We start from the raw sequence: 576,716 nt of genomic DNA on the forward strand, positions 1-576,716 counted from the left end.
AATATATGGGCAATTAATTTATAACAAAATAGTCAAGAATATACAACGAGAAAGGGGCAGTTTCTTCAACAAATGATGTCAGGAGAACTGGGCAGTCGCATGAAAAAGAATGAAACTATACCTCTATCTTAAACATACACAAATAATTAATTCAAGATGGGTTAATGATTTGGATGTATGTTTCAAAATCATAAAACTCCTAGAGAAAAACATTGGCACTGACATCAGTATTGGTTGTGATTTTTTTGGATCTAACTCCAAAAGTAAAGGCAACAAAAGCAAAAATAAATGGGACTAAATAAAACTAAAAATGTTCTGCACAGAGAAAGAAAACATCAATAAAATGAAAAGGAAACCTGTGAAATAGGAAAAATCTATGTATAAATCATATATTTGATAAGGAGTTAATATGTAAAATATATAAAGAATTCCTAGAACTCAATCACAAAAAACAATCAGATCAAAAAATATTTCAAAGAAGACATATGGATGCATGGCCAACATGTACATGAAGAGGTGCTCAACATCACTAATTATGAGGGCAATGCAAATCAAACTCACAATGATATATTACCTCATGCCTATTATAGTGGCTATTATCAAAATTACAAGAAATAAAAAGTTATTGGCAAGGACGTGGAGAAAAGGGAACCGGTAGGCACTGTGGGTAGAAATGTAAACTGGGGAAACCACTATAGGAAAAAAATGTGAATTTCCTAAAAAAAAAAAATTGAAAATAGAATTTCCTTATGATCTAGCAATTCCACTTCTGGGTTTTTATCTAAAAAGAGCAAAACACTAACTTAAAAAGATGTGTTCACTTTTATGCTCATTGTAGCATTATTTACAATAACCAAGATATGGAAAAACCTAAGTGTCCATCAATGGATGAATGGATAAAGAAAAAATATATATATATATAAAATTATTTTCAACAATATGGATAGACCTTGACAGCATTACGCTGAGTAAAATGAGTCAGACAGAAATAAAGACTGTATTATCTCACTTGTATATGGAATATAAAAAAATGGCAAGAATAAAAGTTTAAAAATCAAAAACCAAGCTCATAGTTACACACAACAAATGGTAGTTGCCATAGTTGAAGGGTGGGTGAAATGAAGTGGGTCAAAAGATGCAAACCTTCAGTTACAAATCAGTAAGTCATGAGGATGTAATGTACAGCATGATCATTATACTTTATAATACTGTACTACATATTTGAAAGTTGCTAAGAAAGTAGATCTTAAAAATTCTCATCACACACACACACACATTTAAAACTATGTATGGCAACAGATGTTAACTAGATTTATTGTGGTTATTCTTTTGTAATAACAAATCATTATGTAGTACACCTGAAACTAACATAAAGTTATATGCCATTATACCCCAATTTTTAAAAATGAAGAAATTTTGCCACATTTGAAAACATAAGAATAAGAAATTGGAAATATTTGAGTATGGCAATAACAAAATGTGTGTGCTGAGAATAAAGAGAGTTGGTACTGGTGAATGAGGCAAAGATACACTTAGGAATGGCCCTGGTTGTTCTATGGCCCACATTAGTTGCTAATAAATAAATATTAAAAGCACTACAGCTAATAAATAAATAAATAAATAAATAAATAAATAAATAAAACACAGCTACTCCTGCAAGAAAATGCATGTAATTATTATATAAATAGAAATTTCTATAACTCTCCTTTTTGATGTCATTCAGTATGTATCTTTTAGCATTCCGTGGAAAAGCACTACTTAACATTTTTATCTTTTGTTATATGAAATCTGAAAAAGATATATTATAGTTAAGTGTATTATCTTATAACACTATGTAAAGTGAATTTTAAGAACTATTAATCATTTCTCTTTACAGTGGCTTCTGGGTGCTAAAAATCCTGTGTGAAATGATCTCATTATCAAATATGCATTTTTTACTCATATTTTGACCTTCATCTTCACATTTCCATTTTAAACAATGCTATACTTTAAACTTTATAATCATCCCTATTGTGAAAAAGATGTTTCCTTCCAAAGCACTCTCATGCATAAAGTTTATGTTCATAGAAAATACTTAATTTCTGCATTTTATTCACTTATACTATTGGAAGTTATCCAAATATTAAGACCAATTTATTAAATTGGTTATCAAACAAAATTTTTATAATATAATTATTTTGTATACTTTTTGAAGATGAAGGAAAAGCATTTTATTTCACATGTATATGTGGAAAGACAGAGATTGCTTTGATTTTTATGTAATTTACATGTATCTTTTAAAATTGACAACTATTTTTTCTTTTTTAAAAAATTTTATTTATTTATTCATGAAAGACAGAGAGAGAGAGAGAGAGAGACGGAGACAGACGCAGAGGGAAAAGAAGGCTTTCTGCACAGCAGAGAGCTGGTTGTAGAACTCAATCCCAGAACACTAGGATCATGACCCCAGCCAAAGTCAGCTGCTTAACCAACTGACCCACCCAAGCACATGACTAAATATTTTCTTGAAACATTATCAAGTATCTCTGCAAATATATTTGGATATCTAAATCATAATTATATTTTAATTATCTTTAAAGTAAAAAAAAAAGTAACTCAAGGATACATGCTCATTTTTAAACAATTCAGACTTCTATAGAATAAGAAATGAAAACTCCTTTTTTATCCTTAATCTCATGCTTCTTTCCAAAAGTAACAACTATTAACAGGTAGGTGTGTATCTTTTCAGTTATTGTCTCATAGATTTATATTTGTAGAGTACTTATTTTGTGTGTTCTCATACCTTTCAAAGATTAAATATTGATCTTAAGTTAACAAGGAGTATACAGTTAGAATATGTAACACTCAAACATAGAATTTGTATTTCACCAATTATGCAGTGATACATATCTTTATTTTATTCTCATATCCTGGGAGTAACATTCATTTTAATGTGAGAATGAATGTTCTCCTATACGTATCTGTAATGTAAACACAAAGTTTAGGTCTCAACGTCTTTTTATAATTGAAGAGAATGTTACATATTAATCTGTATGGATATTTTTGTCTATTTTCTGAGAGCAATCTATAGATATGCATTCTATATATACATAATTATATACTGCTCTTATTATGGAACCTCTGTTCCATACCTCTCATTTAATGGCCCATTAAAACATCTTTGCTTAACTCAATAACACTTTTGGATACTCTATTTTATTTCCAAAGGACCATGTTAAGTATATATACTGTATACCCCAGAAGTTATTTTTGTGAAAACTAGCAGCATGGTTTACACTTTTTAGAACATTTCTTTTTAGGCTTACTGTTAGGCTCTAAGAATATAGACATGGATTACTGTGTTATTTGTAATTGCTTATGTCAGACTTGTCCAAGCTGACAAAGTTATCTATTGCCCTCCTCACTTTTAACTTAATACATGATAAAACACTGTGTTGTTGTTGATTTTGTTGGAGTGTAAGGGCAATAATGATTGTCTTCTGTGGAAAAAAAAATTGTTATCCTTTGTAAAGCAGTGACTCTCACATTACTAGGGCTAACAGTCCCCTGTTAAACTTGTTTAAACACACAAAATGATTGGCACTACCACAGGAAATGTTAGCTTTTTCAACAATGGTTCTTTAAATACTGATCTACTATTACTCTTGAGTGGTTACAAGAGCACTTTGGCAAATACATTCTTGGAGCAGGATCTAAGGTATTGCTGAATTTCTTGCTTATGAGCAAACAATTGTGTCATCATCAGTATGCAACTAAGCACTTTTTTTTCCTAATCCAGAGTCTGCAGAACCAATATGGGAGTTTTAGCCAAAATATTCAATTTAATGATTCCTTGTTCCCCAGTAATAGTAATAGTAAATACAGTAAATGGTAATATTAATAGTAATATATAAAGTTACAGAGAAACTTGTAGGGAATGCAAGCACAATAGTCTTTTCTTAAAACCACATACATTCACCCTCAAAAAATGAACATTATATCTAAAATGACTCTATTCTGAATTAATTGCTTCCGGTTCAATTAAGCGATATTTTTAGCCAAGAGTTGTTGACATTGTCTTGTTCCCCCTGAATAGTCTTTGAATTATGATATGTAGAATCCACCCTATTTCAGACTTTTTTATTAAAAAATGAAGAGGCTTGAGCTGAGAGCAAAAAAATCCACAATTCCCTTTGGATGGTTAAGATTTAGGTCCTAAGATTAAGGTCTAGTTTATCTCATTCATTAAGATTTGTTTATTTATTTGAGAGAGAGAGAGAGAGAATCTCAAGCAGACTGTACACCAAATGAGGAGCCTGACCAGGGGCTCTCACGATCTTGAGATCATGACCTAAGCCAAATCCAAGAGTCCAATGCTTAAACAATTTAGTCAACCAGCTGCCCTAGTTTATCCCATTCTTGCATTCACTTAACTCTTCTTCTGAGAATTAAAAGTGATGGGCCAAAATGGATAACAAGAGATGTCCCCAGCTACTAACCTTAATGTAGAAATCCACTTAACAAGAAAGCACATACCAGTCCAGGTTTTGGATAATAGCCAGCAAGCCTTTGTATTGCCAGTTGAATAGCAGTTATTAGGGACCACCCAATGATCTGGTTTGGGTCCAAATTTCTGCATAGTTTTATCAAGTAATATTATACATTTTTGGCACCATCATTAAAAGATAATGAAGTTGTTTCTTCACTAATGTTGAGTACACTGTCCAATTTGTCCTAAATGTGCAGGTAATGACATATAAAGTCTTTTTAAGATTTCATTTGAGGTCACAGGCAGCCACTTTTAAGTGTGAAAGGGATTATTGCCATGTAATAAATGCCGTTTTCTAACTCTGGAACAAAAGGATGGCATTGTATAATATTTCATAATATTCTCCTTGAATTTCTGCAAAGACATGGTGTTTTGTTTTGTTTTTTTGTTTTGTTTTGTTTTGTTTTGTTTTTTGTTTTGTTTTGTTTTGTTTTGTTTTTGTGAGAAGTGGTATTTTGTTTAGGTATAATGTTTGACATATTGATCAACCAGGGCATTTCCTTTTGCTTTGATATATTTTTGAATTCCTTGTTCTATCTTGAAAATAGCCAACTTGTTAAAAACCATTAAAGGAGCACCTGGGTGGCTCAGTGGGTTAAAGCCTCTGCCGTTGGCTCAGGTCGTGATCCTGGGGTCCTGGGATCCAGTTCCGCATCAGGCTCTCTGCTCAGCAGGGAGCCTGCTTCCTCCTCTCTCTCTGCCTGCCTCTCTGCCTACTTGTGATCTCTGTCTGTCAAATAAATAAATACAATCTTTTTTAAAATAAAAACCAACATTAGAGCTATTAAATGCCCATCTGCCAACCATTCTAAATTAGGGTTTCTTCTTAGGTTAAGCATTTCTATATTTTAAAAAGTTTTCTGAAATAATAGACTATCCCAAAAGGATTATATATATATATATATGTATATATATATATATACCCCTTCTTTTCACTTAAACAGGAAGTTTTTGGGACCACAACAAATTCAATTATCTGGACATACTTTTGCCCTCTAGGAAGGAGTCATATTCTAGGGTGAGTTGAGATCTGTTACAATGTATCCTGCCTGATGTTTTTCTGATTTTATTCTTAAAATATAATCAACAAACCAACATGATTAAACCAAGATTTCTAGGAATGTTGTAATAAACTTATTAAGGGGTCTTTTAATAAATCTATTAGACATTTAAGAAACAGTGTTTAGAGTCATGGGTTTCCATTCAATGGGAGAAGAAAAGTAGGATTTATTTTTTTAAGTTTATTTTTTGTAGACTGATTTCTTTAAATTTTATTTTAATTTTTATTGTGTTATATTAGCCACCATACAATACACCATTAGTTTTTGATGTAGTGTTCCAAGATTCATTGTTTGTGTATAACACCCAGTGCTCCAAGCAATACGTGCCCTCCCTAATACCACCTATCAAGCTTACCCATTCCCTACCCACTTCCCTCTAAAACCCTCAGTTTGTTTCTGAGTCCACAGTCTCTCATGGTTCATCTTCCCCTCTGACTTCCCCCACTTCACTTTCCCTTTCCTTTTCCTAATGCCTTCCATGTTATTCCTTAAGCTTCTCAAGTAAGTGAAACCATATGATAATTGACTTACTCTGCTTATTTCACTCAGCATAATCTCCCAACTTTTGAAAAGTAGAATTTAAAGCTGCCAGTGGATAGCCCCAGCTTTTAAAAGCTGAGTACCTTAATGCTATAACCACAAGGAACTAAATTCTATCAATAACCTAATAAGCCTGGAGAAGGACCTCAAACTCTGGAACAGAACTACAATGTGGCTAATGCCTTGATTTCAGTTTTCAATGCCCTTAGCAAAGGGCCCATCTAAGCCTCTTCTGGACTCCAGACCCGCAGACATGGTGATATAATAGGTGTATGCTGTTTTAAGTACCTAAGTTTGTGCTAGTTTGTTGTGCAGCAATAGGAAATTAATACATTTGGAACCCATAACCTTCTAGTGAGCCTTAGGAATCATTTTTGTGATCTCTTAGTTAGTAACCTGGGAAATTTCTGAAGTGTTACAATTTTTTCAGGAGTGAAACATACCCTTCCTTGGAATAAATCATGTTCCAAAAAATAATCTTTAACAAAATTTTTACTTCTCTTCAGAAAGTGTATAGCCTATTAGAGATAAAACATTAAGTAGATAGAATCAGTTCCAGAGTCTGATTGTATTTTAGAGTACAACAAAAGATGACCAATATATGAGATAAAAAACAAAATATGGGAAAGTATAAGACTCTTGAAGTTCTGATTGAGGACTTAAATTTTCCCAGGAGGAAGCAAAGAAATGGCTCTTAGGGTAAAAAAAACAGAAAATAGATTTACAGCTGTGAAATACACAGCTTTGTGTTACACTTGGATTTGGTACTACAGATAAATAGGAAATGATTATTATATTTATGTTGCTGATATTCTGAACAAATCTATATCTTGGCTCTTTGGATTTTTTTAGCCTAAAGAATAAAATCATTATAAGGAAAAGCACAGGGATTAGTGACTCATTTATCTATTAGATTTTTATCATTTTGATTTTGGTACCCTTTTGGTTATGGTTTCAGACTATGATGCAAATCTTGGTGGCCGTTTGGAGGGTTCAATCTGAAATTGATAGATTCAGTCCAAATAATATTAGAAAAGTAACACCATTTGTGCCCAGAAGTGTGATTACTTCTTAGACCTTCAATGTCTACTAAGAATACAGATAAATCATTGTTTAAATTATCTATGACCTGATTTTGAGAGTCCTCAGGAATGTCGAGTAGGCCATCAGAAGAGCATCTGTTTTACAGTAAATCCCCCACACCACCCCATTTATTTAGTGGATGTGATGTCACAAAGGAGGAAAGAATGTTGCTCAATTAAAGGTCTGATGGTAACAGTTGGACTGGGACATAGAAAGTGTTTGATGACTGCTGAAGGTCCCTGGCCCATGATAGTCATTGACTCCCAGGGAGAGGTTTAATAAATGTGTCAGGATATATGGCAGACATCATAAGGGCATATCAATCAAAAACTTGCAAGATTTTTCCTTTAATATTTAGAGAAATTAGACTTTATGATATAGCAGGGTATTGGTCACTTGCTTCCCCCTTGGAGAAACTTCATTCATTGCGCACTTTATTCTTTTCCCTATTGTTTCTTAGTTAAGAGAATACAATTATTTATCTAATAACTTTTCTGTTCAGAGTATATAAAATTGGGGAATTAAGAAGAGTCTATAAGAAATATTTTGTAGGGATGGTCTTTTGCCTTTATTAAGCAGGATTTAATAGTTTCACTGTCAGTTCTAGCTATATCCTTTTTCTATATGAAATTTCACATTTATTCTCCACTCGGTGCTGCTCACCAGAATGGGTCTCTCCCTTACATCTTTCTCCAGTAAATTCTACTTTTATTTTTACTCAGATCATGTCAGTATAGTGGTCAGGAGCTAGAGAGGTAGGGTCACTCTCTGAAGTTCTGGTTAAGCTGCAGTCCTAGTTAGGTACTTGGAACATGTCTTTGCAAATATCCCTTCCCCTCCTCTAGAGGTAATGTTGGGCTGAGTATGCAGTCTGCCCTTCTTTGAAACAAGGGGGTGGGGGATGGAGTTAAAGTTTTGTTCTCTCACAACTACACTGGGTTCTCATCTATCTGTACCCTCAGGCCTTGCTTATTAGGGCTCTGTTTCCATATATAGTTGATGACACTGGGTGGAAAATTAGCCAGTGGATGTTGTTTCACTCTCCAGATTGCACCATTGGACAAGTTTTCTTAAGAAAAAAGAATCAAATATGTATCTCTAATCTTCTCTGTAAATACCTGGTGGGGTTCATGAAAGAAAAGCTTGTAAAGGAGTGTGAACATAGTTGTCTCTTATGGCTTCCAGCTTTCATACTCTCCCATACTCAGAGTTCAGCAATCAGCCAAAATCTGGTTGATTCTTCTCACCAGCTTATGCACCATTCAATATTTTCTGTCTCAAGTAAGCAAATTCTTGGGTCTTGTTTCTCCCTGAGAGTGCTTCTGACATTCCTGATTTTACTTTAATATTTTCCCATTGCAGCTTTCATGATTTAATTGGAGAATCATGAACTTGCAGCTTTTTAAGTTTTTTTCTTATTGTAAAGGCAGGGGTACTATCTAATTCTCCACATCTCTGAAATAACATCAGAACCCAGTAGCTATTTTTTTTTTTTTAAGATTTTATTTATTTGCCAGACAGAGATCACAAGTAGGCAGATAGGCAGGCAGAGAGAGAGAAGACTTGATCCCAGGATCCTGAGGTCATGACCTGAGCCAAAGGCAAAGGCTTTAACCCACTGAGCCACCCAGATGCTCCAGTAGCTATTTTTTTTAATGCAGTTTTCCAACTATTTTAGCTGAAGTAAATTTAAAGAGTCTTCCAATACTATGTCTGAAACACAGCCACTTTCTCTCGAAAGTCAGTTGACCATTAGCTGCATAGAATAGTTGGGAGATTATAATAAATCATAGAGTAAATTAGAAAATAATTTTAAATGCTAATTTCCTATTTCCACTTTTGCATGATTGTTGTAATCAATTTTTATGAACAGTATGCTTATAAGTCAAAACAATAACTCATGTGTTTTTTTTACTATATGATTCAACACTAATTTCAAAAGCAATGAATTTGTTTAGATGGAACTAGCAATAATAATTTTATGTTTTAGTTATGTATTCCATAATTGGTGTGGGTAATTTTTCAACAGCAGTCCCATTTATCAGAATATCAGGCCATATAATAAATTAACTTTTATAATTAATAGTGCTGTGAAACTAAGAGTTTGACTGAAATCCCGATCTCAGTAATATATATTAATATCAGAGAGGAAATGTCATTTCAGATTAAAATCATTGGCAAGACCCTGAAAGATATTCCCACTGATCCCACAGTGAATTATATTTATATATATCTGTATCCACATATAAATAGCTACAGACCTATAAGTCAATCTCTAGTTTATTTTTGGAGGGAGATTATTCTCAGGTTAAACAGATAGTAATCCAAATAGATTTATATTTCCTTTTTCTTATATAGTTTGAAGTGTAGGGGCACCTGGGTGGCTCAGATGGTAAAGTGACTCTTGAACTCAGTTCAGGTCTTGATCTCACAGTGGTGAGTTCGAGCCCCTACAACTTAAAAGAACAACAACAACAAAGTCCAACATGTAAGAAGCAGTTCTCAAAGAAACTAAATTCTTTCATTTTACTTCTCAAACTTGACCCACCCAGAAGATTATACGAAAAGTCAAAAGAAAACAAAAGTGGGATATGGGTGTGTATGTGTGCACAGACGTGTGTGTGATCACCTTTCCTAAATTATCAAATCATGTCCATTATGTCCAATGTTTGTATTGTGAGGCCAGGGAATGTTTATGAGGCCAAATATCATTTTGTTTAATAATGTTATGATATTAAATAATATGGAATATACAAAATTCCTTCTTTGTTATAATACATGGCCCAGAGTAACACAGTATAGTGAGAAGTACAATTTATTTAAATGTGTATGTTGTATTACCAACTTAATTAAAAAAAAATCTAATTTAAATTCCAGATGAGGGATGCCTGGGTGACTCAGTCGGTTAAGCATCTGACTCTTGGTTTTGGCTCAGGTCATGATCTCAGGGTTCCTGAGATTGAGCCTCCTGTTGGGCTCTGTATTCAGGTGTAGTTTGCTTGAGATTCTCTCCCTCTTACATCCCCCTGTGCTTTCTCTCTCAAGTTAATAAATAAATAAGATGTTTGTGTATTCTTAAACCACAACTACTTTTCTCTATCCTTTTTAAAATTTTTTAGAATAAAAAATTTATTCAAAAAAATTCTATTTATTCATTTATTTGTAGTCATTCAAACAAATTTATTTATTTGAATTTATTTATTTATTTAAATAGACTTATTTATCTAAATAAATTTATTTATTTATTTAAAAATTAAAATTTGAATTTTATTTTTAAAAATTTTTAAATTTTTTAAATTTTTATCCTTTTTTAATTTTAAATTTTAAAATTTAAATTTTGAATTTTTCTTTTTTCAGTGTCACTAAATGGGCTTAGGATCTGTTATCAGAGTTCCACATACAATTCCAGGTTGGGGCTTGGTGTTTTTTACCACCACAATGTGATTAATTTCCTTTAATACAGAAGCAATTTTCATGCCAGTTTTGGTTGAATGACACTCTGGCCAGAATCTCTGGCCCATGATCTACAATCACATATCTCCTGTTGGGTCACATTGCTCAAAGACTCTCTTCAACAGTATAGAATATTTAAAAAAAAATTTTTTATCTAAATGCAGTTTTTTGAAGTTACTAAAACTCATCTGTCACTTTGTTGTCCACTAACACTCTCTTTCTGTGATCTTTCCCATTGATTGACATTTTGCTATGGAAGTAGGCTTAATGCTGGGTGAAAACTTTTAGAGAGCACTGTGTACTAGCACAGTGTTGTAGACACTTGTGCCTATTCATCTGTTGATGTGTAGCAAGGGTGTATTTGTCTTTCTAACTCACCAAAAAAGTTCTGCTAAATCCTGAATTATCTGACAAAGGTAAAGAAAGAGAGTTATGGAAATATTTAAACTGTGTCATTTGTTCCAGTTTACACAGTGGGAAAAAAAATGAACTTATGGTTTGCAATATCAGTGTGCTTTTTTAAACATCAATTATGATTTTATTTTATAATTCTTAAGAAACAATCCTTAACAATTGCTTTGTTGTTGTTGTTTAATCTCTAAGAGCTTTCACTGCTGCCTGTTAACTTCTTTTTGTCTCTTCTCTGAGGGGCTCTCCTTTTGCTTCGTTTCTTTGTCACATCTTGGTTACTTAGAAGAAAGACTAGTGTGATACTCTTAACATGGCTGTGTGACATTTTTAGCTACTTCTTAATTTTTCTAAAAGACTCCCAAATATTTTATAACTTAAAAAAATTACAAAATTAGATTAATAAATAAAAAGTCATTTGTTTCTCTGAAATGTAGTTACTCATCCACTGAAGGGTAACTAGACCATGTTTGGTACACATTGAATTCATTAACAAGTATTAATTGAGCATCTATTATGTGTCCAAAAGGCTGTCAAGTGGGGAGCCTTGTTGACTCAGTCATTAAGCATCTGCCTTCTGCTCAGGTCATGATCCTAAGGTCTTGGGATAGAGCTCCACATTGGGCTCCCTGCTCTGTGGGAAGCCTACTTCTTTCTTTCCCACTCCCCCTGCTTTGTCTTCCCTCTCTCGCTGTGTCTCCTCTGTCAAATAAATAAATCTTAAAAAAAAAGAATGCTGTCAAATGGTGAAGATAGACTTGGAGAAGCTATTTCCTCCTATTGGGCTAACAACTGGGTGAGGGGGTCGGACTTTAATCAAAAAGTCATAATGTGTTTTTCCTGGTTAGTACCAATTGTTTTGTGTTATAAAAATACTGTGTTAATTACAGTTGATTCTTGTCGGTGCCCCAGCAGCTTGTAGCGCATGCGCGGTAATGCTTCTGGGCTCCGCTGTGCCCGCTCGTTGCCTTGGCGGCCACCGCTGGTGGGCAACAGTGTGGAGCTGCTCCGGCTGGGCCCGCGGGAGGGCCCGGGGCGCTGCACGACTTTTTCGGTTTTTAAAGTAAACACGCCATTAAGATGGCGGCTGGATGCGAGCCAGTAGGCGGAACTTCGGATTTTCTATCTATGTGGCTGCGAGTGATTGGTTGTGCAACCTTGGTATATATAGACATGCACTGGCGGGGGAGAGAAAGATCCCAACAGCTACGCAGAAATAAAGCTTGCTTCGCTGAGGTCTCCTGGTCGTTCTTGCTGGCGAGAGCGACAGATTCTACTCAGCTCTGATATGTTTGCCACCTTACAAGAGTTTTATGAATTAATATCTTTACTAAGAGCAGTTAGATGAGTTTTGAAGTTCTTCCTAATTTCAGCACACAATATAAGAAAAGTTTTCGAAATTTTTTTAGATATCTCAACACATTTAAGAAAAAGTAACTTAGGGGTGCCTGGGTGGCTCAGTGGGTTAAGCCTGTGCTTTCAGTTCAGGTCATCATCTCAGGATCCTGGGATCAAGCCCCGCATCAGGCTCTCTGCTCAGTGGTGAACCTGCTTCCCTCCCTCTCTCTCTGCCTGCCTCTCTGCCTACTTGTGATCTCTGTCTGTCAAATAAATAAATAAGTAATCTTTAACACCCCCCCAAAAAAAGAGAGAGAGAATCAGTAACTTTAAAAAAGAATAAGTAATTACTTATGGGATATAGAGTAATATCAAAAAAAAAAAAAAAACACAGTTATTTTAGCTTAAAATCTATATTAAGAACAATATCCTAGCTGACTATTGAACAAAATAAACAGGCTTCAGTAGTTAAAATGCAATTAATATATAAAGGAAGTTGTTCATTTTGAATTCTGTTTGCAAAATATCTATTAAAACAGCAAACTCTCTTCAAAAGCTAAAACATACTAGCTATCTCAAATTGTCTCATGATGGTGTTTGATGCTGCCCAATAGCCTTCTGTAATATACACGGAGCATTACAGAGAATATGCAAAGTTATGTCATTACTTGGTTCAAACATAACAAATACTTTATGACAAAATTTTACTAAAGCAGCATGGTTACCTAATCTAGTTTTAGCTCTAATTTTTATAACTCAGATAAGATCCAGTAAGATAAAGCTCTAAACTGTTAAGTGATCTAAGTAAAAGTTTATAAATCAAATTTTCAGCAATAATTATGGCTTATGATATGTCTACTTTAAAAAAATCCTTTTGCAACCTGAAAATGTAAAGTTATAATAAATTAAGTTAAATAGTGAGTATTTATTAAATATCAGTCATTTTCAAATAAAATAAAATGTTGAAACAATGAATTCAAGTTTATCTAGCTTTGGCTTCTTATTACAAAGAAACTAAAGATATTTCGGGTCTATCATTAAACATGTCTTGTGCCACATGGATAAATTTACTAAGAGGGAAGATGTATTTTTACAAGTTATGAAATGCATTCATAAATCTGCAAGTCCACTGAATTCTAGTGTAACAGGCAGTTCAAAATTTCTTACTTCTTAGTTTTCAGTAGAAATTAAGTTTTTTAAGGGTTACTAATCCTAATCAATATATGTAATTAAAACTTGTAATAAATAATATTGATAAATATTGATAAATAAATAAATAACTTGAAATAATAAAGCCAAAAGAAATCTGTATATGGAAGTAGGTAAGGAAAGTAAAACGTGTTTTTTGGTTAAAGACAAGTATGAAGGACATGTTTTTATTAAGGGAAAAAGACTACTTCTGTCTTAATATAGAATGACTGTTGTTTATTTGTTTTTCAGAATGTGAAAGAGGAAAAATACAAGAAAAAACCTGAGTAATTATTTTTAAAAGTTTAGGTTTAGGGAAAAGGAATTTCAGGAAAGGAATTTCATGGATGCTCAAGTTGACTAGATTGAAATGGATTTATTAAAGTTTTTAAATAATGAGGCAATATTGAAAGTACACTGGTGTAAAAATTTGGTTTCTCCCTCTTCAAAGGACAAAGTTTTCTTGAACTATTTTGATGTGCTTTTTATAAGAGATGTAAAAAGCTTTTCTTTATCTTTCAGGTAATCTTTCCAGAAAAAAAAAAAAAAAGACTTTAAGTCATCATAATAATTTCTTATGCTTCATGTTGTCTTTATCAGGTCTTTGATTACTTGAAAAAAATGAATTTTCTCAATATTAAAAGAGTTAAGTTTTGTTCACAATTATTTCAGAAATTGTTTGAAGTTCATAGAAATTTGCCAATACTCTCATGACCCAATTGTTACAAATATGCTACAGAAATAGTGGCATTTCCTTACTGAATAAAATGTCATCAGATCCTTAGTCATAGCTGTTTTTTAGCCTTCTTGTCATTTACGGACAGTTATTGTTTTACTCAGATACTTTTGCAAAGGTGTTCATCTTTAGAGAGATTTATGGAAAGAACTCTGACAAGTACTCTAGAAAACAGGTTTCTGATAACTATAAGATATATTGCTGAAATAGGTAGGAATCTTGAGAACAAGTGGAAAAACTGAATTTAAGCAGAGTAAGAATTAATAATATGGGACTGAATAAACTGATAAGCATGATTATAAATTTTCTTAACTTTTTCTTTGAAACATTCCTAGTGCCTTACTGTGTTGTTTTCCCAGATTTATGGAAACATTTTCATTTTTCTTAAGCTATCTATGACTTGCAGCAATTTGGTAAGTATAACTTTGTAAATAGAATTGAAACATTTAATTTTTATTTCTACATGATCCCTCTAGAATTTGGAAACTTACTGAGTTGCCTTGTTTTTTTGTTTTTTTTTTTTTTTTTAGAAATATTATTATTTGCATAAGTTCAATAACAATTTATTCTCCTGATAACAGGACACAATTGGAAACCAAGGCTCTAAATGGAATGTTGTATTTGGGAATATGCATAAAATCAAATATAACAACACAGTTAACAAAAAAAAGATGACTTTACAGAGTCAATGAAGGCTCTTGTTAAAAATAAAAATAAAGAATAAAAATTAAAAATAAAAAAACTGGTACCTTGTTTATAGAGTGCCTGGCAGCCTCACCAAGTAAATAAGGAAAATTACTTCCTGGCAGGTCCAGAAAACTCGAGATACCTTGAAGACCTCAAGATGAAAGGAATTAACCCAAAACTCTAGGCATTATGGGTGAAGTCTGATGGTCTTTGACATGACTCCTCAGTTCGGAGAGGCTTTATAAGTCCAATCTAACATTGTTTTTGAAAAGTTCCAGCAAAGCAGATTTTAAAATAGCGTATATAGTCAATCACTATTTTTGCTGCATTTATATAAATCATCAGACCAAATTCAATGAGACTAGACTTTTTTTTGCCAAGAAATTAGTTTTACTGTAATTATATTTGCTAGAAATGAGATCTGGATGCTAAATTCTACTGGTTTTCTCAAATATCTGGTTATGAACTCTAAACAATACTCCTAATTTTTTCCCACCTTTCTGATTTGGAATCTTCATGTACAAAAACTCTTTGGACTTTCTGGGAAGGGGCTTTTCCAGGCCTTTCTCACTCCCAGATAGCTGTCAAATTTCAGGGACTTGAAGCTAGGATCTACATCTCTCAATTTAAAAGGGTTCTTCCAGACTCTTGGAACTGCCTGCCGCTTAGATACCTAAAATTAAAATTGATCCCAGTCTTTTTCCTAGAAGTAGATGGCGTCTTGAGGTGAATTGCTATCCCAGGATCATGGATCGAAATCTTCATCTCCAATATAAAATCTTTATTCCTTTTGCTTTTTCACAACATGGCTTTTCTCTCTGTTCATGTATGGGAAGACAATGTTCCTTAACCCTGGCAACTACCATTGCATGCACTGCTAAGGCTGTAACTTTACAACAAAAGTTCCTGGCCTTCCTTGCTTTGGTAGTTTTAGATAACAGAATTGCTCTAGATAACTTATTGGCTAAATGAGGAGTCTGTGCCATAGCAAATACCACCTCTCGTGCCTGACTCAACACTAGTACTGCAACGAATAAAAGAAATTAACAAAGAAGTCACTTGGCTCAAACAGGCTGGTGCTCCTTCAGAGTCATTCTCTGATTTATTTGATAACAACCGGTTTGGTTCATGGGGGCACTGGCAAAGGAGAATACTAAAGTCTCAGTATGATCCTCCTTCTAGTCATTAGTGTAGTCTTTCTGGTGTGTTGTGTATTCTTAAGACTCAAGATGTTTACATTCATAAGCATGTTAAATGCACATTTACAGAATCAGCAGTACCCCAGGTGGTCTCATTGTGCTTGGAGAAACAGAAACAAGACGAACAAGATGGTATGATGAACATAATACCTATAAGTTTTATGATGAAACAAGAATAATTGAAACCTGATAGTGAACAAGAGTAGTGCTAATATCATTATTAAATTAATTAAACAAGGAAGCCATTAGACTGAAGTTTCTCAAATGCTATGGTGGCAGAAAATTAAGTCTAAGCTGGCAAACAACTCAAAGTTAAAGAAATCAAAACCTAAGGATCACAAACAACTAACTATGCATTAAGTTGTCAGATAATCAGATAATTTTTTGCTTTTTATCTCTTCTGTATGGATCATTCTTCTTTGTCTTGTTGGTGAAACACTCTTAACTACTCCTGGTTTGGGACTGCCCAAGAAGAATTTATTTTTGCTCAAATAAACTCTTCAAATTTTTAATGTGCCTCACCTTATCTTTTAATGCCGCTTTATATGTAATAGCCATAAGCTGGAATCAGTCCAGATGCCCTTCAACAGCAGAATGGTTAAAAATAGTCCTGGTCCATACATTTTAGAGAATCCTACTCATCAATAAAAAGAGTAAACACAACAATTTCAGTGACTCTTCAGAGAATTATGCTAAGTAAAAAAGCTAATCTACAAAATGTGCATACTGTGTGACACCATTTATTTAACATTTTTGGGTTGGGGAACAATGGGAGAGGGTGGAGGGGAAGTGGGTAGGTGTGCTTACAAAAGAGCAACATGAAAGAACTTGTGAGGCTGGAGCTGTTAAGTATCTTGACTGGGTTAGTAGACACATGAGCCTACACATGTGATAAACTTGTGGCAAACTAAATGCACCCACACGCACAGGCACACACACATAAATGGGTATAAGCAAAATTAGAAATTTGAGTAAAATGGTTGGATTGTATCAATGTTAATATTGTGGTCGTGATGTAATATTGCAGTTCAGCAAACTGTTACCACCGTAAGGGGGTGGTGAGGAGGACTAAATAAATAATAGAAAAACATCTGTTATTTAACATTTACAAAACTAATTACTTGTTAATAAAATAGAAATAACCTCCAAAAATTTTTTTTATAAACTGTAGCATTCACATTTCCGAAGTTTATTCAGCATTTAATTGAATATTTATTTATGTTTAAAGTTACCATAAGCTTTTAGCAAACACAATTTAACTATTAGTAAATGTTCTGGAAATGGACTTCAATATGAATTTATAATAGGAAATCATTCAAATATCAAAGTGCAAAATAGCTATTAATAGAAAAATTTAGTGTCCATTACCTGTGCTTTTATATTGTTTATTTTTATTCATCTATATACATGTACATATATGTTATCTGTTATATGATATACATGTAAACACATGTTATTCTTTATATGCACATACATACGTGTATATGTAATGTGTATGTGCCTGTATGTGTATACATATGTGTACATGTATGTATATATAAACACACACACATATACATACACAAAAGTGAAATGTACCTTAATGCAGTGATAAATTATTTTTAGCTATAAGATGACCAATAATGTTAACATAATTCAGTATCTTATTGAGTTGTTATCTGTTAAACTTGTGGGGTTTTAGCCTAACATCTTGTACCACAAAATATTTTATTCATAAGCAATGTGATCACTGTTTCACTGAGATGATTTAAAACAGCAAGATTTAGAAAGATTTCTTTATTTTTAAACCAAAGTCTTTGAAAGATAAATCCAATTAAATGATTTGACATTGTTAGGTCCCCCAATAATGGGTACGTGATTAAAGGAGCAAGACTGATACAAAGAGAAGGTCAAGCAAAGCTTTATATCGCGCCAAGCATCAAGAATCAAACCGCACGTTCAGGGCTGCGCCTCTTACAGAGAGGGTGACCTCTCTCTGCTTCACAAACTAGCTTTTAAGGGCAAAGGCCATGTGGTTGGGTCTGGCCACACACAGGTGGCCAATGAAATTGTAACACACAGAGAAAGCTGCACAGTCATGCTAGGTCACACATAAGTGACCAATTGAATTACAATTTACCCTAGTAGATATTTGAACCAACCTATCACCTTGGTCAGAATTGGTGCCCAAAAGGTGCCCAAAGGGTGGGGCCCATACTCCTTGGTAACTAGGGAGACAGTATGCGCCCCCCCACTGATCGGATGTCTCCACCTGGCCTTACCCACCCTTGTTGGGCTTTGTTACCTAGGACTGGTTTCCGGGACTTGTTTTTAAGTAAGTCTCCTGGGGGAAGGGGAGCAGGGACAGTTTAAGTTTTAAACAACAAAGTTATTGTTTAACCGGATGGAAGTGCTCTGGCTAAATAAATCCTTACAAGATTAGCAAATTTCTTCATTTTAAAGAAATGTCCAAGTTAACACACTTCCAACTATAATATTTAATACTGACAGTGTTTGGTGTTCAGTGACATTAATTCCATGATGACTTTTCGTTTATTTGTTTTTTTATAGACTTTCATGGGAACAAGGGAAGTGGTTGAATGTGGCTGTTTCAGCTCTTCAATGAGGTTTTGTCTCAACAAATGCATTGATATCAAAGTCATGCAACTAAAGGAAAGCACTGAAAGATTACCAAGCAAAATATTTGATAATCTAACCAAAATAAAAAGCAATTTTGGATATAAAAAACAATGTTTCACTTATGATATTCAATATTATTTTGTAGGGATCCATTATGTAATAATAGCAACTGTGGTGTTTTTTCCAAATTAATAAGAATATATTTGAATTAAAGTTATAAAATATAAATAATAGACAAAAATAGAAAATTGCATTGTATTGTTATGCCCCAATAATGGGTCCGTGATTAAAGGAGCGAGACTGATACAAAGTGAAGGTCAAGCAAAGCTTTATTTCGGGCCAAGCATCAAGAATCTAACCGAACGTTCAGGGCTGCACCTCTTATAAGAGAGGGCGACCCTTCTCTGTTTCACAGACTAGCTTTTAAGGGCAAAAGCCATGTGGTTGGGACTGGCCACGCACAGGTGGCCAATGAGATTGTAACACACAGAGAAAGCTGCACAGTGATGTTAGGTGACCAACTAGTAGATATTTGAACCAGCCTATTACACCTTGATTGGGATTGGCGCCCAAAAGGCGGGGCCCATACTCCTTGGTAACCAGGGAGACAGTATGCATCACCCCCACTGATCCAATGTCTCCACCTGGCCTGACCCACCTTTGTATCTGGGCTTTGTTACCTGAAGCTGGTTTCCGGGACTTGTCTCCAAGTAAATCCCCTGGGGGAAGGGGAGCAGGGACAGTTTCTAAATAGGTCCTTACAGTATAAAAAGAACATTAATCAAATAATTAGAAAAAATATAAAAATATTAAACATGTTTCATTTTTTTGAAAAAGACATTTCAGAATAAAACCCACAAAATTCACAGAAGAATAGAAAACCAACCAATGAATGGCTTATAATTTTAAAAACTAACTTCTCCTGAGTTCTTAAATTCTAAAGAATATATAAAACTGTTAAAAAGTAACAATTAAAAATACATCAGATTGCTATGCTTGAAGTGAGATGTATAATATATTCTGTGTTTTTACAGGAAAACAGTCATCAGAAATCCATGGAATTAAACACACTGTATTTAGCAAGACTCCAAATACACAGTAAATGTTCATTAAATGGTACATAATAATTACAACAATAATGATCATACTGATGAGGGAGCAGGAGGCTGGCTGAGGACAAAGCAAAAGCTGGCGCCTTGCACCCCCTCTTCACCCACACCCCTCCGTAATAGGTGTAGTATTCCTCAGGCACCCCTGACTGCCATAAAACAATAAATAGTTAACTTGCAGGGATCGCAGTCCTGCAGAACAGGAATCTCCCTTGCTCTACAGATGTCCTAGAGACCTAAACAGGGAGGTTAACTTATCAATAACACAAATTTCCAGAGGCAAATAACTCTCAGTTCCTGAAACCCTAATGTCTCCCTCCCCACCATAAACTGGAGGAGGCTGAGGTAGAAGGGAATGTAAATGATAGCAGGATCATAATCCCCCACCAAGAATCTCCCAACCATCTTGATGTTAATGCCTAAACTAAAGATGACATTGATCAAGCCATAAGCCCCCCCCCCCCCGCCCCAGCACCTTGTAGGCCCTCCTTAACATGTGAAAACTCTGTTGAAACCTCCCATGCCTTCTCCTCACCTTCCCCCAACCGCAAGGTATATAACCTGCCATCCCTCTCAACCTGGGGCAGCAGCTCTTCCTGCCCATGGGTCCTGTCCCCATGCTTTAATAAACCACCATTTTGCACCAAAGATGTCTCAAGAATTCTTTCTTGGTTATCGGCTCCGGACCTCAGCCCACCAAACCTCACCTAGGTTCTAGAACTTCATCAATACTATTTGAATAATAACCCTGCCTGATATATGTTTATAGGATACATTTAAATGCTAATTTAAATGTATTTAAATTTGAAAGTACAAACTTCCTGTTTCAGAATGAAATATTGCCTTCACAGTTGCTCATTAGTGAGACTTTAATGAAGAGAGTAGGCTTAGGCTATGATTAAATCCTTGTTTTGTACTAAGCAGAGTTTAGTGTTACTACCAAAACACTGTTACATAATAGAAACACTTTTCAGAAATTATCTTAACTTACAAGTGTCTGTAAACTTGCAGAGCCCTCAATGTTTGTCTTTATTGTTTATCAAAAATGTGAGATAACTTTCAAATATGGATATACACAAAGATATTAAAAGCATTCGTATGTTTGATATAAAGAAGATTAAAAAACTATGTAAGCATCTTTGGTTTTGGTATTTGTTTTTTCCTAATATTTTATATCACTTAAATATAGTGATTATAAATTGTTCTGCTAAAGTGACTGAGGTCACTGTCTCTATGCATATTCGAGGTACCTTTGAGCAAGGGTGAAATAATGGTAAACCTGATCAGTACCATGAGCTTTGGTATAAGTATGTTTCCTTTCTTTATAGTATCTTAATGAAAACTTACTATTGTCTGTATAATTACTATGATACATTTCACAAATTTGGCTTATTTCATGCTGAGTTATTTCAAATGTGATGACTTTTTCTAAAATCATATATCATACCAAATTTCATATCAATATCTTTCTTTGAAGTTGATATGGTGATTGTTACATTATGTGGTATACTAAATATAAAAGAAGTAAATTTATTTATTTTTATTTACTACATCTTACTATGTGTTAAAAAGCAAAAATTTAACTGAGTAAATTTGAAAATCTAATTGGCTTTATCAAATGATTAATGAATCAGGCAGCATCCCATCTAAGAAATAGAAATGAAAAGGAAACGTTTTTAAAGTCTGGAAATGGAAATTATAAAAAAAAAAAAAAAAATTCAGGTCCAGGCAACCTACCTATGGTAGGAGACTGTGTGGGCAGATTACATCATTAATGTTAATCAGAAAGTTCCAAACTGACCAGTTAAGACTATATTCCTGGAGAAGAGTGTAACTGCAGTTAAGTTAGGTATTAAGTCATCATGGGTTTAGCACAAGTGACTCCATTTGGGGCCTGTCTATTCTTTTTCTTTTTTTTTAATTTAAATTTAATTAGCCAACAAACAGTACATCATTAGTTTTTGATGTTGTGTTCATTGATTCATTAGTTGCATATAACACTCAGTACTCATCACATCATGTGTTATTTCTTTTTTTAACAATCCCCCCCTTTTGATCAGACTCTCAGCTTAATTGAAAGAGTGTAATCAAAATTAAAGGCATTAGCACCACTCTCAACTACTGTTCTGCTGTTGTCACAGTTCTGTTGTTCCTTTGTGTGGCATCTGTAAGTTAGGGTGTTTTTACTTAACCCCTGTGATGTTAACAAGGTCATAGCTTCAGGTTCACAATCTTTGATTTGGTCATTCTCTTCATTTCTCTAATGTTCCAGTCCTAGGAATACCATTTGCTTCGTGGTTAGTGGCTGCATACATGAGTTTGAAGCTTTTGAGAGTAAACAATGCCCCAGGACATCATTATGATTGTAATAAGCAGGATAATTCCCAGTGTTTGGTGCACTTTGGAGCCATGGTCCTTAAGACCCAAATCAACCAAAATCAAATAAAAGACCCCCTCTGAAGGTATCACTTCTCTAAGCCAAATGGCTTGCTTAGTGATCTTTTATAATTGAGTTAAAGTTCCCCGCAAGTGTTAATCAGCAGGTGATGCTGACCACAACAGAGTCCTCTTTATTTGGCTAAAAAATAATCAAGGGCTATTCTATTGTATTATCAAGGACAACTTTGGCCAGAGTCTAAGGATCTTTGTTGGGCAGCTATTCTTAGCAATAGAATCTGCCATCTTTTCAATAATTAAGGGGTTTCTTTTCTTTTTTTAAGATTGTTATGTATTTATTTGACAGAGGCAGAGAGAGAGAGAGAGAGAGGAATTACAAGCAGGCAGAGCAGCAGGCAGAGGAAGTGGGAGAAGCAAACTCCCCACCGAGAAGGGAACCTGAAGCGGGAATCCATCCAGGACTCTAGGACCACGACCTGAGCTGAAGGGAGGTGCTTAATACTTGAGGCACCCAGGTGCCCAAAGAGGTTTTTTTGAGTACATTCTCATTTGCATTTACTCCGAATCAGGGAACTATGACTCTGCCAAAGGAAACAAATCCTGAGTCCTTCTGTCTGATAGGTCCTTCTAACTAAAAAAAGGTAAACCCAGGCATTTGACCAATGAGGTATCTTAGTTTACTTGTGAAAAATTAGGGGCACAGTTAGATACCCTAAGAGGCATTGTGTGGCTTTGTACTAGTCACCTAGACATCCATAGGTCCAAGGAGAAAGATAACCACCAAAGACAAAGACAAACCCTATTGGAACATAAATCATTCTTTTTAAGGAGGTACTGTTAATAGATTCATTCACAAGGATTGCTGTATTTGCCCTTTCTAGCCAGGGATCAGGCAGGCTTTTAGCACATATGGGAAGAAAATCTTCTAGCCTCAAATAGAGTCATTCTAAATACCTTGTGAAGATGAGTGGTGCTGGTATTATATCTCAGTGAATAGGGGCAGATCTGATCTAGATAATCATAGGAACAGGGGGTACAAATGTACTAAGATTTATATAGTAATTGCATCTAATTAGGGATGTATAGTTATAATCAGAAAGTAAAAACAAAGTTTTGGATATTCTGGTTGTAAAAGTGAAACTCAGTAAGAAAGTTCTAAGGCGCAGGGGGGAGGGCCAATTATAGTTTACAGTGACATTGGGTACAGAAGAAATATTCTCCTTCACAGGGAGGACCAGGGGATCTGTTGCACTATAGATAGATCAGAATTTTTTACAAGTCCAACAATCTGAAAGGTAATCTGCTTGAGCAATGGACTGGGAGATACAGATAGACATTATCTTTCTAAGCCAATGCTAGAGTAAAGAGGGAAAGAGAGTAAAATTTTCACATTTAGTTAAAGTATGATGTCTTGTGTGGAAACAGTCTACCTTGATGTCAGCTACTTTTCTTCTGGATGAATTTGATTCAGAGGTCTCTAGCATCTTTATAAGGCCAGATGACAGATAGAGACTTCTTTAGTTGTGATATGTGTGCCCAAGGCTTAATATCATTTAATTTTGCACGAGTGTCAGTGGTGGAGCACTTGGTAAGGTTCTTTCCACTGGGGCTGAAGGACTGTTTCCAGAATACCTAATTACCAGGCTCTAGTCTGTAACCAAAAGGACCCTTGGAATTGGGGTCCAGGGAAACTATCAAACCTGTTGATGATAGGCTTTAGCAAAGGTATCTGGTTATACTAGCATGAGACACCAAAGATTGGAAGAAGGTTATGTATCAATAGACACTATTCTACCAGGGAGTATGTCATGTGGAAGGAGTTCAAGTTTTCCAAAGTGCACACTTCAAATAATCATAAAAACCAGAGGCAGATCCTTAGGCCAAAGGAATCCAGTAATTTCAGCAAGTTTAGAAAGTTTTGAGTTTGAGGACCCCATTAGTTCTCCTGACATTGCCTGATGATTGAGGGTGATAGGAACAGTGTTAATTCCAAGAAGTTTCCAAGGGTTTTGTTAAGGTTCCTATGGTTTACCCAGTGAAGTGGGTACCTCGGGCACCAGAGATTGTAGAAGGTATACCCCAAATGAGACACACATTTTCAAACAGTTTCTTTGCCACTATAAGGGCATCAGCCTTGTGGCAAAGGAAGGCTTAAAACCATCTGGAAAACATACCTAACAAGAATATATTGTTAACCTGAGCCCCCTGGGTGGCTCAGTTGGTTAAGCGGCTGCCTTCGGCTCAGGTCATGATCTCACTGTCCTGGGATCGAGTCCCACATCAAGCTCCTTGCTCAGCAGGAAGCCTGCTTCTCCCTCTGCCTCTGCCTGCCACTCTGTCTGCCTGTGCTCACTCTCTCTGACAAAAAAAAAAAAAAAAAAAGAATATATTGATAACCCATACTAAGTGGCAGATGAATGAAGTCTAACTTTAGGTGTTTAAACAGCCTTGAGGGAGGAGGTCTGAGGTCTCCATGGACAAAAATAGTTTTTGTAAGATTGTGGGCCAACTGGTCAGATATTAACAATAAGATGTCTTAGCAGTTTTATAGAAATCTCTTCATAATTGCCTATTCATAAATGCACCATAGTGGGTGAAGGAATGTAAAAACCAAAAGATAGGCTTTCAAGAAAGCTAGGAAGAGGGGCACCTGGGTGGCTCAGTGGGTTAAAGCCTCTGCCTTCAGCTCAGGTCATGATCCCAGGGTCCTAGGATCAAGCCCCACATTAGGCTCTCTGCTCAGTGGGGAGCCTTGCTTTCCTCTCTCTCTCTGCCTACTTGTGATCTCTGTCTGTCAAATGAATGAATAAAATCTTAAAAAGAAAAAAAAAAGAAAGAAAGAAAGCAAGAAAGAAAGCTAGGAGGAAAAAAGTGGCCTTCCTGGGTTTCCCATAGCCCCAACTGTTTAATTTACAATCATTGCTTGTCCATCTTAATTTATATAATCCAGGAGCAGACTGTCATCATGTTGAAGGATGTAGGAGGTTGTTTAAATATTGCAATAAGTTCTATTTCCCAGGGAAATGAAGGGTGCTTAAATCGAGGTGGAGTACTTGGAAGAAATAAAAAGGGGCTTCAATGAACCACTGAGGTGTAGTTACCCAGCTCTATCATTGATTGTTCCAAGTAAAGGTAGATAGATATTGCCTGTGGAGGTCTACAGGGATGGAGAAAGACTAAAGTTCATAACAATGAACTGTTGTGAGTCTAGTGGGACTTGAACAAAGGAGTTTTGGGTTTAGATCAATTGAGAAGTGGAGAATAACTATGTTGTTAGGAACTCAAGTGCTAGAGAAATTACCATCCCTTTCTGAACTGGCAAGAAGGGTCTATATTGGGAGGTGGTGCAAGGAATGATTAGCCCCTGGGCAAATAGATCTTCTGCTATTAGAGTGAGGCTTTATGCAGCCTCAGGCTTTAATAGAGATTGAGGCAATTTAAGATGAGATTTAGTTATATTTATCTGAAACTTTATAGACTCTAAAGTTTTTACTCTGTATTTTTACTCTGTATTAGAAGCAGTCCACAGATTTTGGTTCTAACCATACCTCTAAATTCTTCACCTCCAACAATTCCAAATGTGGAAATTGGAACTGAAGGACAGACTGAACTAGCAGTCCTAAACAAATGAGAACTGCAGACTGATTCCAAAAAAAATGGAGAACCACAGTAAGTAGTTCCCAGTGTGAAATCTGGGGAGAAAACTGAGGACTAGGGTAACCAATCAAATTGGGAATTGTGGTCCAAACTATCAGAAGTTCCCAATGTGGAACTAGTGATTCCACACAAATATAGAACTGGCTACAAAGTCAATTGGATCAGGAGCTTAATCCAAAGAAAGCAAGCTCAGAATTAAGAACTTAGCTAACAGCCCTCAGCAATGGTGAGAGAGTTTTGATTTCTCTCAAAAAGGAGTTTGTGGAAACTATGCTTGTATTTTTCATTGTCCCATAATGTCAGAAGTTCACCTCAAATCCCACCACTGCCACCAAATCTTTTAATTAACAAAAATTCAGGCTAGTAATTTTGGAGATCTAATTGGCATTATTGAATGATTCATGAATTGGGCAGCATTCTAATTAGCAGATAGAAAGGAGTCCCAAAGAGTTACAGAAAGGGATAGGTTTTAATGCCTGAACAATGAAATCATGAACAAACAAATGAAAGTATATTTCAGACTTAGGTAACCTATCTAGTGCAAATATAAAGAAGGAGGTTAGTGGTCCATTACCTCACTGCTGTTGACCAGAAGATTCCACACCAACCGGTTAGGATTACATTCCTGAGGGGAAGTTGTAACTACATGTAGGATGGGTATTAAGTCTTAGTGGGCTTAGCACAAGTGATCATATTTGGAGTCTGCTGATTCTTTCCTTTTCTTTTTAAATATGGATCTTAATAAACACACAGCACTGTTTTTACATGCATTGAAGGTATTACCTCATTTGACCTTTATAATAACCTTATGATATAGATCCCACAATCTATATTTCATGGGTGAGGAATCATAGATTAATTAACCTTCCAAGATCAGACACTAATAAGTGTTTAAACTGGAATTAGAAATCAGGGAGATTGGTTCTAGAGACCATGCTCTCAAATAGTTTGCCGTGTTGCCTCTCAGACTGTAATGTGGAAACCACACACAGCCTGAAAAACCCACTCCCACTATCCATGATGTGTTTACCTTATCTAAGTTTGAGTCATCACCAGGAAAAGGAAAAGAAAAAAAAGCACTGAGACAGGAAACTGGAATAAATAATGAGGAAAACTTTTTTCCTCTTGAAAGTTTTTTTTTTTTTCTTGAAAGTTTTTTTAAGTAAGTTTTTAAATTCCATTCTTACATTACAGTTTTTAGCTTTTCATCTGATAATTAGAGTAATAATCTATATTGTATTCAGGAGGATTATTTTAAATGACCTAATTACCCAAGCCCTTTTTCAAACACATACTCCAGTTATACTATTAATTAAACAATTTCATCTCTTGATAGACCCCAATTTTTCCTCATTTCTCACGGGAGTTAACAAAGCTCTTCATTTTCTCTGAACTTTATAAACTCAACTATGCCTTCATAAATTATGTATTTTTCACTACGAAGGTCTTCTCCTTCAATCATTTCTAGTTCAATTCTGACCTGGCTGTCATGGCATATATGAAATCTCAATCAGGGGAGTTTTTTCCTGAGACAAAGAAAAACAAATTTGTATATGTAAACATTCTTGCTTAAATCTGTATTTCTGTCTAGTTGTATTTTGGAGAGAGAAAGCACCAATGCATTCTACTCTATTCTCGATAAAGTAAGAAATATCTGCATACAGTAAATGTGTAGGATAATGAATTAGAAGCTGTAAGGAATACTCCATATAAACAAATTTAATATTTCTGAGTTTTCATGACACCTCAGGCATTTTGTATGATGATGTCTGATTGATTGGCCTTACTTGGAAACTCAAAATCCTTTTTGTGCTTTATTTTGCTATGATTTGCATCAGCATTGCAATATCTAAGGGTAATTTTCTTTTATATAGCACTCTCACTTTCAGGGACAGATAATTGAATTTTTCTGTCATTTTGTTCATTCCTACTCATACACACACACACACACACACACACACACACACACATGAAATATCATTGATATGGTCCAAAAGTAATGAATTATGTTTAAGTCCACCTAGTTCTCCCACTGACTTGTGTTACCATGGTAAGTAACCTGAAACAGTTATTAGTCTTATAATCACCAGGCAGAAGACTTCGGCAGTAAAGTCAATGAACAGTAGATGCTTAGATGTTTCTTTCATATTAGTTGTTAGCTGGCTATAGGGATTTTTATTTTTTTAAATAATTTTTTAAATTTATTAGACAGTGAGGGACAGTAAGAGAGAAAACACAAGCAGGGTAAGCAGGAGAAGGAGAAGCATACTCAATCCCAGGATCCTGGGATTACGACCTGAGCTGAAGGCAGACGTTTAACAACTGAAGCACTCAGGTGCCCCTTAATTTTTAAAAATAAAAGTACCCCTGGGGATAAAAATATATGTTTATAAAAAATAAAAAAAATTAAAGTCTAAAAAAAAAATAAATAAAAATAAAAGATAGTCTAGAAGTAAAGTTGTATGTAAAATCAGGCAGAGTAAAAGAAAAAGAGCATTTAAATAGAGTGTAGAATGGAATATTATATATTTAAATTGATGTAAGGAGAATATCATATACCTACTTCTAAAAAGAGAAAAAATAAAATAATATCTGGTTTTCTTCAAACTATAACTGTAACAAATATGAAGGCAAAATAATTTCCTTAAAACAAGTAGACAAATTTATTTGACTCACATTTAAGCATAGTAGTAAAAAAAAAAAAAAGAGGACAAAATACAATTGTGTTCATTATGCAAGAAAATGCTGGTAATTAAAATATAAAATAGACCCTGAAACATTCTTACTTCTGATATATCTGAATAAATGTAAGTGTATGAAAATAGAAGCCAAGTATTTCATATGCTCATAAAAACACCACAAAGAAATGTCACAGTTGTGTTGATTATGATAATTTAGTCTGCTTAGGTTGCTATCACAAGATACCACAGACTAGGTAGTTCATAAGCAAGAAAAATGTTATTTCTCACAGTTCTAGAGGCCAGAAGTTCAAGATCAAGCACCCAACATGGTCACAGTCTGATGGGGGTGTTGTTTGTTCATAACCACTGTGTCCTTACATGAGGACAGAGTGATCTAGGGATCCCTTAGGAGCCTCTTTTATGAGGCACTAGTCCCCTTCATGAGTGTTCTATCCTCATGACTTAGGCAACTCCCAAAGATCTTACCTTCTAATGATCTTTGGGGGTTAGGATTTCAACACATGTATTTGAGCAGGGGATACAAACATTCAGACTATAGCAATTATATTAATTAAAAAGATTAATAGAAAAGTAACTAAAATCATACACACACACACACACACACACACATTCTTAATAATACATGGAGTACCAGACCGATTTTGTTTAATTTCACCAGAAACATTTTTATAACACTTTGCTTAGTTCATTAGCAGGATAATTATTAAAACATGCTAAATGTATGAAATGTGCATTAGTTTTCTATTTCTTCGTAGCAGGTTGTGACAAACTTAGTTTCTTAACACAATTTTATTTTCTCCCAATTTCTCTGTGTTAGGAGTCTAGGCACAGATTATCTGGGTCCTCTGTTGAGGGTCTCAACAAATTGAATCAAGGTGTTTGTCAAGATGTCATTGCATCTAGTGTCTTTGCCCAAACTATTTAGGTATTGGCAGAATTTAGTTGCCTGTGGTTGTCGGTTGAGATCCACTTTTCTTGCTTGCTGTTGGCCAGGCATTGTTCTTAGTTCATAGAGGCTGTCAGGAATCTTCCAATACTTCCTGTCTCTCCAACCTCAGGAAGGTCTCAGTCCCCTTTTAGGGTTCATCAAAATAGATCACACCCGCTCAGATGATCCCCCTTTAGATTAATCAAAAGTCTATTAGATTACCTACTCAAGGTGAGGGAATTACACAAAGATGTATATACTAGAGGGCAGAAATCTTGGGGCCCAACTTGGAATTTTGCCCTACCATAGTGTATATTGTTAATAATATATTCTGTATCACTAATGTCTATGCAGAGAAATATCTCTGTTGGCAAAAGATATGCCTCCTTTTTGGAAATCTTATGAATGCAGGTTAAAAGGCAAATCAGGTCCTTATTTTGAAGGATTCTGGTACAACAGTAAGGGTATACAGGAGTGATTCCTCCGTTCTTCCCCCAAATGACCTATATCCAATATCCAAAGTCACACATATTGTAGAACAAGTAATTTACAGATCTTACTAGAGCTGTTGGGAAGGAGTCTGAGCTAAATTTGGCAAAATAAAAAACAAAACATCATCATAATCTATGGTTTAGAGTGGGTTGAGGGCGTAGAGCTATATGATAGATTCCTGGGCCACCTCAATCTACAGCAGATCCAACAGATCCATCCACCCCCTCTGTGGTCATTTCCCAGTTCCTAAGTATGTTAACATGATTATACATAGAAGCTCACAGAACCCTTACACCGACTTCCTGCTATGAGAATGAGAATGATTTTGGTAGAAAAGTATAAGCAGAAATCTCTCATAATGCTTCTTCTTCCCTGCTGGGAGAATAAATCAGAAAAACTGTATTTCAAGTCAAATGGTAAAGAGTGATGCCAAACTCAAAGACTAAAAAAAAATTAAGTTTTGTCATCCTTATTTATATACTTATTGAATTCCCAAATAGTAACCTGAAAGAAAATTCAGATACGTCATTGTAAATGACAATGAAGCTTCATGTATTTAACTATGTGACAGACCCATTCTCACAGCTATTGTGCCAGATCTGGTGTGTTTTCTAGAACAAAACCAGACAGAGTCTACACTTGGTATATGTTGTAGTAGGCACAATAAAGTCCCCACAAAGATGTATACATCCTGATCCCCAGAACTTGTGAATATGTTAGGTTACATAGCAAAGGAGAATTAATGTTGCAGATGGAATTAAGCAGAAGACCTTAAAATGGGAGTATTATTCTAGATTATTCAGGTGGGCCCAAAGGGTGCTTAAAAGCAGAAGAGTAACGAAGAAGAGAACCACAGAGATAGCAGTGTGAGAGGATTTAGCTCAACATTGCTGGCTCTAAACAGGGAAGGAGGAGGCCAAAAAAAGTAGGGAAAATCTAGAGACTGGAAAAGGCAAAGTTAAGGAAACTTCTCTAGTGTTTCCAGAAAGGACTCCTCTCCGCCCCCGCCATTAATCTTAGTCCAGTAAGATCTGTGCTGGATTTACGATCTACAGAACTGCAAGATGATAAACTTGTGTCATTTTATGCCACTAAATTTGTGGTATTAGTTATAGCAGCAATAGAAAGCTAATATAATAAATGTTAATTTAGTAAATGCATTTCATTTCTAAATGCAGGAATTTTCTCAGGAGGGAAAATCAAATAAAACCAAAAAACAAAATCAAACACATTTCGTTGAAATGGACAGTAAATAGTACATGAACTTGGCCAAGGACTGCGTTAATTCTGCTCTACTCTGTCACATTGTAGTCTGAAGGGATCATGATTATCTGGTTATTCTACAGAACATCCCTCTGACTCTTTGTTAAGGACTTGGTAAGCAGAAGTAGCAAATACTGCATAGGCCTTGTTAAGTCAAGGGCTTGCTGAAACAAAAGGCCTGCCACATTTATGAAACTTTCAAAGTTTTTCATTTCCAATGATCTAGAACATGCCAGGATATTGGATATTTCTGTCACTAAGAAGGAGTTCCACTGCTTGCTCTGATTCACTTATCAGGTGACTTATAAGGCTGCCAGTCTCAAGTGGGGTCCAGAGCAAAAAAGGTTCAGCAGCAGATGTAGGCTGCAGTACAAACAGCTTTGCCACTTGGGGTGTATAATCTAGCAGATCCAATAATGTTATGAGCAGCAGTCAGCAAACTGTTCGTGCAAATGGCCAGAGGGCAAATGTTTTAGGCTTTGAGAACCATTGGGTCTGTACTGCAACTATTAAACTCTGCTGATATAGGGCAACTATTCAACCCTACTCTTATAATACAACTACTTAACTCCACACTTGTAGTGCAAACGCAGCCACAGACAACACAGAAGCAAATGAGTTTGGCTGTGTTCCCATAAAACTTTAATTACAAAAACAGGCCCTGACTTAGATTTGGCCCATATGCCATAGTGTTCTGAGCCCTGTTATAGAAGAACAAGCTAACCAACAACAACAGAAAACATTATGTAGAGTCCTTGGACTACTCCAATAAGAGATTCACAGCACAGACAGCTGAGGTTTTGGTATGAGACCTCCACATCTTCACTAGGGAACTGTATACCACTTTCAGTACAGCTTCTGGATTTGGGGCCTTAGTCTGATTGTGAAGCATCAAATGACTATATGATTAAAACTATCCAGTAATATTGATTATTGTTAGGTCAATTATGCCATAAGTTGATGCCACAGAGCAACAAAGCACATAAGTTGTGAAAGGTAGCACAATATGCCTCCCCAAATATGTCATTTTGGCACAATAATCTTGAACTGATTATTTTTGAGAAACTACAGACATAAGAGAAGCTCTGAAAAGAATAGTATAAGTTGCTTTTTTAGAGGTGCTTGGGTGGCTCAGTTGGCTAAGCCACTGCCTTTGCTTCAGGTCATGATCCTGGGGTCCCAGGATGGAGTCCCTGGCTCCTTGCTCAGCAGGAAGCCTGCTTCTCTTTCAGCTTCTGCCTGCCACTCTGTCTGCTTGTGCTCTCTCTTTCTCTCTGACAAAAAATAAAATTTAAAAAAAAGAAAGAAGTTGCTCTTTGATTAAGGAAAATTATATTTATAAAGGAAATCTCCATTTTTAAGAGTATCTCCCTGTCTGTACCATAAAGAGAAAGATGAGTCTGTATGACCTAAAACTCTATCAATGGAGAAAACACTGACTTAATGATATAACAGATCTTACCCTTGTTTGGTCTGCTTTTCCTGGTAAACTCCCAGAGCTGCCCCAAAATACATACTTTCTTTCTTTTGTTTTTAGTTGAAAATGGTATTTAAGGTGGTGGCTCAGTCCAGACTGGAGAGTTAGTTACTCATATACCCTGGGTATCTCCTTTGTATGCATGAGGTATATTTGTTTATAAACTTCTATTTTTTTTTTCTCTTGTTAACTAATCTTTTATTACAAGAGCTCTCAGCCTTGAACTCAGAAGGGTGGAGGGAAAATTATTTTTCTTCCTCTATACTGGGTATAACTTTGAACTCTAGAAATCAAAAGAGGAAGTGGAGAGGAAAAGAAGATTAAAAAAGAAGAGTGGAATTGACCTACTATAGATTCTTTCCTTCCTTCTATCCTTCCTTCCTTTCCTTTTTCACATTTACTTTTTTATAATACTCTTCAATATTAATTGGGTAATATCAAATGACAAAAGTAAGGAATTGAGTAGTGAATTTGATGTCCTTTATTCAAGAGAATACAATCCATGGATTGGAGAATATCGCTCCTTACAAGCAGGGGGGCACTCTTCTCAAGGAATGTTGGGCAAACAGAAGTTTTGTAGATTGCTGGAAGTAGCAATGCAGAAAAAGTATGACTGGCTAGGGGATCAGAGATTTCCTTTAAGCCCAGCAAGTCAATCAGGGATTAAACAAAGAGTATTTGGCTTAAATTGTTTGTCTAGCTTGCATATCTGACCTTATTTAGAACAAGGAAACCATTATAGATATTTGGCAGTTGGGAAGTGGTTGGCTGTATATATTGTATATCTGGTAATGTGGAACATTCACAATGGCAACAAATGGTCACAAACAACAAATGGTAACAAAAGTTACCTAAGTTTCATTTTGCAGACAGGGCATCCTGGGCTGCAGTGGCTCTGTCTTGGGTCTAGAAGTTTTATTTCAACATTAAGTTCTAAGAATGTATGGAGTGTCCTATTGATGCAGTCTGGCTGGGTCAGAGGACCCAGGGATCACTCAAGATCCCACGAGATCAGTCAAAAAAGCCCTTGGCTCTGTGCAGGATGGAAATCAAATGTGAACAGAGAGGAGTTAGAGCAGAGTTGCTTGAGTAACATAAGTGCTGGAGTATAGTAGTTGGAGTGTCTGGAGAACTCAGAAAGGAAATGAGAGAGAGTGGCATATTCGCTTGGAGCCTGGGGTTTTTATGGAGGATTATGGTCTGGTGTATGTGAAAGGGTCAAAACAAGGGCGAGTGTTCACCTGTCTTCCATAAGTCAGTTATGCCCTGTAGCCAACGATCTAGGCATCAAGGTCTCTTGAGTCAATATTCTTAGAAAACATTCATGATGACTTTGCCCAGTCACTCTTTAGACTATACTGGAAGCCCCCCCAAAATCATGAACTCCTTGAACTTTATAAGGAGAACATGCATTATCAGTACTCTAACGGGTGTGGAAAGCCAGGGGGTACAGATCTTAGCAAGAATAGAAGAAGGAAAAAGGGCAAGAAAGGTGGTCTTTTTTTGGATCCCTTCAGTTTCCCTATCCCAACAATAGTGAATGAAATAAACATTAAGAATAAAAACAGGCAAATATATCATTACAAATTGTCATACATACCATGAAAGAAGAGTACAAAGAATTATAGTGGCGGAACCACTTTAAAATCAGGTTTCTTTCTGTGAAACTAACATTTAAGGAAATGTTAAGAAATATTTTGAAAAATTAGAGAAAATCAATAATGCAAAGATTGAAATTGAGAGTGTTCACGGAAAAAATGATAAGCCAGAAAGTTCGTAAACTTAAGAAGAGTTTGGTAAGTTCAAGGACTTGAAACAAAGTTGAAACTATTAGTATGCAGGGATAGGTGGGGAGTTTGAAGAGCAGTGCGTTCTCCACTGGGGCAATGGCGCCCCCAAGGGGACAAAAGCTGGTTCTTGGCGGGTAGAGGTACACAAAGAGATACAGAGTATATCTATGGTGTTAAAATTTAACAGAAGGAGTGACAAGTAAAAAAATGTATAAAAAGGCTTTTTTAGGAACTGAAAATGAACATAAGTTTGAGAATCACCAATTTAGGGTAAAACTGTAAGAAATCTCCAATTTTGGTGACTTAACACAATAAAATTCTTTTTCTCACTAATGTATCCATGTGGAGCTTGCTTTCCTTCAATCAGACTGCTTCTAAATTTTGACTCAGATAGTCCCCAAGGCCTCAGAGACCTCTGCTCAAAATCCAAGATCTTCATGTCGGATACGCTTATGGTCTTATGTCCTATTAACTAGAAGACAATATATGTCCATCCATTTTACAGCTGAGGAGCAGGGACAAGACATTCATAATAAAAACACCTGAACAGGGGCGCCTGGGGTGGCTCAGTTGGCTAGGCGTGTGACTCTTGACTTCAGTTCAGGTAATGGTCTCTGGGTTGTCATACCAACCCCGCCCACCACCACCCCCGCCGCCTCCCTCCACCCCAGCTCCACACTCAACACAGAGTTTGCTTCTCCTTTTTCTTCTGCTGCCCACTCACACACTCACTCTCCCTCTATCTTTCAAAAATAAATAAATAAAATCTTAAACACACACACGCGTGTGCAAACAAACAAACAAACAAAAAAACAAAAACAAAAACAAAAAATGAAAAACCGCCTCAAGATCCAGAGAACAGAAGAATGGGAGAACACACCAAGGATATAATCCTGTGGGAGGACACCGTGAAGACCTGCTCTGGCAGCAGTGGAAGCTATGTAATTAGAACCCGACTCTGTTCTCTGAAACTAACAACTCAGAACATTGTTCTTTATGAACTTGGACTGCAGTCTGCATGGCTTTTCCTTTCTTGCCTTCCTGCCTAGACACAGGTGAGGTGGGGGTTAATGTTACATAATCTGTGATGGGTGTAGAGTTTTGGTAGTTGGCTTTCTGCTTAGGCAAGTTTGGGGAGCTGATGATAGTTTAAGGAATGATATTTTGACAAATGCCAAAGGCTTTCTGTGTCAGGAATTTGGGTTTTTTTTTGGCAATAAAATTGCCTACAACTTGGGCAGGTTTTCCTTCTAACCAGTTGTAGGTACCAGGAACCATACCAGAGTCTTTTCTTAGAAGTACTCTTCAGGAGCACCTGCGTGTCAGAGTCAGTTAAGTTTTGGACTCTTGGTTTTTGCTCAGGTCATGATCTCAGAGTTGTGAGATCTCAGGGTCATGAGATCGAACCCTGTGTCAGGCTCTGTACTGGGCATGGAGCCTGCTTGGGATTCTCTCTCCCTCCCTCTCCCCTGCCCCACCCTGCTGAGACTATCTCTCTCAAAAATAAATAAATAAGTAAATAGTCACATTAAAAAGAAAACACTCTTCATATATGTCTTATCTCTTGGTTTTTGTCTCCCACACCTTCTACTCTCTTTTAATGGTGGCTATCTTGTGGCCACCCAAAATAATAGAATTAAAAGGGCAAGTTAAATCCATACCTTACCTATGCTTCAGGATTGAGTCATTTGTATTAACAGAAAAATCCTACTAGGACTTTGCTGCCTTAAATCTGTTTTTAGTCTTATTTACCCTTCTGGATATTAGAGTCTCCCTATCTTGCTACACTACTAATTTCTTTATTCCGTCTCATTTTAGCTCTCAAAACAGATAATTCTTGCATGAACTAACTTATTTCTTAGAATCCTATTCTAAAGGTATAATAATAATAATAATGCTGATAGGGAAAAGCTGTGCTCTAAGATGGCCAACCAAATGAGCAAGAGAATTCCAGTCCCTGTCTCAAAGCCCTTCTGGGTTCTTCTTTCATACCCCATTTCCTGCCTGCACCAAAAGTACCAAGTATGCAGAAGTAGAATGGTATAAATTCCTCTCCCTGCTTTTGCTCGGGGCTCAGACCTTTGGAGAACAACCTCCTCTGAGCCCACCAGGGTTAAACCTCTGATCCTCCAAAGTCTCCAAGTGTGGCTTGGTTCTTCTGCCAGGATCCAGTCCAGGTTTTGTAACAATGCCACCTATAATAATGTTTTTTGTTGTTGTTGTTGTTGTTGTTTTTAGAGTTAATTTTCCCAAGAGCTACAGGTCTAGTGAAATCTTGGTCCACTTTCCATATTGTGGTAAGCAGTGATTTTTACTAAATATTTGTAACATAACAGTTATCTAAGAATTCTATCCTAAAATATTGTTAGTCTGTTGCTCAGCCATCGATAAATTGCCACATATGTCTATGATTAGTTGCAGTAGCACCCTTATCCAGTACTATTTCTATATTAAATAGAGTAATCATAAAGATGTGTGAAATTATAAATCAACAAAGAATACCTAAATAGCACAAAAACTTGCCCTGCAGAAACAGCATTTTCTAGGGGAAACACACAATCAATAACAGATAGGCAAGTCCTTTATTGCTCAACAGGTTCTAGAATAATGTTCAGGGATCTAGCAAGGACAAGATGCCAAACTTCAAGAGAAATTAGGGGGGTATGGGATTTTTAGGCCTTGAAATTGCCATTTATATAACTTGGCAGATGAATAAACAGAATCAACCTTTCTGCTGCCTACTAAGATGAACTGTCTTAGGCACTCATCTCTAGCTGGTTTTTACAACCATTTTCAGGAGACCTTATATGTGTGCTGTCTGGCCAGTCACACTGTTAATCTGTCATTCTTGATCAAATTAATGCACACTTCCCATAACTATAACAAATAAACCACAACATTTCAGTGAGTTAGTTCATTAAAAAACTTGTTTCTCTCTTATTTAACAGAACTACCAGTTTTTTTCTATTCTGTAGAGAGCTATCTTCCATGAAGCAATTCAAAGGAACAGTTCCTTTCAGTGTATGGTGCTGGTCAATAGAAGTAAAAAAAAAAAAAAAAAAAAAAAAAAAAGAGGGGGGGAGGTGGGCATAGAACATGCATATAATATTCTTGTTTGTGTTGACCCAAAAGTGACACTTCTGACTTTATCAAGAATTTATCTTAGGTCAGAATTTACCTTATTTGCAAGTTAACAAGTTAACAAATTAACAAGAATGCCACAATTTCATGGATGCTGCCGAAGACATGAGATCCTTCACTCAGAAACAAAGGAGAGTTTATTACAACAGCAGTAGCCAGAGTATCAATATATATTTTGCTCCTATGCTCTGAGTCCTCATTTTCATATGGTGACACCTAGAGGGCCAGATGGTACTTGCATGTAGTGGATTATATTCCACTGGAAAGGAACCCCAAGTTTAGGGAATATGAATCTTTAGTAACAGGCAAGATGCATGTCTGTTGTTTGCTCTGAGGAAAATATTATGTTTATTATACTAGGCAGTAAGTATCCATACTCTTTGTCTCAGAGGAAGATATGATCTATGTATACATTCCTGAAGACAGTTCAGGACAATGACATTCGGTGTCTCTGCTTGTAAAATATGGAGACATAAGAGATTCTACAGAGAATTTTTTCACCAAAATGTCTATCCATCCTTTTGGCATCCTCTTGGTTTTTGATAAAGTTCCCCATTAGGTTACACTAAATCAGCTACTCTGATCAGCTACTCTGAAAAATATGATAAAATTCCTTCATTTTTCTTGTATAGCATTTAAGTCTGTATCAGTAGGATCCCAAAAAGCCAGATGTAGTCTACCTACAATATTAATCTCAAACATGCCCATCAATGTCCCAGCAGAGCAAGTCTAATGAACCAATAAGGTCTACCTTAGAAAACTAGGTGGCTTTTTCAAGTTTCTCCATTGAAATTGGCCCATAGCATTAATCCAGCAGGTTGTGTAATCATACGGACTACTCTTTGACTCTTCACTATAACGTCTAAGGCAATCCTAGCCTGTGAGTTGAGACTGACTGGAATGTTTCCAAGGCCCAAATGGCATCATGCCAACCGAAGTGAGCACATATCTTGTATCACCTTTTCTAAATGGCTAATTTCCATTGCAGGGAAATTGACCTAATTCATGAGACAGTTTTTTTTCCAGGAAGTTCTCCCAAGTAGACAGTGGTAGCCACATTTGGGGAAAGTCTCAATAGTTATCTAATGACTACCTGATCTAAAGGCAATGTTCTCAAAAACATTTTGAATTTTGCTAATAATTACCATTAAAGTATAAGTAAATATATGTTTGGGTGAAAGGCAAGTTAATAAGTAATTTCTATATAAAAAATGTAGTCCTAGGGCACAAATTATGACTTGAGAATAAGAGAGTTGTTTGGGACTGTTGGAACCCCTCTCCTACATCTTTCTGGGGGCCCCATGACCTCCAACATGGGTTCCTGTTTTGCTAATAAGCCTTGGGATTTACTATTCATCTTGAATAATTTAGTCCAGTCATTGGTTTTGGAAGGACTACCTGAAAGCTGTCAGTGAAAACTGTCTCATTATCCATGTCACTATCCACATGCAATCATCCATCTCAGGGAATGATTGAGTTACAGCTATGACAATGGGGGTGGAAAAATTATCTGGAGGTGGTGACAATTGCTTTGCATGGAAGGTACAGAGAAGCTAGAGACACCCTCTGCTGTCATAGAGTTATCAATGAGACTGATGATCAAATTATGTTTGAGCTACTTAGTGATAAACCATAGACCCAGCAGTAATAAAGTTAAAGATGCTTGAAATTGTCTGTGAGAGAATGTCTTAGACCAGATTCTCCAAAGAGACAGATCCAAAACAGAAACAGGTATTTATTATGAGAGAATGGCTTCTGTGATGTTGGAGGTCCCATGATCTACAATCTGCAAATTGGAAGCTCTGGAAAGCTGGGGATGTAGTTCCACTTCAAGCCCAAAAGCCTAAGAACCAGGGAAGGCAATCATGTCAGTTCCAGTCTCATATGGGGCCTGAGAATCAAGAGTACTAATGTCTGAAGGCAGAGACAGTCAATGTTGCAGTTCAAGTGGAGAGAGTGAACTTGCCCTTTACCTACCTTTTGTTCTAATGGTCCTCAATGGATTGGATGATGTCCACTTGCAATGGTGAGGGAAATCTTCTTTACTCAGCTTACTGATTCAAATGATATTTTTTTACAGACACCCTGATACACACACACACAGAAATAGTGTTTTACCAGCTCTCTGATCATCCTTTTGCCAGTCAGGTTGACACATAAAATTAACCATCACATATAATGGGTCATTTTTCCCCCAAAAGGAAGAATCCTTATGTAGTCAGAAAGACCAAAAAAAAAAAAAAAAAAAAAATTTCAATGTCCTTTCTTCTCCCTACATCTGGGAAGCTAAGGTGTTTCTTTCCAAAGTACTAAGGCTTTTCTCTCTCTATTGCCCCTGTATTACGTTCCCATGCTATGTATCAAATTATTAGACACTTAGCATCTTAACACAACTGCCATTTATCATTTCAAATTTCTGTAGGTCAAGAGTCTGGACATCGCTTAATCTAAGTTATTGAAAATTCTCAAGTTACTGGCAGAATTTATTTCTTTGTGGCTATAGAACTAAACTTTAATTTCTTATTGGAGACTGCCTTGGCAACTAGAGGCCATCCACAATTCTTTAAACCGTTGTTCCTTGCTATGTAGTAGCGTGCTACTTCAGAACCAGCAGTACACAGATACCATAATGTAATCACAGCAGGGGCATGACATCACCTTGGACATGTAAGGCCAATCATAGGAGCAACATCAGCTTTATTGTCATGGTAATGAAAGATAGTTGGAAGAAAGGCAGTGAGGGACAACCGCCCTCCCCCCCCCCCACAAGAAGAAACCACCCTTTAAAGGATTTTACACCACCCTGGAAGGAGCCTTCCACCCTTTCCCATTTTATAGATGACAAAAACCTAGTTGGGTGACAGGCACGTGAAGGGTTAACCAGATTAAAACAGCCCAATGCCAACAAAGCCTATAAAACTCCGAGACTTAGAAACCTCCCTGGCAACCTTCTTGGGTCCCCTGCCTCTTCAGGAGCTTTCTACTCTCATTCAATAAATTTTGCTTTGCTGTCCACCACTCTTCATCTGGTCTACCTCTTCAGTCTTTGAATCGGGCGTGACCAAGAGCTGCAGGCACTAAAGGAAAAGAAATCCCGCAACAATTGGTCATACCCATAATCAGTGGAAAGGGATTACATAAGGAGGAAAGAATTATAAGGAGCCACCCTAGAGTCTATACCCAATCTGTCCTCTGACCCCCAGGATTTCATGCCCTTACTATAAACAATATACATTCATTGCCTCCCAAGGTTCTCAAGGGTGTCATTCATTCATCAAGTCCAAAGTCCAAAATCTCATCATTTAAATAACCTTCAGATGCAGATGTGGCTCCCGCTTATAATGTGTTAAAAGTTCCTTGGGCACACTTCTTCATCGGTGCACCTGCAAAACTAAAGACAACTTCAACAACCAGAACACCAATATTAAGTAGTGAGACTAACATAGAATAAGAATTATAGATAATTATAAGCTAAAATAAAATTTCCTCTAACCTTCTTAGACCTTTGATAAGACCTATGTAATAAAAGATTAACAAGGAGGAAAAAGAAAAGTTTTATTAGTATGGATACCTCATGTGCACATGGGAGATACCCAGGAAACCTGAATAACCCTCTAAAATGGCCCAACCAATCACCTTGAATATCATCTGCAGCTAAAGACAAAAGAAAGGTGTTGAGGGAAGGGGAGGAAATTCAAGGGAAAGCCAGTGGAGGAAATGTTTGGTAAACAAAAGTTGTCCTGCCCTGCAGATCAGTCTCTCAGACAACAAGTTATTGTGGATCATAACTCTCTCCGTGGTACAGGTCCCCTTTTTAATGTAAATTGTCCATATAAATAGAGCTGTTCTTTACAAAAGGATAACTTCTACTCTGCTTTCAGAGCTTCTGTGTCTGCAGTTTCTCAAAATAATCAGCTCAAACTAATTCTTATGCCAAAAGGCATTATTTTGGGGTGATGGAATAAATATTCTGCTACCCTATTACAGACCCAGTCAGAAAGGAGGGCTGGGGGTGGATACAGAGGGGTCATTGGCAGATCTGAAATATAGCTGGACAAATGTTTGGCATTTCTTGATTCATTTTTAAGATCTGAGGATAATTCTCCATGTCATTCAGCTTCATTCTCTGGATTCCTCCTTTTTTTAATGGAGGTAGCACACTTCTGAAGCTGAATAATTTTATCCGTCTACTTCCTGCCAGTAGAATTTTGGAGATCTGACAATTCCCTTTTCTTTACACTGTTTTTGTCACTTTCAGTCCAGTGCACTGTGGTTTGGGTATTTTTTCTTTTTCTTTTCTTTCTTTCCTTTTTTTTTTTTTTTTTTTTTTTTTTTAAGATAAACTTCTCAAAACTTTCTAGGTCTCCCTTTGATTTCGATGGGGTTAACTCCATTTGACAAAAATCACCTCCACAGATTTTTCCAAATTAATCCTTTCTCTGTTTTAGCTTCCTGCTGTGATAGATGAGGGTCAAATGCCCTTAAGCCTCCTGGAGGCCCTGCGGTTTGATTAAGAGGATCAATGAGGCAAACCCTTAATCTCCTCAAAGGGCCCTTTGTGTGAAGGAATGCTCTTTGTGTTTTTTTTCAGAAGTTTTAGCAAAAGTTTATACAGCCACATCCTTGGCAGTTTCCCTAAGCCAAGTTTTCAGAAATGATGTCTGAATTTTTGCATCTTTTGCCATTTTATGGTAAGAATTTCCAAATTCATCAAGTTCTGATTCATTTTTGTTTAACAGTTTTATCTTAAATTTCTTTCTCCTCCCTTTTACTACAAGCAGAGGAGAGAAACCATTTTACCATAAGTAGAGGTACTACCTTCCTTACTTTGCTTAGATATCCTTTTAGCTAAACAAACAAGTTCTTCATTTATAATTCTACTTTCCTTTGACATCAGGAGACAGTTTTGCTAAGCTTTCTGCCACCATATACATTAGAAGACGGGAATCCTGGGGAGCTACCCTACATCTGCCACCCATAAATTCCTTTCCAGTTAGCTCTATCTACATTTTTTTCCCTCTCAATTATCTTCTACTCACACACAACCCTTTTGTCTGTCAAATTCATATACAAGAAATAGAAGGGATTTTTTTATAAAACTTAAAGAAACCCAACACATCCCCAAAAAGGTCATGTACAGGTCATTCTAGGGGACTTGGTAAATAGTAGACTGCCACCAAGAGGGCACACCGATCAGGCCAGACCAGAGTTATTGCTGGAGGAAAGAAAGAAGTATCATACCCAGAAATGGTGAACGCATATTCTTGAATTTTCAAAATAAGTCCATTAACCTCCATCATTTTCATCCTGATCATTACCCAAGCAGCACCCAAGAGGATGTGATACCTTTCTAGAGATAGTTGCATTCATTAACTGATTTGCATTTCTAGGGTATGTGGATTAGAAAGAGGTACGGGGGCGCCTGGGTTGCTCAGTGGGTTAAGCCGCTGCCTTCGGCTCAGGTCATGATCTCAGGGTCCTGGGATCGAGTTCCGCATTGGGCTCTCTGCTCAGCAGGGAGCCTGCTTCCCTCTCTCTCTCTGCCTGCCTCTCCGACTACTTGTGATTTCTCTCTGTCAAATAAATAAATAAAATCTTTAAAAAAAAAAGAAAAAGAAAAAGAGGTATAGGATGTAGAGTCAGAAAATGTTCTCAGTCAATTTTTGAAAAGGTTATTCTAATGTTTGGTAATACCAAATGCTGTGGATAGTAGATTCATTAAACACCTCATCTATGAGCCCATTGTTGATCTAGTTGGTATTATCAGAAAACAGGCCCTTATCATGAATATTTACATGGGTGAACTAGGGAGTCCAAACAGCAACTGCAGTTTGTTTCTACCATTCATAATTTCAAGGAAGGAGGTCTTTAATCTGCCAGGTTACAAAGTTTAAAATGGCATACCAAGCAGCTAGGTCATTTGCCATAGCTTATGTTTCAGAAAAATTATGTATTTTAAAAAAATGTACTGAAGAGGGTATTGGCCAGAGATAGGATAAGAGTTTTTACTTTTACCTACTGAGTAGAGTGAATACCGGTGCTTTTATTTCTGCATAGTTAGGGCTGAGACTGAATAGTCAAGTAACTCAGATTAGTGGGTACCATTAGTGATCCAAGGTCAGGCATTTAGGGAAATCTCTGAGAACTGTGGGTCCCATTGAGCTAGCAATTTTACTTTAGGCTGTGGAGGGGGATATTATGTTTCCCCAAAGGAACAGCTGCCACTTTTTAAATAGAAAATAGATTCCAGTGAAAAAAGGCTGGCTGTATTCTAGAACCTAGAACCTGCCATTTCTATTTAACAAGGCTTTTTAGGCCTTCCTATCTTTTTTGGTCACCACGTCTGAGTTGAACCACCCCAAAACGAGAATATCAGACAGGAGACTCACAATGACTCCATAAATCAGACTCTTAGTTTTGATAAAAGGTCAGTAGCAACTAATAGCTCCTTTTCAGAGGGTCTGTACCTGAGTGTCATGTCAGGGAGGTAATGAATCAAAACTGGTAGCAATTCTAGGTAGAAACCAGAGGCATCTATTAGTTCCCTATATATTAGTACCTGCCATAACAAAGTACCACAAACTGGGTGGTTTAGAACAATAGAAATTACCTCTCGTTCAGCTCTGGAGGCTGGTGGTCTGAAATCAGGATGTCGGCAAGGTTATATTTTCCCTGAAGGCCCCAGAGAAAACACCTTCCTTGCCTCTTCCTTCCTTCTGGTGGTTATCAGAAGGACTTGGCATTCCTTGGTTTGCTGCTGTGTCACTCCAGTCTCAGCCTCCACTCTATGGGCCTTGGGCCTTCATGTGGTGTTTTCCTGTCTGTGTGTCTGTGACCAAATGTACTTCCAAGAAGGACATCAGTCATTGGATTAAAACCACCTTAGTTCTCTATGATCTCATCTTAACTTTATTTTACCTACAAAGAACTTATTTCCAAATAAGCTAACATTTACAAGTACTGGTAGTTAGAACTTTAACACATCTTTTGGGAGGATACAATTCAATCCACAATAGGTTCCAGTTATCAAAATTATTAGTCACTGAAATTCAAGGAGGCTGGTGGGGTTACAGTACAGCAAAGGCAAAAGCATTTCTCTACACTGACTCCTATATGCATCTCCCTGACACAACTGGCATGAGAAGTAAATCATATAACGTATCACTTCCTGCCCTACCAGATGTAGAGGCAGTCCCCAAAAGTACATTGAATTGGTCTAAAGGGTATCCCTACAAGGTCACATTAACATCTCTCACTTATTATGAACACTAGCCAAACTGCCTTAGCTGTATTTGGGCACTCCTCTCACCATGGAAGTGAGTTCATTATCTGTTTGGCTACCCAATCCAACAGAGGAATAGAAGTTTGAAGCCCTCCTTATCCCAAAGTTCAAAGTGTATATGACCTTTGGTCCTCCTTGGGATCAGAAAGACCTTTGCTCTACTGCTTTACCTTAAAAGCAGATGAAGTTGGAATAGTAGAAGAGTGAGTCCAGTAGTCCAGTGAGGACTCAGTGACGGAGAGAGTGGCTCCTCATTAGTGAGAAAGACACATTTGTTTCCAGTTTCAGCTATCAGTCACCTATGGTTCAACCAAATAAATGTTAAAGCTTTCAATACACGTCAAGTTCCAAATTGCACTGCAAGGTACTCATTGCCAACATTATTTTAGCTCAGAAACTGTTTGGCTCAGTAGCCACAATTACATTGCCATTCAGATGAGGCTGTGGAGATGCCCACCCCATCTTCCTGATAATACCTCTTCCTCTGCATGCCCAGACAAGAGTGGGTATGACCAAGTCACCATGTGCCATTTGTTTCAAACATACTTCTTGCAGCTCGGCCTCTAAACTTTCATTAGCAGGCAGGGCAAGTGCTACCCATTATTCCTTCTCCCCATTCAACACTTGAGTGATAATCCTCCCTAGGTAGTTTTCTCATATCACTGATCCCAGAATGCAGGGCTTTTGTCCTTCCTCTTCCAAAAATCCATGTCTCTGTCATCGTCACATCTTCAGAGCCAAAACCATCAAGAACTGTGAAGAGTTTGAGATTTTACCCTACTTGCCAGCTAACCTGTGAAGGGGACCAGAATATGCAACCCTAAAATATGCCACTTTCACATGAGGCTTATTTTGAGCTGAAGGCAATTGAAGAACAGACACAGGAAAAGCTCTAAAAACAGAGCTTTTTTTTTTTTTTTTTTTTTTTTTTTTGGTAAAGGAAATTTGCATATATAAAGTAAATTTACATTTGTAAATGTGTCTTCTCCTATACCAGGAAGAGAACAACTCTTACCAGGGGGACACTTAATCATCTGAGATGACTGGACTCCTATTAGCCCAGATTCTGCATAGCAAACCTTACTGAACAACTCTTGTTTACCATATGCTCCTAGTCACCTTTCCGCATTTTACTCCCTCCCCAAGAGGCTTCAACCCTCTTTTGCTTTGTCTAGCCTCTTCCCCACACTTCTTCACTCTTTGGGGTAGTATATAAGCCACCAAATTCAGGCCACCTACTTGAGTAATATTTCTTTGTAAATTCCCATGTACACATACATTATTAAATCTGTTTTTTTCTTTCCTCTTGTTTATCTGTCTGTTATCAGTTTGATCCAAGGGCCCCATCCTTTGAACCTAGGAGGATAGCTGAAGAGGATTTGAGGGGTTTTTCTTTTTTCCCTCCCCTGCCTCTACCACAACTTCATGAATGCTTTCAAAAGACACAAGACTCTGAAATGAGAGGCAAAAGACAATTTATTAGTTACACCAATAGGAACAGCCAGAGTGTCAACTTCTTTTTAGTTTTGACAGTTCCCAAGCTTTGAACCCTACAGGGCAACACAAAGAAGGCCAGGTACCTGAACACACAGTGGGTTACTTTACAAGAGAGAATCTCTGAGTTTACAGAACTAGAATTTTTGGTAATAGGCATAATGATACCTATACTCTGCTTCTGAGGAAATATTATGATTATTTTCATTATAATTTTAGGACTAGGCAATAAGTATGCTTGTCCTATGGCCCTATGCTCGACAGGTAGACCCTGTCTTTATCTTCCATGGCTGTAAGCAAGCTTGCCATTTTCTCCAGGAGGGGACACTATTTCTATTTTCAAGTATCCTTGAAAATAGAGCCTTAAACAGAATGTAGTAAATGCCTCTGCTCACAAGACTCACAGATATGCAAGAGAAACATGAAGAACTCTCTCCTAACACATTTTTATTCACATTTTATTGACAAATAGTGGTTCCAAGACCTCACTTAGATCAGAGTAGACCTGGGAGTAGACCTATCCAATCTAGCAGATAGAAAGAAGCTCTAAGGATACACACACACACACACACACACACACACACACATCCTTTTATAGCTTCCTCCCATTTATAATCTAAGGATTACAACTATGAACTCTCTTGAACAGGTAGCCTTTGGTCTTTAAGTCTTATAGATGAGATCTATGGATTGTAACATTTTTTTTAAAAGATTTTATTTATTTATTTGTCAGAGAGAGAGAGAGAGAGGGAGGGAGAACACAAGCAGGCAGAGAGGCAGGCAGAGGCAGAGAGAGAAGCAGGCTCCCCGCTGAGCAAGGAGCACACTGTGGGACTCGATCCCAGGACCCTGGGATCATAACCTGAGCCGAAGGCAGCGGCTTAACCAACTGAGCCACCCAGGCATCCCGGATTGTAACATTTTATATAAAAGAAAATAAAAATCAATAAAATTTAGTAAGCAGATTTGGGCTTTCAAATCATTTTTCCAATGTGTAGAAATTTTCTCAAGGCACTTGGCAGGTAAAATGGTACATTCTACACCTAACCAATTAACATTCAGCTTTTTCAGTTTGAAAAATCACTTGCCAAGTTATGGTAATATTCTTGTGTTTATATTCCCAATTTATTATTAATATTTCATGATATCATGTCATATATAGATTATTTTGAGGTACTACTATTTGTTTTAAAATCTCATGATGATAAATAAAATTAACTTACTACATATGATTGCAATTCAAGTATTGATTAAAGTAAAATTAAAGTTGATTCATGAAGTCATGTGAATTACCATCCATACTCTAGAACACTAGTTTTTGTTTTTATTTTGTTTTGGTTTTTGCTATTTTTGTTGGCAAACTCAAACTAACTCTCAGAGCTCCTTAAAGCCAATTAAATGTGTCTGTGAATGGCTAGCAAAGGCTAGCAAAACACCTACCTAAAATTGAAACTCATTTGTACCAGAGTTCTTATAGCCAGACTAATATGCTCTAGGCTGTCATAAACACTGAATATAATTTTAAAACAAAAAGAAAAATTAAACCTATATGACTCTAAAATATACTCAAATGTAAGGGAGTATACCATGTCCAAAGCAATAAGAAAAGAGGTCATCTTCTTCACCCCACCATTCAGAGGTGGGTAAGATTAATAATTGACATTCCATACACAAAAGTCAGTGTGATGTAGGTCGGACTATTGCCTTTGGAGTTGGATAGGCATGGAACCGAGTCAGATCTGTTCTCTCTGTTTGACCATAAATAAGTTACATAACCTTTCCTACAAGCCAAAATTTAACTTTGTTAAATTTGAAAGATCTTATTGATTTTATTTAATGATACACAAATCAGGCAGTGTCCAATCTAGCAGATAGAAAGAAGCTCTAAGGATCCACACACACGCACAAAAAACTTTTATAGGCAAAAGCAAGCAGAAATAAGGAAGTTATATTAGGCCAGTGGTTGGTTACGGTAAGGTCACTTTTCCTTAGAGGATGGCAGGTGTCTACCAGGCAGATTATCTAACTAGTGCTGATCAGACAATACCTGACTGACTGGTTTAAGATTCCCTTACAACCAAAAGTGTGACTAAATATTAGTTTAGTGACTGAGGGCTTAGTATAAACAACTCCATTTAGGGTCTCTTGTTCTACTTTTAACTTCTCCAAGTTGCAGTTTCTTCTTTATATTATAGGAAATAAGATTGGTGACTCCTTTGTGGGTTCTTAATAGAATTATATAAGGAATGTGAATTTTAACTCAGTGCCTAAAACATAGTATATACATAGTCAGTGTCTGTTCATATTTTTATAGCTTATCCAGTACATGCTAAGATTAAGATGGTTCTGACCATGATAAAAATGTCCAAATTTTATATTAGGTAGGTGCATATATCTTTGATATAAGCCTTACAAAAATATAAATTTCTTAGTTCTTGAAGAGATCTTAGAGAAAAAAATTTAGTCAGTCATGCAGGACTTCAGTGGACTAAACTCTTGGAATTTAAAGGCAATTTTTTTTTAAAGATTTTATTTATTTATTTGACAGACAAAGATTACAAGTAGGCAGAGAGGCAGGCAGAGAGAGAGAGGAGGAAGCAGGCTCCCCGCCGAGCAGAGAGTCCGATGCAGGGTTCAATCCCAGGACCCTGAGATCACGACCTGAGCCGAAGGCCCACTGAGCCACCCAGGCGCCCCTAAAGGCAATTCTAATCTAGGCATCCTAAATGAAGATTCATGTAAACAAACAAAACAAAACAAAAAACACTGGAAGAACATGGGAACTCACTATGCATTCTATATAAGTTAGCTTATACTGCTGTAACAAAATAACATAGATAAGGTAACTGAAATAACACTTATTTCTCAAATTCTAAAGGCTGGGAAGTCCAAGATCAAGGTGCTGGCAAATTCAGTTCCTGGTGAGGACCTACTTCCTGGCTTATAGATGGCCACCTTCTTGTTTTATCTTTACATGTTAGAAAGAGATCAATGGGGTACCTAGATGGCTCAGTGGGTTGGGTCTCTGCAGTTGGTTCAGGTCATGATCCTGGGATCCTGGGATCGAGTCCCGCATTGGGCTCTCTGCTCAGCAGGGAGCCTGCTTCCTCCTCTTTCTGTCTCTGCCTGCCTCTCTGCCTTCTTGTGATCTCTCTCTGTCAAATAAATAAATAAATTCTTTTAAAAAAAGAAAAGAAAAGAAAGAGAGCTATGGTGTCTCTCTTCTTATAAGGGCACTAATCCTGTTACGGGGGCCCACCCTCATGACTTCATCTAAATCTAATTGCCTTCCCAGAACCCCACCTCCAAAACTCCCACATTGTGGGTTAGGGTTTCAGCAAATGAATTTTGGTTAGGAGGTGGGGTATACAAACATTCAGTTCAAGCATATACCCTTATAACTTCTAGTTTCTATTTAACAAATTGTCAGGAACATTTTTTCTTATCAATAAATATTCTTTGAAAACCGGGAAAAAAAACTCTGGAAAAAGTCTTTATTCAAGGAGGAGCATAAAAATCTGGAGGTATGTAGTCAAATTTGGTTTAGAAGTTAGGGCTGCATTTCAAATGGTTTGAGGTAATTTGACTGGTTTGAAGTTTATGATCAAGTTGCTTTCAAAAGTACAGCATTGGGAACAAAGATCAAGGGGTTCAGGCAAAAAAATTATCAAACAGGTAGAAAACTGGAGTAGCTTAAATACAACAAACAAAGCCCAGGATTTATGTGAACACATTTTTAGGCTAAATTTATCCCAAACACAGGTCATGGAAGTGGTAGACTTTTACCAGCAGTGGACCATTAGGAGATAGGAGACCCTGGACATGCAGTGTCCCAACTAGTTTCAGGATTGGATATGTTGAAATCTCCACTTGAAATAAGTCATCTCAGGCAGAGAGTACTTTTACTGTGAGAATGTGATTTTCCTAACTTCCAGCTCCAGGAGCAAGGCACACAGGTCATGTTTTCTAGTTTGTGCTCCGTATTTCTCTTCAGATCCATCACTTTCTTTTGACTGAGAAGAAAACACGTATCATACTTCCTTGAGTTTTACTCAAATACTTCTTTGGGGAAGCAGCTGGTACTGTAAATGGCAGTATATCACCACCCTCAGACTGAACCGACTCTGAAAAAGTGTATGATTGTTTATTTAACTTCTATTGTGGCTATGTCTATTGTCCTAAAAATATGTGGTTATATACATCTGCCATTTACTTATTTCTTTTCATATTTATATTGCCTCCTCTCATTCACAATATTATGCTACTATATTTTCTCTAAAATTTGATATCATATATATTTTAATATCATACAAAAGGCTTTAAAGGAAAAAGTTGAAAGATTCATATTTACTGAGAGTGTACCTGAGAGGAAAGAGAATAAATATTTAAGTATCTATTACATATACAATTTATGAGATCTTTTTGAGCAAGAGATATTACTTTATAGGTCCTGATTGTAGATTTATAAATTTCTTACTTTCTAGATATAGAAAAACCTATTCTTGCAGACAGTTTTACGAGAATAAGAAAAACATAATGTCATAAATTGGAAAGAATTCAATAACGACTGTAATAAGCACCTGTTTTACCTAGAGCAGCATTGGGAAAAAGAAGATGACTGAAAAAATAAAAGACATAGTCTTTGGTTTTGACTCCCAAATCTCATCTTTCATTTCAGAAATGCCCTGTAACTTTCATTTCAGAAATGCCCTGCAATTTCCAAATTGAATTTCCTTTTGGATAAATGTCAAGATTTAACAATGCTTTTGATTTTTAATGTTCATTTATAAAGATAAAATGTAATTTTATCTGATATTGTCCTAAGGTTTTGCCAGCCTCTAAGTGTTCTAAGAAGATACACAATTTTAACACAACCTAGGTGCAAGGTATACAACTCAGATGAGACATATGGTTCAATATCACAGGATCCTAAGCCTCAAAGGTAAAGCATGAATGCCAAGTGATGAAGTAATTATCTGTAGAGAGAAAGGGAAGATCATGCTAACTATATTAAATTCATTGTGCTCTAGATTACTGTAAGACACAAGAAAAAGGAAATATTTGTTTCTTAGGCATCTTAGTCTAGCAACAAGAAAAGATAAAAAACAAGTCCACAAAGTAAAATTTCTCTGGCACTTCATGTTCCAATTTACTCTTCAGGAAATCCAGTCTTCCTCAGTTTCCTCCTAAACAATTTTGAGAGGTTCCTGGAAGTGTCAATGCTCCAAGAACTTTGTTGTCTCCATGACTACTGCATGATTTTTAGCATTTTGTCTTTCTTCTTTTGCTTCCTGAATATCCCATTTATTGCTATCCTTAAAATGTCAACTATGCTATCAGTACCCACTAGAGACACAACTCCATCTGTTACTGCCACAGATTCAAACATCTGCCCTGGGGCTGACCTTGGTACTAAGGTCTACACCAATTATTACTGACTGCTAATGTTGAGGACCCCACTGACTAGGACAGGAATGCTGCCAAATATGCCATCCTTGTCTCCATCCATCAGCACAAATGTCGTCTCTGATCTGTGTTCTCAAATTTTTAAGACCTCAAATCATAGAAAAATATCTATGTCCCTTTTCTGTCTGTCTCTCTCTCATCCTCTCCCTCTCTCTGTTTTTCTTGTCTTTTTTTTTTAAACTTTTTGTTTGTTTGTTTTAGATAATACTTCAATAATAAGAAAGCTAAAATTTTAAAATTCAAAATATTTTGGCTAGGCTTTCTACACTTTACATTTACATAATGATTCTGATTTTACCTTTCCAAGAGCAATTGCCAAAAGGAAGGAAAGGCAACCTGTCTTAGTCTGTGGGGCTTGTACTCTTGTCAGGCCATGTGTCCTATAGCAGAGCAAAGAATTGAAGTAAAGAATAAGTGTCCCCTCCCCTCCCCTCTCCCTTGTTTCCTTTTGTTTTTACTTGAAGCATTTCTGGATAATAAATATAAAATTAGATTCATATATAAAAAGCTAGATGACTACCCCAATTCAGAATTGTGTTTCATTGGAGGAGCCCTGGCCCAGGCAGGACATGAATTGCCCTTCATCTACAGGGACACTGTGACAGAAGTCAAAGTTGCATATAAAAGTCATTTGCAATCTCTGAGCAAAGGCACAGCTAGCATTGACTGTAAAATGAGGGGATTTGACCAGATGGTCTGTCATGTGGCATCTAGTCAGAAAGGCTGGCTTCTAAGCAAGCTCCTTCTGGCTAGAAGAACTTGCCCTCTCTGCTAAGGTGTTTGCCGGAAGGAAAGTCTACCATACTGTGGCACCAAACTTCTGATACAAATAAGAACTATATTGAGAGTAAAGTAGATCAATAAAGTCAAAATTTTTACCATACCTGTGGGGTAAATTAATAATATTCAATATTTTAAAATGTATGTATGCTAGAGAATTGTGGCAAACTATAGTCTTAAATAAACCAAAGACAGTCTCATGGGGATATTAAATTTGAGTAAGTCCAGTGAATTACTAAATTCCGAGAGCCCATAATCTGTCTGTCCATTCTATAGTTTTCTCCAGGTCACCTGGACAAGGGTATTCCTTCTTTCATGGACACTCTGAAACACCTTTAAAAAAAAAAGGCAGTGAGAAATTATGATTGAAGGATCTTAAACCCTAACATTACAGGCAAAGCCTCATTTTTACGGAGTATAAAACACTCTGTTTCTCCCACTTCTAATAGCTTATTAAGAGAAACCATACTAAATCATGTACCCGCAACATTTCTGGATTATGGGACACAACTCGCTCAGTCTTTGTCCAAGGCTGTACAAGAATGATGAGTTTCATGTCTTACACTTCTGGCATTCCACTTACTCTAGAGATGGGAGAGGGGGCTCTAACTTGATACCAGGATGGTCATCCTGTTCTGCCTTGGTTATTTGGGTTGTTGCTGTCTCTTTTAAAGATAAGACTTCAAATTCTGTCTTATTGTCCAGCTCTTCTATTGTTACCGTATCTGTTTCAGCAGCTAAAGAGTCAGAAGTAACTCCTTCAGTGATTCTGTTTGGGTCTTGCAGAATATTAAGAACAACTTCTCACAGCTTTTGTGCCAGTGTTGCCTCATTTCTAATGGTTTCTTTGTACAGCCCAATAACAGCAGAAGTACTTTTATTTGCCAACAACTTTGATTTGCAGATCCAAAATGTAGCAAATTTTTCACCTCAGGAATACTGGACAATGTGGTCACTATTTCATTAGAAAGTACACCCTCTTCAATGGGCTGCAGACATTCTATGAGAATGTTCTTAATTTTATTGGACAGGTTAGGTTTTGCTTTCTTTTCTTCATCTTCTTTTTCCATACTTTTCCAGAACAAAATATTTATTTCCTTTATTATTTTTCTTCTTTTTTTTTAAGTTCCATAGGAGGCCATTTATAGATTTCCCCCCTCAGATTTTTGCCAGTCTTCCAGTTGTTTCCTTCAATCTTCTGCTGTGATCTTCTTCTTAATATTTGGATGAGTTTCGGTCCCATTTGGGACTTTACCTCTATTTATGGTTTTCTTATCAGTTTGGTTTTGGGAGCTGTCTCATTGAGAACATGGTTCTGGGGAAGAGAGTTTTTCAACTTGGCATCCAGAGTTTGCTTTTTGTTGATAGCCATTGCTGCATTTATTCCCATTGGTTCCATTTGCTGTTGTGTTAGGGGTGTTTGGAATGATTGAATTAGAACTGCTAACTGTCAAATTAGGCCTTTGGCTTATGGCTTTTGATTCTTGCAGTGTACATAATGTTCAAAGTCTAAAACAAGTTTGAGTGGATTTCTGATCTTGCTCAATGTTTGGATGTCTGTTGTTATGGCTTCCCAGAAACACACCAGGGTTTGTTCTACTTTCTGCTCAGTAACAGTGTACAACTGAAACTTAGTTTTATTTGGTCTTTCATATTTATCTCCATTAACCTTCATATCTTTTATGTCTTTGACCACAGGTTTCTTTGATGCTTGAATCCTACTAAGGATCTGAAGATAGTGAGAGGGAATTATCTTTGGGAGTTTTTCTCCTGGTCTTGCAAGATTTGTTCCTCTGGAGAGTTGCTATGACTCTACTGGTGGAATCCAAATTTGTGTCTCTCCAACAAATAATTGTTTACTAGCTTTGTCTTTCAGAAAAGCACTATTCCCTGAACTTTTTTTGCTCATGGCCTGTATAGGAGACAAACTGGTCTTGATTTAATGATAGGAGCTAGTCTTTGGCTACCTCTTCTCTATTTTTCAGGATTTGGTTCCCATTCAGAGTCTGGTAAGGTTTGGAGCAAGTTCTCTTTGTTCATCTTTTTTAGAAAGCTATCAAAAGATTCATTTTCAACATGGTTATTGTCCACAGAGTCTGCACATTTAGCATTTCCTTGATCTACTACTGCTGCTTTGTAGTTTTCAATTCCTGTATATTAAGTAACCCCATGGTTTTTCTACACAGTTCTCCAGTAGTGGATGGATCCACCTTCATGCTAGAAGGCTTACAGTTTGATTAAGAAGGATGTGTCCACCCCGAAGTCAGTCTTTTGCCCAGAAGTTTTGGTGGTTCCAACACTGGCTTCTGGGATCCTGACACAGGCAGGTCTGGGCTGGAGTTTAATGCTGATGGTTCTTATAGCTTTGACAGGCAAAGAAACACGATTGGTAATATCCTATGGGTATAACAGCAGACTTAGAAGGTGGAGGATTGAGAGATCTGGGAAGCTCTGTCAGTTATCAGGTGTCCAACAGCTGATTTCAGCTTGGGTCATGATATCATGGTCATGGAATCGAGCCCTGCATTGGAGCCCACACTCAAGCAGGGAGTTTGCTTAGGATTCTCTCTTTCCTTCTCCCTCTGCTCTTCCCCCAGCACACTCTCTTTCCCTCCACACTAAATAAGTAAATCTTTCAAAAACAAACAAACAAACAAAGAGGGTGAAGGATTCAGATAACTACTCTTGGATTTTAGATAAGGCTTTGTGTTTTAGCACTTCTGTTTTCCCTTGGCTGCTGAGTATCCCTGGAGCTTCCTCTGCTGCTCTTCTTCCTCACCATGACCCCTCTGTAACAGTTTTTCTTCCTATATTTTTCACTGTTTTGCTTTAGTGTCTTAGGACACAGAGAAATGCAAGTTGGAAGTCAAAAGTGGTATTTACCTCTTGGATCTTAATTTAAGGTAGGAAAGGTAGAAAATAAGTAAGTAGATAAATAATCATTATCTAATAAATGAAAAAAGTGGGTAATGCAATAGAAAATAATCGATGTGGTGACTGCTCTACATATGTCAGGAAAGCCTTTTTTGAGGGTATTTAACCTGAAATGTAAAGAATAAGAAAAGTTAACCATGCAGAGCACTGAATATTCCATTTAGAGGCAAGACCAAATTTATATTCTTTAGGCAAGAGAGAGCTAAGTATATTAAGGAACTGAAATGAAGCTAATTTAGCATTTAATTTATATGACTAGACTCTACTTTTAATTACTTTTTTCTTGGTATTCACTTATATATGAACATAGACCCTACCGTTTTCTTAAATGCCTTAAATAGGCCTATATTAAAGGGCTCAAGTGAAGTCCTCTCTGTAGGTCAAAATACAAAATGGTTAAAAAGGCCAAGAAATCCCCAAAGCTGTGAAAACCCTAAAAATTGAATATCAGGTTAGGCTTTTTAAATAAAACTATAAGAAACTTGAAGTTTCTGGTCCAGCAGGTAAGAAGTTTGGAAGTTGCCAATTTATTCTAACAATAAGTAAAAATCTGAACAAACTGAAAAATTCATAAACTGTCTTAGATATGTAAGAGAGAAGTGATGTCACAAAGCAAGTCAATGCCCCCAAATTGGAGAAACCAAGAGGCAAATACAAAGAATCACATCTTACTAGAGCAGAAACCCATGAGCAGAAGTCACAGGGAAGGGAATCTTGAATAAATGATGAATTACTTAAGGCTCTGGGTGAGTAAGTCTGAGGGGTAAGACTTTAGGGGACTCAAGAGTCGTAGGAGGAGACCTATACTTTTTCAAGTTTCACCTCCTGGAGCTCTACCAGGTTAGCTGGGTGAATATCAGAGAAAAATACCTGCCTGCTCACTGCCAGGGGAGGGGGAAAGGAACCACTGTGGAATATACTACAGCATTCTCTTCTTAATAATGTCTTCCCCAGGAGAAACTATTTAAGCAAAGCCTAAGCTGCTGTTTTCTATTAGAGTTTCAATGACCTGAAGGAAGGTGTGTCTGGTTGGCTCAGTCAGAAGAGTCTGTGACTCTTGATCTCAGGGTGGTGAGTTCAAGCCTCACGTTGTGTGTAGAGATTACTTAAATAAATAAATATATTTTAAAAATGACCTGAGGGAAGAGAAATCCCCAGTTCTGGTCCATTCCAGTCATCCTACACCATCTAAAGGGTTAAGAAACAAAACAAAAAGCAAAAGCAAAACCAAAAAACAGGAAGCACTTGTGAAGCTCAAAGTCCAGAAGCACACTCTCATTAAAAGACTGAGACTTAATCATAGACTCCCCCATCAACACCCTACCACCACCTTATTAAAGGCCTATTTACTGTTGTTCCGTTATTGCAGCACAGTCCAATATTACTGAATTGAAGACTTCAACACACCTCTAACAGAAATGGATAGATTCAGCAGGAAGAAAGTCAGTAAGGCATAACTGAACTCAACACCATCATGAATCAACTGGGTATAATGGACATCTATAGACAAGTTGATCCAACACCAGCAGAATACACATTCTTCTCAAGTTCACAGGAAGCAATCCCCAAGATAGAACACACTCTGGGCCATAAAACACATCTTAATAAATTTAAAACTATAGAAATTATGCAATGTCTGCTCTCATATCTCAAGGGAATTAAACAAGAAACCAGTAACAAAAAGCCATCAATTTCCAAAATGCTTAGAGAAAAACAATATGCTCCTAAATTTAGCATATGTGTCAGAGAAGAAATCTCAAGAAAGAATTAAAATATTTTGAACTTAGTTACACAATTTATCAAAATTTGTGGGATCCAGCAAAAATGGAAGATTATAAGTAAAATTACAGCATTGAGTGAATTTATTAGAAAAGAAGCAAGATCTAAAATTAATTACCTAAGCTTTCACTTTGTGAAGGAAGTATAAATTAAACCCGAAGCATGCAAAACAAAAGCAATAATAAAAATTGGAGCAGAGATCAGTGAAACTGAAATAGCAGGTACAGGGGTAAATAAACTATGTACATCCAGGGAATGGAATGTTTTTCAGAAAAGAAATGTGCTGTAAAGCCATGAAGGAATCTTAAATGTGTATTACTAAGTGAAAAAGACCAATCTGAAAAGGCTACAGACTGCATGATTCTAACCAGTTGATATTCTAGAAAAGGCAAGACTCTGGAGGCAGTAAAAAGAACAGCAGTTGACATGGGTTAGTTGGGAGATAGGGTTGAATGAGTAGAGAGCAGAATATTTTTAGGGCAGCACAAGTATCCTGTATGATCCTGTAATAGGGGATACATGCCCTTTACATTTGTCTAAACCATAGAAGGTAAACACCAAGGGTGAACCCTAATGTGAACTATGGATTTCAGGTGATAGCAGTGTTCAAATGTAGGCTCATCAATTTTAACAAATGTTAAGAACTGAAGATGTCGATGATGGGGGAGGCAGTGCATGTATAGGGCTGGGGCATATGGGAGATCTTTGTACCTCTGCTCCATTTTGCTGTGAACCTAAAAGCGACTCTAAAAAATAAAGTCTATTGAATTAAGGTAAAAAAAAAAAAAGGACTGTAAGCACTTATGTTTACTAAACATTAAACTAATTTAAGGTATCAAGATCAATGTATGACAACAAACCTGAAAAACATATTAATGGAGTCACACAATCGTCACAGACAATAGTCACACAAACCCACATGTTATATGATCCCATTTATATGAAATATTTAGAATTAGGTAGTTGATGGAGACAGAGAGTAAATTAGTAGTTCCCAGGGACTGGTCACAGGGGGAAGCAAGACATGACTGTTAATGGATCTTTCTTTCATAATTAACATTTTCTAAAATCAGATACTGTTTATGTATCTAAAATCAGATACAGATAATGGTTGCATAGTTATACTAATAAAAATACTGAAATGTACATTTTTATTTTTTTTAAAGATTTTATTTATTTATTTGACAGAAATCACTAGTAGGCAGAGAGGCAGGCAGAGAGAGCAGGGGAAGCAAGCTCCCTGCTGAGCAGAGAGCCTGTGGGGGCTCGATCCCAGGACTCAGGGATCATGACCTGAGCCAAAGGCAGAGGCTTTAACCCACTGAGCCACCTGGGTGCCCTGAAATGTACATCTTTAAAGGATGAATTTTTATGGTGCAAATGTAAATTATATCTCAATAAACTTGTTATTTTAAAAAATTAATAAAATATAAATATCTCCAAACATTAAAATGTTGTTTTACAAGTGCATAAAATCAAATAGTAATAGAGTTACAAACTTTTCAGATAATATAATGGAATTTTCAAAAGTCACTCAAAAGAAGTCGGATTTTTAGAAGAATTAAAGAGAAAAGGAGAATGTATGAAACTCATTATAATGTTTACTTTATAGATAAATAATAAAAAATAAGTAAAAAACAAGGACTTTCTCCAAGGTAACAAGGAGAGTGAGTGCCAATGCTGGTACCTGAATTCAGGCCAGTTATAGCCAATGTCAAAAATATTGTTTTGCTCTTGAAGTTTTCTTAAAATTCTTGGGTCTTAGCAAATAAATTTCTTCTGCATATTAAATGATATATCTGGGACAAAAAAAATACCTATACGGTGTTAAAGAATTCATACTTTTAAAATATTTACACTTCTAACATTTTTCCTTCAGGGCAGAAGAAAGGGAAAATGCATATTAAATACACCAGACAGTCAAAATTTCAAAAACATCCAAAAAAGGACTAATGAAAATAAAAAACAAATAGTATTCTAACCTTTGTCACCAAAGATTTGAAACTGCTCCTATGAAACATTTGTTTATGTACATGGCATTAAAGCTGTTTCATTTATTTTGGGGTACCTAATTCAGAAACATCTCTTTTGTTGGTGTCTATTTAATATGAAAAATAACTTTTGGTATGAAAATAGGCCATTCATCAGGTCTGTCACTATTAAATGAAGGCAAGCCAATCTCCCTGGATAAAAAAATTCCAACTTACCAAAAAAAAGTTTCATCAATTTTTATTAAAATATATAGATCTGACTTGTTTGATTTATTCATTCATTCTAAATGGACCTCTAACTTATATTCTGTGTCAGATAATTTAGTGAGTTTTAAGATTGTGATGTAAGATATATTTAAAGGTCTTCCTGGTATAGTTAAAGAAACAAGCATGTAAATGAAACTTTGAAATACTTATAATAATTTTAAAGTTGATATAAGCATACAGTATAGAGGAGGGACACCTAAATCTATTGAGTGGGTAGATGAGTGGCAGCATTGCAATTAAATTTTTCATTTAAAAAGTCAAGAATTTTTTATTTTTTCAAAATAAAAAATGTGTGACAATTATTAAAGCTGTAACTCTTCTTGCTTTCAAGTAAAAAGTAATCCCCAGTACATGAAAAGTTGCTCACCACGACTCCTCATTAGGGAAATGCAAATCAGAACCAAATGAGATATTAAGTCACACCTGTTGAATGACTACCTTTAAAAAGACAAGAAATAACAAGTGTTGGCAAGAATGTGGAAGAGAGGGAATACTTGTGTTGCACTATTGATGGGAAAGCAAACTGGTGCTGCCACTATGGAAAACAGTGTGGAAGTTCCTTAAAAAATAAAAAAATAGTACTATCATATGACCCAGCAATTTCACTTCTGGATACTTATCCAAAGGAAATGAAAACACTGTCAAAAAGATATCTCCACCCCTGCCATGTTCATAGCAGGACTATTTACAATATCCAAGTTATGGAAACTACCTAAATGTCCACTGATGGATGTACATGTAAAGAAATAAGAAATGTTTATAAATAGAAATACATATAATAGAATTAGAAATACAGGAATATCATAAAAATAGAAGGAAATCGTGCCAGTTCTAACATGAATGGATTTTGAGGGCATTATACTAAGTGAAATAAGTCAGACAGAGAAAGACAAATACTGTATGACCCCTTTAGGAAACTAAAAACAAACAAACAAAACAGAACTCAGATACCAAGAACAGATTTGTTGTTGCGGGGAGTTCATGTTGGAGGATGGGCAAAATGTATAAATGTGGTCAAAAGGTATAAACTTCCACTTACAAGTAAGTCCTGTGGATGTATTGTACAGTATGGTGACTAAAAGAAAAAAAAAAATCAGCGATACCAGCTACCACCTAACTTCTGTGCTTACCAAAAAAGAAATCAGTGTAGTTTCAGACAAATAAGAGCACAAAATTATACATAAATTTAGTGAATCTCATTATCCCCCAAACAGATCATGTAGCATATGCAAAACATGGCATTTAAGAGTTTGGGATTCATTTGAGGATTTATATTATAGTACTTTTCAATTTATATACTGATTAATATTTTTGAGGAAGTTAAGCATATATGAACTTTCTATTATAAGACCAAAAAAAAAAAAAAAAAAGATAAATAGGGGTGCTTGGATGGCTCAGTCCATTAAGTGTCTAGCTCTTGATTTCGGCTCAGGTCATGATATCAGGGTCATGGGATCCAGCTTGACGTTTAGCTCAACACAGGGTGTAGAACCTGCTTAAGATTCTCTCTCTCCCTCTCCCCTACCCCACCCCTCACTCTGCATGTAATCTCTCTCTCTCTCTGAAAAGAAAAGAGAAAAAGAAAAAAAAAGAGAAGAGAAGAGAACAGTAAATTACTAATCGGAAAACAATTATACTAATCTGACTGGGAAAAATCTTTTGTATTGAAAATATGATTAAATACTTTGCCTGGAAGCAAATTTATGTAATTCATAGACAAAATCAATTCAAAAGAAAATATACAATGTACATAATTTATTTAGAGGAACATTTAACAGTATCTTAGGTAAAATGCTTCCGTGTTTTAAGTTAGTATTACACAGACAAAAAACATGATATTCTGAAGATAATTCCAACATTGGGGGCTAAAAGGTTAAATAAGTAATAGATGTCTTTTAATTTCAAAAATGAATAATTACGGACATTGAGGAAAGTATGTGCTGTCCTGAGTGCTATGAAGTGTGTAAACCTGGTGATTCACAGACCTGTACTCCTGGGGCTAATAATACATTATATATTAGTAAAAAAATTTAAAAAAATTTAAAAATGAATGAACATATCACAGGAATCACAAATTTTATTTTTATAAATATTTTTTATTTCCCTAAACATTAAACAGAATGATGCTGTCAATATTCACAAATCAAAATTTTTATGGTTAACTCATAAAACAAATAAAATTTATTGTTTATTAGCTATAGAATTAATCTCATAAATATTATCATAAATGTCTTAAATTTTTAGATACCAATAAATATGAGGGAATAAAATTCTGATAAAACTGTACATATAGTAAAAAACTATGTTGATTGGCTGATGTCAGCACTTTTTATATAATTTGAAGAACATAAGAAAAACTGTGTTGATAGCCCACAGGAAAATCTGGTCTAAAAACCTTTAATTCAGTTATAATTTTCCAAGACTGTCTCTCAAACAGTATGTGCTAAGATTTCTAAGCCCTAGTTATTATGGAAAAACTTGCCAAACTTTTTCTCTACATGTGTGCACATCAAAATAATTTCATAAAAATACACAAATTAAGGAAGCATTAAGTGTCTTTTTTTTTCCATTTGTATGTATGTCTCCATTTCCCTCTCTTCACTTAAATATAAATATACTTATCCTATTGAAGGGGCACAAAATATTTTTTTATTAATAAAAAAATAAATAAAATAAAATATAACATTTGGAACATTGAAATGACTCATTTAAAACTCAAAACTAGAAAGCTTACAGTAGTAAGAATATTTAGTACAGTCTATTTATATAATTGTGAGAGCAAGAATATGCTGCTTTGGTGTAATGATTATTTTGAGTTTAAAGCAATTGAGACCCACTCAGAAGATTCAGGGAAAGCTCTTTGCCATCCCACAACTGCCTTAAAGGATTTAGACAGAGATCCTTCTCCAGGAAGAGAGCTAACACCATACATAGATAGCTACGTTAGGATATGATCTAGATGTAGCAAGCAGATATGATCTAGATAGAGCAGGAACCTAGCAAGGCCATTTTGATCCAAGTCCTTTCTGTCTCATGTCTTCTGGGTGGCCCAGCAAACATTTGGATACCAAATATTTATACTGTTTCATTCTTTCTGAGAATTGCGTTTCCGTCTTTTGAAGACCCAGACCCTTACCTCCTTCTCTTTAATTCAGAAGGACATATATACTTCATTCTGCCTGTCTTTAGAATTTCCATGTCTATGTGGATTCCCACATGCTATTAAATTTTATTTTCTCCTGTTAATATGTCTCCTGTTACTTTGAGTCTTAGTCCAGCTAGAAGGACCTTGAAGGGGACAGGAATTCTTGCTCTCTGACAATTATATAAATAGACCGTACTAAATATTCTTACTTCTGTAAGCTTTCTAGTTTTGAGTTTTAAATGAGTCATTTCAATGTTCCAAATGTTTTATTTTATTTTATTTATGTTTTTATTAATAATAGTTAGCCACTGTATAGTACATAATTAATCCTCGATGCAGTGTTCAATGATTTATTAGTTGTATGTAACACCCAGTGCGCATTACAGCACATGCCCTCCTTAATACACATCACCCTGTTACCCACTTCCCCCACCTTCTTCCCCTCTGAAACCCCCAGATTTTTTCTCAAGGTCCATGGTTTCTCAGGTTCATCTCCCTCTCTGATTTCCCCTTTCACTTACGGTCCTCCATGCTATTGCTTATCTTCCACATATGAGTGAAAACCATATGACAATTGTCTTTCTCCGTTTGACTTACACTTCACTTAACATAATCCCCTCCAGTTCCATCCATGTCAATGCAAATGGTGGGTATTCATCATTTTTGATGGCTGAATAATATTCCATTGTGTATATGTACCCCATCTTCTTTACCCATTCATCTGTTGAAGGGCATCTCAGATCCTTCCACAGTTTGGCTATTGGAAACCTTCAAATCATTGTAGAATAATAATGGTTTAATTTACAAATATTATTAAAATACTATAATGCTTTAACTTTCACCATAATATTTTCTGCAGCATGTGTGACAATATTTATTGCATTTAGTTATTATACATATGTACCTTTTAATTTTTGAAATTTAGAAATTTTATCAAATCTTGACAAACTATATTAGTAATCATGTTTTATTTCTTAAATTTGTTGATATTTGATTATGATAGCCTATTTTCTTATATCAAAAGACTCTTGTTTTCTTGCTATAAATTCCACTTAGTTACACTTTTTTACCCCTTAGATAAATTGCTGGATTCTTTTTCTTCTCTGATTGTTTACTTAAATTTTTACACTAGAATCGATCTGAAAGCTTGTAATAATTTTCTTGATTTTAAATTTATTAGTTACTCATTGACAAAGTATACCTAGCTTTTTTTTTTTGAACCTGCCTAAATTTCAGTGACTCTCATCAATTGGATAATTTAGTTCTTTATTCAACCCATTAAAAGATTTCTTTATATACTTTTTTCTTACTATCTCTTAAGTTTTATAATTTTTTTCTTATGGAATTCCAAATTTTTTGTTATTTTTATTGTATATATTCTCTAAATGGCATGTTGCTTGAAGGTTTTTTTTTCCCCCACCATAACTTGTATTGTTTTATATTTTCACTCTGCTTTGAGACAGTTCTTCTACTAGATCTTCTGTATCTGTAAGTGGGTTCATGATTTGAGCATATTATCTTTCAGTTTACCTACTGAAGTATTTAGTTGGGAAATCCTGTTGTTTTAGATCCAGAAAGCATTTGTGATTGGGATTTCACTTGAGTTTTCTTAAGGGTTTTTGTTATTTGTTCAAGCAGCTTTCTGTCTCTTGCAGCAACTCTCTTTTGCTGGCATGAAATGTGTTTGTGCCTACTGGATTTTCCTCTCTTTGGCCATTCAAATCCTTTAGATGATTTGTTATTTTCTCTATTAGCCTTTAGATATGGTGATAGGAGTAAACAGATGGGACAGTCTGGCTAGTTTTTACAACTCTGAGCCAATGGTAGAGGAGCAGAAGGGCTACTAGTCCCCGCTGAGTAGCAGGATGAAGACTTTGCAGATCCCAGGTCTCCAGGCATATTCCCAATGTCAAGAGAAGATGTAGTCCATCTCTTCACTAGTTTCTAAGATCACGCATATTGGAAAAACTTTCACCAAGTCAAATTTTCCTCTAGGAATCTCTATGTGCCAAGTTTTTGCCAAGCACATGGTGATTCTATTCTAGCCCAGGGAAGAAAGAGTCCTCATCAGTTTTCTCTGCCAAGATCTCTTTTAAGCCTAAAGATTCTCCTCTACCTATCAGTGGATTGATTTCAACAGCAAATTGACTTGGGAAGGAGAACTGATAAGAATTTGGAGAAAATATGTAGAGAACCCCAAGTATTAGTTTGATAGGGCTGCCATTTAAAAAGTACCACAAATCGGGTAAAACAACAGAAATATATTGTTTTACAGATATGGAGGCTAGGAGTCCAAAATCAAAGTGTTAGTGGTTGGTTCCTTCTGAGGACCTTGAGAGAAGGATCTATTTCAGGCCCCTCTTCTTAGCTCAGTAGATGGCCATCTTCTTCCTGTTCACCTTTCATCTTTTTTTCAGTGAGTATCTACCTCTGTGTCCAAATTTTCCCTTTTATTGAGGATGGATATTAGTCATACTGCACTAGGACACCTCCTAATGAATTATTTTAAATTCATCATCTATGTAAAGACTTTATCTCCAAATAAGGTCACGTTCTGAGGTATAGAAGGTTAGGACTCCAAAAATACCTCCATTCAGGATATATGATTCAACTCACAACAGTCATATTTAGATCAACTGTCTACCCGTAATACTTCACTGAATTTACTAATTAAGCTTGGATTTGTCTTGAGCCCACATGCCATAAATGAAGGCAAACTGCAATACCAAATCTGGATGTAGCTAGAATAATCAAAGGACTCTTGTCCAGAGGACCCAAGAAGGTCATGAAAACCAAGAAGATATTATCATAAGCAACCTAGAATATCACGTGTACGTTCTACACATTACCAGCTGAAAATGAATGAGAATTTTTTAAAATACTCAAAGTTATTATGGCTGCTATGAAAGTTTTTAATTTTATCTATACAATCCTTTGGTTATTTATTTGCATTTTCACCTGAGTGAAAGATAAAGCATGAAATATTGCCTTTCCAATACATTTGGGAAAAAAAAAAAGAGAAAGAACTGCCTGGTTTAAAAGTAGTCATCAGGGCACCTGGGTGGCTCAGTGGGTTAAAGCCTCTGCCTTCGGCTCAGGTCATGATCTCAGGGTCCTGGGATTGAGCCCCACATCGGGCTCTCTGCTCAGCAGGGATCCTGCTTCCCTTCCTCTCTCTTTGCCTGCCTCTCTGCCTACTTGTGATCTCTGTCTGTCAAATAAATAATAAATAAAATCTTTAAAAAAAATAAAAGTAGTCATCATTTAAGTTTAATCACTTTCCAAGTGTCAAGTGGGAACTCCCTAGTAAAACAACTCAGTCTGCATTTCATTTAAGCTTAGTGAAACATGGGGAGGGAGGTGGATTGCAGAGAGAAGAAAAGGTTTAGTTTGAAAATGCAAAAGTGAAAGAATTAACAAATCATGTTATACGCCATCTTTTATTAAATAGAATAAATAGTTAATAACTATTTAACTAGACTTTAAAAATATTCTAAAATATGCCACTCAAAAGAATTTTTAGTGAGTTTTCTAATTTAAAAGGGGAGGATAGGCAATTTTCTATTACAGTCAAATGCACAACAATTGTTAATAGGTCTTATACCATGTATATTTTCATTAGCTCTACATAAATACTATATTGATCCCACATTCTTGGAACACTTGGTATTATTGATTAAACAACTTTGTTGATCTGTTAGCTTTAACATTTTGCCTCATAATTTAATTTAAATTCCTTACCTACAAATAAAGTGTAACATCTTAAGTTGCATATACGACCTATTTCTTTCTTTTTTCTAATTTCTGTCCTTGAAATCTTTCCATGATTGTTTTCTATTGAGTTGTCAGTCTTTATTCTTCTTGATTTTTTTAAGATATACTCTGCCTACCAATACTTAAACTATTATATTATTATATTATTTATTAGGAAATATCCTGCCTACAAATACTTTGATTATTATATTATAATAATGTTATATTATTATTAAATTTATCAACTCTAAAATTCAAAAATATTTGGCTTTTGTGGTCATCTATATTGTTTGTTTTACACTGTATTTTTGCTCTTCATTTATTTCTTCTCATTATATTTATGAACATTCAGTTATTCATTCCAACATGCCAAAGAGGTATCATATATTACTAATTCTCAGTCTTTATTTTATGACCATTTAAGATTACACATTTTTAATTAGTCACCAGTGTAACTGCTTTAATTTACATTTTTATTATCTTTATTTTTTCATTTGCCCTATATACTGATAAATATTTATATATTCATGCACCAACAGGTTTCTTTTCTTTCTTTCTTTTTTTTTTTTTTAAGAACTACTTATTTATTTTAGGGAGAGAGAGAGTATAGGGTGGGGACAGAGGGAGAAGGACAGGGAAATTCTCAAGCAGGGTCTCCACTCAGTGTAGAACCCTACATAGGGCTCAATTCCATGACCCTGAAATCAAGACCTGAGAGCAAATCAAGTCCAGGTCTTAAGAGACTGAGCCACCCACACACCATTCCCATCCCTCTCTTGCCCCCTCATCCAACAAGTTTCTTAATGCAGTCATTTTAGCTTAAGGTTCAGTCATTAATCAATTCTCTGAAATGATAGCACTTCTTTAAGAGAGTTGAAATGTACAACACACATTTTTATGTTCGATTTTAACAGATGTTTAACACATGCCTAAAAAGAATGCTTCCGACAAAATTTGGAGATATAACTTTGAATAGACAAAATAGATAAATTATTGACTGCATTTGTGCATATATGCACACATCACGTAATGTATATACAACATAATACCAAATATATATATTTTTTCAAAATTCATATCCTGACTTTTTTGTAGCTTGATCTAACAGCTATTGAATAGTATATTAAAATTTCTTTTTTTTTTTGCATTACACGTTTTAAAGCTTTATTATTAAATGCATACACATTTAGAAGTTTCATATATTTCTGGTGAAACTTTTTTTATTATATAAAGACTCTTTTTTGTGTAAATATGCAATTCTCTTCAGTTTTGTTTAATATTAGTGTGGCTACGCTGGTTTTATTTATGTATTGGTTAACAGTAACCTGATGAATATTCCCTTCCTTTTACTTTCATTTTTTCAAATATCCTTTAGTTCACTTCTGATTCTTAGAAATTGCATATAGCTGTTTGTCTTTCTTTTCATTTTTAAAAATAATCTCTTTTTTCTGTTGTGGAGATTGAGAAGTTTCCTTTGACTTTAGTATGAGATTGTTGTATTGACACAAGTTTTCTCATTGACCAAACTCTACTCAGCCTCCCCTAAACTTTACTCCAACTAAGCTTGACTTTTGGACTTCTGAGTTCACCTCAGCATTGTCCAAGTTTTCCAAGAATTCTGCTAATTCCTTTCCATCAGAACCCCACATTCTCAATACCTGATAGCCATTAGTATCTGATCCTGTTCCTCATCCTCCACCATTCCCCAGGTCAGCTAGCTAACCTACAGCAAGAATTCTGTTAGGTCAGTTTATCCAGAATCCCTCTTAGCCACTGTTTCTCTTAGTAACTTTTTTTTTTTTTTAAAGATTTATTTATTTATTTTACAGAGGAAGAGAGAGCAAGAGAGCACAAGCAGAGAGAACCACAGAAGGAGAGGGAGGAGCAGACTCCCTGCTGAGTAAGGAACCCGATGTGAAACTCGAATCCAGGACCCTGAGATCCTGACCTGAGCTGAAGTCAGTTGCTTAACCAGCTGAGCTACCTAGGTGCTCTTCTCTTAGTAACTTTTATTGACCGACCTGCACTCTGCTCCTTGGCTATAAATTTCTATTTGCCCAAGCTATATTGGAGTTGAGTATCTCTCCACCATTCCAAAATTCCATCTCATTTGTGATGTACCTATCGTAATAGTCTCCTATCCCCTTGAATAAAACATTTTTCATGTGTTGTCATTGAATGCTTTTTTCTTTAATGGGACCAATTAAGACCAGTCTAGTTGTGGGGGGAGGAGTCATGATGGCGGAGAAGTACCAGGATGAGACTACTTCAGCTAGCTGGAGATCAGCTAGATAGCTTATCTAAAGATTGCAAACACCTGAAAATCCATCGGCAGATCGAAGAGAAGAAGAACAGCAATTCTGGAAACAGAAAAACAACCACTTTCTGAAAGGTAGGACCAGCGGAGAAGTGAATCCAAAGTGACGGGAAGCTAGACCCAGGGGGGAGGGGCCGGCTCCCGGCAAGCTGCGGAGCAACCACGCACAAAATCAGGACTTTTAAAAGTCTGTTCCGCTGAGGGACATCGCTCCAGAGGCTAAACTGGGGCGAAGCCCACGCGGGGTCAGCATGGCCTCAGGTCACGCAGGGTCACAGAAGGATCGGGGGTGTCTGAGTGTTGCAGAGCTTGCGGGTATTGGAACGGGAAAGCCGGCTACAGAGACAGAACAGACAGTAAGCTCGCAGCTCCGTGTTACCTTGAACCGGTCACAGGCTCGGTGAGCTCGGAGCGCGGCCGGAGGTCAGGCAGACGGGAGTAACTGGCGCTGTTCTCTGAGGGCGCACTGAGGAGTGCGGCGGTGGGCTCTCGGCTCCTCCGGGCCGGAGACCAGGAGGCCGCCATTTGTATTCCCGTCCTCCGGAACTCTACGGAAAGCGCTCAGGGAACAAAAGCTCCTGAAAGCAAACCCGAGCGGATTACTCACCCCGGCCCCGGGTAAGGGCGGTGCAATTCCGCCTAGGGCAAAGACACTTGAGAATCACTACAACAGGCCCCTCCCCCAGAAGATCAACAAGAAATCCAGCCAAGACCAAGTTCACCTACCAAGGAGTGCGGTTTCAATACCAAGGAGAGCAGCAGAATTCCAGAGGAGGAGAAAGCCAAGCACGGAACTCATGGCTTTTTCCCTGTGATTTTTTTTAGTCTTGCAGTTAATTTAATTTTTTTCTTTTTCATTTTTTGTTTTTTTTTCTCACCTTTGGATAAAATTTTTTTTTAACTGTTACCTTTTTCTTTTTTAATGATTTTTTACTAGTTTATCTAATATATATATTTTTTCTTTTTTACATTTTTCTTAGGTGTTTTCTTTTTTTTAATTCTTTTCTTTTTTTTTTTCTCTTTTTTCTTTTTTTTTTCTTTCTTCCTTTTTGAACCTCGTTTTATCCCCTTTCTCCCCCCTCACGATTTTGGATCTCTTCTAATTTGGTTAAAGCACATGTTCCTGGGCTTGTTGCCACCCTTTTAGTATTTTACTTGCTCCTTCATATACTCTTATCTGGACAAAATGACAAGACGGAAAATTTCAACACAAAAAAAAGAACAAGAGGCAGTACCGAAGGCTAGGGACCTAATCAATACAGACATTGGTAATATGTCAGATCTAGAGTTCAGAATGACAATTCTCAAGGTTCAAGCCGGGCTCGAAAAAGGCATGGAAGATATTAGAGAAAACCTCTCGAGAGATATAAAAGCCCTTTCTGGAGAAATAAAAGAACTAAAATATAACCAAGTTGAAATCAAAAAAGCTATTAATGAGGTGCAATCAAAAATGGAGGCTCTCACTGCTAGGATAAATGAGGCAGAAGAAAGAATTAGTGATATAGAAGACCAAATGACAGAGAATAAAGAAGCTGAGCAAGAGGGACAAACAGCTACTGGACCACGAGGGGAGAATTCGAGAGATAAGTGACACCATAAGACGAAACAACATTAGAATAATTGGGATTCCAGAAGAAGAAGAAAGAGAGAGGGGAGCAGAAGGTATACTGGAGAGAATTATTGGGGAGAATTTCCCCAATATGGCAAAGGGAACGAGCATCAAAATTCAGGAGGTTCAGAGAATGCCCCTCAAAATCAATAAGAATAGGCCCACACCCCTACACCTAATAGTAAAATTCACAAGTCTCAGTGACAAAGAGAAAATCCTGAAAGCAGCCCGGGAAAAGAAGTCTGTAACATACAATGGTAAAAATATTAGATTGGCAGCTGACTTATCCACAGAGACCTGGCAGGCCAGAAAGAGCTGGCATGATATTTTCAGAGCATTAAACGAGAAAAACATGCAGCCAAGAATACTATATCCAGCAGGCTATCATTGAAAATAGAAGGAGAGATTAAAAGCCTCCAGGACAAACAAAAACTGAAAGAATTTGCAAATACCAAACCAGCTCTACAGGAAATATTGAAAGGGGTCCTCTAAGCAAAGAGAGAGCCTACAAGTGGTAGATCAGTAAGGAACAGAGACCATATACAGTAACAGTCACCTTACAGGCAATACAATGGCACTAAATTCATATCTCTCAATAGTTACCCTGAATGTTAATGGGATAAATGCCCCTGTCAAAAGACATAGGCTATCAGAATGGATAAAAAACCAAAACCCATCTATATGTTGCCTCCAAGAAACTCATTTTAAGCCCGAAGACACCTCCAGATTTAAAGTGAGGGGGTGGAAAAGAATTTACCATGCTAATGGACATCAGAAGAAAGCAGGAGTGGCAATCCTTATATCAGATCAATTAGATTTTAAGCCAAAGACTATAATAAGAGATGAGGAAGGACACTATATCACACTCAAGGGTCTGTCCAACAAGAAGATTTAACAATTTTAAATATCTATGCCCCCAACGTGGGAGCAGCCAACTATATAAACCAATTAATAACAAAATCAAAGAAACACATCAACAATAGTACAATAATAGTAGGGGACATTAACACTCCCCTCACTGAAATGGACAGATCATCCAAGCAAAAGATCAGCAAGGAAATAAAGGCCTTAAACGACACACTGGACCAGATGGACAGCACAGATATATTCAGAACATTTCATCCCAAAGCAACAGAATACACATTCTTCTCTAGTGCACGTGGAACATTCTCCAGAATAGATCACATCCTTGGTCCTAAATCAGGACTCAACCGGTATCAAAAGATTGTGATCATTCCCTGCATATTTTCAGACCACAATGCTCTAAAGCTAGAACTCAACCACAAAAGGAAGTTTGGAAAGAACCCAAATACATGGAAACTAAACAGCATCCTTCTAAAGAATGAATGGGTCAACCGGGAAATTAAAGAAGAATTGAAAAAAATCATGGAAACAAATGATAATGAAAATACAATGATTCAAAATCTGTGGGACACAACAAAGGCAGTCCTGAGAGGAAAATATGTAGCGGTACAGGCCTTTCTCAAGAAACAAGAAAGGTCTCAGGTACACAACCTAACCCTACACCTAAAGGAGCTGGAGAAAGAACAAGAAAGAAACCCTAAGCCCAGCAGGAGAAGAGAAATCATAAAGATCAGAGCAGAAATCAATGAAATAGAAACCAAAAAAACAATAGAACAAATCAACGAAACTAGGAGCTGGTTCTTTGAAAGAATTAATAAAATTGATAAACCCCTGGCCCGACTTATCAAAAAGAAAAGAGAAAGGACCCAAATAAATAAAATCATGAATGAAAGAGGAGAGATAACAACTAACACCAAAGAAATACAAACTACTATAAGAACATACTATGAGCAACTCTACGCCAACAAATTTGACAATCTGGAAGAAATGGATGCATTCCTAGAAACATATAAACTACCACAACTGAACCAGGAAGAAATAGAAAGCCTGAACAGACCCATAACCAGTAGGGAGATTGAAGCAGTCATTAAAAATCTCCAAACAAACAAAAGCCCAGGGCCAGACGGCTTTCCGGGGGAATTCTACCAAACATTTAAAGAAGAACTAATTCCTATTCTCCTGAAACTGTTCCAAAAAATAGAAATGGAAGGAAAACTTCCAAACTCATTTTATGAGGCCAGCATCACCTTGATCCCAAAACCAGACAAGGATCCCACCAAAAAAGAGAGCTATAGACCAATATCCTTGATGAACACAGATGCGAAAATACTCAACAAAATACTAGCCAATAGGATTCAACAATACATTAAAAGGATTATTCACCACGACCAAGTGGGATTTATTCCAGGGTTGCAAGGTTGGTTCAACATCCGCAAATCAGTCAATGTGATACAACACATCAATCAAAGAAAGAACAAGAACCATATGATACTCTCAATAGATGCTGAAAAAGCATTTGACAAAGTACAGCATCCTTTCCTGATCAAAACTCTTCAAAGTGTAGGGATAGAGGGCACATACCTCAATATCATCAAAGCCATCTATGAAAAACCCACCGCAAATATCATTCTCAATGGAGAAAAACTGAAAGCTTTTCCGCTAAGGTCAGGAACACGGCAGGGATGTCCATTATCACCACTGCTATTCAACATAGTACTAGAGGTCCTAGCCTCAGCAATCAGACAACAAAAGGAAATTAAAGGCATCCAAATCAGCAAAGAAGAAGTCAAATTATCACTCTTCGCAGATGATATGATACTATATGTGGAAAACCCAAAAGACTCCACTCCAAAACTGTTAGAACGTATACAGGAATTCAGTAAAGTGTCAGGATATAAAATCAATTCACAGAAATCAGTTGCATTTTTCTACACCAACAGCAAGACAGAAGAAAGAGAAATTAAGGAGTCAATCCCATTTACAATTGCACCCCAAACCATAAGATACCTAGGAATAAACCTAACCAAAGAGGCACAGAATCTATACTCAGAAAACTATAAAGTACTCATGAAAGAAATTGAGGAAGACACAAAGAAATGGAAAAATGTTCCATGCTCCTGGATTGGAAGAATAAATATTGTGAAAATGTCTATGTTACCTTTTATTTAATGCAATTCCTATCAAAGTACCATCGATCTTTTTCAAAGAAATGGAACAAATAATTCTAAAATTTATATGGAACCAGAAAAGACCTCGAATAGCCAAAGGGATATTGAAAAAGAAAGCCAACGTTGGTGGAATCACAATTCCGGACTTCAAGCTCTATTACAAAGCTGTCATCATCAAGACAGCATGGTACTGGCACAAAAACAGACACATAGATCAATGGAACAGAATAGAGGGCCCAGAAATAGACCCTCAACTCTATGGTCAACTAATCTTCGACAAAGCAGGAAAGAATGTCCAATGGAAAAAAGACAGCCTCTTCAATAAATGGTGCTGGGAAAATTGGACAGACTCATGCAGAAAAATGAAATTGGACCATTTCCTTACACCACACACAAAAATAGACTCAAAATGGATGAAGGACCTCAATGTGCGAAAGGAATCCATCAAAATCCTTGAGGAGAACACAGGCAGCAACCTCTTCGACCTCAGCCGCAGCAACATCTTCCTAGGAACAACGCCAAAGGCAAGGGAAGCAAGGGCAAAATGAACTATTGGGATTTCATCAAGATCAAAAGCTTTTGCACAGCAAAGGAAACAGTTAACAAAATCAAAATACAACTGACAGACTGGGAGAAAATTTTTGCAAACGACATATCAGATAAAGGACTAGTGTCCAGAATCTATAAAGAACTTAGCAAACTCAACACCCAAAGAACAAATAATCCAATCAAGAAATGGGCAGAGGACATGAACAGACATTTCTGCAAAGAAGACATCCAGATGGCCAATAGACACATGAAAAAGTGCTCCATATCACTCGGCATCAGGGAAATACAAATCAAAACCACAATGAGATACCACCTCACACCAGTCAGAATGGCTAAAATCAACAAGTCAGGAAATGACAGATGCTGGCGAGGATGCGGAGAAAGGGGAACCCTCCTCCACTGTTGGTGGGAATGCAAGCTGGTGCAGCCACTCTGGAAAACAGCATGGAGGTTCCTCAAAATGTTGAAAATAGAACTGTCCTATGACCCAGCAATTGCACTATTGGGTATTTACCCTAAAGATTCAAACGTAGTGATCCAAAGGGGCACGTGCACCCGAATGTTTATAGCAGCAATGTCCACAATAGCCAAACTATGGAAAGAACCTAGATGTCCATCAACAGATGAATGGATCAAGAAGATGTGGTATATATACACAATGGCATACTATGCAGCCATCAAAAGAAATGAAATCTTGCCATTTGCGACAACATGGATGGAACTAGAGCGTATCATGCTTAGCGAAATAAGTCAAGCAGAGAAAGACAACTATCATATGATCTCCCTGATATGAGGAAGTAGTGATGCAACATGGGGGCTTAAGTGGATAGGAGAAGAATAAATGAAACAAGATGGGATTGGAAGGGAGACAAACCATAAGTGACTCTTAATCTTACAAAACAAACTGAGGGTTGCTGGGGGGAGGGGGTTTGGGAGAAGGGGGTGGGATTATGGACATTGGGGAGGGTATGTGCTTTGGTGAGTGCTGTGAAGTGTGTAAACCTGGTGATTCACAGACCTGTTCCCCTGGGGATAAAAATATATGTTTATAAAAAATAAAAAATTAAAAAAAAAAAAGAAAGACCAGTCTAGTTGTAGTTTTCTGTCTACTTGTCCTCCTGGGACACTTCTCACTTCTAAAAATGTAAAAACTATGTCTTTAATCATTTTGATAAAAATCTCACTTAGGTACCCCCATTTAATTTATTCCTTTTTTGAGGGGAAGAGGAGAAACACAAATCCAATGTTTGCTGGAAATTATGAATCTTTTCTCCATGTCTTTGAAATTGTTCTGAATACCTCTAACTCTGCTGGCTCACATTATAATATTTTTTAGATCTATCTTCTAACCCACTAATTCTGTTTCAGCATATTTTACCTGCTGCTTTAACTATCCAATGATTTTTCATTTCAGCTTTCATAAGTTTTATTCTAGATATTCCCTTGGTTATTTTTCAGATCCATCTGGACAGGTTATAGTGCTTGTCATATTTTTATTCTTTTCACATAATAAGCACATTTATTTTGTATTTTCTAGGGTATAGTCTTTGCTCAACATCTATAGTCTTTGCTCTTCTAATTCTTTTTTAACTGCTTTGCTGACTCTAATTCATGGATTCATGGTGGCCTGTTTATTCATCTGTTTTTTGTTTGTTTTTGTTTTTTGTTCTTGTTTTGTTTTGTTGTTATTGACCCTGTGTTTTTTGGAACTTTATCTGTGGAAATTCCTTCAAACTCAGTCTTAAAATATATTCCTCCAGGGAGTATCTACAGTTGTTTCTGCCACGTTTCTAGGACATAACAATCGCAACACCAGTTAAATACATATTTGTAACCTGGCATCTATGTGCCCTTAGGTGGTGTTAATTCTGGCTCAAAAACTGTGTTAGTTTGTTTTGGCAAATAAGTCTCAGTGAGATTTCTCTGTTTCTGTTAAGAGCTAAAGCTGAGACAGACAAGTTTCCTTCTCAGAATCCTTTGGAATGTAGATAGCTTTCCCAGTTGCTTCCTACAGTTATTAATTCTTGGGATTTTTCTTTTAAAAGACATGACTCCAGGACCCTGGAGTGGCTCAGATGGTTAAGCGTCTGTCTTTGGCTCAGGTCATGATATCCGGATTCTGGGATCAAGACCCACATATAGGTTCCTGTCAGGCTCTAGGCTGGGTAATGAGTTTGCTTCCTCCTCTGCCTCTCCCCTTACTCGTGCTCTCACACTCTCTCTCTCTCTATGTCTCTCACTCTCTCAAATGAATGAATAAAATTAAAAACAAACAAACAAACATGTCTTTTAGGCCTTGTTTGAGCTATAGTTCTTGCTGCCAAGTCAGTTGAGTATATGTAAGGTAAAAACTGAAGCTATAGTCCAGAGGGATCAATTGGTTACTGTTAGAATCCTTACAGCTTTAGTCCTCCCTGGATATTTTTTTTTGTTTTTTGTTTTTTGTTTTTGTTTTTGTTTTTGCTTTTGTTTTTTTGCTTTCTGCTTTTTCATTGGTTTGGGCGCTTTCTGTGTGATCTCAGCTAAGCACAAAATGGTTTTTTTGGGATATCTATTAATCAAAAATACCAGAAATAAATTGTTAAGGAAACCTTAAATAAATTTGAAAGAAAGTTGGGAGCAATAATTTTTCTATAAAATACAAATTAATTTTCATTATTTTCATAAAATTAGAAATTATAGTCAAAATTATAGAATATTTATTAGCTATAAAATTTATAGATTATAATTCTTTCTATAGAGGTAAATTATTAATTATAGCATATCATTACATATTCTGATTACTGCTTACACAGGCTAATTGTTATTCAGTTAATATGTAATAACAGGTAAGTTCTTAATATTCCTGACAAAGCTGTAGAGATTAATATATGCATCATTAATTTATTATCCTATGAAGTAATAAAATTGTAATATTCAGCTTTCAGATCACAAGTGGTTAGCTATTGCCTAATAATTAAAGTTTAGTAGCAGTTGACATCTTGTGCTTGACCTTTTTGTTAATGAAGTAAATAATATTATTTTAGAAATAAATCAATATGAGTATGTAACAGGATTGCAAAACTTTTCAGGTTTTTTTTTCTAGCCCAGAAATTCAACAATATATGTCAGTATTCATCATTTTCAAATTAAGTCAGACATTTGAAGAAGATCTTTTATTGAATATCTTGTAAAGTTGTATTGTTACCCATTTTGAAAAATAAGGTATTGATATATACTCCAATCTGTGGTTCACTGCCACAAGCAATTTAATGTGTGATGACATGTATTTGACACTGAAAAAGAGAATCATGCTCATAAATCACCTCAGATCAAAAATGAAAAGGATACCAGTTAAAGTTGTGATGTTTTGTGTTTTATTTGTTTAAAAGCTTTTTTATATTTCAATATGTAAGAGACCGGTAAATATGTAAAAGACCTTACATATTTCAATACGTAAGAGACTTCATCTACACAATGAGAAAATCTCCTCAGGAGTATAAATGTGAATTTTTTTTTTTTTTTTTTTATGAAATAGGGTTTTATTGATTGGTTCATTAACAAGTATATAAAGGTATCTCCTGACACTACAACCATATTTACATATTATTAACCATCCAGAAAATTCAGCAACTATTTTTCACTTTGTGCATTATTTGACCCAGTATCTATGAATCTCTATAATATGTCTCAAACTTCTTTTTCACTATTTTCCTTTAGTCGCTCCTTTTTTTTTTTTTTTTAAATACCAATAATGTAAATTGTGATTTTGGATCTCAGTTTCTTCATCATTAAAACATGGATCAGATTATGTATACTTTAAGGTCTTGAGAGCAGAAATTAAGAAAATAGGCAAAGTATCCAACAGGTAACTACAGAAATGTTGTCACTCAAATCCTATTCACCCACTTTTTTCTGCTTCTCTGTTTTTGAAGATTTTTTTGCTCTCCTCTTACAAAGTTTTTTTCATTATAATTTTCACACAAGTTCTAAAAATGAAATGTGAATTGGTTTCAAAACTTTGTTAAATATCCTCTACTTTATGAAAATTTTCTAATGTTCTCCTGCTTTCTATTTTAAAGTAATTCATTTGAATTCCCATAGCATTTCTCCTCACAAATACTTACATTCTATGAGATACAATGAATTTTCATGTATATCTTACATATTATATAGATTGCGGTTCCTCTAGAACAAGATTTGTTTGTCATTCACATGTATATCCAGTAAGCACCTAAGATGATGCATATTATAAACTCTATTTGTTGATAAATAAATTGGTTGAAGAAATGACTTGGAGGTACATTTTCAAGTTATGCCTACTTAATACCAAATATTCAGGGAAAGAATGAAATATTCAGTAAAATAACTGCTTTAAATAGCTCACTATTTAAAATCATCTAGGGAATTATGGCAAATTACCACTACAATTCTGAGAAAAAGATGACAGTCTGAATGCTAAAATATAAAAAATTACAATATACTATATAATATTAATCTTACTTATAAAGAAGGAACTCTTAGAGTGAACTGAGGGCACGCATATAAACTTGAAGGTTAGGTTTAGATGGCAAAGGAATATATTTGGCCTGGAAAGAACACTATGACATAGATATTTTAAAACAATTTTGAAGAAAGAATGGGGTTAAAAGAGATTAATGAGAATAGACCTAGAAAAGGGAGAACCAAGAGCAGAGAATGTTTATGCATTCATTCATTCACTCGACAGATATTTCCTGGTCACCTACAATGTACCAGATACTGTATTAGCAAAAAGATGCATATTGCCTCTGCTTTTCGAGAGTATTCAACCAAACGCAAACATTAAATTATAATTTAATCCATGAAAGACATGAATCCTGATTTGAAGGTAAAAGGAAAATATTTTGAAGGAAAGATTTATATTATGAATTAATGGCTAGAAAAAGATTAGATGTAAGAAATTTAAAAGGAAAAGTGATGTAGAGAAATCCTGAGATAAGAAACAGCTTATGTTATTGGTGCATAGTCAGGGAAATGGGAGACTAGGAAAAAATGAAGTTGAGCTTTCTGATTTTCCAATAGAAAATCATTCAGAGCCTTGTCATCTGTAAAGAAAACTATAGATTTTAATCTACTGCAATGGAAAAGCATTAAACAGTTTTAGGAATACAAGTGGCACTTTCTGACTTACTAAAACAACAAAACAAACAAAAACTCCTTAATATTCACAAGGGAGGATTAATGAACGGGAATAACAGAGCAAGCAGGAGAAACAATTAGGAGGCTGTTGCTGAGATTCATGTGAGAAATTCTGAATCCTGGACAAGAAAAAGGAGATAAATTATTAGATACTTCTACCACTATTCCAAAATAATGATCAGCTAACATGTCATGATTATTGTAGTTTGTTTCATATTAGGCAGATCCCTATACAAAAGATAAATTCACAAGGTTCACATACTTGGTCACATTACCTACATCTGCAATAAGATTAATTCTCCTCTATCTGATATATATTGAATAAGCAACTTTCTGCTTGACACCTAAATTAGGACCTTTTTCAATCAGAGAGAGATAATTATCATATGGTCTCATTGATATATGGCATTTAGGAAGCAAGGCAGAGATCATAGGGGAAGAGAGGAAAAAATGAAATAAGATGAAACCAGAGAGGGAGACAAACCATAAGAGACTCTCAATCATAGGAAACAAACTGAGGGGAAGGTACTGGAGAGATAGGGTAACTGTGTGATGGACATTGGGGAGGGTATGTGATGTAATGAGCACTAGGTATTATACAAGACTGATGAATCACAGACTTGTACTTCTGAAACAAATAATACACTATATGTTGATTAATTTGAACAAAAAGGGAAAATTATAAAGGTAAATATGTGCTATTTAATTCAGTTAGGAAAATCTTTTCAGAGTGTATACATGTATATGAAATCATTATATTTTATCCTTTAAATACAGTATTATTTTATTTGTCAATTTTCTCTAAATAAAGGTAAAAAAAAGACCAAAACAAATTAAGACTTTCAACTTTCCCAGAGTATTAATTCAAAAATATGAATATTCTAATTATTCTGAAAATGACATTACTTTTTGTAAATTTTTAAAAAATCATTTCATTTATTTATTTGATATATATAGAGAGAGATCACAAGTAGGAAAAGAGACAGGCAGAGAGAGAGGGGGAAGCAGACTCTCCACTGAGCAGGGAGTCTGATGAGGGGCTTGATCCCAGGACCTCAAGATCATGACCTGAGCCAAAGGCAGAGGCCTAGACCACTAAGCCACCCAGGTACCCCCTCAATAAACTATTTTTAACCACATACTACATTGACTTCAATAAGTCTTTTACTAAATTGTAAATCATATTGTTTTATGTATAAAACAGTATGTTTTAGATCATAGGTATTAATAACTGAACATATAGAGAAAGCTTTATCACTGGACTGAAATTGATTTACTTATCTGTAGGTTAGTCAATATGCATATAGTTTGAGACACTAGTAGAAATACTAAAGACAGTGGAGGGAGAAAACACAAAATGCTAGACATTGAGCTAGTGACACCAAATTCAAGTTTGATATTTTCTTTTTTTTTTTTTAAGATAGATTTATTTATTTGACAGAGATCGCAAGTAGGTAGAGGGGGGTAGGAAGCAGGATCCCCACTGAGCAGAGAGCCTGATGCAGGGCTCCATCCCAGGACCCTGAGACTATGACCTGAGCTGAAGGCAGAGGCTTTACCCACTGAGCCATCCAGTGGGTTTGATATTTTCAACGTGTTGAATATGAGGTTTTATAACCATCACCTAACCACTTCCGGTTACAATTACCTCCTTTGTGAAAGGAAAGTATAAAGTCTGATGAAGATTAATATCATATTCAGTTCTGAAATCTCATATCTTATATAATATAAAATATAATCCATTAGTTCAAGAAGTAATAAAGGCAATGAGGAGAAGAGAAGAGATTTGATGAAGTCAGAATACAGCTTAATTTTATATAAACGGGCTGGTCAGTTAGTCATCAGCCATAGAGTGGCCTTTTTCTCAAAAACACTTTCATTCACCTATTCAGCCAATCAGGACTATTATTCTTAAAAGGATAAATTTTATAAGAATAGTTGTCACAAATATGTTAATGCATGATATTCATTTTGATCTTATAGAAATTAAAAGCAAACAACATAAAAATTCCTAGACAGGAAGCCCTGGAAAATTAATCATTAAATGTTAAATTAAGAAAGAAAGCACTACCACCCACTCTTTGATTAATTTCTAATTTATTTAATCAAAATTAACCTAATACCCAATGCTTTGTAACAAATTCACAAATCTAATTCAATATATATATTGCATTTCTAATATGATTATTAATGCATTCAATGACTATTGAGTATCTACTATATGTAAGGTTCTGTGCTAAATAATGGCCATCACCCTCACTGCCTTGGAAAAGTCAAACAAATAAATGAGGATCATAGCTTTTCATATATAATTTGAAGGAAATAATAATGGTACTATGAAAAACCAGTAATATGGGGATTCCATATTACCATTCTCTTACATGACATTTATATCCCAAAACTGATTGAGTCTATCTATTAATTTGATTAATTGTAATATTTATATGTTTTCATGTTATTAATGAGATGAAATAGCTAAACTTATCCTGTCATGTAACGTAACTATACAGATAAATGTAAATTCAGACTTTTAAATATTATGCATTAATTTGTTCACTTAAGTAAACATCCATTGTTTGTTTCCTTTGGGTGAGAGAATGAATCTCAGAGGTAATTTAACTCAATTCCCTTAATAAATATATTTTAAAAAATATGTTAAATAAAGATATTCTTAAAAGTAGATTACTTTTCCAAAGATACTACCAGTTAAGTAGTAGTGAAGCAAGGCAAGGAATCCAAGCCTTCCTGAAATATAACAAGTTTTGTTTCATTGATTACATTGTGTTTTTAAAAGAATTCTTGCCATTCAGAGAATGACCAACTAAAAAGTATTTGTTCTTACTGAGTTTTCAAAAGGTAGAAATTGAGTTGAATAAAACTGTATGAACCTTCCCGGGGTGCAAATATTCATGGCTAGAACTAGTGGTAATTCTTATGAGACTTCTGGAAGTTTGTAATTTAAATAAGAAAACTAAGTGCAAAAAGAGACATATAGTAATAATACATAAAAATAAATCTAAAAATTCTTTCTTCTTACTTCTTTCTTTGTTATAACAAAATAACAAATTTGTTATGTATCTACTAATAACAAATACTTACTTTTATTAGTAGACAAATAACCTTGTCTACTAAGGAATAAAAAGAGATTTTTTTTCAGTGCCCTCATTTAAGAGGGTGAGAAGGTAATAACTTACACTTTCCCAGTTAAATAAAGAATTACAAGGTGGTCAATATGTCAATTGGTGCTGGAATTTAATTAACAAGAAAACGTTTGTGTGAAAGACTAAGAAGACATTTTTGGCATATAGTTTAGTCATTGAGAAATTTAACTGATTAAAGTAGGCTTTCAGAATAAATAGGTAAGGGAGTTTTAGGGAGAAGCTAAAATTCTAGTAGTGAAAGTTTTAATCTTGGTTGATAGTAAATAAAAGCTACTATAAAGATCTAATAGCATAGATTTTAATCTTTTTAAATTCCATTTGGAGATACATGGATAAGCATGCATACAACATACACACACTTGTCATTTCTAGTCTTAAATCCAAATTCCAGTGTACATGGTGGGGGGGGGTGTTGCTGGGAGAGAGGGAGGGCGAGAAAGGGGAGAGAGATGAATGATAGAAGATGTATTTGTCCTCTTCACTTGAACTTACTGTTAAGATACAGAAAACTGGTAAGAAAAAAAAAATGGTGGGTACCATTGTGTCTCTAATACTCATCTCTTAAGATTTCCCACCTTCATTCTTTTAGAAACTCAACTTACTCTAGTCAACAATGCTTCCTGGCCAGAAGGAAGCTAGCCAGAGTTATGAGAATTCTAGAAGCAGCTGATTCTCCTATTTCATTGATGTTCGTATACATTTTTTCTGCTCCTCCCTAGCCCTTTCTAAAGGTCTGGGTTTACTGTTGACTTCTGCATTTAAGGTCAAAGCCATGGAGTCACATCTGAAGGGACCTTTTGTTCCTAAATTGTGCCTTATCCTGAAAGGGAACAGTAAAGTGTCTCTCCAGCGCTATTTTGCTACCTAATTCACAAAAGCTGCTGGCTCTCCCAGTGCTGAGTCCTGAGGCTTTCTTCCCCCAACTCCCTCCAGTCACAGTTAAGGCTCTGCACCAGTTATTCACCGCTTTTTTTAAAGGGTAAAGTATTAAGCACCGCCTACGGTCGTGAGTGGCCTGCCACTCTGTCCCGCTGTGCGGTCGTGATTGGCAGACAGAACACTGTCGTCTGGCTCCGCCCCCGCTTCCCTTTGCCGCGCTAGCTGTGACGGTTTTTACTCAAAGGTGGAGAGTGGGATTCGGCGAGTGGCGCTTGGAGCAGGTGCAGAAGCATCCTTGTCCCCGCTGTTGCTGCTAATCTTTCTCCAGTGTCTGAGTCAGCGAAGGACAAGCAATCTTTCTTTGCCGCTAATGCTTCAATGAACTGTTGCCCAGAACCTAGGCACTTCAGACATTTCATCTCACCCCTTATTCCGCGTTCAGTGTATAAGTCACCTGCACATTTGTACCCCGAGAATTTTTCCTTCTGCTCCATGGTCGGAGCAGGGGTAGAAAGGGAATTTCAAGTGTTTGAAAGAAAAGGTTTTTTACTGACTGCGGGGAGCTGTCTACGGTGCTGAAGCTTCCCAGGCGTTCGTCTGCAACACGACACGGAGTTAGATTGCACATTTTCGTTCCTGGCTTTCTCATCCCCCATGCCTTGGATAAGACTAATTTCAGGATCGTGAAAATCTCTCCGTATCATGGCCCACGTGAGACACTTTCGGACATTAGTTTCAGGATTTTACTTTTGGGAAGCAACACTGTTACTCAGGTGAGTTCTCTTGTATTTACCAGTAGAAGAACTGCTTAAGCTTATGCACTAGGTTGCAACCACTTATTATTGGTGAAGTCAGGAATGCAATTAGAAATTGACTTGTTGAAAGTATTCCATAAATTGCATTGTTTTCTATCTAAAACTGTCCAGCAGTCTATCAAGACCTCTAAAAACATGTTACGTTGTTCTATTTTCGCTAATTAGAGCTTTTTAGTAACTGGCCTCGTATTATTTGCAGCTGAGATTACCCTAGAAAAATTATATCTCAAACCTAGCTTTTCTTCCTCAAATTGCTTTTAGAGTTTCTTTTTTCTACGTGAAATAAAAATTCTGAGTGTTTCTTTTTTTCTGAAAGTTACAAAACATTTAGTAATTCGAAATAATATTTTTAAATAAGAAAATATCTGGAACATAAGCATATACTGATTAGAGAAATTTTGAACATTGTTGGTATATCTCGAGGTTAAGTTAAATAAATAACACTTAAGGTCTTGTAAGTACCATGTCTAAAGAGCTTAGTTCAGGTAACACATTAGAACAAAATCATAAATAAACATTAGATGTGTTCTATGTCAAGAATAATCTTTTTGGAAAAAGTGATATTATAAGAAACTTATTGAAGAACAAAATTGTTCTATGACATATAAATTTCTTATCAGGTCCAATCATATTTGACATATTTGGTGGGCTTTCCTTTTTTGTTAATTTTTTAAAAATAGAGACTAGTCAAAAGATCAGATAATTTAACCCTTATTCTTAATCAAACAATATATATGCAAGATTATGCTTATATAGACTTTTGAATCACCAATGTAAATTTTACTTTACCATTAAAATTATCCTAAGATTTCCAATTTTATGACCCACAAGCTTTTCAAAAAGATTGAAATCAAATATTAGAGTAAGTTACTGTACATTAATTTCTATTTTAAGTATGTAAATATTGTCTTCTGGGTTGCAATGTCAATTTTTCATCTTTGGACACCTTAGAAAATATAGTGTATGTCATAAAAACTGCCTTACAGAAAGTTATTTTATTTTGATATACCTGTAGGAACAGGAACTAATTGTGAAGGTTACTATAATTTTGAATTTTTTTTTCTGAAGTACAGGGTTGAACCACTGTAAACTAGGATATTTTCAGTGAAAAATATCTTAATATGACTGCAAACTTTTTAAACTGCAATTGTCACAAATTTTATATATGGTGATTAAAACAAAGAGAGTAAAGCTTTTATATTTACAAATTTTCATGAAAAGGAGCACAAAATTCATGTTATAAGTGAAATGAATCATTTTACTATAATTATTTTTTAGTATTTTAGATGATGATATGGATTTTTTTTTTTCAAGGAAATTGAAGTAACTTAGTTGACAGATTTTGGAAGTTTCATATCAGTAACTAAGCCATTTTGGTCAATAAAATCAAATTTGTATAATGATAATTCACCATATTTGTTATAATATATTCTCAGATATATAATCTTCATCAGTACATCCTTTGATATTTGTCTAGTTTTATTGAAATTCACAAATATTTTATTTCAAATTGATGATCATAATTATAAGAATTTATCTTCATTAATATTAATAATTATAAAAAATGCTTTCTGTAAGTAATCCAAAGATGTAATCCTCTGAAAACAACACAAACCCATTATAGAAGTTTGTATGGTATATATATTCTTTATCATCAGGTTTTTCTTCTTTGATAAATTGAATAAAATTTTTCTCTTAGACTGGTCTTAGATGAGAGTAACTCATCTCTCAATGAAGAAATTTAATTATATTTAAAAATTTAAATATATTTGATGGCTCTTAAAATAAAATTTCTTATAGTTAAAAAAAATGATGCTCCCTCTACTGGAAATATTTTGTAAAATAAATGTCATTATGAAAACTATTCTCTATTCATTAAATCTATTTTTAAATTTATTTATTTATTGAGGAAAAAGGAAACATAAAGTAAAAATAAAGACAAAAATTTTGATATTAATTTATAAATATATTTTTTTAGTTTAAAAATATTCTTTTAGGGCAATTTGGAAACAAGAACTCAACTGGAAACCTCAAATATTTTAATTAAATAATTTATTAGTACAAGGTTCTTTTGATAGGTTTTAAAGATTTATAAAAACCTTAGTGAGATATACACACAGAAAAGTACAAAAATAATAAGCTCTCATGTAAAGTTTCACAAAGATAACACACTCATGTGAAGAGAAACTCAGAAAGAACTATCATATGATTTGGTAGTCCCAATTCTGGTTATTTATCTAAATGAATTAAAGTCAGGATCTTGATATTAGTAATTCCATGTTTATTTCAGCACTATTCACAATAGCTAAGTTGTGGAAACATCAAATATCCACTGACAGGTGAATGGATAAAAAAATGTGGTATATAAATACAAGGGAATACAATTCAACGTTTAAGAAGAAGGAAATTCTGCAGTTTGCCACAGCATGGATGGGATTTTTAGGACATTATCCTTAGTGAAATAAGCCAGACACATAAATATAAGTACTCTGTTGGAAAAAATAAAATAAGTAGAATTGTCAATATCACAAACACACTCACCATCCTACTGCCATACCTTTCCCAGGTACAACTTTGCCCAAAGATAATCACCATCTTGACTTATACAATAATGAATATGTTTTTCTGCTTTTGAACTTTATATAAAATAGTTATTTGTGTCTGCATTATCTTTCTGACCATTAAATTTATGTGATTTGTTCTTATTAGTGCATATAGCAATAGTTTGCTTATTCTTGTTGCTGTATAGTATTCCATTACATGAAGATATTACTATTTATCCAGTGTCCTATGAAGTATACTTTAAGATATTGATTACTGTGGCCATGAACATCTTTAAACAAATCTTTTTTGTGAGTATGTATGAATAAATGTGAATACATGCATTTTGGGGATAGTCTGGGTTGGGCTTGAGACTTTCTCTGGGAGAGGAATTTCTGGATCATAGGATGGGCATGAATATGTTTAGTTTTATGAGATATTGCAAATTTTCCAGTAGTTGTATCTATTGATACTTCTCTCAGCAATGTCTGAGGGTTTCCATTGTTATTACTAGTACAAAGTTTATTAAGTGATAATTAATATAAGCATTTCTAGCATTGTCTTATACTATTATCGCAGGCCCACAGGTGTTATTTTAAATTTTTTATCTTGGCATAATTTCTACTTTTTAGTAAATAAGTTTTACTAAGGCAAAAAAGCAGAACAAAAATACTTCTATAATACAATTAGGAGTATTCATTACCAGATTATATCAAGTGTTTAAAAAATACACAACATGGGGGCTTAAGTGGGTAGGAGAAGAATAAATGAAACAAGATGGGATTGGGAGGGAGACAAACCATAAGTGACTCTTAATCTCACAAAACAAACTGAGGGTTGCCGGGGGGAGGGGGTTTGGGATTATGGACATTGGGGAGGGTATGTGCTTTGGTGAGTGCTGTGAAGTGTGTAAACCTGGTGATTCACAGACCTGTACCCCTGGGGATAAAAATATATGTTTATAAAAAATAAAAAATTATAAAAAAATACATTTTTTGAAGAGGAATTATTTTTTTTTTATACTTTTTTTATTTTTTATAAACATATATTTTTATCCCCAGGGGTACAGGTCTGTGAATCACCAGGTTTACACACTTCACAGCACTCACCAAATCACATGCCCTCCCCAATGTCCATAATCCCAACCCCTTCTCCCAAACCCCCTCCCCTCGGCAACCCTCAGTTTGTTTTGTGAGATTAAGAGAGAGGAATTATTTTTTAAAAAAGATAATTATTTAAAACATACAAGTGAGAAAATGGCGTAAACAGAAGAAAAAAAATCTGAATTTCCTAGTAGTAAATTTTTTAAAAAGTTTCACACTTTGTTCAAATATTGCTGTTTTCTGAAACAATCTTTCTAGGCTTTTGGGTTCTAGTCCTCATACTAATAAAATAAAGAACAAAACACCAGTGTCCAGCCTTCTTTACAATGCAGATAAGTGATTATTATAAGGAGCTTGCAGAGCAAATTCTAAAAACAGGAGAACTGCCAAAAATATTTCATTTAAATTGATTATTTTCAAAAAATACAATTTTATTTTTCATCTTTATGATTTGATACCAACACAGACTTTTTATTTGAATAAATTATGGTACAGTCTGTCAAAAATTAAGTGTGTGAATATTTGACTTCATGATAATCACAAATAAAATGCTTTCTTGGTTTACTTTGAAGCCTAAGAAAAACATTTTGACATAGAATTTTTTGGTTTTGCTTTTGGTATGTTTTGGAACATGGGAAAAAATCCTTTTTAATGTTGGCTTTATTTTCTTATGTAAGATATTAAAGAAATATGTACTTCAAAGAGCAAACTTTTACCACAAAAATTTCTTATATGCAGGTACAGTAATAAGATTCTATATAACTTTTTAAAATTATGCTACACATAATATATGCTCCTTACCTTTATGTCTATAAATAATCATGCATTTCCCAAGTGTAGAAGGATCATGGCCCAGTTCTTTGGTTAGTGCCTCAGGCAATTTGCCCTGCAGATTCAGAAAACAGCTTGCAAAATATTTCCTATGCTACATATGTTTTCCTCCCTTAACTACAGTCATGTACTGAGGCAAGTCAATTAACAAATATGTATTTAATGTGTAATGTTAAACAATTCAACCAGATTACCAAATTCTGTGCACAAATTTTTGTGCTAGGTACAATCTGCTGATTGGGAACTCCGACCTTTCCCATCATGGAACTTAAAGCACAAAAGGGAAGAAAATACAAAGACCAAACAACAAAAGAAAAACACAAACAGCAATGTTTTAGAAAGGTGAGGTAGGGGAGCTATGTAGAAGGCTTGGTACTTGTGCTGTATCTCGTTAAGATACTTGTTCACTAGACAGAAATAAGACACCAAGGAAATGATAATGGGTATATAGTATGCTTTGAGGAGTGGTGATAGTCAAATTCAGTGAAGAAATTCTGATTTATGATTTACATTCATAGTCTACTAGCAACAACTACTAAGCTGGCTATAATAAAAAACCTGCAGAAATATAGAGAAATAGCAGCTTCCTTTCACAACAGAATATGAATAAAACTTAGAAGCAAATAATTTACTTATAACTGTATAGCTGTCATAGGAATGGTTTTTAAACTTGGCTCAAAATATCTCAATAAGATTGCTAATAACAATAAGTAATAAAACATAATTAGTAATAGTAAGAACTATATAAACAAAAAATAATGGCTTAACTGCAAGAAAAGGATATCTCTTTGTTTTAGAATTTGAAAACCATGTGTGAAATTTTCATCACTATATTATCCGCTTAAAGAAAGAAAACCAAATAGAGGATTTTGATTGTTGGAAAAAAAGAAAACACTGAATATGGTTTAGGATATTTGGGTTTGAGATGCTAACTGTAGATCTTGGTATCCTACCATCAGCTGGGGATGCAGAGTTGATGCATGGACAATAGATTTAACAATCAAAATGTTATGAAGATGATAATATTGTTTGCAAAGAGGAAAGAATAAATATGTATATGCAATAGAGAAAAACATTATAAAGTAGGGCACAGAGACATACACAGAGACTGCTGAGTTAAGCCAGAGATGAAAACTGATTTTAACTAAGTGACAAAGTCACACATTTATCATAGTTTTATACAGTTGATCCTAGACACCTGCTCATACAACAGTATGTATCTTTCTAAAACTTTTTCTATAGAACCTTCCAATGCTCTAATTTCAACTAATCTCATAATTTTACAATCACAGATGATACATTATACCCACTTAGTTTTCTCGGGAGACTTTTAGGGAATCATTTTGAGAAAGCACATCTTTTACTTTTCCTTACTTCATGAATGATATATAATAGACCCTTCTTCGTTCTCTCAACAAACATGTCTCTTACTCTTCTGCATATGATTATCTTCATAGTGGTTAACAGTATTTATTGAAAATAAATTTATCTATAGGTAGATGTCTATATGGAAATGTGGATTGTTTGTTTTTCCACTAGGAGAATGGTATTGTTGTAGCTTTGTTTTGCTTGGGGAAGTGGGTCAGGGGAAGAGACATATGAATCACCTTCAGAGAACTGGTTCTGGAGTGAAGGCAGGAGTACCAACACAGGATCAGCTGTTTGCAACAAACGGAGGCATGTGAATAGGACGACCTATTCAGTTGCAGAAGACAGAGCTATTCTAACTGCAGGCAAACACATTTTAAGGCATTTTTTAAAAGATTATTTATTTACTTATTTGACAGAGAGAGAGAGAGAGATCACAAGTAGGCAAAGAGGCAGGTAGAGAGAAAGGGTTAAGCAGACTCCCCGCTGAGCAGAAAGCTGGATGCAGGGCTTGATCCCAGGACCCTGAGACCAGGACCTGAGCAGAAGGCAGAGGCTTAACCCACTGAGCCACCCAAGCGCCTCACATTTTAAGGCATTTTAAGGAAACTAAGTTTGAAATTCTCAGATGTCAGAAAAGTAAACAATAGTTAAAAAAGAAAGTCTCATTATAGCCCATTTCTGAAATTCTTTCCAAATCTCCATACTAGAAATACTTTTAGGAGGAAGTATTACCAGTACCTCTAGGACAACTTGATCCACAAAAGCAGTAACTTCAATGGTACAAGTAAGAAGAGCATAAAATATAAAGGTTATTAATATCCTCTGGAAACAATTTATTAAATGGAATAACTTTCAAGGCAAGTGATGAAGAATTCTTTATGAGTGCATCAAACATTTGCCATAACCAATTAGAAGTTATTGCTAAATGGGGCACCTGAGTACCTCAGTCAGTTAAGTGGTTGCTTTTGGCTCATGTCATGGTCCCAGGGTCCTAGGATTGAGTCCCACATGGGGATCCATGCTCATCAGAGAGCCTGCTTCTCCCTCTCGACCACCTGTGCTCTCTCACTCTTTATCTCTCTTTCTTTTTCTCAAATAAAGAAAATCTTTTAAAAAATTGCCACTAAACACAAGTATTTCTGCTACACAACCATTACCACTGTAGGATGATTGGACTTACATTAAAGGTAACTGGTTCGCCCAGTATCTTAACTAAATTTGAAAATCTCTCAAAAATATCTCTAACAGGGATGCCTGGGTGGCTCAATTGGTTAAGCAGCTGCCTTAGGCTCAGGTCATGATCCCACCGTCCTGGGATTGAGTCCCGCATCGGGCTCCTTGCTAGGCAAGGAGGCTGCTTCTCCCTCTGTCTCTGCCTGCCACTCTCCCTGCCTGTGTGCTCTCTCTCTCTCTCTGAAAAATAAATAAATTAAAAAAAAATCTCTAACAGGTAGTCATCCTATAAACTTTAAAATTTCTAACAATAAGGATGCCTTTACTCCCAGAAGAAAAATGTTTATCAAATGATTTTAGTAGAATTTTATTGATTAGTTTTACTAAAAATGTCATTCTATTTTCTCCTGGTCAAAGTAAAAATTTTCCCCCTATACATGCCACCAAAAATACTTGTCTCCGTATTTTCTACTTGTCTTTTATACTTTTTTTCTCCACTGACAATGACCCTATTGCTCATGGAAAGTGTGTTTTATTTGGGCATGGTTTGAATTGATAACCTTTTCTGTGTAGTTAATCCATGGATAAAGCTTGAATTCTCCAGTTTCAGAGTGACTGTGGCATTCTACCTGAATTTCTCTATAACTTTGCAAAAATTTACAGAGCAATGATTTCTTTCCAGGCAATGTGTGAAGTGCTGGGAAACAGAACTTCAGCTTTTAACAATGTACCACTAAGGAGGGCATGTGTATGTTTTAGATTTTCATAGAAGTCTTCTCTCTCCCTCTTAATTGTAAGTCCTCTGATGATAGAATTGTTTCTGATGTTTATTTTACCTGTATAATACTTAATTCAATGTCTTACATGCTTGAAGTTGATGCTCAGTAAGCATCAAGTAAGCACTAAGGTAATATCTGCCTGTCACATCTGTCTACCTACCCGTGACCTTAGATTTGAAGTCTGCTGAATTCTGTGTTATTACTTGGAGCAAAAAGGGAGTCTGTGTTCAAGATCTCATAAAATATATGAGATCAAGCTAATCTCAGTTATTACTCTAACAGAATTTAGTGGAAAAGTAATATATTTGCTTCTCATTATCACCATGAGAAACTAAAATTTGTATTGTATAATACATTATTTCTCAACTTTTCTTTTTCCATTTTTGCCTTCTAAGGAAACTTTCAAGAATATTTTTAGACTTTTTTTCTAATTGTCTTCATGGAAATGTAATACCACAGTATGCTATATATTTGCTCATGTACAGCATGTGTGATATATGGTATATGGGGTATGTGTGTACCATAATTTTATAGACATATAAAATTATATGTAGTGGCTTTATACATGAAAGAATATGAGTTTTTACCCCCAATATAAAACTTCCACCCACTCCACTCACCCCTACTGAGAATGCATCGTGTAATGGTTGCTACTTTTTCATGATGCTGCTTAGACTAGAGTTGTATAGTTCTACTATTTTGGATCATGACCTAGAAATAAAGCAATAGAGGAAATATTTACTTGTTTGGACCTACTTAGGACTTTTCAACTTTGTAAAATGAACACATAGTTAATGTCATTTCTCTGCTGACACACTGTAACATAAATTAATCCTTAAGTCATTAGAGTACTTTAGCAATATCTCTTTCCACAAATACATATGGATCCCCCAAACCACAAGGATTTCAGCAATAAATTTCAAATCACTACTGCTCCTACTAACACCATGGTTAGATAGCTTTCATAATTTCATACAACTCTTACAAAAATAATCTTGGAACCCCTGCCCTGCAGCAATGCTCACTTTGTTTCCTATGATTAAGAGTCTCTTACGGTTCATCTCCCTTGGATTATGGGGTAACTGGAAAATGGACATTAAGGAGCACATGTCATGTAATGAACCCTGGGTATTATATAAGACTGATGAATCACTGAAAAAATATATATAATGAATCCCACTTTTAAGAAAAGCAAAAAATACATCTGTAAGCTAAAAAGCTCCTTAAAAATAGTCGTTCATATTATAAAATGATTCGTCATATTATGCAATGATTCAACTTGAGTTCCCTTGGATAGTGGATATCTTAGTTCATTTAAAATTATTTTGTGTATCAAGATAGGGGGATGGGCAAAATGGGTGAAGAAGAGTGGGAGATACAGGCTTCCAGTTATGGGATGAAAAAGTCACAGGGATAAAAGGTAGAGCAGAGGGAATACAGTCTATAGTACTATAAAGCATTAGGGGTGATAAATAGTAATGAGGCTTGTGGTAAACATAGTATAACATATGTCAAATCACTATGTTTTACACCTGAAACTAATGTAACATTGTGTATGGTCTATACTTCAATTAAAAATAAGTAAGGACACCTAGGTAGCTGTGTTAAAAATTTTTTTAAAAAATCAAGCATTTTTTTAAAAGATATTATTTATTTATTTGACAGAAAGAGATCACGAGTAGTCAGAGAGGCAGGCAAAGAGAGAGGAGGGAAGCAGGCTCCCTGCTGAGCAGAGAGCCCAATGTCGGGCTTGATCCCAGGACCTGGAGATCATGACCTGAGCCAAAGGCAGAGGCTTAACCCACTGAGCCACCCAGGTGTCCCAAATCAAGCATTTAAAAAAAAAATTTTTTCAACCCTCCCCCCACTAAAAAGATAACCATTAGGGATATAATATACAACATGATGACTATAGCTAATACTGTTGTATGATATAGATGGGAACATTTTAAGATAGTTAATCTAGATGTTATTATCATTTAAAGTTTACTTTTCTATAATTTAGACTCTGTTGACTTTCTTTTGTTATTGATGTTAGGTAAATGAAAAAGTTCCCATTTCTTGCTGAAGTTAAATTTCTAATTGTTCTAAAACAGGATATCAAATGTTAATACCTATGTTAGCTCTGGATATTCTCCAATACAGGAGTTAGGGATATGTATAAAAAGCTGAGAATGTATTACTATTAAAAATAAATACTAATTGTCAGAAAGCTGTAGTAATAAGTAAAATGCTACTAAAAGAAAAGAAAGTAAGTTGTTCTTAATGGTTCGTGAGTGTGAGCAAATCAGAAAACAGTTTGTCCTATTGTTATTGTTGTTGGCATCATTTTTGTTGTTTGGGCATTCAGACTGTCCATACAATAAGGTGGGGCCCTGGGAGAAGATAAATGAAATGAACCTCAACAAAATGACCACTCAAAGGCCCTCCATCAAATGACTGGGAAAAAAATGTGAGTTCCATCTGTTTGGCTAATTTCTCCTCAACTCACTTCACCTTCTCGAAGACTCCATCTCTGATCTTCTCCAGGTCTAGACGAAGCTACCTCCTCTGTGCTTCCAAGCACTTAGTGCCTTTGTTGCACAGATGTTGATGGCCTGGTGGTGGTGGTAATCACCAGAATACCACCTCCAGTTTGAGCTGCAAAATCCTTCAGGGCAGGACAGTAATGGATGTCTAGTTCTAGCTCCAGGTTTTGAAAGAGTGTCTAGCAAATGAAAGTGCTCACTCATTTCTGGAATGAGGCATGGTTTTTATTTCTATAAGTGGATTGACAATTCCAAAAAAGTAACTCTTTCTTGGCACAACTAAAAATAATATGTTAACTTTCTTTGCTTCTAGCACTCAGGAGAAAATTCGGTGAGTGATGTGATGCTTTGTTGTTTCTTTATTCCTAACTTTATTTTTCTGTGGTAATATATTTACACACTCACCTCTTATCTCTGTTTTACAGAAAAAGTTTTAGGGAAAAAATCGTCTATATTTTTTCATTTTCTCAACTATTCATTTATGCCTCAGTTATTCCTATTTGGGATCTGTCCCTATTTCTATTAAATAAAGAAGTACTGAATGTTCATGTTGTGATAGCTTCTTTTTTAAACATTGGAGAAATGGAAATAACACTTTATATAATAATGGTTGTATATAATGGTAATATAATAATAGTTATTAAAATAACTATTTAATGTATATAGAAATGTTCATGTATATGTGTGTATATATATATATATATAATACATGTATCTTTATATCAATATATAACTTTTTAAAAATTTTTTAAGAAAGATTTTTTTTATTTATTTGACAGAGAGATAGAGAGAGAGCACAAGTAGGCAGAGTGGTAGGCAGAGGGAGAGGGAGAGGGAGAGACAGGCACTCCGCTGAGCAGGATGCCCAATGCAGATCTCCATCCCAAGACCCTGAGATCATGACCCGAGCCCAAGGCAGACACTTAACTGACTGAGCCACCCAGTGCTCCAATATGTAACTTTCAATTATTTACGTTTTATAATATCTCTGCACTGAAAAGAGAAAACATAATTAAATGAACATGCTACATAGTAATCAAATGAACAATGCATGTTCGCAAGGTTTTGTGTTTACATTTCTATTATTATATCTATCATTGTTCTGGTATCAAACTGACAATATTCCAGTTCTCTAGATAAATTGAGACTACTGATAACAAAAAATCATTGTTTTTGCTTTTTAATCTGCTTATTCACATTATTTTCATATTTTAGGCCCAAGAGACTCTATAAAGGGTGGTTCAACAATGATTCCTTTTTTGCAGACAATTGTAGAAAAGGTAGTCTTGAACAACTACCCAAATAGTAACAATTGTAAATAGCGAGAAAACATCTTTTTCTTCTTCTTCTTCTTCTTTTTTTTTTTTTTGGTGGGGGGGGAATGGAAAGGAGTAGAAATTCTTTATGAAAATGAAAGGAATTTAAATGGATCCTAAGAAGTTGACAGAATTTGAACAGTCAGAAAAGAGCGATCATTTGAGACAGGAAAAGTAATCGTTAGCAGAGGCAACAGGCCAACTTCCATGTGAAACGGAGGATATTGCAAACTTCAAAGTAATAATTCGACCAGGGGAACCCAAAGCTTTCTTTTCTAATAAATCTATGCTAAAGTTGTTTTAGGACTAACTTTGTAGGGAAAAATCTATATGACTATTGTAGGATGTTAGAAAACATCGGCAAATGTTTATCCAAATAATGTTTCTCTTTTTTTAAACAAAAATTTTCACTGTCATCATTTGATTGAGGGAACAAAATATTTGAGTGAGGTATTTTATATCTGCTTGTTCTGTCAACGTCAGTATACTCTACTTTTGTTGATTTATATTATTTAAATGTGTTTATTTTGTGTATCAGAAGTCTAAAGACTGACACTTAATTACTAGCAGGTTAACTAAAAATCCAATAAACAAAAATCTAAAAAAGAAGAGATTTATGACTTCACAGTTCTATAAACAAATGGCTGCATTCCTGACAAGGGAAGGAAGAATGGCATATAGCATCAAATATTGACCTTCAATACTTAAAAACAATCTATCTCTACACATTTCTTTCTATCAAAAAATTATAAAACTTTCTAATTTGTATTATATATTTTCCACCAGTTCTTACATTATTCCTTTTTAGGAAGAGACTTATCTTTATTAAAACACTGACTCAACTTTGTACAGTATATCCCACCTCATGGTAAGAATAAAAAATCTCCTGTTTCCTAAACTAGTTTCTTAGTTTATTTATTGGGAAGAATACAGATAGGAAAGCATTAAGTAGATAAAATTATTAGTTTTCTGCCGTCTACTTTATGTGGTTTCTTTGTAACAGCCTTAAACCACTTAAAAAAAAAAATGTGAAATCCTTTTTTTTTTCTTTTAAATCCCTGAAATTATTTTATCTCTTTCTTCAGGTGAATCTTAGATGAGAACCATCAAAGACACTGACTTAGATGAGAACCATCAAAGACACTGACTCTGCTGCAAACCTTAGCTTGTTCCTCCTGAGACTATAGTAGAGAATTAGGTTTTATATGTAGCCTAAATATGTCCTTCTAAATAATAACATGTGGACTTAAAATTTTGCTCTACTTCAAAAAGCCAAAGTGTGTACCATTCTCTGTGTGTATGTGCATAGTTATCATATATATCAACAAACAGCAAAGATTACATTGGAAAAGGAACAGACATGTTGATATGAAAAAACAATGCAAAATCCTAGAGTAAATAAAAATTCAAACCCAAAAAATATAAAAAGAAGATAATATGTATACCTCTATAGGAAATACCTACTCTATTTTAGATGTTTTCTAAATTAGCTTTTCTTGCATTCTATCTTCTCTATGCATGCATTTGTGCACACATGTGAAAATAAGAAGAAAGTTGGAGAAAGAGGACTCAGGGTGAGGTCACAGTCCTGTCTTTGAAGGGCTGAGTGACCTTCCTATGGACTAAGTGTTTTTAATATTCTACTTTAAAAAAAATGTAATGTGTAGAGCTGTATCCATCTACACAGCACAATTTTTTTTAACTAACATAGAAAAGTGATAGTTTCCTGAAACAGAAAATATGTACCAAACATTACAGCTATAATTTCTCACTTCATTTAATATTAGTGGCCTATTTTTCCCCTTAGAATCCACTGTAGTGGTAGATGTGAGAGGTGTTGAGTGGCAGGAAAATCAACAAGGGATGAACAGATCAGTCCTTTATTGCTCTTGTTAGTTCAAAGTAGCCTCACATTTGTGAGTGACAGAAGTGCGCAATAATACTGGCTTAAGAGATATTTTATTTTTCCTTCCAAAATAAAAAAAAGAAAAAGAAAAAGAACAACTACAGAAGTGAGCAAGCCAGGTCTAGAATGGGAGTTTACCTTGTTGTTTTGTCACCCCTAAAATGAGGTTTCTTCCTTGACATCTGAGCTAGATGCTCTGATCCAGTCATCATTATTTTCCAGTTATCAGAAAATAGAAAGAGTCTTCTGTTTAAAGACACTTCTGATAAGTTACAGATTTCCCCGTTTCCCTGGCAGGTGTGTGTGTCCTGTGTTCTGGCTACTAAGTTGTAAATAGAAATGGCAAGTTTAACTTCTATGAAGGACCATTTGAGGACGATCCAGAAGCTGCAGATTACATTTTGCATTCTGCCTCTGGAACCCGTTCTTTAACTGAAGCAAAAGGGAATATTCTAAGTAGGAAAGGAGCACAATCAAATTGTGTTTCAGAAATATCACTAATGGAGTAAGGTGGAGAACTCAGAAGAAAGGATGTTGATGGTGGAGAGGGGCAAAACTAGCATCAAGGAAAGTAGTTCCTAGTCAATGCAATAGAATATCCTAAAAATGGAGAGAAAAGAGCAGATATAAGAAGTGACAAAAAGAAAAAGAAAGGAAAAAAAAGTGTCTAGTAATTGGGAGTGAGGAAAAAGAGAAAAGTGTCTAGGATAATTCTCATCATCACAGGTGAACAATACTGCCATGACACAAATACAACATAAGAAAAGAGGAACAGCCATGTAGAAAAGTATCCTAATAGAAGTTCCAGATAGGTATAGTGAACGTGATACCTCTAAGATATCCAGCTAATGAAACACTGTAGCACAGTGCAGGGAGTGTAGGACCTGGGCATAGATCAGCTTGGATGATTAGCTTTCTGGAACAGGCTTATGATAGGTGAACACACACAGATGTTTCATCCCTTTGGAGTAAGCAAACAAGCCTGGTGACTGTCATCCACTTCTATTGCCCCAGATCCCATCTTACATACTTCAGGCTGAGCTGTGAACAGCACAGCACACTGTAATCACAGGAACATGCAGATGTGGAAAAGTGCTTCCCTGCCTAGGGCATCACTACTCAAAATGCGGTCCTTTAACCAGCACGATGTCACCTGAGAGATTGTTAGAACTGCAGGGTCTGAATTCTACCACAGACTTACTGAATCTGAATCTGCATTTTATTATACCCACCAGATGATTCATAAGGACATTTAGGTTTGAAAAGCACTATTTTAAGAACATCATCTAAAGGATGGGCAGAAGGAGAAGTACTGGCAAAAAAAAAAAAAAAAAAAAAAAGGCAGGTAAGAGAAAAGGAGAATTAACAGTGAGCACGTCACAGAACCTAATGGAAGAGTTTTAGAAAGAAAAGAATGATCAATAACATCAAATGTCATAAAGACAAAAAGAAATATGGAAGATTACTGGTAGCCTTTTCAAGTGAATTTTGAGTACTAATATATGTGTACAAATATGATCGCATAACATTGATTGATGACCTAAAGAAAAAGATAAATACAGATTATTTTTTTCTAAGAGGCTACTGGAAGGAGAAGTCAGAGTGGACACAGTTGAGATACCCACATGTTGATTTGTTCCTTTTTGTTTTTTAAATGGCAGGAACTTTCAGCTTGTTTTGGTCTGGAAGGAAAGAGTTAGGAATTGCTTTAGAAAGAGACAGGAGGAGTACAAAACAGAAGGGGCAGTCACTGAGAAAATGAAAAGGAAGTGCTATAGTTGAGGATAGCTTTTGAACCAGAGGAATACCAGGTCTCTCTCTGTGACTAGATAGAAGGTTAAAATAGATGCAGCATACAGCAAGCTGTCGATATGGGAATTGTGATTTCATAATTCAGCAGCTTAATGCTCAATTATCTCTTTGAAGTAAGAGGCAAGGTCATCCACTGAGATAAAGATAAACAATGAAGTGAACAAGTTTAGGCTGACTCTCCAGTTACCAAAGAGAATAGAGCCGAGTCTCCATCCCTTCTGGTACCCTGGCAGGGCTGTGTTCCCGTTGTGTCAGAGCATTCCACCCAGCCCTTCGCAGCAGATGCCCTAGGGGGAGGAAGTCTAGAGACATGGTCATTATTCAGACTGCATGGATTGATGTGGCAAAGCCAGAGGTAGAACCTACCTCACCTAATTCAAATTAACTGCTTATTTCTCCAAGTGAGCTCTGCAGTTGAGGCTATTCTAAAGTAGAAAAAGAAATGATCACATCACTCCTGAAATGCAACTCATTCAGACAGAGTCATAGGAAGACTTATTTGTTGATATTTTCATCAAAAAATACAAGAATGAAACCCACTTTCAAAACTGTAGTCTTTGTTCTCATAGTTCTACACATGAACACCAAGTCTGGCAACGTTGGCTTACATTTTGCGCTCACAACTCTGAACTGTTTCTTTTATATCTCCAACGTGGCTAGCTATTTTCCTATAAAGCGTTGTCTCTCGGGATTGTCTTACGCTTGATTAAAGAAAACATATGCTCTTACTGCCACAGGAAATAAGTTCTATAATCTAGAGGGTTTTAAAATCCTTTTGTTTCCTTGGAAACCATAAACACATTTCCCAAAATAGCTTAAGCATATACAAAGAAGGGAGGAAGTGGAGGGGGAGGGGGAGACAGAGGTGAGGCAGGAAGAGCAGACAAGAGAGTCAGAGAGCGACTAACCTCAGCTGTACATTAACTTTAAGTTTCATGTTAACACCAGTGATTTTATCTTCCTCATCTCTTCTTTCAATTTTTAAAAAGAATATAGTCCAATAAAAACCTCAGTGAAAGCAACAACAAACCTTGATGGAAGTCAAATTTTCTGAGGGAAACTGAATAGCGCCATAGTCATTGCTATGTTTACCTTGCCTTACCACTTCCAATTATAAATTCTTTTTTGCCTTGCTGTTTGAGTCCCTCCTTCGTTCTGTGCCATTTCTTTCTCCTTATGGGGATGTAGTTGTCAGGCAAATAAGAGGCTCCCTGTACTGCAGGAAGAAAAATGTCCAATCTGCCTTCAATATGCTTAAGTCAGAACATCATCCACTGAAAGGTGACATTAACATAAATGTTTGCAGTCACACAAATGGGAATACCTACCAAAACCTGAATAACTCCATGCTCTGCTGATTCAGTATTATTCAGGAAAAGAAATTTCGTATGATTCCACATTAATAGTCTCTGTATATCTCTGAGAGTCAGAGACTCCAGAGATTGTTGCTTTAAAATATATGCTTTTATGTCCTGAATGTTATTGATTTGCGGATTTACAAAAATGTGTCTCACTAGGAGGCACGGATGCAAGCACAATTAGTTGAAAATAGAAAGAAGAGAGCTCAAAATAAAGCAGTACTACTTCTGCTATATTGTTTCCTTCATAAATAATCTGTAACTCAGTTAAAATCTCAGATAAGAGGATGATTTCTGTATCACTCATCCCTGGGTGGTAGGATTAAGATGCTTTCTCTTTTTCCATTTTTTTCTCTTTTTTTTTTCAGAGAGAGTGAACATGTGTGCATATGTGTGCATGCAACTGGGGTGGGGATGGGACAGAGGAGCAGAGGGAGAAGGAAGGATGATCTTAAGCATGCTTCATGCCCAGCGTGGAGCCCTATGCCAGGCTTCACCTTATTATCCTGAGACTGTGGCCTGAGCAGAAATCAAGAGTCGGATTTAACCAACTCAGCCACCCAGGTGTTCCTAAGATACCTTTTTCTTATTTTGATATTTTCTTATGATTTTTTTTTGTATAGTGAACATATATTAAATTAAATTAAATTTATAGGTTTTTTTTAAACAAGATTTCTGTATATTTTAAAAGTCAAAGAAGTATTTTGACAAATAAGATTCAGAAGAGAAGCAATTCTTTTTATTTTATTTTTTATTTTAGAGAGACAGTATAAGTAGGGGAAGGAGCAGAGGGTGAGGGAGAGGGAGGGGGAAAGAATCATAAGCTGACTCTGTGCTGAGCAGGGAGCCCAACAGCAGGCTTGAACTTGGGAGGCTCAATCTCATGACTCATGACTCTGAGATCATGACCTAAGCTGAAACCATGAGTCAAATACTCAACTGACTAAGCCACATAGGCACCCTATAGAAGAAGAGCAATTTTTAAGACTTTCTCCATCAAAAAAAAAAAAAAAAAAGACTTCCTCCATCAATTTGATATAATCACTTTCAAATTATGACTGGAAAAATGGCTCCTATCTTGACACACCTGGGTGGCTCAGTCGTTAAGCCTCTGACTTTGGCTCAGGTCGTGATCCCAGGGTCCTGGGATCGAGCCCCGCATCAGGCTCCCTGTTAAGCAGGAAGCGTGCTTCTCCCTCTTCCACTGCCCCTGCTTGTGTTCCCTCTCTCACTGTGTCTCTCTCTGTCAAATACATAAATTTTTTTTAAAGGAAACTGGTGATCTTTTGATAAGTTAAACTGGTTTCTTATATTTGGAATATAAGAAACAAATTTATCAGGTTGAATTCTGTCAAACTGAACTCTAGAAGAACTCTAGAAATTATAGTGAAGTAGTATATTAGTGCTAAGAGATGAGTTCCAATGATATGAGTTATAAGACACAGGCAGACACTAGCTAGTGGAGAGGGACCTTGACAGGTGAGCATCACTTATCAATAGAAACCAGTGACTGATAGAATCAAATGATCTGTAAGAATTTGGTGGAGGAAGGATCATTTCCAGGTCAGGTAAGCAAAGAAAAGCAATGTAGAGAACACACCATTTAAGCAAAAGGATTGATAAAATTCCATAAGGCAGGCAAACATGTGATTAGGAACATTTTGGATTTTGAATGATTACTATTATGACTTCTAGAGTCCCCTGACCATTTTCTGACTAAAAGAAATGTAAAGGATATTCTAAGATTTTACCTTTCTAATTTTGATTTTGTTGAAATCTCAGTGTTTTTATTAAGTTTATTATCCAAGAAGACACTATACTCCAGAGACAGAGGAAAATAACTCTATCATTTTTAAACTGAAAAAAAAAAAAAATAGAGGTAGTGAACTTTGTGCATACTAGGTATGAGGGTGGGGGTGTTGGTGTGTGAACACAACGAGAATAAGAGAATTTCAAAAGACACTCCATAGAGATTGTGGTCTAGAGGGAAGTTAAGGGAGAAAGTCTTTTTGAATAAGTCAGAAAAAAAAATTAAGCAATATCCCTCTCGGAAGGAAGAAAAGGACAACAATATTTATGAGAAACATTTTATTGTTGGTGATTTCTTTTGAGAACCTAAACTAGTTCTCTGATTTGTGAAAGAAAAGGTGATATTGGGGGCACCTGGGTGGCTCAGTTAGTTAAACAAACTACTTTTGGTTTTGGCTCAGGTTGTAATCTCAGGATCGTGAGACTAAATCTCACATTGGTTTCCCTGCTCAGTGAGGGCTCTGCTTGAGTTTCTTTCTCCCTCTTCCCCTCCCCCATCGTCCCTCCATCTCTCTCTCTCTCTCTCTCTCTCTCAGATAAACATAAAAAAAAGAAAAAAAGAAAAGGTAATATTGACAACATGTTTCCTGCTGTATGTTACTATAGAGATTAAGAATGTAACTAGCACCAGACTTCAAGCTCTATTACAAAGCTATCATCATCAAGACAGTATGGTACTAAAACAAAACAGACACATAGATCAGTGGAACAGAATAGAAAGCCCAGAAATAGACCCTCAACTCTATGGTCAACTGACCTTCAACAAAGCAGGAAAGAATGTCCAATGGAAAAAAGACAGTGTCTTCAACAAATGGTATTGGGAAAATTGGACAACCACATGCAGAAAAATGAAACTGGACCATTTCCTTATACCACAAATGAAAGTAGACTTCAAATGGAAAAAAGACCTCAATGTGAGAAAGGAATCCATCAAAATTCTTGAGGAGAACACAGGCAGCAACCTCTTTGACCTCAGCAGCAACAACTTCTTCCTAGAAAAGCCACCAAGGGCAAGGGAAGCAAGGGAAAAAATGAATTATTGGCACTTCATCAAGATCAAAAGCTTCTACACAGCAAAGGAAATATTTACCAAAACCAAAAGACAACTGACAGAACAGGAGAAGATATTTACAAACGACATATCAAATAAAGGGCTAGTATCCAAAATCTATGAAGAACTTAGCAAACTCAGCACCAAAGAACAAATAATCCAATCAAGAAATGGGCAAAGGACATGAACAGACATTTCTGCAAAGAAGACATCCAGATGGCTAAAAGACACATGAAAAAGTGCTCCATATCACTTGGCATCAGGGAAATACAAATCAAAACCACAATGAGATACTACCTCACAATAGTCAGAATGGCTAAAATTAACAAGTCAGGAAATGACAGATGCTGGTGAGGATGTGGAGAAGGGGGAACCCTCCTACACTGTTGGTGGGAATGCAAGCTGGTGCGATCACTCTGGAAAACAGCATGGAGGTTCCTCAAAAAGTTGAAAATAGAGCTACCTATGACCCAGCAATTGGACTACTGGGTATTTACCCTAAAGACATGAATGTAGTGATCCGAAGGGGCACGTGCACCCAAATGTTAATAGCAGCAATGTCCACAATAGCCAAACTATGGAAAGAACCTCGATGTCCATCAGCAGATGAATGGATAAAGAAGAATGGTGCTATGCAGCCATCAAAAGAAATGAAATCTTGCCATTTGAGATGACATGGATGGAACTAGAGGGTATTATGCTTAGTGAAATAAGTCAGTCAGAGAAAGACAATTATTATTTAAACTCCCTGATATGAGGAAGTTGAGAGGCAACGTGGAGGGTTTGGGGATAGGAAAGGAATAAATGAAACAAGATGGGATCGGGAGGGAGACAAACCATAAGAGACTCTTTTTATTGTTGTTGTTGTTGTTAAAGATTTTATTTATTTATTTGACAGAGAGAGATCACAAGTAGGCAGGGAGGCAGGCAGAGAGAGAGGGAAGCAGGCTTCCTGCTGAGCAGAGAGCCCAATATGGGACTCGATCCCAGGACCCTGAGATCATGACCTGAGCCGAAGGCAGAGGCTTAACCCACTGAGCCACCCAGGTGCCCCCCATAAGAGACTCACAAAACAAACTGAGGGCTGCTGGTGGAAGGAAGGTAGGGCAAGAGTGGTTGGGTTATGGACATTGGGGAAGATATGTGCTATGGTGAGTGCTGTGAAGTATGTAAACCTGGCAATTCACAGACCTGTACCCCTAGGGCTAATAATACCTTATATGTTAATAAGAAAAAAAAATGTAACTAGCATTTTTTGAAGAGCTTTCATATGCAAGTGCTGTAATAATTGAGGTATGATAACCACAAGTCTATACTCATATTTTGAGTTTAATCACTATAGGCACATAATTAAAATCAATGTCAAAATAAGTAAAATTTAATTTTACTTATTTATAATTACTTAAGTAATACATGATTATGTTTTCTGTATAAATCCAAATATTTCAGATGACCAAACTCCCCCTTGGTCATAACCACTGCCTTGTTCTGGCTTCTCTCCATTCTCTCACTCATTCTACCTTAAAAGAGAGAAGTAGGTCTTCTGTTTGAGGGGTTTGGAAGGAAAAGCTAGGCAAGCATAGCCCAAAGCCTTGGGACCTTAAGTTAGGTGTGGTTATATAGACATCACTCTCAATTCCCATTGGGAAACCAATGTGTCCTCAGATAGTATCAGTTTTAATGATTATAAGATCATGTTATGATCCCAAATCCTTTACCCATTTCAAAAAATTTCTCAAGTTATTCTACATCTGGATGGGGAAGGAAGGATGCTATTTTGGATCACCTTGAATCCCAAGATTATATTAAAAATGTTATTTTGCACCTACTATTTCTTTCATTTAATAGTAATTCTTTAAATACAAAGAATACCTTATTTTGTTTATGGCTGTAAACAAAATATAAATAAATCTAAAATATATATAAATATATATAAATCTAAACTAAGATTATATTAGAGATTTTAAAAGTACATTTATAGCAATCTAGGTCATTTTCTATTTTTTAAATTATTTTTATTAACATATACTGTATTATTTGCCCCAGGACAACAGATCTTTGAATCATCAGGCGTATACCTTTCACCACATTCACCATAGCACATACCCTTCCCAATGTCCATAACCCAACCTCCCTATCCCCACCCCCCACCAATGCCCAGCAAACCTTAGTTTGTTTTAGAAGATTAAAAGTCTCTTATTGTTTGTCTTGCTCCTGATTCCATCTTGTTTCATTTTGTTCTTCCCTATCCCTCAAACCCCGCTCCCTGCCTCTCAAATGCCTCATATCAGAGAGATCATGTAATAATTGTCTTTCTCTGATTGCCTTGTTTCGCTCAGCAACACCTTTGGGTGTTGAGCTTGATACTTTTTTTTATAGATTTTGGATACTAGCCCTTTATCTGATATGTCATTTGCAAATATCTTCTCCCATTCTGTCACTTGTCTTTGGTTTTGTTGACTATTTCCTTTGTTGTGTAGAAGCTTTTGATCTTGATGAAGTGCCAATAGTTCATTTTTGCCCTTGCTTCCCTTGCCTTTGGCGGCTTTTCTAGGAAGAAGTTGCTGAGGCTGAGGTCAAAGAGGTGGCTGCCTATGTTCTCCTCAAGGATTTTGATGGATTCCTGTCTCACATTGAGGTCTTTCTTCCATTTGGAGTCTATTTTCGTGTGTGGTGTAAGGAAATGGTCCAGTTTCATTCTTCTGCATGTGGTTGTCCAATTTTCTCAACACCATTTGTTGAAGAGACTGTTTTTTATTTGTTTGTTTGTTTTTCATTGGACATTCTTTCCTGCTTTGTTGAAGGTCAGTTGACCATAGAGTTGAGGGTTTATTTCTGGGTTCTCTATTCTGTTCCATTGATCTATGTGTCTGTTTTGTTTTAGTACCATACTGTCTTGATGATGATAGCTTTGTAATAGAGCTGGAAGTCTGGAACTATGATGCCACTGACTTTGGCTTCCTTTTTCACCATTCCTCTGGTTATTTGGGGTCTTTTCTGGTTCCATATTAATTTTAGAATTATTTGTTCCATTTCTTTGGGAAAAAATTGATGGTATTTTGATAGAGATTGCATTAAATGTGTAGATTGCTTTAAGTAGCATAGATATTTTCACAATGTTTGTTCTTCCAATCCATTTCTTTGTGTTTTTCTCAATTTCTTTCATGAGTATGTTATAATTTTCTGAGTACAGATCCTTTGCCTCTTTGGTTAGGTTTATTCCAAGATATCTTATGGTTTTGGAAGCAATTGTAAATGAGATAAATTCTTTAATTTCCCTTTCTTCTGTCTTGCTGTTGGTGTATGGAAATGCAACTGATTTTATATCCTGACACTTTACTGAATTCCCATATTAGTTCTAGCAATTTTGGAGTGTAGTTTTTTTGGGTTTTCCACATAAAGTATCATATCATCTGCAAAGAGTGAGAGTTTGACTTCTTCTTTGCTGATTCAGATGCCTTTAATTTCTTTTTGTTGTCTGATTTCTGAGGCAAGGACTTCTAGTACTATGTTGACTAGCACTGGTGATAGTGGACATCCTTGCCGTGTTCCTGACTTTAGGTGAAAAGCTCTCAGTTTTTCCCCATTGAGAATGATATTTGCTGTGGGTTTTTCATACATGGCTTTGAAGATATTGAAGTAAGTATGCTTTATCTCTACACTTTGAAGAATTTTGATCAGAAAAGATATTGTACTTTGTCGAACACTATTTTGGCATCTATTGAGAGTATCATATGGTTCATGTTCTTTCGTTTATTAATGTATTCTATCACATTGATTGATTTGTGCATGTTGAACCAACCTTCCAGCCCAGGAATAAGTCCCACTTGGTCAGAGTGAATAGTCCTTTTAATGTACTATTGGATCCTATTGGCTAGTATTCTGGTGAGAATTTTTTCATCAGTGTTCATCAAAGATATTTGTCTGTAATTCTCCCTTTTGAAGGGGTCTTTGTCTGGTTTGGGGATCAAGGTAATGTTGGCCTCATAAAATGAGTTTGAAAATTTTCCTTCCATTTCTATTTTTTGGAACAGTTTCAGGAGAATAGGTTTTAATTCTTCTTTAAATGTTTGGTAAAATTCCCCTGGGAAGCCATCTGGCCATGGGCTCTTGTTTGCTGGGAGATTTTTGATGACTGCTTCAATCTCCTTACTGGTTATGGGTTTGTTCAGGTTTTCTGTTTTTTCATCATTCAGTTTTGGTAGTTTGTATGTCTTTAGGAATGTACCCATTTCTTCCAGATTGTCAAATTTGCCACGTATAGTTGCTCATAATATGTTCTTATAATTGTTTGTATTTCTTTGATGTTGGTTGTAATATCTCCTCTTTAATTCATGATTTTATTAATTTGGGTCTTTTCTCTTTTCTTTTTGATGAGTCTGGTCAGGGGTTTATCAATCTTATTAACTCTTTCAAAGAACCAGTTCCTAGTTTTGTTGATTTACTCAACTGTTCTTTTGGTTTCTATTTCACTGATTTCTGCTATGATTTTTATGATTTCTCTTCTCCTGCTGGGTTAAGGCTTTCTTTGCTGTTCTTTCTCCAGCTCCTTTACGTGTAGGGTTAGGCTGTGTGTTTGAGACCTTTCTTGTTTCTTGAGAAAGGCTCGTATCACTATACACTTTCCTTTCAGGATGCCTTTGCTGCATCACAAAGATTTTGAACAGTTGTGCTTTCATTTTCATTTGTTTCTATTAGTTTTTATAATTTTTCTTTAATTTTTTGGTTGACTCATTCATTCTTTAGTAGAATGCTCTTTAGCCTCCATGTATTTGAGTTCTTTCAAGCTTTCCTCTTAGATTGAGTTCTAGCTTTAGAGCATTGTGGTCTGAAAATATGCAGGGAATGATCCCGATCGTTTGATACTGGTTGACACCTGATTTGTGACCAAGGATGTGATCTATTCTGGAGAATGTTCCATGTGCACTAGAGAAGAATGTGTATTCTGTTGCTTGGGATGAAATGTTCTGAATATATCTGTGAAGTCCATCTGGTCCAGTGTGTCGTTTAAGGCCTTTATTTCATTGTTGATCTTTTGCTTGGATGATCTGTCCATTTCAGTGATGGGGGTGCTAAAGTCCCCTACTATTATTGTATTATTGTTGATGTGTTTCTTTGATTTTGTTCTTAATTGATTTATATAGTTTGCTGCTTCCATGTTAGGGGCATAGATATTTAAAATTGTTAAATCTTCTTGTTGGACAGACCCTTTAAGTATGATATAGTGTCCTTCCTCATTTCTTATAATATTTTCTTTGGCTTAAAATCTAATTTATCTGATATAAGGATTGCCACCCCAGGCTTCTTTTGAAACCACCTTCTCACTTTAAATCTAGAGGTGTCTTTGGGTCTAAAATGAGTTTCTTACAAACAGCATATGATGGGTCTTATTTATTTATTTTTTAATCCATTCTGATAACCCGTGTCTTTTGATTGGTGCATTTAGACCATTTATATTCAGAGTAATTATTGAAAGATATGAATTTGGTACCATTATATTGCCTGTAAGATGACTGTTACTGTATATTGTTTTTGTTTCTTTCTGGTCTGCTACTTTTAGGTTCTCTCTTTGCTTAGAGGACCCCTTTCAATATTTCCTGTAGGGCTGGTTTGGTGTTTGAAAATTCTTTTTTAATTTTTGTTTTTCCTGGAAGCTTTTTATCTCTCCTATTATCAATGATGGTCTAGCTGGATATAATATCCTTGGCTGCATGTTTTTCTTGTTTAGTGCTCTGAAATATCAAAACCAGTTCTTTCTGGCCTGCTGGGTCTCTGTGGATAAGACGACTACCAATCTAAAGTTTCTATTATTGTATGTTATAGCCTTCTTGTCCTGAGCTGCTTTCAGGATTTTTCTCTTTGTCACTAAGACTTGTAAGTTTTTCTATTAGATAATAGACCTATTTTTATTGATTTTGAGAGGGGTTCTCTGTGCCTTCTGGATTTTGATGCTTGTTTCCTTTGGCATGTTAGGGAAACTCCCTACTACAATTTGTTCCAATATACCTTCTGCCCCCCTCTCTCTTCTTCTTCTGGGATCCCAATTATTCTTTTTTTTTTTTTAAAGATTTTATTTATTTGACAGAGAGAGAGATCACAAGTAGGCAGAGAGGCAGGCAGAGAGAGAGAGAGAAGGAAGCAGGCTCCCCACTAAGCAGAGAGCCCGATGCGGGACTCGATCCCAGGACCCTGAGATCATGACCTGAGCCGAAGGCAGCGGCTTAACCCACTGAGCCACCCAGGCGCCCCTGGGATCCCAATTATTCTAATATTGTTTCATCTTATGGTATCACTTATCTCTCAAATACTCTTCTTGTGGTCCAGTAGTTGTTTGTCTCTTTTTTGCTCACCTTCTTTATTTTCCATCGCTTGGTGTTCTATGTCACTAATTCTGTCTTCTGCCTCATTTATCCTAGAAGTAAGAGCCTCCATTTTTTATTGTACCTCAATAATAGCTTTTTTGATTTCAACTTGGTTAGACTTTAGTTCTTTTATTTCTCTAAAAAGGGATTCTCTAATATCTTCCCTGCCTTTTTCAAGCCCAGCTAACACCTTCATAATTGTCATTCTGAACTCTAATTCTGACATATTGGCAATGTCCATATTAATCAGGTCCCTAGCTGTCAGTACTGCCTCTTGTTCTTTTTTTTGTTGGGTTTTTCCACCTTGTCATTTTATCCAGATATGGATATGTGAATAAGAGAATAAAATACTAAAAAAAGGTGGCAAAGACCCCAGAAAAATATACACTAACCAAATCAGAAGAGACCCAAACCAGGGGGGAAAAAAAGGGAGAAAAATTTTTAAAAAAATAAATAAAGATAGATAGATAGAACAGACTGCTGAACAGAACAGAGCCACCCACTTAATTTTGGGTGTATTCTATTCTCTCAGAAGATACTGCCTCCCAAAATTTTAAAGAAAGAAAAACACACACATACATACACACACACAAATAAGGATAAACACGATGAAGGGATGGAACATGACTACAAAGATTAAAATTAAAAAAAGATTCTAAAAAAGGAATTGATAAGATAAGTTGGTTGGAAAAAGGAAAGAAAAAAAAAAAAAGAGGAGAGAATGTGATCAGACTGAAGACTAGAACAAAGCCATGTGCTAAATTTAGGGTATATTTTGATCTATTAGAAGAAATTGTATCCCAAAATTTTAAAGAAAAAAGAAAACATATGTCTACAAAAAAAATAAGGTTAAATATGATGAAGGGATAAAATATGACTATAAAATGAAAATTTTAAAAGATTTTTTTTTAAAAAAGGTATTGTTAAGATAAAATAGTTTAAATACACTTAAAGAGGAAAGAGGAAAATATTAAAAAAATAGAATAATAAAAAAATTAGTTTTGCAATACTAAAGGATCATGGGAAAAATGCCATGAATTCTATGCATTGTTTTCCCCTAGCTCTGGAGTTCCACAGTTCTCATTAATCGGAGAACTTAGTCTTTGCCGACTGTTTTGCTGATCTTCGGGGTGAGACCTGTTGCTGTGATTTTTTTTTTTTAAAGATTTTATTTATTTATCAGAGAGAGAGAGAGGGAGAGAGAGTGAGCACAGGCAGACAGAATGCCAGGCAGAGGCAGAGGGAGAGGCAGGCTCCCTGCTGGGCAAGGAGCCCGATATGGGACTCAATCCCAGGATGCTGGGATCATGACCTGAGCTGAAGGCAGCTGCTTAACCAACTGAGCCACCCAGGTGTCCCTGTTGCTGTGATTCTTTAATGTCTTTGCCCTAGACAGAATTTTACCACCCTTGCCAGGGGCCAGTCTAAATAATCTGCTCTGGTTTGCTCTTGGGAGCTTTGTTCCCTGAAGCTTTCCATACCACTTTGGAGGATGGGAATGAAAATGGCAGCCTCCCAGTCTTTAACCCAGAGAAGCTGAGATCTTGGGGTCCCACTCCTCAGTGCACCCTCAGAGAAAAGCAGTCAATCTTTCCCATCTCCCTGGTCTCCAGCTGCACTCTGAGCTCACCCAGCCTGTGACCCGAGCATTTCTATCTCTGGTGTATGGCCCCATTTGGAATCTCCAAACCCAGCAGATTCCTGCCACATGCTCCTGCACCCAGAGGAGAAAGGAGGGGGTCTCCCCAGAGCTGCCTCTTGTGGGGGTCCTGCTTGAAGAGCGGTGGCCCGACTGAGCCTTGGATCATGGCTTAAGGTAACCCTGAACTGAGAGCTCACTTCCTGGTTCCATTTTTGTAGCTGGCTTCCCTGCTCTGATACCTGGCAGCTCTGCCACACTCAGACATTCCCAGGCTTTCTGTGACCCTGTGGGTCCTCAGACTACACTGTCCTCATGAGGGCTCCACCCATTCTTGGCCTCTGGAGTGACATCCCTCAGAGGAACAGACATCTAAAAGTTCTGATTTTGTGCTCCACTGCTCTACCACTTGCCAGGAGCTGGCCCCTCCCCCACCACAGTCTATTTTCTCATCACTTTGGATTCACTTCCAGCATCCTACCTTCCAGAAAATGGTTGATTTTCTCTTCTGAGAATTGCTACTACTCTTCTCTTCTATCTCCTGTTGAGTTTGTAGGTGTTTGGAATGATTTGATAACTATTTAGCTGAACTCCCGGACCTAATGCTGTTTCAGTCTGCTACTCCTCTGCCAACTTGCTTTAGTCTCTCATTTTCTAATTTTGTTAATATAACCAATTTTACATTACATAATGCTGCATCATAAGGAAGATGTCTTAATAATTTAAATATAGACCATGAGGGTGCCTGAGTGACTCGGTTGGTTGTATAACTGCCTCCAGTTCAGGTCATGATCTCAGAGTCCTGGGATCGAGTCTCACTTTGGGTTCCCTGCTCCATGGGGAGTCTGCTTTTCTCTCTGACCTTCTCCCCTCTCATGCTTTCTCACTGTATCTCTCTCAAATAGATAAATAAAATCTTTAAAAAAAATAAAAATAAATATAGACCATGAAATTCCCCTTTAAAATGGCTATATATGCTATTCTTCATTTTATAAATTGCTTATAATTTATAAAGTAACTTTAATTTTTGATATTGCTCAAAAATAAACTCATAATTTTTGATATTGCTAAACTTTTAAATTTGGTCAATTATAATGGTATTTAGTCTCTTAAATGAACTCGTAGAGTGCCTGGGAACTCAAACAGTTAAATGTCCATTCTTGATTTAGACTCCGGTCATGATCTCATAGGGTAATGAGATTTTGCCCCAAGCTGGCCTATGTGTTGGGTGTGGAGCCTACTTGAGATTCTCTCTCTCCCTCTCCTTCTGTCCTGCTTCACCCATCTCTCTCCCTCTCTAAATAAATAAATAGACAAATAAATAAATAAATAGACATTGCCTGATTATTTCTCAGTTTGCGCATCCTCTTTTATATTATATGTGCCCTTCTATTTCTTTTTCTAGAAATTACATATTTAAATGCTTTGCTCATTCTTCCATTGGGTTACCTTTTTCTAAATGATTTTTTGGAGTCTCTTCTATAATGAAGATATTAATGCTTGGTTAGGTATCTGCTTGAAGTTGTTATAGTGCTCCTTGTCATGCATAATTTTCTGCATCAGTTTATTTATTTATTTACTGAATTGTAGTTAACATACCGTGTTCTATGTTTCAGGAGTATAATATAATCATTCAACATTTCTCTATATTATTCAGTGTTCATCACTGTAAGTGTACTTTTAATGTCCTTCACCTATTATACCCATCCCCTGTCCTAGGTACCCTCTGGTAACCATCAGTTTGTTCTCTATAGTTAAGAGTCTGACTCTGGTTTCTCTTTTTTGTTTTGTTTCTTAAATTCAACATACGAGTGAAGTCAAATGATATTTGTCTTTTCTATCTGATATTTTTTTCACATAGCATTATAACTTCTAGGTCCATCCATATTGTAGCAAATGGCAAAATCTCATTCTTTTTTATGGCTGAGTCCATAAAAAAATCCATTGTATATACATATACAATATCTTCTTTATTCATCTATTAATGGACATTGGGATTACTTTCATATTTTGGCTGTTGTAAATAATGCTGCAACAAACACAGGGATGCAAATATCTTCTTGAATTAGTGTTTTTCTTTTTGGGAGCCAGGGACTCATTAGTGGAATTACTGGATCATATGGTAATTCCATTTTTAAAATTTCAAGGAATTTTGGCTATCGCAATTTGTACTTCCACCAACTGTGCACAAATATTCATTCATTAGTATTTAATACTGACACATTACTTCAATGATCTGTCCATTAGTGCCATACTTACTGTTACAATTTCTCTGTACTTCTCTCTTGAACCCATCCAACCAGGTTTTCACCTCTACCAATTCCTTAAAACTGCACTTGTCAAAGTCACTGTTGACATCCACCTAGCAAAATAAAATGGCTGATTCTTAGTCCTCAACTTACTTGATCAATTAGTGACGTTTAATGTTTGATCATTCCTTCTTCCTTGATATAGTTACTCTAACTGGCTTCTGGAGCCACATTCCACCAGTTTTCTTGTGACTCCCCTGGCAGTTCTCCCCACCTGGCTTTGCTGTTTTCTTCTCTCCTCTCTTTCTATCTGTATGTATGTCCTTGGTGATATGCTCTAGTCTCAAGACCTCAAATGTCATCTACTTATCTATAAGGTTTTCCAAACTTATGCCTTAACCAATAAAAAGATTTCCTTCCTCAAACTCTACACCCATAGAACTAACTGCATACCTACTCAGCATCTTGGATGTCAAATAGACATCTCAAATTGCACATGCCCCAAACCCATCTCCCTAAATCTAATCTACTCACAATTCCCCCTTTTTGGTTAATAGTGAATTTATCCTTCTGTTACTTAGGCCAAAAAACATAGACTGATCCTTGATCACTCTCTTTTTCCATCTAATCAGTCAGAAAATCATCTTGTCTCAAGCTTCAAAATGCATCCAAAATATGATCACATCTTATCACTTCCAATGTGACAGCTTGGTCTGAGCCACCACTACCTGGGCTCTAACAATAATCTGACTAGTCTTTTTCAACTATCCCAGCCCCAGTCTAGTACCTATCAAACAGATTAGTCATGGCTCGTGATTTTTTATAAAAGAAAGGCGGACCATGCCATGTTTCTACTCAATGTCTTAAAATTGTTCTCTTCACTCAAGAGTAAAAGCCAAATTTCATATAAAGGCTTTTATATCCCTACATGATTTGGTGTTCCATCTAAGGCATTGATCTAATTTCTCATTATTATCCTGCCTGCTAACTCTGCTCTAGTTCTTTTTGTTCTGTGAATACATCAATCATGCTCCTGACTTAGAGCCTTTGCCCTTACTGTTCTGTCTTCTTGGAGTAAATACTCTTCCCTTAGATACTGAGGTAGTCAACTCCCTGGCTTTCTTTAATGTCTTGATAAAGTATTACCTTCTTAATGAATAGTTTATTTAAAACCTTAACAGTGTCTCCCCAATATCCTATCATTCTGGATCATCCTTTTCTGTGCTTTAAATTTTTCTTTATTTTTAAAATAGTATGTAACTTACTAATCTGTTACATTTCTTGTTTATTATATTCCCTTCTGCTAGAAAGTAAACTCACTTAGATCAGGGATTTTAGTTTAGTTTTTTTTTTTTTTTTCCTGCTGAATCCAAAACGCTCATAACAATGATTGACATGTTGTGCATTTTCAAGAAACATTTAATAAAGAGAAAAAGGGATGGGATGTCTGGATGGCTCAGTCCATTAAGTATCTGACTTCAGCTTAGGTAATGATCCCAGGGTCCTGGGATCGAATCCTGAATGAGGTCCTTACTCAGCAGGAGCCTACTTCTCCTTCTGCCTCTGCCTGTTAATATATTTCTAATCCTTTACATTATTTTCAAAGTAGAATTTTCATATAAATTTTTAAAATTTTATGGTATAGAGAGCTCTGATATTGTTCACAAGCATTTCTCAATCCCATCTTCTTCACACTTAGTTGTCTTTCTAAAGAGCAACCATTTTTAAATGTTAATGTGTCTTTCCTATTCTGATGATCATTTCCATACATCTGAATAACATCCTATGTCATCACTGTTTTATATTTTGTTATTCCTTAATTTTCTATTTTTTTCTTTTTTTTGTACTTACATAAAATGTTTTTTAAAAACTAATTTTTTTCTCCCCCTCTTAATCCTATGGTTTTGTCTATGTGCTTATTCCAAACCTCCCTACACCCCATACCAAAATGGTCTTCTTTGAATTCCTTCTTCTGAGCAAAGTTCTATTGTTTATTTGTTGAGGCCTTCTGCATAGACCTCATCTGAGAAAATTACTTACTACTTTCTAAGTTGTATCAGGTCCTTCTAGGACTTTGTTTCTTGGTTTGCTCCCTCATTTTGCTGCAGGATGTTCTGAATGATTTTCCCAGGAGAGCATTAAGCTATTAAGCTATTAATAGCAGGTAAGCTATTCAATTCCTTGTATTTTGTGGCTGCTTTATTACTGCCCACTTGACTCACATAACGCTGAATTGAAAATATGAAATAAAAATAATTTTTACCCAGAACCTTGAAGGCTTTTTCTTGATGTTTTGTAACATGTACAAATGTCCATTTAAATCCCAAAAGCCAGTCTGAACTAATTTTCTATTTTCCTATTTCTTTCAAAACCTTTCAGGATCTTCTCTTAATTCTTAATATTAAGCAGTTTTACAACAATGGCCTAGACATAGTTCTCTATTAGTTCAGTCTCTGTTGAATTTGGTCAGCTCATTCACTTTGTAAACACTTGTTTTTATCCATTCCTAAGAATTCTCCAATCCCCTTCACATACCTCTATTATTTCCTCTTTTTATCTTCCAGAACTTATAAGAATTTCTAATTTGCTGATATCTCCTTTTCTGTTTTTTAGTTACAGTTTATACTTCCTTTGTCCTTTGGTATTAGTTTAATGGACTTTGCAAAGTCCATTAAAGGGAAAGGGAAGGAATGCTGTTAAACTATTTTTAAAATATTTATATATTTACATTTTAGAACTTTAATTCATTTGAAATTTGTTTATATTTATGTTGTGAAATAAGAGATCAAGTTTATGTCATTTGCCAAAAGATTATTGACTGATTATTGACCACTAGTCTGAAGTAGCTATTCCCTCTATCTGAACACTCCTCCCTCTGCTCCACACTCAGCTTGCATCTCAATTCCTTAGCAAGTCTTAAGTGACCATCCATTCTGCATGGCTTCTCTCATTATTTTCTGCTTCATCATCTTGGCTATTTTCTTCTGAGAATATAGAACAATATCTAATTATCTTTATTACTTACTTTTTTTGTTATTTATTGTGTGTTTCTTCTATCATAACTTAAACTCCTTGGTTATAGAGACTTTGTTGGTATTTTCTTTTACTGCATTCAGAGTTTTAGGTAACTGTTTTTTACTGCGTATACACACCTAAATGAATACAAGGATATGTGTGTCTATATAAATAAATATATGTCTATATAAATGTGTATATATACTTACATATATATGCATATATACTTAATACATACATACATTCATATGTTGTATATATGAAATAAAATCTTGGAGAACAAATTTTTTTTTGACTTGTCTTGACAATCTGTTTATTTTATTCATCCATCAAAATTTTGAATTTTTTTGCTTAGTTTATTCTTAGATCTTAAAAACTTGCTTTTATTGTTGTTTGGGGGAATGAAACATAGTTTTGCTGAAAGGCTTATGCATGCAGCTACTGGTCTAATGACATATTTGCATACAGCTACAGATTAAAGTTTATAATTTTAAACTTAATTATTGTAAATGCCTAAATAACAACATTAAATTTCTCAGATTAAAAAACCGATTTTATCAAAGATATTTATATGGGATAAGAACTTGAACTATAAACTTCAGGAAAAGTCTTTGCTATAGTTTTCACATAATCTTTAAGGAAGACATTTTTAGTCCAAGAGGAAATATGAAGTTTCATCCAGACAAAGAGTCTATGTGCTCTGCTTTCCAAAAAGACAGTGATACTCTAAATCAAATAAAAGATAGTTTTACTACTCTCTGGAGCTACACTAAAGTTGAAAAAATTGAACACTGAATTTGTCAGATAGCATCATTGGGAAAGCATATCCTTACTTGAACTACTCTCTTGAAGATCTAACTTCTGTGAAAATAAAATAATAATAATAATTATTATATGATTTATTATAAGTTTGTTGAGTTCCATATCAACATATTTTAATTATCACATAGGATTTTCTTGGTTTAAAAATATATATTACTTATCCCTCTAGTGACATATTTCAAGTACTATTTATTCATTTATTCCAAAATGTTTACTTAATGTCCTATTTGCCAATCAATGTTCCAAGTATCAGGAATGCAGCAGTAAACACCAAAATTCCTGCTCTTATGAAGTTATCTCTTAGAAAAATATCAAATAAATAGAAAAATATCAAAATAAAGTAAAATAAATAATATTTCAGATAATAATAAGTTTTATGGAGAAAAGTAAAACAGAAAGAAAAGAGAGAAAATGCAACACAGAGAAAATGTGACCCATCTTTAGCTAAGTAATTCAATTAGACCTTTTGAGAAAGTGTCATTTGGGTGAGGGCATGGAGATGGTGAGGGAACAATTAATGCAGCTATTCAGAGAATATTGTTCTAGGCAGAAAGAATAGCCAGCATTAAAGCCTGTAGGAGCCAGCATGCTTATTAAAGTTTTTCAAAGAAATCATCCAGTAAAATATCATTGCAAATTTTTGTTTCTCAATACAGAGAACATTTCATAGTAGATAAGTCTCTCCTAGATATTTCAAAACATCCTTTAATCCAACAGCTCCAAAATTGAGCACATTATTATAACTGTCAAACCTAGTTCTCCTTTCACTTTGTCCTGTATCAGGAAATGGTATGTTCTTACATATAGTTGCTCAAGTCAGAAAGCTGAATCAATATATGACTTACCTATTACTGCATACCACATTATCTTAAAATTTAGTAACTTAAAATGACAATAAATATTTATTAACCTCAAAGTTTCTGTGGGTCAGAAATTTAGGAATAACTTAAGTTGGATCTTTCATTGGGTTACTGTCAAGATGTAAGCCAAGGCTGCAGTGGTATGAAGGCTTGACTGGGGTAGAGAATCTGATTTCAAGGTGGCTCAGTCAAATATTTGACAATTTGGTGAATTCTCTTGATGGAAGCCCTCAATTTCTTCCATGTAGCTATTTGAGTGGCTGGGAGAAGTGAGTGATCCAAAAGAGAGCTAGATAGGAATTGCAATGTCTTTTATGATCTAAATACAGAATTCATGCACCATCATCAAGTCACTTTCAACAGGAGAAAAACTGGGCTCTACTCTTCGAAGTGAGGAATGTAAAAAAAAAAGTTGAATTAGTATTTTTAAAATCATCATAGTTATGCTTGAGATGTTCCCCTTATTTACATTCAGTTCCAAATCATCACTAAATTTTGTGGATTTTGTGGATATCTCTTAGATTCTTCTACTCTTCTCCAACTCCATGGCTATTTAATTACTGAAATTATCCTCAGCTCTCACCTTGACCACTGGAATTGTTTCCAAATGGGGCTTTGGACAAAAGTCCATGTATTATCTATAAAGCAGTGCATGATCTGGTACCTACAGGTCCCCAGCCTCATTTGATATTAATATTAACTCTCTAGCTCTATTCCGGACACACTAATATTCTTTTAGTCTCTGTAACATTCCATGACACCACAAGTTCAGAAGTATTTTCTCTTGTATCTATCCATTCAGTCTTTTCCTGTGAGAAATTCTGGACTACTATTTTATCAGTCCCTCCTCTTAGAAATTTTCACTAAATTTTATATAAATTGATAGATTTCTTTTGAATTACTTAGAATTTGGCTGGAATGTCAAAACCGAAACCAAATTACTGAACAGGAAATGATATAAACTCAAATTTGCTTCAAATATTTACTCAGTAGTTACATTCTGAAAGACTTAATGTTCTGAATGAAAAGTTATTATTTAAGCAGCAAACTAGTGTGTCAGTTAAGTCACTTACAACTATACATTGACAATGTTGACTTGGAACCTCTTTAGCTAAAGTGGTTTCAACCATAAGTTGAATCCATGAACTGGGATGGATCAATCAGTTTTTTTCTTCTATGCTGCTCAGTCTTTCCTGAAGCTTGCCTGAAGTTTTCTATACTTGAGTATCATGGAATACAATTACAACCATCCGGAGCCCTTTTATATAAATTATGTTTAGTGAATTAGTGAATTTCTCTTTATTTCACTTAAAAATATCCCTGACCAAAGGAGTCGCAGTATCAAATGTAAACATTAGCATAAGGATTTGGCATTTCTCAAAAAAATTTATACACACACACACACACACACATATATGTATATGTGTGTGTGTGTGTATATATATATATCTTATCATTTCTTTTAGTAAACTTATCTATGAAAAATGTGTGCCACTTTAAGTATCCATTTTAATACTGGTAAAAGAATATCTGTCTTGCTAATGCAAAACAACTAGTTAATGACAAAACTGGAAAAAAATATAAGCCTCCTTGTTTTCCATCTGGAAATTCAACCATTGTACCATGATGACTTCCATTTAATTATCTTGTGCACTGAACACATAACAGAAATCATTAGGTCTATTCTAAGTAATTTCCAATGTATCTGAAACACTTAATTAGTTTTCTTTAAAATAAATAAGTCATTAAGAAGCTACAAATCAGTGAGTTAATTAGCTGTGTTATGCCCTTTTAGTTCTTTCAGTTGAAATAAGCTAAAGCCAAAACTATGAAGAAATACGGCACTACTCATGAGGATAGACAGTTTATATAGAAGTTATAACAGAAGTTTTCATAGAAGTTATAACAATTATCATAAATTTTGAGCACAATATTCTACCAGTATTGAGTAAAATGAGTGATTTTATGATAAAAAATGAATATTGTAGATAAAAAAGATTGTATAAAGATTAAAGAAATTTCAAATGACTGCACTATCTAATCCTGTTTCTATTTTTACTATTAAATGAGGTCTTCCTTCTTCATCCTATCCCTTTCCTATAACCCTGTATTAACCCTTCATATACAAACACAAACAATAAATTATTATCACTAACAACTAGCAAGCATTGAACATAGACACCATAGACCCTAAAAAGTACTAATTTATGTAAGCACTGAAAGTGGACACCATTGTAATATCCCCATGACATTTAAATTAACAACTTTCCAGTTCTACTATCAAATGACAGTTTTAATGATTTGATGATTTAAGTTCCTCTTGCAGATTTCTGTATCTTGATTTGTTCCTATTTCTGAATACTTGTTCTAAGATTGTCCTTGGTTATTTACTAACATCACTTCTAAACTATATAGAAGGATAGAAGGAGAGAAAGTTGGATCTTCTTTTGTGTTAAACATATACTCTAAGCATGATTACTGCTAGAGTTGGAGGGTCATAGTCTGATGTTTGAAATCTCCATCATTATATTTAGTTAATTTGTTTCAAAAATATTTATTCAGTTGTTACTCTGGATGCTCTGGATTTCTTCTGGGTCTATTAAAACAATTGGAACAATCATGTTTGTTTACATAGTAGATCTTACAAAGTAGAAGATAGACATTGATTGATTAATTCTACTAAAATGACACTTGCAATTGTGAGAAGTGCTACTAATGAGGAGCACAAATGTGGGAAATATTTAACAGGATTTTATAAAATCAGAGAGAAGTGTTAAGATTTCTTTAGAAAATGATACTTAAACCTTGATCATAAAGATAAGTAGAAATTAATTAGATAAAAATAGGGCCAATGAGCATTCCAGACAAAGGTAACATATAGTTGTAGGTTGTATCAGAGGTGCTGAGGAGAACATGGTGAGAAGTCATTGGATTACAGATCTAAATTAGAAGGTAGGGCCAAGCGGATTGACATGATATGTGAAATAAAAAGAGGAGTCAGGATTATAAAAGATTTTCATCCCAAGAAATGGAAAGATGGAGTTTCCACTAGCCAAGTTTGAAAAGAATGAAAAAGAACAAGTGTGTGTGTGGGAACAGGAGTTTGATTTAGGTGCGCTCTTATTAGAAAGCTGGGTGGCCAGGAATCTGTGATTCTTTTATTCCAGTTTCAGAAATTGAGATGATTCTAAGTTATGCCTATTCTCTTGCAGGCCTCTACATTTCTGGTTCATTCTTACACAAAAGTCTTTGAGATCTTAAAGCCACTAGTAGGAGGAGTTCACCCTTTGGATGAGTCCTCGAATACAGTTTTTGTCCCACTAAGTCCATAAAGCTTTCAAAACTTGTACACAAATTGTAAAACACTCGGCTATGACTCAAGTTAATTCCCCACCCCACCCCATCCCCAAGAGAAATGCAGCTCTAAATACTTGGCTCCCTCCTAAGAATTTCCTTTATCTTACGTCAGTCACAGCCATGTTATTTTCCATTGTGTTTTTAGCTCTTCAATGCACAGATTTGTTTTGAACTTGTCTAGTATTTTTTCACTATAAAGTTTTCAGTATAAAGTTCCATTTGTTTAAAATGCTGGTTTAGGGGGCACCTGGGTGGCTCAGTGGGTTAAAGCCTCTGCCTTTGGCTCAGGTCGTGATCCTTGGGTCCTGGGATCCAGTCCCGTATCAGGCTCTCTGCTCAGGAGGGACCCTGCTTCTCCCTCTCTCTCTGCCTGCCTCTCTGCCTACTTGTATCTCTGTCTGTCAAATAAATAATAAATAAAATCTTTAAAAAAGATAAAAATAAATAAATAAAATGCTGGTTTATACATTTGATGTTAAGTGGCTTAGCAATAAACCTCTCCATATGTTAATTTCTCCACCTGCAATACATAGGTTATAATACCTAACTACCAACATCATTATGAGAATTAAATGATATCACGTATAGGTGCCTAAGAGATCAGGAAGCAGCTATCATATTTATCATATTTATTATATGATATATATTTATTATAAATTAAAGTAGTCTAGGCTCCATCAAACTGCAGATATGAGTTCAGAAATGAGATCACTTTAAAAAGATAATGATATTTGACTGTCGTATTGCTCACAGTAGCAAGAATCAAGATCCTAGTGCCTTGTTAACTTTTAGTTATTTTTCTGAGTCTCCAGAGGTATTCTAGAATAGTTCTTTTATATTCCTCTACTATGGTCTCTCTTTTTCAATAATTAGTGTCATCAAACTATCAACTTAAAGCCCGTTTCACTGCATGTGTCTTCATGGCAAAAAATGATTCCTTTTCCAAGGCAGAATGCTTTCATGTGAAATACTCAAAAACTTCACATATTCCTAGATGTCCCAGTTTTTCTTTAGTTCTCTTAATGAGACCAAAGCCATAAAGAAATGGGAAGAATGCACATCTCTTCAATTCTGTGTTTTGCCTTTTGAACAAATATCAATTACTTATATTTCTAAAACTCATGAAGTTCCAAATAATAACTGTGAACACTTTCTTCACAAAGCATTATAGTCCTATAAGACTGGTCGTGGAGGTATAAACTACAAAGTAAACTGTTTTTCTCCATCATACCCTAAACCTTCTCTGCCTCAGGAATCTAGGCACCAATTTATTCTCTACAAGTCACCTTTCCTTCTGTGCAAATCAATTCAAGAAAATAGATGCATCGAGATTTGTGGTCCCATGTGCCAAGACTTGTCTCAAACCCTGTTTATGTTGCCCAGCTAAATCTTTCATATATTCTCTCAATTTTAAGATGAATTTAGCAGAGGTAAATAGCTATTGAAAAATATTCTAAATTTATCTTAGAAGCACCCATATTTAGTGGTTATTTCTATCCTTTAAAAGTGGATGTATTTTATTTTCCTGTCTCAGTGAGAAAGAGACAAAGGGGAGAAAAGAGGAAGGAAAAGGAAATCTTTTCGATGAATTTTGATTTATTTTTAGAGAGAGAAGGAGAGAGGGTATGAGCAGGGTGAGGAGGGGGCAGAGGGAGAGGAGAGAGTGAATCCTAAGCAGACTCTGTGCTGAGAATGGAGTCAAGAGCATAACTTAAACCAAAACCAAGAGTTGATGCTTAACTCACTGAGCCTCCCAAGAGCCCCACATTGTGATGTTTATTTTAATTCTTAAGAAAAAAAAAGAAAGAAAAATGTTTCTGCCAGAATTTCTTCAGAAATTGAAGTCTCTGAACTTTCAAGTAGTATGTCTTTCTACAAATAAGAATATTTAAATTACTTAACAGAGACAAATGTCCATTAATGAGAAAGCATATGAGTCCGCACACAGTTTCCAAGAAGAGTTAATTCTAAATAGTTAAGAGTAGTTAGGAATAGGTAAGGGTAAATAGTAAAGAGTATAACTAATAAATAAAGTACTTGATGCAGTAAAGAAAAGAAGAGCCAAGTATGGGAGGCAGACGAATTAACAGATTTGAGATATTCATAAATAAAAACTTCTAAAAAATTCAAAGCTATTTGTTTCAAAAATAGTGATCATGAGTAATTTGCTAAGGACCTTAGTAACTTGCTATAAACATGATAGTTTTATTGATCCTCAATATGTTGGTACAGATGATGATGTTGAATATTTAAAAATGAGAGAAAGATTCCAGATTAGAAAGCTTTATATGCTTTATTACCAAAAGCTCTCTTCAGTGACTCTCTTCAATACGTCTCATAAGATAACCTACTAATGTTCACATTGTGCAAGCCTCAGATATTATTGTATTAGGAAGAAAGTTCTAGGATTAATATGCCAGAGCAGAGGGGTGCCTGGATGGCTCAGCTGGTTAAGAGGCTGACTCTTGATTTCTGCCCATGTCATGATCTCAGGGTCTTGAGGTGGAGCCCCACCTTGCATACCACGCTCAGTGGGGAGTCTGTTTGAAGATTCTCTGTCTCCCTCTTCCTCTTCTCTTCTCCCCGCTATGCTGTCTCTCTCAATAAATAAATGAATAAATCCTTTTTAAAAATATGCCAGAGCAGGAATCGTAGGTGATAGGAAGTCTTCCCTTATGTATCGCCTTTAACATTTTCAGAAAAGGAAGGGATAAATGATGTAGATATTTTTTTAGCCAATTACTCCATGTCGTTTTGTTGGCAATAATTCCTTCTGATTCAACATTGTGAATCTTTAGAAATAAAATCAACCGTCTCTAAGTGGTTGGATGATTCTGTGTCATGGAAAGGAACATAACTAGTAAAGAGAATATTTCTTGGCTCAAATTTTCTCATTTTTTATAGGCATCATTCTGCAAAGCTTGGTTGTGAATCTCTGTTACGAAACATGAAGATTTTGCTTAAAGTGGTACAAAGAAGGGAGCCAGCCAGCCAATCATGCTCTTCACTGTAGCCTCACTTTCCAGTTCCTGCTCACAGATACTTCCCAGGGATTCTCTGTAGACTTCAAAAGGACGGAGACAGAGTAATCTACTGAACTGTGAATACTTTAAAGATCCAAATTTGTGTTCTACATACTTCAGCTTCTTAGTACGGTACTTTGTACCTAATAAATTGTGAGAACTCAAATTCATTGTTTCAACATTTAACAGATTTTTAACTGCCTTTTGACATTAGAAAGGATATTTTTATATAATAAAAATGCACTATAATTTTATAGTTAGTGAAATTCTCTCAGTTTTACAAACCTCTGTAAATCCTCTCCTTCACAAAAACAGTGAGAAAACTATCCAAAAAATGTGACAACCAACTTTTTCAGAACTCTGGCAAAAATCAGAGATTTGCAGTAATACATGAAGTCATTAAATCAAGAAAGACATTAAGAACAATGGAATTTGTGGCTGTAACTGTCCTATTCTTGTCCTCCTTCCTTGGTGGCATGGTAGCGTCATAAACCAATGGCTTCCAGTTACAGGAAAAATCAATAACCTGGAAGTTATTGGAGTGGGCGGAAAGGAGTTTGAATTCCTTTGAAGCCTCATTGTTGGAGGTCATTATTTGACCTGTCTGGAGGTTTTCTGGAAGGTTCCACTTGCAAGACTGCTTCAGACCTAACTTGGAGCTTACTCAGTATGAAAAGTCTTTTTCCTGGCAATGTTTGTCAAAAACACTTAGAAACAATGTTTTAACTTCCTGGGTGCCTGATGCAGTGAGTAACAGTGGGGACAAGGAGCAGACTAATTAAAAAGCTTTAAAGGAAAATCAATGGAACGGGTATGCCCATAGAGGTTTGGAAAAGTGCACATATTTCTGGGTATCTAGAAGAGTGCACATATGTATGGGGCTATAAGCATGCCCAGAATTATAGGCCTAGTTGCATCCTTTCAAAATTCATATGTTGAAATCCTAACTCCCAATACCTAAGAAAGTGACTTTCTTTGGAGATAATTAATATAAAATGAGGTCATATGGGCTGGTTCTAACCTATGACTGGAAGAGGAGATCAGGACACAGACAGGTGGAGAGAAACAGAGAGGAAATGACCATCGGCAAGCCATAGGGGAGGCCATTAGAGGAGATAAGCTGTGCCAACAATTTGATCTTGGACCTCTAGAATTGTGAGAAAATTAATTTCTGTTGTTTAAGCCATTTAATCCATGATACTGTTAAGACAGCCCTACCAAACTAACAGAGTTGTGTGCATGCGCAGGAAAGACCTGAAAGGATCTTAAGCTCTGAACACTGGCCGGCCTTGAAGCCCTGTGCAAATGGCAAATAAAGGCAAAGGCAGAATTATCAATTGTCTGACTCAGCATTGAAGGTGTGACCTCATTAACACAGAGCCTCTAGAAAATTCTGGGAGACTTATTGGTTTTAGAAATTTAAGAAAATCCCTGTCCAATTATTAGGTGATTTCTAAGTCACCCAGACAGATAGTTCCATGGTCATACACAATAAAGAATGTAGACTTTACAGAATTAGCTCAGAAAAGCCAGTTAAAGAAACAACAAACCTTAGGAAGGAGGGAGAATATTATTTACAGAATTGACAGTATTATATAAAATGTCCCATTTCCAGTAAAATATTATAGGACATTCAAAGGAAAAAAGGTCTGATTCATACACAGGGAAAAAAGGACAATCAATAGAAACCTCCCTGAGAAAGCAAAGATAGTGGAATCACTGGACAAAGACTTAAACCAGTTATATTTTTTTAAGATTTTATTCATTTATTTTAGAGATAGAAAGAGAGCTAAGGAACGAGCAGAGGGAAAGAGACAAGCAGATTCTAAGCTGAGCATGTAGCGGAACACAGGGCTCAATCCCATGATCCTGAGATCATGACCTGAGCCAAAATCAAGAATCAAATTCTTTGCTCACAGAGTCACCCAGGTGCCCCAAACTTTAATCTAGTTATTTTATTTCATTTTTTAAAAAGATTTATTTATTTATTTGAGAGAGCATGAACAGGGGTAAGGGAAAGAGGGAGAAAGACAAGCAGACCTCCCACAGAGCCCGTCATGGGGCTTGATCCTAAGAGCCTGGGATCATGACCTGAGCTGAAGGCACACGCTTAACCGAGTGAGTCACCTAGGTGCTCCTAAGCCAATTATTTTAAATACATTGAAAACAAAACAAAACACAAAACAAACTAAATGTCGCAATGATATCTCCTCAAATACAAAATACAAATAAAGAGATAGAAATTATAAAAAAGAACAAAAGAGCAGTTCTGGAGTTGAAAAGTGGAATCACTCAATGAAAAATGCACTGGAAGGCCAGTGCTAGTTTCCTGTGACTACTACAGCAAATTACCATCAACAGCAGTGATTTATTCTGCCACAGTTCCAGAGGACAGAAGTCTGACGTCAATTCACGGGGCCCCAGACAAGGTGTGAGTAAGACACACTCTCTCCCCAGAGTCTCTAGGGGAGAATTTCTTCTAGGGGAGAATTTCCTTTCCTGCCTCTCCTGACTGCTGGTGTCTGTTGGCTGAGCACATCCCTCTAATTTCTGCCTCTCTGGTCACAGTGCCTTCCCCCTCTGTCTGTATCAAATAGACGTCTCCCTCTCTCGTAAGGAGACATGTCACTGCATGTCGGGCAGACTTGGATAACCTGGAATAATCACCCTCATGCAGTGCAAAATGTGAGTGATTGTCAGTTTAGCATACATAATAATCTATTGTTTTTTAAGAGATGAAGGACAGGGTGTTACTGGGTCAGATCCAGGTAAGTTGGTTTATTTGTGGTTAGGAGCGTGTAGAAGTTTATTTTCTGATAACTGAAAGGAAGGTTTTGTAAAAGAAATACAGGGAACAGTTTAGAAGCAGCAATCTGTAGTTATGAGGGTTTTGACAGTCCTTTCTGCCCTGTGTTCTTGGGCTATGGAAAATGAGCAAATGCTGCTTAAGAGGACAGGTGAATTTTACGTAAAACCAGATGGTAGAGAAAGTTCTAGGGTTATTGAGAACATAGTGGTTTATTACGGATATTGTTATTGTTATTATTATCATGATCATTACATTAGAATAAACTTTCCAGAGATCATGGTGGCATGGAGTTCAACTGACCAGTAATAATAAGAGGGAAAATGTCACAAAGTAATATAAAACCAAAAGAATAGAGAGAGGAGAAACTTCTAGTCAGGTAGAAAGCATGAAAGACAGAGAGAGAGCCACTGGCCTGAGAAGTGACTAAGAATGTCCAGAACTAGATAGGACTTCGGAACTGCACAGCAGTTAATGAATGGTGTTAGCTGAGATCCTCCACTTTAAGAAACATCACTCTCACATTATGATTGATATTGGATTTTAAAATTGTGCCTCTGTGTGTGGTAGATAATTCAACAGTGAGAGCTGTTAAGACCCATTTTCACTACTTATTAAAAATTCTGGCAGGAGGAATTTGATACTGCTGACATCAAACTGTGACCACAAAGATTCAGGGCCTGGCAATGCTCTGAGTTGAGTGACAGACCTGGGAGCTTCTGATGACTGACAATCTCCAGGAAATAACATCAGCTTGAATATATCAGTTTCCAGCATGTGTGCTCAGGAAGTCTGTTGTACTTGCCTGAGCAAAGCTCTATAGATGAAAAGAATTATTTGATCTTAGCAAGCAGGCCCTGGCATTCTGTGGACAGCCTAGGTGAAGGAGGAGCTGGATGGGGTGTTGTGACATTTGTGGGTTTCTAGGATGAGCGCTGCATAAAACAGAAAACATTTGAATGAAAAAAAGAAAAGTGCAGTAACTCCTTACTTTTCCTGGACACACATTCTCATTGTATAATCGCCTGGTGCAGTAACGACATTGATGGTAATTTCTCAATCTTAATGCACAAAATTTTAGATCTGAACAAAAGGTACTATAGATGAATGACATAAGGTGAAAGCAGAATGAATTTAACGAGATACGTTACTAATCTAGGAAGCATCTAATTGAAAAAAAGAACATTACTGTTTAATCTGTAGGATAAAAGTTTTATTACCATTGAAAAGAATTCACAAAACTTGAAAGGTGATGCTTTTCCCTCGATAAAACCAATAGGCGTTATTTCACAACTGAACTTCACTTTTCTAATGCCTGAATCACTAATAACACTTCTAACTAAAATTTGCAATTAGAAGTCAAGTTTGGATAAATACAAAATTTGAAAGCCTACTAATTTGGAAATGGCTTTGTTTCTAGACTTAACACAAAATAGTGTGACCTCTGACCTTTTGCCGAATACATACAAAACCTTATAAATACTGACTGTAGATCTATAAAGACCTACCTGTCATTAGATAACATTCACTGCTTAGTATAGAAAGTTTTCCTTTTTGTTTTAAAAGGTAATTTGCTTGCCATTTTTATTCTCTATTTGTAGTGACAATTATTAGGAAGACTTCCTGCTGTTGTTTTTTGTAAAATCTGAATGTTCCTCTCCTTTGTAGCTTGGTTGCAACAAAGGAAACAGACAGCGCACGGTCTCGAAGTGCTCCAATGTCACCTTCTGACTTTCTGGACAAATTAATGGGGAGGACGTCAGGATATGATGCAAGAATCAGACCTAACTTTAAAGGTAATTGTTCGACTTATTATTTTGTGTGAAATGTGTTTTGAATATGCCTAAGCAAGATAAATTTTCAGATTGATTCCACTGAAAATTCTAATGCTTATTTCCAGTAATCTTTCAAGTACTGTACAACTCAATGATATGTCTTAAAAGGAAAAAAAAAAGCTAGTCTCATGTTAATAACTCTTAGAATTTGTCTTTTTTGGACCAATACTATTTCCTTGTCTTTATTTGTTATACTTATTTCATGATGACTCACTTTAGAAAAAATTTATACAGTTTCCTAAAATGAATATATATTCGCTACATATATGAATATATAAATGTTTTATTTTTATATTTTTGACAATTAATATGTTTTCCTATAATATATTCCTAAAATGTATTTCTACTCACTGGAATGGAAGCGTCTTTAGAGATGGCAATAAACCATATTTTAATTCCCCATAGCAAGACTCTCTATATTGTGGAGAATCAGTTACTGAATTTATGAACAGGGAAAAGAGTCTGAAAACTAAAAGCTATAGATAACACTTAAAACATTATTCCATCTACCAAATATTTTGCCTAAATTTATAGGAAAAAGTATAATTGTCAATTCAGGATTTTTTTTTTAATTCTACTGTTTAATGTAGTGATAAGCAGAACATTTATACAGGATATATGTAGCTTATGTCCCACAATATGTCCTAGGTTAAAGATGAGAAAGCTACTTCCATGCCAATATTTATTTAATATATCTTGATTATTATTCTATTTCAATAAAGAAAATAATCCAAATGATAAGAATGCTGACCTCTTCCATGAGATTCAGTTAAGCTATTTTCACTCTTTAGGGTGAAAGGAAATACAATGTAGTTACAATAATTATTTTTTTCTTGAATTTGTTCTTATGGGAGAAAAAAAGAAAAAAGAATTGCTTAGCAGTAGTTTAAGAATTATTTAGAGAAGGATTGATAAATACTAAGAATGGGTAGTAGGAGAAAAAAATTAAGAGTAAAATTTGTTGATAATTTATAAGTAAAAAATTATAAATTGCCTTAATTTCAAAATGATTCTGACATGTAGATTGCTTTTCTTAATTTTTTTTAAGAGTTTTGACCATATTTTTATTTTATTTTTATATTTTTTGGCTATAAATATATTTTTAAAGATTTATTAATTTATTTATTTTAGAAAAAGAGAGAGAGCATGAGTGGGGGGTGGGCAGAGGGAGAGGAGGAGAGAGAGAATCCTAAGCAGGCTCCACACTCAGTGCAGGACTCACTCAAGGTGGGGCTCCATGTCATAACCCTGAGCCGAAATCAAGAGTCAGATGGTTAACCGACTGAGCCACCCAGGTGCCCTGACCATAAATATTTTTAACTGCACAAGAGGAAAACACTAAATGTAAGCTGTGAGAAATTAGTACAGCTTAAGGGTTATCATACACAAATGAAATGAGATTTCAGCATTATGAAGATCTTCTACAAATTGAGGAAGAGCAGTATCCCTAACTTTAGTTTAAAACTAACTTTGAAAGGATCTTGAAAAATATTCAGTTGTCATATTAGTAAACATAGTCAGTCATTAGTGGATTCATTATGATGATTCTATTTGATGATTCAGAAGTACTGCTTGGTTTTCACTGAAAACTAAAGGGGAAAATGCATCCTATTTTTAAATATCTGTGAGCACTTTAAAAAAATCACATAAACAGACTCAATGGATATCTTAATAAAAATACAGATAAGTTGTTAACCACACAACAGCTGTCCCAGTGCCTTTGCTGCTCTCTTGGAAAGTTTACTTTTATTTTATCATTTCAATCATTTAAAGGACAAAGGAAATTTTGAGCCATCTGAATTGTGATTAATATTACTATTTATGTGTGAGACCCAGAAAAAAACTGAAAATATCTGTTCTTGATTAAAATAAGTACAGATTTTCTTTAAATAAACATACATTTTGAAAAACTAGCTGCTAACCAAAGCCAGTTTAGAAGTTAGTAGATTTTTTTTTTAATTGGGAATAGGAAAATCCATATTTACCTCCCAGTGTCCTTAAAGGAACAAAGAGAAAGGGGAGAGGATTTTCTCTCTTTTTTATGGTTTTTCAATATATCTTATACTCTGAATATGAGAAAAGCAAGTGGATGCTCATTTGATTACCACATATAATGTCATTTTTAAAAAACCAATACCTTAATGGATTAGTTCTTAGCTAACACTCTTGTTTTTATGACCTCTTGCTAAGAGTGAACTGTTGTTGTCTCCAGGGAAGCTCACAACTTCCTCCCCAAATTAAGCATATTCAACACAGTTTCATTTTATTGAATAAAATAACATCATAATCCTTTGACGATCATTTCATTGCTTAATATTGAAATATAAATAAATTTAAGTATTTTTGAGGTACAGAGGCATTAATAAACTAAATCTAAGACATATCAGAAGATGATGGGACAGAGAGGAAGATTAGCCTTTCTATTGTCAGGTACCTAGGGACCCACCATGACTCTTTAAAAAAAAAAAAAGTTAATTGGGCAGAAGTATGATGAAAGTGTTCTGGTAATGTCTGATATTCTACTAGGTTGTTTTTTTTTTTTTTTAATAAGCAAAATTAAGTAATTTTTTTAAAAGACTAGGAATGGGAGGACACCTGCATGGCTCAGTGGGTTAAGCCTCTGCCTTCTGCTCAGGCCATGATCTCAGGGTCCTGGGATAGAGCCCTGCATCTGGCTCTCTGCTCAGTGGGGAGCCTGCTTCCTCCTCTCTCTCTGCCTGCCTCTCTGCCTACTTGTGATCTCTGTCTCTCTGTCAAATAAATAAATAAAATCTTAAAAAAAAAAAAAAGAATAGGAGTGGGAATTGGCCAAAACAGGTGTAACAATATATTACAATAGCTTACTAGATTTAGTCCTCACATCTTCGCAGATTAAAATGTTAATAAAAACTAATAATAAACAAAATTTACCTGGATAATTTCTTAGGCAATAGGCAAGTGTTTTCAAAATATAAAAATATTGGGAAAAACCTCTTGGATGTTTAAACTCTCAGGGATTTACAAATTTTGTAAGAGAAAAAACATAAAATCTCAGTATTGACCTTCTCAGACAATTTACAGAGAATAAGTAAGAACACTCAATCTCATTAGCAATCAGTGAAGTACAAATTATAATAATAATGTGATAGTATTTTCACCTTTCAAAACATCAAAATTTACAAGTAATATTAATTATTTTAGCTCAAATACATTATTATGTAATTATTTCTGTAATACTGATTTTAAATTTCTGATTGTTTTCACAAATATATATATACATCAAAAAGGAAAATATATTGCAGGGCATAGTGGAGAACAACTATTAAAAAATATCAATTGGCTTTGTTAAAATGTTATTTTGATTTTGTTCTTTCATATACTGCTAACTTAACAAATCTAGATGTAGACATTTTTCTGTAACATAAATTATGATACTTGTTTGTATTTTTTGTCACATTTCTCTAAAACAACGTACTCTTTTAAAAAAAATCTGACCTGTTTAAGTTTTTTTTTTTTTTTTAAGATTTTATTTACTTATTTGAGAAAAAGAGAGAGCACAAGTGGGGTGAAGGGCAGGGGGAGAAGCAGACTCCCCGCTGAGCAGGAAGCCCAATGCAGAACTCGATCCCAGGACTTTGGGGTCATGATCTGAGCTGGAAACAGATGTTTAACCCACTGGGCAACCCAGGCACTCAAGATTAAATGTTCTAAATAGGTTATTAAAATATACCACACAAAAGTAGAAATAAGTGATTCTCTTAAAACACTTTAAATTGGTACCAAGCCCAGATAGGACAATCTCTTCATCAAAAATTATCTTAGTAATTAAATTAAATATAACTATTAGCTACTTATAAAAATAAATATTGAAAGAAATTAAAACATTTAAATATCCATCCTCACCAACATTTTATTTCTTCTTAACTAATTAATCAACTGTTCTCTTTCCCTCCAGAATGCTTGCAACTTATCTTAAACTTTTATGATAATCAATTTTCCCCAAAAGAACCTCTGTGTCTTGAGGATAATTTGAGTATGAGAACAACTCCAAATCTCTGTTATATCTTAGTTCTGTTATCTATAATGATTTCTTGAACTAATATAAAGAATACACTTAATAATGGGATGCCTGAGTGGCTTAGTTGGTTAAGCGGATGCCTTTGACTCAGGTCATGATCCCAGCGTCCTGGGATCGAGTTCCGCATCGGGCTCCTTGCTCCGCAGGGAGCCTGCTTCTCCCTCTGCCACTCTGTCTGCCTGTGCTCACTCTCTCTCTCTCTCTGACAAATAAATAAATAAAATCTAAAAAAAAAAAAAAAAAAAGAATACACTTAATAACAACAACTGGGTTTAGAAATTATCTGAGAGGGCGCCTGGGTGGCTCGGTGGATTAAGGGTCCTAGTCTTGATTTCCTCTCAGGTTATCATCTCAGGGTCATGGCATTGAGCCCTCCATTGGGCTCCTCACTGAGAATGAAGTTTGCTTAAGGTTCTCTCTCCTTCTCCCTGTTCCCACCCCCCTCAATAAACAAACAAACAAACAAACAAACAATCTGAGAGTCTACTAAAAGAGTTAGCAAGTAAATCTCCACCTGTCACTAAACTTGTTAATCCTTCAACAGAGGATAGAGTTTTGCACAAATCATTATTGCATAAAATTTGGTCTTAGCAGAAATGGTATATATAGGAACCATTATCTTCACTTTGAAAGACAAAAATAATAGGCAGGCAACACTATTTCTTCCCTGCAGTTTGAAATCCTTTCTCTTCCAAACTCTTCCTATCTAGCAGAAAGCAGAAATGGAAGGGCAACCTGACAGAAAGCACCACACAACAGCCTGAACACACAGTCTGGAGAGGCAGTGCTCAACACACAACCCAACCATGTTATGCACTTGGAGTTCCAGATGATTGAAGGGAAGAACCCAAATCGTGTAACCAGCAGTTTCTTGAATTTATATTTACATCTGGCTGTTCATTTAGTTTTCAAGTTCACTGTCTTTTTTGGTCAAGTTTTATTTCTATCTCTCTACACACACAGAGATAGAAGAAAACACTTTCTCAGGGCGCCTGGGTGGCTCAGTGGGTTAAGCCGCTGCCTTCGGCTCAGGTCATGATCTCAGGGTCCTGGGATCAAGCCCCACATCAGGCTCTTTGCTCAGCAAGGAGCTGCTTCCCCCTCTTCTCTGCCTGCCTCTCTGCCTACTTGTGATCTTTCTCTCTGTCAAATAAATAAATAAAATCTTAAAAAAAAAAAAGAAAGAAAGAAAACACTTTCTCATTTTCAGAACAAGAGTGAGTTGATAGACACATTTTCTGAGCCCTGGTTATTTATTTATTTATTTATTTGTTTGTTTGTTTGTTTCTAATTTCTAGACTTTCTAAAGAATGATTTAGGTTTACAGAAAAATTGACTGGAAATTACCAAGAGTTCCCATATCTCCCCTCGAATCCGCCACAGTTTTTTTCTATTGTTTACATCTTACATTATTGCAGTATATTAGTTAGAATTGATGAATTAGGGCACTTGGGTGGCTAAGTGGGTTAAGTGTTTGCCTTCAGCTCAGGTCATGATCCCACGGTCTTGGGCTTGAGTCCCACATTGGGCTTCCAGTCCAATGGGGAGCCTGCTTCTCCCTCTGCCTCTCCCTCTGCTTGTGCTCTGCCTCTCTCTTTCTCTCTCAAATGAATAAATAAAATCTTAAAAAATAAATAAATGAATTCTGGTGGTTCTCAATACCAATATTTAAAAAAAGAATTGATGAATTAATATTGATTAACTATCAAATGTCTCTTCATCAACAGTTAATAATGATGGTGTTATTATTATGAGCTTAAGTCCATTGTTTACCTTAAGGTTCACTCTTTGCATTGTACATTTTATGGGTTTTGACAAGTGAATTACCCATATATAAGTATCATTACTGTATCATACAGAAGTTTCACTGCCCTAAAAATTCCCCTGTACTGCAGCTACGAATGTCACTCTCCCTCTCCACCCAAATCTCTACCAACCACTTATCTTTTACTGTGCGAGTTTTGTCTTTTCTAGAATGTCACACAGGTAGAATCCTACAGTGTGAAGACTTTTCAGATTTGCAATATGCTTTTAAGAATCCTCCATGTCCTTTTGTGGTTGGATAGCTTATTTCTTTTTATCACGGAATAGTATTACACATTAATCTCTTGTTTAACCATTTGACATGAAAATAAATGTATACAATGAGGGAACAACAGAATTCTAGCTGAAAAGTTTGTAGATGCTCCATTGTCTACTGACATTTAGCATTATAACAAAAATCAAAATTTTACTGTGATTTTTTCTCCCTTATATGTAGCCTAGATTTTTTCTAACTATGCATGTTTTTCCTTTTTTTAAGAAAAAGTATGGCTTATGGTAGCATTGCTTTGTGTTATTCCCCAAAACAGCTCTTTCCCTAAAAAAAAAAAAAAAAATTCTGATCTTTCATCATCTGTGTCTGATACACTCCCACTCATACCCTTTACCCTTTTGTCCTTTTTCTCTATATTTAGGGAGGATTGTTCAGATTTGTTCTGTAAATGACTCTTTGATATTTTACCTGGTGTCATTTGGAATATTTAGGAAGATTTTGTTTTGTTTGATTTTGTTTTGGTATCTTCACAGTCCTCTTTATCCTGACCATTTTCCTTGAACGTGACATCACGGAGTCTGTATTACATGTTGTTAGGCAGGTGCTATTTTATATGTTTAGCTGTTTGTTTTGTTTACAACAGCAGCAAAAAACAGGCACCTGAGCTTGGTAGAAATTCAGTTGTCTAAAACTATTAGTGATGAAAAGCAGCACTTCCTTGTCTCAACAGCCCTTCTGCAGAGTTGTGCTTCTTTGAGGCAAACTCCAAAAGTAAAATTGGTTAGTTCTGGTGAGAATCTGTTCTAGTCTGTCTGATGGTCCCTAGGCCTTTTGCAAAGGATGTAGTATAAGATTCCTTTGCACTAACTAGACTTCTAATTTAATGCCTCAATTCTCTTATTCTACCTCTTCTGTTTTCCTTTTCTCCCCCATGATTTCTCTTTTCTTCCTGCAGGAACAATTATGTTTATTCATCATCCTTACTCTCTTTAAGTTGCTAATTTTCTTATATGTGATGGAAATACTCTGTAGTTTTGGAAAGACTGAGTCGATCTGGGCACTGATATAGGCTTTGTCTGGTTGTGTGTGTGTGTGTGTGTGTGTGTGTGTGTGTGAGTATTTGTGTAAGGAGGTGGTTTGCTGCTATTTAACTCACTGGAAAGGGAAATCTGAGACATTCCTGCCCTGAACAGAACTTTGCTGTAGATGAATGCTTAGTGTTGTCTAGGCTTTGGTCGGTATCCTTCAGATGCCAAACTGTAGATGGCTTTAGTTTTAAGGTACTGTCAAGAACTCTGTTTCCTCCAATCATATATATTTTTTTTAACTTTTTGCAAAGAGCTTGAAGTTGAGTAGATTCTGGGAATTTAATACAGGGCATTGTGTTTACAGTTAATACTGTATTATTAAAAATTACCAAACTGCTATTTAAAATCTGCTGAGTGGGTAGATCACCTATGTTCTCACCACAGAAAAGAAACAGTAATTATGTGACATGATGGAAATGTAAGCTAAATGCTAAGGTGATTTTCCTACTGCAGTATCTATATGTATCAAATTAACACAGTGTGCACCATAAACTTAAACAATGATATGTTGTATGTCAATGATATCTCAGTAAAGCTGGAAAATAACTCATTTTGAAAGTCAGCATTGATTCACAGAACCATATTATCTCTAATCACTTTAATAAACCTATCTTTGCAAAAAGTATATAATAAATAAATAAAGTTATTTTATACCTTCAAAAACTTCTGAGAGCTAATTAAAAAAACCAAACAAACAGAATCGTGTCACTTGCAGTGATGTGGATGGAACTGGAGGGTATTATCCTAAGCAAAATAAGTTAATCAGAGAGACAAATATCACATGACCCCAGTGCAATGAGGAATTTGAGAAACAAGACAGAACATCATAGGGGGAAAGACAGAAAAATGAAACAAGATGAAACCAAAGAGGGAGAGAGATCACAAGAGACTTAATCTCAGGAAACAAGCTGAGTGTTGCTGGAGAGGAGGGGTGTGAGAGGGGTAAGGTGACTGGGTGATGGACATTGGGGAAGGTATGTGCTATGGTGAGCCCTGTGAATTGTGTAAGACTCATGATTCACAGACGTGTACCCCTGAAACAAATAATACATTATATGTTAATAAAAATAGATAGATAGATAGATAGATAGATAGATAAAGTATCTAAAAGAAAAATTCCTGAGGGTTACACCCCAAGCCATTCCTACTCTGTGGGAATATGGGCGGGAAGCAGGGAACTTCTGAGACTAGTACCCATGGCCTCTCCCTGCAGACCCCTTTTAACTTCCTATCTCTTTTCCTGCAGAGGATGACCCTAAGCTTTGTGCCTCCCTGCGTTGTTCTTAGCTCATTAGCTCTCTTCTCCAGGCAGTCCTAACCTGCATTTATTTTATTTAAGCTTAGCCTGTTCCATCGATCAACCATTTTTTTCTGCCTTCTATATTCTATGTCATTGAACTAATTATGACTTTCCTTCCATTCTCTTTGGTGTGATGTGTTTAGTTTCATTTTTATTTGCTAACATCATTTGATGCTCTCAGAGAGAAAGGAAACTATGTTCATCTTTCTATCTTGAAATAGAAGCCCCTAGGAGTCATTTGAAACTAGAAGCCAGTTTAACAGATGAAAAGAAATAAGAGAGCAAATAAATGTACATCCATAGACAATAAAATATTATTTTACTAGGCCATTTTACCAACTGTTTCTGGATGTTACTTCTTTCTTTTGATCTTATTGTTTGATAACCCTTAAGTATAATTTGGATCCAGGCAGAAAATATTCTCTTAGCAATCCCACGAATACATGTTCTTTCCAAACTTTTATTGCATTTTTGTTACTTTTGTTTTCATTCTATCTCTAATGGTTACTTTCTTTATCTAGAAATAGCACTGGCTGTCTTCACAATGTCTTTGTAGTTGCTGTCTTTTTATCTGTAATATTTGTCTGTATTAGTCCCTTTCTCCCACATCACAAATCCAGTTTTCAAATATTCTATTCTTCTATAGCACATTCTAACTCCAGAATGGCATGTGTACCTAATACTTATTTCCTACCTGGTTTCTTTTTTCAGGGAAAAGTATAAGCAACTCATTTTCTCCATTTTAACTATTTATACTCAGGCAGACATTATTGTTCTTAAATAAAGTGCACAATTATTTTTTGAAAAAGGTGATTTTCTACTTGCATTTTTACATAATACAGGTCATTTTAATAGGAAGAATGTCTTCAATAAGTCTTCCTAAAATTATAAATGTTCACCTGAAATGCTCACTAATTTAGATTGGTGGCCCCTACATTTTATGTTTTCTTTGATTTTAGTTTTTAATGTATTTTTCTGTGGTAATTTCCCTTTTTTATTTTAAAACAACCTCAGATTAACAGAAGATTTGCAACTACAACACAAAACATTTTTTTTTCCTGAGCCACTTGAAAGTTGTTGACCTGATGCCCCAATACTTGAGTCTATTAGACAAATAATATTCTCTTAGACAAGCACAACTTAACCATTGAAACAAGAAAATTAACATGAATATATTGTTACATTATAAATAGTGGACACCCATTCAAATTTTATCCATAATCTGAATAACAGCTTCGTAGCAGAAGGATCCATTTTAAAATCGCGTCTTGTATTTTATTTGTCATTTCTCCTTGATTCCTTCAGTCTGAACGAAAACCTCATGCTTTCTATGACTGTCATGCTCATGACTTTAAAAATTATATTATTATTCCTTTACTTAACAGAACATGTTTCAGTTTGCATTAGTAATTTTCTTCATGATTCAATTTAAATAATGCATCCTAATAGAAATATCACAGAAGTGATGCTTTGTTCTGATTTTGCATTTAATCAGATGGTGGACCACATTAATCTTTGCCATCACTGTTAATGTTCACTTTGATTATTGATTAAGTTGGTGTATTCCAGGATATATCTATACACATTCATGTATTTGTATAAATACATATACATATATACATACACACTTGTGTATATTCATATATATATATATATATATTAATCTACATCACTATCTTTACTTGTCTACTAAAAATCATGGTTCACACTGTTATTTCTGATACCATAAGTTTATTCTAGCTGCTGAGTTACCATATTTTAACTTCCTTATCTGACAATAAGAAACCTGGCTCCCTTTATCCTTAAAATAATGATGTATTTGATCAACATGTAATAAATCTCCCTTGCCTGCTGCCACATCCTCTCCCACACAAATGCCCTAGTGTCATGATCAGACTCTGACTGACCATTCCAGGATGCCCCCATGTGGACACTCTCTTAACCCGTCTCTAATACTCCACATCAGCTGCCCCACTTGAGGAATATCCTCCTCACTCACTTTGGCTCCAGCATTCTGTGTGTGTCTATATATCCCTTCCCCTCGGATGTCCTTCTCATCCTGTCTAGTTTACCACATTCCCCATAGTCATCTCAACATGGACATCCACCTTTTGTTGCCTGACTGAATGGCTTTAAGACTGCGTTTTCTTTCCTGAAGGAAAGAGAATAGAAGGAAGAAACTAAATCCTATTTTTATGTCATAGTTTTCAAACTCTCTTCAAATATGAATAAGTAATTTAAAATGTGGATATAAAGTCATCAAGTTTATTTTTCTCAATTAAAAAATAAAATAAGGAGCACCTGGGTGTTTCATTCTGTCAAGCAGCCAGCTCTTGATTTTGGCTCAGGTCCTGATATCGGGGTCCTGAGATGGAGCCCTGCACAGGGCCCCATGCTCAACAGGGAGGCTGCAATTATCTTTCCCATTCTCCGTTTGCCCCTGCCCACTCTCCTTCTCTCTCAAATAAATAAATAAATAAAATCTTTAATGTAAAAATAAGTAAGTAAATACAATTAATATCTCTCCTTGTAACATAACTACATATATATGTGACACGTACATAGAGATGTACATGTATATAAATGTAAATACAACATTATTTGAGATTTAGTCTTTCAATGGCATTCTGTGTCTTTTAAAAGAGTGAGGTTTTAATACAACATTATGCTAAACATTTCTTAGAATCATTTTCATGAACACTTGAGCTGTTTTTTGCTTGTTTCTTTGTTTGCTTGAGCTTTGCCTTGTGAATAATTTTTTCCTAGTATGAAGTGCAATAATATAATTGCCAAGTCTTTGCAATGCACTTTGCTATTTTGCCTTTATGCATCTCTGAATTTAAAAGGCATGTTGTGTTTCTTTAAAGGACATCTAAAAGAAAAAAAACATGCTGCTGAAAACATCTGCAAGTACTGTTGTTAGCTTTTCAGGACCAACGATGGCTAATGTAATGAACAATTTAAAGGCACAATTTGCCATATGGATGCTATAGCAATTATTTTCTCCATTGCTAAACATAGCAGTGTATTAGATGGATTTAACAGCTTTTGCCCTGGCACTGAGAAGTAGCAGATTGGCCAAGGAGGGCTAAACAGGTGCCCTCTGTAATGGCAATAGAATATCTGCAATCTTCTCTGAGCTTCATTCTCTACAAAGTTTTTGAATATACATATCAATAGTTAAGATAGAAAGATTAAGATTGCTGCTCTGATCTGCCAGACCAGAAGCTTAGAGTATAGACAGTGCTTTATAAACTTTATGGTCCTGTGTCCACTTCATTCTTTATATCCATCTCCACTGTCTCTGCCTTAGTCAGGGCCATTCTATCTCCCCTCTGGACTGTAACAATAAATTCTTGTTTTCTCTCTCTCTAAGCTTTTGCCATCCATTCCACAACTCACCATGTTGTGTTTGTTTGTTACACAACCATGATCAGAAATCTGTAATGGTTCCCTCAGCTTCATAAAGTAAATTCCAAATACTTTGTATCACATCAAAGAGATTCCATGATCTAATCCAAGACTACTTTAAAAACAATGCTTTTTATTTTCAAGTTGCTTTATACTTTTAGTATGTTTTTAAACTTTCTAAAGATAAAATTAATTTAATTTAATCTATTTAATTTATTTTGATTAATTTTCTTAAAATTATATATAACACACACACGCACTATATATATATATATATATATATATATATATATATATAATATACCTATATATAACACACACATACACACATATTTCAAGTCAGTGTCTGCTCTAGTTTTGAAATTTGGAATTAAGGTTTAGTGTCCTGAATTCATTCACTTTCTTTCTGCTGAAGAAAAGAACACATACCTAAGTAGTCAAATCGGAACTACATAGAACTCTTGCATGTTTCATTATCAGGCAAAGAGCACATGTGATAACCACTAGAATAAATAATAACATATCTCAGAACACTGTGATTTACTTTATTACCACATGAAATTTAGACTTTGAAACCAGTCTGGCTTTCTGCCTTTAGGAGGAGCTTTCTGCATGTGATTGCAGGCATGTTGAAGAGGCAAGGGTTGAAGTCTGTTTTATAGAATATAAAATACCATGTTCCCAACTATAAGTCAAAGCCTCAATTAGTTACTCCCTTGACAATTACTCTTCTGTGGAAACATGTTATTTTCCTTATTGACTTTTACTATGCAAGCCTCTGGTCAACTTGGGATGCCAGTGCCACATTTTAGGGAGAGACAAATACTTCAGAGGAGTCCTCCTCCTAGCATAGGACTCAGTACTTCTGCTTTCAGAACCTTCCTGGAATCATTAAGAAGTGCCATGAAGCCCAGAGGACACTGAAATGCATTCGAACAGATATCTCTAATACATCCTAAAGCCTATGCTGAATTTTTACCTTCATTCTATTTTTCACCACCATTTTCTAAAATTATATATAAGTTTATATAAAATTAATATAATATATAATATAAATTAAATATAAAAATATAATTATATATAATTAATTATGTAATACTTAAATTTAAAGGATGAGCTCAAAAGAGATAGTAAAAAAATGCTTCCCTTTTTAGGCAACGTCCACAGAGAAATTAAAGTCCCAAAAATAAAGGCCCTGACTCTTGCTAAATTAAAATAAGAAAAATCACTACCCACTCCCCTCACTGTTGTATTTATTCCAGTTTCAGCCAAAGAATTCAAAGTCAGATGGAGAAGGCAGTCTCATAGTGGCAGCTGAACACGGGACCATGTCCCCACAATATGAATACACTTCCATCAACATTTTATTGGAAGATGAATTAACCCGATACTAGTGCTCTTGTGTTTCTCTCTTCCAAAGGCTGTGAGTCAATGGAGCAGAGAGTTTATCTCAAGCTAAACAATATTCCCTAGATTCATATTACTGTGAGCAGCAAAAGAAAAAGCAGTTTTCATGTTCTCTAGGAAACAGAGAATAACCTAGAAAATATGAATGATTTGTTTTAGCTTTTCCAGATTCCCAGATACTCTGTGTACATATTTTAGAGTTCAATACCTTAGATTTATATTAAGCCAAAAGAAATCTAACAGTTAATTATGACTTTATACTTCTCTTGAGGTAACATAATCATGAGGTAAAAGATTCATGCTTTCTCCTTTCTTGCATAATGACACATAAGACACTTATTGTCTCAAAAATTTAAACATTTGTAAATATTTAGAAATAACAAAGAAATCTTTTTTTAAAAAAGGATGCCTGGGTGGCTCAGTCAGTTAAACAGCTGCCTTTGGCTCAGGTTAGGATCCCAGGGTCCTGGAATTGAGCCCCACATCAGGCTCCCTCGCGCTCTGCAGCTCCCCTTGCTTGTGCTCTCTTGCTCTCTCTCTCTCCAATAAGTAAATATTACAAAAAGATCTATTTTTTTAAAAAAGAGGGGCGCCTGGGTGGCTCAGTGGGTTAAAGCCTGTGCCTTCCGCTCAGGTCATGATCTTCAGGTCCTGGGATCGAGGTCGACATGGGGCTCTCTGCTCACCAGGGAGCTTGCTTCCTTCTCTCACTCTGCCTGCTTGTGATCTCTGTCAAATAAATAAATTAAATCTTTAAAAAAATGAAAAATAAAATTAAAAGAAGAAATACTGAAAAAAATTTTCTACTAGTAATCAAATAATTATAACACCTCTGGGATTCAGGACTTTCAAGAACTTTTTTGTTCTTAAAAATCTATCCTTCATATTTAAAACAATTTCCTTTTTATATCTGTTTAATTTTATGTGCTATGCATCTTGATGGTCAATAGATTTTGGGCTTTTCCTAACTGCACAGGCTCCACTTGTTTTTTTTAATCTTTATTTTTTTATAAACATAAAATGTATTTTTATCCCCAGGGGTACAGGTCTGTGAATCACCAGGTTTACACACTTCACAGCACTCACCATAGCACATACCCTCCCCAATGTCCATGACCCCAACCCCCCAGCTGGACCACGCTCCCCCAACAACCCTCAGATTAAGAGTCACTTATGGTTTGTCTCCCTCCCAATCCCATCTTGTTTCATTGATTCTTCTCCTACAGCCCTAACCTCCCTAGTTGCATCTCCACTTCCTCATATCAGGGAGATCATATGATAGTTGTCTTTCTCTGATTGACTTATTTAACTAGGCGTGATATCCTCTAGTTCCATCCATGTCATCACAAATGGCAAGATTTCATTTCTTTTGATGCTGCATAGTATTCCATTATATATGTATATACCATTTCTTCTTTATCCATTCATCTGTTGATGGACATCTAGGTTCTTTCCATAGTTTGGCTATTGTGGACATTTCTGCTATAAATATTCCAGTGCACATGCCCCTTTGGATCACTACGTTTGTATCTTTAGGGTAAATACCCAGTAGTGCTATTGCTGGGCCATAGGGTAGTTCTATTTTCAACATTTTGAGGAACCTCCATGTTGTTTTCCAGAGTGGTTGCACCAGCTTGCATTCCCAACAGTGTAGGAGGGTTCCCCTTTCTCTACATCCTCGCCAGCATCTGTCATTTCCTGACTTGTTAATTTTAGCCATTCTGACTGGTGTGAGGTGATATTTCATTGTGATTTTGATTTGTATTTCCCTGATGCCGAGTGATGTGGAGCACTTTTTCATGTGTCTGTTGGCCATCTGGATGTCTATTTTGCAGAAATGTCCGTTCATGTCCTCTGCGCATTTCTTGATTGGATTATTTGTTCTTTGGGTGTTGAGTTTGCTAAGTTCTTTATAGATTTTGGACACTAGCCCTTTATCTCTTATGTCATTTGCAAATATCTTCTCCCATTCTGTCAGTTGTCTTTTGGTTTTGTTAACAGTTTCCTTTGCTGTGCAAAAGCTTTTGATCTTGGTGAAATCCCAATAGTTCATTTTTGCCCTTGCTTCCCTTGCCTTTGGCGATGTTCCTAGGAAGATGTTGCTGCGGCTGAGGTCGAAGAGGTTGCTGCCTGTGTTCTCCTCAAGGATTTTGATGGGTTCCTTTCTCACATTGAGGTCCTTCATCCATTTTGAGTCTATTTTCGTGTGTGGTGTAAGGAAATGGTCCAATTTCATTTTTCTGCATGTGGCTTTCCAATTTTCCCAACACCACTTATTGAAGCGACTGTCATTTTTCCATTGGACATTCTTTCCTGCTTTGTCAAAGATTAGTTGACCATAGAGTTGAGGGTCTATTTCTGGGCTCTCTATTCTGTTCCATTGATCTATGTGTCTGTTTTTGTGCCAGTACCATGCTGTCTTGATGATGACAGCTTTGTAATAGAGCTTGAAGTCCAGAATTGTGATGCCACCCACTTTGGCTTTCTTTTTCAATATTCCTTTGGCTATTCGAGGTCTTTTCTGGTTCCATATAAATTTTAGGATTACTTGTTCCATTTCTTTGAAAAAAATGGGTTGGATTTTGAGAGGGTTTGCATTAAATGCGTAGATTGCTTTAGGTAGCATAGAAATTTTCACAATATTTAGTCTTCCAATCCAGGAGCATGGAACATTTTCCATTTCTCTGTGTCTTCCTCAATTTCTTTCATGAGTACTTTATAGTTTTGTGAGTATAGATTCTTAGCCTCTTTGGTGAGGTTTATCCCTAGGTATCTTATGGTTTGGGGTGCAATTGTAAATGGGATTGACTCCTTAATTTCTCTTTCTTCTGTCTTGTTGTTGGTATAGAGAAATGTGACTGATTTCTGTGCATTGATTTTATATCCTGACACTTTACTGAATTCCTGTATAAGTTCTAACAGTTTTGGAGTGGAGTCTTTTGGGTTTTCCACATATAGTATCATATCATCTGCGAAGAGTGATAGTTTGACTTCTTCTCTGCCGATTTGGATGCCTTTAATTTCCTTTTGTTGTCTGATTGCTGAGGCTAGGACCTCTAGTACTATGTTGAATAGCAGTGGTGATAATGGACATCCCTGCCGTGTTCCTGACTTTAGCGAAAAGCTTTCAGTTTTTCTCCATTGAGAATGTTATTTGCAGTGGGTTTTTCGTAGATGGCTTTGATGATATTGAGGTATGTGCCCTCTATCCCTACACTTTGAAGAGTTTTGATCAGGAAAGGATGCTGTACTTTGTCAAATGCTTTTTCAGCATCTATTGAGAGTATCATATGGTTCTTGTTCTTTCTTTTATTAATGTGTTGTATTACATTGACTGATTTGAGGATGTTGAACCAACCTTGCAGCCCTGGAATAAATCCCACTTGGTCGTGGTGATTAATTCTTTTAATGTACTGTTGAATCCTATTGGCTGGTATTTTGTTGAGAATTTTCACATCTGTGTTCATCAAGGATATTGGTCTATAGCTCTCTTTTTTGATGGGATCCTTGTCTGGTTTTGGGATCAAGGTGATGCTGGCCTTATAAAATGAGTTTGGAAGTTTTCCTTCCATTTCTAATTTTTGGAACAGTTTCAGGAGAATAGGAATTAGTTCTTCTTTAAATGTTTGGTAGACTTTCCCTGGGAAGCCGTCTGGCCCTGGGCTTTTGTTTGTTTGGAGATTTTCGATGACTGTTTCAATCTCCTTACTGGTTATGGGCCAGTTCCAGTTTTCTATTTCTTCCTGTTTCAGTTGCAGTAGTTTATATGTCTCTAGAAATGCATCCATTTCTTCCAGATTGTCAAATTTTTTGTGTAGAGTTCCTCATAGTATGTTCTTATAATTGTATTTCTTTGGTGTTATTTGTGTTCTCTCCTCTTTCATTCATGATTTTATTTTTTTGGGTCCTTTCTCATTTCTTTTTGACAGGTGTGGCCAGGGGTTTATCAATCTTATTCATTCTTTCAAAGAACCAGCTCCTAGTTTCGTTGATTTGTTCTATTGGTTTTTTTTTTTCTTTTTCTTTTTCTTTTTTTTTTTTTTTTTTTTTTTTGGTTCCTATTTCATTGATTTCTACTCTGATATTTATTATTTCCCTTCTCCTGCTGGGTTTAGGGTTTCTTTCTTGTTCTTTCTCCAGCTCCTTTAGGTGTATGGTTAGGTTGTGTATTTGAGACCTTTCTTGTTTCTTGAAAAAGGCTTGTATCGCTATGTATTTTCCTCTCAGGACTGCCTTTGCTGTGTCCCACAGATTTTGAATCTTTGTGTTTTCATTATCATTTTTTTCTATGAATTTTTTCAATTCTTCTTTAATTTCCTGGTTGACCCATTCATTCTTTAGAATGATGCTGTTTAATCTCCATGTATTTGTGCTCTCCAAATTTCCTCTTGTGAATGAGTTCTAGCTTCAGAACATTGTGGTCTGAAAATATGCAGGGAATGATCCCAATCTTTTAATACTGGTTGAGACCTGATTTGTGACCCAGGATGTCATCTATTCTGGAGAATGTCCCATGTGGACTAGAGAAGAATGTGTATTCTGTTGCTTTGGGATAAAATGTTCTGAATATATCTGTGATGTCCATCTGGTCCAGTGTGTCATTTAAGGCTTTTATTTCCTTGTTAATCTTTTGCTTGGATCATCTGTCCATTTCAGTGAGGGGAGTGTTAAAGTCCCCTACTATTATTGTATTATTGTTTATGTGTTTCTTTGATATTGTTCTTAATTGGTTTATATAGTTGGCTGCTCCCACGTTAGGGGCATAGATATTTAAATTTGTTAGATCTTCTTGTTGGACAGACCCTTTGAGTATGATATAGTGTCCTTCCTCATCTCTTATGATAGTCTTTGGCTTAAAATCTAATTGATCTGATATAAGGATTGCCACCCCAGCTTTCTTCTGATGTCCATTAGCATGGTAAATTGTTTTCCACCCCCTCACTTTAAATCTGGAGGTGTCTTTGGTTCTAAAATGAGTTTCTTGTAGGCCACATATTGATGGGTTTTGTTTTTTTATCCATTCTGATACCCTGTGTCTTTTGACAGAGGCATTTAGCCCATTAACATTCAGGGTAACTATTGAGAGATATGAATTTAGTGCCATTGTATTGCCTGTAAGGTGACTGTTACTGTATATTGTCTCTGTTCCTTTCTGATCTACTACTTTTAGGGTCTCTCTTTGCTTAGAGGACCCCTTTCAATATTTCCTGTAGAGTTGGTTTGGTGTTTGCAAATTCTTTCAGTTTTTGTTTGTCCTGGAAGCTTTTTATTTCTCCTTCTATTTTCAATGATAGCTTAGCTGGATATAGTATTCTTGGCTGCATGTTTTTCTCATTTAGTGCTCTGAATATATCATGCCAGTTCTTTCTGTCCTGCCAGGTCTCTGTGGATAAGTCAGCTGCCAATCTAATATTTTTGCCATTGTGTGTTACATACTTCTTTTCCCGGGCTTCTTTCAGGAATTTCTCTTTGTCGCTAAGACTTGTAAATTTTACTATTAGGTGACGGGGTGTGGACCTATTCTTATTGATTTTGAGGGGAGTCCTCTGCATCTCCTGGATTTTGATGCTTGTTCCCTTTGTCATATTAGGGAAATTCTTTACAGTATTTCTCTCCAATATACCTTCTGCTTCCCTCTCTCTTCTTCTTCTGGAATCCCAATTACTCTAATGTTGTTACATCTTAATGTCATTTACCTCTCGAATTCTCCCCTCATGGTTCAGTAGCTGTTCCTCTTTTGATCAGCTTCTTTATTCTCTGTCATTTGGTCTTCTATATCACTAATTCTTTTTCTGCCTCATTTATCCTAGCAGTAAGAGCCTCCATTTTTTATTGCACCTCATTAATAGCTTTTTTTATTTCAACTTGGTTAGATTTTAGTTCCTTTATTTCTCCAGAAAGGGATTTTATCTCTCCATAGAGGGTTTTTCTAATATTTTCCATGCCTTTTTCGAGCCCAGCAAGAACATTGAGAATCGTCATTCTGAACTCTAGATCTGACATATTACCAATTTCTGTATTGATTAGGTCCCTAGCCTTTGGTACTGCCACTTGTTCTTTATTTTGTGGTGCATTTTTCTGCCTTGTCATTTTGTCCAGATAAGAGCATATGAAGGAGCAAATAAAATACTGAAAGGGTGGCAAAGACCCCAAGAAAATGCTCTTTAACCAAATCAAAAGAGACCCCAAATTGTGGGAGGGAGAAAAGGGATAAAAAGAAGTTCAGAAAAAAAAATTAAAAAAAGAAAACAAATAAATTATTTATATACATAGTAAACTAGTAAGAAAACGTTAAAAGAGAAAAGGGTAAAAGTTAAAAAAATTTAGCAGTAGAAAAAAAATAAAATTAAAAAAAATTAAATTAACGGCAAGACTAAAGAATCATGGGGAGAAAGCCATGAGTTTCATGCTTTGCTTTCTCCTCCACTGGAATTCTGCTGCTCTCCTTGGTAGGTGAACTTTGTCTTGGCTGGATTTCTTGTTGATCTTCTGGGGGAGGGGCCTGTTGTAGTGATTCTCAACTGTCTTTGCCTGATGTGGAATTGCACCACCCTTATCAGGGGCCAAGCTAAGTAATCTGCTCAGATTGGTTTTGGGAAGATTTTGTCCCCTGAAAGCTTTCTGTAGAGTTCTGGAGGATGGGAATGAAAATGGCAGCCTCCCAATCTCTGGCGCGGAGGAGCTGAGACCCTGGGGCCCCACTCCTCAGTGCACCCTTAGAGAACAGCATCTAATTACTCCCGTCTCCATGGTCTCCAGCCGTGCTCGGAACTCACCCAGCCTGCGACCAGTTCGAGGTAACCCTGAGCTGAGAGCTAACTTCTCGGCTCTGTCTCTGTAGCCGGCTTCCCCTGTCTAATACCTGTGAGCTCTGTGACACTCAGACATCCCCGATACTTTTGTGACCCTATGGGACTTAGGGCCATGCTGGCCCCGCGTGGGCTTCGCCCCGGTTTAGCCTCTGGAGCGATGTCCCTCAGCAGAACAGACTTTTAAAAGTCCTGATTTAGTGCTCTGTTGCTCCACCTTTTGCTGGGAGCCGGCCCCTCCCCCTGCAATTTATCTTCCTGTCGCTTTGGATTCACTTCTCCACTGGTCCTACCTTTCAGAAAGTGGTCGATTTTCTGTTTCTAGAATTGCTGTTCTTCTATTCAATCTCCCATCGATTTTCTAGGCATTTGCAATGGTTTGATAAGCTATCTAGCTGGTCTCCTGCTACCTGATGTAGTCTCAGCCTGCTACTTCTCTGCCATCTTCTCCCTAGAAACCAGCTCTACTTGTTTTATTAGCACTGTTGATCGAACTTTTACTCAAAATTACACTACCTGATCAAAATTAAATGCCTTTCATTTTCAAGGCCCAGCTCTAAGTTCTGACTCCTCTCTATTTCTTCACCATAAGAAAATCTCAGTTCATTTTTAGCTCTATGATATAATGGGAAGAGATGTTTCCCAGTCTGGGATTCCTTAGGCCAGTGGCTTCCAGCATTGCTGCACATCTGAATTATCTGAGGAGCTTTTATAAATATTGGTGCTTTGTTGCATGCCCTATTATCTAGGTTAAAATCAGGTATGAATTTCTTTTTTAAAGATGATTTTAATGTGCATAGGATTCATTCATTGGCTTATGGATCATGGACTTCATTTTTGAATAGTTTTGGTTTCTTTTTTCTATCTTATTCAAGTAAGATAAATGTCTATGGGAAAATGAGTAGAAAAACAAAGATGAAAATTGTGCACAAGTAATCAAGAAAATGTATATTGAAACCACAAATGATTTTACACTATCCTAAACAATGAGGTATTGTGTTTATTTATTTTTTAATATTGGCAAAAAAGAATATCCTTTTTATCTTTACAGAGGACCAAGAATCAGAATGCCTTTGTACTTTTTAAGAGAAATACAAGAAAATAAAAAATAATAAAGAAATGTCTTTAAAATTTGGGGGAAAAATTCCAGCTAAAACTTTGTACCAAATGTAGATGTTAATTAAGTGAGAGGATATTTTAAAAAATATGTGAACAAGCAAACTGTCAAAAGCTTCTTATCTTTATGCACCATTTCTCAAGAAATTACTAAAGTATATGTTCCAGTAAAGTAAAGAAATAAGCTAAGAGTGAAATAAGTCAAGCAGAGAGAGTCAATTATCATATGGTTTCACTTACTTGTGGAGTATAAGGAATAACACAGAGGACATTGGGTGAAGAAGAGTAGAAATAACTTGGGAGAAATTAGAGGGGGAGACAAACCATGAGAGACTGTGGACTCTGAGAAACAAACTGAGGGTTTGGGGGGGGAGGGGGGTTGGGTTGCTAACCCACCCCCCCCCCAAAAAAAAACCCTAAGTTTGTGGTGGATATTAAGGAGGGCACATATTGCATGGAGCACTGGGTGTGGTGCATAAACCACACCAATGGATTTTGGTACACACACACACACACACACACACACAAATTAAATTAAATTAAATTTTTAAAAGGGCAATTGGGTTATAAATATAAAAGCAAATATCAAGGAAACAGGGCAAATATACAATAAATTTAAAAACAAAAAAAAAGAAGCTAAGAAAGAAAAATGTAGGGAGTCCATGAAAGGAGATCCCACAGAAGAGAGGTGGCAGCAATCCTCAATATAATGATTATGGAAGATCATAAGATCACTGCTATGCTCCAAGATAAAGCTAATGAAATATGCCTGGCTGGTAAATCCCCAAAGAATCCGCTAAATCAGTTGAAGTGATTATTTCTTGTGACATCCATTTTTTTTTTTTTTTTTTTATTCCTATAGATGTTTAGGGCAAGGTGCTGCTGTTAGGTCAGGCTCATATATTAGTTTTTGTGTGTGACATTATCTACTAGGTAGAGTTTAACTCAGAGTTCTTTTAATCCCTATCATGTAATATTTCAGTGGTGTTAATTTACATACCTGTCAGCCTAGTAACAAAATCTGTAGCCAGATAATGGAATGCTTTAGATGTAATGTCACGTGAAGATCATGAGACAACTTGATAGGATGGGAAAAATGATTCCTAGAATTGGACCAGTGGTTCAAATTCTAAATGTGCTATATTATAGCACCTTATGTAACCCTCTATGAGCTTTAATTCCCTATTTTGCAAATGATGAACTATTACCCACTTTCAATGATATATGGATTAAATGGTATCTATGAATCTGTACCATATCTGGTAACAAGAAGTACCCATCAATTTATAAGACCTTATTTCTTCTGCTCTGCTAGGTGATAATCTTGATATGTCTTCTTCATATTGCTGTACACACAGTTTTAAATACCTAGTAAAGGAATGAAAAAAATAGATCTTATATAAACAAAAAATATTGGTATTATGATGAATGCTAAATTAGGCATTTACAGGGGACTTCTGGAATGGGGGAGCGATATTCTCTACAAATTCACAGCTCCAAAAAAAAAAAAAGCAGAAAATATACTGGGAAAATGGTCAAAATGAACCTTCAGAGACTCTGAAAAGCTTGCAACACACTGAGAAATGTGTATTTAAGTGAAACTGATAGGTTTCTCTAAAAACAGAGGACATTTAAATATGGCTCCACTCTTGAGCTTTTGGTAGCCTTAAAAACCAATAGCCTCTCAACCACAGAAGCCCTGCAATCCAGCAGCCTAGCAGGTATCAAAGGCCGGCTTCTCAGAAAGTCCATCTCCAAAGCTGTTACTTTTACCTGGGCTGCTCCCTACAGGAACCCCACTCAGAGGGGAAGTCTGTCATCATCAGACTTTGATTGGAAACTCCCTTAGCGGGGAAATCCTACCCGAGGGCATTTGTTGAAAATGATCACAAGAAACTGTTGAACACTCCAGCTGCTTAAGGCTATGATACCAATTGGGCAAACAAGATCTTGAGCAAAAATCTTAAAAGAAGATCTGAGGAATGAGAAGCTCGGAGGCAGCTTTCAAATGCTCTGATATCCTCTTGTAGATCTAGAGAATACACACAAGTGTAAGGCTGTATGATATCCAGGAAAGACCTGGGAGGACCCCAACTTCTCACCTCTGGCAGACTGCAAACCCTGTGCAAGCAAAGAAGTGAAGGTAAAGGTGTGAATGTTAAAGACATGCCCCCAAAACATGAAGTCCCTGGCAAAGGGGGGGAAGACTTATTGGTTCAAAGCATTAAGGAAATCTGACCAATAACTAGTTCACTAGTTGACCACTAAGATCACTGAATGGACACCTCCGTGGCTGCACACTATGGAGAAATTTATTAGTTCAGGTAAGTCACTAAATAATAAACAACAACAGTAAGAAACACCAGCAACAACCAACTTTGAGAGATAGGTGGGAGGTCTGGTTTCCAGAGTTGCCACATTGTATCATCTAATATATCTAATGTTTTTCACAACAACAAAAAATATGTGACATGCAGGAAAACACGGCCAGTACATGGAGGAAAAATTCAACAGAAACAGCCTGAAGGATTCAGATGTTGGACTTACCAAATCAGATATTTACAAAATCATTAGAGATAATCTAGATCAAGGAATCTGAGACTTAATGAGATTAATGACTTACATAATGGCCAACATCAGTGTTCAAAGGAGACTATGAATTTGGATTTTAACTCGGACTATTTTGCAGAATGATTGCGTTCAATTTTAAGCATCTGTGTGTATACAAATATAAAAATATATATGTTCCTTTTTAAAAAAACTAATAATGAAACACATGGAATTATTTGAAAATATTTTAAATAGTCCTTATTTTTTAATCTCTCTTTCTTTTAACAGGCCCTCCTGTTAATGTCACATGCAACATATTCATAAACAGCTTTGGTTCTATCGCTGAGACAACCATGGTAGGCATGTTTACTTTGTAACAAGTTTCACACTGGAGTGATTTGTGATTATGTTAATGACAAATTTTCTGTTAGTGTTATGTAATTTAAAGCCAAAATTAATATAATGAGATTTTTAAAAATAAAATTACTGGTATAATTAAGTTGCAATCAACTGCAGGTAATAACGTTTCATTTGGAGACTGTATATTAGAGAATAAATGTAAGTGAAAACAAGATTGATTTTTCCCATTTTGGTAATTAAATCTTAAGTCTCAAATTAAAACTAAAGTTTTACTATTTAAATTCTTTCTTTTCAATGCTCTTTAATAACCAAACAGAAACATAGGAGCAAATAGTTTCATGTTCAATTATTCTGTATGCTTATAATGTATTTACAGTATTATTTTAAGTGTTTTATTTGATTACTTTTCCAAATAAATATAGTATTTGCTGAAATAACATAAATATTTTGTGAATAGTGTGGTACATTTACTTTATTGAAACTCATTAACAGAGACTTCATTAGTATGTAATCAAGAACATTTTATATAATGAAGTTATTAAAGCCAAAAAATCATCATTACAGACCAAATTTATTCTGATTTGGATTTTATAACATTCTCTAAAGATCATGCTTTGCACTGCAGCTTTTCTTGTGCTTTTCAGCTGAAATAAAATGCAGAGATAGACTCATGATTCTCCCAATATCTGTAAAATTGTCTAGCAGGCAAGTTTTTTTAATTGAAACTATGTATGGTGGTTTTTAAGTTACCTAGAATTATACTCCACTCCTAAATTTAGCAAGTATAATTTGCATTAATTTTCAAAGTTGATTTTATCTAAAATAGAATGTGAAATACTTAAAGATTTATTAGCTTCCAAAACCATTATTAAGCATCAATTTATGCTCATTGTGCATATCTCAGAATGACTTGATAGCAAATTTTCTAAGGAAAAATAATCTAATATGTAAATTATTATGGGTGGACATAAAGGTGTGTGTATGTATACAAGTGCATGCATGTGTCTGTGTAAAGAATATATCTTAACAGGAAGAGAATTTACTGAAGTGTCTTTTTTAAAAATTTCTCTTTTCCTCATGTGTGCAATATTTAGTCATTTAGAGGCATCTCTGTGGTTTTATCAAACAATATAATATAACTACAATAAAAGTATCAGTGAAGAAGAACTGAATTTACATTTTTGGGCATTATATAGAATTATCTTAACTACAGTGTATACATTAACATGAATGTGTGTTTGTTTGTGTAAACAGAGAAAATGCATACCATTTGCTTGCTTAACCACAGTGGTGTTCCAATGCAATTCTGACTCTGAAATGACTATAATCTTGCTTAAGGCTTTGACATATTCTGGACTCTCACTGAGTATTTGGTTTGATTTATATCCTGCATTTCTATTATTGGAGAGAAAAATTTTCATCTACCCTTCAAGATTCTTTTGGCTGGTTTAAGAATTAAATTGACATGAGACAGCTAACAGAGGGGAATCCAATTTAATAGCATACATAAACACAAGAGATTCCAAAGACAGGCAAAATGTGGTATATATGCCATTCTGAACTAGGGAGAAAGAGATAGGAGTCTGGGACTGCAAATGGAAGGAAAGCCATTCACAGGAAGGTGAAAAAGAATAAATGTTTTTTGAATAATTGTTTGCTGGACCATTCAGAAACAATTGACCATTGAGAGGACTTTGGCCTTGCCAGGTTCCTACCTATTTACCAGGCCTAGTTCATATTATACCTATGGTTATCTACGGTGCTAGCTTCCTTCTTGGAACAGGTCCTCTATCTAAATTCTTTTAGCCAGTTAGCAAAAAGAAAAACGTCTTGAGACGAAAATAATTCATATACCAAAGAGACACATTTTGGGGTGTAAAATTCTGCTCCTCTACTGTACATTCTTAGTTCAAATCATATTTAAAGATGAAGGAATCTCTGCTTTTTTTTTACTTAGACTTTCCAGATTGTATTTTGAGCCCTGGCAACTTGTTCATTTTAATAGCTGCTACACAAATTGTATAATCTCAAAACCCTAAAAATATGTTTATACTTTTCTCTTTTGCAAAACTGTTTCCACAAAATGCTGCCAACAGCAATAGTGGGAAAAATTTACAGCCTTACTTGTCTTTGCGGGATGGAGGAAAAGACTTGGGAGAAAAGGGAAGACATGGCCAGATTTCCTTCTCTAAAACCAGAAAGATTGTCAGGTTCTTTGAGGATATTTTCTTTTTATAATACAATTCATCAGTCTATTACTAAATGGTTGTAGCACATGATCTAGAGGATGACTGCACCTGCTAAATTTCTTACCTGTAATAATTTTAGACTCCCTTTATAAAATAATATTACACAAAAATCTTGCAGAATATTGCAAATACAGTTTCTCAGTGACTCTTACTCGGTTTTATTTCCTTTCTCTAACATAGAAATCCTTTTCATTCCTACATATTCTATCATAATGTGTTTTTTTTTTTTAAGTCATTTTTAGCATGTATCACTTTCCTCTTCAGAATCACAAGCAACATCAATGAACATTAATCAAACATCTCGGAGGTTAAGTATTATAAAATTTACTATGTTCATCTTGGTATCTTTCTTTTTAGTCTTCTAAACTTTTTAACAGGTGATATTACTTCTATTATTATAAGCAGATTCAATTCAATCAAATTCAATATCTGTAGAATTTTTAATGGTATCAGATAGAAAAGCTGCAACATGGTGTCCATACACATAGAAATGGAGAAAATTAAAACTTATTATTATATTTCTACCTTAAGATTCATAGAATACTTTCCTACCACTTGATTAACTTGATGAATTTTATTCAGTTTCTACCATCTGTAGAAAACTTTGTAGCTCTGTAGCTAAACTTTGTCCATTAGTTTATTTGCTGTAATATTATTTTGTTTTTATAAAAGTATTTATAGATTCTTAAAAATATTTACATATCTTTTTTTTAAGTTATTTATTTTGACAGACAAAGATCACAAGTAGGCAGAGAGGCAGGCAGAGAGAGAGGGAGAAGCAGGCTCCCTGCTGAGCGGAGAGCCCCATGTGGGACTTGATCCCAGGACCCTGAGATCATGACCTGAGCTGAAGGCAGAGGTTTTAACCCACTGAGCCACCCAGGTGTCCCCCAAAATATTTACATATCTTATATAGTTTATTTAAAAAAAAGATTATTTATTTACTTATTTGAGAGAGAGATCACACAAGTAGGCAGAGAGGCAGGCAGAGAGAGAGAGAGAGGGGAAACCAGGCTCCCTGCTGAGCAGACAGCCCAAATGCAGGGCTCGATCCCAGGATCCTGAGATCATGATCTGAGCCTAAGGCAGAGGTTTAACCCACTGAACTCCCCAGGTGCCCCTATTTTTGTTTTTATAATACAAATAGTGTAACTTAACTAAGACAATATATTAAAATTGTGAGGATGGTATTTCAAATTACCTATGTTCATTTATGGCTATCTTTGTACCTGAGATCTCATATTTAAAATGAATCTGAATAAATCTCCCAATATATAGATCTCCACTTAACAAAGACCTTAATTGTCAAAAATATTAAGCTCCCCTCTGCTGGTCTACTTTCTCACAATTTTATCTCTCCCCATCTTAAAATTCATTTTGTTCCATTTGAGGTAATTATTTGATTCTTGAGAAGATTTCTCTAGTAGATATTCTACATGCTTACCCATTTGTTTTGAAAATTAATTCAAAATTTTAAAGTATTTTGCATTTTATTCTTGTACCAAACTTATTTTTTAAAATATTTTTGTGTGCTTGGGGTGACTGGGTGGCTCAGTCAATAAAGTCCTATTCTTGATTTCAGCTCAGGTCATGATCTCAGGGCTCTGAGATCAAACCCCAGGCATCACCTGGCTCCCTGTTCAGCAGGAAGTCTGCTCGGGATTCTGTCTCTCCCTCTGCCCCTCTCCACTTCCCCTCAAATAAATAATAAATCTTAAAAAAAAAATTATGTATATCTTTCCAAGAACATAAATTCTAATTTATTTTTGTCTATGAAACTCACCATTTCCCACCATTTCCCAATTTATTTGTCCAATTAACTTATTATAGTACCAACCCTTCTCACTTGAGCACAGTCTTATTATTCTTGACATATAATTATCAAATTTTTTCTTTAGATAATCTATAAATTTTAAACTTCCTTATTTATCTTATATCTGTGTCATTTGTCATATATAATGAGATTCTCTAAGGACATATTCAGCCTCCATTATTCCAGGTTCACATTCTTCTTTTTTTTTTTTTTTAAAAGATTTTATTTATTTATTTGACAGACAGAGATCACAAGTAGGCAGAGAGGCAGGCAGAGAGCATAGACTCCCTGCTGAGCAGAGAGCCCCATGTGGGACTCAATCCCAGGACACTGAGATCATGACCTGAGCTGAAAACAGAGGCTTGACCCACTGAGCCACCCAGGTGCCCTCAAGTTCACATTCTTGATTTCACAACAATTAGAAAGCAAAGTTCTTGAAAAAAATAAATAAATAAATTCAAGATGAAACTGGTTTACCACCATCAGAGTCATTCCTGTTCCCCTTTTGTAACATGGCCTTGATAAGGGACATGAGTCTGTCCTGCCATCTAAACTTGTGGTAACAAAAGGAGCTCATTCATGATTGTTTTTATTGCTTCTAGAGGGGAGCTTAAGCTCTCCCCATTAATGTGACTCCTGCAAACCTGTTAGGAGTTGTGGAGAAGGCTAAAATGCCAGGATGAAAGCATTTGTAATTTGGGTTTTTTAAAAAAACAAACAAACAAACTTATTTATGAATGTAGTAATTTGGGTGTGTGTAGATAGCAGTGTCTCAAACTGCATATATATTCAGGCTTACCCTCCTATCTTCAGAAAACAGATGGCTCTCCATCTTGTTACACATATGTTAGAGAGTTTGAGAACTGCTCGGCTATGTGCCTTAAGTCAATATTTACTCATTGAACCATTACTTGTCACTAGTGCCGATAGAAATACTGATTTTTACAAAATAAAACAAAATAGATTAAATGTTTTGATGTAATCATTTTTCAGGTGTCTGTAGACAGATATATGGTGGGGTTGGGTAAGAGTATCTGAAGGTCTACTGTGATCTCAAACTATACATTTTCTCAGTTTTTCACATAAGTTATGCATTCATACTTTAGTTGCAATAATAATCATACATAGGTAGATGCTACTTTGAATGGTTAGATCATTATAATCTCCAAAGAAATCTAAGCCAGTATGGCATACAAAATTTATAGTGTCCATTTTCAGATTCTTTTTTTTAAAAATTTTTTATTTTTTATAAACATATATTTTTATCCCCAGGGGTACAGGTCTGTGAATCACCAGGTTTACACACTTCACAGCACTCACCAAAGCACATACCCTCCCCAATGTCCACAATCCTACCCCCTTCTCCCAAACCCCCTCCCCCCAGCAACCCTCAGTTTGTTTTGTGAGATTAAGAGTCACTTATGGTTTGTCTCCCTCCCAATCCCATCTTGTTTCATTTATTCTTCTCCTACCCCCTTAAGCCCCCATGTTGCTACTTCCTCATATCAGGGAGATCATATGATAGTTGTCTTTCTCTGCTTGACTTATTTCGCTAAGCATGATACGCTCTAGTTCCATCCATGTTGTCGCAAATGGCAAGATTTCATTTCTTTTGATGGCTGCATAGTATGCCATTGTGTATATATACCACATCTTCTTGATCCATTCATCTGTTGATGGACATCTAGGTTCTTTCCATAGTTTGGCTATTGTGGACATTGCTGCTATAAACATTCGGGTGCACGTGCCCCTTTGGATCACTATGTTTGTATCTCTAGGGTAAATACCCAATAGTGCAATTGCTGGGTCATAGGGCAGTTCTATTTTCAACATTTTGAGGAACCTCCATGCTGTTTTCCAGAGTGGCTGCACCAGCTTGTATTCCCACCAACAGTGTAGGAGGGTTCCCCTTTCTCTGCATCCTCGCCAGCATCTGTCATTTCCTGACTTGTTGATTTTAGCCAATCTGACTGGTGTGAGGTGATATCGCATTGTGGTTTTGATTTGTATTTCCCTGATGCCGAGTGATATGGAGCACTTTTTCATGTGTCTGTTGGCCATCTGGATGTCTTCTTTGCAGAAATGTCTGTTCATGTCCTCTGCCCATTTCTTGATTGGATTATTTGTTCTTTGGGTGTTGAGTTTGCTAAGTTCTTTATAGATTCTGGACACTAGTCCTTTATCTGATATGTCGTTTGCAAATATCTTCTTCCATTCTGTCGGTTTTCTTTTGATTTTGTTAACTGTTTCCTTTGCTGTGCAAAAGCTTTTGATCTTGATGAAATCGCAATAGTTCATTTTTGCCCTTGCTTCCCTTCCTTTTGGCATTGTTCCTAGGAAGATGTTGCTGCGGCTGAGGTCGAAGAGGTTGCTGCCTGTGTTCTCTTCAAGGATTTTGATGGATTCCTTTCGCACATTGAGGTCCTTCATCCATTTTGAGTCTATTTTTGTGTGTGGTGTAAGGAAATGGTCCAATTTTATTTTTCTGCATGTGGCTGTTCAATTTTCCCAGCACCATTTATTGAAGAGGCTGTCTTTTTTCCATTGGACATTCTTTCCTGCTTTGTCGAAGATTAGTTGACTGTAGAGTTGAGGGTCTATTTCTGGGCCCTCTATTCTGTTCCATTGATCTATGTGTCTGTTTTTGTGCCAGTACCATGCTGTCTTGATGATGACAGCTTTGTAATAGAGCTTGAAGTCCGGAATTGTGATGCCACCAACGTTGGCTTTCTTTTTCAATATCCCTTTGGCTATTCGAGGTCTTTTCTGGTTCCATATAAATTTTAGAATTATTTGTTCCATTTCTTTGAAAAAGATGGATGGTACTTTGATAGGAATTGCATTAAATGTGTAGATTGCTTTAGGTAGCATAGACATTTTCACAATATTTATTCTTCCAATCCAGGAGCATGGAACATTTTTCCATTTCTTTGTGTCTTCCTCAATTTCTTTCATGAGTACTTTATAGTTTTCTGAGTATAGAGTCTGTGCCTCTTTGGTTAGGTTTATTCCTAGGTATCTTATGGTTTTGGGTGTAAATGGGATTGACTCCTTAATTTCTCTTTCTTCTGTCTTGCTGTTGGTGTAGAGAAATGCAACTGATTTCTGTGCGTTGATTTTATATCCTGACACTTTACTGAATTCCTGTATAAGTTCTAGCAGTTTTGGAGTGGAGTCTTTTGGGTTTTCCCATTTTCATATTCTTAATGGAAAATCCTTCACATTCTTTTTTATAAGTATATTTTTATCAAATAATATTGCTTTTATCAAATAGAGTTATTACCTGTGCAAAAGGGAATATAAGTTACATTCATGTGTCTATCATTTTAAGAAATTAAACATTAAAAATAATTTAAAGCTGACCATGTCCTCTTGCCCCAAACACTGCCTCCCTACCTTTCCAAAGAAGCTTTGTTCCTGAACTTGATATCAAGAGATAAAATTCCATTCTACAATTATGAAAACATGAACAAAACGACCATACTGTAGTATCCACTTGTAATTTGATATTCTGGTTCAAATTTATGGTTTTTGACATAAGCCTTTGACTCTTCCTTTCATTTTCATTTCAGGGAGTATTCCGTATTGTATTTATATTGTACTTATTCATTCTACATTTGCTGGACATTTTGATGTTTTTAACATTTTTACTCCTACAAAACTCTGGATTGAAAAATTATTGTACATTTTCTTCTAACATGCATATGCAAATATTCTATAGGGTATACACCCAGGAATGGAATTATTTGGTCCAAGGTTATATTCTCAGAAGTGAAACTATTTGACTCAAATATTACTAACTTGTGCTCCAAAGTGGGCATTCTGTCTTAAACACCTACTATTAATTTTATTAGATTTTCTATTGTTTTACATCTCCCATAATTAATATTTACTCCCTCTGGATATAATTGCCATTATTATGTACTTCTTTAATTAATAGTGTGGTTACATGTTTTTCTTGAAAATTTTTTTTTCCTTGCCATTTTTATGTCCTTTGTGCAGAATGCCTTTTTGTCTTTTCTACATTTATACTTGTTTGCTTTTATAATGTACACACTAACCTACACTACTCACACACAGATATATTATTCTGAAGAATGCTCTGTTACATGCATTTTAAATAGCAATTTTTCTTTTTTTCCAGTGTGTTCATGATGTCTTTTGATGTATAAATTATTTCAATTTTAATTTACAAAATCTAACCTAGTTTTTACTCACTGGTTTGTGCTTTGTCTGAAGAAATCCTTCCCTCATCCAAGTACATAAAAACATTTTCTATATTTTCTCCTAAAAGCATTTTGCTTTTCCTATTTAGGTTTCAGTCCACCTGGAATTTTGTGCAGTTGTATACATATATATATGATATGCAGTAGATATTTATTTTTTATTTCACAATTGAATAATGACTTCTACTAATTTACAATTGTACCTCTGTCATATATATTCACATATATTCATACATATCCATATGTATTGAATGAGTCTGTTTCAGAATTCTTAATTTTGTCCCAATGGTCAATGCACCAAAATTGTAGTCTTCTTTAATATAGCTTTAAACTGGAGTTGATATTTAGTAGGACAACTTTCCAAACATACAGTTTATTCTTTTTCAAAGTATTCTTGACTCTTCTTGGAAGTTTGTTTTTTCATATACATTTTAGAATTATCTTGTCAAGTTCCACAAAATAAACTTGCATTAACTATGTGAAATTGTTTTGAGAGAACTCTAACCTTAAAATATTGAGTCCCCACTGAGCACTGGGCCCAACAGAGAGCTCGCAGAGCTTGATCTCACGACCCTGAGATCATTACCTGAGCTAAAATCAAATCAGACACTTAACCCCATCCATGAATATAATGTATCTCTCTTTTTACTTAAATATTAGTATTATTCAACAAAACATATAATTTCTCATAAATTCCTTGCATATGTTTTAATATTAATAAATTCTCCTTTATTTTTAAAACATGTATTTTAAAATAGCAAAATTTTAGTTATATTTTCAAATTATTGCTAGTATATAGGAATATGATTGTTTTGTATATTGTTTTAATATGCTTTCTTGTTAGCCCTAAGACTTTCCAGTTCCCTCATGCAATCGTTTTGTCTCACAATAATATGTTAATTTGGTCCTCTTGGTCTGTATATGCTTTCCATCTTTTACTTGTCTTGCTGTTTTAGCAAAAACAATATTGAGTGAAATTTATATTGTTCCCTGGCATTAAAGGGGATATTTCTAGCATTTCCAAAATACATAGATGTTTGTTTGAGTTTGGTATAGATATCCTTTACCAGAAAAAGGAAAAGGAATTCTTTTTCAGGAGAACACAGAAATCATTAACTACAAAACAACCCCCCAAATGGGCATTAATCTTCCAATCCATGAACCAGTGTATCAAATTATTTGTCTTCAGTTATTGTCAGCTACATTTTTTTAGAGTTTGTCAGATACTTTATTTTTTCCTAAGTATTGATGTGTGGTTATAAATGTTATTTTTTTAATTTTTAAAAATAATGTTTTACTCTAGAATAGTTTCAGATCTACAGAAAAGTTACAAAGATTGTTTAGAGGGCCTCCATACCTCCTTCCCACTGTCCTCTCTTATTAGCATTTTTCTTTAGTATGATACATTTGTCACAACAAATGAACACACATTTGATACATTATTATTAACTGAAATATATACATTTTTTAGTATTTCCTTATTAGTTCTAATGTCTATTTTCTGTCCCAGAACCAATCTGGGATACTATGTTAAATTTCGGTCTCATGTTTCCTTACACTTTCCTTGTATTTTATGGCCTTAACAATTTCGAGTATGGGTCAGGTGCTTTGTGGAGTGTCTCTCGGTTGATGTTTTTCTTATGACTAGGCTGGAATCATGAGATTTGGGAAGGAGGACCACAGAAGTAAAGTGCTGCTGTCCTTACTTTATATCCAGGGTGTGTGCTATGACGTAGGACCGTGTATACTCTCATTAGCAAGGACTTGTCTGACTTCACTACTGTTCACCTTCTCCATACAGTATTCTTTGGGAAAGCAGTGCACAGACTATACTTAAGGATAAGGGAGAATTATTTTCCACCCCCTTGGGGGATCATATCTGCATATTATTAGGCATTTGTCTATGTAAGACATTTATCTATCCTTCTGCATTTATTTGTCCAGTGACTTTTTTATTATGTTCAGTTAGCCAACATACAGTACATCATTAGTTTTTGATGTAGGTGTTCAGCAGTTCATTAATTGCATATAATACCCAGTGCTCATCACAACACATGCCTTCCTTTATACCCATCATCCCGGTACCCCATCTCTCTCCCTTTGGTAACCCTCAGTTTATTTTCTGGAGACCAGTGATTTATTTATACCAGTATGGGTTCATGGATATTAATTTTACACTTTGGGTTATAGTTCAATAATACATTATCTACGATGTTCAAATCATTCCAGTTTTGGACATTGGGTGCTCATTCAGTTGACAGAATTCTGTGTCCTTTTCACGTATCCCCATCATTTTGGTTGTGTGTAGTTTCATGCATCCTGCCACCACATGATGTTCCAGACTCATCTTGTATATGCCCTGCTCCAGCCCTGGAATCAGCAGTTTCTCCAAGGATCCCTGGTTCCTTTTATTGAAGAACAGTATTAGAAACCCAGATCTGGTTACTAGGTATAGTCATTGCTACACAAGTGTCATTGTTTCTAGGCTCTCCCAGCATACAGAGCTTAGAAATGTGTGGAGGTATGTGTGTGCAAATGTTATAATTTAAATTTTATTTTTCAATTGTTTCTATGAATTTGTAGACAATTAGATCTTGGAATATGGACATATATCCTGAGAATTTGATAATCTAGGTAGTTTCAGTAGTAGTCTGCCAATTTCTTTGTATTTTCTATGAATATGTTCAACAGACTGACAAGACATTTATACATCTTCCTTTCTAGTCTTTAGGATTTAAATCTCTCTTCCTCCCTCTCTCCTTCTCTTCCTCTTTCCCTCCTATCTCATTGCACTGGTACACAAGTCCTGTACAATGATAAATAAAATGGATAGAGAATGACCACTTTTTTTTTTTTTCTTTCTGATGTCAGTGAAGAGGATACAATATTTTGCAATTAAGAATGGTATCGGGGTGGGCGCCTGGGTGGCTCAGTGGGTTAAGCCGCTGCCTTCGGCTCAGGTCATGATCTCAGGGTCCTGGGATCAAGTCCCGCATTGGGCTCTCTGCTCAGCAGGGAGCCTGCTTCCTTCTCTCTCCCTCTGCCTGCCTCTCTGACTACTTGTAATCTCTCTCTGTCAAATAAATAAATAAAATCTTTAAAAAAAAAAAGAATGGTATTGGGGTGACTGGGTGGCTCATTTGGTTAGGCATCTGCCTTCGGCTCAGGTCATGACCCCAGGTTCCTGGGATCCGGCCCTGCATCAGGTTCCCTGCTTAGTGGGGAGTCTGCCTTTCTCTCTCCCTCTGCTGCTCCCCCTGCTTGTTTTCTCTCTCTCTCTCTGTAAAATAAATAAATAAAATCTTATTTAAAAAAAAAAATAAAGAATGGTATTAATTGGAGTGCCTCTGTGGCTTAGTTAATTGAGTGTCTGCCATTAGCTCAGGTCATGATCCCAGGGTCCTGGGATTTAATCCCATGTTGGGGTCCCTGTTCAGTGGGGAGCCTGCTTCTCTCTCTACTCTCACACTGCCCATGCTTGTGCTCTCTCTCTGAAGTAAATAAAATCTTTTAAAAAAACTGGTATTAGGTATAGATTTCTCCTAAGTTCTCTTTATCAAACAGAGGAAGGTTTCTTCCATTACTTGTATACTGAGTTGGTTTTTTTGTTTGTTTGGTTGGTTGGTTTTGTTTTTGTTTTTTTAGTCACAAACAGGCATTAAACTTTATCCAGTGCTATCTCAGCATTCATGGAAATTGCTGGCTTTTCTCTTTCATTCTGTTAGTATTATGAGTTATATTTAAATCAATCAAATATATATTGATTTTCAAGTAGAAAATCATCTTTGTAGTTCTTGAATAAATCCCATTTGATCATAATTGATTCATCTTTTTATTTATTACTGGATTTGATTTTCTGGCATTTGGTTTAGGATTTTTGATGCTATATTCATTTTGGATATTGAACTATAATTTTCTTGCATTGTCAAGAGCAGTATGTGGTATCAGTATTACACTAGCTTCAAAAAATTAGTTGGGAAATATTCATTCCTTAAGTATTTGGTAAAATTTACTAGTAATGCCATCTGTGCCAGTCATTCAACTTGGGAAAAGATTAAAATTATAGATTCTATTCTTGAACAGATAGAGGACTATTCACTTTTTCTACTGTGTACACTTTGTAAAGGTTTTGTTTATTAAGAAGTTTTTCCATTTCTTTAAAAATTTCAAATTATTGACATAAACCTATTTACAATTCCCTATCATTTCATCTGAGGGGATCTTGCTAATGGCACCATTTTCATTCCTTTCATTATTCTTTCTGCTTTAGCTCCTCTTTTTCTTAGCTTACATATGGATTTCTTTTATTCGCTAGGAATTTTTGCTGCTTTCTAAATCTATGATTGATATTAATCTTTTAAGAATAATAATACTCAATTTTTATCTCAGCATTTGTTCTTTCTGTAAAACCTATTACACTAAATATTCAGTACTTCATTTTCTCAATCAGAATTTCGATCTCTTTATATTTCTGTGCTGCACATTCCCTCAACTTAAGGATTGTGACTGATAAATTATTGGAAATCCGTAAAAATCCCCCAAAAGCTGAAATTTCATATCAATCCATTTTAGATTACTTCACAGCAAATACCTCAATGACTTACATAAAGGCAATTCATTCACACACTATGATGATGGTAAGTTTTTCTTATACTACTTTATTTGGCTTTTAAAGATGATATTTAACTCCTTATATTGATTTAACAAAGAAGCTTCATTGACATTTATTTTTTTATCCAGTTTAGTCTTAAGTGTTCTTCATCTTTTTAATATTCTGTTTAAATCCATCGACATTTATTTCGAATTTTTTTATTATAGGCTCCATAGAACAGCAATCCAGTCAGCAATATTCATTATTATACCATTAACAACTGGGATAATCCTTAGCACAAAGTAGCTCTTAAATATATATTGTTGAATATATGTATACATGTATTCTGGCTAACAAAGAGTATTTTTTCCAGAAAGAAAACTTTGCTACTGTGTTGTTGTCACAGTGTAAAAACTTTTTGTTATTTGTATTGTTTTGCAATATGATCTAAAAAATTTTTTTACTTATGTATTTGAGAGAGAGAGAGAGCATGAACGCACAAGTGGGGGGAGGGGCAGAGGGAGAGAGAGAAACAGATTCTGCTGAGCAAGGATCCCAAAGTGGGGTTTGATCCCAGGATCCTGAGATCATGACCTGAGCCAAAGTGAGACACTTAATAGATCTCAGCCACCCAGGCACCCCTCATATGACCTATTTTTGCAGTTCTGTGTTCTGGTCACTGTTTTAAATTGGTGCCACAATCTCTAATTATATAATCAAGTTATTGTTTTTTAACTTTGCTCAAATAAACATGGCTTTTATTATACAAAAATTTCCTTGCAAAAAAAAAAAAATTTCCTTGCAATTTTATCTTTCCTCAGAAAGCATTTGCTTCTTCAGCTGTATTAATAGAGAGATAGGTTCATTAAAATGTTAAAATTTTATATGGGGGAACCTGGGTGGCTTAAGCAATTAAGCATCTGACTCTTGATTTTGGCTTGAGTCCTAATCTCAGGGTTGTGAGATCGATTGCCACAATGGGCTCTGTGCTGAACCTGAATCTCTTCCTTTCCCTCTGCCCTTACCCCTACCCAACTAGCCCACACACATGTGTGGACATGTGCTCTTTTTTTGGCTCTCTTTAAAAAAAAAAGTTGTATGGAGAGTTCTTTATGGTAAGAAATTAGAGCTCCTATTTTATAGTGCTTATGTAATTAAGAATTATGTTTACAAATCTAAGATAGCAAGTAGCAAAAATTTCAGATATTAACTAGGTTTAACCGTATTTTTAAACTGACAATTAGAAAGAAATGTGTGTAATTTGAAGGAAAGTCCATTTTTTTCCGTCTTTTTGTAAACTGCCAAAAATGAGTCATTGGTCCTTTGTAATCTATTGTCAATGACCTAAGTACTTGTAAAGGTTCATTTAATGAGTGTCTTATTAGTATTCAATGACTATTCCTATATAATTCATATTTTTAGATTTAATAATATTAAGGTAAGATATGATTAGATGGATGCTATTTCATTTCCTTTTAGGAAACCCTGCTACTCATTTAACATTAAGGTTATGTCTGTTAACATCTTATCCTCACTGTCTTATTTTTCTTACTTTGAATAATGGGTAAAGCCTAACCAAATACAGCAATGGCATTGGTCTGAAAGATTTTTAATTTCAAGCATGAGTAACCAGTGAGTGGCAGCATGAATGTGTTCCGAACTATCATTTATAAGCATGAATAAGAAATAGAGCATATTTATGGGAAAGATTGCAGAAAGATAGGTATGCATGAAGGTTACACATCCTGGTGACCCCATCAGAAATACAAATAAAAATCTCCGCCTTGTGCAGTCATTCACAGGAGCATTCTTATATTCATTGTGTCTCAGAAAGAGAGTTTGCAGATCCTGCTCACACAGGTAAAGTTTCTTATAAAGAATCCCACAAAGAATACAATTGCCTAATTATGCTGCAACATTGTTAAAATGAATATGATATTTAAAAGCATATTTCCAATTCTAAGAGGGGAAATTGCCAAAGACAAATGAATAACAACAGGAAAGAAAGCTTTATGTGGTGAAGGGAATTGCCAAGTACACAATTTTGCAATTTCTCTTTTTTATTGGACCCACGTATTTTTATAGACTTTTGTAGAATTTCCTGTTACTCTGGCTATGCAGATTGAAAGGTTAATTGTATTTTGTTTATACATTTAAAATATTTGGGTTAAGAAAAAATGAGGAAGATTATAGGGGTAAATGTAGTGTCAATTTAACTCTCATCTCTGCTTACTAAAGCTAATTTATAATGGAAAGTGACTATTATCTGCACATGGTCCTCTCTAGAGGAAGATGTATAGAATTCACTGTTACCAGATCAATTATGCCCTTGTTGGCCACCTAACATGGCATAGAAAAGACCTGATTCTCATGAACAGCTCATAGCAATGGTATTCATCTTCAAGGTATTTATTATCAGGCACCTTTTTCTAAGAGAATTTGATTTTCTAAAAGAATACTCTCCAAAATGTCATTTCAACCTCTCAAGATAAAATGGGCAGCAAGATAGGGAATTGTGTTCTCTAAGATGATTGGCACTAGTCATAATTTGTTACTTAGTCATGAATTTAGCATGTCAATTAATGTTAAGTACTTGGCAATCAATTTAAATTGCAAATAGCTCTTCAGCTGTGATGCTGAATCTCTGACAGATGAATGAGTTAAAGTTAGCACTGACACTCTCTAGACCAGTTAGATGATACATTTCCATGGTGGTGATGAAACTAGCAGCCTATCTACAAAACAAGCCAACTAACTATGCTTCACATGGGCTCAAAAAAGCCAGACAACAGGGACTTGGGGGTGTGCCACATGTGCCCTGTCAAATAGAACAGATGCAGGCATAGAGTTAAGCTGTTCATGATGTTTAGGGAGTCAGTTAGAAAATGGGAAATTCCTACATAACAACGACATGTGTGTGTGTATGTTTGTGTATCAAATGAGTTTAGACTTCAAGATTTGGCTTTTAAAATGTAAGGAAAGTAATTTTGTTCTCAATCTCATCAAGACTTGATCACAAACTATTTATCCTATGGGGGAGCATAAAGGTTATATATATTTATTATGAAAAATATATATATATAAACTATGATCTGCACCATCTTTTAAAAATTCTCCATAGTAGTTTCTTGGAATATGACCAACACTCCAGAGACTAGTTAAAGCGTAAGACAAGTAATCCTTTCATAAGGTTATATTAAGATGTTTATAATTAACAAAAATGAGTTTATAACATTTATCAACATGAAGTAGACAAAATGCAAAAATTCGCCGATGAGTCCTGGGCAACCCTTTCTCTGAAACTCATTCAATTCATTTGTAGATGATCGTGAAGCTTATTTTTCCCCTTAGGGTCAATTTGGAAGTGCTTTGTCCTCCATTAAGTCTTCCAGCCCTACCAGCACACTTCTTTCCATAGATTTTTTTGGAATTAGTGAAGAATTCCTCTCTACTTTTCCCTTTCTGAACTCTCAACTCCCTCTCTCTCTCCCCTGGTGTTGCCTCCATCCCTTAATGGTGCTGGGAGGTGAAGGTGATGTGTCAATTCCAGACTTCCAGGAAGCCGCTGGCCTGGTACATGACTCCCCCCAGAGGTAGTAAGAGAGCTGTGATTGCTCTCTGAGCTAATGGGATGAAATTTAACCCCCTTCTTTGGTGGAAGTAATTTTGTTTGCTTTAGGTTATTCTTTCACCAATTTTCTCTTTTCTAAAATCATTTCTTATCCATACCAGGACTTCCTATGGTTTCTGCTCACTCAGTCTTTTGACAAACCATTTAATTCTAATATATCCTGTATTATATGTGTATTATGTACACATCCCAAGAAACACATTCCATAATACGCATGTGTATTGTGTATACATTCCCAGAAATATCCCAAGAAATGGTTAAAAATTCTGATTCGAAGTATATTTTACTCTTTATCATATTTTAACTCGCTGTAAAGATAATTGCTATTCCTCAGCCGTGTGCTATAAAATTAAATATGATTAATCAAAATTTGACAGCTGATCCAAAAAGAATTGAATAAGCTCTGCTTCACTTTTCTTTTTCTTTAGTTCTCTGTAAGGCAGTGTTTCTCAGACATTTGTTTCCCCATTATGCCTCCCTAATGAGCCTTTTTAGACATCGTTTTCCCTAATTGCCCTCCCTATGAAATTTTAATACTTCTGATATACCATTTATCTGTTTATATGCTCTGTGTTTATTTCTGAATTATATGTAAAAGGAGTAACATTCTTTCTCATTTACCAAGAACCAAGTTTTACTCCCTTGGGAAGAATATTGTTGTTGTTGAGAATGTATACTCCAAAGTGCATATTTATAGGGGTACTCATGAGTCCAATTGCCCAAGGCTAGTATTTTATCCTCATTGTTTGGTAGCATACAGAACAGCAGGAGAAAATGGGACAAAAGCACTGTGCATTCTGAGGGGGAAGAGATACATTCTATGCTCCTAGCTATTTGCTAAGCTAGTAATGCATATGGACTGGAAGCCATGCTACATTTTCTGTCTTACTAATTTTAACTTCTTTTTTTTTAGATGTTATTTTTCAAACTTTATATGTGTGCCTGCACACACACACACACACACACATATATACATACACCCCCTTGGACTAATAGTTATTATATTCAGATTTGTTTCAGATGTTTTTTTTCCATGTCTGACACAGGGCCAGATTTGCTTCCTTTTTTACTTTTGTGATAATATTTATGTTTTATGTTTTGTTTTTAGTCATATAACCACTGTTGTATCACATCTTTCACTGTTTAATAAAATTGATCTCAAAATATTTCCCATGTAGTTTATTCCTCAAGCCCTGTTCCAGTGGCAACAAATCTTTGTGAGATACCCATAGTACATATGACATTGCTGTCATGGCTACACAAGAAGAAGGTTTTATAAAGGTATAATTTACTCAAAAATAGAAGAAACGGTGTTTTAGACCTCTGAGGTAAAGTTCTTCATGAGAAATTTTTTTAGAATTGCCTGAAAATATCCCCAAGATCAACCCTTTATTTGTTAAGCTTCCAACAGAGAGAGATGCCCAGAACCCATATACCAGGCCTTTATTCTGCTCTTCCTCCCACTCTCATTAACAAGGATGTGTCTTGGGGTTATTTTTTCAGAAACTTGTTGCTGGTTACCGATGTCATGTTTCACATTCCATGTATTTTCCACAGCACTTGACTTAAATCATTCTGGTGTGTGCTTTCCTCACCTATGATCCATCTCTTACTTCCTCTTTCCCTCCTTAATTTGTCCACTGTCCCCTCTGGAATCACTGTTTCTTATTTGACAACTTAATTTTTTCCACACCTACCTACTCCTTTCCTCACCCCCCTCACCCCTACATTCACAAACTATATGATAAAGAGTATCTCCATTTTCTTGGTATCCCTGAAGGAGGACTCTCTTCACTACTTCAGTCCTTGAAAACATCTCCCATAACCCATGAACTTTAGGTCAGACGTTTCCCTCACTCCTTCATCCCACTCCCAGACACTTCTTCCATCCTGTTTTGAAGCTACTATCCTTGACTATCCACACTCCTTCCCTGCTTAGATTGGTCAAATGCCAGTGTTGTGGTTACTCTGTCCATCAGTGACTCTAGCTAGAGTCTTCGCCCCTTGCCTTAATTCTAAGTGGTCACAACATCCAACACCTTCACCTTTAATAAACATCTTTTTCACTTGCGTTCAATCACCTGCCTCCATGGATATACCTGGGACTTGGCCAAAACATGGAATCTGCTCCAGAGTTCGAACAAATTCAAACATCTCAACCATTTCAACCTCTGATGTTAATTCCAAATCTATCTCTCTCCCATCTTTGAGTGTTGAATTACATAACAGCAAAACACACACTAGTTATTTTATGTAGAAATAGATACAATGCAAAGATTAAAATACTTAAAAAATGTGGGCAGGTTAGGTAGAGGCAGCTCTAGGTTGATTGTTATGCAAAATTAGCAGTTTCATGGTTACTTGATGAATGGGCCAAATTATCATCATTCAAATGTGGTATATGTTGCTGCCATAACTCAAAGTCATCTAGTCTGTATTGTTCTTCTTGGTGGCAGGGAAGCAAGTTGCTCCTCATTTTAAAAGAGATATCCAAATAGGTTCTAATATATTGATGCCCTAAAACATTGTCGAAGTTTCTTAGGGTTTATCTCCTATTCTCTGGCTCTTATAAGAATATCTGCTATTTTTTACTCACCTATTTATTCTAGCAGCATGATATTTTCAATATAGCAGACTACTGGGATTCTTGTGATGTTAGATGATCAACTCGGCTGCAGAGATTGTAAAACAACAAAGATATTTCTACTGGATAAAAGCAAATGCTCCTGATATTCTCTGCTTAAAAATTTAGAAGAAATATATTTAATATATCTGTCATAAAGCAGGTGCCAATGGCTCTGTTGGTTTGCTCCAACAAAGAGAGTACATATGGGGAAATAACAGCTATAATTGAAGTAATAAGCTGAATTAAATTAAGAAAATCCATTGTACTTTCCCAAGATTCAGGTGTCTTCTGTGTAAACCAAAAAAGGAAAGTTAAATGGGGGTGTTAAAAGAATCATTCTCCACCATCATACATACATTTGAATGAGTAATCCCTTTGGCTCTCTCAGGACCCAACACTGCTCATCACTAAGAATATTGGCAAGAAAAAGGCTTTAGAGAATTTCATATGAGTCTTCACACCCTCATAATTCTTGCTCCACAGGTCAAAGATATTATATGGGAATTCTACAATTGGTGGCTTTATACATATCCATCCATTCACTTGGGAAATTAGAAAATACAACAAAATGGATTCACAGAACCATTGGAGCCAATGTGAGATAAATTCTCCCCAAAATTTCATTATTATCTGACTCCCATAACCTGTTACTCTGACCAGTTGACAATAATAGTATTTTGTATATCTAGGAACTGGAATTAACTCAGAATGGTGGTCTATTGTCCTCAGAAACATTGTTCTTCATCTTTCCTGTTCCTCAACATGCAGTCAAAATAAATTGCTGTGGGTCTCTGTAGGAAGAATGATGGGAGGCATTTGCGATGTCCTACTCCAGAAGAGCTTGAAACTGTGAACTCACTCAATTAAGTGAGCTTTTGTGTCTCTCTTGGTAACTCAGATAAATCCTGTTTGTCAGCCTTATGGCTGTTTTGATTGTTCAGAACAAGTAGAATCTTCCTTAATGAACTACCTTTATATTTCAAGGCTATGAATCAACCATCTACATTCAGAGATCACTATGATTCACATGTTCTGAACACCCACTCCAACTCTGCTCCAGTTATGTAATCATGTCTATTTTGCCTCTGGGTTTAAGTAAATAATGCAAGTGATACACTTTGACAACTTTCATCACTATTGAAATCTGGGGACACATTTCAGTGGCAATATCTCTAGTTTAAGAGGATAGCCATCACAGTGCTGTTTTAAAATGTTGTTCCTGGGCACCTGGGTGGCTCAGTGGGTTAAGCTGCTGCCTTCAGCTCAGGTCATGATCTCAGGGTCCTGGGATCGAGTCCCGCATCGGGCTCTCTGCTCAGCAGGGAGCCTGCTTCCCCCTCTCACTCTGCCTGCCTCTCTGCCTACTTGTGATCTCTCTCTGTCAAATAAATAAATAAAATCTTTAAAAAATAAATAAATAAAACGTTGTTCCTTCACTCACTTGTGTATTTTTCAAAGTCCTGATACATGAGTCTTCTTGGAATACATAGTTGTGGGGAATGAATGAATTAGTCACACATTTAAAATCTGTTTCTATGTCCCTTATTTCCTACATCTTTGGATATGTTGTCCTATGATTGACTAACAAATGTATAGTATATCAACTTTATCAGCACAGGTCACTACTGTTTCCAACTTTCTGTTAACCAAATGAGCAAGCAGTTGGAACCATTCTTAGCTCTCTAACACACTGAATCCAGAATCTCCTGACACACCCATATCAATAAATTTAATCCACCCTAAAAGTTTATTTCAACACTCCATGGTCTAGTACTCTCAGAATCTATTATCCCATCTAAGTGTTTATGCACATATAAATTAGAAACACCTAGCAATTCTTTGGGGTGTAGAACTTCTCTTCTTGGGATTGACTATAACTGGTTTCTTGGCTGTTGTCAGAGATCTAATCCCAGGTAGAGGTGTGGGGACAATGATAGTTGCTAGAGGTGGAGTACAATGAGAATAGGCATATCTCTCATCACACTGGGGAGGAGGAGCTGCTTCTGCAAACAGAGGGGCAGTGGAGTTTTGTTATTCAGCATACTCAGAGCTTTCTAAATCCTCCTTTTTTTTTTTTTTTCGTTTTTTAACCATTATAGCAGTTGAAGTTTCACTTTCCGATCAAAGCCCTAACATTTATATGCCTTGTAAGAGAAAGAATATAATGTGCTTTCTGGCTTAGTAACCCACAGATTCATCCTTTGCATCTGGTTTTCAGCATAGAATCCTCGTCCATAAAGGTCCAGAAGATTAGATACTCTGAGGAAAATCATGAAAAAAATCCCTGATTCTCCAGCCATGCCTAAGAACCCAAGAATTTAAATTTATGAACTAGATAGTTTTTCTTTAAACTCCTAATTAGAAGCAAATAGCCTACTTCTCATTTATGGAGTCCTTCATGCTTATGGCATTATATTTTGCTATAGTGTTTAACACTTTGTCTGCATAATTGTACACTTCATTTTGGATGGTGTTAGGTAAAAATTTCAGTTCATTTCCCCACTGATTTCTATGTGCTACTAGTGTTCTTTCCATACAGGAATTGAAATATGCATGGCTTTCAAATAAAAAAGACCACCTGAACAGTCCATGGTTCTTATTCCTGCACCTTATCCCTGGTGACAAATATTAATCCAGTTGATGATAAGTGGTTCTAACAGAAACCACTTCACACACAAAAAAAGGAATTAACACTGGGAGTTAGATGTGCATAAATTTACTGGAAAACTAAAGAAGAATTATACTACAGATTTGGCTTGTCAGCAAAGCTGTCCCCTGCCTGATTCAGGAATATGGGAAAACAGTAGGCTCCAGAAAAACACACTGCTGAAATGTAGGAATCAAGAAACAATCACAGCAACTGGGCCACCGTGAAGTACTAGATATGCACTATTTACTAAATAGTCTATATTTGTTCCTGCGACAAGCATGAAAGTAGTGATAGGAAATGGGAACTCAGAACTCTGCTGCAGAAAAACTCAATGCTACCATAACCCCAGGAGTGTGAAGATGTTGGTCAAAGGGCATAAGGTTGCAATAATATAAGATGAATAAGTCTAAAGATCTCTTGTACATCATGATGAATATAGCTGGTAATACTGTACTGAACAGTAGATATGTGTTAAGAGAGTAGATTTTAGGTGTTCTCATTGCACACACAAAAACGTGACTAAGTGAGGAGTCATGCTAATTTGCTCAACTCTAATGATAATTTCTCTATGTATATGTATTTCAAGTCATCTTTTTGTATACATTAAAAACATACAATATATAGTTCATCTTCAAAGAAAGAACAATGTAGGGAAAAACCAGAATATTTAATGACTAATAATACAAAATATCCCAGAAGTGTCCATATAGTTTGGTTATAATTATGTAAAATATAAATTCTGAATGTAACCCAGATAGAGTTTAATTCTTCAACTTTAAGGCTTCATTCTTTCTGTGAGTCTACATGTCATTCTAAGGTGCTATCACTTTTAAGACACACCATTGTTCTAACAATAGTTTTTGAGTGAAAATTATAGCAACCCTGACTTACGTCTATTTTACGTAGATGAAACCCAAGTTTCAGAAATGACAAAATGTTTTGTAAATGCCATTGGCTTCTATGAGAATAATTTTGTATGCCCCTGACTTATAGAAACAAGGTAATGTTTCACCTCACCAGAAACAAATAAATATTTGAAATCAGTCAGGATTTGGGTTGGGAGACCCAAGATATAATGCAGAGTAACAAATAAACTTCACTATGACTTTACTGTGAATAAATCTGGGAGATACCATCTTATGGAAGTAATCAAGCTTAACATCACCAATAATGACACATGTCAACATTGAATGTCACTGATACGATGCAATGAGAAGAGTATCCTTTCTTTGATATTCTTGTTAAAAATAAATAATACCAATCTAATTGTGAGGAAACATGGAATAAACAAACTGGGGGGCATTCTTTAAAATGACTGGCTTCAAAAGCATGAAGGACATGAAAGACCAAAAAAAAAAAAAAAAAAAAAAAAAAGAAAAGAAAAACAAGAAAGGCTGAGGGACTGTCACAGATTGGAAGAAACTATGGGACAGCTAAATGCAATGTGAGATCTTGGATTGGATCCTAGGCCAGAAAAACGAAAAAACAAAGGACATTAAAGAGAAAACTCATGAATTCACAGTAAGTCTGTAGACAGGTTAATAGTACTGTATCCATGTTAGTTTTCTGGTTTCAAAAACTACGCTATTATTATAGACCATATCAACTTAGAGGAAGGCGGGTGGAAAGGTTTACAGAAACAACAGGTACTATTTGGTCAACTTTTCTGTAAATCTAAAGTCAGAATGGAGGAAATACCTTATTTATGGATTTCTCAAAGAAATGTTTTAGGTTCACAACCTGTACGGAGCTTCATACAATTGAATTGGTTGTTCTTTCTTGCTGCTGTGAAATAGGAAGTTTAAGGAAAAACAAAAGAGCCAACAGAATGCACCTCCAATAATCTGACATCTCTCTTCTACGGCATCACCGCTTCCCCTTGACTCTGCTCCTTAGGATGCAAACTGTGTTTCACAAGGATCAGGATAACTTAAGAAAAGGAGTGATATATTCATAGAAATTCTCTCCTAGTAGTTTTTGTCCTGGGAAAAGTGATGAAATGCCAGCAGACAGGCTTTAAGAGCTGTCATTTGTCTGCTGTGATCATGGAGACTTTACAATTGCAAATGACTTACATCACAAATCTGAGTTTCTGTCTACCTTCTTTTTACTCTTGAGCAGAAAGGAAAAAGCAAATATTTCAAACGGAAGAGGAGATTATTTTACCTTCTTAAATTGCTGTATGAGGTTAGCAGTATCTTGCCCTATAAAAGCCTAGTGGCTATTAGATTCAGAATGCAATATGTTTTTGTAATCCTCTTTCTTTGCTGAGGCTTCTACTTCTTATTACTTACTAGGGCTAAATTGTTTGCCCTCGACAATTTTTAGTACTGTGGTTACTGTGGAATATGTTATAAAACTTAATTCATTCTGACCAGTTCAGTACTTGAAGCAAGCTTTAGTGTTCTTATTCTTCAAATCATATTTCTCAAAATAGCTCATATTTAAAACATTGGACAATAGATCCTCTTAGTCCCAAATGATTTAGATATGCTCCTGGTTACCATGTCTGCAAATATTGAAACACTGATTCAATTTTGGGCTTTTCAGCTTCCTAATGAAGAACATTTGTAAGAACTTGAAGGTATTTTCTTCCCATTTCTCTTATTTAAAAACAATTTTTGAGTTATGTTTTGTCATATTTTATTTTAAATCTTACTCTTACAAAAGCTATGCTAGGAAATTTTTAGCTAATGCCAATTATGCTGTATGCTGAGAAAAGGAGTTTTGCTCATTTGGATTCAAAGCCAAACAAAACTCAGAGTTGAACAAATAATCTCTTACTTTATACATTTTTAGATCTGTTCTTCATAGTCTGCACCATAAAATGATATCATTCTTATAATTTTAAAGTAATAGTCCCCTGATTCAAAATATAGAATACCTTTGTTATGTTGTCCTCCTTTAATTTTTTTCTACATATTCCTTAATAATAAAGTATTTGTGATTTTGAGACTATAAATGGAAACAAGAAATCTTTCTCTTTTTTTAAAATATTTTGTGATCCTTCTTCTTGTGAAAAAGGTGTCTAGTCAGAAGAAAGAAAAGTTGTCAAGCTATTGTCTTCTAAAGTCTTGTTTTCTGACTGATGCATAAATTTTCTTAAATAATATTTTTAAATTATTTTACTACAAAGATAATGCTAAGATTTAAAGTGGTAATATCTCCAGGAGATATGCATATTGAAGAAAAATACAGGTCAGTTTTTCTCATGCACCAACACCTGACCTTTTGCCATCTTTTCCATCCATTGCCCTAATGTCTAATGGTAATTTATTTGCAAGGATCTCCTCCCATACCTCTTTCCACACCTTTTTGAAATGTGACTTTTCTCTTCCTTTCATCAGAAAGTGGAATTAATTTTATTTCTCCTCTCTTTGAACCTGGACTCGTCTTACTACTTGGTTTAATCAAAAACAGTGTGGCAAAAGTGACACTCTACAATCTGCTGAGCTGAGCCTAAACCTGGAGAGACATTACAGCTTTCTGCTTTTCACATCTTAGAACCCCAAGACTGATGTGTAAAGACTTTCCTAGCCCAATAGATACAAAGAAACTATGTGAAGCAGAACTAAGGTGCCTCCATTAACAGTCAGCAAGTAAAGATTAGACCTAGGATTGAGGCATTTTAGGTCATTGTGCCCCAACCAAGCAACCAAATGATTAGAGTTGTAAGAGTGATCACAGGAAAGACCCAACAGGATTCCCAACTGATCCTAGCTCATTTTGCAGATCTACACAATTGTGAGCCAATAGAACTACTAAGTTTTGGGTGGTTTGTTACATAGCAAACGAAAATTGATTCAGTATTTGAACTCTGAGTGCAGATATTCACACTACTTTTACATTCAGAATAGAGCCTATTGTACCTATAAATTACAGCTGATCTTATGGGTATTTAGTTGTTTGGACAATTGGCTTTATAAGGGTCTTTATAATATAATCAGTTCACTATTATGTTTCAGGTTAAGGTAACCATATAATCTATCTTCTGATTAGGAAAAGATTTGAGAATAAAAGAAGAATCTAAAATAATGTAGATTTATTTTTGAAAATTATTTGTTGCCTAACAAATTAGTTTTACTATATTGAGAATTTACAAAATATTTGTTTAAACTTATCCCAAAAAAGAAAATAAAAAATTCATTATGAAACAATAAAAACAACATATGCCTGTATGTAGGTGTATATTTTCAAATAAAAAAAACTTTTTAATGTAAATTATCTGACAATTAAAATATAACAGAGGCAGAAAAACTATGTTGGCAAACGGTCATATTTCTTAGTGCCTTAGATTTGTGTGCTTCTAATACTGTGTCACTGATGTTTTTCTCGAAAATGAGTAATTTCTCCTATATGGTCTTGTTACTTCTGGATGTAAGGTGCTTTTTTTTTTTCCATAAAATTACCTGAAATGGTTTTTAAAGTTGAATTTTATGATTATTGTACTAGAAGGCATTGAAACCTTCAAATGACTCATAATAGAACAATATTTTTCATTGATAAAATATTTGCCCCACAGTACTTAGTAAAGTGAGAAAAAATCCTACTAAATGAACGATATTCCCAATTGTAATTTCTTTAAATTAAAATGAATAAATATTTCAGCCCAAATATACTCAGTGAAGTACTTATATTCATTTAATACCTTTATTTGAGAAATAGTTTCACAACATAACTTGTCAAATATATCGTCCATATTTAAAATTTATTTAGTCATTCCCCAATTAAGAAAAAAATATATATATAGAAAACAAATATGTTCACAAACAATTGTTCAACATTACTAGTCATTAACAAAATTCAAATTAAAACCACAATGAGTTACCACTACACACATATTAGAAAAGTTAAAATTAAATTTTAACCAATGATCCACCCAGGTGCCCCTAAAATTAAATTAAAAAAAAAAAAAATCTGAGAATACCAAATACTGGTAAGGATAAAGGAACAACTCTCAGTCTCATATATTGTTAATGGGAGTGCAAACTGTACAGCCAATCTAGAAAACAGTTTATTTTCTTCTACCTTTAAGCATATAACTTCTCATATGAACCAGTAATCCTACTCCTAGGTGGGATTTAAGAGACACAAGAACTTGTGCTCACTTAAAAACCTGTATACAAATGCATATGGAAGAATTTTCTAAAATCATAAAATACTGGGAAAACAACAGAAGTCCGTCAGTGGGCAAATAAACACTGTGGCTTGTCCATACAATGGAATTTTATTCCACTGTCCAATAAGTGGAATTCTACTCAGCGAGTCAAAGGAATAAATTGATACACAAAATAAGCTAAGTAAAAGAGCCAGACTTAAAAGGTTAAATATTGTACAATTCCACTTATGTAACATTCTAAGAAAGGCAAAATGACAAGGATGAAGAGTATATCACTGGTTTTAAAGTTAAAGGAATAGGTGCAGAAATGGCTTAATTATAAAGAGCAGCACAAGAGAATATTTGTGGGTAATGATCTGTTCTTTATTTCAATAATATGCACAGTTGTTAGAACTGTATTTGTAAGATTTCTCTGAATTAAAAAAAAAAAGTTAAAAAGGACCTTCATGTGGCTCCTCTCACATAGCTTTTTGGGGGTGTCAGGGGTATCAGGTATTTCAGGGGTAGACAGTTTGCCCAATAGTTTCAGGAGACTGGGTATAAACTGCAAGGTGGTTTAGCCATCTTTAACCTGATGCAATCTCCTTTCTAGTGACAATTACTCACATTCTTTCAACATGCAAAATATACACACCCCCTTCCTAAAAACCCCAGCTTCTTTGTCTCATTATGACAGTGTTTTAAAGTTGGGGTTCTTGCCATCTAAATAAGGTCCAAGGGTAAATTAGGCTCCCCAAGGACCAATATTAATACTGTTTCCTCTTCATCAAAAGATCAAGAGGACTTAAGAAGTTATCCATTCCACCTATTGGAATGGATAACTAGTCAATACTCAAAGATACCAGGAGAATAGGGTAACTGAAATAGAGACTCTTGTTCAATGATGGGGAGGACTGGGGAGTGCCACTCTCCTTACAGTCACTGGTTCATAACAGTTCTAAAGTCTAAGCAAACATCTCCTTCCACTTAACATGGCTGGAGCCCAGCCCTACTCCCTGAAAATTATTCTTTGTGGATTTTGACTTCAGCATTTGGGTTCTGGTTTTGCCTTCTGAGTCATCTTTACTTTTCTATAAAAAATGGACCATGTTTGCTGCAGAGTATACTTTCAATGCATATCCTGCCCATAGAAATTTGAGAATTTTTCAAGCTGTCTTCATTTTGAACTGTACTTATCCATTTTAATAGAAGGTAATGGTACTTCTGCTCCTTTGATTCTCTTGCCATTTTTTGGGGATACTAAGGTTTCCCTACTTTGGACCAGGAATCAAGATTCTATGGGAGAATGCTTTTAAGATTCTTAGAAACCTTTTAATATAGCTCAGAAAATTGATGAGACTTTTCAAACTCCAAGAATAAAAATAAGGGTTTCACAGCCTTACTCCTTGAGAGGATCTTTACAATCCCATAACAAGTGAAGTAACATTTTTGAGATTTTGCCAGGAAAATCTTTTACTGCCGCTTTGGTTAAATAGATAAGTATTGTTTTCTAAGAATCTATAATCTTAAATCAGCATGCACTTTAAAACTTGCTGAGGTTTTTAACAAACTTTTCAAGATTGGAATCAATGAAGTCTTTTTGACTAGTTAAGCTTGTTTATTTGGTCTGTCCAGTTCCTTGGGAAGCATTGTAAAACAAATAATGATAAACCATCTTAGGTTGTATTATACAGTTAAATGCTCTAAAGGTTCTAGAAAATTTATAAATTCCTGAAGTTTTAGGAGGCCCCAATATAAGGCCATCACTTGACATTCTACATTCTAATTATTGAAATGTTTTGTGTCACTGAAGTAATCAGGTTTTCTTGCCAGCTACACTATAATGAAGTCTCATCAGATTTTTAGTCACGCCCATTTATGATTATTTGTCATTTATGATTATTGTTCTGATACTCTTGCAAAATATGTTAGGTCTTCAAAGAGACTACTGAAAAGCACTTTTTGACCAATACAGGTTCCTGATCTTTAAGACCATAAAACTAATCTGAGTAAGAATTTCTGGAAATAACGAAAAAGCTGCCTTAAAATGTACAAGAATTAGTACCATGGGTCTGAATGAATGTAGGAAGACAATTATGACTTTTGTGCCAGAAACCAGATTCTCTCACTCTCTTAAACTTCTCCACTTTATTATCCCTTACATCACCCCTGATCAGCAGGAGGTAGTTACAGAAAACAGACTTTTGCCCCTAGTCTTTTGTCCCATAGATATAGAATGATGAAATTGACAGTGGGGTATCAAAATCACCTCTGCCCCCTCTAGCCAACCTAGTGATTTAAAGCTTTAGAAATCCACCCTTAGCCCATGTGATTGATTAACTACTATACTCTCTTTGTGTATCTGTAGATCCTACCTTCTTTACCAGAAAGAACAGAACACATCTGTACATCATGAAACGGGAACCAGACCCCTTCAGACAACCCCTTTGCACAAACTCCAAGCACTGAGATAATATTTAATGTAGATAACTCTAAAAAATTGTCTATTTTAATTAAACCAACACCCTTAAAACAACTTCAAAACTGAATATGTGCATCTGAGTCCACTAAAATTCAATCAGTTTATTTCTCACTGTGAAATTTTTACCTGAGACTCCTGTGGGGAGATCTAAAGTGAGGGTTTAAGTCCAGGGGATCCTCTGGACTCCCCTTCTTATTGATTTGGCAGGTGCTTCAGTTTGAACTTCACTAGAAGGCAGCCTCATGGCTTGAGGTGTGTTTCATTCCCTGATAGGGTAGGAGGAGCAGAAGCCAATGGCACCTGAGGTGCTGAGGAGGGTATAGGAGTCTGGTATGTGAGCCTTGCCCATGGTGGTGCAGAAACATGAAGAAGAGGAGGAAAAGGCAGAGGTGCAAGGGTGCTGCCAACTCTGTCTCCATCTGTCCCTCTTGCAAAACAGCTTTTGTGTTTGGGGGTTGTTTTGTTTTGTTTTTCCATCCTCTGAAACATTTATTGAAAATATGTCCTAATGGAATTTCTTTGGGAACAGAAGGAGTACTGCTCATCTTCCTGAGCAAAAGTTCAGAAAGAACACGGAAGAAACAAAACTGTAACTACATGGAGCCCAGAGTACCTCTGTTGACAACCACTTTCCCCCAGATGTTGGGGGTTTTACTGACTGAACCAAATGGTTTCTTAGTTTCTGGTTCCTCCCAAAGATATCAAAGTTCCACTGACTAAACCAAATGGCTCTCTAGACAAGCCAAGAGAGCCAGACTAAAACCCCATGTTTTGAGGCAACCCAAAGGAAGGAAGACTTCCTAAAAAGCTATTTTGTGGCCATCTTTCTTCCCAGCTTAGTCTACATAACAAGGAAGTGTTACAATAAAAATGATCTTTCTTCTTAAATATAGGTTCTGGGCTACTTACCTTCCACCTATTCAAGATTCAGCCCAGTGGGCTACTTGGTAGCACAGAGGTGGATCTTACCATTAGACACTTATTTAACACAAGGCAATACAACCCCCACACATGCCAAAATGGAGCTGTTTCAAATTCCAAATGCAGAACGGTTATTCAGTCCCTTTTAGTTTCTCCCCAAAGCCACACCTTTCTAATGGGAAGAACATGGATAACAAAAGAAGAACATATACTGTTGCTTCCTAAATGAGAAACTTGCTTGTATAGGTATACATTCTGAAGGGTTTACCTAGTCCAGAAGCTAGTCACCTTCCCCAAATGCTCCTTTCCTTTTCAATCAAACCAAAAAGCAAAACTGGCAGCTAGCATCAGTAGAAAATCAGCAAGGAGTTTCTCTGGGACAAAAATAGTCTTGGCTGCTATAGGGACAGATCCTCCAGATTTCCTCCCTGACACCAACAAATCCCTGGCAGCTAACTTCCTGTGGCCATCCAAGTTCCTAGCTTGGGCCTTCTTGAGATTCTCGGGGGAACTGAATGCCACAGTAGCATTGCCTCCTGGTTGGCTCACCAAAATTTGTTACTGATACCCAAGTTTGGCTGCCTATCACTCAACAAGTCAATACTCAAGAGATGAGTTTTGAATGGAAAGGAATAATAGCTTTATTCAGGAGACTGATCATCTGGGGAGAAGGTGAACTCTTGTCTAAAGGCCAACTCCAAGGTTTCTGTCTGGCCCAGGGGTTTTTAAAGGAGTTAGGGCAGTTAATAAGTAGAGGGAGTATAGTGGTTCATCAACATTTCTTGATAACTTGTAGACTCAATGGTGCCAGCTACAGACCTTATCTTGGTGCTTGGAGCTTGAGCTAAGGGTTAATCCAAAGAGGATTGATTCCTCTTTCATGATGTGCAGAAGTGCTATGTTCTTTCAGAAAGAAGGTATGATCTACAGATATACAAAGAAAAGTTAGTGAATCAATAACACAGGCTAAAATTTATTGCTAAAGTTTAAAGACTACTAGGTTGGCCTGAGGGGCAGAGGGAACTTCATTGCAATATGTAATAATTGTTTCTAAAAAATTAATTCCCCAGTAGCTCTTAAGTGCAGTTAATAACCTCCACAAGGCTTTTTGGCCTATCCTCAGATCAACAAAGAGTTAGGTAAGAAGTATCTGGATTGCTCAGAAGGGAATCAACCCAAATAAAATCTAGTTTTATCTGGAACATATAATATATAACTCACTAAATCTTTCCTAAAGTTAACTTCTGTTAATATTTATCCTCTTGTTTCATAAAAACTTATATGCAATATAAGTCCTCCCTCATGAACTGAAAGATTCCCAGAAGACTCAGAGATATTTCAGGAAAAACATTGAATTTTTAAATATCAATTGAAGTGTAAAATTGTGATAACAAGCCTCAATGTTGAGAACAATTTGGAAATATTGAAAATATTTTTTGAAATAATTGATTTACATGACGAGTTTTATGACTGAGGACAAATGTAAAAACAAACAAACAAACAAAAATCTTTTGACAATACCTATTTTTGTTTTTCTTTCACTAAATCATGTCTCTTCCCCAAAGTCATATTGCTAAGTATTAATAATTCATTATAATTATGAAGGGGAGTGTGACCATGATCCCAAAATAATAGATTAAATTTTAGAACTATGTAGGTGTATAACTAAAAATCTAAATATATTTAAACTGGAAACAAGTGACTGCTTAATGGATACAAAGTTTTCATTTAAAGTGATGAAAATCATCTGGAAAGTAGAAAGTAGAGATGGTTATATAATATTGTGAATGTACTAAATGTCACTAATGGTAAATGTTATATGTTTGCATTTGACAACAATTTAAAGAAAAAAAAAGCATATAGTTTTGTAAACAGAGTTTACATCAGACATTCACGGAAACACTTTAGTTAAAGGAACTTCAAAAAGGTATTATTTTAAGGCACTACTATCCACCTTTTAGTGTGGAGTATCTCTCAGCTCCCCTCAGTAAAGTTTTCTTCCTGTTAGTGAGTTCTTAAAATTTGTTGCTTGATTTAAAGAGCTTTTGTATTGTTGACTGACAATAGGATATTCTGAAGACCAAATAAGTTTATTTTCCAAAAGATTTTTCTCTTTTTATGATCCAATTCATGTAGTACAGTGATGGAACAATTGTTTATTTATTTATTTATAAATATTAGATTTTATTTACTTATTTACTTATTTATTTATTTATTTGAGAGCAAGTGGGAGCAGGGTTAGAGGCAAAGGGAGGAGAATCCCAAGCCAACTGATGAGAGACTTAATCCCACAACCCTGACCTGACCCCAAACCAAGAGTCAGATGCTTAACCTATTGAGCCACGAAGAGCCCCCTGGAACAACAAATATTTAACAAAAGTTCCAAAAACAAATAATCATAAGCAGATCACTGCCTACATGTCATTAAATATACAAATTCCAAATTAGTAAATGCTATGTGTAAATGGTTATGTTCATTTGAACATACAAATTATGGGAATAACATTAAGTAGAACTAAAACCAAGGGGCATATTCTATTTTGTATGTAAATTTTGGTATAAATTCTTGGTCATGAATGGAAGTAGTAGTCAAAGAATTTCCATGCCTTTGTTGCCTAAACCAGGAGAAACATATAAACTCCTTCCTACTTGGTGTAATACTAAATGGGGTCAACAGAGGTTTAGACACTGATTTAGGCAGAAATAGGAGTCAGGAAGTTTGTGCCAGTTTGAGTTTTTTGGCTTCGTTTGTTTTGGTTTTTGGTTTTTTTTAGATTTGTTGGCATAGACTACTCTGTAGGAGAAAATGCATTCTACCTGGCTATGAGAAGGTTGAGAACCACCGGGCAGACAGTTTACAGACAAAGGGGAATTGAATAGGAATGTAAGTGAGCACAGGAAGCAGAAGGGTGTCACTAGTGAAATGATACTTGTGTGTGCACATTAAGACAGAGAACAACTTGTTACAACCAGAGAGGAACATTAATTATTAGTTCTCACTGAAAGGAAACTGCCACTGGAAGTACTGATTCTGTCCACATCTTTATTCTAAAACCAGTCATGTCCAAACTGAATGAACCATATTAATTGGAGTAAATGTCTATCACCTTCTCAGGGTATGTTCTCATGGACTAAGTTTACCTCCCCAATGATTGTTAATCTTGGAGTGTGAACACTGAGCCGTGGAATACAGTTCTTTCTTGGTTTCGCTGGTGGTTTAGTTTTCAGTCTTGCTGTTGTCTGAACGTTTGTGTCTTTCCAAAATTCATATATTGAAATCCTAACCCTGTCAAAGGTAGTAGGTGGGTCTCGGAGAGGTGCATAAATCATGAGGGAACCTTCTTGAATGGGATGAGCGGTCTTATACAGAGATGCTACAGAGCTCAACAGCCCCACCATGTGAAGATACAATGAAAAGTCCACCACCTGGAAGAGGGCCTTATCCTCATGCTGACATTTTGATCCCACACTCCCAGCCCCCAAACCATAAAAGATAAATGTTTGCTGTTTGTAAGCCACCCAGTCGATGGTATTTTGTTTTAGCAGTTTGAATAGACTAAGACAAATTGGAGTTCACGGTACTAGACAGTGTTATTTCATGGATTCAACACACTTATGTTCTGACCAATTCTGTTAAATTAAAATAACTAATATTTCCTTTAAATACTATCATTATAAGGAAAAACCTCATAAATTCTGAAAAAATAGAGATTGGTTTTGTTTCTATTTTATCATCTACATATTTTTGAGTCTACTTTAATTCTTTAATTCTTGGGAATGCTTAACTTTTATGTTTCCTGAATCGGTACATAATTAGGCTTACTTAAAACATGTTTTCATAATTCTACAACAATTCTACCCTTTTCTAGAGGATAATTACACATATGGATAATGAAGAAGTCAAGGGGAGATTTTAAATAACCTTTCTAAGAGTCAAATAGTTCTTACGAAGTGGCTTTTTCCCCCTGTTGGTTTACTGACAATGGAAAGGCACTTCCCAATGGGCTGTTATTTTCAGAATCAGTGGCCCCAGATGACTACCCTCCTTGTGGTGGGGTTTATGGAGCAGATGGTGCAGGCAACGTGGGGAACATTATGGAGATGACATTAGCAGCAATTATTCCACCACTGAGTATTAGTATTCTACATTTTGTCATGCATGGAAACCTCTATGTGCAGTACCTCAGAATTAGAAAATCTTATAAAACGAAACCGGCAAGACATTTGTTAGAGAGTTTGCACTTTGCCCTCATTTTTTGAGAAAGGAAAATTATTTTTCAATCATTTTGAAATGATCCAAGATCTTTTATTAGAACTCCTAAAAAGAGAAAGAATTCTGAGTTATTTTTCCATTTGGCTATGAATTCAGTGATTTTTGCTGTAAATGTTCTCTTTTCTCAAGTGGCTGGCAAAAAACTCTACTGTTCTAGAAACTTCTTTAAAATATGATAGGGATTCCAGGGTAGATCAGTTGGTTAAGCAGCTGCCTTTGGCTCAGGTCATGATCCCAGGGTCCTAGGATAGAGTCTCAAATCGGGTTCCTGGCGCAGTGGGGAGCCTGCTTCTCCCTCTGCTTGTTGGTCCCCCTGTTTGTGCTCTCCTCTCCCTCTCTCTCTGGCAAATAAATAAATAAGATCTCTAAAAAATAAAATAAAATATGAGAATGATATGAGAATATTATAATGATAATGTATACAAATCAATCCAAATATATAATATATACATTATATATATATAATATATATATTTGGATTGATTTCCTAAACCAGAAGAAATCAAATCAATCTAAATATATATATATTATAATATATAATATTATATATTATAATATATATTATAATATATAATATGAATATATATTAATATTAATATATATTAATAATATAATATTAATATAAATATATTTAGATTTATTTGTATAATATATATAAATATATTATAATATATAATACTATATATTATAATATATATATTTAGATTGATTTGTATATAATATATACATATATATTTGTAAGTAATATATAATATATATAATATATAATATATATTTGGATTGATTTGTATACATTATCATTCTCATATTTTATTATTTAATTTTATTTTTTCTGAAATATAGATATTTATTATATAATATATAATGTATATTACATAATATATAACAGTATATATTAATACATAACATTATATATTAATATATTATATACATTGTGTGTGTATGTGTGTGTATATATATATATATATATATATCAGTTTTTTTGTATTGCTATCCTAAGAAAGTTTTACCAAATTAGTGGATTAGCAACACCAATGCATTCTTTTACAATTCTGGAAGTTAGAAGTCCAAAATTGGTTTTACAAAGCAAGAACCAAGTTGCCTGCAGAGCTATGTTCCTTGGGGGAGCTCAAGGAGTGAATTCATTCCCTTGCTTTATACAGCTTCTAGAAGCTGCCTTTATTCTTTGGTTCATGGCCCCTTTCCTTTATCAAAACCCAAGTCAATCCCACATCACATTACTCTGATGGTGACTCTGCTTTCACTTATAAGGATAATTGTAACTACATTGGGCCCACCTGGATAACCCAATTTCTAGGTTCATAATCACATCTACAAAATCTCTTTTGCTAAATTAGGATGCACACTCATGGGTTCTGGGGATTATGATGTACCTATGCTTGGGCCATCACTCCACCCACCACAACACATAAGATGTGCAATAAAAAGATGCTAATAATAAGTGGTAAGAGTTATATATTACAAAAAGTGTATCAATGACAAAACACTGCAATGTGTAGCATATTTCCCATAAATGAATAGACAGTTCTGATGAGTATTTCCAATTATTCATTTCATATTCTGATATCAATACTTTTGTATATAATTACATAAATAATATATGTAAGTGACAAGGTATAATTTAATAAAACAGAAACTATTGACACCACCGCCTAACCTCAGAATAAGAGCATTACCAATATTAAAGATACGTGTATAATCCACCCCAACCCTATTTCCCTAGTATCTCCCTAAGTAACCATAATCAAGAATTTTGTGTTTCTGGGTGCCTGGGTGGCTCAGTGGGTTAAAGCCTCTGCCTTCAGCTCAGGTCATGATCCCAGGGTCCTGGGTTCGAGCCCTCTCTGCTCAGCAGAGAGCCAGCCTGCTTCTCTGCCTGCCTCTCTGCCTACTTGTGATCTCTGTCAAATAAATAAATAAAATCTTTAAAAAAAAAGAATTTTGTGTTTCTTTTTTTTTCTTGTCTTTATTTATTTCCTTTTTTTCCCATTTTATTTATTTATTTGTTTGTTTGTTTGTTTTTTATTTTCAGCATAACAGTATTCATTATTTTTGCACCACACCCAGTGCTCCATGCAATCCGTGCCCTCTGTAATACCCACCACCTGGTACCCTGACCCCCCACCCCCAGCCCCTTCAAAACCCTCAACATGGACGGGACTGGAAGAGATTATGCTGAGTGAAATAAGTCAAGCAGAGAGAGTCAATTATCATATGGTTTCACTTATTTGTGGAGCATAACAAATAGCATGGAGGAGATAGAGAGAAGGGAGTTGGGGGAAATTGGAAGGGAAGGTGAACCATGAGAGACTATGGACTCTGAATTTTGTGTTTCTGATTCGCTTGTTTGCCCTTAAAATTTTGATAGATAGATAGATGATAGATAGTTAATAGGTAGATAGATAGATAATAGATAGATCATAGATGATAGGTAGATAATAGGTAGATGATTGATAGATAGATAGATAATAGAGAAAGAGAGAAAGATTGCCTGGTTTTGAGCTTTTAAAAAATAGTGCCATAGCATATTTTTGACACTTTGTTTTCAGTACATTTAACTAAGATTTATCCTCATTTTTTTTTATTTTTTAAAAGATTTTATTTATTTGACAGATAGAGATCACAAGAAGGTAGAGAGGCAGGCAGAGAGAAAGAGGGGAAAAAGCAGGCTCCCTCTACAGAAAGCCTGATGTGGGGCTTGATCCCAGGACCCTGGGAACATGACCTGAGCCGAAGGCAGAGGCTTTAACCCACTGAGCCACCCAGGGACCCCTTTCCTCATTATTTTAAATAGCAGTATCAATCCACTTCACTGCTATGTAACATCTAATTTTGTTGATAAATCATAATTTATTAATCATTTTCCTGTCAATGAATGTTTGAAATGGTTTTTGTTTTTATTACAGCTAACAGTGCTACTATAAATATTTTTGTGTTATGTCTTCTGGCACACATGTACAAGAGTTCCTTTAAGATTTATACTTAGAACTGAAATATTGGTCTCTTGAGTACTTGTATATATCTAATTTATAGTACAAGTTAATCTTTCTCACCTTTTTCTGCTTTCAACAGTAATGTATGTGGTATCATTTTCCTCTCTATTCATGCCAACCTCTGACATCAAACTTTTTATTCTTAACAAGACTTTTGGTACAAATACGGTATCTTATTAAAGTCTAAACTTTGCACTTCTTTGCTATCAGTGGGCTTCAACTTTTTTTTCACATAATTCTTGGATATTTGTGATCTTTGTCCAGTGAAATGTCTTCTTTTGACTACTTTTCTACTCAGTTTTTTTTTTTTTGTCTTTTTCTCAACGATTAACATGAGATCTTTTATAGCTTGGCACCAGCCAGCTGTCAGTTATACCTGTGTGGCAAATATCATCTTCCAGTATGGTTTGGCTTTTCATTATCCTTAAGGAACCTTCTCATGAATAGAATTTCCTAACATTTGATCTCATAGAATTTATTAATCTTTATTTTATGATCATTACTATTGTGCTTTTTAAAGAATTACCTCAAAGCTATAATACTCTGTTATGTTTTCTTTCTGTTTTTTTAGACCCATCTTATTTGAGCTTTCAACTCATCCAAACCTTTTTTTTTTTTTTTTTTTGACTGTTATTATTGGGATAGAACTGAACATTTTTGTTGTAAGCAAAACAATTTATTAACTAATCCATGTGTGCACCACTAATCCAACTCTACTTCCTTTATATATCAAATAAAGATTGTTTAGACTATTCATTTTGTCCCATTGGCCAGTTTGTCTGCACCAACCATAATGTTTTACAGCTTTATAATCATTTCAGTTACCTACTACAGGAAGTCCCTCTACTTCTTTCTTCTTCTGTAAGAATACCTTGGCTATCCGAGACCTTCAGTGGTATTCTATATAAACTATAAAATTAGCTCATTAGTTTTCTCAAAAATTGTTTTGTTCTGACAAAAATGACATTGACTCTGGCTACTAGTTTTTACACAATTGTTACCTATACAACATTTCCTCTTTCTTTGCATAATCATGGCATCTCCCCCTATGTATTGATCTACTTAAGTTTTCAAGAAATTAGGAAATGTTCTAGGTAAAATCTCACAGTTTTAAAGATTTATTTCTACATATCTTATGTGATCAGTCATAGCATGTGATACTGTTTTTTCAATATTTCAGTTCATTTCAACCCCATAAATTATGCATTCATAGCAATTTTTTATAGAGAAGTCTAATCAAATTTGTATCGCAGTTCACCGGTTTCTTGCTCGTCATTTCTATTTGCACTGCAGAATAGCATTCTGTGTTTTTTTTTTAAATTCTTCCCTCTGAAATGCATTAATTAAAAGTCCATTTTATAAATGTTCAAGAAAAAACTTTTTCTTTAATGTCTTTCTTTCAATTTGGAAGAATTAGCGAGTACACTAATCAAATTAACTCTAATATTGTCTTAATATTTTGATGATGTTAACCCACTATATCCTGGGTTTCATTATTGATGCAAAGTCTACCACCAGTCTCGGTATTTTCCAATAAAGGTAATTACAGGTCACCTGGGTGGCTCAGTCGGTTAAACATCTAACTCTTGGTTTTGGCTCAGGTGATCATGGGTCCTGGAATTGAGCCCTGGTCAGGCTCTACACTCAGTGGAGAATCTGTTTGGGGAGTCTCTCTCTCTCCCTTTGCTCCTCTCTCTGCTTTCTCTCCCCCCTCTCTCTCTCTTAAGTAAATAAACAATTTTTTTAAAAAAATGTAATTATATACATACCATACACATGTCATACAATTCATCCTTTTAAGTTTATAATTAAATGACCTTTACTGAACTCACAAAATTGTGAAACCATCACTATAACCATTTTTGAACATTTATTTATTGTTAACAAGGAAACCATGTACACTTTAGCAGTCCTTCCTCACCTCTCCCCAACTACTAATCTGCTTTCTGTCACCATAGGTTTGTCTGCTGTGGACATTTTATATACCTGGAATCATACAATACAGAATCTTTTGTGACTTAAAAAAAAATATATATATATACATATATATATATATATATATATATATATGTAATTTATTTATTTGACAAAAAGAGACCTAGCGAGAGAGGGAACACAAGCAGGGAAGCAGGAGAAGACGAGGGAGAAGCAGGCTTCCTGCCGAGCAGGGAACCGATACAGGACTCGATCCCAGGACCATGGGATCACGACCTGAGCCTAAGGCAGGTGCTTAACAACTGAGCCACCCAAGCGCCCTATGACTGTTTTTTTTTAGCATAATATTTATAAGATTCATCCATGTTGCAGCTTGTATCAATACTCCATTTTGATGAATGAATAAATAGAATGTGGTGTTCCATATGATGGGATATTGTTTGGCAATAGAAGGGTTATTCTTTCAAACATATTTTCTTTGCCTTTGATATTCTACAGTTTTAATATAATGTCTTCATATGGATTTATTTTTATTTACCTTTACTTGTATTTTTGAGTTTCTTATATCTTTGCATTAGTTTCTTTGGTTTATTCTGCAAAATTCTTGTCGTTTTCTCTGTTGGCTTTTGCTATTCCTTTTCATCCCTCTGGGATCTCAATTAGATGTAGATTACTTTAGACTTCCTCTTTCTATCTTGAAAGTCATTTTCTCTCTCCTTTTCTCCCACTTTGCATCTGGGACATTTCCCAGCTCTACAGTCTCCTCAAGTTCTTTGTTCAAAAGTTTCTTATATGCTTTAACATATCCATTAAGTCTTTAATTTCAACACTTGGATTTTCATTTTATTATTATTTTATTATTTTTCAAATATTCTTGTCATTATTGGCTTCTATTGCAGGATTTATCTTTATTTCTTTAAATACATTTTACCTGTTTATCTCATATTTTTGATGTGGAGTTTCCAAGTCTGCATCTCCTCATGTCTACTTTCTTTTGTCTGTAGTAAATTATTATTGGTTATAAACATATATTTGGTTGAACTTTATCCATGATATTCTTGAAGGACTAATTAATGAATCCTTAGTCACAGGTTCAGTTTTTCCATCTTGTGGTGGTGCAAGACTTGGTTTCCCAGTCTAGACATTGTATTTGCTTACCACCACTGCTTTTACTTTGGCATTGGCTCACTCTTACTTTTGTTACTATTTTTGTCTTTGAAGAATACCTTTATATTATTATAAGACAGCAAACTTTTTTAAAGTGAATATTTTTTCCATTATCCATAAAATAATGTCTAGGAGAAAGGCCCATCTATGTGTCTGTTTACCATTATGTTGGAAGCATATGTCCTTTATAAATACATTTTTCATCTATATCTGCATCTATGTCTGTATTTCCTGCATATCAAGTCCTTTTTTCTCACACTCTTTATTCTATTTTATTTTTTGAAAGAAGACTAACACCAAGTAAAAATCAGTAAAGTTCTTATTTTCATAATATACTCCTTCCATATCCCCTGTTTTCATTCTTGTTGTGTTTCATTCCCTTTCCTGCAGATTGTTTGCCTGGAGGTGACAGGCACTATGCATAATTCAACTTTATAACCCTCAGCACATTGCCTGTCACACAGAAGGTGTTCAATAGATATCAAATAAAAAAGTAAATTATAATGCTTAAAGTCGACCTAATTCCTGTATTAATCATACAAAAATACAGTGATTACTGGATTTTGTGTCAAAATACAGGACCCGTTTTATTATGTTCCCAATGTTTGCCTAGTTAACTTTTTTCTTTCTTTTTTTTTTTTTTTTTCATTTTAAAAACCAAGCTCAATTAGATTTTCCTCAGGAAATCTTCCCTGATCCTTCTACCTTAGTCCCTATTAGCTATTATTTCCTTATGTTTCCATAGCATGCTGTGTGTGCTTCCAATATAGCACTTATAATGTGGAAAGATAATTGTCTGTTTATGGTCTATCTTCTACAACGTAATGAACAATTTCACAGCAGAGACCATTTTTCAATATTGTATCATCAGCACTGAACTAAATTCCAGATTGGCAATATGTGATAAACAGTTGTTGAATGAATCCAATAAATTTGAGACTAACATTGGTCTTTTTATATTTTTAATGCGAATAAATTCTATTGAACTTATAGTGAAAATAAATGATCTATCTCATGCTCAAATATATGCACGTGTCATTGAGCATACACACTTTATTTTCACAGAAAATAATTGAATAATAATGTAGCATGACAAAATATGTGTCAAGTTAAGAATTGCATAATTTTCAAATAAATTTCTAATAATTTAATAAGGCTAAAAACCATTCTCTAATAACAGCACCAATAGCATCAACAATTTTAAAAACAGTAAAAGAAACTGAATTTTTTAACCTGAATGTATCTTTTCAAAAGATTAATTAGTATCCTAATTGTTGAATTTGTAAAACCATTTTATTAAATAACATTATAAATAAGAAAGGCAGTGATAGTTTCCACTATACTCATCATTTTAGATTAAAATGTTTACAGTCATTGGAAAGCATTCAAGATGTTTAGAAAAAATATTCTAGTTAGTGATATTATTTATTTTTGTTCTATCTTATGATATTTTTTTTTTTTAAATTTTTTATTTTTTATAAACATATATTTTTTATATACATATATTTTTATCCCCAGGTCTGTGAATCACCAGGTTTACACACTTCACAGCACTCACCAAATCACATACCCTCCCCAATGTCCATAATCCCACCCCCTTCTCCCCAACCCCCTCCCCCCGGCAACCCTCAGTTTGTTTTGTGAGATTAAGAGTCATTTATGGTTTGTCTCCCTCCCAATCCCATCTTGTTTCATTTATTCTTCTACCCACTTAAGCCTCCATATGATATTTTAATAATAAAAATATTTTTTAAAAATATTATCTTCTGAAAATATTCCTAGCACATTCATTCTTAAGAATACTTTATACCGCTAATTTTTGCTCAAACTATTGAGACATAATGAAAAAAAAGTTTAATTATACTAAATAAATCAACACATTTAAGTCTTTTGCCACTTGCATGATTCCGTAGGTTCTAGACTCTAAGTGATCACATGAAAAATTATTTGTGTAAGAAAAATGCATCATCAAAACAAAGGAGCAAAGGGAAGAAAAAAGAGAGAGAGGGACAAACCAAGAAATAGACTCTTGGGGCACCTGTGTGGCTCATTCTGTTAAGGGGCTGCCTTCGGCTCAGGTCATGATCCCAGGGTCCTGGGATGGAGCCCTGCATCTGGTTCCCTGCTTGTGGAGAGCCTGCTCTCCCTCTCCTGTTGCCTACTGCTCTCTGCCCACTTGTGCTCTCAATCTCTCTCTCTCTCTCTGTCAAATAAATAAATAAATAAAATCTTAAAAAAAAAAAAAAAAGAAACAGACTCTTAACTGTAGAGAATAAACATGGGAGAGATGGAAGGGGGAATGGGTGACATAGGTGATGGGAATTAACAATGGCACTTGTGATGAGCATCAGGTGTTGTATGGATGTATTGAATCCCTGTATTACACACCTGAAATTAATATTACACTCTATGTTAACTAGACTGGAATTTAAATAACAACCTAAAAAAGAAAAGAAAAGAAAGAATGATGATTAAGAAGAATACTAGAAAAGGCATGAAATTCATTCAGTGAAGATGCAAGATGAAAAACCACATGCCCAATATAATTTCAACTACATGAAAAAGTGTAGGATAAAGAAAAGAAAAAAAAAAGACATCAAGGTATCAATAATGATTGTACTGTAGAGACCTGTTTCCTTTACTCTGTAAGGACACAGTTGAAAACCACTTGCATACATCACCAGTACAGAAATGTGGCCACTAGTCCTACAGAGGCAGTGTGTGCGTGTTCATGTATGGGGAAGTGGTGGAGGAGGAGAGAAGGGGAACCTGCACAGAGACAGAAAGAAACAAAAAACAAGGAAAGGACAGGGCAGAAGTAAGTAAGAAGGCAGGGAGAAAAGGAAGGAGAAGTGGGAGGAGTCTGCGGACTGGAAATTACCTGAAAACACTAGGGAAATTCACAGTTAGAGACCAGAGGGAAGAGAAGCACTTAACAAATTTTATTAACATTTAATGATGATTTTCCTTACTTTTTCCCTAATTGGTCATTTTAGTTAGTTTCTAGCAATCCTATACTCCCCTAGAGAGCCAAAGATGAATATTGTATTCTGTTATTTTAGGTGCTACATCTAGCTGTGCTTTTTACTAACTTTGGTCTTTCCCCAGGGTACTCATTATGGAGAAATGACAACTTGGTATCTACTAGATTTAATTGGATAACATTTAGGTATAAGGTGTCTGCAATTTCCCATCAGTATGGATGTTAATCAGTAACCCCAAACACCTTAAAAAAAAAAAAAACCAAATAAACAACAACATCAAAAATAACACCAACCAAAAAAACCCACAAACATACACCACATAAACCCAGGATATTTGCATTAGTTTACAAAACAGTTGTTTTGCATGCAAGACAATCATAACTGTCAGTATATAATGCTGGCAATGTATCCTTTAAAGCTCTGAAACCAGAATTTATGGGTCTGGATTACAACTATGCCTCCTATTAGCTTTGTAATCATGTTGAAGTTACTTGGCTTATCTTGGTCCCACAGTCCACATCTGTAAAACTGCATTAATAATACTTCATAGATTTGCTATGAGGATGGCAGGAGGAATCCACAAAGCAATTAGTATAACATGCGGCACAAAGTGATAGGTAAGCAACAATATGTACCATTATAGAAGAGGGCCCTGGAACACAAACCTATTACATAGAGAGATGGGGGGGACGGGCATTGAATAAAAACAGGAAATACAGAAATACATAAATTTTGAAATGCAAAATTTAATACAAAAAGTTAATGATAAGCTTATCATACGGGTTTGAAAATTTTCCATATTATTCACCAGGTTCAAAATTACAATTATCTAACCCAAATTCTTATGTGGCATATCAAAATGCCCCTATTATTTCAAAAACTAATTTATAAAAGGAAAATACAACCAAATTTGTATTTAATATGAATTTTGATTTTGAGGATCTAAAAGCTAATATTTAATGAGTGTGGTTCTAAGTACCTCATGTGGATCAAATCCAATGCTTGCAGCCACCCCACAAAAGGAAGCACTATTATAACTATCCCTATTTTAAGGAAGAAAAAACAAGATACAGCAAGATTAGAAAGCTATCTCACTGCAAGAGCTGAGATTCGATCCCCAAAAGACTGAGTCTAGTATATGAACCATTATAAAATTTGCCTAATTGAATTATTATTTTTTGTACCTCACAATGTAAAATTTCAAATATAAGGTCTATTACTTACTATGTCATGTATAGATGGAATTTGAACTAGATTTTAATGGATACTTACTTTCAAAACCAAACATGATATATAACTTTACATTGCCAATAAAATATTTTCTTAAAACATTAATTTAAACTAATTATCATTCTATTATAATAATATATCATTCTATTATAATAATAATTTTAGACTTCTGAAATGTCAAAATTAGTCTTTCTATAGTATGAAATAATAACTATATTTCATCATTGTTACTTTACTATATTGATAATATACTAATATAATATAACATATACATTAAGTATATAACATATAGTTAACATGTAACTTACCAGTTACTTTTCTTAGCAGGCATCATTATAACTGGTTTTGATTAAAGCATATTCTCCCATAATTAAGGCAGAGAGAAACTGACTTCAGTCCAACCACCTATTTCTTTGGCAGTGGATAGGAATGGTATTAATACAGTATAACATATAACAAATATTATTTATTATGAAGGATGAAAAAATGATGAAAAAGTAAGATTAACTTCTGAAGGTCTTACTGCAAAAGGAGTTTGTAGAGAAGAGAATCATTAAATGTCTCTGTCCTAAAGTTTTATGATTCCATATAAAATTCAATTCAGTTGCCTTATAAGACTTATGAATGAGTTCAATACCTGTCTAAATTTCAGAAATGGAAATATAAATATTTATTTCATTTTCATATATGTTATATCATATTTATTATTGTCTTTTTTTTACTCACTTATAACCTTTCTATATTTTCACCCTTATAGGGCATAACTCAGGTGAACAGGGAAAATTCCATCAATGAAATGATTAGACTTTATGTATGTTTTGCATTTTAAGGATAATTACATTTTAAACCAACTTTAGTAAGTCTGTTTTAGAATGTTTTGCATGTACTGCATATACATCCATTATCTCTATTTTGCAAAATTGTTTCCTGCTTTAGTTCCTGGTCTTTTAGTTTAGGCAAGTTATTTCAAGTTACAAGGATTTCTTTTAGGTGGCATTATTTGACTACCATTTAATTTACTCTATTTACACAAATGATCAGGACTCACAAATTATGTTGGTTGCCCAGTATAAATGGGATACACCAGCTATGAGGATTAAGTTTGAAAAATTTATTTTCAAAATGCTGAATTTGGTTGTTTAATAGGGTAGTTTCCCAGAACAATGGTCATTTGCAGACTATTGAAAACCCAAACTTCAAGAACAGTTAAAACCTTAGTTTCTAGGTTTTCAGGAGATGGTCATTTTTGTTTTGTCAGTTTTGTTTTGGACCCTGGTCCTAAACCAAAGGCCTAAGTATGTTAGTAAACAAAGATATTTCTGGTTATTCACAGAAAGAACACAGTGGATATAGGATAACATTTGGCCTTGATGATAGGTGACAGTTGATTTCTGCCTTGTGTGATTTAGAAACAGAAACTGAAGGATCCCTGGGTGGTTTTTGTTTTTGTGTTTTTGTTGTTGTTGTGTTTCTGTTTTGCTTTGTCTTTTAGCGCATTCTTGTAGGAAAAGTTCCTGGAAGATCTGTCTATAAAATTTATCACTAAACTAATAGTATAGGATAAGGAGATTCAACTAAATTTTATTATATATACTGTAGCTTAAAAGTACTTTTATTTTAGCCTCACAGTGGGGAACAGTTGCAGACTGTAAGGAAATTCCTCACTTGTCAGTTATTGTTCCTAGCAGGCATCATTATAACTGGAGTTGCTTTCATCTTCTCCTCTGGTTAAGACAGAGAGAAACCTACTTTAGTCCAATCACCTATTCCTTTGGCAGTAAATTAGGAATGAGACACAGACTACAGAGCAGTAAGCAATGCAAGAACTGGTCACCAACCAGAGAGCTATGCTTCTTGGTCAACTGAACTCTAGACTAAGGGAGGGTGACCTGGCTGGTAGAAGCTTGTTCATATATCCCCATTTACAGGTTCTGCAGATCCTTGTGGTTGGTGGGATTTCCATATTATCATGAACTTTGTGGTACAAAGCTGAAGTGAACTCTGTTCATTGTCACTTTGGAAGATACATGGGGCACCTAGCAAGCAAAAAAAAAAAAGAAAGAAAACATTATCTGGTATGTAAACTCAGTTGCAGTTAGAAGATAAGGGTCTTTGTGCACAAATCATAATCAAGAGAACATACAGATTTGTAACATTTGCTACTGAAATTTGACCTCCCTACAAGAGAAGCAGTCTACCAGGTCTGATATTATAGAAACATTCTTTGTGATTGCTTGGTTATTATATTCTGTTAACTGGCAATTTGCTTTTCAAGGAATAAAAAAAGATGAAAACTGGTGTTCAGTTTCTCTGAATATCTCCAGCCTTGGCTATTTTCCATGGAAATGAAATCTTCCTCAAATGTTCACTTCATTCACACTTATAACAAAGTCTGAATGTTTAATTTTTTCAATCATTTCAAAAATATAATGGGAAAATTGTATTTATAAATTCAAAGTTAGTGCTTATGTTCATATACATACAAAACCCACGCACACACCTGGCTATAAATCTATGTCATTCTTTACATTAGCCCAGAAATTGTGAGCAAGAATTTGACTGAAATCTTTGACTCTTCCCCTTTTTAAGTCAACTATGAGTAGTCTAATCAGGAAAACTCTTTAGTCAAATCTTCTTAAAGGATTACTGGCAATAATGTCCCTTTATTATTATTTCATTATTTCAAAATCACCTTTTATTTTTTCCAAATCACCTGTTTCATGGAACTTACTATATTAAACATGAGGAAATGTATCTTCATTGTAAAGAAGAATATATAATCATTTTTATAAAACAGCTTTCAAGAAAATTTCACTAAATGCATTCTGGATGCTATTGGGTATCTACTGAAAAAAATGGTTCTAGAAAATAAATGCAAAGATGAAAATATTTTACTTCAAATGTCTCATAGCAATCCAACATTTTATTCTGACAAATTAGGAAAGCAAAATTTGAATGGAATGGCAAAATATAAGCATAATAAAATTGTACTCTTCTGTGACCTCTTCTTTGGAGACATTTAGATCACTGAAAACATGGGCAAAGCCTTGTAACTAAAATGACTCTTGTTAGTAGTGAGGATTGTGGGGTCTGGAAAGCTCACAAGCATGTCAGTGGCTTTTGCTAAAATTCAGAGGTGCCCAAGGAATAGCACATAAGATTCTGAACTTTTAAAGCAGTTTTTTTTCTTTCTTTCTTTATTTTATCGTAGGATTACAGAGTGAATATCTTTCTTCGTCAGAAATGGAATGATCCCCGCCTTGCGTATAGTGAATATCCTGATGACTCTTTAGACCTAGACCCTTCTATGCTAGACTCCATTTGGAAACCTGACTTGTTCTTTGCCAATGAAAAGGGTGCCAACTTTCATGAAGTTACTACAGACAATAAATTATTACGAATTTTCAAGAATGGAAATGTTCTTTACTCAATAAGGTGAGTCATAGACAAATCCCTGATTCCAGTGAAATACTGTGTTTTTTTTTTTTAATAAATGTTTTGAGATTTTTGAGTAAGTGCTATCATTGTTCTTCTTGAGTTCCTCTAATATACCATTTCCCAAATATGTCCAATCACCAATAATAGACCCAAGTTCCAGATCTAGAAACTGTATGAGTAATTCTTGAAAATCCACTTTTTAAATTTTTTTATTTTTTATTTTTTAAAGATTTTATTTATTTTTTTGACAGAGAAAGAGACACAGCAAGAGAGAGAACACAAGCAGGGGGAATGGGAGAGGGAGAAGCAGGCTTCCCAGTGATCAAGGAGCCTGATGTGGTGCTTGATCCCAGGACCCTGGGATCATGACTAGAGCCAAAGGCAGAGGCTTACTGACTGAGCCACCCAGGTGCCCCAAAATCCAGTTTTTAGAAAATAAATGGCTCAGCCTCTTAATATCAGCGAAATTGGTGGACAGTTTAAAGGCAAATTGAATGATAGCTGATTCATACACTGTAATTATATTTTTACAGATGCATACTTCTTAAAATATTTGTTGGTGAAGAAATATTTGGATTTACTTGTCTGGAATTCATTTTCCATAAATTATTTTTCAGATATTTATATTTTTTTGATCTCCTTGGGGTTCTCTGGTCATTCTTTAGTAAAGACCTTATTTACATTTCAGTTAAGACTATATAGCTTTTAATAATACAAAAACATAATTAATTCATACCAAAATATAAACACTGATATTAAAATTTCTTGACTGTTGAACTTGAGAGCTTATTCAACCTTGTCTGTTTATTAAATATTAAACAGGTGTAAATCAATAAACAATAGTTGAAAGGATGTATTTGATGATTTGTGCCACACCTGAGAAATATTCTAAAATAAAATTATTATCTTAAAACTTCCATAATTTATTTTCTTTATTTAGTTTATAGGAGGTTATAGATATTTCATTGTTTATATCAAGTCCTATTGGATTGAAAAATGGGCCATGCATTAAGAATTGCTTACGTATCTTGGCAACGTTTTTGAGAAAAGTTATGAAATGATTCTGAATTGTCTCTTTTGTCTTTCAGTATGAGTTCAGATAAAACAGATGTCTCTTAGCTCCTTGTTTTTGTTTGTTACAACCATGCTCACTTAATCAGAATAAATTCATTTTTGTGAGTTGTTTTTAGAAATCTCATAGGATTTTAAAATCTCCAAATGGCAGTTTCTTTGTTAACAAAAATTGTGCTAGAAAAAAAAAATCTCACTCAATTTACAAATGGAACATCTGTGATGTTTCATGAGAGACCTGGCTTTCTTGCTTGTTTAAAGACTGTCCTGGAAATCCTGATCGATCGAACTTATCCATTTATTCCTATTTCCTTCTTACACCTCCTAAAACAAAGAAATAAACTGAGTAAGGAGTAAAAAAGGCATTAACACACAGGAGGATGAAAGTGGAAAAACGACAGTGACAGATGAGCGATTATGACATATTTTAGAACACTGGAAAATGAATGCATTGTGAATACTAACTTAACAGGCACAACTGAAATCTGAGCTACAGAGAGGGACCCCAAAAGGAAGAAAATAATATCCTCAAACTTTTAGAAATTTAAGGTATCTAAAACTTCAGAAAGTGGAAGCTAGATAAGAAAGAAAAGGACAAGAATTGATTTAAAATCTGCAGAAAGAAGACCGAGCTTTCTATTCCTGAGTTTCTTGTCCATGTCCTTCAGACTAGGAACTACATTTTTTTTTTCTTTTTGCCATCTGGAATGAGCAGAAAGAGGATGGAAAACCTGGGGGAGGTTCTACCATGAGCTTCAAGAGTAGACTCCAGGTACAGCTGACATCTGTCATGGGGCATTATACTAAGAAAATGGAGATTACATGATGTTTTCACACTGTATGGTGAAATGTTTGTTCTCCGTAAAATGTTGAAAGCCAGTCCTAAACCTCTTCTATTGAGCAGTAGTAGTCAGAAGAATGTACCTCTGGGAAAATATCTACAGATATGACCATTGGGGAACCACCAAGAAAAAATCTGCACGGTCATGTTATTATTCTACTGTTAAGCCCATTACTCAGTGAACCATCTGCTACTAACTGAGTTCCAAATGGTTTTTCTTACCTTATTTTTAAATAAAAACAGACATTTGAGAACATTCTATAATAGTAATGATCAAAAAAGAAGCAGAGGCCATGGAATGCCTGGGTGGCTCAGATAGCTAAGCATCTGCCTTCTGCTCAGATCATGATCCCAGGGTCTTGAGATTGAGCCTCATGTTAGGTTCCCAGCTCAACAGGGATTCCGCTTCTCTCTCTCCCTCTGCCTCTCCCCCTGCTTGCCCCCTCTCTGTCACTCTTTCTTTCTCAAGTGAGTACATAAAATCTTAAAAAAGAAATAAAAAAGCAGAGGCCAAAAGAAACACACAGAAGAAATAAAGAGAAAAGAGGAGAAAATTAAAGAAAGAGAAAAGGATTGACTCGAGAAAATACAGAGAGCAGAAGAGACCATTAAAAAAAAAAAAAAAAAAACAAACCCTGGACAGATGAGATAGCTACATGCATGAAATAAGAAAGGAATAAAAGAAATCATTCAGAGCATAACAGGAGCAAAGAATAAAGCAAAGTGAGAAAAAGAATCAGTAGAATATTTGGAAGCTGAAGTGAAGACATCTCCCAAAAAGTAGAATCAAGATACAAAGAAATAGAGGAGTGTCGCGAGCAAAATCCCTGGGTCCCGCCAGGAGGTCGCAATGTGTAAAGAAGAGATAGAGAGATGGATATGATGTAACTCACTTGATCTTTATTGGGACGAGGTCCGCACCACTATCGTGGTCTGGTCAGGGTCCGCTGACGTTGTCACGGAGAAGGAGATGTCGCCTCACAATCTAGACAGAGAGGTCACCACAGAAGTTGAGACTGAGAACCAGCGAGTGGTCGGCAATGAAACTGTTGGGGCGTCGGTAGCACCGGGGATGATGTTCTCCCGACAGGAAACTCGCTTCGCCTCAGTGCAACCCGATGCCTCTTTATATACTGTGCTAAGTCTCCTTCATAAACATATTACATCACTTATTTTTCTTATGCTTACACACCAAAAACATACACACGTCGTAAACATGTTTTGGTCTACGATATTTCGCACAAAAAAATATTTACAACTTGTTACTCCGCGCTAATCTTATCACTACACGCATATGGTCTAGGCTTACTTGCTATGTGGTTAGTTTGCAATTTGTTCCTGTTTTTCATTCAGTAGGGGTTTGCACTTACTACATATCATTTATTTATTTATTCATTTATTTATTACACTTTATTTATTAAAGGTTCGTACTCACTACAAGGAGAAAGAATGTGAAAATCAGCACATCAACACAGAGGTTTAATATCTGATTAGTAAGAAAAAAGAGGAAAAACAGAGATTTCCATGAAAAACAAGGAATTGATAGTTTGCCTGCTGCAATGGCTATTGAAAGCGACACTGTAGCTCTGATAGAGGGTTTGTTGAATTTGTAGCTCTGATAGGGAATTTGTTGATTATTGAAATGAGATAATTATTAGTACTAGGGAAAACAAAATGTTACATGAGAGTTATAATTATAGCAAACAACTATGCTTAACAGTGAATAGTAATTAATTATTCATAACATGTAAACACTGACTATTAATTTAACCGTAAATATTTGTGTAACTAAATTTTGAGTATCATGGGAGAATTAAGTACACAAAGTATGGTATAAAAGACATTTTTTCCTTGTTAGAAATAATAGACAATTTCACAAACTTAAAAAATCAAGCATAATAGAATAGCAATTGAGATGTAGGACTATAAATCATTGACAAGTGTCTAAAGAGAGGCTGCCATCAGGGAGCTAAAACTGAACTGAGGGCAGGATGGAGAGGGCAAAAATACACTGTGGGTTTTTTGTTTGTTTTTTAATGCTTTCTATAGAGTTTTAACTTCTAGTCTCAGTTTTTGTTTTGTTTTGTTTTGTTTTGTTTGCTTCCAGAGTTTATTCTCAGTATTTTTGTGTTTGAACTTTGTGTGTGTGTGTGTGTGTGTGTGTGTTTGAACTTCTAAATGATATCCATGAATTGTACTGATAAATTTTTTAATAAAGTCCTTTTCGAGGGAGGGCTCTGGAGCTAGACACATACCTTCTAGATGTTCTGAGTTGGGATTTGGTTTTACCTTACTTATAAAATCAGCTTGTTACTTTTAAACAAGCTAATTGTTTATGAGCTTCTCATAAGAAGACACAGGACTCTGGGTCAGAGATAAAGGAATATATTATTTACCACAAGCAACATGAGCATCAGTGAATTGACCTAATTTCTCCTTTGCCCTCAAGTTTCACTGGAGCACTGGATCAGCGTAACACACACTGTGTGTCTGTGTCCCAGCTGTGGAACACTGAGTTTGGGGAATCCACTGCCTTTATTATAAGCAATAAGCAAGCCTCCTCTCTGTCCAGAAGGACAACATTATCTCACCTCTCAAAATTAGCAGCTATATAAACAACCTGGAAAAATGGCTCAGGTAAAAGAATAGTCTGGGCTTTACAGTCTTGGTACACCCAGCAAGAGGTAGGAGTACCAAAACGCACAGAGACCCATAGATGACTGTCTCTCCCAAACCATATCCAGGCTCTATGACTTACCAGCTGTTATTTGGGGCACGTTTGTGGGGGAAAGGCTCATTTTTTTATATGGATGGTAATAATTACCTTGAGCCTGAAATAATGTATGTAAAGCATGTAGCATAGTGCCAGGCATACAACAGAGAGTAAAGTTGTTATTTGTGTCTTCCCTTAAAACAAAATAAAGCAAAGCAAAACAAAAAAACCCCCAAAAGTGTAAGTGCTGGTATTTTCCAGAATCTATAAAGTAGCACTGTATGGACACTTGTAAGTTATTAATGTAAGTTTCTGTTTTGTCACTTATAAAAGGGAGATGGCAAAATCCTCATCATGAGATAATGGAAGCAGTTAAATATTATCTACTATTGGTGCTCCTGGGTGACTCAGTAGGTTAGGCCTCTGCCTTCGGCTCATGTCATGATATCAGGGTCCTGGGATTGAGCCCTGCATCGCATCAGGCTTTCTGTTCGGCAGGGAGCCTGCTTCCTCCTCTCTCTCTGCCTGCCTCTCTGCCTACTTGTGATCTCTGTCTGTCAAATACATAAATAAAATATTTTAAAAAGTATTATCTACTTCTTACTTTCTAATACTACTAATACATACTAACACACATCCAACTTTACTGCTTATATAATGGTAGGATTATCATATTAAAAATCAAATAACAGGAAGAAATTTTAGATCAAAAATGCTATGCACAGCAACTTGTCAAAGATCATAACACAATTTCAATTTTTATTTAAAGTAAATATAATCACTCTTTCTTTGAAATTCAGTTGTGAAAAGAATTTAGACTTACTTATATAATGTGTATTTATTTTTGGAACATAAATTTTTAATAGATAAAGCAAACTTATCAACAGATGCTTTTTAAGGTGTTGTTTATTCAAGGGCAATCAATTTATAATACCACAAAATAGATGTTGTGAGGAGAATTTTGCATGTCTGTGATTATGCATATTTTCTGAAGAGGTCCTTAGCTTACAGAAGCTTCCTGAAGGAACCATCCATCGACACACAAAGTTTCCAGTGGTGATGGGTTGACAAGCTTTAAAATCATCTCTAAAATCAGATTTCAACAAAATTCCAGATTAGAACTTTAGTTACAATCTCCCTTCTCGTGCTCCAGCAATCTAATCTCTCCTGAGAGTTTTTTGATCTTTATAGAATCATAATGAAATACCAAATCACTCAAGTAAATCTATAAAATCCATGGGGAATCTCCTTATATTTTCTAAAGTTTAACTCCATTTCACTGATTTTGAAGGAAGAATCATTTATGCAACTTTTGGTTTAAATGTAATACTACTGAATGAAATATGTCATTTCTTGTGTTATATAAATATAAAATTGGAAGAATCATTTCATTAAAAAGCCCATTCTCATGAAAAATCTTTCAATGCCTTTGAAAGACAGTATACTTAATGGTTAAGGGTGTAGAATTTAGAGTTGGGCTCCCAGATTTGCAAATTCAGCCCTATTAATCTCTTTTTTGTAATGCCACTGAAGTTGATCTTTTAGTTTCCTCATTTAGAAAATAAGGTAGTACTGTTTACTTGTCTTGTAAATTTGTTGTAGGGAGTAAGTGGAGAAATTGTAAAGTATTTAAATAGTGTCTACTACATAGTAAATTCAGTAGATGTATTACCCCTATTATGATATTACTGATAATATTGCAAAGCTGAAAATTAATCAAGAGGTTATTGTTCAGGGTCCTGGGTGGCAGAGTTGGTTGACTGAACAATTCTGGTTTTGACCCAGGTCATGATCTCAGGGCCATGGGATAGAGCCCTATGTTGGGCTCTGCAGTGAGCACAGGGTCTGATGGAGATTCTCTCTGCCCCTCTCCCTCGTGCTTTCTCTCTCTCTCTCTCAGATAAATAAATGAATCTTTAAAAAAAGAGGAGAGAGGTAATTTTTCTTATTGCATTAAACTTAGAAATATTAGGAACTAATAAAGATATTTTTCAGTTTCATAAAGAGGCAAAAATAGTCAGAAAGTTTTTTTTTATTTAAATATCTATACTTAATGATTGAGATAGACACCATACTCTAGGCGTTGCTTGTTTAAAAATGGGCAATACTGGGGAACCTGCGTGGCTCACTCATTTAAGTGTCTGCCTTCCACTCAGTTCACGATCCCAGGGTCCTGGGATCCAGCACCATATCTCTACCACCTCAGCTTCTCTTTCTTCCTCTGCCTCCTTCTCCCCCTGCTAGTGCTCTCTCTCTCTCTCAAATAAATAAACAAAATCTTTTAAAAAATGGACAATACCTCCATTTTAATCAGGTCAACTGTTTGTCATAGATTATAGTCATCTATTTTAACATTACTACTTCACTAAGCCAAGCCAAGACTTTTTAAGAGAAAATAAAGAACACCATATCCTGTTTATGTGTCTTGTCTCAGAAAGAGAACGTAGTGTCCTTGCTTACACAAGAAGATATTCATTTCCAAAACAGTAGAATGTGATTAATTGCCTTTTGATTTCGTTTTCTTTTGATGTGGTCAGAGCATATCTTTAATTTATATATAATGTTTTGATGAAGAAATTTAGTTCACACCCATCAGGTTGACAAGTATTTTTTCACCCATATGTTGTTGAAGAGGTAATTGTACAACACTTTAAACAAAAGAAAGAATGTCAATAAACAGATGTTTTTTAGGATATGATTTATGACAGAAGTTCTACAAACAGGATTTTCTTTGCCAAATAATTCCTTTCAAGCCTTTCTCTTTTAAAGAATTATGTAATGTCTCTCATTTTGTGCCAAAAAAATAGTCAGGATATGAATTTGACATCACATGCATGGTGAGAGCTTGGAAAAGATTCTGAGAATGCTATTCGCTTCCATACAAAAGGTCACAGAGTTAATTCTCCAAGCCAACATTTGAAACTGGCTGTCCTGAGAGCCTTGGATGTTTGGAAAATTAATGTGCCTATGTTCAAAATATACTTGTGCATACACTTCTAATGAACCCTTTCACAAGACAGAGAACATTGTGTCCACCTCATTTTACAGTTGCCTTTTTCCAGAGGAGAACTTTGTAAATCTACAGGATTGTACTCACAGGATCACTTAACCTAGCTGAATCACAAGAAATTGCTCTTTAAGAATGAACCATATGAATTATTTTAGTGTGTTATGGACTCTGACTTGAAGGAATTGTCAAATGATCCTCCTGGGACTCTAAAAAATTCAGCAGCTTCACATGTCTGTCTGTTTATATATCTCAAATCATGTGAATTAGGCCTCACCAAGAGCATTCACCATAGAACATGCATTATTATAACTTTGTCTATGGTCTACATGAAAAATGCCATTTTGGAGAATGTGGTTACATTTGATAGTGCTGATGATTATTTTTTGTTAAAGATTAAGGGGGTTTTATATGTGATTTTAAAAAAATAAACATTTATTTATTCATTTTAGAGAGAGAGGGAGAGAGAGAGCATGAGTGGGGGCAGGTGCAAGGGAGAGAAAATCTTCAGCGGGCTGGATCCCACTATCCATGAGACCATGACATGAACAAAAGCCAAGAGTCTAGTGCTTAACCAATTGAGCCCCCGGGCGCCCCGACTTTATATGTGATTTAATTGAGTCATCTTTGTGCTCTTCCTATGTAATTCAGGGATGAGGAAGATGGAGGAGTCTGGGAGTGGCAGAATACTAGTAATCCTTAATGGCTAATATTTATTGAGTGTTTACTACGTGTCAGATACTTGCCTAAACATTTTATGTGTATTAACTCATGTACTGCTCACAATGTTTCTTCAGAGCAAGTACTACAATTACTTTCATTTTGGAGATGAGAACCCTGAAATATAGTGAAGTGAAGTAATTTATCTATGGTCACATTTTAATTTAGGTTAGAAAAAAACCACTTCAGGTGCCCACTGATATGCTGAATTTCAATGGGAATACTTTAAACTTTTTTTTTTTTTTTCAAGATTTTACTTATTTATTTGACAGAGATTACAAGTAGGCAGAGAGGCGGGAAGAAGCAGACTCCCCACCGAGCAGCAGGGCTCGATCCCAGGACCCTGGAATCACTACCCGAGCTGAAGGCAGAGGTTTTAACTCACTGAGCCACCCCAGCGCCCCCAGTGGGAATACTTTAAACAGAGGGGATGGCTAGAGAGTTCTCCCATAAGAATGTTATTTGAATAAACCTGGGTTTGTTTGGAACTGGGCCTCTTTTTCTCAGATCCAAAACCTAAAGGTTCTTGCTAATCTTTCAAGATCATCTTTCCCAATAAAAAATGTGTATTTTCACGAGTTATGAATTATCTGGAATGTCAACATATAATACTACACCATCTAGGTCATCCCACTTTGTGGGAGCCGAATTAGAGTTTGTTTGGTGAGCTCAGGAGTATGCCACACAGATTCTAGAGGGCTCGACCCTGGTAAAATCTGGTGAAATGTTCTAGTCCTAGAGCAGAGGATCCCAGTCTAACAGCTAGAATTTTCAAGTCCTTGAGACTTAAGTTTTTTTTTTTTCCTCTGCTATTACTGCTGGTTATTCACTGACAACTTCGTAACTGTTTCAAAAATGACTGAAAGTTGTTACATAGGATTGTTTCTTGTACCCCACTTTTTCAATCCCCTGGATATACTTGCCTCCTCCAATGTGCTGTACATGTGATCTTGGGGAACTCTGCCCTTTGGCATTTGGTATTAATTTTATGGAACCCACTCTCAGATTTCTTTGTGAGGGTCTTTTCTGGAAATACAGACCCTTTGTAGACACTTACAGTCCTCTATAAAGGAGTGAATGATTGAGCAAAACAAATAAATATGAAGGGATGCTTAAATATACAGCTTTTCTCATCCCTGAAAAACGGATTTATATATAAAGGTACAGCTTTTTCATAGTAAATAACATACCCGAGCTGGAGCAAATTTTATTTGAAAAGTTCTTAGTCACTAACCAAAGCTTGTTTCCCAGTTGTACCCTGAACAACAGATTATTAATATGACATCATAAATTACTTTTAAAAATAATTACTTTGAACTTTTTCAGGCTGACATTAACGCTTTCTTGTCCAATGGATCTCAAGAATTTTCCAATGGATGTACAAACATGTATAATGCAACTGGAAAGTTGTAAGTACAGACAACTTGCTTTTTCTGAATACTTTGAAAGAAGTAGTCAATACAAATTTTAATGGATTATATCGATAATTCAGAATTTTGTAACTGTTTTTGTCAGATATTTACTAAGCAGGCATGTTCTCTGTCACCACATAATGAAAGTAATCTCTTTCAGTACATGCTGTCTATACTATGATAAATAAATTGAGGGCCTAGGAATAACAGTTTTTAGGCTTGACAGACAGCTATATATCTCTATACAAATTGTCAGAGATAAAAAAGAAAATAATCATTAAAAACAAACCGCCATTTTAAAAATAGGGTACCTGTTAGAGACTAAGCATTTTGTATATGCTATGTTTAATATTCACAGAAAAGATATGGCTGTCCCCATGTTTCCACATGTCAAAATGGTCATTTTGAGTGCTAGAGTGTTGTGCTCCAATTTATGGAGGTGGGGACAACAAATCCTCTGGTTCCGAAGCTTATGCCTCCTTTGAGCCATTTTGCTAAAGTTTATTCAGAGCGTACTCTGCTGGGTATGTTATACGCGTTATCTCAGGAGAAGAGAAATTTCTTACACTTTATCAGAGATTTATCCAAGCTTACAAGCATTCCTTTAAACTCCTCGTCTTTCAGAGTGGATCTATCCGCATCACTGATTAAGGTTAACACAAACATTTCATGTCTTTCTGTTTCTTTGAAATTATCTGTAGAATCGACCCAAACTTAACTGGTTTTCAACGTTTAACAACATAAAAATGTAAGCATTATGCAGTCTTTTTCTTGTGGTTCTGTGTTATATCGGAGGAAAAAGCGTCTGTTTATCATATTCCTTGAGGAAAACTGGAAGGTGAAGTCTTCAGAGTCTCAGGTCTCCAGGCAAGGTTTGTAGTGTGGAGGAGCTGTCGCTAGATGGCGAGCCTACTTCATGGGGGAATGCGGCACGCCTCTCCATTTGGTTTCTCTTCAAGTAAGAAGTGGAAATTCTCTTACTCTGATAGTAACTCCTTCTTGTTAAACTTAACTGCATGACTTTTATGAGTAGTTCTTAAGTGTGAAGCAAACACATGAATAAAGTACTGAGCAAATAAAAAGAAAATAAAATAATGTCGTTTTAGTTAGGGGAACTATTTAGAAATATAAGTGGAGAGGAGCAAAAAGAAGATTCCCAGCTGCGGAGATTTTTGTTTTGTTTTGTTTTGTTTTGAGCCCTACCATGAAAGCATTTTGAGGATGGGCTGGTTCTGTATCTTGGTTGCAAAATTGAGTACATAACATAGAAGGGTGTCAAGAAAGAAAATCATGTACAAAATAGTTGAAGACAAACTATTGCCCTCATTACTAAACCAGGCATGGTGGATATTATCTAATAGGCAGGAAGGAGTTGTTCAAGATTTAGGAGCAAGAAAATGAATCTTTAAAGATTCTTTCAGTCAAATGAACAAAGATTATTTAAGAAGGTTTCATAATATTACAAAACAAAGAATAGGATTAGGGACAAAGGGGAATGATGTAGAGGGTAGAAACAGTAGAGGTTGATACCATAGGGGAGGCAAAATTTTATCTTCACCCTCTTACCCTTTTTCAGCGGGGCTTGGGAATTAAACAGGCATAAAACAGATTAATGGGAGAAAAGGATACAAATGTATTTAATGGAAGATTTATGTTACATGGGATCCCTCATAATGAAATGAAGATTCTGAGAATTGGCAAAACCTAAATGTTCTTATACCAGGTTGAACAAGGAGAGGCAATTACGAAAAGGTAGCTAAACTAGGCAGAGAAGCTAAAGGCAGATCAAGAATTATCTTAATGTGGTCTGTACCAAATTCTTTGCCTTCAATTCCCCATTGAAGATGTTTCTCTTGTCCTAGTACAGGGAACACTCCTGTTTTCAGGAAGAAAAAAAAAAGGAGGTTAAAATGCCCTTCTAATATCTACTGTTTTTTCAAGTACCTTTAGTTCAAAATAATCCTTATGCTAAAGGGACATACTTTAAGGTGGCAAAGTCTACCGTACTTTATTTGCTAAATACAAAATGGATGTGAAGTCTCTGGGAGCAGATGAGTTCAGAGCTTAGGTAAATTGAATCATACTGGAAACATTAACAGAGGAAGAAAACATAGGATGAGAAGTAAACGTGGAAGGGAATATTGATAAATCTTATCTTAATATATTCACATTTTGGGGAATTTAGGTAAAAAACAAAAGGAAGGTTTAGACCTGGGGATACACTCTTAAAAGCCATAAAGAAAGTGGTTCAAATAATAAGATAACATTTCTGAAGGAGAGAATATAGAGGGAAACAAAGAACAGACCCTTTAGAAATGCCTTCATTTAGAGATTGTTGGAAGGATTTCCAGTCAAGGGATGGTCATAGATAGCAAATTAAAATCAGTATCACTCAACCTCAAAAGAAAGTGCTGTGGTCTGTTTAACAGTATCAAATGCTACCAAAAACAATTTTTTTTAAAGGTAATTGAATAAAGAGCCATTGTTATTGATGGCAAAGACAAATGTGATTAGAACAATGAGGGTCAAATCTGAAGTCCTCCAACAAAAATTTTAAGTGCATGATGAGAGAGTGGGACAGTGAGTAAAATCTATTACTCCACGAATGTTAGTTACTAAAGAAAGATGAGAAAGAGTAGAGTGCCTGGGGGTAACTGGGTCACTGGGCTTCCTTTCTAGAATAAGGAAAGCATACTGCGTTATTTTACAGAACGAAAGGCTGACATAACAAGACCTTTCACTGTTTCTGCCTTTCCCAGAACATTTCCCAATTAATCAAAAACTCAACATGGAAAAGCAGGGCCTCTTGCCTCCTCAGTCTTCTTTCTTATTTTCTTATGTAAGGAATGACTAGATTGCCTCACCCATCCCTTTCATATATTTCCATCATTATACACTTTCTGCTCTCTTATGAAAAATTAATTGAGCTCACGATAGAGATACTGTTTATCAAACATCTTCAGCAGATGCTAAGAAAATCTTGTTGCTGTAGAAGCTGCTGAAGTCAAAATTTTCCAGGTATTTTTTTGTAAACTCTTTTAGATCACCTTTCTCTCTCCCTTCCTCCCTTCCTTCCTCTCTCTCGTGCTTCTTTCTTTCCTTCCCTCCCTCCCTCTCTGTCTTTCTGTCTTTCTTTCTTTCTATAATGGCTTAAAATGAAAGTTAACCTGCTGGAAAACAAGTTAACTTGCTAGAAAGCAAGAGCTGTAAGCTTGTGCCTTGATTGAGAGCTGACTGCAAAAGGAAAAAAGGAAACAAATTGGTTTGAGAGGTGCAGAAAACAAGCAATAAAGGCACATAATTTAAAGGCAAAGGCCTGTCAGTATCCAACTTTCTTTTCTTTTTTTTTTTAGGAATTTATTTATTTATTTGACAGAGATCACAAGTAGGCAGAGAGGCAGGCAGAAAGAGGAGGAAGCAGGCTCCCCGCCGAGCAGAGAGCCGGATGCAGGACTCGATTCCAGGACCCTGAGATCATGACCTGAGCCAAAGGCAGAGGCTGAGCCACCCAGGTGCCCAAGATCTAACTTTCTTAAGTTCAATGAATGTTCCATGATGTCTGTCAATGGTCAGGACTATTCAAGTGACCTGATGGATCTTTATTCATCTAAGAATCAACTGAAAAATATCTCTCAAGTATCTAATATCACTTGATATCTTGGGTGACACACAATACTTAAAGCACAAAAGTCCCTGGTTTTAAGGACTTGAGGGGCACGTGGGTGGCTCTGTTGGTTAAGCCTCTACCTTTGGCTCAGGTCATGATACCAGGGTCCTAAAATCCAGTTCTAGGTAAGACTCTCTGCTCAGTGCTGAGCCTGTTTCTCCCTCTCCCTGTGCCTGCCACTCTCCTTGCTTTTGCTCTCTCTTCCTCTCTCTCTCTCTCTCTGTAAAATAAATAAATAAAATCTTTAAAAAAAAAAAAAAGAAGAAGAAGAAGAAGAAGAAGTTGGAGGACCAGTTGATGAGTTCGTCATGAAGATTTGCATTAAAAATTATAAGTAGATGTTAATGAATATTATTGGTACAAAGAGAAGAATGATTAAGGCAAGAACAATGCCAAGAGTGAATAAATTACTTAGAAAAGTATATTTTGTCTAAACTAGCCATGACCCCATACCTCTAAGTGTCTATCCATGACTTGGACTTAAAACCCTGGGTGATACACAATTCCTAGTGTAGGAAGAAGTAAGTCACTGGGAAAAAGTGGGCAGGGAAAGTCCAGGAGAAGAGAAGTCGTGATGGAAATGGATGCAAAAACAAAACCATGTATGAGCTAAGGATAGCATCAAGGAACAAAAATGGAGTAACAACTTTCAAGCCAGAATTAAACAATATTGATTCATCAAGTAGAACACGGGAAAGAAGATAAATAAAAGAAATGAAAATATAGTATATAGGAAGCACAGAAAGAGCAAAAACAGCTTTCAATAGTACCATAATTACAATAAATGGGGGGTGCCTGGTTGGTTGAGTCGGTTAAATGTCAACTGCTGATCTCAGCTTAGAGCTTAATCTTATGATCATGAGTTCAAGCCCTATGTTAAAACAAAACAAAACAAACAACTTAACAAAAACAAAAACAAAATAAAAGCAAAGGTTAAATTCACATTGCAAAATAAGGAGATTTCCAACTAGATGTTAACAAATATTAAGACTCAACAATATGTTGTTAGCTAAACACTTTTTAAAAAAATTTTGTAGGGGCATCTGGGTGTTCAGTTGGTTAGGTTTCTGCCTTTGGCTCAGATCATGATCCCAGGATCTAGGGATCGAGTGCCACATCAGGCACTCGATCCAGGGGAAGAGAAGTCCAGCAGTGTGGCAAGGAAGCCTGCTTTCTCCCTCTCCCACTCCTCCTGCCTGTGTTCCCCCTCTCACTCTTTCTCTCTCTCTCTGTCCAATATATAAATTAAAAATAAAATAAAATAAAATAAATTTGCAAAAATATTTGGGAGAAAAAGACAGAAAAATGCATATTAGAGAAATGTGTCTAAAAAAATCAAGGATGATAATTTCATATCAGGAAAGAAATTATAGAAAAAATTATGAGACACAAATGTTTGAGTAAAATGCTGACAAAGAAACAATATATAAATAAGCTATAACAATTATAAAAATATCTTTCATATAACTTCCAAGTATATAAAAGCAAAAAATCAGGCAGAATTACAATTTAAAAAAATAGATAAATCATTAATTTACTTGATAGTACAGGTACAGATACTAGAACAAAAGTAATTTATGGATAAAGAAAAAACTCATGATTTGTTTTCAGGATACAAGAACAATTACAAAAAGTATGTTAGTAAGCCACAAAGGAAGCTTTAATAAATTCCTAAAAATCAACATCTGATGGGATGAGATCTCTCACTAAAATGAAATATGACTAATAAAAACACAAAATTACTATAAATTACTATGTGTTAACATAAATTATAACATACTCCTAGACAAAGATAGATCAGGAAACCAATAGCATATAATAAGTGACTTCTTGTTTAAAGAAGAAATAAAGGAAAACTGCTTACTAAATGACATTGAAGGCATTAACTCTCAAAATCTTGAGACCCAGAGAAAGCAGTGTTCTGTACTAAAAACTACTGAGAGACACCTGGGTGTCTCAATGGGTTAAACCTCTGCCTTCAGCTCAGGTCATGATCTCTGAGTCCTGGGATTGAGGCCCGGCATCGGGCTCTTTGCTCAGCAGGGAGCCTGCTTCCCCCTCTCTCTGTGCCTGGCTCTCTGCCTATTTGTGATCTCTCTCTCTCTTTATCAAATAAATAAATAAAATCTTGAGGAAAAAAAAAAAAAGACTACTGAGATAGGCCTTTGATTCACGAAGACCAACAAGGAAAAACAGAGTATTTAAAAAATCACATAAAAACTCCAAATTGGTACTTTGGGAAGTCCAAGAACCTAGAGACACCTCTGAAAAAACTCGTCAAGGAAGAAAGAAATTATGTTGCATATAAGAGATACAGAGTGAAGAGGAGGAAGTGAAGGGAAGGAAATGACAATAAATATACTAAACTGAAAACAATAAAGGAAAATCCTGAGCACTCCATCTTTTCCAGTTCTATCTACTGACCTGACATTAGAAAAGAACCTCAGGCAAAAGCTTTATTTGAAAAAGAGAATAAAGAGAAATCCACACTGCCGATAGCTAATTTCATCATAAATTAATGAGAAATTCAAAGAGCTGAGACAGTAATGGGGAAAACAGAGAACATTTTGAAGGCTTTTTCAATGACTTGCCTAAAAATTAAGCATTAAGATGATTCTCTCAATTTTTCTCTTAATACCAATGATTAAATGTTGCTTCAGTTACATGAATTAGAAAAATGTAGGTGATTAATGGAGAAAGTCATGCAGAAGCTGACTTCTGTTTAAATATGCTATGTTTCTTGTAAAACTGGATTTCACTAGAAATTTCTTTTAGATTACTGGGGTTTTACAATACAGCTAGAATAAGGAATGGTTGTGGAAATATAGAGAAATAAGGTTAGCAGGGTTGCTTAGAGGCATTAAGATAAAAGATTTCTGAAGATAGTCTCAAAAATAAAGAACAGAAGAGAGGACAAAGAAGATGACATCATTTTAAGGAAAATTGAGGGACAAATGGGAAGAATAAAACAGAGAAAGACAATGAAAAGTTCTTTGTGGCATTTTAACATATGTTTCCTGGAGACTGTTTTTCAAATATTATTAACCTACTTTACTTGGGGAGTATAGCATTCATATAGCACTTTCACTGAATTTGGAAAAAAAACGGGAAACCAAGGTTACTTTTTTAAAATATTTAATTATAAATAGAAATGTATTAGCTGTAATCCAAATATGTTTATCATAGTGATTCAGTAGCTGCCATTTAAAATCAAAATGAAATAGCCACAGTAAGACTGAAACTTTACCCTTAGATTAACCTAAAAAAGCTAAATCTCATCACTGATAATGCCTTTGCAGCCGAAGAAGAAAATGAGTCCCCATATATACAGACACACCTCATTTTACTGCATTTTGCTTTTTTGTGCTCACAGATATCATGGGGTCTTTTACAGATTGACAGTTGGTGTCAACTCTGCATCAAGCTAGTCTGTAGGCACCATTTTGCAACAGCATTTTCTCACTTTGTGTCTCTATGTTTCATTTTGATAAGTCTCATAATATTTCAAACTTTTTCATTATCATGATATTTGTTACAGTGATCTGTGATTACTGATCTTTGATGTTACTGCTGTCATTGTTTGAGGGCTCCATGATTGCACCCATATAAGATGGCGAACTCAATGGATAATTGTAGGTGTTCTGACTGCACCACTGACCAGCCATTGCCTCGTCTCTTTCCCTCTCCTTGGGCCTCCCTAGTCTCTGAGACATAATATTGAAATTAGGCCAATTAGTAACCCTACAGTGGCCTCTAAATGTTCAAGTGAAAAGAAGACTCACACACCTCTCACTTTAAATCAAAGCCAGAAACGATTCAGCTTAGTGAGGAATCCATGTTGAAAGCTGAGATAAGCGAAAGCTTGGGTCTCTTATGCTGGTCAATTAAGTTGTGAATATCAAGGAAAAAATTTTGAAGGAACTTAAAAGTGCTACTCCAGAGAATACAAATGATAAGAAGGCAAAATAGCCTTATTGCTTATATGGAGAAAATTTGAGTGGTCTGGACAGAAGATCAAACCGGCCATCACATTCCCTTCAGCCAAAGCCTGATGCACATCAGGGCCGTAATGGTCTTCAATTCTGTGAAGCCCAGGAAAGGTGAGGAAGCTAAAACAGAAAAGTTGGAAGCTAGCAGAGGTTGGTTCATAAGGTTTAAAGAAAGGCCTGGTCTCCATAACATAAAAATGTAAAGTTAAGTGGTAAGTGCTGATGTAGAAGCTGCAGAAAGTTTTCCAGAAGATCCAGCTCAGTTCATTAATGAAGGTGGCTACACTAAATAACAGATTTTCAATGTGGATGAAACAACATGTCATTGGAAGAAGATGCCATCTAGGATTTTTATAACTAGAAAGGAGAAGTCAATACCTGGCTTCGAAGCTTAAAGAACAGGCTGACTGTCTTGTTAGGGGCTAAAACAGCTGGTGACTTTAAGTTGAAGCCAATGCCAAAAATCCTAGAACCCTTAAGAACTAATGCTAAATTTATTCTGCCTGTGCTCTAATTTGAAAAACAAAGCCTGGATGCCAACACATCTGTCTACAGCATAGTTTACTGAATATTTTAAGAGCACCATGAGACTTACTGCTCAGAAAAAAAGATCCCTTTCAAAATATGACCGCTCCTTGACCATGTACTTGGTCACCCAAGAACCCTGATGGAGATGGACAATGACATTAATGTTGGTTTCAAGCCTGCAAACACAATATCCATTCTGAAGGAGTAATTCTGACTTTCAAGTCTTATTATCTGAGAAATACATTTTGTAAGACTCTAGCTGCTACACATAGTGATTCCTCTGATGGGTCTGGGCACTAGAGATTGAAAACCTTCTAGAAAGGACTCACCATTCTAGGTGCCATTAAGAACACTAATGATTCATGGGAAGAGATCAAAATATCAACGTGCAGAAGAATCCGGAAGAAGTTGATTCCATTCCTTCATGGAATACTTGTAGACTTCATTGGAGGCAGTAACTGGAGATGTGGTGGAAATAGCGAGAGAACTAGAATTAGAAGTGGAGCCTGAAAATGGGACTGAATTGCTTCAATCTCATGATAGAACTGGAATGGATGAACTCTTTCTTATGGAGTGTTTTTTGGAGATGGAATCTGCTCCTGGTGAAGAAGCTATGAAGATTGAAATGTTGTTGTCATTGTTGAAATGACAACAAAGGATTTAGAACATTACATAAATTTAGTCAATAGAGCAGCACCAAGTGTTTGTGGGAGTGGACTCTAGTTCTTTTTTTTTTTTTTTTTTTTTTAAGATTTTATTTACTTATTTGACAGACAGATATCACAAGTAGGCAGAGAGGCAGGCAGAGAGAGAGGGGGAAACAGGCTCCCAGCTGAGCAGAGAGCCCAATGCGGGGCTCGATCCCAGGACCCTGGGATCATGACCTGAGCCGAAGGCAGAGGCTTTAACCCACTGAGCCACCCAGGTGCCCCTGGACTCTAGTTTTGAAAAAAGTTCTTCTGTGGGGAAAATGCTATCCAACAGCATCACGTGCTGCAGAGAAATCATAGGTGAAATGAAGAGTCAGCTGATGTGGCAGACTTCATTATTGTCTTGTTTTAAGAAATTGCCACTGCCACCTCAACTGTTAGCAGCCACCACATCAAGGCAAAACCCTCCACCAGCAAAAAAAGCTGTGACTCACTGAGAGCTCAGATGATGGTTAGCATTTTTTAGCAATAAAATCTTTTTAAATTAAGTTATGTACATTTTTTTTCCTCTGGACTTAATGCTATTGCCCACTTACTAGACTAGAGTATAAACATAACTTTTACATGCACTGGGAAGCCAAAAAATTATTTGACTCCTTTTATTGCAATATTCACTTTATTGCACTGATCTAGACCTAAACCTGCAAGGTATCTCTAGGGATGCCTGTAGGTTTGAAGTTCAAACATTTCCTTTATCAAATCTAAAGGCCTGCCCCATGGAGTGTTTGTCAAATCTCAACAGATTTTTACCCAGTTGCTTTTATAAAAGCCAGAAGTTTAATATACTATTATGCCTCCAGTCTATAACATCCTCATTCACCCTCACGAGAGAATTCTAGAAGAAATACTGTAAATGCTTGCTTGCTGTTGGGTGTAAAGAAATTGTATCAGTTTCATTTATCTTTCTAATACCTTTTTTTTTTTTAGTGTCAAGTTCAGTTAGAAAGTATCAGCGATTTACCATGTCAATTTTCATCTCCAAAATTCACAGCAGTAGAAATTTATTAAATATCAATAAAAAATATTAAGCCATATATGCTACAGAGAGAATTCTGCAATAAAGCCTTACTTTTCATTACATGTTTTATTTAATTTAAAAAATAGTGTGTGATTTGTGCCCCAATTTCTGTGTGTTATTGCTGGTAATGTGTAAGATTGAGTGACATTTCTACTAAAGATAAACTAAATATTAAAGTGACCACTAGTGTTCCTTCTCAGAATTAGATTATATTACTACTAAAGTTCAGAATCTATTATATGACCTTTTAAAAAAAAAAACTGGCTGTATGAAGTAAAACATAAAGCTATCTTTTCAAAGAACAAATTTTCATTGATATCACAGTTTTGTTTATAAATGTATTTTCTTTGCTTCACAAGTTACTAGTCTCTGAGGGAAGGAAACAGCTATGTTATGACTTAGACTATGCCCCTAAGGGACTGACAGTGCAAACTGATGTGCAGGAATAAGGTGAGGGAAAAAACTAAAAATTGTAACGTTTAGCCTTTAATTTATACCATAACAAAAATTTCTAAATTGACAAATTTTCCCCAAGTGAAAAAAGACGTGCAGATTTTTTTTAATCTTGGAAGAACATTGAATAATAATTTCCTAACATCATCATAAACTATTGTTATTCATAAAAAGACAAAGATGACATAGGGTATATGAACTATCACTGTAATTCCTTATTTCATATCTAAAGAGGAATGTAGGTAAGGCACAGGAAAAACTCACCAATGTGAGAAAGTTAAAGAAATTTTAATTTCAGGTTAGAAAAGAAAATGCAAGGAAAGTAACTCAGGAGAGAGAGGAATCTTTTCCACAAAGAGCAGCCTAAATCCCTAAAATTATAGGAAGAGAACTTTTTAAGGTCAACTTAAAAAAAATACTGACAAAAATTGTAAGACGCTTCCAAAACATGCTTCAATGGGGTTTTTGGATAGAAATATCTAAAGATAGATGGGAGGTATTTGCTATTTAATTTTCAGATTCATTTCAAAACCACATCTCAAACCAGTTTCTCTGGAATTTATGCCAAGACTATTTAAGGAATTTGGTGAAGATTTTTGACTTTTATTTCCTAATAATCTCTACTGTTTTCAAGCTCTTTCATAATTTAGCAAAGTATTATTCAAAATAGTACTATGCCTTTTGCCCGGCGAGTCAGAGATATGAACGATTCTTATTTTGCTAAGTATTACTGAAACCTCTGTGGTTGCAATGTTAGTTAGAAAGCAAGTTTTCCCAAGACACAAATATTCACTAATGAACAAGCTACTTCTAAGATTACTTCCCACTTAAACATTTCAGCCTGCTTAACCCCGTGACTATTCTCTTCTGGTGTGTCCTCATCTTGGTAAATTCACTTTTGCGGATTGTCAGATATCCTAAACATAAGGTGTTATCATAAAAATAGTGTAGTTACAAGTCTTACAAAAAGGTGATGCCACAGTACTTTTATGATCTTTTACACCTATTTCCTAAGCACAACTTGATGAGATGGGCTTTATTTCCATTGTAAATATCAGCAAATTAAGGTTGAGAAAGGTTGAGTGACTTTCCCAAAGTCACACAATGAAGATGTGGACCAAGCAAACTTCTGTGAATTAATAGCTCACAAACTTAAAACAAGCATCAGTCATTTCAAAATCTATCTCTAGTAACCAAAATGAGAACCACGAGTATGGATTAATGGTTTATAGGTTAGTTATACCAGAGAGTTCTAGAGAAAGTGTAATTACTAAGAAGATAATTGAGCAGGCCTATAACTTAAAGGAAACCACATCGAACAACCTGGTTGATGGTAGGATTATTCAAACTAAACGCACAAATTGTACATAAAAAATGTTTCAGTTAAATAGATTTTGACATAGCAGTTGTTCCTTGTCAGGTCAATAAAATTTACTTGAGTAATATTCCTCCTGGCAATAATCAGCAAGCATGTGCCAAGTGTAAGCATTTTCTTCCTTTCGGGTTTTTTTTCTTTCTTTTTCTTTTTAAATTCCAGCTGCTAGTTAAGTACATCAGCATTTGCAAGCTGTGTCAAACCTAGAAATCTCAGCCTTTCTCTTTTTTTTCTATTGATTGAGAAAGCTGGGCCAAACAGGCTTCTAGGTCACTTAAAATTGAATGTTAAACTATAGTTGTTTTATAATTCTCAAACTGTTTTCAACTTAAAATATATTCTCAGTCATATTCTCCCTTTGAATAAGTATTTCTTTTACATACTACTCATGGTGGAAAGTATTAAATAACCTTTTTTTCCCTCTTGTGGACTTTTAAGCTGTTTTTTAAATGACCAAAGGTCATTTGATTTCTTTTAGTGACAATATAATACATTTGAAATCATGTCTTCAAAATAAACATGTTTAGGGACACCGAGGTGGCTCATTCAGTTAAACTACTGACTCTTAATTTTGGCTCAGGTCATGATCTCAGGGTTATGAGATCGAGCCTCACTTTAGGTTATGTGTTCATATTATGTGTGGAGTCTGTTTGAGATTTTTCTCTCTCCCTCTCCTTCTGCTCCTACATCCCTACTCCCCGGCTTACACTCTCTCTCAAGTAAATAAATGAATAAAATCTTTTAAAAAATAATTTAAAAAATGATCATGTTTATACAGGGAAATTTGTACCATCAAGATGATAAAACAAAGACATGCTTTAGCCTTGGTTTCCGATCTTCTGTACTAATGTTAACCAATTTTGTTTGTCTCACGTGCTCTGTCTATGGTCACAGATATAAAAAGTATAAAAGACACAAATATAAAAGGCATTTCAAACATTAAACTGCAGAAAATTAAAAAGTGTTTTGCATATTAACATTGCAATTTTATTTCAGATTTAAGTAATTTTTCTAATGTGATTGGTATAGAACTATATCTTATTATATCTTCATCTCCCTTACATGGACCATCCTCTTTTCCAATCATGACTCTTTCTTCTGTCTGTGGCCTGTTTAAGCTTTTCCTGATGTTTCTATGGAATTCTCTCTTTGTATTTATTTATGTGTTATTTTATAGGTGTTAATGACAGTCTAACTTTATATTTCATAGTTCAAAGGGTTATAAATACATACACATAATTAAATCTCCCCTTTTCTTAATAAAGTATACCTTCTATATGCCAAAATACAAAAACATTATGCATCTTTATAATGTCCTTTTTTTAAAAATATTTTATTTATTTATTTGTCAGAGAGAGACAGAGAGTGAGCAGAAGCAGGAGGAATGGCAGACAGGGGAGAAGCAGGCTCCCCGCTGAGCAAGAAGTTCAATGTGGGGCTCGATTCCAGGACCCTGAGATCATGAACTGTGATGAAAGCAGATGCTTAACCAACTGAGCCACCCAGACCCCCCAGTGTTAGGCATTTTAACTCAGAAATTGTGTAGCGTACCTTGTGTTTACGTTTTCAATATGAGTGGATTTTATTTCTGTATAACCCTTTTTCGAAATGTATAGAAAATTCTCCCATTATTATTTATCAAAATTTTTTTCTAGGGTAGATGCAAAATGAAAATTTCCCCTTAAATTTCTTTTTTTTTTTTTTAAAGATTTTATTCATTTATTTGACAGAGATCACAAGTAGGCAGAGAGGCAGGCAGAGAGAGAGAGGAGGAAGCAGGCTCCCCGTGGAGCAGAAAGCCCGATGTGGGGCTCGATCCCAGGACCCTGGGATCATGACCCGAGCTGAAGGCAGAGGCTTTAACCCACTGAGCCACCCAGGCACCCCTCCCTTAAATTTCTATACATAGGTCTGGTTCTGGCCTCTGTTCTACACCATTCCATCTAATTGGTACAAAGCTTCTGAAACCATTTGAATACTACAGCTTTATTTGTACATTTTGTCCTCTGTCAAACAGATCTGCTTCTTTACTTTTACTTTTCAAAACTGCCTTTGCTATGTATATACATTTGTACTTCAGGTTAGTTCATAATTACATTAGGATTTTTATTTACGTGGAATTGATATTATAGAATAATTATTAATTATGGTCACAATAATGTGTCACAAGACAACAACATATTTCTGTCTTTATTTCCATCTTCTTCTCCATCTTTCAAAGAAATTTAATTATTTGATTTTCACATTTCTTTGTTAACTCATTGCTATACACATTATATATTTTTGCTGAAACTGAGAATAAAAATTTTGTTCATATTCATCTTAAATGATACAATAGCATTTAAATCCATATTCTAATTTTATGAAGAAAAGACTTGGATCTTAGTTACCCAGAGGTGAGCAGCTGAACTTCTAGAGCAAATAAAATCATAGGGTGAGGAAGACAGCAAAGAGAATTAAAGGGGGAATTCCCAGTGACAATATTGGGAAATGGAAGTTCTTCCCACATGAATGAACCATGTTCACAGGAGAAAGAGGTGACAGAGTCTCTCTAGGTGCCTTGAGGACACTTTCCCCAACCCATCTGGGATTCAGTCAAGTGGGAGGACAGAGTAGTTAAATGATAAACACTTCTGAGGGGTTAGAGATATTTGAAAAAGGGAGATGTCCTGTGTCCCTTTGAAAGGGGACCACCTTGTAGGGTGGCCACAGCCACATAGGCCGTCCTAACAACCAAAAATATATCAGTGCAGCATATGTAAAAACATAAGGAGATAAATGATAGAAGATTGGTAGGTAGCTCAGTGGTAAGCTAAACTAGTAGTTCCTCTGTTTTTTATAGCTGTTTAATTACTTGGAAGAGATCTAGAAATCCCCCAAATTCCACAAACATATAACGTAGTTGGGAAGCTCAACTTCTAAGTGATCTATCATAGGGCTCACAATAAAGTAGTTTCCATATCCTATTATTTCAGGGAATAAAAAAATAGAAAATAAATAAAAGAAACAAAGCCTGAAGTCTATGTAAATGAAGATAAGATCTGGTTGGAAGGTATGGCTGAAATTCTGTATCCTGGCAACAAAGGGAACTATCAAAGTACAATGATGCCAAGAGAACAGACCATATATTTTACCATCCTCAGATCTTGTTGGATGTGAGGGTCCAGCCCCAGACCCATGATGAAACATCTTGAAATGGAGGGCAGAAAGCGCCAGTGAAATAACACAGCTTAAAGTGACCTTGCACTCATTTCTCTTCATTGTCATGGGGGCACTGAAGCTCCACCTTACCATTAGAGTAACCATGTAACTTATCATTAAAATGGGGACACTTAAAATATTTAAAAAAAATAAAAACCCTATCACTTATAAGATATAGTAATTTTAGTATCTGTGGTGCCTTTCTTTTAGACTCTAAAGATTTTATTTATTTGTTTATTTATTTGAGAGAGAGTGAGTGAGAGAGAGAGAGAAGGAGAGGGAATATGAAGCAAACTCTGCACTGAGCACAGAGTCTGACACGGGGCTCGATCCCACAGCCTCAAGATCACAACCTGAGCTGAAACCAAGAGTCAGGCACTTCTCCGACTGCACCACCCAGGTGCTCTTGATAGTGGTTTTTGTTGTTATTGTTGTTGTTTTTGTTTGTTTGTTTTCTTTTAAATTAGCAGGTGAATTAAATAGTTCTGAACTGTTTCTTTTCAAAATATCCTTTCTACCTTGCAGAGCCCCTCTCCTTATCCCAAACATGGAACATGATCAAGCACCAGGAGGGCAGTATGCTCTCTCTCCATCTGTCTCTCTCTTGTCTCTTAAAATTAATAAAAAAACAAATAAATAAATAAGCAAACAGATAAGTAAACAAAATATATCCTTTATAAAGAAATATATGCATGTATATTAAAGCAAATCAAAATAATTGGAATCATGTTAAACATTGTAATTTTGATACTAAATTTGAAATTGTTAAAAATCACTTGACCTTATAGACCCTAGATTATAATTTTCTTAGTAAGAAATTGTTCTCTATAGTTGAGGTAGCTCAACTCAATTGTCTATACTTGATAATTTCGTAACTTGAGTTTATGTATTTTATATTGATGTAAGTAACCATTTCGGCCCATGTAATTTTACAGATATTGTCTTTGTCTTGAATAAGAGTACCTTTTATCAAAAATAGGCTCTTAGGACAAAACTCAGCCATAGTAGTTGTTTCTACTTAAGAAACATTTTTAATTCTTCACCTAATTAAGATGCTGGGAAATATGTCTTCTTAATTCCATTTCCATTTCAATATTAGTTAACCAATTAAAAACAAGCAGTCAATACAATCTTTCCATTTCCACAGTTATCAAATTACAATAAATATTGTATCATTTGAGACCTTTCTTCCTTTATATTGTAGGGATCTCTGTTTAGAAGCTTCATTTTTATAATTGCTATTTACTAAAATCTTCAGAATCCAAAATTTTAGTGTTCCATTCATAAAATAAATTCATTAAATATTTCCAACTGACTTTGAATACATGCAACCAAATTTAGAGAAGCTATTTACCAAAAGTTCAATATCTTTGTAGGACATACAAGTTGATTCATGAAATAGTTCTTCAAATGTTTAAATTTAAAAAAATAGCTGATAACAAGCAATAAATAGAAAAAGCATGTTGTGCCATAATGAAATATAATTTTTAATTCGACATCAGCTTTGTCCCACACAAAAAAATTATATTTCAGGTACTCTGTTCCAATAAAAACGTTATAAATGTTAACAACTATAGCTTCTCTTTCACTGATAGAGTGTCACAGTTTATGTGTGTAAAATAAATCATATGTGGGATGCCTGGGTGGCTCAGTGACTTAAGTGTTCAACTCTTCATTTCAGCTCAGGTCATGATCTCAGGATCTTGAGATCAAAATAAAAAAAATAAAATGAAATAAATTATAAATGCATTGTAAATAATTCCAAGAACACTTCAGCTCCACAGATTCCCCCCCACTTTTTTAAGTTGTGCTATGCTCACCACAAGTGTAACTACCATCTGTCATCATACAACACTATTACAATACCATTGACTCTATTCTCTATGCTCTACTTTTGTCTCTGTGACTTACTGGGCTCTTTTACAACAATGATGAATTCCAACAAATATTTTATTCAGATCTATCACAAGCAAATTACATTTATTCTCAGTGTTGAACTTTTTAAGTAAATGTAAGAAAGACTTCACAATAGAATTACATAGTTCATCTTCAACCAGTGTGATTCCAAAAGATTTACTTTGATTATAGAATTAGATTTAAAAACTAATTTAAAATTAATTTAGCCAATTTTCTCTTTAAAGCAGGAAATGATACTGAAACAAGCCTAACGTCATTTAATTGCTTGCAAATTTCCTGTTACACCATTTTCCAAGAAAAAATGAATTTAAAAAAGAATGAAATTAATTCAGAAAAACAATGATTTTATCTACATAAAAACTGATTTTTTTATAGAGTAATGTGTAAATCCTGCCCCTACAAATGCACGTGTCAGATAACTGTCTTGGGGCAGCATCCTTAAAAGGACTATAACATTTGAAATCGATGTTGATGTGTTTTTAGCTCTGTGTGTCTCATGTTTTTTTATGTAGACGGAGCTTTTGTGAATGTTAACTATAAACAATGTCTTGTTTAAGTTGCACATTCATCATCAACCTTGTTGTAAAATGGAATTTGGTGCTTAATTTTTCAATAAATATTGAACTTTCTCTTCTTTTAGCCCATTGCTGACAGAAGGATTTATTGCAAGATTTAAGAGTGTTGCCAAATAATAAAATAGGTGTAGGTTTCAGAGCGTTCAGATTGCTTTCTGTATGGCCCATAGCAGCACTACTCTGCTTTCACTGACAAGGATCTTGTAATTTTCCATGACACTTGGATACTTTCACTGACACTTCACAGATGTCACAGGTTTGTACACCACGTGGGCAGCAGGGGGGAAAAGTTGAACACTTCCGCCACTACTCAGATCAGGAGTCAGCTGCCTCTGAAAAGGACACACTAGTTTTTTGCTACTGAAAGGGTCTGGTAAAGATGGACCATTCCTGATATTTGCTGTTGTACAGATTTAACATAATATTAATTTAAGATAGTAAAATAGTCTCATACTCTTACACCATGGGAGAGTCTAGAAGTAAAATTGAAGGATCTATTGAACCAACAATGATGTATTTTAGAACAGTGCTTAATAATACCTAATCTAAAAATGAGAAATCTAGGGGTGGTTCAGTAGGTTAAGTGTCTGCCTTCGGCTCAGGTCATGATCCCGGAGTCCTGGGTTCCAGTCCCCTATCAGGCTCCTGGCTTAGTGGGGAGCCTTGCTTCTCCCTGTCATCCTTGTTCACTATCTAGGTGATAGAGAACTATCTAGGTGATAGCCCTCTCTCACTATCTGGGTCTCTGTCTCTCTCTCCAATAAGTAAATAAAATATTTTAAAAAAGAAAAAACTTAGAACACATGCTAAGAGAGGATCTGAGGGAAATAAAGTAATGTGGGGTTGTCTTGGCAAATCAAGGTATGTAATTTTAATGTCATCTATATATAGGTGACTCTCAAAACTTTATCTTCAATCTTGACCTCACTTTCAATATATAGGTGTGATTTCAAGTATTTTTGACACACAAGTCAGTGTCAGATTATGACAACGCCTGCATCTCTGGCTGATATCTTAAGCTCAAGGTAGTCCCCAATAAGATCATCATATGTGAGAGCACACACACACACACACACACACACGCACACAGATGCACACACACACCTCCCCTGCCTCCTTCTCCATTTCTAATTCAAATATTCAAACAACCTGCTATATGCCATGTAATATTTTAGGTACTGAAAAATATGTCAGTGACTAAAATGGAATCATCTCAGCTTTTATGAAGTTTCAGTCGTAGGAAGCTAGGTAGAAAAATGCCCCCTAAACTGTTGAAAATATACAATTTCAAATAAAGATAAATTTTATGGGAAAAGTGAATTAAAAAAACTAATGCTGACTGATTGGACAAAAACCTTTTTATAAGACAGTCAGAGAAGGCTACTCTAAAGACATGAGATGTAAGTTAAAGACTGCGGCACAACTACTTATCAGTGACTTAGACTTGAAACTTTGATGTTGCTTCAACTTCTTATTTTTTCCTTAAATATATATTTAATTAATCCTTAATTTTGACAAAAAGAGATAAAGAAATAAATATTGCCTCTGACTTAACATTCCTCATGGACCATTGGGAAAGAATGAGAGCTTTTTTTCTTTGCCATCTCAAGAATGCAAGTGACCTTTTAAAAAAATCTAAATGTACTGTATTGTGATAAGAATACTTAGCATAACAGCTGCCATCTTAAATTTTTCTAAAGATTTATTTATTTATTTATTTATTTTAGAGAAAGAGTATACGGGAGCTTAGAGAGGGGCAGAGGGAAAAAAAACCTCAAGCAGACTCCCTATTGAGCCTACTTGGGACTCAGTCTTAACCACCCCGAGACCACGACCTGAACAGAAACCAAGAGTCAGACACTTAACGAACTGAGCCACCCAGGTGCCCTTTCAGTATATAACACATTATTGTTGATGTAGGTACAATGCTGTACGGCAGATCTCTAGAATTTAGTCATCTTGTTTGACTAAAAATTTATGCCTGCGGATTAGTAATTCTCATTTTCCCTTCTCCCGGGTCCTGAGAACTGCTATTCTACACTTTGAGTCTATTGATTTGATTATTTTATATACCTTAAATAAGTAGACTCATGCAATATTTGTTATTCTGTGACGAGCTTATTTCACGTAACATAATGTCCTCAAGGTTTATTCATGTTGCAGCAAAATTTAAAAAGAGGGCTATCAAATGATCCAGTAATCCTACTCCTAGTTATTTTTCCAGAAGAATTAAAATCAGGATGTGGAAAAAAAAAAAAAAGAATAAGAGTGGGAATTGGCCAAAACAGGTGTAACAATATATTAAAATAACTTATTACTGTTTCATCAAGGATCATTGACATTCTTTTTTGTTTTTTAAGATTTTATTTACTTATTGACAGAGAGAGAGAGATCACAGTAGGCAGAGAGGCAAGCAGCAGAGAGAGGGAGAAGCAGGCTCCCTGCTGAGCAGAGAGCCTGACGCGGGGCTCGATCCCAGGACCCTGAGATCATGACTTAACCCGAAGGCAGCGGCTTTAACCCACTGAGCCACCCAGGTGCCCCAAGGATCATGGACATTCTTTAAAATTGGCTTTTTTATTCTTGTACTACAAGATATGGTGGTAACAAATACAATAACCCTCAACACAGTTTGTGGTCACTGTCTGTAATTATGCTAAAACGTTTGAAGTTTTACCATCCCATTGTTTTTTCACTATCAGGGCGAATGCCAACACGAAGAAAAAGGCAAATGTCTTATTAGGATTATGAAAGTTGTTTGCACCTTGCAAATCTCATGAGTGGATCTTGATGCTACTGTCTCTAAAGCAGAATCTTTGTCATATCACTCCCCTGCTTGAAAGATTCCAATTATTCATCATTGCCCACAGGGAATTTTGAAAAATCAAGGTTTTCAACCTGAATTTGAAATTCACACACTCTTACCTTAATGTGTCTTTTCATTCCCTCTGTTCCTTCAGGCACACTGGCTCCAGACAAATGAAGCTATTTCTATTATTATAAACCAGAGGAGTTTGCAGTTTCTTTCAACTAATTACACTCTTCTCTTTGCCTGAGTACCTATCTTTTCTTACATTCTTTATTTGAAGCCACTGTCTTGCTATATAAGGTCTAGTTCAAACAAGGCCTAAGTGGATATCATATGTCGTTCTTCTGAATGTGCATAGTACTTTGGACCCTTCCCACGTTACTAATTTTCTGTCCTGTAATAACATCTCTTTGGCTGTGCCTAGCAGGATGATTTGCATACAGTTGGTACCAAATAAATCCTTGAAGAAACAAATGTTTGGTTGCATTGAGTCATTTGTTTACATGTTTCCCTGCAGTTACCATATGAGATTGTTGGCTGAAATTAGGATTCTTTGTTCCCTGAATAAATTATTTCTTGTTGTGAAGTTGATTATGGTACAAGACGGTTCAACTCACAAGACGGTTCAACTCACCACCTTGATCTCATTAGTCAATCTGTTCTTCACATCCTCAGACTTGTATAAGATCTGCCAACAGAAAGCATTAAGATGTTAAAACACTTTGAACTGTGTAAGAGTATTGATTTTTTTAAGTTACTTTTGAAGGATGACTGAGACAAAATTACCATTTAGTTATTTTTGTTGACCATCCATGTAAATGATTCAGAACAAAAGAATGACCCCCTACCAACTCAGTATCTTCTTTCTGGTTTCAAACAACTATTTTAGGGACCATAAGGAAATAGCCTAGTGTGATTAAGAGTTTCCCATACCTAAATCATTTACTGTGGTTGATTATTTAGTGCAAGGACCTAAATATACCGCCTATAACTTAGCATTAGAGACTAGAGCTTGTCTTTGAGGGAATATCAGAGAGCTCATTTCATTTCACAGAAGACACTAAGAAAACCTTAGAATATAAAAACAAAATGAAGTTTCTCTATTGGTCTGTCTAAATTGGGATGAAAATTCACATATCATGCCTTCCCTACACATAGCTCTGTCCAGCCCAATCTGCTCTATGCCAGCTGTTTTAGACACTAAACAGCGGCTTTCCTACTATACCAAATTGCCTCCAGGATAACATGTTTGGGACAATTTCCCTCGTTTGTTTCTTCATGAGTCTAGAGCTTCTGCTTCCTTAATCGGTCCATTTGACTTAAATCAAAAGCCAGTCCTGTGTCCTCTCTCTCTACCTCCAGGGTAGTTGTACATTGTAACAATGATCTCCCCCTCAAGTACCATTCGCTTTTGTCTCCCCCTCTGGCAGCCTTTGGGTGTACATTTCAATAGCTTCTCATTCAGAGGAAAAAAAAAAAAAAGACGAAATCCTGCTTTTCTTAGGTACCTCTCCTGTATAAATATAAATTTTCCATTTACCAAAAGATACTGATTCCTTATTACAAAATGTGTTAGCTAGTTCTATCCTGAATTCACTAATAGTATGTGCAAGAGTTTCCTCCTCCACAAATGGCTCCACATGGATTTTTCTTTGTACTCTGATTTCCTCTGAATAGCTGACATTTCTATTTAAAATATCATTGTTAATTTTAGGACTTGGAACATTGAAGCAGATGCCATAAACTAAAATAGTTAATGATGAAAGAAAGATAAAAGCCTTGGTACTTTCCCCCACAGATATTGTAGTTTAGGTCTTTTCCTGACCAGTGACAATTTCACTTTTTGTTGAAAGAGCCCTGAACGATTTGAGAGGAGGTAAGGGGATATCTGATGGAGTGGAACCAAAATGAATTGTTGAACTAATTCAGGAGCTGCCCATTCCGAGGAAAGAATTTATATGCCTGTCCTTTGAAGTTTCTGTATGCCGTGTTATGCTTTTTATTAACCTACTACATTTTCTTACATTATTTGATGAGTATTCCATGTGACTAGACTTCAGTAGACTTTGGTGAGATGGAATTGTGCAATGCATAACTCAATCTTTTGAGTTAAGATGATGCTGGTCACCCTGCCCTATGTGAAATGTACCAGATTAAAAAAAAAAAAAAGGATTTCTTTGAATGCCTTTTTACGTTATAAATATTTTTATTATGTTTTGCCTAGTTGGGTACACAATGAATGATCTCATTTTTGAATGGCAAGATGAGGCACCTGTGCAAGTGGCTGAAGGACTCACTTTGCCCCAGTTTCTGCTGAAAGAAGAGAAAGATTTACGATACTGCACTAAACATTACAACACAGGTAGGTGTCAAGCTTTCTTTATTACACTTATGACTTCTGGTTTTATGATATTCAGTGTTTCTTAATTATAGCGGTTGGTTAATTATTTTAAGTATTTATAGCTCAGTGTATTTCATAGTCATAGAGCAGAAAATGAATGCATATGGAATTTACAGATGTTTGGACTCAGTGCATATTGTTATATAGTTGATTTGTATATTACCAAAGAAGTACTTGGTATTCAATTATATTTATTTTTCTTTTTGCCAAAAGCTCATACTTACATACTAATGATGTTTCCCAAAAAGTTCCTTTAATTTCTATGTAAACAATAAAATGTACTTTTTAGCTCTTCTTGGGCATTATACACTGTGTTTGATAACAAAATAAAAGAAATTGTTTTGTTTTTGTTTTTGTTTTCTTTCAAGGCTGCATTTGCTTAAACCTTCTTGGCTACAGTTTCATGCATTTCAAGTTATTTTCCTTAAGTTCCTACTACTCACACTGACACAGTAGCATTTTACCTTTGAGGACAGAGAAAAGATATTGCTGTTAAGGACTTATAGACTTAATGGGATATTTGCACATTCATGAGGTCTGTTTACTTCTCTTAACCAGCGCTGGCTATTCTCACAATATCTATTCTCACTGCCTAACCTATTCCTACAAAACCTGTTAAACCACCCACAAATCAGTAATCACTTCAGTGTGGTTAGTCCAGAACATCTCATTAGCGTCAGCTGCTGCTCTTATTATTTCCTTACGGCAAATATGATTCCTCTTTAGCTCATCCTTTTCCAGGACTGTGACTTGACCTTTCACTTTACAAGGTCTTTAATCTCTTTAATCTCTTTAATCAAGTCACATTATCTGGTGAAAAAGTCACTGCCATTTTCTTAACCCAGCAGTGAGAGTGATATTTAATTTAGTGGAGAGTTCAAGGTTCATCTCAACACAAAGACAAAGGCAAGTGGGTCCATACCAGTGTCCTTGTTCAACTCTATAGGGGCAATTACAATGACAAGCAAATTTTAGAAAGATGCTAAGAGGCCTCTAGAGGTAGTTTAAGTTGGTGGATTGGTTTCCTAGGGCTGCTGTAACACAGAATGACAAACGTGGTGGTATCCCTTACCTATCTCCCCGAAAACCTCTTCTCTGTTTTCCCCTTACTCTGTAATTTGGCCACAGGGGCTTGTTTTCTTACATATGCCACACTGATTCCTGCTCCAGGGCTTAGTAATTGCTCTTTGTCTTCTTCTTTTGCTACTTATTTATTTTTTAATTTAATTTAAATTTTTTTCAGTATTCCAAAATTCATTGATTACGCACCACACCCAGTGCTTCAAGCAATACGTGCCCTCCTTAATACCTACCACCAGGCTCACCCCTCCCAACACCTCCCAAAACCCCTCAGTTTGTTTCTTAGTCCACAGTCTCTCTTGCTTTGTTTCCCCCTGCAATTTCCCCCACTTCACTTTTCCTTTCTTTCTCCTGATGTTCTCCTTGTTATTCCTTATTCTCCACAAGTGAAACCATATGATAATTGACTCTCTCTGCTTGACTTATTTCACTCCTCCAGTCCCATCCATGTTGATACAAAAGTTGGGTATTCATCCTTTCCGATGGAGGCATAATATTCCATTGTATATATGGACCATATCTTCTTTTTCCATTCGTCTGTTGAAGGACATCTTGGCTTTTTCCACAGTTTGGCGACCGTGGCCACTGCTGCTATGAACATTGGGGTACATATGGCCCTTTTATTCACTACATCTGTATCTTTGAGGTAAATACCCAGTAGTGCAATTGCAGGGTCATACAGTAGCTCTATTTTTAATTTCGTAAGGAATCTCCACGCTGTTTTCCAAAGAAGTGGCTGCACCAACTTGCATTCCTACCAACAGTGTAAGAGGGTTCCCCTCTCTCCACATCCTCTCGAACACATGTTGTTTATTTTCTTGTTAATTTTGGCCATTCTGACTGGTGTAAGGTGGCATCTCAGTGTGGTTTTGATTTGAATCTTCCTAACAGCTAATGATGATGAACATTTTTTCATGTCTGTTAACTATTTGTATGTCTTCTTTGGAGAAGTGTCTGTTCATGTCTTCTGCCCATTTTTTTGATGTGGTTCTGTTTTGTGTGTGTTGAGTTTGAAGAGTTCTTTATAGATCTTGGATATCAGCCCTTCATCTGTAGTGTCATTTGCAAATGTCTTCTCCTTTTCCCTTTGAGATCAGGGACATGACAAGGACGTCCACTCTCACCACTGTTGTCCAACATATTACTGGAAGTCCTAGCAACAGCAATCAGACTACAAAAATAAATAAAATGTATTCAAATTGGCAAAGAAGAAGTCAAACTCTCTCCCTTCACAGACATAATACTTTATACAGAAAACCCAAAAGACTCCACCCCCAAACTACTAGAACTCATACAGCAATTCAGTACCGTGATAGATTACAAAATCATTGTACAGAAATCAGTTGTTTTCTTCTTCACTAACAATGAAAATATAGAAAGGGAAACTAGAGTATTGATTCCATTTATTATAACACCAAGACCCAAAAGAGACCTGGGAATAAACCTAACCAAAGGGCTAATGGATCTGTACTCGAGGAACTACAGAACACTCATGAAAGAAATTGAAGAAGACAAACAAACTGAGGATTGCCTGGGGAAGGAGGGTTGGGAGAGTGTGGTTGGATTATGGACATTAGGGAAGGTGTGTGCTATGGTGAGTTCTGTGAAGTGTGTAAACCTGGTGATTCACAGACCTGTACCCCTGGAGCTAATAATACATTATATGTTAATAAAAATTAAAAAAAATTTAAAAAGGGAAATTGAAGAAGACACAAAAAGATGGAAGAGCATTCCATACTCATGGATCAGAAGAATAAACACTGTTAAAATGTCTATACTGCCCAGAGCAATCTATACTTTCAATGCCATCCTGATAAAAATTCCACTGACATTTTTTAAAGAGGTAGAACAAACAATCCTAATATTTGTATGGGACCAGAAGAGACATGGAATTGCTAAGAAAATGTTGAAAAAGTAAAACAAAACTGGAGGCATCACGTTGCCTGATTTCAACTTTACTACAAAGCTGTGATCACCAAGACAGCATGGTACTGGCACAAAACAGACACACAGACCAGCAGAACAGAGTAGAGAGTCCAGATATGGACCCTCAACTCTATGGTCAAATAATCTTTGACAAAGCAGGAAAAAATATACAGTGGGAAAAAGACAGTCTCTTCAATAAATGATGCTGGGAAAATTGGGCAGCTATTATAGAAGAATGAAACTTGACCATTCTCTTATACCATACACAAAAATAAACTCAAAATGGATAAAAGACCTCAGTATGAGGCAAGAATCTACCAAAATACTACAGGAGAACATAGGCAAAATCTCTTTGACATTGGTCACAGCAACTTCTTTCAAGACATGTCCCCAAAGGCAAAGGAAACAAAAGCAAAAATGAACTTTTGGGACTTCCATCAAGATCAAAGGTTTCTTCTTTTGCTATTTAAATTTTATTTTATTATTTTTTTATTATGTTCAGTTAGCCACCATACAGTAAATCATTGATTTTTGATGTAGTATTCAGTGATTCATTAGTTACATCTAACACCCAGTACTCATCTCAATATGTGCCCTCCTTGATACCCATCAACTGGCTACCCCACACCCCACCCCACATACATATTTCTATACATACATACAATTTTCCAAAATTATCCCAAACCAAATATTCTCACATTCTTCAGGACTGCTCAAATATACATCTCCCTGACAAGTATATGTTAAACACCCACATACCACCTTCAACTTACTGCTTTCACTGTCTAAAATTTTATCTTTAATTTATATGTTTACTTATCTATGGTGGTTTCCCTTATGACCAAATGTTTTTTAAAGCCAATGATTATTGGGGCACCTGGGTGGCTCAGTGGGTTAAAGCCTCTGCCTTCAGCTCAGGGCATGATCCCAGGGTCCTGGGATCGAGCCCAATGTTGGGCTCTCTGCTCCGTGGGGAGCCTTCTTCCTCCTTTCTCTGCCTGCCTCTCTGCCTACTTGTGATTTCTCTCTCTCTGTCAAATAAATAAAAAAATCTAAAAAAAAAAAAAGCCAATAATTACTGCTATTCTTTCTAACTCCAAGTTTTCTGGGCTCTGCTTAAGTACAGAGACACCCAATACCTATTTGTTGAGTAAAAAAATAAAGAAAAAGTAGATTTGAACCTGGAAAATGTGTCTGTACTTACAACCTGCCCCTGGGAGCAGATTTACCCTAAACAGGAAACAGGATCTTTTTGATCTGTATGGGCAAGAAGGCTTTTTGTCCACCAGTTTTACTGAGGTATATAATTGACATAATAGGATAATGAGTGTACAATGGGATGGTTTAGCACATGTATACCCTGTGAAATGATTCCCCCTTCAGGTTAGTTAACACATCCATCACCTCGCCCATTTACCCTTCTGTGTGTGAGAGAATAATTATGTTCTACTCTCTTAGCAAATCTCAGTTATACAGGACAGTGTTATCAGCTATAGCGACCATGTTATAATAGATCCTCAGACTTTGTTCATCTTGTAACTAAAGAATTTTTTAAAACAACTCTATTGAGATTTAATTTAGGTCCTTTAAATTCACTGTGTAAGGAATACAGCTCAATGATTTCTAGTATATTTACAGAAGTGTGCAATCTCCAACCTAATCTTAGAATATTTTATCACCTGAAAAAAAAAAACTTTATATCAATTAGCAGTCTTCCCCATCCAGCAGCTCCAGGCAATCACTAATTAACTTTCTGTCTCTATAGCTTTATAATTTGGGGATGTTTTATATAAATGGCATCATATGTGGTCTTTGTGATAGTCTTCTTTAAATTAGAAGAATGTTTTGAGATTCATCCCCCTGGTGGCATATTTTAATACTTCATTCCTTTTATTGCCAAATAGTACTCTATTGTATAGATATACCTCATTTTGTTTATTCATTCACCAGTTGCTAGACATTTGGGGTATTTCCAACTTTGGACTATTTACGAACACTCACATACAAGTTTTGGGGTGGATGTATGTCATATTTCTTGCATTTGGAATTAGGAGTGGAAAGCTGGATCATATGGTAAATATATGCCACCAAACTTTTTCAAAGTATTCACATCCTTTTGCAATCCTTTCACCAATGAATCAGTATTCCTGTTCTCCACATCTTAACCAACTCTTGTCATTGTCTATCTTCTTTATTACAGCCATTTTAGTGAGTGAAGTACCATCTCATTGTGGTTTTGATTTGCATTTTCCCTAATGAGTAAGGATGAGCATCTTTTCGTTTGCTTATTGGTATTTGCATATCTTCTTTGGAAAAAGTTGTTTACTAGATTCCCTTGCCCATTTTCTAAGTCAGTTATTTCTCTTTTTATTATTGATTTACAGATACTTTTCCCCAGCTGGTATGTTGTCTTTTCTCTTTCCTTCTTTTTTTTTTTTTTTTTTAAGATTTTATTTATTCAACAGACAGAGATCACAAGTAGGCAAAGAGGCGGGCAGGGAGAGGAGGAAGCAGGCTCCCCACTGAGCTAGAGCCTGATGCAGGCCTTGATCCCAGGACCCTGGGATCATGACCTAAGCCGAAGGCAGAGGCTTTAACCCACTGAGCCACCCAGGCACCCTGTCTTTTCTCTTTCTTAATGATGTCATTTGAGGCCAAAAACTTTTAATTTTGAGGTAGCCAAATTTATCACTTTTTTTTTCTTTTGTTACTTGTGATTTTGGTATCATATTAAAAAAAAAAATTGTTGCCTAACCTAAGATCATAAAGATTAACTCCTATGCCTTCTAAGAATTTTGTAGCTTAGAATTTATGTATAGATCTATGATCCATTTGGAATAGTATGGGATAGAGTGGAAGTTCATTCTTTTGCATGTGAATACAAAGTTCTCCCTGTACCATCTGCTGAGGAGACCATAATTTCCCTATAGAATAGCTTTAGTTCTTTGTTAAAAATCAGTTGACCATGAATGACTATTTCCGGACTTCCGATTCTATTCCATTGATCTGCATATTTATGCTTATGAAATTATCCTATTTGGTTGTTATAGCTTTGTAGCAGGTCTTGAAATGGGGAAATCTGAGTCCAACAAATTTGTTCTTTTTACCCTAAGGGCTATATTTTTTATTCTAGGTCTCTTGCATTGCCATAATAATTTTAGGATCAGCTCATACATTTCTGCATAAAAGCCAGTTGAAATTTTGGTAGAGATTGCAATGAATTTATAGAGCAATATTGGAAGTATTCTGATCTAGCCATATTTCGTCTTCTAATTAATGACTACAGAATGATTTTCTATTTGTTCCAATTTTTTAATTTTGTTCAACTATGTTTTGTGTTTCTTAGTATAGAAGCCCTGAACTTCTTTTGTTAAATTTTTTATAAGTCTTTTATTTTATTGGTTTTATTGTAAATGGTATTGTTTGCTCAATTTAATTTTTTGATTGTTTATTGCTAGTGTATAGAAACATGATTATTTTTTGTATACTGATAGTGTATCCTATAGCCTTGCTGAACCCAGCAGTTCAACTAGATTTTTAGTGAATTCTCCAGGATTTCCTTTGTACAAGGTAATATCTTCTGCTTATAGAGATAGTTTTACTACTTCCTTCTCAATTTAAATAACTTTTCCTTAATTGTTGCCCAATTATCCTGGCTGGAACCTCTCAATACAATGTTTAATAGATGTGGGAAGAGAAGACATTCTTGCCTTGTTCCAGAATTTAGTAGAAAAGCATTCAGCTTTTCACCATTAAGTGTTAAGCAAGCTTTTCACCATTAACTATTTCACCATACTTAATTTCCTCAGACTGAGGAAATTATCCTCTGTTTCTAGTTTGTTGAGTGTGTTTGTTATGGAAGACTATTGGATTTTTGACAATTTTAATTCTATTGAGATGATCATATGTTTTTGTTTTTGTTCTTTTTATATAGTATATTACACTGACTTGTATTACATTAAGCCAAACTTGCTTACATTCCATAAGTTCTGACTGGTTATGATGTATAACTCTTCCCATATGTTGCTGGATTTAGTTTGTTAATATTTCTCTGGGGTTTGTATATTTATATTCACAAGAGATTGTCTATATACCTTTTTTTCCTGTGATATCTTTGTCTGGTTTTACTATCAGGGTAATACTGAGCTCACTGAATGAGTTAGGAATTATTCCATGCTGTCTAGTTCCTGGATGATTTTATAAATGATTATTATTAATTCTTCTTTAGATTTTTATGTCTTAAAGATTTTATTTATCTGTCAGAGATTGAGAGAGCACAAGCAGGGAGTGGCAGGCAGGGGGAGAGGGAGAAGCAGGTTTCCTACTGAGCAAGGAGCCCAATGCAGGACTCGATTCCAGAACCCTGGGATCATGGCCTAAGCCAAAGGCAGATGCCTAACCAACTAAGCCACCCAGGTATCCATCTTCTTTAGATATTTAACAGAAGTTTTGTGGTCTTGAGTTTTCCCTTGTAAAGTTTTAAAACTACTAAGTTAACCTCTTTACTTTTTGTAGGTCTGTTCAGATTTTCTATTTCTTCTTGAATAAGATTAAGTAATATATGTCATTCTATATATTTGTCCATTTCATCTAAGACATTCCACTTTTTGGAATGTATTCATAATACTTCCTTATTATCCTTTAATTTCTCTCAGTAGTAATGTCCCCTCTTCCATACCTTATTTTAATAATTTGATTCTCCTTTTTTGTTTCATCCTTCGGAGCCAAGATACTTCTTTCTTTCTTTCTTTCTTTCTTTATTTATTTATTTATCTTAGAAAGAGACAAAGAGAGAGAGAGAAAGACAGAAAAAGAGAGCACACAAGCCAGGCAGTATTGCTGTGGGGGTGGGGGACGTGGCAGAGAGAAAGAGAAGGAGAGAATCTCAAGCAGACTCGGTGCTAAGCCAGGACTGGACTTGGGGCTGGATCTCATGATGATGAGATCATGACATGAGCCAAAATCTAGAGTCCAAAGCTTGACCAACTGAGCCACCCAGGTGTCCCACAGCCAGTATACTTTTCATTATAAATCACAGACAACCAAATATAAATATCTCAAATGATATAAAATTGTTAATTTTTTGCCCACTTTTATATTGGATTATGTGTCCTTTTATCGATGAACTGTAATATTCTTTTTATTGTCTCTAGGTTTTTTTTGTTGTTGTTTTTTTTGTTTTTGGAAGGAGCATTGAGACTAGAATGCAGGGGGGTTTTTTGTACTTTTTTTGTTTTTGACAAGAAAATGAATCAATTAATCAAAATAAATTTTGAATCACCTGAAGAAAATAAACTTTAAGTCTGAAAAGTATAATAAATAATTAAATAAATTAAAATATAGTAAAATCACAGTAAAAATATAAATGTGCTTGAAGAAGCTCCAGTCCTGTTGTGCCAGTGTTAGTATATCAGAACTTTTGTCACTTATTCATTTTTCTCTCTAGAGCCACAAATACACACATGGTATATATTTATTTGTATATATACACTATACCATTATTTTTCCTCTCAGTGATAGCTATGAAAACACTCTTTATAAGGTACGATGAGAATATATATATAAATATATATTTATATATATCTATATTTTTTTTGAGGATTACATGAACCTTACAGAATGTATTCAAAGTACCCAAACCGTCAGTAATTATTACTAATCTCATCATGGTATTACTTGGTTAATTTATTTTTCTCTCTTTTTTTTTTTTTTAAAGATTTACGTATTTATTTATTTGAGAGAGAGAGAGCAAACACACATGCCCATGAGCTGGCTAGAGTGGAAGGTTGGAACGGGTTAAGGAGCAGAAGGAGAGGCAGTGAGAATCTGAGTGCAGAGCCTGATAGGGGGCTTGATCCCATGACCCTGAGAGCATGACCTAAGCCGAAACCAGGACTTGGACACTAAAACGACTGTGCCACCCAGGCATGCCGGGAATGGCCAGCAATCCCTGTACCAGAAGATGAAACATTACTCTACACTTTGTTGTGAAAAAAGAGAGATGACGGGGGGGGGGGGGAGGGCGTTGCAGAGGGGGTCAATGCTCAGAGACAAAGACCCTTTGCTCTTCTTTGTTCCCACCTTTATTGGTCCTTTGGGGTAATCGTAAATATCACTGTTTCTCAAGCAAGTAATGTGTGACAAGCAGTCTTACTGTAACAAGGAGGATCTGTTTGCTGGAAAGATACGATATGCTAATCTGCATGTTCAAGGAGTTCTGCTAAACATAGACTAAGGAGCAATGCATGCATCATAGATCACAGGGTGTCTGTTTGGGCTAAGGAAGCTTTGGGAAGGCAACTCTCACAGCATTCTCAGGGCAGAGTGGTCACGCAGGTGTCCACATTCCAAAGGCCCACGCCCTTCTCCCAAACCTTCCCTCACCCTCGGTGGCCTTTTTATATTCACCTTCATGTTACCTTTTAGCAAGCCAGCTATTATTTCATGCTTTCATGCTCTACATTAACCCCAACACAGGCACCCTGAGGTTACTTGGATAATCTAATGATGGTATCATGAAAATAGTTGTTATTCTTGCCCTATTTCATTATTTAAAAATTTTTGTATTTCAATAGAATCTTAAAAACCTAAAGTAATTCATATATTTCAAGAATTTTTAGGCATTCTGTATGTAGTTGATAAATTGATAAAAGGATCATAGATAGCTTACTTGTATCCTTCTGATCCCTAAACACCTAAGAGTGGAATCCAACTTTCCCAGTTTCTGAAACTTTATTAGGAATTTTAAGCCCTGGACTCTCATCCATCCCTTGATCCATTGTTTGTGCCTCTGAATCACAGCAGCACGTGGCTCAAGCCATACTCCTGGAAGTTGTGCACTGAAATCGATCTAAAAATACCCAGCAAGCTTCTTGGATGTGCTCTTTGCTTCTCTTTCACAACTGGATCAAAGGATGTCACCTAAAATGATCAGCATGTTAATTCACTGACCTTATCCCTCTTAACATAGTTAGAATAAGGAGAGAATAAAAACCAAGATTTGGGTTATTCAGATAAACAATTATTTTAAGGAGAGATAACATTGTCATGGTAGTAGGGAGTATAACCAGAGAATAAACAGGGATATCAACAAAATGATTAATTAAGACATGATTTATTCCTCTATTAAATACTTACCATAATAGAGTCATAGGGCATGAATATATAGAACATGTATATCTCAGGGTTTTTTAGTAGGTGTGTTTTTAAATTATATTCAGATTTATTGATGGAGAACAACATGTTTTGCCCTTTTTTGCATTAATAGTTTCCAAATTATTAATGCATAAATTAACTTACATGAATAGCATTTAAGGAATTATTCATCTTTAATTGAATTTATCCTTTAGCACATACTCTAAAGTAAATGTAAAGGCCTCTGGAACAAATAGCACCTGGCTCCCAATAAGTACTAAGAAGTACCAGACAGAATGAATGAGTAAGGACAGTTTTCAGATATTAGATACGCATTTCTCCTATCTCAGAAATGATTGCTGGAATCAAGTAAAATAATATAGCATTAAGTATTTTCAAAGTTTGAAATGCTAACCAAATGTGAAGTCATAAAATGACACACTATTTTCTGGAAAGTGTACTCTCATGTTGCTTCCATATGCTAGCAGAAAATAAGAAAACTATTTTTTCAGAAACCAATTTGCATATATGATTTAAGACCCCTTTACATTGTAGTGGAAAATTATAGGACACAATGTGGGGGGAAAATGTGACCTTTGATGTCATCATGAAGACCTATTTTTACCAACTACTGCATTTATTTTATAACCAATTAGGAAAATTTACATGTATAGAAGTGCGATTCCATCTTGAACGACAAATGGGATACTACCTGATCCAGATGTACATTCCCAGTCTCCTGATCGTTATCCTCTCCTGGGTTTCATTCTGGATCAATATGGATGCTGCGCCAGCCAGGGTAGCCTTGGGAATAACTACTGTGCTGACCATGACCACCCAGAGCTCAGGATCGCGAGCTTCCTTACCAAAGGTAAGTGTACTAAATGGACACACACTCATATTTGCACAATTATTTATAGATATTTAATATTTTTACATAGAAAATTCACATATATGCAATCATCAACCTTTGTCTTACTGCATGGATGTGTTATAGTAATATGCTTACTATTAAGACTGATACAATAATAAATATTTACATGATGAATGTTCTATTCATGAATATATATGTGTGTGTATAGCTTTATATATATTTTGCATTTTTTCCTTAGTATAAATTCTTACAACTGGAATCACTACACTGATGACCGTACGTATAGATACGTATTGCCAAATATCTCTCCAAAAAAATTTACAGCAGTTACACTCCCACATGTATTGTATAAGGGTGTCCATAATGCTGTGTATAGCACTTTTTTTAAAAGTTTTTTTTGTTTGTTTGACAGAAAGAGATCACAAGTAGGCAGAGAGGCAGGCAGAGAGAGAGGAGGAAGCAGGCTTCCCGCTGAGCAGAGAGCCCGATGTGGGGCTCAGTCCCAGGACCCTGGGGGTCATGACCGGAGCGAAAGGCAGAGGCTTTAACCCACTGAGCCATCCAGGTGCCCCAGCACTTATTATTTTTATGGGTTTTTTTCCCCCTTTTGGTTTTTAAGTTGCCACAGGTCAACGAAAAGGAAAGCTTATCTAATATCATGATTTTAGTCCATGTGGAGCTGCCAGAATTTAAAAAAAAACTGTTCTCTCTATGAGGTTTGTAAAAAAACCCAGTACTCCATTTTACAACGTATGCTGAAATAAAACATAGGAAGCTCTTTTAATCCATTTAGCAAATAGCAATAGAATTATTTTCCTCACGGGATGACTTCTAAGAAAAATTTCTGCTATCTAAATTAAGTAATCCTGTCTAGCTTCCAATAAGCTTCACTATTATTTTCATTACAATGATGTAGATATAGTAAAATTATATTAACTTTCCTTCTGCATTTGATGCTATCTACTTGTAATGCCAAGTGAATTATAACTCTATTGTCATGGTTTCCTTAACTCCCACATTGAATTGCATTGCATGATTCGATTTATGAGGATAAAGTACCTAAATAAACAAAAGTTGATGGCAGGACATTTTATCACTAAAAAGTTACTTCAAATAGGAAGAACTTGATATTTAACAATGTTCACACTGCCTAGATAAAATTTAATGGCTGTCTTGCAAAATAAAATCTACATTTATTAATAATTAATTGAATTTTCAACTTAATACTTAATTTCCACTTCAACTAGTGCTTTATAAAATATTGTTCAGGTGAAAATTACAAATCTATTTATAAGATTAATAAGTCCCAATGCTTACTTATATATATATATATATATATATATGAATATCTCAAGGATTCTCAATAATAGTTGAAGTTCCATAGTCAATTTGTAAAGGAAATTGCCAGTTTACTCAGTGATTTTCCCCCAAATGCTAAAGAGAAATGAAAGCTCATTCATTCAATAAGTTGTCAACCAGAGAAGAAAACAAAATGCTCCCTTTCAGAAAGCTACAGCTTCTATGAGGCAGAGTATAAAGACATTTGAATACAAACATTAAGGCAGAATTAGGAGAGCATGGAGATCAGAGTGGAGGAGGCAGAAATAAAGAAAGCAACACATTAAAAAAACAAACAAACAAACAGGATGAAGACATAAGTTTTTTGTTTTTGTTTTTTAAAGGAAAGAAAATCTTGGAATGGCTTCATTTTCTTAAGACATAGGAAAGATTTTTAAAAATCATTAATTTCACTCTGATTTCAGGGAAGGAATAAATTTTCAACTATGAGCTCAATTATATACCTAAATGTACACAAAGACTCTATATTTCTCAGATCATAGAGACAATGACCACTGGAAATGTGATAACAGATTTATGTCTGACACACAAAAATAATTCATTAACAAAATGATATCTTAAGAGAGAGTGACCATATCATTTTAGATTTCTTGTGGTTTTTTTTTTTAAGATTTTTTATTTATTTGCTTAAGAGAAAGAGAGAGAGAGCATAAGCAGAGGGAGAGGGAGAAGCAGACTCCGCATTGAGCTGGGAGACCGATGTGGGGCTTGATCCCAAGACCTGGAGATCGTGACCTGAGCCAGAGGCAGATGTCTAACCACCAGAGCCACCCGAGCCACCCAAGCGCCCTCATTTTAGGTTTTGTGATAGTTAGGGAATGAGAGATTGAGCATATTCAGCTATGTACATTAGAATTCAGGAATATTCAGGAAGACACTGAAGACCCAGGATAAACAAGAAGAATTAATCTATTGGAAAGGATAATTCCAAAAGATAGAAAAATCTAAAAAATGCAATTCTGATTCTGTGATTTGGCGGGGCTAGAAAGGCAAGAGGTGAGGGGCCACACTTGCCTTAGGAACAGATGGCTAAATCATATACCTTATGATCCGCTCTATTCTCAACCTCACAAAAGAACCCTCAGATACCTAAAAGTCTTGCCACTGAAATATCCATCATCCTCTTACTGACAAAATCTAGGAAGTAGGAAAACAAAATGAAATTCAGGAAACTAATGGAAGATGATCAGACAGAGGAGGACGAAACAATAAATCATTAGTTTATATAACTGCTTAGTATTTTGTCCAGGCTGTATGCCAATACGTCTCCTGCAGGATACAAAGAAGTTTGGAAATCAGTTAAGTAAAATTCAGGGTAGAAAATCTCAAAGGATATACCTTAGCCAGCACCTTGAGAACTATAGAGCTCAGATTCCTCTCTGATATTTCCTCTTGCATTGTCCTCTACAGTGTCATAATAAATCAAACATGTTATGGCCCAAACCAAGAAGATTCCTGTGATTCAATTCTTGGAATATGGAGCTCTTTGTCATTCCTGTGGTGCCTGCATTAGGTGACCAGGAGGGGGTAACAATACTTCTATTGCCAGCAATTTTACATAGTTGTATAAAGCTAGGGACCCCCCTTAACACTGTGCTTAGAGCAGAACGAGTGAGAAAAAATGGTGATCATAGAGCCATGTCAATGGAGGGTTTTCTAAAGATCAGGTTTATTTTGATTGGACTTCAGGAGATTTTAAAGAGAGAAGTAATCATTCTGACTTTTATTTGAAGATCAGATAGAAGGGTGAACATGGAAGCAGAGAAACTGCCAAGTAAGCTATCAGAGTCTAGAGCAGACGATGGTCTGGCTACATTGGTAACAATAGAGGTGGAAAATAGGAGATAAATGTAGAAAGAGGTGGGTATTTTAAAGAAAATATTTGGAAGTGAAACAGAATTTGCTCATGAACTGGACCTGGAGGAGTAAGGGAAAGGCAGGAGTCCATGGTGGCCTTCAGGTAAATAAGACTTTGCCATATTAGTAAATACTCAAGGAAACAAGAAGAGATAAAAAGGGATGGAGAGAGGAACGAGAGAAGGATTCCTGGAAAGTTCTACATGAATTTCTCCGACTCTGCCCCCACCAACATGGCCACCTCATTTCTAAATGTTAGAAAATAAGAAACACTTGAAATTTCAAATGTGGATAATCAGTTAAATACTTCACAGACACCCAGAAGCCTGTAGCCTATGAAAATCTCAAATTCTGCACCAAAAGCTATTTATCTCAAACAATTTCTTTTTTTTTTTTTTTTTATACTTTTTTTATTTTTTATAAACATATATTTTTATCCCCAGGGGTACAGGTCTGTGAATCAAACAATTTCTTTTAACTTTTTTCCCCATTCAGTTTGTCTGTGAAACCCATCAGGAGTAGATTTTTGAGAGAACAAAAGGTCTTCTACATGTTTCTATCCTCAGAACCTAAATCTGTATGTGTCTACTGAGTAAATATCATGCATATATTTAAAGATAAGAACTTTTAAACATTTACTTAGTCATCTGTCATTTTTTTCATATCTTTCTAAAAGAATATAAAAACTCAATTGAGTTACTTTTGTGTAGAACCATATTTTTCCCCTGAAAATCACCAGATTAATGAAAAAAATTAAATGTTGTATGTATTTACCTTATAGTATAATGAAAACATTGGTTTTATAGGACACAACAACAATAGATTTTATATTGTTTTACTCTTCCTAAAGACACCAATTATAGAAGTGATTATAAATGTTAGAAAATATCAGTTGAACTATTATATTTTTATTTAGATACCATCACTGTGTGGGCACACAAAGATCTCTATGTGAGATTACACTGAAAAGACAGGGATATGAAGAAAACTGGAAGACCTATACTAACTATTATGTTCTTATCTAGTTAATACTCATTCTCAAAAAACAAATAAACAAACAAAGAACCCCTGCACTTTTAAAGGAGAGTAAGCTGTAAATGTTGGCAGTGATATAAATGAGGAAATGAGGGGGGAGAGGCTACATAATAATCTTATTAATACAACAATAACTATTACTGTCAGTAATGTTTTGGTCCTCACCATTTAAGTGCAACATTCTAATATTTATTCTAAATATAGTTAACTAAAATTATTTCAGTTAAGTTCAGTACAAATATGGTACAAGTTGGTTCATTTTTAATTTCTTAATGTGACAGAATTTTAATAATCATATGTAACTTATAATATCATATTTGATGTGAGCAATAGATTTAATTTTTTAAAAATGCATTGAATATACTAATAATTTAGTTTCACATTAAATTCACTTAGGGAAAAGAGGGAAAAAAGAAAAAAGTATAGAAAATTAAAGAATTATTTATTCATTCCCTTTTTGTTAAAAATCACAGACTATAATGCATGTGAATGTCATCCAAATTTATTAGCATTTTATCTATTATCTGTAAACAGAGAATTCCTAAACATAAGGTAGGTCCTATAATAAGAAGGGTAGAAATTGATAGATATCTCTGGTCCTACATTTAATGTTGGAACCTACATTTATTAGGCTTACTAGATTTCACTAAGCTGAAAATTAACAGTTACCAAGCATGTCCTTTGTAGGTGACACAGACGCAGAGCCACTGCCTAAATTCTTCAATCTGATGTCACATTAGGAAAAAATATATAATCAAATCACAAATTTTAATTTTTAAAAATATGATATAATACAATGGTTTTGGCATCAAACTGTATTTAAAAACAAAACAACTATATGCCACTTAGAGACAATTTTACTTAAATAATGTCAGAAACTCCCTTTACTGCATTCACGCATATCCTAGATTCATACCAAGAACCCTCTAGGCAGAAACAGATGGAAACCTCCCCTTCACCAATGGAATAACAAACACGCTCCCAACATCATTTTTGTTAAGCAACTAACAAGCTTTCTCTGTCTTTGTAATTCGTGTGAAGTTGTCAGTGAAGGTCTTGACCTCAGAGATGAAGCGAACATGGTTAAAATAAAGTTGATGTTATAGAAATACAAAGCCTCCAGGACAAAAATGCAGAGGAGAGAGAAGTCACAGAATTCAACCTTAATGGAGCAGTTAAAAAAGATAATATATTAAGAAATCTCAGTAACTGATAGTATGCACCTCAGAAGCCTTGGCAGTGATATCTAGATTTCATAATTTCATATAAATGGTAAACATCAGAGCCTTGTCCTGTAGAAGAGAGGATGGCAAAACTCTCAGAACTGAAGCAGAAGTCAGAGATAACAAGATGACCTTTCCAAATCCCATAGCTTTTTTGGCCGAACTTTTCTATCTGGTGACTCGGGGGATTGGCCAAGTCCATTATTTAGGAAAGCTGCAGCTCTTCTCTCTGACAATTTCATCTTTTAAAATAAAAACTTTTATATATGGAAAATAAATATTGCTTGCGAAGCATCTTTCATTCACGAAGGGTTATGAAGATCGTAATCAGTATGAACCTGACATTGGAAGGACTCTGCTGTTGTGAACAGCCCTCTGGGACCATAAATGTCCAAACTCACAAAACCTTGTGTGTGTGACTCACTGCCTAATGTTTCAAGAAGGCAGTCCTCCAGACAGTTTCTCTCACTTTTTCAACAGCCACTTCACTCTCCTTTAACACCTGTTTCTAAAACATTGTTTATTCTGTCCCTTGCCTCTCTCTCGCTTTAGGTCTGGAAGGAAGCTCAAAATGATTTTGCAACTAATATTTTTTCCTAGAAAAATGACAGAACACAGAGTTCTCATACAGGCTTTACACTAGGGAGAAATGGGAGATTAAACGTACTACATTCTGGATTTTACAAAACCAAGATTAAGGAATCGTCTTTGTGATGTGAAATAAAATCCCCAGAAAAAAATAGCACCCAAGCAGGAAATCTTCCAGCATATCTCACAAAAGAAGCATCTGGTTAAATGCTTGAGTCACTTGTCCATCCCTCAGCCAGAACTGCTCCTCACAGTTTCCTTGACAATTCTAAGGACCTGGGAGCCTCCATCAGGATTGATTGTCATTAAAGGGAGAAAGATCATCCTGGTGAAGGGCTATTTTAGCTAATAAAAAGCAATAATCTGTGATGTTTTGCTATGCCTCTTTCTCAAATAAAAAGCAAATTTAGATTGAGAAGATAATTGACAAAATATTTACCTGGAAGTAGTTCCTGGAAAGTGTACCTTCCTTTACAGGTCTGGAGAGCCAACATGTAAGTTTATATGCGATTTTGTGAGGCCAACTCCTGTTTCTGGTTGAATCGATGACTTAGTCTTAAATTTAAGTTGTGCTCCTTGTAAATGCATTTTAAAATTCTTTCTATAAGCTCTTGACTCACAGTAGTCTGGGTTATAATTTATAATTTAATAAGTATAATTTACTATAAGTAAATAGTCTGGGTTATAATCTAATAAATATTTACCCACTAATGCATTGTCATCTGTGAGCTGTAGTCTGATGCATTACCGGTCTCAGGAGACAATCCATTTAACCACATTGATGCAGGGTAAGGTAAAGACATGAATCTTGCTAGGCTTCTTGGTTATACCAACTGGTGCCATGTTTGTAATACAATTCACCCAAGGTACTTGTAAAGGAATGTATTCTGAAATTGTTGCTACTCGATAATCTGACCAAAAGTTAGCATAAAAGTAAATGTATTTATGAAGGATTGTCTGAGATAAATGCAACTCGTCTGTTCTTCTGAATTAGAGAACACAAAAATCAAATGGCTTCAGAGAGCATAGGCACATATAAGTTACACCACAAAGTGTTGTGGTGTGGATATTAAGAGATGGAGATGAGCATTATGGTTATCTGTTGGGTGGATTCCATACGATGCAGCACAAGCAAACTCATTCCCATGCCTATCTTTGGTTTGCAGCCTGCCTATGTTTACTCTCTACCAGCTGGTCAACCTATTATCACTCTTAGATTAAATGTGTGCTTCAGAATGCTACCTGAACTCTATTTTTTACACCCTGTTACAATTGATTGTACTGAAATTTGACCCGTCACTAAGGTTTGAAGACATTTTTGGCTGAAGATCAAGGCAGGTTTGTGCTCTATGCTATATTTTAATTAACTAGGCATTTTTGTTTGTTTGTTTCTTATAAAGCAGCGAGTTTAATAAAGCTGCTGTAGTTCTCTGAGAATATATCATAAATAGTGATCAGATCATAATCCACACTGTCCTCAATTCTACGCCTCTAGGAATCCTTGTTCCTGGTTCAAAAATAAAAATAGTGGAAACCTTCCCGCCCCTACTCCCTCTGCTACTCATGCTGGCTTTGTCTTCCTCCCAGGAACAGGGTAGAGTTGTACCTCTTTGTTCCATGGTAGGGATGGTCTGGGAGTAGTGCTGGCTCATGGGTTTTGAGCACAGTGGTCAGTTCCACTTCTGGTCTGGAGTAATTTGTTAACCAACATGAGTCCCATCAGGACCCAGTTTTCTTCGACTGTTGCTGCTGCTAATGTTCCAGAGAGTGATCGCCCTGTTAGCTGAGGTCAGTGAGAAACACAGTGACAAGAATTACCACTCAAAGTGGACATGCAGTATCCTTTATTGTTCTTTATTTCAAGTCAGTGAAATTTCAGGACGATTGGTTCCTGTATCCTATATGAGCTTGAATCCTCCTTGTGCCCACTTCCTTGTATCATTGGAAAAGTAGATATAGAGAAATTCAGGCTTAGATGAGCTCTCAGAACATGATTATTTCCTAGAGTTGAGATAATTTGATTCTGGTCTTTATAATCAGGATGACTGATAATGATAAAAATCCATCATTATCATATATTTGGACAATATATATACATATATCCATATTTGGAATATATATATATATATACACAAATATGTGTATATATATACACACACATATATACACACATATATAGATACACACATGTGTATATATAAATAAATAAACAAATTCTTCTACTTAAAACTCTTCATTTGTTTTCAATTAATTGAAAGTCTCAAGTCTGTTTTCTGGTGTATAAAGCCCTTCATGATTGGCCTCCAGCTTACATCTCTTAAGATATACACACACACACACACGTATCTACATTTGGAATATCTGTATATATAAATATATATATTTGTGTATATATATATTTATATATTTGTATATATATGTATATAATTGAGACACAAAAACCTGACTGTCTCTATTTTCTAATGATGACACTTAAAGTAGAATGAATGCATAATTTTTCTGGAAAAAATGACGTAAGAAGTCTATCGAACATAATGAAGCTTATATTCCTTTCCCTACATTATGAAACATTTTTAGAATGAAAAAGACAAGGCCTTGCATTAAGCTAGCTCTGCATACTCAAATGATAATTCAAGCGATGTCTTCTTAGATTATGACATGGCAAGTATGCAGTGGTTTTCCCGGCTCACGAAGAAAACACTTCATTATAATTAATGTAAGAGTGTTGTCGAGGGGACTTCCATTGCATTTCAGAAGATAAAATGTTTTCCTGATTAGTTTTGCTCCCTCAGAACAACTAGTTTGTTTTTATGTGGTAAATACAATGCTCATGTCTCCTTTTCTACACTGCCTTCTAGAAAGTTGTTTGCCAGATTTTAGGATCAGAACCAGCAAATAAAAAAGACCTTACAATACGTATTCTGCATGCTGACTTTAATCTTAACTATTAGATAAAAGTTAAAGAGGCTGGAATATTAAAATGCAGAGAACAAAAAGTAATAGTTAAGTTTATGGGCTTTGGAGTCAGATCACTTGTATTCAATTCTAGCTTTGCAACTTGGTAGCTGTATTAATTGATTCAGGCTCCTACAACAGAAGACCATAGAACAGGTGACTTAAAAACCACAGACATTTATTCCCACAGTTCTGGGACTTGAGAAGTCCAAGATCAAGACTGGCAGATTCACAGTCTGATGAAAGCCTTCTTCCTGGCTCACAGATGGTGATCCTCTAGCCATGTTCCCTCATGGTAGAGTGGCAAAGGAGTCCTCTGGGACCCTTTTTCCAAGGGTACAAACTTCATTCATGAGAACTCTACCCTCGCAACCTGATCATCTCTCAAGGGCCCCACCTCTTAATACCATCCCCTTGGGGGTTAGGTTTCAACATCTGAATTTTGGAAGAATATATTCAGTCTATAACAGTAGCTATATGACAAGTTATTTCACTTAGCAAGTTATTTTATTGTGCCTAAATTTCATCTTTAAAATGGGGATAATTTCCTCAGTGATTATGAGGATTAAAAGTGTTATTTTTAGACAACTACTAAGAAGACTCAGTAGTTCCATGAACACTACCAAGAGCATTTCCTGACATGTTAATTATTATAATTATTTCTCTAAAAATAAATGGCCAGTGATTTGAAGTCATTCCATGTGACTCAGTCAATTCAACATGACCTGAGAGCACATAGCATGACGAACAGTCTAGATCTTAGAAATACCAAGAAGAATTAGACTTGGCCTTTGTTTTAGCTCATGGGCTGTATTAGCCTAAAAAGAGAAAGATACATAAACAGATCATGTCAGAACAGTAGAGCAAAGTCAATAATAAGATGAATTATTTGGTGTTTGCTTAGACACAATTTGTCTATACACAATAAGTATAGACATTTCACTTTGAAATCTTCAAGAACATACTCATTTTTTTTATCCCCTCAACCAAAGTTTTTGAAAACGAGAAAGCACTTAGGGACTGTGGAATAGAATAGTTAACTAAAGGTGGGACGTTCAAATGATGCTATCCAGCAGTCATTTTGTAAGACAAGCTTACAAATAAATATAATTACAACTGTAATGAGTGACCTGGGAAAAGTGGAGGAAAGGGATGGTAGGAAGGTGAGAAAGCCTGTCCTGGCATTTGGAGAAGGTTCCCTAATAACGTCTTGTCTAAGCTGAGAGCTGAAGGACAAATGGCAGTTACCCAAAAGAAGGTATTTTCCAGACAAAAATAACAGGGAATAAAAGCTGCTGTCAATTGTTTGTCAGTTGCTTTCAGGTTCCAAAAAATAAAAGAAGGGAAGAATAGTTAGTATAATAAGGAAGTGAAAAAGTCGCATAAGTGATAATTATCATATCCTCAGAGCCCTTCACTGACCCTCCCCATATAACATAGCTCCCTTCACCCTGTCCTTCTCTTCCCTTTCACCACATTGCTGTACTTTTTAAAAAATTATCTTTGTGTTTTTATTGTATGTTTTCCTTAAATGGAATGTGAGTTCCATTTAAGATGGATCTTATTTTTCATACTCATCTCCATAACTACAACATTAAGAACCAAACTTGCGTAAGTCAATGGTGCTCAGTGAATGAAAAGAAAAAGGATTCAATGCTGGTAGTAAGAGAAGTAAGCTGGAGGCCAATCATGAAAGGTTTTATACACCAGAAAACAGATTTGAGACTTTCAATTAATTGAAAAAAAAATGAAGAGTTTTAAGTAGAAAGATTTGTCTTTTATTTTTATTTATTTTTTTAAGATTTTATTTATTTATTTGACAGAGATTACAAGTAGGCAAAGAGGTAGGCAGAGAGAGAGAGAGAGGAGGAGGAAGCAGGCTCCCTGCTGAGCAGAGAGCCTGATGCTGGTCTCCATCCCAGGACCCTGAGATCATGACCTGAGCCAAAGGCACAGGCTTAACCCACTGAACCACCCAGGCGCCCCAGGATTTGTCTTTTAAAATAATCATTTATTGTTGTGTCAAGGATAGATTTGAGAGACTGAAGAAGAGGATCATTGTGGTTGAGATCACTGGAATGGTAGTAGGAAGGATGGAAAATGGAAAATAATAAATTTGAGAATTAGTAAGAAAGTATAATTAACAGGGCTGGGTCGTTGATATGAGAGAATGAGAAGACTTAGTGTGATGTGAACAACTGCCAACACAGTGTAACATTTCAATGAGGAGGAGGATGTAGTTGTGTTCATTTGCTGCTTGTCTGATGGAATCTCGTAGAGATTCATTAACTTTCATAAATATGAGTAAATATGAGGTGTGTGAATCATCCAAAGGTGGTCAAGTAAGAACTAGCTAGAGAAGTGTCTAATCAGCAAAGAGAGATCTGGAGGCCATAAGCACAAAGGAGGAATTGAATCCATGGTAATAGATGACATTAACTCATGAGAAACTTCAGAGTTAGAATAGAAGAATGTCTGGAATGTATCCCTGAGGAACTCAGGACAAGGAGAAAGGGCCCACAAAGCAAAGTGTGGTAGACCTGAGGGAGGGAAACCTAAAGAACCTGGGTCATGGGAGCCATGGTGAGAGTGAGCTCCAAGAAAGAAGCCGTCTTCAATATAGTGGTTCTAAACACATCTCTAGGACAAAAGCCCTCCTGACTAGTGCATCTAATTAATAAATATTTAGATTTTATTTTCTCATACTTCTGTAATTGAGGAGTAATATTGAGGAAAGATTGTTGCTTAAAATTGAATCAGGGTTCCAACAGGACACTGGAAGATGGGACTGTTGACATGATGGTCCAGAGGAATGAGCCAGATTGGAGTGAGAATGCCCCAAAGAATAGCAACCAGTAGGGATGGAAAGAAGGCTGTAATTCTGAATCACACTGGGGTGTGTTGTATGTCATGAGTATATTGGGCATGGGCTCAAGTAAGAACTGTTGTCCATATTTTAGTTATTAGTCCTAGAGTTCCAAACCTCCCAAGTCCCAAGCTTGCTGCATTTGGATGGACAGTGAGGGTGGAGGAAGAGAAAAGAGTTGAAATTGGTGAAAGAAGTCAGAGAAGAGGAGGAGGAAAGATTGCCTTTAGGCTCAACACTCGAGAGTTGTTCACAACTAGCAGAGCCCTGGCAGGCATAAATGATGTTTGCATATCTCTGCTGTCATTGGAGATAGTCATTGAATTAATATGGAAATTGAATTTCTGATTTATCTCTGGTTCATGCCATTATAGATTCAAATTGTTAAAGAATGAGTGCATACTTTCTGAGTCATTTTCTTCCAGGAATGGTGTAGCTTGAGACAGCACCTTTGAAATCTGCATTATATCTTTCAGGACAGTATGTATTTGAGGGAAGCCAAAGATTACTGGCATAACTTCAGAACTTATGAAGTTTAAATCTATATTTTATAAACAATTGGACACTTAGCACAGCACTGGAATAAAAAGAGGACATACCTGTCTTTCCTCAGTAGAGGTCATTCTGATCAACAGTAATCACACTTAAAAAAAAGTAGAGGAGATGCAGAGGGCACCATTGTTGGCATATTTCATATGTAAGTTGACACCCTGGAAGTATTGAGAAATGGCCTCCTTCTTTCTCTTTTTGTTAAAGATTTTATTATTTATTTGACAGAGAGATAGAGAGAAATCTCAAGTAAGCAGAGCAGCAAACAGAGGGAGAGGGAGAAACGGGCTCTCTGCTAGCAGGGAGCCCAATGCAGGGCTCTATCCCAGGACCCTGCTATCATGACTGGAGCCAAAGGCAACTGCTCAACTGACTTGAGTCACCCAGGTGCCCCAAGAAACGGCCTCTTTCTAAATGAAAATTAATCCAACCCAAAGTATGAACACAGCATCACTTCAAAAGTGAATCTCCACATGAATCATCATCTGTGATTCATTCCTCCCCTGTATTTTAACATTGTACACCTTCATTTATCTGTCCATTTATTTAGCAAATATGTACACACATACCAAACATCATTATGCTGGTGAATAGCTCAGAGATGACATTTGCCCTCAAAGAGTTCACAGTCTAAACAGGAAAAGAAAAGGCATCAGCAATGACAAAGCACTGTGTTCATGTAACCCCCCAAGTTCCATGGGATTCTGAACCAGACTTGGGCAAAGTTGAGCCTGAGACCAAAAAGCCTAGATGAGAAGGGAGGAGAGTGGTTTAACCTTACCTTTTTTATTTCTCCCCCCAACAGAATTTCCCCTGAAGAGTGAGCCACGTTCCCCCTTTTAAACCACAGCCCAAATCTGCTCAAGATTTCCACATGTTGATATTGACAAAAACACCACTAAATACTAAGAATGAAGAGAAAAAAATTTAGAATATACAAACAGCATAGAAATAGTCAAATTTTCAGCGTAAGGTTTTGAACTTTAAGGTAACTATACATTGAGTCCAAAGAAGTAGTTAGTAGTTAGTGCATCTTTGCTTACATCTAGCCTTGAGTTCTGCTCTCCTCAATCCACATCATCTTGGGGAAGGGACGTTTGTTTCTATCAGCGGGGAAGGAAAGTTCTAGGGAACTGTCCATTTCCCAGGAAAAACTAAAAAAAAAAAATTACTTCACATAAATACCTTTCATTTTTAATCTCCTTCCTGGCAAATGAGAGAATTTTCTGCCCACATCTAACTGACGTGTCTAAGGTACCCAACAAAATGAATTATCTAATGCTCATAGTACAAAAGGTGATGATTTTACCAGTGTTACTTTCATGATGTAACACCATGTGTAATGTGCTCATATACAATACTAAAGGATACTAAAAATTACAGAAAAGTAAGAAAATACCCAAATCATGATGAAGACTTAACAAAGGAAGGCATGGCCTAACTTCTTAGGGGCTCCTACTGACCCAATCTCTCTAATGCGAGTACCAAAATAGTGATGTTGATGCATTTTAACCCATCAAACAAAATCATTATTTATTCATCTCTACTGATATAAATAAATGAATGTGCAAGATAAAAACTTTCCTTACTATAGAACGCAAACTAATACATGTAGATGGAATTAGAAAACCCACATTTGGAAATCATCATTGTAATAATTGATTCAGACAAAAGCCATCAGAGTCTAAAGGATGAAAGTTTAAAGAGTAAGAAGATAATATGTAGTTTCAAATATCTCCACGCAAGGGAAATTTGTTACTTTATGGTCGAGAAAGATGGTAGTCAATGCCTTAACCAACTGATCAACGTTCAGTGCCTTCTGATATGGTACACTGTAAAGAACAGGGCACTACTGTTCCTATTAAAATACCATAATCTGAGTTTAAAATGAGGAAACATCAGATAAGCCGAAAGTGGAAGACATTCAAAATATCAGGTCTACACGGATCCAAAATATCAAGATCCCAAAAGGTGAGAAAAGACTGACCGAAATATTCCACACTGAAGACTAAAGAGATAGGATGCCAAAATGTAACACAATTCTCGATTAAATCCTGGACTGGTTGGAAAAATGTTTTTCTGCTACAAAGGCCATTTTTGGGACAATTGCTCAAATAAGAATGGGTTTCTAGGATTAGATGGTAATTTTTTTTAACATCAATCTGATTTTGTTGGATGAACTAGAGTTATGTAGGAGGAGATTGTTATTTTCTTTTAGAAAATACACATGGGTATTTCAGGGTAATAGGCCATCATGTCTGCAAATTATACTCAAATAGTTCAAGAGGAAAACATAAATGATAGAGATAGAGATAAATATAACATTTGGACAAATGTTAATAAATGAGGAACTTGGGAGCATTTTTTTGGTTTTTTATTTTATTTTATTTTATTTTTCTACTGTTCTTGCAACACATTTGTTAATGTTTAAATTATTTCAAAATTTAAAAAAAAATAGTGAAGCAAATATGGAACCAAAAGGTAAGTGGCATTATCTATATTTCAATGTTACTTCATACTTTTTCAAGCATTATCCTATACTACATTGAAGGTAAAATTACACTTCAATTTATTTTTTCTTTATCTTAGGTTTGGTCTTCTGCCTCAATGAACAACAGTTTTTAACAAAACATACACAGGTTGTAAAGTATGACTAATATACAAACTTGCAAAAATAATTTAATTATTAAGAAATTTTAAAAAGCTTATTAAGTTAAAAAAAACAGTCTTGATCTTATTGCTTTCTTTTTCCAGCTGATATAAATGGAACACTCAGACATTCAGCTTTGTTCCTGAAAGACACAACAATACAACTCAATTTGCTCACCCTTTCTCTCTTTGCCAGGTTTCTTATGTCAAAGCTATTGACATTTGGATGGCAGTATGCCTCCTTTTTGTGTTTTCAGCACTTCTGGAATATGCAGCTGTAAATTTTGTATCAAGACAACACAAAGAACTTCTGAGATTTCGACGAAAGAGAAAGAATAAGGTAGGCAATTAAAAGCATTGGGTTTGGCAGGATACCAGTTTTCACTGAAAAGTAAATTTGTTATATGAAATAGAATGGTGCAGAGAGGAAGTGAAGTCTGAGAACCAAAAGATACAAATATTTCTTTGGTTTTGTTCAATCAAAACTGAAATTGTCAAAAATACCTTCAGGAATAAAATGGTGACATGCAGTTCTCCTTTACACAGCATATCTACTGGCATGAGAGATTTATCAACCTCTTCCTAATGTACTTCTTGGAACAACACCATTTTTTGCTTCAATTATCAAAATATGTCATTTCTTACTTGCAAACGTGAAAGTGTTCCTGATGGTCTTACTTGACATGTCACTGGCTATGGCTATTAAGTTGTTCCTTTTATCAAACAATTTCCTTTCATTGTTTCCATAAAATACCACCTATTTGTTAATGCTATGACATTCATGTAGAACCATGTGGTCTCTTGCTCATGCATACTTTCATGTTTTTAAGATATTTATACTGATTTATACTGAATCTCTAAAGATATTTATACTGAATTAAGATATTTATACTGAATATAAGATATTTATACTGAAACACAAGAAGGTGTTATTATTGCCTTGTCATACCTGTTAAATGAAACCCAGAAGAAATTGTATTGAGAATATCATTAGAAGACCACAGGAAGTTGCAGAAGTAATCTCATAATTGAATTTGGATGTACAGAATGGAGTTGTTCCCCTCTATTAAGACTTGCAATGTTTTCTTTATGTGCACATGAGCCCGATCAACCCCCTTTCTTCCTCTGGAAGGGAGAGTTTCTATTGACCGGCATATCTATGAGTTTACTTCTTTTCATGTGAATGTGCCAACTGACATTTAAAAGCAAATGGACACATACGCAATAGAGAAATATCAAAGTTTATGCAATAGGAGAAATTATGGCCAGAATCTGATGTATTGGAATATTTAAGTCAAAACATACTCAAACCTTAGAAATAATACTCTGGTTCCTATAAGATGCGTTTTTAAGGACTTTGAAAGGATTTAATTTTTTTTGAGGTTTTCTTGTGGTTTCTGAATTATTCACTGCAATTTGCATGTTCATAAAATTTTTTAAAGCCCTAAGCTCATGATCTCTCAGTACGGAGCATTAAACATATTCTAAAGTAATAATGAATTCAGTCATGTCTGACTCCCTCATCATGATAAGTACCCAAATCTCAGTATCATGGAAGGAACATCAAGGACTGTGATCCTCTGAGTAACTCATGGGTGGGATGAAAATAGTGTCTGAGCTTTTATTTGATCAAGTTGGTATGAAAATAAAAGCATATCACTGGTATACTGAAACATATTTTAATAGAGAGGTTCACTTTTCTCTATCTCTTTCTCCCCACCACACCCCCATCTACAGTTTTCCTTATACTTTTCTCCATCTTTTTCTCTCTCTTTCCTCCCCTTTTTTCTCCCTCCCTACTGCCTACTTGCTCCTCTTTCCTCTAATGACACTTGGCACTGGATGAAACACTATCACAGGACAAAAAAATGCTGTATCACAACAGTGAAGTTCCTGTTTTCCTTTCCCTTAAAAGACTGATACAGATGATTTTTCCTTCTAATGTCATTAATCTGAAGTAAAGTAATATTTATTTCCCTTTCTCATTTTGGTTTGCATTTTCACTTTTATTTTTCCATTTCTCTGCCTTTCTCCTCCTTCCTATACAATGTAGAATGTATCAACCAGGTGCTGGAAAATATTAGGGATGTAATGTCCAAAGGGCGACTGAGAGTTCACATTCCACACCCACCACACATCCAACAGCCACAGTGTCCAATGGGTAACAGAATAGACTGTAACTGTAGATGCTCAGTTTTGGTTCTCCTTTAAAAACAAACAAACAAACAAACAAACAAATTATCCTACCAAAGTAGCTCTTGAGTTTCACTCCCTGTAAGATTATCAGGATATATAGTTAAGCCCATAACTTTTTGCTCAAAGAAAGACAAGATTAAATTTTCTAAGGAGTGGCTCTCTAGGAAAATATAGAAATGCAAAAAGAGTAATATCTTATTATTTTCTAATGACCAGTCGAAATATTCAGGGAGTGAATATTGTAGTGGAGATTTAGTGCAAGAAAATTTAGTGTTTTGTTTTTAGTTCATTTCATACTTGGGGGGTTGGATACCTTGCATATGTGAATATTGATTAATTTGATACATATGTATGTGTAAATGATATATGCAATTAAAAACAGTTGTGCAATTATATTTACTCATATATGACTTGATTTTCTGGTTTCTCAATCCCTCTTGGTCCACTTTACCTTCCCACAGACAGAAGCTTTTGCATTGGAGAAGTTTTACCGTTTCTCAGACACGGTAAATTCACTTTCTTAACTCTAAGTAGAGGAATGTGGTCATCAGTGAAAAAAGCAGAGAGCGTATTCTGCACCCATGCAGTGTTTGGTGGGGAAACACAGCCCCTTGCACAGTTAAAGTTAAATAATCATCATGACCCTTCAGCTAAGGATATATTCTCTTTTTCAACCTCCATTTGTCTTCCCTCACTCAGTAAAAATATTTAAATATTATCCTTCATCTAACCAACTGAGTTATTTGATTCGTCAAAATGATCTTTAAATATACATTAAACAAAAATAACACATATAATCTTATAATAGTCTACATGGAAGAAATAGTCATTTGTCTTGACAAAATTAGTTCCAAAAATTCATGAAAATTTATTTGTACAAATAAGTTCTAAATGCACCGTTTCTTGTCAGAAAGTAGAGAACTATAAATAAGGCAAAAATAAAATACTTTCTCCAACCTATGTATCTCTAGAATCCCTTCTTAATATTAAGAAAAGTTGAGATTCTTTATAATAAAGGGGCAATTTTGGTATTTGATAACAGCATCCTTTGAGATGTTTGATTAAAAAGAGATCACAAGGTCACATGTCTAATATAATAGCTGAATAGTTAGAAAGGTAGTCTATGCTAGAGCAGATTAGTTTTGGAATGGACCACTATAATATAGCATTCGATGATTGCATTTAAACATACTCAAGCCAAGAATTTGGGCTGGGAAATAATAAACAGTCCAGTCTATTAAAACTAAATTTCTAGGGACACCTGTGTGGCTCAGCTGGTTACGCGGCTGCCTTCAGGTCATGATCCCAACATCCTGGGATCCAGTCCCACATTGGGCTCCTTGCACAGCAGGGAGTCTGCTTCTCCCTCTGCCTCTGCCTGCCACTCTGTCTGCCTGTGCTCACTCTCTCTGACAAATAAATAAATAAAATCTTAAAAAAAACCCAAAAACTAAATTTCTGAAATAAAGTGCATTTAAACATACCTCCCCGGATGATTCTGCTGCACACCTTGGTTAAGAATGGCTGTAACATTAGATGCACGGACCAGAAACATGTTACATTCATCTAATTGAAAGTTTCTCAATTTCATACAATGTATCTAGAGCCAGTATTATTTTAAAGCACTTACTAAGTTTTCTTATATTATAACATGTAATCATTCAATTATTTTTTCTACTAATATTGTATATTTGTTCCCAACATAGCTAGGCACTTCCCACTTCACCTTTATTTTTTCAGCCCTGAGGGAAAAAATTCACTTGATCCAATTACTTTTACTTAATTATCTTAACTATAATTTTGACAAATTTTAATTGCTTTGTGTTTGCATAACACAAATAGCTTCTTTGGGAGAAAATATATTTAAATTTCTAGTAACTAAGCAGTTAATGCCTATAGGAGCCTTAGTATAAAAAATACATTTAATTAAGTATTGCTTTACAAGAACAATGCACAAAGAAGTCTGATGAAAACTTAGGTTTACTTCAGCAGCAATCAATCAATACTTATTTTTTTAAAAGAAACAGTATGGTAATGCAAAGACATTCATTAGAAATTTATGCATTCCATTTATTTTGTAATAATGCAAATTTGGGGGTGACCATTTTGACTTTTTGAAAACTGTTTTTCTCAACCTAATGACCCTCTGGGCTGACCAAATTGATCATTTTTAAAAAAATATGTATTTTGCTTAGAAACAGAGCAATGTAAATCTTTAAATCGACATAATCTAAATGAGTCTAAATGAGCTAAATGTTGGTCCCAAGTCCTTTATCTTCAGGAGTACAGACTTAACATAGTTTCCCCAAGCACTCTAAGTTGGCACAATAGGCAAAGTAAATAAAATAGTTTCAATATAAAAAGTTTGTTACACCTGGTGATTCACAGACCTGGGGATAAAAATATATGTTTATAAAAAATATATGTTTATAAAAAAAAAAAAAAAAGTTTGTTACAGCAGGGGACCTTACACTATTCCTAGGAAAGTTTTAACTTGGTTCAGCATTGGCTTAGCATTATACGGAATCTCTTGTATCTGACCCTTTCCCTATTAAGGTATAAGCGGTCTTTGATGAAAGACTACAAGTTTGCTCTTGCATCCAAAGTTCCCCACCCCACACTGCCATAGCCTGCTGTGTGCTGATTACCCACTGCACCATGTCCTAGACGCTTCTCCCCAGTGCTGTATATGTATGGGTGTATGCATGATATGAAAATACTTTGGTCAGAAGTTTGCTCCTCCCACGTGTGATATCATCACTTTAATCCCGCAAGGGTATAAAGATGCGCCAAAATGTTTCTGAATCTATGTTCTTTTTTAAAAGAAATGGCTGATACGGGGTTGCATTGCATTTCACGTAGCTTCTCCTGCATCACGGTGTACAGATGCAATGGTTTGCGGAGAGAAGACATGACCCACGGTATTCTAGCGCCTCTAGCTTCCTGCTTGTTATTGTGTAGTCGTTATTATGTACATGCTCAGATGAAATAAAGATGGACCGTTAGTTCTAGATTTGAGAAAGAACCACCAAGTTTAGATTCTGCGAGCCACGATGGCTATCTTTTTACGATTAAGATATCACTGACTGCATTTTGACTATCTGTACAAAACTTGTCATTATTTTATTGACTTACGTGTTTACATGCTGTCTTACTTCAAAAATAACTCAGGGTAATTTCTAAGGATAACAAATGATTGTTTTTACTAATGTGAATCTCAATGACTCTGATTTACAGGGGTTTGAAATTTTATCCTCTCAGGTAAAGCAGATATTGTAAGAATTTAATGATTTCCTGCAAACAAATTTCTGGAGTTTGTGTTAAATACACCTAATTCTTAGTTATGTCCCTGTGAAATATCTGATTAGGAAAATAGTATTCAACAAACTAATACAATCTCTACTTAATCTAATTTTACATGCATTATAGTGAATTTCATCTCAAATTAAAGTGTACATACTGCCTTTACAACAAATTGTCTATTTATAATGTATTATTTTATGCTAGTCCATAATTCTGAATTCACACTAAATGAATCTAACATACTGTGCTAGGGCTAGATATATGGGTGTTTAAAAAGTATTTTACTGATTTCTCATCAATCTCCTAAAATGTATGTATTCCATTTTTATATTGTTTTAAGTGTTCATCTTTTTAAGCTTACATTTTGCCATTTAACAACTTCCAGACCATTTCTGAATCTAAATTCAATACACCAAACATGAACTTGACTAATTCATAGCTAATTCATGTGTCATCAACAATAAATGCAAAATTCTCCTGGAAATTAGATTTCAAAGAGTTTTATATTGACAGTTGACTTGTAACTATGAAGTATCTTTAACATCATCTATAATTATATTTTTTAAGCTTTCCAAATTTCAAAATAATATAGAAATGTATATAAATGTATTAAACTGAATGCTTTATTTTCAACTCGTGTTTATTTTGGAAAAAGAATTTTTAGTTTATTTACATAGTTCATCTTACCTCAGCATTTTCTAAGCGATGGTGATTTTTCTCAGCAAAAATAAGCCATTGTTATGTTCCTTAGTAATTTTTTTTCAAAATCCACACATTGAAATCATGTAAGTGGAAATTAATAGCAATTCACTTTTCCTTCCTTTGTCACTTTCCTATCTGGCAATTAGAAGTTACACAAAATGATTTCAACAGAAAGACCTCTGGCATAATTACTGAACATCTTGAATGTATATAGAACAGACAAAGGCACCTACCAGGGAAGAAACATTAGGATGAAAATAATGTATTTAATGGTGTTGTATCTCACAGCAGTTCACACAATAAATCATCACTCATGCTATCTTAGAGGATGTATGTTTTATTACCACTCATTAGTAAGCCTCATGTCTTCACCATTTCCACACCCAAAAATGAGATTTTATTTCTTTGGTCATTTTTGAGGACTAAGAAGAGGATAGGAAATTAATTCTTATCTCACGTGTATGTTAATATATATCTTTTTGTGATGGAAATGAAACAATTCAACTGAATGACAAAGTCTACGCTTGGATTTTCTATTTTTAATATTTCTAGTTATAATATACATGTTAGTATGAGTCAGTCTTTGGCCTAATCCTCTAAGAAAATGAAAAAGCATATGGAATGTTTCCCAGTGTGGTATCGATGCTTAATTACTGAAACATTTTTCTCACTTTCAAGCTTAGTGAAAACGGGTCCTCTTATTGAAAGAATTATATACTAACTAAATGGATTTTTACATTTTTCATTGCCTACCCTTCTAACTTGCTTAAAGCATATTAGGAAGGTTTTATCTGTGAATAAATTAAGCCATTTCTTCACTTTTACCTTTTTAATCAGCCATGTTCTTTTGCTCATTTTTAGTTCATTCTATTTAATCTTTTAATCATTGCCTATATTTTGAGTTGGAAAGTGCTTAACTTTATGAATATCAAATATTGGCTAACACATAGTGTTGGATACAAAAGTTTTAGGTGTTTGTCTAAACCCTTTGCTCATTTGGCCTTTAGTCTATTAGAAAATCAAGCTGAAGATGACTGCAGAAAACTGAATTATGCCCAAGAAATATTTGAGTACTAATTGGAATAAAGAATATCACTGTACAGCTAAACATACATAAACACAGGGTAATTTTAAGACTGAGTTTTACAAAACAAAGAAATTACTTTAATTATAAAATAGTTTGATGCTCCTTCTAATAATCTAATATTAATAGTAATCTATTGGAAATGTTTCATCCATTCTTAAAATTATTATTTTAAGTGTAGCCTTTGGAGGGGGGGAACTGCTATAGCCCAGTGATTTAACAGCACAACGACAAAAAAAATCACCCTCGCAGTCCGAGGGTCCTTGTTCTCTCCTTCATTCTCTGGCCATCTGGACTGTTGGGCCAGATTGCAAGCTGACCCAACAGAACTGATATCCTGTTTCTGAAGAAGCAAGATGTATCCATGTGCCTTATCTCACGGGCACATCCAAAATACTTGTGCTGTTTCATAGAACATGTTCAAAACACTGATGACTCCTTGATTGCAGAAACTAGATTTGCAAAGAATCTTAGCAGTCAGATAGCAAAACCCATCTATTATAACAGTATGACAGTGAAGGTTATGGCAGAAACATTATCTCTTCAGTTTTATGCCCTTGGTTAATTTTTAGTGCAACAGTACCCAAGTGCAAGGCCATTTACAGAGTCAGCAACTGGGCCGGCCTATTTTACATAGTACTTTGTTGAGAGTTTGGTATTTAAAATACCTAAGAGGACAATGATTCCAGTTGTTATTTGTAGTTTCCTTTCAGGTTGTGTATTATGCATAATAACACAATTATAATAAACAAAATATTGAAAAATACAATAACCTTAATTTGAGTACTTTATTAAGCATTTTATATTCTTTCCCTCACCCTAAAAAACCTTGCTAGATAGTGCTATACTCTTTCCCTGGGATAAGAAACCAAGAATTTGAGAGTTAAATTTGAAGGTGATCCATGCTCCAGGCAACAGGTGATGAATGCTTAATTATACATTTGCATTTTGAGTGTCAGTCTTGAGTCAGATTTTAAATTTGGATCATCTAATGTTTTTGCGACATAGGAAATAATTGAAAATTGCTTCTCTTAGCACATATGTTTCATAATTGCAAATACCCAACCTATTTTCAAATTTTTAGGACCTAAGTTCTCCTCAATATCTTGGTGTCATTGCCATTACCAGGGAATAAGTATTTGAAGTGTTTTTACTGAAATTCCAAAAATTTCTATTTTTTCAACTCCACAATTAATTGGAAATATGATACATTAGTGAAATCATCTTCCAGGTGCTTTTGAGAACAATAATGCACCAAATCACACTGTAACGCATAATTACCTGAAGCCAATTGTCCAGGATACCCATTGATGCTATTGATTTAAAAACGGATAAAGACACGGATCATATAGATTGCCTTGTGTATAGTCCTACTTAGAAACAGCTTTCCTGGGGCGCCTGGGTGGCTCAGTGGGTTAAGCCGCTGCCTTCGGCTCAGGTCATGATCTCAGGGTCCTGGGATCGAGTCCCACATCGGGCTCTCTGCTCAGCAGGGAGCCTGCTTCCCTCTCTCTCTCTCTCTGCCTGCCTCTCCATCTACTTGTGATTTCTCCCTGTCAAATAAATAAATAAAATCTTAAAAAAAGAAAAAGAAAAAGAAACAGCTTTCCTTAAAAGCAGAAATTATTAAATAATAAAATAATAGTTAAATACTAACACAAAAGTTATCCCAGACTATGTTTTCATAAAGTGCCACTTAAAATCTAAATTACAGTATTAGAAGAATCCAAAGATTGTTGCATCACTAAAAATTCAAAACTACTAGATAGATACTTTGTGCCTCTTGGAAATGCTTGTTTCCACAACTTGGCTGTGTGTTCTGGTCACCTAGAGAGTTTGGTGGTGGGACAACCTAAAGGCTATTAAGTTTGAACTTCCACAATTGCCTATCTAGAAAACTGGATCTCAGCAACTCCTCCCAGTGACGCCAAGACAGGTGTTAGCCTTGTATGAGAAACATTGCCTTCCCCAAGACTATCATTATTGCATGCATGTAGAATGATGGTAATCTTATAAGTTGTTGTCAAATTTTATAAGGGACCCACGCTACCTAAAGATGATTAAGTTTAAATTGTTCCAGTGTGTCAATTTTTCTATTAAAAAAAAAATCTAAATATCAAGTAGCTTTGTTCATTACCACACCAAAACCCTGATTACCGGTTTTAGGAAGCAACCATGCTTACGAGATAGAAATAAGCTTTGATTTCATATGTCATTTACTTAACTTTATAGATGGTCAAAAGGCGGGAGAAAGAGCAAAGAAAGTATCTTCCTCTAATGGAGAAGTTTCATGGGACTCAAACACATCAGATATTTTTGTCCCCTCACAAACAGAGAGTATGGATATCTTCCTAGTTTAAAAAGAAAAAGATATGTGTCATAAGCAGCAATGATCCCTTTAGCTAGAAAATGCAATCGTGGTCCTAGAAGCATTATATCAAGTATACAATATATACTCATATTTTCCATCAGAACTGTTATAACACAAAAGAAGTACCCGTGAGGCGGGAAGGACAGAATTGTGTCCCAGCATTGCTCCTGACCCTCACACTTCCATCATCAGACACTAGAAACTTATTAAAGGCATTCCTCGTTATGGTCATTCATAGCTACATGACCGACACACTCATCCAGTGAACTAGCCTGCTCACGTCCTTGTCACCCTATCTTCAGTAACAAGTGTTTTAATTGCTCATTCCAACTTCTATTTAAGTGTCTTTTTTATGTTGTTCTCTTGGGCCATTTTATACCATGGTCATGCTTAAATGTATTCCTTTCTCCAATGAGATCTGTTTCAGGAGCACAGACTGATATAAAAACACTTTGTTCCAAGCCATTAATAGTATTTTCAGCTGTGGCTTGTTAACAGTGTAAACAAAGACCAAGATGGACTCACTGTCTATTTCTGCCAAAATCCACTGAATCCTCCAGGAACCATAATCAAAGACCTTACTATTCCATCTGCCAGCTCTGTGTTAGCACTTACTCTCAGGAGATTTAGCTCAAAGGCAATGTTCAAGCAATATTTTCTTTCATTAATATTCAGGTCAAGATCCCACTACATCAGTGGCTCTATTGCACAATAGAGGACTGTCACGGTTTTGTCCATTGCTGCGTGGTTTGGACACCACCACGACCACTTCCATGGCCAGTCCAAGACATCTGCTTTGGCTTTCTAGTCCCCTTCTGAGACAGCAACTAGGCAGGGATTACCTGACCTAATTTAATTCTGCTCTGGAATATTCATAAGGAGTTTCATCAGCCACCCTGGGATGTTCTTAAATGTCCACCTGACCAACCCATTTGCCTGAGCTTGAGGCAAAACCACTGGCTAAGGTCAGGAGTCTTTGACTCTGAGAGGAAGAACCAGTTCTCCTGATGCTGCCACACATGCTGGTTCTCAAGTCAGCCCATTTTGTAGACTTACCTTTCTTTCTTCAACTACACTTTTTTCAATTTGACTTCAGCTATGGTTTGAGCCCTGATCTTCTCTGTAAAAGTTTCCATTGGTCAACCAGGTGACCTGTTTTGTTTCGGTGGGAAGAGAATCATGAGGTTCATATCACTTACTCCAGGAAGCTCAACTAGAGATTCCATCTCTGGTCCATTGTCAAACAGGCCATGATTTACTTTGTTTGAGTAAATCCCCTTAGCTTGTTCCTAAATAATATCATTTTCATTTTTTTTTAGGTCACTAACATTGAAATACCTTTCTGACATTACCTATCATAACATGATGGGTATTTTATTTTATTTTTTTAAAGATTTTATTGATTTACTTTAGAGAGAGACAGAGACAGGGTGGTGGGGTGGGGTTGGGGGGCAGAGGGAGAAGAAGGCTTCCTGCTGAGAAGAGCGCCTGATGCAGGACTCAAACTCAGGACCCCGCATCACCACCCAAGCCGAAGACAGTAGTTCAACCAACTAAGCCACCCAGGTGCCCCAGCGTGATAGGTATTTTAAACCTAAGTATAGGCTGATGCCTTTCAGGTTCCTTCGGTTTGGGGACTGTTTCTGCCAAAGCACAGGAGAATGTCAGTAGTTGTCATTCAAATAGATTAAACCTACTCACAGCATGGAGAGCTTTCTAGTCTTGAATTTTGGCAGCCATTTTAGGGCACCACTGTTGAGCCTTTTCCAGAAATGCCAATCTAGGTGTGTTAGTAGCAGATGCCCCTAGCAGGGATGAATGTTCAGGTCTCAGAGAGGTTACTTGGGCTATTGCCTGCCTCAGACCTCTCTGTTTGCCCCTGTTCCCCTTTCCAATTCAGACTGTCTTCTAGTCACTTTATACAAGAGGCCCATAGAAATAAAAATGTATCTGCCAAATTTCAAATAGTGCTACAACTGGTTTTCTCATTGTGGGATGCAGAAGAGATAACAGTTTGTCCTTTATTGTGTGTTAATTGTGTCTAGTTGGTTTACCCAGATTATTTCCAGAAATGGGACAGGCTGGGCCCTGAATTTCAGCTGGATTAGTTAGGCTCCTCTCCCTAGTCACTAGTTTCTAAACCCGCCCTTGACTTTCTCCTCAGAAAGGGAAACTACCATTTATCATTAACTAACTTCCTTTTGAAAGTGACCTGGACCAAACTGTTTCCAACCAGGCTGTGATAATATGCAGGAGAATTCAGGTTTCCTTAATTGGGTCTACCCCACCTGAAGACACACAGCATCAGATTTTTTCCTTTATATCGACCTTGAAAGGAAAGCCCTGGGTGGGGGACGAAGGGGGAAGGAAAGCCCTGTTCAAGTCTGCCCAAGCAGACCCGACTTGGGGCACCTGGAAGGTTCAGTTGGTGGAACATGCAACTCTTTCTTCATCTTGGAGTTGTTGGAGTTGTAAATTTGAGCCACACATTGAGTGTAGAGATAGCTTAAAAATAAAATCTAGAAAAAAAAAAAAAAAAAGTCATGCCAGCCTCCTTTGTCCTGAAACTCTTCAGTTTTTACCATTTACCACGGTAGAAGCTGTTGGGCGACTTTTTAGTGACCCCAAGTGGTCAGCAGTCAGAGTGCAGGCCTCGTTTAGCTTTATCATAAGCCAGATCGACCTAGATCTTCTGGAGAAATGAAGGACTAGCTCCCTCCCCTGCTTCCAGTATTTCCTTAATCAGAGCTAAGAATTTCGTTTACCTTCCCGGAATCTTGTGCTGTTTAATGGTTCCCACAGGGGAAGTTTGAGACAGTTCTTAGGGCTTCCCATGTTAGGACATCCATCCAACTACAGCTGGGCTAACAAACAACAGCCCAAGATTAAGTTCAAGCCAGAAACGGCAAGATTGTTCATTCACATGTCGCGGCCTTTCCAATTACGCATTTAGCCAAAGGTGATGACATCCACTGATTATCCCACTCGGGACTGGGCAAGGAGAGCGTGACCTTCAAAGCCACTCTTCTTTGTTTCAACTGCCTGAAAGGATGAAGGAACCTCAGCAGCCCATTTCAGGGCCTTCTGTTTCCATTCCCCATCGGCATCATTGATTTAACTTTTGAGATGAAAGCAGATTTAACGGGGTTCCTTAAGGGAAGCAGCTGCTTGAACTGCAACAGATTTCCTTCCTCCCAGCTGGCAATCATGTGCCAGGAAATCTTTCATAGGACTCCTGTCATTTTTCATTCTGTGTCTTAAAAGTCACCCAAAGAGAGCTAATAGATTTATCTCCGGCCGTGATCTTTCTTCTGAATAGCCCAGATAGTTTTCCCATCAGTGAAACCAGCATGGCAGCTGTCAGAGCAAGCATCCCCATGAGTCATATACACCCTCCTGCCTTTCCAAAAGGAGAACATGGAGAACCCATACCTGTTGGAGCCGCTAATCATAGCATCTACCAGAGTTGAGGGAACCAGGGTGCTGGTTCTCAGCACAGCCTCATACCACCCCAGGCTTTAGTCAAAAGGGTCACTGATTCCACTGCCAGTAGCTGCTGCAAGTTAAAAGTTAGAATTCACAGCCAACATTATTTTTCATGTTTTTTCATCCCTGTGGCAAGTAACCTAAAGATCCAAAAAGCCCAGATTGATTCCCCAGATACTGGCTGCTATTTCACAGTAAAGAGACCCAGCTTCTTTACGTTATTATTGCTTTATCCAAAATGGTATATTTAAGCCACAAGTGGCTATCGAGTCCTGGAAATGTAGAGTCTGATCTGAGGTGTATTACAAATAAATATACACTGTTTCAAGACTTAGTATGAAACAAAGAGTGTAAACTATCTCCTTAATTTTTACTTCAAAGGAATGTTTAAATCACATTTAGGGCCTACCGAATTAAAGAAAATACAATACTAAAATTAATTTCACCTCTTTCTTTTATCTCATTAAAATTAACCAATGTGAAATTTAAATGGAAAATTATACACGTGATTTTTGTCTGTGGCTCCCATTAGATTCCCATTGGACAGGGCTGTTGGATACTCACAACTTTCTAGTGTTGCTTCCCTGGGTTTGCCAAGAAGTCCTATCAGGATAAAATGCAAGTCTTTCCAAGTCTTGAATGGACTTTCACGTTCATCCTGAGCCCAGGCTGCTTGCTCTCCTTGCTCTAACTCCTCTTTCTGCCAAGTGGTTTCAGTTTCACAGATAATCAATGAAATAGAAGAGAAGAAACTCCTTGCATTTTGAGTCACTTTCCTCTCAGTTCCCTCACCCTGGTCTGTTTCAGTTCTATGTCATTAATTAGCCATCTGTCAGTTCATCAAGGGAGAATTCTGTGTCAGCCACATTCCAATAGCAAGAGTTATCCCAGTCACTTTCTGCAGGAATTTGGCAACCTCAAACCCAGGGTGGATCAGGATCTCATTCTCACCAAACTCCCTCCCAGAACTTTGAGCCATAGTGAGTGTGAAACAATCTGAAAGCCAGTTCAACTTCCGTTGCCACCGCTGAAATTCGAGATGAAAGTTGCCAATCAAATCCCCCAGACACAACAGGCTTTATAACCTATTATGAAGTTTACTTGGTCCTATGGGAGCATGGGAAGCAGCTAACCCATCAGACCGAGCATCTTCATCTCACTGGGAGACAAGGGAGTCGCTCAAGAGCACAGCTGCTCTTGTCCTCATCCACAGGTGCATGGAGATGCACGCCACGGGCAAACGTCAAGGCCTGTATTATCCCCTGGGCACAGAGAAGCCACAGCCTTGATTTCCGACCAAGCCTGTATACATTCTGGTCACGTAGGCCAAAGGCCTTCGGGCCCCACACAACAACCTCTGTGCAGTAAATGTACCCAATTCCATGTTCCCCATTTAGCTTAACTCTATTGTTTTCAAGGAAATGTGCAAAGAAGCAGCAGTCATTCATCAGCCCAGGTCTGACGTTAACCCTCTACTCACAGTTATGTGGAAGGATACCGTTGAAAATAACCGCCCGATCCATGAATAGCTTAAATCGTAAAAAAAAAAAAAAAAAAAATTTCAAGATGAGTAATGGGGTAGGTTTCTCTAAGGTCTGAAAATAAGTTCTTCCAAATAGATGGTTAGAAAGGGAGTAAGTGGGAGTAGTGGTTAGAGATATAAACTTCCAGTTACAAGATAAATAAGTACTAGGACTCTATCTTACCTACAACATGATGAGCTAACTAATGCTTCTGTATGACCTACAGGAAAGGGAGTAGGTCCTAAGAGTTCTCACCACAAGAAGAAACATTTTCCTTTTCCTTTTATTGTATCTCTAGGAGATGATGGGTATTAACTAAACCCATTGGGATCATCATTTCACGATATATGTAAATCAAACCATCACGCTGTACAGCTTAAATTGATACAGAGGTATATGTCAGTTGTTTCTTAGTAAAACCAGGGGAGACTGAAAGTAAAGGAACCCTACTTTACAAAACACAGCAGCTAGAATCCTAAAACTTTAGTATTTTTGTAATTTATCTCTTAACTGGTTCAACGAATATGTCAATAACTCGCTGTAAATGTTCATTGAAAAATGACTCTTGCCCTATTTTGAGATGGATTTTTTTTTCAACACATGGGCTGACGAAGGTTAAGAGGCTGTTTTATACTTCAGCAGTCAGCTGATGTGCACACAAAGTTATATAAATTATTCAAACAAACTATACCTTTTTTCTGGAATGCAAACACCAGCATGATTTCCTAAACTATGAGGATGTTAATTTAGCACTTACTGTTTAATTTCTTGTATATTCATTTTTTTCTAAAACAGAGAAATTCAAGGCAAATAATAATTTAGCTTTAAAATTCCCATGGAGGCTAAAAAAAAAAATTGTCAGTATAAATGAACATCCTTACTAAAGAGTATTGAAAAATCAATTTCTTATTTTTATAAGATGACAACAGTAGTTATGTGTAATTAGGATCATCAGCTTTTATCTCAGATTTGTTTCCTCAAAATTCAACTGCTCATAAATCTTATGGTTTAACTATTTTCCAATAATTATATGTTTTTGTCATGTGAACTTGCCTCACTCCATAATTCCCAAAAAACCATTTTATACATTATTACATCAACTTTGCTCAACTTCTCATGTTTAGAATCCATTTTAATTTCCATTTTTCATGTTCATATTTTGTAATATACTGTTCATTGAGCCTCTATTTTCATAGACCCAAAATAATTTTTCAAGTGTTTGAAGCAATTACTTTTGTCTCCTATATTACTGTTAAAAGAGAGGGCTATAGCAACTTCATAAAATATCTTTTTAACTTTCAGTTTTAGTGGCAAAAATCCAATTAATTGGCAATCATCTACTGTTACATTCTAAATAAGTGCATTAAAGTAAATTGCTCATTAATGATTTTAATTATAAACTCCTAAATACCATATTTTCCTATCATGAGCACACTTCACTTATCACATTTTCATGAAACAATTTTTCTTTTAAATTTTGGTTTTCTTTTCACACACATATATGGAGAACTATTTAATTTGCAACATTCAAGAGAAAGAAAGGTAACATAGTAACTTAAATAATAGGTTTTGGAGCATAATAAACACTTTTCCTTAACATGAGATAAACATCTGCCAAATTTCATTTATAATTTCAACTCAATTTACCTGAAAAGTAATCTCATATAAACTAGAACATGTGACTATCTTTAGTCTTCTAAATGGGTTAGTGTAAAAGAGAGAAGTAACATTAAGTGAGGATAACAAAAACCAAGCAGTGTTCTTAAGCTAGACTGTATTTTCCAGTGAAGTAATCTAAAAATCATAGGAAATAAACATTAAAGTTTACCTCTATGAAAAAGAAAAATCCAGTCAATGATTTGATATTTCGCCCTTTGACATCGTATATTTACCCATTTAAACACATAACGTAAAGCAAACCTGGTATATGAATATATAACACATAATATCCCACTAGGTTCTTTTTCTTTCTCTATTTAATTATTCTAGCAATATGGAGACAATACCAGAATTTGTAGTTTTCCCAATAAACACGTTAGTTAAGAGTTTCATATTTCTTAGTGGACACATTTAAATGATGCAACAGGATAAATCAATAAAACTTGAATGGGGAAAAAAGCAACTCAATCTTTATATGCTTCAGTTATCTTTCTGTTACAATAATGGTAACATTTATCATGATAAAGTTTTAGTCATGATTCTGAAATACAGGTTCTATTCCATGACTAAAATGTTTTCTTTTGTTTTTCTTATGACAGGATGATGAGGTAAGGGAAAGTCGATTCAGCTTCACAGCCTATGGAATGGGACCCTGTCTGCAAGCAAAAGATGGTGTGACCCCAAAGGGTCCAAACCATCCTGTCCAGGTAATGCCGAAAAGCCCTGATGAAATGAGGAAGGTTTTTATCGACAGAGCCAAGAAGATTGACACCATCTCTCGAGCCTGTTTCCCATTAGCCTTTTTGATTTTTAATATTTTCTACTGGGTTATCTATAAAATTCTTAGGCATGAGGATATTCATCAGCAACAAGATTAAGCCTCTGGGGGAATGCAAGTGCAAACGATCAATTCAAAAGAAAGTTTCTTTGCCATAGGTGTGTGTATACGTGTGTGGTTTGTTGGCGTACAAACGATGACCATCATATTAAAATGGCATATGGGTGGGTATTTTTATGATATGCTATGCAAAGTCACAAGGCAGATTAAGAGTCTTTTGATGGATACAAAAATATATATTATGAGGATTTTATTTCATATTAATTTAAGATTATTTGTCCTTTCACTGTATATCATGTAAGTGGAAGTATTACTGCCAATGTGTTTGTATTGTTATATAATATCACATAATAGTACATGTGAAAACTGCTTTGGAAATTCTTGGTTTTCAGTGCAATGACGTTAAATCTTACAAAAGTAAAATTTACACAATTAACTTTGTAACTGGAAAAAGCAGAAATGTTGAAGATTTAAAAGTCAGTAGCTTGAGGCTTTAAAATATTTTCTCATAGTGTAGCTGCAAAACAGAAGAGTAATCAATTAATTCAGCAGAAAACTCAGTAACAGAGGATTGTACATATAAATGTTATGGGATCAACTTATGTACTACCAAAAAAATTCAAATTATAAAATTAAAATTAAATTTGATTGTTTAGAAAACAAAATGTCCCTCTTTGTAAATTTAAAACAGATGGCTTAAGAGATCATATTATATATAAAATCTACTTTTCTTAACTTTAGATCTCTATGAATGAAGATGGAAATACTGAAAACAAGAGAATTGTTTTTAAATAAGTGTTATAACTGTGTATTTGGAATTATTGCCAAACACTGCAAAATGCAAGCCAGCACCCTTGTTTTGTTGGATTTTTAACAGTTGCTTAATTATCTGTACGTAATTATGTTTAATGTTTTGATATAATTGAACAAAGTTCAGTAAGATTTTTATATTTTATCTTAGAATGAGACTTTAAAATTCAATGGGATTGTAGTATTTACATTTTGATAAAAATGAATTTAATTAAAACAAAAATGGATTTATGAAAGTTTTTTTAACAAGAACAGTTTCCCATCAAAGTTATATGGGTTCAAACTCTTAGTTCCCAATGTAAGGAGGGAAGATTTTAATTTTAAATTATATAGATAAGTCATTTATATAAAATAAGGATTGGTTGTTTTGTATTTCTGAATTAATGATTTCAATATATATGCCATGCACTAGATGTGAATAATTTTAAATAAAATTTTTACTTAAAATTTATCAGCAACCCCATGGAATTATTTTAACTGCAATGGGGCATTAACTCATTTCACGCAGTGTAATTAAGTACAAATATATGATAGAGTTATTGGTGAAATTATACCTGACTATGATTCTTTTCAGTTTGGCAATTTTTTGCATTATTTTTTATCAGTACTGTTGTATTTTTTAAAAGTTCTAGAATGCTTTTTAGATACATTTAATTGTTGGTCAGATTTGCTACATGGAAACTCAAGGTGCCAAATGATTGACAGAAAAAGATCTAAAACATTAAGAAAATAAGTAACTCAGATTCAAGAGGAAAAAATAATCCAGTCTTTGAATCAAATGGTATTGTTTTCTGAACTTTAACCACACTAAAACTAAAAGCAAGAACTGCCATTTAAAGTTAAATATTTTTCAATGTTATGGAGCTCTAGTCTATCCAATAGTAGTTTTTAAAAATAACTTATGAAAAAATAACATTTACTCAGCAATTTTTGCTAGTGAAGGACCAAACTGCCCTCCTTTATAAATAAAACACTATGAGGGGAAAACAACAACAACAATAAAAACAAAACATGTTTGTCATTAAATGCAAATGCCACAACTGGAAGAAATTTTGACTCTTTACTTACTTTGAGGACTGTGTGCCTGAAAGTTGAACACAGTCTTCTTCATTTGCTGTGTGTGAATCAAAACCATGGGAATATATTCTTGTACTAAAGACAGATTAGAGCCAGACATGCTGTTTGTGTTCCCTGGGGATAAACTGGGTATTGTAGAGTTAGGATAAACTATATTGTCTCAATATGTCTCTGAAATACTTGAATATATTTTTCTGTACTTTACACATCTTATTTCAAAAGTTCTCCATCACTGTTTCAATTAAGTGAATTCTGTCAGAAGCAAATAGAAACATAACGAACTTATTCCCCAAAAGAAACTCACAGACACTGCTTGTTTAATATCTAAGAATATTAAAAAATGTCTCTTTTATCCCTGAAACTTGAATGGAAAAAATACTAGCCACAAGACAACTTGTCAGCAGAAGAATTGGTATGGTAGAAATCTCTTATCTTAAAAGTATTATACTTACTTTGCTTGGGTGTATATGTTTATCATTGTCTTACTATACTAAGAAAATACTCTGATGGTCCTGACTCATATGGCAACAATAACATTATTTGTATGGCTGACTCCAAACTGTTTAAAGAAATGTGTCCCCTCGAATGAATGTTTACAGATTGTTTAAAACTGGAAAACTATATCGCAGTTAGCATCTCAAGGCAGTAGTTAGTAAGCCCTATGTCAAACCCTAATTTTTCAATTAACCCAACAGAAAACTATTAATGGTGAGAAAATTCAAATGTGTTCTTATACACTAATTACCCACATGCAAGTTAAAATTCTAATACGGATAATCTGATTGTTTTGAAGAAGCCATGTTAGAAAGTTTGTAACTTTTGTACAGGCAGTTTAGTATAATTTTTCTTAGTATTATGTATCTCAACCATTGAAATTTATGGTTCCATAGTATATGAATTTTTATAAAACCTTGTATCTTAGCATTTAGATGCCATATTATTTTCTTCCCCAAACATTAGAATTGAAGGTCAGCTATAGTGGGGATCTAGAACTTTCTTTACTGCTTAAAATAGATTCCAGAATGAAACTGTAGAAGCAAGAAAGCCAAGGATCTTTAAAATTTCTCTAACCTTCCCACGTGTTTCTCCAAGGCAGTTACTCACGCGCAGAGCCTAGTCAATTCCCAGCTGCTGTGTTTAAAAGATTCTATGACTACTTATCTTATTGTACAATTAATTCTTATTCTATAGGTATAGTCTGGTAACATTTACCCTAATTTTGAACTATAAATGCTTTAAAAGCTATTTATCCCTAAAATATGGATATATTAGGTTTACAAATTCCCAGGATCTTATGGAAGATCATGGAAATTTTAGCAAGAAAATGTGAAAAAGTAAGCCAACATGTTTAACAGAAGAAAGTTGTGAGCTACTTTAGCGTTCTGTGTAGTTGAAGTTGTTGTGATTTTAAGAGAAATACATGTTTGTCTTCCATACTATACATCCTATTTTTTAAAAATATACTTGTCTATTCTCAGCATGATATAATTCGACCTGCTAGTCATTTCAGAGGATTGAACATTACATTGGTAGTTATGTTTTCTTTTCATCTATAAAGTACACATCCATGAAATCAACTCCAGGGAATATGGGAATTGCCAATATTAAAAGTAGAAAACACTCTCACATTAAAAAGTAGGAAATTGGCAATACCAATATTTGTAGATGTCCCAGACAACAACTAGAGCACTCTAAAAATGCAACTCTTAAATTGAAAATGTACCACAGTCCTTAGAATAATCAATCATTAACAATCTTTGAAGTCATGTCTCTTACTCCAAGACAGATTTCTTATACTTTGTAACAGAGGTAATAGCAAAATCTTTCAAAATTTGTCAGCCCATACCATCTGTGTTTCTCACCTAGTTGATGCTGAACTGGTAAAGAAAGCAAGCCTTTCCATGTATACAACATAAACTTACATTTAGTCTATTAGTATTCATTGATGCTGACAAGGCGAAGACTATAAAATAATGAGATGAGTTTAAACATATTAAAAGAAAAAGAATGGTTTCTACCACAGGGATTTGAATTTTAACAATCTAGCCAAAACAAATATAATCAATAGAAAATAGCATATATATTAATAGTAATCTTAGTTCACTAAGATTGGTCAAGAATTGTCTGGTGACTCAGAGTATGTATATATATATATTTTTTTTTGTATCTTTATAAGAGCAACTTTGTCTTTTGAATTACAATCACCTATTAAGCACAGTTATGATAAACACCTTTTCTAGTTATTTTGGGTATTCGGTTTGGGAACCAGACAATTTTGTTGCCTTGGCCTGGATCCTGGACTGTTACTTGCTATTATAAAGGTACTGAAACAGCACAATGGGTTCTGACAAGCATAAATGTGCATCATCACTTGTTGGTTTCATTTGCATTTCAGAGAAAAATTTAGCCACAAGGACTGTAAAATCTTTAAAGTGACAAATTTTATTATCTCTTTAAATTACTGTATCTGCTCAAGCAAAAATAAAGGACTCTGGTACAGTTTTTCAAGTAATTTTGACAAGACCCCTTTCTTTAACTGAACTTATCTGAATAATGGGCAATGGAAAGGTATGAATTGAAGATGAGAATTCTCTAAAAGACTGAAATTTTGAATATAATGACAACCATGTCTTGTTCTCCACAATGTCTTCATAATTCCTTACTGCATTCTCTATTTCGGGCACAAGGACGTTTGTGACAGTGTAAAATAACCATGTCCATCTCAGTAATCACCAACTAGTCTTTAAGCACACAGTTAACTCCAGATTCCATGACATATATATTGTAGGTCTTGAAGTGTATCAATTCATTCACTTTGACATTTCAAAGGGATACTAAAACAAGAATTACTGCTTGTGGCTATAAGACAGTCCGGTGACTTTTAACACAATATTTTCAAAAATACAATGTATATTGTATTGATTGTATTATATTGATTGTATCGGTTGTATTGTATTATATTGATTGACTGAAATCGCCATTATACCGATTGCAGTTTTATTCCTTTCTAAGAGGTGTCTTCCTCAGCAGATACATTGGCTTTTATTTTCTTGTTGAGTACTACAAAGAGTGGTAAAATAGAGCAGTCTCATAATCTCATTGCTATATAAACTCTTGATGAGTAAACAATCAATGTACACTATGAGTTGGATTAAGGTAAATTACTTTAAACTTAAACTTTTATCCCGGCCCCATTTCTCTTCAGAAACATATTGATATTAAGCAGTGAACGTCCATAGGGAGGCTGCTGCTATTCTAATTACTTAAAAAAGAGGTAGGATGATGCTTATTTTTCCTTTACAAAGATCTTAGAGCCTATGCATAAAATAAAACTACAAAGGGTTTGAAAATAGCAAGGGCAGGGAAAATATTCCAGAGAAGCTCTTCCCAGAAATCAGACCAATAGAAAGAGAAATCCTAAGCTAAGAGCAAAGATCCTTTTATTCATTCTTTTTCTTCTACCCTTCCCATGTTAACGCTGCCTTCATCTCTTCCCCTTCGCATCTCTTATGCACACATGCATTCGCATATGCGCGTGCATGCGTACACTCATAGGTTGTTAATGGAATAAATTCCTTCAAACTGGAAATGCAAAGGAAGTCAACTTTTCTGGACAAAGGTTAATAATGTTGTGATATGTTTTCAATATAAATCATTCTTGGTGGGAAATATGAACACTGTGGTCATCTCATTTGGCCATCTCTTAAGGATGGAAACATCCTATTTTGGCTCAACAACGCCTGGACAAGCTATAGGAGTCAAAATTCTCACCAACTATTAACAATGCAATTCTAAAACACTTCCTAGACTGTCTTTGAAGAATGACTAAATATTTGTCAGATAATTCTCCTAAAAGACATCTAGTAATCACCAGAAATGCCAGATGATCTCATGTCTTAGCAGGTATTTTTCTTAGTATTTTTTATGGTTCACTCGTAAGCAACATAAAAGGAAAATTTTAGAGGTGATAGAATACTGTTTTAAAAAATAATGATTCTAATCACGAGCTGTACATCAGAATCCCTTATGCATCTTTAAAAATATATCCAGGCTGAGTTTCAACACAGAAGGTTATAATCCAATCACTGACTAAACAAATATTTGTCAAACACTTTATATGAATCTGCCATTGTTCTAAGTGCTGAATGCAGTATGTTTGGAGTAAGACATGAAATTCTGTATTATTGGCAAAGTTCCACAATTGAGAACAATTGATGTGAATGTACATAAACCTATTTTTCCAAAATATTCTACTTAAACCTGATTTTTAAATAATTTTTTCTTTCTTCAAATTCATTTTAGCTCTCATGTACATTCTTAAAATCAAAATATAAACCTTTGAGGTGTTTCATATCAACTTCCCTCCCAATGTTAGAATCTTCATCATTACGTTCCTGATAGAAAATTATCCACATTCTTCAAAATTTCTTCAGTAACATATAGCTCATTACTCTGAAGGCAGCCTGTTCCATCGTGACATAGGTCTAAATGATAAAAGAAAGCTAATCTTTGTTAAGAAATGGCTTTTACTTCATAAATTGCAAATAAGTCTACTTCATTCCCTAGAGACAGGGCTTCATTTATTTTTTCATATCTTTTGTCTATGTTTAGGCTGAGTCAGTGCCATTTTCTCAACCCCTTATTAACTAGCTTTATTCTTATTTAAGTCATTTAAAAATGCACTTTATGTGTTAAACAATGATAAGATGTTGTAAGGTTCATAAAATAATGAAATATAAAATTAATTGTCTATATAGATTTCTATGGAAGTTATTTACAGTAACTTTAAATGTCTTTCTATAACATAGCAGTAATTTTCAATTAAGTCCCTCAAAATATATTTCATCATATGAAGGTATTATATAAAGCCCTGCAAAATAGTCTGCATTACAAAAACTATCAGCCAAATGTAAATCATATTTTTAGAGTAAAGCTAGAATAAAAATATAATAAGTTAAGTTGTTTTATTTTAATAAGTGATTTTTTTCTTGAGGGACATTTAGCAAAGGTGCCTTCAGGCAGCCCCACTAGTGTGCACATTAACCTGCCTGGCTTGTTAATGTGAACCAAGAGAAAGGAGCTGTGGGTTAAAGGCCGGGAAAGGATTTGGATGTAAGGCTGTGTTTAAACATGCTTGAATAATTTTGCACTCTTTCACTTTCATCTCTATGAATTGTGCAATAGCCATTCTGTAATTCCTTAAATTTATATTTTAGTGTATTTCAGATGATAATACTGGGGGGGTAAAATAGAGTGAAGTAGCCCACCATTTTATGAATATTATAGAATATGCTGTGGAGAGAAACGAAAAAGAAAATGTGCCATATATTTTCTATGTGCCATCTTAATATCGCATACAGTGACTTTATTATTAGTGAACCAAAATGTTTAAAAGACTACCAAAAAAAAAAGTATTGCTATTTTATGGTGTTAACTATTTTTCTGTAGATTTAAAACATGTCTTCCTGGGTCTGATGTCTGTCTGTCTTCCTGTCAAGATGATGTCATATTTTTTCAGGACATTATGCTGAAAATATATTTAAAAATGTATGCATGATTTTATCAACTTGTTTCTCATGATATTGTCTTTAGTTCAATTCTCTAACTAGCAAACTCTAATAAGAGTCATTAACTCATGTACGATATGTGGTATTTATCATGTAACTATAGATAATTTGATCAAAACCAATAAAAATTAACACTTTTCAAGAATGTGGATACCTCTTTTGTCCCATTTTTATAAAGATCAAATTTTACCAAAGGGTCGTGCTGTTTTCCTGATAAAAGTCATACTAGATTTTTGTTCTGACGGAAACTATCACATCTGGTCACAAACCCAGTCATATACCATGCAAAGAACCTTTAATGTATGCATTCCATTAAAATAAAATATGCTAAGGAAATGGTGAATGGAGCTTTTCTTCTCAAAATAAAATGAGAGATGTGTTATTATTTAGAACAGTGACTGTGAACAATCAATTGAGATAACTCACTACCTTCGGACCAGCCTTTTTTTTTTTTTTTTTTTTTTTTGAAAAAAACTCCATTCGCTGCATTTAACCACATTGGTGATGGCAGAATTAGGGAACAAAATTAAAACCAAAAATTTCCTAAAGTTATATTTATGTCGAATTTTTTTTTTAATTTTTTTTTTAAATTTTTTATAGAACAGTGATTTGACATTATCATATTTATAAATTTTATTTGAAAACCTTTTCCTTAAAATCAATTTATTTATTAAACCACTTTTATCTCACTCACCCATAAGGACCATTTCAGAATGGAATATTGGTGTTCTGTTGTTTTGTTTTGTTTTTCATCTGGAATTTTTTCCTTCTACACGAGAAGACTAGAGTTTAGTGGTTAAGAAAAAAGAGGAAAATTCATGTATAAAAAATAACCAAGAAAATACTGCAGTATGGTATGTGAAAACTTGTCTCTCATTTTTTGGAGCACCTATCATTTATATGTAACAATATTTTACAGAATTTCAGATATTTATTGGCTGCCCAAGGTTGAGGAAAATTGATAGATTGAAAATTCCTTGCAAAGTTGACATTATTATCTTCCCTGATGAGCTGGGCTTCACTAACCACTTGAGTTGTGCTTGAATAGTCATATAGTGTCACCAGATTCTTGACTGAATGCTTCCATAGAATTGGGCAAGGTCATCTGTAAGTACAAGTGCTGGAGATATCTGTATGTGATAGATACTTAAAAAAAAAAATGTACACGAATAAGCATAATGTGAGTACAGCTTATTGGTAAACTCTGATTTTTAAAAATCAATGTGTATTACCACGATTTAGAATATTTGTATTATTCTCATTTATATCCACCATTTCAAATACCACTAAATTGATTATTTTTCTTCAGGTATTTTATCACAATTTATTCTTGCTAACAGTTGCTTTCCTATTTTCTAAGTGTATTTTTTGTAACTTTGCACAGTTTACATTTTTAATTACCCATCCTTAGAAATCTTAAATTAAAAGGAAGCCATCATTACTGAACTACATGATACTAGATTGTAGGTATTTTGTTTTCCTGCTTCCTTATTCAAAAATTAAGTTACCTCAGTCGATTTCTTTTTTTAAGATTTTATTTATTTTTCATGAGAGGCACAGAGAGAAAAAGAGAGAGGCAAAGGGAGAAGGAAAAGCAGGCTCCCTGTGGAGCAGAGAGCACAATGCAGGGCTGGATCCCAGGACATCAGCACCTGAGCTGAAGGCAGACACTTTACCCACTGAGAAACTCAGGGTCTCCTTCAGTGGATGTTCTTTACGCCACAGTAGCCTGCTCTAAAAAATTCACTTCAGCACATGACTGACTGGAAGCCGGGCTGGGGAAGAAGGCTCACTCACAGTCCATTCTGTGACATGAAAAATGACCTGTCTGAAAACATGTTCTCCAAACAAGGAATACCAGAGAGAAATCAAATGACAATGTTTACTTGTGTAACCTAATAGCTCTTGGTCTTCCAAACAGGTCTCTGGGGGCTGTTTGTTTGTTTGTTTAAATTGTATTTATTCATTTGAGAGAGAGAGAGAGAGAATGCACAAGCAGAGGGAGAGTGAGAGAAGCAGACTTTCTGATGAGCTAGGAGCTTGACATGGGACTAGATCCCAGGACCCTGAGATTGTGACCTGAGACCAAGGCAGACACTCAACCATCTGAGCCACCCAGGTGCCCACAAACAGGTCTCTTTTTAAGTCATCCATAACATTCATTCTTTCAGTTTTTGAGTAGATGTCAGATTCCATTTTCTTCTGGGGAGTGGGGGGAGGAAGCTTTTCTAAAGGATTGGTTGCAGAAATAACTGCATTTATAGATTTATAGGGTCTTTCTTAAAAGAATTACTTCTCCCCCCAAAAGTAATTTCATGCCAATTGACATTGTTTGAAATATTTACTCTATGAAAGATTGCTCTTACGAGCGTAATATTGTATTTGCTACGTAGCTAATCAAAAACTAAATATGATATGAAATATAAATAGGAAACAAAGTGAATATATTTAAATTTCTGAAATCTTTAAAACAGAGTGGAAAACCAAAAGCATAGATTTTTTTTTTTAATTGCCAGAATGTGGTTGCTAATAGATTATTAAATCCCTTGAAATAAATACACCTTTAATCTTACATATTATTATTTAATAAATACTAGGATGGACTGCAAGTCTACCTGCTAATAATATTGTTATCTCTGGCTGCTTCTTTTGTTCTCCTAATCATTATCAACAGATCTTTTTGAGTCTTTACTCATTAGCGGGAGAAAACCTCAAGGGATGGCAAACAGGAAAGCTTCTTCCACGTTCAAGAGCAAAGCAAGGAAGGAAATAACATCTGCAGGAACCATAAAATAAGAAGCTTATTTTATGTAGAGTTTATATTATTCTTAGGTAATCAATAATCTCTAAAATAAGACTCCGTTTTTTTCTGAAATTGTGACTACTCATATGTTGCATATAGCAAATTAAAATATTTTTCCAGTTCCAGCTATTCGGGTTTTTTTCCCTTTTCGAATAAAAACGAATGAGAAATATAGATTTATATTCTTTGTAATTTACTCTGAATCTATAAAATCAGAACCCATTTAGTGGTTGAATTGGTTATATTTGAGATGTTGTGTTCATATAGTTTATGAAAGTTAACTAAAGAAGAATAATGTTATTTTATAGCATAGAGAAATAGATCTGGAGACACTATGTTCATATGATTTATTTACCTTAATGGACAATATAATTTAGTTTCTAAAAGGAAACTTTAAAAAGTCATATTAATGTGATAGTATTTAATTGTGAGCATATTTTTAATAACTCTTAAATTGTTTTTTCTATGCTAAACATGCATACCTTTTAATATGTGTTATATATAGGGGCAATTGGGGGGCTCAGTGGGTTAAAGCCTCTTCCTTCTGCTAAAGCCATGATCTCAGGGTCCTGGGATCAAGCTCCGCATGGGGTTCTCTGCTCAGCGGGGAGCCTGCTTCTTCCCCTCTCTCTCTGCCTGCCTCTCTGCTTACTTGTGATCTCTCTCTGTCAAATAAATAAATAAATAAAAATCTTTAATTTAAAAAAATGTGTTATATATAATATTCCTAAGCAATAAAATCTGACGCCCTCACTTGCCATATAGCATATTCAAACCCCTAACAAATCAAAAAGATTGATTCTTATGACTCAGAAATATAATTACAAAATAGAATAGGTGATATGCATTATCTATCTTCATATCATTATTCTTTTATTTCTAAGTGACATAGCCCAAACCCCTTTGGTATCCTCAATAAGCATTACAAACTACCAAAAGGTTTTCACAAAATAAATTACAAGCACTAACATCCTCTTTGCTGCATAACCTTAGCTTTGAGCAAGTCCCCAAATTGTCTAAAACACCGTTATTCATACTCATAATTGGAGTTTTTAAAAACTACCTAAAGATTAAAAATTTAGATCACATTCATAAGGTATCTAAGGCTATTATATTTTTGCAGATTATATACATTCTTTGCTAATAAATGTAAGTCACTCTGGGCCTAAACCACAAGATGGCTCCCTCTCATTGTTTTGGGAGTTATAAATGTCATTTAAGATAATAAGGCTAATTTCACTAATGATTGAGGGTGATATTTTGACATAAGGAGTATATTACAGTTTTGAGAAATTATACAAGTCAGCATAACTCTGCTGTTTAACACCTTCATTAAAGAGGGAGTTGAGGGATAACCTACTGAAAACCGTTATTTACAAGTGATAAAATGCAGCCTAAAGATACAAGACAATCTTACTCAATGTTACTGACCCTAGTAACAATTGAAGCCAGAGCTACTACTGCCCTCTCAGGTTATCCTTGTTCTCAGTCTTCAAGCTAAGGTCAGAGGACCTTGGATGACTGGGATCAGAAGCTACAAGATAAATACTAGCATCTTCCTAGATTGACAACTTTACTATAAAGTTTGAGAAACCCGTGTCATGAAACAAATGTAAAGTTAAAATGATTATAAAATATGTAACAGAAATAGAAAAGGAATTTTGGTGTTATAGAAGAAAATCTGCTGCAGGTACCATTTTGTTTTCTAATTCCATTCCAATTTCAGTAAGGTTTCTTGATGGAAATGTTTAACAAGTGCTGGGAACCATTAGCTCTTTGGGAACAATTAGGTCTTTGGGTTAATTTAAGAAGCCTAAATATGGTCCATGGCTGAGGATAGGTATTAATTCTGAAGTCAAGAAAACATGTGCATTCTCATCACAATTTACCTCTTAACATTAAGTTCATGTTCATCTTCTCTGTGCTTCATTTTATATCAACTTACTAAGTTATTCACCTGACTGGATGCCAAAAGGCTGGGAAGGCTAGATGTAAAGACAATTTACATGAAAGGAATGAAGAGATAAGAGACATTCTTAGTGTCTCCACCATCCATCGAGCGTGTGAAAATCCTCCATCTTAAAACACTGACCTAACTGGCTTAATTTCTTGACTGAATTAACTGGTCACTAATACTCTAGAGACATGGTCTCAGCATGACAAATATTTAAGAGAAAATAATCCATGGGAAAGTAAACTAGTCATCAAGATGACCAAGTTTTAGTTCAACTGTATCCTGTAGTTTTCCTATTTCAATATTCAATATATGAATTAAAATCTCTACCTTCAAAGTATCAAGTGTTAATTGTGTTATTTAAACCACAAAAACAAAGCTTTGTTACTTTAGATGTTTCCTTTTATTCTTTCTTTCTGTCATTCAGTATATGGCCATTTAATTTTAATTTCAATTTCTATTTTTTTTAAAGTGTTCCTCAAAATCTTTAATAGAAAAAAAAATCGGTACACAAAATGTCAGGAATGGAAACAGATCACATCGTAAACCTTGTTTATGATGAATGTTTTCTTCAGGCAAAGTACAAGTATACAATCACAATAAAAGGCTAAAAAAAATTTAAAAATAAGGAATATTATCAGTGCTTTCTCTCTCTCTCTCTCTCTCCATTCCTCTTCTCTCTCTTTTTCTTTCCATATTACTTGTCTGTTACTTCCTTTCTCTTCTCTCTTCTCCAAAGTCAAAATACATCTATGTTTCCAAGTTAAATGTAGGGCTCTAATTAGTGCCTTATCTCATTAGAAAGCCATGAAATTTCCAATTAATTTAAATTTTAAAAACTTCATAGTGTCCATTCAGAAAAATAATTGCTTCAAATTAGTACCATGTTTTTCATCAAATTTAAGTAATTATGTGTATTTCACATAAACTGAATAATGTGATATTATAGTATAGTATTTATAGTATTTATTTACAGCCAAAATGTCATAATCACTCAACTATAGTGTGGTAAGAGAATTCAGATTGCTACTTTCAGCTATTTCTCAACATCATCATTTTCTAGCTTTTTTAGTCATTTGAATAAATTCACCTCAGTGATATCATTTGCATAAATTCACAAATTCCCAAGTAAAAATTGAATAATATTGAAGCCAAAGAAATAAAAATTTTCTTTTTGCTCATTTTTAAAAACTCCAGTTAGTTAACATACAGAGTAATATTAGTTCCACATGTACAGTACAGTGATCCAACACTGCGTCACACCACCCAGGCCTCATCCCAAGTTCCTTCCTTAATCCCCATTACCTATTTTGTCCAACCCCACCTCACTTCCTTCTGGTAAGCATCAGTTGTTCTCTCTAGTTAAGAGTCTGTTTCTTGCTTTGTACCTCTCTCTCTCGTTTTTTTCATTGCTCCTTTGTCTTGTTTCTTAAACTCCACATATGGGTGAAATCATATGGTATTTGTCTTTCTCTGCCTGACTTATTTCACTTAGCCTAATACCCTTTAGCTCTATCCATGTTGCTGCGAATGACAGAATTTTATTCTTCTTTATGACTAATATCCCATTGACGATATAGATAAAATATAAATATATTTTGACGACATAGATAAAATAGAAATATTTTATTTTATTTATTTTTAAAGATGTTATTTATTTACTTGACAGAGAGAGATCTGTAGGCAGTGAGGCAGACAGAGAGAGATGGAGAAGCAGGCTCCTTGCTTGCGGAGCAGAGAGCCTGATGCGGGGTTTGATCCCAGGACCCTGAGATCATAACCTGAGCCGAAGGCAGAGGCTTAACTGAGCCACCCAGGTGCCCCAAAATAGAAATATTTTAATTAGACATTACAAACTTTTATCTCATGCATGAATGTCCAATTTTGAAAAGCATTTGGAAAAAAATTCTTTCATTCATCTCTGTTCTGTCATTCAAAGAAAAATAAAATACATTATAAATCAACATTTTTTGTACATGGTAAAATCATAATTTAGGAAGAAAAATTATCAACAATCCACCTTTCCTATCAGAATAATTGAAAAACACAGGAGTTGGCATCAGCCCAGAAAAGCATGCTGAGTCTGTGAAAATTGTAACATAGAGAAACATGTATTAGATGAAGTGGACATGAAATTTTTTTAATTGAACTAGTGTTTAAAGGTTCTTTGAATGCCTCTGTGCTCTTCATTATTCACCCTTATATCTTTCCTTATGTACGTATTTATTCTTCAAGACATTCGCATTTTTATTTCTTGTTTGATGTAGAGTATAAATGTTGAAACTGAGTTTACATTCAGTTTCTGTTTATTTACTAATACAAAATTTCCTTAAGATGTTTCTGTAGTTTATAAACTCTGCTTAGTGGCCATTTTCAAACTCTGAGAAGCAGGCACATAAATCAAATGATAGTCATGGTTGAAATAAATCCCCAGGGTTTTCCAATGAGTAAAATAATTCTTATATGACTCTGATAATGTAGGAATTATTAAAACAATGTCAAGTAGAGTTTTATTGAAAAGTTCCAAGATAAATATGTGCCCGTCTGGTCCCCTTTTTAAATTCATACTTGCCCTATGTCATCCTCAGAGTTTAGAATTTAGCGGAGATTAATTTAGTTCAGGGTCTGTACTCAATGTGTACAACACTAAATGAGACAATTAATCCATATAAAAGCAATCTAAAACTTGAGGATGACCTAGCAGTAGTTCAACAACCTCTGCAGCAGACTAATTTTCTCTGGTCCTCCATGGGGAAAAAATCCGAAGTGAAAAAAAGAAGGCACTAGGCCAAAATTATGTGCATTCTCCTTTGTTATAAATGATGAAAGTCATAGCTTTCTACCTAGTAGTAGACCTGTTCAATCACCTAGAACTTTCCCTAAAACATGTAAATGTCACTCCAGGCATGAGACCATGAATAACCTGTTCTTCATATACAGGACTAATATTTTATACAATCTCCTTATAGGTGGAATTAAAACTTTAGTAATAGTTCAGGATCAATAGAAAACCCACAGGTTCTCCCTAATTCATCTCTAATACCACAGGACTATCATTCATCTGTTTACATGTTCATATCAGAACTAACTGCATTCTTCACAGTAGGAGCCATGTGTTAATTTTGAAACCTCAACATCAAGCACTTATGTGGTAAGGGATCAATTAATGCAAGGCTGTTTTGTAAATTATTGAATCATAGCAAATTACCAAATGTTGGGTATTTTAGAAGTTGAGGCATACAATGAGTTGTCTTTACGTCAATGTCAGTGTCACTGTCAATGACACTTAATGTCAAAAGCCTAGCTTCCTTAAAAATTTATTTTATAAGATTATATTAGATAGAGTTAAATTACCTTTTCAAAATACACAAAACAATGCATTTTAGGGTACCAGATACCTCTCACATTCACATGAAGTTGAGAATTTGGAAGTAGAAAAGAATCTGGATCACAAAGTAATTAGTAAATTTTTGTAGTGGATACTAAATCATTTAAAAGAAGATCATTTAAAAATATAAAATGGGGGCACCTGGGTGGCTCAGTGGTTTAAGCCACTGCCTTCGGCTCAGGTCATGATCTCAGGGTCCTGGGATCGGGTCCCATGTTGGGCTCTCTGCCGAGCGGAGAGCCTGCTTCCCTCTCTCTCTCTCTGCCTGTCTCTCCATCTACTTGTGATTTCTCTCTGTCAAATAAATAAATAAAATCTTTAAAAAATATATATATAAAATGGTACTTTATTTGCCCCAGAAAATATTATTATAGGCCAAACAATATCTATTCTGTTCAGCACATTGTTCCCAGCATTATCAATATTTAAATTTATAATTATCCAGATTATTCAGTATGAATTGGTTTAAATATTGTAATATTGTTACCATTGCTCTTGCTTATTATTATTTTTTTTAGTTTTCTCCAAATTCTCTTCAACCCTATCACTAAGAGTTTTTTGAATTGGTAAACCATCTCTAATTAGTGTTATCCTCTACTTTCCATTTTCTCATTGAAAAGAAATCCAGAAGAATTTTCTCCCTGACAATTCTGCTTAGTTCTTTGTGGGGCTATAATATATTTATAGTGAGGATGGAAGCTGCCAGCAGCACTCTGTGAAATGGGCTCAGCACACACACAAACCACAGGGACGTGTGACAAAGCAAGTAGGTGAGCACTTTCCTACCATTTGCAAAATGTTTCCTTGGTAACAGACTTATACTTCAGGGAATAAATTTGAAAGCCACCTGTAGCATCTCAAACACTTTGATCCTTTTGCACCAGGGAATTTCAGTGAAATATGTTCAACTGTGAATTTAACAAATTGCTTTGGTGGTGCTATTGGATAAATATGAAAAACATCTCTGGTAGATTTGGGGCTCCTGATAAGTTATATCCAAATTCAATATGTTGAAACAAAAAATGAGAAGATAGATTGTATTCAATATATGTGTGTAAATAGTTTATCGTGACTATATACTTGGTGTATGGTACCCACCACTGCTAATAAATTGAGGAAGAAGAGTAAGATCAAATGGATATTGTGTATGGATTATAAGTATCAATGGTTTTCAACTATATCACACAATTCCAGGTAACAAATAACCCAAAGAAAATGCAAACACAAAACAAAAACAAAAGCAAAAAATAAAAATAAAAAAAGGTACCTAAACCAATACAGATTTACCATGTAACAAATGTAAGAATAATATGGAAAACTGTTTCAATGATATTATATAACAAATAACATAACTCATCTTTCAGAAGAATTACTATAGTACCTGAAGGCTAATTGGGTTATGTCAGTTCACTCTGTGACTCAGAACATACGGCATATAAAAGATATATTAATATGCACATCCCTCTGAGAAGTACCGTGATTCACCATGATGTTACTGTATATGATAATATGTGCTTCATTCATGACTGATGGTTCTGGGAAGATGTCAAGGAATAACAACGATTGTCTTCTAATACAAGTGGTAACCAACATAACCAGTAGCATTATCACTCCACCATCCCATAATATTTGTAGTCCCTTAGCCATAAATGCCTACAATGAATTGAAACCCTGTCCTCAAGAAAAATGCAATTAATTAGGAAATTCAACATGATAACTAGATTAGAAGAACCATAACCATACAAATGTAGTTACTCTAAACACAAAGGGAATTCTGCCACAAGCATTTTAAAAGACAGTGTCTAAAAGTGATGGAGAACATGAACACTGACACCAGACTACCTTAATTAAAACCCTCTTGCACCACCTGTTAGTAGTAGATGGTATGATCATCACCATCTAATTAGGCAAATCGTTTTCTGTCTTTTTTTTTTTTTTTTTGCTGTAAAATTTAGATTCTTCCAGAATTGTTGTGAAAATTTAATGAATTGGTATTTGTAAAAGCAAACAAACAAACAAGAAAGAGAACAACAGAAAACTTTAAAATAATGCCTTCAAATTGATATAGGAGCACCTTTTATTTTAGCACCATTTTTTTTAAGTTGTTTTTTTTTTTTTCTTTATTTGACAGAGATAGAGAGAGCATAAGCAGGCAGAGCGGCAGGCAGACAGACTCCCCCCTGACTGACAGCCTGACATCAGAATCCACCCCAGAACCCCCGGATCATGACCTGAGCCGAAGGCAGCTGATTAACCTACTGAACCACCCAGGTGCCCCTGGAACACCATTTTTACTAGACATTTTCAAGCCTGAAAGGAACAAAGGCACACTTGTATTAATTCAGGCCATAAAAGTTTATTATAAAGATATGGAAAAAGTTATGAAAATAATCTTCACCACCAGAATATCAACACCACAGGGATGAGAGCTTTCCTGTTCACTAAGGAGTCCCCCACTTAGAATAAGCACTTGGCACATAGGCACTTGATAAGTATTTGTGGAATGAGTAACACTGCAAAGCCAATATTTTGAGACATTGGAAAGTTACTCAAAATATATGCCAAAACACTAGCAATGAATAACTACTTGGTCATATCAGCACATCAGATATATACTGCTTCCTCCCCTCCGTCGCTCATGATTTCACGGCTGTGGGCTTCAAGCATACTGTGTCTTTACTTCCATCTGTTCCTGTGAATAATCACTGAGTCCTTCCTAGATGTTCCTCTCAGTATAATGGCTTCTCTGGACTTTTCATTTCTCTATAACCAACTCTCAGCTTTGCTCTCATTACCAACCATTAACCTCCCCATCAGTCCCCTGGCCAACCCCCAAAGAAAGAATTTAATCAGTTCAGCCAGTCATATTGCCATATAGTCTGCTTCTATTGGGCAGAGTTTTGCATTTAGGTTACCTCTTAATCTGTTAGCTACTTTATGAGTGGTCCTGATTGGGGTTAGGCAACCAATACTGGTTTTATCAGCTGTGGTAAGACAAGAGAATAGTCTAGAGCAGAGCTAGTATATCATGCGATCTGAGCGTGAGAAAATATCAAGAAGACTGTAAGAATGGCACTCATTTGGAGGCTTAAGGGACCATACAAACAGCAAAAAAGTTTACTTGTCCTATCCAAACAAATTCATGAAATATTATGGTTTCGTTTAGGATGGGGGAAAACCCTCAGGCATACTAAATAATAATGCCATTGGTGAGATGCAACCACTTACATGTAAAGAGATAGTTTATAAATAGCTCAACCAGCAGGAGTAATTGAAAAATTGATTAAACATCCGTTTAAGAGGTATCCCATTACTCACCAGTCATGCCACCAAAATAAAATGGGACTAGTAAAAATTCATGGAAAGATCATTAGATGTCAGGGGTCGCTTATCCCTTTGCCACCCCATTTTGTATATGTGAAGATCCTTGAAAGAGTCAATTACAGAATGTGGAATTGTATTTCCATAGACAGGGAACACAAAGTAGGTCCTACTATGGCATATATTAGTCTATTACAATCTTCCCCAATGGCCATTTAAATATAGTACTTCTGTTTTATTTTGCACATGCACATAAATTAAATTATAGAACAATGCATCACATCTTTAATTTATTAAAACAGTTCATTATAACTCAAAACTACCACCAGTATCATTGCTAGGGTGTATCTGAAGTTCAGTTCTTCTCCAACTACTTCAGTCATAGCCTAATTTTTTTTTAAGGTTTTATTTATTTATTTGAGAGAGAGAAAGAGTGAGAGAGAGCATGAGAGGGGAGAAGATCAGAGGGAGAAGCAGACTCCCGCGGAGCTGGGAGCCTGATGTGGAACTCAATCCCAGAACTCCGGGATCTTGACCTGAGCTGAAGGCAGTCGCTTAACCAACTGAGCCACCCAGGCGCCCTGATCATAGCCTGATTAAAGGATTTTTCAGTTCATATCTCTAGTACAATGATCAGCACAAGAAGAACACATTCATTCATTTTTTTTTTTTATTGTGCTTTGGATGTTTCTTGTTTGAGCACAGAAGTTCTAATATAAGAAAAGATGTCTATGTTCCAAAAGCTAAGATGGAATGTAGATGTATAAAAGAATTCCCACAAAATCTTCCTCCTGCCTTCATATTCCTTCTCACTAAGCTGTTTCCTCATCATTTACCTGTACTTTGCCAGTCCTCTCTTCTTCAACTGCAGTTTTCTAAGCCTTTCGTTTTCTTTTCTTTTCCTAGGTATTTAACAATGTAATATATTTAAAGTATCTAATGTGAATAAAATCCCCAGAAGGCAGGAAAAAAAATGAAAAATGTGTGTGTACAATGTGCCGATTTGATATAAAGTATACATTGTTAAACGACTACCACAATCAAGTCAATTAACCCATCTATCACATCATATATTTTTCTCTAAGAAAAACACATTCTTAAGAATAAATTGCAAAAAAGGCAAAAGATACACATTGTTTTAATCAGTGCTTAATAAAAATTGAAGACTTAAAACTCTAACTAAATTCTTTTTTATATTCCTTTTTTAAAAATGTTATTAATTTCTTTTCAGCGTTACAGAATTCACTGTTTATGCATCACACCCAGTGCTCCATGCCATATGTGCCCTCCACAATACCCATCACCTGGCTCCCCCAATCTCCCACCCCCCTTCCCTTCAAACCCTCAGATTGTTTTTCAGAGTCCGTAGTCTTTGATGGTTCACCTCCCCTTCCAATTTCCCTCAACTCCCTTCTCCTCTCCATCTCCCTATGTCCTCCATGCTACTTGTTATGCTCCACAAATAAGTGAAACCATATGATAATTGACTCTCTCTGCTTGACTTATTTCACTCAGCATAATCTCTTCCAGTCCCGTCCATGTTGCTACAAAAGTTGGGTATTCGTCCTTTCTGATGGAGGCATAATACTCCATAGTGTATATGGACCACATCTTCCTTATCCATTCGTCCGTTGAAGGACATCTTGGTTCTTTCCACAGTTTGGCGACCGTGGCCATTGTTGCTATAAACATTGGGGTACAAATGGCCCTTCTTTTCACTACATCTAACTACATTTTATAACGTCTTTGAGATGTCATTCACATATTGTAATTAAAATGAACAACTGGGTGCCTGGGTGGCTCAGTTGGTTAAGTGTCTGCCTTTGGCTTAGGTCATGATCTTAGGGTCAGCTCCCTGATTAGTGGGGAGTCTGCTGTTCCCTCTCCCTCTGCCCCTCCCCTTGGCCCATGCTTTCTCTCACGCTCTCAAAATAAATAAATAAAATCTTTTAAAAATAAAGAAATAAAATAAAATGTACACCTCAGTGGTTTTTAGTATAATCAGTTATGTAACCACCATCACTGACTCTGGAACATTCTATCACCTTGAAAAGAAACTCCCTACCCTTTACAATTTACTCTCCCATTTCCTCCTATCTCTCTCCCATCCATTGGCAACTACTGTCTCTATGGAATCTGCCCTTTCTGAACACTTCACATAAATTAAATTCTATAGTATGTGGCTTTTTGTGTCTGGCTTTTTTCACTTAACATACTATTTTCAAGGTTCATCCATGTTGTAGCATGAATCAATATTTTACTCCTTATTCATAGCAGAATAATATCCCATTGTATGAATTTAACAGATGTCAGGTTTTGTTATAGCATTTAGAAATTCAATAAACAGAATTGCTGAGACCACATTGTGCAGAGCACTCTTCTAGGCAAGAATAGATAGGTAAAATGCCATCTACAGGCAAATATAATTTAACTGTTTGGGCTTAAATGATCATTCAATTCAGTTTACAAGTCTCTAAAAGTAGCAACTCAAAATTTGATTTAGCCGAACACTTATCTCAGAAAAACTTTCAGCATGAGTATAAAGTGTTCAAATACAAAAAAAAAAACAGCTGATTTTTCATCTTCTCCTATTTTTGTGAATTATATCCTATTTTGTTTTCCTTATTAAACAGAGTCTCAGTTGATAAGAAAACAAGGTAAAATATTGTAGGTCACACATTGTTCCAACTGTAATATGGAAACAATCCAGGCACCATACTCTTCAGATTCTTTTGGATTGAGTCATATCTGAATTGTTAGTAAAATTGCAAGGTCATAATATAGTCAACTATTTTAAAACATATTTTTTGTATACTGGGAATGTCCTAAACATTGCCCAAAAATGTAAATATATTCACTCCTACTTGATATGACCATTCTAAGGCAGTGACATATGATTGCCATGTATTAGAACTATTACATAATTTGCTAAGCAAGTACTCTATAAATATGATGTAGTTAACTTGCAGTCAACATATATGCTTGGAGAATGGGTGTTCTTTTTAAAATTGATATTAATATAAGAACATACTTAATTTGGGTACTGCTACAGAAAACTTTTCAAAGACTTGGTACTTCACTTTTTTGTTATAATAAATATAATGCAATAAGAGTACAAAATTATGTTGCTGGAAAGATGAAAATGTAAATGCCAAAAGACAATCATTCTATATACAATTTTTGTTGTATGGAAATAGAGATGCAGAAGTACATAGCAAACACACATGCTTAATTTATGTTTCCTCTTGAATATTAAATCAAGCAAGTATATCCATGTATACCCCATTCATTAAGCCTTCTTATCTTGGGTACCAGTTAATTTGTGTTTTGTATTATGTTAATATTGTTAATTTAAGTTAATGTATTTATGACCTTTATAATTTAAGTTTTTTTGGAGTGGATCTTTCAGTTTTGTTTTCAAATTCCTTGTCTTTTCTTGCCATGCTACTCATAATATGGCAACTAGAAAGATTTTTTTTTCCTGTGAGCTATATGTTTTATGTAACTGCTCAGGAATAATGTCCAAAATCAAAAGGCAAAATAAATAAATCATGGAAGAGTGTGAGTGTATTGGACATTGAATGAGACAGTAGAGTTGGAATGAATACAGCAAGATAAAGGCAATTAATACATGCTTGACACTAAAAGTATAAAATCAGAAAAAAAAATGAAAACATAAATTAATACTGCTTTCAGGTTAATGTTTTATGAAGAGAAACAAGAGCTGAACTCAATGAGAAAAACAGCCAACAACTTTAATCCTATTCTGTGTTTGGGGGAAAAAAGCTTTGTCCAGTTGAAAGCCTAATAATTTTTTCACTAAATGGGGAAGCAGATAAAACATGCTGTTCTATAGGGGAAAACTACCATTTTTGTTGTTGTTGTTGTTCAGAGATTTATTCCACCTAAATTCTTATGAGAACCCTTGAATTTTGAAGAAAATAGCATAATTGAACACTCCAAACTAGCCAACTTGAATTCACCAGTCATATTTTGATTTAAGTTTGGAAAGCTTCTTGACTCCATAAGAATAATACCTTTTTTGAGATTCACTGGATTATTTATATTGAGAGTAATTTGGTGCTCTCCAGGACATAACATAATATCATTGTCATATTTATCTCATGTGACTTACCCATTTATTGCAATGGCATCAGATCCTCTTAAAATAAAATATTTTAGCATATTTGTTATAAATCAATACATTATTATACATATCATATTTATATCTGGTCTTAACCTCACTCATTCCATCTGATCTCCCAAAGGCAACCTTATAACTGCCAAAACTAGTGGACACTTCTGTGCCTTGATTCTTAGGGACCCCTCTGGCAGTTATGTTCAATTTTAGCTCTCTTTTCATCTCACACCATCATTTTTTTATTCTGCCTTTTCTGATTTTGGACATTATTCTTGAGCAGTTATATAAAACATATAGTTCACAGAAAAAAAATCTTTCTAGTTGCTATATTATGAGTAACATGGCAAGAAAAGGCAAGGATTTTGAAAACAAACTGAAAGAACCAATCTAAAGGTATTAAATTATAAAGTTTATAAATACATTAACCTAAATTAACAATATTAACAACCGGTTATTCTCAGGCAATTCCATCTAAACAAAAAGTTTCCACTATCACTTATGTGTGACTATTCTCAAATCAACATCAAAAACCCATTTCACTGTCCTGGGTTCTAAATTCCCATCTTTCCACCTGTATGCCCCATAGACACATAAAACTCATTTCTAATGCCAGACTTAGCATAACTTTCTTGTATTCTCTCACTCTCCGAAGTATCACTAGAGTGTGCCATGTTCTCTCTCTCTCTCTCTTTATTTTTTTGTTTTTAAGGTGGCAGACTTTTAATGAAGAAAAAAAAGAGTACGATTAGTGGTAATCATGAGATAATGGTGAAAGCATTTAATAAAATTTTAAAATGTGTTATATTAGAGATATCTGTAATCTATTTTTCTTTCTCTTTATTTTAAAAATACATATAATTTCCATACTCTAGTTCTACTGGGTTGTAAAACTATTTAAAAGCCAAAACTTAACAAATGAAACATTTGAAAAATATAATAGAACAGCCAAACACACTAGAATGTTATATTGTTAAGAGTGTAATACGCAGTCTATCAGAAGTCCTTTCTGATTTAAAGTTAATTTATATCATTAATCACATAGCTTCTAATGGCATTTATTTCAGGTGTGTGTTTAGATTTAAACATTCTAGCAAGATACAATTTTTTTCTCCACAATACATTAGTACTTTTAGGATATTAAGAAATAACTTTTAGTGATGGTAAAACATTTGTACAACAGAAGAGAATAGGCTATATATGAAGATTTTTGATGCTTTAGCATGAGATACATTGAAGGGGCTATAAAAATTTAGAGTATTTCTGCCCATGGCTTTTTATGACTTTTGTCTCTTGTAAACTTTACTTGGAGACTCTATTTGTCTTTTGTAATTTTTGCTGGAAATGGTTAATAGAATTGTCAATAGAAGATGACACTGACAGTATAGAAAGAAAGAATGTGGATCAATATGTTTTCAAATTACCTGAAACTTCTTTGTCTCATCATCTGCCCTTTCATTTAGTTGGCCACTATGTGTTCTGATATCTTATATCTGTTCCCTTTGTCATTGCTGAAGTTCAGATAATCTTTTCTCATATGAATTCCCAATTCTTTCCATGTTGCAGGTTTTAGTCACTCCCCAATCAGTTCAAAAAGTTAGTTCTAAGAAGAAAAAAAGACAGGCTTTAATCAGACCCCATCACTGCTGAAAATTCTCTAGTGGAACTCTATTATTGATAAAATACTAAGACAGCCTTTCATAGCCTGGAATTCTTATTCCAGCCCTGTGTCTCATGTAGAACCTACAAATATCTTTTGCTCCAAATATATTAAATTAGTTACAAATTTCTAAATATTACCATATTTCAGAGGGAGGTTTATACATGGCACTCTCTCTAATACCCATGGTTAACACTGTATTATCATGTGTTTAATACTCAATTCCCCTTGGAAAATATTATCAAATAAATTACAGAAACATATCAAATATAGTAAACTCAGGCTTTTCCTCTGGGCTATTTTCTGACTTCCAAAATATTCTACATATACATCAGTTTGAATAGCTCTTTCTTATTCTACAATTAATTTTCTTGATTGTCTCCTCCGATTTATTGAGTTCCTTGATAACAATTTTTATTTTTTTAAATTTCTATACACCTATGACTAACACATCAGCTGATGATTAGTAATACTCAATAAATAACTTTTGAATAAATAAAATAGTGAACATATTAGACAGAAGCACAGTAGGCCCTCAGGAGTGGCAAAAGTGTAATACAAAGTGCCAGTCTTAACCTTATGAACAATGTTACAGGATTTATACTTAAGTCTATATCTGTAATTACTTCTTTGATTTGATTTAGCATTTAAAAATATTAATCAGTCTATAAGTATGTAAACGGCCTTTATTTGCCTTTCTAGCAAAATGGAGACCAAATTTAAAGAGAATATAATAGCAAAATGAATTTTAAAATCAATCTTTCGGGCGCCTGGGTGGCTCAGTGGGTTAAGCTGCTGCCTTCGGCTCAGGTCATGATCTCAGGGTCCTGGGATCGAGTCCCACATCGGGCTCTCTGCTCGGCAGGGAGCCTGCTTCCTTCTCTCTCTCTCTCTGCCTGCCTCTCAGTGTACTTGTAATTTCTCTCTGTCAAATAAATAAATAAAATCTTTAAAAAATAATAATAATAATAAAATCAATCTTTCAGTCACGGTATCTCCACAACAACCAACCTCTGTTGGTAGAATTCTATTTTACTTTTTTTTTTTTCTTTAAGAATTTACTTATTTGACAGAGAGTGAGAGAAGGAGAGAAAGCACAAGTGGGGGGAGCAGCAGAGGGAGAGGGGGAAGCAGGCTCCCTGATGCGGGACTCGATCCCAGGATCCTGAGATCATGACCTGAGCTGAAGGCAGAGGCTTAACTTACTGAGCCATCCAGGCGCCCCCTTTTTTACTTTCATTAGGCATTTTGTTGTCATCAGGACCTGCCCTACGGAGTAAAAACCAGAAGCTCCCATCCAAGTACTAGGGAGCTTCTGGTTTTTACTCCGTAGGGCAGGCTTAAGTGGGTAGAAGAATAAATGAAACAAGATGGGATTGGGAGGGAGACAAACCATAAGTGACTCTTAATCTCACAAAACAAACTGAGGGTTGCCGGGGGGAGGGGGTTGGGGAGAAGGGGGTGGGATTATGGACATTGGGGAGGGTATGTGATTTGGTGAGTGCTGTGAAGTGTGTAAACCTGGTGATTCACAGACCTGGGGATAAAAATATATGTTTATAAAAAATATATGTTTATAAAAAATTAAAAATTAAAAAAAAAATTAAAAAAAAAAAAAAAACCAGAAGCTCATTACTTTAAGCATACTCACAAATGATTGTGAAATTACATATGATCCTGCTTGGAATTTAAAGTAGAAACATTTTGTACCAAGTTGAGAAAGTCTTAAGCAAACAATAACTTTGGTATATCCTTTACGGGGACTTATGACATGCTCTTATTTTCAGTATTTAAAATTAAATGTGAATGTGCAATACTATAGCATTCCATGTTACTTTTTTGTTTTTGTGTTTGAGATAAGACACCTTCTCTTTCATAAAAATCAGGATATACTGAAAAAACATTAAGCCATTTGAGTTTTAAAGTATATACATGATTTTAAAAAAATGACAACACACCTTTTATTACATTTCCAATGATTAACAAAGAGAGACCAGAAGGTTGGTACTAGAGACAGCTGAGAGAATGAGTAAGTTCTTAAATGATTAAGAGCTCAGGTGTTAAAGTTCATCAAGATTGGTGCAGGTCTGAGCCATACCTCTTATGCAGTAGCACTGTGAGTATCTATTCCACGCCTTAGTTTCCTTGGCTCCATAATAGGGATAGTAAGAGGCAATTTTTCAAGGAGTTGTGAAGCATAAATGAGATCCCACACATACTGAGCTTAGTCCAGGACCCAAATGGTAGTGTTGTTTATGGTTTTGTTTGTGTGGCAGCTATAAAGACACACTAAATATACATAACACAGAAAGATATTTATTAAAATATATATATATATTTGTTTATTCTTTCTAAAAATGTTTCTTGAAGCCTATTCTGTGCCCTCTCCTGTGTTAAGTATTACTGAAAATTTGATGAGGATGAGATAGTTCCTGCCCCCAAGTAGTTTATGACTAATGAGGGACATAGGCCATGAACAATTAGATGGCGCTAAAAATGTAAGGTCCTTGAGGACAGGGACCATACATTTTGATTTAACACATTATCTGGCGCAGACTACAAACACCAAAAATATCTGTTGAAAGAAGGAAGGGAAAAGAAGACAAGGAGGAAAGACATGAGACAGGAAAGTGAGGAGAACAACTCATAGAACAGATAAAGAAAATGCATTAAAAATGAATAAACTTTTCATAGCCAGCCTGGGAAGAAGAGATGATATTTGAAAGTGAGTTTCAAAAAAATGAGGGGAAGAAATAGAAGAAAATAGTTGCAGGGGAAGGAATGTATATAATGTTGACAAATCCTAAGATAACACCAACAATTTGAGGAAGTAATATTGGAATGGAGTGTAGGTTCACAGTGTAGAGGGAAGAGTGATGGGTGGTGGGAGGTCAGGCCTGAAAGACGGTGCCGCTGCAGAATTCTGAAGAGCCTTGTAATCGGGCTTGGTATTAAGAAGGTTGTCTTTTAGGTAATGGGAATCTTGAAGAACTTGTTATTAGAGGAGCACCATAACTTGCTTTATTTGAAGAAAGGAAACCAGTACTTATTTGTGACATGGATGAACTAGAAAGAGTAGTGACACAAAGGGCACTTAAGAAGGAATTGCACAAATTAAAACAAATTATGATCCACTGGGCTGGATTTGGATATAACCATATAAGAACCAAAGATCTATGGAGGCAATTACTCCCTTTGGCACTTTCTCCCTTCTTCCAACTCAGGGACTAAGCATACTACTTCTTGACTTTGGGCTGCCCACTTCAGGGCTTGAAAAATCCACCCAACCCTGTCCCATGATCCAGGAAGTGAGTCATCGCTCAGGCAAAACCTACAGGCTGAAACCAGCATCAAAGGTCAGGATGAACAGAAAATCAACACCTGGATAAACAGGAGAACAAAATAAAATAAGAAGACCAACTAAACAGAAAAACAGGCAAAGGTATAAATGAATAAAAATAGACCAGGAGAAAATGTGAAGGGAAGCTGGACCCTGGAAGATACGGCAAACACACAGTCATGCAGTAGTGAAGTATTTAAGCAGCTAGAGAGAAATAAAGGAATAAGTAAATAAATGAAAAGAAAAATAGGAAATCCACAAATTTTGGAAAAGCACACAAGCACATAGCACCAGTACTGAGATCTTAATGACTGAGATGGCTCTCTACTTTGGTCTCACTTACCCTATTTGATTTGTGCTGGAATCACTGTCTATCTCCTCCATGGTTCTTATGCACATACCTGCACTGAAACACCCCCTCCATACATACACACACCCTACGATGGCTTACACATAAAAGGAAGTAGTAAAACAACAAAACCTGTTCCAAGAAATAGACTGGAACACCTTAACTTGCCTCTCTCATTGTTTCCTTTGTCCTGCAATTCTTGGCTTTGACCCAGGCTTTTAATATTTGCTTCTCCTGGCTCTTTGGCTCCAGCTATCTTTCAACTTACTGATCTTTCACTTCCCAGAAGTTCTCTCAGCAAAAGGGAGATCCCACAACCTCCCACTGGCTGAGTTCTGCCTTCTATTTTGCTTCTCATATCTTCACTTGGAAAGTTACAGAAAGGCAAACCTAAGTCATGAATCGGGGAGAAAGATTGTGAGGGCACCTGGCTCAGATGAAGGAGTCTATTTGCCAAAAGAAAAGCTTCCATCAAACAGATCTAGACAGCTCAGTTATCCCTGCTGCCCAGGATAATGTGAACTTGTTTCCATTTCTTTTTTATTTGGAATATTTTAGGCTACTTTACATGTAAACCACTATCTTTAATGGTAAACCCATTGAATATATTGGTCTATAATAATCCTAGAAAATATTTCCTAAGCCAGTTGAAAGTAATGACTTGAGGATGGTGAAAAATATGATTGAAGTTCTGTTCTCAGTGTTCCTTGCTTCTACCACTCTACCAACAATGTGAACATCAGTGAGTTCCTGAGACTTGGATGCCTGCCATGGGCACTGACGTCTTAAGAGAAAATGGCCCCAATTTTTTTTTTTCCTTTCTTTTTACTCACTATGACTTCTGCAATATGATTTTTAGAGATCTGAAAAAAAATTATTAACCGAAAGACAGAGGAAGTTGTCATACATATATACTCTACTTGTCAAACATAGTTTTGTATGGGGGATGGTTTATGAATGGATTCAGATATCTCTGTTATGGTTGACAAGAATTCTGCCCAAAAAAGATATCCTACACCAAAAGGCAAGAAACAATTGAAATAATAATTATGGTTTTTAATTCTATAATTGCAAAGTATTGTGCTAGCTTTTTAAAAAAAGATATATTATTTGTTAGAGAGAGATTGTGTACATAAATGTGGGAAGGGACAGAATGAGGTGACAAGCAGATGAACCACTGAGACTGGAGCTCAACCCAGGGCTCAATCTCACAACCCTGAGATCATGACCTGAGCTGAAACCAAGAGTCAGATGCTTAACCAACTGAGTCACCCAGGCGTCCCAGTTTTGTGCTTGCTTTTAAAAATACATTATCTTATTTAATCTTCATGATAAACTGTGAGGCAAATATTATAATTCTAGTTTTACAGAGAGGGAAACAAAGACTTTTAGAAAAGTAAAATGCCTAAGATAACATAGCAAGGACATATATGAAAATATATTAATAACCGTAAATGTAGAAAGCAAATTCATTATGAAAAGGAGATAATTTTAAAATTATGCATACATATCAGCATAAATATTTCATTCATTCAAATTCATGGTGAGATTACTAGATCTGCTACGAGTAGGAATCTCACAACAGACTTTCTTAAAAAAAAGAGAAGCAAAAAGCCAATGTTCAGCTTCCTCTTGCCAACTTTTCTCAAAGAAGTTAAGAGGACGACAGTATTGAATATCATCTCTTCGTAAATATTAGAATGTTAACTTTTATAGTTATGGATTTCTGATATTTACAGTTAAGGTTATTTATTCTTTTTAACAAAATATTGAATTCCTTTCACGTGATACACATCTTCCTATATCCTGGAGGTGGAACAGTAAACAAGGAAGCCCGAGTTCCTTCTGTCATAGAGCTGACATTCTAGTTCAGGAAATACATATAAACGAAATAATTCCCAATCTGGATCAGTGATATAAAAGTTACAGAGGGCTAACTTAGACAATAAAAGGATGAGTAGGGGAATGTCAAAAAAGATTATCTCAGACAATCTTTTATCTGGACTTCAGATGTTTTGGTCAGTGAACTGTTTGTTCTCAGCACTGAGAAATTGCAAACAGACTGTTGGCCAAGGCGCCCACTGCATCTGCCATAGAGGTAGGCTCGGGGTTCCTTTCCCTCTTAACAGTGATTTGTTTGGGGATGAGCGCATAACGCAAGTGAGGACAATCAGAATCTGCTACTTTTTTTTTTTTTTAAGATTTTATTTATTTATTTGACAGACAGAGATCACAAGTAGGCAGAGAGCCAGGCAGAGAGAGAGAGAGGAGGAAGCAGGCTCTCTGCCGAGCAGAGAGCCCGATGCGGGGTTCGATCCCAGGACCCCGAGATCATGACCTGAGCCAAAGGCAGAGGCTTTAACCCACTGAGCCACCCAGGTGCCCCCCAAATCTGCTACTTTAACAAGGAAGAAGTTTCCATTCCAGTATAGCCGCTAAGCTTATAAGAAGTGGGCTGTGTCATATCGACAACTTAGGTGTTTTCTAGGAAACAAAAGAGAAAAAGAGAGGGAGAGCTTAACAAAGGCAGCTATGACCAAAGCCACAACCTGCCTCTGCACATTTCAGTCAGGGGCCAAAAAGCTACCCCTAAGTTGCTTCCTTTAGTTTGTTATTGGTTCCTGTACTATTTTGTTCATGAAAGTCATGATTATTCACAGGTGAGATTTAAGCATTAGCATAAATTATATAAATGAAGCAGTTGTGAAGAATATGGAGAAAACAGCATCACAGGCAGGGAACATGGTACATGAAAATTTCCCAAGATAAGAAATAATTCTGTAGCATGTTCTAGAAACTAATAGTTTTATCACCTCGTAAGAGAAGATAACATGACAATGCCGACCAACTGTCATTGATAAAAGCCAACATTTTACTGAAGTGCCTTGCCAATAGAAGGAAGTAATAGAAATAAGGCATTGACTTAAAATCTAATTGATCTGATATAAGGATTGCCACTCCTGCTTTCTTCTGATGTCCATTAGCATGGTAAATTCTTTTCCACCCCCTCACTTTAAATCTGGAGGTGTCTTCGGGCTTAAAATGTGTTTCTTGGAGGCAACATATAGATGGGTTTTGTTTTTTTATCCATTCTGATACCCTGTGTCTTTTGACAGGGGCATTTAGCCCATTCACATTCAGGGTAAGTATTGAGAGATATGAATTTAGTGCCATTGTATTGCCTGTAAGGTGACTGTTACTGTATATGGTCTCTGTTCCTTTCTTATCTACCACTTGTAGGCTCTCTCTTTGCTTAGAGGACCCCTTTCAATATTTCCTGTAGAGCTGGTTTGGTATTTGCAAATTCTTTCAGTTGTTGTTTGTCCTGGAAGCTTTTAATCTCTCCTTCTATTTTCAATGATAGCCTAGCTGGATATAGTATTCTTGGCTGCATGTTTTTCTCGTTTAGTGCTCTGAAAATATCATGCCAGCTCTTTCTGGCCTGCCAGGTCTCTGTGGATAAGTCAGCTGCCAATCTAATATTTTTACCATTGTATGTTACAGACTTCTTTTCCCGGGCTGCTTTCAGGATTTTCTCTTTGTCATTGAGACTTGTAAATTTTACTATAAGGTGACGGGGTGTGGGCCTATTCTTATTGATTTTGAGGGGCATTCTCTGAACCTCCTGAATTTTGATGCTCGTTCCCTTTGCCATATTGGGGAAATTCTCCCCAATAATTCTCTCCAGTATACCTTCTGCTCCCCTCTCACTTTCTTCTTCTTCTGGAATCCCAATTATTCTAATGTTGTTTCATCTTATGGTGTCACTTATCTCTCGAATTCTCCCCTCGTGGTCCAATAGCTGTTTGTCCCTCTTTTGCTCAGCTTCTTTATTCTCTGTAATAAGAGATGAGGAAGGACACTATATCATACTCAAAGGGTCTGTCCAACAAGAAGATTTAACAATTTTAAATATCTATGCCCCTAATGTGGGAGCAGCCAACTATATAAACCAATTAATAACAAAATCAAAGAAACACATCAACAATAATACAATAATAGTAGGGGACTTTAACACTTCCCTCACTGAAATAGACAGGTCATCCAAGCAAAAGATCAGCAAGCAAATAAAGGCCTTAAACGACACACTGGACCAGATGGACATCACAGATATATTCAGAGCATTTCATCCCAAAGCAACAGAATACACATTCTTCTCTAGTGCACATGGAACATTCTCCAGAATAGATCACATCCTCGGTCCTAAATCAGGACTCAACCGGTATCAAAAGATTGGGATCATTCCCTGCATATTTTCAGACCACAATGCTCTAAAGCTAGAACTCAACCACAAAAGGAAGTTTGGAAAGAACCCAAATACATGGAGACTAAACAGTATCCTTCTAAAGAATGAATGGGTCAACCGGGAAATTAAAGAAGAATTGAAAAAAATCATGGAAACAAATGATAATGAAAATACAACGGTTCAAAATCTGTGGGACACAACAAAGGCAGTCCTGAGAGGAAAATATATAGCGGTACAAGCCTTTCTCAAGAAACAAGAAAGGTCTCAGGTACACAACCTAACCCTACACCTAAAGGAGCTGGAGAAAGAACAAGAAAGAAACCCTAAGCCCAGCAGGAGAAGAGAAATCATAAAGATCAGAGCAGAAATCAATGAAATAGAAACCAAAAAAACAATAGAACAAATCAACGAAACTAGGAGCTGGTTCTTTGAAAGAATTAATAAAATTGATAAACCCCTGGCCCGACTTATCAAAAAGAAAAGAGAAAGGACCCAAATAAATAAAATCATGAATGAAAGAGGAGAGATCACAACTAACACCAAAGAAATACAAACTATTATAAGAACATACTATGAGCAACTCTACGGCAATAAATTTGACAATCTGGAAGAAATGGATGCATTCCTAGAAACATATAAACTACCACAACTGAACCAGGAAGAAATAGAAAGCCTGAACAGACCCATAACCAGTAAGGAGATTGAAACAGTCATTAAAAATCTCCAAACAAACAAAAGCCCAGGGCCAGACGGCTTCCCGGGGGAATTCTACCAAACATTTAAAGAAGAACTAATTCCTATTCTCCTGAAACTGTTCCAAAAAATAGAAATGGAAGGAAAACTTCCAAACTCATTTTATGAAGCCAGCATCACCTTGATCCCAAAACCAGACAAGGATCCCACCAAAAAAGAGAGCTATAGACCGATATCCTTGATGAACACAGATGCGAAAATACTCAACAAAATACTAGCCAATAGGATTCAACAGTACATTAAAAAGATTATTCACCACGACCAAGTGGGATTTATTCCAGGGCTGCAAGGTTGGTTCAACATCCGCAAATCAGTCAATGTGATACAACACATCAATAAAAGAAAGAACAAGAACCATATGATACTCTCAATAGATGCTGAAAAAGCATTTGACAAAGTACAACATCCCTTCCTGATCAAAACTCTTCAAAGTGTAGGGATAGAGGGCACATACCTCAATATCATCAAAGCCATCTATGAAAAACCCACCGCAAATATCATTCTCAATGGAGAAAAACTGAAAGCTTTTCCGCTAAGGTCAGGAACACGGCAGGGATGTCCATTATCACCACTGCTATTCAACATCGTACTAGAGGTCCTAGCCTCAGCAATCAGACAACAAAAGGAAATTAAAGGCATCCAAATCGGCAAAGAAGAAGTCAAATTATCACTCTTCGCAGATGATATGATACTATATGTGGAAAACCCAAAAGACTCCACTCCAAAAATGCTAGAACTTATACAGGAATTCAGTAAAGTGTCAGGATATAAAATCAATGCACAGAAATCAGTTGCATTTCTCTACACCAACAGCAAGACAGAAGAAAGAGATATTAAGGAGTCAATCCCATTTACAATTGCATCCAAAACCATAAGATACCTAGGAATAAACCTAACCAAAGAGACACAGAATTTATACTCAGAAAACTATAAAGTACTCATGAAAGAAATTGAGGAAGACACAAAGAAATGGAAAAATGTTCCATGCTCCTGGATTGGAAGAATAAATATTGTGAAAATGTCTATGCTACCTAAAGCAATCTACACATTTAATGCAATTCCTATCAAAGTACCATCCATCTTTTTCAAAGAAATGGAACAAATAATGCTAAAATTTATATGGAACCAGAAAAGACCTCGAATAGCCAAAGGGATATTGAAAAAGAAAGCCAACGTTGGTGGCATCACAATTCCGGACTTCAAGCTCTATTACAAAGCTGTCATCATCAAGACAGCATGGTACTGGCACAAAAACAGACACATAGATCAATGGAACAGAATAGAGAGCCCAGAAATAGACCCTCAAATCTATGGTCAACTAATCTTCGACAAAGCAGGAAAGAATGTCCAATGGAAAAAAGACAGCCTTTTCAATAAATGGTGCTGGGAAAATTGGACAGCCACATGCAGAAAAATGAAATTGGACCATTTCCTTACACCACACACAAAAATAGACTCAAAATGGATGAAGGACCTCAATGTACGAAAGGAATCCATCAAAATCCTTGAGGAGAACACGGGCAGCAACCTCTTCGACCTCTGCCGCAGCAACATCTTCCTAGGAACAACGCAAAAGGCAAGGGAAGCAAGGGAAAAAATGAACTACTGGGATTTCATCAAGATCAAAAGCTTTTGTACAGCAAAGGAAACAGTTAACAAAATCAAAAGACAACTGACAGAATGGGAGAAGATATTTGCCAACGACATATCAGATAAAGGACTAGTGTCCAGAATCTATAAAGAACTTAGCAAACTCAACACCCAAAGAACAAATAATCCAATCAAGAAATGGGCAGAGGACATGAACAGACATTTCTGCAAAGAAGACATCCAGATGGCGAACAGACACATGAAAAAGTGCTCCATATCACTCGGCATCAGGGAAATACAAATCAAAACCACAATGAGATATCACCTCACACCAGTCAGAATGGCTAAAATCAACAAGTCAGGAAATGACAGATGCTGGCGAGGATGCGGAGAAAGGGGAACCCTCCTACACTGTTGGTGGGAATGCAAGCTGGTGCAGCCACTCTGGAAAACAGCATGGAGGTTCCTCAAAATGTTGAAAATAGAACTTCCCTATGACCCAGCAATTGCACTATTGGGTATTTACCCTAAAGATACAAATGTAGTGATCCAAAGGGGCACGTGCACCCGAATGTTTATAGCAGCAATGTCCACAATAGCCAAACTATGGAAAGAACCTAGATGTCCATCAACAGATGAATGGATCAAGAAGATGTGGTATATATACACAATGGAATACTATGCAGCCATCAAAAGAAATGAAATCTTGCCATTTGCAACAACATGGATGGAACTAGAGCGTATCATGCTTAGCGAAATAAGTCAAGCAGAGAAAGACAACTATCATATGATCTCCCTGATATGAGGAAGTGGTGATACAACATGGAGGCTTAAGTGGGTAGAAGAAGAATAAATGAAACAAGATGGGATTGGGAGGGAGACAATCCATAAGTGACTCTTAATCTCACAAAACAAACTGAGGGTTGCCGGGGGGAGGGGGTTTGGGAGAAGGGGTTGGGATTATGGACATTGGGGAGGGTATGTGATTTGGTGAGTGCTGTGAAGTGTGTAAACCTGGTGATTCACAGACCTGTACCCCTGGGGATAAAAATATATGTTTATAAAAAATTTAAAAAAAAATAAAAAAATTAAAAAAAAAATAAAATAAAAAGGGATTTGGCAGTAAAAAAAAAAAAAAAAAAAAGAAATAAGGCATTGAAGGGTAGGAAGGGAGGAGATGTTTGTAAATATATGTCTTTATTGAAAATATAAAAATATACACACACGTATACACCCACACACACTCTGTTAGAACAAATAAGAGAGTTCTGCAGGAATTGCAGGGAGAGGATCAATATGAAGAAGTGAGTGGTGTTCTATACACCAGCAATAACCTATCAGAAACTGTAATAATATAAAAATATTCTATTTGTGATAACAACATAAACATTGTGTTTCTATGAACAAAATTAATAAAAGATCAGCGAAACTGCTCTACAGAAAAAATGCAAAATATTATAGATGGACATAAAATAAAATTCAAATAATTGTAAGTTCAGCATTAAAATATTTAAATCTCTCCTCAAATTTAGCTATAAGTCTAATACAATTGCAATCAAAATATCCAGTGGATTTTGTGAATTCCTATTTTTAAAGCAAGCTACTCTAAGGAAAACAAAACTTTACCTCTATCTACTCAGGTTCTATGACTAGGCCTGAGAATTAATGATATGAAGCGGATTAACAGAAGAAAGGCATACAGATATTTACTCATACATGGGAGCTTATGTAGGAAAATGAAGACCCAAAGAATTAGCAAGACCCACATGCTAGATTGAACCAAGTGGCAATTGTAAAAAAGTAACTAAAGTGTATAGGGAGGTTAAAGGAAGATCAGATTTATTTTAACAAAATCTATTTGTATACATTTTTCTGGCCTCAATTCAATGTCTCTGGTGATAAAATGTTTTTTTTGTTGTTGTTGTTGTTGGTTTTTTTTTCCCTGAACATAGAGAGACATCTTTCATATGGAAGTTTTATTTCCTGCTCTTAGGAAGAAAAGAGGAGATCACAATATTTCTTTTGTGTCTGCTGTTTGTCAAGTGACTTTGGATAAAAATAGTGTTTATGCTAAATGTATGTTTGGGGATGGCATATTCTCCCATCTTTTGTGACATAAATTAATTATAAAATTCATTTGGAAAAATACAAACCAAAAAACACCCATGATAATTATGGAACCTAGGCAAGACAGTCAAGTCAAGAGAGTTCTTTTCTAGTGTCTTGTTCAAAGAGGGATTTATGATTAGGGGCATTGGGGTCTCAGAGGGACTTTGTTTTTTTTTTTTTTTTTTTTGGGGGGGGGGGAATTTGGATAATGCAGAATCTCATTCCCTCTCTCAGACCTACCAAACCAGAATCTACATTTTAACAAAATCCTCAGGTGATTTGTATTCAATTAACGTTTTCAAAGCAATCATCACTGAACCTTCTCCCCATAGGTCTAAACTTTTGGATTATACACTGAGATTTATATTTATATAAATTTATAACCCCCAATTCTGGGTTATAAATTGATGCATGAGTTATATAACTTGTTTTGCTTTCATTCTATATCATTTGTTTAATATAGAAAAGATCTAATTTAAATCTTCTAGATATGCCTTCTTTATAAAAAGCGCACGCACACACACATACACACACACATGAAATATCATCCAAATTAGCAATGTATGCCTTGCATTCTATCATACTGAAGGAATACCATATTTTCTAATTAATCTTTCCCATAAGTCACTTCTCAGATGAAATCAAGAGAAACAAATGAATAATGTCAGTTTCAAATGGAAGCGATAATATTCTGGGAAGTTGTGGATGCCCGCCAATACTTCCGTTATAACATCATTCCTTTCCTTCTTTGCTCTATTTAGTGTTTCCATTTCTGTGGTTGGTTTTCTTATTCCAATTAATGGTAGTTGCACCAAACACTCAACTGGTTTTGAAGTTTTCCCCGCTCAGATTCCACCTTGCTGTTCCCTGTGGACACCAGTCTCCATTACCAAAAGGTCAAGATCCCGAGATACTGCCTTGCTCCTTCCAGCATCTGAGTATCAACAACACAGCATGGCATTACTTGTAGAATGGTATAAATGTACTTCTTCTCCTTTGCATTTCCTTTTAACTACCTCATCTCTATTCTACCAAAGCCATGCTTTGCCTCAAGATGTTCTAGAACTGCTAATAAAGAATGTAAATGTAAAAAGTCGATATTCAGAGTTTGAGATATAAAATAAGGTTCTTGAGACTATAATAACCTTATAAACTTAAATAAAAAGCTTTACCAGAATGATTTTCTAAATAATACGACAAGGCCCAGTATCTGGTCAAACTGAGTGTTGAGATTCCAATAAGCCAGGGATCTATGAAAGCCAAGATATGACAGAAGAGAAATCTTTGCTGAAAGGGAAAAGGGAAAAACTTCCTCTCTCAGGGAAGCATGGAAGTTTTCAGGAGGCAGAGAGATATGGAAAGGCACAGGGTGAAAAATTCATGTTCCCTCTGGAATGAACTCTCAGAGAGCATTTACAGGTTGGAGAGAGACCTGTAATTAGAAGGGTTTGGATCCTATTCTCCGTGTAAAACTCTGAGTGGGGTACAGTCCTCTGTTGTGTGAAGTGACCCAGCACTTGCCTAGGGCTTCTGCGAAGGAGTAAATCTGAAGTCATGGCATGGAAAAACCAAGGAGAAAAAAAGGTCAGCATCTATGTGGCCCTGATTTCTATGTTGTATAAAAGTAATCCACAGGGCACCTGGGTGGCTTAGTTGGTTAAGCATTTGCCTTCTGCACAGGTCATGATCTCAGGTCCTGGGATAGAGTCCTGCCTCCGGCTTCCTGCTCCACAGGGAACCTGCTTATCCCTTTCCATCTGTCCTTCTCCCTGCGTACTTTTTCTCTCAAATAAATAAAATCTCTCTCTTTTTTTTCTTTTTTCTTTTTTTAAAAAGAGATCCAGGTCCTCTATAGGAGGAAGAAGACCGTTTGAGAGCCAAGAGGCACCACCGGGGGATGAGAAGACTCAGAGGGGTGAACGGTGAAGTGATCCTGCAAGACAGTCTGTGAGGTCTAGCTGCCACACAAAGGAATGTGGGTAATATTGTGAGCACATGGGAAGCCACTAAATAATTTTTCAGCATAACATAGCTATATTTGATCTGGTTTTCCAACTCCATTTTGACACTGGGCCATCCACATCTTGTGCTCTTGTCATTTTTTTTTTTTTAAGGTTTATTTATTTGAGAGAGAAAGAGTGAGCAAGAGAGAGAGAGAGAGAGAGAGAGAGAGAGAGAGAGAGAATGAGCAGGGTGAGGAGCAGAGGGAGAAGCAGACTCTCTGCTCCACAGGGAGCTCCAGGCAGAGCTTGATCCCAGGACTTGGGGATCATGACTGAACCAAAACCAGATGCATACCCTACAGAGCAACCCAGGTGTCCCTGCTCTAGTCATTCTTAACAATTTTTGAATTTGTCATATTCTTCACACCACCTTATATTTGTATGTCTCCCCATTTCCTAGAAATTCATACTCTTTCTCATCCAGCCAGGTATTCCAAATTCTTCAAACTCTGCTCTTGCGCCACCTCCTACGGATGTCTGCCATGACATGCCCACACCCAGTCTGCATTCTCAACCAGAGGACTACATATCTCTCATCCGGCTTTCCCAAATCCTTGCACATATCCTCAGTATTCTCTTCTACAGTTTACATAGGTGTGCTTTAATTGCATGTTTTCTTGTCTGTCTGCCCTGGACTGATTTCCCTGAAAGGCAGAAGCTCTCTTTTATCGCTAAGCATTAGCATCTAATATCCTGCCTGGCACTCAGTTAACACTCAATAATGACTTCTTCAAGGAAGAATAAAAGAAGACGCATAAGGCAGTAAGCAGGCCCACTTAAATGTTACTGTCTGGAAAATCAGAGTTTCTTGGGAGGCGGAGGTGGAAGATAAGTCTTAAAGTTCTTAATTTTTGACTTTTAATACTTTTTAGTAGCATCAAATTAAAAGTTCCTAAATATCCATTTTTGTTTGAAACTATGTTATATAACTTATGGTTCAGTTGATAGCTACATAAACGTCCAAGAATAAGTGAGTTTCTTCTCAGAAATGGCTACAGATATGTTTAGTGTAATTCAGGTATCTGCCTTACTCGCTGGGGAAAAAAGGAGGGGGGCTTCAATTTCTTTTCTTCTCTCTTTTTTTAAGATTTTATTTATTTATTTGACAGGCAGAGATCACAAGTAGGCAGAGAGAGGGGTGGGAAGCAGGGTCCCCACTGAGCAGAGAGCCTAACTCAGGGCTTGATCCCTGGGATCACGACTTGTACTGAAGACAGAGGCTTTAACCCACTGAGCCACCCAGGTGCCCTTCAGTTTCTTTTCATTACAAAAAAAGTTTGATAAATTTTATCCATTTCCACTGTTGAAAATACATTTTGCCACCTTAAGCCTCTCAACTGCAGCTGTATTTACAGAAATCCATTTGGTAAGAAGGGCTTTTTCATGTAAGTTTAGAGATTTTTGTTTCACATTGCTTTTCTTTCCTATAATTTTGTGCTTCTTTTCTTTCCTTTCCAAGCAAAATAGAAAAATGTTCAAAATATTTGTCTATTTTGCTTAAAGATTTATTTGTTTTAGAGAGAGAGAGAAAGACAGAGAGTGAGCACCAGCATGGAAGTTGGGGAGGGGAGAGGAAGAGGGAGAGAGAGTATCTCAAGCAGACTTCCCACGGAGTGTGGAGCCCAACACAGGGCTTGATTTCACAATCTTGAGACCATGACCTGAGCTGAAACCAAGAGTTGGAGCTTAACCAGCTGAGCCACCCAGGTGCCCCTGATCTACTTTCATCTTCCTTGCTGGTCAGTTAATTTTTTTTTCAATTAACCATTTCAATCTCCTTATCACAAATATTAAATACTAGTTTTGAAAATTTCTTAATCTTTTGCAAATTCTCTTAAAGCAAAGGTTCTAGAATTTATTTCAGGATCTAGTGAAAATCATAGACCAGATCACAAAAGAAATATATATATATATATTTATATATATATATAAATATATATATATTTATGACATTTATATATAATTTTGAGAAATCAATTAAAAAGATTCCTTTTTAAAGACACTATGCCCTTTTTTCCTAAGTATTTAAACAGGTATTTTAAAAGTTTTCAAATATAGTGGTAGGTTAACTTCCTTACAGAATAATTGACCAAGTGTCAGAAGATGTACATACACTGTTGTCATTAAAAACAACTAAAGTTTATTGGAGATTTTTATTGTACTTGTATTAAAAATACAATTTAAGTGTCCAAATATTGCTCTGATTTGGATTCACATAGAGGTAACTGGGGAAACCTGAGACATTAGTAGAAATATATATTGATTTTTTTTTCAAAGCACAGTTCTGTATGTATTATAACCTGTTAAAATACTTGCCCTTGTATAGGACCCCAAAAGTTCTGAAATCTATAAAATGAAGGCAGCAAATACATGTTTAAAAAAATGATAATAGCACAATACAACTCTCTTATATTGTTCTTCAGATAAAAACCCAGCAAGTTTTTTGGAATTTCATGGCATGCAGACCAGATTTTTTAATTTAATTTTATTTATTTATTTGAGATAGAGAGAGCATGAGATGGGGGAGGGTCAGAGGGAGAAGCAGGCTTTCTTTTGAACAGAGAGCCCAATGTGGGACTTAATCCTGGGACTCCAGGATCATGACCTGAGCTGAAGGCAGTCCCTTAACCAACTGAGCTACCCAGGCACCCATTTTTTCTTCTTTTAATATAGTACAAAGTGATTACATTAGTGGTAGGAGTAAATTGTTACACAAAGAAACCTTATTCTATAATTTTGGAAATTTCATGAGGGAAAGAAAATATGTTCTCTCTACTTAGCTTGATCCCCAGTGCCTGGACCTACTAGATTCTCAGTAAATAATATTGAAAGAATAAAATGTGGGGAAGATTAAAAACAAAGTAGTGCAACGCAGGCAAACTCACAACAAATATGAACATCTATTGTACATGAGGTAGTGTGTTATTAGCTCTCGTAAAAACAAAAACAAAAACAAAACTGATAGGATAGTTCCTGGGATATTATTTACCTACCAAGATTTATTGAAATTTTAGCCATCCTTTAAAGCTCAATTCAAATATCACTTCTTTCTTGTAGTCAGTCTGAGTAAAATTAATTTATACCTTCTGCTTGTTTTTGTATCTATCTCTTTAAACAGACAGTAACTTTCTTTGTAAGTACATTGGTAAAAAGATGACCAAGTTAGTATTGAATAGATTTTAAGTCCTCAGTTAGGTGTCTAGGAATTTGCCTCCTGCATAGTAACTTGATTTGATGAAATTTTTTTCCCTTATGGATTATAAAACCATACTTCTATGAAAGATAAAAATGTACAAATCCAAATATGGCCCACTGAATGAAATCCAAGCCTAAATAATGGAAAATTAAATAAAATATATATCTGAAGAAGCCTCATATGACATAATAGAAACAAATTACATCACTCATCACAGTCTGAGAAAGAATAAATAAGTAAGCTAGAAAATGTCAAAATGACTGGAATTTAGGTAAACGGTATTCAATCTATTGAGCTTCACATGTCTTCCCCTCAATACTTAATTGAACCCTAATAACTCTTACTGATGCTCTCCTTTCCCTCTCCCTCTCAGCTCTAATTAGTTTTTGCTGTTCTATTAGGTGTAAACATCACAATCTGAAATGGACAGAGTAGAAGTTAATTAGGACACATTCTACAGAAATTTTTAAAAAAACAAAAGAAATATGATTCTTCAGACTCCGTCAAATTTTCCGCCTCCATGTATCCCCAGAGCTCCAGGTATCTGCTGCGTGCATACTGTTGAACTTGGGCATTTGGACCAGGACTTGTGTTCATGCTTGAAAATCCACACTAATGAGGAAGGTCATTAAAATAATTGTGTTTCATAATTTGGATTTCAGTAACACCTAGTTGTATTATTTAAATATGTTTATATCCAACATCATAGGGCAAGAAACGTAGAATATGGTAAAAGTCAGGAGAAAACATTTTTCAAGGCAGAAATAAATGAGAATATTTATGAGTAGTCAAATTAGAGGGCCAAACATTTCTTATCATATTAATGTTAATCAGTTGGGCTTTTTACATATATCAAAGTAGCTAAGAGCCAGTTTCCATTGTCTTCCTATTCCAATTCTTATTTCTTTTAGTTATAATGTGTGCTTAATAAAAAAAGAGCTATAAGAAATAGAATTAATGGGAGAAGTCTTCAGGAGGACACTAGATTCCTTAGGGGACATCAAAAGCCCAGAAATGTTAGTAGTCAATGTATCTGGAATTTATTCAAAAAAGTGTAGAAAAGAATGCAGCACAGAAGGAAGGAAAGAAGAAAAAGTGGGATAGAGAGAGAGTGAAAGAAGGAAGGAGGGCAGAAACAACACTAGGAAAATTAATTTTCTTGTCAATGAAAATTATTTAGACTTTTTAGGGTTTTCAAACATTAACCATTTTATTTCACTTAAGACATTAATAAGAAAATATAATCCATACTATCCAAATATCCAAAGCAATTGACAGATTTAATGTAATCCTTATCAAAACACCAGTAGTGATTTTCATAGTACTAGAACAAATTATCTTAAAATTTGTATGGACCCACAGACGACCCTCAAAAACAAAAGGAATCTTGGGAAAGAACAAAACTGAAGGCACTACAATCCCATATTTTAAACCATACTAAAAACTAGTATTCAAAACAATATTTCTAGAGAAAAATAAAAGACACATAGATCAATGGAACAGAATAGATACCCCAGAAATGAACTTATATTTATATGACCTATTAATCTACAACAAAGAAAGCAAGACTATACAATGAGGAAAAGATAGGTTTTTTCCAACAAGTGGGGTTGGGAAAACTGGTCAGCTACATGCAAAAGAATGAAACTGGACTACTTTCTTGCACCACACACAAAATCAAAAAGGATTAAAGTCCTAAATATAAGACCTGAAATCATAAAATTTCTAAAAGAAAACATAGGCAGTAATCTCTCAGACTTTGGCTTTTAGCAATAGTTTTCTGGATCTGTCTCCCCAGCAAAGGAAACAAAAACAAAAATAAGCAATTGGGAGTACATCAAACTAAAAAGCTTTTGTACGGGCTAGGAAACCATCAACAAAATACAAAGATAATCTAATAAATGGGACAAGATATTTGCAAAAGACGTACCTGATAATGTTGAATTTTGAGTTTATAGATTTTAAATATTAACCAGAAGGTTAAAAACACCCAAAATGATTAATATCCAAAATATATAAAGAAATCATACAACTCAACACCAAAAATAAACAAATAAAAACAACCACACACACAACATGTAATTTGATTAAAAAATAGGCATAAGGACTGGAATAGACATTTTTCCAAAGAAGACTTACAGATAGCCAACACACACATGAAAAGATGTTCAATATTATCAGTCAGGAAAATGCAAATCAAAACCACAATGAAATATCATCTCGCATCAGTAAGAGTGACTACTATTAAAAAAAAAAAAAAAGAAATAGCAAGTGTTGGCGAAGATGTGGAGAAAAGGGAATCCTCATGCACTGTTGATTAGAATGCAAACTGGCGCAGCATCTATGGGAAACGATATAGAGTTTCCTCAGAAAATTAAGAACAGAAATATCAGATGATCCAATAATTCCACTGCTGTGTATTTACCCGCCAAAAACAAAAACACTAATTCAAAAAGATATATGCAACCTTATGTTTAGTGCAGCACTATTCACAAGAGCCAAGATATGGAAGCAACCCAAGTGTCCATTGATAGATGAATGAATAAAGAAGCTGTACCACGCACACATGTGAGCATGCATGTGTGTGTATGTGTGTGTGTACACACACAATAGGATATCACTCAGCTATGAAAAATTATAAAATCTTGCCACTCACAACCATGGTTGGACCTGGAGGGTATTATATTAAGTGGCATACATCAGATATGTGGAATCAAAAAACAAACGAACAGGGGCGCCTGGGTGGCTCAGTGGGTTAAAGCCTCTGCCTTCGGCTCAGGTCATGGTCTCAGAGTTCTGGGATCGAGCCCCGCATCGGGCTCTCTACTCAGCGGGGAGCCTGCTTCCTCCTCTCTCTCTCTGCCTGCCTCTCTGCCTACTTGTAATCTCTGCCTTTCAAATGAATAAATAAAATCTTTAAAAAAAAAAAAAAAAAAAACGAACTAAAGAATTAAAAAAACAGACTCATTAATAAAGAACAAACTGCATGCATAAAATAGATGCATAAAATAGATGAAGGGGATTAAGATATACAAACTTCCAGTTATAAAATCAATAAATCATGGAGATGAAAAGTACAGCATAAAGAATATAGTCAAAAATATTATAGTAACTTTGCATGATGACTGACCATAAATTCACTTACTGTGGTGAGCATTGTATAATGTATAGAACTGTTGAATCACTGTGCTATACACCTGAAACAAATATAATATTCTATGTCAACTAAGCTTCAATTAAAAATAAAAAAGATTTAAAATTTTAAAAATTAAAAGCATAAGAAGCATTGAAAAACATTAGATGGAGAACTCTGAAACCAAACAGAAGCTCTTTTTAACAAGATTTTAAAACTATCATTTAAATAAAAAAAAAAAAGAATGGAGTTGTATTTTTGTCTGAAATCAAAGCTACCTGTCCAAGTCTGAGCTGCAAAAAGTCCCATGAGTACTGTAATAAAAAGCACTGACACAAAAGCCCATCATTAGGACCTATACACATAAAGACAATACAACAATTGATTCGTATTTTCTGAATTATTTAAAAAGATTATTGCTAACAATTTTTTGTTTGTTTTTGAGGGTATAAAATTCTACTGTGTGTGAAAATGAAAAAAAAACAGTAATTAACTATTTAGGGTTTTATTCTTAAATAGTTGAGGATACTAAAACCATTCTGTGGACCAAATGTTGGAAGACAAAAGGTATAAATTTTTTAAATTATCCTGAAGAATAGACACTGAAATTTACCAGAGTATGCTACTTCAAAATATACCTCTTTGCTATATAGGTTATTTTGAGCTAAAAGCCAGTGAGACCAACAAACCTGGGATAAACTCTAAAAATGGGGCCCAGATTTTCCTTTAGTAAAAGAAATTTATATTTATGAAGGCAATTTCTATTTGTAAAAATGTCTCCCTCTCCAGTACCCCGTAGAGGACTCTTGATGTCACAACACTCCAGCTGGTCTTAAGGGTTAACTTCCTTCAACACACTCCTTCCTTGCTGACCTAAGTCCCTTGATCTGTAATGGAACTAATTTACTTTCTTTGAGATTTGCAGACAGAGGGCCTTGAGGAGTGAAGGACCAGAACTTTTCCAGACCACTGAAGCCAGCAAGTCTGAAGCGGCCTCTGCTTTCTGATTAGTCTAACAATTTTTTAGCAAAATGTTTTTCCTTTCTTAGGTTTACACGGTGGTGATTTTACTGACCTTTCTTTGTGCATCTGTAGACCTTGCCCTCCTTTGCAGAAGGAACAGAGTACTCCTGCACATCAGGAGACAAGAACCTGACCTCCTTGTGAGGAGATGGAGAGGGGCGGGGGAGGGTGTCATCCATCCCCATAGGTCCCTGTGTCCCCTCCCCTGCCCCCATCCTGAGATAGCTTCTATAGCTGGCATCTGGAAGTCTGCCTGTAATCAAGAAATGTTGCTGGCCACTGCACTCCCTTTGCAGATTAACTACCCTAAACCCTTAAAAAAAAAATCCAGAGCCAGGCAGAAACCTCAGAGTTGGCTTTTAGACAAGAGTCTGCCTTCTTCCCAGGTTGTTGTCCCCCTGAATTAAGCTCAAATTCCTTTCCAATCAAAAACTCCTCTCTGCAGCATCACGCAGACTAACTTGGGTTCAGTAACTCTTATCCCTGAAGTAGGCACTGACTGAAATTTGCATAATAAACATTACTAAACTACCCTTGTTTACCACAAATATCCTAGATCACCTTCCCATAACTTGTATCCTCTACCTGGAACCCCCACCCGCACTTCCCTTTGTTTGGCTGAAAATGGTAGAAAAACCTAAGTTCTCACCACACTCATCACTGAGTGTTCCCATGTGTACATGTGTAGTGCACATGTTAATAAAATTCTGTTTGTTTTTCTCTTGGTAATCTGTCCTTTGCCAGTCTAATTTATAGGGCCCCAGCCAACGATCCTAAGATGGGTAGTGGGAAAAAAAAATTTTTTCCTCCCCTCCCCTACAAGACCAAAATGAAGGTTTCAGAATTGTACAGAAAATTAGCCTTAATTCCTAAATTGAAAAGAGTTCTTACAAAGGATTCTGAATGTAATCTGATCCACAAAATTAAACACTTCTGAAGCCTTCAAAAATATAAAATCCTGTTTCTGATTTGAAAAAATGCTTACGTCACAGTCTTTAGACTACATAGTAAACCCTGATGCAATACTTCTTTGATTTGTAAGACTAGAAATTCTCTGGATGGAGATAAATTACTTTATCAAATAGGCAAAATAGTTTCATTAAGTGTGGAACATTCATGATTTCCCCCAATAGAGTAGTGCAGTTTAACTACAGATAGCTGGAAGCCATAGCAGAGGCCAAAATGAGTAATAACACAGAGAAGGGTAAAAAAAAAAAAAAAAAAAAGGAAAGGCAATTATTTCTACCCCAGCAGTAAATCTGAAAAGAAGATAAATAAAAACAAATTACAAACCATAAAAAAGGTACAAGTTAACAAGCCGAATAGTTAACTTCTTTCTATGGCGTCTATGGGGGGTATTTTTGGCTTTTGTTATATTTTCTTGACAATTTCCTGTCTTTTCCTTTGTTTATATCATGTTAAGGTACCTCCTAGGAAAGTTCTTTGCAACATTAAAAAATAGTAGACAATGAAAAAAATAAATAAACAATGTATTCATTCTATATGCAAAACATCCAAGTTTCCATGTTTCTCTACAGTCCCAAAAACTCTGTTTTGAGTAAACAAAGTCATCACAGTATTTAGTTGTTTCCGAAATTATTTTGGCTGTATTTGTTAAGGAACAAACTTAAATCAATCAATCACTCTCTCTCTTTCTCATCTCTAAGTTTGAACCAGAGATTTTCCTTTACATTGTTTCCTTTACATTTGTTGATTCTGTTCACAGATTTGTGAGAATAGTTTAGCGAAAACATTTTTTCTTTTCCAAATGATGCATGTAGCTGGCGTCTGGGAAGATTGACAGATTTAGGAATGACAGACGAGTTGAAATTCCATATTACAAAGTCTTTCTGAGTCTCATTTCCTTGCTTTTGAAATTGGAAAATTATTGTCGACCTTGCAGTTTTGTTGGAAGGATTAAATAAAATGTACATAAAGTTCCCTGACACACAATAGGTAAATAATAAATAGTATTTGTTGTCATTCTTACACTTGTGTTCTATTCTGTTTCCTCCTTGCCAAGACAAAAGTGATTCAAATATATTGTTGCAAATGAGGGATACCTGGGTGTCTTAGTCAGTTAAGGGTCTGCTTTCTTCACGAGTCACGATCCTACAGTTCCAGGATAGAGCCCTGAGTTGAATTGGGCTCCCTGCTTAGCAGGGAGTCTGCTTCTCCCTCTCCCTCTGCCCTTCCCCCAACTTATGGGCACACACACTCTCTCTCTCAAATAAATGAATAAAATCTTAAAAAAAAAAAAAGAGGAAGATGAATAAAGGAAAACCTTATTAAAGTTGAATCAGTAGTGTGTGTAGGTTAGAAAGGGCTTACCATTCAATGTCAGTTACAGACTCCAACAGAAGAGGCTAGCACAGACCCCGGCAGAAGAATCTTCAACAGGAAGGAATCATCCATCAATCACGAGAGGAAAATGTATATTGGATCTCATGTAAAAAATCAGGACCGTCTGCAACTCAGTCAATGAGAAACCAGTATCACCTGAAAGTTTGTTTTTCTCTAATGGACTTTTGTTAAAACAAACCCTCCCAACTTCCTCCTTCTTCTCCATAAAATAACATTCCTCTCCTTTGTTGGACTTGCTTATGGTTTTGCTGAAACTTGCTTGTCCTGAACTATAATTCTCTGCTATTCCCGAATAAACTAATTTTTGCTGGTAAAGTAACTGACAGTTTTACTTTTAAGGTGAACAGTGTGCATCTACATGCATACTACACACACACACACACACACACACATGCACACACACACACATAATTTACATGTTTTTTCTGCTTGAATCATACTGCTAAAAATTGCAAGTGCACGTATTTATGTTGACAAAACAAGTCTAAGTTTATTAGATTTAGAAATATCTTTTTTAGGAGTTTACAAATGTAATAGTTATCCTACATACCCTATCTATAACTGTAACAAATGATCTGCATTTGTGAACACTAAAGCAAATAGCTTCAAAGGTAGGAAAAATTTACTGACTCTAAAACCAAGTACAGAACAACTTGCTAAATAATGTCAGATGGAGATCCTGATTATCTCTAACCCCCTAATTGGGAGATAAAATATTTTTTACTTCCAATATTTCAAAGTTCTGCAAATCCATTTAGCTAACAATGTCTAGACCACAGAATAGAAAATAATCTCTCAATAAATCTTGTAGTTTATCTTAAATAACAATAGAGCAAGTTGCCTTCCACGAGGTACATAACAACTGCCAAAGATAAAGGTGGATAGTGCTGAAAGGCTGTACAGATCAATTTTATTTAGTGATAAACACTGCAGTAGAGAAGAGTCCAGCATGAACTGAGCTCTCCTTGGATTTGTGTAGAGGTGAATGGGTATTTTAAAGGGAGAATTAGAGAGTAGAGAGGGGCAGTAAGCAGAGCCCTGCAGAGTCAGGAAAGTGAAGAGTTATAAATAGCGGGATAAGAGGTCAATGTCAATGCTGTTAGACCATCTGTGCCTGCTAACTAGCACTTACTGAAGTTAAGCTCTATCCTCCCACAGAGACTTGGAGACAGGGCCCCATCCTTCCTGATGATTACATTTCCAAAGAATGGCTTTCAAGTCCTTGAAAGCGAGACCACTTGGTTGTAGGAGATACACACACATCTCAAAGGGACAGAGGAAGAATTTATAATAATAAACTTGTTTGTTTTTATTAATAAGTGCACTAAGACAGGGAGGTCGGGGGGCCTATCTATCTTCAGGTGTTAGCTGGAACAAATGGTAAGTTCTTTGGACAGCTTTGAACTTTTCCGGACAGGAACTCAAGGGGGGCTGGGTCATCACAGAGACAGAGGCTAAGACTTCTAGGAGCCATGTTAGAGTTTGGTCAAGGAGAGAGTCTTTGTCACAGTTCTCTGACTTATGACATGGTAGTCCGTCTCTTTGGAGACAGACCGATTAGTTGAGGTCCAGTTTTAGGTCATACGTTCATCAGCTGGCTTCGCTGCATTCAGTGTCAAAGTGACAGACCAGTCAGCTTAGCAAGTTCCCCAACAAGCCCAGCCATAATTTACAGAAAGGAATAAGCAAGGACAAAGGGCTATAACCACAACAAAACAACACCATCCAGCCATGCCTGGAAAAAAAAAAAACAAACAAACAAAAAAAGAAAAAACAAAAAAACAAAACAACCCAAGAACCACTGAATCAGTCATGTTTTTATTGAACACATTCTCATTTCGTGTAAGTTATTCTTCTGCTACTGTGGAACATCTAGAGACCCATAGTTCATAACCCCTGCACTCAAAAGCCCAACTTCCAAGAATGTTTACAAGTAACTTTACTATAAAGTGGTTTACGATAAATGCCTTTAAAATGAGAGAGATGCCTTGTGGCATAGAAGTCCCAGGGAAGAATGGAATAATCCAGTAAGGCTTTGTGACAGAGGCTGAGTAAGCTTTGAAGAAATGGTCAGATTTCAACCCTTAGAGAAAAGAAGCTGTGCTCATCAAAAATGATAGCACCTTTCATCAAATCAGAGGAAATTGCAAAAAAGGCCCACCAGGCACAGATCAGAAGAGAATTCTGAGACTGTCCTCTTCATTAAAAAGTTAACTATCTCAAAATTTCTGTTAAACATGGGCCTTCACAGTCAACTACATTTGGCAAAAACATGAAGTCAGATATTGATTCTATCCCAGAGAGATGTTAAGTAATCAATGTTAAATGGGAACAAGTCCTAGCAATAATTCATTCTAACACCTGACGTTTTCAGATAAATAAATTGAGGAGCATCTGACGGGTACATGTGCTAGGCTATGCAGACGGTGACTGATGGAGTGGGGTCTCCTTGCTTTCTTCATACCATGTTACTCTTTGTTAGTATATTTTATTCTAGGCTCAGTGAAGGGGAATCCAGAGGAAAACATTGAGAAAACACTGAATATTGCTGGCTTGCGGAAACTTTTGAAACCATGAATTAGCACGGAAACACTAGACGCTGGAGAGCAGATTTCAGGAAGGTAGCTAATTCCATATTGGGCATATCTGGTATGTTTCCCAAAGATGGAACTGAATGTATCTATTTTTTTCCTGTAGGATTTACCAGTCTAGAGCTTGAGAGAAATGGAAATGGGAGATACAGCTTGAAGAACAATCAGCTCATAGATGGTCTGTGAAGCCACAAGAGAGAAACAGATCCCTCTAAATCCACATCTCTTTTCTCATTATAATAATCTTACAAATCAAGTATATACATATTGTTTTTTTAGCAGTGTACAATTATGTGTGGGAAATCATCTCTAAAATAATTCCGGAATACTGATAAGTATGCTTTTACAAACAAAGATTAAATTCAATAATTATCAAAGCACATACCCTCCCCAATGGGGATAAAAATATATGTTTATTAAAAAAATTTTAAAAAAATTCAATAATTATTTTTAAAAGTCAACAGGATGTGTTTAGAGTAATATTTAAAATAAAGTCAGATTCCAGGGCTTCCATAAAAACATGACTTCCTTGACCAGCAACCCCTGACATTTGATAGTACCGTTCTATTTTTAATTTATAGTCTCTGGTTCACCATCTCAAGGAAAGCAGGTCAGAAGCTTAATTCAATAAGCTTTCATTAACTTCCTAGTATGTGCTAGATAATGGAGCTACAAAGATGTAAACTATAGCTCTTAAATGTAAGTCTTCTTTGTTTTTTGGGTTTTTTTCCCAACTAATTTTATTATGTGCCTCCTAGTTCCCTAGATATTGTTCTGGCACTGATGTTACAGTGTAAATAAGAGAAACCCAGCTCTCAAGTGTTTGCATTCTAGTAGTTCCCAGTCTTGTTTTCTTAATGTGTGTTCAATCAGCACAGAAAGATGAGTGTTCTTATGCAGTATGTAATTTTTAGGCAAGAGTAACAATTAGGTAATATGACAGTTTTGACTTAAATAGCCCTTATTCCTTAAAGAGTACATTGTTTAGTGATTTGAGAATTTCTGTCCTCCAAATATAGGAAGATTGTTGTTGAGTCAGTATTACATAATGCTGAAAATTTTTTGGTAAACATTTATGTATTCACAGACCATATGAAAATGACTCTTTGACTACCTTCGGAAATATCATGTTGAAATTTCCAATATTACATCCACCGTCACTTATTTTTTTCAACTTAGATTTTTATTTTCCTCCTGATACACGATTATCTTTCAGACCTGTAACCCTGAAACAAATAATACATCATATGTTAATAATAAGAAAGAAAAAGTATTAAAAAACAAAAAAATAAATAAATATGAGTATCTTTCAAATTTTAGTAGTAGCACAATTTTTTAGATTCTCTTAGAAATACTCCTATTTTATATAAAACCCTATGTTCAGTTGTGTCATATTTCCCTATAGTTCCTGACTTTGGTCCAGTATCAAAATCTTTTCCAGCCATTTATTTAATCTTTTGACCAGATTTTCAGTGGAGAAAAATGACATGACTGTTAGAGAATATTTACTATTTAGTGCTTAGTTGTAATGACATACGTTCTTCCCACCTGGTTCTAAAGCCCAACATAGTCAAACACAATTATTTCCCCAGAAAATAGAACATAACAAATATTATATTAGCTTGACATAATAGCCAATGGAAAATTAGGAAATAAGTTGTGTAAAAAGTACTTAAAAGAATAAGTACTACGGGCAGTATTAAAACAAACAAACAACAACAAAAAAAACCTTTCCAGTATGGGCAAACTTTATGGGGAGTTGTTAAAAATACAAAATAGTTACAAACCCAAAAGGATGAAAAAGAAGGTGGAGTATGGATCCCCTCCCCGCAATTAAGTCCATATAACCAGGCCAGTGGAGTAGGAGCCCTTGACTCGACTGTGGCTGCTTTGGGCCCAGCACTCTCTAAAGAACCTGGATAGCTCCTCACAGCATGCGAGGAAGGAAAAACACCTGGAAGAAGGCATGGGCTATGTCCCATTCCAAGCCATTTGGCTTCCATCTAAAACATACCTCCGTCCTTCAAGAGGAAGGCTTCCCAGTTTGGGATGCGGTAATAGTGGACTGGGCCAAATCTATCCCTCTCCAAACCCAGGTATTTGCCTCATGCCTCAACTTATCCCCACCCAGGGACTAGTTAGCTTGGATCACCAGTGTTTGTTAGTGGTCCAGTCTGACCCAGTGTTAGTTACCAGAATATACCACAGTTTAGCCATCATGTGGGATTGTAGGTCCTCAGAGGCTGCTGGCATCACTGTAGGCTGGTCCTAGCCGAAAAGACCTTTTCTAGTCTATCCAGGCTGCTATAATAAAACACCACAGTCTGGGCAGCTTATAAACAACAGAAATTTGTTTCGCATAGTTCTGGAGGATAGAAGTCCAAGATCAGCACCGTTGCAATGAGGACACTCTGCCGATTCACAGACATCTTGTAGCCTCTCATAGTGGGAAGGGTTTCTCCCAAAGTCCTCGTCTACTGATACCATTATCTTTGTGAGTTAGGATTTCAACATACAATGTTGGGAGAGAGAGACACAAACATTCAGATCATAGTAGAACTAAATAGTAAACCCTTTCAATCTTCAAATTATAAACTATTTGAGGGCTTATCATATGATTCTGTTTCATGGGGTTTTTTGAGGGGAGGGATTATTTTCTGAGGGGAGGATTTCTCACTGGTCAAAGCATGTTGGAATTCATTTTCTAATTTTTCATAAGAATTAGAAAAACTCTGTATGGATATATTTCTTTTTTCTGTCCATGTTTTTGGTATTGGGGAGCTTTATAAGATTCTTACTTCAATGGCACTAACTTCATTCAATATAGCAAAATCTAGATTTTTCAGAGGGTTTCTTTTTAATTTTTTTCTGGTGGGGGGGGAGAAGGGATTGTTTGTTTCCTGATATTTCATGTCTTTTTCTTTTTTTTTTTTTAATCTATTTTTTTAAAGATTTTATTTATTTATTTGACAGAGAGAGACCACAAGCAGGCAGAGAGAGAAGAGGGAGCAGGCTCCCTGCTGAGCAGAGAGCCTGATGCAGGGCTCGATTCCAGGACCCTGGGATCATGACCCTAGCTGAAGGCAGAGGCTTTAACCCACTGAGCCACCCAGGCGCCCCTTTCATGTCTTTTTCTTGCAGAGTTATTGCTCCCTTTGCTTCTTTTCTTCTTCACCACTGAATTGCCACATGCCACATCGTTCTGGTCTACCAGAATACTCATTTTTGTTTTATGTTGGTTTTGGTTTGTTGCTGTGTTTAGACACAGGGTGGACTTACTCCTTTCGGGGCAGGTCAGATCGATTTTAAGGCCACCACATTCTCCCTTCTCTCCTCAGGATTTATCAACCTCCTTTTTTTTGCCCCAAAGACTGGCAGCAAGACAGAAGACTCACAGATTGTTCACTAACATTTTATGCTTTTGCTTTTAAATTTTCTAGCTATTTTGAGAAAGGAGCATTCTCTATCTTTGAGTTTAATGTCGGCATCATTTTGGGATAGGTTTTTTGGTTTTGTTTTGTTTTTAACCTCTTTGTTATTCTGTAGTATTTGGGGAGGAAGTATTGGGAGACAGGAACCTAAGCAACCACTGTTATCTTCAACTATTCTGAAATCCCAGGAAATTCTTATCTACAGTGTTGAAACAATAGGATATCCTCTAGGAAAAGAAATGAACTTAACTCCTCCCTCATACCATGAGTAAAAAAATTAATTCAGGTGGATCATAGACCTAAACATAAAGCCCAAGTCTATGAATCTTCTGGAAGAAACCTTAGGATATCTTCTTGATCTGTGGGTAAAGATTGTTTAAGTATAGCATAGAAAATGAGAACTATAACAGAAAAAAATTAGGGTTTCATCAAAATTAAAAGCTTCTCACAAAAGATTCAATTGATAAAAGTGATAAAGCATGCCACAGAATGTGTAAACATATTCATAATATCTCAAACTGGGGGGAAAATTGTATCTAGACTAGATAAAGAAAAACCCCAAACCCAGTCATTAAAAGGGCAGTACCATTTTTTAAAACAGACTAACAGATATTTCAAAACAAATATATGAATGTCTGAAAGGCACTTTAAGAAGCACTCAACATCATTAGTTATCAGGGAAATACAAATTGAAATCACAATGAAATACTATAAGACATACATGAGAATTGCTAAAAATAAGACACCAGTACTACCTTGTGCTATGTTGAGGAACAACCAAAACACTCCTACATTGCTGGTAGGAATGTAAAACAGCACAGATAACTTTGGAAAATGTATAGCAGTTTCTTCTATAATTAAATATTCATTTACAATATGACCCAGCTACCGAGCCCTTTCACATTTACCCAAGAGAGAAGAAAACATATGACCACAATAACTTGTACAGGGTTGTTCATAGCAGCTTTATTCATTCTGTCCAAAAACTGTAAACAACCCCATACTCCATCAGTGAGACAATGCACACATTTTGATGTGCTCATTCAATGGAATATTTGTCAACAATAAAAAGAAATGAACTACTGTGGTGTCAACAGCATAGAAAATTCTCCCAAACATTACGTTAACTGAAAGGTAGACAAAAAAAAAAAAAGTACATACTGTATGAGTCCATTGATTTGCAGCTCTAGAATAAGCAACATTTATCTGTGGTAAACAGCAGCAACAACAACAACAAAAACATAACATTGGTTGCCTCTGCTTGTGAGGAGGAGTGGTAACTCTCTGAGAACCGGTATGAGAGAATTTTCCAGCAATAATTTGCTGGGGTTGCTTTATAGGGCTGTCGTTGCATGGGTGTAAACATTCGTCAAAACCCATGACATTGCATGCTTTTATGTTCGGGGAATTTCTTCTCCTGAAGTGATAGATGGGAACTGACAGTAAGTGTTGGGAGTACAATTTGTATGCATTATAGTTTGTGGGGTGACCATAAAACCCAAAAATGTTTTATGTATTTGGCCTAGTCTCAAGCATGTTTTATACACAGCAAGCTCTTGTGCTAGCATGCATTCTATCAAATGATTACAATAAAGCTGGTTGGAATCGTGAAAGGAATGTCAGCCGAGACCACCAAACTTGCTACAACAAAAAGCGATTTCCCTAAAATCTCATCTCATTTCATGCTTTCAAGTTGTGACTGCTGAAGTTATCAGATGGAGCTTCGAAGTTACTCACAAAACTGATTCTTATTACTTACACACATCTCTCATCCACGGGGAGAGAATGGGAGGAGCTGGGACAGAGCCTAGAATTCCATTATCCACTTTGGTTTGGTTGGCACTTGCTTGGTACTAAATGCTCTAAGCTTGTTTCTGATGAACAATGGTGCATAGCACAAAACCCAACCATAATTGGCAGAGAAAAGCAAGAAAGCCTAAAAGAAAAAAAAAAGAAAAAGAAAAAGAAGAAAACCCAACAGAAAGAGCCTAAGGCATTTATGTTTTCGCTACACTGCCTAAGCAATTCGGAAAGGAAGGAATGAAGCCAGTATCCTGGTTTGAACGGCCCTATCATATCATCATTTCATGAGAACTTGGCATTACATTTTGAAAAAGCCAGTGTCTGAAGTTGTAACTTGTTTTAGTAGGTAATAACGTTCATGTGTTTTTAAAGATAGAATTGCTCTGTCTCCTATGAATTGACTACTTCTGTTTTCTCATATAACATAATTTAAGAGAGAAATCTGGGATTGCCCAAGGTCCTGCCATATTTAACGGAGGGTAATACAGGAAAAAAAAAAAAAAAAAAAACACAGCAGCTCTCGAAAAACAACAACATGTGGTTGGATCAGTGTCTTAAGTCTGGTTCCCCAGAAGCAGATGCTGAGATCAGGATTCACTTACAAATGATTTCCATAAGTCAAGATTCCTATGGGAGAGGGTAAGAAAATGGAGGAAGAAGGTCAGAGAATAAAAGGGAAGCCAAGCAAAGATGTGACCACAGGCATGAGTCCCACAGCTGAATAAACTTCAGCCTGCTCCCATTGACAAACTGTGATGTCAGTTACACCTCAGAGATATTCCAACCCCTGAGGTAAGGAAGAGGTGAGGAAGCCCGGCATTCACACTCTCACCCAACAGTCATTGTCAGACAGCAGGCAGGGACCAGAGTAGCAAACTTCCAGGCGACTTCAGCTCTTGACCTCTAAGGGCACCACAGCCCCAGTGGGCCCAGGGCAGTTCCAGAAGGGCAGCCACAGCCACTGAAGGCGCATCTCAAGGCACGTTGCCATGCCTCAGAGAAAACACCAAAGGGTATCCAGCGAGTCTGGAAGATCGTCAACATTGCCCATGAAATCCAGGATATTTTCTACAAAAATTGATAAGGAAAAGTAGTGATTAAATGTTAAATGCTCATCAATGTGCGACTTCTTTTATTCTTAAGGAGTAGTTCCAGCACTTAGCACACAGAAAAGAAGAATATATTTTATATATGCACAGGTGTATATATATAAGTACATCTAGATCTACTTATTTTTTCTTTTTAATGATTGTAAAGGGATGCCTGGGTGGCTCAGTCAGTTAAGCATCTGCTTTCGGCTCAGGTCATGATCCCAGGGTCTGGGATGGAGCCCCGCATTGGGCTCTCTGCTCAGGGGGGAGTCTGTCTTTCCCTTACCCTCTGCTGATACCCCGGCCTGTGCACTTTCTCTCAAATAAATAAAATCTTTTTTTAATAATGACTGGAAAACATTCTATTACATGTATTGATTAAATTTATTTTCTCATCCACCACCAATAGACATTTCTATTTATCATTTTAATTACTTTTTAAAAATAAACTATGTTCCACAAATATCTTTTACATGTACATTCAAAAATGTCTACACAGGAAAAATTGCTAATAATGACTATTTGCAAACTTTTATTTGCAACATTAGAGATTAAATTAAAGGTCTTTGTGTGTTTGAAAATGTCTTTGAATGACAGTATCGTTAGCACGATCATCCTAGAATAACTAAAAGTGGGCCTCTCGATTAAATTTTCATCTCTCAATCTTTCCATGCTTCTAATTTCATAGTGTTTAAAAAGACGTAAAGTACAGTAGACACGGGTAAGCCCAAAGCACTCAGCACCAAGTCTGATTTGGACCCAGAGAAGTAAGTCTCTCCACCTCTGTCAGGCACAGGCTGACAGTTATGGAAGGCAGCCTGCCTTCAGATATAATCAGTCCTTTATTTGAATTTTTATAGATAGAGTATGTCGCCATGTTAGTTGCTAATTTATTTTTTACAAACATATGAAACTTGAATACAAATGTTCTTGCTCCAGGGTGTATCAAAAGCTTTTAGAATATGTATGCTTCTTTTTTTTTTTTTTGGTTAAGTTTTTTTTTTTTTTTTTTTTTTTTTTTTTAATGCATTTGAGAATGAGAGAGACAGAGAGAGCACAAGCGGGGAGAAGGGGTAGAAAGAGAAGCAGGCTCCCCACTGAGCGAAGGAGCCTGATGCGGGGTTCCATCCCACGACCCTGGGATCATGACCTGAGCTGAAAGCAAGTGCTTAACCAACTGAGCCACCCAGGTGTCCCGTAAAATGTGTATGCCTCTTGATCAGTATTTGACTCAGCAATTTCACTTACAGTAATTTTTTTCTAAGGAAATAAGCATTAAGTATGCAAAGACTTACTTACCAGACTGTTCATACTGACATTGTTTATGACAATGAAAAAAGAAATATGTCCATTTTTATTGTTAAATATTAATGATTAAATAGAGATGCAAATAAGCAATGAAAAAAAAACTGTTAATAATGAGATTGCTGAATGAAAAGGAGCATATATTTTCATTTTTGAAACTATTGCCAAAATGTCCACCAGAAATACTACAAACACTTTAGCATCCCATCAACAATGTGTAAGAAAACCCATTGACCAATATCCTCACCAAGATTACTGATTAGATCTTCAATCTCTATAATTTTTGTTTTCTGAATTTTTTTAAAAAGATACAGTATTATATTAATTTACATTTATTAATGGAATAATTGAATATTTTTCTATATGTTTATCAGCCATTTTCTTTCTTTTCCTCTGAAATGTTTCATCATATCCTTTGATCACTTTCTATTAGTTTTCAATCTCTCATTGATTAGTGCCTATTTCTAGACTTTTATTTTGCTCAACTCTTCTGTATCCTCTAGAAATAAACCACTCTAATCTCTGAAATTTCATAATACATTTTTAATTTCTGATAGCTATTCAATACTTAACTGCTTCAAAAATTTTCTGGATATTTTCATATGTTTATGTTTCTACAGAAAAACTTGGTATTATTTTGAGAATTTATCTATGCAAGCGTATCCCCATTTAATTATATTTTTAATCATAGGTTAATTTATGAATAATTGTCATGTTTAACATACCAAATTTTCCTTTTGAGGAGAACTGTGTCTCTGCATTTACTAAAGTTTTTCAATTTTATAACTCTCGTGGAGTTTTAAAGTTTTATTCATAGCCATGCCCATTTCTTGTTAAATATGTACAGATATATAATCCTTTGATTTGCATTTCAGAATAAGATATTTTCTTTCTTTATTGAAGAATAATTAACATTCAGTGTTATATTAAGTTTTAGGTATACAATATTGTGATTCAACAACTCTATACATTACTTAGTTCTCATCACGGTAAGTGTTAATCCCCTTCACCTATTTCCCCGACCCCCTACCCACCTCCCTGTTAGCCTCCAGTTCTCTGTATTTAAGAATCTATCTTTTGTGTGTTTTTTGTTCATTTATTTTATTTCTTAAATTCCACATATGAGTGAAATCATATGGTATGTGACTGTGACTGACTTATTTCACTTAACACTATACCTTCTAGGTCTAGCATGTTGTTGCATATGACAATATTTCGCTACTTTTATGGCTGAGTAATATTCCATCATATATGTATTGCACACCTTCTTGAACCATTCATCTATGGACAGACACTTGGATTGCTTACATATCTTGGCTATTGTAAATAATACTGCAATAAATGTAGGGTTGTATATACCTGTTTGAATTAGTGTTTTCATTTTCTTTAGATAAATACCCAGCCATGAATTACTGGGTCATATGAAAATTACATCTGTAATTTTTTGAGAAACCTCCATACTGTTTTCCATAGTGACTGCACCAATTTGCATTCCTACTACAGTGCACAAGGGTTCCTTTTACTTTGCATCTTCAACAATACTTGTTATCTCACGTGTCTCTTATTTTAGTCATTCTGACAGGTGTAAAGTGATACTTCATTGTGGTTTTAATTTTCATTTCCCTGATAATTAGTGATGTTGGCTATCTTTTCATGTGTCCAGTGAGGAACAAGTATAACTTACTATTTGCAGATGATATGATAGTTTGTATAAAAAAAAAAACCTTAAGAATCAACCAAAAGACTAATAGAACTGATAAATTCATTAAAGTTGTAGGACACAACTCTCAATCATCTCACTCTGTTCTCTTCTTGTGCACATGCCCCTTCTCTTACTATTGTGAACATGGCCTTTTTATCTGAAAGCTCTAACTTCTTTTTTTTTTCTGTAATTTATTCCTTAAATTCATGTTTTTTGAAGATTTTATTTATTTATTTGAACAGAGATCACAAGTAGACAGAGAGGCAGACAGAGAGAGAGAGGGAAGCAGGCTCCCCACTGAGCAGAAAGCCTGATGCGGGGATCGATCCTAGGACCCTGGGATTATCGTCTGAGCCGAAGGCGGAGGCTTTAACCCACTGAGCCACCCAGGCACCCCACCTTCAGTTTATTTTTATTAAGAACCTACTATATGCCAAGCACTACTGGGAACATAATAGAATAGTTTCTTCCTTCAAGTTTTTCAGTGTAATGAAGGAAACAAATAGGGAATTAAATATTAAAATATAGTGTGGTATAATTAATCCTACACACAATACTATGAAGGCAGTTAGCTTAGGGGGACAGAGCAAGGAGGGATGTAAGGATGTAAATTAGTGTCGCCACTATGAAAAACAATGTGAAGATGCCTCAAAAAATTTAAAAAAGAACTACCATATGATCTAATAATTCCACTTCAGGTACAAATCGGAAAGAAATAAAATCACTATATCAAAGAGGTATTTTCACCCCAGATTTATTGCAGTTTTTTTCACAATACACAAGACATAAAAATAACGTAAGTGTCCATCAGTGGATGAATGGGTAAAGAAAATACAGTAAACACACACACACACGCACACAATGGAGTATTATTCAACCATAAAAAGAAGAGGAAGAAAAAAAGAGAGAAGGAACTCCTGCTTTTTGTGATAACATGGATAAATCATGAAAGCATTATACTAAGAAAAGTAGATCAGACAAACAGAAAGACAAATCCTGTAAAAGCTCATTTATATGGGGAATCTCAAAAAGTCAAACCCATAGGCAGAGTACATTGGTGGTTAACAGGGGCTCGGGGTAAAGGGGGAGCTATTAGCCAAAGGTACAAATTTCCAGTTATAAGATGAGTAAGTTCTGGGGATCTAATATATAAAATGGTGACTATACTTAATAATACTGTATTCTATACTTGAAAGTCCCTAAGGGAGTAAATCTTGGAAGTCCTCAACACCCACACACAATGAAACTACATGAACTGATAAAGAGAGTAATTAACCTGATTGTGGTAATCATTTTATAATATATACTTGCATCAAATGATCATGATGCAAACTTACACAATGTTATATGTCAATTATATTTCAACAAAGATGGCAGGGGGAGAAGAAAAAGTAGGCTTTCCAAGGGGAAGTCATGCTTGTGAGCTGAACATTGTTCGTGGTTGTTTGGTTTTCAATTGGCAAAATATGATCTTTTCACAAAATAAAAATTTGGTAATGTCTTTGTCCAGCCCTGTAATTTCACATTTTCCACCTTGTTCCATGTCCCAGTTACTCATGATTCTGTCTTTCCCTTGTTTTCTGGGCCTTTGCCTCTTCCGCCTGTAATGGTGTTTTTTCCTTCCTCTGGATAGCACCAGATCATTCACCCAGTGTAAATACAGCTCTCAAAATCTACTGAGGAGTAAGATTCAGATGTCTAAATATTGGTGTTTTGTCTCTGCAAGATTCACCACGTGTATGGTCCCCACATTTATGTAAGAAATGGATTACAGAGACCATAGAGCATTTTTCATGGACTTGCAATTCCATAAAATACATGTGAGCCTAGGGATGCTTAAAACTGAGAGAAATGTTAGGCAAGGGGCACCTAGGTGACTCAGTTGTTTAAGTGTCTGCCTTTGGCTCAGGTCATAATCCCAGGGTCCTGGGATTGAGTCCTACATCAGGCTTTCTGCTCAGCAGGGAGTCGGCTTCTCTCTCTATCTTTCCCCCTGCTTGTGCTCTCTCTCTCCCAGTCTCTCTCAAATTAATAAATTTTAAAAATCTTTAAAAAAATGTTGGGCAAAATCATCCACCCTAAATTGAAAATTGTTCCCTAGAGGAATTTCCTTTTTTTGTTTTGTTTATTGGAATGATGGCACAAAATGTGCTCATGTTTAAACTCTATGCCCTGGGAGCTTATTCGTCTCCTTTGAGTGCTCATAGTCAAATCAGCTGAGGCAAAGCATCTGACAAGGAACTGGGCTATACTCTGTCAATGCAGTTCCTGATTACAAGCTTTTCAGGCAGTGACCTTTTCCCTAGAAGGCACACCCAAACTGCCCTGTGACTCACTGGAGAGAATGCTTGAGCTCCTCTAATATGACAACTAACTCTAGTAAAAGGGTAGCAAGAAATGTGGCAGAAATGGATATTTTTGAGCTGCGAAGTCTACCTACATCACCTATTTAATCCACTCCAAATGTTTTGGTATGTTCCACCAACTGACACAACAGGGAATGATGTGGTGGGTTCTCCTGGGTGATTGATAGCTGTGGCTACAGATCTTTCCTTTTACATTGCCTTGGGACCTTTTTTTTTTCTTTTGTTTTTTTTTCCCTGGAAGTGGTGACTACCTGGAAGGCATTACCAGAAATCTTCAAGTACAATTTTGGATCAGAACATAATAAACTGAGATGACATTGCGGCGCCTGGGTGGCTCAGTGGGTTAAGCATCAGCCTTTGGCTCAGGTCATTAACCCAAGGTCCCGGGATCGAGTCCCACATCTGGCTCCCTGCTTAGCAGGGAGTTTGCTTCTGCCTTTCCCTCTGCCACTTCCCCTTGCTCACACTCTCTCAATAAATAAAATAAATAAATTAATTAATTAAAGCAATTTTCTTAGAAATTGTATTAGGAAAGATGAAAACTATCTTCACTTAAAATTATAACTTCTGTGGATCCAAATAGATCATATAAATCGAAAAGAAAAGTCACAGAATGGGAGAAGATATATATAAAACATATAAACTTCAAAGATGCCATTTTCAAATGCATAAATGCTTACAAATTGCTAATAATACTTACAAATTATTAATAAGAGGGAAATCAATTCAATTTTTAAAAATGGAAAAGAGATTTCAACAGGCAAATCACAAAAGAATAAAACCAAAGACCAATAAATATGTACAAGGATGCTCAACTCTATTAATCATAAGGAAAATGCAAACTATAAATACAATGAAATACTTCCACCAAAAGGGTTAAAATGTAAGAGTGACGATACTAAGTGCCATTAAAGATATGAAGAAATAGGAACTCATATGCTGCTGTTGAGTTAGTAAAATTTCATAACCACTTTGGAAAACTATTTGGCATTATCTAATAAAAGTGAACATGCATAATCAAAAAAGAAAAAATTATCTTCACTATGATCTAGTAACTTTTCTCCTGGAAATTTATTTTTGAAAAAGCAAAAGATTTATGAATGTAGCTGCTAATCCTAACAGTACCCATTAGAGCAAAATCTTATAAAAACTTACATGTCTGACTTCGCAGGAGTCATAAATTATGGCTCATCAATTAGGCAAAATATTACATAGGCAGAAAAAATCCTTAAAAATTTTATGGGGGGGGGGGCTCCAGGGTGGCTCAGTGGGTTAAAGCCTCTGCCTTCGGCTCAGGTCATGATCTCAGGGTCCTGGGATGGAGCCCCGCATCTGGCTCTCTGCTCAGCAGGGAGCCTGCTTCCCCCTCTCTCTCTGCCTACTTGTGACTTCTCTCTCTCTGTCAAATAAATAAAAAATATCTTTAAAAAAAATTTATAGGGGAAGGAAACATGCATTGCTTGCTCACAATTTTGTCATATTTATGCATAAACATTTGTGAATATTCATCAATAAATGATGAAAATAAAAATTGAGTTAGGATACTTTGATTTATGGATGAAATTATTTTTAAATAAAACTATTTTGCTGTTTTACATTTTTTTAGAGATAAACGAGAATTGATATCCTTTTAATTTCTATTTTTATGCGTTAGTTTCAAAATTTTCAGTCTCCTTCTCTTATGTAATTGGTGAGGGCATGAGGAAAAGAATCTCAATTTTGACATTGCCATGAAGGAACTACATGTGTACACATGGCCAGATACTACAAATGGAGTAAAGCCTGAAAACACAGGAAGGAAAAATTATAATCTCTTCACCTGCCAAATGTAAGTCACAAAGAGTGCCTGACGTCTTACTAGATTATCTCTGTGCCCCTCTTTTATACCATAACACACACACTGGGAAAAAAAAAAAGGTAATCCCCCACCCACATCAAAACCTTTTGTCAATAGACAGAGTGTGTACAACCTGTTGTTCCTTTCTCTGATTTGCTGACAATGAGTCAACTTAGACAAATATGGAGATCTTCATAAAAGCCTAGAAGAAACTGTGAGCTTTCCATATTGCTCCTAATGGTTTCAACAAAGCCCTCTAAAATATGAACCTCATACTTGTGAGTTTATGAAATCTGATTTGACAATATGCACATGACTAGCTTTTCATGTGGTGGGACCTTAAGAAAGTATTTTCAAAGTGTTGAGGGTATTGTTCCTGCCCAAATGAAACACTAAAAAAATAATGTGTTAAGGAAACCCAGAAATGAGCTATAAAGTAATGAAATCTTTTTGGTCAAGGTCAGGGACAAGAAATACAGTGTCTATGGGGTGCCTGGGTGGTAGAGTCAAGTGTCCTACTCTTTGTTTCCACTCAGGTTGTGATCTCAGGGTCATGAGACAGACCCCTGAGTTGGCCCTATGCTTGGATTCTCTCTACCTCTTACCTCCACCCCTTTAAACCCCTCAAATAAATATATAAATTTTAAAAAATAATGTCTGATTATTTACAGAATAATACAGGCATTTTATTACAAGCTTTTTATACATAAATGACAGTGTCTTTCAGGGGCTTAAGGTATACAGAGGACAAATGTCATTGAATGTAGTAGTAGGTAACTTAATCAATCTGGAAGTTATTCATAATCAGTATTAATATGATGATTCAAAATCACATATGGCCAGGGACACTGGGGTGGCTCATTTGTTTAACAGTCTGCTTCAGCTCAGGTCATAATCCCAGGGATCTGGGATTGAATCCCACATCAGGTTTTCTGCTCAGCGGGAGCCTGTGTCTCCCTTTCCCTGCTGTTCCCCCTGCTTGTGTGCTGTCTCTCTCTCTCTCTTTCTCTCTGACAAATAAGTAAATAAAATCTTAAAAAAAAATTACATGTGGCCAAACATAAAAGATCTTAATGTCTTTTAAAAATCAGTGCTTCCATTTTAGAGGCACTAGAGTGAGGAAATTGTCTTAAGTAACAGTTTTTCTTATGAAGGAAATCGGAAGAGCCTTCCAAAAGATACAATGCCACTTAATATAAATGAGAAAATAATTTACCATGGCAAACTTAGACAGCAAGAGAGCAATCTAGATATTGACCACAAACCAAGGCTCAATATTTTGCAACTAAGAAAAAGACTGAGAATGCCACATGTCTGCTTGTCTCAAATTGCCCATGCTTTATCAGATGAGAGCATGTTAGTACTCTGGAGAATACTCCTTCTCTTGTTAATCCGCATAAATGCTAAGCTTTAAGTGAGAGCGCATTCCTTTAACTCTTGGGACCTTTGTGCACTCTAATTTTGACATTTGAAAGATGGAAAGTTCCAGCAATGAAACAACTATCCACTAAAGAACCATGACTCACCCAGGCTTACAGCATAGCTCTGTGGCTCCAGTCAGTGCTGAAACTAAAAACTGGAAGCTGACATGGTGTTAGCCACAGCCCCTGATCCAGGCTTATCTTGTTCATGATGGAGAACGACCCTGGATTATTCTCCCAGACTGGGGAGGAATGCCACTGTCTGCCAGGATTCCTTTAACTAGCTCATAGTTAGTTAATGGATTACAAAAAACAAAAACCAAAACAAACGAAACAAAAACCTCTTCATTCTTATTCCTAATGATATGGGAACTTGACAAATCCCCAAAATGGGAATAATAAAGAAGATATTAATGAGTTCATCATCTTATCATCTTACTGGTAATCCTCCTTTGCATCCAACTTTCGGCTAGGTCTGTATGCTCCTTCTCACGTCAGTGTAATAAGCTTTGAAAGAGTTTAATTACGGTGGAGTTTGAAGTATTGAAATGAGACTAAAGCCATAAATGTTTTCTCTCTATGAAATCTAACCCATATGTTTTTTCTTTAACTTGGTAACATGAGAAGTGAAATAAAATGTTTTTTTCCATTTATGATTCCCCCCCCCCCGTTTAAATGGCTGTGTGTTATTCAACTTTCCCCCTCTGTTTTCCTGCACACCCTCTTCTCTAATTTAACTTTACATAATTAGGGAGTGGATTGCAACAAAATGTTCAATTTCTCTGTATCACAATCTCCTTTTGAAGCAAAGATAATCCTAAAACTAGGTACTCCTGCTGCACTAACCATTATAAATATTAACGAAGCGATATATGCAAATTCTTGAAAACAAATCCCAAAGTTCCTCACCCAAGATAAGATAGCATATTATTCTTCTGAAAGCACACTAAAATGGCATTGGTTGTATGCTCATGTAATAGTTATTGTGTTTTTCGATGCACATAATAGAAAAGTATCAGGTCTAGTCAACTCAGGTTGTTTATTATTATTCATGCAGCTGAAGGCCCAGAAGGATAAACTTCAGGCTTGATTTGGTCAGGATTCACACCCTGCTTGTTTGTGATTGATTCTCTAGCTTCTGTCCTCCACGTGCCAGCTTTATCTTCAGCCTCCCCTGCTACGTGGAAGATTCTAGAACTCCTGGGTACCTTCTACCTTGTTCACATGCAGGGTGAAAGAAGGCATCAAAAAGAAAGGTCTGAGTTCCATTCCAACTGGTTTCTTCTTGTGGCATGCTTGCTTCTGATTCAGTCCCCTGGGGCATGTGTGGACTGGTTTCTGCCTGGATTCCTTAGCCATCCAAAAAGCATACTGTGACCAAGAGATAAGGGATTGTTCTGATTGCCTCAGAACAATGAGGGCTCACCACTAGAGCTGGAGAAGAGGATGACACAACTCAAATCCCACTGCAGCTACATGATAAAGGAAGGACTGGGCAGATATTGACACAGCAAGTCTGCCCTGTAACTCAGTTATAGCCATCAGTTCACATAAGTCACCTGAGTAAATGCAGTAGTTAAGCATAAAACCTCCACTGGAATCAACAGATGAGAGATTAAGTAACAGTGACACTCCTGTTCATGCTCCACTCTTCTATTCAGATTAAAAAAAAAAAAAAAATCAGTGAAATTCTATTAGCTGAAAGCTGACCAGTATATTTTCTATCATTCCTTTCATGCTCCCTGTGAAATTTTTAAATTTAAGTCTCCTGTATCACGATAAATGGATAAGATAAATTTCAACAAACTTTGAAATATTTGCTACTCGCACTAAATTGGGAAAAATGGTCAAGGCCTTTAGTCCCTTGGCACTCTCCAACAGCCTTCCCAAAGCCACCTCCAATCAACAGAACATGTAAATAAAAACAATGTGCTTTCTACGCAAACATCATACCAAGATAAACCACCTGGTCCTTGCCTTCACACAAGATTGCTGCTCACAGCCTCTGTTACATAGAAAGTCTAGAATTGGGCCACACAGCGGCAGAGGCATGGCAGTAAATGCTTTAGATACATTATCACAGACATAAGTCTTAAAAGAGGAGGCTTGAGAAGTTGGCTCAGATCAAGGGAAGGTCACAGTCCCAGGAAATGATGAAGATAGACAAAGAAGGGTAGTCAAGTACACTTAGCTAGGAAATCTGGGGGGAAGTGGGGAGTCACTCAAAGAATTCCCTTTCCAACTGGTCAGGAATGTTTGCAGTTTTCTAATGAAGAAAGGAGAATCATCTCAAAAAATGGAGGACTGGGCACCTGGGTGGCTCAGTGGGTTAACGCCTCTGCCTTCTGCTCAGGTCATGATCCCAGGGTTCTGGGATCGAGCCCCATATCAGGCTCTCTGCTCAGCGGGGAGCCTGCTTCTCCTTCTCTCTCTGCCTGCTTGTGATCTCTCTCTGTCAAATAAATAAATAAAATCTTTAAAAAAAAAAAAACGGAGGACCTCAGTATTCTATACTCTATATGTAAAAAGATGGACTTTATAGATCATTTCTAAATTTAAAATGATTTCTTTCTCTAATGATACAAGTTTCATATACCTTAGGAGTTGTTACTGTGCTTGGATATTCATTTAATCTGAGCACAACATATTTCTGCTGACTTATATTATAAAAGGGTCTCTAAGAACTCAAATGTCCTTAGACTACTTAAGCATGTAGATACCAACTGGGCCACAGTAACATTCATACTGAAATTTGACTAAGTATTTGTAGCCATTTACTATGAGATTTCAGTCTCAGTCCTCCCACATTTGATGGGGAGTCTCCAGGAGAGTGTCCTACGTGTTCTCCTCCTCCCTCCAACATACTGGCATTTGCTACCACAAAGCCACAAATGGGTGATGGCTTCTTGCCAATGTTATCAGCATTCTTGTGGGAAATATCGCTCTTCTGGAGTTATTTACATCCATTACATTCAGTCTTTCTTGTGCCAGATTTATCTTGGAAAAGTTTGGTACCATTACTTTGTACCAGAAGCATAAGCTCCAGACTCGAGACAGCCTGGGGTTCAGATACAACAAACAAAGAAGAGGACTGTTATTTCATAGAGAAGAAGGATGAGGGTTTGTTTTGAAGGAAAGCCCATTGAAGAGTTTAGGGTGATGATGGTTTCTCCATGGCTGAGTTGCAGGGGTAGTCAATTCCATGTAGGGAATACAATGTACACCTTTTTCTTTGGATGCTTAAGATTGATGATTATTTCCTGTTGAGGATTCTTCTTTGGGGGATTGTAGCTGACATCTCTGTTGGAGCCTGTAATTGACAATTCTTCCTGTAATTGATCTGGAGTGGTAGGGTTCCCCTTTCTAGCCTCCCCACTCTATTTTGGTGAGGTGTCCCTTCATTAATTTTCATAATGTATTTGGCTCTGTTTTGCTTTGACAAGGAGACTAGAACTTGTAAAATGTTACAATTTACAGTAATAACAGATAGCATTTATTATTTGCCTACTATGTGTCAGGAATTTTATGTACCCTATATTTAATCCTTATAACTGCAAGGTAGATAATACTTTGCCACCTGTTAGCTGTGCGAGAGTTGGTGAATTGCATAATTCCCTGCACCTCTGCTGTCTCATCTATAAATTGCAAAAAGTACTGATTAAATGATACCTTACAATCAAAGCATTTAGCACTTAGCAATTACTGATAATTAATCACCATTCAACTAAGAACCAGGGAAGATGTTCCTTTGACTACAGGGCGGGGTCACAGATCAGATACCACATTTGTCTTTTCATTTGCTTTTCTTAACTATAGCTCCTTAGGTTAACTCAGGCATAATAATTTTTTGAGGAATGTACTGCTCTCAGAAATTCTCAGATAACATCATGCTTTCTGCTTAAGAGATTGAACCCATCCTTATAAACAAATTCTTGAGTTTTATATTCTTAAAAACCACAAATAGAAAAATCAAGGTTATTTTAAAATTTCTGTTTGTGACTCAGTTGGTTAAGTAACTGCCTTGCATCGGGTCATGATCCCGTGGTGCTGGGATCGAGTCCCACATTGGGCTTCTGTTATGCAGGGAATCTGCTTTTCCCTCTCCATGCCACTCCCCCTGCTTGTGTTCTCCCTCTACCCTCTGTCAAATAAATAAATAAAATCTTAAAAATAAATAAATAAATAATTTTTAAAAAATTTTTATTTGATGTGACAGAGAGACAGATTACCAAGGCTCATCACAGCATGTTAGGATAGAGCCTCACAGCTTGGGGTTGTATCTCCACCCTGATCTTTATCTTCTGTGTTCTTGAGCAAGTTACTTAAACTTCTTTAATCTGAACTCCAGATGTCTCATCTACAAAGTCAGGTAATAATGCACCACATCAAGGTTCAGGTGATGTACTTTTTTGATAATGTTTGATACGCAATAAATGTTGTTGCATAATTGTTAGCTACTTACAACAGGTCCTGTTACCATCAAAATCTGATACTTATAGGTTAGATGAGTGTCTACTGTAACATTATCCAGTGTCTGAGATGGTGACCTGATTATATCTGGGAAAATACCATACACATAAAATATATTCCCTGTCAATGCCTTTCCCACTGTCCTTTAAAAGACACACTCTTGGGGCGCCTGGGTAGCTCAGTGGGTTAAAGCCTCTGCCTTTGGCTTGGGTCATGATCTCAGGGTCCTGGGATTGAGCCCCGCATCGGGCTCTCTGCTCGGCGGGAAGCCTGCTTCCTCCCCAATCTCTCTCTCTCTCTGCCTGCCTCTCTGCCTGCTTCTGATCTCAGTCTGTCAGATAAATAGACAAAATCTTTAAAAAAAAAAAAAAAAAAAAAGAATAATTTTATCCCGTCACTGAAGGAAGAAAAAAACAAAAGCATGTAACCCTACTTCAGTGAATGACCCCATCCTGGCTTTTGACGTGCCATCAGTAAAACAGCATGAAGGGTGAGTGTCCCAGTCACTGAACCGTCCCCTCCTGTGAGCATCCCAAGTGCCTGAAGTCCCCAGTCCACTTCTGAGGGCACCCCAAAAGCCTGGATACCCCAGTCAACTCATGCGAGCTCCCCAAGTGCCAGAGGTTGGACAAAGAGGTTTCATGTGGCATAATGGCAATCTGCCTCTTGCAGTTGCAGGAGAGATGGGGGAACAAATTAAAACCAACTCAAAATGAGTAACAGTCAAGGGGCTTCTTGTATGAGTCAAAATTTGTAGGAGTCCATTGAGTTAGCTTAAATTGCCCTTTCTACACCATTAGTTTAATAAAAAAATTCCTGTTAGATTTTTCTCAATTCCAGTAGAAGCTCCATTTAGGTAACAAATGATATTACTTAGTATTATATTAAATAAGACCAACTTAGTCAGAATAAAAATTGTAAAAGATGAATGAGGAGGAGGAAGTAATGGAGGAGAAGGAGAGGGAGGAGGGGTAAGGGATGGAGGAGGAGAAACATAAAAATTGTCCATCAGAGCACCAAGCACCCTATAATAGCTTAAGCTTTATCTGATGCTGGTGCTAAAGATACAGCTAAACTCTGGAATGCCCCATTCAAAACCAGTTTTCCATGGCAGCTGTTTTATTGAATGTTTTATTTGTGATAATATAATTTAGTTTTGGAATACATAGTAAACACCATGGTACAAGAGGTCAAGCTAAGTTTCAATTTTTGTTTTGGAAAGAGTCAAGAGAGGACCAGGAAGAGTATCTGAATAATGTCCTATTTTTGTGGGCACATTTAAATTTATTTTCAAAAATCCATGGTAACCCTTCTTGGAAAAAATTAGTCAACAAGTTCAACTTATCTTAAAAATATGTTCAGGGCCTGGAAGATTTTAAAAAATTTATATGGGCCATATGTATACTACAAATAAGAACAAATTGAGGTTAAATGAATTTATATATCTGTATTTAACCTGGAGTTGAAACTGACCAATAAAAATCCATTAAAGTAATATTTTGGCAGCTTGCTTCAAATTGAGCTAATGATAAACTGGCAAAAACAGATTTTGTTGGTCTCAAGTCACTGCGAAGTAGCCAAATGTCTGTTTTAAATAGTCCCAAGTGAATCAAAATTGATTTTTCTTACACTCAGACAAAATACACTTCCTCTCCTCACTCTGAATACTTGAACAGCAGTTGGAGATTCTAAAATGTAACCAAGGTCTTCTTTTCTTCCTTTGACTTCCTTTTGCAGCATTTTAGTCATGGAATCGAAGAGTCTCTGAAGGAAAAACTTCATAGAATTTGTTTTTCTTACCTCAGGCCCTCACTCTCTTCAGTGGATTTCTTGATTCTTGTTGGTTTATGTTTTCCTTTCCCATTCACATTGAGATCATCCAATGGCCCCACTAATAACCTGCCTCGAAAGTCCATTTATTTCAGAGCTTACCGCTGCCCGGTTTTGTTTTCCACAATGGTCAGTCACCATATTTACTCAGAGGTCTCCTGAGAGACCCCTCATTTAGGCAAAGGAGAAACCATCTAGAATCAAAAATTTAAGTTGGGAGGTAGAACCACCCTAAAGTGCCTCCTGCTCTTTTCTTATAATTTTTTGAAGGTCATATTAAAAACAAACAAAAAAAACACCAACTTAACCAATGAAGAATACATTAGCAAGTCTGGCTAATTTACCATGGCTAACCATTACTGTATTAATGAGTTTCAAGCTATCGACTTGACTCTCATTATAGGCTTTTATCTTTGCTGTGTTTGGTAGGACTTAAAAACTGCAATTCCAACAGGTGTGTGAATAAAGGTATTCATAGAATCATTGTTTCTAATAAAAAAATAAATCAGAAGACTTGTTTTCTTTTTTTAAGATTGTATTTATTTATTTGACAGAGAGAGACACAGCGAGAGAGGGAACACAAGCAGGGGGAGTGTGAATGGGAGAATCAGGCTTCATGCTGAGCAGGGAGACCGATATGGGGCTCCATCCCAGGACCCTGGGATCATGACCTGAGCCAAAGGCAGACAATGACTGAGCCACCCAGGTGAAGACTTGTTTTCTAACAACGTGTTTAAGTTATAGTATGCAAAATATATCATTATGGGATATGTTATATTCACATGGGATTTTATTCAATAAATTTCATTCAATAAATTTTGATATTAAAATTAAAAGATGTATTTCGCTAAGATTAAAATTATGTACTATATGTACTATATATATATATATATATACACACAAAAGTAACCTGAATGAAATAAACAAAATAATAATAGGTTACTTTCTGGAATTGCAGGTGACTTTTTCCCTCAATTTTAAGCATCCTTTTGTGTTATTTTACTATAAATAAGCAAATAAAGAAATAAGGAGAAGCACCACATACATACATATATATATACACATACACATCAATATATATATACATATACATATACATATACATATATATATATAATAAATAACAGTTAATATCATTTAAGAGGAATAGTAAGTCACAAAAGTTTTCAGTAAGTAGATTGCATTTTCCTTACTTGCCTCAGATAAGCAACTGGTGGTCAGGCCTGACATTTATATTTTTGTATTTATTCATACATTCCATGATTTAGGTAATCCTGCCCTCCTACTTCAGGCTAATGTGATCCTGAGGATCTCTAAAACCTGGGTAATTTCTTGATAATTTATATCTGGAAACAAACTTTTGAATTATTGACCGTTTAGCAACTGGAATATACAAATGTACAAAGAAGGCTCAGATCCTTCTTTGTTACACATTCTCTTTTTTTTTTTTTTTTTTTTTTTTAAATAATTTTTTTATTTTTTATAAACATATATTTTTATCCCCAGGGGTACAGGTCTGTGAATCACCAGGTTTACACACTTCACAGCACTCACCAAATCACATGCCCTCCCCAATGTCCATAATCCCAACCCCTTCTCCCAAACCCCTCCCCTCGGCAACCCTCAGTTTGTTTTGTGAGATTAAAATTCTCTTTTGACCCTAGGATTGCTCTTTCCCACAATCTAGTTTTGGCAGAGTGACACATTGCCTAGTCATGGAAGATGCTAGGCACAATCTAAATCTTAAGTAGAATAAGGCCCCTTATTTTTGTGTGTGGTACTAAGGAGCAGGTAATATCCATACTTTTGAATCTGTTAGTCATTTAAAATAAAATTATTAATAATTCACCCTGCCAAACAACTGCTATACAATAGCTATGGAAATATTTATATCAAGGGTGCCAATTTCCAACTGACAAGATCCCAGATCAGGGAGAAGTGAGAATGATTTAATAAGGAAAAGATTGTCTTATAAAATTCCAAAAATAATTTTAAGATCTTGGGAAGCAATGGCATTACTATAGAAATAGCTTCTTCATTTCTGCATTTTATTTTTTCTGTATTTCTCCATCTCCATATTTGTGAAGTCATAGCTCTAGATGGAGCTCTCTTAGAAATGAAAAAAAGTAGGAAACTACCTGATTTAGCTCAGATGTAAGAAAAAAAACTTATAGTATTACAGACTATACCTTAGTATGACCCCAAACATAGATTTAAATATAAAAATTAAAATCCAAGTGAGATAATCACAACTGCAAAATCACATTCTCTTTGCTCTGCTATCTCCCCAAACCAGCAACAGCAAAACCAAAGACTTCTCGGAAGACCTCATGCTACATCAACTCTTCTTCAGTAGCTGGATATGTTACAAATCTAAATGTGTACTCATAAGTGTTTGCTCATTTGTTATGGTGTATCTCTCATTTACATGTTATTTTCCTTTAATCAAGCATTTTATCCTGTACGTTCCTGTTCATACTTCAAGACCTGCTTTGTCATGTTTCTCCTCTCAGGGGGTTTGCAGGGGTTTGGAAAACTTATTCCTGTTTAGTTGAGTCGGTAATAAAGTTTCTGGATAATAGTAACTCTAGAAGTACTTCTTTTGGCTTTCAGAGTGTTCTATTTCCTGATATCTCCTTTAATGGAATAGTGTTTTATACCAACTGCCAGAATAAAAAGGCATTTTAACTTGCCTCTCAATGCTCTGTGACTTGAAATTCCTTCCCAGGGTAGCAAGTGTCTGACCCAAGAAATGTGGGTACCAAAAAATACAGTAAATTATGGCTAAAATATTTAGGCCAGGTAGGGTACAATGCTAAAGAAGCTCTAGTGGCACATTAGTTCACCTTTTCCATTTGTTTTTCAGTAAGTTCTTATAGCATCTTGGTCACTGAAGTGGTTCATATGAGAAAGTAGGATGATCTGGGAAAGTTTCACACTACTCTGGAAGACTATATCACAAGGTTAATGGTTTTATACGTGAATGAAATATCATGGTGTTTTAAATTAATGAGTCATAAGAGTCACTTTGGTTTTTGGCATTCCAGACCATAGAATTTCTCTTATCCAATGAGCAGGGCAAACATTTCTTCTCCTTTGGATTTCTCCTTAAAAATGTTTTCATTCATTACTTAATTCACCAACCATTACATTTTTTTTTCCTTTTCCTTATGATTTTCTTTTTTTCAAAATTATTTTTATTAACATACAATGTATTATTTGCCCCAGGGTACAGGTCTGTGAATCATCAGGCTAACACACTTCACAGCACTCACCGTAGCACATACCCTCCCCAGTGTCCATCACCCAGCCACCCTATCCCTACCACCACACCCCCCAACAACCCTCAGTTTGTTTTGTGAGATTAAGAGTCTCTTATGGTTTATCTCCCTCCCGATCCCATCTTGTTTCATTTTTTTCCTTCCCTACCCCCCAAACTCCCCACCCTGCCTCTCAAATTCCTCCTCATATCAGGGAGATCATATAATTGTCTTTCTCTGACATGGATGGAACTAGAGGGTATTGTGCTGAGTGAAATAAGTCAACTGTTACTTCAAATGGAATAGAAACTGCTGCATGGGATGAGAACAGATTTGTAACGAACTGTTTAGGCTGCCTTAACAAAATACAGTGGGTGAGGTACCATCAATATTTATTCTCTCAGAGTTCTAGAAGCTGGGAAGTTCAAGGTCGAGTACCAGCATGGTTGGTTTCTGGTGAGAGCTCTCTTCTTGGTTTACAGACAGCTGCCTTTTCAATGTGTCCTCACGTGTCAGGGAGAAAGATGAAATGATTTGGTATCTCTTCTTAAAAAGGCGCTAATCTCTGGCACATGGCTGACTCAGTGGTAAAGCACATGGCTCTCAATCTTAAGATTATGAGTTCAAACCGCATGTTGATCAAGAAGCCTATTTAAAAAAAAAAAAAAAAAGTTGGGCACCTGGGTGGCTCAGTGGGTTAAAGCCTTTGCTTTTAGCTCAGGTCATGATCCCGGGGTCCAGGATCGAGGCCTGCATAGGCTCTCTGCTCAGTGGGGAGCCTGCTTCCTCCTTTCTCTCTGCCTCCCTCTCTGCCTCCTTGTGATCTCTCTCTGTCAAATAAATATATAAAATCTTTTAAATAAATAAATAAATAAATAAATAAATTTTTAAAAAGTCACTAATCTCATCAAGCATCCCACCCTTGTGACCTCATCTAAGCCTAACTACTTCCCAAAGCCCCATCTCCAAATGCCATCGTAGTGGGGATTAAGGCCTTAATATGTGCATTTGGGGAGGAGAGTCTTCAGTCCTTAGCACCTATCAAAAACCATAATTTTGACTTATGCCATCTTCATCTTCTCAACTTTATAAGATGTTATTCTATAATATTATAATACAAAATCCAAATCTAACTCAAAAGTTCTTATACATGAGTAAATGTCAACTATCTGGACCTTTCTTTATTTTATTTTTTAAAGGTTTTATTTATTTATTTGTCAGAGAGAGAGAGAGAACACAAGCAGGAGGAGCAGCAAGCAGAGGGAGAAGCAGGTTCCCCACTGAGCAGGGAACCAGACAAGGTCTTTCATGACAGGACCCTGGAATCATGACCTGAACTGAAGGCAGAAGCTTAACCCACGGAGCCTCCCAGGCATCCCTGTCTCTTTATTTTCAACCAAGATAATATGTCCATATTTTTGCTACTGTCTTTTTTTCTGAATGTCTCTGTCAGAGTCCAGGCCAAAGACAATCTTACCAGTTATTTAAAGGAAAAATAATTTAACACACAGAATGGCTAACTAGATAGAAAGTTGTTAACTAGTTAACAAAAGATTAAAAAGAGAATTGGAAGGTACCACAAAGGTACAATGGCAGGCAACAGCTAATATCCTTAGGCTGTGGAAACAAAGAAGAAAGGTTGAGATTATTAAAACTTAGAAACTTGGAGGAAGAACCCTATGAAGATGAAACTTCTGAGGAAGAGGAACTTGGGGATCAACTGACAGTTTTATACCAACTGCCAGAATAAAAAGGCATTTTAACCCGCCTCTCAATGCTCTGTGACTTGAAATTCCTTCCCAGGGTGGCAAGTGTCTGCCCCAAGAAATGTGGGTACCAAAATACACTAAATGAAGGTTAAAATATTTGGGCCAGGTAGGGTACAATGCTAAAGAAGCTCTAGTGGCACATTTGTTCACCTTTTCCATGGGGTAATCAACTGAGGGTGATGTCTTAGACCTGATTCCTCGATGTCTACAGAGTGGCCTTCTGAATGGTTGGTGCCCAATGCTGAGGTATGAGGTGATGGAGCTGGTTCTGTAAGTTTGGGAGAAGCTGCAAATGAATTGCAGCCCTTGGGCAAGAGGAAGCCTTGGGGCCACCAGGGTGAGGGGACTCTGTTCAGTGATACTCACAGAACAGAAAGAGTTGGACCTGACATGGAACTGACACAGGCTGTGCTCACACTGGAGCCAGAACTGAATTGAGAAGGGAGTTTAGTGCTCCCTTGCACACAGAATACAGAAAAAGTCAAGGCCCAGAGTTTTAGAACATAAGCCAAATGTGGCATGATTTGGGCCCAGATTTCCAGAGTTACCAATCCACCCCAAGGGTCAATAAAATTGTTTAAGAAAAAAAAAAAAACTACTAGAAAAATATTCTCATTAAATGCTTCATTTTGACTAGGGCAGTTTCAGACTGAGCATTCCCAATGACTCAGTTTTTTATGTGCTGTAAATGGATGCCACTTAAAAGGCAGGATTACCAGAGAAGTGAAAGTACTGCTAATAAAATACCATTTTCATGTGTGAAAGTATTGAAACTAAAAGAGCAATGCTCAATCTAGTAGGGTTACCTAATATCAGTACTCATAATTTGCTGATGGAATCTAAAAAGTAAATTATATATATTTTTTTCAGAATCTCAAGTGTTCAAACTATACTCTCATTAAATTTATTCATTTATTTATCTATCTATCTATTTATTTATTTATTTATTTGACAGGTAGAGATCACAAGTAGGCAGAGAGGCAGGCAGAGAGAGAGAGAGAGAGAGGGAAGCAGGCTCCCCACTGAGCAGAGAGCCCGATGTGGGGCTCGATCCCAGGATCCCAAGATCATGACCTGAGCCGAAGGCAGTGCCTTAACCCACTGAGCCACCCAGGCGCCCCTCTCATTAAATTTTGACTATATCATGATTAATGTTTTATTTATCAGAAATTTGTCATAAGAAGTTTCTACCATGCCTGCCATATAATTTTGTTGTATGTATACAACATATTTTTCTTGTCTCTTTTATTAAGATTTTATTTATTTATTTGAGAGAGAGAGAGAGAGAGTGCACAGGAGAAGGGGGGAGGGGCAATGGGAGAGGGAGAAGCAAACTCCTCTGCCGAGAAGGGAGCCAGATGTGGGGCTGGATCCCAGGACCCCGGGATCATGACCTGAGTCCAAGGCAGATGCTTAACTGACTGACTCACCCAGGCGCCCTTATTTTTCTTGTCTTAATCTCAGTTGAGTCTCCACAACAGAAAATCAAGGATTTCAAAGAGCACAGTCTAAAGAGAAGTTCTATCATTTATATGGATCTTACTAATATGATAGCTAAAAAAGGGATGCTTGGGTGTCTCAGTCAGTTAAGCTTCTGCCTTTGGCTCAGGTCATGATCTCAGGGTCCTGGGACTGAGCCCCATGTTGGGCTCCCTGTTCAGCAGGGGAGTCCGCTTTTCCCTCTGCCCTTCCCCCTGCTTGTGTTCTCTCTTTCTCAAATAAATGTATAAAATCTTAAAAAAAAAAAATCTAAAAAAAAAGTCCTATGACCCCTCATACATTGTTATTGTTATCTCAAGTACATATAAAAAGAGACTTGAAAATTGAGACAGCGGAGCATGGTTTTCTTGAGAGAAGGTGTTTACAGCATGAGAGCACCTCATAGCTGCTCCTGTTCCCACCCCCAGCCCCAAAGCACCATGCTAAGTGAGAAAAATGAATTGGGGAGGATCTGGTAATCTTGGGGGATCCACAGATGTAGTGTCTGGTACCCAATACCTGCTTGAGAAATCTAGAGGGAAGAGGCTTACTGAGCCATCTGTGGCAACGAGGCAACAAGCTAAGAGGGGGGGCTTGGAGCATGGTCGTTTCTTCCAGAGCCCCAAGTCCTGTTTTCCATAAACCAGAGGAGAGCTATATTTAAAGAAACTGAGCCTGTTTCACCTTGAAAAGAAGTTTTCCAAGAGCACTGTGTAGAATTAAGTGACCCAACAGATGGAGTTAGTGTGGAGTGGCTGTCAGAAGCCAGGGGCTGAGGCAAGCATCAAAAGGGGCCAGCTGAGATATACGACCCCCTCAGGAATCTAGGGATGGGGCTTCCAATAGGTGAACTTCAAAGAACCCACCAGGGTTTGCCCACGGGCAAAATAATCAGCATTTGGAATCTGCCACACCCAGGGACTCCGTTACAAGATTATAACTGTATCAGTCCAGTAGAATGCCCTTTAACCTCCTGACCACCCAAACTTTGAGCCCAGGTGGCTTGGTGAATGTAGGGGAAATAGGAAAAGAGACAGACAAAGAAAGGAAGGAAGGGAGTGGGGAGGGAGAGAGTGAGGGAGGAAGGAAGGGAGGGACAGACAGAGGCCAGGAGGAAGGGAGGAAAGAGGGGAGGGAGGGGTAGGACCAGTGCACAGAGTAACAGCACCTTCCTTCCTGCTACAGGTTTTCCGGAGGCAGGACTGAGCTGGGGAAGAAGAGAAGGTTTAAGTCTGATAAGAGATTGGCGATCATATATTGCATTGGATTACACTGTCTACTCAGTGAAAAATGACACCGTTCCTTAGTTCCTGAGTGTTGCTGGGAAAACTGTGTAATTTCCATTCAAGAATCGAAGTGAACAATCTGAGAGAGGACGTCAAAAGGAGCGTTTAGGAAGAAGAAACAAGGTTCCTGTGTTCGTGCCTCTTCCCATCCTGCTCATGTCACGAACTGGGTACATAAGCATTATCAACAAAACGTGTAAAAGTTATGGAGGGCCGCCTGGGTGGCTCAGTGGGTTAAAGCCTCTGCTTTCGGCTCAGGTCATGATCCCAGGGTCCTGGGATCGAGCCCCGCATCGGGCTCTCTGCTCAGCGGGGAGCCTGCTTCCTCCTCTCTCTGCCTGCCTCTCTGCCTACTTGCGATCTCTCTCTGTCCAATAAATAAATAAAATCTTTAAAAAATAATAAATAAAAGTTATGGAAATGATTCTTTTAAAGGGAAAAGAAACTTCTACTACAAATACTTAGAGTTGATCTCAGAAACTTTTTGTGTCAAACACAACAGGAAATTTCATCAGGGAGACCTATTTTAAGAAAATGTAGCTTTTTGCTTTCAGAAATACTTGTTTATAATATCATAGCTATTATTGAATTTATGCCTGTAAAAATGTGATGGGAGGCGAAGCTTAGCCATAAACAAAGCTAAGTTACAGAAACAAGCTATTACCTATTCACACAAAATGAACCGCATATACATCTGATTTAAATAGCCCAGAGAGGGGCACCTGGGTGGCTTAGTGGGTTAAGCCTCTGCCTTCGGCTCTGGTCATGATCTCAGGGTCCGGGGATCGAGCCCCGCATCGGGCTCTCTGCTCAGCTGGGAGCCTGCCTCCTCCTCCTCTCTCTCTCTGTCTGCTTCTCTGCCTACTTGTGATCTGTCTGTCAAATAAATAAAAATCTTTAATAAATAAATAAATAAATAAATAAATAAATAAATAAACAGACCAGGGAAATTTTCGGTTGGATGAGTGAATAGACCAGTGTATCTGATTTTCATCTGGAGTTTGAAGAGTATGTGGATTATTTAAATTCAGTAAAATTCATTAAGCCATGGGTACAAATGTTGAATAGAGAAGAACTAAAGTTTTGGGGCTTTTTGTTTGTTTGTTTTTTCTTTCTTTCTCCCCCCCCCCAGTTCTCGAGAGAAAAAAACTGAGGTGATCATATAATTCCTGGAGACTTAGAAGGACGGCAGCCATGATTCCAAGCGCTCTCATCTTGGAAAAAGCCAGCAAAGCAAGACCCTTGAAGGCAGTGAGGGAGCATGTGTCTCTGAAGAGCAACCTAATATCATGCTGGAATTCAAGCCGGGAATCTCTGATGCCTTTAAATAGAAGAAAGAATCTGTATTTGACACTGAGACATGAAATGGGCAAGACACATAACAGAAGTGCTGATAATAGTGGTGGTAAGATTAGTAATAAGCATTACTGAGTAATGTACCACGAACCTTATAAACATCATTTTAATCCTCTCCATCATCATACAAAATAGATATTATTCTCTCCATTTGGCAGTTAGGTAAGTGAATCTTGGACAACATAAATGAATTAAATTTTCTAATAACACGAGGCTAATGAGTAGTGAATCATTGATTTAGGATTATTTTTTCTTGTACCAAAATTTGTACCCTTTATACATTGTACTGGTCATTATTACATTCATTTATGCAACTCATTCAACAAAGAAGTATTTATTACATATCTCTAAACTTTTCATTTGTCACGAAGAGGGAGAAACAGCAGAATATTTGGGGAAAGCGAAATTATAGTTTAGGAATTTTGGTTGATACTGTATTAGAAAGATTTACAAGAAGACTTAAAAAGGAATGTCCTGCTTTATCTTTGTTGTTGTTGTACACACTTCTGCACGAATTACTTTATTAAGCTAATGAAAATTAGAACTTTTCTGGGACCTTATGATAAGACTTTTATCTCTTAAAATGGTTACCCCTCAGTGAAGCCATCTTTGGACTTAGTCATTACTCTCACCTTTGCTGTCATCCTGACTCCAGCCTAGTATTTCTCTTCTTTTGGTCCAGACCCTCAAATTGTAAAAGTATCTTCAGGTTAACGAAAGGTCGTTTTTCCATGGTTTGGTTCTCTGAAAAACTTCCATCTTCCACTGGAAGTCAAAGTCCAGGAGTGAAGCAATCACATACTAGAACTTCGGGGCCAATGGGAAAGTCATCACGTACACTCACACTGGTCGATCTTATTTATCAGAAGCTTGAAAATGCACAGTCCAGGAAAAGATGAGGGCGGCGTGCCTGGGTGGCTCAGTTGGTTTAGTGGCTGCCTTAGGATCAGATCATGATCCCAGGGTCCTGGGATCGAGCCCCACATCAGGCTCCCTGCTCAGCAGAGAGCCTGCTTTTCCCTTGCACTCTGCCTGCCAATCAGCCTACTTGTGCTCTCTCTCTATCTCTCTGGCACATAAATAAATAAAATCTTAAAGAAAGAAGAAAAATAATAAAAAAATTAAAAAATAGATAAAAAGAAGAGGGCAATATGAAGAGGGCTGAAGTTTGAGCACCCAAAATCAATACAATGAAAACAAATGATATTGAGTAATCGGCACGAGAATTCAAATTAGCAGACGTTCTTTTCTTTTCTTTCTTTTTTTTTTTTTTTACCAGACATTATAAAGAGATGGGGTGCCAGTTTTCAATTCCATTTTGAACACCACATTACAAAAAACAATTTTTAAAAATAAAAGAGGATTGAGAGTAAAGAAATAAAAAATATCTAAATCATTGAATGACCCGCTGTAAACTTCGATCACATCTTCCTGTGTTCCCAGTTGTTCTGCGATGTGATTATCAACAATTCTCTGACCTTCAAAGTGAATTCAATGGAACTCCCTGTCTTTGACAGCACAATTCTTTGAATTTCTTCTTCTTTTGTTTTATTTATATGACAGAAAGAGAGAGAGAGCATATGAGTGAGCACAAGCAGGGGAGCACAGGCAGAGGGAGAGGGAGAAGGAGAAGCAGGCTCCCCACCAAGCAGAGAGCCCGACATGGTACTTGATCCCAGGACCCTGGGACCATGACCTGAGCTGAAGGCAGATGCTTAACTGACTGAGCCACCCAGGCGCCCACCCCTTCCTTGAGTTTCTTGAGATAGGTTGTCATTTTCACTTTGAAGCAAATCTCACTGTCCAATGACTTTGAGTTTAATGTATTCTCCTGCTTTCTTATCCCCCAAGTTGAAGGTTTTTTTCTCCTGCTCAAACATGGTGACAGTGGCTTCACCCAGCGTCTCCCCACAGCAGTGGCCTCTAGTAGGCAGAACCTCACTCTTCCCCACAACACAACACACCACAGTGGGGCCTACTTTACCCTTTCACTATTACCCTGCTTATGGTTGGGGTTGCTCTCCCTTCTCTTCCCCTCCCTAACGTGTTCTCATCTGTCAAGTGACCTATCTTTCTACAACACCTCTCATCACTTTATACACCTGCAATTTTCTTATGTTACATGCATGAGGCTCAATAAATATGTTCTAAGATTATCATTTGAAGACATTCCTGTAGGAAAGGAATGTTTGAGCAGCTATGTACATGATGTTGTTTTAATCATACAGTTAACAAACTTTTGTGACTTTGACCAACTAATGTAGGAAAGACCAGCTAAGCAACAAGCACAAGTATAGGAAGGGAAGGGAAAGGATAAAGAGCAGGAACTAAGACTTTTAAAAAAAAAAAAAAATGTTGTGGGTTGCTGGGATGGCTCAGTCCGTGAAGTGTCTGACTTTGGCTTTCAGCTCAGGTCATGATCTCAGGGTCCTGGGATTGAGCCCCTGGGTGGGCTCCATGCTCAGCAGCAGGTGTGTAGGGGGGTAGTATCTGCTGTCCCTCTCCCTCTACCCCTCCCCCAATTGTGCACATGTTCTCTCTTAAATGTAAATAAATAATTTTTTTTTAAATCTGTTGTGCTCTAAACAATGTGATAAGTGCTTTATACTTCATTTCATCAAACCATAACCCTTTTTTTAAAAGATTTTATTTATTTATTTGACAGACAGAGATCACAAGTAGGAAGAGGCAGGCAGAGAGAGAGAGAGGAGAAAGCAGGCTCCCCGCTGATCAGGGAGCCTGATGTAGGGCTCGATCCCAGGACCCTGGGATCATGACCTGAGCTGAAGGCAGAAGCCTAACCCACTGAGCCACCCAGGTGCCCCCAAACCATAACTCTTGCTCTTAATATCAATATCATCTTTAACATCAGAGTAAATGGAGTCTCTGAGAGAATCTTGCTAAAATTCGCAGAACTAGTAAGGTGAGGACCAGGTACAAAACCAAGCCTGACTCCAGATCATTCTTTCCACTACATGAGGTATATTCCAAAGATCTGTACTCAACTATACAGAAGGTCAGGAAAGCGTCGTGGAGAACCTATGAAGCTCAGAGTTGTTTCTAATTTGAAACATAATAATAAAATCTGGAGAGTTTTAGGAAGAGTAAATAGGAGACTAGGAATCTGTCTCCAGCTAAGTAAGGGGCCAGGAACATGTACAAGGAACAATGGCACAAAGCATTTCCTCCTTCTTCTCCTTTTTCTTCTCATTATTACTATCATTATTAATTTTTTGAGTTTGTGATAATGATAAGTGCTTGAGTCACAAGGATCACTTCTTGCTTTCCTGTTCTAAGATAAAGGGACCCCATAGTTCTATAACTAGATAGTAATTCCCCTTTTTTATACTACAACACTTTTCATTTTATCTGCATCCTCGATGAATAGAATCCCAGGGCCCAGGAGGGAAGGAGGACATAGATATCGATTCAGATCATCCTAACTGTGAACAAGCATAAAGCATGAAGGTGAGGCGTACAAAGAGGAAACACTGAAACTTGAAAGCAAAGTCAAATCCCAGCCCACTGCTAGAAAGACGAACAAAGAACACAAACTAGACAGAGCATAGCAGAGAGGGAGTGTTTAAAACAGAGTGAAGGACACAGATTCCAGTACACTGAACTGAGCCCGTGGAAGAGTTGTTTTCAACAAGGGTGAAACATGCTACTGATGGTGTTTGTTGGAACCATCTTTGCCCCCCCCACCACCCCCCACCCTGTGACACAGAAGTAATGCCATTTGAATGCTCCTAAGCATAGGCAGACGCGCGATTGACAGCACCTCCCCTTGAATGCGTCCTCACGACTCACCAGTTGGAATCAGTTGTCATGTGTTCACAAGTAAATTTTTTATGACTAAAAATGAATTACTAAAGGTTTGAACAATTTTATTTTTTCTAGAGAAGACTTTTTACTGACATAGAACCTGCACAAAGAAATGTATGCAAATCAAAAGGCTATACAACAGGATGGCTTCCAAAACAAACAGACCCAAGTAACCCAAGTAACCAATCAAGAAAATAATGCTCCAAATCAAGAAATAAATGCTGGGGCATCTGGTTGGCTCAGTGGGTTAAGCCTCTGCCTTTAGCTCAGGTCATGATCTCAGGGTCCTGGGATCAAGACCCGTCGGGCTGGATGTTCAGCAGGGAGCCTGCTTCCCCCTCTCTCTCTGCCTGCCTCTCTGCCTACTTCTGATCTCTCTCTCTGTGTCAAATAAATAAATAAAATCTTAAAAAATAAATAAATAAAATCTTTCCAAAGAAAGAAAGAAAGAAAGAAAGGCTATCAAATCTCCCACTTGTGCCTCCTCCCAGTCATTGCCTTCCTCCTGGTAACCACTATGTTGATTTCTTTCCTTTTTTTTTTTTTCTTGTTAGAGAGAGAGTGTGTGCACAGGAACCAGTGGCAGAGGGAGAGGGAGAGAGAATCTTAAGTAGGCTCCATGCCCAGCACAGAGCCCCAGACAGGGCTCGATCTCACAAACCAGAGATCATGACCTGAGCTGAAATCCAGAGTCCCAAGCTTAACCAGCTGAGTCACCTAGGTGCACCCCCGTGTTGTTTTCTAATGCTGTGATTATTTCTGCTTTGTCCTTGAACTTTACACAAATGGAACCATCTAAAATGATTAATTTGTGTTTCCCATTTTTCATTCAACATTGTTTTAGAATATTATCAATGTGCTGAGTGTAGCAATAGTTCATTCTTATTGTTTTTTTTTTTATATTTCATTGTATGAGTATACACTAGTTTATTTGTGACATTATTAAGAGATATATTTTTTAACGGGACGCCTGGGTGGCTCAGTTGGTTAAGCAGCTGCCTTCGGCTCAGGTCATGATCCCAGCGTCCTGGGATCGAGTCCCACATTGGGCTCCTTGCTCAGCAGGGAACCTGCTTCTCCTTCTGCCTCTGCCTGCCTCTCTGTCTGCCTGTGCTTGCTCTCTCCACCCCCCCTCTCTGATAAATAAATAAAATCTTTAAAAAAAAAATTTAAAAAAAGAGATATATTTTTTAATAGTTTTAATACCAAGAGTGCTGTGGGTATACTTGTCTTTTGGTGTATTCTTTAGAGGGGAGTTGCTGAGTCCCAAGATTTACTGAGTTTGACTTTAATTAATAGTCCCGGAGAGCTCTCCTAAAGTGGTTTTGGACTGATTGCTGCTCCACACTGCGGTGCTTGAAAATTCCATTTGCAGGCGTGTCTGGGTGGCTCAGTCACTGGGCATATGCCTTCAGCTCAGGTCGTGATCCCAGGATCGAACCCCACATTGGGTTCCCTGCTCCACGGAGAACCCGCTTCTTCCTCTCCCTTTGCCCCCTCCCCTGTTCCTGGGCTCACACTCTCGTTCCCACTTTGTCTTTCTTAAATAAATAAATAAATAAAATCTTTAAAAAAAAACCTCCTGTTGTTCCACATTACCAGAAATGCTTGATATTGCTAATCATTTCCATTTTAGCCTTCCTGTTTAGTGTTGCCAGATAAAATACAGAACTTCCATTTATTTGAAATATTTGGAACATACTTACACTAAAAGATTATTCATTATCTGAAATTTGGATATATCTAGGAATTCTGTGTTTTTCTTTGCTGAATTTGGCAAATCTATCCTGATGCATGTATAGTGATATCTCACTGGTGTTAATCTGCATTTTTCTGTTGATTAATAGGTTGAATATTTTTTCCTAAGTATTTTGGCCATTTAGATAGCCTCTCTTGTGATATCCCTGTTGACTCCTGTCCATTTTTCTATTGGGGGGCTCAGCTTTTCTTATTAAGTTTCTATCAGTATTCTCTATTCATATTCCTTATAAAATAAGTAAATTGCAAGTATTTTTTCCCACTCTGTCTGTTGACTATCCAGTCTCATAATGCTATCTTTTGATAAACAAAGATTTTGGTTTCAGTATAGTCCGATTTCCTCAAAATATTTTTCTTCTCAGATAGTGGCTTTTATGTACTATTTAGGAAATCTTTCCATCTCTCAAGTACATAAGAAAATTATTTAAGTTTTTTTCCAGAATCTTTGTTGTGTTACATTTCATATTTAGGTCAACAATCCATCTGAATTGGTTTTGTCCTTAAAATGAGGCAGGTGATTAATTTTTTTTTCCCAAACAGGTCATTTTTGTAGTCTTACAACATTTACAACATTACAACACATTTTTTAAAAGATTTTATTTATTTATTTGAGAGAGATAGAATGAGAGAGAGAGCATGAGAGAGGAGAGGGGCAAAGGGAGAAGCAAGCTCCCCACTGAGCAAGGGGCTTAACATGGGACTCGGATCCCATGAACCTGGGATCATGACCTGAGCTAAAGGCAGATGCTTAAGCAACTGAACCACCCAGTACCCAAGACACACACTTTAATAGAGTAAATGTGTTTAAAATGTTATGCACATTTATATTTAAATATTCTTTTTTGGATGAGAGAGAAAGGGGTGAAGTTGCTGCTATTGTGGGGTATTACAAATAAGTGTAGATTTGCCCAGTGGAATATTCTGTATATGACTGTTTTATTAATCATATGTTGAGACAAAAGGGATTTAAAAAGCACATAAATACCAAAAAACTGTTTCAAAGTACTGGAAAATTTCTCTCATATTTCCTTTCAAATTAGTCACCACAAGGACTTTTTATGTCTAACTCATCTTTAGTTCAATAAATTCTGAAAAAACTAGAAAAAAAATATTTTTACCTGAAATTCTAAAATGTTTAGAGATGACTCTCCATTCTAGAAATTACATTCAGGAGTTGCTTCAAGATAGACAATCACGGCACTGTATACAGTTAAAAATGGTGTACTGAGCGCCTTGTATTCCAAAGATAAAAAGAAAAAGGCAGTAAAGTATGAAAGAAGGCATTATCCACGGGGTGAAAGACAAATGGAAAAAGAGATAATAAAGGATAAATATTTACAAAATTATTTACAAATGTAAATATTGACAAAATTAGAAGTAGATAAATATTTACAAAATTATTTACAAAAAATATTTACAAAAAATAATAAATATTTACAAAATTAAAAGTAGATAGAGGGCTGGTCACTGACATGGAGAAAATGAGGAAGTTATGATATCTGAACTCATGAATTTGCTCCACAGACATGCTGAAGACTAGAATTCATGGCAGGAGGTATCAGAGTGTGGCATGACTCTAAAGGCAGAGGAAAAAAAAACAAAACCCAAAAACACATATCCATTAACAAGAAAAATAGGAGAATAAGAAAGGACACTTGGGATTAAAAATAAATAGAAGTAAAAGTGATAGACGAATGGAGGTAAATTTTGGGAAATCTCATAAGAGCATAAAAGTAGACAAATGGAAGAAAAATAGGAAAGAAAGTCAAATTAGAGGATCAATTGAGGAGGTACAACAACTACCCAAAGGGAGCTCCAGAAACAGAGCAGACAAGCTAGCGGGGGAAATGATCAAATGATTAACACCAGAACATCCCCATCCTGTGATGTTGGGGCTAATGTAGAGCATGAAATCAGCTCTAATACTTGGCTTGCTCAAATGTGACACAGAGGTTGCTGAGGGCAAAGAAGATTTCAGAGAAGAGTGTGGGCCTTTGGAATGCCGAGGCCTGCATGACTACTCAGCCCTAGGAATGCCGCCGGGAGTTGCCTTCCCCAAAGCTTTCTTAGCCCAAACAGTCACTCTGTGATCTAAGAGATGTCCGCATTGTCCCCTGGGCTATGTTCAGCAGAACTCCGTAGAACACACAGATTAGCATAGCAGATTGGTATAGCGTATCCTTCCCCATAAACAGATCCTCCTACTTCCAGTAAGACCCCTTGTCACACTCAGGAACTTGAGAAACTGTGACTAGGATTTGTGACTAACCTCAAAGACCAATAATGGTGGAAACAAAGAAGGGCAAAGGGTCTTCGTCTCTGAATGTGGATCCCTTTGACTTCTCTCTTTCACAGCAAAGTCTGGGGTAATCTTTCATCTGTAGGTACAGGGACTGCTGGCCATTCCCGGCAAGTGGTGACCAAATGTGCCTCTTGGAAAGGACACCCTACCGACCGCCAAAAAATGAAAAGTCTAGACGCAGTAGGTTGTTCTCGGCTCATGGTCAAGTTCGGAGAAGTTTCAGGCTTGGGTATTTGTATGGAATTAAAAGTTCTCTAAGAACTCTGTATATGGGGAAAAACCTCTTTTTGAACAGAGACAATATATTAAGGTTTTAAAGCAACTTTAAAGGCTAACAATGCTATTAAAAATGAGAAACAGCTCCTTAAGGTGAGCGGGGCTTCTGTAACACAGGACCAACTTCAGGGTTTGTTAGAGGTTGAACAGAACCCATGGTTCCTTGACCAGTGAACTTTAGATTTAGAAGTATGGGAGAGAATTGGAAAGAATTGGAAATGTTGCCATAGACAAGGTAAAAGGGTATCTCTTGCTTCCCTTACTATATGGGGTCTAGTTAGGCCTGCCCTGGCCCCTTTACATACTGAGGACATCCTCAAACAGCTCTAAAGAAAAAGAGGGGGAACCTATGACTCCTTTGGCTCCCCAAATTAATCCTTTAATTTCTCAAGATAGACCCGACAAAGAGGAAGAGCTCCCTCCTCCCCACACTGGGAAATTCCACTGCCTTCCCTCCTCACACTCTTTTTAGTCAGTTCTTAGTGGCTGCTACATCTGGGAAGCAATTTGTACAAGGGATCGTTTCCTAGGGAAGTTGGCTGTAAAGACTACATGTGTTGGAAAGTTATGGAATTTTATGGAATGCTTAGACCATGATGGATTTCTAAAACCTTTACTATTTTCTATCGATGTTCTCTACTAACTACAGAAGCTACAAAATTGGATAATTTTCCCTTGTAAAACTTCTAGTATTTTCCATGGGTTAAAAACAGCAGGTTCTCAAGGTAAGGTAAAATAAGGCATGACCTTCATTTCCTGAGGTAACAGCTATAACTGAAGCTAACTGTGGTTAGGTTTACCTCGGGGCAGGGACTTTAAGGAATATACTCAGGCAGTTTTGCCAAAACTCCCTTTGTTTCAGGGAAATGCCTGTCCTCTCTGTCCTCTCTGTCTTGTCCTGTTTTGTCTTCTCTGGCCCAGCATGGACTACCTATTTCCCCTTGTTGGTGGGAAAACATGGTGTTTTCTCCTCCTGTTGGAGCTGATGAGCTCTAGAACCAGCAACACTTTCTCTGCCTTCTGGCAGCACTTGGCCTCTTCTGTCTCCCCATCCCTTCTCCTGTTTTCGACACCACCTTGGATGCAGCCTGCATAACTGGCTTCTAGACCATCCTCGGTGCCTCAAGCCCCATGGCTCCCCTCTCTCTTCACATCAAGGACCAAAGAAGAGCATGCACTGGACCTAACACCATCCACTCTAGATTTCCCCACCAGTGTCTCAGGTGAAAATTGACAAGGAGAAGGATCCATGTGGAACATAATTGGGTATTTCAACTAAGTTATCTTTGTCAATTTAATTAAGATAGACATTTCTGAGCGTTGACCCACTCGCCTTCTCTCTTTCACCGCAAACTTTGGAGTCATCTTTCCTTTGTTGGTAGAGGGATTTCTGGCTATTCCCAGCACTATGAGTCTCCAGACTGAAACCCACCCTCCCCAAGACATTCACTCTAAGACTTTTCACTGAGGAAGTTTAAAACCCCAGGGAACAAAAGAGAATTCTAGTCGCTTGAGGAAAGTACAGAGTGAGTGACCATTCAAAAGTAAGAGTATTCAAATATTGAGGAAGGATAATTGGAAGGCAGGCAGGGACAAGGGGCATTCGCCCTAAGGGGAAACCACCCTTAAAAGGATTTTACATCACCCTGGAAAGAGCCCTCAAAAACCTTATTGGATGACATCGCAGGGAGGATAAATTGGATTAAACAGCCTACTAACAAGCCCATGAAAACCCCTAGACTTAGAAACTCCAGTGGCAACCCTCTTGGCTCCTCCCTCCTCAGGAGCTTTGTACTCTATCATTCAATAAACTTTATTCTGACCCAATAAACCTTGCTAAGCCTTGCTTTGCTGCCCACCTCTACCTCCTCCATTCCTCAAAGCAGCGTGACCAAGACCCACAGCACCACCAGATGAAAAGAAATCCTCTAACCGTATCAACTGATTTTTTTTCTACCAGAAACACTGGATGCTAGAAGACAGAGAGGCAGAGTCTTCAACTTTCCAGGGGATAATGATTACCTTTTTACTATAATTGTATACAAAGCAAACCTATAAATCAATGTGTGGATATAATAAAGAGAATTTTACATAGATAATGCCTGAAAAATTAGAAACTCTGAGACAATATTTTTTAGTAAAGTAAGTGAGTAAATTAGAAATAAGGAAAATCATGCGATGAGATTAAAAAAAATAAAACATTCAAAACAGGAAAATACAAGGCAAGTCTTGTAATGACAGCTGTGTATCAGTCCTAGAAACAAGTGGTTGGGGAAGTCCAAGGGGACATATGTGACTAAGAGATAATTTGATGTGTTTGAACTTCTGGTAAATCTACTGATAGACATTTGACATATCCGGCAGAACATTTGGAAAAATATTAGAGATTGTTACATTGACAACGAACCAGAAGATACAGCTAGGCAGTTATTAAGTCTAAGGCAGAAAAAAATGTGTGAGATTGGAGAATCAACATGAAGAGTTGTATGATAGCTCTAAATCCCTCATGTTATAAGAGGGATTCCTTCTCTTTCTCTCTTCTATATATATGAAAGCACATTTCTATATATATGAAATGTATGGATCATACATTTATATACAACTATATATATATAGATAGATATACATACACACATACATCTACCACTTTATGTATTATACTAGTACTCTAATTACTTGATTTATCATATATGTATATATACATATATCATAAATAATATATATATCATATATATGTGTACATATATGATAAGTCAAGTAATATGGTAATATAATATGTATGACTATAGAAGAAAACGCCTTTAAAATACCTGAAAGTAAGATGCCTGGGTGGCTCAGTTAAGTGTCTCCCTTTAGCTCAGATCATGATCCCAGGGTCCTGAAATCAAGCCCCACATCCGGCTACTTGCTCAGTGAGAAATCTGCTTCTCCCTTTTCCTCTGCTTGCTGCACCCCGCTCCCCACTTGTGCTTGCTCTCTCTGACAAATTCTTAAAAAAAAAAAAAAAAAAAAAACCTTGGAAGATTTGCCAGTGTGTTCCTCTGAGAAATAAACTTGGGTGAGGAGAATATTAGGGCAAGAAACTGTTTTCTATTATTCAGTACTGAATTTTTTATTTGTGCACATGTCAATTTAACTAAAACAGATTAATATTAAAAAAATCTCAATTGTTCTTTAAATTTGTATTGCATTTCATGCAAAGAAATCAAAGCTAAATGTTACCTTTGCCTTTTCCTTAGTACCTCCTGCACTGCATTTTATCTTGTTTATTTTAGTTAAAAAACAAACAAAAACAAAAGCAAAGAAGCCCACCTGTTTCCTAGGTTTTATTTATTTATTTATTTATAAAATATTTTATTTATTTATTTGACAGAGAGAGATCACAAGTAGATAGAGAGGCAGAGAGAGAGAGAGAGAGAGAGAGAGAGAGAGAGAAGCAGGCTCCCTGCTGAGCAGAGAGTCCAATGCGGGACTCAATCCCAGGACCCTGAGATCATGACGTGAGCCGAAGGCAGCGGCTTAACCCACTGAGCCACCCAGTCGCCCTGTTTCCTAGGTTTTAAATTAAATATTTTGGGAGTACGATTCCCTATGTTCCTAAATTGAAAAAATAATACCTACCCTCAAAATGCATGTGAGAAGAGACCAAGAGTGGGGGGGAAGAGAGATGATCCTGATCTCAGCTGCTCTCCTCTATCCTTCATCTTGTTCTAAATGCATAGTGACGTGTGTAAATCAAAGTCAATATATCCCTTGTAAGAGCAAGCAGCTGAAAAGTAATAGTCTCTGAAAATTTCAGGAGGACTGGGATGTTATTTATTATGAAATAGTTAAATGTCTTAAACTAAATGCCTAGAAGGGAATAATGGCTTATTGAGATCAAAGCATGAAACAAAGGCAGAAAAGAGCTTACACCCTTTGCCTTGAATAGTTTGACACAACCACTTTCCCAACATTTCCTCAGTTACTTTCAAGAGATTGTTAATTGTTCTTCAAAATACATTTGGGGGGGAAAAAAAAAACAAATACAACAACAACAACTTTAAAAAGGAGTTTTGATCTTGTAAAAACGTAAAGGCAATATAAATCAAATGGTTGCTATTCAATGCCAAGTAGTACTCAGTGGCCTAAGGAGTTATTTTCACTTATCATTGGCTCAAAGGCCTATTGGTTGACTTGGCTCAGTTTCTAGAATTTCTTGGATTTATGTGAAGGCGCCACAAATCTATTTCCATTAATTGAGCCATACCCATGAACTCTGTAGCAAAATGTCATCTGTGGTCAGTTTGGTTAGCTACAATTCAGTGGAGCTAAGGCTAGTGAAAACTCCACCAGAAGAGAAAACATTGAGATACGATCAAATCTGTAACAAGTCTCAAGAAGTATTTACAATCCCCGGTTCTATTCAGAGACAGAAAATCTGCAAAAAAGAAGTTAGAACAGGGAGCTACACATGAACTGTACAGAGCATTTCCTGCCTGACACACCTCAACATTTGACATGACATCCCTTTGTTTCAAAAGGCCCATTGCATTCTTACTTTTGGAAATGCCAAACGGATGGACGTCTAAACAAAAGTTGGCATCTCTTATTACAAAGGAATTTGACCATCTCTACCTCACTTGGACCTTTTTTTTTTTTTTTTTTTTGCTATGATCCCCTTCTTTTCTTTCCCCGGAGCTATGCCTACTGTTCCATTTATAGTCCACACGCTGATCAGTTTTTAATCCAAAATGTCTGGGAACCCACATTTGGTCCAAACATTGTCTGCAGATGAATAAAAAGTGTATTTCACACAGACTTGTATTTTTATATTTAAGGCAGGAGGATACTGCTATGATTCATAAAATGTCAATGTGCTTAAACTGGTTTTGGATTCATAGTAAAAATTGTCATGGTTTATCTTTTAAGCATTCGATTCAAAAGTTTTGCGTACTTGAAAAGATTCTGAAACTTACATTACTATTTTCAGACTGCCACCCTAAGAATTACGCATCTGTTTAAATGTAATGTGAGAAAGGTCAATGTTAAGAAGCACGTAATCAAAAGGGGGAAAAAAAAGGCTGATTATTTACAATGGTGGTTTTAGTCTCAAGTAGAACTATTTTTGATTCTGTATTCTAGTCTGTCTCATTTAGTCAATTTTCAACAAATACATTACCCTCATTATGAACCCAGACTAAACTAAGCAACCCAGCTCAGCTTTTATCCAAAATACCCTGAGGAAAAGAACCCTTAACTAATCACCACCTTTATACAAATCTCCATATTTCTCAGTCTTGGAGAAAGCAAAAGAATACTTTAGACCCAAGTCATTCAAGAAGTCCTATTAGAAAGTTAGTTTCAAAAGACTGGAACTTTTGCGAAGTACAGAACAATACTTAATGCTTAAATAAACAGTATCTTAAATATAGGTAGGTAGGCAAGTTAATAAATTATAATAAAACATTCTGTTAAGTAATACAGGACGTAAATCCAAGTTTTTTTTTTGTTTGTTTGTTTTTTGATTTTTAGATTTTTATTTATTTATTTCACAGAGACAGAGACCGGGAGAGAGGGAACACAAGCAGGGGGAGTGGGAAAGGGAGAAGCAGGCTCCCCGTGGAGTAGGGAGCCCGATGTGGGGCTCGATCCCCGGATCCCAGGATCATGACCTGAGGCGAAGGCAGAGGCTTAACCTACTGAGCCACCCAGGTGCCCCAATCCAAGTTTTTATACTTGAAAGAAACAGGGGTGCCTGGGTGGCTCAGTTGGTTAAGCATCTGCTTAACAAAGCTTAACAAAAACAAAAACAAAAACAAAACAAAAAACCAAAAATCTGCCTTCAGCTCAGATCATGATCCCAGGATCCTGGAATAGAGCCTTGCATCAGGTTCCCCTGCCCATCCAGGAGACTGCTTCTCCCTCTGCTTGCTGCTCCCCTCACTTGTGTATTTGCTCATTCTCAATCTGTCAAATAAATCTTAAAAAAAAAAAAATTGAGAAATACTTAAGATAAAGCAGGCATATTGTATTCTGGGGATGAAGATACAGCCAGTCAAACACCAGAATCAGCAGTGTTTAGAAGATTAAAGAGGATAAGCAGTGTTTACTGGGAAGATGAGGAATTTGGACCCCCACTGCCTAGCCCAGGGACTAGTGTTCTAAGCTCCCATGGTGACACTTAAGAAGTGTTGTATTTGAAAGTACCGGGGTAGACAGGAGTTAAATTCGAACCAAAATACCCTTTCATCTTCTTCAGGGTATACAAACTAAGCTAAAAAAATAGGGAAGAGGATTGGTTGTTTTAAGGTGAATGAGGAACCTACTTGGCCAAGAAGACCAGATGTTCAAAGTTGGAAAGATAGTCAATAACCAAAATAAATTATATAAGGGGAGGAAAAATAGTAAGGAATCCTATTTAAATAGGAAAAAATAGGTTTTTTTTTGAATAGTAGAAATTAATTTTGAAACCTAAGAGTGAAAAATGCAATTGGAAATTTAGAAGGCTAGATTTTACCATCTCTACTCCCTGACTCAATTGTTTACCTCAATACATGTGTTATCTACTTGTCAACATTCTTTATGAGACTGAACAAAATATATGTTGATAGTGTGGTAATTTTTTTAAAGAAGTACACAGGAATTCAAGGAAACATTAAGAGGCCAAGCCTTCCACACCTACTTAGATTATAGTAGAGGAGGAAGTAGGTCAAAGAGCAAATGAATATTGCCTGTGCCTCCCTAAAGTGAAAAGAAGAAAAGCAACTGAATTAGTTACATGAAGAGTTTAATTACAAGAGATAATGTAATAGAAAACCATCATAACTAATTATGTGACAGGACATCGTGAGAATGACATCTTTGGTAGCAGTGTTGAGTATGGGCAAGCATTAATGAGGAGTACATACAGAAGTTACTAAGTGTATAAGGGAGTTAGTAACTGAACATAAGAAAAACAGTAACAATAACAAAAGAAAACAAGGGGACTCCTGGCTGACTCAGTCAGTAGAGCATGTGACTTTGGATCTCGGAGTTGTGAGTTCAAGCCCCACCTTGGCTATAGAGATTACTTAAAAAATAAAATCTTTAAAAATAGCATGTATTTACTGTAGGGAAGTAATAATTTTCCTTCTACTCTTCTGAGTTCTTGGCTGAAACTCCTATAATGAAAGACAGATGAACATGAGAAAAACAAACATGTATATCTCACATACACATGGGAGATACCCGTGGAAAAATGAGTTACCCATCACGATGCCTTAAAAGTCACGCTCAGATACTATATTCAGCTAAGAACAAAAGAAAGGGGCAGAGGCTGGTAGGACCAGTTATGAAGAGGTTCCTGAGAGAAACATGGTAAACAAGGGGAAGTTTGTTAAGTAGGTTTAAGTCAGTTCTTTCTCTATTCATTACAAAAATTTCCTGTGATTTAGTCATTCTCCTCTTTCTGGCAGACAAGAGGATATCCTTCCAAATGGAGGTTTCCTTTATAAATATATATTGCCCTTATAGAAAGGTGACTCTACTCTGTTTTTAGAGCTTCTGCTATGTCTGCTCTTTCTCAAAGAAAGGAGCTCAGAATAATCTTTATGCCAAGGCTGCATATTTTAGTGGGGATATTCTGCTACTCTTCAATACCGTATAATTCAGTCACACTACTCATTTGTATTTGTATTGTATTTGTATATTGTATTTGTATTTGCCCAGGTATTTGCCCTGGGAAAAGGAAATACATGTTTATCGAAAGACTGGTACACATATACTATTCACTGCAGTTTCATTTGTAATAGCCCAAAAGTGGAAGCGAGCCAAGTGTCCATGAATAGCTGAACGCAATAGCAAATTGTAGTATACACAGAAAAGAATGCTACCCAGCAAGGAAAGGAAAGACTTGTTCTTACCTTAACTCTGATGAGTCTTGAAATAGCTATGCTGAGTGAAAAGCCAGGCATAAGAGAATACATACTGAATAACTGTAGAAAATGATATTAATCTGTGGCGACAGAAAGTAGAACAATATGTGCCTGAGGAGGGGAAGGGCAGAAGTGATAGAAGGCAGGAATTACAAAGAGACAGGAGAAAGTGTGTGTGGATGATGGAAAAGTTCACCATTTTGATTGTGGCTATAATTTGACAGGTGTGTGCATATGTCAAAATTCAGATTGCACACTTTAAATATGTGCAGTGATTATATGTCAGTTATAACTTAATGAAGCTATTTCAAAAATAGGTAGTACCTATGGAAAACTCTTCAGATGATTAGAAAAAAAAGGAAGGAAAACCATAATGAAACCGTATTATTTCTTTATCCCTGTGGGTGACATAAGGGCAAACATAAATTAAAAATAAGAAACTTAATGCTCCCTGTTGAAAAAAAGGAAGACACTTCTCTCCGTGCTCTCTTTTATCCAGAATTTCTTTCTCTGCCTTCTTCAGATGTGTATAAACCTTTGACTAGGGCCTCAGAGCCATCTTTATGCAATGCATGTATGAAGGGAGATAGCACCCTTCTGTCCTTCCACCTTTGGAGCCTCATTCAAATTTATGGCCAGTGTGTTTCTCTTTCAGATAAAGCCAACCGAGGACTTTTCCCCAGGTACCAAGATAAAGTTCAGATGAACTGTGTGTGTAGCAAAGGGTGTTAGCAAGTCCTCTTTCTTAAGGACTCACGCTTGTTTACATTGAAAACATACATAATGGGTTGGATCTGCTTGGCTGTGTAGGCGGTGGGCTTCCTTTCTGTCTTTCCAGTCCCTTTGCAGATACCCTGGTGCAGATCACATTCTGGTTTAATACTTAGTCAACAATAAAATTGGCTTTTTTCTCTACTCCCTTTTTGGAGGGGTTTTCTGCGTTGCAGAAGATTTTTATTTTTAGTATTCCCCCCCACCCCCCCTCAGTGGATACATACAGTCTTTTAGGTTTGGCCTTTTAAGTTTAACTTTTAATTGGAATTGAAACAAATATAGTCATTTATTTGGGGCTTTGTCTTCCCAAGTTAAATTATAAAGCAGAATTGAGTGGTACTGTTTTTTGATAGATCACAATTACCAAAAAATAGTCAAGTCTGTTGTAAAAGCATGGTGACAGTCTTGAAGATACATAAGCACATTCCCTTTACCCATTAGTGGCGTTCCTTCATGACCAGATTCGCAGGACACTGTTCCCTCTTTCAACTGTTTCTCCACCTGTGTTTACTCTTGATATATAAATATTTTATAAAAGAAAATACCACTGAGAAGTTAAGTTTATTTTAGTTCATTTAATCTTTCTACTTCATTTTCTCTGATCTAAAACAAATTCTGGGGGCACCTGGGTGGCTCAGAGGGTTAAGCCTCTGCCTTCGGCTCAGGTCATGATCTCGGAGTCCTGGGATCGAGCCCCGCATCGGGCTCTCTGCTCAGTAGGGAGCCTGCTTCCTCCTCTCTCTCTGCCTGCCTCTCTGCCTGCTTGTGATCTCTCTATGTCAAATAAATAAATAAAATAATTTAAAAAAAAAAAAAAAAAAAAAAAAATAAAACAAATTCTGTGTAGAACCAGGTCTTCTGAGCCATTGCTCCTAAAATGATTAATGTTAATAAGTTATACCTGATGGATTTGCCTGAGTGCACACAATTGCTATACTCAGGTGATGGATTTGGCTTCAATTCAAGTGAATTTTTCCTTAGAGGGAAGATTGGGAAGTAACTAAATTCAGGTAACTAAAGTTTGAAACTTGTTTTTTAAAACAAGCAAAACCTCCAGTAAATACATTTGAATTTATCTTTTAAAGCAACTGAAAAAATAAAATGGAAGTCGATTCTTTGCTTATAAACATATAGTCAGAAGATAATCTCTCACCATTGACAATAACCATGAACTCAGTTTTTATAATTTCTTTTTTTTATTAATTTTATTTATTTATTTGTCAGAATGAGCACAGGCTAACAGAGTGGCAGGCAGAGGCAGACGGAGAAACAGGCTGCCGCCCAGCAAAGAGCTCAATGCTGAACTCGATCCCAGAACGCTGGGATCACAACCGGAGCCAAAGGCAGCAGCTTAACCAACTGAGCCATGAACTCAGTTTTCTGGTGGTATTCTGTACCAGGTTCCTAGCTGATTGAATTCCTTGATAAGATTAAAACAAGTAGAAAAAACAGATTCCATGATTTCAAATCAATAGCAGCTGTTCACAACTAAAAATCATAGCTAATATCTGTGCCAAAACAACCAGGTGAAAAGAGAAGTGAAATATTTAAGCAGTAGGGCGCCTGGGTGGCTCAGTGGGTTAAGCCGCTGCCTTCGGCTCAGGTCATGATCTCAGGGTCCTGGGATCGAGTCCCGCATCAGGCTCTCTGCTCAGTGGGGAGCCTGCTTCCTCCTCTCTCTCTCTCTCTCTCTGCCTGCCTCTCTGCCTACTTGTGATCTCTCTCTGTCAAATAAATAAATAAAATCTTTAAAAAAAAATATTTAAGCAGTAATAAAATATACATAGTCCCTCAATTTTGATGACATTTTAACTTCCTATAAAGTCTGAGTCTGAAACTTATTATTCAATAAACAGAATGTAAGTGTTAAAGCATTGAAAACCAGATGTAATTATTTCTCACTGTGACAAATTTCACCATAGTTACATTTATTTAACCATGAACTTCAATGACTATCCTCATTCTGTACCTTGCATTTTAATTAAACTAGAGCAACTTCCTTTACCTTTCTGGGTTAAGAGATTTTGAGGTATTTCAAACTGTGACTCTTCTAGAAATAATGTCCAAAACTCTAAATAAAAAGAGTAACAGAATAATTAATGTACTTCATTGCAGAACAAAACCAGTGCAACTCCAAACAAAAAATCATGTACCGTGCCCGAGAAATTGAAAATCCATGTGTCAACTTCAAGAACCTGTGATAAAATACTTGACATGCTCTGATTATTATTTAAAGGAAACATGTGTGTCCCAAACATATCAAATTTGTGGCATTTTTCTCTGCTGTGTCACTGTGATTTGAATATGTTTCTTTTCTCCTTAAACAAAGTCATCTGTATTTATGGGTATCATGATTTAAGTAAGAATTATATGCTAATTTTACCTTCTTTAAGTAGTTACGTTGAACTAGTATAGTCATTTTGGTGGTTTTATTTCACTAATTTTTATTCTAGAATGTTTAATGTACTACAAAAATGGTCTGAGAAAAAAAAATCAGTAACCAATCTGTAACTATTTTCCCTATAAAATGAAAAAAAAACATTAATGTAATTTAGACCCCAGTAGCATAAAATTGCACAACCAACACACAATCTAGGCTACTATCAAACTTTTACACCTAAAAGGTGAAACTGGTAGAAAAGGATACATGTCTTTATTCTCTTAAAAATTCCAATGTTGAGAAAATTACAAATTAAATTAAATTACATTTAATTCATCAGAGATGAAAGTATAAGTTAAAGTTTCATCAGGTAATAAAAATATTGTCTAAGTGGTATTTATACTGTTACTACCATTTAGGCATCTAGTATAATAACCATATTAAGCTTAGGAACTACATTTAATTTTCTGAGAACTGAATCACATCTCATCAGTCAGTGTCCGTGTTTACTCCTCTCCCCTTCATTGGTGCCTCAAAGTTCCTTGTTGCTAGCTTTGTAAATGTAGTTTGGTAATTAAGTGTTGGGGATTTTGCATAGTTTTTTTTTCTTTTAAGATTTTATGTGTTTATTTGACAGAGAGAGAGCGCGCACGAGAGATCACAAGCAGGCAGAGAGGCAGGTAGAGAGGGGGAAGCAGGCTCCCTGCTGAGCAGAGAGCCTGCTGTAGGGCTGGATCCCAGGACCCTGAGATCATGATCTGAGCCGAAGGGAGAGGCTTATCCCACTGAGCCATCCAGGCATCCTGCATAGTGGTTTAATATCTGTTCTTTCATATAAGTTTATTACCAAAGGATTGTGGCCTCAGAGCTTGTAGGGATTTCCAATTAAGAAAATCATAGTATCTGTTGATAGCTATTGTACTAACACTCATCTCATTTTATAAATTCTGCTTGATTATTATTTTCTTCTGGATGTTTTTCTTCTCTTGGCTAGTAATAGCAATAGACATTAAAATAAATATAATTTATTTATTTTTTAAATTTAAATTCAATTAGCCAACATATAGTACATTATTAGTTTCATACATATTGTTCAATGATTCATCAGTTGCGTATAACACCCAGTGCTCATCACAACATGTGCCCTCCTCAATGCGCATCACCCAGTTACCCCATCCCCCCCAGCCACCTCTCCCTCTGCAACTGTCAGTTTGTTTCCCAGAGTCCAGAGTCTCTCGACAAATATAATTTAGAACAAGTTTTTGTTACTGTTAAGTCATTTTTAATAAAATCACATATTAACTGTTTAAGAGGGACCAAGGAAGTCCTGTCAAAACAATCTTTCAAAATATCCTTTGTCCCAGTTTTTAACATGAATTGCTGCCTCTATCTACAAAATTATTTGCTTTATAGGTTAGCCCCAGCAAATAAAAAAATCCCAGTCCATTTAGTGCTGGTGACTCAGCAGGTTCTGAGCTCAGGAATGACAAAATCATTCCAATATTGTACTAGGCTTAATATAGTTTTTAAGGTAAATCTAATACAAAAATTAAAATTGTGTGGCAAAAGGTGAAGTCAGGATAATACTTCTCTTAGCTTTCTGTTTTTTTTAACGTTAACGGAGTTATAGACAAACATGGGGATCCAGTAAAAGCAAGGCTCTGCTTCACCCATGCCATTTATTATCTCTGTTGCCGTAATCACATCACTTAACATCTTTTCTCTTGTCTCCTCATGTATAAAATGGAGGTAAAGTAGGACCTACCTCATTGAGAGGCACAAACATTAAAGAGATGATATATAAATCCTCTAAAATGGGTCCTGGAACACACCAAATACAAAATACTATCATGTGATTTTATTATCTTAAATATATCTGTATTAAGATGTTATGTGTTATACACTATAAAAATTATGTATTAAATTTATAATTATATGTATTATAAACACTATATGTATTGTATGCTATATATAATAGGCAATATGTTTATAGAAATGTATGTCCTATATTTATGATATTAAATATGTATTATGAAATGTCATTCTTAATGTTATTTTAATCATTGCTGTTTCTTTTCTCTCTGTAGTACCATGTGTCCTGCCCTACCTATCAAGCACTAATTGTGTTTGCAGTCACATAAGATGTTTCAAGGTTCATTACTAGTACTGTGTGAGTTTTATATTCATTAAACTTAAATCACAATAGAATGTCTGGGGAATATAAAATAAATTATTTCTGATTGAAAATATTCTTCTATTATCTTTTTAAGGATTTTTCAATTTCAAATACCACTTGGTAAGCAAACCCCATACAAGGAAGACTGAAATAAAGGTGAGTAAGACTATAATACTCTCTATATAAAACAATGAACTATGAGTTTTTTATTTGATAATTTTCATCTAAATTCAGCTGTTATTATAACACTATGTCTGCTGTTTTTATCATTGGGTTTACAATGATAAACTGGTTTTGAATATGTACATATGCGATAATCCTACCATTACAGTATATGTGGAGAGAAGTTCAGAATTGCTATTCCATTTTACCTTCCTCATTTCCAATGTCTTGAATATATTTGGTATAATTACAGAATTGTAACTTGGGTTGTCATTTCTAGGGTGATTAAACGTGCATTTAAAACTCTCCCTGAGCAGGAAGCCTAAAGTGGAATAAATGAGGAAATCTTCCCTTTTAAAAATATTTATATAACTCCAAACAAAAAGAGTGGACCACTCCTCTATCTTTTTCATTAAATAAACAATCTGCCCGGGGAACGCGGCACGTCTTAGAGAGGCCAGATAGAGCACCTTCTCTCTGTGGAGCTCAGAAGGCAACAGGAAATGAAAACCAATGAGAAGTAAGCACGAACTTCTGGCAGGAAAATTATGTATCCGGATTCAAAACTGTGTGAAGGGCAAAGATTGAAAGAAGATAGTCACAGAGAACATTTTTAGCTGAGAACAATGCATTATTTTACGTTTTGACCAAGCCGCATGGAAAGAACTGGACACTACAAACAATACAGTTTGCTTAAAAGAGATTAACTTAAACAAAACAAAAAAAATTGAACAGAGGTACTCCTGAAGGTTGGATTGACATTTAACTTTTGTAGCTATCATCACCTCAAACAGAGACAAATTGGCTAATTAGAAGAATTTTTCCACAAATGTAGCATATTTTTAAGTTTATTTTCTTCAGCATTTTAGACACAAGTGTCTATGGGTATCATTGTGACATTTTATATCGAATCTATCCCTCAGTCTATGTTTAAATCTCTTTGACACATATCTAAAAGTAGGAGTGGATAACATTCAAAGTATCTGGGTACCGGTAAGGCAAAGGCAACAAGAAATCTGATCCAGCACCAGCTCTTAGGCTACAATCTAGCTTTTCCTGTGCAAAATGGATGGAGCATTCCTTCAGTGCCACCAATTTCAAATACAAAGGAAAAACACATTTCCCATGAGCTGATCAACACAGATGTGTTTTTGTGTGAAAAATTTGAGATCCAAAAGGATCTTTGGATTGTTATATTGCATCAACTGTTAGATTTCACAAGACTAGGAATAAAATTCAAATATTGAGTTAAAAAGTATTTTTCAGCTGTAGGATACCAAGAAGGAGGTAAGATAACAGTGTAACTGTAAAGCACTTGAAACTCTTTATGTAGCTTTAAGCACCACAGGAATGCACAGAGCGTTATAACACATAGCACATGTTGCTAAAATGTGTTGGCATCTGGGAAATTGTTAAATTCAAAATATGGGCAGAGAAAAATGGCTAGGATTGCAAAGAGCCTGGAAACCTTGTGATGAACAAACCCTAAGTATCTGTGATGAGAACAAGAATATTTAGGCAATGTGTGATTGTGGCTTCCAAGGATTTGCAAGAATAAGGCAAAGAGGGAGCAGGGTTTGTCTGTGCCATCCCAGGGGTATAATCAGAACAAGAGGTCTTTTTCCATTTCCGAAAATACTTTGCTGCTCAACACAACAGCTTTAGGACACTTTGAGCTGTTATTGGTTGCCTCGGGTAGCTAGTTTGACAATACTGAAGATGTTAAACGGAGTCGGAGTCGGTCAATAATAATGAGGGATGTTGCCCAAGGATTCAAGCAGTGGATGAGGAGTCTTTCAAGATGATTGCATTAGAATGATGAGAGGTTATTGCAGGAAGATTCCCTACAGCCCTGGGACTATTTGATGACATCTTAGCAAGTAGAGGGGTGAGCTGGAAGCAGGTAGCTGATTGGCTTGGAGGTGCATTTCTCCTAATGAAGGCCTCTTGTAATATACTGTGCTGCTTCTGAGAAACCAGCAGGGCCTGTTAATTCTTTCTTCTGCATTCCTGTTTAGCCTGTAGCTACACCCATGAAACCATTTTCTGAGCGTCCTGCTGAGCCAGTTTAAGCTGTTGCTAAACAAGGAACAGGGATACCATAATAAATAGGAAACACTCGAGGTTCACTACAATTTGTCCTTATTCCAAAATAGGTTCTCACATAGAAACTTACACATTCCTCAGAACCATCTCGATGGCTTCTAGAAGAAAAGACAGGATGTTGTTTTAGATTGTGATTTTTAAGTTTAGAGGCAGCCAAACTATCACACAGTCTGCTTGGAATTCTCGAGTCAACTTTGGGTGGTAAGTCATGTAGGAAATGTTTTTAACTTCTGTATTCATTTTCTTCCTTCTCATTCTAGGAAGCATACGTTAGTATGTTATCTGTGCTGGTCTGCATGTGCAAGAAGCCATTGCTTTGTGCCTGGAGGCTTTGGTCCCAGTGCGTAGTAAAGAGGAACTAGAGTTGAACTATACCATTTGCATAGTAAGATTGATTGAATAGATAGGTATAACCCACAAAAATAGAAGCCCCTCAGAGTGCTCAATCAAGTTTAAGATGGTAATAGAGTCTTGAGACCCAAGCTTTGATACTTGCTTTATAATATACTTTTTAACACTTTATAATATACTTTTTAACATTTGCATACTATTCCATTGTATAGACACATGACACTTAAACCAATTTTCTATCATTGGATTTTTCAATTGCTTCTATTTTTCATTATAAAGCTCAGTGAAAATGAGTTCTTAGTACAGACACCTTTGCACACATTTCTGATTATTTTAAGATGCATGAATACTAGAGTTACTGAAGAGTATACGCTTGGAAGTTTATATACGTTTATATGTAAACATAGACAAAACTTGATGTTTTCCTCGCACCACTGTCTGCATCCTTTCAAGAACTCTCTGTAACTAAACATTATTGACAACACACTGTCCTCTCTTTTCACCTTTCCTCTATCTCTTCCATCTGTTTGCTTTTCTAAATTTCCCTTTTTCTTTTCTCTGACTATACCTGACACTTGGCTAAAGGGTTTTACAAGTTGTTATACTTGACCTTCACTATCCACTCCATTTTCCCTTTTCCTAGATAACTTATAAATATAGATCACTTCTCTGAAACTTGTGCAAGCACCTAGACTTACCCTCTAATTTTCTATTGAGTCTAACAAAAGTCCCATTCAAAACTCTCCTTCTCTTTGCACAGTCAACACCTCATCCTTCAGAACTCAGAGCTTAAGTATCTCCTCCTAATGGAGATTTTTTCCTGCTTTCCTACCCCTCGTTTGTCATCTTCATCTTTTACAAAGTGTAATGATTTTCATTTATTTGTATTTCATGATTTTTTTTTTATCTACTTCTCCACTAAACCATACACTTCTTGAAAGCAAGAATATAATCTCATTCAACATTGTATCTTCAGTGCCTGGAGTAGTGCCTGGCAGGTCCCGTAGTCCCCCTCACTCCCTTATCCTCTGTTTCACTTTTCACAGTTTAGATTACCTGTGATTAACTGTGGTCTGAAAATATTAAATGAAAAATCCCAGAAATAAACAATTCATAAGTTTTAATTTGCACATCATTCTGAGATCTCGTGCCCACCCACACCATCCAACACAGGGTGTGAATCATCCCTCTGTCCTGTGCATCCACAATATAAATGCCACCTGCGTCTTAGTCCCTTAGTAGCCATCTTGGTCATGAGACTGGGCATTGTGCTATTGCAGGGCTTGTGTTCAAGTAACGCTTGTTTTATTTCATAATGGTCTCAAAGCACAAAAGTAATGACACTGGCAATTAGGATATACCAGGGAAAAGCTATGAGGTGCTTTTTAAAAAAAAGAAATGAAAAGATGAAAGTTCTTGATTAGGAAAGAAAAAGACTATGCTGGGGTTGCTAAAATCTATAGTAATTTTTATTATACATAATTGTTCCATTTTACTATTAATTGTTGTTAATCTCTTACTGTGCCTAATTTATAAATTAGGATTTATAACAGGCATGTATGTATAGGGAAAACAAAATAGCATATATAGGGTTTGGTATTTTCTTCAGTTTTAGATGTCCACTGGGGGGTCTTGGGCCATATTCGCCTAGGATGAGGGGGGACTACTATATTCATTAGGTATTTGTTGAATGAATGAATTAATGAATGGATGGATGAATGTTCTTGTACAAAATGGAATCCCTGTATAATCCCCCTCCAGAGTGATGGATAACTTGATTTGGGCATATATGGGCATGCCTTGAACCATACTTCTTTATCTCTCTCTTTGCTATAATGCCTTCCTGAACTTACAAATGTTCATCGTAAAATCCTTGGAAAATGTTAAAGCATAAAAAAGATAAAAATCATTTCTAGCCAAGAAAAATGTGTCACTTCATCCATTGCTCTCACAGAACTTTGTCTCCATTGCTATTATAGGAATTATCACAGCTGTAAATGGTCCATTTCCTTGACTAGATTCTAATCTTGAGGATAGGAAGCCTCTCTTGTTGGTATCACCAGACATTGCCTGCTCAGATTTTCTAAATGAATATCACCATTGTATATGTGACTCCACTTTTCAGAGCAAATCATGGCCATGTCATGTACCATTGACAAAAAATAAGAGATTAAGTGTTATGGGTTGAATTGGGTTTCTGTGCCCGCTCCACCAAAAACAAACAAACAAAATGCTGAGGTTCTGCCTTGACCTTCAAATGTGACCTTATTTAGTAATAGGGTCCCTGCAGCTTTAATTAGTTAAGTTCCCATGAAGTCATACTAGATCCAGGTGGGCTCCTAGTCCAATGTGTCTGCTGTCCTTATAAAAAGATGGCCATGAGAAGGCAGAGACACACAGGGAGAATGCCATGTGGGTACAGAAGCAGAGATTGGAGTTATACAGGTATAAATCAAGGAACACCAAAGGTTACCAGCTTTTACGACCCGAAGCTAGGAAGAGACAAGGAAAGATTGACTTCCAGGTTCCAGAAGGAGCATGGCCTACCCACCACTCAATTTCAGACTTCAAGCCTCCAGAACTGTGAGACAACAAATATAGGGTGTTTTAAACCACATAGTTTGTGGCACTTTGCTATGGCAACCTTAGCAAACTCATACAATAAGCTGTCATTATTAAACACTCTGCCTAATCATTTAGGGCCAAGATCAAAATTCACATACTTTCCTTGATTTGCTGGCACCAGAATAAAGAAAGAAATCTATTAGATAATATTTTTCTCCTTCCTTCCTTCCTTCCTTCCTTCCTTCCTTCCTTCCTTCCTTCCATGGCTGTTTGAGCTCAGAAAACATAGTCATTTTTAACTGGGAGTTGCCCAATATGAGGGAAAGGCCCGATCTCTGAGTTATACAATACTTTTATTCGCATACTCTTCGTGAGAGAGTACTTTCCTGGTATGGAAAGAAACTGGTCAAAGGGTTTTACATGCTCATTCACTTCTTATTACACATTTATAAGTGCAGTCCACTAGGACTACTGATATTTTATCCACAATGTTTCCAGCCTTTGGTTTGAAGTGGGAAATGTGTCTGGAGAGTCTTATATCCTAAAATGGCATTTCTTGGTTGGAGAGTGAATAACTCTGAGGACTCTGGTGAGATATCCTGCACTGAAAGAACTTTGGAGAATTTCTAGACTCTCTACTCCAGGAAAAATGAATATTTTGAACTTTTACTACTTTCTTAGGAGGCAGTGGCAACTGTATACTTGATGAAAAGGAAATTACTCAGTCTCCTTAGGGCTTAATACTATCAGCTCTTGTATGGGATAAAGTCTTAGGTGAATCATGAAAAAAAGGTACAAATTTCTCCGTAAATATATCAGGGAGGATTAGAATGAGCTGGCATAATCCCTGAGCAAAAGAACCAATCACAGGAATCTGCAAATACAAGTATGCAGGTATTTTATGACAAAAGATGAAAAGTTTGGCATAGCATACTTAAACACTGAGCACATACATGTGTCAATATTCCTTATTCCACGCAGGGATGAAAGTTACAGCAGAGGGAATATACTCAATGGTATTTGTAATAGGGTTGCATGGTGACAGATGCTAGCTGCCCTTGTGGTGAGCAGAGCACCTGAAACTAATGTAACATTGCATGTCAATTACCTATAATATATGTATATATATATGTGTATATATATGTATGTATATATATATGTATATATATGTATGTATATATATACATATATGTATGTACATATATATATAAATTTTTAAAAATTCCCTTTTCCCATAAGAAAGAAAAATATCACATGAATGGTATGCCAAGAAGGATTGGAGCTTTCCCTTTCCATACACCCAATTCCATAGAACACTTCATTTATTTCCTTCTATTTAAGTTTCTGACCTATTAGTGATGATTTTATATCTTAGAACAAACTTCAAAATGAGTTGGATCTATTTTAAGATTCATGCTACACAAGATGCCACATTTCCAATTCAGAAAAATGAAAAACAAAACTGTTGGGCCTCTGCAGAAATTATTTAATTTTAAAATACTTCCAAAATCAAAAGCTAATGTTTTCTGTATTTTATGTCAACACTGTGTATTTAAATTATATTTTTCCAAGACTCCTGCAAATAATTGGCCTTGGAGCACATGATACATTTTTTTTTAAATATAAGAAACAAAGAACCCCAAGAAAACAGCAAATTTTCCTGTTTTCTTTCCATACACTCAAGATATGGATTATCTTTTATTGTATATGAGGTTTTATAAAGCTATACTTCAATAACTGATTTTTATATCTATCTAAGGGCATGATAAAAAGTGAATGAATTAACTTTCAGAATTTTCAAAATAACAAACTAAATGTCATAGTAAGAATAAAATTTTTAAGAAAAAATTGTATGCAGAAATGAATCCTTCAATTTTGTCCTTTTTATTAGTATACCGTGTTCATTGATTACACGGGATATCAGTATGAGGGTGATCTACTTGCCAAAACTATGGAACTAAAAATATTGGCTGACTTACAAAATTAAAATAAATTCTTGGTTTACAAAATATTTGAAAAACAAATGACTTGGAAATAAGAAAATAAATGAGGTAATCCCACCTAATATGCAATCTTTCTTCCCAATTTAATGATTTACCTTTGTGATCACAGGTACACAAGATAGTGCCTTCGCACATGTTAAGCCACTGTCTGGTACAAAGCTAGCTTTCTATAGGATTTACTTCTTTCACAGTTTTAAAATATTTACTTCTGATCTAGCTCTTTTATAATGTAAAGTCAATTGAATTTGGTTTCTTTACGATTTGATCTTCAAGGATTTATGGGGAGATTCAGTCACGGAATAGAGAACGGAGAGACTGGTTACTCACCAGAGTAAGACAGGTCAGTGGCTCATGAACTAAGTCATCAGTGCAAATAAACCCATGCCTGACATACTATTAGGGGTCAGTAACTATTTGTTGAATGAGTATAAGTACTCTGCTGGAAATACACACACACACACACACACACACACACACACACACACACACACACACACTGCGTTTCCTAGGACTGGTTATAATGCAGTGTTTCAATCAGATGAGAGAACCCCAGAAGAGCCATGCTTTCCTTTCAGAATGGCACTTCATAACACCTGAACATTAGCAACTGAAATACTCGTCTCAATAGTCACTTAGATCATCACAGAAGTGCCTTCACAGTTTAAAGAGACACCTACACTAAATATATTTTAAAGAAAGGACCCCTCAAATGTGAGAATATTGTTTTATACAGCAGGAATCTTGGGAAAATATCTAGTCTTTTATTCCAAGGAAGCTTTTTGATAATGAGATCTGGCAATGGAGACATTGAGTTCACTTTAAGGAAATTAGTATCACCACTTTGCATCCCTAAACATAGACAAAAGGAAATTTTCCTGTTGGCTGCAGCCTAAGTAATTTTTTAAGAGAGTGATCAATGACAAAAATATGCAAAACACCTGACCTGTACTCCTCAAAACTCTCACAGTCATCAAAAACAAGGAAATTTTAAGATACTGTCACAGCCAAGAGAAGCCTAAACTGACATACAATTAAATGTAGTGTAAAATCTGAGATGGGATCCTGGAAGAGAAAAAGGGCATTAGGTTAAAAGCTAAGACAACCTGCATAACGTAGAGATTTTATGAATAACTATGACAGTATCAGCACAATGGCGATAGGAAATGTACCATACTAATGTAGGGTGTTAGTAGTAAGGGAAACTGGGTGCAGGGTATAGGGAAACTCTCTGTACAATCTTCCTATAAATCTAAAACTGTTTGAAAAAATGAAATTTATTTCAAAAATAGTGCAACTATTAAGTATGTCTATATGACACTATAACAAACTATGCATCCAAAATCTAACTTATGTGAAGTCCAATTCATATAACACACACACACACACACATACACACGTGCACACATGCGTGCACATACCATGACTGGGATGCTTGGGTTACAGAAAGCCTACTCGTTTCCTAGGGTATGAGAGAAGTTGCTTTTTAAACCCTCAGACTCTTTTAGCAAGAGAATGGCTTGTAATTTCTCTTCAACATATAGCTCACTGAGTCTGGAGGAGCTGTTGTTTCATAATTACAGAAGAAAGTTGCACAAAAACTCACTCCATCTGTGCTTTGCGAGACCTCTCTTTCCAAGCAAGAGATACCATGAAATGCCCAGGACTGGGGAGAGATTTCACAACAACTGTTTCCCCATGCGTGTCAGTGGGAGTTAGGGAGAGAAGAAGAAAAAATTTTCTTTTCCCTCTATCCATTTTAGGTTAATTATCTGGGGCCCTGTAGTCTGACAAGGACAAATTAACAAAAGAACAAGAAGTTTGCAGTCACGTGCGCTGTACAGACACTCGAGAGCCCCCAGTGATTAGAGTAAATTCCAGGGGTAGTTAGAATGGGGTTGATATAGCAACTTAATAAAAGAGGAGTCATTTTGTTAGAGAAGTGGTAAGACAAAAGAAAAAGACTTTGGACTTCTAGGGGTAGCAAATTGTGGGAAAGAAAATATGTGGGAAAATAATAACAGAAAAGGTCCAGTGTTCACCAGGTTTGTTGTATATATGCCTCTGGTGTTGCCTCTGGGCTGAAAAGGGTCTAGAGTTGTGTTCAGTGGTTAACTTCTATTTCTCCCGGTAAAGAGGGAAGAGGGGACACCTTTGCAAATTTATGTCCTGTTTTTAGGCAAGTAAAGGACACAGAGTTTGTCTTATGTCCACTTGTTCTCAATTGCCTTCAGCTCCAAATAATCCATGTGTCAAAGGGGCATATTTTGGGATGGCATAGTCTGCTATCCTTCAAGGCTTCTTCCATTCTGCAATTAAGGAAATATATTTCTTTATTTTATTTAGGTTCTTGAATGGATTAAAAAAGGCATTTTATTCTGTAAGCATTCAATTCGTATGTTTTGGATTTAAGTGCAGAGAGAAATGTGGGTTTTTCTCCCCCCGCAAACTTGGCCACAAAAATAATTTTAATATATCATTCATCTAAGAGGTTTGTATGAGTTTTCTTTTTCATATGTATTTAAGGATTGAAAAAAAAAAACAATAATAAAACAAGACATCTCCTGATTAGCATACGTACTATGAAACAGCAGATGTTACAAAGTACCCTGAGGACAAAAGAAGCTGCCAAAATTGAACACATCAGTTTTAACAACCCTGGAACTCATTTTTGCCAAATGTTTTAAGTACAGGAAATGACTTGAGCTACTCTGTATTTCTTTTTATTTAAGGCATGACTAAAGGTTGAGTCTTTCAGAATATCTGAGGCAAATAGCCAATTAAAGCTCAGCCCATCATCTGCAAATTTCTCTCTGAGATTACTATGCCCAATAACCTGAAGAGTTATTACTTCAGTTACCCAAAGTAATAGGTTGATGATACGACCCCCTCATGCTTTCAAAGTTATTTACAGTGATCCAGACTCTATGGTCTAATTTATAGGGTATGAATAAGCAATTAGGGAAAATATAAAAAACAAATTTAAATATCTCAATGCAATACTTAGTTTCACATATTTCATTCTCTGGGTTATAAATTAAGCTCTCATCCAAAAATATTTGTTGAGTATTTTTTACCCAATTCACATTTATAAATACCTCAAAATTCTAAAAGGGCATGGGAATTAAAAAAAAAAAAACAAAAAAACAAAAAACCTCAAATAAACCAGAATCATTTTAATGTACTCATTTTATCAGAATAGACATTTGCCTAAAGGAAAAATCAACAAGTATTCAGACAAATATTGTATATATGTGTCTGCATATTTACGTTTGAACAAGAAAAGCATCCTGATAATTTATTCTGGCCTAGAACTGAAGGTCATATGTTTAGTTTCAGTGTGTGACAGATGACCTTCTTTTATAGTCCTTGACAACACCCTTAATTCCAGCCATATTGGTCACAAAGTTATTATTGCTGACAGAAAAACAAAGTATGAGCAGATTGGGCCAGTAACATCATTTTTCCCGCATGAATAGAAGCTCTTTTAAAATGTGCTCACATATCTATTTGTTGTGTACCCAGATTACATTACCAATATAATCCTGTGTCATGTAAAAAAATATAGGGAAGGGGGTGGCTTTTAAGTGGTTATATATGAAATGTATTTAGTAATTCTGAAATTAGAAAAACAAAGAAACTGCAGAAAGATGACTTTTTTGTTCTGGCAAAACCTTACTTATCTCTCAGAACACAACTAAGAAATCACTTGCTCTGGGAAGCTTAACTAAATTGTCTTCCATTTGCCCCCACCTGTAGATAATTTCCTTTTTTTTTTTTTTCTATTATGCTTTATATATATTTTATGTGGGGCTTGTACTCAAGACCCTGAGATCAAGACCTGAGCAGAAATTAAGAGTCAGACACATAACTGATCGAGACCTCCAGGCACCCCTACCTTTATGTGTGTGTTTGTGTTTTTAAAGATTTTATTTATTTATTTGAGAGAAAGAGAGTGCAAGCAGGAAGGTGGGGGTGCTGCAGAGAGAGAGAGGGAGAAGCAGACTCTCCACTGAGCAGGGAACCTTATGCCGAGTTTGATCCCAGGACCCCTGAATCATGACTGGAGCTGAAGGCAACCACTTAACCCACTGAGCCACCCAGGTGCCCCCCTACCTGTGTTTTTAATAAGAATCTGATACTTTATCCCTATCTATTGTACTTTATTTATTTACATATACGCATACCCTACTCAATCATGAGCTCATCATATGGAGAAATTCTTATTTCTTCAGCTTCTAGGTTAATGCTTTGTACATTGAAAGCATTCACTGAAAATGTGTTAACACCTATCCCCATGTGAAAGAAGCCAGTTTCTAAGTCTACATATTGTGTGATCCCAAATACATGACATTCTGGAAAAGGCAAAACTCTAGAGATACTAAAAAGATCAATGGTTGCTAGGCATTTGGGCGGAGTCAGGGGAGGAATAAACAAGTAGAACACAGAGATTTTTAGGGCAAATGGACTATTCTCTATGACATTATAATGGTGGGTATATGACATGCATTTGTCAAAACATGTAGAACTACTCCACACAAAGGATGAGCCCAGTGGAAACCATGACCCTTAGTGAATAATAATATATCAATACTAGATCACCAATTGTTACAAATGTACCACACAAATGCAAGATAATAAAAAGAGAAATGTGCAAGCGAGATGAGGGGGAGGGTGCAAGTGTGGGGAGAGGGGAGGGTACATAGGAACATGGTACTTTCTGCTCAATTCTTCTATGAAACTAAAACTATCCTAAAATTAAGGTCTATCCTCTGAACAATGTGTCAAAAAATAAAATGTTTAAGGGTCATAATTTTGTCTCCAGGTAAATTTTTTTCTCACCTGCGTTAGAGTTTTCAAAAACTCTAATGTCAGCATATTAAGATTAATTTGGCCAAGCTGTAGTTTGAATTTCTCAGATTCTTTACATTGCTGACGCACTGCCAATAATTATTACTTGGCAAGGCAAGTATCTCCTTAGGGAATCTTCCCTGGATCCAAACATGCTATGCTAGTTGTCAGCAGCCATATATCCTCTATCCACTGATGTTTAGAGTCTATGTGCATACAATGGGCAGGTTTCATGTGTAGTAAGAGAAGTAGAAATTATTTGAGAATTCTACGTGGAATTTTATCTTACACTAATTTTATCTTACACTAATATAAATTCGTACACTAATAAATTATATTCAAATAATATACTTTGTTTTTTGATTTTACTTTATTTTGTTTTATTTTATTTTGGAGGGGGAGAGGATGGGGAGGGGAAAGGAAGAAGAGATTCTTTCTTAAGTAGGCTTCATGCCCAGCATGGAGACTGTCACAGCCCTCCATCTCACATGGATCATAAGATCATGACCTGAGCCAAAATCAAGGGAGTCCCCTGCTTAACCGACTGAGCCACCTAGGTACCCATCAAATAATGTACTTAAATTCAAATCTGTAAACCTAGCTTATCTCCTCTATCAAAACAACGCTTTGAAATATTGCCCCGATATGCACTCGCAGTTATGTACTCCATACTATGAAACCAGACATGCTGACACAAGTAAATCATTAAAGATTAGAATTTATATAGAATAACCTATCCTTCCAACAAACTTTTTTTAAAACAGGTTTTTACATTTATTATTGTTGTATTCTGTCCTCCCCCTTTTATTGCCCTACATTCTAAGCTGAGTGGTCTGTTGCCAACTGACCAACAAATGCTTTTAATCTACACCTTGACCATCAAGTCATGTGTGAGGAGCTGGGAATGTAACAGAATATTCCTATCATTAAGGGATTTAAACACTCTGGAGTGAAAGGGACAAAGGAACAGAGAATTATAATACAGTGCAATTTTTTTCACAGTAATGGGTAAGTTTAAGATTATTGGTTGACTAGTATTGTTCACAAATCAATTGCTTTTTATTGTCAGTCTGAAGATATTGTGGAGTTAAAATAAACTGGGAGGGGAAAATGATTAGAAAAGGAAACACAAGATGAAGGAAGACTGAGACTATCAGTATGGTCTCTGACTTGGGAAAGTGAAGGACTAGTGCCACAATTTGCAGAGCACAGAATAAGGACATGATTCTGTGGGCAGCTGGAGGACAGAAAGAGAGATTGACAAGTATGGATAGACTTTAGGTTCAAGAACTGGACTTTTGTATATATATTTTAAGATTTTATTTATTTGACAGAGAGAGAGATCACAAGTAGGCAGAGAGGCAGGCAGAGAGAGAGGAGGAAGCAGGCTCCCCGCCGAGCAGAGAGCCCGATGTGGGGCTCGATCCCAGAACCCTGAGACCATGACCTGAGCTGAAGGCAGAAGTTTAACCCACTGAGTCACCCAATTGTCCCAAGAACTGTGCTCTAGATTTAAGAATGCTCTGCATTTAGAAAAAGTTGACGCCCCAGGAAGTGAATGTGCGTATTCAAGGGTCGTTATAATGCCTGAAGAGAAGAGAAGACATTGACACTTAGAAGCTGACACCCACAGATTAACAGAAGAGGACCTTGCAAAGAATCCTAAAAAGACTAAAAAATTAGAGGTCAAAAGAGTACAAGGTCATGAAACTCAAGGCAAGAAAATGTTTCAAGAAGTAAAAGAAAGGGTGCCTGTGTGGCTCAGTCATGAAGTGTCTGCCTTTAGCTCAGGTCATGATGCCAGAGTTCTGGAATCCAGGCTCCCCTCAGGCTCCTAGCCCAGCAAGAAGCCTGCTTCTCCCTCTCCAGCTCCCTCTGCTTGAGTTTCCTTTCTCACTGTCTCTGTCAAATAAATAAATATAATCTTAAAAAAAAAAAAGTAAGAGATAAAGAAGGTCAGGTGGAGAAGAGAAGTAAAAGATGATAAAGACCAAAATGTCCATGTGTACTTGGACATGGCAGAATGGATATTGGATATTGTCATCATCTTAAGAGAACGTTAACATGTCCAACATCCACTGACTCATTCGAAAAATAGTTATTGAGGGCCCAGACTGTCTCAGGAAATGGAGTTCTTTAGAAAGACAAAGAGAACTCTTTTAGGTGCTTGGGGTACATAAAAAAACAGAACAGATCAAAACCTCTGCCGTTGTGGGGCAGTCAGTCCAATGTCAGAAAAACAGACAATAAAGAGTAAGTGAAGGGAAGCCGAATTTCAGCAGACTGAAGAATGACTATGAATGATGCATTTGAGATAATGAATATAGAAAATATCCAAATAAATGTCAGATGAATTAGAAAATGCGAAATTGTATTAAAATAAATTAGCTCAACATGATAGGAAGGGATTTTTTTTTTTTAATTCAACAAAAAAGCAAGTTGAAAATGTTTACATGCCATGGGACTGATGCTGTTAGAAAAAGAGGAACCAAAAGTAAGGGGAAAGGAAAACAGATAAATGGTGAAATAGTACTTTTGGGAAGAGGGAAAGGGTGTGCTTTCACAGTGAAAAGAGAGAGATCAGGATTATGCCAAAGTGCCACTGCTGGCGTGATCTGGAAGCAAGGAGAGAGGACATATAGTCACAAGTATGTTGCTAGTAAGGAGAGAAGAGTATAGAGATGAAGGGGTTAGAATGTAGTTCGAACGCTGACGTTAGCCATGCTAGGGCATGAGAGGGAGAGCCGCAGAGAGGGCCACTCACCATTACAGTTTGTGATCTGCACTCATGGTGCCTGAGCAGCCTGGATTTGACAATGAAGAAGTGGGATCTATTAGTATAGAGTATTACTCTATAATAAGAGTATTAGTATAGAGTAGATAGTTAGTATAGAGTCAATGGGTGGACAATGGCACCAGAGAATGGGCAAGCAAGACAAATAATGGGTTGTGGACTCTAGAAGAGATGACAAATAGAGAAAAAGCAAGAGAAGCCTATGAGGCAAAAAATAGAATGGCCAAAGATCTGGAAGTCCAATGTCTGAAAGCCTCAAAGGATGATAATAATACATTTTGAATAGCGAATGCTTAAATGACGGGAACATTTCAAAGATATAAACTGAATATTTACTTGAAAAAGTAGTTGTATAGCAGACCCTTTTGGGCAAATACTGATTTACCTCTCTTCTATCATATCACAAATAATTTCCAACATTTTATTAGGTTTTTGAATTTAATTTGCCCAGAAATTTAGGTATGCAAAAAGCAAATGGTGGGCTTATTTGGACGTGCTGAAGATAGAAAAGATTTAGATGATTTTTTGATCTTCTGGTGTAAGGGAAGTTTTATAGGAAAAGCCACGAAGATAACTGGATGTGGTAGTGGTATGGACTTACTTATTTGTCAGGGAAGGGACATAAAAGCAGATCTTCAGAAGCAAAGGCAAATGCAGTGTGGACATGTGCTAGGGAGACATCGGTTTCAGAGTGATCAGTAATTCTCAGAGAGATAAAGGGAGATAAGGAAAGGATCCTTTAAAAAAGTGGGCTTTGTTTTTTAGAGAAATTTTCAGGTCAGACCAAAACAAACAAAAAGCAAGCAGTGATTTCCCACATACCCTACACACCTACAGACACACAGCCTCCCTCCCTGTTGATCACAGTGCCCACTAACGTGGTACATTTGTTAGAACTGATGAAACTACATGGACACATTATTATAAACCAAAGCCATGGTTCACACTAGGATTCACTCCTGGGTTTGTACACTCTGTGTCTTTGAAGACATACATGATGACACATCATCATTATAATACCATACGGAATAGTTTCACCACCCTGAAAAGTGCTTCCTACTGCCTTCTTCATCCCTCTCTCCCCACTTAAGCCCCCAGCAACCACTAACGTTTTTTCTATTTCCAAAGTTTGCCTTTTCTGGAATGTCCTGTAGTTGGAATTATGCAGTATGTGGCCTTTTCAGATTGGCTACTTTAACTTAGTAACATGTATTCAAGGTTCCTCCCGGTCTTTTCCTGGCTGGATAGCTTCTTTCTTTTCAGCACTGGTGATATCCAATTGCCTAGATTCCAAGAGATTATCTATCCATTCACCTACCAAAGGACACCTCAGTTGCTTTCAAGTTTCAACAATTATGAATAAAACTACTGTAAACATTTGTGTGCAGGTTTTTGTGTGAACGTGTTTTCAACTCCTTTGTGTAAATATCAAGAAGCACCATTGACGGATCCTTTGGTAAGAGTATGTTTAGTTTTGCAAGAAAGCATCAAACTGTCTCCTAAAGTGGCTGTACCATTTTGCATTCCAATGTCTGTTGCACCACATTTTTACAAGCATTTGGTGGTGTCAGCATTCTGGATTTTGGCCAACCTAATCACAGTGATTATCTCATTGTTGTTTGAATTTACATATCTCTAATGATATGTGATATAGAGCACTATATGTTTCTTTTTCATCCCTGTATCTTTTGTGGTGAGGTGTCCAGTAAGGCCTTTGGCCCATTTTTAATTCAGGTCATTTGTTTTCTTATTGTTGAATTTTAAGAGTTCTTTCAACCAATAACAACACTTTAACAAGCAATTTCTGTGAATTTTTTCTCCTAGTTTGTGGCTTGTATTCTCATTTTCTTGAAAGAGTCTTGTTTGGAGACGTAATTTCTGATTTTAATCAAATCCAATATACCAGTTCTTTCTTTCATGGATTGTACCTTTGGTGTTGGATCTACAGAGTCCTTGCCAAACCCAAGTTTTTCTCTTATGTTATTATCCAGGAATTTTATAATTTTTCATCTTACATTTGGGTAAGTGACCCATTTTGAGTTGATTTTGTTATGAAAGATACTGTAAAGGTCTGTGTCTAGATTTTTTTTGCGGGGAGGGGCGTGTAGTGGTCTATTGTTCTAGCACAATTTGTTCAAATTATTTTGTTTGCTTTTTTGTCTTTTCTTTGCTCCTTTGTCAAATACCAATTAACTACATTTATGTGGATCTATTTCAGGTCCCTCCCCTGTTCTATTGATTTCATCTGTCTTTCTTTCATTTAATACTACCCTGTCTTGACTAGCCTAGCTTTATAGTAAACTTTGAAGTTGGATAATGTCAGTCCTCCAGCTTTGTTCTTCAAAACTGTGTTCGCTGTTCTGGGTCTTTTGCCTCTTCCCTCTGTGGTGACCACACTTGGGCCAGCTGGGGACAGAGGTTCTCATTCCAGGGTCTCCTCCTTGGTTAGCACGGCTACCAGCCTGCTGTATCCATGGAATCCCATAGCAGAAACTGCCTCTGTGTGACTGTCTTAAGAGTGTGGCTGACCTTGAGTGACATCTCCCAAGAGGAATAGGGTTTCCTTGAGAAGGATCTGAGATGGAAGTACCATGTGATCCCAGAGAATTTTGCACACAGAGCCTCCCTAGATGGCTGGTGTGGACCAGAGGATAAGGGGACACCTTCAGTATAGAGTGTTTCAGAAGAATAATGTCACAGGGCAGAATGACACAGCTAGGTCCATCCTTCCCGAAGGCTCATCTCTGTGAGATGTGGGTCCAGGTGGTGAGACACATTTTGTGCCATGGCTGAGCACTTGTGAAGCTGTGGAAAACAATTCTGGCTCAACCCACAGCTTCACCAGCACCAGAAGGAGCACAGTGAAGACGGGATGTGGACAGGTCTTCCCTTGGGAAGGGCTGCCGTTCACCTGTGGGAAGGCCTTCTTGACAACACCAGCTTTCTGTAGTGCCAGCTGCTCCCAACTGGAAAGATGCCACTCAGAAGCCCCAAGTATGAGGAGGCTTTCCATGATGGAAAAAGTCATGACAAGTGCAGTAAACTGGGGAAAGTTTTTGGCTACAACTACAGGCTTGTTTAACATCCATGAATTCACAACAGAGAAGTCCTCATGAGTGTAGGAAATTCTTTAGCTAAAGCTCCAACATTATGCATCCCCCTGAGCCAGGGCTTCTTACTACAGTGAATGCAGGGAATCTTTTAGCTTCGGCTCCATCCCGGGCAATCAACAGAGAGTCCCTTGGAGCGAGGCCTGATGAATGTGTTAAAAATATGAAATCCTGGGGCGCCTGGGTGGCTCTGTGGGTTAAAGCCTCTGCCTTCAGCTCAGGTCATGATCTCAGGGTCCTGGGATCGAGCCCCACATCAGGCTCTCTGCTCAGCGGGGAGCCTGCTTCCTCCTCTCTCTCTGCCTGCTTCTGTGCCTACTTGTGATCTCTGTCTGTCAAATAAATAAATAAAATCTTTAAAAAAAATATGAAATCCTCTGGGCAAACTGTGGCCTCATTTGATGCTGCAGAGATCATATTTGAGAAAGACTTTATACCTGCACTGAATATGGGAAATTCTTTAACCATAAATTTGATGTCATTTGACATCTGAGTTCACACTGGAGAAGAGCTTTCACGTTTATTGTAAAAACACAGGAAGAGAGCCTCTGTGAGAGAGCCATCTTCCTGAATTGAATCCCATATATCTGCACATACACATGGGAGAGTCCCCGTAAATTCTAGGAATGGGGGAAGATCTAATGAGCTGCACCATACTTTCTAACCTGCCCAGGCCAGGGCAAATGCCAGATTAATGTCACAGTTTCTATGGCAAATGTCATTCAACATCTACTACCTAGCAGGTCCCCACCGTGTATTTTAGTCACCCCAGTGTAGTAAGGGAAGGCAGATGTTTCTTCTCTCTCTCTCCCATGCCTGGAGAAAACCATGAATTGTCTGAGCCTTTAGGGGGCCTCCTTCTCTTCTCTTTGACTGGTTAAGGCATAGTCTTGACACAATTTTGGGCAAGAAGACTCAGTATGGATAATACTGGCAACTTGCAAAACCTCTTAGTTCTTTCAGTTTTGACTTAATTTGCATAGCTGACAAAGGCCAGCTAGAAAGAGTTTGTGGTCCTCTTTTGTGGCCTGGATCCAGGGAATTTTTTTTGGGGGGGGTGGGGGCAGGTCCGGAGATCACCTGGAGGAAGGGGAGGTTGTGAAAAAGAAAAATCTGTTCCCTTCACATCACATCACATAACACCCAGCTCTTCCCCAAGTACTTCAAAGGAAGCATGTCCCCTGATGTCCAGAATTCCATTTGCTGGTGGCACTTGCCATAAGACTACAGGGACCATACTGAAATAGTGTGTGTAACTAATAGGGTCTGGAGAAGACTGTACCACACTAGAAATAATATGGTTCTGGAATGCCTAGTTCTAGTGACTACAGCTATATGAGATGAGTGTGTCCACTTCATTCTGGTGTGTTTCCTGGAGTTGAGGGAGTTGTCCAAATAAATAAGGGTTTGTTTGCTCCTGTGACCTCTGGATTGTTCACTTCAAGGTCATTGTCCAGTCAGGAAAGCAAAGGAAAATAGAAAAAAGGGGAATCCCATAGTCCAGAAATGTGACTTTTCTCACTCATCTAGAATTTTTGTTGACTTATAGAAACAATTTTTATTCCTTGCCAATATTACTTGCCACAAAAAGAGGGCTGTCCTTCCCAAAGCATGAAGAGAAAGATGATTAAATAGAGTTGATGGGAGGAAAAAAAAGAGAGAGAACTTTTTTTTTTTTTAATGCAGTTAGCCAACATACAGAGTACATCATGAGTTTTTGATGTAGCGTTCAGTGATTCATTAGTTGCCTATAACATCCAGTGCTCATCACATCATATGCCCTCCTTAATATTCGTCACCCAATTACCCTGTCCCCTCACTCACCTCCCCTCTGTAACTCTCTGTTTCCCAGAGTCAAGAGTCTCTCATGGCTCCTTTCCCTCTCTGACCTCTTCCCATTGAGTTTTCCCTCCCTTCCCCTTAGAGCAAGACAATTATCATGTGGTTTCACTCATATGTGAAATATAAGAGATCTAAACCTTCACGGAAAGTTTTTTTTTAAGTTTTGTTGAGGTATACCACACATGCCATAAACTCACATATGTGTGCAATTGGATTACCTGTGACATACATATGAACCCATGAAACCATCATAATCATGTTAATGAACATACCCAACACCCTTATATTTACCAAGTATTTTCTTATCACCTCACCCTGCCCTTACCAGCCCTTTGGACAATGACTGATTTACTTTCCTTGACAATAAATTAGTTTATATTTTCTAGAATTTTGTATGATGAGAGCCACAAAGTGTTTGATTTTTGTTTTATTCTGGTTTCCTTCATGCTACATAATTACTTTCAGATTCCTAAATGTCACAGTTCATTATTTTTATTGCTGAATAGTGATCCATTGTAGGGGTGGATATAATATCTGTTTATCCATTTATTTGTAATTAATGGACATTTGGACTCTTTCCACTTTGGGGCTATAACAAATGAAACTGCATATTTAATTTTTTTTTTATTTTTAAGATTTTATTTATTTATTTGAAACAGACACAGAGAGAGAGAGAACACAAGCATGGGAGCAGAAGAGGAAGAGGAAGAAGCAGACTTCTCACTGAGCAGGGAGCCTGATGTGGGACTTGATCCCAAGACCCAGGATCATGACCTGAGCTGAAAGCAGATGCTTAACCCACTGAGCCACCCAGACACCCCTAAAGCTACATATTTAAAGCATACAGTTTGATGTTTTGATACATGCTTAAGCCCTAAAACCAAAAGTTTCTTTTTATCCTTTTAAATCCATTCCTTGTGACATACAAAATCATTGATATACGAACATATCCACTTTCTGGAATGGATATTCTGTATGTACTTATGAATGGAGAGGGATGCCCTGCGAAAATCCCTGAAGTCTTCCTCAGTTTTCCCACATTCTCTGTCAGCTCATGACCACTCTCATTGTATCTGTCCCCACCACATTACTGGATTATTCTACCTAGAATCCCAGATACCATATTAATTAATGCATAACCTCTTCAGATTGTATTTCTAAAATGTAATTTCGTAACATTAGTAACTATCACACAAAAGAAACTATTTAAAATATGACCAAAAATTGGGTGCACCTTGGTGGCATGGTAGGTTCAGTGTCCAATTCTTGATTTCAGCTTTGGGTCACACAGCTTTGGCTCCACACTCAGTGAGGAGTCTGCTTGAGATTTTCTCTCCCTCCCCCTGCTCATGTGCTCCCTCCTTCTCTCTCATATAAATAAATCTTAAAAAATAACATACCATAAAAATTGGATAATGTGAATGAGTAAACAATTCACAGACTAAAAAAAAAAAAAAAACTAAAAATTATTTTTAAAAAAATGAAAAATATTTAATCTCATTAGCAATAAAGATCTACAAATTCAAATAAAAACAATGGTTTAATTTTTTTTTGTCCACATTGGCAAAGGTTTAAAAGTATAACAGTGTTAGTTAGCAGGAAAATGGTCCGTCTCATACTGGTTGGTGGGAGTATCCATCAGTACTACATTTTTGGGACATTAATCTGGCGTATCCTCTTAATGTAGAAATTTTACTTTTAGGAATTTAACCTAAGGAAATAACTTAAGAAGTAAAAACAGAGTAAAAATTCAAGTAATCTAAATGTCTGACAATAAGATATTAGCAAATAAAAATAAATGTTGCTGTTTTTTTGTTTTTTTGTTTTTTAAATATTTTGTCTTTCAAAATAATGTTGCTGATAGGATAGCAAATGCATTCTAGTTCATGTGCCAAGTTGTACAAATCTTATAAATAACTCTACTTGCTACAGACAAAAATGATAAAATGAATAATATATGAATATTTTATTATGGATCACATCATTATGTAAATATAATTGAGACTGATTTATTTACATGTTTAAGTGTGAATGATTTGTTTCATATTGTTAGCAAAGTCATGAACAGGTGCCATTTTGTCAATGACAGTATAATTCAATCAATATTCAGTTATTATATCCTTTTTGGAGACCACACGAATTTAATAGAACAGAAAGACATCTGAAATACATGTTTATGAAAACATCAAAAAATAAATTACCAATTTACATGTACCAAAACATGTATAAAACTAAATTGATAAGAATAACAACAATAAGGACAATACAGCATTTATAACATGGAACAACAGGAAGCATTTGCTGGAATTATTCTGAAACTGATCCAATATCCCTTAGTCCTGTTAGATTTCAAACATGATGGTTATACTGTACTTAGGTAGGAGAATGTTTACTGGCGAGAAATATGGGCTGACAGGGCATCACATTGACAACTCTCAAATGGGTCTATGAAAAAAAAGATCCTCGTACTTTTTTTTTTGGACATTTCTCCAAATTTGAAGTTACTTCAAACTAAAAAATAATTTTAAAATCTTACCAAGTGAACTCACTCATAAATCACACATATAATATTATAGCTCACTAACAGAATTGGAAGATTACACCTCTGTACATAGTTTTATTTATAATAGACTGAAGGCTGAAGTATAATATTTAACTCCACCTTCAAAGAATGAATAAACTCAGGGTTTAGGTCACATACTGTTTTACCAGATGTAAATATAACCATATATTCATTATGAATAGATTTATCCTACCTTATAGTATCCAAAGGCAAATTTAGAATTAGTTAGTTTATTAAAAAACAAAGATGGATATTTTGTTTACTAAAAACACCTTGTCATTTATCTTATGCATTTTACTTGGAATGTAAATTTCTTTAAAGGGGGGGGATTGAGAGAGAATTATTAATAATGAAAAATGGCATTTAATTATCAACAAATACATTTGCCCCTTCTAAGGTAGTTGTGTGCTTTTTGAAATGGAATGGAATTTGTAAAATGTTAACTTGAGAAAGCAAGTTATTAAACCAGACTTCTTCCTCATATGCCTTTCTCAAATCTAGAATTATTTTACTACTTGCCTTTTTAGCCTGGGAAATCCATAGGTTAGTCTGGCATGAGAAATCCTAACTGAACCTGGGCTGGCTCCTAGTAGTAATCATCTTGCCTCATTAAGAGCCCTCAAATAATTGGTCCATATTCAAACATAAAATTATGCTGCAGATAGATGTCAGAGTCATCCCAGCACAACTTCCGGAATTTATCTAGACTAACCCCTTCTTCCCCAGTTGCACTCCCCCAATTCTCACCTTCACTGGAAATATAGCCATTTGTGCATTTCTGGTCTTCTGGCATCTGTCACGTACTCCTCCTCATTTGTTCATGGCTGGTCTTCAATCATGAAAAAAAAATGCTTAGACACTGAAGAACGTCAGTATTTGGATAAATCATTGACTCATGTTAAAAGTACTCAGGTGATAGTTTTCAATCTGCGAAGTCTCTTGTGATCTACAGACCATGTTTGCTTTGTTCTTTCTAATTCAAATAGTGTTCTCCCAGGTAAAGAAGAATACAACAAAACTGCATAGGGAGAGGGAGAAGCAGGCTCTCCACTGAGGTGGGAGCCCGACTTGAGGCTCCATCCCAGGACCCTGGATCATGTACTTGAGAGAGAGAAAGGGCAGAGAGAGAGGGAGAGAGAGAATCTCAAGTAGCCTCCATGCTCAGTGCAGAGCCCTAAACAGAGCCCAACAACGGGTTTGATCTCACAACCCTGAGATCATTCCCTGAGCTCAAATCAAGAATAGGACGCTTAAACCGACCAAGCCACACGAGTACCCCTTGTTTCACATATTTTATAAAGCATTTTTATTACTTCAACCGTGATTTTAAAATCTCAGTCCATTAGAAAGCTTTGATCTTGGGGCGCCTGGGTGGCTCAGTGGGTTAAGCCGCTGCCTTCGGCTCAGGTCATGATCCCAGGGTCCTGGGATCGAGCCCCGCATCCAGCTCTCTTGCTCAGCGGGGAGCCTGCTTCTACCTCTCTCTCTGCCTGCTTCTGTGCCTACTTGTGATCTCTGTCTGTCAAATAAATAAATAGAATCTTTAAAAAAAAAAAAAAAGAAAGCTTTGATCTTAATTTTCTTCTTCAAATCTTATGCTTTCTTTTCATTCTTCGACCAATCATCATAGAGCTGACCTTTCTTGTTCTCCTCTCAGCTCCCAGGTCACTGACTCCTCAGAGGCCTCTGATCACCATTAGACCCCAAGGGATCCTTCAGCTCCCCTCCCCCAATCCCCCATGTCACTTTATCCCAGTAATGTTTTATTGTTTTTTGTACCCCTCATCACTACTTGTAATAATTTTTTTCCGTCTCCTTCAAATGAAAGGTGAGCTCCATGAAGAAAGGAGTAAACTGTCACCCAAGGGCTTATCACGGACCCATGCACAGAGTCAATATTAAATAAGCTGTTGAATACAGAGCTAACACTTTCCCCGTCACCTGTCTTAGAACATCTTCCAAATCCATACCTCTAACAGCGATCACTGTGGGTTGTAAATCAGAACTTGATTATTGCAAGCCTCATGAACATTTCAAACAATATTTCTTTATATTGAACCCTAGTCATGGTATCTCTCTCATGTTTTCTCCATTTTCCATAATCTGGCTTTTGAAAGACCAATTCCAGCATTTCTTCCTTTGGCCAATATGAACACCAAGATGCTGAATTTATTATCAAATCTCAGGATACAAATCGGTTCTTCCTTTTGGATTAGAATTTAGCACAGTTATACTTCCCTCTTTGCATTTCATCTACCTTCAGAAACTCCAAACTGACACGCTTTGCTCTTTCTGCTGAAAAGAGACAAAATATACCAGCCTCGTCACTCTGGAGCCTTCCCTGCGTGCCAAGTGCTGTCCACCTGCTCAACTCACATCCACTGGGTAATAAACTGTTTAAAGTCAAGACTCATTTTTTCATTTTTAAAAATCCCTTCGAAATTCAGCACCAGACTTTGACTGGAAGTGGCAGCAGTAACTTTAAGTTAAATGGACTTGAATATACCCTTTTATTCATACAAACTGGATTCAGTATGCACCATATAAGTAATGTCATACCTCTCTTTTTCCTTCTTTCTTGGCTCAAATAATTTCTCTTTTAGATTCTTGGAATTGTGATGGCGCATATGCTTTGTACTCCCCTGTCCCTGCTCTCAACCTATTTCTGCCATCTCACTGGTTCATAGTAACAATTAAGAACATGTTCACCTATTTATGGTTAAATTTAAATTTCATTTTACTCATTATTCACAACTCCCCTACATTTCTTAATTCTTTCTCCTCCTGTTTTCATTTAAGAATTACCAGGAAGCCATTACAAAGTATCTGGGTTTTCATTTTATCTAATCACTTCCCCCTTCCTCTAAATGTTTTGCTAAAATACAGTCCCTTGAAATGTGTTCGAACTTTGCCAGGAACTCCCTGGGATCAATTAACATTTAATGATCTTCCTTGTGCTGTGCTAAGATATATCTTATCACTTGACTTTCCTATTGATATCGTTAGAAAGACTATATCCTCATCTCAGATTTTATTTCACTGACGTGAGAAAGATTAAGTAACTTTGCCTCTGGTTGAACAGCTGGTAAGTGGTAAGGGGGGGTACGTGTTTACCGCTCTTTCCACTTGGGAAGACTTCCCTTACCACTCTTCTTTCTAGAATTCAGTCCAGAAGGATCTTGCTACTCAGCACCATATATATATATATATATATATATATATATATATATATATATATATAACTCAATGTCCAGTACCTTAGTCCTGCTCTACAATTCTAAAATTTGCCTAAAATATTGTCAACACTGTCTTCTAGAAATGTCATTCATTTCAACACAAGTCAGAAAAAAAAATGGTAGTATATAAATGATCATGAAATTTGGCAGACTTTCAAATGTATATCAGAACACTAAGTGCCAAGTCACAGGGTGGTGTCACATGGGTTAGCTACAACATTTTTTTTAAAGATTTTATTTATTCATTTGAGAGAGAGAGACAGAGAGAGCACAAGTGGGGGGGGGGTGCAGAGAGAGGGAAAAGCAGACTCCCCACTAGGCTGGAAACCCAAAGTGGGGCTTGATCCCTGAGTCAAAGGCAGACCGCCATCCATCTGAGCCATCCAGGTGCCCCAGCTATGCCATTTCTAATGGTGTCAACTCATACAATTTACTAAACATCTCTAAGTCTCACTTTCCTCTTCTGTAAATCAGAAAAAAATAACAGGCTCCAAGCTCACCACAACACTTTAAGGAATAAATGAAATAATGTGCGTCAATGTCTAAATATAATGCCATTAGTGAGAAAAGTTAATTAATTTATTAACTTAATGCATGTTAACTATCATCATCATCATCATCATCATCACTATTTTGGAAACACACTCCAGGAAAACAATGCACATCTATTTAACCAAAACAAGCCACTGTAACCCTAAACACTGTAACAGACTCCTTTTATTCTACTGTAAGGTTTTCGGTAATGTTCAGTACCTGTAAATCCTATAATTGTCTTCTTCAGCAAGATACCTATGTAATACAAAATGTACTTGCTGTAACAGTTGATCAGGCTTTCAGATATGACCCAACCAGTGAAAGCTGTGCCACCGAAGAAAAGACACTTACCTTACTGCTTTAATCTATTCATATAGAACATAAAAGAATTGGAACATATAATATACAGCAAAGACTTCTTCCAAAGCAAAGGTCCAAGATTATCTCTTGGCCCGCTCCTTTTTATGATAAATAATTAACATCTGTGGTAGCAAAGAATAAATTATTCTCCAGTCCCAGTTCACTAAATTGATTCCTAGCTCTCAGAGAGAATTATTACATCATTTTAACTACAAAAATAACAAGACACAAAGACCTTTCTCTCTAGTAGAAATTAATAAAGTATTTACTCCCCCAAAATCAATGCAATGTCAACTAGACATAGTGGTGCATTCTTTGGAATAAGTATACTCACCTGCTATGATCTATTACCTTATTAACTCATACAAAATCCCTATAAATTACTCAAGTAGCATGTTGCAGAAGCATTTTTTTTTTTGTCTTAGAAGGAGAAAAATAAAAGCCACCTGTATGTAAAGTGAGGAAATACATATTTTGCCTAAATTTTCCCAGAACATTGAGTAGAAATCTAGAAGGAGAAACTGAATTTGTGAGCTACGATTCCAGTATACCTAAGGAAGATGAGAGATAGTGAGCTAAACAGATGAGAAATATAGGGAAAGGACAGATCATTTCCCTTCCTTTCTTCAAGTCTGGACTGCCCCCAAAACCCAGATCAGGCAAGTTTCCAAAGTGTCCAATCTTCTCAAAGAAGTTTACTAATAGTGCTATTGTCTTCACACAGTGAAACTGCACAAAAACTGAATTTTTCTTCACAGTGAGTCACTGGGAAGACATCTGGTCTTATCTGACTGTTAAACCAGTCATTCGTATTGCTCCTGTTACTGAGAGCTGCCTTCCCAGACAGTCACGGTGCTTTAGAGCAGAGAGGACTTGCTTCCCAAGCAAGAAGCTTAGACACCCATTCAGGCAGCTCTGTGCTAATGTTTCCCTCCCTTCCTTCCTCATTCCTTCCTTCCTTCCTTCTTTTCTTCCTTCCTTCCTTCCTTCCTTCTTTTCTTCCTTCCTTCCTTCCTTTCTTCCTCCCTTCCTCAGTCTTTGTCTCTGTCTCTGTCCTCACGTCCATACTCTTCTTTCTAAGCCAGACTCTTACCCTAATTTCACAGGATATTTAGGGTACTGCATAGTTATAGTTGAAACCCACAGGGCCTATCAGTAGGAAATTTTTCTGTAGTTAGCTTGTACTGTCGTTTACACAGTGTAATATGAGATCTCACCTTGTAGGTTCAAAGGTTGACAGCAATTAGAAAAACTAAATTCCAAAGCAGAGTGCAAACAAGCTGGCATATCGATACAGAAGTAAAAATCTTGAAAAGACAACTTCAGTGTCAGGATTCAATTAAAAAGCCTGAGAGTTTGAGTTCTCTAGATATATCCAAATACATTTTAAACCAAAATGAAACAAACTATAACATTTTTTAAAAGGAGTATCTGGAAGAATATACACTTGTCCTGACTTCCTTTATTAATTGTGGTCTTTTGTGAGACATGGAGCAGATGAAATGTGAAAGGCTTCTTTAATCAGCTATAGCTCCAGAAGTTCTAGCATGTTCCCTGATCACCTAGAAAATGTTCATGAAATGTACTCAGTAAATTGTAAAGGCACTTCACTATTGCTACTTGTTCATTTTAGATTATCTTGATGAGGTCAGTTCATAAACATAAGACAGCCCCAGGATATGACAATAACTTGAGTTACTGAGTTACATAACTTGAGTATAATATTTTTTCAACCTAAAAGTTAATGTATTTGTCCCCATTTGAAACAAATGTGTCTCCTATTTATTATTCAAAAATCCCTTGTTGTCTGACAAGTTCTGCACTATGTTGCTTCCAATCTCAAATGAAAATGAAAGGGAGAGTTGAAGCAAATAGATAAATAAATAAATAAATAAATAGATAGATATTTGTAGGCTTCTGACATAAAGATGGCCAGTTTGAATTCTACAACCTAACATATATGATTTGTTGCAGTTTGTGTTATTAGATCCAGTATAGCAGAGACCTATATTGTAAATTTCATAGTACCAGTAAGTGTTATATCTAGCCTCCATATTGTTTTCTTTCTAGTGATTTTAATTAAGTTGTTATAAAGTAATACTACTCTTTAGCAATAGTTTAAGAGCAGAGAGCATGTGGTAAGTGGGATGGGCAGATGTGAACCGCTGCAGCCTATGGTCTCCACTTTACCCAAGCCATGATGTTACAGATGAGAACACTGAGCATTTGATCTGCAAATGTGTACGCAGCTTATTCACATCAGCTCACACGAGGTCAAATTTGTTTGACTTCCAAGTCACAAATCCTACAAGTTTCCAAGACTAGATTTCTATGATATATCTATCCCTCGGTACCCAAAATGGATTCACTGATTGTGTGTTCACCTTACTCTATGAAGTCTCTTAGGTTTACTACTTAAAATCTCTAAGAATTTACAAAACATAGGAAATCACTTATTAAAAAATGTTTAAGCAATGAGCTTCTGAAATGTACCCCATATTGTTACCAGATACTGAAGACCAGGACCTGTGGTGGCATCTCCTGAAAAAATTCTCATGGCTAAGGGCACATCGCAACATGCACATATTCTAGACTCCAAATCATTCCTCCACAGAGGACTCTGGCTGTGTATTTGAGACTTAGGTCAGTTGTGCTGGTACTTTTCAGAAGTCTCCATGTCTAATAAGACCTCCTATTATACAACCACAAAAATAGAAGTTGTTCTCTCCCCTCTGTTTAGGAATATCTAAAAATGATAAGGAATCCCTTACATGTGGGAAACTTGAATTTCATTCTCCTTATCGTACTGTGAAATGTGATTACTCTTCTCTGACCAAGATTGTTAAACTGCCAAAGGGCCAGTCCTAAAAGATTTTCTAGAATACTACCCCAAAATTCAGCAAGAATAAATACCCTCCAACATGGGGCACAGCTCATCCAAATACAAAAAAATTTCCTTCCACAAATTTAAGATCCAAATGTACAAGCCCTGACATCCAGAATTATATACAACATTTTTTTCATTGTTATACAGACTACAGCCAACTCAAAATAGAAAACAGTCCAATGGAAATGTGAATGGGTGACTGTCCCCAGAGGTTTCACTGACATTCTTCCACTTGATTCTGTCCTGTCAGGTTGATTTTTGTGGTCGGCATCGTATTGGAGTCTTAACGGTGCGCTAATTCCACTGTTCTTCCCAAACCCCTAAATTCTGTTAACAGTAAAGCAGGATCAATACGGTTGATCTGCTCCTCTTGCTCCTGACTACAGCTCCTTCTCCAAGCACAGCCTAAGATAATCTTTCAAACACCCAAATCTGAGAGGTCTCTCGGGTTTTTAAAGCCATCCAGTGACTTGCTATCATCTGAGAGTGAAATCTGAAGCTGATTTCATTAGCGAAATAAGTCAAGCGAAGAAAGACAACTATTATATGATCTCCCTGATATGAGGAAGTGGTGATGCAACATGGGGGCTTAAGTGGGCATGGCTTCAAAGGTTCTCCATGGTCTGACTCTTGCGTTTTTCTTCAGCCGCATCTTTCACACACCCACCATCATCCCAAACTCTTATCTTTCTCCTGACTGTTTGAATACCTAGACCTCCCCTTCCTTCGAGGTCCTAGAATCTTCAGATCTACACTTTCTCCTGCTCTCGGAGAAGGAGTGGTTTCAGGAGAACTAGCACTTTCTCTGGAAGACTCGCCTCTCCCCAGTCGCACCTTGTAGGTTAAGCTTCTCTGACCCCCTCCTCCCACACACCTGCCTGTGTCCCGATGAGTGTCTGCCTCCCCAGCCAGGTTAGGTTACAAGCTCCGTGGAGGGTAGGAACATGTGTTTTATTGACGGCATGTCCTTGTGTCCTAGTGCAGGACATATCTTTGGTGCCTAGGACACATTTGTCTAAGCATAGCATAGTAAGTGGAAGTTAACTCTGAGCTGTGGTTTACAACTGATTCCAGCTGGTACTGGGTACAGCAATTATTCAGAGTCATTTCTCTCAATCCTCAGATCACTGAGAGGAATTTCTTTCTCTCTCCCTCCTTGGCCCAGTTTACCGACACGGGTGTCATCTTGACCAATCTCCTCCCAGAGACTCCCAGGTCTCTGGCCTCCTAGTTCTTTCCAGTCACAGGAATGTGGGATGCTTTGGTGATCACAAGCTACAAAACAGGCTCAATCCTTACTACATCTATTGGGCTCTCCAATAGAGTTTATTTATTTCTTTAACAGAGAGAGAGAGAGAGAGAGAGAGAGAGGGAACACAGCAAGGGGAGTGGGAGAGGGAGAAGCAGGCTTCCCACTGAACTGGGAGCCTGATGTGGTACTCGATCTCAGGACCCTGAGATCATAACCTGAGCCGAAGGCAGATGCTTTACAACGGAGCCACCCAGGAGCGCCCCCAGCCCCGCCCCACTAACAGAGTTTAGTCAATAAGTAGACTTCCATTTCCAAACCAGAAACCCCGTCTGTTGTGGGCTGAATTGTGTCACCACCTGCCTCCTAAAGGCATCTGTTGAAGCCCCCAGTACCTCCAAACATGACGGGGTTTGGAGATAGGGCCTTTAAATATGTGCTTACATTAAAGGAGGCCTTTAGGGGTGTCCCTAATACAATCTGACTTGTATCCTTGTCTGAAGAGGAATCTGAATAGGCAGGGAGACACCAGGTGCTCGTGCACAGAAGGAAGACCAGGGGAAGTCGCAGGGAGAAGGCAGCCATCTGCAAGCCCCAGAGAGAGACTTCAGGGGGAACCAAACCTGCCGACACCTTGATCTTGGACTTTTAGCCTCCAGACCTGTGAGAAAACAAATTTCTCTCATTTAAGTTGCAGAGACTGTGGTATTTTGTTATGGGAACCCCTGTAGACTAATACCCTATGAAAGTTTAACACTTTGTACCTGTATCCTGGAGCTGAAATTCTACCCTTAACACCACTGTTTTCCCATTTTGAATGAAGTCTTTATATCTAAGTCCAGAAAGAAATATGAACATTAAGGAAGAAGACTCTAATAGTAATAATTCATGGGTCACCAAATATGTGCGAGACACTGTCAGGAGCTCTGTGGTCTGTCAAAATTTTCTCCATCTCACAGCTCAGGGAACTCAGGACTACAGAGGTTGAGTAATCGTAATTGGCCCAAGATCATAAGATTAGCAAAGAAGAAGAGACTGCATTGAGCATACACCTAAGACAGCTGAGTAGAACAGAAACAGCAAAGGCTCTGGGAGTTACTTGACTTGGGTTTGAAGCTAAATGGCAGAGTGTGACTTTGGGCAGGTCACTTGCCTTCCATGAGTCTCAGTGTCTTCAACTGTAAAATGAGGATAATACTATGTATCTTGTAGGACTAAATGTGGTAACACCCGAAAGACTAAGAACATAGTATAGATTCAAGCATAGAGAAGTCCTTTGTTCTAGTTCATGCAGGCAAATCCAGAACAAGAATCCTAGATCCCAACATTTGTAGAAACTGCCTTATTTGGTTTTATTTAAAAAAAAAAAAAAAGTCTGCTATATTTATTTATATGCAGTCATTTCAAAATTAAACAAGCTGATCACTAGCAGGTAACTGATTTGTCTCTATCTTTAACTTGGCCCATCATGAGTTGCATCTTGGAATGTCTATGCACACCCCACGCATGGGCTGAAGGAGAATCAAGTTAAGAGTGGTTTGTTTTAGCGGGTCAGAACTGAGCCAACAGAGACAAGTGTGTTTGAAAACATGTATTTGATTAGGAATTCTGACTTGAATTTAAGTCTATTTTTACCTTGCCTTTCTTAAGGAAATCACTATTCAATCATGGCTAAAACTATAATTATCTCAAAAGTTTAATTATAAAGTTTAATTATAAAGAAGAAGAAGTACCACTCAATATCACACCTTGATTCAAAACCGCCTCCTTCCATTTTCTAAATCAGTGACCTTGGCCAAATTCCCTAGCATACTTAACCCTATTTTCCTCATCTGTGAAATGACCACAATAATTGCGTCACTGTTTGGTTGTAAATAATAAATGCAATTATATATGTGCAGTGTTTAGTGACAGTAACATTTTCAGAGCATTTGCTATGTACCAGTCACTGGACCAAGCACTTCACTTGATTTTATTTATCTCAATATAGTCTTTACAAAAACTTTGTGAAATAAATATTATTTCATCCTCATTTAACTGATGTAAAAGCTGAGATTCAGAGAAGTTGAGTAATTTACTCATGGTCACACAGCTAGAAGGCTGCAGAGCTGAATTCAGAGCCAGGCAGTTTGATTCCTGAGGCTATGATTTTAGTTTTTATGAGATGAGTAAATGTTCCGTACCCAATACTTGGAATTGTATTGAGAGAAGAACCATCCCTTTTAATCTGTTATTTAATTTTTAAAGAGAATTGTGTTTAATTACTTAATAAAGTATAACAGTAAATAGGAATGCTTCACAAAATTACATGAATGATGGTTTGTCCCAGATTTAACTTAGTCTCACCAAAGAATTATTTTTTTTACTTACACAAATTACATTGATGATAAAACTGTATAGTTAGTGTCAATGAAACTGAATAATGTTATCAGCACATAAGCTGAAAAATGTACATCAGAAACCACAGGGGGTATGTGTTTACTGGGCAAGGAGGACTTAGTTTGGTTTTAGAATATACATATATAGTGTCCTGTAAGTATTTTTAAGTCAAAACATACATTTAATACAAAATATGAAAAACTATCAAGACACTCTGCTTCAAAAAATGCCATGCCAATATATTTTTTCCAGTCTTAACTTGTAAATTTTGTAAAAAGGTAATCACAATAGAGGGGGGAATCTCACCATCTAGTTCAAATTTTCCATCTTCTCTCAAACACATATCTCTATTTATCTGTACTTTTCTTCATTCAACATGTACAAACACACACTACAGGTGGCCCTATGCTGGATGGTAGAGATATCCAGAAAAAAAACTCAGTTCTCCCTTTAAGGGAAGCTGGAGAGACAGAGATAGTCAGATCATTAGAATAAAGAGATTGGTGTTTCCACTGCAGAATTTTCATAGCTGAGTTGGAAGACAAGCGAAGAAACTAGGAAGGGAATCATCCTCAAGTGAGAAGACAGAAAATGGCAGGGGTCTGAGGTTGGGAGAGTGGGGTACGTTTTAACTGATTTTGCTTCCTAGACTCTAAAGAGGGGCTGTAGGAAGGACACAGGGCACAGAAGGCTAGGCTGTTCCCCCTCCTATGCAGTGCCCTAGAGTTTGGATATTTCACAGATTTTGAAAATGAGAATGTCTAGACGTTACTAGATCAATCAATTACAATGTTTCCTGGGAGCAGTGTGGAAGCTGAATTGGATTTAGGAAATTTGTGGGCAAAGTAATTCAGGATGTTAACTGCTATGGCTACCACAGAGAAAGTTAAGGGTCTGAACAAAGATGGTGACAATGGAAGCTGAGAGAAAAGGGACTGAAAGGTTCTTGCTGCCCTAGATCCCAATTCTTCCCATGTACTATAAATACATAAATAAATAAATGAATAAATACCCCAACCAACCAACAAACTCATTCTCATGTTTCCTTTTCTATCTCACATGTATTATTTACGATTGATCCAGAAGTAATTATTTAGAACAGGTATTTATTGCATGACTTTGTGCCAGAAACTGGAAGAGTGCTTTATAGGTATTACCTAACTTAATTTTCACCAAATCCTTACAGAAACTGCTACTCTACTACGAAGGAGTCTGAGGCACAGAGAGTTGGAGACACTTGCCCAAGGTCACACTGCTGGTCAGAAGCAGAGGTAAGAGCCAAATCCACCCTGTGTGAGTCTGAAGCCTGCGCTCTCCTGCACCTGCGTGGCTTCGGGTTCCTCCGCCCCTCACAGACTGCTTGCCTTTTAAGCTGAATCAGTCCTTCTGCCTTCTCTCATCTTTCCAACTACCATCCAATCTATTTCTTTCCACTTAATGTCTTGAACTCCTGCGATACCCATCTTCTCTCCAGCCATTTTCTCTTTAAATTTCAGCCATTTGGTTTCTGTGCTTTGTAAATTTATTCACACTGATTCTTTTCTTGAAAAATTCAAAGCACTCCTCCATCTGTTTTTCGCTTTTGCTCCTTAGTCTGAATAATTAACCACTCCTTTCTTCTTGAAGCTATTTTTCCCCATATGTACTGCAACAGGTTGCTCCCTCAGCATGGTCCAATGCTCTTCTAGTGGTTTCTTCTGTGATTCGTTTCTTTCTGCTGAGGAGCTCGTCCCTTTTCTTCTCTGTTCTGTGCATGCCACTAGAGGTATTGGGTTTTTGCTTGTTTCCTTTTTTTTTTTTTTTTTGTCCTCTGCTGTTCCCTTTCAATATGATCCTTCAATGTGCTCTTCACATTGTGACTATGCAGTATCATGATAGAATGTAAATCTCTTTTCCTGTCTTAACTTCTCAACATTTTTTGAAGACCCAGTTTCAGATCAACTTGGAAGTCTTTCTTCTGCAGCTTACTGACAACACGTATATCACACAGTCCTCTGCAACGCCTTCACGGCTGACCCAGTCACCTTCAACCATATCTGCAGTAAACAGCAAAGACTTACACAAAGGCTTCATTCTGCTGTTAGTTAAGCCTTTTGCCTGACTTTCATGTCCCCGAATGCTTAGGTTTCTTTGTTCATAATACATGCCAACCAGGTATTAAGCTTATGGAATTAAAATTGAAGCCTGCAGGTGATAACAAGAAAAGGAGTGGTTAGGTCAGAAGAACAGCCCATCTTGGATACACAACTTGTACTCAAGTTCCTGGAGGACTGAGAACCTCTTTCCATTCTGGCGACTCTGAGCCTTCAAAGCTAGTAAGATTCAATAAGCATTCCATTGAGCCAACAGTTTACCAGGCTAACAGCGACTCTGGAAGTCCTGTGCAAGTAAATGATTACCACCCTTGGGGAGCCCTCTCAAGATGACACACAATTGACACTCCAGTCTCCAAGACCTGGGAGTTCAGACATAAACTTAAATTGAGACAAAAAGCAACACCCCTAAGATTTTGCTCTGTTTGCTTGTTTTTTTATTTTATTTTATTTTATTTTATTTTATTTTATTGTTTATTTTGAGGAAGGGGGCGTGAGAGAGGGGAAGACGTTAGGGTAGGAGGAAACCAAGCTCCCGAGCCCCTCCTCTCCCTCCTCTCCCTCCTCTTCTCAGGGTGGTCTTTGCGCACTGAAGGTTTTTGTTTTGTTTTGTTTGCTTTTTTTTTTTTTTAAAGAAATAACCTTTCTGTTTTTCCTGTCAGCGTCCTGCCAGCCACTCAGCCAGAGGCCAAGGGGAGGCTCTGACCCGAGCTGCCAGTCAGGAAGGCAAAGATCGCCAAGCTTGGCTTCTGGGAGCGCTCAGGGCCAGGTGACACAGCCCTGGGTTCCCCGGCGCGGGCTTGACAGTTTCATCCCCGCCCACTCGCAGGAGAGCGCCCGGCAGGGCTGCACGCGCGCGCGCAGGGGACCATAAAAGCTGCAGCCGCGCGGAGACGGGGAGTTTGCCCACCGCCCCGGAGCCCCGGCCGCACCATGCACGTGAACGGCAAAGTGGCGCTGGTGACCGGCGCGGCGCAGGGCATCGGCAGAGCCTTTGCGGAGGCGCTCCTGCACAAGGGCGCTAAGGTAAGCAAGCGTGGCGCCCGGCCGCGGAAACTTGTCCTCCCACCCCGAGACTCCAGCACCAACCAAAGGACTCCCGCAGGAGACAGGGGGCCGCGCCCCGGGCTGCCCACCGTGCCGCTTTCAAAAGCTGCCAAGGCTGACGGTCTCGAGCAGACCTCCAAAGTGCCTAGGGAGAGACCCCGAACTTTAACTGCAGAATCTGAGGTCCAAGAGGGGGAGCGTCTGGTGTTTATTTACTGTTCTTCTGTTTCACTAGCTGCGATGACCTCGATGCCTCCCTCTCCTCTCGTCCATAGGTAGCGCTGGTCGATTGGAACCTTGAAGCAGGTGTTAAATGTAAAGCTGCCTTGGATGAGCAGTTTGAACCTCAGAAGACTCTCTTCATTCAGTGCGATGTGGCTGACCAGGAACAACTGAGAGGTAAGAGAGGGGAATCAATCCATCAACACCGAACACGCCTTGAACAAGCAACGACCTGAAGGCAGCCCTGGCCAGAGAGCCAGCCTCGGTGCAGGCAGATCGGCTGCCTCCTGGAGAGCAGCCACTTCTGAACTCCAATAGATAGCCTGGACTGTTAGGTTTCCTACTGACATCCCGATAGCCATTAAAAACTAAGGGGGGAAAACCAAGACTGCTTGAGAAATCTTTTATTTTAGTCATTTGGCAGCACATGATGTAATCAAAATTCCTTTATATAGTCAAAGGCCGTGCTGCTGCAGTGATTACTGAAAGATTGAACTTGCAGATGGAACTTGGAAAGTTGAAATAGGCTAAGGAACTGTGGCAAACAACTCCCAGAAAGCTGGAAGATGCAAAGTTCAATGACAACCAAATGTGGCAATGTTTCCTTTTAAACATACTAGAATGCAAGTTCAAGGACCATAATCACAGACATGCTAGATATTTCCAACCAAATGTTCTCTCTGATATGGTACTTTAAGAATAATAATAGCCGTACTGCAGTGTTAGAATTGCAGAAGAAAAGTTTCTATCAGACTTTCCTCAATGCTTTCCTGTTTCTGGTCTCCTCCTTTAAAATAGAACCATCTGCTTGTGAGATATCAAGGACAATATTGGTGTGCACGATAAAGAGATTTGGTCAAATGGAGCCCTGATAGATTTGTATGAAAAAAAAATTTCTGGAAAAATAAGTAGAAAAGTAATATATATGTATTTCACAAAGTTTATTTGAAAGACTAAATTGGGGGCACCTGGGTGGCTCAGTGAGTTAAAGTCTCTGCCTTTGGCTCAGGTCATGATCCCAGGGTTCTGGGATCGAGCCCCACATCGGGCTCTCTGCTTAGCGGGGAGCCTGCTTCCCTTCCTCTCTCTCTCTCTCTCTCTGCCTGCCTCTCTATTTGTGATCTCTGTCTGTCAAATAAATAAATAAAATCTTTGAAAAAAAAAGAAATATTAAATTGTTAGGCACTTCATTAATCAAGGGGCCAAAAATCTTCCATAAAAGTCATTCTAGCACCCCATCCTTAAATAAACACTGAAATGTGAATTTCTTTGAAACGTTGGGATATTCTGTATGAGGATGAAAATGAAGAGGTACCTTAGAAGGGAATGTTCCCCTCTAGCTAAAGATAATTGCTTTAAAGGATATTATGTAATTAGATCTGAAAACACTAATAAAGACCTATAACGTGAATTACAAGCACAACTAGAAGAGATCTTGAACCACAGTGCTAGTGGAATATAATTTGCCAGAGGATAAAGTTTTGTTGATTGTGCATGATATTTTGGATCAAGGATAAAGTCACGCCAAATTCCAACATCCATGCTGATGAAGTAGAAAACAGTATAGCTCATCTGAAAGCTATTTCTGCCTGAATTTATGTAGTTTCACATGTGACATTTAACCCTAATTGTTTTTCTTCCCAGTATTTAAAATTAGTATCCTGGCTGTAAACACATTCCTTAAGGTAAGTGATTGTGGAGGAGGAAACTCAGACACATCATGAGTGACCAGGAGAAGGCATGTTGGTCATGAGAAATCCACATGTTGTCTGAACATCAGCATTTATTTGCATTTAAGGAAGACATGGCCTTGAATCCAACAATTTTAGGATTTAATGCTATCTATAGCTTTTGAAACTGTTTAGGCTGTGGCCAAGGGAGACTTCTTTGAAATCACATAAATACAGAAGTGAAAGTTTCTTGGAGATGATCTGGATATAGTTCATATTACAAATGAAAATAATACAATGTCGTTGGGACGCCTGGGTGGCTCAGTTGGTTAAGCAGCTGCCTTCAGCTCAGGTCATGATCCCAGCATCCTGAGATCGAGTCCCACATTGGGCTCCTTGCTTGGCAGGGAGCCTGCTTCTCCCTCTGCCTCTGCCTGCCACTCTGTCTGCCTGTGCTTACTCTTGCTCCTCTCTCTCTGGCAAATAAATAAATAAAATCTTAAATAAAAAAAAGAAAAGAAAAGAAAATAATACAATGTCGAGAGTGTAAGTAAATTATAGAGTCTCCCAAGCTTCTAAATGTCAACAAGAGCTGAATTGTAAACTGTCTGAGCCTAAAATTCTGTGGTATGCCAGAGAGAAGATGATGAATTAGATATTGATAAGGGCAGAGTATAAGGAATGCAATAGAGACCAGAATGAAAAAGAAAATTAAAGAAGCAATTAGACTTATGAACTTAACAACCCAATTTCCTATAAGATGGATGTGATTTTTGAAGAGTAGAACATACTTCAGGTGGAATGCCAAAAAAAAAAAAAAAAAAAAAAAAAAAAAAAAAAAAAAAAAAAAAAAGGTGTTCCTTAGATGCTTTCTGCTAGAGGGCCTTTCTGGAATCAATTTGAGATTTCAAGCAGTTTAAAAATTCCATGAAAAAGTAAACAGTTTTTATTTTGTTGTTTTCTATTCCAGTATGGTACAATATTATATATAATGGCCTTTGTAATATTTTTGGCAATTAACTTGCCTAGTAATTTATCCATTTGGGAACTGATGAGTCCATGCCCTCTTCAGTATGCGTGGTAGTTGTTAATCATTCTAGATTTTGTTCAATCAAAATAAAGTTTGTGTGGATTTGCTGTTTTCAAGGAACTCATAGATGGGCCCTAAGACCAGAGAATACTTTTCTGGTATTTGGAAGAACAGCCATGATTGTTATCTAAAGTCTCAGGTAGTAGAGCTAGAACCAATTGTAAAAGGCCCAACAAAAGAATTTAAATCTATAGAACTCTTGTCAAATGCTGCTTTGAGAAATAATGTGTTTCCTGATACAAAAGTGGTAAAGCCAAGTATGAATGGCTGAGGAAGATTTACAAGGACTGGACTGGGTATGTGGATTTTGGACAACGTAATGGATGAACTTCTGGCCTGAGGATCTATGAAGACTTTGTCAGGTCCAGTGGAGTTTTTACACAAATGAGTAATACAAAGTAGCAATAATAGTGAGAAAGAGAAAAGAATGAATAGTCAATATTGAAGTTACAGTATCCAAATCAACTGGATGAAAAGTACACTTTTACTAGTTGGGATATCAGATTCTCTGAAATGATCATAAGGGATCTGAATACATGAGACGACTTGTGTTTAATATAACACATATTTTAAAAAGGATTTTTTTGTCATAGTCTAAGCCACAGAACTTCGGAAATTTCTTCAGGAAAGAATTTTAGAGTCTGTGAGTGCACACGAGTCAGTGTAGGGGGGAGGGAAAGAATCTTCAAACAGCGTTCCAACTGAGCACAGAGCCCCCAGCGGAGCTCAACCTCACTTGACCTGATCCCAGGTCAGATTTTCAACCACCCAAGCCACCCAGGCACTCCAGATGATGCATTTCTAACAGGTGTCTAGGTAATGCTGTGAATACTGTTGGCTCACAAACCATGCTTTGGGAAGCAAGGCATTAAGTCTCAGTCTAAGAGCATATTTTTTATTACAAAAGTAGATAAATGAAAATTAATTTCAAGACACAGGGTGGGATTGAAATGTACATATGGAACACAAGACTATATCTGTAATGTCTTCTTTTTTTTTTTTTTCTTAGATACCTTTAGAAAAGTTGTAGACCACTTTGGGAGATTGGACATTTTGGTCAATAATGCTGGTGTGAATAATGAGAAAAACTGGGAAAAAACTGTGCAGATTAATTTGGTAAGCTATCTTCGCCATGTTTATTGTCTAAATTTGTATAATAAAACAATGCTTCTAAAGAAGAAAAGGTTCTTACGTTCATGGAATCAATACAATGACTTACAACATAGAAAAAGGGAAGTTGCAGAAAGCTGGAAAAGAAGCATTTCCTTTTACAAATGGGAAGGCATTTGAGGCTTCTAATTATGCAAATAAATCTGTCTTAAAAATATTAAAAGGAAATATGAAAAAAAAACCTGTAGTTTACTGCATAACTTAGAAGTGAGCAAACTGTGGTCCATAGGTGAAACTAGCCTGCCACCTATTTTTGTACAACTTAAAGCTAAGAATGAGTCTTATATTTTTGAATTGTTGAAAAAATGTAAAAGTCATATGAAATACATGAATATATGGAACTCAAATTTCAGTGTCTGTAGTTTTCTTGGAGCACAGCTCTGGTCATCCATCTATGTATTGTCTATGGCTACTTTGTGCTGCAACAGCTGAGTTGAATAGTTGTGACAATGACCCCATGATGTGCACTAACTAAACTACCATCTGGCCCCTTACAAAAAAATGTTTGCCAATCCTGACTTAACTTGTTTAAAAACTAAGTCTTAATTTAATTCCAGAAATGTAACGGAAAGCAAGATTAAAGTGACTGTTACTTTGTAATTATTGGGATTTTTATCCGAAAGTCGGTATTTGTGTGTGTGTGTATGTGTTTATGTATAATTTCTACAATGTTTGATGATCAGTTAGCTCTTAAATTACAGAACTGTAGAATTAGAAAATAAAATTTCTGTTTTATCCTCTGTATCACAAGTTGATTGGTTATCCCATTTTATAAACACACTTGACATAAGATGTTGGGGTTCAGTAAAACTTAAGCCTTAGCCAAAGAAAGCTGTAAGGGCTAGGCTGTGTGTCGGGGTCACCCTGCCCTTGCTAAGGTCATTCTACAAGTCTTGCAAAGCAGGCATGTGTCAAGTACAGAAGAACCACTGTGTGTGTATCAACATACAGGGAGTGGCCCCCTACTTCATGATAAGCTCCTTAAAACAGGATGTGTTATGTTTTTTTTTCTTTCTTTCTTTCTCAGTAATCAACACAATATCTTGAAGATAGTGCTTAATCAATAAATATTTGCCTTGAATCTACATTCCCATGAATAATTTCTTAACTCTAATAACTTGATGGGAGTAGTGAGAATTACAGTACCTCACAAAAGAGCTGAACCACTTTGATAAGGGTACAAAGTTTCTCCCCATACTTGACAGATACCTGAAGTTCTTTAATTGGGATTGAAAGGTACTCCTTCTAGCTCTTTTTAAAATTTGTCTCCAGTGTTCTTAGATATCATCAGTTTTCAGAATAACGTTAAAATTTATGTGTTAGATTTCTCCCAAAGTCTTTCTGGGAGATGTGTGTGTGTTTAGAGACCTGACCTGTCAATATTCATGTTAAATTTGTCTCTTGCTGACAGTACAGCATGAGCTCTTATTTTTTAAGTCACATCTGAGCATATCTACATTTTATATTTGTGGATTTAAGCCACTTATACTCATCATCACCCTTTATTGGGATTTATGTCTTACGCTTTTGTTCATGTTTTATTTTTAAATTAATCTTTTAAAGACTTTATTTTAGAGAGAAGAGAATGAGAAGGGGGAAGGGCAGCAAGAGAGGGAGAGAGAAAGAGAAGCAGACTTCCTGTTGAGTACAGAGCGCGATGTAGGGCTCAATCCCAAGACCTGTGAAATCATAACCTGAGCTGAAATCAGGAGTCGAATACTTAACCGACTGAGCCACCCAAGCGTCCCTTCAGTTCATATTTTGAATTTACTAAGTTCTCTTTTTTTTGCTCTCGATCTTTTTCCATTTTTTTCTTAAACTCCACTGGATACCTCTACTTCTTCTCTACTAATAAGAAAATTGAACATTTTATTTTTTTTTTAAGATTTTATTTATTTGAGAGAGAGCGAGAGCATGCATGCAAACGAGTTCAGGGGGGAGGTACAGACAGAGAAGGAGAAGCAAATTCCCCACAGAGCAGGGAGCCCGACTCAGAGCTGGATCGCAGAACCCTGGAATCATGACCTGAACCAAAGGCAGATGCTTAACTGATTGACACACCCAAGCGCCCTGGAAATTACACATTTTATTAATCTTTGGTGGTTGTCCCTGACTTATTATGAACCATATTTCATTGCATCCTGTGGTTGCCAGATGGAAAAAAAATGAATTGAAAACTTCAGGAATATTTAAGAATATATTTTTATAAACTTAATGGCACTTTCCACAACCACATAAAGTGACAATAATTTCTTTGCATCAAGCTCTACTAGTGAAAAGGCACGAATCACACAACAATTTTCTCCCTACTGGTATTTTTAATAGTTTCATCTGTAATATCTATAGATATTTCATAGACAAAGATCACTACACTATGAAGTTCCTAAATTCGTTGCATTCATAATGGACACCTACTATGTCTTTTCCTTAAGAAATCAGTTGTCAGGGTGTCTATGTGGCTCTGTCAGTTAAAAGACTAAGCATCTGCCTTAGGCTTAGGTCCTGATCCCCGGGGTCCTGGGATGGAGTCCCTCATTAGGCTCCCTGCTCAATGGGGAGTCTTGCTTCTCCCTCTCCCACTCCCCCCTCCCCACTTGTGCTATCTCTGTTCTTTGAAATAAACAAATAAAATCTTAAAAAAAAAAAAAAGACAGAAATCAGCTCTCAGAAAAGTGCAATGATTTGAGTTAATATAAAGAACATGAAAATAATGAAGACATTATCACAAAGAAAATGGGATTAGAATTATCAATCTTCATCTGGCTGAGAGGGCGTGTTTGCTCTAACATGTCCTGGGTGAATAAAAACTTCCTGCAGGCTAGAAATTCTTACAATATCTGCAAATAGAAAATTCTAGAAGACCAGGAGAATTTTATTTGACTCCTTTGATTACAACTCACTGTCTTGGATTCTTCCTCATTGAAATTATCTGGCCTTTATTTTTCTTTGGACTCTGCTGACATAAGGCACTCCTTAGCTTAACTCCAGGAACTAAGGACATTTATTTAACTTACATCTAAAGAGCGGGATATAACCTTTGTTACCTATATATAACTTGAAAACATGTTACTTCCTCTCCTACCTGCAACACCCAGTTCAAGACTAGATTGGAGTCTGACCTATCATTATCCTTCTGACTTGATTATTGTGTTATATAATGCAAATATTTGTGTTTGGTTTGTATATTTTTTAGACTCTGGATGTAACTTGCCTCCTTCCACGAGACCAGGCATGTTCTGTTGCATGTTCCTCTATGTTCCCATCTCTGTCAGAGTAACCACTTAGTTAAAGGACTTTACTATGTATCTCTTCCTCTTCTGGAATCTTGTATTCCCTAATGATACCATGCTTATAGGGCTTACAAATTTTAAAATTGTATTAGAATTACTTTTATACCTGTGCAATTTATGCCAGTAGGCTATAAGCTCTTTCAAGGCATAAAATTTTTGTTCTGTGTACAGAGTAGGTGTTCAATTTATATTTACTGGAGACATAAGCTAACATTCTATGATATTTTACATACATGGATATTCATTTTCATATTTTAATACAATGTTTAGATTATTTCCTAATACATCAGTGTTGCCAAGCTGTACCTTTTGTCCTTCTACTTTTACTACTTACCAAACTTACCACTTCCTTATCCTTAACTTAGCAGAACACAATGTTATCACTTGTGTTACTTTAATGTAACACAAGTGATACATTAAACCTCTTCCCATTCTTTTGTTTTCATGAGGCTATTCGGTGCTTCCTCCTTAATCTGAAGCCAACTGCAGTAGCTTTATTTATAGCTACCCAGAGCTCATTAGGAATGTTCAGGGAAGACTGAATCTTTGACTGTCAAAGGTTACTCTGGCAATTGGGTGGGTAGAGGTAGATTTAACTTTGAATATTGATAAGCCCATTCTGTAATATACTTCTTTACTTTCTGATCTTTAATAAGCCTAAATAAATTCATTCCCATTCATATGGGATTTATAATCTAATTTGGGTATGTAACTAATTTATTGAATCTCTTAGTGTACTCAAATAAAAACGAAACAAAATAGATGGCTTATTGTGGTTGATTATTTTTTTCAGAAATGCAAGGGTTGACAAAAGATTTGTACTAATAAGAGTATGCATTTAGATTCCATCAAAACTAGATGAAAGTTCTGAATTTAGAATTCATGGACTTTTATTTCATGTCTCTGGTCTTCAATTTCCCAGTTGTAAAAGGATGAAGATAATTTCCTTATCCGGAAGGATGGTTAAGCTTAAGTAAGCCCTAATTTACATGAAGTATCCAGCACAGGGCTACTACATAACATCACTCAATAAATTATATTTCTCCTCCTTACATTTTCTTCATTGTCACAATGAATTTATATACAATTTATATACTTCATTTATATACAAAGTGGGTTCCTCTGTCCTACTCTGCCTCTAAGGATGAGTTGAGGAGATGGGAAGAAATGTGGTCAAATGTACTTCTGTTTCTTGGCTCCCAAGGATGCTGATTACAAATTAAATTAGTAACTGCTCTCTGTTTTGTTACTCCTACTCCATAATGTTTAAAGATCTAGTCGAACTATTATGATTAGGCAGAACTTGCTAAATTTTAAGTAGCTCTGCAAAGGGGAATACAATAATATTTCTCACATTAAAAAAATGAAAAAAGACTGAACACAGAGAAACAAAAGCTGAAGAAGGATTTCAAAGAAAAAAAAAAAAGAGTGGTCACCTGTATTAGTACTCCTCAAGAATTGGGCTGAAGGAAAGATAAGAAACCTGAAAGGCAATATTTCATGATTTAGATGACAGAATTTTTAAAATGAGAGTTAAGAGCATAGCACAAGAACCGGAAATAAACTAAAAGGAACCTCAGAAGGGAGGGAGCTAAGATAAGGAAAATGATATATTAGGAAATTTCAGTAGTGAATACATGCACATGTGTTTTTTGTATATAGGTTATGGAAATATATATATAATATATAGCACATTACATATTATATAAACAATATATACTGTATTGTACATATAATTTACATATGATTTAATTAATTGATATTAATTAATTGTGGTTAGTTAATATTAAAATATAATTAATATGCTATAATTAATATATTAATGTGAATATATGAATATAGTGTATTAACATGAATATATTTAATATATATTAATATATATTAAGAAGACATGACACCTGGTAAGAGTTAAACAAATATGCTATTACCATCTATCCATTTGTCTTTGTTACTTAATAATTATTCCCAGTACAGGGAAATTCATGAGCGGTTTTAATTTATAGGGTACTTAAATCTGTGGGAAAAACTAATTTAAGATTTGGAATAGAGCACAGTTATAATTTTGGTATTATATTTAGAAATTATTCATAATCAAAACTTGAGTAAGCATGTGTTAATTAGATCATTTTGTCAGTAAGTGAATTTTTATTCACACTATGTGAAATTAACCATAAAATTTTCTTTTTCTCTTTTTGAGAGTCAAATCCCAATTTTTTGGAGGTCAAATACAAATTTGAGAGTACCTTTATGATAGACTAAAATAATACTATATAGATCCCCGCTATTTTGTGTTTGTAGCTAGAACAAGCCTGTAATTTTCATTTTTTTTTCCCCTAGATGCTTGATATTTTAATGACCCAATCTATGTGCTATATAAATATTGCCAAGGAATAAGAATATTTAGAATATTAACAAAACATTTATTTAGAATATTTAGAATATTAACAAAATATTTAGAATTATTAGAATATTAACAAAAACATTTTATTCTGTGGCTTCCTAACATTTTCCTGATTATATTGCCTGGGATAATAAGGAAGAGATTGTTGTAGGAGAGGAGGTAAAAATATCACATATGCCCCAGCCAAAGCATTACCCTGTTTTGTAGATGTATTCAGAGGAGCACTCTCATTTGAAAAGTTACCCAGTTCTTAACTTGATAATAGATGGGAAAATAATCCTTTATCCTCCTCCACCAAAAACCTGGAAATAAATCTTCCTTTTTTTAAAAAAAATTAAAGCTGAAGTATTCCCAAATTTTTTATCTGGCTGCATCTAGTAGATCTAGAAAACACAAAAGCAGGGTGTCAGCAAAGCCGTAAATACCTGAGAATAAAGCATAGCGCCAATATGCGTAAACAGAAATTCTGTCCGGACATGCTAGAGACTTAGGCAGAAACAACCAGAATCTAACTGACTTCAGTTATTTCAGCCATGGACATTTTTTCCTTCTTATATAAACCATTTAATGTTTTGTATTTTTTCTTTGTAAAGGGACTCATGGAAATTTTACTCATTCTCCCTAAGCCTACTTAATATCATACTGACACATGGTTTAAGTGAATAGAATCTTCAATTTACTTTTTTGTTCTAGAACTAGTATTAGGGAGAGTGGCAACATTGAATGTGTGTCAGGAAAACTCCAAAGGGACTTTTTAAAATAAAAAGAAGGTAACCACCACTGTATGCCCTCTGTTCCAGACTCATTACTGTCATGTCATTTTCTTTGTGGTATTGTAAAGAATACAAAAAGTAGGAATTAAGATGTCAAAGGAAAATGTTCACCTTCTCAAAGTCAAGTTGGAAGGAAGAGTTCTTAAATCTAAAATGGAAAATGAGCTTCAAGTAGAAGTTTTGGACCGCAAGTTGTTTTTGTAGTGGTAAATTCTCTGACGTTAGAATACAAAGGGAAGCCTGGGGAGCTCCATCAGTTAAGCTGCTGCCTTAGGCTCAACTCATGATCCCAGAGTCCTGGGATGAGTCCCACGTAGGGCTCCTTGCTCAGCTCCTCCCTCTGCCTGCCACTACCCGCTGCTTGTGCACACTCTCTCTCTCTCTGACAAATAAGCAAAACCTTAAAAACAAAACAAAACAAAACAAAAAACCAGAAAGGTTGCCTACATGGGGAGGAGAGTCACCAATCAGAGTAAACTCTCAAAAAGCCAGTGCAAGAGTGATGAACAAGTTTAAGAGGCGGACATTACAGAAGATTCCTTGTCCAACTGACCAAGTCAAGGTCTTGAAACAGAGTGAAAGAGTTATGTGATCTCACACAACACAGAAGTCAGGAGTGCTTAATATTGCCATGCAGTGATCCCAGAATGCAATGTCTTTTCATCTCTCTGGTCTGCCTCTCTTCCCAGAGCTTTCATTTTAAGGATGTTAGCAATGTAACTACATATTCCAGCCATTATACCCATACAGAGGGGTGGGAAAGGACTAATCATATCTTTCTGGTTTTCTTAAAAGCAACGGACTTTTCAGCAACATTCTCTCGCACTGCCTTTTCTTGACCAGGACCTCCTCCTGCTGACTGCACCTCAGGTCTCACTGGCTAGAAATGGGTCACCTGTGGGCCTTAAGCCAGTCACTAGCAAAGAGAATGGAATTTCTGCAACTGAATGAAATTAATCAGTGCCCACCCTAAACCTGGGGAGATCACCTTCCTCTGTGTTACATGGGGAAGAAGTAGATACAAATGCCAAATAGACTTTTTATTAGAAAAATTTTTTTTAAATGGCATGAAAATGGTGTAGGAAATCAAGGGTTTCCACTATTATGTATCCCCAAATCCAAGAGAATTAAACAGAGTAGATGTATGTGTGTGAAAGACCTGGATCTGGGAATGATATGCTAAGTAGGGTAAATAAATTTTGTGCCCAATATTTAGAGAAGAAAAAGAATATTGCATATACAGTTCTCTAAGGCTTTGAGATTTGAGGTCAAGTGACAAAGCACTAAGGAAATACAATTTTTTTCATAAAGTCTCAGATTGGGCAACTAAGTGAACTTTTGGGGAGATGTGAGAAGCTCGGCAACTGTAGGCAAACCAAAGAAAAGCTACACAATGACTCGCTTTAAAAAAAAAAAGCAAATAGCCGCTTGAAAGCCTTTCAGAGATAGTATTTGCAGAAATCTCCCTGAATGTCTACAATCACCCTAAAAACTTCAGTCTGTGATATATAATAAAGTATAATGGCTATGTTACTTTTCCCGTTTATGTCTCTGGATTAGGTTTCTGTTATCAGCGGAACGTACCTTGGCTTGGATTACATGAGTAAGCAAAATGGAGGTGAAGGCGGCATCATTATCAATATGTCCTCTTTAGCAGGTAAGGACAAGTATGACATTCATAACAATTTCCTATTGGTAATTTGGGCCACAAAAATAAATCTTCATTAATAATAACTTCCTACTGATAATTTGGATCACAGAAGTAGATATTCAAAGTACGTTTATTATCAACTCAGGAATCAGCAAGATAATTTCATTTAAAGTTTCAGAAGTCTGACCAGTATTGACAGCGAGTGGTCTAAACTCTGCTTGTCCCAAAGTACAGACACTTCCTTACATTATCTGGTTTCAGTCATGTGGTAATTTCAAAACAGGTGCTCAAAACAGGTGTTCCCCGCCTCTCCCACTGTGCCCCACCTCCCAGCTCCAGTTGTATTTCAGGGGTCAGGTGTGGAGACACCTGTGACAACACCAGAGATCTGCTTCTCAGCATTGTTCTTTCTCCTTCCTCTGGGTGTCATTGTCAGATGGTCCTTAAGTCTCTTTAAACTGCCACCAAGGGAGGCTTAGAAATTTCCTTCTTGGGAAGTTCTCAAAAAACAAATGAGCATTTCCGTTTCGGGGTTGCTTAAAGACAAAATAACATCCCTGAAGTTATTATAGAACCAATTCTACAAGTTCTTCAGGGTAAATTGGTTATTTTTCCTAATGTAATATCTACTTATAAATGATAAGATTTCAATTCTGAGGATGTGGTAAAAGGTGAGAGCATGGGCAAGACTTAGATATTTGGCCTAAGAGAGAGCCACATTTAAATTCTGGGAATCTGAAACCCTAGAGTCAAATAGCCATGGCTATATCTGCACTATTTTGAAATAAAATTATAAAGAAAAATACATAAGCAATTAGAGATTTAATAAGAAGTATTCGATATCTTCATAAAAATAGAAATGTAAAAAAATCTGGGGTGGTGAACAAGAGATAATCCTACGGGCTGTGTCTTAAAGCTAGAGGGCTAACAAGGATTGGAGAAGCTTGAATCCTGTTCAGGGAGCCCCGTGCCCTTCTGTCACTGGAAGCACTTCTTTCATTCCCAGGAAGTCTGGAAGCCTCCAGGTTGAATCAATTTAGAACTCTGTTCAAGACATTCTGTACAATAAGAGGAGGCTTAAAAAAAAAAAAAAAAAAAAAAAAAAGGAGGTTTATTTGCCTCAGAGCATGAATAAAGATGTGCAATGCAGTACTGCGTTTTAGCCAATAAAAATATTTAAAGGTGTCATCACACTTAACACATTGAACACTTACTGTTTGCATGCTACTATTTTAAACATTGTGTGTGCCTTACCTCATTTAATACAACCACCCCACAAAGTGGATTCTGTAATCTCCCTTTTGTAGGGAAGGAAATCCAGGTAGGAGAATTTGAGTATCTTCCACAAGCTTACAGAGCAAGGAAGCAGTAAAGCTGGTATTCCCACATGAGCAACCTGATTTAGGACCTCTTCTGTCTTAACCACCGGGTTATCTAACTCTTCTGTCCATGAGATGGTTAATTTGGCTCTCCATCCGTGATGAGTTTAGCCCAACTGTGAGGTAAAAGAAACTGAATTCCTCTAACTCCATTAAACCAGGGAAATGTGCTAGTTATCTTCAAGCCTTCTGGGCACTGCTTTAATTTCAAGACCACATGACTAACTCTCAGTGATATCTTAAGCTTTTGCCCCATTTGACACGCAGAGTTAAGCTCTGAAAACATCTGAGGAGCTTACCAAAGGCACAAGTCAAAACACGTCTTTGGCAAGCGCAATTTAAGGATTACAATTAGACGTCCACTTTGCTCTCTTGGCAAAGAGCTTGCTTTATCACACTACCCACCTCTGGGTGTTCATTGGCTTCTACCTGTTTCAGAGTCAACATTGGGAACCATGTGTGGATCTTTCTCTAGTCATGCAGATGAAACTGAATAAATACAAATTCAACAATAAGATCATTTTGGTTTCAAATTACCTTTCTGGCACTCTTACAATTTAATGAATATCATAGCATTCCAGACTTCTTCTCCACCTACTATGCCTCCCAGCCAGCAGGGTGTCTCTGCTTATAATAGTTGCATAGCTTATCTTTGTCCACTGTGTTTAATTTGGTACCTTCATCCTTATGTAGGGACGTACCCTCCCTCCATAACGCCCGACCTCCATACCTGATGCCTTTATACAGTTTCTTTTTTGTCTCTGGATAACCTGGACAGGCTTTGCCACCTTTCTTCCCACCTGGGCTTTGGCATTAATGTCCTTTAATCTCACAAAGAGGATGAAGATGCATTGCCCTGTAGTCTATCCTATCAGCAAGAACATCTCTTCTTCCCACAGTGAGATGGGTTTGATAAACACTCAGGGTTTTGTAATAGTAGAAAAATATCAGTGAGAACCTCTTTGGCTTCACATTTTCCTCAGAAATGTTACCAACAGTTTTATACCCTTGAAGTCATAGCCTGTTGGGAGAGGTCAGATGACCAAAATGTCTGAGGAGTTGCCAGAGTCAAAGTATTTTTTCCCCTCAGCTTTACTGAGGTATAAATGACCAAATTTCTAGTGCTTACTTCCTCTGTGTTTTCCAAAAGTGCTTTCTGAACTTTCCTTCCTCAGATTTGTTCCTACTTCCCTCCCACTGGTCAGTTCACTAATGGAATAGCTGTGAGTGCTGTTCAACTCTACCAGTCTTTCCTCACAGTCTCTTACGCTGTCAGTAAAACCTTAAGTTGAAACACTGGTTTGGGCAGAGAGGTTAATGAGTAATGACCACTGACGCAGACCAAGTATCAAATGCAATTAATAAGTTTAACAAACAGGAGTCAAATGGAGAGTGATTCCACCGTGTATTGAGGGAAGGGTGTGCGCCAGCCGGGAGCTCCAGAAGATGTTCTGAGCACTGTTGACCACTAGATTCCTCTCTATGAGTTTCTGTCTATAAACACAGTCTGTAAAGCTGCGCTCATGTTGACATAGTCATTCTTAACTATTAAAAAAAAAAGAAAAAAAAAGTTGAAAGGAACAACAAAAGATCAGCCTGAAGTCGGGTTTGATGCCCATCACCTGGCACAAGACATCCCATGAGAGTCAAGTGTGCTTCTTACACAGTTCATTGCTTCTGACAGTGGGAAGGAAGAAGTAGTTGTCACAGGAAAAGCAATTTGCCTGCTAATCCTTCTCCCACCTGCCTATGTACTTAGCTGCGGAGGTCCTAGTGAGCCCTGGGGGCATCCTCTGTGCCTCTAAGACAACCACTCAGGGGCATTTTGTGAGAGATCCTGTTAGGGTCTCATTTCCTGAGATGGAAAACAGTAAGTAAGAAAACTTAAAAACATTTAGAGTCTTAAGAAAATACTTGAAAAATCATTGATTTTTAAAATACCAGCCCAGTATCTTACTTACTTGGCTATGTTTCATCTAAACTGATATAATTAGCTTGAAGTTAATGTTGAGGTGAATGTGCTAAAGATACTTCTCCAAGGGGCAGCTTCCACTTAAACCTACATTGAGCAAGTACAGAAAAGAGAAGGGGGATGTGAGAGTAATTAGGCAAATATTCTACATGAAGAGCTATATACCGGTATCTCTTATGAGCATGGCAGAACCAAATGGATAGAGTGGCACAGACTTTTTAGACAGAAACAGGATACTGAATTTCAAAGCCCTGGGTCTCCCATGGCCTGAAGAGCAGTAGTGGGCCTGGAATGTCACAACAGAGCAGAAATTTCAGGTGAGCTAAAATACTCATCACCTTCTATCATCTCCAGGCCAAAAGTAAAAAGAAGATCTAACATTCTTAGGAAATGCCACGTTACAGGCATTGTGATAAAATCTTGGTTATATGAGTTTTACCTTTGACCAACTCCCTACAACTTATTCCAAACAACTGTATATAACTTGGAAAATGTGATGAGAATTAGCAGTAGTAATAACAGCAGTTTTTATTTTGCCATTATTTTAAGTGTATGCCATAGAGTAGGTGATCCTACATTATCTGGATCTTTACTGGCCAAATGCCAACTGTTAAGAACCTGCGAGCCACCTTTCTTGTTTAGTACTGTCGACATGCTTCATGGTGTCTATTGTGCTGTCTTATGGCTTAAAATGATTAAGAAGGGACAGACTAGAAGGAATCAATAAGAAAGATGAAATATATATGAATTGGTCTTTTGAGGAATGGATAAAAATGTTTAGAGTTTCCTAGCCAGATTAGGTAATGAATAGTCTTCTGGAACTAACATGTATAGATGATTACCTAGATGATTAGATACCTAGGGATTTGGTTCAGATGTAAATTCTGACTCAGGAGGTCTGGGAGAGGCCATGAGATTCTGGTGATAGTCCTTGGACCACACTTTGAGCAACTAGCCTCCAGTTTACGGAGATTCATGGAATGGCTACGAAGTTCATCTCCATTTCCTATGATCACAGCACAGGCAATGCCTGAACTTCTAGGAAGGAGACTTTTGGTGGAACATTAGAAGCCACTTTCTAAGAATTAATAAAGTTAATTATTAACAAACAAAATTACCTTTCTGGAAAGATTTTTATTGTAGAAGATGTAGTGGTTTTAGGAAGGTTTAGACCACTTTTTTTATCCTGTCACACTTTAAAACATGATTTAGGGGCACCTAGGTGTCTCAGTCAGTTAAGCATCTGATTCCTGATTTCAGCTCAGGTCATGATCTCCAAGTTGTGAGATCGAGCCCCTCGGAGGGCTCCATGCTCAGCCAGGAATCTGCGTGGGATTCTTTCCCCTCCTTCTCCCTCCCCCTCTGCTCCTCCCACTGTTTGCTTGTGCGCTCACTCTCTCTCTCAAATAAATACATAAAACATGATTTGTTAATGGCAGACATGATACTGAGAGGAAAAAAAGCAGCAGCAGATAATGTGTTCTGTTATGTGGCACATCACATAATGGGGAGGTGTCCCCATTACTTTGGTCAGCTTTCTGCATGAACATACACAGATTCTCACCAGTTCTCCCTTTTCTCTCATCTTAGAGAAGTGATAGTTAAAAACAGAAAGGTGGGTACACGGTTTCCTTTTGGATTGTGAAGAAAACATGAAGGGCTCGGGTTCCTGCTTTTTGTCATAGCTGCTAAGCTACCATTTATCATGCAAAGACTGGTATCCTTAGACTCTCAATTTATTTTCCTAAACTGAATTTCTTTAGCACTTCTGTAATCTGTTTCACATGGCTTCTACCCATTTAAAAGAAAATCTGTTTGGAGGTCCAGTACAATTGCCCTGTCCAAACAGATTTCAGTTTTTTACACAAGATCTTTTTGAGTTTTTAACTTCTATGAGACATAGGGATTAAAGCTATCTGTTGTAAATATGGGCAGGAAGGATATTAAAGATGGAAGAACTAATGTGGAAATGGAAATTATATTTTTCTAAATGACTTCCTTGTATGTTCTGTAATTGCATATGTAATTTTCAGGTATTTAAATTTTTCTTCATAATTATCTCATCAGTCAGTGACTATTTGGTGCTATTATCCTGAGTGGTTGTAGAAACGATTTCTCTATTTTGTGGGTAGAATTTCTCCTTCTTTTGATTTTTTTTTTCCTAAACCTATTGTCATGATAAACAATCCTGTAACTAATTAGACATGTTATATTTTGGTGAGAGTCGGTTTGGGATTCTGTAGGTGAACTTTGCACCGTTCTGGGTCTAGAGTGAACTTTGTACCATTCTGGGTCTAGAGTTTTAAAGATAAAAGCTTCAGAGAGTTTTAGAGATAAATACTCTATTCTCGACCTTTTAAATATAAATAAAAATGTCTTACAATATTTTTTTTAAAATGTCATTTCCTTGGAGACTGCCGTCTTGTTGCCACAATCCCTTGTTTTGTTGTTGTTAAGTCCTTTAACATGAAGGTATCAGTTTGCAAGATGTTAGAAACCCAAATTAATTCCAGCAGCTGGTCATGGAGTTCTAATACTGGCAAAAGTCCCTTGAAGTCAGATGACAGGCACCGATCTAGCAGTTCAGCCAATGAAGGTCTACTCTCTGCCCTGCACCAGGGGTCTTTCCATTAATATGACACATTTCAATAGAGTATTTAATTTTTTATTTATTTGAAAGAGAGAAAAAGAGAGTGAGAGATAGCGAGCACAGGAGTAGGGGCAGAGGCAGAAAGAGAAGCAGACTCCCCACTGAGCAGGGAGCCCAATGCAGGACTCAATCCCAGGATCCAGAGATCATGACTTGGGCTGAAGGCAGGTGCTCAACCAACTGAGCCAACCAGGCACCCTTCAATATATTTTAAAGACTACTTCTCTATGCCTTGTACTTGAAAGCTACTAAACACACAGATCTTAAATGAATATACTTCTGTAAATCCTCTTGACTTAGTATTAACAAGAGTCCACGGTTTGCCAGGGTCCAGAAACCAAAACAAGTTAGGACATGGACCAGATTTGTGGCATTTTAATTCAAATGTCAAAATATACATTCTGACAAAAAGATATAATGTGGATAAATAAGTCTATAAAACAAGATTTGGAGATGTTTCATCCTAAGGACAAATATTTATATAAAATAATAGCAAATTGTACAGCTTATTATGTGCCAGGAACTGCTTAAAGTATTTTATGTAAATTAGCTCATTTGGGACAAAATAATAGCAAATTGTACAGCTTATTATGTGCCAGGCACTGCTTAAAGTATTTTATGTAAATTAGCTCATTTGGGACTCAGCAGCTACCATGATGGCTCTAGTTTACAGAACAGAAACACCTTGGTAGCCCTCACTTCTTCAAAGGTCACATAGCTCATTGTAATGGATTCACAATTTGTATTTGGGGACACCTGGGTGGCTCAGTCAGTTAAGTGTCTGCCTTCATCTCAGGTCATGATCCCAGAGTCCTAAGATCCAATCCTACGTCTGGCTGCCCTGCTCAGCGGGGAATCTGCTTCTCCCTCTCCTTCTGTCACTCCCCCTGCTTGTGCTTGCATGCATTCTTTCTCTCAAATAAAATTTAAAAAATAATCTTAAAAATAAAATGTTCTCACTGAAAAAAAAATTTTTTTTTTCTTAACTCAGCCAGCCTAGCACCCAAAGTCCAAACCACTGTGCTATAGTCCCTCTCGACAACTTTGATTAAAAGGATATTTTTGAGTGGTTAAATAGCATAAGAAAATGTTGGTCATGAGATCTGTTTGATGGGAGCTGTGAAATGAAAATTCGAGTAGAGTGAGTTGGGCAGCAAATGGGAAGCAAGGAGAGTAGAAACAAGGAGTAGAGAAACTCTTTTCAATACTTCGTGTTGTCAAGAGATACAGAATTGTAGCTGGAGGAAAATGTGAGACTATGGGTGTTACTTATAGATAAGTGATCTTGAGACATGTTCATATCTCAAGGGGTATGACTCTTGTTTGATTTTCTCTTGATAACAGTGACCGCTCTAGGCTTCTTAGAATACTATCTTTAATTTCTATGACAGGGTGCCTAACTTGTTTTCTTCCTCCACTGGTTCTTTCTTCACAGTCTCTTTTGTTCAGTCATCCTCCTCTACCAGAGATGGCTGTCACGTATAGTTGTGCAGGTTGTAAACCGCAGAAATTTGGTGGGGGTGGGGGCGTAGGGGGTGGGAGGGCTAGGGCACGGCACAATTTACACGACCAAGTTAATGGTGTTTCCAGAGTGATAGCATGCACACCCTGCACAATTCTATGTGCTGACCCTGATTCCCAGCCTCAGAATATATTTTTATTTGAAGCACATAGAAACAACATATATTAGTATTGTAGGGCGAAGGTAAGTAACAGAAGTACAGTTGACCAATACTGAAACTAAACCACGATAGCAATAATATTGTGTGTAAAAGAGAAGTGGCTCTTGAGGTCTAATAGAAAATGTTGGATGTCTGAAATATTCAGAAAAAATCATAGTGAAAAATTAAAAAAAAAACCTTAAAAAAACTTTCTCGACCCATTTTGTCTTCTTTTCACAATAGCAAACTGAGGTACAGATGGTAAGTCTCCACCTGGACTGTCCATTGGCAAGCTGGGGGGAAAATACTGCAGATCACTAACCCACCCTACCTGTTTGAAACATAAGAAGCAGCAGTGAAAATCTATATGTATAGGAAGATAAAGAAAAAAAAAAACCTCTATTTAGCTAAGTTAACTATGACTTGCTTAAGTAATTGAAAAAAAGAATTCTCTTAACTTATAATACCCTAAAAGTAAAAACAATCCAGATATCTATCAACAGATGAATGTATATGCAATTGATGGGTATATCCTTACAGTGGAATACTTTTCAGAAAAAATGAAGTTATTAATATACACTACAGCATAGATAAAGCTTCTAATAATTATTCTGAGTGAAAGAAGTCAGACCAAAAGATTTTATAATATATGATTATGTTTGTATAATAAACTACAGTGACACAAAGCAGAACCGTGTTTGCCTAGAGGGAGGGGGAAAGCAGAAGGAAGAGACGACAAAGGGGGAAGAGGAGACTTTTTGGTGATGGAGATGTTCATTATCTTGATTTCCATGAAACCATTATCATGGTTTCATGAGTGTATACATATGTCAGAATTTATCAGACCCAATGCTTTAAATATATGGAGTTTATTGTGTGTCCATTATACCCCAGTAAAGCTGTAAAAAAATTAAAATGGACACGATTTCTGAATGTTTGATACTGACTTATACAGCCTTTGAGCTAATATCAGAAAGGGAAAGCAATGCACAAGTAGACATTTTTCAGGATGTCAGTGAAAATGTCATTATAATGTTAATAAGATTCATAAAGGCAAGTGCCACTTTAAAAATGCAAACAAACTTTTCACATTCTGGTCACCTCTCCAATTGTACCTTTAGAGGAATGTCTATGTTTTGTGCTTGCTTCTTAAATGGAACCACCTTATTTGATTTATTTCACTTCTGTGACACTTTGAACTAGCATGGGTTCAGAAGTTCAGTGCCTTCACACAAGTAACAAAAATTCATCCTAAATTCATCTTTGACAACATTTATGAATGGAGTCCTTATGCTTTTTGTTTCGGTGGCTGCGCCAGCATATCTCTGATGAAGGGTCATTCTGCATTTCCTGCCATCCGTGAACACCATTCTTCAACCAACTGCCTTTGTCTTGTAAAGTTTTACAGAGAGGCAAACAGCAAGGAACTTAGAAGAGCACGCAGCCCCAATGCCTGGCTGCACCTACTTTATTCCCTTTGTCCCCAACCCCGAACACACCTGTGTACCCTGTGCAGGCATCATAAATTCTTGCTGACTGACATCGATGAACTTAATTAACTCACACATTTTACTTAACCTAAGAAACAACAACAACAAGAGAGAGCCACACAGTACAGTCCTTTGAGATCACTGGGTGGACGCGCTATGTGTGATCTACCGTCCTCAGTGATTTAAAGTGCTGTTGAGCAAACATACTTTATAAATTGAGACCTGGCAGGCACCCAGAGAGTGGTTAAGGTCTGCATTTATTGCTGAACTTTGGCATAACACACTCAACAACTGATTGGTGGTGCTCTGGGACTGGTTAGCTGGGTGGAGATAAACATGTTTCAGCAGAATAATTTAGTCTTATTAGCGTGACATTTGATATTAATAACATTATAGTAATCAGAGATCACTGTTTCTTGACTCAGAAATCACCAACTAGAAAAATGTTAAAATGAGTTAATGGGGGAAATTTGTTAAAAACTGAAATGTACAGATGGCTCTAATTTAAAACCTTGCTGTTCATCATGGAATTGACAATGATGAGAAATAAACTAGATAGTAACATTTCAGTAAAAGGTCTTGCCTATTGTTTTGTGTATTTTTGAGGGTTGGGCGAGGAGGTAGGGGGGAAGAGAAGCTACGTGTGTTACAATATTACTGTTTCTGCAGGCCTGGAATTTAATCATACATTCCAATAGTTACTATTGTGTATGTGTGGAAAATTAAACCAATTCTGAAATTGCTTGAATTCTGTTAGAGCACATGATTATGAAATGAAACAAAATAGCATCATACATCTTTATTTCTGGTTTTCTTTCTTTCTTTTTTTCTTTTTTTTTTTTTTTTTAATTTAATTTCTGGCTTTCTTTACCTGAGTCATGGACAAGAAGAACTAGGTATCTTTTACAGATCAGAATCAAAAGCAGTTACTTCGAATTTTCTTAAATACTTTAGAGGGATCATCAGTACAGTCAGTGATGGGGGAAATGCCTACTAATTCATAGCAAAGAGAAGTCCTCTCCACGTCTCTTTTCTGAAATTTACACTTCAGCCATGTGGGAGTTTTACAAAATGTAGAATAGATCCTTTTTAAAAATCAAGTCTTCAAAACTGAAAATTGGTGGTAACTTACTGGGTTTAAAGGTGATTCTGCTTATGTTTTAGATAACATGTACTTGTCTCGACCGAGGGTCATGGAAACAGACTTCCATATCACTCTTGGCTTCATTCCTAGGCTGTAACTTACACGCCATCAATTCTGGCCAATATAGTAGAGATCATGGAAGGAAAAATGTCTCATAATTATTTTCGTGTATTTTGTAGAATAAGTTTCAAATGGAACAGGCACAAATTACTCAATCGTGTAGCAATTATTGGATTTTTGTCTGCTTATTTTTTAGTTAAATTCTGTAAATGTTTTGTTTGTTTCAGGGCTCATGCCTGTAGCACAACAGCCTGTTTATTGTGCTTCCAAGCACGGCATAATTGGATTCACACGCTCAGCAGCGGTGAGGATCTAACAACCGAACTATCTCTTGTTCTCTTTCTGTGCATATGTGAAACATGGGTTCTAGAAAGCAGAAGGAATAAATTCAGAATTCAGTGCATCTGGTTTAAAGAACGAAAAATAAATTATCCTATAATCGTGATTATAAAAATGGTTTTCAGATCCCATCAAGGAGCAAATGAAGAAGAGATCTTTTAAGAATGAAATCTCTAAACACAGATATGTTATTGAAATTTTCCTCAGGGTCAAAAAAAAAAAAAAGGAAGGAACTCTTTATTTTTAAAATTGACCCCAAATGTAAAAATTGTTAACTTGAGGCCTTCTTGAGTAGAACATGTATTGTGCTCTAGATATTACTTATTGTCGGAGATAAAAAGGCTAGCACAGAGAGATGGGACGGGAATTTACCAGAGAGAGTAGTCAAGGATGACGTCTCCCTGGGGCCTAGGGTGACAGGTGTACAGAGCTAAGAAAAATAGTGTAGGCCTGATTGACTACATGCAATGGTGGCATGAAGTAAGAATGCTTGCCTTTTTATTAACTGAAAAGGGGGCATTTTTGAATGGAACCTGAGGAGCAAGGAGAGAGTCAGAAGCAGAAGCTAGACAAAAAGCAGCTTATGGACCACAGGAATGAGCTTAGATGGATTCTGACTGCAGCCATCAGCAAATCTTTGATGCTAAGGAGTGACAAGATCAGGTTTCCATTTTCAGAAGACCGTTCTGGCTATTGTTGAGAGAATGTATTAGGACAGGTGTAGAAGAGGATAGAACAGTTTGGGGAATCTCTGCCATGATTAATCTAGGTGAGACAAGAGAAGGGCCAGACAGAATTGGAGAAGAGATGGGGATAGAGAAACTAAGATGCATGAATGGTAAGTGTTCAGTCAAAAGGAAAGATAAGCAGCTCTCATGCTCTTAATTCAAATTTATTGGAAATTTTTATTTACTTGCATAGATTTAATCTTTAATTCAACTTTTAATGAACACATAAAAGTATTACAAAACAAAATAATCCTGATGAGCACTGGGTATTATATGCAACTAGTGAATCACTGAACTCTACACCAAAAACTAATGATGTACCATATGTTGGCTAATTGAATTTAAATTAAAAAAATAAAACAATTTTTAAATACCAGAAATTTCCTATTTACAATGACAAGAATGTAAATCTGTACCATCAATTCTCATTATTTTTGGTAGTTAGCTCTATAAAATCACTTACGAACACTGCATCAGAGAATACTGAACTGTTGTTCCTCAGGGAAATGTGGGGTTCCTTCAAGCCTATGCTCACAGCATCTTGACCAATCAGTCCATACATAGCCTAGTCTTACATATATTTCTATGTGAAGACATGTTATTTAATATGCATGGTGTTCACTATGTAATATATGAACATGAGCAACAGTATTTATACCTCATGCCTGAAGGAACCTTATCTAACACATGAATTTCCTCTGTACGGCACATGACAGCCTTCCCTCGCTTGGGACCACTATGCTTGGGAGGCGTTTTAAGTAGCAAAGTCACCAACAGAAAGCACGAAAATGGGAAAAACATAGACTGAATATATCACAAAGAGGACGTGTGTTTATAATGTAAGAGCTGAAGCAAGGGCATTTTTTTGATCGTGGTTGGAACATTTGCTCTGTGCTCATCCATAAACGACCCCAAGCACTCCATGACTGTTGATTTTAAGGGTTACAAAGAAACTTTAGCAAGTAAGTAAATGGAATCCAAAAATAATTGACTACATTTTGTTTTATAAATAGTTCAAATAAAATCAATAGGTTGAATGTGAGCCAAGAAACGCTAGTCTGAAGATGCTTAAATTGTCCTCTGCATAGTGCCTATTATCAGGAGTGTCTTTAGAATCAGAGTCCCAGACTTACCCCTAACAGTATTTTTTAAGGAAATATTCTCTTCAAAGATTGTTATACAATCTTTGAAGGCAAACCTGAGATACTAATTTCTGAGCCTTGGCTTTTTACGTTTCGCTTCCTGCAAAGTTCAGTAGATAAGAGCAGCTTAGATAATCAAGTATTTTCAGGAGTTTCCCAGAAATATTGATTTTTAAAGAATTTAATTATCTGAGGCTTTCAGGAATTAATTTAATGCTTTAAGTATGTATTCTTTTATTTCCTGCTACCAGTCAACTTAACATTGTCTTTGTTAGATTGCTAGAAGGATATCTGACTAGTATTTTTCACATCAGAGTCTTTGAAATGGTTTTAATTATCAGTGTGTCCCATGGTATACATTTACAAAGCAACTGAAACCTGCAACTTTCTACTTCTGATCCACAGATGGCAGCTAATCTCATGAACAGTGGTGTTAGACTGAATGCCATTTGCCCAGGCTTTGTTAATACACCCATTCTCGAATCCATTGAGAAAGAAGAAAATATGGGACAATATATAGAATATAAGGATCATATTAAGGATATGATGAAGTTCTATGGAATTTTGGAGTAAGTAAAACTATACCAATCTTCCTTTTTATGATGGAGCAAAGTACTATCTGGACATAAGCAATAAAATGGGAAAAAATAACCCTTTAAATCTGAGAAACTAAGGGTGCTTCAAAGTGCTGGTTTGGCAGACACACTAAAAAAATATTTTTTTGGTGTCTGAATAGAATGTTTACACATTATGAATTCCAAGAAACAGAGCATCATAATGCCGTTGGCCATAATGAGATATTAAAAAACAAACAAACAAACAAACAAACATGGTGTTTAGTTGCCTGTGGAAGTTATGATACCTAATTTGACTAAATTCCAAGCAATATTCACATTTACTTTTTGTGAAATTTCATATGGCCCCCTAGATTCAACCGTTTTCCTAAGAAATGGTTTCTCAACACACGTATTTGGCGAACAGTGTCTGAGCTCAAGCAATTGGTTTCACAACACAGAGTCATAACTGTCATGACAAAGGAATTAGACCATCACCTGGGAGCAAACCATGCCTCTACCCTGACCATAAACTTATCTGTCAACCCATGGATACCTCAATTTTCTCACTTATAGAATAGAAATAATGCTAAAATAGCATTTTTGGAAAGTCCGCGAATACATTGATATGTGGAAGGTTTTTAAAAGAGCAACAAGTAGATAATAGATGTTCAGTTAATGTTTTCTATAATTCCTCACATTTCTATTTTGATACCATTTTTATCTGGTAAGCCTAAGATCTACTATAAGATAAAGATGAGAAAATAATCATTTTCTAAAAAAAAAAAAAAAAAAAAAAAAAAAAAGAAAATAATCATTTTCTGAACAATAAATATAAGTTCATAAACTCTTCCTGTCAGAATGGCATGGAAATCTACCACTCAGTTTATCATCTGATTTAGTTGATATCTATCTAACTGACTAAAATATGGAGGTAACCATAGCTTCATGATATCCAGTTCCCTATTACATGTTAAAGGTAGATTTTTTTCAAAAACAATTCAAAGTGTAGTGATAATTATGCCTTATGTTGGGTTTTTAAAAACCAATGTTCCCTTTATTTTTAGCCCATCAATGATTGCAAGTGGATTAATAACACTTATTGAAGATGATGGTTTGAATGGCGCTATTATGAAGATCACAACTTCTAAGGGAATTCATTTTCAAGACTATGAAACGACTCCATTTCATGCAAAAACTCAGTGAACATCTTACATATCTGCCATAACAAGAACAAATGACTTCTATTAGACTATAACTTCATTAGAATATAGCTTTTTAAATGAAATGTAATTATGTTATTCTCTGAAGCTTTCTTCCATGCATTTGATATTAACTTTATTTCTAAATGATTAGTTAGGTATTTGGATAAAAATCAGGAACTATCAAAAATAAGGATGTGAACCAAAGCTAACTTGATCTTTATAGTCCATGTAATGATTGAAACAAAGAATATCCAAGGAATATTCTGCATTTCAGAAAACGTATTTAAATTTGTGGTACATAAACATTAATGTTTTTCAGAATATCATTTTAAAGGAGATACTTGAATTGTTATTTAATCAATCCAGATGTAAAAATCTCATTTTGTTTTTATGTTTTCACTTGAAAAAAGAGAAGCTACCTAAAATGGCAAATTTTTAGTAACAATAACTTTTACTTATATTCCATCTTTCAGCTGAACATTTCAGCTCTTTACAGATGTGGCATATTTTGGGACCAGTAGTTAAAGAATAAACTACAGTGTGAATATATCCCAAATGAGGAATCTGATGTATGGGAAAATGAAAAGTAACTGGCTGAGATATTGATCCACAGTTCAGCCTCCCATCTAGGAAAACAATTTCTTTCCTGTTTGCTTACTTTAAGAAATTTAATTTCCTCCAGAAATCTCAGGAATGAAATATTTAACAGTTATAGCAAAAACGGTAGTGCTCTTAAGATATTATATTTAAGATCACCTCATTAAAGAAAAAAAATTCAAATGTAACATTTTTCAGGTTACTTCATTTGTACCAAGTTCCATAGTGCCTAATTTTTAATAGAACTCTCTTCTTTTTCTAATCTCCAGAATTTAATTAGTATTCTATATATAGCTATTGAGGAGAAGAAATCAATTTTTCCACAGCCTCAGTTGTAAATGTTTTTATGTGCTCCAAGTCATAATAACAAGAGGTAAATAAAGATAGCCTGTGAAGTTTTGCTATTTTCCCAGTCAAGTATTTTCAGAAAGGATCAGTAAATGCAACTGCTTTGGGTAACATTATTTGCAAGCAATTAATGCCACAAATAGTGAAAGCACAAGATTTCCAAACCAATCATTTTTTCATAGAAAATTGTATAAGTGATTCACTCTGCCTGTTAAGTCCAAAGGTCCCATCTTGGAGCAAATGGCCTCCATGTGAGAGACTCATGAGGATTTTCTAGAGACACCGGAGTGTTACCATCACTTGCTCTGCTTTAATTCTGCCATAGGGAAATACTGCCTACTGTATTCACTTTTTAGGAGTAATTTTAATAAGAATAACTCCTGTCCAGAGTTTCACATAATGTATTTGAAAAGCAACAATGAGCATCTGTGAATGTCTGATAGAGAAGGATTATACATTGTGGTGGCAACTCATCAGGGAATAATACAGGCATGTGGCAATGTCACTTACCTTACATATTTTCCTACTGTAGTGTTAACCGCTGTAGCTAAAAACTTCTCATTTATAGATGATTTTCTTGTATGGGCACCCTTTAGTATACTCTGTGCTTTGAATGGAATTTGTTCCAAATCAGTGAACTCTGCAGACATTTAAAATCAAATACGGAGTAGAACTGAAAAAAAGGGAGCTATGTTGTAAAAGTTTATTTTACATTAAAATGTATCTGCTATAAATAGCTTTTTAAATAAATATATACCGCTATACAATATCTCGGCATACTGGTTGGGAAAAAAAAAATTAAATTTGGGGGAGGGGAAGCCTTAATTTCTTTAACTGTATTTTTTCAGTGAAAATCCTAATGTAAATAATATGTATTTTTTTTTCAAATGTACTTTTCTTAATAAATGGGGAGTTCCCAGAACAGCCTAACTAAAAATATGTGGACAATGAAATAAGATTAAGACTTGATAATGGCATTGAAATGTCCAACAAACTTAATTTTTGTATCCAAATAATTTCAGATACTTACTGTGCCATTTAAAGTTTAAGTGACTATGATGATTTCTATTTTTCTTCTATCTGTTCACAAGTTGAGGCTACTGAAGAGGTCTGAGGATGTAAATTTTTAATAAAATTCAGTGATTTCGCATACTAAATATCATCTGAAGGGGAGCTTCTTTCTCACATTTGAATTTCTAAAGGTGAATTTACTCATGCACTGGCGGGGTAGGGGGTGGGGGGTGACTGTCTACTGGGTCACAAATGCTGGCTTCAGTCTTTCATCTCCTCCCTTTTGTTAGCTTCCCTCCTAGGCAGCTCTGTCCATATGATGGCTTCAGGATCGATAGCCAGAGTTTCACCAGCTTTCAGTCTGGCAGAAGTACTTGTTTCTGACAGCAGATCTCATTGGCCTTGTGTAGATTATGTACTGGGTACTGAGACAGTCTGTGTGGTCAGAGATCATTCTGCTTGACCAGAACCAGATGACATGCCTCTCCCAGAGGTAGTGAAAAAAGAGCATTGCGGGACAGGAGAGGTGGGCAGGAATAATTCCAAGTGGAAAATTATGCTGCCATTACCAAAATGTGGGAAAATATGCTGAGCTAACAAAAGCAGTAGAGGAAGACAGAGTGAACAAGGATTAGTAATAACTTAATCTCTTGGATAAATCTGTGAAGACTGTTATGGTTCCTATAGCACACCTAGAACCATGTTTTCAAAACTCTGTGGGTCACATTGACTAGGATATGGTGAAAGAGAATGGAAGAAAATGAGTAGAAAACACAGCAGTTGTCTCATGATATGTAATATATACATTCTCTATCTAAGATCTTTATTATTGTGAATCACAGTCAGTTTCAAAAAGGTTCAAAAGCTACTTGTTTTAATATTGACTGCAAGCATTGCCTCTAATTTTATTTTTGAATTTCTAATTATACTACCATTTTAATCCAATGGTTCCATTCAAACGTTTTAGCACAACTTCTGTTTCTTACTAAAATTTCATTATCAACATATAGTTACACTAAATTTTAACAGATTTTTTTTTTTTTTTTTTTTTAAAGACAGAGAGAGAGAGCACAAGCAGGCAGAGGGGCAGAGGGAGAAGGAGAATCAGACTCCTTGCTGAGTACAGAGACGGATGCAGGGCTGGATCCCAGGACTCTGAGATCATGACCTGAGCCAAAGTCAGATCTTCTACCGGCTGAGCCACCCAGTTGCCCCTTTAAAAGAAATTTTTATGTTTAATTTTAAACCATTAAAATATATTTTTGACCCAGATTTCAAATGACACTTTCACACATAAATTCTCTCATTCAACAAAAAATTCCCAGTTACTTTGTTGATACATTTATATGTACATGTTTCAATAAATTGTGTTCTATGTGGATATTAGTACAAATATTAATGCATTGATTAAGATCTGATCTGGCAGAGCATTCAAGTCTGAGGAATCTAATATGGGGAAATAGATGCAAAGGTTTTAGAGGAACTGAAGAACCAAAGGAAATGGATGGGATGACAAAGCAACCAGCAGGAAGGCCCGATCACCTCCATATCTTGGTGGGATTCAGGATGGTGTCAGAACCCGGAAGCAACTGGGAAGGTTACCAAGCAAGGCTAGGATTACAGGGTTGGAGCTGCCTGGTGGGAGCTGGAACCCTGCAGGAGGCAGCCACTGCCAGACATGTCCCCTTAGGAGAGAGGAGAGGATGGAAATGATCCTGAAATCTCCTATCTGCCTGTCCTTCAGTGTTCTGTTCTTGAGGAAGGAAAATGGAGTTTGCAGGATCTGTCCATTGTGATACAGGGCTGAGCAATATAATGGAAGGGAATGGATTTGAGAATAAATAGACAAGTGACAGACACAACATACATTTGATATTTATCCTGCTGCAACCATAGATTTGAGCTTGCTACTTAGCACCCACTAGAGCTTATTTTTTAAGAGCCATGAGTAAAGATAGCACTCTAACTCCATAATAAAATAGTGCAGTGGTCTGGGGTTTGGTTGCACAGTAGCTAATGACCCTGTAGATAACTTGCAGATAACTAACAGCCCATGCACTTATGCACTCAGATTTATTACTAATTTATTACTAATTCCTATCACTCATCCTTAAGATCATTTGTCTTGTTTGTTTTATGCTGTGACTTTAGCTACGTACTTAAGAAATACTGTTGCAAAAATAAAAAAAGAAATACTGTCTCACCATTACTGCATAGAAGCTAAAAAAGGATTCGGTGATACTAAAACATGTTGATCATCATAGTAAATCCTATCATGCTTGGGCTCAACTGGTTGAGTTTAAATTGTAAGAGAATGAGGTGGTAAATTCCCAGATTTAGTTTGCCCTAAAGCAACTGCACGCTAATCAGACACCATTATCTAAAATTTAAGTGTGTAAGTGTAAATAAACTTTTATTTATCTGCCCTTAAATTCATATATGTGCATATATATACATAAGTTTCATATACACGAAGAGATAGATGATATAGGTAAATAGATAAATAGATGATAGATGATAGATAGATAGAATGGAAGAACTAGAATAGATCTCTGGCTTCCAAATGTTTTGCTCCTGTAATCACAAATGAATTTTTAGAACTATGTATACTTTGTAATCATTGAGTAAGAGTAGCAGAAGATTCAGACATACCTGGAAATTCGTGGCTTAACATAATCAAACTTTTTTCTTGGCTTCCACAGCAATCCAATGCTAGTATTCAGAGTGCAACTTTCCAGAAGTGGTTCAGGATCCTCTGCCTTATAGCTCCACTGTCTAGGGCTTTGGGGTAGTTTACTTTCAGCAGTAGACTGGGAAAGAAAACTGCTTCTTAAACATTTCAGCCTGCAGGTAACATAAATTATTTTTACTCATAGCCCATTGGTGAGATCTAGTCCTATGACCCTATCCAAATGCAAGCAATGCTGGGAAATGTAGAATCTGTAGACACAGGCTTCCCAAAACAACTCTATGCAATAGAAAGGGAGCATACATTTTTGACAAGCAAATGCATTCTTTGTGTATTTTTTGCCACACCTAGCAATCTCTATAAAGCCCTTGCTCCTCACACTGAATACACACATTCCTGCTCGAGGGAAACAACCTAATATCCCATGCAGTTACCACATGCAACTCAAATCCAGATCTCCAGTAGATGCACAGTCCTCTCCATCAAGACATGTGGCTTCTCATGAGCAGTGACCTGTGAACTCAAAAGAAAATTTATCTAACTTGTTCACACACACCCTTTGTAATGATGACCAGTGGTAGAAAATCTACAATAAAATCTCTCTTGGAAAAGGGGAGACCAGGGTCACTGATCAATAGCAGTGGTAGCAATCCTACAAGTAAGCATTGTGAGGTCTCTCTCCTGGAAGTGAGGAATTTCCTTGTCCACTCTCTGAGTAAACTCTGGGGATTTGAAGTATGGTGGAGCTGCAAGACAGAAGGAGCCTGAATCCTTAACTCACCGTCTTGGAATGCTGCCCACTATACACCTACATTGAATTCTGTGTCTGACAGGAATAAATTCTATTTGGTTAAGTTTCTGCAATTTGGGGATGCATCTCCTATAGCACTATACCTTAGCTATACAGTTGTTATAGAAATGGAATGCTGCCAAACAACAACCAAATCCTACCTATGTGGCATTGGCTTAGTAGGTGATAGTGGGCAGTGAGGCTAGAAAAATGGAGGACGATGTAAAGCAAAAATAAAACGTTTGCTAATGATATTGCTTCTGTGCCTTCTGAGGATGATTTCTAGGTGAAGAGGTTGGAAGACAGAATGCTAGTAATGTGTTTGAGTATTTTCTGGATACATTTGCAAGGCAGAGAAACCAGAGGTGCGCTCAGGCTGGAACTGGCTAGTTTGTGATAAAAATGGCAGGGAGAGGAGAGTAAAGAATCCAGAAATTTGGAGCCTTTGGGTTGGAAAATTTAACTGGCTTTAGATTTCAAATACAAAAAGGTAAGACTAAGAAGTATTTTCTACATTAAAGATGTATTAAAAATGCATTAAAGTATAAAGTCCCCCATGTTTATAGCAGCATTATCTATAACACCCAAATTGTGGAAAGAGCCTAAGTGTCTATCGACTACGAGTGAATAAAGATGTGGTATCTGTACACAAAAGAATATTGCTCAGCTATAAAAAAGAATGAAATCTTGACATTTGCAACTACATTGATGGAAGTAAAGAGTATTATGCTAGGCAAAGTCAGTCAGTCGGAGAAAGACATGCCACATGATTTCATTCATATGTAGAATTTAAGAAACAAAGCAAATGAGCAAAGAGATAAAAAGAGAGGCAAACCAAGAAACAGACTCTTAACTATAGATAACACACTGATGGTCACCAGCCACCAGCGGGGAGGTGAGGGGGGACTGACAAAATAGGAGATGGGAATTAAGAAGGCACTAGCTGTGTTGAGCACCAGGTGTTGTGTGTAACTTGAACCACTATATTGTACACCTGAAACTAATATTACTAATTTTACACTAAAATATTACTAATATTACACTAACTGGCATTAAAATAAAACTTAAAAAAAAGTATAAGTCTGCACAATTGCTAGACCTCCTTATCTCAACACAGCTGCTTTTGTGCTGAAAGAAGAGAAGAATGTGGGGAGGAGGTACAAAGAAACATCAGGCTTGAGAATTATGACTACTATCACAATTAAAGATATTTGAGATTTTTTTCAGGTAAACAAAATTGACTAGAGTAAATAGATCAAAAATCTACTAATTTTTTAGAGAATTGCTCAGCTAAAGAAATTACAAATCAGAATGAAAAAACCTTTTATGTGTTTAAGACTTAAAATAAACTTTGGGTTATGAAACTTGGATTGACAGGACAGAATGTGTAAAAATAACACCACTTCCCAGGAGATTTGGTACCATCAATCCCCTCCCCCACAAAATAGAAGACAATAGGCCAAGAAGAGGTTTTTTTTGCCTGGATTTCTTCACTGGTTAATCCTCCCGAATATTTGAAGAAGTGATTCCAACTTTATATCCACTCCTCCAGAGTACAGAAAAAGTGGACAATTCACAATTTATAATCTTGACTTTGAGACCTGCCAAAGACACTATTAAAAAAAAAAATAGACCAATCACACTTTTCCCATAATGAATAAAAGTATAAAAATCCTAAAAGTTAAAACACAAAAATTCTTCCACATCAAAAAATAACAGAAAACAAGTTGGGCTGTTATAGTAACTGAATTTAGTTCAACTTTCAAATATATTCAGTGAAAATGAACATATTAACATAATAAAAAGGAAAATCACATGATTATCTTAATAGATGCAGAAAAAATGAAATTCAACATCTTTTCTTAATTATGACAACAATGTGTATAAAAAACTAATAATAGAAGAGTGATTTCTTAGTCTCATGAAAAGTATCCACCAAAAAAGTAAAGGATGTTAGCAGTGAAATGTTTTAAAAAGTCTTTCCCTCTATAATTGGGAACAAATCAAGAATGTTCACTATCTCAGGTTTCATTTGAGACTGAATGATCTATCCACTACAATCAGGCAATGAAAAGGCAGTATAAAAATTGGAAAGGAAAAAATAAACTATCATTATTTTCTGTGAATGTGACTATCAATGTACAAAAGTCCAAGAAACTTCTATTATTAGAATTAATGATTTATCAAGCATGTAGACTGTAAAAAAAAAAAAAAAAAATGGCCACAATTCTTTGCAGTCTCTTTCAACAACAGCTGTTTCTGCACCTCAGCATAGGCTGATCTTGTAACCTCCTCTGTCAAAACAGTGCAGGAGAATGAGTATTGTGTGATATCTGATGAGGGTTTTGCTTGCTTCTACTTTTGTGCATGGAATCCCCCCTCCTCATGAACAAGCCTGATATTAACCAGTTGATGCATGAGAGACCACATGGAGGAGAACCAACCCCGCTAACTGGCCAGTTCCCAGAGACTTCAGTAGCTTGCCACAGATGTGTGAGTGAACCATCCAAGATTAGCCAACCCTAACTCATGTAGCAGAGCTACTCAACTGAGCCCAGCCCAAATCGCCAACCCATAGAATTGTGAGATAAATAAATTGCTGTTTTAATCCACAAATGTATGAGTTCTTTGTTATGGGGAAAATGCTAACTGGTATAAGAAGTCTCTGAAAGCAAAGATTGTATAGAAAAATATGTGAAAATCTAAAAACAGAAAAAAAATACTTAAAATACAGTATGCTCGATAACAAAAATTACCAAGTAGCCTCTGGTCTTGATGGGCTTCAAGGAAGAAAGGAAGGAAAGAAGGAAAGAATCAAGGGAGGGAGAGACAAAGAAAGAGAAAGAAAAAAAGAGGGGAGGACGAGGGGAGAAGAGAAGGAGGAAGGAAAGGGAGATAGAAAGAAAAAGAAAACTAATGGGGCTCCTGTGTGACTCAATTGGTTAAGTGTCTGCCTTCAGCTCAGGGCAAGATGCTGAGTCTTAGAATCAAGTCCCACTTGGGGGTACCCACTCAGTGGCAAGTCGGCTTCTTCCTCCAGCCCTCCCCATCTCATCCTTTCTCTCTCTCTGTCTCTCTCTCTCAAATAAATAAATTCTTAAAAAAAAAAAATGAAAACCAAAAAGGTTGATTGAATAATAATAATAAAACACATCTCACTGATGGCAAAGGAAAGCTATCCATCCAAGCAATCAGAATTTTGAGGGCCCAAGATGCGGGAGAGAATAGAAACTCACTGAAATAAGTGTGGTGTTTTTACTACTTCTCCTTGGAGACACTGGATAATTTTTAAACCCTCAAGAGTGCTGAAAAACAGTAGATCACAGCTACTAAGTTGCAAAGAAGTGAAATAGAACGGAGGTAAAATGTTGCACAGGAGTGGCTGGGTAACTTAGTCAATTAAGCAAGGGTGTCTGTCCAGTTGTGATTTCAACTCAGGTAACAATTCTCAGGGTCATGAGATTGAGCACATCAGGATCCACACTTGGTGGGGAATCTGCTTGAGATTCTCACCCCCTCTCCCTCTGCTGCTCCTCTTACTCTCACTCAGTCACTTTCTCTGTAAAGTAAATAAATACATCTTTTAAAAAAATGGTACATGATGGCAGGACAAGTATTGGAGCTTAGGACAACAACAAAGTGGCAAGGATTTGAGAGAGCAGAATTATAGAGAAAAAGGAAGTACAGAAAGAAAAGCCCAAAGCTGGGAGCCAGTTTCAGCACATGCCATTCAAAAACCCATAAGCATATTGGTTTCAGAGGCAGACAAGCTAATATAAAGTGGCTGCTAAGAGAATGGAACATTGTTCGCACCAGCATCACATGTGGGGAAGAACACAGTTTAAGAGTCAGCCCCAGTTTAAGAGTCAGCCCGTTCAGCTCTCCTACCCTAGGCCATCCCATCACACTTGTTTTAGTTTTTACCTTCATAGCATTGATTGTCAATGAGTTTGTCTTGGTCATTTATTTTTTTTGCAGCGCTATGGCTTTTCTGCTCTAACTTTATCCGGTTTCTGTTCTCCATCTAATCCCAGCATAGAAAAGAGTACATGGGGGGGGCACCTGAGTGGTGCAGTCAGTTCAGTATCTGACTCTTGACTTTGGCTCAGGTCATGATCTCAGAGTTGTGAGATGGACCCCCACAACGGGCTCTGCACTTAGAGAAGATTCTGCTTTGGATTTTCTCTCTCCCTCCACCTTTGCCCCTCCCACTCATGCTTTCGTGCTCTCTCTCTCTCTCTCTCTGAATAAATAATAAATAAAATCTTTAAAAAAATAAAACCCAAAAAACCAAAACAACAACAACAAAAAAACACCCAGTACATGGAATATGATGTGCATCAAATAGAGATTATTGAATTGCGGAATGAAATGTCTATTAAGTGGTTAAAGCATTCTAGACTGTCTTTAAAAACGTAAGTTTCCCAAACACCAGAAGTTAACATTTCCACTCTTCTTTGTCTTGATCAGATGACTTTTAGGATACTGGGTTGGAGTCAAAGTATCACATTTTAGGAGGACTTTGGAGATCTGGAGTTTGGATTTTTGTCTTAAGTGCAACAGGAGAAACGCACAGAGCTTCACATACTTGGAGTTGTTTGGAGTAAGGTAGAATAGACCCAGTTTTCTCCAGGGAACAAGGCTGTGACTAAGAAGAAGTGTAAGGGATGTGGTATAATATACCATTGGAATGAGAATACTCCAAGTGAAATACATTTGCCCTGAAAGTAGAAAATGTGGCAGTGGCTTAACCCACTGAGCCACCCAGGAGCCCCAACATCAGTTTTCTTAAATGAATTTTATCACTCTTTTCTGGTGGTCACTAAGATGATATGATAAAATGATTTTTTTGTTGTTGTTGTATCCTCTTCACATATCTTATCAGTTAAGGGGTGTTATATATTTATGAGATTACCCAAGTAGACACCTAGGGTTTCATGATGGTGAACATGATGCTGTTATAAAACTGAGACAGAGAATTCAATCTTTCTAGCCTGAGGTCTTTTTGTTTTCCCTATCCTTTTTTCTCTGACCCACTTCTACTGCCTAAGATCAGATTCTCATAACATCTTACATGTGCTAATATATTTTAATTTTCTCATAATTACTCTCAAGCTTCCCATGTCTGTCCTAGTCAATTAACCCTCAATATTGTGTTTGTATCATCTAACCAGGTCACTCCGCAACTCAAAACTTCCTGCCTCCTACTTCCAAAGGCATGAAATCTGGAGCTCCAGCCAGACATTTCAGACTTTTCACAATCAGACCACAATTTGCCAATCCTGCCTTATCTGAGCTAATCCTTATCAAATTACAGGCTTCCCCAAGCCCCGCCTCTGGCTTTTGCTTATCCTGTTTCTCTTTTATCCTCTCTCTGAATCTATCCCATAAGGCCAGGCGTAGGACTCTGTGCAAGGGGGATGGTGAGGATAGGATTCCTGCAAAGCGAAGAGAATTAAAATTGAGGGGGTGGGTGATGGGGGTGAAGCGAATTTTAGGCTAAAGATACTAGAAGGAGATTTAGCTAAACTAGAGAGAAAAATGTTTTTCAGATTTAGCCTGGTTTAAAAGCATAAGGCATAGATTTCTGAATTTAATTGCCTACGTACAGATGTTTGTAATCAGCGTTGATTCAGATTCAGTTGAACAATAAATAAGCTTTTCATATTGTAATAGTAGCACCTAAGACAGAAAAGCGGGCCTTTCCGTGGCTCCCCAAACCCCACTGGTTCAAGTTAAGTGCTTTTTACTAGCCAGTTGACTTGAACTGTTTAGTGGGTTGGAGGGGGCAGGGCGTGTATGAGAAAGGATCCCAAACCTCCTCGTCCATCACAGGACTCCATCCCGGACAATTCTTTTTTCATGTGTTCTAACACACCACAAGTCAGTCACCAGGGTTGCTGGGATGCTGCCTCTCAGTATCACTTCAGGCACAATGCAAGGGAGCAGGCATTGATCTCTTCTTCCCATCATCTTTGTTCATCTTATTACAAGTTATGGTGAGTACGTAATGAGGAATTGCCAACTCCAAACAATCCTGTTTTCCATCATTGCTATAAGACATTCAAAACTTAAAGAGACATAAATAAATAAATCAGCAGATAAACACTTTTTGGAGATCTTCTTACACACACACACACACACACACACACATACACACACACACCACACGACACACACAAAACACACAAAACACAACACAACTTGATGTCTAGAAAGCCAGAAAGGCTGGCAATCTCCAATAAAACTTTCTCTTTTAAAAAACTGCTCATTTTTAAAGGTTTCTAAGGCAAATGCTAGTGTCTTTTTTCATTCACCTCTTCTTGGCTTCTCAAGCATTTTAAAGTAGAGAGAAGAGCTGAATCCCCATAGGAATTCTCAGTCACAAGCTTCCCTGAATTCATCTCTTCTGCTGTTCTCCTTGTTAACAGGACAACAAAAAAATAAATAAATAGTAAGCCATTCTTAAAGCTCCCTTTTGTTTCACTTAAATACAGTCCATCAACTCTGTTGTATTGCAGTTTGTGACAAATCTTACTTTAACTGAGAAACAAACTGAGGGTTTTGGAGGGGCGGGAGGTGGGGAGATTCCTGAGCCTGGTGGTAGGTATTAAGGAGGGCATATATTGCATGGAGCACTAGGTGTGGTACATTCATGAATCTTGGAACACTGAAAAAATAAAATAAAATAAAATTACACAACAACAAAAAAAGAACATACCATGAAAAAGAAAATATTACTCTAACTGTGTCTTAAGCTGCACGGAAAAACAAAGAACGAAACACTTTTCTGTTCTTCCCTTTTCCACTACCTAAAGGGACAAACTTGATTTACTTTATTTTTTAAAAAAAGATTTTATTTATTTATTTATTTGCCAGAGAGAAAGAGAGCACAAGCAAGGAGAGCAGCAGGTAGAAGGAGAAGCAGGCTCCCCGCTGAGAAAGGAGCCAGACGCGGGACTCAATTCCAGGACCATGACATGTGATCATGAGGAGCTGAAGGCAGACGCTTAATCTACTGAGCTACCCAGGCGTCCCATAAACTTGCTTTACTAATTTAGTTCTGTATTATAGTCTAAACAGTCTTCCCCAATAGGAGGGAAAGTTAAATAATTTTCTTATCTTACTTGTGCGGAATTTAAGAAACAAAACAGGTGAACCTATGGGAAGAAAAAGAGACAGAGAGAGAGAGGGAAGCAAACCATAAAAGACTCTTAACTATAGAGAACAAACTGAGGGGCGACAGAGGGAGGTGGGGTGGGGGACGGGCTAGAAAGGTGACAGGCATTAAGGAGAGGACTTGTTATGAGGCCTGGGTGTTATATGTTAAGTGATGAATCACTAAATTAAAAGAACAAATAACTTAAAAAAAAAAACAATTTTCTTAGATATCTTAAGTAGGATATTTACTGACTGAAGTTTTAAATTTAATTTTCAATTTAAATTACATTTAATATTGTACATTTCAAGAATAGCAATAGATCTACCTTTCCATTTTACATACATTTACTGAATAATCCTTTGCTTCAAGAATAGTACTAGACATCAAGGAGCCACGGTTGAGTACGTGAGTCACATGCTTGCCTTCAATTGTGTTTGGGAAACAAACATAAAGATTGTAATGGCTTTATGCAGAAGGCTGATGGGAAAATTATAATGGAAACTTTGCTCTGAGTGAGTCAGGGAAGAGGAAGCGTCATAAAAAAGGAAAATTTTGAGCCCAGCCTCAAAAGAGTTTTAAGAATTTGTGTGGAAGATGTCCTACGGAGAGGCGTACTGCATAATTAGTTTAGCAAACTATAATCAGTTCTCTGTGAGTTCAGCATAAAATTGAGTACTGGAAGCTAGTGTAAAGCATCCCATGTGTCATTCTAAGAGCTCTGTGCTTTGTGTTGGCAATAAAGAACCTTTCATGGATGTTCATAAGGAAAAGTATGAAAAAGGTTGTGTTTGAAAAGATATTCTTGGGATGTGTTCAGAATGGAATAGACAAAAGCTGTCCTGGATGTGCAGATAACTAAATGGGAAAAGATTTGCAAAATCCTATAGGAGAGATGATGAGGCCTTAATAAATGTAATAATAATGGAGATGAAGAGGTAGGCACAGACAGGAGCACCATCACAGATCAGAATCGGCCGCACTGTATGGGGAATGAGCAGTGGAAAGGAGGGAGAGCCACTGACAGATTTTCTGTGTTGCCGTGTGCAAAGTTTAAAAAAGCAGTATCAACATCATCAGTGGCATTTATTGAGGGCTTGCGCTGTTCCAGACATCGTGTCAAGCTCTTCACTTCCAACCTGGTAACAATCTTCTAAGACAGATGCCATTATTATCCCAATATTACAAAACACATGAAATTTAAACTACCTTGGGGAGACCACGGACATGGAACTGGAGTGCCAGCAACTTTAAATATTCTTTTCAACACATGTCAAAGTTTATTATTTATTTTCTCGATAGTTATATGAGGCAGCTGTCCAGTATTAAATTCACATTATTTTAATAAACAGGAAATTGACCTGGAAAGGAAGAATGGCAGCTCAGGAGTGAGCTCTGGGTCTCAGGGTTTCCACACTGGAGAGCATTTCTGGCTCTCAGAAAATTACTACTACTGGGGAAGATACTATGTCCAGTTTGTATTTCACGAATGACATTTCTGCAAAAGGGATTCTGGGAAAAAATGTATCTGAGTTGACACCCCTAGTTTCCAGTGAAAGTAATTCTTAGCACACCAAGAACAGAAGGACAGGTATGAAGGGACTGCTGAAAAGATCACCAAAGTATCATCACTGCCCTTTTCTTCTCACCTATTTGAATTTTTTTTTTCTCTCTCCACAGACTGGCTTTTGTCAATGTAAGATTTTATTTTTTTTCTCAGGTTTTTTCTTTTTTCTTTTTTTTGCACAGAGAGGACATATCTTAGTTACTGGGATTTTTTTAAAATTAATATTCAGTTTTGTAAAGTGAAAAAATTCTAGAATTTAGTTTTCCTTAAGCTTTTAACTTTATCTTATATATATCATGTAATTCCATTTTCAAATTAGTAAAATCTAACTATCACTTTCAGATTGGTCGCTGCTGTCTGAATAGCTCAGGTTGCAGAACTCACTGAACAATCAGCCTTCTTACAAATTAGTTAATTTAATTGCTTTTAACAGACCGCATTTATAATTAACGTATTTGTTGCCTGATCTGGCTTGACATAAGAAGCAAAATTTTCTCAGGTACTTTCTCAGCTATTTAAATTGCTCTAGTAAATCTCCTAAACTAAATTCATAAATATGCCAAATATGAAGTTCTCTCATGCATTTAGCAATGTTTGCAAACTTAGAAAAATTCTAAATTCAATTAAATTACAAGTTCAAATCAATCATTCAATTATATCTATTTTTAAAATTTTATTTGAGAGAGAGCAGGAGAAAGAGCATGCACACAGGAGTGCACACAGGAGTAAGGGAAAAGCAGACTCCCTGCTGAGCAGGAAGCCCAATACCTGGCTCAATCCCAGGACTTTGAGATCATGACCTGAGCAGAAGGCAGATGCTTAACCGACTGAGCCACCCAGATGCCGCTGGTAGTCACATTCTTATCTAATACCCTCCTCTTGGAGGGCTGGTGTTTTGTGACTTCCAGTGAATTTCCATGAGAAATGACACTCTCTTATTTCTAAGATTAGATTGTAAAAAACCTGACTTCTGTCTGTGGTGATCTCTCTTCCTCCCTTGGTTGCTTGCTCTAACGTAGCCACCTTCCACATCGAGAGCTTTCCTACAGAGGACCCACAAGGCAAGGAAATGAGAGAAGCCTTTAGGAAACAACCAGTGAGGAACTGGGACATTCAGTTCAACAAGCCATGAGAAAACATCCTACCAACCACCAGGTGAGTGAATGTAGAAGCAGATCCACCCCCCACCTGGGCCTTCAGATGAGACTGCATCTCCAACACCTTGATTACAGCCTTGAAGAGACGTTAAGGCAGAAGCATTCAGCAAAGCTGCACCTTGATTCCTGATCTATAGACACTGTGAGATAATAAATGTTTGTTGCCTTAAGTCAATAATTTTTTGAGTATTTGTCATAAGTATGTATAGTCAGGATTCTCTAGAAAAACAAACCAATGTGTGTGGGTGTGGGGGTGTGGTTGTATGTGTACAGAAGGAGAGAGAATGGAGAGTTGGCAAGTCCAAAATCTGCTGAGTAGGCTGACAAGCCGTCAGTTCCAGCAAGAGTTGTTGTTGCAACCTGGAGTCCAAAGGCAATCTGTGGGTGTGGGGGCGGGGGAGGGGAGTGGCAGAACTCGCTCCTCTTTTAGGAACCTCGATCTTGTCTCTTAAGGTTTTCAACTGCTTAGATCAGGGCCATCCACTTTATAGAAGGTAATCTGCTTTGTTCAAAATATACCGGTAAATAGTAATCTCATCTAAAACTTACCTTTATAGCCATAACTGGACTGGTATTTGACTAAACTGGGCACCATGGCCTAGCCAAGCTGACACATAAATCAATCATCATAGTATCAATAGATAATTAATATATTTATTAAACATCATAAATACTTAACACCAAATATGGGCATATAATTCTTATCCTATTACTAAAACATTAATTTGATGTACTGAACATTCTCTGATTTAATTTTAAACCTCCTCAAGGAGACAATTTTACTCTTCAAAGAAGAATTGGTACCACCGTTGTAGTGTGTTAAAATTGTTATTGACCTGTCATTTGGGGACAGAATGAAAGACCTGGAACAGTAGACAGACAGACTGACATCAATCCTGCCACTGACAACTGGGTTCAAAACATTCTTTTATCGAATATTTCCACCTCAGTCAAATAAATGGAATTCTGTCACCTAGCACTTCAGCTAACGTTTTTTTAAATCAATTATTCTTTCTTTTTTTATGTTTCCTTTTAGATTTAAATAGCATATTGGAGCTTGCATATTTTTCATAACTTTGTTTAACTCAAATATCACACTAGTGGGTGCATCCTGCCTTTTCCTATCCGCAGAGTAGACAACATGGCTACTAATTACTCCCACACTCCCACCTTTGTACCTCGCATACTAAAAGATATTGACTTCAATTTCTTGGTTTCCATATCTAAAACTCCTATAAAGATTCCAGTTGGTTCAGTTCACATACGGTGTCTGTCTCTAGACCGGACAGTCTTAAGAGAGGGATTATAGAGAAGGCCCTATAGCACCCATGAGAATGAGGGGTGCTAGGCAGACAATCCCCTCCATTTCCAGTGCATAGGCATTAAGACTCATGATATTAGATGTATATTGCTTTAAGTTGATAAGCAAAAAATTTGCATGCTCAGCTCTAAAAAGGAGAGATTTCATAGTAGCACTCTTCCCAGTTCCTTACCTGCTGGACTTCTCATGAGCTACTCTTTTTCGCTTTTGTTTCTTTTGCCTTGGGACATGTCTTGAAAGATGTTGCTGTGGCTGATTTCAAGGAGGTTACTGCCTATGTTCTCCTCTATGATTCTGACGGATTCCTGCCTCACTTTGAGGTCTTTTATCCATTTCAAGTTTCTCTTTGAGTATGGTGTAAGAGAATGGTCGAGTTTTATTCGTCTATACATAGCTGTCCAATTTTCCCAGCATCATTTATTGAAGAGGCTTTTTTTTCCCCAATGTATATTTTTTTTCCTGCTTTTTCAAAGATTATTTGACCGTAGAGTTGTGAGTCCATATCTGGGCTCTCTACTCTGTTCTACTGGTCTATGTGTCTGCTTTTGTGCCAGTACCATGCTGTCTTGGTGATCACAGATTTATAGTAAAGATTGAAATCAGGCAACGTGATGCCCCCAGTTTTGTTTTTCTTTTTCAATATTTCCTTAGCAATTCGGGTTCTCTTCTGATTCCATACAAATTTTAGGATTGTTTGTTCCAGCTCTTTGAAAAACACTGGTGCAATTTTGATTGGGATGGCATTGAAAGTATAGATTGCTCTAGGCAGTATAGATATTTTAACAATGTTTACTCTTTTGATCCATGAGCATAAAATGGTCTTCCATCTTTTTGGGTCTTCTTCAGTTTCTATCAGGAGTTCCATAGTTCCTCGAGTACAGATCATTTACCTCTTTGGCTAGGTTTACTCCCAGGTATCTTATGGTTCTTGGTGCTATAGTAAAAGGAATTGATTTTCTTTTTTTTTTTAAAGATTTTATTTATTTATTTGAAAGAGAGACAGTGAGAGAGAACATGAGTGAGGAGAAGGTCAGAGGGAGAAGCAGACTTCCCATGGAGCTGGGAGCCTGATGTGGGACTCGATCCTGGGACTCCAGGATCATGACCTGAGCCGAAGGCAGTCGTCCAACCAACTGAGCCACCCAGGCGCCCAAAAGGAATTGATTTTATAATTTCCCTTTCTATATTTTCATTGTTAGTGTATAAGAAAGCAACTGATTTCTGTACATTGATTTTGTATCCTGCCACATTACTGAATGGCTATATGAATTCTAGAAGTTTGGGTGTGGAGTCTTTTGGGTTTTCCATATAAAGTATCATGTCATCTGTGATGAGAGAGAGTTTGACTATCTTCTTTTATTTCTTTTTGTTGTTTGATTGCTGTTGCTAGAACTTCCAGTACTATGTTGAATAACAGTGGTGAGAGTGAACATCCTTGTCGTGTTCCTGTTCTCAAAGGGAAGGCTGTCAGCTTTTTCCCATTGAGGATGATATTCGCAGTGGGTTTTTCTTTTTTTATCTTTTTAAAAGATTTTTATTTATTTACTTATTTGACAAAGAGAGAGAGATCGCAAGTAGGCAGAGAGTCAGGCAGAAGAAGAGGGGAAGCAGGCTCCCTGCTGAGCAGAGAGCCCGATGCAGAACTCAAACTCAGGACCCTGAGACCATGACCTGAGCCAAAGTCAGAGACTTAACCCACTAAGCCACCCAGGTGCCCTCTCTGTGGGTTTTTCATAGATAGATTTTATGAAGTTGAGGAGTGTTCCCTCTATCCCTATACAGTGAATCATTTTAATCAGGAACAAATGCTGTATCTTGTCGAATGCTTTTTCTGCATCAATTGAGAGGACCATGTGGTTCTTCTCTCTTCTCTTATTGATTTGTTCTATTATATTGATTGATTTGCAAATGTTGAACCCCACTTACATTCCCTGGATAAATCCCATCTGGTCACTGCGGATAATCTTTTTAATGTACTGTTGGATCCTATTAAGCTAGGATCTTGTTGAGAATCTTGGCATCCTATTCATCAGGGATATTGGTCTGAAATTCTCCTTTTTGGTGGGGTCTTTGCCTGGTTTGGGGATCAGGGTAATGCTGGCTTCATAAAAAGAGTCTGGAAGTTTTCCTTGTTTCTATTTTTTGAGATAGCTTCAGGAGAATAGGTATTAGTTCTGCTTTGAATGTTTGATAGAATTCTCCAGGGAATCCAAGATCAAAAGTTTCTGCACAGCAAAGGAAGCAGTCAACAAAACGAAGAGGTAACCCACGGAATAGAAGATACTCACAAATGACACTACAGACAAAGGGCTGATATCCAAGATCTATAAAGAACTCCTCAAACTCAACACACACAAAACAAATAATCACAACGAAAAATGGGCAGAAGATATGAACAGACACTTCTCCAAAGACACACAAATGGCTAACAGACTCATAAAAAAATGTTCATTATCATTAGCTATCAGGGAGATTCAAATCAAGACCACATTGAGATACCATCTTACACCAGTTAGAATGGCCAAAATCAAGAAGACAGTAAACAACAAGAGCTGGAGAGGATGTAGAGAAAGGGGAAACCTCTTACACTGCTGGTGGGGATGCCAGTCGGTGCAACCACTTTGGAAAACAGTTTGGAGATTCCTTAAGAAATTAAAAATAGAGCTACTATTTGACCCTGCAATTGCACTACTGGATATTTACCCTAAAGATACAGATGTGGTGAAAAGAATGGCCATCTGTACCCCAATGTTCATAGCAGCAATGGTCACAATCACCAAACTGTGGAAAGAACCAAGATGCCCTTCAACAGACAAATGGATAAAGAAGATATGGTCCATATATACAATGGAGTATTATACCTCCATCAGAAAGGATGAATACCCAACCTTTGTATCAACATGGTTGGGACTGGAGAAGATTATGCTGAGTGAAATAAGTTAGGCAGAGAGAGTCAATTATCATATGGTTTCACTTACTTGGAGCATAAGGAATAACAAGGAGAATATTGGGAGATGGAGAGGAGAAAAGAGTTGAGGGAAATCAGAAAGGGAGACAAAGCATGAGAGACTGTGGACTCTGGGAAACAAACTGAAGGTTTTGGAGGGGAGGGATGTGGGGGGATAGGTGAGGCTGGTGGTGGGTATTAAGGAGGGCACATTGCATGGGGCATTGGGTGTGGTGCATAAACAATGAACTTTGGAACACACATACACAAGAATAATTAAATTAAAAAAAAAAAAAAAGAGCCACTCATATTCTCAGGTCCATATCCTCACAATGTCTCACACACACCTGCCCTTTGGAGGCAGCAAGTAGAGCTTCACATGGTTTCTCCTTTTTCAAAACTAGAATTTTGCAACATGTAGATGAAAAAAGACACACAGCCAGGGCCAGAATAGCAAGGGCCAATTATTACACATTCTAAACTTCACACAATGATTTAATTTGTGTATTAGCAGTATGTTCTTATATGTAAGCCATTTTAAGCATTCTAAAAAATAACTTTCCAGAATGATGTCTAAATGCAATTCGGGTATAATCCTATAGATAAGAATTCTAGGCATCAGAGGGAGGTAAAGAGATATTTTCGGATATAGCAACTCTGATAGTAATCCAGTTGGAATTGGAGCATGGTGGTTATAGGCCCATATGTCAATACCAAGCAGAAAAGGAGTTATTTGTAGCTTTCTGCCACTTGGGGTGTCTCTAAGTATTTAAAAGTAATGAACCGAGAGGGAAAAAGTGGAAAACACCTAAAGAAAACCTAGGGAAAAAACCTAAAGAAAAAACTGTAATGAAGCAGGAGCTTAAACAAGAACATCAGAATAAAACACTTAATTATTGATTATTGGAAGACATAGTAGCAACAGAATCAAGAATAGAGATGAAACTAGAGGAAACCAATCCCTAGATAATTCTTCAAGTACTGAATGGGTTCTTTTCTCAGAATTCCATTTTTTTTTTTAAGTTGGGTATTCACACATGCCTTCTCAGTCTCAGGGTGAGCTCTGAAAACCTTATATCAAACTACATGAAGTTCATCACTTTAGCTAGGTATCATCTTGGTCATTTTCCTCTTAAATTAATTATATGTGTCATCTCAGAACTTCCCTACGTGGCTAGAGGTGACAAGTGCTATTTAATCATACAGTGCTTAAAATCTTTCACATGGCTAAGTGTGTATGCCCAGTTCTAAAAAATGAGTAAAGTCTTGGTTACTCTAGAGTAAAAAGAAACTCCCAAGATAGATATGAGTCACATACAATTTTTTCTGTTTGGCAATGAAGTCTTTTCCTCTGGTTTTCTGTATATTTTTCAAAGGTTGAAAGCAGAGACTCCACTTGAAGGAGCTTGGTGGATGATATTTAGTTACATACTTGGAATTTATTCCACCTTTACTAACCACACTCAGATTTTTCTTTGGAAATGTCCTTCCCTCATTGTGCTAGAGCCATGAACTCTGGATGGATTGACTCCAACCCAGCGCCAAGCTATATTATTTTATCCCATTTAAAGATTGTTTCAGGAGCACCTGGGTGGCTTAGTGGATTATAGCCTCTGCCTTCAGCTCAAGTCATGATCCTAGGGTCCTGGGACTAAGCCCTGCATCGGGATCCCTGCTCAGCGGGGAGTCTGCTTTCTCCTTTCTGTCTCTCCCTCTCTCTCTGCCTGCCTCTCCACCTACTTGTGATTTCTGTAAAATAAATAAAATCTTAAAAAAAAAAAAAAAGATTGTTTCAGCAGGGGCTATCACCAAAGCCCAGATAAACCAACATTTGGTTTCTTCCTAGGCCCAGTGATTGACTCAGAGTGAATCTCGAGACTTTTGTTAAATGGTTATAAAATGTGACAGTCTCTCTCCCCTTGGATATGAATCAAATAACATGTTGCCCTGGTTGCTATTGGCAGCCATTTTGTGGCCTAATGGAAGCCAATCTGAGGATGGAGCCAGAATACAGACAAGGACACAGCCAAGAGAATCATAGAAAACTGAGACTGCATTAATCAAAACATGCCTGGACTTTTCAGATACGTGAGCCAATAAATCTGGTTTATCATTTATGCTAATTTGAGTTGGAGTTCTGTTACTCATAACTAAAAACATCTCAACTAATCTTTAAAGCATCTGGGAAGGTGGAGTTATCTAGAAAATGAATACTAGGACATAATGAAGGTTAAATTCATCACTATTTATTCTTATTCACTGTGGCATTTCATGGGCTCAAGAATATCAGATGGGGGCGCCTGGGTGGCTCAGTGGGTTAAAACCTCTGCCTTCGACTCAAGTCATGGTGCCAGGGTCCTGGGATCGAGCCTCATTTTGGGCTTTCTGCTCAGCAGAGAGCAGGCTTCTCCCTCTCTCTCTGCCGGCCTCTCTGCCTACTTGTGATCTCTGTCAAATAAATAAAATAAAATAAAAATAAAATTTAAAAAAAGAATATCAGATGAAAAAAAATTGTAAGGTAATCAATACCAAGCACTCTTTTAATAAAGAGAGACAATAGATAGATGATAGATAGATAGATAGATAGATAGATAGTAGCTGATTCAGTCCTATTAGAAAAATATGCCCCAAAAGGAGAGTGGGCCATCTGGGGTTTTCTTGGTCTAAAAATTTTCTCTACTAATTATAGAAAATACCCCAAGTTGGTCATTTTTACAAGAGAAGACTTTGAAAGATCTTAACATTCAAAGTCATAATCTTAGATGGGCAGGATAGGAACAATCCTTTTTTATTAAATAACTCTCCAGGCATTAGTTTATCAGATTAGCTCCAGAAGAAATAAGAACCCTCAGGATATGGAATACACATTTCATTAGGCAGAGAAAAGGCATGAAAGAAGAGAGTTCTACCTACAGATGAAGGACAGGTGGGGTTTAGGAAGGAGTAGTAATGTGACAAATATTATTCTAAAAACTAACGTCACTTTAATTTCCTCCAGAGCCAGTTTAGGTAGAGAAGGCTGATAAATTATATCTTAATGTTTGGGCTACTTATTTATATGAGTATGAACCCTGACACCAACAATTGGCAACGTTGTAAGAACATGCCCTAGAACTAGAATTGGTTCAAGCCAGAAGCCTGCAAAAAAAAAAAAAAACAAAAACAAACCGAATGGATGCCACATTTCAGACTTTATAATTTGCCCTGGTACTCCCTCCCCCAGCCCCCTTCGCTCTTCCAGATCGTGCCAATCAATGACTTTCCTGGCAATCTGTGCTTATAAGATATTTGCATAACTTCACTCCACTTTCTATCCAACTTGGAATGAAATCAATTTTGTGAAAAACTTCTACTTGTCTCACTGGAAAAAAGCAATGATTAACGCCCAGAACGGCATCCAGACATAACGGAAGCTGGTTCAGCTCTTAGTTCATATGCTCTGCTTTTCCAAAAGAAATGGGGTCCTTCTTCCTCCCATTCTGCTATCGACTATATATTTAACTGCCATTTTTTCCCCTAACACATTAAATTTAAGATGTTTGTTTTGAGGGAGGTTTCTAAATATTTACGGAATGGCTTGAAAAAAAAAAATCTTTATAAAACCACTTCGGGAAAAAAATATTTTTGTTCTTCCTACAGAAGAAAATATCTTAAAAATATGTTTTGATTTCTTTCTAACTAAGAGAGAGAGAAAGAAAGAGAGAGGTATTAAGATGTAAAACTACCACTTGACCGCTTGGTAGTGAGCTAATATTTTATAAAAAAAATTATTAAGAAAACTCTTTGGTGTGTAAAATCAAAATGTTAAGAAAAACCAATGCACTGTACAATTTTTTCTAAGTAAAAAAATCCTGCTCTATACATCTAGATTATGGTTTGTTTTTAAGAAAAAAACATCATTCAAGCCTGATTTGAACCCTGGTACCGATTTGCCAGTAGATTAATGCCAAATTCTGCTATTTTTAAGATTCTGACCTTTTATTTTGTTTAATCGGGAAATATTTAAAATTATACTGTTTAGGCATCTAGGTTTCACATCAACTCATTTGCCCGCAGCTTAGCCTCCTCCATAGGGGTTCTGGCAGAAGTAGAGAAGCCTGGTAGAATATCAAAGTTTATCAAGCCACAGGATCTACAAAGTCTTAATTTTTCTTATTACTCTGGATCCCACACACCCAGTTCCACCCTAGAAATTAGTAATACAATCCAGAAAGAAACATGGGAGTTACTAAATTGAATATGTTGAGAATCCTAGATTCAGAAGAAAGATCAATTTAAATTTGTTTATAAATTGCTAATAAAACATCTGTGAGTATGATGCCAAAAAATGAAAACTGAGAAAGTTTACTTGCACACCATTTCCACAATGACCCCTGTGATCAGTTGATAATTATACTTCATTCTTATAATCAAAGAATCTGAATCCAACATCTAGGAAACATGTGAAATAGCTGTCAGAAAGAGTCTTATTTCTTATCTCCCTCTGAAAATCTCTACCTCAAAGACAACTGTGGTTATCTAGATGATGGCATTAGAATACGGTGTTTCCTAAACCCTTAAAGTAGATTCCTCAGTATGACTCCTAACCTTCAGTATTCTGGAGTATTTCCAAGAAGAAAAAAAAAAAAAAAAAACAAAACAGAAACCACAAGATGCTATACAGAAAAAAAAATACTGAATATACTTATATTTTTAATGTCAAAATTTTCAACATGAAAGGATCCATCATAGTTTTTTATTTGTATCTTTCTAGCTGTCCAGACACCAGTAAACAACTTCTAAAATTAAGTAACTTTTATGAAGAATATACATAGCATGACCTCAAATTTTAGGTTTTGAATATAAGGTATAAGAGAAATGAAGTAGACACATGATCTTTTCTTTTCCTGCTTTGCATCAAAGCAGTTCTTTTTTTTTTTTTTTAAGATTTTATTTATTTATTTGACAGAGATCAGAAGTAGGCAGAAAGGCAGGAAGGGAGAGAGGAAGGGAAGCAGGCTCCTGCTGAGCAGAGAGCCCGATGCGGGGCTCGATCCCAATACACCGGGATCATGACCCGAGCCGAAGGCAGAGGCTTTAACCCACTGAGCCACCCAGGTGCCCCTGAGAGCACTTCTTTGATGACCCATGGTCCTACCTCTTTCTGTTTCTCCTCTGCCTCTCTGACACATTTTCAGGGAAAGGAACCAAAACATTGAACATTGGAAAAATTAAGCTCTAGAAGAAATATCTTAGGACTATAGTGATAGATTTTATTTTCTTATTGTAGTGAAAATAATAATATTTTGAATTTAAAATGTCTTTCCCTTAAACCATTTGGACATGTTGCTTTTGTTTTTATTGTTAATACATTTTCCAGTGTTCCCTTGACATACTTAAAACCACTTGACTCATAGGTAGATCTCAGACTAATACCTAAGCCTTCCACGCACACGTCTAAAGTTCATTCCACTAGGCTATGTTTTGACCAATTCATGAAGTACCCATCTAAATAACAGAGCCCAAAGGTCTCTGAATAACAGCAGAGGGTCACACAATCAAAGTTACTTTTCCAGTGAGTGTGAACTCTGTTGTTTTGTGATAGAGCTAATTTTGATTTTTAAAATCAGCTCCTAGCTTTTTCCAGCAGAATTATTACCTAAGGAAGGAACTGTCTAAGCTGCCTTTGAGTTTAAATTTAGGTCCAGTCATTTGCCTTCATGGCCTTTGAGCCTGCCACTTGAGAGAACCTTATCAAAATCGCAGTCAGGAAGCCAGATCTGGACAACGGTGAGTAGATGGATTTCCAGGGACAATAAGTAATGTACTTCTTAACGGGGGCAATACATTAATAAATTAATAAATTGGGAAAATAAAAGAACAACTACCTCACAGATTGCTGTGAGTTTTAAAGAGAACTTACACATGTGCATAATATAATATATATAATAATTATATATAATATATAATATTGTGTATAATATATATACACAATAACTGTATATACCCATAACTGTATTTGCATTGCATATAGAACAAAGTGTGTATTTCATAAATACTCTATTCTTTTTTTTTTCAATTTGTAGCATTTTATTTTTATCTATACTCTATTAGCAATTGTCCCAACACATCTGATGTTGAGCTCAGAAACATCAACCAGCTATAAACACCTGGCAAGTCCCTAGGCCAGCCTGGATAGGCCTCTAGTCTCACTTCTATCCCAAACTTCCCAAAAAATGATTAGGAATATTTAGCAGAATTATTTTGATCATCTTAGTACGTTTACTCAAAGCTGAAAATATTCGAATAGCCGGGTCATTCCTTAACCTTAAGTGTATATAAACCTTGTAAAACTCACTTATAAAATATTCAGTTCAGGATTTTCAGAGTATTTCCTGATGTTTAAACATTATGTGAATATATGTATATATTCATATGTATGGTTATATGTATTATATATGTATCAATAATATGTGTATATAATATATATGGACATACATTCAGTGAAAAATGTGGAATGCAGCTTCATGTATTAAATTATCAAGTTTTAAGAATGTTCAGTACTAATATATAAAGAATGTGTTTAAATTACTGCACTCAGAAGAGGATCATAAAAGGAAAGAGACATTTTCCCAAGGGTTAACTGGATTTCCTTTCAGTATTTCAGTTCTAAATATGGCTTCACACACTGTACCTGTGTACAGTGTATGATAATAAACTTTTAGTCCTCCTTCCACAATCCATATCTTTTTTATTTTAAGATTTTATTTATTTACTTGACACAGATAGAGAGATCACAAGTAGGCAGAGCAGCTGGCAGAGAAAGAGGGGGAAGCAGGCTCCCACTGAGGTGAGAGCCCGATGCGGGCTCGATCCCAGGATCCCGGGATCATGACCTGAGCTGAAGGCAGAGGCTTTAACCCACTGAGCCACCCAGGTGTCCCCACAATCCATATCTTTAATAGTTTTCCATTCCATTTTTTTCTCAAAATATTGGTTTGTTATTTTTAAGTTGTTGATACAGCCAAGAGGGAATTGCAAAATCTTTAACTAAGAATTCTTTCAATCTACCTTGCTTAAAGTAAATACTGTAAAACAAAAAAGCAACTCTATGAATTACATAACCATACTTCTGTGAAAAGATAAAGTCAAGAGGCTTTAAAAATACTAAACTTCATATAGGAAAGAGAAGTTTTAATTTTTAAGGGTTGTAGAGTTTTATATTTATACATATAAATCAAGTTTATTCCAAATAGTCACATGTTTGGATGTTGACGAATGTCTGCCTTAGGTAAGCTTTCATAGTCTTAACTTGCTTATTCATATTTTCTTTTTTTTATTTTAGTTTTAACTTGAAACATGGTTTTATTATATTGTACAGCAAAGACTCTAGGACATGGCTGTTTACAAATATAGTGGACTTAAGATTACCTCAGGAGCTAGAGCTACATATAATTCAGACTGGGATAAATCAGATAAACATTTCAGTCTTTGTTTAAAAAAGTAATTTTTATTATATGCCTTCTTGGTTTTTTCCTGGGCAGGGTGTCTTTACTTGCCCTGTTTTCTTCTGTTTTATCAGTCTTCTTTATTTACATAGCAGTTTCCTTCAACTTAAAACTTCCAAGTTAATTTGACATGAAGCTATTTTTTTCTGGATCAGAAAAAGAAAATATGTCATGTATTATTATCCTTTTCGTTATTAAACCATCTGGACATCTGGAAGCAAATTCTAAACCTGTCAACTTCTCATGATATAAAGCAAATATACGTTATTCTATGGAAGAAAGTAAAACAGAGGCATTCTTTCCCCATCTCTCTAACTCATGGAAAGAAGTTTAATTTATGGGGAGTTCTGTAAAGGACAACCTGTACCAGGGAGGAAGGGCATAGCAATTACCTCAAAAAACAAAAAAACAACAAAAGAAAACAAGCAAAACAAAACAACCAGAGTTTCATCAAATTTGCTCAAACTCCATTTAATTTTCGACAGAGCCTCCAGATACATAGGAAGTGAAGCATAAGCTTCCAAGCCAAAATGTTCTTCACAGATGGCAACTGAGAGGGAAAACAGTGGTGTGTTCTTTCCAAAGCCATTCAGTCAATTATTGTAAGGTTTCACAAACAAGGAGTTCTTACAACATACAGTGACTGTGAGATGGGCCAGGGAGCAGGAAAAGTGCATTCAAGTAGAGCTAAGGTATTCCATTTCCTAATTTAACCTCTCAAAATAACAGAGGCCCACCCTGGTATAATGCTTCTGAACAATTAAGAGCAGTAGGATAGACACTGGGAAGACAATAGGATTTAAACAGCTTCAGTCAGCTGCTATTACACAGCTGAAAAAAAAATGCATTCTTGGATAATCTGAGACTTAAAGGGACATAATATACATAAATTGTTTAGTCCACTAAATCCACAGCTCAATTATCAAAGTATCAAGGAATTAGTAATAGGAACTAAAACAGGAAGCACCTTTCCTTCTCTATTCTAACACAGAATTATTGTCTATGAAATCATCACATAAAAATTTTTTAAAAATGGCATTTTTGATACAAAGCTAATGCCTCCAACTCCCAACATTTTAAAAATTATAATCAGCATAGTTTTACTTTATCCAAAGCACTAGGTCAAAAAAGCATTCACATCCACACCTGTAGCATACATAGAGAATGATTTAGCTACTTAATAGTCCTAAACTGCCATTAAACACTATTTATCTGGACAATTCTATTATTCACACAGTTGACTCAGAATTTTTATTCTAGGGTTATGCGGGTGGCTCAGCCAGTTAAGCATCCAACTTTTGGTTTCAGCTCAAGTTCTGGGATCAAACCCTGTGTTGGGTTCCATTCTCAGCTTGGGGTCTGCTTGAAATTCTCTTTCCCTCTCCCTCTGCCCCTCCCACTTATGCTGTCTCTCTTTCTCAAATAAATAAACCTTTAAAAATAGTTTATTTTAGGGTATCCCCTGTCATTCATACGGAATGATAGTACCCATCAAAGCAATTCTGTTTTCTTTAATTTGAATTTAAGTTAGTTAAATAGGGTATTATTAGTTTCAGGCACACCAAAGCAATTCTTAAAGATACAAAGTTATATTTTGGTAAAGAGACTGGCTTCTTCTTTGCCCTTCCCCAACAACTATTTCTTGGATTGAAGATGTGTTTAGGATTCCCTATGGCCCATTCTGCAAATTGGATGTCTATTGGATGTCACCTGTCACTGGTGAGGGACCTCCAGGCTGCAGTTCATACTGGAAAAAAAGACTCAGATTTATGAGAGCCTATACACAGGCTAACCTTTCTTTTCTTACCAATATTTTAAAACTATTCTCATTGTGTATAGCTTTTCCTGATCATGGGCTAATGCCTGACAGGCAGGTTAAGTCTTGTAGATTTCTGAGAGTGTAGACTCCTTCAAACTGGACTCCAGAACTTGGAAGCAATTTTAAGAGAGCAGTTTCATAATTTTGCTTTAAGAAAGTACTAACAATTTCCCATTATAAATGATTTCAATATACATCTTTAAAGTATCAAAGCCAATGGATTTTCATCGGGCTCAAAGAAAATACTGGTGCTTTTCAAAACTCATCATTGTTTCTTTATAGCTGACCTCTCTATTGGCAAAATTCTCTGGATTATATTTGAAAACTCTGTGGCACATTTTAAAATCACAAGTTGATGTGTTTTACTTTAAATGAAGATTTCCTATATTTGCAATAGAGGAAAATTTACCATTATCATTGGATCTTTGCACCTTAAAATAAACTTTATTTTAAGCCACACCTTTCAGTGAGGTTTGACAAAAGAAGGCAGCCAAATCTGGAAGGTTATGAATTCTGTGATGGAACTTGATTCATGGTTTCTAATAAAGATATTTTAATGCTCCTGCCAAGTTCAGCAACAAGGCTTGCCAGAACATAGACTCTCAAGTAAGCCTACCCTTAATCTTGTGTGAGAAGAGAAAACAGGCCCAACAGCAATAGGGGCTGGATATGAAAGTCCTTCTCTGTATTACTTTTCCCAGTAAAGTTCAGCAATACCACCAAGCAACAGCACATCAATAATGTCTGGTAGTTTTCAGAGCCATCAACAAGAGGAAGGGGCTTACATATGGTCAATTGAGTATCTGTTTACAGAAGAAAGTTCTTTGTGTGAATTACTCTCTTAGGACAGGAATTTTTCCTATTTACCAGGGACAAATTTTGATTATTCAGGTTGGTTGGGGTGGAAAGAGCGGTGGAAGGAACAAGACCAATCAAAATGATAGACAATGAAAAACTCAACTGTGGTAGGCTCCTAATTTTGTTTTTGTACTTTCATTGGAATATGGGTGTGTCTGGCATTCTGAGAATTTGAATTTCAAAGTAATAAAAGTATACCATAGAGATCTGAGTCAGAAAGCTGGAAAAGTCATTTTAGCTCTCTATCTGCTCAACTTCTGGTCACCCCATTCCTTGCTGAGGGTGGACATCTCCACTTCTCCCATTATGACCTGATTTAATTAAGTGGAGCATAGTATTTCTTATTTTCAACAGGAAAATACAAGCCAAATTTTCCATGGAATGATAATATAAAACTTGAGCAGCAGAGATTTAATTGCTCCCTAAGAAAATTAGTGGAATAAAATCAATTTGTTTCTTAGGAAACTGTAACTTGTCATCATAACGTTTCAGAGATATTTAGCCAAATACAATAGCCAAATACAATTTGCAAAACAAGATTACTGCCCCCACTCCCCAACACACACTCCCCAACACACACCCCCACTCCCCAACACACACATACATCTCACATCCTTAAGACTGAGACAGGATCTAAACATCCAGGTAGAGGCACAGAAGGACAAAAATCCAGGAAACACCAGAGAGAGATTCGTCACCTAGCAAGAGAAATAGTGAGAGACAACCCACGAACATCTTTAAGAGAAGACACTCCCCAGGGCTATGTGAGTGACCTTACAAGATAAAGAATAATTTAAAATTTATTTAACCTACACATTCTTCCATTTTCAAAGAAGTTAAATATTTATATCTTTGGCAGGTGGAATAAACTCGGTGTTCACTCACAGGTATTGCCATTTCTGTGACTGCTTCAAAAAAAAAAAAAAGTTTTAGTGCATGATTTAGATGTTTTACAATCATTTCCCTCACACCAAATCCTTGGAGTGACTGTTTTTGATGAACCAAACAGGGTGCACAGATTCCTTAAAGCTTGGAAAATTGTTCACCACAAAACACTTTATTTTAAAGTTGTCTCGGGAAGACAGATATTTCTAAACAACACTAATTCAGGGACTTGGCTAACATATTGGATATGGAAAGTAGTGCTTTCTTGCCAAGTTTTTGAGATGTTTGCACAATATCCAGATGATTGAATTATATACATGGCAAATCAAAGTGACAAACATCAGTTGTACAAATTAAATTCTTAAAGGTATTTAATGATGGGACATTCTAAATTAAAAATTAGAAACTCATCCCTTTTCTACAAAAAAGTGGAAAATTAACGTCTTTTCTGTTTTATCCACCTATGCAAAAGCAAGTGATATAAAATGCTGTTAAACTGGGAAACCTTATTAATTTTATAATTGATGTTTTAAATGGCATATTTATTATAGAAAGGGATAGTATAAGTTATTAAGTACTCAGAAGGTTATCAGTAAGATTTAGCTGAGCTCACCTGGCATTTTTATTCAACATAAAAAAAAAATTGGTCTGAAAAGAAAAAAACAGGTAAAAAATTAACAACCCAAATAGGGAATTATAACTGCACATTCATAAGTTAACATTAGATAGGAAATAAACAAAAAGAAATCCAAATGGTCTTTGACTTAACTGGCATAAATGATGCTTGAGATCATGAGTTATAAATACAAAGTCAATATAAAAGAGAAAAGAATATTTCTTCTGTAATGCACCTCAGATTTATTGTGAAAGATATCAGAGAAACATGTTACATGATGAAAAAGGAAGAAAACACTAATTATTTTTTAAAGGATTTGAAAAGTTGATCTTAAAGTTGATGCACAGGAGTGCCTGGGTGGCTCAGTCAGATAAGCATCTGCCTTTGGCTTAGGTCATAATCCCAGGATCCTGGGATGGAGCCCTGCATCGGGCTCCCTGCTCAGCGGGGAGTCCACCTCTCCTTCTACCTCTGCATTCCCCCTGCTTGTGCTCTCTGGTTCTATCTCCCTGTTAAATAAGTTAACTAATATATAAATAAAATAAAAATAAAGTCAGTAATGCTAGTATTATACTACAATTAAAAGTTTAATATTGAAAAAAATTCATATCAGAAATAGTTTATGGCACATGCAAACTGTAATTCTTCACTCACTAATATCCAGATCCTATTGATTTCTAGTATTTTCAAAGTTAAAGAAATAAAATTTGAAGTACTAGGTTGAAGCAGATGCAACTGTGAATGCATAACTATTTATGACCTATAAAAATGACAGTTTCATATGATTCAACTTAATAGATTGCTAGGAGAGTATTAAAAACCTTTATCTGGCTGTAGCCACATAACTAATCTTGGTAAAGTGAAAGCTGAGTAGTGATTGAACAACTGGTAAGCCTTTTTATTATACTACATGTTTCTCTACTATCTATCACAGTTAAGGCCTACATGCATTGAAGGAGAAATATTGGTCTCTTCTACACAAACTGTCCATTGAGAACATTAAATAAAAACTTGGGCTCAGCCTTTAAGATAAAGTACCTGTAAAACTTACATTTACAGTAATGAGTATCTCTCTGAGAGTGAGGGATCTTAATTATTTTAATTGGCTAACTTTCTCGAAGGTATTAAGCATGACTAAATATTTTTGTGTGGCAACAGAATATTCTAAAGTAACAAATGTTCATTTTTAGTTAAAAACAACAAGATTATATGTCTGTTACATACATTAAATGATAGCACAAGAAGATAAACCAGAACATCTTCCCTCATGGAGAGAAGGTAGTATATCTCAGAGAACATCCTTTCCAAGCTCTTAAGTCCTTCTGTATATCAGTGCCATTCTTATTGTGCCAGCCTAAACTTTATGGTAAGTCATTTCAGTGATGTCCACAGATCAACTTAGAATCCTTTGTTCCCCTAACATTTTGTGAAACAAGCAAGGGAAGTGCCTTATCCTGGGTTAATACTATGGTTTCCATTATTCTCATACCACCTACAGCTGATTGTTCTCATTCAAAGGGCATGCTAAGTAAATCCAACTAGGTTTGAACTAATTAGCAACTTTTTTCTTCTATTTACTCCAGAAGCTAGATTAAATAATCTCCACATTCTTCTTGTGGAATCCTACACCCTACACTCAAACCCAGAGGATATTTCAGTGAAAAGATATAAGGTGTTAACAGTAAATTTTATTGACTTCCTTATTTTCTTATCTGATGAATTTAACTTATTTCCTCCTATCCACTTCACTGTTGTCAAAAGGAATACCCTGCTCTTATTTTCAAAACTAACCATTTTACCTGTCCTGAGAATCTCATTTTCACCTGACTCTTCTCCATTTTATTTGATGAAACATTTCCTGAATTTCAAGCGAATTCCTCCCAATGACTTGATTCTAAGCTATGACTTCACCAGTTTTAGCCTCTCTGAATGTTATTCCTCAGTCTCCCCCACAAGATTTACTTTACCATTTTGACTCTTCACTGACAGATTTCTGAGGGGATTTTATTTGCATTAATATCCCTCCATATTTTCTACCTGGGTGTCTTAATGTCTAGACACTCAGTTTTATATACTTCTCAATAAATTGCTATGGTCTTTACACTGAGCTTTGTTAAGGAGAGCCACCCTACCTTAGGTCAAAACATCCCACACCAGGAAGAATAGAAATCCTGAAGTGCCATTTCAAGATGGGGTAGCTTTGTAGCTATTCAGATTTTCTACTTCCTCGTGTGTCAGTTTTAGTCATGTAAAGTTGTATAAACCTTGTGGACCTGAGAGACTCCATTTTGAAAAAAGCTCCACTTTTCCTTTCTAAAGCAAAGAGCTAATAAACTTGAACTGGGCAAAAAATCCTTGGCTGGGCCTGAAGTGACAACTGTTTTATAAGCAATTATCTGTAAAAAGTCAACAGGAAAGCAGGTATCCTAATTTACATAAGACTATCAGTTGTGGACTTCCTGAAGACAGAATAGTTTACTAATGCATACCAGGAACAGTTTTCATTTATTAACACCAATAGAATAGTCAATCAATGTGTGACCAAAAGCAGTTCAGCCTCTTAATTCCAATTGACAATTATTTTTATTTTTTAATCCATGTTATATAATTGCCCCGCCCCACCATCTTTCTCATAAAAATCCCTTGCTTTCACCCCACAGGCAAAACACTTTTATGATTTCTGCTAGGAAATTATAGCAGAATTATAGCAGGAAATATAGCAGGAATTATAATTCTGAGACCACAAGTAAAGATCCTTATTCTTTTTCCACTTTACCTTCTTTCTTGGTTGACAGTAGTTTGTGTAATTCAAGGAATTTGTCCATTGAATTAAAGTTACTATATGTATTGATATCACATTGTTCCTAGGATTTAAAGGTGTCTGCATGGCTCAGTTTATTGGGTGTCTGACTTGATTTTGACTCAGGTCATGATCTCAGAATTGTAAGATTGAATCCCTCATTGGGCTACTCCACACTAGGACTATAGCCTGCTTAAGATTCTCTCTCCCTCTCCCTCTGCTCCTACCCCTGTGCATTTGCACTCTCTCTCATAAATAAATAAATAAATAAATAAATAAATAAATAAAATGTTAATAAGATTTAGAGTGATAACTTCTTTTTAATTCTTGATATTAGCAATTCGTGCTTCTTCTCTCTTGATCTTCTTAATGAAATCTTCCTACTCCACTTTACTCTTTCTACTCTGCTCTGTCAGTTGTAGAAATGTATCAGCTCCCTGATAGTCCTTTGCCTGGCCTCTTGGGAGTTTTACCCTATTTATGCATAGCTTAGGATTCAGCAACAAGCTCAAGGGGACTGACATTCGAGATTCTGTAGCCCTTTTTCTGTTTCTTCATTAGTGCCTTGCACACATAAATTGAAGCCCTCACCCTATATGAATTCTAAGTTTGTCTCTTTCATGGAATCTGAAATTACTGCTTCTGCTTGTATTCCTTTCTGCTAAAGCAGTCCAGAAAGGCAAAAAGATAAAAATGATGGCAGGACTCACCTCATTCACTCTCTTTCTCAAAGATTGGTTTCCTGTACTGCCATTTCCAATGTGTCAAAACAGTTGTTTAATAAGTTTTGCCAGCTAGAGGGCAAAATCAGGGCCAATCACTCAATGAGGGCAATCAGAATTCTTCTAACTTGCGGTGTGTTTTGGATGTTCTCATTCTTTCACTTGAGACCTTCTTGCCCAGCTTTGCTGCTATGTTCATGTCTTCTGTTGTGAGAATCTAGCATCTAGCTACAATTGTTTTCTGGGCCTCCTGTATTAACAGATTGCCTTAAAAGGAAAAAAAAAAAGGTATTTTGAATGAGACTCAGTTAGCATTCTTTCTCAACCATCAAGTGTTCAAAGCAATTTTCAAAGAGCAATGACAATTTTGGTGCTTATTTTTGACCAGTCTCCCGCTCTTGCCTGACACTCATGGAACGGGATGTCAAGGTGCCACCTTCTAGAATGGTTGATTCTCCAGGAGTAGTGATACATTCCTTAACCCTTCCTCATGGGAGAGGTCTGCCAAATGGCTTTAAGAACACTAGGCATTAAGGAAAAGATGACAGAAGAGGGAGGGCAGGATTGAGAAGAACCTAACCCTAAGTGATTTGCTCATGTATTTTTTCTTTCTGTGGAACATGCCAGCTTCCCGTTCTTCCCCATCCACCCCTGAGGTCACCTCAACCTCTCATCTTGTAGTAAGCCATGCAGGGCTGGCGGGGGTAGGGGGATTCCTCTCCTTTGTGGGATTTTTTTTTTTTTTTAAGGAAAGAGAGCAAAGTGAGGAAATAGGGTTCCAAAGGTCAAGCAAAGAAATCACAAATCACAGGAATTTCTTAGGGAGTACAGAAAGAATATTCCTTAAAAGCACTATATTATTTTTTAAAAAATTTTTAAAGATTTTTTTAACTTATTTATTTGAGTGGGGGTAGAAGCAAGCAGAGGGATAGGGAGAAGCAGTCTCCCTGCTGAGCAAGGAGCATGATGTGGGTCTTGATCCTAGGACCCTGGGATCATAATCTGAGCTGCAGACAGATTTTAATTGACTGAGCCACTCAGGTGCCCCAAAAGCACTAAATTATGTCATCCAAAAATACCATAGCTCTCAGAAGATTATGTAACTGCTTTCTACCTCTTACCTAATTTTATACTATAATATTGGGAGGAAAATGTCTTAAAGGTATTCTACATAGAACAGACGTAATTCAACATGAAAGCATACGAGCATGAACAGGCTGGATCGTTTCTCTCTTATTAAGCACAGTCACATTATAGATTGCCTGTTCTTCTAAGAGGTTAGGTAAGAATACAAGCTGTAGAGCTACCAGCCATGTTTCTCAAATTTCTAAGGAAATAAATCAAGAAGTCCAGTGGTAAGAAATTCAGTGGCCATGGCAAACAATGTGGCAATTCAGTTTTATTTTGTAATTCTTTCCGTTTTGCCTTTCTAAAATTTTATTTCTGTAATTCCTAGAGTATGATAAGAAGTACAAAATTATTTAGCACAACACTGACGTTGGTGAAGAAAAAGAGGACGGGAAAGGAGGGATAGAGGGGGGAAGGAGAAGAAAAGAGGAAGAGGAAAAAGGAGGAGGAGGAGAAAAGGGAGGGGAGAGGAGGAGATTAAAGAGTAAATAAGAGGGTAAAGTTTCTTTATTTGTTCTTCTGGCACACTTCCTGAGAGTCCTAGGTTCAGTTGATAAATTAGGTAACAGCACTCTGCTGTAGCTAACCTTGATATAGATTCAGAATTATTTCCAAGGAATTGTCAAAATATTTTCATATATCAGCTTCTAGTTCTGGTTAACAAGCTTGTCACCCCGAAATGACACCTGAGTATCTAAAGGTGTGTGTACATTTATTTATTTTTTAAAGATTATTTATTTATTTGTTAGAGGGGGGTTGGGGGAGAGCACAGCAGGGGAAGTGGCAGGCAGAGCAAGCAGAGGGAGAAGCAGGCTCCCTGCCATATGGGATTGGATCTCAGCACTCTGGGATCATGACCTGAGCCAAAGACAAATAGTTAACGGACTGAGCTACCCAGGCATCCCAGTGTGTATACCTTTAGCACCTCTTCTCTGCAATTATCAGTTTCTTAGACTAGAAATTTTGTATTTTCATGGGCAAACACTCTTTATGGAATTCTGTCCAGGCATTATTAGAAGTGTAAAAATATGGAAGGCAGAGAGTCTACTCTATGAAACTATAATCTATAGCAGAGGTGAGAAAAGCATGAACACAAATCCATGTTAAACTACATTGTGTTTATAACTACAGTTCTTCAATAAAAATGGTGTGATAGGGAAAAGAGACAAACTAGAGACTAGAGAGTAAAAAATAGGGAAGACTAAAATAGAAAATTAGGTAATATACATAAATACAGCCAGTTGAGAGTTATCTGAAAATAAACAAAAAAAACTCCTTGGAAAAATGTATGGCTCAAGCAGAAATTTGAAAAAGTAGAATATGATTTGGAGCAGGCATTCCCTTGGGGATAAGCTGCTTTTATAAGGAAAAAAGAAGGGGCACCTGGGTGGGTTAGTTGGTTAAGTGTCTGCCTTCGGCTCATGTCATGATCCCAGAATCCTGGGATTGAGCTCCATGTAAGGCTCCGGGCTCTGCCAGGAGCCTGCTTCTCCCTCTCCTTCTGTCCCTCCCCCAACTTGTGCATGCTCACTCGCACTCTCTCCCTCTGTCTTATAAATAAATATAAGGAATAAAGAATAAAGGAAAAGAATAGAAAACAGCAAATGCTACTATTTCTGTTTTATCACTTGGAAGGTAGAGGGCAAAATTATTTTTCCTCCCCTACAGTTACTACATGCTACTCCCCTCTATGTTCTTGAAGTTATTTGGATCTGTTGAATCTGTATGGTAGAAATACTACAGAAGGGTGCACTGCTTCTCATCTCTTCCCAACAAATATTACAGTTCAGGACTTTTGAAAATTTTTTCAGGAAATCCAGTTGTTGAACATTTACTAGCACACTACTGCCCAAGGAGAATGATTTTCTCTGAACAACAGGCAGGACAAGTGTCCTCAGAATACACTTTTGGAAATGCTGACTGCCAGAAAAAAGTTCTTTCCAGCTCTATCTCCTAACACCTCCTGTATTTATCCTTTGCTACAGCAGTATCCAACTTAACCTTGTTTTCCTCAACTCGTACTGATTCTTAAGTCTCAGCTCAGGAAATAAGTCAATCAGAGAAAGACAATTATATGATCTCTCTGATATGAGGAATTTGCGTGGCAGGGCAGGGGCGTTGTGGGGTAGGGAAGGAAAAAATGAAACTAGATGGGATCAGGAGGGAGATAAACCATATGAGACTCTTAATCTCACAAAACAAACTTAGGGTTGGGGGGCGTTGGGATAGGGTGGCTGGGTGATGGACTTCGGGGAGGGCATGTGCTATGGTGAAGGCCGGGAAATGTGTAAACCTGATGATTCACAGACCTGTACCCCTGGGGCAAATTATAATTATATGTTAATAAAAATAATTTTTTTAAAAAGCCCCAGCTCAGCCATGGTCTTTTTGTGAAACCTCTGATCTTTCTATGCAAAAGTAAATAGATCCTGGTTGCGCCCACTGAAGCTTGGATGTGTCACAATTAGAATATTATTTTCTTAGCTATAATTCAGTAATTAATTCTACAAATATGCATTCTGCCCCTATTTTGTGCCAAAAATTGAATTAGGTGTTGGGAATAACATTAAATTGGCAGCCATGGTCTTTTCCCTGGTGAGGGAGATAAAATTAAATAAATCAATTTTCATTTTTGCAAATGTCAAGAAAAAAGTATTATTATCTACATATTGCTTAATCATCAAAGTTGTGATTCCCTTCAATATCAAAGGCTCTTTTCTATCATCTTCTTCTTTTCTTTCTTTTTTTTTAAATTTTTTAATTTTTTATAAACATATATTTTTATCCCCAGGGGTACAGGTCTGTGAATCACCAGGTTTACACACTTCACAGCACTCACCAAAGCACATACCCTCCCCAATGTCCATAACCCCACCCCCCCTTCTCCTAAACCCCCTCCCCCCAGCAACCCTCAGTTTGTTTTGTGAGATTAAGAGTCACTTATGGTTTGTCTCCCTCCCAATCCCATCTTGTCCCATCTTCTTCTTTTCAATGTCAAGCACCTTATGAAATATATATGATGGACAAATTTATTGAGCAAGAAAAGATTACATATAGGGTTAAAAAATAAAAGATTTGCTTATATATTGCATTTATTATAAGTGCCAAAGGATCCTGAAATAAATAAGTAAATATACACATAAAATATTATATATTATAATGATAGTATGTATATTCAGATCTGAATAGGTGAGAAAAAGAATTCTTACTTCTCAGCTTAAGTTAAATCCCAAGAGAAAGGATTATAGAAAGAAATGTTAGGGCATTTAGAGAGCTAACCATAGTAGAGATGAAATGAAACAAAGACTAGATTATGGGAATGAAAAGAAAAAGATAAAACCAGAAAACACCTGTTCAGAGAAGGAGTTGAACATAGTGAAAAGGCAGATATTAAGAATAGCAATAAAGGAGACAGAGTGACCACTGACAGCTAGAATATCAGGACTTAGAATGGTGGTTTCAGTCTTGACACTGGTACAGTCTTGGGTATTGCTGTTGTTGCCTAGAAAGAGAGGTTTGAAGGCATTTTCGCTGGAATGTACATGTAAGACATTCTAGGGCTGAAAAGAAAAAATTAACTTGGGGATCAAGCAAGCTGTCCCGGACCACCAGATGGACTACCATTAATGTCCCTGTATTCTCTGAATAACAAAACGCGATATTTTCCCATGTGCACAATGGTAAGAATTCCCTAGCTTTCCTCGGGAAAAACAGGACAAGTTCCAAGTGCCCTGGTAGCAATCTCCCACTAAGAATAATATAAGCATTCAGAAAATTTGAGGAAACTCCCTTATTTGCTGCCAAAATATTTTTACCCCAAAGCCATTACAACTTCTGGAATAATTTCATGATTTCAACATGATGCACATTATTGAGTTTGCCACCAAAAACACGAACTTTACATATTGGGATCAGAACCAAATCTGTCTTCTTAAGAACATTTTTTTAAAAAATTAAAACATTAACATATTGTGAGAACTTAGAGCACCCACATGTCTGCTGATGATTCAACAATTCCTCAGGCGTTCTCACAGAGGAAATGTAGACACATAATCTGAAATAAGAGCAAATGAAGAGACTGAAAAGTACTACAATTCCAGATACATACAGTTGTAATAATGTCATGAACTGTCATCTCATATTTATTCCCATCCATCTGAAAATTGGCTTTGGTTTATTTGTTTTGAAATTCTATAACCATTGGTATTAGAATTTGTACTTGGAAAGGGCTTACCTTATTACATTATTACATTTAGTCCTTCAGTACATGGAATCATAGGTACTTAAGTCAATTAGGGTCTTTGAAATTATATATTCATATTTTGTGAATTTGTTGTCTATGATTTTTTATCACAGCCTTTCTGAAAAATCTGATCTGATCTCTGCTTTTCAACTTAGAACCCTGCAGGTTTTCCAGATGTTGCATAGCAGCTTAGAGTTATCAACTCCCTGAAACCTAGTCAGGGATGATATGACTGTGGGGGTATGGAGGGCAGGGGGCCACGGACATCAGGTCAACCATTTCTGATTTGGCCCAAACACCTTATCTACAAAGGAAGAAATGGAACCCAGGGGTGCTGTGGGACAAAAGTCACAAAACAGAGTAGCTGGGTCACAAGTGGAAATTGAACTTTCTTCCTAACTCATGGTTCTGTACGTTTCTACTAGCTACTGGGAATTTCAACAACCACTTGGATCTTGATTGATTGTCTACCATCCCTGTCCCCAGACTGTCTAGCCATAGTCAAGAGATAGTATGGTCAGAGGTTGGAGAAGTCTGGTTTTATTCCACATTGATGACTGGTGAGGGTATTATATGACTGCACGTAAAGACTTTGCCTCATTCTCTCCAACTGTGAGATAAAAACAAGTACTTCTGGCCAATTCCAACCACTACGGACTACGGTAAGAATAACTGAGATATTATCTACAGCGTATAATATCAAAGGTATTTAACTTCAGGGAAAAAAATCTCCTAAGAAAACAGAATAATAATAACTTGGATTTTCCAGAGAATTACAACCTAGAAATCACTGTGAAGTAACAACTCTGGTACAAATATGTTTGGCTTGATTCTAAGGTTCACTGGAAAAATGAGTAGGACATTATACTGGTTATTACTTAAAGTCTCAAGGTGTGTCCCATATGTCCTCATATGAAAGCCATGTCAGCCGCTTTATGACATCTACTTTCTCTTCCTCCTTTGGCTCCAGCCTTTTATGGAGAAGTCTCTGAAGCTTGTCAACTGCCTCATCATGGCTGTTGCTAGTGGTTCTGCTTTATAGTCACACCATCTCCCCACCAAAGTGGCCACTAAAGTCCCATGCTGGTGTAGCTGCCTGGAGAAGTGGGATTTGCATGATTTTTGTTGATACCCAACAAGGTGGCCCAGTGTCATGTCACCCAACTCTCGATTTACCTCCTTAAAAAGCAGACTGCACTCTGCTGTATGTGTCCCAAAGCAATGTTACTTACTTTGCATTCCTAATGTCCCACAGAGATTTTTCTATTTCTAGCATCTGGTGCATACTTGATAACAAAAAAAAAAAAAAATGCTGATGGAAATGTGTAATGAAGAACATCAAATTTGTGTAGTATTATTATTATTTCAACGTGTTAATATAATCCCTTGACTGTGTTGCCAGTAAACACAATGAGTCTTGGTCATACTGGTAAATAAATTCAAGAATATCACAGATTCAGGGGCGCCTGGGTAGCTCAATTCATTATGCACCTGGCTCTTGATTTCAGCTTAGGGTCATGAGATCGAGCCCCATATTGGGTTCTGCACTGGGTGTGGAGCCTGCTTAAGATTCTCTCTTTCCTTCTGCCCCTCCCCTCCAAGAAAAGCATATCACATATTTCAAAGTAGGCTTATCTAAAATGATAATTAAATGTGTCAGCTTGTAAAAGTAGTTCTCCTCCCTTAAATTTCAATTTCTGATAGTTAATTAAACACATGCAATTATTTGAATTATAGGATTGACTTCATGCTAGTAAATACAGTAATAGATACTGTTTTCTACTTTGTATTGTGGATCTCTTGGATCAAAAGACTTTATATTGGAAAATACCATAGATATTTCAAACTTGAAAATCAGTGGTGAGCTGAAGAAAGAGAAGGGGATAGTCTTTGCAAAAGGATTTAAATACAATATATCCATTGAAGGTTTCCTTCCCTTACAAGTTTCATGATTGAGGTAAATACATCTGATGCAGAAAGAAGGAACTGGAACTTATTACTACTCTAATTTACTTCCCCAGAGTCCTTGTTTTTCATTTTTCATTTTTTTTTCCTAAGTAAACTCTATGCTCACTGGGCAAGAATCGCATGCTTTTCCAACTGAGCCTGCCAGGCACCCCATTAAAAGTTTTACTCACTCATGTGACAAAGACCAGCGGTACTGTGTGTTACACACTGCTGGAAACAGAGAACATAGTGCAGGACAAGCAATACAAGAATCACTTTCAAGCAATTTCCAGTCACATGGGAAATGTTGACAAAGAGGCAGTTACCTGATGACAAATGCTAGGACAGTGCCTTCTAGGAGGAAGTGCCAACTAAGACGGAAAGACATAGACATTAGGCAAAGGAAGAGGATGTTTAAAGTAGAAACAATAGTGTGCATACCAAGACCCAGAATGGAGACTGAATGGTTGGAGAAGTAGAATCAGTTCAATCTGCCTGAGATGCAGAATGTGAGGAGGGATGCCGACTAGAAATGCAGCTGCAGAGGACCAATTAAGAAGGGTGTCAAGGTCCTTGGTAAAGAAGTTTAATTCTAACCAGAAAAACAGGGAGATATTGAAAGGTTAGCACGAGAGTAGTGGTATTATCAGATTTGCGTTTTTAAATATTCTGACCACAGCCCGAAAAATGTCTCCATGAGCAATGCAGAGAGACAAGCTAAGGGCAAGGAGATCAGTAAGGAAGCTATCCCAGTAATTCAGAGAGACAGTGGTGGCAGCTGTAAAGGCCTCCATGCAGGGGTAGAGAGAAGTGGGATGTGTGCAGATCCTAAGACACTTAGGAGGTATACAGGTGAAGGATTAGATGTCAATGGTTTAAAAAAAATAAATGTAGACACTACATAGCTTTCTGGCTTTAAGTCCTGGGAAAGTAGAGAAAATGCAAAGCGTCCTATTATGTTTCTATTGTGCGGCTTCCAGATGGAGATGGGCAGCAAGAAGCTGGAAAAAAAATTACAAATATGAATTGGAATTTAAGCAAATCTCCAAATGCTGTCAGTCAGGGAAGGGGATATTTAGGTAAAAAAGGGGTTGAACCTCTTGATTTACATGCCAGATGCAGATGCCTGCTAACTTCCCTTTCCCACTTTTCTCCACCATGACCAGAGACAAGTAAGTAGATGCGGATGTTGCGCCTTCCTTATGGCAAATAGTATTTTGGAAAAGTTGAATCCATTGAGATCTGTTAGCAGACTACAGTCTTAGTAGGAATCTGAATACGTTAGGGAGAATGGGGAAAATCCCTTTAGATATTTTCACCTAAGGTTTGTCTGCCAGGAAAGGGAAGAGAGAATTTCAGGAGAAATCCATTCTGATATTTGCCAAAGGCCCCCAGTGAAACACAAGAGAGAAATCAGAACCCATGCTCTCCTTTCAAAACTCTCTCTCTCTCTGTGGTTTGAGTCCTTCTCCTAACCGAACTGCTGTTCTTCCAGGCCCAGACATTTAGAATCACAGGATCACAGAAATGAAGAAACTAACCATCAAAGGCTTTCTTTGGACCTCACCTCCCTACTCCAGGAATCTTGTGTGTCGCATAACTGTCCAATAACTCTATTTTTTTCTTTTTCTCTTCAGTCAGTGAGGTATTGCTTTAGGCATAGCACCATTGCCCTGCTAGCTGATGTTCCTGCTCTTTCCTGGCTGGATGTCTAATGCCAAGTAAGGGATAATCATCTATCAAGGACCAGTGAGACAGTCAGCTCTCGGGCGGAAGTGTTCTGTGATGGCTTAATTATATGGTGTATTGGGCAAAGAGATACCAATTAGGCAGAGGTTTCTAAAGATGAGCTTTATTTTTTTTTAGGTTTTATTTATTTATTTGACAGAGAGAGACACAGCGAGAGAGGGAACACAAGCAGTGGGAGTGGGAGAGGGAGAAGCAGGCTTCCTGCAGAGCAGGGAGCCCAATGCAGGGCTTGATCCCAGGACCCTGGGATCATGACCTGAGCCAATGACTGAGCCACCCAGACGCCCCCAAAGCTGAACCTTAGAAACACCCGGAGGAACTTTAAAAAGATAGAAGCCCAGTCCCACTCCAAATAAATTAAGTCAGAATCTCAGCAGATTAAAAGGCAGGTTTTAGTCCTTCCTTCCTTTCTTTTTTTTTTTTTTTTTTCATCTCTCATCTTATTCTCACTTGCAGCCCAAGTCATGTTATGTTTGATAGGATTTTGAGGGCTGACCCAGAGTGCACCCATCATAGAGTTCAAAGGATGTATGTAGACTCTGTGTTCCCTAGTAGAGGACTGAATTGTGAATCCATGTGTTTAAAGGCTTTTGAGTCTCTTTTCCTATGTGTAGCAGCCAAAGCAAAATGTGTCAGGTACGTCGGTGGGGGCAGTAAGGGCAAACAGCAAAGACAACTTTGGTCTAGCAAAATTATTTTATTTTATTTAAGATTTTATTAATTTATTTGAGAGGGAGACAGCATGAGCCAGGGGAAGGGAAAAGCAGACTCCATGCTGAGCAGGGAGCCTGACGCTGGATCGATCCCAGAACCCTGAGATCATGACCTGAGGCGAAGGCAGACCCTTTACCAACTGAGCCACCCAGGCACCCTGAATTTTAATAGATTTAATTAAATTCATTATTTAAAACAGTGATATGAAATTTGAGAAGGAAACAGAAGAAAGAGAAGTATGTAGAGTGGGAGCTGTCACCCACCTGATTTCCTGAACTCAAGACTGACCCTCTGACCTCCTGAACCCAGAGAATCCCTAGAAGCTTCTGCCTATCAACCTCACCTTTTAGAGACCGGCAAGCTGCTAGAACAGAACAAGAAACATATGAGGAAGATACAAGCACAGAGGAATCAGAAAGTGCCTCAGCCTCATTATAATGTTCAAATTCCTGTCTGAACATTCATTCCAAGCCCTAATAAAAAGAGGCTGCTTCCTCTTGTTTGGGGAGGCACACCTTTGGAAATTATTCCCAGGGATCTCCTTTTATGTACAAATACAGATGACCTTGTGAGGCAACTCCCCTGGGCATAGTCTCTTTCTGTAACTCACCAAGGAGCAGACCCACTTCGGCCTGGTAACAGTGCTTGTGTTTAAGAGAGGGAGAGAGGGGGAGAAAATAAGATGAGACAGAAATGGAAGGGAAACAAGCTGGTGCAGGGGATAAATATTCATGAACCAGGTTTCCCCGCTGTAGATCATTACGTGACTCTAAAACGATTTTGACTGAACGCAAAGCTTGTCTGTTTCATGTCCTTTCCTTTAATAATCTCCCCTGAATGATCAGCTGCTTTCTTTGAACGGCTATTCTGATTTCTGAGAATTTAAACACCATTTTCTCCTAATAAATAAGTACAAGCATCCCAGAAAATATCTCCTCAAACAATACTGAAGTCTTCTCAATATATAATTCCAAAGTTCACAGTAATATCTATGATTGATCAAATACCCATTATGTCCTAGGTTCTATTTGTCAGGTTGCTATGCAGTGCAGTGATGTATTATTTACTAGACCTAGATTCTAAATGATGAAATCGAAGGCCCAGTTTCTTTCCCCAAATCATAAAGTTGTCTGAATCCAAAACTTGAATTCTTAACCATTTAACTGAATTGCCTTCTACATGGGAGTTTCTCAAAAGAAAAACAATCTGAGGGGTTTGAAGTGGCGAGGGTGGTGGGAGGTTGGGGTACCAGGTGGTGGGTATTATAGAGGGCACGGATTGCATGGAGCACTGGGTGTGGTGAAAAAATAATGAATACTGTTATGCTGAAAATAAATAAATTTAATTTTAAAAAAAAGAAGCAGCAAAACAAAATAACAAAATGACAGGTTTTTTTTTTTGTTTTTTGTTTTTTTTTGCTATTTTCATGATAATAAGGATAAGAGGATATCAAGAAAGTATTCCAGTGGGTCAATTAATGGCATTTGGAGTAAAGATAAACATGAGTGTATATTAATCAAAGCTAAGAGAGAGTAGTGTTTCTCTAAAATGGGTGATGTATTACCCCTTAGAATTAGCTATGCACAAACATAAAAACAGATATAAAACCTATATTCTTATGGCTTTCATGTAACTGTGACACCAAAAAAATTTGTAAAAAAAAACACACCAAAAAATTCATTAACAACATTAATTTAGTATAAATTGAACATTTATTAAAATTTAAAATGTATTAACATTAATTAATAATTAAATTAATCAATTGATTTATTTGGCAGATGCCAGCATTTTCCTGAAGGAAGATGACCACAGACAATGTGACTATTATACTGATAATCCAAAATTTGTTCACACAAGGAATCAGCATGTCATTTGGCTTTCTCAGGGCATGATGACTTCACTATTTGGATATTAAATCCTTTCTTTTGTTTTCTTACCAGATTTTGACAATGAAAATTACTTCTTTTGCAATAGGATCCCTGCTAAAGAAGCTTACCAAATATCCCTGCACAAAACATCTCTTATGAAGCTGCCTCCTTTTGTTTATTAATATGGTGCTACTTTACATTTCTCTTTCTCCATTGAAAATGATCACCCCTGATATTCACTTCCTTAACTACATTTATCATGACTTCTAAGATAAAGACAGCTAGAGAGGCTGTGTGTTTTCTTTTGGATTTCCAACATGAATTTTCCCTTTCTTTTTCAGAAAAATTTCCCATGGGTACAATATGGAATAAATGCAGTGCCCAACCTCCTGCTACAGAATCCAAAGGAAGGAAACACTTCTCTTCAAACACTGATAGTCAGGACATAGGCACAAGATCCAAATTCAGCCAACTGGAGTCTAACCCACTACTTTTTTTTTTTTTTTTTTTAAGACAAGAAAAGAGGGAGTAATGACAGAAGGAGAGGGAGAGAGAGAATCCCAAGCAGGTTCCACACCCGCTGCAGAGCCCTAATCTCACAAACCCAAGATCATGACATGAGCAGGAATCAAGAGTTGGACACTTAACTGACCTGAACCACCCAGGCACCCTTTCCCCACCATTTTTAATTAGCACCAAATGAGACAATGACTAAGGGGTGATTAGAATTAATGATGCTGTCAAAGATCAAGTGATGGTAATTGTGCCCAGTAACTTTGGGCTGTAATACCAGGACAGACTCACCCTGCAGCTTTGATTCCTGCTTCTGGTTCTATTCAATTCTCTGAAGCCCTTATATCAGTCCAGAAAATCACAATTTTGCTATGACCACAAGATTTGATTACTCTTCTTGTGAACAAAATGCCTGACTCCTACACATAATAATAGGAAGAAGTTTGCAAGACATGAAAATATGGGAAATCTAGGGTTTATTATCTAGTTTAGAAGATATTGTGGATCAGGGCACTTGGGTGGCTCAGTGGGTTAAAGCCTCTGCCTTTGGCTCAGGTCATGATCCCAGGGTCCTGGGATCAAGCCCCACATCCGGCTCTCTGCTCCACAGGGATCCTGATTCTGCCCCCTTCTCTCTCTCTGCCTGCCTCTCTGCCTACTTGTGATTTCTCTCTCTGTGTCAAATAAATAAAATCTTTAAAAAAAAAAAAAAAGAAGATACTGTGGATAGGCAGTCTCCTTTAAATTCACGATGGAAATCTGACAGCCCATGGGCAACAGTGGTGAAACAACCAAATAAATACACTTCTCTTTCTTGGTAATTTTAATTCATCCCTGAAAACCTTGATATAGATGAAAAGCCATTACAATGTTTTTAATTCCATTAATTTTAATGCAACAAATTATGATTTATTTCATTCTTAACCACTATACCAAATTGAACAATGAAAAACATCAATTGAACAATGAAAACAAGTTTATGTAATTAATAACAACAATTGAAAATAAACAACTGATAAAGTTTAGTGCAGTGAAGATTTTATGTCCTCACCAAAAAAGGAAGAAGAGGCTAAAATGCAGGTGGCAGTTAGTGGAGGAAAAGTGCAGGGCATTCTTTGGAAGGTACACTCTTTTTTGGGCACCATTTTTATTCACCAGTTTTCAACCTCAAACTACTTAATGAATAATGCTATAACACAGAAACCATGTTTAGAACAAAAAAAAAAAGTTAGAGGAGAGTACTTTAAAATACAAAAATGGTGCAAGCACAAAACGGACAAGTCATCCTCTTTCACTTGACAAGTATACACAAAGAATAATATTGAATTCATCCAGACATTGTTCTATATAACATTCTCAGGCTGTAAGTTTTTGTGTCAAGTCTATCGACAAGTATCTTTGCCTGAAACTATAATGCAGAAATATCACTTCTTATAGTATATATTTTCAGTATGTTTGGGGGGTACTATTATATTAAAAAAGAAGTCATTCACAAGAGGTAAATTTTTCAACAGATAGTATGACCATAAGTTATGAACAGAGCTTATAAGGAGAAAAATGTGTATTCCTGAAGGTCTCCTAGAATGAAATACCTTCTGTAATAAGGCCTGGGGAAGCCATATTGCCCAGCCACAGAATGCATGAAAACATGAGGAATACAAAGACAGTGGTGTGAGAAGTGTTAATCTATTGTCACTAGATACTTTATGAAAGAGAATAGGGATTCTGAAAGAGTATGCAACCTGTCTCAAATCTAAGTCAACTACAATTTTCCTTATCTAGGAAGAGCAGGTTAAGGAGCCACAGGTTACAAATATAGCCTCTGTTCTTTGAAGATCTGGATGGAGAAAATAAGCATATGACTTAGCTCCTTTTAAGCCAGAGGAAACTTTGAGACTTGAGGCTGAGAGCCCTGGAGCATAGAGTTCTTGGGGCTCCTGGAGAGAAGTAGGCTCACAGAAATTTATGGATTTATATGGAGATTCATAAAGGAATATGCACCAAAATGTTAATGTTACCTCAGAGTAAGGAGCTTTTATTTTATCCTTACTTATGTGTAGCTTGGTGGTGAATTTTTTTACCATTTTATTTTATTTTATTTCTTTTCAGTGTTCCAGTATTCATTGTTTATGCACCAAACCCAGTGCTCCATGCAATATGTGCCCTCCTTAATACCCACCACTGGGCTCACCCAATTCCCCACACCCCTTTCCTCCAAAACCCTCAGTTTGTTTCTCAGAGTCCACAGTGTCTCATGGTTTGTCTCCCCTCCAGTTTCCCCCAACTCACTTCTCCTCTTCATCTCCCAGTGTCCTCTGTGTTATTCCTTGTGCTCCACAAGTAAGTGAAACCCTATGATACTTGACTCCCTCTGCTTGAAGACACAAAAAGATGGAAGACCATTCCACGCTCATGGATCAGAAGAATAAACATTGTAATTTTTCTTGACAATTTGACAAATTATATTACCTGCTTGATAAAAAAATCATGATCTTATTTCATCATGAAATAGAATTTAAACAGAAAAAAACTAACTCATTAAAAAGTTTAAAAACCCAGATTATTGGCTCACCTGAAAGACATTTAGAAACCCAAAGACTGTTGAAAACCACTTAAAATGATTCTTTAGCTCAGGCCACTGCAGGACTGAATTGGTCAGAGATTTCTTCTGTTGTCAAATGGTAGTATCAATTGAATTCTCTGCCTTACAAAGTCTCATAAGAATAGCCATAGCTAACGCTTAGGAAGTGCTATGATCAAGGTACTAAATGTTACATTTTTGTATATTTATTGTTCATAAGGCTCTTTTTAAGTAAGCATTATTGTCTTCTCTATTCTACAGATCAGGAAATGAAGGCACAGAGAGCTTAAGTAAATCACCATAGGCCAAATTGCTGGTAGTAGTGGAACCAGGATTAAAACAATCTGTCTGATTCCACAACCTGTATTCTTAACTGTACATAATAAATAAACACTTTATTGATCAAAATTAAATGATAGAGAATTGGAATGGAGATATATGGGAGGATTTGAAGTTCTGTGCATTCCCTAAAACTCTGAACACCCAATGAAACTCCCTTGACTATGGAATCAGACTTTAGACTCTCGTATTGTAAAGATGTTCTTCCCTTGCATGAAAACCTTCCTGCATCTTAATCTGAAGGAATCACCCTGCAAGAAAGAGCCAGTTCTCATGATGAATCTCACTGTGTTCCCACTAAATTGTGCAACTAAAGTTAGCTAAAACAAATTTCTCTTGACTTTCAGCATACCGTACCATTTTGGTTCCTTCTCATCTCCTTAACCTTTAAATATTAGAGTGTGTCATGGCTCTGTTTAATTCTTTCCCCTTTTCTTTAGAGAAGGGTGAAATAAAATGGACTCAGTTATGCCAAGGGGTTTTAAAACAAAGCTAGGAGGCCATTGAGGTGTATGTCCTCCGCAGCTAGTACTATGAGTTTTTAACTGCACCAAACAGCAAATATTCTAAGGACTCCTCACAAGCATCTGCAACTTGCTACTGTAATTGACTTGGGCTTAGTGTAGCCTTAGCAACCAATTATGCTTAGCCAAGATTAGTTTTCTGCCACAGATACCCATCAAAATGCTTTGTAAACAATACATACAAACATTCCCTTTTGTCTTTAAAAAACCCTGGCTTTTGTTCCCTAGAGGGACATAATTTGGCTCTACACAGATCCGTGCTCCCCAAACTGCAATTATGAGATCTTAAATAAGCGCTTTTGTTTAGTTCATTCTCCTCTTTTCTTATTCAACCTCCACTGCCTAAGTGATCCTATCCAGTTCCCTGCCTTTAAATACCTTCTCTATGCTGAATTGCAAACCCTTATAGCCAAACCCAAACCTAAAGTCCTACTGATATTTCTTTTAAAATGTCCAGCAAGCAGGGCACCTGGGTGGCTCATTCAGTTAAGCACTGAATTCTTGGTTTCTGCTCAGGTCATGATCTCAAGATCCTGAGCCTGAACCCTGCACTGGGCTCCACACTCAGCGTGGAGTCTGCTTGAGATTCTTTCCCCTCCTCCTTCTCACTCCCCCTTGCTCCTTCTCCTGCTCTCTCTCTAAAATAAATAAAATCTTTAAAAAAAAAAAAAAGTCCAGCAAAGCCAGCATGTGCAAATCTGAGTTCCTGTTAATCCCTACCAAACTAGATTCGCATACAGTCTCTCCTATTTCTTTGAAGGATTCATCATTTTTTTCAGCTGCTCAGCCAAAACTGTTGAAGTCATCCTCCATTCCTCTCTTTCTACTACATCCCATACGGGAATCCTCTTTGCTCTATTTTCAGTGTGTTTCTAGAATCTGACACCTCTAACCACGACACTGGTATCACACTGGTCCAGACCACCATAATCTCCTCTGAATTACTGCAGTAACTTCCCAATGGCCACCATAGTCTATCACTTGGTCAACTTTACCCCCCACCTTCTGGCCCCAAAACATACATTAGTCTCACAAGAGCAACTAGAATGGTTCTGATACAGGTAAATCAAATCATGTCACTTTTCTGCTCAAAATCTACTCTGTAGTTTCCCATCCTGTTAGACATAAGCTGAAGCCCTTGTTAGTACCCACAGGCCCTGCATGACCTAGTCCCCGTTACCTTTCTGATTCCATGTTCTAATATTTTCTTCTCATCCTTTCTGCTTAAAGCCTATTGGCCTATTTAGTATCCCCCTAATTTATCAGTTACAATCCCACCCCAGGCTGCTTGCACTTGACATTCCTTCTCAGAGGTATGTATGACTAACTAACTCACATCCTTCTTTTTTATTATTCAAAATTTACATTCTGTCAGTGTAAGCATTCCTGGTAGCCATCCTATTTAAAATGTCATGCATAAACTCCTCACCTATTTTTCCATGCATTATTTCTCTCCTTAGCTTTTAGAGCCACCAAATATAACGTGATATATATATTTTTATCTTGTTTATTTCATGTCTCCCCCCTACAGTGGAAGTTCCCTGAAGACAGGGAATTGGATTCTGTTCCTTAACAGATTTCCAGTTCTGAGAACAGAATAGTACCTGGCATGGGGTTAACACCTCACAGATATGTATGGAATATATAAAGGTATATACCAGAATGTCAACTATAGAACCAAACCTGCAAAGAAAGAATTATATGCCAAAAATATCATAGGACTTTGTTTAATTTTGTTTTCATGAATATTGGAAATGGGTAAAAAAGCCGATGCTGAGAACGCTGACCAAAGGAGGAAATTAGATGTTGATTTAAATGCATCTATGTGTGCACCTTCACAGCGATTCTGGATTCAATGTCCTAGTTGTAGCACAAGAGAGTGGCTCTAATGGTTGGTTTGGCTGGAAAAATTAAACCTATATAAACCAAGTTGTGACGCAATAAATTCTTTGATACGTATCAAAGGAACATAGTGAAAGACTTGGTGAAATAAAATTCCGGGGAAGATTTAGGATGTCTATTCCCCATCTACCCACCTATCATTTCCAAGAAAGCTAAAAAGACACTCCCTTCCCCAAAGGGCTCCAGGCAAACACTGGTGAGTGGAACACCTCTATTTTTTGAAGAAAGGGATTTTCTGTGTCTAATTTACAAATGCCAGAGATGCTGATGGAAGAGCTCACAATTGAAATTAAAGCCATTATTTCAACAGAGAAGGAATAATCTTAGAGTGGCAGAGATCAGTTGGTAGCAATTTGACTGGCAAAAACAAAATGTGCATAATTACCACATGCAGAATCAGGGTTAGGGAAGTCATCAGCAGGGATGAGAGTAGAAGTGTTTGTTTAAATGACTATGAAATCTGTAAAGATAAAATAAGTGGGGTACCTACACCGACATCCTACTTGATTTGCAGGCCTGGTGATTAGAGCTCCTCCTTGAATCCTGAGAACATCCTTAAAGTAAAGAAGAAAATAATCATTGAATAACAACTATGTACATTTAAAGGATTTACCTCGTCTTATCTTTTTTTTTTTTTTTTTAAGATTTTACTTATTTATTTGACAGAGATCACAAGCAGGCAGAGAGGCAGGCAGAGAGAGAGAGGAAAGGAAGCAGGCTTCCTGCTGAGCAGAGAGCCCAAGGTGGGGCTCCATCCCAGGATCCTGACCTGAGCTGAAGGCAGTGGCTTTAACCAACTGAGCCACCCAGGCACCCCTTTCATCTTATCTTCTCACCAAGCCCTTGAGAATACACTGTTAGCTGGCCTTCTCACCATTTTACAGATAAGGAAACTAAGATGTACAGAGGTTATGTGATTGTCTGCGTTTGCTTAGCTAACTAATAGAAAAGCTGGGATATCACTTTTTCTATTTGACTCTCCTAAAGAACACCCGTATGGTTCTCCTTAGAGGTCATGTCTTGCTCTTATAATCCAGTTGACTGAAGGGACTTACAACCCTGACCTGAGGCTGGAGGTAATCACTGGTATTATGTACTTCATCCACTTGAATTTATAGATGGGGAAACTGCAAAACTTTATCAAGTTTATAAAAAAAAAAAAAAATCAAGGGAAGGGGGCACCTGGGTGGCTCAGTGGGTGAAAGCCTCTCCCTTCGGCTCAGGTCATGATCCCAGGGTGCTGGGATCGAGCCCTGCATCGGGCTGTCTGCTCGGCAAGGAGTCTGCTTCCCTTCCTCTCTCTCTCTCTGCCTGCCTCTCTGCCTACTTGTGATCTCTGTCTATCAAATAAATAAATAAAATCTTTAAAAAAATTTTTAAAAATCAAGGGAAGACTGGAACTTAACTGTATTATTTCCACGAGATGAGCTACGAGCATGGCAGGAGATGAGAGCGAACAGAGGCGGTTCATGACACTCTCAGTGGGGTGTGATCACCCTTAACAAATGCCACACCACACGAGCCATTTATATATTTGCCTAATTCTAATAAATAAATGATGGTTTTAATGGTTGCCACACTATAAGCATATGTTCCTTTACAAATATTCTTTGCCTATTGAAAGATATCTTCTGACTAATTTGCACGTGTCCTATTGAAAAGCTCTCTCTGAAGGAGCACCTAGGTGGTTCTGTCAGTAAAGCATCTGCCTTCCATTCGGGTCATGATCCTGGGGTCCCGGGATCGAGCCCCCACATCAAGCTTCCTGCTCACCTGCCTCTCCCTGAATTCATGCTCTCTTTCTCGCTCTCTCAAATAAACAAATAAAATCTTTAAAAACGAAACTAAAATAAATCTCTCTATGTACTATGAATCTTTCATCACCAACAAAAGAAAAGAGAACTAATTATTGGCTACCATAGACATAAAATAATAGAAAAGATAGAACTGGAACCAATAACCCATCCTTTTTATTCTTGTCTCCTGACTGTTCGAAGGCACACTCTCTGAGGTACACTGACTATGGGTGAATGATTCCTGGACTAGATCGCACCTTGCTGGTCCCTGTTTCTTTCCTGTTCTGAGTTGGATAAACATTATGGGGTCATTACAACAGGATGAATATAGTAACATTAACCCAACTGGCCAATTTGTAACCTACACTTATACATGTCCTTGTGTCCTCTTCCTAATAGAATTTCAGTCCCTCACACATGCCTGTTGCTGACTCAGCCCACTTTCCAGCTTCTATCTAATTATTTTTCTGAGCTCTTGTGAGAGCAGTAGGATTCAAGTACTTACTACACAATTAGACTATCTTACTTAAGGAATACAAATTTAACACACCAAAATATTCACATGGGTGAGAACAAATATTTTTGGCGAATGATAAGGCCAAAAGTATGCTTATAAACTAAAACTTAAATAGTATGAATTTTGGTCATATGTTCAAGCACTATATACAGACTAAGCACATCCCAATCTTTGAAAGTCAAACAATATTGATTTAAGCACACTGTCCCATGTTCTATGAGAAATCCACTGCTCTCCCCAAGATTTCTGAGAATTTCCTGGTGTTAATATCTCTATGGTTACTGTGGCTCTGCCATCCTGTCTCCCTGGAATGCTGAAGTCATTGGCATCAGAGCCCCTATTAGTATTTTCATGCCCCCTGTCCTATATCAAACTGAGACACGAAAGACAACATCTTTCCTTTGAATAGCCCTACAATCTGCCTGCCCACAGTATTTGTATGTCATATGTTAACTTGTGATTTGGGATGACAGAAAAAATTTATTTACATGGGTTCAAAAAAGAAGAGAGGCAGAATCCTGCTGAGCAACAAGCCCAATGCAGGGCTTGATCCCAAGTCCCTGGGATCATGACCTGAGCTGAAGGCAGAAGCTTAATGACTGAGCCACCCAGGTGCCCCAGCACAGTCAATTTTTGAAGTCTTTCTGCAATCATTCACAGAGAGCAAAGTGGTTCTGGAAAAATGCACAAAAAAGACAAAAGAAGATTGAGATAAAATACACCCCCCTCTCTGAAAAAGAACATTTATCTTAAGTGTGGAGATACTGAAAAAAGAATCATGATAATCACAATAGTAAGATTTAATAAATACTTTGAGTTCAAGAAGAATCTGTGACCACACTAGGAATCTATGGAGTCATACAAATATAAGTAAATAAATTAAAACTTAATAAATGAAGGTATGGGAGAGGAAATGTTATCACCTTGTAGTGGAATATCAGCTAACACATGTGGAAGAGTTGGGAAAATCACCACTTGCAATCATTATAATAAAAATTGATTCAAGTAAAAACTATCAACAAATTCTTGGAGAAAGGGAACGTTTGAAGAATAGCCTCAAAATATCTCTCCATAAACTACTTATTAATGACCAAGGGGAAACTGACTTTACAGTGGAGAACCCTAGCAGAATCATGGTAGTCATGGGGTTATAGTTAACATCACCAATAATGGGACAAGCCAACACCATGTGCCTTCTGTTGTGATGTGCTGAGAACATAATACCACCTCTGCTCTCCTAACTGACATGCATAACCCAGATATAATCCTAGAGACACAGGGTAAGCTCAAATACCTACAAAAAAATAGGTATTGTTTGAAACTGCTTACGTTAGTTATGAAAGGAAATAAAAAGACTGAGGCATTATTCTAGATTAAAGAACACTGAAGACACATGATAACTAAGTATAATTCATAATTCTGGAAACCATGGGCCAGAAAAATAACAGTTTTCTATATACGGCATTATTGTAGTAATGCATAAAATTTGAACATGGGCTCTGGACAGTGGTACTATTCTATCAGTGTTATATTTTCTGATTTTGGTTATTGCACTGGCTATGTAAGGAGAGTATTTTTGTTCTTAAAAAATACACACTCAAGGGTTCTCTTTTCAAAGGGGATCCTGCTTCTCCCTCTTCCACTCTCTCTTCCTCCTGCATGTGTCTCCCCCTCTCTGTCTCTCACTGTCAAACAAATAAATAAAATCTTGAAAATAAAAAGAAATACACATAAATATTTAGGGGTTAAGGAGGTATGATGTCTATAACTACTTTCAAAAGATAAAAATAGGCTTATAAAGGGCACCTGGGTGGCTCAGTGGGTTAAACTGCTGCCTTCGGCTCGGGTCATGATCTCAGGGTCCTGGGATCGAGCCCCGCATCGGGCTCTCTGCTCTACAGGAAGCCTGCTTCTCTCTCTCTCTCTCTCTCTCTCTCTCTGCCTGCCTCTATGCCTACTTGTGATCTCTCTCTGTCAAATAAATAAATAAAATCTTTAAAAAAAATAGGCTTATAAAAAATGATAAAGCAACTAGAATAAAAACATTAACAATTAGCGAGTGTGAGTAAAGAATATATGGAAGGCCAACTTCTGCATGTGGCTGTCCAGTTTTCCCAACACCATTTGGTGAAGAGACTATCTTTTTTCCATTGGGTATTCTTTACCACTTTGTCAAAGATTAGTTGAGCATACAGTTGTGGGTTCATTTCTGGGTTTTCTATGCTGCTTGATTGATTTCTGTCTCGGTTTTTATGTCACTATCATACTGTCTTGAGGAATATAATTTTGTACCATAACTTGAAGTCCAGAATCATGATGCCTCCAACTTTGCTTTTCATTTTCAAGATTGCTTTGTTTATTTTGGTCATTTCTGGTTCCATACAAATTTTGGGATTGTTTGTCCTAGGTCCATGAAAAGTGCTATTTTGATAGGGATTACATTAAATGTATAGATTGCTTTGGGTAGTATAGACATTATATCAATATTTTTTCTCCCAGGGGCTCTTGGGTGGATCATTCGGTTAAGCATCTGACTCGATATCAGCTCAGGTCGTGATCTCAGTGTTGCGAGATCAAGCCCCATGTTGGGTTCCCCGTTCAGTGAGGAATCTATTTGAGACTCTCCCTCTCCCTCAGCTCCTAACCCCCAGCTCTCCTTCTCTCTCTCTCTCTTTCTAAAATAAATAAACTTTTAAAAATACATATATGTGCATATATACATATTTTTTTGTGTCATCTTCAATTTTTTTCATGAATGCTTTATAGTTTACAGAGTATGGATCTTTTACCTCTTTGGTTAGGTTTATTCCTAGGTTTCTTATATCATTGTTGTTGTTTGTTTGTTTGTTTGTTTGTTGTTTATTTATTTATTTTTTAGCGTGGAGCCCAACCTGGGGCTTGAACTCACAAGCCTGAGATCAAGACCTGCTGAGATCAAGAACCGGATGCCTAACCATCTGAGCCACCCAAGTGCCCTTTATCTTATGGTATTTGGTGAAAATATACATGGGACTGATTCCTTGATTTCTCTTTCTGTTGCTTCTTTATTGGTGCACAGAAATATTTCTGTACATTGATTTTGTATTGTGTGACTTGAGAAAGGCCAGTATATTTTCTAGTATGCCCAAGGTAACACCTGGGATTTCTAGTATAATTAACTACTTTGATGACTTAAATTTTTGCAAATTCATTGAGAGAAATTACTCATAATCATTAATTGTTAAATAAATCTTCCTAGACTGAATTCTTGAAATGGTGAAGGTAGTCTGCTTAATATGCAGCTACATTATCTTGTGTTGGAATATATTCTGGCAAAAAGATGGCCCTCTGTTAAAAAAAATAAAGTTATTTGTTTACTTATTTATTTGAGAGGAATAGGGGAAGGGCATAGGGAGAGGGAGAGGAAGAATCTCAAACAGAATCCATGCTCAGTGCAGAGCTTGACATGGGACTTGATTTCACAACTCTGAGATCATGACCTGAGCCAAAATCAAGAGTAAGACCCTTAAACAGACTGAGTCACTTGGGCACCCTGTAATTTTTTTTTTAATATACTTTCAGTATCCTAGAATAATCTACAATATAGAAAACCCAGAAATAGATCAAAGTAATTAACTTGGAACAATTAAAAGGATGCATTGGGGAAGGTGAATAGAACTCCCCTATACTGCATATCTTGACTTTGAAATTTAAAGTTTTATTCTATTTTAATGCAAAATTTTCATGACAAGATGCAAAGATCCAGAAATCAAATCTTCACAAATATTCTCTGTTTTGAAACTCTTTAAAGTTAACTTTCATGTCAAAGTGTCAAAAGTAGCTAGCTACCCATTACCTTCAGCTACAGTAGCTCTATTTACTTGGCTGCTGCCAGCATGAGTCATTGAGTCCGCTTGTGACATGCCCACAGCATATTATAGTATTTAACTTATTACTTCAGACACACATAAGGAAAAATACACTCTTTACACACAGATCATTTTAGCACCAATCCACAATTTTATATAATAAAGTTGCATTTCTTAAGTTGTGTGAATGGCAAATCCAATGGTTCTATGCAAGTTTGGATCATGTTTTTGAAAGAAACAATACTTACGTGGAAATTTGTTTTCTCCTCACTCCTAGCCTGAAAAAAAGCTGGCTAAATGCCCATTTAGTCAGTAGGAAAGCTGGAAATGCAATTTGTATTATTTGTGTCGTAATCCTTATTATGTGCTCATGTGGTTATTCCAGTGATTCACAGATAACACCAGGAATCACAGTGAAAACTGGGTTTTGATAAAATGTGATTTAATAAAGTGCAAAATCACATTTTAGCAAAGTGTTTTTGGTCTCCACTTAATGTGCATTTTCTTCTTCATCTTCCTCCTTTCCTCTTTTCTTGTCTCCTCTCCTTTATTCTCCTCTTTCATTTCTGTCAATCACATACTGTTGTCAGATTTCAGCCAGCCTTTGAGAATAAAATGTTGCATACCTTAAGAAAAACTTCTGCCATATTTCCACTTATTTCAAGGTAATTTCAGATAAGAATCTGAACTTTAGTATGATTTATGGGTATTGTTACTCTCATCTGGAAAAATATGCAAACTTAGGATTGTTTTGACAGGACTCATGACTTTATAAAAATCTAGACTTTTCTAATTTGTCAAAAAGATGGAGGACCAGGAAACACATTTGTCTATGCAAAGGACCGATTTAATGGTTTTATTTAAAAAAAATAATCGTCATAATAAAGTCAAAATCCTTAACCATTTATTTTTTAAATTAACCTCTTTCTTAAAATTAAACATGTATTTTGCTTACTTCTTTCTCCAAAGATTGGGTTTAGTTGAGGTTCTGGAAAGAACTTAGTGGTTTACTTTAAAGAAGGTTAAAATTCATTAAATATGAGCACAAAATCTTTTAACAAAACATTGTGCTTAGGAACATATTTCTAATTTCCATAAATCTAAATCTACTAAAGTGTAAAATTCAGTTCAGACTATTTCTTGTCAGGTAAGCACAGAGAAAACTGAAAGCAATCAGTTTGTTTTCTTAAGCCTTTGTGAGTAGGCCACCTCTGCCCGGTGCATTGCAAAGCCTTTAACATTCACATCTGAGAAATGAATACACTTAGTAATTGTAATAACTTTTCATTGTGATGGAATGAAAATAGGGCCATCTCACTGTGAAATAATATAAGTGAATTCCTACACATATAATTCACCGTGTATATGAAGCAGGTCAAAACCAAGAAACCTGATTTCTCTATTCTGTAAGAATAAATTGAATATAAATAAACATTGAATGAATGAAAACACAGGTAGATACTTACTATTTTGAAATGAATATAGAATGATACATTAAAAAAAAAAAAAAAAAACCAATATGGAGAAAAATGTTTCTTTCCTCAGAAATGTCCTCCAGGCAACATTGTGAAAAATTTGCCCACTCAGCTCAATGAAGAGACTACAAAATGTGAAATATTAATGCCCCACTTCCTGTGTCAACAAACATGTAGTTAGTTCCACATAAAGTTTAAAGTGACACAAGGCGTGCAGTCCTAGAGCTCTCAGGGTATTGGAGGGAGAGATGTACACACCAATACAGCAGCGAGTACACCACAATGGAGATAGTGGCAGAGTGCAATGGACCCCACAAGTGGAAATACACATGATGCCTAGAGATGTCACCAAATATTCCATGAAGGAGGCAGATTTGACCTGAATGATGAATGATTACAAGGAATTTCCCAGATAATGGCAGGGGGAAGCAGTTGCAAAGATGTTGAAGAGAAAAAGAGCATATCATATTTTGAGAAAACTAAATATTGCAGCAGATCTACAGTAGAAACCAGGGGAAAGACAATGATTTGCTCATTATAGTGAACATATTCAGAAGCCACTGAAAGATTTCTATTGATTTTTGTTGTGGTGGTTAATTAAATTAATTTATATTCATCATGGGACACCTGGGTGGCTCGGTCAGTTAAGCATCTGCCTTTGGCTCAGCTCATGATCTCAGGGTCTTGGGATTGACTCCTGCATTAGGATCCCTGCCTAGTGGGGAGTCTGCTTCTCCCTCTACCCCTCCTCGCTGCTTGTGATAGATCTCTCTCTCTGACAAATAAATAAATGAAATCTTTAAAAAAAATTAATTCCTATTCATCAATGGAAATTTTCAAATGGGGAAAATATAAAGAAAAAAACTAAACCTACTTTAAATCCTATCAGCAAATAATCATGTGGCTTAACTACAAGTTTTATGCCACAGTCCTACTTCTAATAGGTCTGCAATGCTACTGACTAGAGACATTTGGCCATAAATACTGTCCACAATTCTGCTGAAATCAACCATATGTCCCACTTCTCACTACAATTTTCTCCACTTAATTTTCTACAACCAGGATTTCCTCCATCAGTCTTGATTCCTTCCTCTTGACTAAATTTTCCCTGGACTTGGCCCACATCTCTTTAGTTTTGTGATGTATTGTTCTACTCTGGGCATGAATAAATGTAGTTTTCTTTTTCATTATTAATATTTCTTATTCTTGTTTCTCTTCAAACACATTGATCAGCCTTTGGGAAGCGTTGTAGGAGTTTGGTAATCAAAGAAGTTTTACTGGAAATCCAGAGCCTGTTTTCTTGTTCAAGCTCAGAATAAGCACAGGTAAGTGGCACGGCTGGAACAGAATGAACTGTTAAAAGGTTTTTTGATACAAAAGGCAAACTGGTTTCTGGAAAAATACCAATTTTCATTCCCATTAGTAACTATAAGATGCTATTTGCTGACATGCCTACTAACGCGAGGTGTTCTCTTTTATCTCTGAAAATAGTTGAGGGATTTTAAAGAGCCAGGCAGGGGCACTTGGGTGGCTCAGTCAGTTAAGCATTGACTTTCAACTCAGGTCATGATGTCAGGGTCATGGAATCGAGCCCCACTTGGGGCTCCCTGCTCAGCAGGGAGTCTGCTTCTCCCTCTCCCCCCTGCTCATGCTCTTTCTCTCTCACTTACTGTCTCCCTCTATCTCAAATAAATAAATAAACAGATACCTTTTTTAAAAAAGAGTCAGGCAATAAAATCAGGATGGCCCTTCATTACGATCCCTCTTCGCTCAGTGCAGAGGGTGGGACAAGGTACAAACGTGTGGGGCAGCTGTATTCTGGGAGACGGGCTGACGAGTGTTGTGATCTAGATGATTAATCAAGGAAGTCAGGAAGAAGAGACAAAGAAAAATATTTGAGAGAATGTAAGAAAGTACAAATATTGTAATCAAGAATATGTTGTTGCCAAACAAGAGATGAAAAGTAATATTGGAAATTACTGCTGTTTATCAAAAACATCCTACACACATTAACTCATATAAATTTCACAACAAATTCATAAAATGGGTTTTAGTCCTGTGATTTTCAGATTTGTAAAATAAGTTAAAACACACACCTTTAGCAAGTTGCATGGTAGGGATTCTACCCATTCCTGTCTCACACCCAAGTGTGCTACACTTACCCCCATCACGTTTTATTAAACTAGTTCCTGAAATGATGCGTGCTTTTCTAATTTGAGCATCTTGGTATTGAATACATTTATAGGTTTAAGATGGAACTATTCCTGATAAGGGTACTCTTCAGCAAACCAAAACCTAGATAATTCTTATTCCTATAAATTCTTCGTTTAACCAGAAACATGCTCTCTCCAGGCAATCTCCAAAAACCAAGATAACTCTGGCTCTACACTTACTTTCTTGTTCCTTGATCATTCTAAGGAAGACCGGATGTATAATCCCAGCCAGTCAACTTAAAATGGAGTATTTCTTCCTTGTTTCCTACTTGTATTTTTTTCTATAACAGCTTCTCACCCTTTTACCTTACTTTGTGGTTCTCTGGACTCTTGAGAATAGAGATTGTCTACATTGTGAAATGTGAAATAATATTTGTTTAGGTCAACTGAATTGCTCTCTTTGATTATTTTAACACTGGTGATGATTTCGTTAATCAGATTGAGGAAAAGAGTATAAAGGGTATAAATGTGGAAAGAAAGATTAAAAAATAGTCATGTCACTAAGACATACAATTACAAACTTAAGTAGAAATAGGGAAATGCAGATTGGGAATTTAAAAGAGAGAGTTGAGGGGAACCCACTGAGTCAAGTCGGTGGAGCACATGACTCTTGATTTTAGGATTGTAAATTCGAGACTCACTCTGGGTGTAGAGATTATTTAAAAAAAAAATAAGATCTTGGGGCACCTGGGTGTCTCAGTGGGTTAAAGCCTCTACCTTCGGCTCAGGTCATGATCCCAGAGTCCTGGGATCAAGCCCCCACATCGGGTTCTCTGATCAGCAGGGAGCCTGCTTCCTCCTCTCTCTGCCTGCCTCTCTGCCTGCTTGTGATCTCTGTCTGTCAAATAAATAAATAAAATCTTAAAAATAAAATAAAAATTTAAAAAAGGATAGCACTAAATTTATTTAAAGATTTATTTATTTATTTATTTTAGAGAGAGAGAAAGAGAAAGCATGAGAGTGTCAGGGGTGCGGGACAGACTAAGAGAGAGGGAGAGAGAAAATCTTAAGTCTCCACACTCAGCACAGAGCCCCAAGCAGAACTTGATTTCATCATCCTGAGATCACCACCTGAACCAAAATCAAGAGACAGATGCTTAACAGACTGAGCTACCTAGGTGCCCTGAATCATACATTTAAAATTTTGGTAATCATTAAGATATCTTGGCTCCCCAATAAATCTAAAGTCATAAAGTAAGGCAAATCTTGTTTGCAAATTTAACATATCGAATATATTATATGGTTATAGGAATATAGTGTACAATTACTAATCTGGTTTTTCTCCCTTAATAAAGGAAACTGACTTAAAGAAAGATAATATGTAATCTGCACACTATGCCAAGAACAACACTGTCCAGGGGAGAACAGAGGAGAAAAGAATCAGAGAAAGAAGGCAGAGAATAGTACCTCATAAAAGACAGATGTTTACAATATGTAAACTGAGTGAATATTCTTGAAGAAGTGAGATTTTAAAATATATAACTGGACATTGCTATGTTTGGAAGAAAACGAAACATAGGCTCTGTTTAAACATGACAAGTCAGAATTTGGCCATTTGTCTTCTCTAGCCAAAAGCAATATTTTGATTAACTCAGTTCATTCATAGATTTTGGCAGAAAGGTCATGACTGATGAAACAATGTGTGTTAGAGATTTTTACATGTTTTTAAATGAGTCTGTGATTCCCATGAAAGGAATGACAATATGGTAAATTTTCTTACCCAAAATCTGTAGCCTCTTGTTTTCTTAGACCAAGATTCCTACTTAATAGTTTATAGAGTGTACAGTTTGTGATTTATGATACAATTTAGCTTTTTCTCACTCTTACTATCTTCTTTTATGATATATTATCATGCCTAAATACATTTACTCAAATATGGCTTGAAGTACACAGAACATTTGCAAATCAACTTTTATTTTATTATTGGTTAGCAATTTTCTTTATTTCAAATTTTTGTTTAAATTCTAGTTGGTTAACATGGATGGTAAAATAGGTTTCCTGGGTAGAATTAGTGATTCATCACTTACCAATAGCAACCAGTGGTCATCACAACTCTTAACAGAAGGAAAATAACAGTAGTGGCAAAAGTTTGTGGACTGTTTTTATGCCTTTGAAATCAGCATGAAAATCACAGAAATAAGTTAATGAAATCTTAGTCATCAGAGTGCAGTAATTTAAAAATAACAGTATCTTTGTGAAGAATGAATTAATAACAACCTAATAGTGTCTTGTCAAATATTTTACTAATTTTCATTTTTCAAAATTTCACTTCATATGTTCACATCTTTGTTTTTGTTCTTATTTTGACATAAACTCTTTTCAAAAAGTAATAAAATTTAAGATCACATCAGCACTTGTCTAACTTTCAGTACATGTTCAATGTATTTTCTGTCAGCAACCCATTCCAGAATATGTAACTTCACTGTAGCTTTGATTTCCTGTAGCTGATTTTTCAGATTTACTGTGTAATCATCACGGCATTGCCATTATCTGTCTCTTCTTGTCTTCTACTTATAAGACTTATTTCTTTTTCTGTTTTTTTTTTTTAGATATTATTTATTTATTTGACAGACAGAGTTCACAAGTAGGCAGAGAGGCAGGCAGAGAGAGAAGGGGGGAAGCAGGCTCCCATCAAGCAGAAAGCCCGATGCAGGGCTCGATCCCAGGACACTGAGATCATGACCTGAGCCGAAGGCAGAGGCTTAAACACTGAGCCACCCAGGTGCCCCTTTTTTTGGTCTTTTTGCACTGGGCAAAATATTGAGTAATATGTCAAATAGGAGTAGTGATAACAGGCAGCTTTGTCTTTCCTCATGGTCTGAAAAGGAAACCTCCATTTAGAATTTCAGCAAACCATGAGAGACTGTGGACCCCAAGAAACAAACCGAGGGTTTTAGAGGGGATGGGCGTGGGGAGTGGGTGAGCCTGATGGGGGTATTTTGGAGGGCACAGATAGCCTGGAGTGCTGGGTGTTATACACAAACAATGAATCATGGAACACTACATCAAAAACTAATGATGTACTGTATGGTGACTAACATAATAAACAAACAAAGATCTTACAGAGCATGTCTTAAAAAAAGAATATCTGCTGTTCATTATGTTATGTGAGATATTCAAATGTAATTACTAAAAAAATGCATTTTCCAATAATTCTGCCACCTCCTGTTTTATATATTTTTTGGAATGTCTGCAAGTGAAGTCATAACATTTGTGATTATTTCACCTTCTTTTTAAAAAGATTTTTTTATTTATTTATCGGAGAGAGAAAGAGAGAGAGCACAAGAAGGGAGAGGGCCAGAGAGAGAAGCAGACTCCCTGCTGAACAGAGAGCCTGATGTCCCAGGATCATGACCTGAGCTGAAGGCAGTCACTTAACCAACTGAGCCACCCACGGGCCCTCACTTTTTTATTTATTCTTAGTACTAGTAGATAGCATCCCCCTTTGCTCCCAACATGTGCTTGATCTCAAATTTTACCTTGTCTGTTTTTATTGAGTGATTTGTGTCTACAGGTCTTGTAAGTAGATGTGATTTTTCTAAATTTGGTAGCATTTATATTATGGCCCAGAATATAGTGGATGTTGATGATCCTTTCACATACAATGGAGAAGATGGTGTATTCTGCTCTGTGTGGGCAAATTGTCTATAAATGTCAGTTAGGTTATGTTGGTTGATTATGTTTTTTTAAGATTTCCATATCCTTTCTGATTTTCTATCTACCTGCTCTATCAGATACTGAGACAAGAATACTGTATTCTCCAACCATAAATTGTGGATTTGTCTAACTTTATTTCAGTTCTATCAGTTTTTGCTTCATGTTTTCTTCTACATTACAATTTCACTCTCTTATTTCTTCTTCCCAAGTTCTTCAAGTGTAACTAGCATGTCAGACATTTGACTTGCTTTTTGTTAAAAAAGTAAAGTGCATTCAATATATAGGAATACATAAAATTAAACCCCTTCTAAGCCAATGTTCTTTTTATTGACAATGTATTCTGAGTCAGATCAGCTTCACCAGAAATAGTAGCATGAAAACATGTTCCAAAGCACACAAGACTCAGATGGTAGCTCAGGATACCCACTGTCCTTTGGCAAATACTAATTTCTTAAAATATGCAAATACTCATTGCAAGTAATTATATTCCCAGAATAACTAAAATATTTCATTACAAAAATTACCAAAGTAAATTGCTGTATGTGATGCTAACGAAAATAAGACAATTTTAAGATTGGGTTTCAGTGGAAAGGATAAGATTGAGATCTGTTCCCCCACCACATTTTACAAGTACTATATCCCTAATGTGCACCAAAAATAGTAAAGCCCACATCCCTCTCATCCAATGTCCAATCAGTCAGAAGGACTACCTAATGAGACTGTGTGATTAGAAAACAAATTCAAGTGGCTTTCCAAGTTGTTCATTACAAACACATTAAAATTTAAATCTTGGCTATTTATCCTAACAAAAAATGGTCAGATATAATAGAAAACTCCCAATTACATAAACATGGATTTGATCCTTTCAAAGGGAAGCCCTAGAATCATCACCATGACCCTGACTATGGCATGATATTTAACCTCATCATACTTTAACACTGTGAACTAAAGAAGCAGAGGACAGCCTCTATTAGGCTAATCTAGAGACATCTGGTGGCACAGTTAAGCCCCCAACTCTTGGTTTTGACTCAGATCTTGATCTCAGTGTCCTGGACACTGATCAAACTCAGTGTCCTGAGTTTAAGCCCCATGTTGGACTCTGCTGAGCATGGAGTCTACTTACGATTCTCTCTCTCTCTGTCCCTCCTGCTCATTCTCTCCTTCTCTTTCTAATAAATAAATAAATCATTTTAAAAAGAAAAAAGCTTATCTAACCTATTTTTTGACAAATGATCACCTCTAAACCTGATTCTTGATTTGTAAGATTGAATGTCTTTAACCACCATATTTCACTCATACCATAATCTATTGACTTCTAAAAGCAGAGTCTCTGATGTGAAGTGAATTAAGACCCGAGGTCCACATCTTTGGGCATCTTTAATAATTATTAGACTAGAAATGTACTTCAAAGTTCATCTAGTTAAATGGCCTTGGTCATTTCTCAGTCAGAACTCTTAAGATCAAGAGAAGTCTATTTCTCAGCTTTTTACTCATTTACTTTACTAATTCAAACACAGTATCACTACCATTTCAGAAACTTTTCAGAGTAACTCCATAAATATTTTAAGTGGAAATTTAACTGATGAACAAAAACTATACTGTAATTTTTTCACATTTAACTATTAGATAAGAGACTTTAATAAAATCTAAAATAATATGGTTATATACTAAGAAAATTCATTTGTTTAGAAAATATAAGAATATGTAGTTTTAACATTTAAAATATCTAAAATTCCATTGTTAAAACAATCACAATTCAAAACTTGATGTGTATATTTCTAAATTAAACCACATAAAACTAATAAACTTTAAGATTAAGAACTGGGATATAAGGATAAACATATAGCTTTAAATAAAAAGTGGACCAAAATGCACATACTATCTTATACCCTGTTTCCTTCATGTAGATGAGATTATGAGCATTTTTCATTAAGAAATTTTACCTCTGCTATCATTCAATGATTTTAAGTAGACAATTCAATGTATATACCATTATTTGTTTAACTAAATCTTGTATTACTGGTCATTTGGAGGTTTGTCATGTTTATCTATGATAAAGAATTTTGTGTTATACATTCTATAACTAAATATTTAGCTCTATCCTTAATGTATTTAGGATGATATTGAAGTAAAGAAATTGTTTGGTCAAAGGATATGTATTTTTTAAGCATTTGATATCTATTTTTGCCCAAGAAGAGGTAATAGAAATTATTCAAACTTCACTTATCATATTCTTTTTTTTTTCATTTTATTTATTTGTCAGAGAGAGAGAGTATAAGCAGGGGGAGCAGCAGCAGAGGGAAAACTAGACTCCCTGCTGAGCAAGGAGTCCAATGGGAGACTAAATCCCAGAACCCTAGGATCATGACCTGAGCTGAAGGCAGAAACTTAACTGACTGAGTCACCCTGGAGTCCTTCACCTATCAAATTCTATGATAACCTACCACAGAAAAGGTTTTTGAGAAATGTGGAAATGAAGCCCCAGTTTGACAGAGCAAATTATAAGAATAGCATTTTAATTTTTATTTGACTTAATTTCACTACCACTAAGTAAAGAAAAGGCATTGCAAGAGATACCACATTTTCTTCCTCTTTTGTTTCCTTCCTTATGAAGAAATTAACAGTCCATAAGGACACGAGAACAAAGAAGAATGAAATCCAAATTATTTTATTTTTTAGCCTTTGAAAAACTGAGTCTGTGTGTTATCCTACAAGATATTGAAATGCTATTAAAACTGGAAATAATTTCTTTGGAAGCACATTTGACTTTACAAATTGAGGTTTCCTTAGCTGTTTTTACCAACACTGTTTACCTCTACACACTGACCTTTCTTCTACTCCCTCTCATTAGTTTCCACTCAGAGAAGACTGAGTGAGAGGTAATTAAGACTTTAGTTACATAGATACAAATTTACAAATTAAATCATTTGCACTTACTATTTGCATCAGCTTATTTTCTTAGGTGAGATAAAAACAAGAAGCCTATGGAAAGAAAAAAAAAATTTTAATTAAACTTACTCACTGGACTAAGGGACTGGCAAACTTTTTCTCTAAAGGACCAAATAGTAAGTATTTGCAGCTTTGTAGTCATAAGGTGTCTGTAACGGTGACTAAACTCTGCCTCAGCCATCGACGAGACATAAACAAGTGTGAAGCTGTGTTCTAATAAAACTTCACTAACAAAAAACAGGTGGAGGCTTGATTTAGCCCACGGGCTACAGTTTACCCTATCTGCATTGAACTCCCTTTCCATTTCAAACCTTCCAAAAACTTAAATCCCAGCAGTTTCTGTTATTGCACTAATAACCAACATGTGTATTTTCCACTTTATCTTCTGGAATGATTCCCACAACTATATCCATAGAAAGAAAAAAAGAAAGTGTGGATCAAACAAAGGCAACATCTAACTCTTTTTTTTTTTCTTTCTAATAATCCCCATGATTTCTCTGCAGTTTCCATTCACCTTGTAGAGGAGCTGATTAATGTTTACTCACATGGGAAGTCTTCACCAAATGCTGATCCTTGCAGAATTTGTCAGCTCTTGAGTTCTTCAATGGTGGCCCCTAACTTTCCAGTCAGAACTTCTAGATAGTTTCAAAATCTCTGAATTGGTTCAACCTGGAGAGTCATGGAGGTTTCTACTCTGGTCCCCCTGGGAGGGAAGGGTCTGTTCAAGTAGAGCATCTTCCTGGCTTTTTCTAGGCTCAACAATGATAGCCTTTGTTGCTCTGATGCAACTCATCGTGTGTGGTAGAAAACACATCTCATATTTTTCTAGACTTGCCAGAAATGTGTCAGGACTAATTTTGTTCCCATTGCTGTAACATAGCTGACTAGTTTATACAACAAACTTTCGTACTTTACACTGAACAAGACATTTGCTTTGCTTTGTACCCTGTGGCTGTTTAACATAATGCTCGATACTGTTACTCAGAAAGTTTGAGGACTTTTTACTTGAACCATGTAACAAATGGTTGGATATGCTCCCAAAAGTTCAACTTAAAACATCTTGTAAATAATAAAATCCTAACTAAGTTTATATTAAGGAAATAATGAGTCAAAATCAACTCCATGCCTGACACATTTTTTATAATGTTTGACAGACCAATGGAAATTGCAGGAAAATAGAATCCTGTTGTCATTTTTAGTAGTATAATTAATATAATTTTTCAATCTTTTACTTTACCTCCATATTAAAAAATCGCGTAAGTTCTAGAATACAAAGATTGGAACATTTTCTTCAATTATTTTGATGGCTTCCATCACTCACTCCCTACTATTGGTTTTACAAAAGTATGAAGTATGTTTGAGCATCTGCTATATTAAAAATAAATTCACTAACTGCATAGACACTTTCAAGTATCTCTCTACATCTCTTCCTCTTTAAGCACCTGTAAATGTTAGCTATTTTAATTCTCATTCCCTTTATCCCACTGCAATCCAGTTTCCTCCCCTACCATGCTACTGAAACCACTAATGATAGTGGTTTCGGTAGACTGATAAATTTATCTTTATTGCTCTACTGGGGACTTTTCACTATTTGACTACTCCCCCCTTGAAACATTTTCTTCCACTGACTTCTATAATTCTAACCTTTTGCCTCTCAGATATTTTGTAAAGGTTCTCTTCTGCTATTTGACCTTTCAATATGAGCTAGATCCTCAAAGTCTAGGACAAAGCCACCTTCCCTTCTTGCTCTACCCACACACCACTGGCGGTTTTTTATCAACTTCCATGGTTCTAAATCTGAAATCTTTGTGCCAAATTTCTCTGTGAAGCTTCAGATGGTGTGGACACCTGCCTGTTAGACACTGTTACTTGGATGGCTTCTGGGCATCTTCAGCTCAGGATAGCTGAATCTTCACCTCTCCTCCAACTAACTTCTCCCTAGGTATTTCCCACTGCGCAATCTAGAATCAGAGCTTTCCCTGACTCTTTCCTCTCCTTCGTGTCCACATGTGGTCCAAATCAAATCTTGTTTAAGCTAATGTCTAATAATTTCTCAAACTTCTCTCTTTTCCCAATAACTGGATGGTGGTCCCATTCTAAGTCACTCTAGTTACTCACCTGGGTTATTGAAACTGTCCTCTAACTTGCTTACTTCCCTCCCTTCCCCCAGGTCATTCTCTACAATGAAGCACAAGAGCTTGACTATGTCCCTAAGGTCCCCTGAATCCTTGTGTATATCACCTCTGTGGCTTTCTGATGTTTTGAGCTCAGGGATGATTCATACATTCTTTATCTGTCTAGCATCCTTCTTTGCCACTCACCTCATATGCCAAGAACCATGCACATTGAACCATACTACAAGCATTATAGCGTAATTCTTTTAGCTTCCCCTCCTCTGCCAGGTACATTCCTAGCTATCGGCATTGCCAGGTTAGCTTCTGTTTGTCTTTTGAGGATCAGCTTATATATACTACACATATTTCTCTGACCCAATCCCATCCCTCAGACTGTCTAATTATTCCTGCAATGTACTCCTCTGGTGTTATTTTCTCTAAAATTGAATATCACATTTAAAGTTATAACCTGTTTGATTTTTCTGCCGATTAAACTGCAAGCCCATGTTGTCAGAAAACATTTTTATCCTGTTCATGCTGTATGAATAAAAAAAGGGATGGATAAACTGATGTCCTCATAAAGAAAATGATTTAATAGAAGAAATAAACAGTAAGCAAGTAAACAAGTATATCAAATAAATAATAATATTTGATTGAGAAAAGTTCTTTCAAACAAAATTGAATATTTTAAAAATAGATACCTAGAACCACTGAAGGGTTTACTTAGGGGTGTGGCATAACATGGCACCTAAACAAAGGGAAGCAACAGTAAAAATGAAATCACCAAATAAAAGACTGTGGCACTACTCCAGATGCGAGCAATGAAAATAGAAAGATAATTACCTAATATTTCATCTTTTATTATTTGGAATAGGACAAACTCAGGTTAAAACAAGATAAGGATTCTGATATATAGCTTAAAATAAAAAGGAATGTATAACTTTTGAGAAATCTTTGAATACTTGACAAGGTCAATTTTAGAGTAGTTAGATCCACTCCAAGGTTTCTCGTTCTAAATCTAGGCACAAAAATACAAATTTATTGCTGCTTATTTTCCATTTTCTCTCAGAGAAGGTCAAAATGTTGATGCTATAGTTCTTCTGTAAAGCCTCTGAGGGACTAGCCCCCTCCAGCTGACCAGCTAGACCACGAAAGCACAGCAGCCCAGGGGCTGAGCATGATACCTGATGACTCTCCGGAAAAAAAAAAAAAAACTGTCTTGCAATAGACAATTGTCATTTGGGCTATCCTTGTCACAAATATTCATTAAGAATTGAAAGGGAAAGAGACCTGAGAAGGTCTGTGATTGTCAAAGCTCCTCCTTGGGAGGAGGGCATGGAGAGGGAGCAGAAAAAAAGAGAGAAAGTAAATATGTTGTTTTTATGTGTGCCATGCACTGTGTCTGCTTGCCATCAAAAAAAGAATGACAGAAAGGTCCTGACACACAAATGCTGGGAGGATATACACTTAAAGTTTTCACATAATGCATTATAATATTAGGCATCTACAACCACATTTTTCAATATCTTTATGTAATAGAATAAAGCAAAAGCTATTCCTGCGCACAGAAAAAGCTATACTAAAGAAAATCTTGCCTGTTATTACATGACCCACCATCTTAACCATTTTAGTCATGTAATATACAAATGGTCAATTTCTAATTAACTGACACAATGTTGAGGTCAGTGACTCCCCCTAAAAAATATTTTCCTGATACACATTTTCTTCCTGGCTATGTGGCTAAAGTGACTAAAGTGACTAAAGTCACTCCCATAACCCAGAATTATAGTATGGGTAAAAACACTTGAAAATTTGGAAAATTAACTGTCTTTGTCTTCAATAGTCACTTAAGGCAAACCAAGGATTGCACAATCCTTTTACCAGTGGTGGCCCAGAGTTGTCGCTTGGGTGTAGCTACAGATGACTAACTGACCAGATCATTTAAAGATGGTATTTCCCTAGGAAATTAACTCCCAACATCAGAGCCCATTTCTAATTAAAGTACTCTAGACATCCTCCTTGGGCCTCCCTGGAAGTTTAAGTTTGCCTACATGGAATCTTTCTCATTTGTCCCCTGAAATCCTCAAGATAATTGAGTGGAGAAATGCTCCCCACAACCCGCGAGCACCCCTTCCCCCACCCCGGGTCACTCTACTGACCCTCCGCTCAGCAGCACTAACACCATCCAATTTCTAGACGGAGGTGATATTATAAACAAATTCCTCCTATTCTAATTTAATGACTGTTGATGTCTCTTTTCCATTTATTTTGTCTCTGTTGACAGGTTTTCTATCCTGAATATCCAGCGTCCAAGATGGCTGTGGTTTGGTCTTTGTTTTCTCCCTTTAATGAGGTTGTTTTTCCCTTTTCTCTCCTCTTCTACTTCTCTTCTTTTTCTTCCTTTACAGATTTTATTATTTATTTGTTTGTTTGTTTGTTTATGAGAAAGAGAGCAAGAGCAGGTAAGCTTGTACATGTGTGGGGGGAGGGGCAGAGGGGAAACAGAGAGAGAGAATCCTCAAGCCGACCGACTTCATGCTGAGGGCAGAGCCCCATGCGGGCTCCATCCCAAGACCTGAGATCATGACCGGAGCTGAAACCAAGAGTCGGATAATTAACAACTGAGCCATACAGGGGCCCCTCCTCTTCTGCTTCTCTTTTCGCTCATAGGGAGGCAAAAGACACATCAGACTTTTAAGCTGTCATTCTAACTGATATAGCTGATGAGTGAGAATTACAGACTTTCCTGAAAGAGTTGAGAGCACTCTTATTACCTCGTCTTGCTGACCATTCTCTATAACCTCCTGGCAGAATCACCAGTTAGTAGAAATTATCAGACTCCAACTTCACTAGCACTATTGCTCAGAAAATTCAAGTGTCACTTCCTAATTATGTTTAAGTAGGAGCTCACCAGAGATAGTGTGGTCTTTATGTTGTTTAAAGAACAGCTTGGAAAGATAACCTTGTTTTGATAAATTCAACATTCTCAGTTGAGCTCCAATAAACAAAGATGTAAACAACCAAAATATCAGGGAGATTTATCAAATGACATTGTCACTCATACCCTGGCATCTGACTTTTGTCCTCATCTCTTATAAATCTCCTCAAACTATTTCAAATTATTTATTTGTTCAAATGATAAAATAAATGGAGTTTTCATGTAAGGAATGCAACTTTACAACCTGTTCCTAGGATTAATTGTTGATTTTAAAACTTACTGTGATCTTTGTAGGTCTTTTTTTTTTTTTTTTTTTTTTTTTTTTTTTTTTTTTTTTTTTTGTTCTGTGATTATAAATACACAGGAAAGAATTACCAAGGAGTTCTTGTGCTTTAAGAATAACTCCATGCCACATTTGAACATGTCACAATGCTCAGCTGGATGTGTGCTATCTTATAACTAATAAGAAGCCAGTGTTAACTATATCCTTTATGCCTTTCACTCCACCCATATTCCTGTATAACCAATATCCAAGCTAGGGTCACCCTGACTTCTGAAAAAATAAACAACCTTGACTCAAACTCTCAATGCCATAGCTTCATAGGCAAAAGTCCGAGCTAAAACCTATGAATTCTCAAGGGCTTATCCAGCCAGTTATGTTTGCAAGAAATCTGGATTTCTGCCTTTGAAGAATTCTCACATGCTGATGTGAGAACACATTGTGTTACTGAGCTCTTTTGAATGACTCTATTAATCATAGGTCCCTATGTGACACTTTGACTAGCCCACAAAGTCTTAAAATTCTAGTGAAACAGTTTATATAGACGGAACTCATCTTCCTGAGTATTTAAGTCCCAAAGTGATGAAGTGAAGTTTCTTTTATTTTTCTTAAAGATTTTATTTATTTATTTGTCAGAGATACAGAGAGAGAGAGAGAACATATAAGTGGGGGAGGAGCAGGCAAAGAGAGAAGCAGGTTCCCCACTGAGCAAGCAGGGAGCCTGATGTGGGGCTCCGTCCAAGGACCCTGGGGTCATGACCTGAGCCGAAGGCAGACGCTTATCCAACTGAGCCGCCCTAGCACCCTGAAGTGAAGTTTTATTTGCTCCATTTCTGAATTCATTCCTCTAGCTTAGGATCAGATCGGGTCAGAATTAATTTTTCCACAGCCAGAAATGTGTACAATTCATGCCTACAAAATAAATTCCTCCACCTTAAAAGTAAGGCAGCGAAATGACAAAGTAGGTACTGCTACTTACTACATAGAAGGAAGGAATTCAAAGCAGAGCGTACGCCATCCTTGTCTCTGGTGATGACACAAAAACTGAGCTTCAAACCTCCACAGCTCAGAAGAGAAAGAGGTCCAGCTGCACAATAGAGCAAAAAGCAGTGGACAGCCTCCCCGCTGTTCCCCATACATGCTCCCACCTTTGCTTTTGCAGTCTCCTTTTCCCAGAATATTCTTCCCCTGGATCTCTCCATGGCTCAACCTCCCCCCTCCATCGATGTTTACACAAATCGCACCTTCCCACCTTCCCAACGAGAACCACCCTCACCCACTGTGAAAACTTATCTCCCACCCCACCCTCCTCTCGCAGTCCCACTCTCCCCCCCCACCCCTGCTTTCATCCCTTCTTCTGTCATGACACCGAGGAGTCTACTAATTCACTCTGGTTCTGACTTAGGGATGGCCTGCCCGAGAATACAGGAGCTCTCCGAGGACAGGCATCTTTTATTCACATATGTTGTTGTCCCTGCTTCTGCTTTCCACTTGAGTGTTTCCCTCTCTAAGCATGACCTTCTGACCCAGCATTCCCCACGTTCTCATATTGCTGATCTTGGCCAGTCTCTTAGTCCCTCTGCTGTATCTAGTTCACCCGGTAGGTACATTCATGACTCCACTGCCTTAACCATTCAGCCTGAAACACGGATCAGCAACTTTAAGCTGCCTTAATTAGAGTCCCAGGCACCTTCTGTCCTTTAATTTTCAGTTCTGCCTATCCCCAGCCCTGGGAAGTCTACTTTGTACAATTCTACTCTTAGTCCCCCAACATAAAACTAAAAGGCGTAAAATCGTGTGTGTGAGAACCACTGAAACATTTGCATTTTATTTACCTGTACCTCATAGCAGCTGGAAATCCTTTCTTTTTTTAAAAAGATGTCATTTATTTAGGGGTGCCTGGGTGACTCAGTTGGTTAAGAGACTGTCTTTGGCTCAGTTCATGATCCTGGAGTACTAGAATCAAGACCTGTGTCAGGCTCCCAGCTCAGCAAGGTGTGAGCTTTGCCCTCTGACCCTCTCCCCTCTCATGTTCTCTCTCATACTCTCTCTCTAAATAAATAAATAAAATATATATTTTTTTAAAAAGACGTCATTTACAGATGCTGGCAAGGATGTGGAGAAAGGAGAACCCTGCTACACTGTTGGTGGGAATGCAAGCTGGTGCGACCACTCTGAAAAACAACATGGAGGTTCCTCAAAATGTTGAAAATAGAACTACCCTATGACCCAGCAATTGCACTACTGGGTATTTACCCTATAGATACAAACGTAGTGATCCGAAGGGGCACATGCACCCGAATGTTTATAGCAGCAATGTCCACAATAGCCAAACTATGGAAAGAACCTAGATGTCCATCAACAGATGAATGGATAAAGAAGATGTGGTATATATACACAATGGAACACTATGCAGCCATCAAAAGAAATGAAATCTTGCCATTTGCGACAATGTTGATGGAACTAGAGGGTATCATGCTTAGCGAAATAAGTCAATAGAGAAAGACAACTATCATATGATCTCCATGATATGAGGAAGTGGAGATGCAACATGGGGGGTTAAGGGAGTAGGAGAAGAATAAATGAAACAAGACGGGATTGGGAGGGAGACAAACCATAAGTGACTCTTAATCTCATAAAACAAACTGATGGTTGCTGGGGGGAGGGGGGTTGGGAGAGGGGGGTAGGGTTATGGACATTGGGGAGGGTATGTGCTATGGTGAGTGCTGTGAAGTGTGTAAACCTGGCAATTCACAGACCTGTACCCCTGGGGATAAAAATACATTATATGTTTATAAAAAATTTTTTAAAAAGATGTCATTTATTTATTTTGAGAGAGAAGGAAAAAGAGAGTGTGCATGTGGGGGGAGAGGCAGAAGGAAAGTCCCATCAGACTCCGTGTTGAACGCAGAGCCAGAGGAAGGGCCCCATCTCAGGACACCAAGATCATGACCTGAGTTCAAATCAAGAGTCAGACCCTTCACTGAATAAGCCACCTAGCACCCCTCACAATTCTTTAATTGGCTCTCTTTCCAACATCTGCTGGGATCATTTTTCTTATTTCTCAGCCTCTCAGTCCATACACCCAATCTGGGTGTTGCCTCCAGAGTGACTGAGAAGATAAATCCTTTATCACAAAAATCCCTCCTCTACTTTTCCCTCCATCTCAAACCATCTCTAAGTCTATCAAGCTCCACCTCTAAATTTCTCTGTATTTCATGTTTCTACTCTTCTCCCACTCCTTTTCTAGAGGAAGAGGTGCCTTTCTTCTTGCCAAAACCATTCTTTCCATTTGCATTGGGGTATTTCACCTCTCCCACCTCTTCTGGAACTTCATTCTTTCAGATAAATTTTCTTCCAAATCTTCGAGTTCTTCCTCTTCTCCTCTACCTGCAAACCTATTTCCCCTACCCTGATCCTACAGATCTTACTTCTTACTCTAGTATGTCTTTGAATTGCCTATACTCAACATGTTCTCCCCTCTTGTACCCATTTTCTCATAAATAATTAACTCCTTAGCTTTGGCCTATTAAACTTTGAATCTTTCAATATAAAGATTCTATTGCCATACCTCGTGATCGTTCCTCAATCCCTATCTAGATGTTGGTGGCATTTACCATTTCTAATCAGTCCTTTTCAGCCCTTCCTCTTTCTTCAGCCCTGGGGACTTTCCTGTTCTGCTATTTCACTACCCACTTCTTCTCTGTGGGTTTCCTTCATGGTTTCTCCTCTTCCTCCCACACCGTAAATCAAGATATGCCGTGAAACATAATCACTAACCTCCTGTTCTCTGTCAGTTTTCCTTCTATGTAAGGTTTTTTTTGAGGGGGGGGGGGTTGGTTGTTGTTGTTTGTCTTCTCAATGGCACTGTCATTCTGTGAGGAACTGACTCTTTTAAACCCAGTTTGGCACTTTCCCAGGTTCACCAGCCAGAGTTTTCCGGTGTCCCTTTAGGATGAGTACCTGGCACCTGCATGTTCTTATACACATAGAGGGGAGGTCTTAATCTTAGGGATTTCAAATGTCACCAAAGCTTATAGATCTATGTCTTTTCCTACATTACTCTCCTTCATCCATCAGAGAATACTAGAATATCAGAGCTGGAAGGGATTTTTAGGATTACATTGGCCAGCATTCTCATCTGAGAGGTGAAAAGGCAAAATCCACTGTCACCAGAAAATCAGGGATGAGAACTCAGGATCCCCTGTGCCTCCCATGCAACTGGTCAAAAGTAACAGTCTGAGGGAAAGGAGTTTATTTTCTTTCCCCCGTCGATAACTAACACATTATAACATTTGTAAAATTATGCAGCTACTCTGAATCATGTCTTCTACTATCTGTCAAATAAGAAATGGTAATGCCATGGCCTCTAAAGTCCCATCAAACATTAACTTTTCATTGATTCATGATTTTTTGATACCCACTGCAAGCCGTCCCCTCAGTATCACAGTCAACTGTATAAAGCCAAATGATTCATTTTCCTTTTCTGGGAAATGTCAATTTCTCCTGAGGATTGTCTGGTCCTGGTCAGTGGTAACATCATTCTCTCTGGAACTCACACTTCCAAACCCAGTTTTGCTCTTCTTCAGATTCACTGGCCCAAAGATTCTGATGTCCCTTCAGGATGAGCACCTGGCACCAGCATGATATGTAACCATAATGGAGTCTCTGGTCTTCCCTAGAAAGAGACTCACTGAGCCATATTTCCTTCCTAGCAGAGGCCAGTCCTTAGAGCACCTTCCTTTGGGCCACGCCAGGTCGCGTGGGAGGTAGGTACATTTGATGTCTCCTCTTGCCCCACCGGCCTCCCACCTGGACTCTCTTCTTGCTGTTCAAGCATGAGAAGATATGGGACCTCATGAAGGACCTGAACTGGGTCACCCAGCCAAGCCCCAAGACAGACAAGCAGGCAAGGAGACAATTCTCTAACACCGGCTGGCAGGCTCCCCCCCACTCCCCAGCTCTAGGCTATCTTGGCTGTCTCGGCTTCCCTTATGCTTATACAAATGCAAGGGAATTAATGCCTTGTGGGAAGAATTTGGACCACTAAGAGATGGAAGAGGATGTGGGGCTGGCAGATAGAAATGACTTCATTCCTTCTTTCCCCCATCAGATACTTGCAAGTTAAAGCAATTCCATACAGCCTCTCCAGAGAAGTTACATGTGACTGACCGTATGTGTTTCTTACAAAGCTGTGGCTTTTCCTCTCTCCTTATCTTTCTTTTGATTTTCCCACATTTTTCTTTCTCTAAGAATTCATACCCAAATAAAGTGTTACTAAGAAAGTTTTGCTGCATGCCTCTACTTTCTAGGAAAATCAGGTTGATTCAGGTATCCAATAAGCTTCAGGCATCCTTACCCAGTCAGTCAGTTACTCACTCATTACGTTCTAGTTACTTTCCTATAAATGTCATCCTCAATTCTTCCTTCCTTTGTCCCCTCAGAGTCACTCTCTTACTCCCTGCCCTTATTACCTTTCACCTGAAATACAACAAAAAGTCTCTTAACTAGCTGAATCAGTGAGAGTTCTCCAGAAAAACAACCAATAAGATATGTTGGTTCTGTTATATTACATATAAATCTCAGACTCAAGACTCAGGAATAGTAGAAATTTCAGGTGGAATATAAAGTCAGGAAAAACCAATGTCTCAGCTGAAAGCAATCGGAGAGGAAATTCTTTTTTTTTTTTTTTTTTCTTCTATTCTGGACTTCAACGGATTAGATGAGGCCCACTCACATTAGAGAAAGCATCTTCTTCAGTCTGTCTGCCAACTTAAACGTTAATCTCATCCAGAAACATCCTCACAGACACACCAAAATAATGTTTGACCAAATGTCTGGGCATCTTGTGGTCTGGTCAAGTTAACACACAAAATAACTATCCCCATTGGTCTCTGATCCTCCAAATCTACTGCACACTATAGCTAGTTCAGTCTTCTCATAAAAATCCTCACCATATTTGCAATAGACTTTAACAGCTCCTTATTATTTTTAGTATAGCATTCAAATGTCTTTCTCTAGAATAAAAGATTCTTCATTTTATTTCTCTTACCCATTTGAAACAACCTATCCCCTATCATCCCTGTAGGTTTGTTCTCTGTTCCAAAGATACTCACTGGATAATCCTTCTTATCTCACGAACAGATTACACCTCCATATCATTGTACACATTGTCCTTTCTTCTCCATGTTCCTTCCCACTTTCTATTTTATTTATTTTCCTTCAGAATGTATACTCTCTAAGGGCAGGGACCTTCTCTGTCTAGCGCCTCCCTTATACAGTGTTAAGGATTAATAGCGTGTTGGATAATGACCCTCTGCCTTGAAACCTTGTGTGGGCCCAAAGCAGAAGGATATAACACATGGAAAAATGTAACTGGGCCATAGCAGTGATTTCCTCACGCTGTAATGGGTTGGACCATGGAATGCTGGTATGGCTCTAAATGACCCACAACATTGCAAAAAAGTGCTCATCTGCCTTGAAGTTCTTCTTCCCTGAATGCTGAAAATTAGAGTCCTGTCTCTGGAGGAACTAAGAGATGTGAGAAAGCCTCAACCACTCGCTTCTATTTGTGGTCTCATGCCAACATTTACCCTGCTTGTCTGCTGATAGGATAGCAACTTGCAGCAAAGCCAATCTAAAATAGGCCTAATTAGTCCTTCTCACCAGTCTTCAAACATACACCAAACTATGTGCTCTGCAATATTTCCAATAAGTAACCAATAAATATTTATTAAATGAAGGGGGGAAGGTGAATGACCAATGCCCTCATGTAATCCGAAGGAGTAATTCAAATCTTAACTCCTTCACAGAAACATCCCTAAGAGCCTCTTTACTGTACACCAAAAAGAGCTCTCCTAAATTCATCTGGCAGTTTTGTGTGTAGCCCTCATTTCATCCTTAATGAGTTGCTTCCTTATATTGAAATCATTTGGGGAAGTATAGGTCTTGCTATGCCATCACACTATAAGCTCTTTGAAGAACTTGTGTGCGTGTTCTTTATCTCTGTTTTCCCAGAGTTAACAGAATGCACAAAATATTCAGACATTTTTCTTTTTTCTTTTCTTCCTCCCTCCTTCCCTCCCCCTTTCTTTCCTCCCTCCCTTTTTCTTTCTTTCTTTCTTTCTTTCTTCCTTCCTTCCTTCCTTCCTTCCTTCCTTCCTTCCTTCCTTCCTTGCTTCTTTTTCTTCTTTCTTAGCAATGCCATTTAGTAACCCTAGAGGTAGGAATAGTGAAGAGATGATACTTACATAAATTCCATTTCTGAACTTCCATAAGGGCAAATTTTATTTATTACATGGTTTATTATTTTTTTAGTTTATTATTGGTTTATTTGGTTTATTTTTCTTTTAGACTCTGCAGAACTCTATGTGTAAGATTTGTAAGTAAATCAGTAAAATAGGGCTGGTTGAATTATGAAGGATGGAAACAAAATAAGAAGCTGCTAATAAATGCTGATTCCTTTCATATCATCCAGGAAAGATTATTACCAAATAGAGAGAAATATAACAAAAACTGTAATCATAAGCTGGCAAGGAAGTTATGGGTGATTTTTAATTCTTTAAATTCTATAATCGTTTTTGATGTGTTTACAATTTAACAAGTATTTCCTTTATAGTCAAAAAGGTATGAAACATTAATTTCAAAAGAAATATTTAAACAGGTTTCTACTATGTATTTTCAATCCTAAGGCTTTAAGATAGAAGCTCCTTTGCAGATCTACCTTAAAGCTATAGAAGAATCAAGGAATCAGCATTTCTTGGCTTCTGGTTGCAGCATCGCTCTGGCTAAAGGAAATAGGTGGAGACCATGCTCTTTTCTTAGTTGAAAAAAACAAAACAAAAAAACCCTGAGTAATCTCATACCCAGCACCCTAACAATTCAATTTTATTTTTCTTCTTTAGGATGAGGTGGAAAGGCCCACAATGCCTACTATGACTGTATTCTTTAACCTCAGTTCCTACTATTTTACTTCCTGTTTTAGTTCTAAAATACTGGGTTTGATTTGGAAAGTAAGAATCTGGAAGGAAAATTTAGAAATTTTGTGAGAAGGAATTGAGTCAACTTCCTACAGCAATACAGAATAATTAGTTGTCATCATTTCTCTGCATCATCATATTTGGAAGCAAGAATAATATTAATATTGAAGGGCATTAATGAGTTTTAACTGCAGTTCTGTCTTGGTTAAAAAAAAAAAAATTTCAGTGTTCTTGGAAATGATACCATCAAAGACCTACGAATTAGTATTAAAGTATCTAAGGCCTTAGGGTCCTGGGGACCAATTGATGATTCATGGTCTATAAGAAACAGATGTTATTTATAAAACATCATTCCCTTGGAGATACACAAACTGAAACAACACATGATCAGAATGAACCAGGATTAAGCATGGGCAAAGGGGTTCAGAGTTCCCATAGGAACAATGCCAGAGATGTTCTAACCCAGCCCTCCTCTGCATCCCAAATGAATTCTCAAAGACTCATATCAGACTCGTGAAGAATCTCAAAGTTATGGAACAGAATGCATGTTCTTAAGTGTAGCATGAGCAAGATTAACTGGAATTGCTCATCAGAGCCATTAGGAAGCCAATACTTTACCATCTATCAGTGTGATGGGTGAAAGATGTCCATATACTAATCCAAAGATATCTGTATACTAATCCCCAGATCCCGTGATATATAATTTATATGGCAAGGGGGAATTAAAATTAAAGATGGAATTAAGATTGCTAATGGGAGACTATTCCACATTATCAGGGTGGACCCAAGGTGGTCAGAATGGTCCTTATGAGTGGATGAGAGCATCAGAATATGAATGTTGGAGTGATATGATACAAGACAAACTCCACTGACCATGGCTGGCTTTGAAGGAGGAAGAGGGCCACGAGCCAAGGAATGCAGGAGGAAAGGACAAGAAAATGAAGTCCCTCCTAAAGTCCCCAGAAAAGGAACACAGCCCTACAAACCCATTGATTTTACAGACTCATTTTGACTCCAATCTTTGGAATGTTAAGATAACAAATCAGCAGTGTTTTAAACCACTGTGTTTGTGGCAATTTGTTACAACAGCAATAAGAAACTAATACTGTCAGCAAATAGTTTACATTTCGGAATCCTTTTGTTTGAATACCTATTTTATTTACTCCTACATACTATTTGAATTCAGTTTACATATTCATCTGCAAACATCTCTACACTTGCTTAGGGACAGGGACCATGATTTCTTTGATTTTTTTTGTCTTTGACTTTTACTGCAAATGCTGGTTCCAAGAAGTGAAGTAAGTTGTTGGTCTTTTGCTTTCCTCACATGGCAATGATGTGCCATCAGTTAGCTGATAGTCATGGAGAGCTCCACCCTTGTGGTACTTGAGATTCTGGACAGGAGAATTTCATTGTAATATTGTAATATTTCATTGCAAGCATTATCTCATTCCTTTTTCCTATTTTACTCTACTCATAGTATTGTAGAGAAGGAGAAGCTAAATTGTGTCCACTGCCCTCATTTTAGATGAGGGTACCAAGGCGTGGATTGGTGACTTTTTCTGTCCATTGTTGGTGAGGCCTGCATTAGATCTTGAAATCAGTCTTCTTCTCAAAACGAAATGCTGATTCTATGCATTCACACTTGTCTTGATCGGCAAGGGAGGCACACTAACAGTATTTCATATCCTGACAGTAAATTATCAAAGTGACCTAATGAATATTAATAAAAGCACAACCATTTCATCAAAAAGGAGCAAATTGTTTGGGGGTTTGGGCAGAGAGGCAATCTTATGAATGTGAAATGGCTAAGTGTCATTTGCCTAGACTAAGTATTTATATAAAGGAGTAAAATATATATATATATATATATATATATATATATATATATATATACACACATATACATATATATATAATATAGAGAGATATAGATTAGATATATCTATATATCTATATGTAGATAGATATATGTATATTGATTAGATATAATTAATCATCCTCTAGGTGATTTGGTTTAAAACATGTTTCCTTTCAAAACTAAACTATTATGCGACTTTTTATGATTCAGTCTTCAAGCTGTAGAAAAGCAGAAATTATCTTCAACTACCTGGTTGCTCATCAGTGAACTACATGAAAAGACAACAGACTGTCCAAACTTACCATCAAAAAAATGTCTTTGAGATGAAGTGTGTCCTGTCATAGTAAATACCAAATAGAACTTTCTTATTTGGATTATTTGTAGTCAGTCTCGAACTCAATGTTCTTTAATGGGGTCAGGAAGAATGAGACATTTTCACAGTGTTTCATGAGGTCAAAGATTCTTTTTCAAGAAAACAAAATAAAAATGTGCTGTGGTCTTAGAATGTTATCATCAACTTGAAATTTAAACACATTTTTCTCCTCTCTCTCATCTTCTTTGATCTCTTCTGTGCTCTATTGGCTATTTCTGCCTCTCCTCTTTTCACCCTTCTCCCTTTTTCATTACTCTCAAAGTCTGAAGAGGGTTGAACTGCCAAATGTTGTGCCTGTAATAGTCAACAAATACTACTACTTTGACCCTGAAACATGGATACATGGGAAGAAGATGGATGTTTGAGAAGTTGTTTGTTTTGCTGGATGAAATAAGATTAGTTTGGGTTTAGTTTTTAATAAAATGCTCTGAGTTTTTTTCCCCATTCCTCCACATCTGCACCATCAGGATGTTCTTACTTGATGTAGATAGGGCTAGTTGTCTTATGTGGCTTATTTTATTTATTTTTTATATAGCTTATTTTATGATTATTGCTTTATTCCATTACATTGACTGGCTCCTAAGACAGATGATGACTTCTCTTTTAAATGTAGTGAATAATATTTCATTACAATATATTAATCATGATATTCATTGCAATAGTTTAATTATGTGAAAAACAAAACAAACTCCACCCCATTTCAAATAGGCAGCAAATACATTACTTTAGAAAAAAATCAAGGTATTTGGAGTCAGTTAAGTAGGGAAAGAGGCAATGCTCACAATAAGTTAAAATACGAACGCCTGGAAGACTCAATTGGTTAAGCATCTGCCTTCGGCTCAGGTCATGATCCCAGGGTCCCAGGATCAAGTCCCACATCAAGTTCCTTGCTCAGTGAGGAGCCTGTTTCTCCCTCTACCTCTGCCACTCTCTCTCTCTCCTCCTCTCTCTCTGACAAATAAATAAATCTTAAAAAATATATAAGTTAAAACAAGAGCATCATGCTTTGGAAGCATGAAGGTCATCTAGTCAAACTACATTAGTTTGTAATTTTCAAAAACTGAAAACAACAAAATTTAAATGAGGAGCTTCAAGCTGCAAAATTAGTTGCAGGCAGAAATGGGACTGAACTCTGTCCCCCTTACTCTCACACCAGTGGAATGTTACTCACAGAATATTAATCATCGTCTCTGCAGCTGTGAAGCAGAGCGCTGGGAATAGGAAGGTAGAATTTCAGTCTCCTAACATATAACTCCAGAGAACAGTGTATGTCATGGGGCCAGCAGTTTTATTTAACTTTGAATGTCCCCGTAACCCAATGAAACCCCTTTAAATAATCTTAAAGGCATACAAATTTCATCCTCGATTGTGAAAACAAAACTATTATCTATGTGGCTTTTAAACATTCCAAAATATGGTGTGGTATTTAAAGAACATAAAAACTAAAAGAAAAAAATATATAGAGAGAGATACCAAATAGAAAGCCACAGAGCTAGTATCCTGTACATGGCAATAGTCAAGTTAAAATTTTATGATTCTTTTGGGACCTGCAGGAAACAGACTTCTTTGTCCTTCACTCCATCTATGTCCACGTGTTCATATATAACCAAACTGGACTACATTTGGGATCTTCCTGTGACCTCTTATCTAAAATATCAGAACATGGGCACCTGGATGGCTCAGTCAGTTAAGCGTCTGCCTTTGGCTAGGGTCATGATTCTAGGATCCTGGGATCAGGTCCCATGTCAGGTTTCAGCAGAAAGTGCTTCTCTCTCTCTCTCCCTCTGCCCCACCCTCTTCATGTTCTCTCTCTCTCTCATAAATAAATAAAATCTTTTTAAAAAATCAAAAAAAAATTATGAATGGTTACTCAAACTATGCTCCTGACTATATAGAAACCAGAGTGAAGACCATCTTATAGGCACTGATATACAAATAAAAGAAAAAAAGTTAACCCATCTCTCTCTGACCCTGGCACGGGATTCTCTCTGACAATGACATAAAGTAGGGAGCATCCATTTTTTTCTGTAAAGGTCCAGAAAGTAAATATTCTGGGCTTTGCAAGCCAATATTGTCTCTCCCAAAACTACTGAACTCTGCTGATGTAGTATGAAAGCAACCATCGATACTAAATGAATGAACGAGTTTATTAATGTTCCAATAAAACTTTATTAATGAACACGGAACTTGACTTTTCAATAATTTTCAGACCTCATGAAATATTCTTCCTGTTTTGATTTTTAACCATTTTAAAATATAAAAACAATTCCTAGCTCCAAAGACATTAAAAAACAGGGATGTTTTGTAAAACATTTGAAAATTATTCTCTGTGATATAACTCAACTAACTCTAATTCATCATGCATCAGCAATTCCAAATCATTCTAAGCCCCTCTATGTTTGGAGTATGCATAACCCCTTAGATGAGGCCCAGATACTTACTTTCTGGGGTGACAGATCATAAAATCAAGAAATCACTTTCTAGGCCTGAAAGTCCGAGATTTGGACTTGCATGCATGTAGCCTGCTCTTTCGGAGGCAGCATTCTAAAGAATCATCCTACGGGTGCATTTTCTGGCTCTAACCAACCCCTCCTCCCCAAAAAGTCACTGCTTTAGTGAATCCTAATCATTTGCAGTGCGTGAGAGATGAGAGAAAAATATGAATGGAGATGTAGCAGTGTTAACATTAACATATTAGTACTTATAAGTTCTCAAATGGGTTAATCATTTGCAAATATATTTTTAGTGTAAAAAACTTCTACATAGAATGCAAAATAGCAATCTCAAGAAAATTCTGATACTGTTAGAAGCTGCTATTTTATGTACTTTTTTTTTTACCAGTGTCTGTCACAAGTGGAAAAAATGAAAGTAAAATCTGTCTAATTTCTCATCTCTGTTTATTCTTTGACCTTCTAAAGTGTGAGCTGTAAATGTTTTTTCCAATTCAGATCTGATTGAACACCTGTTTGGTTAGACAGCTATACTTACTGCAGATACAGAGGTGAATAAGGCATCAGTCCTCTTTAAGTTGCTCAAAATCTATGTAGAAGGTAGGCTACACCTTCTTGCAGTCATGCCAATAGGAATCAAGGTGGCTGACTGCTCCAAGTATCTCTATTTCTCCTCCCTTCTCTGGTCCCCCCAAGTCCTAACCCCTATTTGTTCAGAGTTTTTCCAGTGCACTATGAATTCTTTACCTGTGTCTCCTACATCTTACGAATCTCTCATGAATTCCCAAAGCCCACATCCTTAAAAAGGAAGACTCAGCTGGAAAAGACCCCAGGAGACCCAGGACTAATTTTAACCTAATTACTTAGCACACACTTCCCGTATCTACCTAAGCACCAAAATAACACTCTAAAAGGAAAGAACACAGAGCAGGTGGTAAGACACCACATAAAGAAATAGCACTAGCCAGGGACTATTACCTGAAATTGCATCTTTATGCAAGTAGAGGGTGGGTTTGACAGATTCAACTCATTTCAAGGTAGGCAAACCTTTGTGACAGTTCTAATAAGCCTCCCCTTGCAGTCATTCCCTGAGCTGAAACATGTAAAGGGTAAAGACCTAGCTCCAGCAGACTCAACTTGCTAGATTTTCTGAGCAAGGCATCTATTATAGTTTTGTTCTCTTAGCAGCTTCTGCGCTTGTCCCCAGCAGGGGCCCGAGGACTTTACTTTTGAAGTATCATAAAACTTTTCCTTGCTGTGAAGGAGCATAGAGCTTTCCATCAGTCACAGAAGATAAACTTTTCCTCCCTCACTCTCCCTGGAGAAAACTCTGAACTCCAAAGGAAAAAAATAACCCATTATTTTCTAAGTCAGCAGTGAGTTTGCTTCTGACAAAGGCACAGTAAATCCTTAGGAGAAATAGACATCACTTAATTAAAACTATGGGCAAGCTCAGGTTTAGGTAGAACTGTGAAGTAGAAATATCATCCGCATTGTCCCAGGCTCTGCTTTGGGCTTCTTTCGTCCCTTTGGGCAACCCTATTCTTCTGAAGCTGACTACTTCATGCTCTTCTCCAGTCTACAAAGAACTGTCAGCCCTATGGAAAGAATAGCCATTGCTGGGCAACAGGGACCCAAAAGTCAAACTTGATTTTGTCTCTGATATATTGTACTTAATCCATCCTGGGGCGGTGGGGTGGGGGGAAATGAATGCTAAAAATACCTAAAAGTGCCGAAAAAAAAATTAACAAACATTCTTTAAAATACAGATCTGAGGGGACACCTGGGTGGCTCAGTGGGTTAAAGCCTCTGCCTTCGGCTCAGGTCATGATCTCAGGGTCCCAGGATTGAGCCCTGCATCCATCAGGCTTTCTGCTCAGCGGGAAGCCTGCTTCCCTTCCTCTCTCTCTGCCTGCCTCTTTGCCTACTTGTGATCTCTGTCTGTCAACTAAATAAATAAAAATCTTTAAAATACAGATCTTAACTATGAAAAAAGGAAGAGAAATCACCAGGAAGTAAAAACAAGGAGGAAAAAGGAAACTAAAATTATAAATGAATTGGGCTGGTTGTCCTTAGTGTTCAAATATTTCTTGTATTGTTTAAGGATTATCTTTGGGTTCAGTCAGCTACCTGTGTTGAAATTTTAAAGGTAACCTCTGAAGAGCTAAAATAAAGTATGTATCTTTTAACCAGAAAAATTGAACTTAAAAAAGCTCATTATTCCAATAAGCAGTAAGGAAAGAAGAAAAAAGGCATATTTTTAAAGTACACATTTAAAGAAGAAAATTCAATACATATGCATCATCATAATAAAAATCAATGGACTAAATCTGCTAATTAAAGGAAAAAAGATTTTCAGGCTAGAACTTTTTTTAAAAGCCAACTACATGCTATTCCTAAAAGATACATGTAAACAAAGAAAATCAGAAAAATTAAAAGTAAATCATAGAAAAAGATAAACAGCTAAACAAAAACATAGAACAAGGTATGTATGACACACACAGGAAAAAAATGAACTAACTAAAAAAAGCTAAAATAGTCATAATGATGTCAAACAAAACAGATACTAAGACAAAATGCTTTAAGAGGGTAAAATGTCATATAAAAGATACATGATATTCACATAAAAAGCAAATCTTAGGGACTTTTTGAAAAAAATATAGATTATCTTTGAAAACTCCATATCAAGAAGAATTCTTTAAACAAAGAAAACAGTCAGTTAAAAAATGATTCATTAAAAAAAATTCATTTCCAAAATTATCCCATTACAAAATTAAAAGAAAAGCCAAAGTCCGGGTCAAGATATTTGTGAACAGTGAAAGTTTAGTATGCTGAAATATAGAGAACTCAATAAGCAAAAATAAATAATTCAATGAGAAAATACATAAAAGATTTTTGTCTGAAATTCAGAAACTAGAAACCTGAAGCCCGACTGACCAATAAACATATGAAAAAAGTATTCAACTAAACATACTTTTAGTGTACTATTTAGCAATTGGGCTTTTTGGTATTGACCCAAAGGAGCTGTAAATTTGTGTCCACACAAAAACTTGCACACAGATGGTTATAGCAGATTTATTCGTAGTTGCTAAAGTTTGGAAACAACCAGGATGCTCTGCAAAGACATGAGCTATCAAACCATAAAATGACTTGAAAGTACCTTCAAGGCAAATTACTAAGTGAAAAAAGCCAATCCGAAAATGCTATCCATTATATGATTCCGACTATATGACAGTCTAGGAAAGGTAGATCCAGGGAGAGATAGTAAAAAAATCAGTAGTTGCTAGTGATTGGGAGTGAGAGTCTAAATAGGCAAAAGATTTTTTAGGGCAGTGGAATTCCACCGTATGATGCTGTAATGATGGTTGCACGTCATGAGACATTTGTCCAAAGCTACCGAATGTCTGATATCACAAGTAAATTCTAATGTAAACTATGGACTTTGGGTGATTATGATGCATCAGCATAGGTTCATCAGTCACAACAAAAGTACCGCTCTAGGAGATGATATTGACAATGGGGGAGTCTATACATGATGGGGTAGGAGACATAGAAGAAATCTCTGTACCCTCTGCACAAATTTTGGGGAACCTAAAACTGCTTTAAAATATAGTCTTTTTTGGGGCGCCTGGGTGGCTCAGTGGTTTGGGCTGCTGCCTTCGGCTCAGGTCATGATCTCAGGGTCCTGGGATAGAGCCCCGCATCGGGCTCTCTGCTCCGCTCCGCAGGAAGCCTGCTTCCCTCTCTCTCTCTCTCTCTCTCTCTCTCTCTGCCTGTCTCTCTGCCTACTTGTGATCTCTGTCTGTCAAATAAATAAATAAAATCTTTAAAAATATATATATATATAGTCTTTTTTTAAAGACTTATTTATTTAGAGAGAGAAAGAGAGAGGATGCACACGCATGTGCGTAGTGGGAGGAGCCAAGTGAAAGAATCTCAAGAAGACTTTCTGCTGAGCTCAGAGCCTCACACTGGGCTGGTTCTCTTGACCTATGACATCAGGACCTGAGCTGAAATCACTGGTCAGTCACTCAGCTGCCTGAGCACCCCGCACCCCTCTAAAAAATAGTCTTAAAAATATATATCTGTGTATATATATATATATATATATATACATTTTTTTTTTTACCCAGAAATAAAGGTACAAGTTACAACCACTCTATCATTTCACGCTGATCAGAATGGCAATTGTTGAAAACCCTGACAAAGCAGAGTGTTATCAAAAATGTGGAATTATGTGGAATTAATTATATTATCCACTGCTGGTTGAAGTACACCTGGGTAAAAACGTTTTAAGTCCAGTTTGTCGAAATCTTGTTGGGTTAGAAGTGTATGCACCCTATAACTCAGGAATTCCATGCTGGAAATATCTCCCACAGGCCTACTCAAAGCTATGCACAGGAACCACAGGGAAAAAGCTTACACCAGCAGCAGATACAATAGCAAGAAACTGGAAACAAGCTAAATATCTAACAATGGAATGGATGAATATATTTCACTTCGGTATATGTGACTCTATTCAAGAATAAAGCAAGTGGCCTTGTCCTTAGGGTATCAATGTGGTGGATTCTTATGAACACAGTACAGAGAAAACACCGTACAATTTAATGCAAATAGAATTTAAAGGTGTCCGAAATTGTTACACCTTTTTAGCAATGCTTACATATGTCACAATGCAACTGGGGAGGAAACACAAACACCTTGGCAGTATGGGTAAGATATTGTTTCCCAAGCTGGATGATCTGGACTGGAGTAATCATTGTATCATGTTCTATACCATTCGGTATGTTTTATTTCATATTATTAATTTTCTCTACATTTTAAGTGATGATATATCTAAAATATAGATACATATTTGCATATTTTCACAATTTATCTTTCCAATAAGTGAAAATTTAAAATGTCAATATTCTGATTTATTGTTGGTATTAGTACATTTGGAAACCAGAGAAGCTTTCTAGCAGTTGAATGTTGAAATCAAAAGCCCCTTGCCTTTAAATGATACTGCTCATTTTCCTAGCTTCCAAACTTGCAGTCAGAGACAAATCTGGACACGTGAGTCTTAGTTTTCCACTGCGCACTTATAATTATTCTCAAACCAGTTATACTCTCCGATGGGCTCAAAATGCATTGCCTAAAGCTCATGACTTAGTAGCTTGCTTTCTAAATTTTTCCGACTGATCCTCAAGGAGTTAAGGACACGCACTTCTAAAAAAAAGAGAGGGCGCCTGGGTGGCTCAGTGGGTTAAGCCGCTGTCTTTGGCTCAGGTCGTGATCTCGAGTCCCGCATCGGGCTCTCTGCTCAGCAGGGAGCCTGCTTCCCTTCCTCTCTCTCTGCCTGCCTCTCCATCTACTTGAGATTTCTCTCTGTCAAATAAATAAATAAAATCTTAAAAAAAATTTGTTTAAAAAATTGAGATAACCAGGAATTGTCTGTGAATACTTCTGGCTCTGAGCCAATCCTTCCCATCTTTCTCTTATCTCTCTTAACAAGAACCATGTAATCCCAGTCTCCACGTGGTCCCTCTCCACAATTTCAGTCATTAGCTCATCTGCCTTATATTTTACTGTTAGGTCTCTAGGAGCAAGCTGATTCCTGGATGCTTGCTGGCTGTTCTAGTGAGGACCTAGCCAGGAAAATTCATCATGAAGCACTGAAATGTACACGGGCATTTAAGCTGTTATTTTTCCTGTGAGATGTCCTATAAATGATAATCTCTTCTTCCAATAAAGTTGTAGAAGTGGGGGTTTCTTTTTTTTTTTTGTTTTTCCTAACAGATTCAAACATATTATGTTTCCATGAATCATTTGGTCACTAGCAGTCATATTTTCTGAACTGGACTGCATGGTGCAACAGGCCACACAAACCTAATTAGTACAGCTGGGAATTTGCAGACGCATCCTGGCTCTCGCCGCTGTCTCGCTGTAGTGTTATTAGGTTGTAGGATTTCCATGCTGGAGGTGGGGAAGTAACTCGTGTAGCTTGTTCTTTTTCATGATCCAGAAAATGGCAATGAGCCAATTCTGTGAAGCCCTCTGAATCTATTACAAATTTCCCAATCAACCTGCAGGAAAGAGTTCACAATCCGCGCAAACATTTAGCTGTGATTGTGATCATGTCTGTACCACCATGTGGCTGTGTTTGCAACCTTTGAAAAAGAGTATGGCACATTTATAGAATGGAATATTAGGCATCTGTTTAGGATTATGTTTCAAAATAATATATACTAGTATGGAAACCTAAATACTGTTAAGTGAAAGAAGTCAATATCAAAGCAATATATACACACACACATATGTATTGTAATCTCTTTTATATTTAAAAATAACAAGAGGGGCGCCTGGGTGGCTTGGTGGTTTGAGCCTCTGCCTTCAGCTCAGGTCATGATCTCAGGGTCCTGGGATTTAGCCCTGCATCAGGGTCTCTGCACAGCGGGGAGCCTGCTTCCGTTCCTCTCTCTTTCTGCCTGCCTTTCTGCCTACTTGTGATCTCTCTGTCAAGTAAATGAATAAATAAATAAATCTTTAAAAAATTAAATAAATAAACCAAGTATATGAAGTCAAAAGATATGTAACAGATGAAGGTAACAGTGATTACCCTTATGCTGTTGTGATTACAAACGATTTTTCTTTGAACTTCTCCTGATCTGTATCTTTCAATCATGTCATAATAATTATATATTATCTATGTAATAAAATGAAGAAAAAGAAATCCTCTGGATTTTAATCCACTTAAGTTAAAATGTGAAATGGCAGATTTAAGCAGAAACCAATTTTTGGTTTTTAAAGACAGAAAAACACTTCAAAAATGTGAAACCTAGAATTTCTGTCTGCATTGAATACATGAAAATATTATTACTGATAACCAAAAGCAAAATTACAGGAACATTTTATGTCAGTCTTTTGTACAAGTAATAAAGGAAGGACTAGAGAAATTAATCATATCAAGAGCTACTAATTAATTCAAGAAGCAAAACTCCTTATCAATGAAAGTTATCAACCATCCCGAAAAGATGAATCCAAAGAATTTCACAGGCCTGAGAAAGAATGGTGATCTATCCCTTGGTATGGAATTATTATTATTGTTTTTTAAAAGATTTTATTTTACTTATTTATTTGTCAGATAGAGGGCTCACAAGCAGGCAGAGTGGCAGGCAGAGATGGAGAGAGAAGCAGGCTCCCCATGGAGCAAGGAGGCCAAGGAAGGACTCGATCCTAGGACGGCAGGGTTATGACCTGAGGCCGAAGGCAATGACCCAATAGACTGAGCTACCCAGGCATCCGGAATTATTATTTTTTTAAATGAGTGCTTTTTTATGAAGATAATTTTTTAAAGATTTTTTTAATTTGACAGAGAGAGAGAGAGAGAGAGAGAGAGAACAAGTAGACAAAGCGGCATGCCATGGGGCTCCATCCCAGGACCTTGAGATCATGACCTGAGCCAAAGGCAGATGCTTAACCAACTGAGCCACCCAGATGCCCCTTTGTAGCTAATTTTTTTAAAAGATTTATTTTGTTGTAGAGAGAGAGCACCAGGGGGTGGGGAGGGAAGGAAGGGAGGGGAAGGGGCAGAGAGAGAGAGTCTCAAAGCAGGCTCTGCACCCGGCACAAAGCCTAATGCAGGGGTCAATCTCATGACCCTGAGATGATGACCCTGAAACCAAGAGTTGGACGTTTGGTGTCAAAAGGGCTTAATGTTTATGAAAAATGAGGCTTGCCTTTCTTCTAGCATTTTTTATTAGTATAGACATTTAAGAACCTTGGGATAGTGGTAAAACCTTTGTATATCAAAGTACCACTAAATTTATTCTTAAACTATTTTTTAATCTGATTTTTTTTCAATTAATTTTTGCAGTTAACTATATAAAATTCTCTGAAAGAGGGGGGGGCACCTGGGCTCAGTCGTTAAGTGGCTGACTTTAGCTCAGGTCATGATCCCGGGGTCCTGGGACTGATCCCCATATCAGGCTCCCTGCTCTGTGGGGAGTCTGCTTCTCAGTCAAATTAATAAATAAAAATATTAAAAAAGAATAAAAGTCTCTGAAAGACCTCTAAGCTTCCAGTCACTAAATTTTTGAAACACAAAATACAAAACACTGTCCCTCCTACCAAGTGTGCTTTTAAAAGATTTAATTGGCTTCCTAATGTTAAGTCAGAGTTAAAAAAACAAACAAACAAACAAACAAAAACACCTCTTAACTTTAAAAAAAAAAAAAACTTTTCTTTTTTTTTCTTTTTTTAAAAAACTTCTTGGGGGGTCCCCGGGTGGCTCAGTGGGTTAAAGCCTCTGCCTTTAGCTCAGGTCATGGTCTCAGGGTCCGGGATCGAGTCCTGCAAGGGGCTCTCTGCTCAGCAGGGAGCCTGTTTCTACTCTTTCTCTGCCTGCTGCTCTGCCTGCTTGTGATCTCTCTCTGTCAATATGAATAAAATCTAAAAAAAATAATAATAAAAATAAAAAATAAAAAACTTCTTGGACACCCCAGGTCAGAGATTCTTAACTTTGCAGTGAGGTTGCAGATTTACTCACACTACATGTAGACATATTTTTCATAAAGAAAAGAAAAGCCCCTTTGTTTCCTCTTAACCGATCTGCTATTACTCAAAAGGTCTCATCCTGAAGGGTAGCTAAAGGAATCAGAAAGGTCAGATGAGAGGAAATTTTGGTGCATGCCCGTTTATTCAGTTTCAGGTTGTTTAGATGAGTTGACTAAATGCTAAACCTAGGGCTTCTGGGTTGCTTAGTTGGTTAAGCTTCTGACTTCGAATCAGGTCATGATCTCAGGGTCCTGGGATCAAATCGCACATTGGGCTCCCTGCTCAGTGGGGAGTCTGCTTCTCCCTCTTCTGCTCCCCTGTTTATGCTCTCTCTCTCTCTGTTAAATAAATAAATAAAATCTTAAAAAACAAACAAACAATTGAGCAAACATAAGTTCTATCTCCTCTCTTCACTTTCCTCCTAGGCAACATTCAAGCTTATAGGGAAGTAGAGGTGACCCCTATATATACTGGATGGGGTTGAAGGTAATGAGGGATGGGACAAAGGTTATTTGAAACTCCTCTTTGGAGATTTCTCAGGACATTCTTTGGATCCTGGCTGGTCTGAGCCATGAAATGGCTCTTCTGGAATCCACCCCCCTCCCCGTACTCCTGCCTCCCAGCGCCCAGCATTGGAAATGAAGTGCTACTGATCTCATCAACCTCTTGGACAGGATTTTTGCTAGCCTCAACCTTACTCGGTCCCCATACACTGTATCCTTTTTACTCCGTGCTAGGTTCTCCAGGACCTTCAGCTCACTTAGCATTGTATTATACTTTTAACATAGCATAGAGATGCTTCGGTGTCCCTAGCATGTCACATCCCACCCCCAGGTAGATGGGTGCCTAAAGCTAATATGTATACAGAGTGTACATGAAAGGGCAAGAAGAGAAAGTTGTATTAATATTTCAGATCAATATATGGCCTATTCCCAATCTACTACTCTGGTGTCATCTGGCAGCATGTAATTCTGGCCATAGAGACATTTTGTCATGGCCTTTCAAATTTCCACTGCCTGCCACAGTGGAATAAAGCATGGACCAGGGGAGCTGGAGTGGCTCAGTCAATTAAGCATCTGCCTTTGGTGCAGGTTATGATCCCAGGATCTTGGGATCGAGTCCCGCATGGGGCTTCTTGCTCAGAGGGGAGCTTGCCTCTCCCTCTGCCTGTAGCTCCCCACTGCTTGCACTCATGTTAAGTCTGTCTGACAAATAAGTAAATAAAATATTTTTAAAAAATAACAGTAAAGGGGTGTCTGGGTGGCTCAGTGGGTTAAAGCCTCTGCCTTCAGCTCAGGTCATGTTCCCAGGGTACTGGGATCGAGCCCCGAATCGGGCTCTCTGCTTGGCAGGGAGCCTGCTTCCTCCTCTCTCTGACTGCCTCTTTGACTACTTGTGATCTCTGTCTGTCAAATAAATAAATAAATAAAATCTTTTATATATATATATATATATATATATATATATATATATAATAAATAATAAAAATAACAGTAAAAACATGGACCAGATTTACCCTCTCACCTGAAACAACCATGAAAATAGACAAGATATCAAACAAAGATTTACAGACATTGGACAGTCACCAACACGGGACTTTCTCATCGCTGAAGGAAGGGAAACAAGCAAGGTGAGCCCTATATTTGCCCTAGCTTACTGCCCAGAGACTTTATAGGATGTAGCACAGGAGAAAGAGCCCAGAAGTCCAGGCTGCCAAGGCAGCTGTAGCTCACAGGAGAGAGTAGTGGAGAGGAATGGCTTACACAAAAATGGAGCTCCAGAGATCTACAGAGGGTCATCCTTGAGTCCTCAGCTGAGTACTGATGAGTCCTTGTATGTGATGAAACTACCAGTAACTAGAGAAAGAAACTTCTCAGAAGGTACAGAGGACACAAGCCCTGTCGTTCACCCAAAGCTGGGAATAGCTCAAGTGCCCACCAGGGAGAACAGAAAATCTCATCATATAAGGGCCATTGGATTGAATACTCAAAAGATTATCAACTTATTAATTAGCTCTAAAGATTGTTCAGATTCCACCAGACAAAACTTAAAATGAAAGCAAAACTTTATACTCTTTACAAGTAATTTAGTAGCCTCCTAGAATGAAATTTAAGAATAGATAAAAATACAAAAATATCTAACACCCATTAAGGTAAAATTTACATTCTCTGCATACAATCTAGGCTTACCAGACATCCAGGGGATCCTGGGTGACTCAGTTGATTAAGCATCTACCTTTGGCTCAGATCATGATCCCAGAGTCCTGGGATCAAGACCTGCATTGGGCTTTCTGCTCAACAGGGATCCCTTTCCCTTTCCCTGGCCTGCTTGTGCTCTTTCTCTCTCTGTCAAATAAATAAGAAATCTTTTTAAAAAAATTTTAACAAAAAGACTAGACATCTGAAAAGCAGAAAAATACATTCACGATGAAGAGAAAAATAAACCAATAGAAACAGACCCAGAAACTATACAGATTTTAGTAGACAAGAATATCAAATAGTTAGTATAATTATGTGCTGCATGTTTAAAAAACATTGAGCATGTAGAGACATAGAAGATTATTTTTAAAAGACTCAAACCACGAGAGATTAAACAAACAAACAAACAAACAAAACACAATGTCTGAGTATCTTTTGAACACCAACCCTTAATACATTCTGTTACCTCTGCCTGGCATACTCTTCCTCTCTCATTTCATTTGCTAAAATGTATTGTTACTCGGATTCCATCTCTATTATCACTTCCTCAAGGAAAATCTGTCAATCTCCAAACTAGGTCACACCCCTAGGCTACATGATGATATAAATCTATACATGACCAATTTACTGTCTTTATCACAGACATACTTTAGGAGATTACATTAAATATTATTTAGGTAATTGTGTGTTTAATCCCTGCCTCCATTACTGTCACAAACACCAAGCTGACATGAAGTATGTTTGGTTTTGTTCACTATCATTTCCAGTACCTCACCTAGTATTTGACATGTAAAAAAGATTTGACACTTGTGGAAAGAGGGAGGATGGTTGTGGGGGAAGGTGCGGAAATCACCAAGGAAAAGGAGAAAGTCTCTCTACATCTTTTTTTTTTTTGTCTCTCTTATCTTCAGAAGTGTTTCAACCCAGAAGCATTATATATGTCATAAAGTAAATCCAAAATGGCGGACAGTTTAAATTTGACAGCTCAATTATACAAATCTCAATTAATGTACAAATCTTTTTAAGAAAACCCCAAAAATGTTGTTACTTCTTTAGCTATGGTTCCCAAGAGATACACAGAAGTAGATTTCTGGTTCTGACACAGATATCCTTAATCTTTAACTTTATAATACAATTGAACCTGGAACAACACAAGTTTGAACTGCACAGGTCCACCTATATGTGGCTTTTCTCCAATAAATAAATGTATTGTCTCTTCTTATGATTTTCTTAATAACGTTTTCTTTTCTCTAGTTTACCTTATTATAAGACTGCAGAAAACCTATAAAATATGTGTTAATCTACTATTGATGTTCTCGGTAAGGCTTCTGGTCAACAGGAGGCTATTTGTAATGAAGTTTTGGGGGGAGTCAAAAGTTATGTTGTAACAACATCAATGGGATACTTACCAATTACGAGATCTTCTCTTGCTGCTTTGTTTCTAACTGGGATCTCAGACAGTAAAGGAGAAATCTGATGGAGACTGCGAAAGGTACTGTTAGAAGCAATAAAGTTGGAAAATTGGACCAACTCTTCTTATTGCATATTATAGAGGCTACCATCTCAGAATATCAGGTGGAAAGAAGATCACTGGTTGTACTGGGGCCATATGTGATATGGACAGTTTTTCTGTAACATTGCTTCTCTAGATGACTGCTTTCTTGAAAGGTAATTTAAGTCCCTGATTATTGTCAAAAATTGGTTTTTGAGAGAATATTTAAATTTTGTATTATCATTTGTTGAATATTCAAATAGTAAGCTTAATTGGTTTTAAGGTGCATTTTCTTTCAAGATACTGTAATGACTGCCAGTGTTGACTCTCCTACTTAAAATGTGTGATTAACAGGATTCAAATGTTTAAACACTTAACACGAAGCATTTAAACATTTGAATTGGAAGCTAAAAATATGCTCAAATTATGCAAAGATGATTAATGTCCTGCATATCCCTGTTTGTCCCCTAAGCGAAAAAGCATCCATTAGCGCTCGAAAATTCTATGTAGGCAGTCACCTGGTCTTCATAGGATGGGACAGTCACTTTGATTTATCTGTCACCTGAAAAGTTACAGACCACCCCAGCTAGAAAAATGGGACCCTCCTCTTCTTCCCAAGCTAGAAATAAAATGCAGGACTGCGACACTTTAACTGTCACAATTTGCCTTACTAGAATTTTCTCAAAACAGGAAAATAAAATTGCTGCTACCTGTAAAAGTAAAGTGTGCTGTGATGTATCTTGTGCCAAATCTGTATTACTTATGCTAAGGTAACAAACATTACACATCCTTTCTACCCACAACCACTGACAAAAGATAGTCACAAGGTTCTGCATAACTGAATTAATGCTGAGAAATAAGAGCACCATTATGTCTAGTACAGTCCTTATCTCACTCTTTAAGGATGTGACACTTGAGAAGAGAAATGCCAGCAATTGTGTGTGTGCGTGCGTGTGTGTGTGTGTGTGTGTGTGATTGTGTGAAAGCTCATTTGCCCCTCTTGAATCATTTTCTTGTGGTGTCATGGAAAAAAGAGGTTAGGTTTAATAAAAGAAGAATAGTGCCTTGATGGTACTGCTGAGAGATAAACTGAAACACATTAAAAATCTTTTAAGAGTTTCAGTGAACTTAATAGATGTGGTCTGTGTTCTGACTACTCTACTTGAGAGCTGTATCTCTCTCTCCCTCTCGGAATTTCCTATTCTTTGAGACACACAATATTGAAATTAGGCCAATTAACAACCCTACAACATTATTGTATAACAAACCCTAAGTGGCTCAAGTGAAGAGAAGAGTCTACATCTCCCACTTTAAATCAAAATCTAGAAACAATTTAAGCTTAGTGAGGAAAGCCTGTCAAAAGCCAAGATAGACCAAATATTTATCGAATACGCCTCTTGTATCAAATTGTTGACCAAGTTGTGACTGCAAAGGAAAGGCTCTTGAAGGAAATTAAAAGTGCTACTCCACTGAGCACATAAAATGTTAAGGTGAAACAACCTTATTGCGGATATGGAGAAAGTATGTGTGGTCTGGATAGAAGACCAAACCAAGCAGAGCATTCCTATAAGCCAAAGCCTAACACAGAGCCAGGCCCCAAATCTCTTCAGGTCGATGAAGGCTGAGAGAGACGAGGGAGCTGCAGAAGGAAAGTCTGAAGTTGCAGAGTTTGCTCCATGAGGTTTAAGGAAAGAAGTCGTCTCCCTAACAGAAAAGAGCAAAGCGAAGCCACAAAGTGCTAATGGAGAAGCTTCAGGGAGCTTTCCAGGAGATCTAGCTCAGATAACCCATGAAGGTGGCTACATGAAACGACAGATTTTCAGTGCAGATGAAACAGCCTTCTGTTGGAAGAGGATGCCATCTAGCACTTTCGCAGCTAGAGAGAAGTCAATGCCTGGCTTCAGAGCTTCAAAGGACAGGCTGACTACTTTGTTAGGTGCTAATGCAGCTGGTGACTTTTAGTTGAAATCAATGCTCATTGACCACTCCAAAAGCCTAGGGACCTTCAGAACTGTGCTAAAGGTACTCTACCTGTGCTTTATAAATGGAACAACAAATCTAGATGAGAATACCTCTGTTTACAACATGATTTACTGAGTATTTTAAGCCTACTTTGAGATCCACTGCTCAGGAAAAAAAAAAAAAAAATCCTTTCAAAATATGACTGCCCATTGACAGAGCACCTGGTCAGCCAAGGGCCCTGATGGAGATGTGAAATAAGATTTATGTTGCTTCCATGCCTACAAACACAACATCCATTCTGCAGCCCATGGATCAAGGAGTAATTTTTACTTTCAGGTCTTATTATTTAAGAAATACATTTTGTAAGTCCACAGCTTCCATCAATAGTGATTCCTGTGATGCACCTGGGCAAATTGGTAAATTGGCACCTGGGCAAATTGAGAACCTTCCTGACAGAATTCATCGCTCTAGATGCCATGAAGAACACTTGAGATTCATGGAAAGAGGTCAAAATGAACAAGAATTTGGAAGAAGTTGATTCCAGCCCTCATGTATGACTTTGAGCTGTTCAAGACCTCAGAGGAGGCAGTAACTGGAGATGTGGTAGAAACAGCAAGAGAACTAGAATGAGAAGTGGAGCCTGAGAAGGGGCTAGATTGCTGCAATTTCATGATAAAACTTGTGCAGATGAGGAGGTTTTTTTTCTTAGGAATGAACAAAGAAAGTGGTTTCTTGAGATCAAATCTACTCCTGGTGAAGATGATGTGAAGATCGTTGAAATGATAGCCATCAATCTAGAATGTTGCATAAATGTAGTTGATAAAGCTGTGGCAGGTTTGAGCAAATGGACTCCACTTCTGAAAGAAGTTCTCTGGGCAAAATGCTATCAGACAGCATCACACACTCTGCAGAAATCATTCTTGAGAGGTAGAGTCAATCGATGAGGCCAACTTCATTATTGTCTTATTTTAAGAAGCTGCCACAGCCACCAGCCTTCAGCAACCAGCACTCTGATCAGTCAGCAACCATCAGAGCTTTTTGTTTGTTTCTTTGTTTGTTTTTAAGAATTTATTTATTTATTTTGAGAGAGAGAGAGAAAGAGCATGAGTGAAGGGTATGGGGGGGGCAGAGGCAGAGGAAAAAGCAGGCTCCCTGCTGAGCAGGGAGCTGGATGTGGGACTGAACCCAGGACCCAGGGACTCGATCTTAGGAGTGGAAGGCAGAGGCTTAACCGACTGCACCACCCAGATACTCCATCAACCATCAGTCTTAAGGCGAGACCCTTCACCAGCGAAAGATTATGACTCCCTAAAAGCTCGGATGATGGTTAGAAATTTTTAGTAATAAACTACATTTTAAATAAAGGTATATACATTGCTTTTTAGACATGATGCACACTCAGTAGACTACAGCAGAGTGTAAACATAAACTTGATATGCACTGGGAAACCCAAAATTTCATGTGACTCTCTTTCTTGTGCTATTCACTTTATTGAGGTGGTCTGCAACCAATCCTGCCATATCCCCGAGGTAAGCCTGTGCAAACTCCTTTCTTTTTTTTATTTTTTTAATTTTTTATAAACATATATTTTTATCCCCAGGGGTACAGGTCTGTGAATCACCAGGTTTACACACTTCACAGCACTCACCAAAGGACATACCCTCCCCAATGTCCATAATCCCACCCCCTTCTCCCAACCTCCCTCCCCCCAGCAACCCTCAGTTTGTTTTGTGAGATTAAGAGTCACTTATGGTTTGTCTCCCTCCTTTCTTATACTCCTTTCTTATACTCCCTTTGCCTTGCTCCCATTCTCTCTTATACATTTAAGTAATCTTGTCCTGTGCTGCAGACATAAATGCCATTAAGTTCACTGGAGGTAAAGTGTATGCAGAAGGGGCTGTGGGGACAGTTTTGATGCTCATTTTAGCTGCGGCATCTCTAGCAAGTCAATGAAGAGATGTGGGAGATGTAAGGCTCAGTTTCTGGTGAGAAACTCCTATCTAATGACTCTTTCTGGACTTAGGGGAGTTGAAATAGCACAAGTTCATAAGCCAGTCTTGGGCCAAGCTGGAGAAGATTGAGTTAGATGAAGAAAGAAGTGGATGACAATGGGATTTGGAGAGAGTGAGGAATGGAAGCTATGAAAGATGTTAATATCAGTAATAATGATGATGATACCTACAACTCTTTAAACACTCATATGCTAAGGACAGTGCCTCCATAAGAAACCTAGATATCAACAGATATTTCAAAACCAGTGGTAATATTTTAAAACGTATGTATCTGCAACTTCCAGAAAATGGTTTGAATATCGACCAAAGATTCTTTTATTTTCCTGACTGTTCAATAAGCATTTGCTAAATACATTTTTTTGAGATATTGAATTTTCCTAGAAATCTCTTAAAAAAAAAAAAAAACTGTTATACTCATCAGACAAAAGTGTTCGAAATTCCAGGCATTGCCATAAATCATCTTTTCAAAGAAAATTCTTTTGCTTGAGATATTTTGATCATGTGTTTAGATCTCATGATCTAAAAGGAAGGATACTGAAGCCATTACCACATTTTCAAAACCTACTGCAGAAGTATTTAACTGGAGGATGCCGAAGTTGATGGTAAGTTTTCTGGAAACCTCTGTGCTATCAACATCTGCCTCTTCCAGGCACTCCTAGTTACAAGTTACATCAAGACTCTCCCACCACTGTCAGCTTGTGGTTGACTTGCTGAAGTCAGGGATCCGCTCTAACGTGGATGTCTGGAAGAGTGGGTGTTTGACCAAGTTGGGATTCCAGGACAGTTACCAAGAAAGAATATCTTAATTTCTCATTAATTCAACCAAACTGTAATAGACTCCAACATTTTCTGTTATGTTCTGAGGACACAAAAGAGTAAAATATGGCTCTGCCCCTTGAATAATTAATATTCTGATTAGAGAAGTTCAGCCTAGAGGGAAAAAGCTATGATCCCTATAGCATGTTCTAAATCAACTCATGAAAACCCTTTTAAGGAGCAAAATCCTGATTTTCCTACCTAGAGGCCATTTCAATTTATATTTATATTTCAATTCCTCCTAATGTATATAGTATGTACATATTATGTATTATAATAATATATAATATATAGTAATCTATAACAATAATAGATATATATTATATTCTCCATCTATATATAGATAGATATGTTATTTAAATATATTTATATATATGCATATATATATATACATGTATATATACACACACACACACACTACTTATATCTTGTTTCCGTATCTTAGCTATTATGAATAATGCCACAATGAACATGGGAGGGCAGGTGTCTCTTCAAGATACTGATTTAATTTCCTTTGCATATATATCCAGAAGAGGTCTTGCTGGATCCTTCCTACGGGTTCCCCACATGGCTGTACTACTTTAGATTCCCATCAACCATGCATAAGGGTTCCAAAACGGATCAGATCTTGAGACAGACAAACCAGGACTTACAAATATGTTCGACCTGCTTCAAGCTGAGTGATCAAGGTCACCTCACCTTGCTGAGTTCCTGTTTCCTTGAGTGTAAAAGGAAATATTTCATCATAGGGTGCTGAAGATCTAATGATAAAACCATTTTATAGCACCTAGCACAATGCCAGTCACATACTAGTTACTAAAACAATTTTGCATCTTTTTTTTTTCCCTGCTCCCTTGCCCCATTCTACTCAGTTGTGAAATTGGTAGCACAGCTGTCGGCTCACAAAAAGAAATGTACTCATTTGGTCTGTATAGTCATGCTCTTCTAAAAGGGTTTGGAAACAATCTACTCCAGCGTATTCTAACACCCTGTTTCAATGGCGGCATTCATGAAAACTGAGCAATTACCTCTTGCTACTTTGCGGAGAGAACTGAGATGAGGATGAATCAGATGCTGTTAAAGACGCCATCTGAGCACTCAAAAATGGGTTCCATGTAAACAGTAAGTCATGGTCCTCAGGTCACCTCTGCGGACATGCTGGCAGGAGAATGCTCTAACTTTCCCATTACTATTTTAAAGTGTAAAGCATTGAAATTTGCAGTGAGATTAGTTCCAAGGAGCCTCTTCTTTGTAATGCAGTGGACGATTTCTTTTGTGAAAAGATTCAAGCAATTTCTCAGGAATGTGCTGCTTTGGAGTACAGATGCTGAGCACATGAATCAAATTAACTCTTATAGTGAAACATTAATTTATTCCCCTGGTGCTTTTCCCAAAAGTATTAAAAAGAAGTCACTTAAGTATTGTTGCTAGGAAACTCGAGAGACCAACTGCAAAAAAACAAAATGCAACTTACGATCATCTGGGCAAGATCAAGTCTTTTTAAAATTATGGTGATATGTTCCCCTCTAAGGTTTTCTATATATTCATCTTCATGGAAAGTAACACCTAGATTCTGAGTCCCAGGCCTATATCTTCTGACTGTCGGTAGCTATCTGTAATACATATATACCCTCCGAAAAATTTGCTTCAATCCAGGATATTTTTAAGTGGAAAAATCACAAGCAAAGAGGAAAAACAGAAAAAAGTGGGGTTTGAAAGAGTAGGGGTTGGAGATAGTAGAACAAAGAGGAGTGAAAAATACATTTTATGTGAAATTATTGAGCACCTGAACATGTGCCAAGTTTTTAAGAAAAATAAACGTGAAAAAAATTATATGCCCCAGTGGATTCTTAAGAAACACTATGGATTGGTCAGCTACCTCTCTTCATTAGCCTCGTTGACCCCAGAGAATTTTCTTTAGAAAATTTTTTAATTTCAAAATCCAAGATCATATTTATTGATTTATTGATAAACATTGAACAGGTCAGGACATTTTAATTGCTTTTTCTCATTACGAAACAACTGTAGCTACTAACTCATACTATTCATGAGTTAACTTTTATTATTAACTTACAGAACTACAGAGAAAATAAACAATTTTATTCTTCTAGTGACCTACGTAACCGAACCAAAGCAGAGTTCATCTGCCCAGTGCGCAGCAAGTCAATAAAAACTGACACGGAGACTTTGCAGTGAAGACAGGCAATTTATTGGCATGCCGTCTCCCAGGTGAATGTTGGGAGCTGATGCTCAAAAGTCCCAAACTCCCTGCAAGTGAGGGTTTTTTAGGGCAAAACTTGGGGCAACTGTCACATGAGAAGGTAGATGCTAAATCTAAAATATTAGATTCTCTCCTCTACTAAGGCAACAATATTAGCTCTTTATTTTAAAACACTCTACCATGCTGAAAGTCTGTTATGACATGTTATCATTGATTATGCTTTATGATCTTCTGATCCCAGTCAGGTCAATTCTGTGGGCATGCTTGAGGACAATGCTCTTTTCCATGACTGATCCCAACCAGGCACTCACAGCAAATGGGATTCAATGGGCATCTGCCCCGGGACAAGCACAATGCTAAACTCTTCTGAAGCACTATCACACTCAATCCCCACAACAATGTTACACTGTATTATCATCTCAGCCTCACTGGGGACGTCTCATTACAGATAATCCACTTCTCTCTCCTTGTCTAATGTTCATAACGTTTGGATGACATTGTAGAAGCAGACTCAAAATTAAATCATTTGTTTGTAAGAATCATTACAATGCTGTGGGACACCTAGGTGGCTCAGTTGGTTAGGTGTCTGCCTTTGGCTCAGGTCCTGGGATGGAGTCCCATGTCAGGCTCCTTGCTCAGCAGGGAGCCTGCTTCTCCCTCTGTGATTTCTCTCTGACAAATAAATAAATAAAATCTTTCAAAAAAATCATTACAATACCTGACTGATGTGGAAATTTTGCTTTAACTCCACCATGAATGTTCAAGTGAGATTTATTTTTTCAAGATTTTATTTATTTATTTGACAGAGAGAGACACAGTGAGAGAGGGAACACAAGCAACAGGATGTGGGAGAGGGAGAACCAGGCTTCCTGCTGCCTGGGGAGCATGATGTGGGGCTCAATCCCAGGACCCTGCAGAAGGCAGATGCTTAACAGAGGGAGCCACCCAGGCGCCCCTCAAGTAAGATTTTTAATGTGTCTCTTCTACATACACAGTCCTGTATCTGGATATCCATCATTTTTTGTATTATTAAAATGTATCATATACATTTCATATTCTACATATCATATTTTGTAGCATATAAAATGATTATAGAATCATTAAAATGGGGGCGCCTGGGTGGCTCAGTGGGCTAAGCCTCTGCCTTCGGCTCAGCAGGGAGCCTGCTTCCTCCTCTCTGTCTCTCTGCCCACCTCTCTGCCTACCTGTGATCTGTATCTATCAAATAAATAAATAAAATCTTTAAAATAACAGAATCATTAGAATGATACCAAAAAAGTAACCTATTCAAATAAATACCTCAAAAGTACCTCAAAAATGTCCTTGATGACAATATATATTTAGAATGAGATGTATGAATAAGTTAACCTCATTAATGAAGAAAAACATAGGATCCCTTGAAACTTAATATTAAGTCAATTGTTCAATTTGCCCCAGCAAATAAATTTTACTGGAAACCCAACAAGTAATACAAAGATTTCCTCCTCAGCTTTATCAAAATAAAAGATAAGGAGTATTTTGAAATATGAGATCATAAAAACAGCAGAATTCTGTTCCTCTACCTCATAAACTGGATTGCTTTAATCTATAAATCTAAAAGAAGACTTTTTCCCAGATAAGAAATAAAGTGCAGTTGAATTTTGTGTAATTATTAGTAGGAAGAGGCAAAAATAAAGGAGTTGCTTAATATTTCTGAAAGTTAAGATTTTGAAGCAGAAAATTGTAAATGCCATCCAGAACTTAATGCCAAACTTATTTTTTCTCTGAAATGTTCATTTTCATCCCAGACAGTTAGCCCAAGATTTATTTTTCAGTTTTATTCTGCGTGTAGTGTCTTGCAATGTTGTTTATTAGATGTTTTAACTTACACCAGCGCTAATTTTTTTTAATGAATAGATTTGGATCTTAAACCTTGCTGATCATCAATAATGTCTATCATTACAGATTTTTGTTTGCTAAGGGCAAACCAAATTCAGCCCTTAATCTTCGCAGCTTTCTCTAAAACAAACGCCAAATGAACAAAACCCCAAACCTCTACTGCCATCCAGTGGTCTCTCTGAATTTTATCAAATAAAATGATTTCCTTACTGCAGCAACCCATGATTAGCATTTTAAAAGGAATTTGTCCCCTTAAATTGCTGGAATGTTTTAGGTATTTTAATCAGAAGCAACTAAAATCAAACACTTTTAAAAATAAACCATACATGTCTATTATATGTATATTATTATCAATAATATTACTTTTACCATTGGAACTAAAGGATACATACAGTAAGTAATAGCCCATTTCCATCTATGTTTCATATGTGATTTTTTTAACCTCTTATTATGATACAATTCAAAACTCAGATGTAAAAATAGTATATAGATATATTCCCATGCAGTGACTGCCAAACCCACCAGCATGGATAAGAAATTGTTTGTTAGCATTCTCACCAGCATTTGGAGTTTCCAGTTGTTGATTTTTTTTTTTTTCCAAGATTTAATTATTTATTTTAGAGAGGGAGAAAGAGCGCAGAGGAGGGACGGAGGGAGAGGGAGGCAAGCAGACTTCTCCCTGAGTGGGAACCCAGGACCTGAAGAGCATGACCTAAGCTGAAATCAAGAGTTCGAAGCTTAACCAACTGAGCCACCCAAGCACCCCAGAAGTTGCCAGTATTTTTAATTTTAGTTATTCTTATAGGAGGAGAGTGATATCTCATTGTGGTTTTGATGTGCATTTTCTCAATACACATTAATGAATGAGCCTGAGTATCCCTTCTTGGGCTTATTGGTCTTAAGAATCTTCTCCTTGGGAAATGTTTATTTATGTCTTTTGTCCATTTTCCAATTGTTCTTTATTGTTGACTTCTGAGAATTCTTTATATACTTTAGGTATAACTCCTTTGTCAGATACGGAGTTTGAAAATATTGTCCCCTAGTGTGTAACTTGTGTTTTTGATTCTCTTAATAAATTTATCAAAAACATTTTTGATGGATGATGCTTTTGATGTCATGTACAAGTCCTAAGTCCTGAAGATATTCTCCTTTGCTTTTTTCCTAATTTATTTATGGTCTTACATTTTGCATTTAAAGCTATACTCTATTTTAATTTTTGAAAAAGTATGAGGTTTAGGTTTAAGAGTATTTTCCAGCCCATTACTGCAGCACCATCTGTGGAGAATCCTTCCATTGAATTATTTCCATACCTCTGTCAAAAATCATTTGTGTACAATATATGATTTTTATCTGGCTATATATTGAACGCATTGCATGACGAATCGCAACAACAATCTTTTGATGAAGCTAATATAGAAACATCAATCAGAGATGATTTTATAAAAATGAAAAGGAAAACTCAATAAAATTGAATGACTTAGTATGAAAATATAGAAAATTATTCCAAATGAGAAATTGAATCTTATGTAATAATCACCTACTAGGTTACAGCTAAATTTTATTTTATTTTATTTTATTTTATTATTTTTTTAAAGATTTTATTTATTTATTTGACAGAGAGGGGCAATGCACAAATAGGGGGAGCAACAGGCAGAGGGAGAAGCAAGTCTCTTGCTGAGCTGGGAGCAAAATGCGGGGCTTAGTCCCAGGACTCCGGAATCATGACCAGAGCTGAAGGCGGATGCTTAACTGGCTGAGCTACCCAGGTGCCCCAGTTACAGCCTAATTTTAAAAGAAAAGCTATAAAACAAATCAGCAGAGAGAGCAGGGTCTCTGCAATGACTTCCAGGGTTTAAATCCCAGTTAGGCCTTTTATCAGCTACAGGACCTTGGGGTCCTAGCTACAAAAACTTTTAATATGTGATTTTGCATTTCCAAAACATAAATAATAATCCACCTATCTCCTTGTGTTGCTGCTAATAGATGTAAAACACTTATTTAGGACAGTGCTTGACATATTAAGAACGTGGTAAATGCCAGCTATCATTAATCAAATCTGATAAAACACATCTGATAATTCCAGGGACAACTTGAGTCAAACCTATCTTTTAGCATAAAATACATTCATCGTAAATCTTAAACAAGTTTCCAAGTCCATTTCCTCACTCCAAAAGATTATTATGAGGAACAAATGAGCTCAAGCATTAGGAGAGTGTATCACCATGCTCAGTTACAAAGTATAAAATCCTTTAGCAAAGACTACCTTTCTAAAATGTAAAATACTACTTGTCATATTTTATTAAGATCAATAAGATCAAATGTTTCTGAAGCCGTAATGTATATATAAAGTATTATGTTAGCTACAAGGATTTAAAAGGAATAAAGATGGTCCTTGTGCTAGATCACATCTTCTAGGCTACAGGCAAAATAGGAGCAAACAAAATAGAAAAAGGAGGGAAGCTATTGCTCCCCATGGCTTAATGAGACTAAGCAGGTTCAATACCCATAAAGCTCAAATGTAGTTAGAGTGCTGGAGAATTCCAACACCAGCAACTCTATTGACCCAGTTTTTATTTTATTTTTTTTAAAGATTTTATTTATTTATTGGAGAGAGAGAGAGAGTAAGAGCATGAGTTGGGGAGGAGCAGAGGGAGAAGCAGACTCCCCACTAAGCAGGGAGCCCTGATGCAATTGATTCAGGGCCCCATCCTAGGACTCAGGGATCATGACCTGAGCCTCAAAGCAGACACTTAACCCACTGAGGCACCCAGGCACCCCATCTACTGACCCAGTTTTTAAAGACAGGGCCAACATTTATGGGGCACCTGGGTGGCTCTGTTGGTTAAGCAAATGCCTTCGGCTCAGGTCATGATCCCAGGGTCCTGGGATCGAGCCCTGTGTCAGGCTCCTTACCCATCAGGGAGCCTGCTTCTCCCTCTCCCTCTGCCTGCTACTCCTCCTGCTTGTGTGCTCTCTCTCTCTCTCTCTCTCTCTGTCAAGTAAATAAATAAAATTTTAAAAAATAAAATAAAATAAGAAAATAAAAACAGGATCAACATTTAGCACACTCATGAAAATAAAGTTTCTCTGATATCCTAATAGAAAGAAACACAGATTAAGGAAATCTGCTGCAGGAGAACAGCAGTTTGATCAACTGAATTAGCATACACAAGAATTGATTTCCAACAAAGAAAATGCCATGTGGGTCTTTAAAGCACTGTGACTGCTTATCTGTTATAAAGATAATAATCTAATTCATAATTTATTGATAATTACTGATATTTGCTGATGAATATTGATAGGATTTTTAAAAATAGATCATTATTTTGAGGCCAAAGTAGAGTAGACTACTTGTCTACTGAGTTTCTGGCGTCTCCTATCAACATCCTAGGGTGAGCCAAATCACTGCCCCACACCACTGCTACCTGCTGTCGACTCACCAGTTTGTGGCATATAAAGAGTGACACCTCGTTGATTCAGCGCACTTCACTGACAGCAAATACCCCCTTTGTCAGGTAGAAGCAGAGAAGCAAGATGACTCAGAGAAGCCAACTGAATCTGTTACAGGCAAAGCCAAAGGCTGCCCAGGAAGGAGTTTCTAGGAAAGAAAAAAATAAAACAAAACAAACATATTATAGTAAGTTTAAGATTTAAAAAAAAAGAAAGCTGTTCATATTCATGCTTGAAACTCAAAGTCTCTTTTAATCAGAGGAAACAAACTGAGGGTTGCTGCAGGTGGGGGGTAGAGGGATGGGTAAACTGGGTGACGGACGTGGAGGGCACGTGATGCAACGAGCACGGAGTGTTCTGAGACTGATGGATCACTGACCTCTACCTCTGAAACCAGTAACACATTATATGTTAATTAATTGAATTTAAATTTAAAAAATGGAAAAAAAAAAGTGTCCTCTTGACTTCATCACTTTTTTCATCCTACTCTTTTTTTTTTTAAAGATTTTGTTTATTTATTTGACAGAGAGATCACAAGTAGGCAGAGAGGCAGGCAGAGAGAGAGGAGGAAGCAGGCTCCCTGCTTAGCAGAGAGCCGGATGCGGGACTCGATCCCAGGACCCTGAGATCATGACCTGAGCCGAAGGCAGCGGCTTAACCCACTGAGCCACCCAGGCGCCCCTTTCATCCTACTCTTAACCTTAAAAAAAAAAAAAAAAAGTAGCATTATTCTCTTTTTCCTGTGTATTACTTTGTTTTGTATTTAATAGTTTGAAGACGGTAGATCTTAGAGCTGGGAAATGTATATGCATTTCTTTTCAGGATTATGACCACATTTTTTTCAAAAGAAAGAGTCTTAACAGCATAGCAAGGAGCTGAATGGTTTGCTGAAGCTGAACCATCTCTGGCATGGGAGCAGGAAAGAGAACTTGCTCACTGGAGTGCAAACTCAGAACATTCTCAAGTTTGCTGGGAGTGAGCCAAAACACTCAGGCATGTTTCTTTTAACCAGTGACAAACTGTCTCTCTTTTTCCTCCCATGTAAATAAGGTTCACAAACCGGAGGAAGTGTAATCATAACCAGTCTGGAGGGAGAGCGGACATAGGGATTGAGTCCAAGATTGCTGTTACCCTGTGGAAATGAAGGGGTATTGTTCATTTTTGGCATTTTGAAAATAACTCGTAAGACAAGACTATCTGTACAAAGCTTTATATCGATCAAAGTATTCTCACATATATTATTTAACTTTCACAACCTTGATGTAAATAGCAAAGACAAAATTGAATCAGTAAAATTAAATGCATAGCAGAACTTTGGGTTCCATTTTGCTTTCTAGGAAGCTCTGAATAATCTTTGAAACAGAATTGCTGTTCTCTTGGATAACACAAGAAATGATTGTATGCATGCAAAGAAATAAAAAAGAGTGGAAAATTATATTAGAGTTAACCAAACAGATCCACTTATATGCAAACAGCAATCAGCAGAACAAAGTAAACTTCACTGGCAAATCTTACGACTCATAGCCAGCACTAAAATGTCAGGCAAATGATATACAAACCTGTATTCTTGATCTCTTAAATTAAATAGTTCTACTTTCCTGAAGGAAAAGGAAAGGTTACATTGCCTGAAGAATTCAGCTCTCATTAACCCTTTCCTCTAGGTAAAGACCACCACCACATATCTCTGTCATAAAGTAAAAAGTAGAGTCAAGTCCAGTTAGTGAGAAAAAGAGTATGAGAAATCTTTTTTTTTTAATTTTTTTTAAGATTTTATTTATTTATTTGACAGAGATCACAAGTAGGGAAGAAAGGAGGGAGACAGGCTCCCTGCTGAGCAGAGAGCCCGATGTGGGGCTCGATCCCAGGACCCTGAGATCATGACCTGAGCCGAAGGCAGAGGCTTAACCCACTGAGCCACCCAGGTGCCCCGAGAATGAGAAATCTTCAGAAGAGAAAAAGAACAAGGAGAATTGGCAAATGTCGAGAAGGTTCAGGAGAGGTGGGTGGAGGGATGGGTGAACTCAGCGAAGGAAGAGGATTACAAGTGCACTTACGCTGATGAGCACTGAGTAACACAGAGAATTGTGGAATCACTATATTGTACTCCTAAAACTAGCACTATATGCTAATTATAGTGGAATTTATTTTTTAACATTTTATTTATTTATTCACTTATTTGTCAGAGAGAGTGAGCACAAGCAGGGGGAGCAGCAGGCAGAAGGAGAGGCAGGCTCCCCACCGAGCAGGGAGCCCAATGCAGGGCGTGATCCCAGGAGTCTGGGATCATGACCTGAGCAGAAGGCAGATAGCTTAATGGACTGGGTCACCCAGGCATCCCAATTATAGTGGAATTGAAATTAATTAATTAGTTAATTAATTTCTAAAAAGTGTTCAGGGGAATGTGGTACTTAAACTCTGTATTGAGAAATGGGTAAAATTTAGATAATAAAACAGAGGAACAAACAAGATGTTCCAAGTAAAGGGAAAAGCATGTCTGGGACACGACTAGTAAACCAACTTGCATGATGTGGAATGATCACATTATGGACAAACAGACATAAAGTTACCTAAGCCTGGACAAGCCAGAAGGAACCACAAGGTCCTAGACAAAGGTGAAGTTAAAATTTTATTTATTCTTTTGAAAATGGGGAAGTTGAGACACCTGGGTGGCTCAGTCATTAACCGTCTTCCTTTGGCTCAGGTCATGATCCCAGAGTCCTGGGATGGAGCCCCATATGGAGCTCCCCGCTCCATAGGAAGCCTGCATCTCTCTCTGCCCCACCCCTGCTTCTGTTTCTTTTCTCGCTGTGTCTCTTTCTCTGTCAAATAAATACATAAAATCCTTAAAAAAAAAAAAAGGGAAAGTTATTGATGGATTTTAATAGGAAAATGACATCATTAAAGGCATTGTTTGGGAAAATTAACCTCATACTGGTATGCAGTCTGAATGAGGGAAGGGTGAAACCAGAGGCTGGAGGACTAGTTAGGAGGTTACAGCAAGTGTCCCCTTAGAGGTCAAGGTCTGACCTTAGCACAGGGAATGGGAGTAAGAAGGCAGGAGGCTGATTGCGGATTGGGACTGGCACCCAGCGTTTACAATGCGCCGCCACTGTCTGAGTTTCATTTGATCCTCTTAAACTGCCCTGTGAGGTGAACACGAAACAAACTGCCCAAGGTCAATGTACCAAGTATTTGATAGGTGTGTCACATTAAATACACCCTCTGTACAATTACCTCTACCAGAGAAGCTTGAAGAAAGATCAAGGAGGAAAGAAATACGTTTTCTTTTATCACCAGGAGATTTAGCCTGGCCTGTGAGCAAACTCCAGACAGAACTCAAAATTCCGTGATAACTAGACTACCCATACACCTGTTGAGGCAGGTCCCTTTTCTGAATTACTCAAAGAAGTATTTCTTAGAAATTTAAAAAAAAAATCATAGTAAACATTTTATTATAAATATATTGAAAGAAGAAATCCACTGAAATTTCTAGATGGCCTTACATTTCTGTACTCAGACCTCAGACCTTGGTTCTCATCATTCACCTTCTATGTACACAGGCATCTATCTCATGCCTCTTTTACTAATAAGAAAATGAAGCCTTGGGAATGCAAGCAACTTATCCAAGGTCAAGCTGGTTTGTTATAATGATCTAAACAAAATTACCATTTTGTCAATTAAGCCCTAGATTATTTCCAGTACACACCACCAACTCATGCTATCTAGAGATCATTTATTTTTACTTAGAGAAAAAGAAAAAAGAGTGTGGCTGATAATAATGAACTATCTCTACTATTTTATGCTTATTTTGCTATAAGCACTTCTGAATATTGAAATGTCTCCTGAGAGTTCCTCATCAAACATTTGATTTATCATTATCTGAAAGAAATAGCTTACTATTTTTCACTCCATATATCAACAGGATCATTTTCCTGACTTTCATTATCATCAAGGGGCCCAGGCCTCTGTTAAAATCAATGATGCTCATCTCGTTAGTCATGAAGACATTGCACAATGCTGGATTCTTCAAGATGTAAGGGTGAAAACAATGTATGTGTCTTTCTTTCCCCATTAAAGCTTAAACCACTCATTTTATATATCTGCCTTTAAATACTCAATTGTATAGGCAATTTGAGTTCTAATTGTGCTAAAGAAAAGAGTTCAATAACAATGGATTATTCTCACCACAGGGAGAGGATAGAAATGAAATAGAAAAGAGCTAGCAAACTCATGTTACCCACACAGTTTCATGGAACTATGAATTTCTAGCCACAGAAAATTACAATATTTATCATATAGCAGAAACTGTTAAAATTAATGAATGGAATTAATTGAAGGGCTAAATGAAGTTTCTATAAAACTGGAATGAGCAAACTGGTTGCAAAGAAGTGTGCCTATAATAAAAAGAAGGAAAATTCTGTCTCCAGTAATCAGTTCACATTTACTTGTGGTTTGCAAGATCCCTAAATTATGAGATAGAACAGTTTCTGTAAAGGTTTACTTACAAAATAAATGCTCTGATAAAAATAATGTATATTTCAAATAATTCTTGCAGATTAAAAAAATTTAAAAGCTTGATCATTTTGATAACTTTGGAATAAAGTCTGCTCTAGGGGTGCCTGAGTAGCTCGGTTAAGTGGCTGCCTTTGGCTCAAGTTATGATGTTGGAGTCCTGGGATTGAGTCCCGCATCGTGCTTCCTGCTCAGCATGGTGCCTGCTTCCCCCCTCTGCCTCGTGCTCTCTCTTTCTCACTCTCTCTTTCTCTCTCAAATAAATAAATAAAATCACACACAAAAAAAGTTTGCTCTATTTAAGAATACCACCCTACTGCCTGGTTCACAGAAAGATGATGAAATAAACTAACTTTTATTTGACTGACACATTGTAAAAGAAGAAATTAATGATATTGAGGGACTCTTGGAGGTCTGACAGTTTTGTTTTTTTTTTTTAATGTTTCTTGGGAGTTGCATGTACAATGTAAAGTAGACTTATTTTTAAACAAAGAACAGATATACTCCCAGTAACACTCTCACAGCTAACTCGATCTAGTTATCAAATTGATTGACAGTTTAAATTAGGATACAGTAGGAGAGATTCCTGAGGAACATGAGCACAAAACCATTTTCCCATCTATAACTTGATTTGTGAATGTATCATTGGTGTTACCAAATGGAAAAACGTGGACTTTTCCTCTATACCACATTCAAAACTTTACTGACCTGATACTAGATACATCAAAAATTAAACTAGAACCTCAGACAGATTTGATGCTGACTGGAAATCCATGATAAAATCTTACCAACATATGAGGATATGTTGTACAGGCTGCAATATCAGAGTTTAACATCAGCTGCTCAAATATTTGCTCTATAATGACTCCTCCCTGCCCCAAACCCATCTAATATGGGCATGAGTCAACCAGGATATGTGTCTGTCTCCATTAAACATCTTCTGGGAGTGGCGAGGAGCCTTCAGGTGACACTGAGGGTGTAGGACATTTCACTGCAATGTCAGTGCATGACTACGCACAGGTAAAATTTGCTTCCATCAATAAGGCTGACATGATTGCAGCTGGCTTGGTCTGGATTTGCTCTGAATGTGAGCTTCTCCCTCACTTCCGGTTCAAGTTACAGAGACTACCAAAGAAGGAATCAGGAACCTGGAGCATAATTTAGTTGGGGGATCTCAGAGAAGAAAGGATGAAGCGGTCAAAATGAAGGACATAATGTCACTGGATGCAGGAAGAAACTTTTTCTCTGAATGAAATTTTTAAAAATGACACTTGACTTTGTAGTCAAATTTGCAAGAAACTCAACTGCTTTAAAAATACCTGTGTGAGAAGAATGGTTTAAAAATAGTTTTATAAGGCACCTCCATTTAAAGAAAGAAACTTACATCATCATTATCTCTCGTAGATGAGAGTCATTGAGTATGGAGGCACAGGGATGTATTTGATTTAGGAAAAGTCAAGACTGAGTACAGATAAACAAAGATGATCTGGGATATTATTAGTTTAAATTGAAGGATTGAACTGAAGAATTTTATTACAGATTAAAAATAACAGCACACTAATTGAGTGAACTTTGAAACAATGTGAACTTTTTCTTGTGTCTTTACAAGTTGGTGTTAATTCCTGTGCCTTACCAGAAGTCATATGACCCTTAGTGGTTTAGATAAAACTGGATTGAAGCCCATATTTCCATTTGCTACAGAGGTCCAAAAGCACACCATGATTGCTGGCTACTTTCTGGACAGCTTACTACCTCATGACTTCCTCTGCTTCTTGGGTTCTTGTTCCACACACACGGACCGAGTTCTGCCTAATCTCACCCGGGGTGTAGAACAGCTCCTCTAGTGTGTCAAATCAGAGCATTATGAGCATATGTGATTTTACTGAACAAAAACACATCAGTTATGGTACTGTCCTCTCCCCTAAGTCCATTTTTAACTACTTACCAGAAGTTTCTCTCCTGGCTTTTTTTCTCCACTTTTCCATTTTGTTGACTTAGTAAGGTTTGTGTATATAGTCTGATCTTGGTGTGGCTCTCTATCTCTGGCTAGGTAAGAGTTGCTCTTCTCATTATGGCACAGGAGAGGGAAAATCTATGGCCTGCTTTTCAGGAAGGAAGAGGGCTCTTCTTACATTCCCTTTTTCTCAATTGCCTTCAGCTCAAAATAATCAATATGCCATGATGGCTTATTTGGAAGTAGCAAAGATATCCTGATCTCTTTCACAAACAAGTGAGGCATCTTTCTCCCTGCTTTACAGATGAGGATTCTAAAACAATGCTAGGAAACCTCTGCCACGTGACTCTGGATTAAGTGAGGAGGCCCATAAAAATACTCAGTTCTGGTGGCTCCTACTCATACATTTCACAATGTTTTCTTATATGGCAGCCAAGAGTCAACACAATTCTCTGAACATCTATAATATGCATTTTGAAATTTGACTATATATCATTTTGTAGTATTTCTCAGGAGCCTTTTCTCCCAACAAGAGAGTAAGATCTTCCAGGACCAGCACTAATTAGTGAACTTCTCCTCCTCTATACCCAAGATTAAGAACCAGTCACCATATTTAAGAAGCATTTTTAAATTTCTTTAAGCTAGTTTTACCCTTCTGTGAATAATAGGATAAAACCATCTTGTACAGGGGCACCTGGGTGGCTCAGTGTGTTAAGCCTTTGCCTTCAGCTCAGGTCATGGTCTCAGAGTCCTGGGATCAAGTCCCACATCACATCGGGCTCTCTGCTTGGCAGAGAACCTGCTTCCCCCCTCTCTCTGCCTGCCTACTTGTGGTCTCTCTCTCTCTCTCTCTCTGAAATAAATAAATAAAATCTTTAAAAAAATCTTGTACAGATTTTAGAATACATATGGCTTTATTGGTATCTTTAAACTACTAGGAACAGGATTAAAACAAGAGGAATACACATTTGAGCAAATTATTTGGAAGCATCATCACTCAGGATTAACTTTTAGCAAAAATTCTTTCAAGATATGTCTCCAAAGGCAAAGGAAACAAAAGGCAAAATAAACTTTTGGGACTTCATCAAAATCAAAAGCTTCTGCACAGCAAAGGAAACAGTCGAAAAAACAAAGAGACAATCCACAGAATGTGATATTTGCAAATTACAGTACAGACAAAAAGGTTCATATCCAGGATCTATAAGGAACTCCTCAAACTCAACACACATGAAATAGGCAAACATATCAAAAAATGGGCAGAAGATATGAACAGACACTTCTCCATTGAAGACATACAAATGGCTATCAGACACATGAAAAAATGTTCATCATCACTAGCCCTCAGGGAGATTCAAATTAAAACCACATTGAGATATCACCTTACACCAGTTAGAATGGCCAAAATTAACAAAACAGGAAACAACATGTGTTGGAGAGGATGTGGAGAAAGGGGAACACTCTTTCTCTGTTGGTGGGAATGCAAGTTGGTGCAGCCTCTTTGGAGAACAGTGTGGCGATTCCTCAAGAAATAAAAAATATCATCTGCGAAGAGTGATAATTTGACTTCTTCTTTGCCGATTTGGATGCCTTTAATTTCCTTTTGTTGTCTGATTGCTGAGGCTAGGACCTCTAGTACGATGTTGAATAGCAGTGGTGATAATGGACATCCTTGCCGTGTTCCTGACCTTAGCGGAAAAGCTTTCAGTTTTTCTCCATTGAGAATGATATTTGCGGTGGGTTTTTCATAGATGGCTTTGATGATATTGAGGTATGTGCCCTCTATCCCTACACTTTGAAGAGTTTTGATCAGGAAGGGATGTTGTACTTTGTCAAATGCTTTTTCAGCATCTATTGAGAGTATCATATGGTTCTTGTTCTTTCTTTTATTGATGTGTTGTATCACATTGACTGATTTGCGGATGTTGAACCAACCTTGCAGCCCTGGAATAAATCCCACTTGGTCGTGGTGAATAATCTTTTTAATGTACTGTTGAATCCGATTGGCTAGTATTTTGTTGAGTATTTTCGCATCTGTGTTCATCAAGGATATCGGTCTATAGCTCTCTTTTTTGGTGGGATCCTTGTCTGGTTTTGGGATCAAGGTGATGCTGGCCTCATAAAATGAGTTTGGAAGTTTTCCTCCCATTTCTATTTTTTGGAACAGTTTCAGGAGAATAGGAATTAGTTCTTCTTTAAATGTTTGGTAGAATTCCCCCGGGAAGCCGTCTGGCCCTGGGCTTTTGTTTGTTTGGAGATTTTTAATGACTGTTTCAATCTCCTTACTGGTTATGGGTCTGTTCAGGCTTTCTATTTCTTCCTGGTTCAGTTGTGGTAGTTTATATGTTTCTAGGAATGCATCCATTTCTTCCAGATTGTCAAATTTATTGCCGTAGAGTTGCTCATAGTATGTTCTTATAATAGTTTGTATTTCTTTGGTGTTAGTTGTGATCTCTCCTCTTTCATTCATGATTTTATTTATTTGGGTCCTTTCTCTTTTCTTTTTGATAAGTCGGGCCAGGGGTTTATCAATTTTATTAATTCTTTCAAAGAACCAGCTCCTAGTTTCGTTGATTTGTTCTATTGTTTTTTTGGTTTCTATTTCATTGATTTCGGCTCTGATCTTTATGATTTCTCTTCTCCTGCTGGGCTTAGGGTTTCTTTCTTGTTCTTTCTCCAGCTCCTTTAGGTGTAGGGTTAGGTTGTGTACCTGAGACCTTTCTTGTTTCTTGAGAAAGGCTTGTACCGCTATATATTTTCCTCTCAGGACTGCCTTTGTTGTGTCCCACAGATTTTGAACCGTTGTATTTTCATTATCATTTGTTTCCATGATTTTTTTCAATTCTTCTTTAATTTCCCGGTTGACCCATTCATTCTTTAGAAGGATACTGTTTAGTCTCCATGTATTTGGGTTCTTTCCAAACTTCCTTTTGTGGTTCAGTTCTAGCTTTAGAGCATTGTGGTCTGAGAATATGCAGGGAATGATCCCAATCTTTTGATACCGGTTGAGTCCTGATTTAGGACCGAGGATGTGATCTATTCTGGAGAATGGGAGAAGATATTTGCAAACGACATATCAGATAAAGGACTAGTGTCCAGAATCTATAAAGAACTTAGCAAACTCAACACCCAAAGAACAAATAATCCAATCAAGAAATGGGCAGAAGACATGAACAGACATTTCTGCAAAGAAGACATCCAGATGGCGAACAGACACATGAAAAAGTGCTCCATATCACTCGGCATCAGGGAAATACAAATCAAAACCACAATGAGATATCACCTCACACCAGTCAGAATGGCTAAAATCAACAAGTCAGGAAATGACAGATGCTGGCGAGGATGCGGAGAAAGGGGAACCCTCCTACACTGTTGGTGGGAATGCAAGCTGGTGCAGCCACTCTGGAAAACAGCATGGAGGTTCCTCAAAATGTTGAAAATAGAACTGCCCTATGACCCAGCAATTGCACTACTGGGTATTTACCCTAAAGATACAAATGTAGTGATCCAAAGGGACACATGCACCCGAATGTTTATAGCAGCAATGTCCACAATAGCCAAACTATGGAAAGAACCTAGATGTCCATCAACAGATGAATGGATCAAGAAGATGTGGTATATATACACAATGGAATACTATGCAGCCATCAAAAGAAATGAAATCTTGCCATTTGCAACAACATGGATGGAACTAGAGCGTATCATGCTTAGCGAAATAAGTCAAGCAGAGAAAGACAACTATCATATGATCTCCCTGATATGAGGAAGTGGTGATGCAACATGGAGGCTTAAGTGGGTAGAAGAAGAATAAATGAAACAAGCTGGGATTGGGAGGGAGACAAACCATAAGTGACTCTTAATCTCACAAAACAAACTGAGGGTTGCCGGGGGGAGGGGGTTTGGGAGAAGGGGGTGGGATTATGGACATTGGGGAGGGTATGTGATTTGGTGAGTGCTGTGAAGTGTGTAAACCTGGTGATTCACAGACCTGTACCCCTGGGGATAAAAATATATGTTTATAAAAAATAAAAAATTTAAAAAAAAAAAAAAGAAAGAAATAAAAAATAGAACTTCCCTATTACCCTGCAATTGCACTCCTGGGTATTTACCCCAAATATACAGATGTCGTGAAAAGAAGGGCCATCTGTACCCCAATGTTTATAGCAGCAATGGCCATGGTCGCCAAACTATGGAAAGAACCAAGATGCCCTTCACGGACGAATGGATAAGGAAGATGTGGTCCATATACACTATGGAGTATTATGCCTCCATCAGAAAGGATGAATACCCAACATTTGTAGCATCATGGACGGGACTGGAAGAGATTATGCTGAATGAAGTAAGTCAGGCAGAGAGAGTCAATTATCATATGGTTTCACTTATTTGTGGAGCATAACAAATATCATGGAGGACAAGGGGTCTTAGAGAGGAGAAGGGAGTTGGGGGAAATTGGAAGGGGAGGTGAATCATGAGAGACTATGGACTCTGAAAAACAGCTGAGGGGTTTGAAGTGGCGGGGGTGTGGGAGGTTGGGGTACCAGGTGGTGGGTATTATAGAGGGCACAGATTGCATGGAGCACTGTTTTTCTGAAAATAAATTAATTAATTTAAAAAAAAATTCTATGAAATGCAGTTTCACATACATAAGTCAGAAAATCCCATTTTCCCCTTTTTGTCATTTTGGAACATTCTGAGGAGTTCTTTCCCCAAGGATACCTACAGTGGTCCTTCCGTCAGGAGCCCAGGGGCATATTATGGCCCCTCCCCCCACTTATCCTTCTGAGTTATTAGTCAAATAAAACTATTTAGTTGAATGGTATTAAGAAAGAAAGAAAGAAAGAGAGAGAGAGAAAGTGGGAGGGAGAAAGGAAGGAAGGGGGAAAGAAGGAAGGAAGGAAAAAGGAAGAAAGGAAGGCAGGCAGGAAGGAAGCAGGGAGGAAAGAGAGAGAGGGAGAGAAAAAAGAAAATAGGTTGAAGATAACAGCTATGAATATTTAACCACTCATGATGTATCTTATGCTGTTTCTTTTATTTATATTCTCTCTCTCTCTTTATCTGGGAAAAGGGAAGGGGAAAAGAGGGAGTGGTTAATAAGAGAATGTTAGAAATAATATAACACAGTTAACTAGAACATTCTTTGGCTTTTATTATGTCTTTTATGCCTCCTTCCTCCAAGCAGACTTAAAATCTTCTATTTCAGAATTTATACTTTTTAGTGCTTTTAATGGGTTTAGACATCTTCCTCTGCCAGACTCTAATCTTTAGCACAATTGATAATTTTTTCAAAAATATTTGTGAAATAATGGATGAATAATTACCAAATTGAAGGAAATTCCTCAGTTTTCCTCTGTAGTTTATCCTAATATCCAAAGTAGTTGGTTCCATGAGGGAGAGTGTGGGTATTGAGTCCCTTCAAAGAAGGCAGGGTACTTTCTCCCTCATTCCACAGGGCACCTGGCAATACCTGGGCTATTTGGATGCATTGTGACATTCCCTGCAAACAAGAACCAAACAAAGCCCTCTTATCTACCGAGTCTTCTGAGTTATATCCTAACAGTTGCAGAGAGGTGATGAAAACAGGAAGTCTGTTGGTTAGAACTTGCACACACAGCATCTCACATCACAAGGAGAGCTCGCCCTCCAAACATCACCTCCTTCCCAGGAGAATCAGCCGGCACAGCCCCTGGTGTTCAGGGAACCCCTCAAAGAGTACAACTGGGAAAAATCAGAATGAGATTCTAATGTTGAATTTGTGTTTCATTGAGTTTGATTGCCTCTTTCCAATGCTGGAAAAGACAACACAATAGAAGGCTAAATTCTCCTTCCTAGGATTTCTCTGCTACACTTTTTCCTTCCACAGAGACAATTTTACAGTCAGCCTAATCCCAACCTCTATTTTTTTTTTTTTTAAGTGTGGAAAGGCTGATCAATCTCTGCCCCTGAATAACCCTAATAGATACACCAACATGATAGGCAAAATTTAGGATAAACATTTGGATATGCTCGGCGAAGGTAAATCTGTGGCAACTGGCTGACAACTTCTGGTCCTTGGGAGAAGCTGAGGAGTTCAAGTGAAGGGATGAGTTGTAGGATGAGGCTTTTGTGCCTTTGACACAGGAATGAAGGGGATCCTTCAGAGCCTGGAGGAAGAAAAGCATCGTATGATATGGCCTCGAGTGCCCAGTTATGGCAGAGCGAGACACATGGGTGACATATTGCCCCTCAAGCGACTGGTCTCCAAATGTAGCCTTTTCATAGATGTTCCGATTGGAACAGCTTTCATTTTATATACTTCTTTAAGAAGAGATCCATTGTGATTATCTTGAAATGGAACATCAGAAACTCATCAACTTTATGTCTTTCACTCACCTGGAGTTCAAAGTATTGTAGCAGCTCTGTTTCTTTTCTGTAAGGAACTGCTTCAGGTTGACCCCGAGTTTCCCTATATGAAGTAAATTGAACAGTTAGGGGTTTACGAGATTTAGCACATGAACCGAACATCTACATTAAGCACTGTGTTGAGTTGGAATTACTTGCTGTTGGAAAATGAACTGCTATAATAGTTCAGAGTGAACACTGAGTTTTGTCAAAAATCTGTCACTTTCAATGACAATGAAAATTACATTTAAGGAAGAGAGCTGTTTCTGGCTTTGCAAGATGTGGTTTCCTCTGTCTCATATAAAATGAATCTGGGGAAGTAATCAGGGAATGTCAAATACCCACTGACGAAATCGGAAGGTTACTTAAGAATTACAAGTTGAGGGCACCTGGTGGGTCAGTTGGTTAAGCGACTGCCTTCGGCTCTGATCATGATCCTGGAGTCCTGGAATTGAGTCCCGCATGGGGCTCTCTGCTCGGCAGGGAGTCTGCTTCTCCCACTGACTTTTCTCCACTCATGATCTCTCTCTCTTTCAAATAAATAAATAGAATCTTAATTTAAAAAAAAAATAGAATTGCTAGTTGATTTCTTTTTGTTTTGTAGTCACTTTTTAATTTCATTTCTCAGAAACAATGCACATGACTCTTTCTGTGAAAGCACAATTACCAGTCGAAACTGTATTAGATTTTTAAGCTGCTGAATTGAATTTGGTGCTTTGACACAGTCGTTTACTAAACAGTTTAACGTCAAGCTATGGGAACATAAAGACACTCTTAGTGGGTCTGTAGCAATGGCAAAACTACCTCAGCTCGTCTGCAAATAGCAAATAGCTCTTGCTTTTTGTAAACAAAAATATTTTCACACCTGGAGTAACGTTGCCTTTTTTGTTTGTTTGTTTGTTTGTTTGTTTTTAAATGTACATCTTCATGAAATAAATATGAGACCAGAAGGCTCTATTTTAGCGAAAGAGGCCATCAAACCAGGTCTAGCTCCTGAGGTGGAAGCATGGAGGTCTCATTTGCTCAATTCCTTCCCTTCACCCACACAGCGTTCTTTTACCTAAAAAGGGCGGTCAGATTTTATGAACAAAACAGGAGAGGGAATTGAAATTACTGAGCCTAAAGCAATAGGATTTTGGACAGTGGAGAGAAATCGCCTGGGAAATATTATAGCCTTGTTGTCAGAATCTTGGGGTCACAGAGGAAGTTGAATAAAGAGGCCTACCGGGACCCATAGATAAAGTAGGGATAGAAATAACATATGGTAAGAGCGTGAGAGGAATCTGTCTGCCTCTCAAATAATTACTGTCATTTTATGCACGCAGGTGGACAAAAGAGCAACAGGCAACCAGTTAGTCTAATACACGACGAAGACCTTTACACAGTTGTAACAGTTGCCAAGCTTCTCAATTACCTCTATGGTGCTGAGTATAAATATTTCATTTCAAAAATATTTTTTTCAAATGTTTTAAATCCTCTGTGGGAAAAGGAAGAAGAAAGAGGAAGGGGAGGGGGAAGTGGAGGAGAAAACAGAGAACAGCAAGCTAAGCCACTAGAGGTACAAAGATGTACAGAACTCGGTCTGCATGCATGAGGAATTCAGCCTTTGAAGGAAAGTATTATAGATAGGGAGATGGACAGATCAATTACAATGTAGCCTGGTAAATGCTATCACAGAGCTGGGAAGAGAATGCTCATGGAGGGCAGGGCAAGTACTTTTTCTTGAGGGAAGTCAGGGTTCTCACAGTATTTGAGATGGAGATTGAAGAAATAACAGCAATTTGCCCAGGAAGGTGGGGGAGAAAATTCGAGTCACGGGGGACAGAAGGGGCAGCTGGGTGACTCAGTCCATTAAACATCTGCCTTTGGCTCAGGTCATGATCCCAGGGTGCTGGGTTTGAGCCCAGCATCAGGCTCCCTGCTCTGTGGGAAGCCTGCTTCTCTCTCTCTCCCTCCACCCATCGCCATGCTCATGCTCTTGCTGTCACTGCTCATTCTTTCAAATAAATAAAATAAAATCTTAAAAGGAAGAAAAAAGAAAGAGAGAGAGAGGAAGGAAGGAAGGATGGAAGAAGGAAAGAAAATGCAAGTGTGGATTCCAGTCATGAAGAACCGTCCTGAAGTATGGCGTTTGCAGGATGAGCAAGAAGGTCAATGAGAGAAGAGCATGGAGTTCATGAGAAACACAAATTCGGGACAGGCTTCAAAGCCCGGTAGCAACCAGCACTAAAAGGTTCTCCTTGCCATCTGAGGCAGCGGTTCAGAATCAGAACCACCCGTTAGGAGGGCTTGCTAAATCACAATCACTGGACTCAAGGGTTGTGTCTTCCCGAGGTCTAGGGTGGAGCCCAACACTTTGCCTTACTAACAATTTCCCTGGAGAGTTAATTCTGCAGATCCAGGGACCACCCTGTGGGACAGAGTGAGAGAATCTGATTTCATCCTGAGAGCAGTTGAGAGGCAGTAATGAGAAACGATGGAGAACTTTATGAGAAAGACATGGAAATCACTGGCTTTTGTTTATAGTGTGAGATGTCACTAGTGTATGGAAGTCGTAACAGGAAAATAAACTAAGTATTATTAAATATTCTAATTGAGAGATAAGTAAGAGCTTTCTACCTGGTAGAAACTGGAAGGAAGAAAAATAGCTAAGAAATATGTCTTAGGTAGAAGGAACAGGTTTTGGCATCCTCTTGGATTTGAGAGTTGAGAAAAAGAAAGAAATGAGGAATGACAAAGGAAGTCTATGATTAGGAGAATAGGAACTTAATGGGATTTCAACTGAAGGATCCGTTATAAAACACTGGAGCAGATCTCAAAAAGGAAGGTTAGCATGACTTCTATTTCTAGAAATATTGCTTTATGGATGGATACTCTTAAAAAACATCCCCTACAGTGCTGGATTAAAATACAAATCCTCTTTAGTGCAGCAAAAACTTGATGATATTATAAATGGTGGTTTATGTGTCATTATGCTTTTGTCTGACCCAGTGAACATACACCACCAAAAATGAGTCCTAAGGTAAACTATGGACTTTGGGTGGTTATGATGAGTCAATGTACATTCATCCTTAGTAAAAGATGTACCATTCCAGTGAGTGATGCTGATACTGGAGGAAGCTGTGCATTATGGGGTAGGGGGGGAGGACAGATAGCAGAGAATGGGCGGGGAATATGTGGGAAATCTCTGTATTTCCCTCTCAGTTTTGTTGTAAACCTAAAACTGCTTTTAAAAAGTCGTTAAAAAAATCAAAAATTTGATCCCGGGGTCCTGGGATCGAGCCCCACATCGGGCTCTCTGCTCTGCAGGGAGCCTGCTTCCTCTTCTCTTTCTCTGCCTGCCTCTCTGCCTACTTGTGATCTCTGTCAAATAAATAAATAAAATCTTTAAAAAAAATCAAAAATTTGTGACATAAGGTAGTGACATACATTTCAAATGCTATACAGAGCTTAAATAGGACATGGGACAAAAAAAAAAAATACCTTTGGATTTGGTCAGAGGTCATTGTTTTCCAGGAAAAAAAAAATAGTTTTCCTCAATGAAGAGAAGATAAGCTAAACTATAATCAATTGGGGAGTGTATAGGAGTTAAGAAAATGGGTACATAAAATGTGACTGCATTCTTTTTTTTTTAAAGATTTTATTTATTTATTTATTTCACAGAGAGATCACAAGTAGGCAGAGAGGCAGGCAGAGAGAGAGGGGGAAGCAGGCTCCCCGCTGAGCAGAGACGCTGATGCGGGACTCGATTACAGGACCCTAAGACCACGACCCGAGCTGAAGGCAGAGGCTCAACCCACTGAGCCACCCAGGCCCCGTGACTGCACTCTTAAGAGCTCTCACATCAAGGAAAAGGGAGGATAGAGGAACTTGGTGGAAAGATCAGATCAAGAGAAACTGTTGGTTGTCATTTGAGGGTAGGAAAGGGATTTTAGCGTATATAGAGGCAAGTGCCAGTGGAAAGAAAACATCCAAAATCTTTAAATTAGATATAACTGATCCAGCAAAGCCCATAAGTAGGCAGGAAGTAATAAGAATGTCTGCCGAAGAATGTTCCTTTTTCTACTCTCTTCCCCAACAGGAATAACTAAACAGTTGTCATTACTGACACTCTTTGAGTAAGTATTGGATGTGAATCTGGCTTTAACGTTAAGTTGCACCTGATCTCTTTACTTTTTCGAAATCAATCTTATGTCATTTTCTCGGTCCTATCCCATTGTGCTGCTGTGAACCTTAGTCCTTCTGAGAATCTGTCTCTGTTCAGCCCCGAGCTGTGCTCTGCTTCTGGGGTCACATGAAATGACATCAGGGCTTCTGGTCATCTGCAAAGATCCTTACAATTACCAGAGTTACCTCTTGACCTATCATTGTGGCTCCTTCAGCTTTGGCAGATTTTAGCTCCTCTTACACCATAAAAACTTACCATGAGCCTCCTTACCTTCTCCCTGTCTTATATACATTGACCCAGAAGAGCTAAAGCCCTCTTACATCCATAGTCCCTGAGGACATCTAGTCATATGGCTCTTCTCAATTGCGAGGGTGGGGGGGCGCTGGAGAACATCAGGGAGCCTCCTGACCTTCACCCTCCACCCCCTTCCAGAAGCCCTACAATGCCCAAACCCTTGGGGAGTCTTGCCAGCTTTCCAGGCACTGGCATGAAGAAGGATGCCGACCCCTGTGCTCTCTGGGTCCACAGGCCCCCTCCCTCAGCTTGGGGGACCCTCTGTGTACTCTGGAGGAGTTCCTTTATGGTCTTTTCGAGGCACTCTATCTCTGTCTTCAAATGACACTCCACCTTTTTCCTGCTTCCTGCAAAACGTAAGTTCTCTGAAAGTTTGAGGCTTTGAAGAACCAAAAGACAAAATGATTTGCAAACCAATTTCGATTTCTGTCCTGCCCCTAAACTACTGGAGACATTGAGAAGAAGCTTGGAGGACAGAAAGATAGCAAAGTATGGGGCCGGGATTGGGGTGGACGAGATACTCATACACACACATACACATCCCGTGCCAACATGTCTACCACAAGTTTTACCTTTATTGGCTCTTTTAATACTCACACAACCACACAAGAAAGACAAGATGATTTCCCTTTTATAAAGGAGAAAATTGGGTCTTAGGGAGATTTTTTGTCCAGCGTTTAAAAAGTAGTGCATGGTAGAACTAAGAATTCAGCTAAATAAGTTCTTATCCCCAAATCCCTCCAATTAACCACTCCACTCAACCTCTGCCTTTATTTTATAAAGACAAAATAATGTGGACCTTCACACACATCTACTGAAACAGCGAAGACCTCATACAGTCTGCCTTTTACTAATGGTTATGTGGATTTTAAAGACATGAGTTAACCTTATTTCCCAAAGAAACAAATAAAAATGAAACTGAATATAATATATTTATTTGAAAATCACTGTCTTTAGGCTTCTTTTAAAAGTTTTATTTTTATTTGAGATTTTATTTATTTGTCAGAGAGAGAGAGTGAGCCCAAGCAGGGAGAACAGCAGGCAGAGGGAGAAGCAAGCTCCCTGCTGAGTAAGGAGCCCAATGCAGGACTCGATGCCAGGACTCTGGGATCGTAACCTGAGCTGAAGGCAGATGCTTAACTGACTGAGCCACCCAGCCATCCCTGTCTTTAGGCTTTTTGATGACAGGATTAATACTTCTATTTCCCACCACCCCAAATGCCTAAGACATTTCCTAAAAAGAGTAAATGATATTTAGTAATTTATATTCCCACCTATAAATATAGCTGGACCAATACTCAGGAAGACACACTCCATGCTAGGAGGCTGCATTTTGACATAGAGAAGGCAGACTAAATGTCCTGGGAAAGCAGCGTCCTTCATTATTGCTGCCAGGAAATGATGTGCTTATCTTGAGACACTAGCACTTTTTTATTTTAGGAGCACTACCAACGGTGTTACCCATTCATTGTGTGGTGGGGTCGGCTATCTGATACCTACCTCTGAAAGGCAGGGATAGAGTTGGAAAGCATAGAAAAATCATGAAAATGACTTAGGGAAAAAAACATATATGACTATATGCGTCTTCTTCTTCTTCTTCTTCTTCTTCTTCTTCTTCTTCTTCTTCTAAATTTTAATCCCCTTTTACTCAGTAACTCAATTTTGAAAACTGAATCTGATGGCCTTTAATGTGTCAGCTTGGCTGAGCTATGGTTCCCAGTTACCCAGAATCACTTACCTAGGTGTTGCTATGAAGGTTATTTTTTTGATGTGGTTAAAGCCCCTGATCAACTGACTGTAAGAAAAGGAGATTATAAGACCACCTGAGCAAGCCTTATTCAGTTAAAGGGACCCAGAAACAACTGAGGCTTCCCAGAAGGCGAAATTTTGCTTGCTTTGGATGGCAGTTTCAGCCCATTCTAGAAAGTTCCAGCCTACCCTTCCCGACAGCCTGCCCTACAGATTCCCCACTTGCCTAGCCGCCCTCCACAAACACATGAGCCAGTTTCTTAGAATAAGTCTCTGAATGTACTTCTGCTCCCGGTTCTGCTTCTCTGGTTGAACCCTGACTGAAAACTCTTAAGTAAGAGAAATAATCTGAAATTAAATAAGATGCTCACTGGAGCATTTTCATAATGGCAAATTTAAGTGTGCAGTATTATGAGATTAAAGTAATTATGGTACAGTCACTGGATAGGTTTTTAAGTTCTATACATGAAATTTTGGTAATATAGAAAAAAATGTTTGATGTACAGGATATAAATTATATGGAGGATGGTCATGGTTATGTAAAAATGTATCAAAAAACACCCAAAACTTAGAAGAAGACTTGTATTAGAAGTTGTCTTTGGGAAGTGGAAGTATTTATAATATTTTAATATTTTAAACTGGGAAAAGTAAATACTAATCTTTTAAAAAACTGGCCATTTATATAAAGCTGCACATTCCTTCAGAATTAAGGACATTTCCAAGTATACATAATTTTAAAACTACTTTTTTAAAGTCCCTGGTGATTTTTCAAAGAAGTCTTGTGTCTTGATCAATTAGAAAAATAAGTACACAACAGTAGAGATAAGATTGTTATTATGATTCTGCTTAGTGAAGAGGTACCTGAAATTAGATTTTGAGCTGGACATGTTTCCATCAAAACGAGCCAAAATTTTAGCAGTTGTTATAATAGGCCTAGATTCTAACACGTTGGTTTCTGTGCATAAATATTACCAGTTCTGGTCACATTCCCATCTGTGTGGGTTCCAGCCGCTCCCTGCATGTGTATGTCAATATGTTTCCCTCTCAAAAGCTGACTCTGAAAATCAACAGTTTAAAAAAAATCCACACTTTTTGTCAGAAAAACTGTGGGGAAATGGGACAAAGAGACAGAGGGGGGATCAGAGCAACAAAGCCACAAGATTAGTTAAGTAGATAAGTCCATCTAATGTGTTATGTGTAGGAACAAGGTATAAAATGAATTTCCCATGTTCTAGGATTTGTCCAATGAGGATTAAAAACTCAGTCACTTACCTTAGTCCTACCTGCCATATTCAGTCATTTACCATCTAATCTATTATCACTTCTTAAGCATGTTTTATGCATACATTCAAACAGACATGAAATCTAAAGCAGATACCTCTAGAGCAGAACCCATTGTTTTATGTTATTTTATGTGTTTCATGTTGTGTAAGTACCCATTCTATATATCACGAACAGATTTATTGTACACATATATGTTTATAATAAGAATATTGATATTTCAATTGGTTAAATATAAAATTATATATGTATTTTTATATTTAAAATCATATACTATATGTATGTGTGTGTATATACATATACATATGCATATATGCATGTATGTGTGTGTGTGTGTGTGTGTGTGTGTGTGTGTGTGACATATATATGACATGAAAATGTGGATTCCAAATACGGGGTGAGTGGGTATCTTTTTCTTTTTGCTTGCCTTGTGTCTCCAGATCATGCAATGACTCCAGATATTCAGAATTGAAAGGAGTCAAACTTTGGAATATTTTGAGATCCTGCAGCAGGGCTGGGGCTACTGATGTCCTCAGAGGTATCTGTGTACCTCCCTCCCCCAGCACTACTGGGGGCACCAGCCTCTTTGAAAAAATATCTTGGAGAGATGTGCTCTTTAGTCAGCAACTCTGAACTCTATGAGATCATCATCATAATTTCATACAGAAACTTTGGAAGAAGTCAATAAACTTTGGCAATGTGCTGTGGGCATATGAGCTTGTTAGAGAACACATGTAGTGATCGTGAAGAGTTGATGACAATTTGGGATCTTCTTTTTTGAGGCATCTGTTTTCATTTATATTCAGTTGTTCATCTGCTATTCATTCAGGAAGGCTTATTAGTAGCTTGGACATATTTAAGCAGTTGACTAGTTGACTCTACATAGAAAACTAAAATACAGATAATGGTCAGAGAAGATTAAGGCAGAATTCATCATATATATATATATATATATATATATATATATATGTATGTATACACACACACACACACACACACACACACACACTACATTAGCAATTCTTTTCATTGTGGTCTTATCATTTTTGTTTGCACTGGAGCACATTATGAATAATGTTGTGGTTCTGAGGCAAGTGGACCATTGAGTTCTATGATTCACAGGCTAGAGCTCCTGTGTTCGATAAGTGTCCAGGCCTGTGCTGTGGAATGAACGTGGGCCTTTATCCTGGAGCATCAGATAGACTCACTCATAAGTAAGGCATTATTTTTTGTTAAGGCAAGTAAGGCTATTTCATTAAATGGAATTCAAAATTTGTTTCG

The 576,716-nt window shown here is 36.5% G+C and overlaps 2 protein-coding genes, 1 long non-coding RNA gene and 1 pseudogene across 8 annotated transcripts; 2 read left to right on the top strand and 2 right to left on the bottom strand.

Moving 5' to 3' along the window:
• Positions 1-53,177: 53,177 nt before the first annotated feature.
• LOC131827153 (cytoskeleton-associated protein 2-like) lies at positions 53,178-54,190 on the bottom strand (annotated as a pseudogene).
• Positions 54,191-83,659: 29,469 nt separating this feature from the next.
• On the top strand, positions 83,660-278,162 carry GLRA3 (glycine receptor alpha 3). The gene is made up of 9 exons (XM_059177450.1): positions 83,660-84,167; positions 129,589-129,716; positions 153,817-153,884; positions 201,990-202,213; positions 211,895-211,977; positions 234,447-234,584; positions 245,420-245,634; positions 260,915-261,058; positions 277,642-278,162. Exons 1-9 carry the CDS (start codon positions 84,097-84,099, stop codon positions 277,918-277,920), a joined length of 1,350 nt encoding a protein of 449 aa, XP_059033433.1. The 5' UTR covers positions 83,660-84,096; the 3' UTR covers positions 277,921-278,162.
• On the bottom strand, positions 198,927-326,870 carry LOC131833763 (uncharacterized). Of its 6 annotated transcripts, none has more exons than XR_009354622.1 (6): positions 326,672-326,870; positions 302,363-302,541; positions 259,113-259,223; positions 232,857-236,874; positions 205,022-205,113; positions 198,927-200,814 (listed from the first exon to the last, which is right to left on the bottom strand). It is a non-coding gene; the product is annotated as an uncharacterized LOC131833763 (long non-coding RNA). The 6 variants fall into 6 exon arrangements; XR_009354623.1 differs by lacking the exons at positions 198,927-200,814; positions 205,022-205,113 and adding exons at positions 211,357-212,932; positions 213,794-213,856; XR_009354620.1 differs by lacking the exons at positions 198,927-200,814; positions 205,022-205,113 and adding exons at positions 211,357-213,047; positions 213,794-213,856.
• An 89,975-nt stretch (positions 326,871-416,845) lies between these two features.
• HPGD (15-hydroxyprostaglandin dehydrogenase) lies at positions 416,846-445,909 on the top strand. The gene is made up of 7 exons (XM_059177490.1): positions 416,846-417,195; positions 417,492-417,615; positions 421,208-421,314; positions 429,393-429,489; positions 440,067-440,143; positions 442,454-442,617; positions 443,670-445,909. Exons 1-7 carry the CDS (start codon positions 417,103-417,105, stop codon positions 443,806-443,808), a joined length of 801 nt encoding a protein of 266 aa, XP_059033473.1. The 5' UTR covers positions 416,846-417,102; the 3' UTR covers positions 443,809-445,909.
• The last annotated feature ends 130,807 nt before the right edge of the window (positions 445,910-576,716 follow it).

Source organism: Mustela lutreola, chromosome 1 (assembly GCF_030435805.1).
Source record: "Mustela lutreola isolate mMusLut2 chromosome 1, mMusLut2.pri, whole genome shotgun sequence".
NCBI lineage: Eukaryota > Metazoa > Chordata > Mammalia > Carnivora > Mustelidae > Mustela > Mustela lutreola.

Bases quoted from the DNA above. Each gene is read 5' to 3' on its own strand.
- GLRA3 (XM_059177450.1), top strand. From the start codon at position 84,097: ATGGCCCACGTGAGACACTTTCGGACATTAGTTTCAGGATTTTACTTT. The intron at 129,717-153,816 runs GTAATTGTTCGA...TTCTTTTAACAG, and splicing joins AATCAGACCTAACTTTAAAG to GCCCTCCTGTTAATGTCACA. The intron at 245,635-260,914 runs GTAAGTGTACTA...TCTCTTTGCCAG, and splicing joins CGCGAGCTTCCTTACCAAAG to GTTTCTTATGTCAAAGCTAT.
- HPGD (XM_059177490.1), top strand. From the start codon at position 417,103: ATGCACGTGAACGGCAAAGTGGCGCTGGTGACCGGCGCGGCGCAGGGC. The intron at 417,196-417,491 runs GTAAGCAAGCGT...TCTCGTCCATAG, and splicing joins TCCTGCACAAGGGCGCTAAG to GTAGCGCTGGTCGATTGGAA. The intron at 421,315-429,392 runs GTAAGCTATCTT...TCTCTGGATTAG, and splicing joins AAACTGTGCAGATTAATTTG to GTTTCTGTTATCAGCGGAAC.